Source organism: Aquarana catesbeiana, linkage group LG08 (assembly GCF_042186555.1).
Source record: "Aquarana catesbeiana isolate 2022-GZ linkage group LG08, ASM4218655v1, whole genome shotgun sequence".
Taxonomy (NCBI): domain Eukaryota; kingdom Metazoa; phylum Chordata; class Amphibia; order Anura; family Ranidae; genus Aquarana; species Aquarana catesbeiana.
The window spans coordinates 224,749,175-225,300,826 of record NC_133331.1 but is presented as its reverse complement, the minus strand read 5'-3'; the positions used below and the strand labels follow the sequence as shown (position 1 = coordinate 225,300,826).

Sequence of the window (551,652 nt, the reverse complement as noted above, 5' to 3'; positions counted from 1 at the left end):
GCCACTTTGCCCATAAAACGCAGCCACTGTGCCATCAAATGCAGCCACTGTGCCCATCAAATGCAGCCACTGTGCCCATCAAACACACCACTGTGCCCATCAAATGCACCAGTGTGCACATCAAACACAGCCACTGTGCCCATCAATTGTCACCACTGTGCCATCAAACGTGGCCACTGTGACCATCAATTGCCACCACTGTGCCCATCAAACGCAGCCACTGTGCCCATCAAATGCAATCACTGTGCCCATCAAATGCAGCCACTGTGCCCATCAAACGCAGCCACTGTGCCCATCAATTGCTGCCACTGTGCTATCAAATGGCGCCACTGTTCCCATCAAATGGTTCTTCCTCCGGCGTTCTCGTCCAGCATCTCCTCCGCGGCGTCTTCTGTCTTCTTCTCCTCGGGCCGCTCCGCACCCATGGCATGGGGGGGAGGCTCCCGCTCTTCTCTTCTTCTTTTCTTCTCTTCTTCTCTTCTTCATTTTCTTCTCCGGGCCGCTCCGCAATCCATGCTGGCATGGAGGGAGGCTCCTGCTGTGTGATGGCGCTCCTCCTCCGACAGTTCTTAAATAACGGGGGGGCGGGGCCACCCGGTGACCCCGCCCCCCTCTGACGCACGGTGACTTGACGGGACTTCCCTGTGACGTCACGGGGAATGCCACAGGGAAGTCCCGTCAAGTCACCGTGCGTCAGAGGGGGGCGGGGTCACCGGGTGGCCCCGCCCCCCCCGTTATTTAAGAACTGTCGGAGGAGGAGCGCCATCACACAGCAGGAGCCTCCCTCCATGCCAGCATGGATTGCGGAGCGGCCCGGAGAAGAAAATGAAGAAGAGAAGAAGAGAAGAAAAGAAGAAGAGAAGAGCGGGAGCCTCCCCCCCATGCCATGGGTGCGGAGCGGCCCGAGGAGAAGAAGACAGAAGACGCCGCGGAGGAGATGCTGGACGAGAACGCCGGAGGAAGAACCAGAAGAGCCAGAAGAACCAGAAGAACCAGAAGATGAAGGAAGATAGAAGAAAGAAGAAGCATTTAAATAAAGGAATTGTCAAAAACTGTCTCTTGTCATTTTTAACATTTTTGACACTTTCTTCGTGAAATGGTAGGGGTACTTATGTACCCCCTTACCATTTCACACAGGGGGGGGGCCGGGATCTGGGGGTCACCTTGTTAAAGGGGGCTTCCAGATTCCGATAAGCCCCCCGCCCGCAGACCCCCACAACCACCGGCCAGGGTTGTGGGGATGAGGCCCTTGTCCTCATCAACATGGGGACAAGGTGTTTTGGGGGGCTACCCCAAAGCACCCTCCCAATGTTGAGGGCATGTGGCCTGGTACGGTTCAGGAGGGAGGGGGGGCCGCACTCTCGTCCCCCCCTCTTTTCCTGCGGCCTGCCAGGTTGCGTGCTCGGATAAGGGTCTGGTATGGATTTTTGGGGGGACCCCACGCCGTTTTTTTTTTTTTTTGGCGCGGGGTTCCCCTTAAAATCCATACCAGACCTGAAGGGTCTGGTATGGAATTTAGGGGGAACCCCACGTCATTTTTTTTTTAAATTTTGGCCGGGGTTCCCCTTAATATCCATACCAGACCTGAAGGGCCTGGTATGGCATTTAGGAGGACTCCCACGTCTTTTTTTTTTTTTAATTTTGGTTCGGGGTTCCCCTTTGGGGAATTCCCATGCCGTTTTTATCAATGAACTTCTATGTGTATTGTCGGCAATGCAATAGCCGCGAGTAGTTTTAAATTAGTTTTTTCCTTCAAAATGTCATTTTGCTGTCAGACTGTTCTAAACACAGGAAACATGCGCCCCTTTACAGGCATACTATAGACACCCCCCAGCTACGAAATTTAAAGGGATATTACACTTTTATTGTTTGACTTTAAGCATTATTAAAATCACTGCTCCTGAAAAAACGGCCGTTTTTAAAACTTTTTTTTGCATTGATCCATGTCCCCTGGGGCAGGACCCAGGTCCCCAAACACTTTTTATGACAATAACTTTCATATAAGCCTTTAAAATTAGCACTTTTGATTATTCATGTTCGTGTCCCATAGACTTTAACGGTGTTCGCATGTTCGAACAAACTTTTTTCCTGTTCGCATGTTCTGGTGCGAACCGAACAGGGGGGTGTTCGGCTCATCCCTAATACTGAGAAAGTAACATGGAAAGAGCTATAGACTCCACTCACCATGCCTGATACTTTTTAGCTCACCAGAAGCCTAAACCACCTTAGAAGCTATTGGTGTTGTTCTCTGCCTGACAATACCAGTCATTGCATGCTTAATTAACCATGAATATCAATTGTTCTTTTGTTACGCAACTCAAAGACATGTGGAACTACAAATCTAATTTTAACCTTTGTACATGCAATATCATCTAATTTGCTAGAAGTTTAAACATCTGTAAATGTTAGGATTGAATAAATAATAATAATCAGAAATGATCAATAATCATAAATAAGAAAAGCAAGTAATACACATGTTTGAGAATGACATTCCTTCCCTGGAAAAAAATAACAATTATTTCTCTACCATAACAATATGAGTAATAGAAACACCATAGAATTTTTTTTAATCCTTCTGAAAATTGATAGAATATACTATATGATAAATAAATAATGTTTGTGCTTGAGAAGACAGCTACAGAAAAAAAATATATATAATCAGAAGGTCACTGACACCCATCCTGCGCTCTGAGCAGCTGTCTTCTGCATTTGCAACCACCTTAGAGCTGCGTGCAGGCAGCCTATGTAAGTGGAAGCAGCAGTTACATTGACACAGCTGCATTTGACATGCATGCAGGAGCGGGAGCACGGATTTGAATGCAGACAATGGGGTTGATTTAATAAAACTGGAAAGTGAAAAATCTAGTACAGCTGTGCATGGTAGCAAATCAGCTTCTAACTTAAGCTTGTTCAATTAAGCTTTGACAAAATAAAAACCTGGAAGCTGATTGGTTTCCATGCAGAGTTGCAGCAGATCTTGCACTGTCCAGTTTATAGTAAATCAACCCTAATGTGTGTTTGGATCTATGCACCTGATCCTGCAGGGATGTCACATTTTGACATGCCACTGTGTCTGTGCAGCCACTGCATGTGTATATACCTCTCTCTATAGGCTGTCTGCCCGCAGCTCCAAGGTGGATACAGACGCAGAAGACAATGGCTTAGCATGCAGGATGGATGTCAGCACCCATCTGAATGAGCCCTGAGGCTCGGTTCACACTGGGGCAGCTTCAAAGTCACCCGATTTTGAAGCCGCCCCGCACAGCGCAATTTCAGAGCAGCTTGCTAACGTCTTCTTTAATAGAAGTCAAAACAAGCCCCTCTGAAGTCGCCCCCAAGTAGTGCAGGAACCTTTTTCTAAGTTGGAGCGACTTGAGTCGTTTTTATTAGAATGGTTCTATTGCATTGAACCGAGCACCACTTGTCAGGCGACAAAGTTGCCTGACAAGTCGCCCCAGTGTAAACCTGGCATAAGTCAACGATTTTTACACAAAATAGCTACAAGTACCTGAAATTTACAACTATCAAAAGGACAATAAACAATGCCAAAACTCTACACACCCAATCATTATTTACCATTGGAATAAAGGAAAAAAAAAATTCACAAAAAAAGTAATGCAAAAATATTATTTTTGCAAAAGCATACATGAATAGACATACAAATTTGGACATGCCTTATTTTTACATCAAAGAACCAAATACAACTTTGCTTTGGAATTCTTTCTTACATTAAATATACCAAATAAAAAAGCACATGCAAGATATTTTTCTTTATTTGTGTTGATAACCATATAACAAAAAAACACATCTAGAAAGGTAGGTTGCAAAAAAAAAAAAAAAAACATTGTTGCCTAATGAATAGCATAGAGATACTGTTTTCAAACAACCTATATGTACAAAAACAAACCTTTTGCCCCAAACAAGGGGATGACCTAAGGTAAATAAATCAATTTAACAATATTTATGAATAAAGACAATCTAATTTATTGCCTTCCATAAAAACAAAATAAATTAAAAAAAGCCACAAATAAAAACCACAAAAAAGAAGAAATAACTACTTCTGAGACACCTATAAGTGTTATTGTATTTATATATATATATATATATATATATATATATATATATATATATATATATATATATAACACCCAAATCTATAGTAACCCCTGCTCGCCTCTTGGTTTCTGCACTTGCACAGATATACCACAGAGCTCCGGGTCCTGACACACATTTCTGTGCATGCACAAACAGGCCATATCATGGGGAACCAAAGGTTGTTGGGAATATAAACACATACAAAACTTCTATTTAGGTGTAGCGCTACAGAACACTTCCCTCCTTCACATTATTGCTACTGTGAGCCACACTTTTGTGCACATAAAAATATCCAATCCTTAAAATTTGTAAAACACAAAACCAAAAACAATTAAGAACTATCTGACTAAGGAAAAAATTATTTCTTAACTCATACTATAATACACCTTCCACTTTCTCAAGACCATAAAGTGCATGTCCTTTACAGCCAATTTCAGAAAATGCTTGTGCTGTTCAACCATTAGCAAAATAGTAACTTGCTATATGCAAAGGAAATCTTCAGTACTTTAATACACCTACCTCCTAGTTACAATAATATAACAATCCAAATGAAGAAATGCCAAAGAGATTCATTAACAGTCTCTTGTGAAAAAGTCCATGTGGACATGCTCAACAATGAGGTGATACTGTATTTCCACACTCATGTGCTCGTGCTCACATGTGCTCCCCTTTTTTAGGACTTTTTTAGGACTGCACTCACCAGTATTCCATTAACCCTTACTGCAGTGGTTCTCAACTCCAGTCCTCAGGACCCACCAACATGCCAGGTTTGTAAGATAGCTGAAATACATCACAGGTGATATCACTTGCTGCTCAGTGATTGCAGTATTCTAGTCTGCAACTCCCCAAGGTAATACTTAAAATCTGGCCTGTTGGTGGGTCCCAAGGACTGGAGTTGAGAACCACTGCCTTACTGCAATAAGTGGGTCTATCTTTACTTTATAAATGACTCCTATTTCTGCTCCAGTCAGCATCCGCCTTCACTCCTCGGGTTCCCTCCAGGCTCCTTATCTGTTCTCACTCCTCTCTTCCTCCACACCGTGTCATATGGAACAAACCAGAGAGGGAGCCACAAATAGGGTTATATTGTTTTTTATTAAGTTAAAAGATATTAAAATACACTTACAAAGAAGTTGTGCCTGTAATATACTAGCTTTAACATATGTCTGGGACATTCTTGCGTGCCACGGACCAGGAAATTAGGAAACTGGAAGGAACGTAGTGATGTAAGAAACTACACCCAACGCATTTCATTGTTACAACATCATCAGGAGCAGTGCCATCTTACAATGCAATATATACCCTCCAGTATTCTAGTAACCATTTGTTTACCTACTCAGTTGCCATATGCTATAGCTTTTTGCACACACATACACACACACACACATTACCTTCTATGCATACTAGGTACTATTTGCATCAAGGGGCTAATTTAACCCCTCCATGTTAGAATCCAACACTACATGTTTACTATCACGGTGCCCTATATTAACCCCTTCATTGAACTTAATAGAGTTTATGACAATAAATAACTTAAACTCTCTTTAGTAAACAAATGCCCTAGGCTAGTACTGTATCTTAAGAAAAAATGATGAGCCGAACAACCCCGGATTCAGTTAGAGAGGGATTTATCAAACTTTATGTGCTATTATGCAAGGGGTGTTAAAAAAACAGCATGGGGGGGGGGGGGGGGTGTGCACTTCTATAGGGGACAGACATGTACCAATGCAAACATTTTCGGGAGCAGCGATTTTTTAGCAAATAACTTTAATAGCTGTCATTGCCAGCTTCACAGATCCCCCCCCAAGGAGTCTTTTATGTATTTTGAAGACCTCTGCAGAGGTTTGTGTGCTTTACTTTTATTTATTTAAAATAAGTTGGCAATCAATGTAATTTGTTTTTTTTCCTTTGTAAATTCAATTTTTGCTGTACCACATGCTACAGCAAGAATGAAAAATATTGCATAGAGTCTTCCACAAAATGCATACCAGACCCTTTGAGTCTGGTATGGATTTTAAGGGAGTACCTCACACAAACCAAAAAAAAAAATTAATGAGATCCCCCAGAAAATCCTCTCCAGACCCTTAATCCAAGCAAGCAGCCTGGCTGGCCAGGAAAGGGGGGGCAAGCATGTGGCCCCACCTAAACTGTACCAGGCCACATGCCCTCAGCCCTTGTCCAGTGGTTTTGGGGATCTGCAGGTGGGGGGCTTCAGGAAGCCCCCTTTAATAATAAGGTACCCCACCAAATGTGAATGAGTGTGGGGCACATACTACCCCTTACGGATTACGAAAAAAGGTTGTAGCCTAGAAATAAGAACACCCAAATATTTGACAAGTCTTTAATTCAAAAATCTAAATCCCCCCAAATTTCTCTTGTTGTAAGTCAATAATTAATCACGATCAATCAACTACTGCCCTAATTTATTTATTTTTTTAAAAGACAACCTGCACTTATGACACTGGGGTGGAGGAGAGAGGTGTGTCACAATCATTAGCATTTTGGAGGCGTGGTGGCTGAACAACCTCCAACACTACTGCACCTTGTCCTGCATCCTTCCCAGCTTCCAGCAGAGTCACCCAATGCGCCGTGAAATTTAGGTAACGTCCCTGTCCATGCCTGCTGGACCATGAGTCAGCGGTAATATGCACCTTACCGCTGACCGCCCTGTCCAGCGAGGCATGGACATTGCCTTCCACATGCCGGTAGAGAGCCGGAATCGCCTTCCGTGAGAAAAAGTGGCGTTTGGGTACCTGCCACTGAGGAACTGCACATTCCACAAACTCACGGAAGGGGGCAGATTCTACCAACTGAAAAGACAGCAGTTGAAGTGCTAGCAATTTTGCCAAGCTAGCATTCAACTGCTGGGCATGTGGTGGCTGGGAGAAAACTTCTTTCGGTGGTGCAGCAGCTGGGGCAGGGAAATTTGCCTGGTACAATCTGACGTCGGTGTACCAAAAGCAGATTGCCCACAAGTACTTGGCTGTGACACACCTAATTCTACACCTTCATTCCTCTCAGTGCAGGTCTCAGAGAGGACTGAAGGTATAGTGGGATTGGAGATCTCAGCTGATGAGGAGCAAGGAGAGGTCCTCTTTGTTCTTTGGTGTGGGTCTTTTAGATACGCTTGCCAACGAACTGCATGGCAGGTCAACATATGTCTGGTCAAGCATGTGGTACCCAAGCGGGAGATGTTTTGGCCACGCGAGATACGCTTGAGACATATGTTGCAAATAGCAGCGGTGCGATCTGATGTACTCGTCTCAAAAAAGGCCCACACCAAAGAACTTTTTGAATAACGCGCAGAGACTGCAGCGCCCTGCACATGTGGAGCTTTGGGGTGTGATGCAGTCAAGGTGCTGCCCTTAGGCTGGCAGTAGGACGCACTGCACTAACTGTAAATAGTCTAGCTGCCTGACTGTGGTACTAATAGGATTAAAAGAACACCAGCAATTTTCTTCAGGTAGCTGTAAATACTGTAACAAGACAAGCCTGCCTGTCAGTAAGAAGATAACAGGAACGGATCTAGCTGAACACTGTGAGCAGGACGCACTGCACTAACTTGTAGCTTTAGATGAACACTGTGCAGAGGTCTCACTACACTAACTTGTAGGTTTAGCTGAACACTGTGAGCAGGACGCACAGCACTAACTTGTAGTTTTAGCTGAACACTGTGAGCAGGACGCACCGCACTAACTTGTAGGTTTAGCTGAACACTGTGAGGAGGACGCACCACACTAACTTGTAGTTTTAGCTGAACACTGTGAGCAGGACGCACCGCACTAACTTCTAGGTTTAGCTGAACACTGTGAGGTGGACGCACCACACTAACTTGTAGTTTTAGCTGAACACTGTGAGCATGAGGCACTGCACTAACTTGTAGCTTTAGATGAACACTGTGCAGAGGTCTCACTACACTAACTTCTAGGTTTAGCTGAACACTGTGAGGTGGATGCACCGCACTAACTTGTAGTTTTAGCTGAACACTGTGAGCAGGACGCACCGCACTAACTTCTAGGTTTAGCTGAATACTGTGAGGTGGACGCACCACACTAACTTGTAGTTTTAGCTGAACACTGTGAGCAGGACGCACTGCACTAACTTGTAGTTTTAGCTGAACACTGTGAGCAGGACGCACTGCACTAACTTGTAGTTTTAGCTGAACACTGTGAGTAGGACGCACCGCACTAACTTGTAGGTTTAGCTGAACACTGTGAGGTGGACGCACCACACTAACTTGTAGTTTTAGCTGAACACTGTGAGCAGGATGCACTGCACTAACTTGTAGCTTTAGATGAACACTGTGCAGAGGTCTCACTACACTAACTTGTAGGTTTAGTTGAACACTGTGAGCAGGACGCACCGCACTAACTTCTAGGTTTAGCTGAACACTGTGAGGTGGACGCACCGCACTAACTTTTAGTTTTAGCTGAACACTGTGAGCAGGACGCACCACACTAACTTGTAGGTTTAGCTGAACACTGTGAGGTGGACGCACCACACTAACTTGTAGGTTTAGCTGAACACTGTGAGCAGGACGCACCCCACTAACTTGTAGTTTTAGCTGAACACTGTGAGCAGGACGCACTGCACTAACTGTAAATAGTCTATCTGCCTGAGTGTGGTACTAATAGGATCAAAAGAACACCAGCAATTTTCTTCAGGTAGCTGTGAATACTGTAACAAGACAAGCCTGCCTGTCAGTAAGAAGATAACAGGAACGGATCTAGCTAAACTGAATATAGTGTATATATATATATATATATATATATATATATATATATATATGCAACACCTGGGATGCATATATATACACAATACACTGTAAGTGCAGTTAACTGACTGACTGTTCTGCCTAATCTATCTAACTCAAATCAAATGACACTGTCTGTCTCTCTCTCTCTCTATCTATGAACGCCGGAACACACACTACACAGGGCCACCGTGCAGGCAGCCTTATATAGTGTGGGGCGTGTACTAAATCCCCTGAGCCATAATTGGCCAAAGCCTCCTTGGCTTTAGCCAATTACGGCTCTCTGTTCAGACGGTGCTGTGATTGGCCAAGCATGCGGGTCATAGTGCATGCTTGGCCAATCATCAGCCAGCAATGCACTGCGATGCCGCAGTGAATTATGGGCCGTGGCGCGCCACACGAATTTGTCACGAACGGCCCATATCATTCGCAATTCAGCGAACGGGCGAACAGACGATGTTCGAGTCGAACATGGGTTTGACTCGAACACGAAGCTCATCCCTATTACTGAGCTTTTTTTTGTGAATCAGTAGGGGTACTATGTACCGATTACTCATTCAACATGGGGGGGTTGGCTCTGGGGGCCCACTTCTTGTTAACACCTTCCCACCCAGCCTATAGTACAATGACAGCTGTATGGGAGCACGGTTTCTCTAGGAGGACGTCACATGACGTTGTCCCAAAATGTGCCACTCGCGGGGCAGCGCAGAGGCATGATCTGTCACCACCTGTGTCCACTGGACACAGCTGATGACTGATCACTGTACTGGCCAAATGCCAATACCATGGGATCTCGGTGACCAATCACAGCAAATCACATGACAGTTTTAAACAATGGATGGTTTCCTTTCATGCCATCCATTGCATACAATTGTGTTGCTATCTGTGATTGGTCACAGTGATCACAAGGTACAGACACGGTCAATCTCAGCCCATCTGTTCCATGTGATTGGCTTTGGCTAATCACAATAAAAGACACTGAATGAACCAGTTTTATTCAGTAAAAATAGTTGCTTATACCAATGAAATTCACTGGTATTATCCCTTTCATGACTAAGCCTATTTTTGAAATTTGGTGTTTACAAGTTAAAATCCGTATTTTTTGCTAGAAAATTACTTAGAACCCCCAAACATTATATATATTTTTTTAGCAGAGAATCTAGAGAATAAAATGGCGATTGTTGCAATATTTTTTATCACACGGTATTTGTGCAGCGGTGTTTTAAACGCAAATTTTTGGAAAAGTGACACTTTCATGAATTTTAAAAAATCCAAACAGTAAAGTTACCCCAATTTTTTTGTATAATGTGAAAGATGATGTTACGCCGAGTAAATAGATACCAAACATGTCACCCTTTATAATTGCACGCACTCGTGGAATGGCGACGAACTACGGTACCTTTGAATTTCCATAGGCGACACTTTAAAAATTTTTTACGGTTACCAGGTTTGAGCTACAGAGGAGGTCTAGGGCTAGAATTATTGCTCTCACTCTGACGATTGCGGCGATACCTCACATGTGTGGTTTTAACACCGTTTACATATGCGGGCCCGACTTCCGTATGCGTTTTCTTCGCTGCGCGAGCTCGCGGGGACAGGGGCACTTTAAAAAAAATTTTTTTTTTTTATTTATTTTATTTATTATTGTACTTTATAAATTGTGTTTAAAATTTTTTTTTTTTTTTTTTTTTTTTTTACTTTTATTGCTGTCACAAGCAATGTAAACATCCCTTGTGACAGTAATATGTGGTGACAGGTACTCTTTACGGAGGGATGGGGGGGTCTAAAAGACCCCCCATCCCCCCATCCCTCCTTTACACTTCAAAGTATTCAGATCGCCGAAAACGGCGATTCTGAATACTGTGTACTTTTTTAAATTCGGCGCCATTGGCAGCCGAGTAAACGGGAAGTGACGTCATGACGTCGCTTCCGCGTTTACAACAAGAAGGCTGGAACGAAGCCGCTCGCAGCTTCGTTCCAGTCCGCCCCCAGCTGCCGAAGGCAGCCGAATGGACACCGGGCCTCCCGAGCCGGTAACAGCGGCGGGAGGCGGCGGGAGGGGGGGGTGTCCCCTCCCGCTCCTCCGGTATAACAGCCGAGCGGCTTTTAGCCGCATCACTTGTTATACACGGGTAGTCAATCGCCCGCTGTAAACAACGGTACTGGGATGATGCCTGCAGCTGCGGGCATCATCCCGGTATAACCCCGGAAAGCCGAGTACGCATATATGCGTACGGTCGGCGGGAAGGGGTTAAGCAATCATATTATGTAAAAAATAAAAAATATAATTCTGATCAGGTCCCCAGAGTAGCACAGTGTTACTATGGTAACACTGTATTGCTCTGGTCACAAGTGTGTTAGAAACAAATTGTAAAAAAAAGATAAAAAATATACTATGAAACCAAAAAAAATTGGTGACAGTATGCAAATATATATATATATATATATATATATATATATATATATATATATATATATATGTTTTTCTTCAGTGTCCCTGATCACCACCATACCTGTTATATGATAAAAAAAAAGTTAGATTTTTTTTTATTTCTTCATTTTCCAAAAAATTGTGACAAAAAAAACTCACCAAGGCTCTTCCTAAGTACCTTGGACTGTCTACTTTCCAAAAAGGGGTCATTTGGAGGTATTTGTACTGTCCTGGCATTTTCGGGCTTCAAGAAGTGAGATAGGCCAACAGTATATCAGGATCAATCAATTTTCAGATATATATATACCATAGTTTGTGGACTCTATAACTTTCCTTCAGACTAAATAATATACACTGATTTGGGTTATTTACAACAAAGAAATGTAGTGGAATACACTGTGACCCAAATTTATGAAAAAAGATTATTTATTTGCAAATTTTTTTCATAATTCTCTGCCTTTTTTTGTTTATTTAGCAAAAAACAGAAAAACCATTGGTGATTAAATACCACCAAAAGAAAGCTCTATATGTGTGAAAATAATGATAAAAATTTCTTATGGGTACAATGTTGCATGACCACGCAATAGTCATACAAAGTGCAACAGCGCTGAACACTGAAAATTGGCCTGGGCAGGAAGGGGATAAAAGTGCACAGTATTGAAGTGGTTAAAGGGGGCTACCAGATTCTGATAAGCCCCCCACCTGCAGACCCCCACAATCACTAGGTCACTAGGTCAGGGCTGTGGGGCAGAGACCCTTGTCCTCATCAACATGGGAGCAAGGTGTTTGGCAGGAAGGAGCCCCCCTGGCAAAGTACCCTCTTGTTGAAGGCATGTGGCCTGGTATGGCTCAGGAGTGCAGGCCCACACTTGACCCCTTCCCTTTCCTGGACTGTTAGGCTGTGGGTCCAGATAAGGGTCTGGAATACAGACATTTTTTGCTAGGCCAGGCCCAAAGGTATGGATTTTTTATTGTCAGTTTACATTCTGCTGTCAGCTAGGAGTCCCTGGCTGTGAGAACACTGGTTGTTAGAATGCTTATGGGTACTGACACATAACAACCAGCAATTAATTTCATACATTCTTTAAACAGCGCATGGCTAAACCACAACTTATTTAACCACTAGGCATCCGCGCTATAGCTCAAAGAGGGCTACAGCACGGCACCCAATTGCCCGGAGGGCGTCCCTGGACATCTTCCTGTTTCCTTCCCCGATGCACGCCGCACATCGGGGAAATTCTGTGTTGGTCGTGTCCCTTGGACACAGCCAATCACAGATCGTGCTAAATGGCCAATCACAGCGGCCATTTAGCACTCAATCTAAGTGTCCAATGAGAGATGATCTCATGTAAACATATAAGATCATCTCTCATCACCGGCTCTCCCTCCTCACACAGACACCGCATGTGAGGAGGGAGAGCGACCTGCTGCAGCGTGAGTGTAAAAAAAAAAATACAGTGCCCCACAGTACCTGTGCCACCTATTAGTGCCATCTGTCATCAGTGCCATGTATTAGTGCCATCTGTCATCAGTGCCACGTCAGTGTCACGTGTCATCAGTGCCACATATTAGTGCCATCTGTCATCAGTGTCACGTGTCATCAATGCCACGTGTCACTGCCATCTGTCATCAGTACCACATCAGTGTCACGTGTCATTGGTGGTCCAGGGCCTTCAAAAGTGTAGTCAACAAGTTAGATGTGTAATTTATGCTCCTAGAACACGTGATGGTGCTCCCTGCATGTTGGACCTCTCTAAGTGGCCAGGCTGTGAAAAAGTCCCACACATGTGGTATCATAATACTCGGGAGGAGTAACAGAATGTATTTTGGGGTGTCATTTGTGGTATACACATGTCATGTGAGAAAAATAACCTATTACAATGACAATTTTGTGGAAAGAAAAAATCTTCATTTTGCAAAGAATTGTGGGAAAAAAATGACAACATCAAAAACCTCACCATGCATCTTACTAAATACCTTGGAATGTCATTTGGGGGGTATTTGTACTGTCCTGGCTTGTTCGGGTCATAAGAAATGAGTCTTCAGATGTGATCAATTTTTTTATGATTTGCACCACAGCTTGTAGACTCTCTAACTTTCACACAGACCAAAAAATATTCACTAATTTGGGTTATTTTTACCAAAGATATGTAGCAGTATGAATTGTGGCCAAAATGTATGAAAAAAAAATAATAATTTGCAAAATTTTATCACAGAAACTAAGAAAAATGCGTTTTTTTTCAAAATTTTCAGTATTTTTTCAATTATAGCGCAAACTAAAAAACCCAGAGGTGATCAAATACCACCAAAAGAAAGCTCTATTTGTATTAAAAAAATGACAAAAAATTCATTTGGGTAGAGTATTACATGACTGAGTAATTGTCATTCAAAATGTGAGAGCACTGAAAGCTGAATATTGGTCTGGTCACGAGGGGGGTTTAAGTGCCCAGTAGGCAAGTGGTTAACAAATGTATTTATATTTGTCTTTTTGTGAATTAGTTAATGTAGTATTTACCATGCATTTGTTATTGTGTGCTAAATACCCAAAAAACTAATAGTGAATTAACTTTTTCAATATTGCATGCAGTATTTGGATCAAATGGGTCACATGACCCAAAAATTGCATGATATTATTTTAATGAATTGAGCAGTAAGTGCCTAGTTCAGAAAGAAAAAAAATCAAAAGATTTGGCTTTGGCACTGGCCTGTTGTATTTAAAGCCACTGACAACATATTTATTGAAGGGAGGAGGTGTTCTTGACAGAGTGGCTACTGAGTTTTATTGCTCTGTCAACATGTGGGAGATTTACTATCACTTCTTGTGTAGTCACTTTTACAAGAAGTGAGGGCAATTAAAACAAAACAATAAACTGTAATCAAATCCCAAGAGTAAATCAAATGGTGCCACACACTATCATCAACACCAACCAACAACAAAAAAAACTTTTGCCTTGGGCTTCTCATTAAATAATTACCTTCAGACATGTGCAGGATGAAAAAATTTGTTTAGTTTCGTTTCGTTTCGATTCGTTATTTAACTAAATTCCTTTAGTTAAATTCGTTGCATTCATTACATTCGTATTCGGAATTTGTTTCGTTTCGCATTCGAAAAAATTCGACCGCATTCGAAAAAATTCGACCGTATTCGAAAAAAAACTATCAAATTCGAAAAAAATTCTAACACATTCGAAAAAAGCTGTCAAATTCGAAAAAATTCTATCACATTCGAAAAAAACCTATCAAATTTGAAAAAATTCTACCACATTCGAAAAAAGCTGTCAAATTCGAAAAAATTCTACCACATTCGAAAAAACTATCAAATTCGAAAAAATTCTACCACATTCGAAAAAACCTATCAAATTCGAAAAAATTCTACCACATTCGAAAAAAACTGTCAAATTCGAAAAAATTCTACCACATTCGAAAAAAACCTATCAAATTTGAAAAAATTCTACCACATTCGAAAAAAACTGTCAAATTCGAAAAAATTCTACCGCATTCGAAAAAAACTATCAAATTCAAAAAAAATTTTACTACATTCGAAAAAAATATCAAATTCGAAAAAATTCTACCACATTCGAAAAAAAACTGTCAAATTCGAAAAATTTCTACCACATTCGAAAAAAACTATAAATTTCGAAAAAATTCTACCGCATTCGAAAAAAACAATAACTGAATTTGAAAAAGTAAACTATATATAACCATTTTGCGAAATTTGAAATTCGTATAGAATGAAATCGAATTCCAATAGAAAAGATTAGGATAGAATAGAAAGTATAAAAGAATAGCATAGAAAAACAATAGAACAGAATAGAAAAAAATATAATATATTGTATTCTAATCTTTTCTATTTGAATTCGAATTCATTCTGTACCAAATTCCAATTTTGGAAGATGGTTAAATATATATATTATATTTTTTTTCTATTCTGTTCCATTGTTTTTCTATACTATTATTTTCTATTCTATTCTAAACTTTTCTATTCAAATTTGAATTAATTCTATGCGAAATTCGAATTTCTGAAGATGGCTTCTAAAATTAGAATTTCATATAGAATGAATTCGAATTTGAATAGAAAAGATTAGAATAGAAAATAATAGAAATAGAATAGACTAGAAAAACAATAGAACAGAAGAGAATAAAATATAATATATATATATATATTATATTTTTTTCTATTCTGTTTCATTGTTTTTCTATGCTATTCTTTTTTATTCTATTCTAAACTTTTCTATTCGAATTTGAATTCATTCTATATGAAATTCGAATTTCGGAAGATGGCTTCTGAAATTCGAATTTCGTATAGAATGAATTTGAATTTGAATAGAAAAGAATAGACTAGAAAAACAATAGAACAGAACAGAATAAAATATAATATATATATATATATATATATATATATATATATATTATATCTTATTCTATTCTGTTCTATTGTTTTTCTAGTCTATTCTTTCTACTCTATTTTAATCTTTTCTATTCAAATTAATTTTAATTTCTGAAATTCGAATTTTGTATAGAATGAATTTGAATTCAAATAGAAAAGATCAGAATATAATAGAAAATAATAAAAAAACAATAGAACAGAGTAGAAAAAATAGTATATATATATATATATATATATATATATATATATACTATTTTTTCTACTCTGTTCTATTGTTTTTTTATTATTTTCTATTATATTCTGATCTTTTCTATTTGAATTCAAATTCATTCTATACAAAATTCGAATTTCAGAAAATAGTTATATAGAAATAGAATGAAATCAAATTCTAATAGAAAAGAATAGATTAGAAAAACAATAGAATAGTAGAACAGAATAGAAAGAAATATTATATATATATAGATATATATATATATCTATATATATACACGTATATATATAGATATATATATATATCTATATATATATAGATATATATATAAATAAATAAAAAAATTGGAATTTGGTACAGAATGAATTTGAATAGAAAAAATTAGAATAGAATATTTTATATTTTTTTCTATTCTGTTCTGTTGTTTTTTTATGCTATTCTTTTATATTATTCAAATTTCGTATAGAATGATTTTGCATTCAAATAGAAAAGATTAGAATAAAATAGAAAAGAATAGAAAAGAATAGAAAAACAATAGACCAGCATAGAAAAAAATAAAATAAAATAAATAAATAAATAAATAAATATATATATATATATATATATATATATATATATATATATATATATACCGTATTTATCGGCGTATAACAAGCACTTTTTTCCCCTTAAAATCAGGGGAAAATCACAGGTGCGTGTTATTGCGATCCTGAGCTCGGATCTTCTCGGCCACTTTCGGCTTCACTCGAGCGCCGCCCAAACCTAGCCGAGTGTACTCGGCTAGGTTCGGATAGCTCCGCTCACAGTCACGCCCATCCCGGACGGGACTACGAGTGGAGCCAAAAGTGAACGAGAGCCGCCAAGAAGAGCCGAGGACCGGCTCTGTGTATTTTGGCTCCGGCGGCACCATTTTCAAATCGCGGTTGGCGATTTTGAAGCTCATTTGTGAAAATATATGTGTCACTGGCGCAAAAACTATCCTATCAAAAATGGTGTAAGTGATATTTATAGCTGCTGCATCCAAAAAATTTTTCAGAGAAAAAATTAAATTAAAAGTGCTATGTGAGTGGATGCGCTGCTCCCATCTGTGCTCTCTATATTGCCTGTGTATGTGCTATCTCAATAGCCTAATTTGGTTCACCATCCACCTAACAGGTTATATCTCATTTATACAATAATCATATGTTTGTATAATTCATCACATGTGAACAACAACTTAATCCAAATACTTTAAATCATATAAAAAGTCCAGTGACATATGTCACATCATAATAAACTCTTCTTCATATGTGTTGCGAATCATCCGTTATAATTGCCGTGGGCGGCGTGCTCTTGTGTGTGGTATCAGATTAAAAGTGACTTAGTGCTTCACCACCACCTGTGAGATTTGCCACTCACCAGATTAATCTTTAAAACTGCACCTTTGGTTCATTAACAGGGATAACCACTCCACTCAAAGGAAACTTTTCTCCAATATCTATACCAGGTCCTCAATGTTCCTCATGCAAACGGATAAAAAGCCATCATCGCGCAATAACGTTTAAAACCTTTATTCCATACATAAAAAACACTTTGCACTCACATTTCCAAGTGCCATTAGGCCGGCACCGAGCTTTTCCCGCAGTTAAGGACGGGTGGGCACTGCAGCCCGGTTCGTCTAGTGTGTGCTAGATGGTCTCCGTTGCCGCTTACGTTTCCCCTGTTTGCGTTCGCGTCCTCTCCAAACCCCGTTCGTTCCCGGTCACGTGGGTGCGATAATCTCCCAGCAGCCTCTACGCGTTTCGCAATCAAATTTGCGTCATCAGGAAGCTGCTGTGTGATTGGTTCTCATTCTATTTATATTGTGTGCGGGCGGAAATTGTTTTACCGCCATCTTGGATGTGGGAATTCCCTTAGTTCCGTTCTATTGTGGCTTTCTTTCTCTTAGCGCCATTTTGCTTATGGGCAATTCGCCCATTCCGTGATTGTTCATTGCACCCGCTGTTTCCCCCTCTACCATTGTTAATGCTCATTCCAATTTACCTATTATTATATTAGTTGTATATGAATGGTTATAAACTAACCCGTCCGTATCTGCTGGAGAGGCTCTCACATGTTAAAAAATACATAGATACATGGCCTTTGTTGGCCTTTATATGCTTTAACTAAAAAAAACTTTTTATGCACATTGTTATTCCATATTTGATTACCGCTAGATCTGTAATATGGAACAGCAAATCCTTACCCTTTCTAAAATAATTTTTTACATAGCAACTATCCAGAAAATAAAATTAAATTAAAAAATAAAAAATAAAAAATAAAAATAAAAATAAAAAATAAATAAATAAAATGAAATAAAGAAAAAAATGAAATAAAGAAAAAGAAAGAAAAAATAAAAAATAAAAATAAAAATAAAAATAAAAAATAATAAAAAATAAAAAATAAAATAAAAAAATAAAATAAAAAAAATAAAATAAAAAAAAAATTATAAAATAAAAAAATAAAAAAATGTAAAATAAAGAAAAAATAACATAAAATTGAAAAAATATGAAAAATATAATAAAAATAAAAATAAAAATAAAAATAAAATTGAAATTAAAATTAAAATAAAATTAAAATAAAATAAAAATAAAATTAAAATTAAAAAGATAAATAAAATAAAAATAAAAATAAAAATAAAAATAAAAAATGAATAAAAATAAAAATAAATATGAAAATAAATGTAAAATAAAAATGAAAAAATAAATAAAAATAAAAATAAAAATAAAAATAAAAATAAAATTGAAATATGAAAATCTGATATAAAATGTAAATTGATTTTAGTAATTTTCCAAAAAACAGTTGATGTCAAGTTCCACGTTCAACCCCTGTGGCCTCATCGTGTCCATTTTGAATATCCAGTGGGTTTCGTTCTTTGAAACCTCCCTTCTCATGTTGGTATTCCTCCAATTGCGTTCTATTCTGTCTATCCCATAAAATTTTAAATGTTGGGGGTTTCTGCCATGTATGTCCCTAAAGTGTTTTGATACACTATGGTGTTTAAATCCTTTTTTGATATTTCTGACATGTTCGCCTATTCTAATTGACAAAGCTCTAGTTGTTCTGCCTACGTACTGTAGTCCACAACTGCACTCCAGTACGTAGGTGACATGTGTACTACTACAGGTTATCAACTTTTCTATTTTATATGTCTGCTTGTTGGTATTTGACCTAAAGTCTGTTATTTTTCTGTCTTTCTTATTGGTGGATCTACAGGCTTTGCACTTTCCGCATCTATAAAATCCCTTCTGATTAAAAAAATTTGACAAACTTTTGGGAGGGTCTGGCACATTTTTGACTATTTTGTCCCTGATCCTTCTTGCTTTTCTATATATAAATGTTGGTTTTCGGGGTAGTACTTTGCTCAATTGTGGGTCGCTACTGATGATGGGCCAGTTGTTCTTTATAATATCTTCTAATTCCTTATATTGAGTATTAAAACCCGTGATAAATGGTATATTGTCATCCTGGTTATTTTTCTTTGTTTTGTTACTGAGAATTGCTTCCCTATCAATGTTAGCCACTTTTTCACGTGTATTCTCCAGTATACTCCTTTTATAACCTTTTTCTATGAACCTGTCTATCAGGATATTCGTCTGTCGGAAATAGTCCTCCATTTGGTCACAATTCCGTCTAATCCTGATAAACTGGCTCTTTGGAATGGATATTTTCCACTGGGGGTGGTGACAGCTCCCCATTGGTATGTACCCGTTCCGGTCCGTTTCTTTGAAGTGTGTTCTGGTCCCAAGTGTGTTTTTATTTTTATATATTTCTAAGTCCAAAAAATTAATTGTTTGTTGATGTACTGTAGCAGTGAATTTTATGTCATATTGGTTGCCACCAATATGCTGAATGAACTGTTCCAACTCTTCGTGGCTTCCCTTCCATATTATCAGGATATCGTCTATGTAGCGTTTGTATAGCAGCAAATGTGGCCAGCATCTTCCGTAAATTTCTTCCTCCTCCCATTTACTCAGGAAGATGTTGGCCACACTCGGTGCATACTTGTTTCCCATGCCTACCCCTTTAATTTGTCTATAGTATTTATGGTCGTGCCAGAAAAAATTATTCCCCATGGCCATTCTTAATCCCTCCAAAATAAACCTCCTTTGTTTTAATTTTAGGTCCGATAGGTTTTTCATTCCCCATGCTACTGCTGCCAGGGCATCGGTTTGTTTAATGTTGGTGTACAACGACTCCACATCTAGTGTTACCAATAGTGTGGAGTTGTCTACCTTTAGGTTTTTTAAATTGTTAATAACATCTTTACTGTCTTTAAGAAATGACTTCCCTTCTCCTGCTATAGGTTGGAGGAATACATCTAGGTACTCTCCTAACCTAGAATGTATTGACTCAATGCCACTGATTATGGGTCTCCCTGGTGGCTTGGTTTTACTTTTGTGAATTTTGGGGACTTGATATATCACTGGTATTCTTGGGGCCTCTGTCAATAAGTATCTTCCTTCTTTTTTGTTCAGGATTTTATCCGCTATACCCTTGTCTAGGTACTCTTTTAATTTCTTTTTTAACTCTCTGTTTGGATTCTTTTTTAGGGGTTGGTAGGTACTTGGATCCTTGACTAATCTTTCCAACTCTTTATAATAGTCTTCTTTTGTTAGGATCACTACACCCCCCCCCTTATCGGCCGGTCGTATTACTATGTTTTTCCTTTTTTCTAGTTTCCTTAATCCCTGCCATATTCTATCCTTACTACTTTTTGTTGGTTTAATGTTTCTTATCTCCTTTTCCACTAGCCTTTTGAACACCTCTATGTGTTGGTTAGTGGTAGACCTGGGGTTGAACGTGGATTTATTCCTCAACTTGCTATGTTTATATACCGTATCGGTATGTTGGTGTTGTGATTCTTCTTTTTCCAAAAAATATTTCTTTAAATTTAGTTTTCTGATAAACTTTTGTAAATCAATAAAAGCTTCAAATTGATTAAAAGTTGCCTTAGGTGCATATTTGATTCCGCTGTCTAATACTAATAGTTCTTCCTGGGTAAAGGTTACATCTGTTAAATTGAAAATACCCTCCCCTAGTTTTCTCTTTTCCTTTTTGCCTCTCCCTCTACAGCCTCTTTTTCTCTTTGGTTTGTACTTTCTCCAGATTCTTGGGGGTTCCTGCTCCAACTCCCCCTGTTGGTTTGGAATACTGGCATGGGTGGTTTGTACGGTTCTCTCCAGTCCCGCCATTCCCCCTGCCACATAGGTGGGCCATAGTTGGGATTATAATTTGAATAATATCCCCTTCCTCTACCCCTGTACCCTCCTCTCCAAGGCCTGGAATATTGACCCAAAGGAGGAGGGTAGGTGGGTGTGTTCATCGTTCGATTTTCGTGTTCGGGTTTTTTATTCACCTTTCTCTGATTGGTAGTTGGGGTGTGTGCTGACTTCCCAATTTCTCTTCTTATTAGATTTGCCTTTGGGGTACCCGGTGTGTCATTGGTTCTTTTGTCTGCATCTACATCCCTGATGTTCACCTCCTCATTCAGGGATGTGTTTGCAGAGTTGGTGGGTGTTTCCTCCTCCTGCCACCTATATACTTTCCCTTCTACATAATCTTTTTTGTCCCTTTGATATTTCTTAACTTTTTTGTTCTTTACTTCATTATCCAATTTGGTTAGAAACTCTTGTAGTTTTGCCACTTTAGTTTTATACTCATTTGTTTCTACATGTGGTATCATGTTATCCCTAATGGTGCCAATGGTGGATTCAATCTTTTTTAATTTGGTTCTCCTTCTTTCAATTATGATTTCTAACAGTTTATTTTCACAACCATTGAAAAAATCAAACCAAGTTCTGGATAGATTTTCATCTATTATTCCATCATTGGGGCCTAAGTCCCATCTGAGCCTTCTTGGGGTGATTTTAGCCTCTCTATATTGATCCAATGTGTGGATATCCCACCATATTCTGATTTGCTTGTCCATGGCATTCTTTAAGTGTTTAAAACTTTGTTCCAAGCTGAGTGCTGTGGTGTTATCATAATTATGGAAAAGTTCGCCCAGATCTAACTTGCGATTAGCTAGAAATGAGAAAACCTCCATGTTATGCTGCCCGTGAAAAAAATTATATATATATAAATATATATAAATAAAAAATTTGTGAAAATATATGTGTCACTGGCGCAAAAACTATCCTATCAAAAATGGTGTAAGTGATATTTATAGCTGCTGCATCCAAAAAATTTTTCAGAGAAAAAATTAAATTAAAAGTGCTATGTGAGTGGATGCGCTGCTCCCATCTGTGCTCTCTATATTGCCTGTGTATGTGCTATCTCAATAGCCTAATTTGGTTCACCATCCACCTAACAGGTTATATCTCATTTATACAATAATCATATGTTTGTATAATTCATCACATGTGAACAACAACTTAATCCAAATACTTTAAATCATATAAAAAGTCCAGTGACATATGTCACATCATAATAAACTCTTCTTCATATGTGTTGCGAATCATCCGTTATAATTGCCGTGGGCGGCGTGCTCTTGTGTGTGGTATCAGATTAAAAGTGACTTAGTGCTTCACCACCACCTGTGAGATTTGCCACTCACCAGATTAATCTTTAAAACTGCACCTTTGGTTCATTAACAGGGATAACCACTCCACTCAAAGGAAACTTTTCTCCAATATCTATACCAGGTCCTCAATGTTCCTCATGCAAACGGATAAAAAGCCATCATCGCGCAATAACGTTTAAAACCTTTATTCCATACATAAAAAACACTTTGCACTCACATTTCCAAGTGCCATTAGGCCGGCACCGAGCTTTTCCCGCAGTTAAGGACGGGTGGGCACTGCAGCCCGGTTCGTCTAGTGTGTGCTAGATGGTCTCCGTTGCCGCTTACGTTTCCCCTGTTTGCGTTCGCGTCCTCTCCAAACCCCGTTCGTTCCCGGTCACGTGGGTGCGATAATCTCCCAGCAGCCTCTACGCGTTTCGCAATCAAATTTGCGTCATCAGGAAGCTGCTGTGTGATTGGTTCTCATTCTATTTATATTGTGTGCGGGCGGAAATTGTTTTACCGCCATCTTGGATGTGGGAATTCCCTTAGTTCCGTTCTATTGTGGCTTTCTTTCTCTTAGCGCCATTTTGCTTATGGGCAATTCGCCCATTCCGTGATTGTTCATTGCACCCGCTGTTTCCCCCTCTACCATTGTTAATGCTCATTCCAATTTACCTATTATTATATTAGTTGTATATGAATGGTTATAAACTAACCCGTCCGTATCTGCTGGAGAGGCTCTCACATGTTAAAAAATACATAGATACATGGCCTTTGTTGGCCTTTATATGCTTTAACTAAAAAAAACTTTTTATGCACATTGTTATTCCATATTTGATTACCGCTAGATCTGTAATATGGAACAGCAAATCCTTACCCTTTCTAAAATAATTTTTTACATAGCAACTATCCAGAAAATAAAATTAAATTAAAAAATAAAAAATAAAAAATAAAAATAACCAGGATGACAATATACCATTTATCACGGGTTTTAATACTCAATATAAGGAATTAGAAGATATTATAAAGAACAACTGGCCCATCATCAGTAGCGACCCACAATTGAGCAAAGTACTACCCCGAAAACCAACATTTATATATAGAAAAGCAAGAAGGATCAGGGACAAAATAGTCAAAAATGTGCCAGACCCTCCCAAAAGTTTGTCAAATTTTTTTAATCAGAAGGGATTTTATAGATGCGGAAAGTGCAAAGCCTGTAGATCCACCAATAAGAAAGACAGAAAAATAACAGACTTTAGGTCAAATACCAACAAGCAGACATATAAAATAGAAAAGTTGATAACCTGTAGTAGTACACATGTCACCTACGTACTGGAGTGCAGTTGTGGACTACAGTACGTAGGCAGAACAACTAGAGCTTTGTCAATTAGAATAGGCGAACATGTCAGAAATATCAAAAAAGGATTTAAACACCATAGTGTATCAAAACACTTTAGGGACATACATGGCAGAAACCCCCAACATTTAAAATTTTATGGGATAGACAGAATAGAACGCAATTGGAGGAATACCAACATGAGAAGGGAGGTTTCAAAGAACGAAACCCACTGGATATTCAAAATGGACACGATGAGGCCACAGGGGTTGAACGTGGAACTTGACATCAACTGTTTTTTGGAAAATTACTAAAATCAATTTACATTTTATATCAGATTTTCATATTTCAATTTTATTTTTATTTTTATTTTTATTTTTATTTTTATTTTTATTTATTTTTTCATTTTTATTTTACATTTATTTTCATATTTATTTTTATTTTTATTCATTTTTTATTTTTATTTTTATTTTTATTTTTATTTTATTTATCTTTTTAATTTTAATTTTATTTTTATTTTATTTTAATTTTATTTTAATTTTAATTTCAATTTTATTTTTATTTTTATTTTTATTATATTTTTCATATTTTTTCAATTTTATGTTATTTTTTCTTTATTTTACATTTTTTTATTTTTTTATTTTATAATTTTTTTTTTATTTTATTTTTTTTTTTTTTTTTTTTTTATTTTATTTTTTTATTTTATTTTTTTTTTTTTATTATTTTTTATTTTTATTTTTATTTTTATTTTTTATTTTTTCTTTCTTTTTCTTTATTTCATTTTTTTCTTTATTTCATTTTATTTATTTATTTTTTATTTTTATTTTTATTTTTTATTTTTTATTTTTTAATTTAATTTTATTTTCTGGATAGTTGCTATGTAAAAAATTATTTTAGAAAGGGTAAGGATTTGCTGTTCCATATTACAGATCTAGCGGTAATCAAATATGGAATAACAATGTGCATAAAAAGTTTTTTTTAGTTAAAGCATATAAAGGCCAACAAAGGCCATGTATCTATGTATTTTTTAACATGTGAGAGCCTCTCCAGCAGATACGGACGGGTTAGTTTATAACCATTCATATACAACTAATATAATAATAGGTAAATTGGAATGAGCATTAACAATGGTAGAGGGGGAAACAGCGGGTGCAATGAACAATCACGGAATGGGCGAATTGCCCATAAGCAAAATGGCGCTAAGAGAAAGAAAGCCACAATAGAACGGAACTAAGGGAATTCCCACATCCAAGATGGCGGTAAAACAATTTCCGCCCGCACACAATATAAATAGAATGAGAACCAATCACACAGCAGCTTCCTGATGACGCAAATTTGATTGCGAAACGCGTAGAGGCTGCTGGGAGATTATCGCACCCACGTGACCGGGAACGAACGGGGTTTGGAGAGGACGCGAACGCAAACAGGGGAAACGTAAGCGGCAACGGAGACCATCTAGCACACACTAGACGAACCGGGCTGCAGTGCCCACCCGTCCTTAACTGCGGGAAAAGCTCGGTGCCGGCCTAATGGCACTTGGAAATGTGAGTGCAAAGTGTTTTTTATGTATGGAATAAAGGTTTTAAACGTTATTGCGCGATGATGGCTTTTTATCCGTTTGCATGAGGAACATTGAGGACCTGGTATAGATATTGGAGAAAAGTTTCCTTTGAGTGGAGTGGTTATCCCTGTTAATGAACCAAAGGTGCAGTTTTAAAGATTAATCTGGTGAGTGGCAAATCTCACAGGTGGTGGTGAAGCACTAAGTCACTTTTAATCTGATACCACACACAAGAGCACGCCGCCCACGGCAATTATAACGGATGATTCGCAACACATATGAAGAAGAGTTTATTATGATGTGACATATGTCACTGGACTTTTTATATGATTTAAAGTATTTGGATTAAGTTGTTGTTCACATGTGATGAATTATACAAACATATGATTATTGTATAAATGAGATATAACCTGTTAGGTGGATGGTGAACCAAATTAGGCTATTGAGATAGCACATACACAGGCAATATAGAGAGCACAGATGGGAGCAGCGCATCCACTCACATAGCACTTTTAATTTAATTTTTTCTCTGAAAAATTTTTTGGATGCAGCAGCTATAAATATCACTTACACCATTTTTGATAGGATAGTTTTTGCGCCAGTGACACATATATTTTCACAAATTTTTTATTTATATATATTTATATATATATAATTTTTTTCACGGGCAGCATAACATGGAGGTTTTCTCATTTCTAGCTAATCGCAAGTTAGATCTGGGCGAACTTTTCCATAATTATGATAACACCACAGCACTCAGCTTGGAACAAAGTTTTAAACACTTAAAGAATGCCATGGACAAGCAAATCAGAATATGGTGGGATATCCACACATTGGATCAATATAGAGAGGCTAAAATCACCCCAAGAAGGCTCAGATGGGACTTAGGCCCCAATGATGGAATAATAGATGAAAATCTATCCAGAACTTGGTTTGATTTTTTCAATGGTTGTGAAAATAAACTGTTAGAAATCATAATTGAAAGAAGGAGAACCAAATTAAAAAAGATTGAATCCACCATTGGCACCATTAGGGATAACATGATACCACATGTAGAAACAAATGAGTATAAAACTAGGGTGGCAAAACTACAAGAGTTTCTAACCAAATTGGATAATGAAGTAAAGAACAAAAAAGTTAAGAAATATCAAAGGGACAAAAAAGATTATGTAGAAGGGAAAGTATATAGGTGGCAGGAGGAGGAAACACCCACCAACTCTGCAAACACATCCCTGAATGAGGAGGTGAACATCAGGGATGTAGATGCAGACAAAAGAACCAATGACACACCGGGTACCCCAAAGGCAAATCTAATAAGAAGAGAAATTGGGAAGTCAGCACACACCCCAACTACCAATCAGAGAAAGGTGAATAAAAAACCCGAACACGAAAATCGAACGATGAACACACCCACCTACCCTCCTCCTTTGGGTCAATATTCCAGGCCTTGGAGAGGAGGGTACAGGGGTAGAGGAAGGGGATATTATTCAAATTATAATCCCAACTATGGCCCACCTATGTGGCAGGGGGAATGGCGGGACTGGAGAGAACCGTACAAACCACCCATGCCAGTATTCCAAACCAACAGGGGGAGTTGGAGCAGGAACCCCCAAGAATCTGGAGAAAGTACAAACCAAAGAGAAAAAGAGGCTGTAGAGGGAGAGGCAAAAAGGAAAAGAGAAAACTAGGGGAGGGTATTTTCAATTTAACAGATGTAACCTTTACCCAGGAAGAACTATTAGTATTAGACAGCGGAATCAAATATGCACCTAAGGCAACTTTTAATCAATTTGAAGCTTTTATTGATTTACAAAAGTTTATCAGAAAACTAAATTTAAAGAAATATTTTTTGGAAAAAGAAGAATCACAACACCAACATACCGATACGGTATATAAACATAGCAAGTTGAGGAATAAATCCACGTTCAACCCCAGGTCTACCACTAACCAACACATAGAGGTGTTCAAAAGGCTAGTGGAAAAGGAGATAAGAAACATTAAACCAACAAAAAGTAGTAAGGATAGAATATGGCAGGGATTAAGGAAACTAGAAAAAAGGAAAAACATAGTAATACGACCGGCCGATAAGGGGGGGGGTGTAGTGATCCTAACAAAAGAAGACTATTATAAAGAGTTGGAAAGATTAGTCAAGGATCCAAGTACCTACCAACCCCTAAAAAAGAATCCAAACAGAGAGTTAAAAAAGAAATTAAAAGAGTACCTAGACAAGGGTATAGCGGATAAAATCCTGAACAAAAAAGAAGGAAGATACTTATTGACAGAGGCCCCAAGAATACCAGTGATATATCAAGTCCCCAAAATTCACAAAAGTAAAACCAAGCCACCAGGGAGACCCATAATCAGTGGCATTGAGTCAATACATTCTAGGTTAGGAGAGTACCTAGATGTATTCCTCCAACCTATAGCAGGAGAAGGGAAGTCATTTCTTAAAGACAGTAAAGATGTTATTAACAATTTAAAAAACCTAAAGGTAGACAACTCCACACTATTGGTAACACTAGATGTGGAGTCGTTGTACACCAACATTAAACAAACCGATGCCCTGGCAGCAGTAGCATGGGGAATGAAAAACCTATCGGACCTAAAATTAAAACAAAGGAGGTTTATTTTGGAGGGATTAAGAATGGCCATGGGGAATAATTTTTTCTGGCACGACCATAAATACTATAGACAAATTAAAGGGGTAGGCATGGGAAACAAGTATGCACCGAGTGTGGCCAACATCTTCCTGAGTAAATGGGAGGAGGAAGAAATTTACGGAAGATGCTGGCCACATTTGCTGCTATACAAACGCTACATAGACGATATCCTGATAATATGGAAGGGAAGCCACGAAGAGTTGGAACAGTTCATTCAGCATATTGGTGGCAACCAATATGACATAAAATTCACTGCTACAGTACATCAACAAACAATTAATTTTTTGGACTTAGAAATATATAAAAATAAAAACACACTTGGGACCAGAACACACTTCAAAGAAACGGACCGGAACGGGTACATACCAATGGGGAGCTGTCACCACCCCCAGTGGAAAATATCCATTCCAAAGAGCCAGTTTATCAGGATTAGACGGAATTGTGACCAAATGGAGGACTATTTCCGACAGACGAATATCCTGATAGACAGGTTCATAGAAAAAGGTTATAAAAGGAGTATACTGGAGAATACACGTGAAAAAGTGGCTAACATTGATAGGGAAGCAATTCTCAGTAACAAAACAAAGAAAAATAACCAGGATGACAATATACCATTTATCACGGGTTTTAATACTCAATATAAGGAATTAGAAGATATTATAAAGAACAACTGGCCCATCATCAGTAGCGACCCACAATTGAGCAAAGTACTACCCCGAAAACCAACATTTATATATAGAAAAGCAAGAAGGATCAGGGACAAAATAGTCAAAAATGTGCCAGACCCTCCCAAAAGTTTGTCAAATTTTTTTAATCAGAAGGGATTTTATAGATGCGGAAAGTGCAAAGCCTGTAGATCCACCAATAAGAAAGACAGAAAAATAACAGACTTTAGGTCAAATACCAACAAGCAGACATATAAAATAGAAAAGTTGATAACCTGTAGTAGTACACATGTCACCTACGTACTGGAGTGCAGTTGTGGACTACAGTACGTAGGCAGAACAACTAGAGCTTTGTCAATTAGAATAGGCGAACATGTCAGAAATATCAAAAAAGGATTTAAACACCATAGTGTATCAAAACACTTTAGGGACATACATGGCAGAAACCCCCAACATTTAAAATTTTATGGGATAGACAGAATAGAACGCAATTGGAGGAATACCAACATGAGAAGGGAGGTTTCAAAGAACGAAACCCACTGGATATTCAAAATGGACACGATGAGGCCACAGGGGTTGAACGTGGAACTTGACATCAACTGTTTTTTGGAAAATTACTAAAATCAATTTACATTTTATATCAGATTTTCATATTTCAATTTTATTTTTATTTTTATTTTTATTTTTATTTATTTTTTCATTTTTATTTTACATTTATTTTCATATTTATTTTTATTTTTATTCATTTTTTATTTTTATTTTTATTTTTATTTTTATTTTTATTTTTATTTTATTTATCTTTTTAATTTTAATTTTATTTTTATTTTATTTTAATTTTATTTTAATTTTAATTTCAATTTTATTTTTATTTTTATTTTTATTTTTATTATATTTTTCATATTTTTTCAATTTTATGTTATTTTTTCTTTATTTTACATTTTTTTATTTTTTTATTTTATAATTTTTTTTTTATTTTATTTTTTTTTATTTTATTTTTTATTTTATTTTTTATTTTTTATTATTTTTTATTTTTATTTTTATTTTTATTTTTTATTTTTTCTTTCTTTTTCTTTATTTCATTTTTTTCTTTATTTCATTTTATTTATTTATTTTTTATTTTTATTTTTATTTTTTATTTTTTATTTTTTAATTTAATTTTATTTTCTGGATAGTTGCTATGTAAAAAATTATTTTAGAAAGGGTAAGGATTTGCTGTTCCATATTACAGATCTAGCGGTAATCAAATATGGAATAACAATGTGCATAAAAAGTTTTTTTTAGTTAAAGCATATAAAGGCCAACAAAGGCCATGTATCTATGTATTTTTTAACATGTGAGAGCCTCTCCAGCAGATACGGACGGGTTAGTTTATAACCATTCATATACAACTAATATAATAATAGGTAAATTGGAATGAGCATTAACAATGGTAGAGGGGGAAACAGCGGGTGCAATGAACAATCACGGAATGGGCGAATTGCCCATAAGCAAAATGGCGCTAAGAGAAAGAAAGCCACAATAGAACGGAACTAAGGGAATTCCCACATCCAAGATGGCGGTAAAACAATTTCCGCCCGCACACAATATAAATAGAATGAGAACCAATCACACAGCAGCTTCCTGATGACGCAAATTTGATTGCGAAACGCGTAGAGGCTGCTGGGAGATTATCGCACCCACGTGACCGGGAACGAACGGGGTTTGGAGAGGACGCGAACGCAAACAGGGGAAACGTAAGCGGCAACGGAGACCATCTAGCACACACTAGACGAACCGGGCTGCAGTGCCCACCCGTCCTTAACTGCGGGAAAAGCTCGGTGCCGGCCTAATGGCACTTGGAAATGTGAGTGCAAAGTGTTTTTTATGTATGGAATAAAGGTTTTAAACGTTATTGCGCGATGATGGCTTTTTATCCGTTTGCATGAGGAACATTGAGGACCTGGTATAGATATTGGAGAAAAGTTTCCTTTGAGTGGAGTGGTTATCCCTGTTAATGAACCAAAGGTGCAGTTTTAAAGATTAATCTGGTGAGTGGCAAATCTCACAGGTGGTGGTGAAGCACTAAGTCACTTTTAATCTGATACCACACACAAGAGCACGCCGCCCACGGCAATTATAACGGATGATTCGCAACACATATGAAGAAGAGTTTATTATGATGTGACATATGTCACTGGACTTTTTATATGATTTAAAGTATTTGGATTAAGTTGTTGTTCACATGTGATGAATTATACAAACATATGATTATTGTATAAATGAGATATAACCTGTTAGGTGGATGGTGAACCAAATTAGGCTATTGAGATAGCACATACACAGGCAATATAGAGAGCACAGATGGGAGCAGCGCATCCACTCACATAGCACTTTTGATTTTGAAGCTCAGATCGCAGGGGATCACAGGATTTTGCGAGCTGCAAGGCTGCACTGGGGCAAGGCTGCACTGGGATAAGGCTGCAATGGACACTGGGGAAGGCTGCACTGACAAGGCTGCACTGACAAGGCTGCACTGACAAGGCTGCACTGGGGCAAGGCTGCACTGAGAAGGCTGCAATGATGGGCATTTAAATGTAAGTTTTTTCCCTTAAACTTCCCTCCTAAAAGTTTTTTTTCCTTAAAATTCCCTCCTAAAATTGGGGTGCGTGTTATACGCCGGTGCGTGTTATACGCCGATAAATACGGTAATTTTTTTTGTTTTATTCTCTTCTATTGTTTTTTTATGCTTTTCTTTTCTATTATTTTATATTCTGTAATAGTCTTTTCAATTCAAATTCATTCTATACGAAATTCGAATTTCGGTACATGGCTTCTGAAGTTTGAATTTCGTATAGAATGAATTCAAATTTGAATAGAAAAGATAGAAAACAGAATAGAAGAAAATATAATATATATAATATATTTTCTTCTATTCTGTTCTATTGTTTTTCTAGTCTATTCTTTTCTATTCTATTCTAATCTTTTATATTCAAATTTGATTTCGGTCTATATGAAATTTTCGAATTTTGGAAGATGTTTTTTATATATATATATATATATATATATATATATATATATATATATATATATATATATAATTTTCTATTCTGTTTCATTGTTTTTCTATGCTATTCTTTTCTATTCTATTCTAAACTTTTCTATTCGAATTTAAATTCATTCTATACGAAATTCGAATTTTGGAAGATGGCTTCTGAAAGTGGAATTTCGTATAGAATGAATTCGAATTTGAATAGAAAAGATTAGAATAGAAAATAATAGACTAGACAAACAATAGAACAGAACAGAATAAAATATAATATATATAATTTATTCTATTCTGTTCTATTGTTTTTCTAGTCTTTTCTCTTCTACTCTATTCTAATCTTTCCTATTCAAATTCAAATTCATTTTATAAGAAATTCAAATTTCGGAAGATGGTTATATATATATATATATATATATATATATATATATATATATATATATATATAACCATCTTCCGAAATTTGAATTTCTTATAAAATGAATTCGAATTTGAATAGGAAAGATTAGAATAGAGTAGAAGAGAAAAGACTAGAAAAACAATAGAACAGAATAGAATAAATTATATATATTATATTTTATTCTGTTCTGTTCTATTGTTTGTCTAGTCTATTATTTTCTATTCTAATCTTTTCTATTCAAATTCGAATTCATTCTATACGAAATTCCACTTTCAGAAGCCATCTTCCGAAATTCGAATTTCGTATAGAATGAATTTAAATTCGAATAGAAAAGTTTAGAATAGAATAGAAAAGAATAGCATAGAAAAACAATGAAACAGAATAGAAAATTATATATATATATATATATATATATATATATATATATATATATATATATATAAAAAAACATCTTCCAAAATTCGAATTTCATATAGACCGAAATCAAATTTGAATATAAAAGATTAGAATAGAATAGAAAATAATAGAAAAGAATAGACTAGAAAAACAATAGAACAGAATAGAAGAAAATATATTATATATATTATAATTTCTTCTATTCTGTTTTCTATCTTTTCTATTCAAATTCGAATTCATTCTATACGAAATTCAAACTTCAGAAGCCATGTACCGAAATTCGAATTTCGTATAGAATGAATTTGAATTGAAAAGACTATTATAGAATATATAATATATATAATATATATATATATATATATAATTTTTTTTTTATTATTCTCTTCTATTGTTTTTTTATGCTTTTCTTTTCTATTATTTTATATTTTATAATAGTCTTTTCAATTCAAATTCGAATTCATTCTATACGAAATTCAAACGTCAGAAGCCATGTACCGAAATTTGAATTTCGTATAGAATGAATTTGAATTTGAATTGAAAAGACTATTATAAAATATAAAATAATAGAAAAGAAAAGCATAAAAAAACAATAGAAGAGAATAATAAAAAAAAAATTATATATATATATATATATATATATATATATATATATATATATATATATATATATATATATATATATATATTCTATTGCTTTATTATTTTTATTATTATTTTATTTTATTCTATCTTATTGTTTTTTTTAGAAAAACGTTTTCTATTTTTTTCGAATTCGATTATGTTTTCGAATTCGATTCGAATATGTTTTCGAATTCGATTCGAATATGTTTTCGAATTCGTTCGTTTTTTTCGGATTCGTTTAAATTCTTTACTTTTGTAATTCGGAAATTCGGATGCATCCGAATTTCCGAATAATGAAAAATTCGTCCGAATTTCGATTCGGAACGAAACGAGATGCACATGCCTAATTACCTTTAGACATTCAATTTAGTCCCAAAAACCTAATTAATCGTGAAAGCTTTTCTTCTAGGTCACAACACAAAATCTTAAAATCTGACACCCTCACAAATATTTTCTACTAGATTGTCCTATTTAGCTTAAAAATAACTAGTCCAGACACAGGGTAATAGCAAGCAAAACATCTATGCAAAACCAGGCTTCAATAGTATAGCTAAACATACAAAAACCAGTGAGATGAGTTTATCCCTTACTGAAATAATTATTAAAAATCTGGCTTTCTACCTTCATGTGACCAATAACCAGTCTGCTTTGACATACTGTCTTACAGGATACTTTCTTCACCAGGAGTGATAACATGTCCCTGGTATGTCCAAATTTGGGCTGACTGCCAGAATGTTATTATCATAATGCAGTATCAGGATACTGCCGTAACAAAAAATACACATAGCACCGTTTTGGTATTAGAATATGGCTGAGCAATAAAGAGTGCATAGGGGTTGGGGAGTGGGCTTTACAGACAGTTACTGTATAGTCTGTTTAAAATGCTAAACATTGGGTAAACATGGACCACTTACAAAACAGGAGCCCCAACTCATAGGTGATAAATCCTTACTGACCAACAGAGACCATTCTATAGAGTGTGGTCTGCAACAACTTATCAGCACATTGTCCATTCAAAACTTCCAACAATGTTTCCTTACATGTAATAAGAATATTTCTGTGCTACCCAATTGGAAAAAGAAAAGAAAAGAAAAACTCAGAAAAATAGTAAAAACGCACGTATGTGACTGGACAGCTGCATGCACCGAAGCAAGGGTCAGACATAAGCCCAAAATCAAACTGAGGTATAGGGGGGGAGGTGCTGCACTAACCAGAAGAAAGCTGTAAATCTCTGTCTGTGGTCAATTAATAAAATGACATAAAATTGCATAATAAATCGCATAAATAAGTGTTGACACTAAAAAGCATTCAAGTCTTAATAATCAGCAACATGTGTATGTGAAAAAAAGTGCATAAAAAATCCTTTTCAATTGGTATATACCAAATAACAAAAAAATTGCATGTTAAATCGCATAAATAAGTGTTGACACTAAAAACATATAAATCTAGATAATCATGTGTTGGTGCACAAAGGGACATAAACACTACTTCATGTGAATAATTCTAAATAAAAATACATAGAATAAATCAGAAATAACCATCAAAAACATATCCTTATAAATGGTGCAAAATGTACAAAGTGCCAGTGCTTAAAGGTGATCTAGATATCGCAAATAAAACACATCAATCCAACGCAATATGGATAATAAATAATATAAATAAATGTCCCAATAATAGTGATATCAAATATATTGTGCTGGCCTGCGAAACAAATGACCAATGACATGCCAGTAAGTGCAGCAAACTTAAAGTGCCAGTGTAAAAGTCATTGAAGGTGCAAAAGCAAGTTCTGGTGTATTCAATAAAACAACAGTGGGGTGTCTGGGATGCAATTCACTCAGTGTCCTCTTCGTGCATAAAACACTAATGTAAGCAGTGGCCCCTTACCTAGCGGTGCTAGGTCAACCGCATGAATTGTAGCTAAAACGCCAGGTCCTGAGCCTCAATCGCGTCCCTATATCCACGCTTGCCGGTGTTGGGTTATCCTAATGGCAGCTGATTACAAGTGGCTATGGTCCTATCAGGGGTCCTGGACCAGCGCGGATCCTAGCTCAGCCTCCACATTTCAGGTATGTATGTACAGGAATATGCAGGACAAATGTACTTGATAGTGAAGTATGTATTAACCAGGTAATCAAAGTATGGTAATAAGTACTTGTGCGCACACCAATAAATATTAAATAATCCAACAATAAAAATATAAAAGATATAAAAAATTACCTTAAAAAACGTCAAATAAGAAAAGAATAGCGGCCACAAATAATAGTGTTCACACACCTAAAAACAATTACTAGGAAGGGATAAATCTGCGGCGCTAATCTAAATAAATAAACTCCTGAGACGCCAAGAATATAAAAGCTAGTATGAAAGATGCCAATAAAAGACTCAAAAAATGACAGTGGTTCTAAAGTGCGTGGATAACTGATGATAGTATAGGAATAATGCTAAGTGCCAAAGCCAAATAAGGATATATAAAGCAACAATGATATATATCAAGCTCATCAAAGGAGCAAAGGATAACGACCCCAGATGATAATGTTCACACACCTATAAACAAATGATATGGGGGGTAAAACTAAGGCGCTTAAATCAATGGGTATATTCCTGGGATGCCAAAGGAAAAAAACCATGGACACCAAAGGAATAAAAGCCTGTAAGAAGATGCAGGTAGCAATTCAAAAAGAATTCCTATGATGCGTGAATAACTAATAATAACTTAAAAGGGATGAGCTATGTAACAAAGGAACTAATAACCCCACCAGGAAAAAGAAATTCCAAGTAAGGATCCAGTTTATGTAGATTAATATTCCACCATTTTTGTGCAACCAAGAATCATAGCAAATCAATGTTGCATCAAAAGAGTGCAGCTAATTAAGGGAACTAAATAATTGACATCCAAATAATTGGTGACCTTTTTTCAGACCTAAATTATAAAAAGCAATAAATAAAGCTCGTGACTCCAAAAACACAGTGTTCCTAAAAAATGTGTGCAAACAATATTTCGGTGCAGCATCCAAGGTGAAGACAAGTGAATGGATAAATAATTAAATAAATCGACTACGGTCCTAATAATTAAAACACAAATTTACATAATTAATACTGTTTAAATAATCCATAAATCTTAAATATATAAATCCATAAGTAAAAATAATTGAAAGCAATAATAATCTCTGAATTACACTCTATAAAAATACACTCTATAAATATTATTGTGCAAATGTTTGTGCAGCATCCAAAATTGATATAAATAAATATAGGAATAAGTTTCCAGTTAGCAAAAAAAGTGTATCAAATCGGACAAAAGTTTCTACTAAGTAAACAATGTATCTTCCACAAAAAATTAATTAAGTGAACAACTAATAACACACCAGCAAATAGAAAAACCAGTGTTCAGCATAAATGTCACACTAAATGTGATACCAATAAAAGTGTCCCAAAGTGAATAAAAGTAGTTTCTAAACTAAAAAAATATTAGCAAAGCATCCCATTCATATCTCCTTCGTGATGAATCAAAGAAAATCTTTCACATATCCCCAGTGAAGAAAAACAGGTGTATAAAAAATAAACCGGTTCCCCCAGCCTCTCACCTCCCGGCTGAGCGATAACAGCCCAAAAATAGCCTCACGCAGTCTGTGCCTGCAGGTGGTTTTGAACGCTGTCAGCTCCCAACAGGATGATATCAGCCTTGGTGTATGTGATAAAACGTCTCCCGATCTCCAAGTTTCTCAAGCAGTGTTCGCTCAAAAGAATAAGGGGAAGGATTCCATAGTGTAGTATGTAAATCATCGATTTTTTATTAAATAATAACCCACTTACATTCAAAAAATGACAGCATCAGCAAAAACTTTTTAAAACCGGCTCACTGACTCACCGATCCCGGCCGTGATCGGAAAGACAAGTAGCCAAGCAATACCGCCTCTCTTCTCCCTGACGCGTTGCGTGACTGTCACTGGCGTCTCAGGAGTTTATTTATTTAGATTAGCGCCGCAGATTTATCCCTTCCTAGTAATTAACCAGGTAATGCTTTATTAAAAATCTTTAAGTAGATGTACTCACATAAAAACAATGCAGAGCAAACCTCTCTCCTACCAGCAGTGAACTCGTTCTGTGTCTAGCAATGTGAAACAGCCTATTCCGTCCCTATGCGTGACATCACCGATCACGTGACCCTGAAGAAGTCACGTGATCGGTGATGTCACGCGTAGGGACGGAATAGGCTGTTTCACATTGCTAGATACAGAACGAGTTCGCTGCTCGTAGGAGAGAGGTTTGCTCTGCATTGTTTTTATGTGAGTACATCTACTTAAAGATTTTTAATAAAGCATTACCTGGTTAATACATACTTCACTATCAAGTACATTTGTCCTGCATATTCCTGTACATACATACCTGAGATGTGGAGGCTGAGCTAGGATCCGCGCTGGTCCAGGACCCCTGATAGGACCATAGCCACTTGTAATCAGCTGCCATTAGGATAACCCAACACCGGCAAGCGTGGATATAGGGACGCGATTGAGGCTCAGGACCTGGCGTTTTAGCTACAATTCATGCGGTTGACCTAGCACCGCTAGGTAAGGGGCCACTGCTTACATTAGTGTTTTATGCACGAAAAGGACACTGAGTGAATTGCATCCCAGACACCCCACTGTTGTTTTATTGAATACACCAGAACTTGCTTTTGCACCTTCAATGACTTTTACACTGGCACTTTAAGTTTGCTGCACTTACTGGCATGTCATTGGTCATTTGTTTCGCAGGCCAGCACAATATATTTTATATCACTATTATTGGGACATTTATTTATATTATTTATTATCCATATTGCATTGGATTGATGTGTTTTATTTGCGATATCTAGATCACCTTTAAGCACTGGCACTTTGTAAGTTTTGCACCATTTATAAGGATATGTTTTTGATGGTTATTTCTGATTTATTCTATGTATTTTTATTTAGAATTATTCACATGAAGTAGTGTTTATGTCCCTTTGTGCACCAACACATGATTATCTAGATTTATATGTTTTTAGTGTCAACACTTATTTATGCGATTTAACATGCAATTTTTTTGTTATTTAGTATATACCAATTGAAAAGGATTTTTTATGCACTTTTTTTCACATACACATGATGCTGATTATTAAGACTTGAATGTTTTTTAGTGTCAACACTTATTTATGCGATTTATTATGCAATGTTATGTCATTTTATTAATTGACCACAGACAGAGATTTACAGCTTTCTTCTGGTTAGCGCAGCACCTCCTCCCCTATACCAATGTTTCCTTACACAATCTTAAACAAAAGACATAATGAATGATTCCAAAGAAAAATATGTTGGAGAAAGGAGAAATGAAATAATGCCCAGAAACTAACTACTTACCAGTTACTACATTGATGCTACAAACTCGCCACATACTTGGAGATGCCACAAAATCCCAAAGACAGACAGACCCTGAGCATGTAAAATACTGAGCGTGTGCAGACTGGAAATTGAATCAAGATAGCATAGACAGATGTACAAGCCCAAAGAAAGTTGACTGTGCCAGCGTCTTCCTGAAGGATGAAAGTATTCAATAGTAAAGGAAACTCACTTCCAGAGACTCTCAGCTCTCATCCTGAACTTCACTGAACTGAATTGGGGGGGGGGGGGAGTTTTCATTTCACTTTTATAGAAGATTTGTAGCAGGGTGTAAGACTGACTGAGAGGTAAATTGAAATCTGTTAACTAAATAAATCCCAAACCTGTACTCATCCCCTACCCCTTGTTGTTATCCTTTAACCTAATAGCATTCCTGCACTCACCTCCTATTCCATTCAACTTCTCATTTATTCCTAATAATAACACCCTAGGAGTTATCCATTCCATCCCAATCTCCACATTCAAACTCATAAAACATTGGCAATGCTAAAATGTATTTGGTGCTGGCAATAAATAATAAAGCTTATTTTAAAAAGATGGAAAGAGAAAGGAGAGAGAAAGAAAGAGGGGTGGGGGGGGGGGGGGGGAGATAACTAAACCTAGTTAAACCCAGCAACAGTAAAATATGCCAAAATATGATAAAAAAAAAAACTAGATGCCTTTGTGTTTAAAATATATTCTGCCTAATTATTTTACGGAATGGTAAACAAATAAATGAGGAAAAAAAATTATCTGGCAGTTTTATAAACTAGCAAAACTGTTAGAAGGAATTTCTCCTATCAGAAAAAAACAAAGTCCAGGACAGCACAATTTCATGTGACACAAGAGAGCCTCTTTTAAACAAGAAACAAGGACAATAACAGTATAAAATTTGTCTTGAAAATACTGGCTCCGGGGGCAGGAGGCGGAGCCTAGCGGAGAAGACATGCATTGTTAGAGCTCCACACCGCTGAGGAGAGAAGAGAAGGACAAAGCGGAGCCTGCAGGCTCAAAAGGTATCCATTTGAACCTTTTTGCCCCAGGGAACAAACTGTGAAAGTTTGGGCAGGAAATATGGTACTGGGAGGAAACCGTGGCAGAAATAAAAATCACCTCACAAAGAGCTCACAGGCACTCACTGCAGCTGAAGCAGCTCCAGTCACCTCACAAGATACAGCATCAGGGCGCTCTCACAGACAGAAAATGTCACAGCAAGACTCTCCATTTGAGTCAGATACAGAACAAATCCTCTCACAAACTTCTCCACAAGCCTCCTCAGTATCCCCAGTAATATTATTACAATTTGAAAAGATGCTTCATAAGGCTTTAAAACAAACCTCAGACCAAATAACAAAAAGCCTAACCAAAGAAATAAGAGAGCTGGGAAACCATCTGTCTCGCGTGTGTACACTGGAACAATTAAAAAAAGAGAATTTAATACTTCAAACTAAGCTCGAAGATTACGAAAATAGAGCCAGACGTTCAAACGTGCGCATAAGGGGAATACCTGAAACTGTGACAGACCTGCAATCTACTATTACTGCTCTATTACAAGAACTAAAGCCAGATATCCCTATTGAACGTTTAGAACTGGACAGAGTACACAGAGCCCTCACAGCCAAAAAGAAAGATGGACCCCCACGTGATATAATCACAAAATTTCATTATTACAGAACGAAAGAACAAATACTAATTGCTGCAAGAGAAAAAAAGGATCTTAATTTTCAAGGACACAATTATCAAATTTTTGCTGACCTATCCCAACTTACTATTACTAAAAGACGATCCATGAAACCCCAACTAATGGAACTGCAACGCCACAACATTATGTATCAATGGGGCTTCCCCTTTTCAGTCAGATTTAACTACCAAGGTACAATTTACAGAAGCAGATCAGCAGATGAACTACAACAAACCCTTTTAAAATTAAATCTGACAGAACCCACAAGCAGCAACACTCCCACACGCAGAAGAATGGCGTCATCTTCACCTTCAGGCAGCACCCAGAAAATTTCAGAACAAAATGGGAATCATCATTCTCACAAAAGAGGCCGTTATGCCACATCATCCATGGACCAAGAAGATTCAATGGACTGACATCCTAATTCCTGATATCTCTTCATTTATTATACTAAGAGATGGTTCTCTATAAAAAACCTGTATTTATAACTGAATGTAACTGCATTCTGATAGTCACACACTGTGTGGGATCATGTTACATTCCAGTTATATTTCTTATTACTTCTGATTCATATAGCCTTAGAATATATAAGTGAAATAAGGAAATTCTTATTCAGTTATATATTATCAGGTAATAACAATAGATTTATTACTTTTTAGGACAAATATGTTCAATAATCCAGAAGTAATGGAAGCTTTTTCTTTCTTTTCTTAAAACAAATATATTATTACCTAACTAGTTCCTAGAATTATGTTTTTGTTTATTTTAATCTGAAGCAATACAACCTCAATTTTATGAGTTAACATATCTAAACAGTTACATATGAATAAAATATGTAATTGTTTACTCTAAAAGGGTTAAAATCCCAAAATAATTCAAACTATCTTCATCAATACCAAAGTTATTAACAGTACCTTTCTAACTGAATTATTTAGCCTAGGGCAAGACTAACCATATACAACCACCCTGGAATAAATAATTTCAACAAAAACTATATTCTGCACTCCAATTAATGAAACATAATTTTGATGTCTTTTGACATAGCACTTCTCTCCTGTAAGTGGAAGATCCGTGTACCCCCATTAGCCCTCCTCATTCTCCCAACCATATTATGTGGGAGTGTGACGAAGGCACTTATTCCCCTGAGAGAGATATTTATTCTCTTTCACGGGTAAATTGTGATTACTTGCAAAAAATAATTTATACAATGTATCATCTAATCTCATATGTTTTTTGTTTACTCTTTACTCCAGAATTCACTGGTTTCTTTTCTATCTATTCATCTCTTCAGTCCACACAGGTTGATCTGCGCAGTCAGCTCTGCATAACAAAAAGTAAGTCAAAACTATTTGATCTATTGCCATGGCACCACTGAATATACTTTCCCTGAATGTTCAGGGAATAAATGTCCCTCAAAAAAGGACCAAAGCCTTCCGTACTTTCCATAACAAGAAGGCTCACATAGTATGCCTCCAAGAAACACACTTCACCAAAGATTCTACTCCAAAATATATTTCTCCTTTTTATCAACAAATTTACACGGCTTCTGCCTGTACCAAGCAAAGGGGAACTCTAATTGCATTTCACCGATCCACACCATTCACCTTATCATCAGAAATTAAAGACCCAGAAGGTAGATACCTGATACTCATGGGTTATATAATGGATACAGCAATCACGGTGATTTCCTACTACGCTCCTAACAACCTACACCATTCCTCTCACATATATTACAAGTGATTAATACACACAAAATAGGAACAGTGATAATGTGTGGGGATTCGAACCAGGTCCTCCTCCCATTTCTAGATAAATCACCTTTTACACCATCCAAAATAACCTCTAGATTACCTTTTTCTCAACTTCTTTCCAAATACAATCTGGTAGATTCATGGAGAGAAAGTAACCCAATGAAAAAGAAATTCACTTATTTCTCGCACCCTCATCAAACCTTCACCAGAATAGATCATATTTTTCTAACAATAGGAATGATACCAGAAATTATTGCATCAGATATAATTCCGATTCCGTGGTCTGACCATAATGCAGTATACACTACTATAGCCTCAGCCATACCAAAAGCGCATGACCCAACGTGGTACTTACCGGACATAATGCTCAAACACCCACTACATCAGATGGCCATTGAACAAGCTTTAAAGGAATACATATCAATTAATAATACAACAGACATCTCCCCAATAACACTGTGGGAAGCTCATAAGCCTGTCTTGCGTGGTACAATACAAAGACAAATGGCACTATTTAAACGGGAACGCAAAAATCTAGCAAAAAAACTAGAACTCAATTTTAATGCAGCCTACATATCATTTCAAGATAATCCATCTCAGAGTACAAAATCTCATCTGGAAAAATCTAGATTGGAATACGATCTATTTCTCACTGAGTCAGTTGATAAATCCCTCAAACGCTCCAAACACAATTTCTACATGAATACAAACAAACCAGGTACATATTTGGCTCGGGCATTAAATTCAACTAACAAATCTTTCAAACCAATACGTTTGAAATTATCAAAAAATGTTTACACTTGTAATCCAGTTAAAATAGTCCATAAATTTCACTCACATCTCGCAACTTTATACAAGACAAACAATGAATTTAATCCTACAGAAGCTGAATCCTTCTTCTCAAAAATAACCTTACCTGAGTTATCTCAGAATCAAAAAAGCAGTTTGGATGAGCCTATAACTATAGATGAAGTTGCTAACGCCATAAAAGACCTAAAACTTAACAAAAGACCAGGCCCAGACGGCTACTCGGCTTTATGGTATAAAACATTCTCAGAAATACTCTTTCCCATTCTCACTGAAACTATTAACAAACTTCTAGATGGACATTCTTTTCGGCAAGAAACACTAATGGCAATTGTTTGTATGATCCCAAAACCCCTTTCTGATGATACTTCCTGTGTGAATTATCGGCCTATCTCTCTGTTAAACCTCGATATTAAATTATTAGCAAAAATAATAGCAAAACGCCTCAATAGCATTATAGGAAAATTAATACATAGAGATCAAGTAGGCTTCATGCCAAATAGACAGGCAGGCGATAATATACGCAGGGCAGTGTTATTGGCACATATTGCTAAAAAACGGAAAATCCCTTTATGTTTTCTATCTCTCGATATTAAGAGGGCATTTGACACAGTATCCTGGCAATATATGCAATATTCATTACAAAAATGGGGTTTTGGACCCCACTTTTTAACATGGATCAAAGCATTATATAATAAACCCAAAGCCTATATAAAATATGCTGGATACAAATCTGAAGCCTTTAATATCGAAAGAGGTACCCGACAGGGTTGCCCATTATCTCCCTTATTATTTGCCCTTATACTCGAACCCATGGCCCAATACATCAGAACAAACCAAACTATAACTGGCATTGAAGTAGGAGGTATTACACACAAATTATGTATATTTGCAGACGATATATTACTTTTTCTATCATCACCACAGGTCTCTGGTCCTAACTTAATACCAGCTCTTGATGGATTTGCAGCCCTATCCGGCCTTATGATTAATCCTAAGAAATGCCTAGTGCTTAATATTTCACTCACAAACATGGAATTGATCCCGGCTAGGGCTGCACTCCCATTCACATGGGCAGAAAAATCAATCCCATATCTTGGAATTCATTTAACAGCATCTCATTCTGACTTATTCTCAACCAACTATCCACCTGTATTAAGACAGATCAAAAATCTAATAAAACAATGGTCGCAACTTCCTTTATCCTGGATAGGGAAGATTAATGCAATCAAAATGACTATTCTACCCAAATTGCTTTATCTATTCAGAGTCCTCCCTATTCCAATTCCTTCCTATTTTTTGAGAATAGTACAAAAAAGAGCAACTTCGTTTATATGGGGCTCTTCTAAACCACGTATACCTATACACACACTACATCTTCCCAAAAATAAAGGAGGCCTGGGATACCCTAATTTTACTAACTACTACAGAGCAGCACATTTGGCCAGTCTGTCCAAATACCATGCAAAACAGGAAATCCCATTATGGGTATTTATAGAGGCTTCAGAAAATGACCCTCTATTAATATCAAATTTATTATGGCTTGATCCTAAAGACCGCTTTAAAATTCATAATCCCATAACTAAACACTTCTTATCTCTCTGGGATAAACTAAAAACCAAATATCAGTTACAATCTCCACACAATCCTCTCCTTTCTTTAATCAGAAATCCGGCCTTTTATCCGGCATGGATCTACCCACATTCTTTTAAAGCTTGGACAACATCAGGCATTCAGACACTAAATGACTTCATAGCATCTAAATCATTCCTTTCATTCCCATCGCTTAGAGAAAAATATGATCTACCAAACTCTGAGATATTTAGATATCTCCAAATCAAAAATTTCTATACACCATTCCTAAAGGGGGATACACCATTATCCCAATTATCCATTTTTGAATCAATCTGTACAAAAGATCCATTTGCTAAAGGTACAATTTCATCACTTTATAATCAATTATATGGAGTAGCAAATCTTAATAGACCCTCTTACGTTCAGAGGTGGGAGGAGGACCTGGGACGAACTTTAGAAGACACGGACTGGTCTAACATATGGCTCACATCTAAGTCATCTTCACCCAACATCTTAGCACTGGAGACAAATTATAAAGTCCTAACTCGCTGGTACCTTGTACCCGCTAGAGTGGCAAAATATTCACCTAATACCTCAACTCTTTGTTTTCGAGGATGCCCAGAAATAGGCACATATTTACACATATGGTGGACGTGCCCAGTAATCCAAACCTTCTGGAAGGAAGTCTTCGTGATTGCATCTAAAATATTTAAAAAAATAATACAACCAGATCCATATTTAACTTTACTTAATCTAAAACCGGAATGGTTAACACTCTCTCAATTCAAACTTATGATCCAACTAATAACGGCTGCAAAACAAACAGTGGCCAAGGCATGGAAATCTCCTACATTGGTACTAGCAGAAACAATTCACAGAATGAATAATACAATGTCCCATGCTAAGATGGTAGCCATCGATCAAAATCAAATTCCAAAATTTGAAAAACTTTGGCATCCTTGGATAAAACAACAGTTCCTGTCAAACTTCAATGACTCTGTCCTGTTGCCATGGTAACAGATTAAATGACTTACAGAGACACCCATTCTAAGGCTTCAAAGAGAACTAAAAAGAATAATAACCTGACGAGCGGGACAACCTTGTGGACCATACCTCTACCTTTCAACCCTTTTTCTTCTTTCTCTTTCCTTTTCTCCACCTTACGATTAAAGCTCATTATCAGAATTTATTTGACCTATATACACTCTACTTGTAAACAATATGTATAGTAGGTATAAATCATTTAAATACCTACAAAAGTAACTAAGGAAATGATATATATCTTTAATTTAGGTTTACGTGAACCCAATGTTTAATATTTGAAATTTCATGATATTTACCTATATAAACCCTACTGTAAAACAATGAGCTTACTTTATAGATCCTTGTAAACTTACTTTATGTATCTTTATAACATTGTATACTCAATAAACTTCTTTTGACAAGGAAAATACTGGCTCCACTATTTCCACTCATGTCAGTATACCATACCTTCCTTTCCAGCTGCAAAAGTCCCCAGCAATGAAAACAATTCCTCTGCTTAGCAGCAGGATGCATATTTGGAGAAGATCCAGCAGCCCAGGCCTCTTCATATTATGATGTCTTTGTCTTCTAAAACAACTAAGTGGTCAAGACAAGCTGAGTGTAGATACATCTTTCTACAGTAGGGAAGCCAAACCTCTCTATTAGCATCACCATTTCAACTCTGACTCCATCCACAGATCTTACACAGCCACAGTTCATGAATTCCTGAAGAAAAACAAAAAAAAAGCAGAAGATTGAGCAATCTCTGTTTTATGTAGTAAGTCACAAAACCAATTACAATAAATTATTAGAGGTTTTATAGATTGTGACTGATGTGCCTTATTCAGCTTTAAAGTTGTTTCCAGCTGCACTGCACAGATGTTTTTTTCCTTCAACAATCAAATTTATAACTGGTGCTTCTGTAGCCTCCCTAGCGGTATGATTATTTCAGATTTTTGCGTCTCAAAGTGGTACAATTATTTTGCATAGAAATTTGGCATTTTATATTGTAGGCCTGTAATTCTTAGCAATAACACACTTAAATCTGTCCAAACAAGAGTCTAGTAGATATCCCAGGTATGATGAAGTTTGAAACACAAAATCATAAATTATAATATAATAAATAAATATAGCCCGGCACATAGGACATCGGGGCGGAGGACAGAGCCTGCAGACACGGCGGGGGGACATCGCAGGATCCTGAGGACAAGGTAAGTATAGCGCACCAGGATCCTGCAATGCAATCCAGAGTGTGGCTCGGGGTTACCGCTAATGGTGCTGAAATTTAACCCCGAGCAACACTCGGGAAAACCGCCAGGGAGGTTAACTGACAGATGATTTTTTAAGTTAAAATTTTTTTTTTACATCAGTGCTAAATAATTCCACAATGTATAGTATACATCTTGTGAGGTGAGTACTGTAAAGTTTGTAAGAGTAAAATAATAAAAATAATAAATTATTTGCATAGTTAGCAGGAAAATAATAATCAGAATTTTGTTTTGTAATGTGTATAAAGATGCAAATCTGAATTTTTATTTATTTTTTTGCTCAAAAGTTATTTAGAACCCTCAAACATTATATACTTTCTGAAAGTAAAGGTCCCGATGAATAAAACGGTGGCTGTTTTTTATGTCACAAGATATTTGTGACCAGTTTTTCAAACACAAAATTTCAGGAAAATATCCACTTTGATGCATTTTAGTGCACACAAACACTATATAAAACCCAATTTTTGGTAAAATGTAAAAGACATTTTTTTTTACTGCTGCTGCTGCTGCAAAAAATAACAATAAAATAAATGTAAAAAAAATTAAGAAAGGCCAAAAAAAACAAACAGTGGTGATGCAGAAGGAAGACCACCTGCGACTCAAAAGAAGGAACAGCATTTATGGAGACATTTTTTTTTGCTGCTGCTGTAAAAAAAGTAAAAAATACCCCCCCCTCAAAAAAAAAAAAAAAAAAAAAAAGGGAACCACTTCTGACACAGAAAGAGGAACACCTGCAACGCAGAAGTAGGGACAGCAATTACGCCCTAATTATTCTTTGTGCTGCTACACCACCAAAAAAAAAAAAAAATCTAAAAAAGTATACCACTGCTGTGCTGATGCAGAAGGAATAACACCTGCGACACAGAAGGGGCAGTACTAATAATGCAGCAACAGAACCTGATACTGCAAAAAAAATATTAGTGAGATCAGTGGTGACACAGAAGTGTTGTACACACTAATGCCGCGTACACAGGGTAGGATTTTCCGATGGGAAATGTTGGAAGTGAGCTTGTTGGCTGAAAGTCCGACCGTGTGTATGCTCCATCAAACATTTGTTGGCGGACTTTCCACCAACAAATGTCGGCTAGCCGGTTCTCAAATTTTCCGCCAAGAAAACTTTGTTGTCGGACTTTCTGATCAAGTGTACACAAGTCCGTCGCACAAAAGTTCACGCATGCTAGGAATCAGGTATGAGCTGGAAGCGCTCGGTCTTGTAAAGCTAGCATTTGTAATGGAGATATCACATTCGTCACGCAGCAAAATATGAAATCTCTCAATGCAGCACATTCTCTTCTTCTTTATAATGCTATAATAATGAAGTTGCTTTGCTGCTGATATTCAGAGTTCTGACAAACATTTATTTTATTTATTATTATATTATATTATATTTATTCTATTATTTCTAGTGATCTCATGAATAATTTTTTTTTTTGGTTGTTTTTTTTCTCATGATCTCCAGAATAATCTTTTTTATTTTCTTTTTTTTTCTAGTAATCTCCATATTTTTTTTTCTCGTGATCTGGAGAATATTTATTTATTTATTTATTTATTTATTTATTTTTAATAGTGATCTCCATAATAATTTTTATTTTCATTTTGTGTGTCAAGTTACCACAACACCATGATTATCTTGTATTTTTAACCTCAAAGATACAACTATGTTGGTGTCCCTTGTTAATTTGACATTGTATTTTTGAAATGTACCTGCCTACTCACAAACAAACCGTCCTTTTTGAAATAAAACACATAGCCAAGTATTTGGCAAAACCAAAAATTTAAATTTAATAGGGAGCACAAGGTCATAACAAAATAAAGTGGAAGACAATGCTGGAGAAAAAGCTGGAATTGGTGAAGCCTTTTTACCTCAGGGCAGACATCAATTATTTGATTGTCAAAATAGGTAACCTGAGGAGTCCATTTAATAGGGAGCATAATACGGCTCAGGACTCTGAGAGATCAGGAGCAGCAGCAGATGACATATATGTCCCGAGGCTGTGTTCTTACAACAGCCTGTGTTTTTTGCCAGACCACACCAAACCCAGGTCATCACTCTCAGCACTTCCTTTTGCGCCTCCTTCCATGCTGCTGTGGTGGGGGGGAATGTGGTGTTGGTGGTGTTGCTGGAGGTGGAGGAGGAGCATGGTCAAACTCACACAGGTGTGTTTGAGTTGTGAGTTCGCCCCTCGTTCCCTTGTTTAGGGCCTTCAGAATAATTTCTTCACATATATTGTGTTGGCCCTCCTCCATCTTTTCTAGTTTGCTGGCAGTGACACATCCAAATGCCTCGTGTACACCAGGGGTCGTGGTAATTGCAGTAGCCTGTTTTAAGAAAGCAGCCGCAGACTCCTCCAGGTTCCTTGCCTTAATGGTCCTTTATGTTGGAGGGTGGAGGGGAGGAACCTGGGATTCTGTCAGGCTGCTTGCCATGGCCTCCTCCTGGCTGAGACTTTCCTGTGTATAAAAATGGTGCATTGTTTTAGGTTTTTGGTCATCAATCACACACAATTTTGAGCTCATGACTGTTGCAAATTGAATGTTAACAACTAGAAAAGACTATCATTCTGACCCCAGCATTTTTCATTCTTGTCCCAATTATTTTTGGCTACTACTGTCTATTGATATGTAAACCACTTTGTTAAAGCAGAAATTAGTGATCAATAACATCATTCAATTTTTAACAAGAAATATCTTCAACAATGCTATACCTGGGTCAAGCTGGGCTCTTCCACATCTTCTTCCTGGGGGAAGGCCCAGGCTGGACCTCAGGAGCCTCAGCTGATGTGGAAGGAAGTGTTGATAGCAATGGCCTGGGTTCCGTTTGGTCAGACAAAAAACGCAGGCTGTGTAGTACCACGGCCTGGGGACATATACGTCATCTGCTGCTGCTCCGGATCTCTGGGAATCCTGGACTTTCTTGCGTCCCTATTATATGTGCTCCTCAGGCTACCAATTTTGGCCTTCAAATACATGATGTCTGCCGTGGGATACACAGGCTTCACCAATTCCAACAGTTTATCCAGCGTTACCTTCCTCTTTTGCTTATTCGAATAGTCCCTGCATTGGACTTGCCAGAGACATGGCAGCTCCCTGTACTTGTCTATGAAGTTGGTCAGGAAGTCAAGGGCTGTGAATTTATCTACCATTTTATCTGCAAGACACAACACAAGACAAACCCTAATGTCAGGCTAAACTCTCCTAATCTTGTCCCAATATAGGCCTCAAACTATAAGCAGTATAGGCCACTAACTACTGATGCCCCAAGTTACAATTGTACCTTCGTTTGAACGATCATCGATCCTCCGTCCTCCACTCACAGATCATACGTACTTTGCCCGCGTGTTATTATTATTATTATTATTATTCAGGATTTATATAGCGCCAACAGTTTACGCAGCGCTTTACAATATAAAAGGGAGACAATACAGTTATAATATAATACAATACAATACAATACAATAGGATTAAGAGGGCCCTGCTCAGAAGAGCTTACAATCTAATAGGGTGGGGCAGGTGGTACAAAAGGTTGTAACTGTGGGGAATGAGCTGGTGGAAGTGGTAGGAGATTAGTTGGAGACGTGATAGGCTTTCCTGAAGAGATGAGTTTTCAGGGATTGCCTGAAGGTAGCAAGAGTAGGGGCTAGCCGGATAGATGGAGGTAGCGAGTTCCAGAGGATGGGAGAGGCTCTGGAGAAATCCTGGAGACGAGCATGGGAGGAGGAGATGAGAGAGCTTGAAAGCAGGAGGTCTTGAGAAGAGCGGAGAGGACGATTTGGGTGATATTTGGAGACAAGATTAGTGATGTAGCTTGGGGCAGAGTTGTGAATGGCTTTGTATGTTGTGGTTAGAATTTTGAATTTAATTCGCTGGGTGATTGGGAGCCAGTGTAGGGATTGAAGTAGAGGGTTGGCAGACACTGAGCGGTTGGTAAGGTGGATAAGTCTGGCAGCAGCATTCATGATAGACTGAAGAGGGGATAGCCTATGGAGCGGTAGGCCAATGAGAAGGGAGTTGCAATAGTCAAGGCGAGAGATAACAAGGGAGTGAATGAGGAGCTTGATGGTTTCATTTGTTAAAAAAGGGCGAATTTTAGAGTTGTTACGGAGGTGAATTCTACAAACTTTTGACAATGATTGGATTTGAGGCTGAAATGACAAGTCGGAGTCTAGGATTACACCTAGTACCCTGGCGTGAGGGGAGGGACTGATGGTTGCATTGTTGATTTTGATGGAAAAGTCATGGAGGGGGGCACGGGCGGGGGGGGATATTAATAGCTCAGTTTTAGAGAGATTTAGTTTAAGGAAGTGGTGCGACATCCATGCTGATATGTCAGTTAGTAAGTTAGTAATGCGAGAGGAGACTGAAGGAGTGAGGTGAGGAGTAGACAGATAGATTTGGGTGTCATCAGCGTATAAGTGGTATTGGAAGCCGTGGGCAGTTATTAGTTGACCAAGGGAGGTGGTGTAGATAGAGAAGAGAAGGGGTCCAAGAACCGAGCCTTGGGGGACCCCCACAGAAAGGGGCAATGGAGAGGAGGAGACAGAGTTGTAGGTGACACTGAAGGAGCGCTGTGATAAATAGCCAGAGAACCAGGATAGAGCAGAATCTCGGAGGCCAAGGGAATGTAGTTTATTGAGAAGGAGCGGGTGGTCAACAGTATCAAAGGCCGCAGAGAGGTCAAGTAGTAGGAGTATGGAGTACTGGCTGTTGGTTTTAGCAGTTAGTAAATCGTTAGTGAGTTTTAGTAAGGTAGTTTCCGTGGAGTGCTGCGAGCGAAAGCCAGACTGTAAGGGGTCAAGAAGGTTATTTTCATTGAGGTAGGAGCTAAGACGGTTGTAGACTAAGCGTTCTAGAAGTTTAGAGGTGAATGGGAGTAATGAGATGGGTCTTAAGTTGTTCAGGTCGGTAGGGTCCAGTGAGGGCTTTTTAAGAATGGGAGTGATCTGTGCATGTTTTAGAGGGGAGGGGAAAATGCCACTAGAAAGGGAGAGATTGAAGATGTGGGTGAGGGAGCATAGGATAGAAGAAGAGGGTGACCGTAGTAGTTGTGAGGGAACAGGATCCAAGGGACAATTGGTTAGGTGGGCATTCGAGAAAATTTTTGTAACCTCTTCCGTAGTAGCCAATTCAAAAGAGGAGAGGGTTGAATGTGCTGCTGGGCAAGGTATGATGGGTGGGGAAGATGTACGCACAGTGGAGATGTCCTCACGAATTGCATTGATCTTGTCTTTGAAGTGATTGGCAATCTCTTGGGCAGTGAGTGAGTTAGTGGGTAGAGGGGGTGGTGGACGAAGCAGAGAGTTAAAGGTTGAGAAGAGCCGACGGGGACTGGATGACAAGGAATTAATAAGAGAGACAACGTAGGCTTGTTTGGCAGCATGGAGGCATGAATTGTATTTTAGAAGGGCAGATTTATATAGGGTGAAATCTTGCAGGCATTTGGTTTTACGCCACAGTCGTTCAAGAGCACGGCAATGTCTCTTGAGATTTCTAGTGTTGTCAGTTTGCCAGGGTTGTAACGGTCGGGGCCTAATTCTGCGTGTGGTTAGGGGAGCAAGTGCATCTAGTGATGATGAGAGTGAACTGTTGTAGACAGAAGTGGCCAGGTCAGGACAGGACAGGGGAGAGATTATGTCATATAGGTTGTCAGTAGCAGAATAGAGAAGAGAAGGGTTAAAGTGGCGAAGGTTTCTACAAGTAATTGTTTGCTGCTTGGAGGGATGGGTGGTTGGAGGCAAGGATACAGTGAAAGTAATGAGGTTGTGATCAGATAGAGGAAAGGGGGTGTTGGTGAGGTTGCCAGGGTTGCAGAGATGGGAGAATACAAGGTCAAGGGTATTACCATTGGAGTGAGTGGAAGTATGTGTCCATTGGGTTAGGTCAAAAGATGAGGTTAAGTTGAGAAGTTTAGCTGTAGTTGGGCTGTTGACATTGACAGGAATGTTAAAGTCACCAAGAATAATGGTGGGTATTTCAGAGGAGAGAAAGTAGGGTAGCCAGGCAGCAAAGTCATCAAAGAAGCGCGATACCGGTCCTGGAGGCCTATAAATTGCTGCAATCCTCAGAGAAATGGGAGAAAACAGACGAATACAGTGCATCTCGAAAGAAGAGAGGGATAGAGAGGGAGGGACAGTAAGGACTTGGAAGGTGCTTTGTGGGGACAGAAGGAAGCCAACTCCACCTCCTTTCTGTCTGTTATGCTTTATATACACTGCTCATGTATCAAACTCCGCCCCTGTCCTTCTTTCTAGTGTATTCTCTGCCTCTTCTCTTTAGGGGCAGAGGGAGAGCACATGGCGGAGAGACAGCAGGTGCCTGAAGAGAGCAGCAATGACGAGGAAAGCCCAGGACAAGGCAGTTCCAGATCCAGGAGGAGATTTAAGGTCTCAAATATGTCCTTTGAAGAGATGGTGGAGATGGTGGACAAGAAGATAGACTATGATGGGAATCATGGACCGTATAGAAACCCAAATGTGAGAAAGGCCAAGATCATGAGTAAAGTTGTGAGAAGTCTGCACAGGACTTTTGGGGTACGACAATCAAAGGAGCAATTGAGGAAACGCTTGTCAGACCTAAAATTGAGGGAGCAGGATAAGTATAGAAGGATCAGGAAAGTGCTGCAAAAAAGTAAGTATTTGTCGTATGTTGCTATTACTATCATTACTTTCGTGCTGGTCCATGTGCTTTTCTTTACTGTTGTACAGTTTAAAATGCCAAGTTTGAGGTTCGTGGGCACAGGAATCGTTTGTATTAAACATCGTTCGTTCAACCCCTAATACAACGTTTTTGGCAGATGCAGGTTAACTACATTTGTTCATGCCTATTTTGATTAAAAGAAGTTTATTACATTGTTGTCTAGATGTGTTTGAAACTATAATGAAATGACAACTATAATGAAATGACAACTTCATTCAGTGTAAGGAGAGGAAGCTCAGCAGCTGTTTGTTTACACATCTGGATGCAGATGCACTAGTGTGGGACACCATAAAAAACCTTTTTATGGTGCCCCACACAGGTGCTCCAGTGGATACTAGGGGTCTCTACATGTGTGAAACTTGCACAAAACGGGTAAGTATTCCAGCTTTTGAAAGTGAAAAAATCATGTCTGCTTGGAACTATGCCAAAACAGACAATTGGATGACACTTCCAAGCAATGTTTCATATTACTATTTCTAGCCTTAAATATCTGTCTGCTAAGTATACCATTTTTGTATTCACATAGGGGAGAAAAGAATTGGGACATTTGAGGACACCAGTAAGACCACTCTCCTGAAGAAGGGGAGACCACAGCTTCAGGTAATAGATGGATGCCTGCATATTTATAATACATGGTGTGTTTTTTTTATTTTTAGGTGATGTGGATGTTGTGGAAGAAGAAACTCACTTCAGCAGTGCAAGTGCAGAAGTACTCATCAGTGAGATCATGGTGAGCAATCGGGATTTAGAAAAGCTGAAGCAAAATATCAATGATGTTCAAAAAAGACTGACCAACATCATTGATGTTTTAGGCAAAATCAAAACCAAAAAAAGTAAATTTTGTCGTTATTGTTGTACGTTTTTTAAAAGGTTTAAAGTAATTGCAAAGCCAAATTTTGAAGATGCACACAGTGTGTCAATATATGCTATCTGCCATCATGGGATATCAATGTACATGTTTTGTAGGTGCAACCCCTTCCTCCAAACTAAAGTAGGTGAGAGGAAGGGGTTGCACCCCCGAAACACGTCCATTGATCCCCCATGATGGGAGGTAGCACATGTTGACACACTGTGTGTTTTGTGGCTTTAGCAAAATAGATGTAGGGAAAATACACACATTTTAGGTATGGGATCATGAGGGAAATGCAAATGCAAATTGAGTCCCAATTTGTGTGCATCTTCAACATTTGGCTTTTACAGGGGTGAGAGCACCCCATCTGATGAAGGCAAAAGCAACACAGTTTTGACATACTAATGTCTCATATGGCCTTATAGTGCAAAGTGGATTTGCCTTTAGTAAATAACCCATACTGTGCTGTAAAATTTGCCAAAATCAGGCCATTTTAGGGACTACAAGCAATTAATTCATGGAGTTGAAAAGGATGATTATTTTTATCATTAATGCATTACATACATTAACAATGAAAAAAATGTGTGTGTGTGTGTAGCAGACCCACAGTACAACATAATAGTTAGCTGAAGAAGAGATTGTCACCTCATGTATCAAATAAGTTACGCTTGCACTATTGAAGAAAATGGCCAAAAATAAAAGGCCATTGGAGAATCTAGGAGACAGATAAGAAACACAAGCAGTAAATCAAATGAAATATGAGTTTAGTTGTTTTTTTTTAATATTTGAAACAGCTTCCAGATTTTTTGGTAAATCAATTGCTCCCCTACCCACAAAGTATACTCCACATAGTTTTGCCATACTTCGCAGGTGCTTTGGGGGGGCAAGCCAGGACGGCCACATTCAAGCACCGTCATTGTTTGTGCTGGTGAAAAGTCGGTCTCAGTCACAACTGAGGCCAGATAGTTGGCTGCATTCTTCCATAGGAAATGATGAAGAATGCAGCAGCTCAAGATGATGTGATTGAGTTTGTATTCAGCCATGTTGATGGCCGTTTGGAAAAGCCGACACCGGCTGGCCATTATGCCAAAGGCATTCTCGACCACTCTTCTGGCACAGGCCAGCCAGTAATTAAAAACCCTCTGCTCCGGGGTCAGGGTCCTCATGGGCAAAGGCCTCATCAGATGGTCCCCCAGCACGAAGGCCTCATCCGCCACAAAAACAAACTAGAGGCCTGCCACAATATCCGCTGGAGCTGGCAACCCCAAGGAGCCATTCTGGAGACGCCGGTAAAATTCCGTCTGTGAGATCACTCCTCTATCAGATATACAGCTATTCTTCCCTACATCCAGATATAAGAACTCATAATTCGCCGTCACCACTGCCAACATCACAATACTACTGTACCCCTTATAATTAAAGTAGTATGACCCTGAGTTGGGTGGTGGGATGCAGACATGGGGGTAAGTCACACATGTGCAAGTCACAAGCAAGTCTCAAGTCTTAACCTTCAAGTCATAAGCAAGTCCCAAGTCACTGTGGCGAAAAGCAAGCAAGCCAAGTCGAGTCCCTGCTAGAAGGCAAGCAAGTCAAGTCAAGTCATTTATTTTGGTCAAGTTACAAATTAAGTCAAAATACTGATCTACCCCATTTCCATCCTTTAAATGAGTTAAAAGTCAGTTTTCAGGAAAGGTTTTGTTTTATTTTCAACATTAACAAAACTGCTTAGTGCTTTATTCTTGGCATATTAAAGAAACACTTTGAATGCCCAAACAGCAGACAAGGAGCAGAACACTCAGCAATTAAATGGCCAACAAGCCTGAAAAAAATGTAGTCCTTGCTGAGGGGGAAAATAACTAAGCTCAAAGTTTGAACTTGACACAATGCCAATATCTGGACACTTGAATGGTGATGAGAATAATAGTATTCCCATCACCATTCTTCAAGTATCCAGATATTGGCAATTTGGCATTGTGTCAAGTTCAAACTTTGAGCTTAGTTATTAGAATAGAAAAAAGAGGGAGAAACACCCGCGCAATGGGATGCATGCAATGGAATAAAAATTTAAAAATTAAAGAATGTTGTTGGAACTGTTGCCACTACCGATTACTTCCACTAGGTGGAGTAAGATATAAGAAAAAAGGAATAGAAGTAGATAGCGCTGTTTCCAAGCCTGGTGAATTCAAATGTGTTATAAAGGTCCTGGATGTGCATAAGTCAAGTTGGTTGTCTGACTTAATAAAGTGCAGTGTGTGCTCTAAAAAAGATATAACTTAATCCGTATGAATATAATATATCCATATATAAATGAACCCTATTTTTAAATTAAAAATATTTGTGCAAAATTATGTGATCCATAACGTAAATCGATAATGTACATATGAAGTGAACAAACAAATATATATAATCAAGTGCTTTCAGTGCTGCTAGGATCTGGTGAGTGCAATCAATCACTATTAGAACACGGATTAAGGCACGCACTGAAAGGTTTACTCATTGGAATATCCATCAGAATCCAGGGTTTTTTCTTGTAGCAGCACTGAAAGCACTTGATTATATATATTTGTTTGTTCACTACATATGTACATTATCGATTACGTTATGGATCACATAATTTTGCACAAATATTTTTAATTTAAAAATAGGGTTCATTTATATATGGATATATTATATTTATACGGATTAAGTTATATCTTTTTTAGAGCACACACTGCACTTTATTAAGTCAGACAACCAACTTGACTTATGCACATCCAGGACCTTTATAGTAATTCCACGGGATAAACATTCACTATACTATAGGCAATATCTTTACAATCTTTCCCACTCCATACTGCCCTCCCACTAAGGGAATAACACATTTGAATTCACCAGGCTTGGAAACAGCGCCTATCTACTTCTATTCCTTTTTTCTTAGTTATTAGAATAGCCACTTAAAATGCATTGCATTTGCAAAAAATAGTATTCTCACTTCTCAGAATACTATTTTTTGCAAATGCAATGCATGTTAAGTGGCTATTCTCAGAATAGCCACCTAAAATGCATTGCATTTGCAAAAAATTAAATTTGAAAGTACTTTCTCGCTCAGTTGTGAGCGATGGGGTCGCATTATCACCCCACCATGGCTAAACACACGTTCAACAGGTGCGCTTGATGCAGGGACTGACATTACTCTTACCGCTACCCTGAACAAAGAGGGGAGCATGTGCCTGTTCATGGCCCAAAACTGAAGGCAGCTCTGTCCATCACAAATGTCTAAATACTGGTTCAGCTCTATTTGGGGACTGGAACATGAATCTCTCTTCTGTTTTTTGCGGTATGCTGTGAACAGCCCAGATTGACTCTCTGACTCTGCCACTGGCATTTGCTCGTCTTCATCGGTGGTTGTTGGGGTGGGCTTGCAGTCCTCTTTGAGAATCAAGTCTGAAAAACACAAGCATAAAACAGTGACTCAATGCACTCAGGTGTTATTACTGCAAACGGGTTATTACCAAAAACATAACATACTTTTTATCATCGCAGACACAGCCTCCTTGACATTTTCGGTAGCCAAAACATCATGGGTCAACCACATGGTGCCAAATGAAGGATCCAGCAGAGCAGCTTTTAGGTATAGAGGGTCAGAGAAGGGTAAGGTTGCTACATCATTCTGTTCATCTGCCATCCTCACATTGACAAAGATCCCTTCGAATCGTCTTTGGAGTGATTCTTGCAGGCTACGGATCAAACCACCAAGGTAGCGCACGCTCTCTTTATGATTTTCCAAGTGGTGATTCAGAGAAAGGATACAGGGTACAACAGCACTTATTGTCACAAGTTTTTCTCCCTGTGAGAGGTCTGTGGCTTCTCCAAAAGGTTGAAGGACATCCACGAGTTCCTTAATCTGATTCCACTCTCTAGCTGTGAATACAGTCTCTTTGTGTCCCCCATCTTCAAGCATTCTAGTCAGTTTCAGCTGGTCACAGCTGACCACTGATTTCAATTGCCTCAGTGTGGAATTCCAGCGTGTGGTAACAGAGGCAGGGATTCCACGCTGTCCAAACTCCTCCTCAAATTTTTCCTTGAAAGAGGTGCTTGTGTGTAACAAGGAGCTCAACCTGGAAGCTTTGGCGAGAGCTGCATTGACTAATTTAGTCTCTTTAAGTCCATCACCTATTACCAATTGAAGCGTGTGTGCAAAACATTGAAGTCTAGTCTGGGTTTTTGCACTCAAATAATTGTCAAACATCTCCTGTTCTTCCACTGACAGGTCATTCCAAATGTCTGAATCATCAAGGTCATCGTCTTCATCTAGCTGTCCTGGAAAACATGTAGTGAATGCTTTTTTCATGTTTGCGGCGTTGTCACAGATGATGTGGTCTACCTTTTTTTTAATCTTGTACTCTTCACATATATGCTCAAATTCCTCACAAATTCTTTCCCCTGTATGGGGACCTTTGAAGCGGTTGCAAGCAAGCAACTGTGATTTTAACTGAAGACGGTCATCCTCAATGTTGATCCAGTGCACTGTGACTCCAAGAAAGCCTCTCATCCTGCGGTCTGACCATATATCTACAGTCACTGACAGATGATCTACCACTTTGAGTTCATTTTTCAGCTTCATTTTCCTATCTGCCACCAGATTGTCAAGCTTGCCAGTAATTGTTCTTCTACTTATTGGAGAGTACTTGTTGTCTACTATTGACAAAAAGCGACGAAAGCTTTGATGTTCAATGATGGACAGTGGCATGTTGCAGTTTAGAATGAGGTCTGACAGGATTGAGTTTGTAATTGCCTTTTGCTGCTGGTGGTTGCAGTGGTATAGCTGCACAGTCCCCTGTGCGATGAATTGTGAGATTTGAGGCTGGGTATCATCAAAAGTCCCTTTGGTATGGATGTACTCTTCATATCTATAGAGTAAACAGAAGAGAGATAGAAAAAAAAGTTAGCTATGTGATTTATTGATTTGAACAACAATACACTCTGCTCCCACCTAAAGTGGGATGTAGGCCTAATTTGCATATATATATATATATATATATATATATATATATATATATATATATATATATACACATACACATGACGTTACTGTACCTACTTTTCTTTGTGGGTTTTGTAGTGACGGATGAAGTTGGATGTTGTGGTGGACGTGTCTCTTATTTATGAGTTGCAGACCTTGCATATCGCCGTTCTCTTCTTTTCACCAACATCTAAAATATAATCCTTAAATCCAAATTTAATTATTTTTGGAATCGCTCCCTCCATTATAGCTGCCTTGTGCGTTGATCTGTCAGGGGTGGATCCAGAGTTTGCTGTCGGGATTAACCGGGCACTGCCAGAAAATAAGGTGTTGCTGCTTAGTACACTAGTACTTACAGAACTATTTTTAATGTATTATATATATATACGGTCTTAACCTAACCTTGTTTAAAACAGTGACACGTTTATCATTCCAGATTAGAATATTACATTAGTGACTCATAGTGACACTTTTTGGGCACCAGTGACACCAATACAGTGACCAGTGCTAAAGTTTGCATTGATTTCAGCATGCATGGAGCATTGCAGTACATGAACTTTCACTGGATGTGGACTGTTTAATGAGTTTGTAGTACGCATGGAGAACTTAATTCAGCAATATGATTTTTATGTAATATTCACGTTGAGCACTTTGTACTTCGCACAAGTAATAGTTAATTAGTGAAGGACTCAGGGAGGAACTGGTCTGGGACTGAGGGTCAGTGCAGTGGCCGTCGCAGCGCAGGAGAAAAAAAGCACAGAGCCGAGGAGGAGGAGAAAACAAGGAAAGAAGGTTTGTACCTACCTGGGTTTCATAGTTTTAGCATGTGCAATGATATTGATGATAGATTGCATCTGCAATCATATCTGCGTCCTGTAATCATCAGTACAGGCCAGGGCCCTGCTAGCTGCTACATCACTAGTGCAGATTTGCAGAAGCTGCAGGTCTGTTTGATGCAGTGCCAAGCAAGCTAATGCTTCCCTGCAAAGTTTGCAGGGAAGCATTTGCTTGGCACTGCATCAAACAAACCTGCAGCTTCTGAAAATCTGTTTCCTCCTCCTCGGCTCCGGGCTCTGTGCTTTTTCTTCTGTGCTGCGACGACCACTGCACTGTCCCCCATTCTCAGACCAGTTCCTCCCTGAGTCGTGTGACTGTCCCTGCTCCAGTGCCCCCTCAGTAGAAGAATAATAGTCTGCCATGACTTACTCTATGGCTGCTGGACTGGACTCCACTCAGATTCAGTCAGTCAGCCAGGCTTGGCTGGCTCCTTGGGCAACTTCCAGTTCCTTCTTCCTCCCCCACCGTGAGGCCCGCGACTCACGCTGCTGGCTCTGCACACTTGCACAGAAGCCCAGCCCCTCCCTCAGAGATCACTCCGCAGTAGGAGGGGGGCGGCGCCGCGGCCTGGCCGGACGGAATACAGAGACCTGTACAGCCTAGGAGGAGAGACTGCAGCGCAGTCATCACCAAATAAAAAAAAGTCTGCGGCGGCCGCGAACACTGCAAGCGCCGCTCGCGGACACCTATGCGATCCCCGCCCACAATGTTGGCAAGCTGTATTTGTGCGGGCAGAAGCCGGGACTCGGGGGAGCTTTCTTTTGTGGGGGGGCGGCTTTTGCCTAGGCCAAGACACAGCACTGGTGGTGCCAAGTCATTGCAAGTCATTGCAAGTCAAATAGCCCAAGTCAAAGTCAAGTCGCAAGTCATTAGTGGCAAGTCAAAGTCAAGTCGAGTCATTTATTTAATTTTGTCAAGCAAGTCGCAAGTCCTCAAACAGGTGACTCGAGTCCGACTCGAGTCAAGTCATGTGACTCGAGTCCCCCACCTCTGGTGGGATGATCCGGACATGCTTCCCATCTATCGCACCACTGCAATTGGGAAAGTCCCACTGCTGGTGGAATTGGGAGGTCACAGTCTGCCATTCCTGTGGGTTGGAAGGAAATCTATCTATGGCCGCCGCTGCCATCCCCTATTCAAGCACCCGGCCCCTTTTCGGGCGCTGGGCGCCTGAATTACAGTGGTGGGGGGTGTATCCTGCCTTTGGCCAATCATGGCTCTCACAGCACATCGCACTGTGATTGGCCAAAGCATACAGGTCAGGTGAATGCTTTGACCAGTTAGCATCCTTCAATGCACTGCAATCTGGCAGTGCATTATGGGGCGCTCGTCGGTGGGCAAATGTCCAGCAAGTGCCCCATATTTTCATTGGTTCTACAAACAAATGAACACCCGATGTTTAAGTCGAACTTATGTTTGACTCGAACATCGGGCCCATCCCTAGTCTATAGCCATTTAAGACAATCATACACAGCCAGTGCAGTTTACGGGCAGGTGGAATTCCCGCTGAATTTTTGCCAGATTTGTGACAAGCCCACAAGGTGGAACTCGACATTGGCAATGCTGCAGCAGCTGCGCATGCAGTAGAGGGTGGTTAACGAGTACCTGTGTGAGTATTGCAGAACGACAGGCTCAGGCCAGCTCAGCTATTTTTCTCTACGCTAATAGCTGCTGATAAAGGATGCATGCACTGTACTGTCACCATTTGAGGAGGCCACAAGGATGGTGAGCCGTGACAGTGCATGCATCAGTGACACAACCCCTGTGGCATCAAGGTGAAGGATCCCCAGTGGTGGTGCGCCCATAAGGGGGCATGGGCGCTGCCCCCTTTCTCCTGCCACCCCCTCTAGCATCAATAGATAGATTCATGCATTGCATGAATCTATCTATGGCCGCCGCTGCCATCCCCTATTCAGGCACCCGGCCCCTTTTTTGGGCGCTGGGCGCCTGAATTACAGTGGTGGGGGGGTGTTTTTGAAGCACCTTATTAGAGGCATATGCTCTAATAGGCTTCAAAAAAGGTGACCTGCGAGCGCCATGCTGAGCGCTCACAGGTCACTCAGCTGTATTAGAAAAGCAAATGAATATTTGCTTTCCTAATACTAAACCACTTCTCCGCCAATCAGGTGCTCGGATCTGTTACCCGTCACCTGATTGTCTTAAACAACAGGCGCTGTGATTGGATGCCAGGCATCCAATCATAGCAGAGGACGGGAAGAGAGGACAGGAGAAGACATCGAGGAGCTGTCCCACCGAGACAGGTAAATGGAGGCGGCGGGCCGGCGGGTGGCACACTGGCAGCATTTGATATGGCACAGTGGCTGCGTTTGATGGGGCATAGTGGAAGCAATTGATGGGCACAGTGGCGGCAATTGATGGGCACAGTGGCTGCATTTGATGGCACAGTGGCTGTGTTTGATGGCACAGTGTCTGCATTTGATGGCACAGTGATGGCGTTTGATGGCACACTGGCAGCAATTGATGGGCATAGTGGAAGCAATTGATGGGCACAGTGGAGGCAATTGATGGGCACAGTGGCTGCATTTGATGGCACAGTGGCAGCAATTGATGGGCACAATGGCTGCATTTTATGGGGCACAGTAGCTGCATCTGATGGCACAGTGGCGGCAATTGATGGGCATAGTGGAAGCAATTGATGGGCACAGTGGTGGCTATTGATGGGCACAGTGGCTGCATTTGATGGGCACAGTGACTGCATTTTATGGGGCACAGTGTCTGCATTTGATAGCACAGTGGCTGTGTTTGATGGCACAGTGGCGGCAATTGATGGGCACAGTGGCCGTGTTTGATGGCACAGTGGTTGCAATTGATGGGCACAGTGGTGGCGTTTGATGGCATAGTGGCTGCATTTGATGGCACAGTGGCGGCAATTGATGGGCACAGTGGCTGCGATTAATCGCACAGTGGCTGCGATTGATGGTACAGTGAGGCTGCAATGGATGGGGTTTTTTTCAGAATTTTTCAGTTTGTTTGCGTCCCCCCAAAAATTTTTCGCACCAGCCACCACTAACCACTATTGGTTGGCAACCCTCCTTGACCATCATTACAAGGGGAAAGTCTCAGAACTCATCTCTTCCCCACAGAGGGAGCAGAAGATTAAATCTCTTGAGGACACCTTAAAAAGGAGTTTATGTAGCGCCTTTCCAGACTCTGGTAGGTTACAGTCTCGTGGAAAATGTAGTTTTAAGGGTTCTGTTGATCAAGAGAGGAGCGGTGGAGAAGGGGCCCGCCTCAGTAATGCTTTTCAATTTTTTTTTATTCCTCATCACCCAGGGCTGTCAGATTCCACATCGGAAGTGTCTACCTCATATTGTGGGAGATTATCTAGGGGCATAAACAGACAGAGAGCTTTCAAGTTGATGATCCACTGGGTTACTGGGTCATGAGAATAGACCACTTGCCAAAACTTGCCCGGTATGCAATTGAGCTGCTGGGCTGCCCTGCATCCAGCGTCATTTCCAAACGGTGCTGCCGGAGGTTTTGTGACAGATTAGAAAACATGTCTGTCCACAGACTCCGTGGACCCGCTGACATTTATCAAAATGAATCAGTCCTGGATTATCAACAGTTATCAAGCCCCTGATGTCACTGATTAAGTGCTTTTTTGATCTTGAATCTCTAGACTGCCTAGCTTTGTGGGTGTTGATTTCATCTGGAAGAATTTTTTTGGTGTAGGTTTCATGGACACAATTAACACCCAAGGACCAATTTTTTCGCACCTGTTTGATAGGTTTTGACAGCAAGGCCAATTCTTGCTTTCATCAAGAGTACTTTTATAGGGTTACGGTGTGAAGGCACCACTGACAGCCAAAGACCAATTTTTCCACACCCGTCTGACAGGTGCATATCATTTAAATTTTTGACAGCTAGGCCAATTCTTGCTTTCAACAAGAGTACCTCTATAGGGTTATGGTATAAAGGCACCACCAACAACCACAGCCCAATTTTCCCGCACCTGTTACTTATATCCAAAGTCTGCGAAACAGACACCAGAGTTTATCCAAAAAATCTCTAATCTTGTTCCGAGTACACTACATTGTGGCCTCATCATACAGACTGGCTCCCCAAGCGTTGTTTACAAAATAAAGAAAGCGTGCAGGAAAAACTTTATAAATGTCATTTTTGCTGCTCATTTAAAAATTATGTTTTTTACAAACTTTATTTCATTGCTACATGTCCCCCAGGGCAGTACCCAGACCCTATAACCATTGTATGCCCAATTACTTGCATAAGCCTTTAAAATGGGCATTTTTGAATTTTACAGTTCCTGTCCCATAGACTTCAATGGGGTTCATTATTTGATTCCGAACTTTTGAGATGTTCGAAAGCTCTGCCGCAAACTGAACCGGGGGTCGTTCGGCCTACATCTACTTGTAAGTAACTCAAGAAAAAGGTAAAGTCCTTATGACACCTAGCTAATGTTATATGTAAAGACTGCTTGATTGTTTGAAAAAGGCGTGAGTGATCCAGCATCACACAGTCTTCGCTGGTGGCTCACACCAGTAAAAATGGTGCCTTGTTATTGTTGTGTATTTGTCTTTATAGTTAGTTTACTGAACCCTTTGATTGTTTTACATGGAAAGTATTCAAGAATGTAGTGATTCATTTTGATAATTAAGGGTTCAATAAACATGCTTTGTTGAATTTCATACAGTATCAAGTGTTTGTTGAGAAGGTACTAATTCTGTGGGTTCTTACAGAAAGTGGTGAGACAAGAATTAAAAGTATCTTAAGGAAAACAAAGTGGATTTATACATTAAATACTAAACCCCTTGAAGTTTAAATGTTAAAGAAGAAATGTTAGTTCTGTTTAAAACTGAACTTTAGATACTCAAATAAAGAAAAGGAAGACATTTTACCTGACAAATGATATCTAGTTCAGCTCAGCTAGTTCTAATATTTACAGAGCTCCACCACACAACACAGCTTTGTCTGGCAGGGCAGAAGTCTTTGTTTTTCTCTGATGCTGTTAAAACTTACAGGTCTGGCCCCTCCCACCCTCTAAGCCTGTAATTAGACAGTGAAAGGAAAAAGGCAAACTTCCAAATTCACCTCTCTATTCTCTCCTCAAAGCAGTATGCTTCTTGCATTGTAGCCTAACTGATAGGTTCTAAGTGCTGCTTCTGCCTCTCCAAGCCATGTACAGGTAATGCAAAAGGGTGATATCAAGTCTGATTTAGGGGTAAAATTAATTGAAGTGATAGTAAAGTTTTTTGTTTTTTTTTAAATAACAACATGTAACAATAACATGTTATAACTACCTTCTCTGTGCAATGGTTTTGCACATAGTGGCCCTGATCCTCCTCTTCTGAGGTCCCCAGAAGGTTCCCCCTGCTCCTCTCAGCCTTTACAAACACATTAACTCATTCAGCTCTTTGAATGTACTATATTGGAGTGAGAGCAATAATTCTATCACCAGAACTGTGAGTACCATCATTTTTTGCGATATAATGGCCGCATGCAGTTTTAAGACTTGAATGCTGGGTATCTGTATATTCAATGCAACCCCATCTTTTATATTTTTATAAAAACATTGTTTATTTTATTGTGTGTGTTTGCACTAAAGTTCATTTTATTACATTTTTTTCCTGAAGATACAGTATGTGTTTAAAGTGGATGTAAACTCAATTCATGAAATTTGAGCTGGGCACATACAGTATATCTTCAGTGTTTTCTTATCTCTCTTCAAAGCACTAAGTCCCATGGCTTTCTCCTGCTTCCTTCTTCTGTTATCAGCATCAAAACTTCTGACAAGTTCTCCATCAACTGAGATAAAGCCAGGCTGAATTTCATGTCGGGGGAGGTTGCTATAAATAAATTAGCAGATAGCTTGATGTGTCGCAGGACCACTATGCAAGTCTCTGCCTGTCTCTGCCTATGTGGAGGGGGGGTGCCTTTTCTCCAATCAGCTGTCTTGGCTGTATGCCAAGACTTCACACTCAGTGCTAAATATCTAACATGATCTGAACTTTCTAAATCATATATAAAGCTAAAGACAGCAGAGGCTGTTCACTTCACTGGGTATATGTGGGGGTTTACATCCACTTTAATATTTCAAAATATCGTGCAACATAAAAAATTAAACAACTACCTTTTTATTCTACATGTCCTCTACTTTCAGAAAAATATATAATGTTCTAGGGGTTTTAAGTACATTTATAGACAAAAATTCTGATTTTTACATGCAAAAAAATGATAAAATTGTTCTAGTGCTGAAGTGGTTAAAAAAGTAATGTGCAACTGTGCATTGTAGCCAATCAGCTTCTAATTTCAGCTGGTTTAATTAAGCTTTGACAAAAAAAAAAACTGAAAGCTGATTGGTTTCTATGCAGAGTTGCACCAAACTTTGCACTCTCCAGTTTTAGTAAATGAACTCCAATGTATTAGTGAATACAGAGTTGCATTAAATTGTGTCTTTGGCATCTAGCAGGAGTTTAGCTTCAAATACAAATACATTAACCTATCACTCTTTCCTTCCTCCACCTCCCATACCTAGAATTTTTGCAAACAAAACTATTTTTTTTCTTTTTTTTTTTTTTTGTAACGGGACAATAACTGAAAAAAAAAGGTAAAACAAAACCCAAACTGAAACAGAAAATCTAACCCTTCCTTACCTCCTCTAACTAAAAACAGATTTATTTAGACTTTCACTAGGAAGCATGTGTCTTTACCAAATATAAATATAAATATAAGAAACATTTCTAAAACTAAAACTGTATGTAAACTGCAATACTGTACATTTTATTATGTTTGTGTATTTCTATTAGTGTACACACGAGGGAGCCAAAGATCATTATTTCCCATATGCCTATAAAACAGTGTGTAAACCCAAGAGAATTACACAGATCATAAAAATTAAGAGCTATTGTAATTAATGTGATTACTACATAAGCAAGCTAGCACTAAAAAAGTGTTTCACTCCACTTTCAAATAATGTAATAATAATGATTGTGCAGCACTATCCCCTCTAAAATAGTGTTGTGTGGTGTACTGCACAAGACTGAAGAGCGAATATAGAGGGCTTCTATTATTCACGTGGAAGGAGACTGCATCACTGATGAACTATATTATATTTATTCACATTTTCGGAGTTGGACTTGTGTTACATTTTGTCACTTTTGCACTTTAAATATGTCACAATGTTATTTATGAATTGTTTTGATATCTTTGCAGTGGATTATTCAAGTTGTTTGCTTTTAAAGTCTATTTTATGAGGATTCATCACAGTGAAAGTATGCATCTTTTGTAGTATTTTGTTTGGGAGATGTTATTTTTACATAGCGGATTATGTATTTTAGAGGGTGTTACATGCATTATCTTAGCTATTGTAATTAATGTTGTGATTTAGAATGCTTCAAAGCCTGTATTGAGAAAGAAGGAAAATACTAGCGACCTGGCTGTCTCTAGATGCAATATCTGGAGACACAGACAACAAACAAACATGTCCACAATAACTGATCTGCATACGTATATTGAGTAGTGAAAAAAGAATGAAAGCTGTTTAAACAGCATGATTGTGAGATAAGAAACATTTTTAAGAGCTCAATAGTGGCAGCCTCCCTAATCTCCCTGTAATGCAGGATGGAAAATGATAGGGCCTATTCCCAAATCACATGTAAAATCTCTAAATACAGAAATAAGAGAAGCTTAACTCATATGCAAACCTTTCTTTTCTGTAAAATGTGGGTTGTTACAGTCCCTCCCACCTTCAGAGAATTCAAACTGGTCCTTGATAATATTATGATTGGCCACTGGCCTCACAAACAGGTAGGCTTGTGGTGTGGGGGGTCAATCTTGACTTCACAGGGAGATTATAGGTTTGCATGCAAATTCAGTAGCCCCTGGATCTAACTGTAAAATGAATCTGGTACTGGTTTATGGTTTTGAGAAGTTATTATTAAAGTGTATGTCAAGCAAAAACTTTTTTTTTTAGTCTTGGATGGAGTGGGGGATGATTAGAACGTCCGTCAGATTTTCTGCTATCCAAGGCTTTGAGAGATTTAACCCCGATAAGTAGATTTTTAATTTTATGCATAACATCTTGGCACATTTAGCTAAGTATATGTGATAAATTTGCTTTTTGAAGCATATTACAGAAATAACCCCAAAACTGTGTATACATTACTAGAATTTCGAACCAAAATTCTCAGAACATTTGAATGTTGTGCAACAGATTTTGTTTGCTTTTAACATTTGATTTTGGAATGAATGGACTTTACCAAACTAAAAATCACATACGCTGTTAGAAATTCACTCATTCGAGAAAAAAATTTCCATTCTGCATCTTCTAATTTTACTAGTTTACACTTAGAGAATTAGAAGAAAAAAATCACACAAAACAAAATACCACTACAAGAACAAACACCACATACAAGACCTGGATATGAACACAATGCACTGTGTGCAATAAAATAAGATTTTTTGCACTTACCATAACATTTTCTTGCTGGGGTTCATTGAGAGACACAGGATTGTAGTCTAGTCTATAATATGTGGGTTATACTACCACCTACAGGAGGTTTTAACACTGGCAAATCAAAAGTTCAGCTTGTACGTAAGGCCAGTAACACAGAAAGATGGAGCCTGTATCCATTCAACTTCAAGAAAAACATTTCTTGATTGCCAAAATGTATGTTCTATTAAGGGACACATAAATTAGTCTTTAACATGTCCAACTGAGGGGTGGACGAAGCCACTAGGGCAGCCAACATATTTATTATTTTCAGGTATTTATATGGTGCTAATCATTTTTGCAGTGCTTTACATAGGTTCCTGTTTCACATGCCAATTTTTGAATTACTTACCAGCGTGTCTTTGGAGTGTGGGAGAAACCCACACAGCCATATGGAGAACATGCAGAGTGTCTTGGTTGGGATTCAAACTGTTAACCCTAGTGCTGCACGGCAGAAGTGCTAACCACTAGGCCAATGGAAAAAATATGGAATTGTGGAGGGAATATCTAGGGTCAACCTTGTCACGGTTTTCAACATTCCGGTAATTATTGGGCAGTTGGCCAATTTCAGTGTTTTTCACTTCTGTCTATGAATATTTTCATCGATCAGGCATGCTTACTTTGAAAAGAAAAAGTTTTATAATATAAATTAAAAACTGACTGACCAGCAGGTGTAAATTTAAAAATCAGCTTTCGCTGTAATACTTACTTTCTCTCCAGCACTGCTTCCTGCATCATCTTCTGGGCTAAATTGTGGCTCATGTCAACCCACTTCTTGTGGGTGCAGACTGTCAAGGACACACTCCCTTCTACTCTGCAAAGAGTATTGTTGTGTCTGGTGGTGTGTCTGGTGGTATGCCTGGTGATTTGTCACTGCAAAGAGTAGTGTTGATATCAGTCTCACTCTCTTTAGTATTGAAAAATACCCATTGCATCTTCAGGTAGAAGAGAAGGAACATCCCAGGGCATCACATGAGAAGCAAGAAGATTACTGGATTTAAAGTATATATAAAGGATTTTAAGAATGTGTGAAGTAAACTAAAAATATAAAGCAAGGCAGTTTACATGTAGTGGGCATTGTTAATAACAATTCTTTAAATACTGAATATCTAGATAAAGGAAGGCCCGTAGACGTGGTTTATCTGGATTTTGCAAAAGCATTTCACACAGTTCCCCATAAACGTTACTGTACAAAGTAAGGTTCATTGGCATGGACCATAGGGGGAGTACATGGTCTGAAAACTGTCTACAAGGGCGAGTTCAGAAGGTGGTGATAAATGGGGAGTACTCAGAATGGTCAGGGGTGGAAAGTTGGGTCCCCCACGGTTCTGTGCTAGGACCAATCCTATTTAATTTGTTCATAAACGACCTGGAGAATGGGGTAAACAGTTCAATCTCTGTATTTGCGGACGATACTAAGCTAAACAGGACAATAACTTTTCTGCAGGATGTGGAAACCTTGCAAGAAGATCTGAACAAATTAATGGTGTGGGCAACTACATGGCAAATGAGGTTTAATGTGGAAAAATGTAAAATAATGCATTTGGGTGGCAAAAATATGAATGCAATCTACTCACTGGGGGGAGAATCTCTGGGGGAATCAAGGATGGAAAAGGGACCTGGGGGTCCTAGTAGATGATAGGCTCAGCAATGGCATGCAATGCCAAGCTGCTGCTAACAAAGCAAATAGAATATTGGCATGCATTAAAAAGGGGATTAACTCCAGAGATAAAATGATAATTCTCCCGCTCTACAAGACTCTGGTCCGGCCTCACCTGGAGTATGCTGTCCAGTTCTGGGCACCAGTCCTCAGGAGGGATGTACTGGAAATGGAGTGAGTACAGAGAAGGGCAACAAAGCTAATAAAGGGACTGGAGGATATTAGTTATGAAGAAAGGTTGCGAGAACTGAACGTATTCTCTCTGGAGAACAGACGCTTGAGAGGGGATATGATTTCAATTTACAAATACCATACTGGTGACCCCACAATAGGGATAAAACTTTTCAGCGGAAGGGAGTTTAATAAGAAGCGTGGCCACTCATTAAAATTAGAAGAAAAGAGGTCTAACCTTAAACTGTGTAGAGGGTTCTTTACTGTAAGAGCGACAAGGATGTGGAATTCCCTTCCACAGGTGGTGGTTTCAGCGGGGGGCATCGATAGTTTAAAAAAACTATTAGATAAGCACCTGAACGACCACAACATACAGGGGTATACAATGTAATACTGACATATAATCACACACATAGGTTGAATTTGATGGACTTGTGTCTTTTTTCAACCTCACCTACTATGTAATACTATAAAATATTATGTATGATTTCGTTTCCATGTTTGGTTAGGAAGAAAAGTTGTTGCAGGTTGGCAACCCTGAACTTGGTGTACCATACTTCAAGAAGAAATCAGTAAGAGCAATGGGTCTATACCAACTATATAATTAAATTAGACCAGAAGTTACTGTAAGTTGGTCAACAGAAAGAAAATATTTGGAATGAAGGCCTAAACCTGGTATACCCATTCCTTTACTTCAGGGTAAGGAAGCTAGGACAGACACAATGGGGTTGATTTTATAAATTAGAGAGTGCAAAAACTGGTCCAGCTCTGCAAGGAACTTAATCTGCTTCCAATTTTTGTTGGTTAAAGCTTAATTGAATTTGCTGAAATTAGAAGCTGATTGGCTACCATGCACAGCAGCACCAGATTTTGCACTCTTCAGTTTTAGTAAATCAACCCCAATATGTCCCTAAACACATAAACTAACTAGTAAACAGTCAGAGGCTGAGATATGGTACCTTTAACCCTTGACTTAGGACAAGGGGCATGTGTAATATGAAGGATGTTCCCAGCCTGGAAGTGATCTCTAAATGAGATAGAGCTCTCATATCCATGTCTATGAAAGCTCTTTAAATAGAAAAAAAGTCAAGTAAAAAAGGAATGTGATAAACAACACTTACTGGCATTAATGGTAATGTCAATAGCAGAAAACAATAGTAGAAGGACGAGGAGGAAACCTGTTTAAGACATGTAAAAGTTATATTATACCCAACCAGATATAAATAAATAAGATTCTAGAAATTAATACATGAGCAGAATCAGTTGCAGAAGAATCAGGGTAGCAATCTGATGGGGGCACAAGACACAGAGGGTGAGGACCTATGCCGAAGTATTAAGCATCAATAGAAGTAGAAACCTAATAACTGGGAAGAACTCCAAAGCATAAAGGTGCATATGAGCAAGTGGGATAGCACACTCATAAATTAGTTATATAATGACACTAAAAACTCAAATAATGCTGGCAAAAAGGGCACAATGTAGATCAAAAATGCCAGAAAAAGGTCAAATAAATATACTTAATATATTTTCAGCAAACAAGTGATTACAGAGGAAAACCTGAGCATCAAAACTACTAGGATACAACAAACAAGTGATCCAGTAAAAAACAACAGACAGCCTCCCACATGGAAGATAGGGATGAGTTATACAAACGGTTGTGAAAAAGTGAACAACCGATATGCATTATGGCCCCAAGAACTGCTACATAAATGACTGTGTACATCCATGAGGAACTACTTTGGAGGTCTGTAGATGAAATAAATCATTTTTCACCTGTTTCTAGAGTTGGGGAAGTTGTACGTTTCCCCGGCTCAGAGCCAAATCATTCTACACAGGTAAAAGGTATAAGGACCATGCAAAAGGCAAGCTTAGTGGCTCAAAGGACAGTCACAGCACAAACATAAAGCATTCAGCATTTTTTTTATTAAGTTCTCAGGCTTTTCAGGTCTGCCCTGAACAGTCCCTTTTATAACAATTAATCAATTCTAAACTGGATACATAAATCTTGAATCACCATCAATATGAGGGGGACCGTTGTACTGGACAACTGAAAGTGTTATCATACAACAGAATCTGTGTGTAAATCAGCAAAATCCTTAAAGCTAAGAATGCAATCTCGCAGATTGGTGGTATGTTTGTTCAAGTGGATAACTGGATCTACAATGGCACTTGTCCAACCTCCTAGGACACTAGCAAAAATATTCATATATGGTCAATTATATCACCTTGGATATCCTGCCTCTTTGCTTGCATTCTGCGGCAGGTACTAGAATCTGTCATTCACAGCAGGCAGCCATCGTGTGCGGAGCTTGACAGTGTTTATTTTTCTTTTAATGGGTGTCACTCATCAGGATGGACATGGATCTGAATCACTGGACAATGTGACTGACAATGACTTTGTTGTGGGACAAGATTTGTGATTTTTTAGTTTTTAATAAAAAACTTACATACAGTAGCTACATAGCTAGTCTGGTTGAAAAAAAAAACACAATTCCATCCAGTTCAACCAATAAAAAGGAAAAAATATATATATAAAATCCTATATATACAATCTTTTACCCACAGTTTATCAAGAAAAAGGCAAAAAAAACCCAGCAGAGTATGATCCAATTTTCTCCAAAAAGGGAGACAATTTCTTCCTGATTCCCCGAGAGGCAATCTGATATTCCTTGGAACAACTTTACTGATAAAGGTTAGTATCCAGTTATATTATGTACATTTAGGAAAGATTCCAGGCCTTTTTTAAAGCAATTAACTGAGCTGGATAGAACCAGCTCTTGAGGGAGTCTATTCCATGATTTCACAGCTCTTACAGTGGAGAAACCTTTCCATATTTGGAGATTAAATCTCTTTTCCTCCTCTGCGATGAGCTTAAAGTGAATAACTTAATACCAAGCTCACTATATGGACCACTTATGCATTTATCCATGTTGATAAGATCCCCCTTTATCTCCTCTTCTCAAGAGAAAATAAATTTGTTTCCTCTAATCTTTCCTCCTAGCTGAGCTCCTCTATAACTTGTCAAAAGGGGGGTGTCTCTATTTAAGATTTACATTTTTTCATGAATAAGTAGGGGTACTATGTACCTCTTACTTATTCACGTTGAGGGGGGCTTCCAGATTCCAATAGGCCCTCGATCTACAGACCCCCACAACTACTTGGTTAAAGTCGTGTGGAAGAAGCCCTTGAACTCTTCGACGTGGCACATAGGATTAAGGTAACTTTCCCATGATGAGAGCCTGTGGTCTGCTATTGTTGAGCCCATGCTGTTTTTTTTGTTTGTTTGTTTTTTTTGTTTTGCATTGGGGGACCCCACATTTTTTACACTATCCCTGCCTCTTTGTTTACATTCAGTTGTCAGTGGGGATGAGTCACTGGTTGTTAGAATGCCAGCAGCTGCCAGTTACAGTATCTAACAGGCAGGAGCCATGTGCAAGAAGTTATTATATTTAGCAGCAGTGGTAATACCATTGCTAAATATATCACCTCCTGCTGCAGCCAGAAGTTTGGCTTGGCCGAACACCCATTTAGTTTGGCCCTTCATTGAATCTCCGAACAGCAAAAATCAGGACAGGAAGTCAGCAGTAGGGAAAAGCTGCCGGTTCAGTCTGAAACCTGGTCTTTACTCCTCACTTCCTGTACTCCTCACTTCCTGTCTTTATGACAAAGTTTTGTTGGTCAGGAAGTGAGGGGAACTGTCCAATTGCATTACATTGCATACAAAATAAAACGCGCTTGTTTAGTAGAGTAAGGGAAGACAAGAATCCATTAAATATTTTTCTTTGTGTTGCTGTTGCAGACTTTCCCTCACTTTCTGTCTGGTGAAACCATTGCCAGCAGGATAGGTGGACAGACTTTAACAGCAGCCACCAGGGGTTCTAATCCTTCTACATGCTTTTTTAAATCTGGAAAGGAATACTTACCTTTCCTATGAAAATATTGAAATTTAAAAGATAAGTTTGGGAGTTTAAAAAAAACAAACACTCATACTCACCTAGGTGGATGCAGCATCACTCCGATGCTGCATTTGTCCCCTGCCAGCTCTGAGACCAATCAAACGCCGCTGATTACTCAGTTCTCTGTCTTCAGTCTGCAGAGAGCCAGTGACTCTCAGTCACTGGCTCTCTGCTCTGCCCCTACAGTGCTCTCTGGAGTGCCAGCCTGTGGAGGGGGCGGGAATGACTGTGAAGCTAAGTCTGTGAATGACTGTGAAGCTAATGCCGCGTACACACGAGCGGACTTTCTATCCTACTTGGTCCGGCACACTTTCCGACGGACTTTGTCCGCCAGGTGCGCCGGACTTTAAAACGGACGGACTTGCCCACACACGCCGGGACTTTCCGGCGGGCTAAGTCCGCCCGTCTTTCCGACGGACTTTCGCCGGAGTTCCGGCGGACTTTCAGAATGAACGGACTTGCCCACACACGGACAAGTCCGTTCATTTTGAACGTGACTCAGGTGCGACGGGACTAGAAAAGGATGTCAATCTTGCCGCTTTTATCGGCGAGATTGACACCTTACTAGCCCCGTCGCGGGGCATACCAGGCCCTTAGGTCTGGTATGGATTATAAAGGGGAACCCCGCTACACCGAAAAGACGGCGTGGGGTCCCCCCTAAAATCCATACCAGACCCCGATCCGAGCACGCAGCCTGGCCGGTCAGGAAAGGGGGTGGGGACGAGCGAGCGCCCCCCCCTCCTGAACCGTACCAGGCCGCATGCCCTCAACATGGGGGTGGGTGCTTTGGGGGAGGGGGGCGCCCCCCCCAAAGCACCTTGTCCCCATGTTGATGAGGACAAGGGCCTCTTCCCGACAACCCTGGCCGTTGGTTGTCGGGGTTTGCGGGCGGGGGCTTATCGGAATCTGGGAGCCCCCTTTAATAAGGGGGCCCCCAGATCCCGGCCCCCCACCCTATGTAAATGAGTATGGGGTACATGGTACCCCTACCCATTTACCTAGGAAAAAAGTGTAAGTAATAAAACACACTACACAGGTTTTTAAAATATTTTATTAAACAGCTCCGGGGGGGGGATCTTCCTCCGGCTTCGGGGGTCTTCTTCCGGCTTCGGGGGTCCCTCCGCTTCATCTTCTCCCGGCGTCCGGTTGGTTCTTCTCCGCTCTCTTCTCCCGGTGTTCCTGTTCTTCGGCCGGCTCCTCTGCTGTCTTCAAGTAGCTCTCTTGCCAGCAGAGGTCCGGACTTCTGGGCTTCTGGGCTTCTGGGCTTCTCTTCCCCAGATGTTGACACGACGCTCTCTCCTGCTGGACTGCTCTCCGAGGGCTGCGTTGTGACTTATATATGTGGAGACCCCGCCCCCTTTTGATGTCACAGTCCCTGGGCATGCTGGGACTGTGACGTTTTAGGGGGCGTGGTCAACATCACCCAGTGACCACGCCCCCTAAAACGTCACAGTCCCAGCATGCCCAGGGACTGTGACATCAAAAGGGGGCGGGGTCTCCACCTATATAAGTCACAACGCAGCCCTCGGAGAGCAGTCCAGCAGGAGAGAGCGTCGTGTCAACATCTGGGGAAGAGAAGCCCAGAAGCCCAGAAGTCCGGACCTCTGCTGGCAAGAGAGCTACTTGAAGACAGCAGAGGAGCCGGCCGAAGAACAGGAACACCGGGAGAAGAGAGCGGAGAAGAACCAACCGGACGCCGGGAGAAGATGAAGCGGAGGGACCCCCGAAGCCGGAAGAAGACCCCCGAAGCCGGAGGAAGATCCCCCCCCCGGAGCTGTTTAATAAAATATTTTAAAAACCTGTGTAGTGTGTTTTATTACTTACACTTTTTTCCTAGGTAAATGGGTAGGGGTACCATGTACCCCATACTCATTTACATAGGGTGGGGGGCCGGGATCTGGGGGCCCCCTTATTAAAGGGGGCTCCCAGATTCCGATAAGCCCCCGCCCGCAGACCCCGACAACCAACGGCCAGGGTTGTCGGGAAGAGGCCCTTGTCCTCATCAACATGGGGACAAGGTGCTTGGGGGGGGGCGCAGGGCGCCCCCTCCCCCAAAGCACCCACCCCCATGTTGAGGGCATGCGGCCTGGTACGGTTCAGGAGGGGGGGGGCGCTCGCTCGTCCCCACCCCCTTTCCTGACCGGCCAGGCTGCGTGCTCGGATCGGGGTCTGGTATGGATTTTAGGGGGGACCCCACGCCGTTTTTTTCGGCGTAGGGGCTTCCCTTTATAATCCATACCAGACCTAAGGGCCTGGTATGCCCCGCGCTCGCCGCAATAGGAAAATGTGTTTTTCCTATTGCAGCGAGCGTGAGATGCAATACCCTGCCCTCGTGTTGTATCTGGTCCGTCGGACCAGCCTACACACGAGCGGGCTTTCCGTCGGACCAGCACACACACGAGCGGACTTTCCGCCCGAAACTGAGTCCGGCGGAAAGATTTAGAACTTTCTTCAAATCTAGGTCCGGCGGGCTTTTGGGAAAAAGTCCGCCGGTGCCTACACACGGGCGGATTGTCCGGCACACTCTGGTCCGCCGGACCAAGTATGCCGGAAAGTCCGACCGTGTGTACGCGGCATTAGTCTGTCAGTCCAGGCATCTGGGTGGATCCTAACTCTTTCCGAGCCTGGACCGGCTGAGTGACATCAGCCCACAGTGGGCTTCAGCCTGCTGTCGGCTGAAAATGGTTCACTGGAGTGCAGAACAAAGTGCACCCCAGTGACCCATAGAAGAAGTAGGGCCAATAGGGCCAAAACAGCTTTGTCTACACTTAAATGATTCTCCATGAATCTCTTTAAATTCATTACTTTTCCATGGTAATGCTAGTTATATGACCAGATGTGCAGTTCTAACTGAATATAATCCTCTCCTACTATGAACATCATGCGACAAATGTTTCTGTATTTTCCTTCACCAGATGGTAGAGAAATACCAAGAGAATGACATTTATGACCTGTCAGCATATATACTGTATACAGTGGCGCAGCATGTCTGGCACCTGGGACGTGTCACTTTTTTCACCCCCCAAAAAAAATATATTGCATTAACATACCGTATTGCTTTGCATGCCGTGCCAAAACTGTGGGTGTGGTCAGATTGCATCAACAGCTGGAAGGGCTTAAAGGGACATATGCTTTAATGATTGTGCCACAACGTATGTGTGACAGACATGTACAAACCTCAGTGCACTCATTGTAATAAAATGCAACTGTTCTATTACACGCTTGCATATGCTTTTCTACACACAGCCAACCTTAACGAACAATGTGATGTACTTAGAATGCAGTAAACAGGAGTATGAAATGTAAAATACAATGAGGGAAATTTAGCAAAACTTGAGCAGACAGAATCTGGCACAACTGTGCATGGCAACCGATCAGCTTCTATCTTCAGCTTGTTCAGTTAAGTTTTAGAAATGAGCTGATTGGTTGCCATGCACAGCTGCTCCAGATTCTGGCTGGTCTAGTTTTGATAAATTCCCCTAAGGGCTCATTGAGACAGGTCCCCTATGCTGTGCCCCTTTTTGCTGCATCTGCATCCACCTCAGAGCTTCACGCTGGTAGACCAAAGAAGAGGGTGCACAGATTTGAATGCAGACACTTTACATTTGGATCTGTGCACCCTTTCCTGCCAGTATGTCAAAATTTTCACACCCTACTATGTCCATGCAACTGCTGCATCCCAATTGGCTATGATTGGACTGCCCGCACAGAGATGCACAGAACACAACCATCAAACTGGGCATGGATGTATACGCTCCGCGTGAATGAGGCCTAATTGTCATGTGTGTCAGATAGCAGGAAAGAAGAGATGTCAGGTATTTAATAAATCTGCCACACAACCTGTCTTTCTGCTCCTGTTTGGCATTACTTGTGACAATTGATAAAGGTCCCCATTTATGTTGTGAACTTACTGACTCCAGGCTCACCCTCCAGGGCCCAGGCAGACTTTTGCTCAGTCCAGCCTTTAGGTCCAGGCTCTTTCTCCCTGAATCTGGCAGGTCCATCAGGCACCCTCTTTCCTAGTCTAGGGTCTCCATGCTCCCCTCTCCTAGTCTAGGGCTTCCAGACACCCCCTCTCGAGGCCTGGGACCTCCAGGCACACCCTCCCCTAGTCCTGTGTCTTCTTTTGTACCCCCCAATTCAGGCCTTTACCACACCAACCCCCTTTTCCTAGTCCAGGGCCTCCTCTGCCCTGCCCCAGTCCAGGGGCTCATCTGCAACCCCCTCAGTCCAGGGACTCCTCTGCACCCCCCCGGTCCAGGGCCTCCTCTGCAGCTCCCCCGAGTTCAGGGCCTCCTCTGCACCCCACCCTCCTATTCCAGGTCCTTTGCCACACCAACCCCCCTTTTAAAGTCCAGGACATCCTCTGCAAACAATCCAGGGCCTCTTTTGCACTCCCCTCCTAGCCCAGGGCCTCCTCTGAAGCCCCGCCTCATTCCAGGGCCTCTTCTGCACCCCGTTCTAGTCCAGGGCCTCCCATGCAGCTGCCCAGGCCATGGCCTCCTTTGCACCCCCTCCTAGTCCAGGGCCTCCTCTGCAGCCCTCCCCCCCCAAGTTCAGGGCCTCCTCTGCACCCCGCCCCTTCTTAATCCAGGTCCTTTGTCACACCAACTTCCCATTTCAAGTCCAGGGCCTCCTCTGCACTCCCATCCTAGTCCAGAGCCTCCTCTGCACACCCCCTAATCCAGGGTCTGTGCCACACCAACCCCCCATTTTCTAGCCCAGGACCTCCTCTGCAAACCCCCCTTAGTCAAGGATCTCCTCTGCACCCCCCACTCCAGTCCAGGGCGTCCTCTGCACTCTCACCCACCCCAGTCCAGGGCCTCCTCTGCACCCCCTTCCTAATCCAGGACCAACCCCCTTTTCTAGTCCAGGGCCTACTCTGCACCACCCCCCATCCAGTTCCTTCTCTGCACCCCCACCTTCATTGTCTAGGTACATCAGCACACAAACCCCCTCTCCTAATAAATGCCTTTCAATTTTAGGCAGGCTCTTCCATGTAAATTTGTACTGCAGCTCTGTCACAAAAGGTATGAGCTGTTTGGGCACTGGGCAGGACTTGTGTAGAAGGAGGAAGACCTCACAGCACTCCAGCACTGAATCACTCCACTCCTCCCACAGTCAAGGGTGCCATCCACGCTGGGGTATCGCTGCTCTAAGGTTGCCACTGCTGCCCGATAAAGTCTAATGAACAAGCGGTGCCCACTGCATAATCCGGTATATACCTGAGAAACAAATAGAAGAAGGGAGACCGCACAGCGCACGAACGCTGCCTGAGTCACTCCGCTCCTTCCACCCACCCCTTAGCAACATAGCAATGGTAGCTGAAGCATTGCTCAGGAATGCTTTTCTAGGGGCGGGTGGGAGGAGTGGAATGATTCAGTGCCCGTGTGCTGTGCGTTCTCCCATCTTTTGTTTCTCCGGGATATATCGGACTATGCAGCCGGTGCTGCCTGTGCTTTATTGGAGAGCAGTGGCACCCTTAGAGCAACATTACCTGGTGTGGGCGGCACCCCTCTTGATGTGGTGCCCGGGGCACACCCACACCCCTGCCCCCCCCCCCCCCCCCCAGTTTCAGCCCTGACTATATATATTAAACAACAGGGTGACTGCTCTAAAAAAAAGGTTAACGTAGGTGTTCTTTTATTAAAAGACAAGAATTATGTAAAAATTGCAGTAATTCATGTCTGGCCAAATAATGTTTTTGGATAGAATGGGGACAAATATAGAGCTCATTTAATTTATACTGCAACCTGGGTTAAGTTGTAGAGATTTTAACTAAAGATGACAATGTTTTCACCATACAGGCAGTGAGAAAAAATCTGCAACATGGACACAGACAACATTTAAAAGCTGACTGTTCTAGCCTTTAAGGTTGAATAAATACATTGGTCCATCCAGCTCAACCTGGGTGTGTGTGTGTTTAGGTCACTACCATTTTCAATATCCCTGTACATTGTGTTTGCAATCTAAAAGTCTTTTGAATGTATCTAGATTCCCCGCTGACACCACCAAATGTGGTTCCTTACTCCTCTGAAACTAAATAATCCCTTGCTCTGTTTAGGATTAAACTGCTTCTTGTCCAATTTCATTGAGTGGCCTCATGTCTTCTTTAGAAACTTAGTTTTAAATAGTTTTCTCCCAATTATGCAATTACCATGTGTATATTGTGATCATATCCCCTCTTAAGTGCTGTGTATCCAGGAAAAATAAGAGTAATATTTTTTAGACCCTCTTAATGATCTGTCTATATTACAAAAAGTGATAGGAAGTCCATTTTTTTTATTTGTCACAGGAACAGGAGGCAAAATGAAATTATCCAAAAAGTCAACTTGTGCTGTTAACAATTGTTTTTAGGAAGATCTCCGTCCTACCAAAATAAAAAGGCAAAAAAAAGAGTGGAGAGATACAAATCTATGCTTTAAAACAGGGGTCCCCAACCCCCGGGCCATGGCCCGGCGCCAATCTGTAGCCTGTTGCAGACCAAGCCACACAGCTATCACAGACCGCGATCCCCGCTCATCTCCTGCTGTACGGCAATGCCGTGTGTCCTCTCCCGGCTCCTCCGCCCACCCGCCTGACAATGTCATCCTATCAACAGGGCAGGGGATGGGAGGAGCTGCAAATCGGAATAGAGAGCTCCTCCCACCCCCTGCCCTGCTGATAGGATGACATTGTCTGGTGGGGGAGCCGGGAGAGTACACATTGGCTGATCCCTGCCTGCAGTGTCTAAATCTTGCCAGTGCCACAACAGGAGAGCAGAATAGCCGAGGTGCAGTGGTGGTGGTGGTGGGGGGGGTTTAGTTACCAAGATAAGAATTGGTGGGTGGGGTGCAGAAGTAAGAATTGATGAAAAAAGAGTGGAGGGCAGATGTGAGCACTGGTAAAAGTCTAACTTACTATATATTTTAGTATATATTTTACGTCTAGAGGAAAAGAGATTTCATCTTCAAATACACAAAGGTTTCTTCACAGTAAGAGCTGTGAAAATGTGGAATAGACTCCCGCCAGAGGTGGTTCTAGCCAGCTCAGTAGATTGCTTTAAGAAAGATTCTTTCCTAAATGCACATAATATAACTGGGTACTGACATTTATAGGTAAAGTTGATCCAGGGAAAATCGGATTGCCTCTTGGGGGATCAGGAAGGAATTTTTTCCCCTGCTGTAGCAAATTGGAGAATGCTCTGCTGGGGTTTTTTGCCTTCCTCTGGATCAACTGAGGGTATAAAATTGGGTATATTGGATTGTACGATATTTTTTATTTTATTTATTTATTGTTTTTAAGCTTGAACTGGATGGACTTGTGTCTTTTTTCAACCTGACTAACTATGTAAGTATGTAAAAGAAAAATGTTCTTCTCTGTTGATGGTGGGGTACAGGGGTGAGCTTTGGAGAGGGGTGCAGATTTGAACTGCAGGCAGGGTACAGGGGTGAGCTTTGGAGAAGGGTACAGGGGTGGGCAGGGTACATCCCTGAGCTACGGGGGCAGGGTACATGGGTGAGCTATGGGGGCAGGGTACAGGGGTGAGCTGTGGGTGGTGTACAGGGGGGAACTGCAGGCAGAGTACAGGGGTGAGCTTTGGAGAGGGGTACAGAGGTAAGCTGCAGGCAGGGTACAGGGGTGAACTGCAGGGTACAGTGCAGTCCCCCTTTAAATCACAGTGCAGTCCCCTTTATATAACAGTGCCCCCTTTACAGAGCAGGCCCAGATAAAATAATGTAAAGGGGACTGCACTGTAATGGGGCACTGTAATGTAGTATAAAGGGGCACTGTAATGTAAAGGGGGGCTGTGGACAGACTCCGTAAATAGCCCTTTCCCCAACAACCCCCCCCATCCCCGGTCCCTGGCAGAATTGGCTGCCGTGAAACCAATTCCTGGTGCCAAAAAGGTTGGGGACCACTGCTTTAAAACATGAAGCATGTAGATTTTGCAGTTAATGACTAAAATAATCTGGCAACTCTACTTGTATTCAACTAAAATGGATCATTCTAAAATTGTCAGAACACATCTTGTTTATCTGCAAATACTACTTTCCTGTCAAACACGGTTACTTCAGAGCTCATTAGATGTCACAGCGATGCAATCTGTATTTTGACAATTAAATTGCTATTACACGGTTTAGGTGAGCATATCGGAATAGAACAGGAGTGGGGTGTAATGAGTGTTTAAGAAAAACAGATACTTATTTATAATTTTTATTTAGATTTACAAGCACTGCAGTTTACATAAACATGACATTCATTTCTGTAAATACCCCACTTCCAAACACGTACCTTTATGTGAAACTTATATATAAAAAGCTTGTAGGCAACCATTGCTGAACTCTTTTTAAAAGCAGCAATATGGCTGTTAACCTTGATACCCTTAAAAGACTCAGCTTTGATGTATCTAGGCCCCCTCCCTAATATTAATGAGTAAGGGTGATGATATCTTTCTATTGAGATCTTGGGGAATGCCAAGTATTTTCTGAGAAGATGCTTTATGATGCCCTCCTGGGGTACCCTGCATTCCCCAGGATATCACTGGAAGTATGGTGACATTACCCTCTTGCAGTACTAAATGTATATTTACTAGCTTTCTTCCCTACTTTTTTATTTGACCTCCAGAAGATTTACCCCCCTTCATGACCAGGTCATTTTTTTCGATACGGCACTGCGTTACTTTAACTGACAATTGTGCAGTCTTGTGATGTTGTACCCAAATTAAATGTATGTACAGTAAAACCTTGGTTTGAGAGTAACTTGGTTTAAGAGAGTTTTGCAAGACAAGCAACATTTTTATATAAATTTTGACTCGATTAACAAGCGATGTCTTGATATACAAGTAGCGTCATGTCAAAACTGGGTATAAAAGAGAAGAGAGGAACCTCTAAGTGTAGCATTATGGTTACATTTAATAAAGATACATTTAGCAATTTGCATGGTTGATGGTTAAAAATGGCACATTTTAAGTATGCAGGCATCCAGGGTAAAGCTGTCCACATAGACCATGCTTCCGCACTGCCATTAAAGAGGAGTTCCACTCAGGGGCTCCATTAAAAAAAAAAAAAAATTAAAAGTCAGCAGCTACAAATACTGCAGCTGCTGACTTTTAATTGGACACTTACCTGTCCCTGGGTCCAGCGATGCGGGGGATCGAAGCCCCGCTCGTCCCCCCCTCCGCTCGTCGGCTCCGGCATTTTAACTGTGGGCGCCGGGCTGTGGCTTCACAGCCTGGCACCCACTGCGCATACGCATGCGCGAGCGGCGCCGCGCGTCGTGATTGGCCGCTCAATCACCTGAGATCTGTAATGGGTCCCAGATGATTGACAGGAGGGAGGGAGCAGAGCCGAGCCCTTCCTGTGCCGAGGGGGAAGTGATGTCACCAGCCCAGGCAAAGGAAGAGGCAGACTAAGAGGGACCACCTAGCAACAGGCATTTAGAGGTAAGTAAAAAAAAAAAAAAATATTTAAATTTTTTTGGTTTTTTTTTTTTACAATTTTTCAGGTATTTTTGTTTTTTTGAGTGGAACCCCACTTTAATGTCATCCCTTTCACACTGTGCTCCATGAGCGCTTCGAGCCTCGCTTTCAGATCGCTCTACTGCAGGGTCGTCTTCCTGGTCACGACTGCAGACTGACAGCGGTGAGAGGCGGCGGTGCAGAGGACGGTCTATGTGGACCACTTTACCCCGGATGAAGGCATACTTAGATGTGCCTCTTTTAATCATCAACCATGTGAGTTGCTAAATGTTGTACTTTCATTAAATGTAACCATATTGCTACACTTATGTTGCGTACACACGGTCGGACTTTCCGGCATACTTGGTCCGGCGGACCAGAGTCCGCCGCACAATCCGACTGTGTGTAGGCTCCGGCGGACTTTTTTTTCCCAAAAGTCCACCGTAGCATGCCCAGGGACTGTGACGGCATAAGGGGGCAGGGTCTCCGCCTATATAAGTCACATCGGAGCTCTCAGAGAGCATTCCAGCCGAAGAGACCGTCGTGTCAACATGGGAAGAAGAGAAGAAGCCCAGAAGCCAGAGGCCAGAAGTCCGGACCTCCGCTGGCAAAAGAGCGGCATGAAGACAGCGGAGGAGCCAGCCAAAGAACTGGAACACCGGGAGAAGAGGACAGAGAGAGCGGAGAAGAACCAACTGGACGCCGGGAGAAGAGGAACCGGAGGGACCCCCAAAGTCGGAAGAAGACCCCGGAGCTGTCTAATAAATTACTTCAAAAACCTGTGTAGTGTGTTTTATTATTGACACTTTTTCCCTAGGTGAATGGATAGGGGTACCATGTACCCCATACTCATTCACATAGGGTGGGGGGCCCTCTTATTAAAGGGGGCTCCCGGATTCCAATAAGCCCCCCGCCCGCAGACCCCGACAACCAATGGCCAAGGTTGTCGGGAAGAGGCCCTTGTCCTCATCAACATGGGGACAAGGTGCTTTGGGGTGGGGGGGCCCGCAGGGCACCCACCCTCCCCCAAAGCACCCACCACCCCCATGTTGAGGGCATGTGGCCTGGTACGGTTCAGGAGGTGGGGGGCGCTCGCTCGTCCCCACCCCCTTTCCTGACCGGCCGGGCTGCGTGCTCGGATCGGGGTCTGGCATGGATTTTGGGGGGACCCCACGCCGATTTTTTAGCGTAGGGGGTTCCCCTTAAAATCCATGCCAGACCTAAGGGCCTGGTATGCCCCATGATGGGGCTTGCAAGGTGTCAATCTCGCCGATAAAAGCGGCGAGATTGACTTTCTTTTCTAGTCCCGTCGTACCCGAGTCACGTTCAAAATGAACGGACTTGTCCATGTGTGGGCAAGTCCGTTCATTCTGAAAGTCCGCCGTAACTCTGGCGAAAGTCCGTCGGAAAGACGGGCGGACCTAGCCTGCCGGAAAGTCCGGTCGTGTGTAGGCAAGTCCGTCCGTTCAAAAAGTCCGGCGTTAGTCCGCCGGAAAGTCCAGTGAGAAGAACGTCGGACCAAGTATGCCGGAAAGTCCGCTCGTGTGTACGCGGCATTAGAGACGCCTCTCTTCTCTTTTATATCTGTAGTTCCTGCTGGATTTTGCTTCTAATCCCCTTGTGGAGGCTGCCATTTGTGGATGGTCATTTTATGGTTACACAACCTTTCATATTGCTATAATGTTTTAATATGGACTATAAACGGAAGGATTTATGAATAAATGGTTGTGGAATGAATCATCTGAGTTTCCATTATTTCTTATGGGGAAATTCGCTTTGATATACAAGTGCTTTGGATTACAAGCATGTTTCCGGAATGAATTATGCTCGCAATCCAAGGTTTTACTGTATTTTTTTCCCACAAATATAGCTTTCTTTTGGTGGTATTTGATTACCTCTGCGTTTTTTATTTTTGCGTTATAAACAAAAAAAGACTGACAATTTTGAAAAAAAACAACAACATTTTTTTACTTTCTGCTATAAACCATATCCAATAAAAAATGTAAAAATCTAATCTCTTCATCATAGTTACATAGTTAGGTTGAAAAAAGGCACAAGCCCATCTAGTTTATTAGGATATCAATTGTGGTTTATCAGTAGAACAAAATATAAGAGGCTGCTTTGTAAACTAAAAGATATCAAGCAAGCCTTTAAGCTGAAGGATTTGTTTTGCTTTTACCCTAGAACCTTGACTTTGAATAGTAAGAATCGCTTACACCATTGCGCTGTTTCTGCAGTCCACGTTAATGTGCATTGTGTGTATTGGTGCAATGCAGTGCTATTGAATTGCACCCCGTTGCAGCTTACCAAATACCAACAGACATACATTGCAGCGCTCTGTCAATTTTCTACATGCAGCTTTTTTTGGTGCATTGGACAGCCTATTCAAATGAGCGACCTGTGTGCAATAGGGATGAGCCGAACATCCCCCGGTTCAGTTCACATCAGAACATTCGAACGGACCCCAAGTTTGCATGAACTTTCGAACTCCGTCAAAGTCTATGGGACTCGAACGTGAGAAATCAAAAGTGCACATTTTAAAGGCTAATATGCAAGTTATTATCCTTAATAGGGTTTGGGGACCCGGGTCCTGCCCCAGGGTACATGTATCAATGCAAAAAAAAGTTTTAAAAATGGCCATTTTTTCGGGAGCAGTAATTTTAATGATGCTTAAAGTGAAAAAATAAAAGTGAAATATTCCTTTAAATATCGTGCCTGGGGGTGGGGTGGGGTGGTGTCTATAGTATGCCTGTAAAGTGGCGCGTGTTTCCCTTGTTTAGAACAGTCCCTGCTCAAAATGACATTTCTAAAGGAAAAAAACTTAAACTTGCTTGCAGCTTTAATGTCATGTCTGGTCCCGGCAATATGGATGAAAATCATTGAGAACCCCCCCCCCCCAGACCATTACCAGCCCCTTTGGGTCTTGTATGGATATTAAGGGGAACCCCGCACCCAAATAAAAAAAACGAAAGGCGTGGGGCCCCCAGGCCCTATATACTCTGAACAGCAGTATACCGGCATTGCAGACAAGACAGGGACTGTAGGTTTGTTCTTAAGTAGAATCTGTTTGTAATTTTGAACTGGTACATTTTTTACGTGTAGCTCCAGCCAAAAAATCTGTTTTTAAGCTTTTTGGAAAACATAGGGAAGGGTTATCACCCCTGTAACATTTGTTTTTTCTGTCTGTGCACCTGTTCAGAAGATTTCACCTCAGTTTCTGTCCCAATGGCAATTGGGTTTTGAAAATTTGGGGGTTTTAGTGAAACAAGGAACTCTTACAGGAGAGAATTTCCCTTACTAGGGGTAGATTTCCTCTACCTATTGTCTCCTTCCATTTGCAAGTAGGAGTCGTTTGTAAATTGGATGTTTGAAAGTAGGGGCCTGCCCTATATACTTTGCAGAAATTTGGTCCTTAGGTGTTGGTGTTGCCACAACACTGTAAGCCCTCACAGTTACTCTTGGTGGGCGCAGGAACGGGCCCTGCCGTGAAATATTAGATCAAGAATAGTAATTACATGCCCCTGTTGAACAGGGTCAGAAAAATTGGGCCTTTGGTGGTGGACAGTGTGGTGGTGTTGCTACAACACTGTAAGCCCTCACAGTTATGCCCCGTACACACGGTCGGATTTTCCGATGGAAAATGTCCGATCGGAGCGTGTTGTCGGAAATTCCGACCGTGTGTGGGCTCCATCGGACATTTTCCATCGGATTTTCTGACACACAAAGTTGGAGAGCAGGAGATAAAATTTTCCGACAACAAAATCCGTTGTCGGAAATTCCGATCGTGTGTACACAAATCCGACGGACAAAGTGCCACGCATGCTCAGAATAAATAAAGAGATGAAAGCTATTGGCCACTGCCCCGTTTATAGTCCCGACGTATGTGTTTTACGTCACCGCGTTTAGAACGATCAGATTTTCCGACAACTTTGTGTGACCGTGTGTATGCCAGACAAGTTTGAGCCAACATCCATCGGAAAAAATCCTAGGATTTTGTTGTCGGAATGTCCGAACAAAATCCGACCGTGTGTACGGGGCATTACTCTTGGTGGGCACAGGAACGGGCCATGCTGTGAAATATTAGATCAAGAATTGTAATTACATGCCCCTGTTAAACAGGGTCAGAAAAATTGGGCCTTTGGTGGTGGTGTGGTGGTGTTGCCATAACACTGTAAGCCCTCACAGTTACTCTTGGTGGGCACTGAAACAGGCCCTGCTATGGAATATTATATCAAGAATTGTAATTACACGCCTCTGTTAAACAGGAGCAGAAAAATTGGGCTTTAGGCACTGTTGCTGGTGCCACAACACTGCAACCCCTCACAGATACTCTAGTTGGAGCGCAGGAATGAGCCCTGCTGCAAAGTATTGCATCAAAAATTGTAATTACACGCTGCTTAAACAGGGGCAGAAAAATTGGGCCTTAGCCACTGGTGGCGGTGCCCAGAACCAAAAATGTTCTTACAAGCTATCAGCATGAACATTGAGGAGGAAGAGGATAGTCACTCAGCAAAACAGGATAGTCACTCAGCATCAGCAAAGGCAGTCTTGAAGGGATCTCACATTAAAAAAACAATATTCAGTTACATCAGCATCAGGTGCTTGGTAACTGGTGATCCAAGACTCATTCATTTTTATGAAGGTCAGCCGATCGACCGATTTGGTGGACAGGCGCACCCTGTGATCGGTTACAAAGCCTCCAGCAGCACTGAATGTGCGTTCTGAAAGAACGCTGGATGCAGGACAGGCCAGTAGCTCAACTGCATACTGTGCAAGCTCTGATCCATCCTCAAGACCCAGTAACCCAGGGGATTTTCGGTGGAAAAGGTGTACAAGTCTGATCTTGCCCCTAGGTATTCCTGCACCATGTGAATCAGACGCTGGCGATGGTTGCTGGAACCGATCATACCTTGGGGCTGCGGACTAAAAAATTGTCAGACTGCCACCTTCTCCACTGCTCCTTCTGTGACTGACTAAAGCCTCAGCAACACATTGTCCAGGAGAACCAGGATATTGTAACCTCCCAGGCTCTGGAAACGCATTGCACAAACCTTTCTGCAAGGTCTCCTGGAGATGTTTATCCTCTGCTCCCTCTGCGACGGCAAGATAAGGCCTGCAACCTTACCCTTGTAACGTGATACCACAAATACGAGGATCCTTCCGCAGGCTTTGCAGGATCAGGGAGGCCATGCAACATAGGTTTGCTGAGGCATTCAGTCCGGAGTCATCTGGGTCACTAAGGACAACATGATCCGCAGCCACCTCCTCCCAGCCACATACAAGTCCATGGGTTTCTTTGAACTGTAAATGATCCCTTGAAGACTGCTGCTGATGCTGAGTGCTAGGCTCCACCTCCATGCTGATGCAATCCTCCTCCTCATCCTCTTCCTGTGTGATCGGCGGGCACTGTCTGGATAAAGGGGGCCTTGGGAGGTAAGAAAGTCCTCCTCTTCCTGCCTCTGTTCTGCTTCAAGTGCCCTGTCCATTATTCCATGCAGCGTGTGCTCCAACAGGTGGACAAGAGGGACAGTGTCACTGATTCATGCACTGTCACTGCTCACCATCCTTGTGGCCTCTTCAAATGGTGACAGGATAGTGCATGCATCCCTGATCAATGTCCACTGGCGTGGGGAAAAAAAAAACAAGCTCCCCTGACCCTGTACTGGTGCCATAGTCGCACAGGTACTCATTGATGGCCCTCTGCTGCATGTGCAGCCGCTACAGCATGACCAATGTTGAGTTCCCCCTGGTGGGCATGTCACAGATTAGGCAGTTCTTGGGCAGGTTAAATTCCTTTTGGAGGTCAGCCAGCCAAGCACTGGCATTATATGACCGGTGAAAATGCACACAGACTTTCCTGTCCTACCTCAGGATATCCTGTAAGCCCGGGTACCTGCCCAAGAACTGCTGCACCACCAAGTTAAGGACGTGAGCCAAACAGGGCACATGGGTCAGTTTCCCTGTCGGAGGGCGAAGAGGAGGTTGGTGCCATTGTCGCAAACCACCATTCTTTGCCCATATTTTTCACCCTATGGGAACTCTCTTTGCCCAGCGATCAGGTCTGTGTTGTCTGCTGTGCCTGTGCATCCTCTGTGTAATCGGGGCCTGCTTTCTATCTACATCTAACTTTTTTCTTTTTTCCCCTCTCATTTCTTGTTCTTTCCAACTGATGAGTAGTGGGGTGGTTCATGTGGTTCATCTGGTTGCAATCCCGGCACGCCCAGGCCATTCTGGGCAGCTATGGGATCCAGAGTTTTTTTACGCTGACCCCACTCCATCCGTCTGTTCGGCATTTCCCCTGCGATCCCCCCTTTATAGTGGGCATCATCTGTCCCCCGTCATGTTGGCAGATGCCTCTCTTCCCCTACCACCTTGCCCCACTTCCACAGTCATATGTCTGTCAATACTATTGCGTGTGTTTTTTTATTATATGCGGCCGCTATGACAGTCTGAGGAGACCATCCATCATCCTTTCCGGTCTCCTCCTTATGTCGAGTGGCTCCCGGGTGACCGCGCATGCGCGTTGGTGGGAGCGCGATGCATGACGTCACTCCCCCTACACCTCCATCTTGGATGTGGGTAGGGGGTGACGCTGTGCGCCGCGCACCCGGGGGACCGCGGCATCAGCAAGTATGCACGTGTGAGGTGTTTGCCATCAGGCGAGATCACCCACACCTGCTGGGAAGCTGAGGTCAGCTCATGAGCTCTCTTATTTAAAGCCAGTGTATCAATGGCGCACTTAGTGGTGTGGTCTCCACAGGACGGCATGCTTTAGGAAGGTGCCGACGCAGGTAAATGCTATATTCTCTGTTTGAATATGGGGAGGTTTGGGTATGTCTTTAGCCATATGAAGTGTGGATCTCATTTAGATTACTTTATGATTCATAGATTATATTTCGGTGGATGAATATATCTATGGGATACTTCTAAAGCCCCGTTTTGACCTCCTCCCTAGGTCTCAAGTCCCATATACATATATACACTCTACAGTGTATCAAATTAATGATGAACATTGGTTCCTCCTGACTCGGCACCTTCCCACTATCTGCGGCCTGTGTTTGCGCACACACAGTACCCTCTTTGAGGTATATTTCTCCTATATATATTTTTATGTATTATACATTAGGATTTTTCTTTTTGAGTTTACTCTGCATATATATATATATATATATATATATATATACATATACATATGGATACCTTCTTTGATTGGCCATGCTTTTGATTTTTTGACCAAATCCTTTTTCCTCTGTGACCTTTTTATACTCCTTCTCATTCTCAGCTTTCAGCTGTTTGCGGTCCCGGGTTGCGCCCAGCTGCTCTCTGTGTCCACCTTTCTCATCAGACAGGAACTTATCTTTTTTTATCTTAACCTATTGATTCATCCAATTTCTGCGCTTGGCTCTACTGCCCAGACTCTGGTTGCTCTTTGGACCGTGAGTACAACAGCTTCACAGACGTATCTTTTGCACCATCTGTTGCCTTTGATGGATACAGGCACTGATTTAGCTATGTTGTTGATAAAATATATATCTCTTTATATTTTAGATGGTTACATGCACAATATAAATGCATATGAAACTATCCCTGAAGAAGGAGTGTGGAACACTCCGTAACGCGTAGGATTTATCGAATGCTTATATGTGATTATACCTTGGGTGTATTTTGTTTTCTCTGAGTTTTCTGGAGACACCGTACACTCAAAAAGTTTCATGAATATTTAGCAACATTTTAAATTTTTGTATCTATGATATGTGATAACAACAACAATTTTCTCTGTAATACTTCTTTGACATATTGTTTAAATAAAATTTACTCTTTTTTATCAATTTTTTGTTTGACAATCTATGCCTTTAAAGTCCCACCCTCTCTGGGTAAAATTTTGCTTGCCCTGTCCAGTGAGGCATGGATATTGCCTTCCACATGCCGGTAGAGAGCTGGATTTGCCTTCCGTGAAAAAAAGTGGCGTTTGGGAACCTGCCACTGAGGTACCGCACATTCCACAAACTCACAGAAGGGGGCAGAGTCTACCAACTGAAAAGGCAGTAGTTGAAGTGCTAGCAATTTAGCCAAGCTAGCATTCAACCGCTGGGCATGTGGATGGCTGGGAGCCAACTTCTTTCGCCAGTGGAGCAACTGGGGTAGGGAAATCTGCCTGCTAGAATCAGATGTTGGTGTACCGATAGCAGATTGCCCGCAAGTACTTGGCAGTTGCACACCTAATTCTACACCTTCATTCCTCTCAGTGCAGGTTTCTGAGAGGACTGAAGGTATAGTGGGGTTGGAGATCACAGCTGATGAGGAGGAACAAGGAGAGGTCTGCCTTGTTCTTTGGTGTGGGTCTTTTAGGTAGTGTTGCTAACGGGCTGCATGGGAGCTCAACATATGTCTGATTAAGCATGTGGTGCCCAAACGCTTGCTGTCTAGTCCACGCTTGATACGCTTCAGACATATGTTGCAAATAGCAACGGTGTGATCTGCTGCACACTTCTCAAAAAAGGCCCACACCAAAAAACTTTTGGAATAACGCGCGGAGTCACCAGCGCCCTGCACTCGCGGAGCTCTGCGGTGTTATGCTGTCGGTTGGCTGCCCTTAAGCTGGCCCCTGGAGGGCATCCTGCCTCGTTGGAGGAGTGCCTCCTCCTCCGCCTCCTGACTTAAAATACTGCAGCTGCCTGCCTGTAGTATTATTAAGAAGAGAACACCAGCAATTGTCTGCAGTTAGCTTTAGTTGCACACTGTGCACAGGATACAGCACACTGACTGAAAATACTGCAGCTGCCTGCCTGAAGTATTATTAAGAGGAGAACACCAGCAATTGTCTGTAGTTAGCTTTAGTTGCACACTGTGCACAGGATACAGTACACTGACTGGAAATACTGCAGCTGCCTGCCTGTAAGAGTATATTGGGAAGAGAACATCAGGAACGGATCGAGCTAAACTGAATACAGTGTGTATATATATATATATATATATATATATATATATATATATATATATATATATACACAACACCTGGGATGTATATATATATATATATATATATATATATATATATATATATATATATATACACAATACTCTGACTGCAGCTAACTGACTCATCTGCCTGCTCTATCTAACTCAAATGAGATGATACTGTCTCTCTCTCTCTCTCTATCTCTCAGCACGCCAGAACACACTGCACAAGGCCGACTTTCAGGCGGCCTTATATAGTGTGGGGCGTGTACTAAATCACCTGAGGCATAATTGGCCAAAGCCACCCTGCCTTTGGCCAATTATGGTTCTTTGTTTTTACTGCGCTGTGACTGGCCAAAGCATGCGGGTCATAGTGCATGCTTGGCCAATCATCAGCCAGCAATGCACTGCCCCGCAGTGAATTATGGGCCGTGAAGCGCCACTCGAATTTGGCGTGAACGGCCCATAATGTTCATAATTCGACGAACGGTCGAACGGCCGATGTCCGAGTTGAACTTACGTTCGACTCGAACTCGAAGCTCATCCCTAGTGTGCAATATGCAGCATACACTTGCGCTATGGTATGCTGGATGGATTGGCGACTGACCTTAACTGTAATCAGTGAGGCTTCTCACCTTCAATGATCGATAAGGTGAGGGAGAAGAGAACAAGAAAGCAGCATTTTTCCCCAGTAGATATTAAGGGAAAAATGGGAAGCTGCTAGAAGTGCCTCCTGTAGTACAGTGCATAGCCTGTGCCCCCCTTTAACAACACTCATTGTAATACCACCCATATTCCTGTCCTTTTCACAGCAACACAATAACCCAATAAGTGTGAACCTGTGCAGCATAGGTGTCAGCTTACTGTCACCATGTTAAAAGGACAGGAATATGGATGGTACTACAATGAGTGTTATTAGACTGGGTTCATGCTAGACAAAGCTCTGAAAAGTGATCCACAGTGGATCACTTTTCAGAGTTCAGCTAAGTGGCTGTTGTAAGTTATTCAGGAGGCCAAATAGCAGTTTATAATGGTGCTATTGCACCACAACCAGGAGCCAAGTGTTTGGCTCACAGTTGTGGCATAGTTCCATTGGCTTGAATGGCTGAGTTTGATTGTCAACTCGAAATGCCACAGTAATTTTTTTGTGGCTGTGATGCAAAGCACCACAGCCACGGCATGTGAGCAGCCTCTCCCAGCTGGATTTTAGACTTGGGTATGAGGCCAGGGGGCAGTAAAACTGAGCTTCAGACATCTGTTTTTACTGTCCCATGGCCATCCATGTGAAAGAGGCCTTAAAGATGTAAAATTATTTGTCTGCAAGCACTGAATCTTTTAAGACCAGTAGATGATCATGCATTTTGTGCTTTATACACTCCTGACCCCTGCGCTCTGCACATTACATATTGTCTGACCTGTGTATTATGTGCATTACACAAACCTGACCGCTATACTTTGTACATTACACATTCCTATACCTTACCCACTCATGAGCACTGCACTCTGTACATTACATACTTCTAAACCCTGTACTTTGTATGTAGGCTTATGTGTTAAGCCTCTCCCAGTGTTAATGCAACAACACATGTCATCTCATAATTCTCCTCTGGGTGCCCAAGAGGGGACCCTACCAGGTAGTCTGTACATGAATTCTAAAGGCGACCCTGCTGATCAGACAGTATGGAGGGAGATGAGATCTCTGATTCACTGCATCGGCAGCCACCCACTGAGAAGGAGAAAGTGCAGGAGGGAGAGGCAGTTTGAGAAAGTAGAGGTTATTAATGGGCCAGCAGGAACTGGGCTATGTGGCCTGCAGAACAGCAAAAGTTGGATGGGGAGAGAGGACTGCAGCATTTGATCACTTCTGTTTGTAAACAAAGTGGTTGGGGATTCCATTCCAGGGGACCCTCCTGGAAAAGCACCTTGTACCCAGGAGTACAAAAGGCCACTTGTTCATAACCCTGGCCCAGTGGTTGTGGGGTTCTGTGTGCAAAGGGAATAATGCCCATATATAGACATGAATAGTCATGTCCATGTATTGTGAATATCATTCCCACCCATTAGACCCCGTCCCTTTATATATATCAGGTGTCATCCACCAATGCTGTCAGTAACGGGTGAGCAGTCACCTAGTTCAGGCGAGTGTTGGTGGGTGGTGTTCTTTTTAGCATGTCAGTGAGCATCATGATCAGTGGGGATTCACATTGCATGATGACATGCACATCGCAAGGCTATTTTTTGTTTCTTTCTTATAATAAAGGACTTATCAAAAACAGTCTCTGTATTTTTGTTTACACTTTTCTTTTTTTGAATGAGTTAGCGTACTATGTACCTCTTATTCATGCACATTCTCTGGAACAGGATTGTTAGAAAGAGGGCCTTGTCCTCATCAACATGAGGACAAGGTGCTTTTCCAGGGGGCTGCGTGCTCGTCCCCCCTTTCCTTGCATGCCAGGCTACATGCTTGGGTTAGGGAATTAGAAGAAATCGCAGCACATCACTGTAGATCAAAATCCTTTTTATTGGGGGGCGGAGCCGGCGGCCAAAGCGGATGGTAGTGTGAGGAGAAAGCTCTGCCACAACGGCCTGTATATCGCGGCTCACAGCTAACCTACACGGACCCAAATTGCACCCACAGCAAGGGGAGATCAGGAGGAACAAAGCGGTCACAATGAATAAAAGGAAATCGAGAGAGGGACCGAGAAAACTGACCGAATTTTACCCCCTCACGGCCGGCCGAGATTTCCAAGATGGCGCCCACTCTGCAGAAAGAAATCCAGCATCCCCTGCACACTCCTGCAGCCATCCGTCGCCATCCCTGGGTGAGTCTGATCCCAAATGTTATCCACTGCCATCCTCACCCTCTGATAGCCCTGTGAAACAAAAGAGGAAGATTGGGGTGGAAGAGGAGAATCAGGATGAGGCAGGGACGGAGGGAGACATAATGGAGGAATCCTCCCCTTACGGCCAGCAGCTAGATGCTTTCCCCACTTCAGGACAGCCCATCCTGGATACCACAATGAAGGAAATGTTACTGACTCTCAGGGGGGCCCTTCAGCAGGACATGTCTTAATTTATGCAGAACACTAAAACTGAACTGTCAGCGTTCAGTAGCAGAGTCACTTATGTGAAAAAAAAAATGGAGGAATTCACATTAGCACACAATGAGCTGGTGGATGCTCACTTTGATGTGGAAGATGAGATCAAATCCATGCACCTCAAAATGGCGGACATCGAAGACAGGGCACGCAGGAACAACATTAAGTTCAGAGGGATCTCTGAATCAATCAAACCAGCTGAACTCACAGCATACCTCCAAAAGCTCATGACCACGGTTCTGCCATCTCTGGGGCCTAACGACATAATCATAGATAGAGCCCATAGACTGCCAAAACCCTCATTCCTGTCTGACCAAATCCCCAGGGATGTCATCGCTAGGATCCATTTTTACCACATAAAGGATCAGCTGATGCGATTCGCCAGACAGCACCCCACGCTCCCTGATCCATTCACCGGAATCGCATTGTATGCAGATTTATCGCAAGCGACTTTAACGGCAAGGCACAATTTGGTCCCCATTACAAAAATCTTACGCAACCATAAGATTCTTTACAAGTGGGGATTCCCTGCTAAACTGCTGCTAGAAATGCATAACGAATCGCACGCGATCACTTCACTTGAAAAAGGGATGGAGCTCCTCAAAAGATGGCGTCTTCTACCTCCAGACGGAGAAGCTGCAGAACCTGATCCCCTACATGATAAAAGAAATAATCACCGTCAAAACAGAAGGGGCAGATAGGCACAGCTCTGCTACACGCATACCCCGGCTGATGGCCTTTATGAATGTGCGGTACCAATCTCAGCACCATTAACCCCTGACAACTTCCAAACTTCTCCTGCATTTAAGTGTAGGTTAAAGAAGCAGCCGTTGTTCGGCTAAAATGAACCCTAGTTATCCCCCTTCTTCGATTACAGGATGACTCCTGTGAACTGTTCTATGCAAACTTTATTGTTTGACTGTTCCATATTGCTGCATAACTCAGCTTGGTTTTTTGTTCATGTTTTTTCTTTTCTTTTTGATATTCTGAAAATTACCTCAGGATCATTACCTCAAATAATACACATACCCTTCAACATCTCAGGAGCATATTGCTTATTGGTTCCTACCACTAGATGGCAGCAGCTGGCACTAATTGAATTGAATGAACATTAAAATAGTATCACACAATGTGAGAGGTTTAAACAGCCCCTACAAGCGCAGGGCCATGTGGAAGTCAGCTCTGGACCTGAAATGTGACATCCTGTGTGCACAAGAAACACACTTCGCCAGCAGCAAACCTCCAAAGTGCACGCACAAGAAATTCCCCAAAGTGTTCACCGCCAATGACATTTCAAAAAAAAAAGGGGTATTGATCGCTATTAAGGACACACTAACCTTTTCTTTATTACAGATTCATAATGACCCCCATGGACGCTTTATTATTTTGGTTGCTGAAATAGACCGGGTCCTCTACACACTGGTAAACCTATATGCCCCAAATGTTAAACCGCTGAAGTTTATACGTAAAGTTGTTACACTTGCCAAATCCTTACAAAAAGGCAATCTTATATTATGTGGGGATTTCAATATGGTTATGAACGATGTACTAGATACTTCCTCGGTGGCTGTGAGGAAAAGGCCCTCTTTAGGATCCTGGAGTCATGAAGAAAGACTCTTTGATCCATGGCGCTGCCTTAGATCCACCGAGAGGGACTACTCATACTATTCCACAGTGCACAATAGCTACTCTAGGATTGATTTCTTCCTAACAGATATGTACACACTGCAAAAGGTGAAAAAGGCTGATATACTCAATATTACCTGGTCTGACCATGCACCCGTAGCCATTGAGGTGGAGGCGGATGACAAAACCACCCATAAACCACTATGGCGCAACAATACCTACCTTTTGTCATGCCCCCACATCAAAGCTGAGATAGAGGAGAAACTTAAAGAATATTTTAAACTCAATGCCAATGGGGAATGCTCTCCAACAACGATATGGTGCGCACACAAAGCTTTTGCTAGGGGAATTCTTATTCAGATTGCCTCTAGGGAAAGAAAAAAGAAGTCACAACATTTAGCACAGCTCCACAAGTCCATTGCAGACCTAGAGGCCCAACACAAGAATCCCCGCACCACATCCCCCAACATTTTGAAACGCCTTAATTCCTGTCGTGAAGAATTGCGACAGGAACTTAGGGCAGATTACGACCTTTATTTCAAAAGACTGAAACTATCCTTTTATTCCCAAAATAATAGAGCTAGCAAACTTCTGGCCGCACAACTCAAAAAAAGACATGCTAAATCCAATATTACTCGCATTCAACAACATAACTCCGACATCACATTCTACAATCCTAAGGACATAGCTAATGCCTTTGGGGATTATTACAAATCCCTTTACAACCTCAACAAAGACCCACCCACCTACCAACCTACAGATAGAGAAATAGATGACTTCCTTCAAGGAATTCAACTGCCCTTAGTAGATTCAACAACACTACAAGCCCTTAATGCACCAATCACTAGTGCAGAAATCGAGACAGTTATCAAATCGCTTCCCATGCACAAATCACCAGGAGCGGACGGCTTTTCCGCTGAGTACTATAAAGCTTTTAGCTCCCTCCTAGCACCTAACCTTGTAGATGTCTTCAACATAGCAGCCACAACAGGATCTTTCCCGAGAGAAATGCTCCAAGCCATAATAGTTACCTTACCCAAACCCGGCAAAGACGACTCACACCCCCAAAACTATAGGCCAATATCATTGCTTAACTCTGACCTGAAGATATATGCAAAGATATTGGCAAATAGATTATTAGAAATTACCCCTTCTCTTATAGGAATGGATCAGGTAGGATTCATAAAAGGCAGACAAGCACCAGACGGAACTAGAAGGATGCTAGACCTCCTGCGATTCGCAGAAGTCAATCAAGTACCGAGTATCTTTCTAGCCTTAGATGCCGAAAAGGCGTTTGATAGGGTGCATTGGGGCTACCTATCAAAAACTTTACTTAAATTTGGAATATCGGGATTGATACTGTACACTCAGCGATTATGTCCCTATACTCCAACCCCACAGCCCAAGTCTATACCTCTAGTCTCCTATCTGATCCTTTCCCACTATCTAATGGTACGCGACAAGGATGCCCTAACTCCCCAATAATTTTCTCACTCATTATTGAACCTCTGGCACAAAGTATCAGGTCCAATGAAGCTATCAATGGCATTAGAATAGGTAAAGAAAATCATAAAATTGGACTCTTTGCCGACGATATAATACTGACTTTATCTAAACCAGCAGACTCTATACTAGAACTTAAAAAGCTAATGCATACTTTCAGTCAAGTCTCCTATTACAAAATCAACACAAATAAATGCTTTCGCTTTAACACTTCACTTACCCACAGAGGAACAGCATACTATCGAACATTTGTTCCCCTGTAACTGGAACCCCCCATCACTCACCTATCTCGGTGTGCAACTCACCTCCTCTTCCGCTAAGCTATACCCTAGCAATTACCCTCCCCTACTTGCGAATATAGAAGAAGAGATGGTCCAAATTGGCAAACTGCACATATCATGGATGGGGAGAATAGCTGCATATCAAATGCAGATACTACCCAAACTCCTATACCATTTTAGAACACTACCCATACCTATTCCCCAATCATTCTTCACACAATTGGCGAAAATGCTAAATAAGTTTATTTGGGCAGGAAAAAAACCCAGAATTGCACTGAATCATCTGCACAAACCCAAACATCTAGGTGGGGTAGGACTTCCCAATGCCTACACTTATTACCAAGCAGCTATACTAGAACAAACTCGATACTGGTTCTCATGTCAAACTGACAAAAGATGGTCTGAAATAGAACAAGAAATTAGCCCCGGCCATAATCTCCCAGCACTGGCATTAGCAGCCGGCATACATCACAGACCTACTACACCACAATTCCCCACTATACAAGCCTCTTTAATGGCGTGGTCTTCTATGCTACGACACCCATTTACGGATACAACAATGCATGAAATACATATTCCATTAGCAACGTATGAATATCTGATTCCAAATATCTCGACCCAAACTTTTCAAAGGAACGGGGAACACTTTCTTACATCTGACCTACAGGGACAGGAAACACTGGAAAGATATCAATTATTTCAAATTAAGCACTACATTAAATCTAATACCCCTAGACCACTAAAAATTCCCCAAATACTTTGGCATTATCTACTAAGCAAAAACCCGGGGAAACACAAGGGAATATCTCTTTTCTACAAATTCGCTACCCCCCCTATACATGCAGACTAAGGTGCCCAATATGAGAAAGTGGGAACGGGAACTAAACAAAGAATTCCCATTGCACCAATGGCATCTAGCTGTAAAAAGCAATGGCAAATCTTCAGCTTGCATAGATCATTGGGAAAACGCACAGAAGATACTGCACAGGTGGTATCTTACACCTCTACGCATCAATAAAATGAATCCGAACACTCCACCATTCTGTTGGCGGAACTGTTACAACACAGGTACCCTGTTACACATTTTGTGGAGCTGTAAGATAATAAAACAATTCTGGCAGGAATTAGCTTCCATCATTCATACAATCACAAATACTATGGTCACGCTTAACCCTGAACTTGCTCTCCTAAGCCTGGGCATAGAAAACTTTCCTCACTTGACGAGAAAGGTTGTTATTAATATACTATTTGTGGCACGAATATCACTAGCAAGAGAATGGCGCTCTCAAACACCCCCAAAAATTGAGGAAGTAATTTCCAGAGTGAATGCCCATTACACAATGGAAAAAATGCTTGCATATAAGGAAAGAAGAACCCAGGCCTTCCATAAACACTGGGATGTCTGGAAATCTTCTCAGTTTGCTCCCTTTCACTTGTGAAATGTGAATTGTTTTTCATGATATGTAGTAAAACAACTAGGCAGATAGTGGTTTAAGACTTTAAATAAGTAGAGAAAATGATAAGTAAACCAATAAACAAATAACAATTCCAGGAGTAGTCACATCAGCAGAACCTAGACAGATTTTAATAGGTTGTGACTACACTAAAAAAGTATGTGTTTTATGTTATTACTATAATAAGACAGTATCACGGTTTGAAGTTTTTAAGATAGTTATCTACAAAGTAAAAATTAAGCATGTTTTGTAAACAGCCACTAGTGACCCTCATTAAGGTCGCTAGAGAGCTACTTTGTTCAAGACAATCAGAGGTTCCTGCTCACAGTATGTACCCAGTAGGGGTGACAGGTCCTACCTCCTGTTGAGGTTGTCAACTACGTAGATATGGGTGGCTCAGGTGGAAATATCTCTTTGTAGAATTACATCTGATATTTATCATTCACCCTGCTATGTCATTTGTTGTAAACAAAGCTTTGTACTTTATGTATCTAATGCAAATGTACAATAAAAATCTATGGTTAAAAAAAAAAAAAAAAAATCCTTTTTATTTGGACATCCCAAAAACTACAGGAACAGAATGCTGGGTAGACACGTTTCACACACTTCACGTGTGCTTAGTCATTACACAGATATGTTAGCAAGACAGTTCTTATATAGTCCCGCCTATAACAGGTGTCACCAGGTACTAATTGCAGACTTCCTGTTACATAGACTATACATGTGAAAAAGAGACCCATGAATATATAATTATATATACATTTTTGGTTATTTGTTTCTTTTGTCTATATGTGTTATATGTGCTCTAACAAGACAAAGGGGGTTGCATCATTGGTTGCAACATTATGAGCGGTCACCTGGGATTCCACCACCTCCCCCTGCATAGCTGGATCACTGAGCTTTCTCCTGCTCCACACATGGAACACATTTGTCGGTATTAACCCTTTGACAGCTGGCGGTATTGTAACCATTTTTTCAGCATATTTCAGCAATGGAATTGATGTTTTTCTATTTTGTTTTATAATTGACTCTTTCCATTTTATTGTTGAGTCTTTAGATTCATTTTGGCATGCATTTTATTAAACTTTATTCAGCTTTACCACAGTCCTTTTATTTTCGGGCTCCATTGAAGCGCTATTTGTTTGTGCATTTTTGCTTTTCACTTTTTTCCCAAGAGTTGACAGCTGCACTGGTTTCCAGTCATTCTTCACTTTATTGGTTATGACATCATGATGATTCTTTAATGACTGTCAATTTAGAGCTTTAAGTCTGTGTGGATATTTTATTTACTAAAGGAAAATCCACTTTGCACTGCAAGTGCACTTGGAAATAAAGTCACTGCAGATCTGAGGGGGATATGCAAGGAAAATTAAAAAAAACAGCATTTTAGCTTCCACATGATTGGATGATAAAATCAGCAGAGCTTCCACTCATTTCAGATCTACCCCTTAGATTGAGAGCGACTGCACTTCCAAGTGCACTTGCAGTGCAAAGTGGATTTGCCTTTCATAAATAACCCCCAAAGTGTTGTTCTATAAGGACTAAATATAAAAGATATATAAAAAACATTGTCATAAAACACCATATAGTCTTGTGTCACCCCGTGTCCTTATACTCTAAAACAATTATCCTCTCCCACCATGATATAAACAACAATCCATACATATAAGCACATACATATCAATGGATGAGGGGGATCTCCTAACATAGGTATGGGAAAAAAACAAACAGCACAAGACACAAAAAGACAGAAAAGACAAATGACACACAAATATAGCGTATATTGCAAAACCCATTCATGTACGATGCGGCTCTTATCTGTGAAAGACAGATGGGGTATCATCGTATATAGCACACCATGAAGTTGGTAGGACAGATAACCAGGAATGGACAATGGGGATGGGCGGCACAAATTTGGGTAAAAAAACCCCAGTGAACAGTAATATTACCGCCCATCCATCTGTCCCTTCATTTATAACTCAGTGGCTAGTAAATGTCATAATGGGTCAGAAATGAATGGAAGAAGTGTGTGTATCGAAATGCATGCCTGGACATTGCTACCATGTACAAAAACAACGGATGGTTGTGTAACACATCACAGTGTTTGGTACAATCGTAACAGATGAAGGATAATGATAAAAATGACAATATCAAATATATAAATATAGTGTATCATTAAACACCCTCTGCACAAATAAAGAACTCACCATATTGATGTGTATCAGTTGCTGCCAGAGGGAGGAAAAAACGATACTACTCATAAAAGTGACTCACATCCCACTCAAAGTTTAACCCCTGAGGGATGCGAGTCTGGAGCTGGAAAATCCAGAATACCTCCCTCCGGCAGAACAAATGAAACACATCACCACCTCTATTAGGGGCCCTCACTTTTTCGATGACCTGTACACGCATGGCTGAAACATTCCCATTGTGGCAAAAATCAAAATGTTTAGCCACATTAGTTGATTAAGGACAGGAAGATTTCTCCCCTTAATGACCAGGCCATTTTTTGCGATACGGCACTGCGTCACTTTAACCCCCCTAGCGGTATCCCGAGTCTGGCTCGTGGATTTTCAGTACCAAAAGCGGTAACCCCGAGCCAGACTCGGGATCGCATTGCAGGATCCATGTAGAGGTTACTTACCTTGTCCCCTGGATCCTGCAATGTCTCCCCACTGTGATCTGCGAGCTGCCGTGTCTCACTCTATTCACAGTGCCGAGCTCTGTTCCCTGCGAGCGTTGTGACCCACGGGGATGGAGTTCGGCGCCAAATTCAAAAAGTAAAACACACAGTATAGATACAGATTACAGTACTGTATCAAATAATTCCACATCCCCTTTGTCCCTAGTGGTTTGTCCAGTGCCCTGCATGCAGTTTTATATTATAAAAACTGTTCTTTCTGCCTGGAAACTGGAGATTGTCCATAGCAACCAAAACCGTCCCTTTACATCAAAAGTAAAGTAGACCAGCTAGAAAACAGCGATAATAAATTAGAATCACTCGCAGAATTGAGCGATGGTGATTTGTGGGGAGATCCGTCATCAAACATGAAAAGTAATGACAGTGACAATTCTGCAACTGAGCAAATTTCAGTGTTTTTGATTTGATTACATTATTGAATAATTTGTATTATTATTATTATATTATTACTTGGTATAATTATTTATAGATATTTATTATATTATAATTTATGATTTCATTTTTCAAACTTTATCATACCCGAGATGTCTACCAGTCTCTGGACAGATTTAAGTGAGTTATTCCTAAGAATTACAAGCCTACAATTTAAAACGCCAAACTTCCATGCAAAATAATTGTACCGCTTTCAGCACCTAAAATCTGAAATAATCATACCGCCAGGGTATGACAATTTACGCGGTCAAGTAACGTTGTACCCAAACAAAATTGACGTCCTTTCTTTCCCACAAATAGAGCTTTCTTTTGGTGGTATTTTATCACCTTTATGATTTTTATTTTTTTGTGCTATAAACAAAAAATACGACAACTGTGGAAAAAAAGAAACAATATTTTTTACTAATTGCTATAATAAATATCCCAAATTAAAAAAAAAAAAATCTTAATCATTTTAGGTCAATATGTATTCTTCTACATATTTTTGGTAAAAAAATCGCAATAAGCATATATTGATCGGTTTGTGCAAAAGTTATAGCGTCTACAAAATAGGGGATAGATTTATGGCATTTTTATTATTGTTATTTTTTTTTACTAGTAATGGCAGTGATCAGCGATTTTTAGTGGGACTGCGACATTGCGGCAGACAGTTTGGACACTTTTGACACTTTTTTGGGAACACTGACATTTATACAGCGATCAGTGCTATAAAAATGCACTGATTACTGTATAAATGACACTGGCAGGGAAGGGGTTAACACTAGTGGTGATCAAGGTGTTTCTAACTGTGAGGGGACTGACTGGAGGAGGAGAGAGATCGCTGTTCCTGATCACTAGGAACAGACGATCACTCTCTATCTCTACTCCCCTGTCAGAATGGGGATCTGTTTGTTTACATTGACAGATCCCCGTTCTGGCTCTCTGTGGAGCGATCACTGGTGGTTGAAAGACATTACGGCCGCCGGCCATGCGCATTGGCTCCCCGCCATGCAGTTTGTGCCTGCTATAGCCCTTAAAAGAGCTGACGTACAGCTATGGCAATTCGCGGGAATGAGCCGACCTGCCACATTATAATGACGACGGCTGGTCGGCAAGTGGTTAAAAATAACAAATTATAACAAATTATATATTTACTATGGCTTGCTATGGGGGCACCCAAGCCGAGCCTCTGCTCTGTGTGCCCATTCAGACAAGGATCTGTGGTTGGGTCCCATCCCCTTTCTCTTTGATTGGCTCACTGACTTTGATTGACAGCAGCAGGAGCCAATGGTGCTGCGCTGCTGTCTCAACCAATGAGGAGGTAGAGTGACAGGCAGTGGAGACTCTCCTGCAACATTGCTGGGGAGAGATGGGCTCAAGTAAGTATTGGGTGGGGGGGGGGGCTGAGGGGGTGCTGCTGCACACAGAATGCATACAATCCATTAAGACGAAAAAACCTTCTGACTTTACAATAACTTTAAGGCAGGGTGCGATTGAGTTATATTTGTTTTAACATGATCAAGCAATTGATTTGAGTATCTATCTTCTATCTCTATATAATAAATGCATCAAGTTTATTAAGAAGCATCTAAAGCAGACCATGGATGCAAACTGAATGAAAATTCTTCTCGATCATCAGGGCATTTGTTTTTGGCATCATTAGTGTGCCAGCTGCGACAGACGGTTTTCATGCCACAATCAAAAGTGCCTGATCCAACATGCTGGATTTTTTTGAAAAACAAAACAAATGATGGCACAATCATATGCGCCATTTTCATTTTTTTGATCGACAGAGCGTTCAGCTTTCAACTCCTCTATGGCTGGCCTAACACTGCTCTATTGGCTATACTTGTATATTTCAAATTTGGAATAATGCAACAGAAACAAAGAGTTTAGAGGACAAACAGCTCATTTTAAAATTATACACCATCTGGAAATTCTAGGCGTTGTGAGTGCCCACAAAAATATTCCTATGCAACACAAATCAAAAGACATTTGTTAAAGTTCATAAACCAAACAATGGATCAAAAAGTAAACATAAAACTTTTTTTTTTTTTTTTAATAGACCACTTATGTAGTAATATGACTAGCACACTGCATGAGCACTTTAAACAATTTGTCTTACTGTCTTGAACATCCACTAGCACTGATTCAAAGAAGATTACCGCTAATAGGATTTACTATTTGTAACCTGGCTGCATGTCTCTCAGAATAAAAGAAGTATTTACCTAAGAAAGAATATGGATGCAGCTTGGCATGCTTTTCTCTTGCTGTTCTTCTCCTTCAAGTTTGGCTTAGTGTCTCCATCTTGTATTATCGGATGCTCCTGTTCAAATGACACATTTGGGCGGTAAGTTATATGCAAACAGTTATTACCAGTGTGGTTCTATTTAAAGTGCATTTATTAACCTGGAGGTAATTTATAATCATGTACTGACAATATTTATTTCCTAATCTAGATCCTAATATTGGAAATAGATTGGATGACTTATTGTAAATGCACTGCATGGGAGATTTAGCTGATGAAGTAACGTAGATATTGAGCAAAGTAAATGTTGACATATTTTTGGAGATGGTATAAAGGATATTCTAGACACAGAAATCTTAAGCCAAATACACAAATAATATTGGACATGGCTGCAAACCAACTATATATTGTGTAAGTGTGTGTATATATATATATATATAAGGACCAATTTCTTGGACACTCTACCCCTACAATTGATAGCCTCTTTCAGTTGTCTCTAAATGAGCTATGCAATTACCGCTTGTAATGTTTTCTCTTCCATGTCTGTTACAAACAATAAATAATTATATATAGATAAATATCGAGGCTATTCTTCATGTACTTTTTTGATATACCAGCATGTCTCAGATACAGTAACTCAGCCTTGTGTTTTATTGCAAGATATCCATGCGTTCTTAAACTGTTGAAGTTAAAATCCTCTAAAGTTGCTAAAACCACCAAATGTTTTCCTCACAGTAACTCATAGAAATTATCTCAATAAAAGGTCTATTGTTTCTACCATTAGTACAATATTAAAAAAATAATAAAATGACTGCAATTTGTAGGTTAACATTTAACGGCAGAGTTACTCATATATTGCAAATGTTAATTCATTTGAACAAGCAGTGTGTGAAACTTACAACGGCAGTTTCTGACAGACTTAAGACTCAGACTCATTCACTGTGATTCCTAAACATGTGATCACCAAGATCACTAAAGGTTTGTCTGCAATCTGTATGCCTATTGCTATTGTTTTGTCTCTATGCCCTTTAGAATATGTTCAGCTATGCAAAGAGAAAGTCATGCAATGTAAAATAAAATTATAAAGTTTCAGTGTGTAAAAATAATACATTTTTAAAATAAAGTCATTAAATTTTTTCTCCTGTATGCATAATTCCATCTACTATTGTCCATCTAGCTAGGCTATGATTAGAGTATATAAATTAATGCATTTAATTTTCTAGGTTACAGCAAATTAATTATAAGGCTTGTGTGACCAGCTGTTACATTAACAAGATATTTTTAATCTGGTGTATTCTGGGGGTTTTTTATATTAAAAAGGCTCTCTAATTTCTCAATGCGGGGGAAGGTGTTTGCACTGTTGGTCTCTGATAGCAGGGAAGGTTCAGAGACCAATGATAAATCATAATTCAATGTTACCAGTGACAATGAGAGTACAGAAAGCAGTGTATAAACTCTTACCCTGGTAGAAATTTTAGGTTAGTGTCATTGCACAAAATCAGGATAAGATGCCTAGAACTAGGTTCTCCCTTACACCAACCCTCTATGTAATGCTAACCCTACCCCTTACATAAATCCTTCTTGTCCCCTAAACTCTAATACTAACCCTCCCTATTGTAATTATGAACTCTTTAATTGATTGCTCACAATTCCTATGCTGTGGTCCTAGAAGCAACTCTTTAGCAAAACTAGGCCTCAAAACGTATCACAATCTATTGATGAATATCTGGCAAAAAAAATCAAAAGATGACTACAATTCAGTCATGTTATTCAAATTAATTATGTGAAAAATGAAATACAAATAAAATATGTGAAAACACGTCTGACTTTGCTACAATGTTATGTTTGTCAGATAAATGACCAACAGTTGGATCTTCCAGGGTGCGTACTTTAATTGGGGACCAACAGATAGACTGTGTGGGATTAATGATCCACTACTGAAGAAGGGGATGCAAACTTTACTGCAATGAGTTTTTTTCTAAAACTGTTCCATTTTTAGAAGCTTGGAAGAGGCAAGCTCATGAGTTTGTGGTTCCCACAATCTATAGTCCTTTAGAGTTTTATTTAAGAGGTGAAAGTGGTCCAATTTGGTAAACTATTGGTACTGTCTTTTGCATTAGTACTAGACAGATGGGGCCATGATATCAGTAAGTGAAAAAGCGATTACCTACAGAAAAGCAATACATACATGGTGGGGGCTTTGGCCTGTCAAACCATGTGTTTTAACCTTGTTCTGTGCAATTTGTACATCTAGTATAAATAGTTAGGACTATAAGCAGATTAGATATAATCAATAAAAAAAGCTTGTGAGGCCAGCAGGCTGCATATTAAGTACAAAAGTGGCATTTATTCCAAGCATCATAAGTACCTGAATTCGACTTGATATTAGCCTTTTCCAGTCCCTATACAGCAGAGCTCAGAGAGGGGTGAAAGAAGCAGCTCAAGAATCTAATCAGGTGTTTTGCAGTGCAAGTGCATGCTGATAGGAGGATAAACCAGAACAAGAGAGATCAGCTCATCAGTGTACTGCTTCTCCTTTCACTGACTTATCACAGGCTGAGGGTGGGGAGGAGACCTGTAAGTTAAACTAACAATAAAGCTTAGAAAGATCAAGTCTGCTGCTCAACCAGGTGTAAATCTAAGGACTGGATGCATGGAAATAAAAAAAAATAAAAAAAAACAAGAAGAGTCCCCATATATTTCACCTGTTTATTTATTGGTGTGCATGGAGTTCAGCTTTAAAGTAGAACTAAAAACAAAACTTTTTATTTACGTTTGGATAGAGTGAGGGATGTGTATAACCCTTTATTTTGTTTTTTGCATCTCTTTGGGGGGATTTCCCAAAGACAAGAACAAGAAGTGAGAGGAAATCTTTCCAAAGTGATGGAAAATCCTAGTTGTCAACAGGGTCTGTCACCAGAATGAGTGTTCCCTTTAGAAAGTTTCCCCTATTTCACTGTTCTGGTGACAACCCAAATTTGGGAATCTTTTTCAATTTCAGTGATAATGGCAAACAGGACAAATAAAGAGGATGAATTTTCCTAACAGGGGAACAGACAGCAATAAAAACCTCATAGGTGTTCTAATTCCTCTCCACTCTATCCAAAACAAAAAAAAAAACAAACCTTTTGCTCTAAGTTATTTTTTGTTATTTCAATTATACTGGATATTTCTCATTTCAGTTTCTGAACATCTTTCCAGTCAAATTATGGTAATTTGAAGTACTTTTTTTTACACATTTTCTATTTGTCAGCTGAAAATAAAAGTAATGTCTACTAGCTTCACAATTATAACGATAAATGCACACAGAAACAAAGTTAGGATTGTACTGTAATGCAACTTTGGTCCATTTTGTTATTCATTTGGATAGTGTGGGAGGAGTTGAAGAAGTGCCAGGGAGGTTCCCTGCATGTCTTGTCATCAGAAAAACAAGAAGGGGTGAATGGAAATCTCCCCATAGCGAGGGAAAAGTCCCTGTAAGACAGTTGGCACGAGAACATGTGTCAACATTGGAACATGTCCCCTCGACTTCTATTCCAGTGATAATCATAGCATTTTGGATTGCTCTTAACAGTCTCTCCTGTTGACAATAGTCCCCATGAAATATTGTGATGTTGAATCTCCCCAGTCAGGACACAGAAAGCAATAAAAACTGACAAGGGTTTTAAACCTTCCCCACTCTATCCAAAACTAGAAAAAAAAAAACATTTTACTTGAAGTTATATTTCAATAAACTACTGGACTAGTAATCTCTAGAGCAGACCAAAAGATACTAAATGCTTTTGTTCTAAACAAGCAGAAAACCACAGAAAGGGAATGGGGTTTCTGTACAGTACACGTCATAGACATGTATTGTTTGTTTGTGGTTGCAGCAGAGGCTTTCACCCAGCACCAGCACTCACAGACACAAAATCATACCACATCTAGGTTTAACTAAACACAGTAAACATATTGAAGATCACCACAAGTGAACATAATTTTGGCTTGCATTATTTTCTATGATATTATTATAACTATTGTTTTATAGAGACATTGTGCAAAAGGCAATATAGTGCGGTATCAAGATGTTTTTAGTCTCCACTCTCACCTGTAACCTGCCACATTGAGCAGTTTCATAGAGGTTTTTTTGCTGTGATCATTACCCAACCCTGAGCAGATCTCTGGGATTCATATAGTAATTTTTTAATTTTTAAATTACAGTTAACATTTTCAAAAAATAATGTAATTTTTTTTTATTTTAAGGAGTCTCCTTTGCATGTCCTCATCACTCAGGAGAATACCAGATGACATTCCGTCAGACATTCGAAAAGTTAGAATAGAAAAAAGCCACTTGACTGAATTGTCGCGGGGCTCATTTAGTGGTGTTCAATTTCTGGAATACCTATGGCTTAATTTTAACAACATCACACTAATGCATCTGAAAAGCCTGGAGAACTTGAAGCATCTAAAGGAACTAAGATTACAAGGAAACAAACTGAGATCAGTACCATGGACAGCATTTCAAGATACCCCAGATATAAAAATATTGGACCTAAAACACAACAGATTAGATGTTCTTCCAAACCATGCAATGAAGTTTCTTCCTAACTTGACCTACTTAGATTTATCCTTCAATCAGCTTACCATTATCTCTAAAGACGTATTTACAACCTGGCCCCTGTACCAAAGAGCACAGGCATCAGATGGAAGAACAGAAGCAACATCCAATGCAGTCTTGGCATTAAATGACAACCCCTGGATATGTGACTGCCGCCTCAAAGGTTTTGTCCATTTTGTAAAGACAGTCAGTCCACCTATTATATTAATGAATTCCTATCTGACATGTGCAAGCCCAGATTTTCGCATTGGAAAGTACTTTCATGAGCTGGAGCTGAACAATTGCATGAAGCCAACAACTAACACACTTGTGTCTAATGTTACAATCCAGGTGGGCCAGAATGTGACATTGGTATGTATGATAACAGCAAGCCCTACACCTTCCATACATTGGATTTATGGATTAAAATCAACTAAATCCCATAATGGTAAGTAATAGTTCAGTCCAAATACATGAGAGGGCCTTAAAGGTTTAAAGATTTAGAACAATTTTTAAATATACAGCAGCAATTACTTTTTACATTGTTTTTCATACATATTGCTAATAAAAAAATATTCCTAATTAAAAAAGTGTTTTCAATCTTTTAAATTTACAGCTTTTATTAAAAGAAAACCTGTGATCTTGCCAGAATGGTCCTTGTTCAAGCACTTCCTGTTATGGCATGACATTTTCTCCTGCATTGCCAGCCTTTAAAAAGGAAGTGTGGTTTTCCAGAAAAAAAAATTATACTCACCTAGGTGGATGCAGCATTTTCTCGATGCTGGATCTGTCCCCATCACCTCTGCACTGAGAACTGAGTTCTCATCTCTGCTCTGAGCAAAGATCAGCAACTCTAAGTCACTGGCTCTCTGCTCTACCCCTCCAGCACTCACTGGAGTGCTGGGCTGTTCAGTGGGCAGGAGCAGCTGTCTCAGTCTCCCAGTGGCTCACTGAGAGGCTGAGCCAGCTGCTGGCCTAAGCTTCTGGGTGGATCCTGACTGTAAAGTTGAGATTGATCTAGTGCCTGGACCGGCTGAGTGACATTAGCCGACAGCAGACTTTAGCCCGCTGTCAGCTGAAAATGGGTCACAGGAAGGCAGAACGAACTGTGATCCATAGGAGAAGTAGGGCTAAAAAAGCTTTGGCCCTACTTCTCCCTTAATAATTTCATAGCAAAAATTTATACCAAAATCCAGCATTACATGTTTGAATTATAAACAGACAGAGGAAACAAAGATAGAGGACTTTGTGGCTAGTGAAAGTAATTGGTCAGAAAAGTGTCTTTCAGTAGAGTGGAGTAATGTGAGTGGCTGAACCTCTACCTTATTCAGGGATGGCTGTCAAACGAGTTAGAAGGATTCACAGTTTCTTTGGGTGGGTCAACCAGGCATTTCATAGGAATCCCTCCTGCCAGCTGTATTTCATTTTTAAAGTCTAGAGGTTGGTCAGTTTTGTGTGTGTCACAGCAGGTTTGCTGGTTAGAGGCCTTTGGCTTTCAGCTAGGTTGTTCAGTGTGTTATGAAAAAGAGGCCATCTTGTGGTATGGTATCTCCATTTTGTCATATGTTGGTCTTTCTCCTTTGTACCCTAGCTACTCCAGAAATACTCAGGTTTAAATTTTTCTTGCGGGGTATGGTATTACTGATGATATGGGTGGATGTTAGTATAGCTAATGCAATATAAGTCAATGCACGGCCAAAGACCTATGCTTTTACCAACTTTTTTTATGTCATTTTATACTAATGTGTTTGTTTTATACTGGTTGGTATATGTCAGGGGTCAGCAACCTGTAGATCAGGTGACCGGTAGATCGCGGTCTGGACTTGTTGACCCACCATCCCAGAGTATCAAACAGAATGAAATGCAGAGGGACTACTTGGAGCTGTAGTAGGGAACAAGAGCCGCATAAGATGATGCCTCCTCTGTAGCGCTGGCTCCTGTCCCATGCGGAGTGGCCCCATTTACTTGAATGGGTTACGATAGGCAGGCCGTAGCATGCACCGAAAGCAACAAGAGGGCTTAATTCCTGCTGCAGCATGTGTACACCTTTGGCTGCTGCCTCAGCAGCTAAAGGGGGTAGGTATTGGGGCGGTGTAACCACAACTCAACCACTGGGTTTTTTACATGTGAACAAGCCCTAAGAGTGCAACTAAGGGCTCATTCACAAGTGCTGCAGTGCTCCTCTAAAAAGTGATCTGAGTGTGTTTGACAGGTGGTGAGGAGGTGATCTGTTGCCTCATCACCACTTGATTAACCACTTCACATCTGCGCTATGGCCGAATGACGGCCACAGCGCGGACCTGAATTCCTGGGAGGCCGTCATATGACAGCCTCCCTTGTGCACACGCCCTGCGCGCGCCCTGCACGGCGCGCGCCGAGCTCGCTGTGATCACCGAGTCCCGGCCCCTTACCATGTGGTCAGCTGTCAGCCAATGACAGCTGATCACATGATGTAAACAAAAGATCGGTAATCGTTTCTTTTTTCTACTCATGCTGACAGTGTGAGTAGAAAAAAAAGCCGATCACCGGCTCGCATGTGAGGGACATCGGTCCCGAAGTGGAAGAGGCACATCTGCCTCATCAGTGCCACCTAATAATGCCACCCAACAGTGCCCACCGTGCCACCTAACAGTGCCCACAGTGCTACCTAACAGTGCCCACAGTGCCACCTAACAGTGCCCACAAGTGTCACCTATCAATGCCCACAAGTGCCAGCTACCAATGCCCACCTGTAGTGCCAATCAGTGCCACCTAGCAGTGCTGCCCATCACTGCCACCCATCAGTGCCCATCACTGCCGCCTCATTAGCGTACATCAATGAAGGAGAAAAATGACCAGTTTTAAATTTCTTATAACAAAATATAAAAAATTTTTTTTTTTTTTTTTAAAAATCAGTTTTTTACATTTTTTTAACAAAAAGTAAAAACTGCAGAGGTGATCAAATACCACCAAAAGAAAGCTCTATTTGTGGTGAAAAAAATGATAAAAATGTCATTTGGGTACAGTGTTGTAAGACCGCGCAATTGTCATTCAATGTGCGACAGCGCTGAAAGCTGAAAATTGGTCTGGATAGGAGGGGGGTTTAAGTGCCCAGTAAGCAAGTGGTTAAAACCAATGCACATGATTGTGACAATGTAGTTTGCAAATAAAGGTTTATAATTGGTGTGAGGAGGCGATACTGTGCCCGGTGATCTTTGACTTCTCCCATGTTGTTCAGGTAGATCTCCACCTCTTTAAGGTTGCCTACCCCTATTAAGAAAATAACTTCAGTGACTGATTTTACGCACCAAAGAATGGTAAAAATTTAAATAATCAAGCCTCACATTGCAATAACATCTACAATATTTATTAGTGCATGTGATTTCAGATATTTTGTCTAATTTATTTTTTTTTTGATCCTACAGTATCTGCAGTTTTGATTGATGAAGAGAATGTGAAATCTGAATTATTTATTCCAGTGGTACATCTTGCAGATGCTGGAAAATACAACTGCATTGCAACAAACTTCTTGGGAAACTCATCTTCATTGGTTACTTTAAATGTTGAGTCTCCAAGCTCAGGGAATCCCTCCATATATACTTCATATTCTCTAAGTCCATCTTCATCATCAGATGAAAATGTATTCATAGATGTGAGAATTTCCAAACAGACTGTTTACGGCATCTCCTTGGAATGGTTTGCAGCAACAGAAAATCCAAGTGAAACATGGTATACAATCTATTTTGGAAAATATGACAACAAGGAGAAGGAAGTAATTAATATTGGCCCTGGAATATACACTTATTCTGTTAATGATTTGCTTCCAACAACAAAGTATGAGGTGTGTATTACACTAAAGAGCCAACTTCCCCGGAAGGGACAATGCATTGTCTTTATGACAGGTAGCGACATCAGTGAGTTAGAACAAAGAGAAAAACTCATCCACATAATCGTCATTGTGTGCGCCATGGTTCTTGCAGTGCCTGCTGGCATGTATGCCTGCACAACAGAGACAAGGTTTAACTGTGTTGAAAAATGTTTGGGACTTTGTCGCCAGAAGCATAAGGCCCAGAAAAATCTGAAGAAAGATAATGCCAAGGATAGCACTTTTGATAGCTTGCAAGCCAGTAGCGATGAAGGACTTTGTCAACGAGAAGGCACCGAAGAAAATCGGAGAAGGCGATATTCAGAAGAAAAGATTAATAAAGCTAAATTGGAAAATAAAAACCCTGCAGAACTGTACTAAAGCAATGTTTTTTTGCTGCCTGTGGGCTTTTTGGAATATGAAGAAAGGCGATGTCAAACATATTGTTGAGGCAATGCTGATCATCCACACATGAAAAATAAAGCTGCACAACTATTGTGAAAGATTCAGTGCAGCAATCTGCCCAAAAACATTAACGCTAAAAAAATCACTATAGCAACAAATAAAACATTTAATTGACTAACATGTATTACATTAGTAGATGCTAACCGCTGACAGTCTGATATGGGTAACTGCACATCTGCTGCTGTAATGTCTTGGCTTCAAGAACTTTTTTTTGCATCTCTACAAATACAGTAACTGCAATGGCTTAATTACACGATTGCTTGTTACTGTGCTCTTCATCTTTTTGTTTTTTTTTTTTCCTTAAAAAAGAGTTTATCTCTAAGTTGTGCATTTCTGCTGAACTTAAAGAGGTCCTTAACTCTGGAAGTCAAGCCAAAAAAGCAAGCAGAAGGCAAAAGTCTAGTCACCAATATTGCCTGTGGTCTCCTTGCAGCTGATCATTTTCTCAGTATTGACTTACCATGCTTTGTTCTGCATTTTGTGTCTGTGTGGAAACAGCCATCTTGGTGAAAGCAGGTTAGTGAAAGCAGGACTCTGCTTCCTGATTGCAGAGCTGCTCTCTTGATGACTGGATATCTAATTACTGGTGGAAGAGGTGTAGGAAGCAAAGAATGCATAAAGAATAAATAGAGAGATTGTTACTTGCTTTGGCACAATTACCATTTGTATAAATTGTATATGTATATGTGTATGTTTCTATGTTCAGTGTAAGCCAGAAGGGTTTCTTTGTATTAAAATCGGTCATTTCACCATTGTATCCAGTTCCCCTATTGGCTCATTGTAGGTTACTATAGCAATAAATATAACTGAGCGGGCCGTCTGCGTGTATCCTACCCCACGCTGAGGAAGTCCTGCCTTTGGACGTAACGCGTACAGGGGGTCAGGGGTCACGCATGACGTCACCCGCGGTCGTCTCATTGTTATTACTACATGCTCGTTTGCCTGCACTCGGTACTGAATGCGGTTACATGTAAGTGCAATTCATTGTGTTTTATTTCAATAAATCGGCATACAGAGAGCATTAGATCGCTGTGTCTTTTTCCTCATGCATGCTTTGTCATCTCACTGATTGTGGACGAGTCTTGGATCTCCATCATAGGATTCCCTGCCTGGTGTTTTTTACTGTTATGTGACCTGTGTCAGGTCGAATCTTGGAGGTGAGAGGCCATTCTAAGTGGTGGAGGGATCACAGACACTGGATGGAAGTTTTCCCCTGCATGTCACTTGCACTTTAGCTTTGCTACAGTTTCTTTCCACTCACCTGTTGGGACTGTTACATTCTATGGACATTTTATGGAGTGTCATTTACATGTTTACCAACTGAGATTGCTTTGTTTTTTAATAATATGGACTTTTAATTGCGCAACACTTTTTCATGTATAAGTCATTTGTATAAATTACTAGGTAGCAAACCTTTCAGTGTTTGAGTTCAGGTCGTCTTTAAATGGGAGGAGGCCCTGGTGCACAAATACATATCTTTTGAGCAGACCAACTTGTGTGAACAATATACATCTTTTAATTGCAATCCAAACAATGAAAGTAAAAAACAGAATGCAACTAGGAAGGGAAAGCTACATATTAAGTTCCTATAGCAGAAATGACCTTCAATGTTCATAACCTGAAGTAGATATAGGGGGTTATTTACTAAAGGAAAATCCACTTTGCACTGCAAGTGCACTTGAAAGTGCACTTGGAAGTAAAGTCGCTGTAGATCCGAGGGGGACATGCAAGGAGAATAAAAAACAGCATTTTAGCTTGTTCATGATTGGATGATAAAATCAGCAGAGCTTCCACTCATTTCAGATCTACCCCTTAGATTTAGAGTGACTGCACTTCCAAGTGTACTTTCTGTGCACTTCCAAGTGCACTTGCAGTGCAAAGTGGATTTGCCTTTCGTAAATAACCCCCATAGTGTTTTAAAATATGAATGCACAATAAAATGAATCTTAGACCAATGGCATAGGTTTATAAAATAGAATTGCCAAACAATTAATCACATTAGATTAAAATAATAATGACTAGAGGAGTTTAATTTCTTTTGTACATAAATCTGTGTCAAATTGTGTAAACCTATGATTTTTAAATGTATTTTTGTTACAATTTTTCTATATATATTTTGTTACAAATAATAAAAAAAAATGTTGTGCAAACACTTGATATGATTAACAAAATATAATGATTTGGAAAAAAAATATGGTGTTGCTAGTTTCTCCAAAAAAGAAAAAAGCTGTGACTAGCTTATACAAGGTTAAAAGGGTCATCTGGTGGTATATCTAGCATATGAACTTGCAGCATATAAATGTCCATAATAGAAAGACTTATAGAAAAAAAACCTCTTTATACCATGATCAGAGATTTTTTCATCTCAAATCTCAAAAAAAAAAAATTTATGGCAAGTTTGTTGTCACAATTATTCAAGTTTTCAATGATTTTTTTGCTGTCCACCTAGAATCTCCCCCCCCCATTTTGCTTGGCCCGAACCATTCGTCCAACTCTACTCAGGACCTTTCAAAACCACTAACTGTAAACACAGTTGACAGTGCTATCATGATACGCTAAAGTTCTATCAAGCAAAGAAAAAGCCATATCTGAACATGATCCAGAAAGACTTCTCTGGGCCAAAACTCATTTAAAATGGTCTGTTGCAAAGTGGAGAACTGTGCTGTGGTCAGACAAATTGAAATTTTACGTTCTTTTTGGCAACCATAGGCACCATGTCCTCCAGACAAAAGATGAGAGGGACCTTCCGGCTTGTTATAAGTGCTCAGTTCAAAAGCCTGCATCTCTGATGGTATGTGGGTGCATTCATGCATATTGAATGAGCAGCTTGCACATTTGGAACTGCACCATCAATGCTGAAAGATATATTTGGGTTGTAGAGCAGCATATGTTGAGAAAGGAGGTGTGGTTTGGCCTCTGAATTGCTCCCCTTTGGCTACAGAGTTTCAGGCTTTGACAGGTCAATTGACAGCTCCTTACAGCTTTTTTCCTCATGGGGGCTCCTCGGTGATCTGGCTGGATTCCTCGCTTTCACACTGGCAGCATCAATGTGGACTGGACTGGTGATCCCACCTTTAGCTAATACATTCCTGTCACCTCAAATGTTTGTGAGTGAATTTTTATCATGTATGGATGTACTTTTAATAAAGCTGTGCTACACTATCAGTGGCTTGGTGCCTCTCTCTCTCTTCCCTCCTCTGTTTTAGAGCAGCATATGCTCCTTTCCAGATGACATCTTTTTCAGGGAAGGCCTTGCATATTTCAGCACAACAATACTTCACCGCATACTGCATGTATGATAGCAGCATGACTTTGTAATAGAAGAGTCTGGATACTTAAATGATCTGCCTGCAGTCGAGACCTTTAACCAATTGAAAATATATGGCACACCCTAAAAATGAAAAATATGACAAAGACGACCCAGAACAGTTATGCCCCGTACACACGGTCGGACATTGATCAGACATTCCGACAACAAAATCCTAGGATTTTTTCTGACGGATGTTGGATCAAACTTGTCCTGCATACACACGGTCACACAAAGTTGTCGGAAAATCCAATCATTCTGAACGCGGTGACGTAAAACACGTACATCGGGACTATAAACGGGGCAGTAGCCAATAGCTTTCATCTCTTTATTTATACTGAGCATGTGTGGCACTTTGTGCATCAGATTTGTGTACACACGATCGGAAATTCCGACAACGGATTTTGTTGTCGGAGAATTTTATAGCAAGCTCCCAAACTTTGTGTGTCGGAAAATTCGATGGAAAATGTGTGATGGAGCCTACACACCGTCGGAATTTCCGACAACAAGGTCCTATCACACATTTTCCGTTGGAAAATCCGACCGTGTGTACGGGGCATAAGAATCCTATTTCAGGCAACATTGGGACACCATTCCTCTCCCAAAATTTGAGCAACTGGTTCTCTCAGTTCCCAAATGTTTACTGAGTATTGTTACTCAGTTTATAAATGATATAGGGTCTGGGATTGAAAGTAACATTTCTGTCTTTGCAGATGACACCAAGCTATGCAGTGCAATAACATCCTTACAGGATGTCTCCAATTTACAATGCACTGTCTAATTGGGCGACTATGTGGCAGATGAGGTTTAATGTTGAGAAATGTAAAGTTATGCACTTGGGGGCTAAGAATATACATGCATTATACATGCTAGGAGGAGTAAAACTGGGGGAATCCGTGGTGGAGAAGGATCTGGGGGTTTTGGTAGATCATAAGCTCAATAATAGCATGCAATGCCAAGCTGCGGTTTCCAAAGCGAGCAAAGTCCTTTCTTGTATTAAGAGAGGTATGGACTCTAGAGAGAGAGATATAATTTTGCCCCTGTTCAAATCATAAGTACGACCTCATCTGGAATATGCAGTTCAGTTTTGGGCACCAGTTCTCAAAAAGGATATCAGGGAACTGGAGAAAGTGCAGAGAAGGGCAACCAAATTGATAAGAGGCATGGAGGAGCTCAGCTATGAGGAAAGATTAGAGGAACTGAATTTATTCACTCTTGAGAAGAGGAGAATAAGGGGGGATATGATCAACATGTTCAAATATATAAGGGGTCCATATAGTGAACTTGGTGTTGAGTTATTCTCTTTACGGTCAACCCAGAGGACACGGGGGACTCTTTACGTCTAGAGGAAAAGAGATTTCATCTCCAAATACGCAAAGGTTTCTTCACAGTAAGAGCTGTGAAAATGTGGAATAGACTCCTGCCAGAGGTTGTTCTGGCCATCTCAGTAGATTGCTTTAAGAAAGGCCTGGATACTTTCCTAAATGTACATAATATAACTGGGTACTAACATTTATAGGTAAAGTTGATCCAGGGAAAATCGGATTGCCTCTTGGGGGATCAGGAAGGATTTTTTTCCCCTGCTGTAGCAAATTGGAGCATGCTCTGCTGGGATTTTTTGCCTTCCTCTGGATCAACTGAGTGTAAAAATTGGGTATTTTGGATTGTACGATATTTTGTATTTTATTTATTTATTGTTTTTAAGGTTGAACTGGATGAACTTGTGTCTTTTTTCAACCTGACTAACTATGTAACTATGTAACTAGTAACTATGTAACAAGTCCATCAAGTCCAACCTATGTGTGTGATTATATGTTAGTATTACATTGTATATCCATGTATGTTGCAGTCATTCAGGTGCTTATCTAATAGTTTCTTGAAACTATCAATGCCCCCCGCTGAGAACACCACCTGTGGAAGGGAATTCCACATCCTTGCCGCTCTTACAGTAAAGAACCCTCTACGTAGTTTAAGGTTAAACCTCTTCTCTTCTAATTTAAATGAGAAGCCAGGTCTTGTTAAACTCCCTTCCGCGAAAAAAGTTTTCTCTATTGTGGGGTCACCAGTATGGTATTTGTATATTGAAATCATATCCCCTCTCAAGCGTCTCTTCTCCAGAGAGAATAAGTTCAGTGCTCGCAACCTCTCCTCATAACTAATATCCTCAAGACCCTTTATTAGCTTTGTTGCCCTTCTTTGTACTTGCTCCATTTCCAGTACATCCTTCCTGAGGACTGGTGCCCAGAACTGGACAGCATACTCTAGGTGCGGCCGGACCAGAGTCTTGTAGAGTGGGAGAATTATCGTTTTATCTCTAGAATGAATCCCCTTTTTAATGCATGCCAATATTCTGTTTGCTTTGTTAGCAGCAGCTACTAGGACCCCCAGGTCTTTTTCCATCTTAGATTCCCCCAGAGGTTCTCCCCCCCGTGTATAGATTGCATTCATATTTTTGCCACCCAAATGCATTATTTTACATTTTTCTACATTAAACCTAATTTACCATGTAGTTGCCCACCCCATTAATTTGTTCAGATCCTTTTGTAAGATTTCCACATCCTGCAGAGAAGTTATTGCCCTGCTTAGCTTAGTATTGTCTGCAAATACAGAGATTGAACTGTTTACCCCATCCTCCAGGTCGTTTATGAACAAATGATACAGGATTGGTCCCAGCACTGACCCCACTACCCACCCCTGCCCATTCCGAGTACTCCCCATTTATCACCACCCTCAGAACTTGCCCCTGTAGCCAGTTTTCAATCCATGTACTCACCCTGTGGTCCATGCCAACGGACTTTATTTTGTACAGTAAACGTTTATGGGGAACTGTGCCAAATGCTTTTGCAAAATCCAAATACACCACATCTACGGGCCTTCCTTTATCTAGATGGCATCTCACCTCCTCATAGAAGGTTAATAGATTGGTTTGGCAAGAACGATTCTTCATGAATCCATGCTTATTACTGCTAATGATACCGTTCTCATTACTAAAATCTTGGTTTGGCAAGAACAATTCTTCATGAATTCAGGCTGATTTCTGCTAATGATACAGTTCTCATTATTAAATCTTGTATATAGCCCATATCATTCCCTCAAAGAGTTTGCATACTATTGATGTTAGGCTAACTGGTTTGTAATTCCCAGGGATGTATTTTGGGCCCTTTTTAAATATTGGTGCTACATTGACTTTTCTTTAATCAGCTGGTACCATTCCAGTCAGTAGACTGTCAGTAAAAATTAGGAACAATGGTCTGGCAACAATTACTTGACTAAGTTCTCTAAGTACCCTCGGGTGCAAGCCATGTGGTCCCGGTGATTTATTAATGTTAAGTTTCCCAAGTCTAATTTTAATTCTGTCCTCTGTTAACCACTTCAGCCCCGGACCATTTGGCTGCCTAAAGACCAGAGAACTTTTTCCAATTTGGCACTGCGTCGCTTTAACTGCTAATTGCGCGGTCATGCAATGCTGTACCCAAACGAAATTTGCGTCCTTTTCTTCCCACAAATACAGCTTTCTTTTGATGGTATTTGTTCACCTCTGCGGTTTTTATTTTTTGCTCTATAAATGGAAAAAGACCGAAAATTTTGAAAAAAAATGATATTTTCTACTTTTTGTTATTAAAAAATCCAATAAACTCAATTTTAGCCATACATTTAGGCCAAAATGTATTCGGCCGCATGTCTTTGGTAAAAAAAATGTCAATAAGTGTATATTTATTGGTTTGTGCAAAAGTTATAGCGCCTACAAACTAGGGTACATTTTCTGGAATTTACACAGCCTTCAATTTATGACTGCCTATGTCATTTCTTGAGGTGCTAAAATGGCAGGGCAGTACAAAACCCCCACAAATGACCCCATTTTGGAAAGTAGACACCCCAAGGAAATTGCTGAGAGGCATGTTGAGCCCATTGAATATTAATTTTTTTTTGTCCCAAGTGATTGAATAATGACAAAAAAAAAAAAAATTACAAAAAGTTGTCACTAAATGATATATTGCTCACACAGGCCATGGGCATATGTGGAATTGCACTCCAAAATATATTCATCTGCTTCTCCTGAGTACAGGGATACCACATGTGTGGGACTTTTTGGGAGCCTAGCCGCGTACGGGGCCCCGAAAACCAATCACTGCCTTCAGGATTTCTAAGGGTGTAAATTTTTGATTTCACTCTTCACTGCCTATCACAGTTTTGAAGGCCATAAAATGCCCAGATGGCATAAACCCCCCCCCAAATGACCCCATTTTGGAAAGTAGACACCCCAAGCTATTTTCTTTGAGGCATGTTGAGTCCATGGAATATTTTATATTTTGACACAAAATGCGGGAAAGTGACACATTTTTTTTTTTGCACAAAGTTGTCACTAAATGATATATTGCTCACACAGGCCATGGGCATATGTGGAATTGCACCCCAAAATACATTTAGCTGCTTCTCCTGAGTATGGGGATACCACATGTGTGGGACTTTTTAGGAGCCTAGCCGCGTACGGGGCCCCGAAAACCAATCACCGCCTTCGGGATTTCTAAGGGCGTAAATTTTTGATTTCACTCTTCACCAATCACCAATGCAAAGACCAGGATTGTCAGGACAGGAGGGACAATAATAGCGGGTGTCACACCTATATCCGTGCTTGCTGCAGACACGACATCTTTTTTGGGGGGGTTCGTTGGGTAGGGGTACTCGGGAGGACATAAAAATGCCTCTCATGCAGCCGACTGCATTTGGTTGGGGATGTGAATGGGGGAAGTACGGGCGCTGCAGAAGTGGTGGGTTCCCAATTAGGATAGGCGAATGCAGCAGGAAGGGCATAATGGGCACGACAGGCCTGTTTGTCTTCTTCTTGGTGGCAGCGGGACACTACTTGTGCTTGCCACCTCACCAGCTTGAACTGCACTTATGGGACTCGCCATGTCACCAAGTGTTACTGCAGTGCTGGTTTGACTATGACCGGGGTGTACTAGGCCGCTGGTGCTTGCCAGTTCACTAAAACGCTACCAAAAAAACTGTTAGCGATCGCAGGGATCAGGACTGACTCTGCAAACGCTGCAGTTATGCGTTTAGAGTTTTGTAAGTGATAGTGATCGATCGATACTGCACTTGGGTGGGCTGGGCTGGGCAGAGGGGCAAAACGCAGGTGCTAGCAGGTATCTGGGCTGATCCCACTAACGCTGCATTTTTGGGAACCCTAAACTGCTGGGGATGCTAGTATAGATCTGATCGGATCAGATATTGATCCGTTCAGATACTATACCACTAAGGGAGGTGTACGGTACGTGCGTGGGTGTTAGCGGTACTGGCGCTAACCTGACGCTGCTTGGGGCTAGTGTTTGCCAGTTCACCAAAACGCTACCAAAAAAATTGTTAGCGATCGCAGGGATCAGACCTGACTCTGCGAATGCTGCAGTTATGCGTTTAGTGTTTTGTAAGTGACAGTGATCGATCGATACTACACTTGAGTGGGCTGGGCTGGGCCGGGCGATGGGGCAAAACGCAGGTGCTAGCAGGTATCTGGGCTGATCCCGCTAACACTGCATTTTTGGGAACCCTAAACTGTTCGGGACGCTAGCATAAATCTGATCGGATCAGATATTGATCCGTTCAGATACTATACCACTAAGGGAGGTGTACGGTGCATGCCTGGGTGTTAGCGGTACTGGCGCTAACCTGACGCTGCCTGGGGCTGATGCTTGCCAGTTCACCAAAATGCTACCAAAAAAACTGTTAGCGATCGCAGGGATCAGGCCTGACTCTGCGAACGCTGCAGTTATGCGTTTAGTGTTTTGTAAGTGACAGTGATCGATCGATACTGCGCTTGAGTGGGCTGGGCTGGGCCGGGCGGAGGGGCAAAACGCAGGTGCTAGCAGGTATCTGGGCTGATCCTGCTAACACTGCGTTTTTGGGAACCCTAAACTGCTGGGGACGCTAGTATAGATATGATCGGATCAGATATTGATCCGTTCAGATACTATACCACTAAGGGAGGTGTACGGTGCGTGCGTGGTGGTTAGCAGTACTGGCGCTAATCTGACGCTGCCTGGGGCAACGCATATCACCGCCGGGCGATCAGGGGGCTATACCTTAATTCGGTAATAAACGGCGGGTTCCCTGACACTATAAAAAATAAACGAACTAACCAGCGTCACCGTAACAGTTATACGGTGATCAGTGGTGAAAGGGTTAACTAGGGGGCAATCAAGGGGTTAAAACATTTATTAGATAGTATATGGGGGTCCCTGTCGCTATAAAACGCTGACAGCGAACCTAAATATTTAGCTCCCTAACTAGCGTCACCAGCGACACTAATACAGCAATCAGAAAAATTATTGCTTAGCGACACTGGCGACGGGGGGTGATCAAGGGGTTAAAACTTTATTAGGGGGGGTTAGGGGGGCACCCTAGACCTAAAGGGGGCTAACAATAACTGCCCTACCACACTAATAGGGCGTACACACGGTCGGACTTTGTTCGGACATTCCGACAACAAAATCCTAGGATTTTTTCCGACGGATGTTGGCTCAAACTTGTTTTGTCTACACACGGTCGCACAAAGTTGTGGGAAAATCCGATCGTTCTAAACGCGATGACGTAAAACACGTACGTCGGGACTATAAACGGGGCAGTGGCCAATAGCTTTCATCTGTTTATTTATTCTGAGCATGCGTGGCACTTTGTCCGTCGGATTTGTGTACACACAATCGGAATTTCCGACAATGGATTTTGTTGTCGGAAAATTTTATCTCCTGCTCTCCAACTTTGTGTGTCGGAAAATCCGATGGAAAATGTCCAATGGAGCCCACACACTGTCGGAATTTCCGACAACACGCTCCGATCGGACATTTTCCATCGGAAAATCCGACCGTGTGTACGGGGCATAACTGTCACAAACTGACACCATGCAGTAATCAGAAAAAAAAAAAAACTGCTTGGTGTCAGTGTGACGGGGGGGAGGGGTGATTGGGGGGTGAACAGGGGGCGATCGGGGGTGTAAAGTGTGCCTGGCATGTTCTACTGTGTGTGTGTTGTGTTGTGCACTCACAGTGATGTCTTCTCTCCTCGGCGCCGGAACGGAAAATACCGAGCCAAGGAGAGATGACATCATTTCCTTTGCTGCTGTTTAGCATACAGCAGCAGAGGAAGAACGTGATTGGCTGGGAGCGATTGTGAGGGGGGGGCCACGAACGGATGGTCTCCCCCTCACCTCTCATCGCTCCCAGTCACAAGGCGACCGTGATTCTGCCTGCCCGTGCCATTCTGCCAACATATATCGGCGTGAGGCGGTCGTCAAGTGGTTAACCGTGGAGGTGCTTCCTGTGATGTGTCATGAGGATAAACACTGCAGTTTTGGTTACTGAAGCCCCCCGATTCCCTCATGAAGATTGAGGAGAAGAATAAATTCAATACCTTTGCCATCTCCCCATCCTTTTTAAAAAGATGTCCTTCCTCATTCTTTATGGGGCCAGTATGGTCTGTCCTCCCTTTTTTACTGTTTACATACTTAAAGAATTTCTTGGGATTTTTTTTTGCTCCTCTGCTATGTGTTTTTTATGTTCTATCTTAGCCGTCCTTATTGCACCCTTACATTTCTTGTCGAATTCTTTATAAAGTCTGAATGCTGATGATGATCACTCAACCTTGTATTTTTTGAAGGCCTTCTCCTTTGCTTTTATATGCATTTTTACATTGGAGTTAAGCCATCCAGGACTTTTGTTCGCTCGTTTAAATGTATTACCCAATGGGATGCATTGGCTAATGCCCTTATTTAATATGCTCTTAAAGCAAACCCATCTCTCCTCCTTCTTTGTTCCTAAGATTTTATCCCAATTTATGCCTTCTAGCAAGGTTTGTAGTTTAGGGAAGTTGGCTCTTTTGAAATTCAGTGTCTTTGTATTCCCCTTATATTTCCTATTTGTGTGATTTATACTGAAGCCAATTGACCTGTGATCGCTGTTACCTAAATTGCCCCATATTACCACATCTGTGATCAGATCTGTATTGTTGGTAATCAGTAGAGCCAGTAAAGCTTTATTTCTAGTTGGTGCGTCTACCATCTGACCCATAAAATTGTCCTGCAAGACATTTAGGAACTGGCGAGCCTTAAATGAATGCATGGTTCCCTCCGCCCAGTCTATGTCTGGATAATTAAAATCCCCCATTATGATAACACTTCCCATCCTTGCTGCTAATCCAAATTGTGATAGATCTGTCTCCCCTTCCTCCCTCAGGTTAGGGGGCCTATAGCATACTCCCAGTATTACTTTCACCTTAGTTTCATCCCTTTGGAGCTCTACCCATAAGGATTCCACCTCCTCCCTAGCTCCCTTAGTGATGTCATCTCTCACATTCACTTGTACATTATTCTTGATATATAGGCATACCCTTCCCCCTTTTTTACCCTCTCTATCCTTGCGATAAAGGGTATACCCTTGAATGGTTGCCAGTCAATCATGAGAGCGGTTGAACCAGGTCTCTGAAATTCCCACAAAATCCAAATCCTCCTCATACAACAGTATCTCTAGTTCACCCATCTTGTCCGCCAGGCTCCTGGCATTGGTGGACATGCCACGTAGTTTAGACCTGTCGCATATTATCCTCTTATTGGGTGTTTCGAGATTGCAACTAGGACTTGCTACTATACTTACCTTGGGTTTATGTGCTTTGGTCAACCTATCACTAATGCCCCCAATACTACCCTCTGGAATATGTTCCACGCTGACTATCTCTACCTCTGGACGCTTCCCCCCATCGCCTAGTTTAAAAACTTCTCTAACTTTTTGGCCATCTTCATTTCCAGATGATCTGCACCCTCCTCATTTAGGTGCAGTCCATCCCTTCTAAAGTACTGGTTATCGACTGAGAAGTCGACCCAGTCCTCCAGGAACCCAAACCCCTCCTTACTACACCAGCTCTTCAGCCACTTGTTTACTTCCCTAATCTCCCTCTGCCTTTCTGGTGTGGCTCGATGTACCGGTAGTATTCCTGAGAATACTACCTTGGAGGTCCTTTTCCTCAATTTAGCTCCCAAGTCCCTAAAATCGTTGTTTAGGACACTCCATCTGCCTCTGACTTTGTCATTGGTGCCAACGTGCATCATGACAGCTGGGTCTTCCCCAGCCCCTCCCAGTAATCTGTCCACCAGATCCGTGATGTGCCGAACCCGAGCGCCCGGTAGACAACATACAGTTCAGCGCTTCAGGTCTTTGTTACAGATTGGCCTCCCTGTCCTTCTAAGAATTGAGTCCCCTACCACCAGAATCTGTCTTTCCTTTCACTCCCCCCCCACTCTCACTGGAGGAGTTCTTCCCCGGCAGCTAGGAGAGTCCCTCAGCTCCAGAAGTGCTGGTCCCTGACTGGTTTCACCAATGTTACTCAATAGAGCGTACTTATTGGATCGGCCTCCCTGGCACTTCCCCCTCTACCCTTCCTGACTCTCACCCAGCTACTCTTTCCTAGTGCCTGCACCTTTTTGTCTCCACCCGCCTCTGTGCTGGCACCTGCCGTGTACGTTCCTGGTTCTCCTTTAGTATGGAGGGACTTCTCAGTGCTGACAGTTGCTTCCCCAGATTCAGAACCTGGGCTTCCAGGGAAATAATGTGCTTACATTTTGCACAGCAGTATTCACCCTCAATCGGATGATCAAGCAACACCTACATGCCGCAAGATGTACAATGAGTCACCTCTCCACACCCACCGGGCATCATACCTATTCAATTTAATTTAATGAGGATTGGGGATTATACCCTGTCCAAATTACCTTACACCTAGCTTCCTGACACTAATACTCAACAAGACAATACACAGGCACTCGCAGACCTACGCGTACTCGCAGACCTACGTGCACCCGCAGACCTATGCGCACCCACAGACCTACATGCACCAGCAGACCTGCGTGCACTCGCAGACTTACGTGCACTCACAGACCTACATGCACCCGCAGACCTACATGCACCTGCAGACCTACATGCACTCACAATACACAAGTACACAGTACACAATACACAAGTACTAACAATCCACACACACTACCCAGACAACACTCAGGTACTCACACTACACAGGTACTATGACCCCTGTTATAACCTCTGGTTTTTAACTCACCACTTAGTTCAGTTCCACTAACTCTGGTTTTTAACTCACCACTTAGACCAGTTCCATTTGGACAGAGTTCCAGCAAGCTCAAAGATGAGCAGGCTCACAATGAGTTCTACAGAAGGTTATATATGCCTCAAGCACCTGTGACCTATTAACCACTCCCCTTAATTAGTAGGCTGAAGGAAGCAAAATAAAAAAAAGCTGTTTAAAAAGTGTCGGAAAAAGGTGTTAAAAAGCTACAAGGAAAAGCCCCCAAAAGAACCTAAAAATGCAACCCAGCAATCACCAGCAATCAAAAAGCAAGACTAGTTCACGCTCCACTCAAGGTCCCCACTGTTTAGCTTCCAACCAGCAGTTTGGCAAAATGTATTGTTAAATATATTGTTAAAAGAGTTCCAGCAAGCTCAAAGATGAGCAGGCTCACAATGAGTTCTACAGAAGGTTATATAGGCCTAAAGCACCTGTGAACAATGAACCACTCCCCTTAATTAGTAGGCTGAAGGAAGCAAAGAAAAAAAAAAGCTGTTTAAAACGTGTCAGAAAAAGGTGTTAAAAAGCTACAAGGAAAAACCCCAAAAAGAACCTAAAATGCAACCCAGCAATCACCAGCAGTCAAAAAGCAAAACTTGTTCAATCTCCACTCAAGGTCCCCACTGTTTAGCTTCCAACCAGTAGTTTGGCAAAATTTAATGTTAAAAATATTGAAGAGGGGATGCTACATCATGGTAAACATGGCCCTGTTACAGCTTGTTTTGAGACGTGTTGCTACCATCAATTTCAAAATTACCATTTTTTTTTTTAATGGCACATTTTCTCAGTTTAAACATTTGATATTATTTTTGATTTGATTTTCTATTTTCTATTGTGAATAAAATATGGGTTTATGAGATTTGAAATCCGTTGTATTCTGCTTTTATGTAGCTTTTCCACAGTGTCTCAGCTTTTTTGAAATTGGCATTGTATATTGGGGTACTAAATACTAAACTTACATCCCATATTTTAAAGCCCAATTTAAGTCTTAAATCTTTTTATCCCTTTATAGTCTTGTACCCATACATTTTATTTGAAAATGCCTTAAAATACCCTTTTATGACAGAAAAAATGCAGCTTCCTGCCCCCACACTCCAGTGCTCTATACTGACATAGTTTATTAACACATGCCGCTCATTCCTTTTGCCCCGCATAGATTTGGATTGCTGAGAAAGAGAGTTGGTGTGTTTCATCCGTTGTGTGCTGAATACTGATTACTAAAAGCAGTGTGTATTTCGTAAATTAAACTGTACTGTTATATGTAATTTTTACAGACAGTCTACTGACTGGAATGGTACCAGCTGATTGGAGAAAAGCCGATGTAGCACCAATATTTAAAAAGGGCCCAAAATACATCCCTGGGAATTACAGACCAGTTAGCCTAACATCAATAGTATGTAAACTCTTGGAGGGGGTGATAAGGGAGTATATAAAAGATTTTAGTAATAAGAACGATATCATTAGCGGTAATCAGCATGGATTCATGAAGAATCGTTCTTGCCAAACCAATCTATTAACCTTCTATGAGGAGGTGAGTTGCCATCTAGATAAAGGAAGGCCCGTAGACGTGGTGTATCTGGATTTTGCAAAAGCATTTGGCACAGTTCCCCATAAAAGTTTACTGTACAAAATAAGGTCCGTTGGCATGGACCATAGGGTGAGTACATGGATTTAAGACTGGCTACAAGGGAGAGTTCAGAGGGTGGTGATAAATGGGGAGTACTCAGAATGGTCAGGGGTGGGTAGTGGGGTTCCCCAGGGTTCTGTGTTGGGACCAATCCTATTTAATTTGTTTATAAACGACCTGAAGGATGGGATAAACAGTTCAATCTCTGTATCTGCAGGTGATACTAAGCTAAGCAGGGCAATAACTTCTCTGCAGGATGTGGAAACCTTGCAAAAAGGCCTGAACAAATTAATGGGGTGGGCGACTACATGGCAAATGAGGTTCTATGTAGAAAAATGTAAAATAATGCATTTGGGTGGCAAAAATATGAATGCAATCTATACACTGGGGGGAGAACCTCTGGGGGAATCTAGGATGGAAAAGGACCTGGGGGTCCTAGTAGATGATAGGCTCAGCAATGGCATGCAATGCCAAGCTGCTGCTAATAAAGCAAACAGAATATTGGCGTGCATTAAAAGGGGGATCAACACAAGAGATAAAACCATAATTCTCCCATTCTACAAGGCTCTGGTCCGGCCGCACCTGGAGTATGCTGTCCAGTTCTGGGCACCAGACCTCAGGAAGGATGTACTGGAGATGGAGCGAGTACAAAGAAGGGCAACAAAGCTAATAAAGGGTCTGGAGGATCTTAGTTATGAGGAAAGGTTGCAAGCACTGAACTTATTCTCTCTGGAGAAGAGACGCTTGAGAGAGGATATGATTTCAATTTACAAATACTGTACTGGTGACCCCACAATAGGGATAAAACTTTTTTGCAGAAGAGAGTTTAATAAGACTCGTGGCCACTCATTACAATTAGAAGAAAAGAGGTTTAACCTTAAACTACGTAGAGGGTTCTTTACTGTAAGAGCGGCAAGGATGTGGAATTCCCTTCCACAGGCGGTGGTCTCAGCGGGGAGCATTGATAGCTTCAAGAAACTATTAGATACTCACCTGAATGACCGCAACATACAGGGATATACAATGTAATACTGACACATAATCACACACATAGGTTGGACTTGATGGACTTGTGTCTTTTTTCAACCTCAACTACTATGTACTATGTAACTATGTAACTATATTTAGTCACCCTGTACAATAAACCTAACAGGAAAGTGGAGGAAAGACTAAAAAAAATGGGGCCTTGAGTACATTTTCTACACAACTATATATCTATTCTTGTGACTTTAATTGATCTTTTTCATTCCTTCTAAAAATTCAAGAATGTTTTCTTGCACTTGTGGTATTTGGCACTTTATATTATCAGGTCTTTGTCCAGCTTTGTTTTTTTCTGCATTTTACTGCATTCTATTGATTGTCTAAGGGAAAGTTTTATGACCATTGTCTAGGACAACCATCATAAGTGTAGGAGACCTTAACTGAAGTCCCTGACATCACCAAAGAACTGCTAAGTTTTCATGATTGCACATACTATGTGCTATTTAAAATGACTCTCTATCATATGCACTGTACTCAGCATTATATATGTTCAACACATTTAAAGCATATGTACCCCCCCCCCACCCCTTCTAGATTAAGGATCTCCAGCCAAACTGTATATCTACCATTTCAACTCCCTTATCCTGCACATCTGATAGAAAGAAAGGAAAACTGTTTTCTATTAATAAATAAATAAATAACCCAGTGGTTACTAAACATCACCAAGGGAAAGCGCTATCTGCCTCAAAAATTAAAATTATATGCAATTAATTTGAGTACAGTGCTGCATGACTATCACTAAAAACTGAAAAATGGCCTGGTAATGAATAGATTTTACAAGTCGGTACTCAAGTGGTTAATTTAATGAAATGCCTACAATTAAATTACAGTATATATATATATATATATATATATATATATATATATGCACTATGTGTGTGTATATACAGTATCTTACACAAGTGAGTACACCCCTCACATGTTTGTAAATATTTTATTATATCTTTTCATGTGACAACACTGAAGAAATTACACTTTGCTACAAAGTCAAGTAGTGAGTGTACAGCTTGTTTAACAGTGTAAATTTGCTGTACCCTCGAAACAACTCAGCACACAACCATTAATGTCTAAACTGCTGGCAGCAAAATTGAGTACACCCCTAAGTGAAAATGTCCAAATTGGGCCCAAAAGTTTCAAAATTTTGTGTGGCCACCATTATTTTCCAGCACTGCCTTAACCCTCTTGGGCATGGAGTTCACCAGAGCTTTACAGGTTGCCACTGGAGTTCTCTTCCACTCCTCCATGACGACATCACAGAGCTGATGGATGTTAGATACCTTGCGCTCCTCCACCTTACATTTGAGTCTGCCCCACAGATGCTCAATAGGGTTTAGGTCTGGAGACATGCTTGGGCAGTTCATCACTTTTACCCTCATCTCCTTTAGCAAAGCAGTGGTCATCTTGGAGATGTGTTTGGGGGTCGTTATCATGTTGGAATACTGCCCTGCGGCCCAGTCACAGAAGGGAGGGGATCATACTCTGCTTCAGTATGTCACAGTACATGTTGGCATTCATGGTTCCCTAGATGAACTATTGCTTCCCAGTGTTGGCAGCACTCATGCAGCCCCAGACCATGACACTCCCAGCACCATGCTTGACTGTAGGCAAGACACACTTGTCTTTGTACTCCTCACCTGGTTGCCACCACACACACTTGACACCATCTGCACCAAATAAGTTTATCTTGGACTCATCAGACCACAGTACATGGTTCCAGTAATCCATGTCCTTAGTCTGCTTGTCTTCAGCAAACTGTTTGTGGGCTTTCTTGTGCATCATCTTTAGAAGAGGCTTCCTTCTGGGACAACAGCCATGCAGACCAATTTGATGTAGTGTGCGGCGTATGGTCTGAGCACTGACAGGCTGACCCCCCACCCCTTCAGCCTCTGCAGCAATTCTGGCAGCACTCATACGTCTATTTCCCAAAGACAACATCTGGATATGATGCTGAGTAGGGATGAGCTTGATGTTCAGGTCGAACATGAGTTTGACTCGAACATCGGGTGTTCGCCCGTTCGCCGAATATTGAACAATATGGGGCGTTCAAGGGAAATTCAAGCACCCGCAGAACACCCCATAATGCATTGCAAGATCGCAGTGCATTGCTGTATGATGATTGGCCAAACCATACACCTGACCTGCATGCTTTGGCCAATCTCAGCGCCCTGCAGCATCCAGTCAGTATAGCCTAGAGATCTACATTCTAAAGTGCATTCCGTGGTGTACTGTTTCTAATTCACTTGAGGCAGTGTATTTGATATATATATATATATATATATATATATATATATATATATATATATACAAGACAGTCTAATATATACAGTCAGGTCCATAAATATTGGAACATTGACACAATTCTAATCTTTTTGTCTCTATACACCACCACAATGGATTTGAAATGAAACAAACAAGATGTGCTTTAACCGCAGACTTTCAGCTTTAATTTGAGGGTATTTACATCCAAATCAGGTGAACGGTGTAGGAATTACAACAGTTTGTATATGTGCCTCCCACTTTTTAAGGGACCAAAAGTAATGGGACAGATTAACAATCATCCATCAAACTTTCACTTTTTAATACTTGGTTGCAAATCCTTTGCAGTCAATTACAGCCTGAAGTCTGGAACGCATAGACATCACCAGACGCTGGGTTTCATCCCTGGTGATGCTCTGCCAGGCCTCTACTGCAACTGTCTTCAGTTCCTGCTTGTTCTTGGGGCATTTTCCCTTCAGTTTTGTCTTCAGCAAGTGAAATGCATGCTCAATCGGATTCAGGTCAGGTGATTGACTTGGCCATTGCATAACATTCTTTCCCTTAAAAAACTCTTTGGTTGCTTTCGCAGTATGCTTTGGGTCATTGTCCATTTGCACTGTGAAGCGCTGTCCAATGAGTTCTGAAGCATTTTGCTGATAATATTGCCCGAAACACTTCAGAATGCATCTTGCTGCTTTTGTCAGCAGTCATATCATCAATAAATACAAGAGAACCAGTTCCATTGGCAGCCATACATGCCCACGCCATGACACTACCACCACCATGCTTCACTGATGAGGTCGTATGCTTTGGATCATGAGCAGTTCCTTTCCTTCTCCATACTCTTCTCTTCCCATCACTCTGGTACAAGTTGATCTTGGTCTCATCTGTCCATAGGATGTTGTTCCAAGACTGTGAAGGCTTTTTTAGATGTTGTTTGGCAAACTCTAATCTGGCCTTCCTGTTTTTGAGGCTCACCAATGGTTTACATCTTGTGGTGAACCCTCTCTATTCATTCTGGTGAAGTCTTCTTCTTGATTGTTGACTTTGACACACATACAACTACCTCCTGGAGAGTGTTCTTGAGATGGCCAACTGTTGTGAAGGGTGTTTTCTTCACCAGGGAAAGAATTCTTCGGTCATCCACCACAGTTGTTTTCCATGGTCTTCTGGGTCTTTTGGTGTTGTTGAGTTCATCGGTGCATTCTTTCTTTTTAATTATGTTCCAAACAGTTGATTTGGCCACACCTAATGTTTTTGCTATCTCTCTGATGGGTTTGTTTTGTTTCTTCAGTCTAATGATGGCTTGCTTCACTGATAGTGACAGCTCTTTGGATCTCATATTGAGAGTTGACAGCAACAGATTCCAAATGCAAATAGCACACTTGAAATGAACTCTGGACCTTTTATCTGCTCCTTGTAAATGGGATAATGAGGAAATAACACACACCTGACCATGGAACAGCTGAGCAGCCAATTGTCCCATTACTTTTGGTCCCTTAAAAAGTGGGAGGCACATATACAAACTGTTGTCATTCCTACACCATTCACCTGATTTGGATGTAAATACCCTCAAATTAAAGCTGAAAGTCTGCAGTTAAAGCACATCTTGTTTATTTCATTTCAAATCCATTGTGGTGGTGTATGGCGCCAAAAAGATTAGAATTGTGTCGATGTCCCAATATTTATGGACCTGACTGTATATATATATATATATATATATATATATATATATATATAGTGCAGTTGCTCCTACTTTTCTGGTGGTGTACACAGCACACAAAACAGTGCAACCCTAGTGCAGTTGCTCCTACTTTTCTGGTGGTGTACACAGCACACAAAACAGTGCAAGAGGTGGTTGGAGTATTATGGCCAGGTCTGGGGGAAGCGCCCCCCTCCTGACGCGGCAAGGAGTAACAACATGGAGGGCGGAAATGAGAGAAAAAGATTACTCTTCTTATTTCTTTGTCTTCTTTGCCTCTTTTGTGACTTCTTTATGTTTATTTGGGTTCATTCTTTTATCCATCTTTTTTTTTTTATCCATAAAGATTTTATTTAGTGTTAAAAAAGCAAGTTACAGTTCACAATTCAAATCAAATGACACAGAAATGTAATTAACAAACAGGGTATGGAAGCCTAAGAAATGCTGGGTACATCCAATATAGGTTAAGTTAATACAGTACTGGTAACACAACCAGATATACAGAATATAATAGCTATGGGGTGGAGGATCATTATTCACATTTCCCCTCCCCCCCTCTCCCCCCTGAGCAGTTAAGCCCAACCCAGGCCAGGAGATAGGTGATACGGTTGGCCCCAGTTCATTTCTCTGAGTGAAGTACCCTTGCAAGCATCTGTGTAGGACTATGTAAAGACACGGTTAGGAAGACCTGCTACCAAGTAGGAAGCCGAAGTTGGGAAGAAAGAAAATGGGGTATAGGGGAAGAAGGAGAGGGGAGGGCGAAAAGGGGTAGAATCAGGAGAATAAGGCAGGAAGGGAGAGAGGGACAACAAGGGAAGAGGAAAAACAAACAAGTACATAAATAAAATAATGAGGAAGAGGGGATCAAGAATGAAGGGGAGAGTTTGAGAAGGCGCCCCAGAGCACTCCCCCTAGAAGGCCCACTTCCCCCCACATCCCCCCCCACCGACAAGAGTCCACCGTTAGATTTAAAGTTCACATATCACTTTTTATAGTACATGTTGGCGATAGCGTTCAGTAGTCACATAGTGATTCCAGCACGCCCAGGTGAAAGAAAATTTATGTGTTCTTTCCTGTGAAATATGAATCAATTCTTCCATCTCTTTTATTTTAGAAATTCTCCTGTACCATTCTCCAATGGACGGGGTGTGCTTGGAACGCCAATGCACCGGGATACATAATCTGGCGGCATTCACCAAATGCATAGCCAGAGACTTATAGTATGTTTTTTTGGGTAAAGAGGTGTGATGTAGAAGAAATTGTGCGGGGGTGTAGTCCAGGGTATCTGTAGTGATGTGTGAAATGATTTCACTGACCTCCCTCCAGAAGGGTTGAATGCGTTCGCAGTCCCACCATATGTGGAGCATCTCCCTTCCTGCTTACCACATCTCCAGCATGTGTTAGGGATAGAGGGGGAGAATTTGTGAAGCCGGGATGGGGTCCTATACCACCTCGTAGCAATTTTGTAGCCATTTTCTTGGACTGCAACATTTAGTGAGCATTTGTGTGCGTATTCATAGACAGTGTCCCACCCTTCTGTAGGGAGGGGTGTTTGAAAGTCTTTGTCCCAGGCCAGCTGTGAAGATGCCGGGTGAGAGGTTAATGCAGATGAAAGGAGGGCGTATATTGAGGAGATTAAGTGCCTTTGTTGTGTTTTGTAGTAGCAAAGGGATTCAAAGGGAGTGAGTTGTTTGGTCCAACAAGATTGGTGTGGTTGGGACGAGAAAAAGTGGCGGATTTGTCGATACGACCAAAAGGGAAAAAAAGCAATCTTGGACATGTTAACTAGTCTTTCATATGGGAGAGGGGATCCCTCTGAGAAAAAGTGGAGAGTTAAGACGTCATCATGTGGCCATTCGCGTATCAAGTAGGAGCAGGAGTCACCTGGGGGAAAGTCTGGATTTTCTCTCAAGGAAGTTAGGGGACCAGGTACCGAGGCAGCCAACCCCAATTTCATTGCTCCTCTAAAGGCCAGCAGGGAGGGGTAAATCAGGGGGTGTGATATTATCTTCTGTGACCAGGGTTTGTAAGACAGCCAGGGAAGTAGGTGTAGAGGCCCTGGTATCAGTGAATTTTCCAGGACTACCCAGATCTTTTTGATACTGTGGATGTTACTGTGGATGTTCCAGTCTACTATCCTAGTGAGGTGACACGCCAGGTAATATCTATATAAGTCTGGAAGGCCAATACCCCCGTTCTTTTTCTGCGTCGTTAGGCGGGAATATTTTATGCGGGGTGGAGAGTTTTTCCATATAAAGGTGGAACATGCTTTGCGATAAGCTGCAAAGAAGGCCGGGGGAAGGTGGATAGGGATGGTTTGCATAAGATAAAGTAATCTTGGCAGAATGATCATTTTAATTAATGCCGAACGGCCAAACCAGGAGACGTTCAAGCCCATCCACTCCTTGAAATGATTTTGAATTTTGCTGAGGGCTATGTGGAAATTAGACATATAGAGGTCTGACAGCCGGCGGTAATTTTGATTCCCAAGTAAGTGATCGCCCCCTCTTCCCATCGAAAAGGAAAGGCATCTCGACAGTGGGTTACCTCCTGGGCGGGAAGAGTCACATTCAAAGCATTAGATTTTGAGTGATTGATCTTGAGATTTGATAAAGTGCCAAAAAGCTCAAGATCTTTTAGTAGGTTGGGTAGTGAGATGCGGGGCGAGCTTAGGGACAGAAGAATATCGTCTGCGAAGGCTGCGACCTTAAATTCCCTTCTACCGACAGTCAGACCTCCAATGTTGGGGTTGGATCTTATTTTATTAAGGAGGGGCTCCAGCGTCAAAATATAAATTAGGGGGGATAAGGGGCAACCCTGGCGTGTCCCATTGCTGATGGGGAAGGCGTTTGACAGGTGGCCATTAACCTTTACTTTGGCAGAAGGATTCGAATACAGGGCTAGTACATGTGAGAGCATGCGGGGCGCCAGGCCAACAGCAACCAGCACCTCCCGCATATAATCCCAGGCCACCCTGTCAAACGCCTTCTCGGCATCGAGGGAGAGGAAGAACCCTTGTGACTTAGAAGATGTGAGCCAATGGTGGAGATTCAGGGTACGGATAGTGTTGTCCCTGGCTTCCCTTCCAGGGACAAATCCTACCTGATCTGGAGAAATGAGTTCGGGGATCAAAGGGAGCAATCTGTTGGCCAAGATTTTTGCGTATATTTTGATATCTACATTTAGTAGCGATATGGGCCTGTAGTTTGAGACTTGGGTGGGGTCCTTACCTTCCTTAGGGATTACCGCTACGTGAGCCATAAGCATTCCTTCTGGTACAATCTGGGGGTCTGAAAAGGCATTAAAGGTGGAGAGAAATTTCGGGGCAAGGGAGTCTAGGAATGTCTTGTAGTACTGGAGAGAGAAGCCGTCTGGGCCTGGGCTCTTGCCAGTTTTCATCTGTTTAATTGCCAGCTCTAGTTCCCCTTTCGTAAGAGGTAATTCCATGTCCTGAGCTTGTTGGGCGGAAATTTGTTTTGGAGAATGTTGCGAGAGAAACTCTCTAATGCGGTCGACTCGTGCGGCTGACGCGGGTGTTCCGGGGTGATTCTGGTGTAAGTTATAAAGTCTGGCATAAAAATTCTCAAATTCTTTCGCTATATCGTCGTTCCTGGGTAAGAGTAGTCCCTGAGCATTTCGCACGTGATGAACCGTTGATGAGGTTCTAGAGGCTTGAATCGTGCGGGCCAAAAGACGCCCGCATTTGTTTCCATGCTCATAGAAAACTCTTTGGCCAAGAACGTAGCGTTTCCTATTTTGTTTACCTAATTCTTCCAAAAGAAGTGATCGGGCATGTAGTAATTCTTGTAAGGTGGATTGAGCGTGCGACTGTTTGTGGGCCATTTCTAACTTTTTGATCTTCATGATCAAAGAAGTTATGTTTTCTTGGTGTAACCGTTTGGCTTTCCCTGCGAGTGTAATAAGCTCGCCACGTAATACACACTTATGTGCTTCCCAGAGGGACACAGTAGAGACATCTGGGGTAGTGTTTTCCTTGAAATAAAGGTCTATACAGGTTTTCAAGTGTTCTACCGTCATTGGGTCATTGAGTAAATAGGGGTTCAGTCTCCATGTTTTGGTTCTTGCGCTAGATTCAGGGTAGGAAAGGGTGATTGTGATAGGATGATGATCGGATAGGAACATTGGTTCTATGGTTGTTTGTTGGAGTAGGGCTAGGTCCTTTTGAGAGAGAAAGAAATAATCAATTCTCGAATATTTGCTGTGGGGCGCCGAGTAAAAAGTGTAGTCCCTCACAGAAGGGTACATGGTACGCCAAGCGTCATGGAGTGTGAGGTTTTGAAGTTGCATTTTGATCTGCCGAAGGGCTCGATATGGTAGGGTAGAGGCTCCCGACGAAGAGTCCAGGATAGGGTTCAGCGGGGCGTTAAAATCACCTCCCAGCAGAACCAAACCTGACTGAAAAGTCGAAAGTAGGTCGCAAATTTTTCTGAAGAAGGAAACATGATGTTCATTGGGGCAGTAGATGTTAGCTAATGTAATTGGGTTCGAGGCATATGTACCTTTGATAAAAATGTACCTGCCTTCTGGGTCGATAAGTGAGTCAGTCTGGTGGAAGTTGGCATGTCTGGAGATTAAAATCGAAACCCCCTTTGTTTTTGCTACTGGGTTGGTGGAGTGCAGTGCTGTTCGATAGATATGGTTAGATAGTTTAGGCACCGCATCAGAGCGAAAATGTGTTTCTTGAAGGAAAATGAATTGCGCTTTGTGTTTGGTCAGGGAGTTCAGAATCTGAGATCTTTTTTCTGGGAGATTAAGGCCCTTAACATTCAATGATACACACTTCATCGTTAGGGATGAAGTGGGCGCCATGGTCTTTTCCATAAAAGTGATTAGGAAGAGCAAGTTAATAGTAAGCACTCAGGAAATCAGTGTGGGTGGAACTCGGTCGGCCGGGGGGGGTGGGGGAGTACCCAGAGTAGGGGGGAGCGGGCCCCCTTCCACAATAGGGGTAAGCACGGAGAGGAAACACCAAGCAGTTGAGGCACAGGAAAGTGGAAGATACAGAGAGAGAAGAAAAAAAAAAAAAAAAAAGGGAAATTACACAAAAAACTAAACTAAAAACCCCCTCTTACAGAAAAAAGGGGGGGGGGAGAAAAAAGGAGAGGGGAGAGGAGGAAAGACTAGGGAGGAATGGTAGGGGACAACAAGCAGGAGGGGTAAGGTATGGGAGATACGGGATTTAGTGATTTACCAGAGGTGGAAATAAATTTGCTATTCCACCTATAGATGGGGAAGCTGGTAGGTCAGCGGGAATCCAATGGAAACCGCTGTGTGGGAGCGTAGGTACGAACGGAAAAACCCACAGGTGGTTCCGCAAACTGGGGACCATGGGAAAGGAATCGTGTATGAAGTGTATGATAATGGCCTTGGGGAGCCATAACAGTTTTGCAATTTGAGCATATCAACCAGAAACATTAACTTAACATGTAAAAAGTTAGCATATAGTTAACCTATAGTATGTAACATATAACCTGAAACAGTATGTACGGCTGTCGAGGCCAAAGGCTGACCTCTCCTATATCTAAGCAACGTTTGGCGCCTTCAAGAGCCTCTGGAGAAAGAAAAACAATGTCTACTTGACCTAAAATCTATTGAAACTCGAGGACTCCTTATCTGATTGGGTGGAGCTTGCCCCCATAAGTCACCATGCCGAAAAAAAGAAAAAAGAAAAAAAAAAAAAAAGGGGGGGGGGAGGGGGGGTTGGGAACATTAAGATAAATGCTCTATATATATATATGCTCGATGTAGTTCTGCAGGTTGGCTCCCAAAAAAAAAAAAAAGGGAGTGACCGTGCCTATTAGGTCATAACCACTATAGTGCAGCGACAGTTAAAAAAAAAAAAAAAAAAAAAAATATTCATTAAATGTTAAATATTTATTGTTATTTATTGTTGCTACTATCGAAAGTGATCTAGCAGCAAGGGGGTTGCGTATGTAGTCCCCGAGAATCTGGAGTGCTTAAAAGGGTCTAAAAGGAAAAGACTCCTAGTTGGTCCTGAGACGGAACCGGTCTAAGTAGGCACACAAAGGAAAGAAGGGCAGTCGCAGAGACTCGGAGTACTTCACGCGTCAATCGCTAATGTGGGTGTATGGTGTACCCTCTGGCAGCCGTTTGCAAACATTTAGAACATAAAATATAGAATGTGGGTTACAGCCTGGGGTTATATTAGGGGTGTATGGGATCCCATGCATATTCTCCCCTCACGAAGCCAATACTAAAAAAAAAAAAAAAAAAAAAAAAAAAAAAAAGGGGGGGGGGATATTTATGCAGTTCAGGATCAAATTTTTTAGGGGGACAGTTTTTGCCACACACCACAAGGGATTCCCTGTGGTGTTTAGAAATCCAGGTGGAGTAGACTAAGTATGGGGCCATGGTACTGTGGGTGATTCAACCAGAAAGGGTCAGGGGTTCAGTCCCAGCCCTCCTCCCCCCTAATTCAGACTGATTAAGTGCCCCGGAGAGTATGCATGTAATTCCGTGAATAAGACTTTGTGCAAGAGGGGGTTACAAACATTGCATATAGGGAGGCATCATCACATAACTTCATAGCTGTATGCATTTCCTCCCATTCTACCCAATGCTGGTTATCCCAGGACAGGCTGCTTAAATTAAGTCCAAGGACCTTAAAGGGGTTGTAAAGGTAAAAATTTTTTCACCTTAATGCATTCTATGCATTAAGGTGAAAAAACTTTTGACAGTACCGCCGCCCCCAGCCCCCCCGTTTTACTTACCTGACGCCTCGAATCTTCGCTGCTCGTCCTCATTGCAGCTCAGCCTGGTCGCTGATTGGCTGCAGTGGATGGATTGAAAGCAGCGCAGCCATTGGCTCGCGCTGCTGTCAATCACATCCGATGACGCGGCGCGCCGGGGGGCGGGGCCGAGTGATACAGCGAGCGGCTATAGCCGCCGGCTGTATCACGGGAGCGCGCCCGCAAGCACTCACCACCGTGCGAGGGAGCTCGCATGAAGGTGGTAAATGCTTGCGGGGAGGAGCTGAAACAGCCGCCGAGGGACCCCAGAAGACCAGGTTCGGGGCCACTCTGTGCAGAACGAGCTGCACAGTGAAGGTAAGTATAACATGTTTGTTATTTTTAAAAAAATAAATAAATAACTTTACAACCCCTTTAACTTAACATAAGGTGGAATTCAGAGTCACTTGGATGTGGATGGGTAATGATTAAGCCAACTGGAGGCATATTGGAGATCACAAGGTAAGGACCTAGCGTATTGGAGAGGGGAGGTCCACGTTCTTGCATTCGGAGGTACGGTATGTCCGGTAATGCAGCAGCAAGATGTCAAGCCAACAAGCCTCCTACTCACGCTCCGAGGTGAAGTGTAAGGATCTAAGTGAGCCAATGAGAGTCACTGTGGTGGTCTAGGTACGGTCCCCTTAGGATCTGTTGCACAGGGAGGAGGAAGGGGGAAGGGCAAAGGACAAGGCCCAGTAGGGCGTAGGGACTAGACGATCATGTACACACAGTTCCCCTTTTCTTACCTTCCCAGTAAGGTTGTCCTGTGTGGGGGTATACCTGATCTTGCCTGCATAAGCCGCTTGTCCCATGGCCAAGCGGCCATAGTTGAGGCCAGAAGGTTGGTGGACAGGAGGAATTGCGTGCCTGTGAGTCATTCCCTTCATCTGGTGAGGATTTTTGATGGCAGGTCAGGCGTGTCATCTATACTGTAACAAAAATAAAGACAAACGCAGGGAGAGGGGAAGAGAAGAAAAGAAAAAAAAAAAAAAAAAACAAGGGGGGTAAAAAACACAAAAAAAAAAAAAAAAAACACAGGCGTGAGAACAGATGGCAAGGGGCAGTCACATGACGTAGGCGGATCAAATTTTGCTGAAAAAGTGTTGCTTGTTAGGCCTCCATGCGGTCTCTTCTAGCTGGAGGTGAAGACGGAGATCCAGGGTTTTGTTGGTATATATCTCGTCGTGAAGATCGGTTGTTAGGTGAGGAAGGCCCGTCTCGATGTCTTCTCGATCTTTGTCGCTGTGCTTTCGGCGACGGGTTAAGAGAGACAGGAAGCCACGGTTCCGTCGGATAGTAGAAAGAATACCATTCTGGAAGATCTATGCGGGGGAGATCGAGCTGGTCACAGAAAGCCTGTAGATCTTCCGGGGTGCGGAGCAGGGCCGAGCGCCCCCTCGCGGCTGCAGACAACCCGAAGGGGAATTTCCAGCGATATTGTATGTTCCGAGACCGGAGAGCTTCCAGCAGGGGGCGCAATGCCCTTCTATTCTGTAAGGTTATCTGCGATAAGTCCTGAAACAGTTTAATCTCGGTGCCATTATGAATGATCCGGCCTTTTTCCCTCGCCTTCCTAAGGATTTCCTCCTTCAGGGGGAAATTCACTATACAACAAATTACATCCCTGGGTGGCTCATTATCTGGCTGAGGGCGCAATGCTCTATGTATTCTTTCCATCTCTATTGGAGAATCAGCCGGTCGGTCTATTAGTTCATTAAAGATGTTACTTACAGTTTGCTGTAGAAGGCCAGGGTCATTATTTTCAGGCACGCCACGCACCCTGATATTGTGTCTGCGTCCGCGGTTGTCTAAATCTTCGATATGTCTGTGAAGATCTAGAAGGTGTGTAAGCTGTGCATCGTAGGTTCCCTGAACTTGGCGAATGGCTGCAGCATGATGTTGAGTGGTTTCTTCTACATCGCTGATGCGCCGAGTCACTGTTTGAAAGTCTGAGCGGAGGTCGGCAATGGCTCCCATCACTGTGTTCTTGATGTCAGCTGCAAACTTCTCCAGGTCCAGCAGGCTAGGCGGCTGGGTCTGCAGGAAGGGGGGTGTCCCCGTCCCTGTCATCTGAGAAGCGGACGCTCTTTCAGGGGAGTCCGGTGCTTGGGCCTGCAAGGGCGCCTGTGAGGCCGCGTGCGTCGACTGGCGCTGAGTCCGGAATATCTCCGGTATATTGCGGCTCAGCTGTGTCCCGGTCTCGGCGGGTGTGCGGGTGGTGGAGGAGCTCCTGGTTGCTCTATTCATGGCGTTTTTAGTGCTGAATTCTCCCCAAGTATCAAACCACGGTCCCCAGTTTACAGGAGCTCAGGTCTCAAGCAGCCATATAGGTCTCGGTCCAGGCCACGCCCTTTTATCCATCTTTATTGGATAATATAGACAGGAGTAGATGGAATGGAATGTAACGAGTTATTATCATGTTTTTTTTTTTTTTTTTATTATTTCTTGTCTGGCTGTATGTGCAGAAATGGAATGTAATATACAGAAGGATTGTTCATTTTTCTCCTGTTATATAAAAGAAAAATAAATAAATAATTAAAAAAACACAAAAAAAAAACCAGTGCAACCGTAGTGCAGTTGCTCCTTTTCTGGTGGTGTACACGGCACACAAAACAGTGCAATTGTAGTGCAGTTGCTCCTACTTTTCTGGTGGTGTACACAGCACACAAAACAGTGCAACCGTAGTGCAGTTACTCCTTCTTTTCTGGTGGTGTACACAGCACAGAAAACAGTGCAACCATAGTGCAGTAGCTACTACTTTTCTGGTGGTGTACACAGCACACAAAACAGTGCAACCGTAGTGCAGTTGCTACTACTTTTCTGGTGGTGTACACATTACTTAATATACTGCAGCCGTAGTGCAGTTGCTCCTACTTTTCTGGTGGTGTGCATGTTACTTAATACACTGCAGCTGTAGCGCAGTTGCTCCTACTTTTCTGGTGGTGTACACAGCACACAAAACAGTGCAATTGTAGTGCAGTTGCTCCTGCTTTTCTTTTGGTGTACATAGCACACAAAACAGTGCAACCGTAGTGCAGTTGCTCCTACTTTTCTGGTGGTGTACACATTACCTAATACACTGCAGCAGTAGTGCAGTTGCTCCTACTTTTCTGGTGGTGTACACAGCACACAAAACAGTGTAATCGTAGTGCAGTTGCACTGCAATTGCTTCCTTTTCAGCTGGTATACTCTGCTCCCTTCCGTGAATTAGTGGAATGTGCTGTACCTCAGTGGCAGGTTCCAAAACGCCATTTCTTTTCATGGAAGGTCATTCCGGCTCTCTACTGGCATGTGGAAGGCAATGTTTTGGCCTCGTTGGACAGGGCAGTCAGCAGTAAGGTGCATATTACCACTGACTCATGGTCCAGCAGGCATGGGCAGGGATGTTACATTTCCTTCATGGCGCACTGGGTAACTCTGCTGGCAGCTGGGAAGGATGCAGGACAAGGTTCAGTATTGTTGGAGCTTGTTTCACCACCACGCCTCCAAAATGCTAGTGGCCATTCTGCCACAGCTCTCTCCTCCACTCCCTCCTCTTCTTCTTCCTCTATGGCCTCTTCTTCTGATTTCTCCTCTGAACCAGCAGTGCTCCGTAAGTGGTCAAGGGCCTATGCAAGCACTCAGGCAAAAAGATGCCATGCGGTGCTTGAGTTGGTCTGCTTTGGGGACAGGAGCCACACTGGGGCAGAGATTCTGTCAGCTCTGTAGGGGCAGGCTCAGAGGTGGTTGACGCCATGTCAGCTTCAGCCAGGAATGGTTCCATGCAACAATGGCACCAACCTTCTTTCCGCCCTCTGACAGGGACACTTGACCCATGTCCCATGTTTGGCACACATCCTGAGTTTGGTGGTGCAGCAGTTCTTGAGCAGGTACCCAGGCTTACAGGATCTCCTAAAGGCCAGACCTGCCTCAGGATCTCCGCTTGTCTTCCTGTTGGAGCACACGCTTCATGGAATAATGGACAGGGCACTTGAGGCAGAACAGCGGGAGGAAGAGGAGGACTTCCTTACCTCTCAAGGCCCCCTTTATCCAGGTAGCATACCTGTGGGCCCACCAAACACACAGGAAGAAGAGGAGGAGGAGGAGGATTGTGTCAGCATGGATATAGAGGATAACACTCAGCAGCAGTCTTCAAGGGATGGTTTTCAGTCCCCAGAAACCCAAGGAGTTGTACGTGGTTGGGAGGAGGTAGTTTCTGACAATGTCATCCTCAGTGACCCAGAGGACTCACAATCAAATGCATCTCCAAACTTATGCTGCATGGCCTCCATGATTCTGCAAAGCCTGCGAAAGGACCCTAGGATTTGTGGTATCAAGGAGAGGGATCATTACTGGCTGGCAACCCTTCTTGATTCATGTTACAAGGGTAAGTATGCTGAATTCATCCTGCCTTTGCAGAGGGAGCAGAGGATGAAACATCTTCAGGAGGCCATGAAGAAAAGTTTGTGCAATGCATTTCCAGACCCTGGGAGGTTACAATTTCCTGGTGCTGGACAACGTGTTGCTGAGGCTTCGATCAGTCAGAGGAAGAGCGGTGGAGAAGGTGGCTGGCTGACCGATGCCTTTAGACAATTTTTTAGTCCTCAGCGCCAAGGTCTGATAGGTTCAAGCAACCATCACCAATGTCTGCATTATATGGTGCAGGTAAAGCTTGGGGTGAGATCAGATTCGGAGACCTTTCCAACAGACCATCCACTGGGTTACTGGGTCTTGAGGATGGACCACTGGCCAGAACTTGCTCACTATGCAATTGAGCTACTGGCCTGTCCTGCATCCAGCTTTCTTTCTGAATGCACATTCAGTGCTGCTGGAGGGTTTGTAACGGATCACAGAGTGCGCTTGTCCACAGACTCCATTGATAGGCTCACATTCATAAAAATGAATCAGTCTTGGATCAGCAGCAGCTATCAAGCACCTGATGCTGATGTAACTTATTGATTTTTCTATAGATGTGGGATCCCTTGAAGACTGCCTATGCTGAGTGATGATCCTATTTCTCCTCAATCTTGATGCTAGCTGACCAATAATATTTTTGGTTTAGGGCACCACCACTACCAATGCCATAGCCCAATTTTTCCGCCCTTGTTTAACATTGGCATGTAGTTACAATTTTTGTTCAAATATTTCACAGCAGGGCCCGTTCCTGTGTCCACCAAGCGTAACTGTGAGGGGTTACAGTGTTGTGGCACCACCACCACCAAGGCCCAATTTTTCTGCCCCTGTTTAACAGGGGCATGTAATTACAATTTTTGATCAAATATTTCATAGCAGGGTCCATTCCTGTGCCCAACAAGCGTAACTGTGAGGGGTTACAGTGTTCTGGCACCATCACCACCACTGCCTAAGGCCCAGTTTTTCTGCAACTGTTTAACAGGAGCATGTATTTATAATTCTTGATATAATATTTCATAGCATGGCCCTTTCCTGCACCCAACAAGCATAACTGTGTGGGGTTACAGTGTTCTGGCACCACCAACACCTAAGGCCCAATTTTCTGCAGAGTATTTAGGGCAGGCCGTATAGTATATATACTTCTGTTCAGAGTATATAGTGCCTGGGGGCCCCCCCATACCACTTTTATTTTTACTTTGGGTGCGGGGTTCCCCTTAATATCCATACCAGACCCAAAGATCCTTGTAATGGGGTGTGAGGACCCATGCCGTTTTTCTCAATGATTTTCATATATATTGCCGGGACCCGACAATACATTACAGCCGCAAGCAGTTTTAAATGACTTTTTTTCTTTAGAAATGTCATTTTGCTGTGGTATTGTTCTAAACACGGGAAAACTGCGCCACTTTACAGGCATACTAAAGACACCCCCCAGGCATGATATTTAAAATAATATTTCATTTTTATTGTTTCAAAAAAAATATTTGCAAAAATGTGAGGGGTGTACTCACTTTTGTGAGATACTGTATGTATAAAGTACATATAACGTGTATACAGTGGGGCAAAAAAGTAGTCAGCCACCAATTGTGCAAGTTCTCCCACTTAAAAAGATGAGAGAGGCCTGTAATTGTCATCATAGGTATACCTCAACTATGAGAGACAGAATGTGGAAATAAATCCAGACAATCACATTGTCTGATTTTTCAAAGAATTTATTTGCAAATTGTGGTGGAAAATAAGTATTTGGTCACCTACAAACAAGCAAGATTTCTGGCTCTCACAGACCTATATCTTCTTCTTTAAGAGGCTCCTCTGTCCTCCACTCATTACCTGTATTAATGGCACCTGTTTGAACTTATCAGTATAAAAGACAGCTGTCTACAACCTCAATCAGTCACACTCCAAACTCCACTATGGTGAAGACCAAAGAGCTGTCGAAGGACACCAGAAACAAAATTGTAGACCTGCACCAGGCTGGGAAGACTGAATCTGCAATAGGCAAGCAGCTTGGTGTGAAGAAATCAACTGTGGGAGCAATAGTTAGAAAATGGAAGACATACAAGACCACTGATAATCTCCCTCGATTTGGGGCTCCACGCAAGATCTCACACCATGGGGTCAAATTGATCACAAGAACGGTGAGCAAAAATCCCAGAACCACATAGGGGGACCTAGTGAATGACCTGCAGAGAGCTGGGACCAACGTAACAAAGGCTACCATCAGTAACACACTACGTCACCAGGGACTCAGATCCTGCAGTGCCAGATGTGTCCCCCTGCTTAAGCCAGTACATGTCCGGGCCCATCTGAGGTTTGCTAGAGAGCATTTGGATGATCCAGAAGAGGATTGGGAGAATGTCATATGGTCAGATGAAACCAAAGTAGAACTGTTTGGTAGAAACATAACTCGTCGTGTTTGGAGGAGAGAGAATGCTGAGTTGCAACCAAAGAACACCATACCTACTGTGAAGCATGGGGGGTGGCAACATCATATTTTGGGGCTGTTTCTCTGCAAAGGGAACAGGATGACTGATCCGTGTACGTGAAAGAAAGAATGGGGCCATGTATCGTGTGATTTTGAGTGCTAACCTCCTCCCATCAGCAAGAGCATTCAAGATGAAACATGACTGGGTCTTTCAGCATGACAATGATCCCAAACACACCACCGGCAACGAAGGAGTGGCTTCATAAGAAGCATTTCAAGGTCCTGGAGTGGCCTAGCCAGTCTCCAGATCTCAACCCCATAGAAAACCTTTGGAGTGAGTTGAAAGTCCGTGTTGCCCAGCGACAGCCCCAAAACATCACTGCTCTAGAGGAGATCTGCATGAAGGAATGGGCCAACATACCAGCAACAGTGTGTGACAACCTTGTGAAGACTTACAGAAAACGTTTGACCTCTGTCATTGCCAACAAAGGATATATAACAAAGTATTGAGATGAACTTTTGATATTGACCAAATATTTATTTTCCACCATAATTTGCAAATAAATTCTTTCAAAAATCAGACAATGTGATTGTTTGGATTTGTTTCCACATTTTGTCTCTCATAGTTGAGGTATACCTATTATGACAATTACAGGCCTCTCTCATCTTTTTAAGTGGGAGAACTTTCACAATTGGTGGCTGACTAAATACTTTTTTGCCCCACTGTACATAGTATCCTTTACTAAATTCATAATGGGACTTACTTGCCTACTAGTCTCAATTCCAGACCTTTACTTGTGGAATGGATTTGTCTTGTGGAACTGATCTAGTTAAAAGAAAGTCTAATAAATAGGATTACATGGCCTGATGTTTATTTCTTTGACATAAAGTGCTATGTTATTAGGGCCAAGTGTTTTACCCATCTTATTTTTCCTAGGCAAAACTAAACATCTTGCAGAAAGATTATATTAGAACCACTAACTTTAAGGTCTCTTTTGAAATTGCCTATATAAATTTAAGTTTTAGCATAAACATTTTTATATGAGGTGACTGCCATTAAATGTAACATAGTTGTAGGTTTCGCTATTTAGTTTTAGTCATGAAGACTCCAAGCTGTGACATTAGTCACAGATATTAACATACCCTATTGGTCTTAAAATGTATCTAAACCCAAACACAAGGGTAAACCCAAAAATACATTTGTCCAATTTGATTTCCTTTGGTCTACTGAATATACCTGCCATAGAATTTCATGTGCTCTTTTCCTGCTGCCTGTTATCAGTTAGCATTGTTCCCAGCCCCCACTTGACTAAAGCACCACACCACCTGAGATGTATCTAGTGAAAATGGCGCCTATGGCAACCACTGAAACTGCACCCCTGTCAAAACATTTGAAACCCATCTTTCAAATAACCTAAAGGGGGTGTGGTTAGAGTCTGAGATGAAAGAAGGAGAAGGGAAAGAAAGAAGGATAGAAGGACAACAGGCCCAGATCCTAGACCACAATAGCAATACAGTATGTGTATTCCAGAAAGTTTAATAATCAGCAGATAAAGATACTCCAAACACCATCCCCCTAGGCAGATCCCATCAGATACAAGAGATGGTTAGAGAATGTGCAGACATGGTGCAGGAGACAGTCAGATACTACAGACATGATACAAGAGATCAGAGACTGCAGTTTCTGTCTTACTAACAGTCCATTTGCCAAGCACAGTTAGTAAGATCATAAATGGTTAAAAAGTCTGTGAAGATCCAAGCCTGACCAGCCTAAATTCTGAAAGGCAATATAAAAACAAACAAATCATGCAGAGCACACTGGACTTTGGCACCGAGAGCTCTTTAGAAACAGCTGCAAATCATGATGAACATGGTCACACTTTTGGGTCTTCCAGAAGTCTAATCATTATCAGTGTGCTCTACCGTCCTGTGTGCAGTGTAAAGAGAAGAGCAAGGGGAATCATTTCCTTACCAGTGTGAGCATTGGCTGATCTGTATATAGGACAGGCTAGCTGCTGCTTAGACATCTGCAGCTGGCATTTTGTGTGTGTGACACAGTGGGAGAGAGAGAGACTCAGCGCTCCTCCATCCTCTTTAGGTGTCACATAAACAATGGGAGCCCCTCCTTGTATCAGCTCTATAACCTCCCACCTTCTCCAGCCATCACATTATCTAGCAGAGCTCCATCCCTGTCCTCACCTCTATGATCTTCCTCCCTCCTACAGTCAGCCTGTATTGCTCATCCTTTCTTCTGCTTGATGGTGTCAGGTGTCCTTCAGTGCAACCCAGACTACAGCGTCCCCCCTCCTCCTGGGCACATTGCTGATACTCCCGGAGAGCGTATTCCGGATAATAGACACATCAGGGCTGAGGGAACCAGCAGCATGCAGCAGGTGGTGGCCATCTTTCTTGTCATGTGATGGCAGTCAGTTGACACCTGTGAGGGCGGAGCCTTCTGTATCCCGGGCACTGATTGACTAGGACACTGTGCAGCCCCTGTTATCTTTTTAGCTAGTAGCTGGCTGTTAGCATACCGTGTGGGCGGCGCCAGGTGATGACGAGCTGGAGCAGTTCATCTTTTTTAGGGGGGGGGAATCAGACAACGCGGCCCAGTCCATCCTTGCCTGGGACAAAAACAATTTTTAGGGTAACTACCCGGGATGGCCACAGCCCAGGAATGTCCTAGCAAAATCTTGATTGTTGGCAGGTATGCCCTGGAAAGTGCCTTGCTGCCCAGCCACTCACCAGTGCCCCCTTCAGGTGGCGCCCATGGCACTTGCCATATCTGCCATACCCTAGATACGCCACTGCACACCACCTTCATAAAAGGTGTTTGTCATGTTTAAGGCACCTATACACACAATTACATAAAAATACCAGTCATTTTTTTTTCTTAGGATGATGCAAATATGAGAAATACATGAATATTTTGTTTGTATTTTTATTAGGTTATATTGGTAAAAAAAAAAATATACAGAAAATGTCACAACACATCTGTAAAACGTTTCATGTTTGATTAATACTCACATGATGGTCCCCAGGCCTGTTCTAATGCAGAAGGTAACATGCTCTTCTCTATATAAATTTATTGTCCTTTAGCTCAAATAATGCTATATTTATTTGTTCTTTGTTACTACAAATGCAGATTCCAATGAATTATGGGAATTATGGAAACATGGAGAGATAGGACAGTAAAAGGGTAAACAGAAGTTAGTGGTTTTATGTCACTGTAAAGTAAAAGTTGTAATAAAATCTAGGTGGACCAAAGCTAAACAACCATTTTATGAACCTATTACAGAAGTCAGCTATTAGTAAAAAAAAAACTCATATTGCAGAAGAGATTTCAAAGTGATGGAGTCTAAGATTTTCAAATCAAAGAAAGATTAGAAGTCATAGAATACTTTCATACATAAATGCTTAATCTAGTCTAAACTTTAAATGGGCAAAACTACAGCCAAGGTGCTCAAATCCAAATTATGATTCCATTCTCTCCAGTGGATTCCCTGTCATGAAGGATAAACCAAGAATTAGGAAACTCAGCTATGACAGCATTGCACCTTTTGGGATGGGACAATGATAAAAAATAGCATGAATAAACCTTTCACTAAATAATATAAAAGGGTAGCAGGTAAATTAAACTGCTGGTAGCTACCAAAAATAATAATAGTTTTGGATTTAGATGATTTTTACAAAAGCTGTGCAGAAATACAACCTTCCTTTTTAGCATATTCTATCCAGCATCTTCTATCAATTTTCTATTATTATATGATAGTAAAGCCTGGCACAAATGACTAGTTTTTTTTTTTGCTCAACCTAGCGGGCTGAACGAAAAAAACTGACAGCTCGGGAGGAGGAGCTGTACTAACTATGTGATGTTAGTACAGTGATATTCCCCGCTGAGCTATTGTGTTCTGACAGGGGACACACTTGGCTAAGAGCACTAATCAGATGCTGATCAGCAGACCTTTTTTCAGTCATGCACCTTTGGTAGAAGCCAGCTGAATGACCAGCTTCTGTCAGACTGGCTGCCGTACACACAGGCCAAATGTTAGTCGGTTTCTATTGAACTGGCTGATGCCGCCCGACGTTCAGGACATGTGCACTAGGCCTAAGCTTAGCACAGATAGTCTTCCCATTTAATAAAATGATCCAATCGAGTCCTTATTCATCACTTAAAAACAGATATATAATGGAAAGTTTGTGTTACAAGATTCTGTTTTCTATGATTGCATTTCATGTCGTAAATATAAACCTTATGATTATAGCTAAAAAGAGAAGACACAATGCTGGTTTAATGGGGCATGACAAAAACATGGCTCTCACATCTTAAGCTTCTACCTATGAAACAACTGTATACTTAAAAACCTTAATGGATATATTTTAGCTTTACAGGCTGTCTAATGTCTCCACCCCAGCATGTTAAAAAAAAAACTACACACAATAATACATTAAATGTGTTTGTTTGTTTTTTATCTACACTCCTGGCTGACACCACCAACTGTGAAAGGTCTCAAGAGAAGGTTTATAGATTAATTATTTCACATTGGGGGCTATATAGTGAGGAGGGCCGTAAGGGACAACTTGGATAAAAGATATTCCTCATTACAATTAATGCAATAGGGAATATGAATTAAAAAAAAAGGTGTGGCAATTCCGCATGACTTAAACATATGGAGGGGGTGTCTCAATATAATTGTCATTGAGCTTTAAGAAGGCAACTAGCTACCAACCATGCAGAATTGATCATTGATGGGTCAATATTGGTTTTAATCAGGGCTTTTTTTCAGCGGGAACGCGGGGGAACGCAGTTCCGGCACCTCCAGCACTGAAAGTATGTAATAGCATGGGGTGTGGGGTGTGCTGGAGGGTCTATTGATGTTGGCTGCTGGGGGATCGATTGTCACTGGTGGGGATCTGATTTTGTGTGAGGGTCTATTGTTGCTGATGGGGAATCTATTGTTGCTGGGGGGGGGGTGTCTTATGTTGCTGGAAGGGATCTACTGTTGAGGGAGAGGTCTATTTTTATTGGCTGCTGGAGGATCTATTGATGCTGGCTGCTGGGAGATCTGTTGTTGCTGCTGGGGGGGTTCGGTCTAATGTTGCTTGGGTGGATATTTTGTTACTGGGTGTGATATTTTGTTGTGGGTGGTTCACTGTTGCTGCAGGGAATCTATTGTTGTTGGGGTGGAGTCCATTGTTGCTGGGGGAGTCTATTGTTGTGTGGGGATCTATTGCTGGGATTCAATTGTTGCTGGCTGCAGGAGATCTATTTTACTGCTTTTCTTTTTATCATTAACATGTTCCATAAAAATGATTTAGCACCACAAAATGATACTTGGTTCTGGATTCTTTAAAAGGTGCAGTACTGGTAGGTGGGTAGGGGTGGAATCAAGGTTTTAATCAAGATTAGATTTTAAAATGACTTTTTTTTGTATTTATCAGCTTCAAGGCATGTCTAGAAGAAACACTTGTATTTTGTAAATATAAAGTGCATTGTGATCAAAATAGCAAGCAGATGAAAACTTTCCACTTCTGTATTAATGGTGGTATGTACAGAAAAAAATATAAAAACCTTATTATTTGACTCACTAAAATAAAAGCCTAATGGGGGATGTGACTTGAACACTGATAGAGAAGGACACACTCCTGGGAGCTCCCACTTGGTGATTAACTATTACAGTTATCCTCCCTTCACCTGCTTTCTCACTTCTACTAGTCACTAAGCCTTTGCTAACCTTCTAACCTTCCCCTTTATGACAAAGCACAACCGGGCCTTACTGCAGGGACTCTGGCCACAATGAACAAGTTTCGGCTGGACAAGTTCCAAACACCCTCAGGCCTACTGCATAATTCAAAGCCTCATTGCAGCCTAAGATATAAAAGATGGTTCCCCATGATGACATTGCTAAAATCCTTATCATTGTCAAGAGCTAGGACGCATGTTGCACCACGCATGCGCAATATATTCACAGCCATTTTGGAGACCGGTGATCTGAGTTTTCCTCTAGTGTTTTGTATATGCTTCATATCTGCTGGATAATTGTAAGTGCAATACTTTTAATAAATCATTCATTGTATAAATGGGACTTCACTATGGTTAGCGTTTTTGTTCCACTTTCATGCCAGATGATTGATGAGATTGAATAGTCTGGGTGGGAACCGCTGCCCTGTCTAGACAAATAGAAGTCCAGGAGTAGGGATGAGCCGAACACCCCCCGGTTCGGTTCGCACCAGAACCTGAGAACGGACCGAAAATTCGCACGAACGTTAGAACCCCATTGACGTCTATGGGACTCGAACGTTCGAAATCAAAAGTGCTCATTTTAAAGGCTAATTTGCATGGTATTGTCCTAAAAAGGATTTGGGGACCCGGGTCCTACCCCAGGGGACATGTATCAATGCAAAAAAAACTTTTAAAAACGGCCGTTTTTTCGGGAGCAGTGATTTTAATGATGGTTAAAGTAAAAAAAAAAAGTTAAATATTCCTTTAAATATCGTACCTGGGGGGTGTCTATAGTATGCCTGTAAAGTGGCGCGTGTTTCCCGTGTTTAGAACAGTCCCTGAACCAAATGTCATTTTTAAAGGAAAAAATCTCATTTAAAACTGCTTGCGGGTTTAATGTAATGTCGGGTCCTGGCAATATGGATGAAAATCAGTGAGACAAACGGCATGGGTACCCCCCAGTCCATTACCAGGCCCTTTGGGTCTTGTATGGATGTTAAGGGGAACCCCGCACCCAAATTAAAATAAGGAAAGGTGTGGGGCCATAAGGCTCTATATACTCTGAACAGCAGTATACAGGCGGTGCAAACAAGACAGGGACTGTAGGTTTGTTGTTAAGTAGAATCTGTTTGTCATTTTGAACGGGTACATTTTTAACGTGTTTAGCTCCAGCCAAAAAATCTTTTTTAAGCTTTTTGGAAAACATAGGGAAGGGTTATCACCCCTGTGACATTTGTTTTGCTGTCTTTCCTCCTCTTTAGAAGATTTCACCTCACTTTTTGTCCCAATGACAAATGTTTTTTGAAAATTTGTTTTTTTTTGTGGAACAAGGATTGGAAAGCATCAGTGGAAAGGAGAAATGTTTTTCCCATATTAACACTTACAGGAGAGAATTTCCCTTCCTAGGGGTAGATTTCATCTCACTTCCTGTTGTCTCCTTCCGTTTGCAAGTAGGAGTCGTTTGTAAGTTAGATGTTTGAAAGTAGGGGCCTGCCCTATATACTCAGCATAAATTTGGGCCTTAGGTGTTGTTGTGGCCACAACAACGTAAGCCCTCACAGGGCCCTGCTGTGAAATATTAGATCAAGAATTGTAATTACATGCCCCTGTTGAACAGGGGCAGAAAAACTGGGCCTTTGGTGGTGGTGGTGGTGGTGCTGGTGCCACAACACTGTAAGTCCTCACTCGCTCTTGGTGGGTGCAGAAATGGGCCCTGCTGTGAAATATTAGATCAAGAATTGTAATTACATGCCCCTGTTGAACAGGGGCAGAAAAATTGGGCCTTTGGTGGTGGTGGTGCTGGTGCCACAACACTGCAACCCCTCACAGACACTCTAGTTGGAACGCAGGAACGAGCCCTGCTGCAAAGTATTGCATCAAAAATTGTAATTACACACCCCTGTTAAACAGGGGCAGAAAAATTGGGCCTTAGGCACTGGTGCTACAACACTGCAACCCCTCACAGACACTCTAGTTGGAACGCAGGAACGAGCCCTGCTGCAAAGTATTGCATCAAAAATTGTAATTACACGCCCCTGTTAAACAGGGGCAGAAAAATTGGGCCTTAGGCACTGGTGCTGGTGCTACAACACTGCAACCCCTCACAGACACTCTAGTTGGAACGCAGGAACGAGCCCTGCTGCAAAGTATTGCATCAAAAATTGTAATTACACGCCCCTGTTAAACAGGGGCAGAAAAATTGGGCCTTAGGCACTGGTGCTGGTGCCACAACACTGCAACCCCTCACAGACACTCTAGTTGGAACGCAGGAACGAGCCCTGCTGCAAAGTATTGCATCAAAAATTGTAATCACACGCCCCTGTTAAACAGGGGCTGAAAAATTGGGCCTTAGGCATTGGTGGTGGCGCCCAGAACCAAAAATGTTCTTTCAAGCTATCAGCGTGATGATTGAGGAGGAAGAGGATAATTACTCAGGGATAGTCACTCAGCATCAGCATTGGCAGTCTTTGAAGGGATCTGAGATTTTAAAAAAAATTATTCGGTTACATCAGCATCAGGTGCTTGGTAGCTGGTGGTGATCCAAGACTGATTCATTTTTATGAAGGTCAGTCGATCGACCGAGTCGGTGGACAGACGCACCCTGTGATCGGTTACAAAGCCTCCAGCAGCACTGAATGTGCGTTCCGAAAGAACGCTGGATGCAGGACAGGCCAGTAGCTCAATTGCATACTGTGCAAGCTCTGGCCAGTGATCCATCCTCAAGACCCAGTAACCCAGAGGATTTTCGGTGGGAAAGGTGTCCAAGTCTGATCTTGCCCCTAGGTATTCCTGCACCATGTAAAACAGACGCTGGCGATGGTTGCTGGAACCGATCATACCTTGGGGCTGCGGACCAAAAAATTGTCTGAACGCATCGGTCAGACGGCCACCTTCTCCACCGCTCCTTCTTTGACTGACCGAAGCCTCAGCAACACGTTGTCCAGAAGCAGGAGTTTGTAACCTCCCAGTCTCTGGGAACGCGTTGCACAGACCTTTCTGCAAGGCCTCCCGAAGATGTTTCATCCTCTGCTCCCTCTGCGATGGCAAGATAAGGTCCGCAACCTTACCCTTGTAACGTGGATCAAGGAGGGTTGCCAGCCAGTATTGGTCCTTCTCCTTGATACCACGAATACGAGGATCCTTACGCAGGCTTTGCAGGATCAGGGAGGCCATGCAGCGTAGGTTTGCTGAGGCATTCGGTCCGGAGTCCTCTGGGTCACTAAGGACGACATGGTCCGCAGCCACCTCCTCCCAGCCACGTACAAGTCATTGTGTTTCTTGGGACTGATCCCTTAAAGACTGCTGCTGATGCTGAGTGCCAGGCTCCACCTCCATACTGACACAATCTTCCTCCTCCTCCTCCTCCTCCTCGTCCTCTTCCTGTGTGATCGGCGGGCATGCAGAAACACTGTCTGGATAAAGGGGGCCTTGAGAGCTAAGGAAGTCCTCCTCTTCCTGCCTCTGTTCTGCCTCAAGTGCCCTGTCCATTATTCCACGCAGCGTGTGCTCCAACAGGTGGACAAGGGGGACAGTGTCACTGATGCATGCACTGTCACTGCTCACCATCCTCGTGGCCTCCTCAAATGGTGACAGGACAGTGCATGCATCCCTGATCATGGCCCACTGGCGTGGGGAAAAAAAAACAAGCTCCCCTGACCCTGTCCTGGTGCCATAGTCGCACAGGTACTCATTGATGGCCCTCTGCTGCATGTGCAGCCGCTGCAGCATGGCCAACGTTGAGTTCCACCTGGTGGGCATGTCACAGATTAGGCGGTTCTTGGGCAGGTTAAACTCCTTTTGGAGGTCCGTCAGCCGAGCACTGGCATTATATGACCGGCGGAAATGCACACAGACTTTCCTGGCCTGCCTCAGGACATCCTGTAAGCCCGGGTACCTGCCCAAGAACCGCTGCACCACCAAGTTAAGGACGTGAGCCAAACAGGGCACATGGGTCATTTGTCCCTGTCGGAGGGCAGAGAGGAGGTTGGTGCCATTGTCGCAAACCACCATTCCTGCCTTAAGTTGGCGTGGCGTCAACCACCTCTGAACCTGCCCCTGCAGAGCTGACAGAACCTCTGCCCTAGTGTGGCTCCTGTCCCCCAAGCACACCAGCTCAAGCACCGCATGGCATCTTTTGGCCTGCGTACTTGCGTAGCCCCTTGAATGGCTACAGAGCACCGCTGGTTCCGAGGACAAAGCACAGGAAGAGGCCATGGAGGAAGAAGAAGAGGAGGGGGTGGAGGAGAGAGGTGTGTCACAATCATTAGCATTTTGGAGGCGTGGTGGCGGAACAACCTCCAACACTACTGCACCTTGTTCTGCATCCTTCCCAGCTGCCAGCAGAGTCACCCAATGCACCGTGAAACTTAAGTAACGTCCCTGTCCATGCCTGCTGGACCATGAGTCAGCGGTAATATGCACCTTACCGCTGACCGCCCTGTCCAGCGAGGCATGGACATTCCACATGCCGGTAGAGAGCCGGAATCGCCTTCCGTGAGAAAAAATGGTGTTTAGGTACCTGCCACTGAGGAACCGCACATTCCACAAACTCACGGAAGGGGGCAGAGTCTACCAACTGAAAAGGCAGCAGTTGAAGTGCTAGCAATTTTGCCAAGCTAGCATTCAACCGCTGCGCATGTGGATGGCTGGGAGCAAACTTCTTTCGGCGGTGCAGCAGCTGGGACAGGGAAATTTGCCTGGTACAATCTGACGTCGGTGTACCAAAAGCAGATTGCCCACAAGTACTTGGCTGTGACACACCTAATTCTACACATTCATTCCTCTCAGTGCAGGTCTCAGAGAGGACTGAAGGTATAGTGGGGTTGGAGATCTCAGCTGATGAGGAGCAAGGAGAGGTCCTCTTTGTTCTTTGGTGTGGGTCTTTTAGATACGCTTGCCAACGAACTGCATGGCAGGTCAATATATGTCTGGTCAAGCATGTGGTACCCAAGCGGGAGATGTTTTGGCCACGCGAGATACGCTTGAGACATATGTTGCAAATAGCAGCGGTGCGATCTGATGCACTCGTCTCAAAAAAGGCCCACACCAAAGAACTTTTTGAATAACGCGCAGAGACTGCAGCGCCCTGCACATGTGGAGCTTTGGGGTGTGATGCAGTCAATGTGCTGCCCTTAGGCTGGCCCCTGGAGGGCATCCTGCCTCGTTGGTGATGTGCCGCTTCCTCCTCCTCCTCCTCTCTCCTATCAGGCACCCACGTTGAGTCAGTGACCTCATCATCCCCTCCCTCCTCATCACTGGAGCAAACCTGGCAGTATGCTGCAGCAGGGGGAGCATGACTGCCAGATTGCTGTCCTTCTTTGGCACCCCCTCTGTCTGCGCTCATGTTACTGCCTTCATCGAGCTCAGTATCATCATCAGAGCCTTCCAAACGCTGGGCATCCTCCTGGAGCATGTGCCCAACACTGTGGTCAAACAGTTCGAGGGACTCCTCAGGAGGACATGGTGGGGCTAGGGAAGGAGTCACTGATGACATTGAGCCGAGGGAAGAGGCTGCTGCTTTGCCAGACAAAGTACCCTGGGCATGGGTGAGAGAGGATGAGGAGGATGAGGACGGCTTGGTCATCCACTCGACCAAGTCTTCCGCATGTTGTGGCTCAACACGGCCAGCTGCCGAAAAAAAGCCCAAGCGTGTCCCACGGCCACATGCTGATGAGGATGCACCGTCTCCATGACCAGCACTAGACACAGAGCCTGCTTGCCCTCTCTTATTGGCTTGTGACTGTCTGCCTCTCCTTCTTGGCCTTCCAGACATACTAATGGCCTGTAGCTGCACTAAGCTGGGATATGTATATATATATATATATATATATGTACTGATACTGCAGCTAGCAAAATCAACTGCCTGCCTGTAGTATGAGAACACCACCAACCTTCTACAGGTAGCTTTAGCTGAACACTGTGAGGTGGATGCACCCCACTAACTTGTAGGTTTAGCTGAACACTGTGAGCAGGACGCACCCCACTAACTTGTAGGTTTAGCTGAACACTGTGAGGTGGACGCACCACACTAACTTGTAGGTTTAGCTGAACACTGTGAGCAGGACGCACCCCAATAACTTGTAGGTTTAGCTGAACACTGTGAGCAGGACGCACTGCACTAACTGTAAATAGTCTAGCTGCCTGACTGTGGTACTAATAGGATCAAAAGAACACCAGTAATTTTCTTCAGGTAGCTGTATATACTGTAACAAGACAAGCCTGCCTGTCAGTAAGAAGATAACAGGAACGGATCTAGCTGAGCACTGTGAGGTGGACGCACCACACTAACTTGTAGGTTTAGCTGAACACTGTGAGCAGGACGCACTGCACTAACTGTAAATAGTGTATCTGCCTGACTGTGGTACTAATAGGATCAAAAGAATACCAGTAATTTTCTTCAGGTAGCTGTATATACTGTAACAAGACAAGCCTGCCTGTCAGTAAGAAGATAACAGGAACGGATCTAGCTGAACACTGTGAGCAGGACGCATTGCACTAACTTGTAGGTTTAGCTGAACACTGTGAGGTGGACGCACCGCACTAACTTGTAGGTTTAGCTGAACACTGTGAGCAGGACGCACCCCACTAACTTGTAGGTTTAGCTGAACACTGTGAGCAGGACGCACCGCACTAACTTGAAGGTTTAGCTGAACACTGAGCAGGATGCACCCCACTAACTTTTGTAGGTTTAGCTGAACACTGTGAGCAGGACGCACTGCACTAACTGTAAATAGTCTAGCTGCCTGACTGTGGTACTAATAGGATCAAAAGAACACCAGTAATTTTCTTCAGGTAGCTGTATATACTGTAACAAGACAAGCCTGCCTGTCAGTAAGAAGATAACAGGAATGGATCTAGCTGAACACTGTGAGCAGGACGCACCGCACTAACTTGAAGGTTTAGCTGAACACTGAGCAGGACGCACCCCACTAACTTTTGTAGGTTTAGCTGAACACTGTGAGCAGGACGCACAGCACTAACTGTAAATAGTCTAGCTGCCTGACTGTGGTACTAATAGGATCAAAAGAACACCAGTAATTTCTTCAGGTAGCTGTATATACTGTAACAAGACAAGCCTGCCTGTCAGTAGGAAGATAACAGGAACGGATCTAGCTGAAAACTGTGAGCAGGACGCACCACACTAACTTGTAGGTTTAGCTGAACACTGTGAGCAGGACGCACCCCAATAACTTGTAGGTTTAGCTGAACACTGTGAGCAGGACGCACTGCACTAACTGTAAATAGTCTATCTGCCTGACTGTGGTACTAATAGGATCAAAAGAATACCAGTAATTTTCTTCAGGTAGCTGTATATACTGTAACAAGACAAGCCTGCCTGTCAGTAAGAAGATAACAGGAACGGATCTAGCTGAACACTGTGAGGTGGACGCACCACACTAACTTGTAGGTTTAGCTGAACACTGTGAGCAGGACGCACTGCACTAACTGTAAATAGTCTAGCTGCCTGACTGTGGTACTAATAGGATCAAAAGAACACCAGTAATTTTCTTCAGGTAGCTGTATATACTGTAACAAGAAAAGCCTGCCTGTCAGTAAGAAGATAACAGGAACGGATCTAGCTGAACACTGTGAGCAGGATGCACTGCACTAACTGTAAATAGTCTAGCTGCCTGACTGTGGTACTAATAGGATCAAAGGAACACCAGTAATTTTCTTCAGGTAGCTGTAAATACTGTAACAAGACAAGCCTGCCTGTCAGTAGGAAGATAACAAGAACGGATCTAGCTAAACTGAATACAGTGTATATATATATATATATATATATATGCAAAACCTGGGATGCATATATATACACAATACACTGTAAGTGCAGCTAACTGACTGACTGTTCTGCCTAATCTATCTAACTCAAATCAAATGTTACTGTCTGTCTCTCTCTCTCTCTCAATGAACGCCGGAACACACACTACACAGGGCCGCTGTGCAGGCGGCCTTATATAGTGTGGGGGGTGTACTAAATCCCCTGAGCCATAATTGGCCAAAGCCTCCTTGGCTTTGGCCAATTACGGCTCTCTGTTCAGGCGGCGCTGTGATTGGCCAAGCATGCGGGTCATAGTGCATGCTTGGCCAATCATCAGCCAGCAATGCACTGCCATGCCGCAGTGAATTATGGGCCGTGACGCGCCACACAAATTTGGCGCGAACGGCCCATATCGTTCGCAATTCGACGAACGATCGAACAGCCGATGTTCGAGTCGAACATGGGTTCGACTCGAACACGAAGCTCATCCCTATCCAGGAGATACACCTTAAGGCTATGTGACTCATGTTTGGAATATATGACAAAGGGTCTGAAGGGTTATATTATCAATCAAAAGTGCGTGTTACCTATTTAATAGCGGTCATATATTCCTGGTAAGCCTCCTGTTTATTACACCCGGCTGGCGTGATCCTCTCTTGGGCTTTTGGATAACTTTTCTTCTGTTGACACCCCTACATTGATTTTTTGAAGGACTTTGCCTTTATGATTGTAAACCAGTCCCATTCTCTATTTGGAACTGACATCCATATCCTACAGGATTTTTCAACTGTACCTTGAACTTTGCCATTAATTTAGGTTTTATGTGTATTATAATTTAATCATTAATGTGCATATACATTTTTGTGGTTTATTGCACGTGATTTGACATTTTTGTATGAGATTTATTTTGCATATGCTCATCTTTTAGAATAAATTTTTACTTTTTTCACTGTGATATAATTTGTAGTGCTGCACACATTTGTTTTTTCACATTGTTATACTCTATACCGAGTCTTGTGCTGGCAGCTTTTTTTAGGATTACACCGGCCATAGTGCGAAAGATTCTCCTTTCTTTCATTGTCGAGAGTTGCCTGACCACCTTGACTATGAAAATTAGGATGAGGATTGATGTTTCTTTGCTGTGCCAGAACATGCAGATTCTCCACTACCATGTGTTAGAAGCTGAGATGCTTATTAACCACATTTTGAATGAACTGCCACCATGCCATTGACCTCTGATGTGCACTAACTTCAGAACACAATCACTGCTCTACATCAATGCACCAAGTGTGAAAACTGAGAAAACAAGAGATCTAACACCTGGGTGCTGGGGCTCCCAGAGAAAGCAGAGGGGGATCAACCTGAAGCCTTTCTGGAAAACCTACTAATTGTATTGCTTGGGCTCTACATAGTTACATAGTAGGTGAGGTTGAAAAAAGACACACGTCCATCAAGTCCAACCTATGTGTGTGATTATGTGTCAGTATTACCTTACATATCCCTGCATGTTGCGGTCATTCAGGTGATTATCTAATAGTTTCTTGAAGCTATCAATGCTCCCCGCTGAGACCACCGCCTGTGGAAGGGAATTCCACATCCTTACCGCTCTTACAGTAAAGAACCCTCTACGTAGTTTAAGGTTAAACCTCTTTTCTTCTAATTGTAATGAGTGACCCCGAGTCTTATTAAACTCTCTTCTGCGAAAAATTTTTATCCCTATTGTGGGGTCACCAGTACAGTATTTGTAAATTGAAATCATATCCCCTCTCAAGCGTCTCTTCTCCAGAGAGAATAAGTTCAACGCTCGCAACCTTTCCTCATAACTAAGATCCTCCAGACCCTTTATTAGCTTTATTGCCCTTCATTAGCTTTGTTGCCCTTCATTAGCTTTGTTGCCCTTCATGTTTTTTGAGGATTTTGTTACACAACAAGCACACAGTTTTTCACCTAGACCTTCCCCCTTGGGCTTCACCACATAGGTTAATTGCCAAGTTGCTCAATTTCCAGGAATGAGATGTTGTGCTCTGGGTAGCATGAGAGAAAGGGTCACTCAGGTATGAAAACACTTGCATCTCTTTCTCCCTGATTTTTCTCTGGAGGGTCAGTTTCAAGTACTCAATTCACCTCTAAATGAAATCCTAAGGATCTCATTATCCCATAAGCAATGGTTTACCCTATGAAACCCTGAGCGAAAGATGGGGGGGGGGGGGGGGGGCAGGTCCCTTTTTCCAGTCGCCCAAAGAGGATTGAGTCCCATGCTGATGCTAAGGTGAGGCTGTAGTGGGTTGCATTTACTGCTTTACATCTCACTGTTGTACATTATTTTTCTACTACTGCCATTTGGAATCCTGTTTTACTTCTAGCATTTGTTATACCCCTGTTCCGCAGCAGTCAAGACATCACTTTACTTCCTTGTTGTGGTTTCTTATCCTCATTTGATGACCCCTGATTTTCTTGTAACATTTTCTTGTAGCACAACAATCCTATATGCTTTACCCTATTGTGGCCTATATTTCTGGAAACATGATTCTACCTTTGAGGGTGGACTTTCTTATACTGCCATTCAGTTGCATTCTCTTTTGCACTTGTTTTTTTTCCATTTGGGACTTTGTATTACTGCAACTCTTCAATATTGCTGTTACACTGTGTGATTTCATTTTCTACCTTCTCATTTCAATAATTTTTATTATTTTTTTAAAGAAAGTGTACAAAACACAGATTGACACGTAAGTACAAAGTCCCAGCTAAATGTAAAAAATAAATAAATAAAGGTAAAACCTTCTATCTTCTTCACAACTATTAAATTAAAACAGCTACATTCAAAGATAGCTCCTGACTGTCAGTTATTAGCCTATTCAGCCATGAAGGGATCAAAGTTCAGGTTGTCCTTGTTATTGAGACAGTGTGAAGTTTTTGTTCACTTTGATATGTTTACAGTATGTTTAATTGTTTCCCTTTCATCCCACTGCCTGTTGCATGTTTTTTGCTATTTCTTTAACAGTACATCTGCATTTTTCTTTACTTTGTGCATTCTTTTATGTTTTGGAAATAATAAAGGGTTAAAAACCCTGCCAGTTTTTTTTTTGCTGTTTCTGTACCATTAGGGAACATTCTCTCCACAGCCTGTCCCAGAGAAGCAACGAGAAATTAGAGGACATGTCTCAATCTAGGAGGAATTATCTCTAAGACCAGTGGTTCTCAACTCCTGTCCTCAGGGCCCACTAACAAGCCAGATTTTAAGTATTACCTTGGGGATATGCAGACTAGAATACACCTGTGATGTATTTCAGTTATCTTGCAAATCTGGCCTGTTAGTGGGTCCTGAGGACAGGAGTTGAGAACCACTGTCTTAGACTGTTGCCTCCACCAAAGAGGTCCCCATTGGAAAATTTCCCCATACCTCTTGATTTGGAGACAATATATGAAATTTCCTAGCACTTTCTGTCTTTGCTACAATGTTTACCAGGACAAATAGAGGGGTGAATCCCCCCAAGGGGAACACAGGCAGCAATACAAACTTGGCAGAGAGTCTAACCCTTCCCTTCTCCATCCAAAACTATAATACAATCAAAGTTTTTATAGAGATACACTTTAACAATTTGTGTTTCCCAGTGTTGACAGATCCCCATTATCTGGTCCTGAGTTTAGCCTAGCTGTTCCTCTCCTTCTCCATTTGCCAAGTTTTTAAAGGAATTGGGTTGACAGATGTATGGAGTTGTCTGAATCCAGAAGCTAACCAGTACTCTTGTTTTTTTTTTTTTTTCCTCACATCAGCTTTATGTAAGAATTGACCTAGCTCTGACCAAACCTACTGTACCCCCAAATTACTTCTGCCACTTTTCTCCCTAGACTTGTTTTATTATATGATTATGATTATATGCCCCCTTTCCCTGAAACCATGGTTTGCAAGCCCTTAGATCTCTGCTGTGTAGTGACATAAGGGCCAGCAGGGGGAACCCCAGAGTGAAGAGGGTTCTTCAAGTGTCCAGTGTTCACTACTGCAGAGATCAGCAAAGTGAGCAACAGAAGAGGAGAGTAATTAATGTTTTCTTTGCAGGGAGCTCTTTATCGTGACATTTTACTTTAGTGACAAAGTTGCTTTAAAGTGTATGCGGGGCTTTTTTTCACCCAGAACTCAGCGGAACGGCGTTTAGCCACCTATAGCAGCCAGTCCGTCAGTCAATACTGAAACCAGTACAGGAAGTTCTCTATATTACTTCCTCCACCGGTTGTATGATGGCGCTGGCACCCAGAGCACCTTCCCCACACCTGATGATAGGTGCTCCGGATCCAGACGCTGCAACTGTAAGCAGTTTTTTTAATTTGGGTCTTCCAGAGGTATCTTCTGTCCCCCCTGCTGCCTGTCAGATCAGTGTAGCATGGAGCCGAGTGAAGTGCTGTGAAAGTCCTCCTCGGCTCTGTGTACACTGATGATCTGACAGGTGACGCTGCACAGAGAAGACTGCACAGTAGGCTGAGGGGGGGGAGAGCCTATTCTACCTTATAGAATGGAGCCGACTGCACTGTTCTAATCCTGTGGAGATAAACTGAGTTGTAAACTTTGAATAGGTGAGAGCTGCGAAGGGAAAGGGGGAGAAGGGGGGGAGGGGTGGCCATGCAGAGAGACAGCTGTGGAGATGTTGAGGTTGTTCTGCAGAGGTCAGAGCTGGGGATGGGGGGGTTTTTTGTGCCAGGGGTGGATCCGGGGGGGCAACGTGGCAATTGCCCCCCCAAGAATGCAGGTGAGAGAGCGGGCGGCTTCCCGGGCGGTTCTGCGGATGGCTCCACAGATGACAGAGCGGGCGGCTTCCCTGGCAGCTCTGCGGATGGCTCCACAGATGACAGAGCGGGCGGCTTCCTGGGCGGCTCTGCGGGTTAGAGAGCGGGCGGCTCCACAGGCTGTCAGGCGGCTCGGTACCTGAGAGAGCAGGCGAACAGCTGGGCAGCTCGTGGGTGAGAAGACGGCTGGCCAATGAGGGAGCTGTGGGTGGGGGAGCAGAGAGATGACATCTCTCACTGCCCAGCACCCGCCCTGAATCCCTGCAGTACAGTTCCGCCCTCACTGTGCAGGCAGCTGTGGGAAGCAGAGAGATGACATCATATCTCTGCTGCCTGACTAATAATCTGCTGCCTGACTCTGGGACACAGGAAAGTGACACAGCAAGTGACAATCCGTAACATGTGTTAGGCGACGTGGCAAGTGACAATCCGTGACGTAGCAAGTGACAATCCGTAACCGCTGGCAGGTGAGGTGGCAAGTGATGATCTGCATCTGGTGACAGGTGACGTGGCAAGTTACAATCCTCAACGTGTGGCAGATGACGTGGCAAGTGACAATCCATGATGTGGCAAGTGACAATCCACAACGTGTGGCAGGTGACGTGGCAAGTGACAATCCATGATGTGGCAAGTGACAATCCACGATGTGTGGCAGGTGACGTGGCAAGTGACAATCCGCAATGTGTGGCAGGTGACGTGGCACGTGACAATCCGCAACGTGTGACAGGTGACGTGGCAAGTCACAATCTGTATCTGGTGACAGGTGACATGTCAAGTGGCAATCCACATCTGGTGACAGGTGACGTGTCAAGTGACAATCTGCATCTGGTGACAGGCGACGTGGCAAGTGGCAATCCACATCTGGTGACAGGTGACGTGGCAAGTGACAATCTGCATCTGGTGACAGGCAACATGGCAATCCACATCTGGTGACAGGTGACATGGCAAGTGACAATCTGCATCTGGTGGCAGGCGACGTGGCAAGTGACAATCCTCAACGTGTGGCAGGTGATGTGGCAAGTGACAATCTGCATCTGGTGGCAGGCGACGGTGGCAAGTGACACGCTCAGGGCTCCCACTGATTCTGCATTATGGTGAGTTGAACTATTTTATTTTTTATAACAATGTAATAATAGAAATAATGCGCTTCAATCATCCTGACACCATATCAACCATGGTGACGGGATGATTGAAGCGCCAATACCAGCCGTTTCCCCGACAAATTTCCCCCAAAAAAACATATTTTTGTTTTTTGCCCCTCCCGAGACTAGGCTCTGGATCCACCCCTGATTTGTGCACAGTGAAAGCTGTGGGGAGCTGGGGGTGCAGAGGTGAAATATTGGAGGTTGAGAGCTATGAATTAAGGGGAGCTGTAGCCATGGGTGCAGAAGTGAAATGTGGAGAGACAGATAGATAATCTGTGGATGGGGGTGCAGAGGTAACATGTTGACAAAGGGTACAAAAGTGAGTTGTGGATGGGGGAGAGCGCACGGCCGCATGCTAAGGTAAACTGTGGAACATGGGGAAGAGAAGGGGGGTTGAGCTGTGAGGTGGGGGGGAGAAGGTGACCTGTGTATAGGGGAGGGAGAGGGTGACCTGTGTATAGGGAGGGAGAGGGTGACCTGTGTATAGGGGAGGGAGAGGGTGACCTGTGTATAAGGGAGGTAGAGGGTGACCTGTGTATAGGGGAGGGAGAGGGTGACCTGTGTATAGGGAGGGAGAGGGTGAAATGTGTATAGAGGAGGGAGACGATGACCTGTGTATAGGGGAGGGAGACGGTGACCTGTGTATAGGGGAGGGAGAGGGTGACCTGTGTATAGGGAGGGAGAGGGTGACCTGTGTATAGAGGAGGGAGACGATTACCTGTGTATAGGGGAGGGAGAGGGTGACCTGTGTATAGGGAGGGAGAGGGTGACCTGTGTATAGAGGAGGGAGATGATGACCTGTGTATAGGGGAGGGAGAGGGTGACCTGTGCATAGGGGAGGGAGACGGTGACCTGTGTATAGAGGAGGGAGACGGTGACCTGTCTATAGGGGAGGGAGAGGGTGACCTGTGTATAGGGAGGGAGAGGATGTCCTATGTATAGGGGAGGGAGAGGGTGACCTGTGTATAGAGGAGGGAGACGGTGACCTGTGTATAGGGAGGGAGAGGGTGACCTGTGTATAGGGGAGGGAGAGGGTGACCTGCGTATAGGAAGCGAGAGGGTGACCTGTGTAAAGGGGAGGGAGAGGGTGACCTTTGGACGGGGGGGAAGAGAAGGTGACCTGTACACAAGGGGGAGAGGGTGACCTGTGTATAGGGAGGGAGAGGGTGACCTGTGTATAGGGGAGGGAGAGGGTGACCTGTGTATAGGGGAGGGAGAGGGTGACTTGTGTATAGGGGAAGGAGAGGGTGACCTGTTAATAGGGGAGGGAGAGGGTGACCTGTGAATGGGGGAGAGGGTGACCTTTGGACAGGGGGGAAGAGAAGGTGACCTGTACACAAGGGGGAGAGGGTGAGCTGTGGATGGGGAGGGAAGGTGAGTTGTGGATGGGGGGAAGATGGTGAGCTTCAGATGGGGAGGGAAGGTGTGCTGTTGATGGGGGGAGAGAAGGTGACCTGTGAATGGGGAGAGAAGGTGAGTTCTGGATGGGGGAGAGGATGACCTATAGACAGGTGGGAGACAGTGAGCTTCAGATGAGGAGGGAAGGTGTGGAGGGGGACCTCCCTGACTGGAGGGGGTGGGAGTTGAGCTATGAATGGGGATGCTAATATTTTTTTATGCACACTTAGTGATACACACTTCTCCACTGCACAACTCTGTGTGTTACTTTTCCTGAACTTTGAATTGTGTGTGAAATGCAGTTCTGAGCTTTGGGGGACAAATTGCCCCCAAAAAAACATATTTTTGTTTTTTGCCCCTCCCGAGACTAGGCTCTGGATCCACCCCTGATTTGTGCACAGTGAAAGCTGTGGGGAGCTGGGGGTGCAGAGGTGAAATATTGGAGGTTGAGAGCTATGGATTAAGGGGAGCTGTAGCCATGGGTGCAGAAGTGAAATGTGGAGAGACAGATAGATAATCTGTGGATGGGGGTGCAGAGGTAACATGTTGACAAAGGGTACAAAAGTGAGTTGTGGATGGGGGAGAGCGCACGGCCGCACGCTAAGGTAAACTGTGGAACATGGGGAAGAGAAGGGGGGTTGAGGGTGAGCTGTGGATGGGGAGGGAAGGTGAGTTGTGGATGGGGGGAAGATGGTGAGCTTCAGATGGGGAGGGAAGGTGTGCTGTTGATGGGGGGAGAGAAGGTGACCTGTGAATGGGGAGAGAAGGTGAGTTCTGGATGGGGGAGAGGATGACCTATAGACAGGTGGGAGACAGTGAGCTTCAGATGAGGAGGGAAGGTGTGGAGGGGGACCTCCCTGACTGGAGGGGGTGGGAGTTGAGCTATGAATGGGGATGCTAATATTTTTTTATGCACACTTAGTGATACACACTTCTCCACTGCACAACTCTGTGTGTTACTTTTCCTGAACTTTGAATTGTGTGTGAAATGCAGTTCTGAGCTTTGACCACACCCATTATTTGGCATTATTTTACTTCTCTCCCCCAAGCAAGGAATGGCGAGATTGGGGGCAGTAGGGGTGGGGCTGTGGGCAGGAGTGGGTGGGGCTGAGGGTGGGGAGTTGACTGGGGAGGGTGGGTTCCTGCACCTATTCTCTGAGAAAAAAAGCCCTGAGTGTATGTATAGTCAAAATGTATAGTCTTGCTGGGGAGAGTTTTATTTACTGCCTGTTTTGAGATGTGAGGAAATACAGTTAAATCTTATCCTATTTATCATCAGAACATTTGTCCCTGTTGGAAAATTGGAGGACCTTATGTATGGATGTAAACTGTCACCAAGACAAATAGGGGATTTTAGCTCCCAAGCAGGTACATAGACAGAAATAAAAACTTGAAATAAAAAAACACAAGGTGCTTAATTGTCAATTCCAAGTCTTTTTTCAGAAGCTCACTGGTTCCAGTTAGGCAGTGCTCATTAACCAGAGAACCTTTAAGGACACCTTGAGAGAAGTCAAAAGTAAAGAATGCAATAAGGGTGCTCCAATTGTTGTAAAATCCAGGAAGATTTTTGGGGTATTATAACAAATAAACATATTGGTGTAGTAAAACAAAAATAAACCCAACATAATCTAATCTAGTTAAAAATTTTCTTGGAGTCCACTCAAAACTAAAATTAAAAACAAGAAAAAAAAAAAAACTTTGCCTTTACATACACTTTAAGATTTAACAGAAAACTGTAATAAAGATTGTGCTGTGTTATAAACAACATTACAAACAACATATTATAAGGATGTGCATGTCCTTATTTCTCTGCATATTTTTAAAGCAAATACAGAGCATTTTTTTTTCTAGTTACAGGTGATGTGTTTCTCATTAACATAGTTTGCTTTTAGACATTACACAATATACAATGAACCTTGGTGCATTCTTAATAAAATGTTTCCTTAACATATACATATGGAAAACTAGTAAAAAGACACTGAGCTCCCGGCATTTTTCTTCTCCAGCATTTGTTTCAGTTCAGATACGAGAGCAGCACTGGCACTTGGAACTTTCTCTTTCATTTGCTGATCAATAATCTTGGGCGTCAAAGATCCAGAGACAGTGGGCACGCTCCATTCGGTCTTACTCTGTCTTGGTATTAGGCGTGGAAGTGGAGGAGGGCAGGGGGCATGTGGTGGGAATGAGATACATTGACTGTTGTTATTACCATTCTCATTTTGAAGACTGACTTCCACATCTTCCATGGCAAACTTTTCAGAAGAACTTGAAGACTTCTTGAACTTCAACCATTCTGTCCTAATTGTCCTGGAGGGGTGGTCTGGTCTTCTCCTTCTAATTATTTTCCTCAGGGGCATGACTTTATTAGATTTTTTGTTGCGCCAAAACATGGCAGTAGAAATTAAGACTGTAATGACCACCATAATTGCCATGACACCAGCTAGCACCCCCAAGGCTTTCATGGGGTTATCTTTACTTTGCATCAAAAAGGCAGCCACAGGCCCCTTGTGTAGAAGGGTCTGTAAAAGAGTACAAAGATAACATGTGACAGATTCTACCCATGCCGTATGTCTGCCATTTTCTGCAACATATTATAGCTATGCAATAAGGCATCACACTAATGAGTAGTCAATTCTAAAACTCAGGTTGTATTGCTACAGTCCACAGCTTAATGACATCAAGGCTTGTCTGATGATATAGTTTTAAACATACTTGTGCTTATATAACCTTATACTTTCATTAACTTCAAGTTATGGTTTTCTGAAAGATCAATAACAGTACCTAAAGTGATTTGGAAAATACAAACCTGATCCAATCTATCAAAATTTTATTTTACGTGCAACAATCCTCCTTCTAAAAATGTGTTTGTATGTAAGGAACCACTATCATGAATAATAATATATACTGATAACTGAACTTGATTACATTACAATATATATTTATTTTTTATATCAAATGACTTTGCTTATGTTTTTCTATATACGCCGACCCAGATGACTAACAAAAGTAACAGTGACAGGGGTTCAGGCAAACTATTTTTTTTACAAATATTTAAACCTTGTGAATAAAAAGGTAAGCTAACTGCTGAAAGTAATATCGGTAGTGTAATGGTTCTTTATAGCCTCTGTCTTTTTCACTTTTTCTGGACAGCTTTGCCTGCAGGTAAATGTTAAAAAATATAAATAACAGCACTGAAAATAATAAAAGATTTATTCTACTTTCTGTGCATACAAAAAAGTGTATGATATCAGAAAGCAATATTGTTCTTGTGAGTACTAAAGACTAGGAGTAACTGGGAGCATTGTGAGTTCTGAGGACTGAAAGTAACTGGGAGCATTGTGAGTGCTAAGGACTGGGAGTAACTGGGAGCATTGTGAGTACTGAGGAGTGGGATTAACTGAGAGCATTGTGAGTGATGAGGACTGGGTGTTCTTGAGAGTGGCCCTTTAAATTATAAAAAAAAAAATTCAGGGGTGCCACTGTCATATTTGCTGGAAAGCTTAGTCTAAATGTTAATGTGGACAAAATGATAATAAATGCATGATACATTAAACCAAAAAGGAAAGCAGATACAGAATGGTGTCATATAATGTATTTACTGCATCCAGTTATTAGAATACAATGTTTTTCAGAAAAATGGTACTTTAACAACAAGAAGATGGATTTAAATTAAAAATAATTTATTATGCATGACATCAGTTACACATAAAATAAAACAAACATACCGAAACTCAAAATAACCTTTTCAGAACACTGCAAGGACTGGGAATTTTCATGCAAATTCAATTTTCTCTCCTTCTTCTAAGCCTGCTTTCTATTCATATGCACAGCTAATCACTTAACCCCCCAATGATGAAGACTTCTAATACAAGGCACTCATAAAATAATATTATATATTACTTGTGGGGGCCTGTACCAAACATCACCAGCAAGTGTAGTTGAAGGTTAAATCTGGAAGTGCCCAGGGCCTATGGGAAAGTAAACAGTGATGAAAAGCAAAACAGTTTCCAGTAGAGAAGAGGGAGTCACAGAGGGATCATGGAACATGCATACTTTGAATTATGCCACTCACAGACATTTATATTTTGTATTCTTGTACTCTTTTACAGACTATATTTGCTTATTATAATATACAGGTTTCATACATTAGTTAGTTGGGTCATTTGGCATAGTGTGGAGTACATTTAGAAATGCTCTCTCAGTTAATGAAAGGCTTCCCTTGGTGGACCCCTAACAATCTTTTTGACTCTGCCTCTGGGATGAATTTTGGATCTTTTCACACTTTTCCAGTACATGATGGTGGAAATCACTATAGTAACAGAAATGCTGGAGAGGACTGTACTCATGCAAATTACAAATATCATCCATGGCCGCCTCCTGAGACTCAAAACATAGGACTTTACCCTCGATCTGATCTGGAAATGGTAAACATGAAAACAGGTAATGCGGAAATGGAAAAGTGGAGGAAAATAGGATTATGAAATGCAAAGCGTATGGTGATTAATAATTACTAGTTTTCCCCACACACACACACACACACACACAAAAGTGATGTAGACATCTACTAAGCAGTGGATCTTAATGTAAAAAAAAGTTACAGGATGAAAGAGCTAATGTACGAAAGTCTTTTCCTGGCTCCTATGTGCTCTACCAAACATGCCATAAATGAAAATGTTGTTCTGTTTGTCATGGAGTCTAAAAATTTGGGTTGACACCTCAAAACAGTAGCGTTACACTGTTTACATAAAGCAGATTGATATAATGTCTATAAACAATCCAACTCTATCTGAACTCCAGGCAGATATAAAAGACAAAGCTAAGCCAACTATGTATGCATTACCTAATCATTCATATTTTTTTTTAATGGAACTTGTGTAGCTACCTGAAATTTCACTTGGCATAAACCTTGCAATCCCCAGGAGAGAGTGGGGCAAGACTAATGCCGTGTACACACGGGCGGACTTTTCAGTATCAAACGTCGATGGTCTTTCCGACGGACTTTTGGACGACCAGACTTGCCCACACACAAACGGACTAAAGTCCGTTTGAAAGTCCATTGGTATGAACGTGATGATGTGGGAAGGGACTAGAATAAGGAAGTTCATAGCCAGTAGCCAATAGCTGCCCTTGCACCCTTTTTTGTCCGTCGAACTAGCATAAAGTCGAACAGATTTTTCGACCGGACCCGAGTCTGTCGGAAAGATTTGAAACATGTTCCAAATCTAAAGTCCATCTGATTTTCGACAGAAAAAGTCTGCTGAAGGTCTGATGAAGCCCACACATGGTCGGATTGTCCGATGGATTTGTTCCGTCGGCCCAGTCCGGTCGAAAAGTTCACCCGTGTGTACATGGCATAAGAGTCAATCAGGTGTGTTGCATGCAAATTATTATTATTATTATTATTATACAGGAACTATATAGTGCCAACAGTTTGTGCAGATGTGCTGACAAAGGAACATGCTAACTGTAAAAGGGAAAGTAGTGGTATCCATCTGGCTGTGCCCTCAGGCATAGGGCTGTGAAAATCTCAGATGTGACCAAACAGAAACACAAATCCTTTGTAAAACAGTTCCCATAAATGCATTTTATGTGTGTATGTAGCTGTTGGCTTGGAGTAAAGCTTTAAACCATTAGGTTAATGCATGGCCAAAGGTCTGTAAATATCCAAAATCAGCAATCTTAGAAAATTAACAAGGAGAACTTTAATACAGATCACATTTTTAGCAAATGGAGGTCTGTTAATTTTCTAAGATTGCTGATTTTGGATATTTACAGACCTTTGGCCATGCATTAACCTAACCATTAGGTTAATGCATGGCCAAAGGTCTGTAAATATCCAAAATCAGCAATCTTAGAAAATTAACAGACCTCCATTTGCTAAAAATGTGATCTGTATTAAAGTTCTCCTTGTTTCAATACTGACACTTGATCCATATGACCAAAATAAACTTATACAAAGTCATACTGTATTGATCATATTAATATGATATTCATTCATACTTAAAGTGGTTGTAAACCCTCATGTGAACAGCCTCAGGTGATAGACAGAGATTAAACAAATCCTCCTACATAGGCTTTATTGGTTTATCTGCAGTCTTCCCCTCTCTACACCCTTTTCAGAAGTGCAGATCGTGTTAAAAATCATTCTTCACCTGTCTCAGCACAGAGCAGAGGGTGGAGAAACTGCAGTTACACTGTACGAGAGCTGATTGGAGGAAAGGAACACATGTCCCTCAACATAGTAGAAGAACTGTGTTGTGAATAGACTAACTTTGTTCTATTACTATTATGTAATTGCTGCACACTAATTCAGCACTCTCTTTCCTCTCATGTGTGGTTCAGCATGCTCATGACCGTTACAAAGCCTGATAGAGAGGCGTAGGAAGGAAAGGACCAAAGAGCTAATCTCCTATATTAAGTCACTAGCTGCATAACTGAGCATTTCAGGTTTCAAAGCTCTCAGTATGACATTACAAGTATAATCAGGAATATTTAGTTGCCAACAATTCAACAATATTACCAGTTTAACTATTTTTGGCAAATTACAGTTTTCCTTTAATCTGATACTACATTAGAGATCCTTAAGGTGTGTGACAGCTGATACCCAAAAGAGTCAGCATTGGATTGCACTGGAACTTCATCATTCAATATTTAATTGGATTGCCAAAAAATAAAGCAACTTATTGTTTAAAATTCTTACTAGATGACAGTCAAAAGATCCTGAAAGTTTACACTATTCTGAGCTTGTTCTTCTGTTTCTTTTATTTATAAGCCATTAAATAAGAAAAAAAAAAAAAAACAGTATTTACATACTGCACTTTGTAATTTCTATACCATTTACAGCATATGTGTGAGACATACCCATGTTTCTTTAAGTCACATATGTTGCCCATTGATATAATTTATCTGTACTTTCAACTACCCATGCAACAATAAACTATAGCATGCATAGACAAAACATAAGGTTCACCACTATAGAACACTAACATAAAGTGATAAAAAAGGTACTGTAAAACGCAAATAAAGAAAGGAGAGAGAAATTGAAATGTGAAGGACATCAGGGCAGAAAGACAGAGACATAAAATAAATAGTACAAAAGTCCCAAAGGATAGTTTAGTATATCACCCAATTTAACCTTAGCTGCATTTTTGTCTTGAAGTAATGTGGAGGTGGTCCTAGATATATTTGAATTATTTTGTATTATGGTTTAATAAACTAAGATTTATGGGGTAGTGATGTTTTTAGTGAGAGGGTAGAATGATTAGATGAACGCCTTAAGAAGCCAAAATATACTGGGGACTATATTAAGGGGGAGTATCCATCCTTCAGTAATCAAATCCATGAAGTATGGTGATAATTTTGATGGAGGTAATTTTTTTTGATGCAAGCCCCATGGTGCACTTCAATGACCAGCACACTGGCTAGTATATGGGATAGCATCAACACAATGCAAAGTTCCCATACTTGCAGGCCTTCTGACTGTAGTTATCCCAGCATACATAAGTAATTGTATTACAGGCTATTGTTCCTTTTTCTGAGGGGAGAGGAACTAGGTATGAAGAAGCCCAGATTAAGGATTACCAAGGGATAATCTAGACCGGTTTGGATTATACAGTTTTTTGCCTCAGCAAATCAATCAACTCCTAACTAGGAGCATTAACCTGAGTATACCAAAACTGCAACAGTAATAGGTTATTCCTTTTCATTGGGATTGATTGTAAGAACCAAAATACCTAAAAATACAGTGGGGCAAAAAAATATTTAATCAGCCACCAATTGTGCAAGTTCTCCCACTTAAAAAGATGAGAGAGGCCTGTAATTGTCATCATAGGTATACCTCAACTATGAGAGACAAAATGTGGAAACAAATCTAGACAATCACATTGTCTTATTTTTGAAAGATTTTATTTGCAAATTATGATGGAAATTAAGTATTTGGTCACCTACAAACAAGCAAGATTTCTGGCTCTCACAGACCTGTATCTTCTTCTTTAAGAGGCTCTTCTGTCCTCCACTTATTACCTGTATTAATGGCACCTGTTTGAACTTGTTATCAGTATAAAAGACACCTGTCCACAACCTCAAACAGTCACACTCCAAACTCCACTATGGTGAAGACCAAAGAGCTATCGAAGGACACCAGAAACAAAATTGTAGATCTGCACCAGGCTGGGAAGACTAAATCTGCAATAGGCAAGCAGCTTGGTGTGAAGAAATCAACTGTGGGAGCAATAATTAGAAAATGGAAGACATACAAGACCACTGATAATCTCCCTCGATTTGGGGCTCCACGCAAGATCTCACTCCATGGGGTCAAAATGATCACAAGAACGGTGAGCAAAAATCCCAGAACCACACAGGGGGACCTAGTGAATGACCTGCAGAGAGCTAGGACCAACGTAACAAAGGCTACCATCAGTAACGCACTACGCCGCCACGGACTCAGATCCTGCAGTGCAAGACGTGTCCCCCTGCTTAAGCCAGTACATGTCCGGGCCCATCTGAGGTTTGCTAGAGAGCATCTGGATGATCCAGAAGAGGATTGGGAGAATGTCATATGATCAGATGAAACCAAAGTAGAACTGTTTGGTAGAAACACAACTCATCATGTTTGGAGGAGAAAGAATGCTGAGTTGCAACCAAAGAACACCATACCTACTGTGAAGCATGGGGGTGGCAACATCATGCTATGGGGCTGTTTCTCTGCAAAGGGTCTGTGTACATGAAAGAATGAATGGGGCCATGTTTCGTGAGATTTTGAATGCAAACCTCCTCCCATCAGCAAGTGCATTGAAGATGAAACGTGGCTGGGTCTTTCAGCATGACAATGATCCCAAACACACCGCCCGGGCAACGAAGGAGTGGCTTCGTAAGAAGCATTTCAAGGTCCTGGAGTGGCCTAGCCAGTCTCCAGATCTCAACCCCATAGAAAACCTTTGGAGGAAGTTGAAAATCCGTGTTGCCCAGCGACAGCCCCAAAACATCATAGCTCTAGAGAAGATCTGCATGGAGGAATGGGCCAACATATCAGCAGCAGTGTGTGACAACCTTGTGAAGACTTACAGAAAACGTTTGACCTGTGTCACTGCCAACAAAGGATATATAACAAAGTATTGAGATAAACTTTTGATATTGACCAAATACTTATTTTCCACCATAATTTGCAATAAATTCTTTCAAAAATCAGACAATGTGATTGTCTGTATTTGTTTCCACATTTTGTCTCTCATAGTTGAGGTATACCTATGATGACAATTACAGGCCTCTCTCAACTTTTTAAGCGGGAGAACTTGCACAATTGGTGGTTGACTAAATACTTTTTTGCCCCACTGTATAACACAATAAAAAAAGAATGAAACAGTAGTCAAATTCTTGTTTTGTCCACAGTTGGGCTTTAAATGCATACCTTTGGAAATCATGTAAATTGAGATTCTCAAAACATCCAACTGACATGCTCTTTAGCAAACTAACATCATATTTTACAGAATAAATTATTTTGTTTATTATTTTACTTTAAATTTAATGAAATAATGCAATAGTGTATGACTTGTTTATGAGAACCTTAATACATTTACAAATAATTACAAAAAAATGACAATCTTTTATAAAACTGTATGGTATGATTAGAGGATAAAACCATGGCTCAGTTTTTGGGTATAAGTCAGCGGTAAACAACCTTTTGAGCATAGTGTGTTGAAAAATGTTTGTAAGAAACATGCCAGATAGATAAAGCAAAATGTCAACTTCACAATCTCAATCAACAAAAGTAATAATTGGTGAGAATATAGTGGTGCTATTAACTGGATTCTGCAATTATAAACCCCAGTATCACTGTCTGCAATAAACCCACCCATCATTGGTGTCAGTGTCTAAAAATGATTACCCTCGACGCTGGTGTCAGTGTCTGCAGCATTAGAGTCAATGACTGCAAAATTACCCCCAGCATTAATTTCAGGGACTACAACAACCTTTGAACTTTAGACTTTCAGAAAGAGGGACAGCATGGATAAAGGATGTGGCATGCCCAGCATGCCAAGATGAAAATGTAGCATGGCTACATAGAGCTGAATATTGGGCATTATTTAAAGGAGTACTGTTAAAGCGCTATTAAACTCAAAGACAAAAATGTATTAAAGGTTACCACTTTCTACATGTAGTTGTTGCATCTAATTTCTTTTTTGGGGCTTTTTCCCTTATTTCTGCCTGTTGATCTAACCAGTATATAGATACATAGTTGGTAAGGTTGAAGAAAGACACTGGTCTATCCAGTTCAATCTGTATTGTGTACCAATTTCCATATCCCTGTAGATTGTTTGCTGAGAAACACATCTTAAAGTTTTTTTTAATGTATCTACACTCCTCGCTGGCACTAACTGTGGTATGGTGGCATGGTTCTGCGTATGTTGCTTACTCATGTATTCAGCTTGTCCTTTCCCCTGGACTCAGCTGATCACCTCAGTCCTTAGCTCAGCTTAGCCCAAATTTTAGTTTCAGGGTTGCTTTTTTTCCCTCATAGGATCCTATCAAGCCACCCTTGCATGCCGCTTATGACTGTCAGTGTGGATAAGCCTCCCTGCATCCACAGGAACATATTTGTCTCAGCCACTCTCCTTTTCCCCCCACCTTGCCCTCCAAATTGCTTGCCCCTTTCTACTTACTAACTTAGTCATTAACAGGGGTAATATGTGATTTTTTTTTTTTATAATTATATGGCCTAGTAACATTTTTGAATGTTGAATATTGAAGGTTGTAAACCATATACATAAAAAATGAACAAATCACATCCCACTATAGTGTGTGTAATAGCCTAAATCCAAAGCACTGAGTGTGGCTCTTCTATGATCTATCCTATCTCTGCTATCAGCATGAGTCACTATTGACAGTTTTTCCTGACACAACAGCATAAAAGGGAGATGGCTCTCCCCTTTCCATCACACAGCAGGTTACTCATAGCCTCAGCTCTGTGTATTTGTCTATCAACCTGTGTGTGTGTGTGTGTGTGTGTGTAGGGGTGGGGGGGGGTGTTCCTTGCCTCCAATCAGCTGTCAGATATCAGGGACCTCTGTGCTTTATGCTCTATGCTCTACAGTATGTGTAATGTCAGATCTCTGTCCCCTACTAGGAGGGCTGAAAAAAAATCATTGCATCTGTGTGTTTTTGGAACAATCTACTTTACATAAGAAATTGGTGCAGATAAACAGGTACAACCGATGTAGGAGGATTGGTTTCATCCCAGTATATAACTTGAGGCTAGTTCCTTCACTGGGTATGTGTAAGGGTTTACAACCACTTTAAACTCTGTAAGGTTATAATTTCTGTGTCCCCACTGGTGAAATGTTCTGCCTGGGTGACATGATGTGTGTCATTGTTTCCCATGAATAAAAAGTGAAATTTCCCAACATGAACACAAACAGCAATAAAAATATGACATGTATTATTAACCTTCTTCCCTCTATCCTAAACAAAATTTTATGTTTGGTGGAAGCTGATCACTAAATTGTATTTATTCTTGAAAAAGAAGCAATCAAAATTTTAAAACAAGCAATCAAAATCTTACCTCCTCAGTTACATCAATCTTGACCACTGCAGTAGTGCTGAATGATGGGGAACCTCTATCTTTTGCCTGTACAACCACAGACCATTTGCAGTTTTTGTTACGGGTGATGTTCTGGATTACATCCAGAGACCTGATATAGGATTTGAGTTTTATCTCTCCAGTATTCTGGTCTATATCAAAGACATTGTCCGGATCAGCTTGCATGATGGAATAATTTACTACATTGTTTGGCTCTTCTGCATCCTCATCGGTTGCCTAATCATACATTTAAAACAACAGAAAACAAATGTCAAGACACAGTATGCTCATCAAAAAGTAAGGCTGTTCACTTAATGCATTTATCTTAACACTCAATATTATAGTTCAGGATAAAGAACAAGTGGTAATATCAAAGGACTTTACAGTAATGAATTTGAAATTTGCAGTATCTCATACTTGGCAGCCCACATCCTATATACACTATGAAGGCCCCTAGTTAATTCATATGCTTCATCTAGGCTAGAAATTCTGTTAGCAGCTGCATCCTACTACTAGTGATAGTATGTCACAGATGTTACAGCTGTAGGATTATGTTTTGCTTTCAGTGTTGAAAAAAATAAAAGACATAGTTACATAGTTACATAGTAGGTGAGGTCAAAAAAAAAGACACAAGTCCATCACGTTCAACCTATGTGTGTGATTATATGTCAGTATTACCTTGTATATCCCTGTATGTTGTGGTCGTTCAGGTGCTTATTTAATAGTTTCTTGATACTATCGATGCCCCCCCCCCCCCCCCCCGCTGAGACCACCACCTGTGGAAGGGAATTCCACATCCATACAGTAAAGAAATCTCTACGTAGTTTAAGGTTAAATCTCTTTTCTTCTAATTTTAATGACCACGAGTCTTCTTAAACTTCCTTCCATGAAAAAGTTTTATCTCTCTTGTGGGGTCACCAGTATGGTATTTGTAAATTGAAATCATATCCCCTCTCAAGCATCTCTTCTCCAAAGAGAATAAGTTCAGTGCTCACAACCTTTCCTCATAACTAATATCCTCCAGACCCTTTATTAGCTTTGTTCCTTCTTTGTACTCGCTCCATTTCCAGTACATCCTTCCTGAGGACTGGTTCCCAAAAATGGACAGCATACTCTAGGTGCGGCCGGACCAGAGTCTTGTAGAGCGGGAGAATTATTGTTTTATCTCTGGAATGAATCCCCTTTTTAATGCATGCCAATATTCTGTTTGCTTTGTTAGCAGCAGCTTGGCATTGCCGAGCCTAACATCTACTAGGACCCCCAGGTCCTTTTTCATCCTAGATTCCTCAGTGGTTCTCCCCCCAGTGTATAGATTGCATTCATATTTTTGCCACCCAGATGCATTATTTTACATTTTTCTACATTGAACCTCATTTGCCATGTAGTTGCCCACCCCATTAATTAGTTCAGATCTTTTTGCAAGGTTTCCACATCCTAGGGAGAACTTATTGCCCTGCTTAGCTTAGTATCGTCCACAAATACAGGAATTGAACTGTTTACCCTATCCTCCAGGTCGTTTATGAACATATTAACAGGATTGGTCCCAGCAAAGAACCCTGGGGGACCCCACTAACCACCCCTGACCATTCCAAGTACTCCCCATTTATCCCCACCCTCTGAACTCGCCCTTGTAGCCAGTTTTCAATCTATGTACTCACCCTATGGTCCATGCCAACGGATCTTATTTTGTACAGTAAACGTTTATGGGGAACTGTGTCAAATGCTTTTGCAAAATCCAGATACACCTAGCTGGCAACTCACCTCCTCATAGAAGGTTAGTAGATTGGTTTGGCAAGAACGATTCTTCATGAATCCATGCTGATTACTGCTAATGATACAGTTCTCATTACTAAAATCTTGTATATAGTCCCTTATCATCACCTCCAAGAGTTTACATACTATTGATGTTAGACTAACTGGTCTGTAATTCCCAGGGATGTATTTTGGGCCCTTTTTAAATATTGGTGCTATGTTGGCTTTTCTCCAATCAGCTGGTACCATTCCAGTCAGTAGAATGTCTGTAAAAATTAGGAACAACGGTCTGGCAATCACTTGACTGAGTTTCCCAAGCACCCTCGGGTGCAAGCCATCTGGTCCCGGTGATTTATTAATGTTAAGTTTCTCAAGTCTAATTTTTATTTAATTAACCATGGAGGTGCTTCCTGTGATGTGTCATGAGGATAAACACTGCAGTTTTGGTAACTGAAGCCCCCTGATTCCCTTGTGAAGACTGAGGAGAAGAATAAATTCAATACCTTCGCCATCTCCCCATCCTTTGTAACCAGATGTCCTTCTTCATTCTTTATGGGGCCAATATGGTCTGTCCTCCTCTTTTTACTGTTTACATACTTAAAGAATTTCTTGGGATTCTTTTTGCTCTCCTCCGCTATGTGTCTTTCATGTTCTATCTTAACCGCCCTTACATTTCTTGTTGCATTCTTTATAAAGTCTGAATGCTGATGATGATCCCTCAACCTTGTATTTTTTGAAGGCCTTCTCCTTTGCTTTTATATGCATTTTTACATTGGAGTTAAGCCATCCAGGACTTTTGTTCGCTCTTTTAAATTTATTACCCAATTGGATGCATTGGCTAATGCCCTTATTTAATATGCTCTTAAAGCAAACCCATCTCTCCTTCGTGTTCTTTGTTCCCAAGATTTTATCCCAATTTATGCCTTCTAGCAAGGTTCATAGTTTAGGGAAGTTGGCTCTTTTGAAATTCTTTTGAAATTGTCTTTGTATTCCCTTTATGTTTCCTATTTGTGCGATTTATACTGAAACTAATTGACCTGTGATCGCTGTTACCTAAATTGCCCTGTATTTCCACATCCGTGATCAGGTCTGTATTGTTGGTAATCAATAGATCCAGTATTGCTTTATTTCTAGTTGATGCATCTACCATCTGACCCATAAAATTGTCCTGCAAGACATTTAGGAACTGGCGAGCCTTAGATGAATATGCGGTTCCCTCCGCCCAGTCTATGTCTGGATAATTAAAATCCCCCATTATGATAACACTTCCCATCCTTGCTGCTAATCCAAATTGTGATAGGAGATCTGTCTCCACTTTCTCTCTCAGGTTAGGGGGCCTATAGCATACTCCCAGTATTATTTTCTCCTTAGCTTCATCCTTTTGGAGCTCTACCCATAGGGATTCCACCTCCTCCCTAGCTCCCTTAGTGATGTCATCTCTCACATTCACTTGTACGTTATTCTTGATATATAGGCATACCCCTCCCCCTTTTTTACCCTCTCTATCCTTGCGATAAAGGGTATACCCTTGAATGTTTGTCAGCCAATCATGAGAGCTGTTGAACCAGGTCTCTGAAATTCCCACAAAATCCAAATCCTCCTCCTACAACAGTATCTCTAGTTCACCCATCTTGTCCGCCAGGCTCCTGGCATTGGTGAACATGCCACGTAGTTTAGACCGGCCGCATATTATCCTCGTATTGGGTGTTCCAAGATTGCAACTAGGACTTGCTACTATACTTACCTTGGGTTCTTGTGCTTTGGTCAACCTACCACTAATGCCCCCAATACTGCCCTTTGGAATATGTTCCGCGCTGACTATCTCTACCTCTGGACCCTTCCCCCATCACCTAGTTTCAAAACCCCTCTAACTTTTTGGCCATCTTCATTCCCAGCTGATCTGCACCCTCCTCATTTAGGTGCAGTCCGTCCCTTCTATAGTACCGGTTATCGACTGAGAAGTTGGCCCAGTCCTCCAGGAACCCAAACCCCTCCTTACTACACCAGCTCTTCAGCCACTTGTTTACTTCCCTAATCTCCCTCTGCCTTTCTGGCGTGGCTCGATGAGCCGGTAGTATTCCTGAGCATAATACCTTGGAGGTCCTTTTCCTCAATTTAGCTCCTAAGTCCCTAAAATCGTTCTTTAGAACACTCCATCTACCTCTAAATTTGTCATTGGTGCCAACGTGCACCATGACAGCTGGGTCTTCCCCAGCCCCTCCCAGTAATCTGTCCACCATGACAACATACTGTTCGGTTATTCAGGTCTTTGTTACAGATTGCCCTCTCTGTCCTTCTAAGAATTGAGTCCCCTACCACCAGAATCTGTCTTTCCTTTCCCTTTGCTTCTCCCCCACTCTCACTGGAGGAGTTCTTCCCCTGGCAGCTAGGAGAGTCCCTCAGCTCCAGCAGTGCTTATCCCTGACTGGTTTCACCAATGTCACTCAATGGAGCGTACTTATTGGGATGCTCCAGCCCTGGATCGGCCTCCCTGGCACTTCCCCCTCTACCCTTTCTGACTGTCACCCATCTACTCTTTGCTAGTGCCTGCACCTCTTTGTCTCCACCCACCTCTGTGCTGGCCCCTGCCGGCACCTACTGTGTATGCTCCTGGCTCTCCTTTAGTATGGAGGGGTTCAGTCTGGTCTGACAAAAGACGCAGGCTGTGGTAAGACCACAGCCTGGGGACAAATATGTCATCTACTGCTGTTCCTGATCTCTTGTAGTCCTGGACCAGATTGTGCTCACTATTATAAGGACTTCTCAGGCCACCAATTTTGACTGTAAAATAATTGATGTCTGCCTTGGGGTACAAAGGCTTCGCAAATTTCACCAGTTTCTCCAGCGTTGCCTTCCTCTTCATTTTGTTATGACCAATAATAAATGGCTATTTATTTTTCACAAATACTTGGCTATGTGTTTTAGTTCAAAAAGGACAGTTTATTTGTGAGTGGGCAGGTACATTTCAAAAATACAATGTCAAATTAACAAGGGACACCAACACCAACCTCTCTGAGGTTAAAAATTACAAGATAATAATGGTGTTGTGGTAACTTGACACAAAACGAAAGAAAAAATTATGGAGATTACTATTAAAAAAATAAATAAATAGGAGATCTGGATAAAAAAAAAACAAAACACTATAAACAAAAATTTTAAACATTATTATGGAGATCTGAGGAAAAACAAACAAAAAAAAATTATTCATGAGATCACGAGAAATAATAAAAAAAATCATTTTTTCAGAACTCTGTGTGAATATCAGCTGCAAAACAACTTAATTATTCTAGCATTATTGATTCAGAGCATGCATGGAACTTTGTGCGTCGGAATTGTGTACACACGATCGGAATGTACGAGAACGGATTTTGTTGTTGGAAAATTTGAGATCCAGATCTCAATTTTTGTTTGTTGGAAATTCCGACGGAAAATGTCTGATGGAGCCTACACATGGTCAGAATTTCTGACAACAAGCTCCCATCGAACATTTGTTGTCGGAAAATCCGACCGCGTGTACCCGGCATTACAGTAAAGTGGTTGTAAACCCTCCCTAGTGACTTTTAACTATAGGTAAGCATAGAATAAGGCTTACCTATAGGTAGTGGAAATATCTCCTAAACGTGCCCCGTTTAGGAGATATTTTACTTGTAGTGCGCTGATGATGTAATCAGCGCATGCGCTGTGAAGAAACGGACCACCATGTCGTTTCTTCCCCCATTACTGTGCCATTACTGACGGCTCCGGCCAGTCACAGAGCCAGAGTCTGTGGCCCCTGGAAGAAAGAGGGGTGAAGATGGACGCAGCCTGCACAGGGGACAGCGATGGATTTGTTTGCAGGTAAGTGTCACATATTGGGCTAATATGCGAAGCATACTAGCCCATTATGCTTTTAATTTGCAGGCTTTGCAGGGAGCAAAAGAGGAAGTAAAACCCATCAGGGTTTACTTCATCTTTAAGAAAAAGAGTAGCTAGAGAGAAAAGAGAAAGTAAAGGGAAGTGGAGAGTTTGTAGTCACTCTCAGGTCAGGGGGAGCCCAATGCCTTAGAGTCCGGAAGCAGGCTCACCTATTCCACAGTGAGTGATTAAGGCTTCGGCAATGATTGATTAAAATTGGGAGGCAAATATTGGTCTACCCATGGCTGCCAATTTTTTTGGCCAAAGTGTTTTGGCCAAAGTGCTTTTGGTATATGGTCAAGCAGTGTAGCTTCAACTGTGTATCATAAATTGGGTTATTCTGTGTTTAGTTTCTAGAATACATATAGTAGGATTTTTCCAAGCTTTGGCAATGGTCTGCCTGGAAGCTGTGGTGACACAGAGTAATAGTTTAAATTGTACAGACATCAGATGTTGGGTACGTTTATTCAATAACGATACAATAGGGCCGGCAATATTTAGGTGCCTAAAAGAACCGAGAGCATAGCAAATACCTCAGCCCAGTACAAAAAAACTACAGGACAGGACAGGTCCACCATACATGCATATGTGTGCCTATTTCCACACATCCTCTAAAACAGTTCAGGGAGTAAGTGGGAAGCACTTTTGCAATTCTAGCCAGAAGTAGATACCATCTAGTTAAGACTTTATAATTTGTTTCTAAAGCCAATATGTTAACCATAGACAATTCAGTGGAGTTCCAAATATCCGACCAATCCTCAGGTTCCAGCTGGACAATCAAGGTCAGCAGCCCAGCGAGTGATATAGGCTGGTGGTGCTGTGTTTGGTGTGGAGATCAAGTGGGCATATATTTTAATATCAGACCAGGCACCCTTGGGTCTGTAGAGCACATGTGTTCTAAAAATGTTTGGGACTGTAGATTGGTTTGGTCTCTGATATAGGTGGAGAAGAAATTGTTAATTTGGAGATATCTAAATATTTCCAAATTTGGGATCTGAAATTGTTCTTGTAAGGATGCAAATAAGTATAGGGAGGCATTCGTAAACAAGTGACCAAACCAAACCGATAGAGGCCCTGGGACTTCCATATATGAAATGAAGCTGGAGCTACTCTGCCTGGATAGAAGAAAGGGTTGTTCAAAAATGACAGGACAGGGATATGTGGAGAATGCAAGGAGCAGATAGTTTTTAAACTATCCTATACAGTCAAATAGTGCTACGTAATGGGGTTAGTTATCGTCTTACGTTCCTGAGCATGAAGCCAAGGGAGATTATCAATAACCAAATGGTTACAGTCCGCTTCCATGCTGAGCCATTGCATTGAGCCAGATGAGCCAGTTGAGCTGTCTGATAATTTTTGAGAAAGTTGGGGAGATCAAGGCCACCATTCAGTTTTGATCAGATAAGAACCACCCTAGGTAACCTTGGTCTAACTTGACCCCAGATATAGGTATTGTCCCAGCATTGTAGAATCCGTAGATAATACAGTGGGGACCATAACTGGTAATACTTGAAAGAGATATACTATCTTAGGGAGTAAAGTCATTTTGACTACGGTAAAATAGCCAAGCCAGGAAACCCTCAACAGCGACCAACGAGTCATTAATGATGTTAAGTGAGTTAGCATTGAGGGGTAGTTTGCCTGAAATAATAAGGACGGATGTGAAGTCAGTTTTATACCTAAATACGTGAGGGTATGTAAGGCCCATTTATAAGAGAAAGAGGATTGTAGTTGGGAAAGGACAGATTCAGAAAGAGTGATTTTTGCTGATTCACCTCCAAGCCCAATATTGATGTAAAGCGCTCCAAAATACAAAACAAATTGGGAGTTGTTATAAGAGGGGAGGTAAGGAATAAGAGAATGTCGTCTGCAAAGAGACACAGTTTGTGGTGATAACCAGCCACCTCAACACCTTGGATGTCAGATTGAAGCAAATCAACGCTGCACGTGGGACAACCTTGCCTTGTCCCACTTGAGATAGGAAAGCGGTCGGATTTATATCCCACATACTTAACACAGCCTGTGGATGTGCTTAGAGTGACCAGACCCAGGCTAGAATATTTAAACTGAAGCCCTATCTCTCGAGGATATAACGTAGGACTAGGACTAGGACAATGTGTCAAATGCTTTTTGCACATCCAAGCATAAGAAGAATGCAGGGATACAACGACAGTGTGCTATATACCCCAGGAGAGAGGCCCTTTGCATGTTAGAAGTTGCCTGCCTTTGAGGTATTAAACGTACCTGGTCTTTTTGGATCAAAGAGGGGGTTCAGACAAAGAGTGAGAATTTTGACTAGGATTAGGGATGAGCCCCATGTTCGAGTCGAACGTAAGTTTGACTCAAACATTGGGTGTTCGCCTGTTCGCCGAATAGCGAACAATTTGGGGTGTTCGTGGCAAATTCGAAAGCCGCGGAACACCCTTTAAAAGTCTATGGGAGAAATCAAAAGTGCTAATTTTAAAGGCTTAAATGCATGGTAATGTCATTAAAAAGTGTTTGGGGACCCGGGTTCTGACCCAGGGGACATGTATCAATGCAAAAAAAAGTTTTAAACACGGTCGTTTTTTCGGGAGCAGTGATTTTAATAATGCTTAAAGTGAAACAATAAAAGTGAAATATTCCTTTAAATTTCATACCTGGGGGGTGTCTATAGTATACCTGTAAAGTGGCGCATTTTTCCGTGTTTAGAACATTCCCTGCACAAAATTACATTTCTAAAGGAACAAAAGTAATTTAAAACTACTTGCGGCTATAATGAATTGTCGGTTCTCGGCAATACAGATAAAAGTCATTGAAAAAAACAGCATGGGATCCCCCCCAGTCCATTATCAGGCCCTTTGGGTCTGCTATGAATATTAAGGGGAACCCCGAACCAAAATTTAAAAAAAATTGCATGGGGGTCCCCCCAAATTCTACACCAGGCCCTTCAGGTCTGGTATGGATATTAGGGGAACCCTGTGCAAATTTTTTTTTTTTAAATGGCGTAGGGGTCCCCTTCAAAATCCATACCAGACCCTTCAGGTCTGGTATGGATTTTAAGGGGAACCCCGCGCCAAAAATTTTTAAAAAATGGCATGGGGGTCCCCACAAAAATCCATACCAGACCCTTATCCAAGCACGCAACCTGGCAGGTCGCAGGAATAGAGGGGGGACAAGAGAGCACCCCCCCTCCTGAACCGTACCAGGCCACATGCTCTCAACATGGGGAGGGTGCTTTGGGGTAGCCCCCAAAGCACCCTCCCCATGTTGATGGAGGCAAGGGCCTCATCCCCACAACCCTTGCCCGGTGGTTGTGGGGGTCTGCGGGCGGGGGGCTTATTGAAATCTGGAAGCCCCCTTTAACAAAGGGACCCCCAGATCCCACCCCCCTCTGTTTGAAATGGTAACGGGTACATTATACCTGTACCATTTCACAAAAAAAGTGTCAAAATGTTAAAAAAACACAAGACACACCTTGGGACAAGTCCTTTATTAAAAAATAAAAAAATAAAAATGAAGTCCATTCATCTTCTTCTATCGCTCTGCCGACGGACCGAAAAAAATAATAAAAAAGATCTGCCTCCATGGGAGGCACCTGCTGTATAATGCTTCAGTGCCGATGACAGTTCTGTTACAACTGAGGGCGAGGCCACACGGTGACGTACCCGGGTGACCCCGCCCCCCTCTGATGCACGGGGACTTCTCAATGGCTTCCCTGTAGTGCCAAAGGGGGCGGGGCCACCCTTTTTACGTACCCGGGTGGCCTCGCCCCCCTCTGACTCCACAGGGAAGCCGTTGGGAAGTCCCCGTGCATCAGAGGGGGGCGAAGTCACCCGAGTACATCACCGTGTGGCCCCACCCTCAGTTATAAAAGAACTGTCATTGGTGCTGAAGCATCATACAGCGGGTGTTTCTCCCATGGAGGCGGATCTTTTTTTTTTATTTTTCGGTCCGTCGGTGGAGCGATAGAAGATGAATGGACTTAATGGGACATTTTTATTTTTTTATTTTTTAATAAAGGACTTGTCCCAAGGTGCGTCTTGTGTTTTTTTTTTAATTTTGACACTTTTTTTGTGAAATGGTACAGGTACAATGTACCCATTACCATTTCAAATGGGGGGGGGTGGAATCTGGGGGTCCCCTTGTTAAGGGGGGCTTCCAGATTCCGATAAGCCCCCCACCCGCAGACCCCCACAACCACCGGGAAAGGGTTGTGGGGATAAGGCCCTTGTCCCCATCAATATGGGGACAAGGTGCTTTGGGGTGTGACCCCAAAGCACCCTCCCCATGTTGAGGGCATGTGGCTTGGTACGGTTCAGGAGGGAGGAGGCTCTCTCGTCCCCCCTCCTTTCCTGTAGCCTGCCAGGTTGCATGCTTGGATAAGGGTCTGGTATGGATTTTTGGGGGGACCCCCACGCCATTTTTTTTTAAATTTTGGTTCAGGGTTCCCCTTAATATTCATACAAGACCCAAAGGCCCTGGTGATGGACTGGGGGGGATCCCATGCCGTTTTTTTCAATGACTTTTATCTGTATTGCTGGGACCCGACAATTCATTATAGGCCCGAGTAGTTTTAAATGACTTTTTTTCCTTTAGAAATGTCATTTTGTGCAGGGACTGTTTTAAACATGGGAAAAATGTGCCACTTTACAGGCATACTATAGACACCTTCCAGGTACGAAATTTAAAGGAATATTTCACTTTTATTGTTTCACTTTAAGCATTATTAAAATCACTGCTCCCGAAAAAACGACCGTTTTTAAAACTTTTCTTTGCAGTGATACATGTCCCCTGGGGCAGGACCCGGGTCTCCAAACACTTTTTATGACAATAACTTGCATATTAACCCTGAAAATTAGCAATTATGATTTTTCACATTCGTGTCCCATAGACTTTAACGTGTTTGCGTGTTCGAACAGATTTTTTGCCTGTTTACATGTTCTGCTGCAAACCGAAGTGGGGGATGTTTGGCTCATCCCTAGCTAGGATCCCAAAATCTAAGTTGAGCAATGATATAGGCCTATAGTTTGATTAAGTGGAAGTATCGGGGTGTGGTTTAGGTATCATGGCAATTATTGCCGTAAGGATCTCTGATCCAAATGGATGTTGTTTAAGTTATGCATTAAAAGAATTTGCTAGGAGAGGTGCCAGGAAGTCCAAAAAACCTTTTGTAATAGGAGGCAGGTAAACATCTGGTCCAGGTAACTTGTTTGTTTTCATGGACTTGATGGCATGCAGAACCTCCTCATGATCCCTATGTTTTTTCAATGAAATTACTATGCCTCTAAAATTGCACTGGACCAATATTATGTAATATAGTATATATAGCCTAGGTTCCCACTATTTGAGTCCTGCATGCCGCTTTTGCGCAAGCACAGAAGCCCAGAATTCCCTGACCCTATTTTAAAAATGCAGCTGCACAGAACTGCATGGTGCTTTAGTGAACCATGGAGGTTCCATTGAAAATTAATGGCATGCTTGTGTGCAGCGCAGTTTTCCTTTGAGTCAGGAAACACGTGTGATTTTTTATGGTTTCCAAACCCTCACAAATGTAAACCTAGGCTTAGTGCAATTCAAATTTAATAAAATATTCACTCTTACCACTAGGCTGAATGCCAAACTTAAGAATTGATGTGCTTCCAAATAAGATTTTATTTTACTGGGTATGTTTCTGTCAATTGCCTCAAGCAGTTACCTGCCTTTGTTGATAGGTGTCTGACATTAGAATTTATTTGAGAAGGACCACATTCACTTGAGATTTTTGAATGATAATCCATTAGTGTTTCAAGGGTATCACTAAGCCAAGCATTAGTGGATTTTCTGGATGAAAGGGACAGGTCATCCTAGAGACAAAATATTTACTAGTACTACTAATAATTAGTGATGCTGCAGCACACCTGCAGATGCTGCTGTATAACACAACAAGAAATGCAAGATTTGGTTAGGCAAACGCAATTGCTTTATTTATTGTTTATGTGCATTGAAGAATATTAAACAATATACACCGATCAGCCAAAATTTTATGACCACCAAAACAGCCCTAACACCACTAGATCTCTTAAGGTATAATCTTATATTTAGCACCAAGCCATCGGTAGCAGATCTTTTAAGCCCTGTAAGTTGCAAGGTGGAGCTTCCATGGATCAGACTTGTTCCAGCATAAGACACAGATGTTCAACTGGATTGAGATCTGAACTTTGGAGGCCAAGTCAACACCTCAAATGCATTGTTGTGTCCCTCAAACCGTTCTTAAACCATTTTCTCAGTGTGTCAGGGCGCATTATCCTGCTGAATGGGGCCACTGCTATCAGGGAATAACCGTTTTTATTAAGGGGTGCACTTGGTTGGCAACAATGTTTAGGTAGGTAGTACATGTCAAGTAACATCCACATGAATGACAGGAACCAAGGTTTCCCAGCAGTACTTTGCCCAAAGCATCACACCACATCAGCCAGATTGCCTTCTGCCCAAAATGCATCTGTTCCTTAGGTAAATGACACACAAACACCAGACCATCCACATGATTTAAAAGAAAAGTGATTCATCAGACCAGGTCACCTTCTTCCATTGCTCCATGGTCCATGTCTGATGCTCACATGCTCATTGTAGGCACTTCTGGCTGTGGAGCCAGGTCAGCATAGGCACCCTAATGGGTCTTCAGCTACACAGCCCCATACACAACAAACTGTGATGCCCATTTTTTTCTGCTTTCAACACATCAACTTCATGGACAACATATTTACTTGCTGCCTAATACTGCAAATCTCGCCAACTTTCAAATGTAATGAAATAATCCGTGTTATTCACTTAACCTGTCAGTAGTCATAAAGTTATACCTGACCAGTGTATTTCTAGTACACAGTGGGTTGAACAAGCTAAACAGGTCAGGAAACCCATATTCATTAACAAATGTGAAGCTCTTAGCATCCCCTGCCTAGAAACATCAAAACTCTGTGCATGTTACTTGTTCTAGTAATGCAACTAGAAATATGTATCATTTATACTGTGTCATGACATACCTCTATTTTTACTGGGGATCCAATGACCATGGTCTTCTCCTGAATGTTCTCACTGAACTCTGGGCAATGATCATTGATGTCTAGTACAGTTACAAACACTTCAGCTAAGCTATACTTCCCTTCAGTATCCTCAGCTTTGACATAGAAGTTATATTTAGAGTTATCTTCAGCATCAAGTGAGGCCCAGGGTTGAGTATAAATAATACCAGTTGAAGGGTGAATCAGAAAGCTGAAAGGGAAAGTACAAAATTGTGTGTATTTTATATAAAAGGGCCTAGGCAACAAAACAAGACTTGTACATTCATATGACAAACTGTACCTGTAACACCTGTTTTCTATCAGAATTTGTAAAGAAAACAGTACACATTTTGTTTATTCAGGAATACATAGCACTGCTTTATAGAAAGGGTGGAAAATGCTGTGAAGAACACAGTGGTACTGTATATTTTCTGCGCTAGAACTACATGTTGTGTAAGAGTAAAACATGAAATAAATTTAAGAAAATTTAGCATTGCTGAAAGACATCTCTAACAATTGGCTTTCCTCCAACAGGCACTGTTTTTGTAGTAAGATCCCTCTGACAACATAACGCAAATTCTGTGAATAATGCCCTTCTGGCAGAATTGCAGATATTCTATAAACAAGGCTCCATTGGCAAAATTGTGTGGGGTTTGGCTATGGTAGCATGGGTCTAGCCTCACAGCAATTGTTTCCAACAAAATAGGTAGCCTAAGTACCTGAAAAAAAATGGTTAGAGCCTAATGTGATTGAGTATTTTCTACTGTTGTCACTGGAAAGGCATGTTTGCATTATCCAAAAAGCACTCACTGGTCTCAAATTGGAATGATGAGCTACAAATTTCCACATTATTTTTCCAACTCATGGCTAAGAGTATAGTCAAAGGACAGAGGTTCTGTGCCTACTAGGTCCTGAGAGTTCCTGAATGTGACATACATATGGGCATGAAAGCCAGCACTCACATGTGTCATCCACTCAATTCATCTTTATTCCTGTCATAGGTAGGATAGAGCAGCAACCATATTTTGACCACTACTGGTCTAAAGAACAGCTTTGATTAAAGCTCAACTTTAGGAATTAGGCAAAATCTACAATGCTGTGCCCTTGCAGTGGGTCTCCCCTGCACTGCAAGGGTTAAATGATTGGAAGGCTAGGGGCAGATAAGGAAGCTGCACTGCCAAAGTCACTTCGCCTGCAGATAGTTCTAGCACTCTCCCTCCAGGTTGTGGGAGGTCCTTTAGTGTCATCATGTACAATGCAGGGATATTAACTGCATTGTATGTGGAGGATACAGGAGTGCAGCAACAGCTGGGAGCACCTTAGAGATGAGGCTTCACTGGACAGATCAAACTGACAGTGGCTAGTGTCTATATTGTTGCTCACTTTGAGTGATGCTATCTTTTAGCAGCAGTTATGGGATTACCAAGTAGGGTGACCTGATCTTTCATCTACAGTACTGTGGTATGCATACAAATGTTCAACATAAATAAACTATGACACTCCTTATAAAATAAAAAGCATTTTTACTATGCATTACTATACTGCACATGTTCTTTTTTGCTAGTGCATTACCATGCTTTTTTAACTTCTCTTTACTACAATATTGTAGTACTAATGGTAAAATCTGCTCTAAATGAAAGTGGAATTTTGACCAGAACCAATATCATGTATGATGTAGTCTGTCAATAGCATTAACACAGCAATCTGTTTTTCTGAATCCTCCTTACTTCATAGTTTATCCCCTGTTCATCCTTCCAGTAACGTTTTTCTTTTCTTTATTTTTTTAAATTTTCTTTTAGCTTCCTTTAAGGCCCCATTCACTCCCAATTCAGCCACGGGTTGCAGGAAATAAATTCACTTGATTCCCCCATTAACACAGACTGTGTTGATGCGGGAATCCCTCCTGCCAGGACATTGTCTTCCTTGGGTGAGGGAGAGCTGAGGAAGCTGTCCCTGCCAGAAGAAGACAGTGATTATTGCTGTAGCAGCCGCTAGCGATAATCCTAAGCGAATCCAGCAGGCTGGTTGTACCCAAGTTGATCGGTCGATCTACTTAGTACATTCAGCCTGCCCATTAATGATTTGAACTGTGTATGGCTGGCCTTAGCTGAAGTAAGGCTCTCCAGACAATGCTGATGTCCATAGATATAGTAAAGGAGTGAGTGTTACCACCCTAAGACAGGAAGTGTTACTGGTGGAATCTTTAGGTAAAAATAAGAGGAAAAATTTCCAAAACAAAAAAAATAAATGCAGCCACCGCGTGTAAGGATAGGTAATATATTAAAGTTCTACTTTGGGTTTGTATATGCTTAAACAGTGTTTTTTATACATTGTGGAATTAGTGCATTTCCCTCAGTTATCTTATATTCCACTTCAAGCATTGGTAATTTAGGGGGCGAATACTCTAATACTGCATACACATGATCGGAATTTCGGCCCGCAAAAGACTGATGAGAGTTTTTCATCTGAAAATGTGACCGTGTGTGTGCTCTATCGGACTTTTGCTGGCCGAATTGCAGGCAGCAAAAGATTGAGAGCATGCTCTCAATTTTTCGGTCAGAAAAAGTTCCCATCCGAAAATGCGATCATCTGTGACAATTCTGACACGCAAAATTCCTACGCATGCTCGCACACAATTCGACGCATGCTCGGAAGCATTGAACTTAATTTTCTCGGCTTGTCGTAGTGTTGTACGTCACCGCGTTCTTGACGGTCGTAAGTTCAGCGAACTTTTGCATCACCGCGTGTATGCAAGGCAAACTTGAGCGGAATCCTGTCGGAAAAGCCATCATATCTTTTTCCGACGAGAAGTCCGATCGCGTGTACGCGGCATAAGATTGTGGTTGTGAAAGATTGCCCTAGCAGGTACTCCTTTGTAGTTCAGTTGTCACGCTTACTTGAGTTCAGAACTTCTAAACCTCTATGGTTGCATAAGCTAAGCGCCACCCACTCAGTTGCAAGATAATTGGCAAGTGTACTTTGTTTTTTGTTAGACATTAGCTTATATAAAAATATCTTTAATTATAGGATACTGGTAAACTGCAAAAATATCCAGAAATATTCCATGGGTGTGAAAAAGGTAATTTACACTTACAGGTTTATTCAATAAATAATGTCAGAAGAACAACTAATAGGAATTTGCTTGGAGTCAGACCAGTACAAGATGGATTTTGATTGGTTGCTATGGGTATTGCAGTTTGAACTTAAAGTAGAACTATAGGCAAAATGTTTTTTTTTTTTCATTTTGGATAGCATAAGGGTGAGTTATAACCCCTGTAAGGTTTTGTCCCCTTGGGGAAATTTACCTTCACTTCCTGTACCATAAACAGGAAGTGAGAGGAAATTTCTGCAAATTAAGGGGATCTCATGGGGACCCCTGGATCACCAGAACTAGTGCCCCCATTGGAATATCTCCCCTCTATTCTCTGAGGACAGCCTAAAATATGTGATTTTCCTTTACTTCCACGTTCAGTAATAATAGTAAACAGAACAAATAGAGAGGGTGAATCTCCTGAACGGGGGCAGAGAAAGCAATAAAACCTGACAGGTGTTCTATTCCATGTCCACCCTATCCAAAACTAAAACAAAAAAAGGTTTTGCCTTTAGTTATACTTTAGCTGTTAGCTTCTTGCATTATCTTATTAAATAAGCCTGTTTATTCCTAATCCGTGGCATTCGCCAGAGTGTGTAGCCAAGCTGGAGGAGGAGAAAAGTGTCACAAAACATTCCCTCTCTGCTAATTAATGGGAAAAAAAAATGTTTTTTTAAACTTGGTAGTTAAACAATGCTTTGGAAATCTCAAAACAAAGTCTGCAAATCCCTCATCTCCCCCTGCTGATTTCCTGAACTTACTAAATGACATTAACACAATGTTCAATGTCAAAGAAAAAACCAACATGCCTATATTTAGTCTTGCCACCTCTAAAAAGTGAGAAAATCAGAATAAATTGCCAGCATTATCTGCTCCTCTCTACCTTATATTCTGTGAGCGCAGCTGTCATATTCAGTTATCAGTGTTCCAACTGCGTAGATAGCCTTCCCCCACTCTGATCCAATTAACAGCTTGTTCCGAGGATTAAGTGAGAAACCAAATTTAAATCACCAATGAATAGCAGAGTGGTACACAATTCTTGTAAGATATGCATGTCTTAATCACTATGAATCTTTTACAATGTGACATGTATTCTACTGAATAAAGGAGCAACAATGGTAATTTTGGTTAACAAAAATCTGCAGCAGACTAAGCATCTAAAATGGCTTTAGGATTTTGCAAGGGAATTGCCTGCATTTTGAATAGAATTGGAAGGTTAGGCCCGTCTTATGCCATACCCCCACAATTTCCTGTTTTTCAGACCACAGGTAGACCCACGCTCTAACCTACAACCTAAAATCAGATAAGAATTTGTTACTGTCCACTCAGCCAATTACAGATGCTTATGCTGTCAAACCCCTGCTTCTAGTATAATGTATTAGGAAGCATGGCGATCAAGAGTGCAAACATCCCAGCCTTCCAAGTCTCTGTAATAATGATTAAGAGCAATCAAATGTCAGAAATCAGCACACTCATTAGGACACAAGACTGCAACAGAAGGCTCACTTTAAAGTGGAACTCTATGCAAACAACAAGTTAAAATATATACAAGTCAACTGTTTTAATTGCCAATAGATTTATAATTCCATCTAACTAATCTTCCGATTTACACAATTTGCATAGCTGACAACATTAAACCTCTGGTCGACATCTTTGAAGATGTCTACCAAACTGCAAACAAATCTATAAAGTGAGTCCTTGTTGTGCTGGACTAATGACATCTACATATATATGCACATACAAAGTCACCTACCTGGAAGGATCATTTTTAAGATGATTGAACAGAGTCAGGGATGCTCATCAATCTGAAGGTGTCAGGGCTGGGCTCAGCCCTTCCTTCTCTGAGCTGGCCGCTCAGCTGTCGGCTAATTGCCAGCTCCCATCTCTCTCCACAGTTACCCTACTGTTGTTGATTCTGCTCATCAGTCCTGCCTACTTAAAGTCGTCCAGCTCACTTGATCTCTGCCTTCACCTTTGTCAACATCACAGAGACTTTCTCCTGCGTTCCTGTTGAAGACTTGCTCGGCTGACGTTCCTTCTGGCTCCTGTTCCTGCTTGCTGTACTACTACGTTTATCTCTGGCTCTCTGACATTTGCTTGGCTGACTACCCAATCCGGTTACTGAACTCTAGCTTGTTTTGACTATGCTTACTCTGTTTACCTTATTATTATTATTATTATTATTATTATTATTAATAAACAAGTGTGATTTAACTATACTTCTGTCTCGGTCTGATTCATGGTTCCTAATAGAAGGCTCTGCCTCTGAGCTAATGTTGTCAGACCAAACTCTAGAAGGACTTGCTGGATTTAGTAGCTGAATAGCAGTAAAATGGGAGGTGGGGAGTTACACAACATGTATGTCCTTTCTAGACTTTTGTGAATGGTTGTGCATTCAGTTGAAAGTAGATTTTGTAATATGGAATGTATTGCTCCTTTTGCATTCTGAGAGAGCAATGTGATGAACTTAGTGATTCATGAAAACTAACATGGCAAAAGAAAATTCTTAGGGAAACCTATTGCCTTTTTTGTAAATGTTTTTTCTTTTCTTTTTATGTGTTTTGCTGGTTTCATTTTCTAGTATTGCATTAGGAAAGTCACACAATGAAAAAATGTCATTCTTTCATTTGTAAATAACTTAACAAGGCCTTGTCCCAAACAAAAAAAACAAAAAAAACAAAAAAACAAAAACTAGTGTTGTTAGAAACTGGACAAACTGCAAAATTAGATATGAACCTTTTATAGAAAACTTTAGTTGACAGAAGGAAGAAAAATATTTACACCATGTTCACCATGCTTACATGCCACATATGCCTTAACTACATCTACAGAGCCATGCCCAGTTTAGATAGGTCACCTCTAGGGATGAGCCGAACACCCCCCTGTTCGGTTCGCACCAGAACATGCGAACAGGAAAAAAGTTTGTTAGAACACGCGAACACCGTTAAAGTCTATGGGACACGAACATGAATAATCAAAAGTGCTAATTTTAAAGGCTAATATGCAAGTTATTGTCATAAAAAGTGTTTGGGGACCCGGGTCCTGCCCCAGGGGACATGGATCAATGCAAAAAAAAGTTTTAAAAACGGCCGTTTTTTCAGGAGCAGTGATTTTAATAATGCTTAAAGTCAAACAATAAAAGTGTAATATCCCTTTAAATTTCGTACCTGGGGGGTGTCTATAGTATGCCTGTAAAGAGGCGCATGTTTCCTGTGTTTAGAACAGTCTGACAGCAAAATGACATTTTGAAGGAAAAAACTCATTTAAAACTACCCGCGGCTATTAATGCATTGCCGACAATACACATAGAAGTTCATTGATAAAAACGGCATGGGAATTCCCCAAAGGGGAACCCCGAACCAAAATTTAAAAAAATAAATGACGTGGGAGTCCCCCTAAATTCCATACCAGGCCCTTCAGGTCTGGTATGGATTTTAAGGGGAACCCCGCGCCAAAAAAAAAAAAAAAAACGGCGTGGGGTCCCCCCAAAAAATCCATACCAGACCCTTATCCGAGCACGCAACCTGGCAGGCCACAGGAAAAGAGGGGGGGGCGAGAGTGCGGCCCCCCCCTCCTGAACCGTACCAGGCCACATGCCCTCAACATTGGGAGGGTGCTTTGGGGTAGCCCCCCAAAACACCTTGTCCCCATGTTGATGAGGACAAGGGCCTCATCCCCACAACCCTGGCCGGTGGTTGTGGGGGTCTGCGGGTGGGGGGCTTATCGGAATCTGGAAGCCCCCTTTAACAAGGGGACCCCCAGATTCCGACCCCCCCCTGTGTGAAATGGTAAGGGGGTACAAAAGTACCCCTACCATTTCACTAAAAAACTGTCAAAAATGTTAAAAATGACAAGAGACAGTTTTTGACAATTCCTTTATTTAAATACTTCTTCTTTCTTCTATCTTCCTTCATCTTCTGGCTCTTCTGGTTCTTCCTCCGGCGTTCTCGTCCAGCATCTCCTCCGCGGCGTCTTCTATCTTCTTCTCCTCGGGCCGCTCCGCACCCATGGCATGGGGGGGAGGCTCCCGCTCTTCTCTTCATCTTCTTCATCTTCTTCTCTTCTTCTCTTCTTCTCTTCTTCTCTTCTTCATTTTCTTCTCCGGGCCGCTCCGTACCCATGCTGGCATGGAGGGAGGCTCCCGCTGTGTGACGGCGCTCCTCGTCTGACAGTTCTTAAATAATGGGGGGCGGGGCCACCCGGTGACCCCGCCCCCCTCTGACGCACGGGACATGACGGGACTTCCCTGTGGCATTCCCCGTGACGTCACAGGGAAGTCCCGTCAAGTCACCGTGCGTCAGAGGGGGCGGGGTCACCGGGTGGCCCCGCCCCCCGTTATTTAAGAACTGTCAGACGAGGAGCGCCGTCACACAGCGGGAGCCTCCCTCCATGCCAGCATGGGTGCGGAGCGGCCCGGAGAAGAAAATGAAGAAGAGAAGAAAAGAAGAAGAGAAGAAGATGAAGAAGAAGAGAAGAGCGGGAGCCTCCCCCCATGCCATGGGTGCGGAGCGGCCCGAGGAGAAGAAGATAGAAGACGCCGCGGAGGAGATGCTGGACGAGAACGCCGGAGGAAGAACCAGAAGAGCCAGAAGAACCAGAAGAACCAGAAGATGAAGGAAGATAGAAGAAAGAAGAAGTATTTAAATAAAGGAATTGTCAAAAACTGTCTCTTGTCATTTTTAACATTTTTTACAGTTTTTTAGTGAAATGGTAGGGGTACTTTTGTACCCCCTTACCATTTCACACAGGGGGGGGCCGGGATCTGGGGGTCCCCTTGTTAAAGGGGGCTTCCAGATTCCGATAAGCCCCCCGCCCGCAGACCCCCACAACCACCGGCCAGGGTTGTGGGGATGAGGCCCTTGTCCTCATCAACATGGGGACAAGGTGTCTTGGGGGGCTACCCCAAAGCACCCTCCCAATGTACAGTTCAGGAGGGGGGGGGGGCCGCACTCTCGTCCCCCCCTCTTTTCCTGCGGCCTGCCAGGATGCGTGCTCGGATAAGGGTCTGGTATGGATTTTTGGGGGGACCCCACGCCGTATTTTTTTTTTTTTTGGCGCGGGGTTCCCCTTAAAATCCATACCAGACCTGAAGGGTCCGGTATGGAATTTAGGGGGAACCCCACGTCATTTTTTTTTTTAAATTTTGGCCGGGGTTCCCCTTAATATCCATACCAGACCTGAAGGGCCTGGTATGGAATTTAGGGGGACTCCCACGTCATTTTTTTTTTAAATTTTGGTTCGGGGTTCCCCTTTGGGGAATTCCCATGCCGTTTTTATCAATGAACTTCTATGTGTATTGTCGGCAATGCATTAATAGCCGCGGGTAGTTTTAAATGAGTTTTTTCCTTCAAAATGTCATTTTGCTGTCAGACTGTTCTAAACACAGGAAACATGCGCCCCTTTACAGGCATACTATAGACACCCCCCAGGTACGAAATTTAAAGGGATATTACACTTTTATTGTTTGACTTTAAGCATTATTAAAATCACTGCTCCTGAAAAAACGGCCGTTTTTAAAACTTTTTTTTGCATTGATCCATGTCCCCTGGGGCAGGACCTGGGTCCCCAAACACTTTTTATGACAATAACTTGCATATTAGCCTTTAAAATTACCACTTTTGATTTCTCCCATAGACTTTTAAAGGGAGCTACGCGGCATTCGAATTTGCCGCGAACACCCCAAATTGTTCGCTGTTCGGCGAACTTGCGAACAGCCAATGTTCGAGTCGAACATGAGTTCGACTCGAACTCGAAGCTCATCCCTAGTCACCTCCACTCTTCATTGCTACATGTGATCCACAATACCCCCTTTTCTCTTGTTCGATTTTACACGGATCAAAGGTGGCCACCCTAAAGATGAACCAGTAAGCAGTTATACAAAATCAGAAAGTAGCACAGTGATCTTTTTGACTAGTAGAAATGTATTTATCACAAGACAAGCCAACCAAAAGGCATTTGGCAGGTGAAACATTATATTGTGTATGTATTTTAATTCTGTATTTAGCTGTTTATCTGGAGTCCAGTTGCAAAGTTGAACAACAGTGGATGTATAAGTCCAATGATAATGAAGTAATCTGATACAGACAGCCGAAAAAAACCCGGCAAGTACTTTTAATTCTTCCTTATTCTATCCAAAACTACAAAAATGTTGACTATGCATATACACAAAGATTATTATTTTTTGATTATACCCTTTCATTGGGTGAACTAGATGGACTTGTGTCTTTTTTCAACCAGAGTAACTATGTAACCATATCCTTATTGTGTGCCGTGGATTCAACAGCCCATGATTTTCTTGCTGAATGAAGCACTCCATTTTTTATTAAAGATACAACCAGCTTAACATTCCAGCATAACATGCTGAATATGTTACTGGAGGTGTTGCTTCGCTCCAGCAACTCAAGTGCTCACCATTTACACCTATTACTGATTGCTTCAAGCATACAAACAGAACATTTTCAGCATATTTTATATATTCAGCATGTTTGTTTGGGCCACTAAGTGAACTAGAGCACCAAGTGCAGTATATATATGCATTCTTCATGGAATATCTGATTGCGTCAGATCAGCCTGATTTGCTGCAAATCCAGGTTTGTGCAGCTGTATTCTCATTTATATATTTCTGAAGCCTTTTCACATTAGGTCAATATAAGTGACATGCATAGCTTAGAATATATATTGTTAAATAGCTAACACAAAACACATGGAACATGCACTGTTTTCATTGAATGATATAATAATTTTGTTACATAGTAGGTGAGGTCGAAAAAAGACACAAGTCCATGAAGTCCAACCTATGTTTCACACAGTTTCTTTATATTTTCACAGTTTCTTTAATCTCATGTGCAAATACTTACGGATCAGAACCGGCACCATATATGGAATACTTGATTTCACCCCAAAGTCCAGAATCCAAGTCGGTTGCCTAAATAGATAAAAATACAGTAAATATTTAAATTAAACTAGCGTTCATAAGCCAACCAATGCAATAATAGTACCACTCTGAAATGCTCTATAACATGGGGAATGGCATAATAAAATAAAGGGGGGGGGGTAGGGTTGCAACCTCATCCCTTTACAACTGAACACGTATTAATTATACAGATTCTGTGGCTGATTAAGGTGGTAATTACACTCACTTGGTGCCTCACTTGATAATATACAGTATGTACCATTTTTAAAGAAAACATGAGTGAGCAGGCAAAAAACATTTCCTTTTTTATGGGATTCATATTCAACTGTAGGTCATGACAGAATGGCACAATAATAAAACAAAACATAGCAACAAATAAACAAATGAAATGACCTCTGTTCAAAAGTCTGCATCCCCTTAGTTCTTAATACTGTGTATTGCCTCCCTTAGCATAAATGACAGTGTGCAGTCTTCTGTTATAGTTATCTATCAGTCCTTGAATTCTTGCAGGTGGTATGGCCTTTTGTCTTGGCAAAATGTCCCCAGGCAAAGCAAAGTCTTTGGTCGTTTTTAATGAATCGCACGTCTGAGATCTCATCAGAGTGGCTTGATGATATTAACCTTCACCTTTTTCTGCTGTAACCACTGGAGGGTCAGCCTGGCCTGTGCTTAAGGTCAATATCATGCTGCAAAGTCAAAGAGCGTCCCATGCTCAACTTTCATGCAGAAGAATGCAAAGTGTCTGCCAGTATTTTTTGATAACATGTTGCTTTTTGTCTTGCCATCAATTTTCACAAGAATCACAAGATTGTGCATGGAGAGATCACACAGCCTCAAAACATAAACGAGCCGCAACCATGCTTCACAGTGGGGATGGCATTCTTGTCTTTATAGGCCTTGTTGACCCCTCTCCAAACATAGTGCTTATGGTGTTGCCATGCATATTGTAACTAGGCTTTTTTTGTGATATTGGTGAAAGCTTCTTTCTGGCAACTTGACCATGCAGCTCATTTTTGTTAGTATCGTGATATTGTGCTCCTTGGAACAACCATACTGTCTTTTTCCAGAGCAACCTGTATTTCTCCTGAGGTTACCTGTGGGTTTTTTATTTGTATACTAAACAATTCTTCTGGCAGTTGTGGCTTCAATCTTTCCTGGTGTACCTGACCTTGGCATCAAGAGATCCCCAAATGTTCCACTTCTTAATAAGTGATTGGACAGTACTCACTGGCATCAAGAGATCCCCAAATGTTCCACTTCTTAATCACTTGACAACTGCCTCACGCCGATTTACGTCAGCAAGGTGGCACGGACAGGCAAAATCACGTACATATACGTGATTTGCCTTCCGCGGGTGGGGGGTCCGATCGGACCCCCCCCCAGTGCCCGAGGCGGTCGTCTTCTGTCCCACGGCGATCGGAGATGAGGGGGAGGCCATCCGTTCGTGGCCCCCCCCTCGCGATCGCCGCCGGCCAATCACATCATTCCTTTGCTGCTGTATGCTAAACAGCAGCAAAGGAAATGATGTCATCTCTCCTCGGCTCGGTAATTTCCGTTCCGGCCCGAGGAGAGAAGACAGGTATGTGAGTGCACCAACACTACACAACACAGTAGAACATGCCAGGCACACTAAACACCCCGATCCCCCCCCGATCGCCCCCCGATCCCCCCCCCAATCACCCCCCCCCGTCACAAACTGACACCAGCAGTTTTTTTGTTTTTTTTTGTTTTTTTTTCTGATTACTGCATTGGTGTCAGTTTGTGACAGTTACAGTGTTGGGACAGTTAGTATTACCCCCCTGTAGGTCTAGGATACCCCCCTAACCCCCCCTAATAAAGTTTTAACCCCTTGATCACCCCCTGTCACCAGTGTCGCTAAGCGATCATTTTTCTGATCGCTGTATTAGTGTCGCTGGTGACGCTAGTTAGGGACCTAAATATTTAGGTTCGCCGTCAGCGTTTTATAGCAACAGGGACCCCCATATACTATCTAATAAATGTTTTAACCCCTTGATGGCCCCCAGTTAACCCTTTCACCACTGATCACCGTATAACTGTTACGGGTGACGCTGGTTAGTTTGTTTATTTTTTATAGTGTCAGGGCACCCGCCGTTTATTACCGAATAAAGGTTTAGCCCCCTGATCGCCCGGCGGTGATATGCGTCGCCCCAGGCAGCGTCAGATTAGCGCCAGTACCGCTAACACCCACGCACGCAGCATACGCCTCCCTTAGTGGTATAGTATCTGATCGGATCAATATCTGATCCGATCAGATCTATACTAGCGTCCCCAGCAGTTTAGGGTTCCCAAAAACGCAGTGTTAGCGGGATCAGCCCAGATACCTGCTAGCACCTGCGTTTTGCCCCTCCGCCCGGCCCAGCCCAAGTGCAGTATCGATCGATCACTGTCACTTACAAAACACTAAACGCATAACTGCAGCGTTCGCAGAGTCAGGCCTGATCCCTGCGATCGCTAACAGTTTTTTTGGTAGCATTTTGGTGAACTGGCAAGCACCAGCCCCAGGCAGCGTCAGGTTAGCGCCAGTAGCGCTAACACCCACGCACGCACCGTACACCTCCCTTAGTGGTATAGTATCTGAACGGATCAATATCTGATCCGATCAGATCTATACTAGCGTCCCCAGCAGTTTAGGGTTCCCAAAAACGCAGTGTTAGCGGGATCAGCCCAGATACCTGCTAGCACCTGCGTTTTGCCCCTCCGCCCGGCCCAGCCCAGCCCACCCAAGTGCAGTATCGATCGATCACTGACACTTACAAAACACTAAATGCATAACTGCAGCGTTCGCAGAGTCAGGCCTGATCCCTGCGATCGCTAACAGTTTTTTTGGTAGTATTTTGGTGAACTGGCAAGCACCAGCCCCAAGCAGCGTCAGATTAGTGCCAGTACCGCTAACACCCACGCACGCAGCATACGCCTCCCTTAGTGGTATAGTATCTGAACGGTTCAATATCTGATCCGATCAGATCTATACTGGCGTCCCCAGCAGTTTAGGGTTCCCAAAAACGCAGTGTTAGAGGGATCAGCCCAGATACCTGCTAGCACCTGCATTTTGCCCCTCTGCCCGGCCCAGCCCACCCAAGTGCAGTATCGATCGATCACTGTCACTTACAAAACACTTAACGCATAACTGCAGCGTTCGCAGAGTCAGGCCTGATCCCTGCGATCGCTAACAGTTTTTTTTGTAGCTTTTTATTGAACTGCCAAGCGCCAGCGGCCTAGTACACCCCAGTCGTAGTCAAACCAGCACTGCAGTAACACTTGGTGACGTGGCGAGTCCCATAAGTGCAGTTCAAGCTGGTGAGGTGGCAAGCACAAGTAGTGTCCCGCTGCCACCAAGAAGACAAACACAGGCCCGTCGTGCCCATAATGCCCTTCCTGCTGCATTCGTCAATCCTAATTGGGAACCCACCGCTTCTGCAGCGCCCGTACTTCCCCCATTCACATCCCCAACCAAATGCAGTCGGCTGCATGAGAGTCATTTTCTTTATGTCCTCCCGAGTACCCCTACCCAACGAACCCCCCCAAAAAAGATGTTGTGTCTGCAGCAAGCGCGAATATAGGTGTGACACCCTCTATTATTGTCCCTCCTGTCCTGACAATCCTGGTCTTTGAATTGGTGAATGTTTTGAACGCTACCATTCATTAGTTGAGTATTAGCGTAGGGTACAGCATTGCACAGACTAGGCACACTTTCACAGGGTCTCCCAAGATGCCATCGCATTTTGAGAGACCCGAACCTGGAACCGGTTACCGTTATAAAAGTTAGTTACAAAAAAAGTGTAAAAAAAAAAAAAAAATATATAAAATAAAAAAAAATAGTTGTCGTTTTATTGTTCTCTCTCTCTCTCTATTCTCTCTCTCTTGTTCTGCTCTTTTTTACTGTATTCTATTCTGCAATGTTTTATTGTTATTATGTTTTATCATGTTTGCTTTTCAGGTATGCAATTTTTTATACTTTACCGTTTACTGTGCTTTATTGTTAACCATTTTTTTGTCTTCAGGTACGCCATTCACGACTTTGAATGGTTATACCAGAATGATGCCTGCAGGTTTAGGTATCATCTTGGTATCATTCTTTTCAGCCAGCGGTCGGCTTTCATGTAAAAGCAATCCTAGTGGCTAATTAGCCTCTAGACTGCTTTTACAAGCCGTGGGAGGGAATGCCCCCCCCACCATCTTCCGTGTTTTTCTCTGGCTCTCCTGTCTCAACAGGGAACCTGAGAATGCAGCCGGTGATTCAGCCAGCTGACCATAGAGCTGATCAGAGACCAGAGTGGCTCCAAAAATCTCTATGGCCTAAGAAGCCGGAAGCTACGAGCATTTTATGACTTAGATTTCGCCGGATGTAAATAGCGCCATTGGGAAATTGGGGAAGCATTTTATCACACCGATCTTGGTGTCATCAGATGCTTTGAGGGCAGAGGAGAGATCTAGGGTCTAATAGACCCCAATTTTTTCAAAAAAGAGTACCTGTCACTACCTATTGCTATCATAGGGGATATTTACATTCCCTGAGATAACAATAAAAATGATTAAAAAAAAAAAATATGAAAGGAACAGTTTAAAAATAAGATAAAAAAGCAAAAAAATAATAAAGAAAAAAAAAAAAAAAAAAAAGCACCCCTGTCGCCCCCTGCTCTCGCGCTAAGGCGAACGCAAGCGGCGGTCTGTCGTCAAACGTAAACAGCAATTGCACCATGCATGTGAGGTATCGCCGCGAAGGTCAGATCGAGGGCAGTAATTTTTGCAGTAGACCTCCTCTGTAAATCTAAAGTGGTAACCTGTAAAGGCTTTTAAAGGCTTTTTAAAATGTATTTATTTTGTTGCCACTGCACGTTTGTGCGCAATTTTAAAGCATGTCATGTTTGGTATCCATGTACTCGGCCTAAGATCATCTATTTTATTTCATCAAACATTTGGGCAATATAGTGTGTTTTAGTGCATTAAAATTTAAAAAAGTGTGTTTTTTCCCCAAAAAATGCGTTTGAAAAATCGCTGCGCAAATACTGTGTGAAAAAAAAAATGAAACACCCACCATTTTAATCTGTAGGGCATTTGCTTTAAAAAAATATATAATGTTTGGGGGTTCAAAGTAATTTTTTTGCAAAAAAGGGCTTTGTCTTCAAGTGGTTAGAAGAGTTGGTGATGTGTGACATAAGCTTCTAAATGTTGTGCATAAAATGCCAGGACAGTTCAAAACCCCCCCAAATGACCCCATTTTGGAAAGTAGACACCCCAAGCTATTTGCTGAGAGGCATGTCGAGTCCATGGAATATTTTATATTGTGACACAAGTTGCGGGAAAGAGACAAATTTTTTTTTTTTTTTTGCACAAAGTTATCACTAAATGATATATTGCTCAAACATGCCATGGGAATATGTGAAATTACACCCCAAAATACATTCTGCTGCTTCTCCTGAGTACAGGGATACCACATGTGTGAGACTTTTTGGGAGCCTAGCCGCGTACGGGACCCCGAAAACCAAGCACCGCCTTCAGGCTTTCTAAGGGCGTGAATTTTTGATTTCACTCTTCACTGCCTATCACAGTTTCGGAGGCCATGGAAAGCCCAGGTGGCACAAAACCCCCCCAAATGACCCCATTTTGGAAAGTAGACACCCAAAGCTATTTGCTGAGAGGTATAGTGAGTATTTTGCAGACCTCACTTTTTGTCACAAAGTTTTGAAAATTGAAAAAAGAAAAAAAAAAAGTTTTTTCTTGTCTTTCTTCATTTTCAAAAACAAATGAGAGCTGGGTACAGCATTGCATGACCGCGCAATTAGCAGTTAAAGCGACGCAGTGCCAAATTGGTAAAAGACCTCTGGTCCTTAGGCAGCATAATGGTCCGGGGCTCAAGTGGTTAATAAGTGATTGGACAGTACTGACTGGCATCAAGAGATCCCCAAATGTTCCACTTCTTAATAAGTGATTGGACAGTACTGACTGGCATATTCAAGGCTTTGGATATCTTTTCATATCCTTTTTTATAAAGATCCATTACTTTCTTATGCAGGTCTTTTGACAGTTTTTTTCTGCTCCCCATGGCTCAGTATGTAGCCTACTCAGTGTATCCATGTGAGAGCTAACAAACTGATTGAATATTTATTCACAGACACTTGCCGCCTGTGCTATAGCCAAAAGACAGCTACAGCGCGGGCTTAAATTGCCAGGAGGGGCGTCCATAGACGTCCTCCCATTCTCGCGCTTCAGACACCTTCAGAATCGGCTGATCATAGATCAGGTAAAGGGCCAATCACAGCAGGCCCTTTACCATGTGATCAGCTGTCAGCCAATGAGAGCTGATCTGGGAAATAAACAAATGCCGGTTATTGTTTTTTTTTCACGCTAATAGCGTGAAGGAAAAAAAAGCTGTGGCTGCAGTTAGAGGGACATTGGTCACTTTAGTGCCCGATCATGCTGCAAATCAGTGCCATCTATCAGCGCCAACCAGTGCCACCTATCAGTGCCCACCAGTGCCACATATCAGTGCCCATCAGTGCTACATATCAGTGCCCACCGGTGCCACCTATCAGTGCCCACCAGTGCCACATATTAGTACCCATCAGTGCCACATATTAGTACCCATCAGTGCTGCCAATCAGGGCCTCATCATCAGTGCTGCCTATCAGTGCCGCCTACCAGTACCTATCAGTGCCACCTATCAGTGCCCATCTATCAGTGCCATCTCTCAGTGCCCATCAGTGCCACCTCATCAGTGCAACCTATCAGTGCCCATCAGTGCCACCTATCAGTGCTCATCAGTGCAGCCTCATCAGCGCACATCAGTGAAGAAGAAAAAGTACTTGCTTGCAAAATGTTATAAGAAATAATGAAAAACGTTTTGTTTTTTCAGAATTTTCTGTCTTTTTTTGGTGGTTTACCAAAAAATAAAAACCCCACTGGTGCTTAAGTAGTACCAAAAGAAAGCTCTATTTGTGTGAAAAAAAAATTATAAAAATTTAGTTTGGGTACAGTGTTGCATGACAGCCCAATTGTCATTCAAAATGTGACAGCGCTGAAAGCTAAAAATTGGCCTCAGCAGGAAGGGGGTATAAGTGCCCAGTAAGCAAGTGGTTAAAAATCTACAGATGTGGGAAATTAACCTTTAATTGTCATTTTAACCCAAGGCCAAACATTTCAGGATATGTAAACTTTTGATCAGGGCCATTTGGGTGATTTCTGTTATCATTATGATTTAAAAAGGAGCCAATCAACTTCAGTATGTGATAATAAATGGCTTCATATGATAAATATTCTTAATAAAAGACAGTTTTTTGGCATGATAAGTCATATTTTCAATAGCAATACCAAAATTCATGATTTCTGCCCGAGCAAGCTAACTTTTGAGCACAACTGTAGCAATGTGTAGTCCTTTACCATGCAGGTACATGCAGCTTAGTATACTGTAGAAAACAAAAACAAAACAGATAACATCACTACTTAATACAGTGCCTTGAAAAATTATTATTTTTACCCCTTGAAATTTTCCACATTTTGTCATGTTACAACCAAAAACGTAAATGTATTTTATTGGGATTTCATGTGATAGACCAACACAAAGTGGCACATAATTGTGAAGTGGAAGGAAAATGATAAATGATTTTCAATTTTTTTTTTTAAACTGTATGTGAAAAGTTTGGCGTGCATTTGTATTCAGCCCCCTGAGTCAATACTTTGTAGACACACTCACTGCAATTACAGCTGCAAGTCTTTACCAGATTTTCATATCTAGAGAGTGACATTTTTGCCCATTCTTCTTTGCAAAATAGCTCAAGCTCTGTCAGATTGGATGGAGAGCATCTGTGAACAGCAATTTTCAAGTCTTGCCACAGATTTTCATTTTGATTTAGGTCTGGACTTTAACTGTGCCATACTAAGGCCCTATTCACACTGGGGCGGGAGCAGTGTCGGCGGTAAAACTGTGCTTGGGGCTTTCACATTGGAGAGACAGCAGTGGCTGTTTCAGGGCGCTTTGCAGGTGCTATTTTTAGAGCTATAGCGCCTGCAAAGTGCCCCAGTGCGAAAGGGGTCTAACACATGAATATGCTTTGATCTAAACCATTCCATTGTAGCTCTGGCTGTATGTTTAAGGTTGTTGTCTTGCTGGAAGGTGAACTTCCACTCCACTTTTGCAGACTCTAACAGGTTTTCTTCTAAGATTGCCCTGTATTTGACTCCATCCATCTTCCCATTAACTCTGACCAGCTTCCCTGTCCCTACTGAAGAAAAGCATCCCCACAACATGATGCTGCTCCCACCATATTTCACAGTGGGGATGGTGTGTTCAGGGTGATGTGCAATGTTAGTTCAATTTTTGCTCATCTGACCAGAGTGCCTTCTCCCACCTGTTTGCTGTGTCCCACCACATGGCTCCTCGCGAACTGCAAATGGGACTTCTTATGGCTTTCTTTCAACAATGGCTTTCCTCTTGCTACTCTTCCATAAAGGCCAGATTTGTGGAGTGCATGACTAATAGTTGTCCTGTGGATAGATTCTTCCATCTGAGCTGTGGATCTCTGCAGCTCCTCCAGAGTTACCATGGGCCTCTTGGCTGCTTCTCTGATTAATGCTTTCCTTGCCCGGCCTGTCAGTTTAGGTGGACGGCCATGTCTAGGTAGGTTTGCAGTTGTGCTATACTCCTTCCATTTTTGGATGATGGTTTGAACAGTACTTCATGAGATGTTCAAAGTTTTGGAATTTTTTTTTATAACCTAATCCAGAGAAGGGGAACAAAACTAATAATTGGGACCGGAGGACCTTAGTTATGAGGAAAGGTTATGAGCACTGAACTTGTTCTCTCTGGAGAGGAGACGCTTGAGAGGGGATATGATTTCAATGTACAATTGCTGTACTGGTAACCCCACAATAGGGATAAAGCTTTTCCACAAAAGGGAATTTAATAAGACACGCGGCCATTCACTAAAATTAGAAGAAAAGTGGTTTAACCTTAAACTGTATAGAGGGTTCTTTACTGTAAGAGCGGTTAGGATGTGAAATTCTCTTCCACAGGCAGTGGTTTCAGCAGGGAGCATCGATAATTTCAATTAGATAGGCACCTGAATGACCAAAACATACATGGATATACAATGTAATACTGACATAAAATCACACACATAGGTTGGATTTGATGGACTTGTGTCTTTTTTCAACCTTGCCTACTATGTAACTATGTAACCCTGTTTTAAAATTCTCCAAAACTTTATCCCTGACTGGTGTGGTGTGTTCCTTGGCCTTCATGATGCTGTTGGCTCTCTGAGGGCTTCACAGACCAGCTGTAATAATACTGAGATTAAATTACACACAGGTGGACTCTATTTACTTATTAGGTGACTTCTGAATGGCAATTGGTTGCACTAGATTTTAGTAAGGGGTATCAAAGTAAAGGGGGCTGAATACAAATGTACACCACACTTTTCACATATTTGTCAAAAATTTTGAAAAGTTACATAGTTACATAGTTAGTAAGATTGAATAAAGACACCAGTCCATCCAGTTAAACCTGAGTGAGTGTGCGTGTCTACAATTATCCCTATCCCTGTACATTGCATCTCATTAAGATGCTCGATGATTATATTATTATTTATTTGATCTTTTTTTCCATTGAAAACCATTCATCATTTTCTTTCCACTTCACAATTATGTGCCACTATGTGTTAGTCTATCACATAAAATCCTAATTAAATACATTTACGTTTTTGGTTGTAACATGACAAAATGTGGAAAATTTCAAGGGGTATGAATACTTTTTCAAGGCACTGTATCTGTAATAGAAGCTAACACAATGTAAAACTGAATATGGTATTCATTTAGAGATAACATATGAGTCAGTTTAAGTCAGTTAGCACTCTCCTGTGATATAAAATAATGTGCTGTAGTACAAACTATTCTATTTATAAGTCATATTGATTTTACAAGGTGTGAAACATGAAAATAGATATTCCAAGCAATTCACACATTAATTCAACACAAAGCAACCTGAAGGAGCTGTCCAACAAGAAGTGATTGAAAAGCACATAAGAAGATCTAGTGCACCTGTCTAGGCAGTAGCATTTAAAGAATTACTGTCTTGTTCTTTGAGGATCAAGCTTTATATCCTAATCTCAGAGAAAAGCATTAGTTACATGCTCAATGATATCTAAATAATTGTTACCCGATAAGTTTATTTAAAAATGGAAGACCAAAATGACTGTTATACCATACCCCAGTAAAAATCATGTCACAGACCTGAAATAGCCAGTAATCAATACAATACACAAAACACAATGTAATGGTATTGTAATGCATTTAAATTACATAGTTTAATACGGAAATGCAACAAAATTTGTCAGGTGAGTGAGTGGAAAATAGGTCACACAGTGCTTATTGAAGAACAACACATGGTCTTTTATATTGAAGTCAGTAGTAATTAATAATGTCACCAACAATTAAAGGAACATAAAAGGAAAACTGATGCTATGAAAATGACCACACATGTAGATAGAAATTCCATGCAAAACCATTATTCCACAGATTTAAGTCTTTATCCACTATATGAGACTAATAACCAATAGCCTGCCATAGATTTTGGTTGGTCTTTCGGTGATATTTCACATTTGATTTAAATGGTAAAATCAGTTTTGTTTAAAAAATATAGAAAATACTGTACATTTGCTACACAATCCATGTTGTAATTTAATATGACTAAAATTACCTTTCCTTGCAATATGGCAACCAGGAGGTACTCTGTATACAATTGGTGTATAGAATGCCTCCAGAAAAGGATTTTTTTGCTTGAGTAATTGGCTCACTGATTTTCCTAGAAGTGTGCACTAAGATAAAAGCTAGTTTTTAGGCATCTCCTGCAATAGAAGTTTACTTTTTAGTGAGGTACTCCCCAGGTGCTAATCAGTTTTAAAGAGATGCAGACACTGCTGCTTTCCTCAGTAAAACACAGAAAGTGCATCAGCTGATTAATAATGAACCAGAAATATAAAACAGCTATTTCTATGCAACAACAAAAGGTAGGACTCAAACATTTTTTAAAATCACCCAGAAGCTATTGCGCTTTTCTCAACAAAAGTGTAGTTACTTTTTAACAAAATTCTCTCAGACTAAAAGCATATCAAAAGAAACAAAACCAACTTTTGTTGCAATATTCACCTTCAAGCAAGAGATTCCCCCACAGTATTCTTTCATCTTGGACCACCCCAGCTTATGACTGGACAGTGAAAAGAGAAGTTGCACAGTGGTGAGCTCATCTCTCTGTCACTGCCTTCTCTTCCTAGGACATACTTCTTATCAGTACATGAACTGATTGGCTCCTTGTGCTACTTCCTTCTCTCACATTCCAACCCTTTCAATACAGAGACTACAAGAGGCTGATACCAAATCAGATTCACGTTCTTACACAGTTTCCATTTACCAAATATATTTATTTTATATTAATGATTACAGAGCTGTATTAAAAGAGAAACACTGGATATAAAAAAAACCCCTTATACTCACCTAGGTGGATGCAGCATCGATCCAATGCTACATCCGTCCCCAGCTGCTGACTCTGCTTTGAAAACTAAGAGATCATACACCACTGATTGCCCAGTTCTGTTCTCCACTGTGACCTGAGAGTGGTGACTGTCAGTCTTAAGCTTTTAGCTCTGTCCCTCCAGTGCTCATTGGAGCGCTTGGCTTGGGAGGGAGCAGGTAACTCAGTCCCTGAGCGCCGCTCCTGATGACATGCCTCTGATGTAACGCATAGGGTGGGGCTTCTTGCATCATCGTGTCACTTCTAGTTTCCAGTCCATGGAGCGCAGGGTGTACCGGACAAACTGTTCTATATGCCTTTTACTTCCTGACCGAATGTAAGTGTATTTTTAAGCCTTTTTACCAATAAATCTTTACAGATTTACACTATGAGGCTTGCCTCTGTTCGTTTACTCCACGCATGAGCCTACCATTAATGATGATATGGAAGATCAGGGAGAGGAGAGGGTGAAACACGCACCAGTATAAGAACACCAGTTTCATTATTTTAGAGGACTTTTATATGGACTTATGAATCATTATTTTTTAATGTTATTTACTATTATGCACCATTTGTCTTTATGAAAGGGTAAATTAAATTTTGTTTATGAATGCATTTATGTTCTTTTCACCACATCAATTTAATATTGTATTAGGAGTGTTCTATGATTTATTTGACCACCCACCTGGGGAGGAGCATTATAAGGGGAACAATCTCACTAATTTTACCATGTATCCAGATATGTTTAACACAATTGGAGGAGGTGCATTATAGTTTATAGCACTGTCAGGGACCCCATTGGTAACAGAGCCATATCCACCACACAAATTATTTGCACATACTGTAAGAGTAATATGTAATGTTGGAGGTGTCTTTTAGTTCTTGGATCAGTATTTAAATTATACTCCCACCATAGGGCACTGTATACTAGTGTGACTTACCAGCTAAGGGCCTTATATATCACGGTAATTGAACCCATCTTATAATCTGTTTGGCAGTGCCACACCAACCTCTATTTTATTTTAGGCTGACCCAGTTGTCAGGCATCTGGGTGTATCCCAACTGTAAAGTCAGGGTCTTTCCCCAGCCTGGATGTCAGGCATTAGCCTGCTGTCAGCTGAAAACAGATCACAGGAGTGCACTCCTGTGATCCATAGGAGATGTAGGGCCAAAAAAGCTTTGGCCCTACTTCTTTAAATGTGTGTTTTATAAATGTGCACAGAGTTTATTTTTAACAGTAGAGGATCCTGTTCCAGGATATAAGACATCACTGGAGGGTGTACAAATTCTCTTTTCTGTCCCAATAAAAAGAGTGTTCTAGCCAATGCCAACAACAAACATGCTGATGGCCAACCATTCTCCACTTTACCCAAAACTAAAAAAGAAAATGTTGGCTTTGGTTACACTTTTGCTTGCATTCATACCTGGGCAGAGCATATTCCTGGCAATTTCGAAGCCTTTTTTACCAGGTATTTTTCAGGCATTTTTAGGTGTTTTTTCATGTGTATCAAGCTTCAGGAGTTTGTTTCGTGGGCTGGGCAAGGGGAGGAAATCAGTTTGATGGGAGGAGAGGAAATCTTCAGGCATAAAAATGTGAACATATCGCACATTTACAAGCGCTCCCATTGAAGTCTCTGGGACCAAAAACACTTGAATATGCTAAAAAAAAGGTTTTTACTTTTTTGAATGTAGGTAGATGGAGTGTACAAGTGTGAACAGAGACAATTAGAAAGAATGGTGTTCTGCGTAGTCAGACATAATAAGGCATAGTCAGGCACAGGGAAGCAAGCAAAAAAATGCTCAAGTGTGAATGAGGACTTAGTGTCACCCTAAATATTCACATTTTTCTATGTGTTTGTCCATATACAGGTATATGTATTTTATAAATCATAGTAATAGTCATTTTAATGTCTTCCATTTGAAGCACCTAGTTGATCATGACAATCACTTTTCTTCTGTGTTCTAAACTAACCACACAATCCACAGAAACCGATCTGTGTTAGTGTGGTCAGTTTTCATCCTTTGTCTGGCCATTCAGAGGTACAGGACAGTGTGCCTGAATTTATTCTCTCTTGAGAAGAGGAGACTAGGGGGGATATGATCAACATGTATAAATATATAAGTGGTCCATATAGTGTAATTGGTGTTGAGTTATTTACGTTAAGGGCATCACAGAGGACAAGGGGGCACTATTTACGTCTGAAAGAAAAGAGATTTAATCTCCAAATACGAAAAGGTTTCTTCACAGTAATAGGGCATACACACGGTCGGACTTTGTTCGGACATTCCGACAACAAAATCCTAGGATTTTTTCCGACGGATGTTGGCTCAAACTTGTCTTGCATACACACGGTCACACAAAGTTGTCGGAAAATCCGATCGTTCTGAACGCGGTGACGTAAAACACGTACGTGGGGACTATAAACGGGGCAGTGGCCAATAGCTTTCATCTCTTCATTTATTCTGAGCATGTGTGGCACTTTGTCCGTCGGATTTGTGTACACACGATCAGAATTTCCGACAACGGATTTTGTTGTCGGAAAATTTTATCTCCTGCTCTCCAACTTTGTGTGTCGGAAAATCCGATGGAAAATGTCCGATGGAGCCCACACACGGTCGGAATTTCTGACAACACGCTCCGATCGGACATTTTCCATCGGAAAATCCGACCATGTGTACGGGGCATAAGAGCTGTGAAAATGTGGAATAGACTCCCTCAAGAGCTGGTTCTGTCCAGCTCAGTAGATTGCTTTAAAAAAGGCCTAGATTCTTACCTAAATGTACATAATATAACTGGATACTAACATTTATAGGTAAAGTTGATCCAGGGAATATCCAATTGCCTCTCAGGGGATCAGGAAGGATTTTTTTCCCGTGCTGGAGCAAATTGGGTCATGCTTTGTTGGGGTACACCACTAACACCCTAGACCATTGAGAGTATGAATCATTAATCACTACTCTCTGATTTTTCCAAGCCTGTAGACTTTACCTTACACAATAGCAGTGTGTGGGGAACTATGTCAAACACTTTTGCAAAATCCAAGTATACCACGTCCACAGCCACCCCTTTTTTTAAGGGTTTAGTTACCTCCCTTTAAAAAGAAATCAGATTTGTCTGACAACTTCTGTCTTTCATGAATCCATGCTATCCATAATATCCATAATATCTTAGACTCTTGCAGGATAGTACATATAATTTAAAATATTTAGCTTTCACATCTAATTCAGGTCATCACATAAGGCGCAGGAAGGTGGCCTACCATCAAAACTTTATTACATCAGAGCAGCGCCATATCTACATTTGTCTTTTGTCCACATGAATCCATGCTGTCTGTTGCTTAAACTATTTTTTTCCCCAGCAAGAACTCACCTATGTGGTCTTTTATTAAACTCTCCGTATCTTCCCAATTATAGAAGGTAAACAGGTCTATAGTTACTTGGTAAAGACTTAGATCCCTTTTTAAATATGGGCACCACATTGGCCTTATGCCAATCAAGTGGTACTATTCCAGTCATTAAAGTGTCCCTAAAAATTAGAAACAATGGCTTTGAAATGGCAGAGCTAAATTCTTTTAGGATCCGTGGGTGGATGCCATCTGGTCCAGTTGCTTTACTCACCTTTATTTTGTCTAAATATTTCTGGAACATATCAATTTTGAGCCATTGTGGATCATTTGGGGCTGTGTCAATACCATCCCCTCATGGAAATGAGCTCCCCCATGCTCCTTTGTATACACAGAGCTAAAAAAGTTATTGAATAAATGTGCCCTCTCTTTGTCCCCAGTCACCCATTCCAGATTATTTTGTAAAGGGCCTACATGCTCAGTAGGGATGAACCAAACACCCCCCCAGTTCAGTTCGCAGCATAACATGCAAACAGGCAAAAAATTTGTTCGAACACGTGAACACCGTTAAAGTCTATGGGACACGAACATGAATAATCAAAAGTGTTAATTTTAAAGACTTATATGCAAGTTATTGTCTTAAAAAGTGTTTGGGGACCTGGGTCCTGCCCCAGGGGACATGTATCAATGCAAAAAAAAATTTTAAAACGGCCGTTTTTTCGGGAGCAGTGATTTTAATAATGCTTAACGTGAAACAATAAAAGTGTAATATTCCTTTAAATTTCGTACCTCAGGGATGTCTATAGTATGCCTGTAAAGTGGCGCATGTTTCCTCGTTTTTAGAACAATCCGAGAGCAAAATGACATTTCTAAAGAAAAAAAAAGTCATTTAAAAGTACTCGCGGCTATAATGGATTGTCGGTCCTGGCAATACACATAAAAGTTTATTAATAAAAATGGCATGGGATTCCCCCACTGGGGAAGCCCGAACCAAAATTTAAAAAAAAAATGCGTGGGGGTCCCCCCAAATTCCATACCAGGCCCTTCAGGTTGATGGGGAGAAGGGCCTCATCCCCACAACCCTTGCCCGGTGGTTGTGGGGGTCTGCAGGCAGGGGGCTTATCAGAATCTGGAAGCCCCCTTTAACAAGGGGACCCCCAGATCCTGCCCCCCCCCGTGTGAAATGGTAACGGGGTACAAATGTACCCCTACCATTTCACAAAAAATGTGTGAAAATGGTAAAAAAAAAGACAATACACGCCTTGGGACAAGTCCTTTATTAAAAATATAAAAAATTAAAACTGTCCCACGAAGTCTTCTTCTTCACTTACTCCGACAGACCAAAAATTTAAAAAAAAAGCGCACGCCGCCTACGATCTGCCTCCATGGGAGGCAGATCGTAGGTGGCGTGTGGCTTTTTTTTCTCCAGTAAAAGAAATTTCATCTCCAAATACAGAAATGTTTCTTGATGGTAAAGAGCTGTGAAAATATGGAATAGACTCCCTCAAGAGCTGGTTCTGTCCAGCTCAGTAGACTGCTTTAAAAAAGGCCTGGACTGGGGGGGGGGCATGGCCGACTGGAGCTGAAGATGGACGCTTAATCACACAGCTTGTCCACTAGGGGAGAGAACCGTAGCCACACAGGCCCAATCCGATCTTCAATTTACAGCCATCCTCGCTCCAGATACTCCAGACACCACTGATATCAGGTCCCACAAGAGGATGAAACAATATAAGCCACACAAACTGACTACTTTCTTCTTTGAACCAGCGGGGAAGGTTAATTTCTCCCAAGATGCCACCAGCCCGGCAGCGCTGCGAGACCCATACACTGATCTCCCTGATGAGATTCAAGATGACATAACCACCTTTGTCTCCTGTACATCTCCCACACATGCCCCTGAGGGAAATTCCCTCACAAACAGCCCGACGAAGGCACACATAAGGATGGATGCACCAACGCCACGGTCACTGCATCAGCAAATCGAGGCCCAGGCTTTTAATGCACTGCTCTCTAACCAGGCCCTCCACACTTCCATGGCATCTTTCCCCACAGGACAACCTGTATTGGACACCACATTAAAAGATATGCTGCTGTCCTTGCAAGCATCTTTAATGACAGATCTATCCTCACTCTCCTCAGACATACGCACTTTAGATGACAGAGTTACATGTATTGAAAGTGGTATGAATGAATGCATCTCAACAGTGAACGATATCCTTGATATCTATGATGATGCGAAAGAAGAGCAGGAATGGATGTGGGCCAAGCTGGCTGATTTAGAAGACAGATCCCGTCATAATCATGGTAAATTACGAGGGGTCCCTGAATCCATCCAGCCAGCGGACCTACCCAGATACACAAAGGAACTCATGCACATTATTATACCAGACGCCTTTGCAAGCGACATAATAATCAATAGAATATAAAGAATCGCTAAACTGTCCCACCTAGCAGCCTCGGTACAGAGAGATGTACTGATGAGGGTCCACTTCTTCCACATTAAAGAAAAGCTCCTGGCAGGAGTTAAAGCCAAAACAACACTACACTCACCCTACAGGGACATACAATTCTTTCCAGACCTCTCCAAATATACACTTCAACTAAGAAGGCAACTGATCCCAATTACCAAGGGGCTCCAAAAACCACAAAATCCAGTATAAATGGAGATACCCTGCAACATTACTCGTCTCCAAAAATGGAATGTCGCATGTCATCAGCGACCTCAACAAGGGAATGCAACTCCTTCACACATGGGGAATCATCCTGGATCTTCCTGCAGACACCAACCCACCTCTACAACAACGTACAGCATCGACCTCACGGCACAACTACGACAGAAAACACACCTGAATATGGCTTCATCACAACCTCATGATGGGCCAAATGCAACACAATAGCTCACCCCAATTCGACTGACTAACTCCAAAGTTCTCCTCAGTTTTTTTTTACTGTTCTTACCCCCACAGCAGTTCCAGCTGAGTTCAGCTTCACTTCTCGATTCCCCTTTAACCCCTTCCCGACCGGCGCACGCCGATGTACGTCGGCAGAATGGCACGGCTGGGCAAATGGACTTACAGGTACGTCCATTTGAATTCCCCGCCATGCCATTGTGTGCGCGGCGGCCGGGAGCTCCGTGAGCTTGGATCTTGGGTCCCATGGACTCGATCGCCGCAGGGATACCAGCGATCGCCTCATGGAGAGGATGAACGGGGAGATGCTGATGTAAACAGCATCTTCCTGTTCTGCCTAGTGACAAGTGTCACTGATCTCTGCTCCCTGTCATCGGGAGCAGAGATCAGCATAGTGACACTGCTAACCCATCCCCCTACAGTTAGAATCACTCCCCTAGGACATACTTAACCCCTCCCCGCCCCCCACTGGTTAACCCCTTCACTGCCAGTGTCATTTACACAGTAATCAGTGCATTTTTAATCGCACTGATCGCTGTATAAATGACACTGGTCCCAAAAATGTGTCAAAAATGTCCGACATGTCCGCCATAACATCGCAGTCACAATAAAAATCGCTGATCGCCGCCATTACTAGTAAAAAAAAATTATTAATAAAAATGCCATAAAACTACCCCCTTTTTTGTAAACGCTATAACTTTTGCGCAAACCAATCAATAAACGCTTATTGCGATTTTTTTTACCAAAAATATGTAGAAGAATACGATCGTCCTAAACTGAGGAAAACAAATGTTTTTTTATATATATTTTGGGGGATATTTATTATAGCAAAATGTAAAAAATAATGCGTTTTTTTCAAAATTGTCGCTCTTCTTTTGTTTATAGCGCAAAAAATAAAAATTGCAGAGGTGATCAAATACCACCAAAAGAAAGCTCTATTTGTGGCAAAAAAAGGACGTCAATTTTGTTTGAAAGCCACGCCGCACACCCGCGCAATTGTCAGTTAAAGCGACACAGTGCCGAATTGCAAAAAGTGCTCTGGTCAGGAAGGGGGTAAAATCTTCCGTGGCTGAAGTGGTTAAGTTTAATTTAGTGATCTATCACCTAACAGAAAAGTTAACCAGTTTCAGTTATTGTTTGTATGACTAACTTATTGCTCTATCCGCAGCTCTAGTACCCTGACCGCAGTTAGACTCAAAGGGTCTCCGATAATCCCGCAATCTCGAACAGCAAAATTCAAGGGCAGGCAAAAGGTTAGCACAACGTATTAAAGGGAAAAGATCCAAAGCCAAAATATCTCACCTCTACCACCCTCACACAAAAGAGCAATTGACTAACCCCCAGGACATTGCCAACGCGTTTAGCGACTACTATAGTGATCTGTATAACCTTAAAAAAAAGACTCCTCGACACCTCAACTCTCTAGTGAAGACATAAATAAGTTTCTACAACAAATCAACCTCCCATCACTGACTAATAGTCATTTATCATGCTTGAATGAACTGTTCACAGAACAGGAAATTCTTGCCACAATAAACTCACTCCCTTCAGGTAAAGCACCAGGCCCTGATGGCCTGACAGGGGGACACTATAAACAATTCCCCACTCATTTAACCCCACACTTAAAAAAGGTATTCAACAGTGCTGCCACCTCTTCTAAGTTTACAAACGAATCATTGAATGCATTGATAATAACATTTCCCAAACCAGGACAGGAGCTGAATACATCCCAAAACTTCCGCCCAATCTCACTACTGAATCTAGACCTAAAAATATACGCCAAAACTATCGCAGCATGCTTGCTAGACATTATACCCACTCTCATCCACTTAGATCAGTCAGCATTTACTAAGGGGAGGCAGGCACCAGATGCTACTAGAAGATTGATCGATCTGATACACCATGCGGAGTCCAGTGGAACACCCTCTCTGCTCCTATCACTGGATGCAGGGAAGGCGTTCGACAGGGTCCATTGGTCCTACCTATAATCAGTGCTATGAAAATTTGGTTTCAGGGGCCACATTCTTAGGGCTATCATGGCATTATATACCACCCCGTCAGCACAAGTGTTCTCGGTAGACATGATCTCCCAACCATTTCCCATAACAAACGGCACCCACCAGGGATGCCCACTGTCCCCAATTATTTTTAACCTACTTATGGAACCTCTGTGGGAACACTTTAGAACAAACCCCTTAATCTCAGGACTAACAATAGGTAAAACACCCCACAAAATCAGTCTTTTTGCAGACGATGTAATCCTTACAAACCTGGCTTTTTCCCTGGCAGAGGTACAAAAAACATTAAACGGGTTCAGTAAGGTCTCCTACTATAAAGTTAACATGACCAAGTCGTATATTCTTGACCAAAAACTCGACGCCACAACCAAAAACTTACTACAACACCCTTTCACGTGGGCAGACAAAAGTATCTCATACTTAGGAGTCAAATTAACAAAATCAGTTAAAAGCTTTATTCCACTAACTCTAAGCCTCTCCTTGCCAAAATGCATACAGGCACCCAATTATTAGCGAAACAAGAACTCTCATGGTCAGGGAGACTCGCAGCATTTAAAATGACATGCCTACCACAAATACTGTACCTATTTAGAACCCTCTCCATTCTCATCCCCATATCATTCTTCAGATCCCTCCAAACTATATTCAACAAATATATATGGAAAGGGAAAAAACCTAGATGCGCATACTCAAAACTCGTAAAACACAAATCAGCGGGGGGACAGGGTTCATTGACTTTAAAGAGTACTATCTAGCATCTATTCTGGCCCAACTACCACAAACCCAACCAAACACACTTTGGGGCCAAATAGAAAACATCTCCCTCCTCCGTCCGAACTTAAAGGGATAGCTAATAAGCACACCTATAGGAACCATCATTCCATCATCATATCCCCTACCACGAAGGCCTCGGCCCACGCAAGGAAAAAAATGATACAACACACTGACAACTCCCCCACTAACCAATACAATGAAACCCCAATAAAATTCCTTCACCACCTGTCACCAGACTTATCATTGATCTATTGGGCCCAAAAAGGCATTAGCTCTATACAAAACCTAGTACAAGGGACACAACCCAAAACTTTCTTCCACCTGCAAAGGAAATTTAACCTTTCCCCATCAGAACTCTACACATACGTGAGAGTAAACCACTGCCTACAAGCAATACCACTTCCTCTATATACCATACCCCCAACAACATGGGAATTTTTAACGGATCCAACCTCCAAGACGAAAGGCATATGCCACTTTTACAATCTTCTACACCAAAAAGACACATTTAGCAAAACACTACCACACATTCACTGGGAGTCAGACCTGTATCACTGCTACTCTGACAAACAATGGCAACAAGCTTTACAAACAATATATAAAGCAACAAAATGCTCTGCTCTCTGGGAACCCACCCAAAAAATATTGCTTAGATGACATATGGCTCCTGCCAAAATAGCATCCTTTAGCCCTCAAACTCCTGACACCTGTTGGAGATGTAAAACAGCCAAAGGCGACATAATGCACATATTCTGGTCTTGCAGCTGTATCCAAAATTATTGGAAGACCATCTTTAAAATCATATCAGACATGACTAATGACCAAATACCTCCCTCGCTTGATCTTGCAGTATTAAATCTAACTATCAAAAACATTCCTAAACCCTTTCGACATGTTACAACCCATAACCTATTGGTCACCAGACTGAGTCTAACAAGACTATGGAAGTCCGAACAGATTCCATCCATTGCAAGCACTATCGAATTAGTGAACCTACACTTCAGTTATGAGACAATGATGGCCGGCAGCAATGGTCAAGTTGCCAAAACACAAAATGGGTGGAAACCCTGGTCACAATGGTCTAGAGCAGCGATCTTAATTTGACAATCACAACACATCTCCAAATCTTGACCGAGCAATAAGGAAAGTTCACTTACATTGTTTACATACTATAAAGCCCTGTACACACGGTCGGATTTTCTGACGGAAAATGTGTGATAGGATCTTGTTGTCGGAAATTCTGACCATGTGTGGGCTCCATCACACATTTACCATCGGAATTTCCGACACACAAAGTTTGAGAGCTTGCTATAAAATTTTCCGACAACAAAATCCGTTGTCGGAAATTCCAATCGTGTGTACACAAATCCGACGCATGCTCAGAATAAATTAAGAGATGAAAGCTATTAGCTACTGCCCCATTTATAGTCCCGACATACGTGTTTTACGTCACCGCGTTCAGAACGATCAGATTTTCCGACAACTTTGTGTGACCGTGTGTATGCAAGACAAGTTTGAGCCAACATCCTTCGGAAAAAATCCATGGATTTTGTTGTCGGAATGTCCGATCAATGTCCGACCGTGTGTACAGGGCATTAGAGTTAAGTTCATACTAAAGCATTCCATGGTGGTTCCTCTCTTCTCAAAGAACACAAAAGTGCTCCCAATTGGGGCACCTGGGAGAAGGGGGAACCCCGACCTCAAAAGTTATTAATATAGTGATAAGAATACTATATAAGTCATACATAGTTCAGAAACTTCTGTTATTCTACAATTACCCTTTCATGACTAAGCCTATTTTTGAAATTTGGTGTTCACAAGTTAAAATCCGTATTTTTTGCTAGAAAATTACTTGAAACCCCCAAACATTATATATATATATATATATATATATATATATATATATATATATTTTAGCAGAGAATCTAGAGAAAAAAATGGAGATTGTTGCAATATTTTATTTCACACGGTATTTGTGCAGCGGTGTTTTAAACGCAAATTTTTTGGGGAAAAGGGACACTTTCATGAATTTTAAAAAATACAAAGAGTAAAGTTACCCAATTTTTTTGTATAATGTGAAAGATGATGTTACGCCGAGTAAATAGATACCAAACATGTCACGCTTTATAATTGCACGCACTTGTGGAATGGTGACAAACTACGGTACCTAAGAATTTTCATAGGCACGCTTTAAATTTTTTTTACGGTTACCAGGTTAGAGTTACAGAGGAGGTCTAGTGCTAGAATTGTTGCTCTCACTCTGACGATCGTGGCGATACCTCACATGTGTTTTTGATGACTTTTATTGCTGTCACAAGGAATGTAAACATCCCTTGTGACAGTAATAGGTGGTGACAGGTACTCTTTATGGAGGGATCGGGGGGGTCTAAAAGACCCCCGATCCCTCCTTTGCACTTCAAAGTATTCAGATCGCCGAAAACGGCAATTCTGAATACTGTGTATTTTTTTTAAATCGGCGCCATTGGCAGCCGAGTAAATGGGAAGTGACGTCATGACGTCGCTTCCGCGTTTACAATTAGAAGGCTGGAACGAAGCCGCCCACAGCTTTGTTCCAGCCCGCCCCCAGCCGCTGGAGGCAGCCGATTTGTCAGCGGGCTTACCGATTGAACAGGAGCCGCGGGAGGCGGTGGGAGAGGGGACGTCCCCTCCCGCTCCTCTGGTATAACAGCCGAGCGGCTTTTAGCCACATCGGTTGTTATATTCGGATAGCCGATCACCGGCTCTAAACAACGGTACCGGGATGATAACCCCCCCGAAAGCCGAGTACGCACATCTGCGTATGCTCGGTGGGAAGGGGTTAATGGTGTTACTCTATATACAACAACCGGTTGTACGACGAACAATGTCCACATTATTATCTATATATGTTTGTGAAAAACGAATAAAAACAGATTGAATCAAAAAGGCCTGGATTCTTTCCTAAATGTACATAACATAACTGGATACTAACATCCCAAACTAGGCAGCATTTGTGTATGGGGTTAAATCGCCAAAAAGTGATGACAATCAGATCAGGATCATTACCCGTTACTCGAACAAACATGAACTCTTTAAAAAAATCGTTCACAAATATTGGCATGTTTTGGCCCTAGATCCCATAGTTCAGTGGTCATCAACCCTGTCCTCAGGGCCCACTAACAGGCCAGGTTTGCGAGATAACTGAAATACATCACAAGTGATATCATTTGCTGCTCAGTGATTGCAGTATTCTAGTCTGCATCTCTCCAAGGTAATACATAAAACCTGGCCTGTTAGTGGGCCCTGAGGACAGGGTTGATGACCACTGCCATAGTTGGATCCATAGTTTTGAAACGTCCGACTTTTACCTTTCGTAGAGCTAGTTCACTAAGAGACAAACTTGTCTCTAGTGAATTTAAAGGGGGACAAAAGGACCCATGTAAAAGACTGGGTACGTTTAGATGTGGCGGCTGCCCATATTGTCAATATATGGACATTACCAACTGCAGTCTGCTTCCTAACAAAACAGCATTTATCCCAAGACATTTTGCAAATTGCAAAACTTTGGGTGTTGTCTATTTGCTCAAATGCGAATGCCAATGCTTCTACGTCGGGAAAACTAAAAATGAGCTATGGCGTAGAGCATATCGCCATATAGCAAGCATGAAGACATGCAATCCAGACTTTACCATTGGGCCGTCATACCTCAGCTTTCCACGGTGGCGTTTTCCCTCGTATAAAATTTCTAGTACTCGACAGAGTGCACCCAGGAGTAATGGGGGGGGGGGATTGGAACAAAACGCTATTACAGAGAGAACAAAGGTGGATTTTTAGATTAAATGCCACTACCTTCCCAGGCCTGAATGAGATGATTACCTACAAAACTTTTTTGTAGGATTTCGTCTCAGGAGGTCCTGAATTACCATGATTCATAATCAGCTCTATCTAGGGATAGGATATTTTTTCCCCCAAAAAAATCATTACTTTCTGTCCCCTTGATGTTGATCAAAATACCCCTCCCTATGTTAGGTATCAACACCATCTATTTACACTAATGTGCTGTTGTTTTTGCTGTACTGTTTAGAATGTTAATCTTCATGACAGTGTTAAATATTTACTATAATATCCCTTTTCTCTTTTTGAATGTTAAGAGCCCTTTCACACCGGGCCGCCCATAGCATCAGCGGTAAAACGCCGCTATTTTTATCGGCGTTTTACCGTCGGATTAGCGGCACATTTCGGCCGCTAGCGGGGCGCTTTTACCCCCCCCACTAGCGGCCGAGAAAGGGTTAAAACCGCCCGCAATGCGCTGCAAAAGCAGCGTTTTTCCGGCGGTATCCCAGCGCTGCCCCATTGATTTCAATGGGGAGCAGCGGTGGAGGAGCAGTAAACACACCGCTCCTTCACCGCTCCAAAGAAGCTGCTGGCAGGACTTTTTTTCCCGTCCTGCCAGCGCAGCGCTCCGGTGTGAAAGCCCTCGGGCTTTCACACTGGAGACAATGCTGCAGCTTTTTGAGGGCGGATTGCAGGCGCTATTTTTAACGCTATAGCGCCTGCAAAACGCCCTTGGTGTGAAAGGGGTCTAATATATGCAATTCAGATTTGTTACGGATATTCCCCTGTGCCACTCATTGAGGCTTCCATCTCTGGACACTTGATCGATTCTGCTTTATTGCTTACCTTTTTATCATTTTTAAAAATTCATTCCAGTTAGCTCTATAGCTTATTATGTCCGCATAGGCCAAGAGATAAGCTTCCCTATTTTAAGCATGGGTTTGCATTAACAATTTGATATGTTTATAGATCCTTCGTTTATGTTTGGGGTACTGACCCCTATGAATGTAGTTCCAGTCTGCAATGTATGTCATTGCACGTTGCTGCGCGGTGACGTAGCCGCGTTATGTGACGTTATTACGGGGTACGTTGCTTCCCCGATGTTAGAACGGAGTGTCTCCATTGTCATGGCGACATGTTATGTTGGCGCGCACGCAGGCCCTATAGACGATGCGTCGGTTCACACTTAATGCTTATAGGATAGGCTTTGATCATGCACCTGTTACATCATTTGGGGAGTATCCTTGTCAGTGATGCTATCTGTCTTCAGATAGGTCCTCCTATGGTGTTCAGTACACCCCTTAGAAACACATCAGCTGTTTCTAATTAACCAGCTATTGCAGCATATTTATAAGCCAGATTTTTTCACTGGTCAGTCTCTTTGGACTCTGCAGCTGATGGACCACATACCTTCACTTCATCCACTAAGGCAAGTTATTTACCTTCTCAGACTCTGAAAGGCTTTTGACTGGGGATCACTTTGTTGTTGGCCCCAAAATATTATTCACCCCTTATGCATATTGTCTATTATTACCTTTAGGTGGTAACAATTGCCACTCTACAAGCAATTGGCCTCAAGGATGAAGACTTTAGGTTCTCTTTGCATACAATTGCAGGTGGAACATTACTCCATCGTTTAATATGAGAACCCTTTCTGGATGTGATACACCCACCGTGAAATTTATACATATCAATTAGGCTTTTATTTATAAGGTATGAGTCCACCATATAACAATTAAATACTATCTTTATATAGGTTTTCTAGCTTCTTAATGCAATTTATATTAATATTGCCTTATTTAGCTGGACATCACCCGGACAGTGTTAAAAAATCCCCCCACAAGCAACTATGAGAAATCTCTTGAAGCACGGGTGAATTTAGGGTGTCCTCTGGATGGTACCTCTTGGTCTGGCATGGATGAATACCTCATTCCCAGTATTTGAGTCTGTCCTTTCAGCTGCTGGTGAAATAACTTTATATTTGGGGACAGTATTTCTAGCGTTTAAAGAAAGATCTTTTGAATTTGCTGTCTAGATAATATGTATCCACCAAATGCACAAGTTCATCAAGTGCATGATTTTGATGGCATATTCTTGTTATCCTTGTAGAACTACAGCATTTGGAGTGGTGCAAATCGCAAGGTCCCTGAGGAAGATCTGCACTGCATGGTGCAATTGAAACGCGTCGGACTTTTTTGTGAGCTCCCTCCTTCTTTTAAGCTGGTTTCCCTCTATATATGGTTTTATTATCAGCAATATGTATTTCTTGTTATACCATTGATTGATCCACTGTTTGTTAAATAAATTTTGTATCTTTTTATTATCACTGCCTTGTGTCCATTTAAAGTCCCAAATTTTGAGGAATCTTGTTATTTAACATTTATACAGTAGGTAAAGTTGATCCAGGGAATATCCAATTGCCTCTCGGGGGATCAGGAAGAAATTTTTTCCCCTGCTGGAGCAAATTGGATCTTGCTTTGCTGGGGTTTTTTTGCCTTCCTCTGGATCAACTGTGGGTATAGGATTTTGTATATAGAATTGTATGATTTTTTTTCTCCCTTTTATTGGTTGAACTAGATGGACTTGTGTCTTTTTTCAGTCAGACTAACTACGTAACTTTGGACTTAAGCCATTTTGGTTTTATTTTTAGCCTTTTAAACTTGTTGCCCATCGGAATATATTTTTCAGTCCCCTTTCTGTTCTGTTTTCTTCAATGCAATATTCCCTCCCAGTGTAAGTCTTGGAGAGCAGCCCTCATCCTTGGAAAATTTGCTCTCCTAAAGTTAAGTAGAAAAAAAAGGAAAAGGTCTGGTGTCACCCGCAAGCCATCTCCATCCTAATATATGCAACAAAATACAGGAAATCGCCCCGGGACTTTAAATGAGGAGAATGCAGTTAGCCAACAATTGACACAGTAAATGCAGTCTCAAAATTTATTAAAATTGTCATGCAAACACAAACTACATGAATCATAGCCAAGTCACTGAAATGATACATACAGTAAAAAATGTCATTACATGTATCATGGTATAAAATGTAAATTGCAAAGTACGCAGGCATGAAAAGTATCCCAATGCATTTTGCAAGACCATGCTCGCTTCATCAGGGGTAGATGCATGTGTGGTACATCTGTAGGGGGTATAATCAACCAAAAAAGTATCAACACAGAGATGGTATCGTGACAATTAGTCAAGAGGGTCCAAAATGCATTACTCTATATTCACCAAAGGCTGGATCAGACTACCAAATGCTGAATACTCAGAGGCGGCAGTAATGAGTGTCTGGCTCTGGAGCTGAGGAGACAGAGGAAAAACCAACCCAACAGAGCACAAATGGGGGGCAGACATGGCCAGGATGGGTGTGTGTGTCACCAAAGATCTCCCAGTATCCATTAATAATGTCAACTGAAACATAAATGCATATGTAACAATAGATGCTGTCATAACAGCATAGAACTAAAGTAGTATATGATATAAGTATGTACAGTGGGGACGGAAAGTATTCAGACCCCCTTAAATTTTTCACTCTTTGTTATATTGCAGCCATTGGCTAAAATCATTTAAGTTCAATTTTTTCCTCATTAATGTACACACAGCACCCCACATTGACAGAAAAAACACAGAACTGTTGAAATTTTTGCAGATTTATTAAAAAAGAAAAACTGAAATATCACATGGTCCTAAGTATTCAGATCCTTTGCTCAGTATTTAGTAGAAGCACCCTTTTGATCTAATACAGCCATGAGTCTTTTTGGGAAAGATGCAACAAGTTTTTCACACCTGGATTTTGGATCCTCTCCAGTTCTGTCAGATTGGATGGTAAACATTGGTGGACAGCCATTTTTAGGCCTCTCCAGAGATGCTCAATTGGGTTTAAGTCAGGGCTCTGGCTGGGCCATTCAAGAACAGTCACAGAGTTGTTGTGAAGCCACTCCTTCGTTATTTTAGCTGTGTGCTCATAGTCATTGTCTTGTTGGAAGGTAAACCTTCAGCCCAGTCTGAGGTCCTGAGCACTCTGGAGAAGGTTTTCATCTAGGATATCCCTGTACTTGACCTCATTCACCTTTCCCTCGATTGAAACCAGTCATCCTGTCCCTGCAGCTGAAAAACCCCCCCACAGCATGATGCTGCCACCACCATGCTTCACTGTTGGGACTGTATTGGACAGGTGATGAGCAGTGCCTGGTTTTCTCCACACATACTGCTTAGAATTAAGGCCAAAAAGTTCTATCTTGGTTTCATCAGACCAGACCACCATCTTGGAGTCCTTCAGGTGTTTTTTAGCAAACTCCATGCGGGCTTTCATGTGTTTGCACTGAGGCGAGGCTTCCGTCGGGCCACTCTGCCATAAAGCCCCGACTGGTGGAGGGCTGCAGTGATGGTTGACTTTCTACAACTTTCTCCCATCTCCCGACCGCATCTCTGGAGCTCAGCCACAGTGATATTTGGGTTCTTCTTTACCTCTCTCACCAAGGCTCTTCTCCCTCGATAGCTCAGTTTGGCCGGACGGCCAGCTCTAGGAAGGGTTCTGGTCGTCCCAAACGTCTTCCATTTAAGGATTATGGAGGCCACTGTGCTCTTAGGAACCTTAAGTGCAGCAGAAGTTTTTTTGTAACCTTGGACAGATCTGTGTCTTGCCACAATTCTGTCTCTGAGCTCTTCAGGCAGTTACTTTGACCTCATGATTCTCATTTGCAATGACATGCACTGTGAGCTGTAAGGTCTTATATAGACAGGTATGTGGCTTTCCTAATCAAGTGCAATCAGTATAATCAAACACAGCTGGACTCAACTGAATCTGTAGAACCATCTTAAGGATGATCAGAAGAAATGGACAGCACCTGAGTTAGATATATGAGTGTCACAGCAAAGGGTCTGAATAATTAGGACCATGTGATATTTCAGTTTTTCCTTTTTAATAAATCTGCAAAAATGTCAACAATTCTGTGTTTTTTCTGTCAATATGGGGTGCTGTGTGTACATTAATGAGGAAAAAAATTAACTCAAATGATTTTAGCAAATGGCTGCAATATAACAAAGAGTGAAAAATTTAAGGGGGTCTGAATACTTTCCATCCCCACTGTATATGCATGAACCAATCTGGTTTAATAATGGTATGGGCTTAGAATCTAGGGGACAATAGAAATCAAAAATACATAAATAAATAAACAAATAAAATAAAATGTGTAGATAAAAAAATATGACAAAAACAGTGTGATAGAGTGTGTGTCCCACATAGCATGTATCCGAGTCCATTGTATATGTCAGCTAAAATAAAAATATATGTATATCAGTTGGTACTATACCACCAGACTAACCATGAAGTATACAATGTAATGAAAAAAATATATATATATTTACATATGAACCAATGTTGTTCAAAGCTAGATGGACTTGGAGAATCGGAGACAGTGAAATAAATTAGATGAATGTGTAATGGTGTGTGCATGAATGAACCATGTGAGTGAACATAATAATGTGTGAGGCAATGTATATGGCAGACCATGCTAAAGTTAAGTGCTCAAATGTGACGGGAGTGAATGGATGATTAGCATCCATCAAGGAGTGTGGACTCACCTTGAATGAAGTGAAACTGCTGCGTGTGAATGAAACAGAAAATAGGAAGTGACAAACAGATCCCAGCCATGACTAGCCCTCAATTTATATCCCCAGAGGGCCTGGTGAGCTCCACATCCAACGCCATGTATGCGTGGCAAGGCACACGAACGTCGCTCACCGTCAAATGGGGGTGTGCTCCAGCAGATGCCCCCAGTCACATGTCCTGACATATCTCCCAATAGCAAGCCGACGCCACATCTGCGGACGTCGCTCGGAGGGCGTGGTTGCATGGCGCCGATGTGTAGGTGGCACCGCCCATTCAAACATGGGGGGGATAGCAGGCGGTATGAAAACCTCCCTTGTACACATCGCAGCTCCCGAGCCAACGATAACCAACGCCACCAACAGGGAACAGCACCAAGAACCTAGATCAGCCCATAGGAGATGCGGTACTGAGTGTTGGACGAAATGGCTGGAGGGGCTACGGAGCAGAATAATTGTATGTAATGAATAATTAGCTAATGGTGGCAGCAGATCAGGTTTGGGCTAAATGGGTGTCTCCCACCCGGGTTCAATAGAAAAAAAAGGAAAAGGTCTAGTGTCACCCGCAAACCGCCTCCATCCCAATATATGCAACAAAATATAGGAAATTTCCCCGGGACTTTAAATGAGGTGAATACGGTTAGCCAACAATTGACAGAATAAATGCAGTCTCAAAATGTATTAAAATTGTCATGCAAACATAAACAACATGAATCATAGCCAAGCCACTGAAATGATACATACAGTAAATTATGTATGTTATGACAGCATCTATTGATACATATGCATTTTTGTTTCAGTTGACATTAATAATGGATACTGGGAGATCTTTGGTGACACACACCCCCATCCCGGCCATGTCTGCCCTCTGTTTGTGCTCTGTTGGGTTGGTTTTTCCTCTTACTCCTCAGCTCCTGAGCCAGATGCTCATTACTGCCACCTCTGGGTATTCAGCATTTGGTAGTCTGATCCAGCTTTTGGTGAGTATAGGGCCATGGGTTTTGGACCCTCTTGACTAATTGTCACAATACCATCTCTGTGTTGATACTTATTTGGTTTATTATACCCCCTAAAGATGTACTACACACGCATCTACCCCTGATGAAGCGAGCATGGTCTTGCGAAAAATGTTGGGATACTTTTCACGCCTGTGTACTTTGCAATTTACATTTTATACCATGATACATGTAATGACATTTTTTACTGTATGTACCATTTCAGTAGCTTGGCTATGATTCATGTTGTTTATGTTTGCATGACAATTTTAATACATTTTGAGACTGCATTTACTCTGTCAATTGTTGGCTAACCGCATTCACCTCATTTAAAGTCCCTGGGCGATTGCCTATATTTTGTTCCTAAAGTTAAGTGTTATTTTTCCAGTATGTGTTTGTTGTTTACAGCTAATTAAATGAAATCATGCTATGATCACTGCTACCCAGATGTTCTTTTATATGAGCATTAGTAATAAGCTATGCATGGTTTGAGATTACCAGGTCCAGCAGAGCATCATTCCTAGTTGGGGCATCAATAAACTGGACCATAAAATTGTCTTATTTTATACATTTTTATATTTTTTTATACAGGTTTATACATTTTTTCCCCTTTAAGCAGTGTCATTACTCCAGTCAATTTCTGGGTAGTTAAAATCCCCAATTATTTTCAATGTTCCAGCCCTTGTAGTTTTTCTATCTGTGCAAGGAGCTGGAACTTCACCTCCTCAGTAACACTGTCTATATTGTCATAACAATAATGTCATAACAATTTAATTTGTCTATAACAAAACTCCAATGATTATTTTTGTAGTATGCACACCCATGTGCAGTTCCACCCATAATGCTTCAGCCTTATCACACTATCCATAAACTAGGTCCACTTACTTTGAGATCACTTCTCACATAGAGACAGGCATCACCACCTTTCTGTTTTACCCTGTCTCTCTGAAAGAGTATAGCCAGGAATATTTATAGCCCAGTTGTGCGAAGAATGAAGCCAAGATTCAGCATTACCAATTACATCATAGTTCTCTTCATGCACCAAAGCTTCCAGCTCACCTATTTTGCTTGGCAGACTTCTTACATTGGTGAACAAACACTTGTCACATTTTGCACACGTATTTCGCGTATTTTTTATTTTAGTACAAATAGTACCATTTCCAATGGTTGTTTGTAACATGGGAACCTTCTTTTCATCTGCCATAGCCCTCCCCCCATCTTTCTCTATTCCACCCACCAATAGGGACTGACACTGTCTGACCTGTCTGCCCCATTATAATCTAATTTCCCCTCCCCTCTCAAACCTATTTAAATACTTCCCCAGCCTTCCCATAAACATCTCCCTCAGCATTGCAGACCCCATTCCATTTAGGTGCAGACCATCTTTAGCATATAAGTTGACTGACAAAGTTGTTGCCCACTGTGCCTCCTGTACTCATTTCTCTAGAGTTGTGTCTCACTAATACAGGAGGTGTGTTACTGGCTAGATCACCAGGTGAAAACAGAAAGAAAAAAGCCAAAGAAAAGAAAACAGATGCAGCCACCACAGTTAATGATTGGCAATATATTACATTTTTGTATTTGGGCTTAATAATACTTTACTTCTAAAGTGTGCAAAGTCTCAAAGACAAGCATATCTCAGTTTTGACTTTCCAGGTAAAAAGCAGACACAGGAGGACGCAAACGCCTAGTGCTCTCAGCTCTGAGGAAGGGAACATGTCCCTGAAACGTGTCAGCTCACATTGCTCGTCAGCTCACATTATTATGTAACAGTCAGGTCAATCGATGTCACACTGGTTGATGATCGGATTTGTTGTCATGCTTGTTACTTCTGTCTTTTGTAAGTATCCATTTGGCTTTTTGTTTTTTTGTTTATTTGTATTAATACATATTATACAAACAGATTTCCCCTTACTTTCTGTGTTACTTACATTAGTCATAGAGACTTAGGGGTTAATTTACTAAAAGCAAACAGGCTGTTCAATGAGGTGAAGCTCTGCTATTTTCCATCATCCAATCACGCACAAGTAAAAATCTAGTTTTTTATTTTCCCTGCACGTAATTGGGTATTCTTTGCAAAGTGAATTTTCACCACATTCACTAAGCTAAGGGAAAATACCCTTGCAAAGTACAAATGGCCATGCATAGTAAATTACCTACTTACCTTTGGTACACCAACCCCATCCATGAAGTTAAATGAGATATATCTTCAGCCAGGGGCACAGCAACAAACCCTTTCCCCACTCAATGAATGTTTTTGGGCGTTTTTGTTTTTTTCTTTTTGCTATATGTGTATGCTTCTCAAAGGAGACAGTAATAAAACCTGAAACAGGTTCTAACCCTTCGCCACTCCATACAAAACCAAGCAAACCACTTTCCTAGCAAGCACTGGCTAAATTATCCACCAGATGGACAATCCACACAATAATTGCTGTGTGATGGCTTGGCACACAGACACTGTACCAAGCCGCTGCAAGGGGCTAGGTATCATGTGATTGCTGTGATTTGTCATCACATCAAATACAAATATTTACAATTTTAATCGCTCCCCTTTTCCCTTACAACAGGGGAAGGAGAGAGATTGAGAAGATGGGGGGAAAAAATGAATGGAACGGCAGATGAAGATTAATTCATTGTTTTTCAATGACACATGGATCTTTTTAACCCTTTCATGCCCCACTTTTATTTCACATACTATGTCAATGCTGTCCTTCACCGTGACCTGTATATTAATGCTTCCCCTCCCTTATCCTGCACACTGAACATTAACCCCTTCATCTCCATCCTGCCACTGTGCATGAACCGCACATTTAATGTATCTAGTGCACTATTCCCAAGCTCCATGTTCAACCACTTTAATACCACACTATAGCTGAAAGATGGCTACAGCGTGGCACTCTCATTCTGGGATGGCATTCATGGACATCCTCCCAGAACACATCGGACACACTCTGTGATCACTGTGTTTTTCAGACACAGTTGATCACAGACTGAGGTAAATGGCCAATCACAGCGGCCTTTTACCATGTGATCAGCTGTGTCCAATCACAGCGGATCACAAGTAAACAGATTTGCAGGTTATCGGCAGTCTTTTCCTCACATGCTGTGTCTATAAATTGTTTACACTGATAATAACTGATCAGGTTATGAAGATCTATCACATTAAATAAAATGAGTTGAAGTTGAAAAGCAGTGATGCCAACACCTTGTGATATGCAGTGAAAGATATATAAGTTTTTAAATTATACTTTTTTTTTAATTGCAATTGCAAAACAAAACTAAAATGAACTTGTTAATAAATATGGTACATTCCTCCTCAATGACTTGAGACACTGTAACATATAACACCGTAGCTCATAAAGTACACTCACCGTTACAGCTACAACGTTGGAACCGCCTGGGGAATTTTCTGGGATTCTAGCAACATAATATTCTGAGGAAAACTTGGGCACATTATCATTAATATCCAAAAGATGGATTGTTATATCTGCTGTTGAGCTGAATTTTTCTGGAGTGTTGACTTCAATGGCGAGAAGCTAAAGATGGAAAAAAAACAGTTAGAAACACATTAACCTGTGGAGCTCATAGTGCCTATAGAAAGTTATTTTTTGCTTCCTATTTTGCCCAGAAGGGGGTAGAAAAAATCTTGACTTGCTTTGTGTAAATGATAGAAGTCTGCTCTTTAAAGAAATGTAATGAGCTTCATTCACCTCGACTGCCAGCAATTGAACCATAACAAATACAGATACATACTCTTGATGAAGGTGTCTCTTTGCATGAAGCAAACCAGGATCTTATCTGAACAGAGCACATAGTAATTAAAGTGTATTTCCACCTTTGTCAGAACGTGAGACAAAGGTAGTATAGTGACAATATGTTTAACTAAGCATTGTCACCACAGCCAGAGCCGGATTAAGAACATCATGAGGCTGGTGCTCAGAATTTTGGTGGGGCTTTAAAAAAAAAAAAAAAATGCAAACAATTTTTTGTTATAACAAATTTAATTAAAAAATGAGAGGGAGGATGAGAGAGAGAGAGAGAAAGTGGACGACGGGCTGTTTGGAAGCCGGCCGGCTCATTCTTATTGTCCATACATTTTCGCTGATCTGTAAGTATTCATTTGTCTTGTATTTATTCGATTAAATGTTAAAGGATTTACGCTATGTGGAGCTCTTTGTTGTTTTTTTTGGTGATTACACTGCCCTGCTGAGGTTTTTGCTGATGATCCCCATTGACGCTGAGGTATCCAGTGCCTGCCTGTGAGATCCCGGGCTGGAGTTACAGCCGCCCGTTCAGTGTGGTCCCCTGTAATAAGGGAACAACGCTTTCTGGTAAGCGGCAGTGTTTTTCCGTGGTGGAGGCTTCATCTTTTCACTTGTCACTACAGTGTGGAATGTCACTACGCATCACCTTGGGATTTGTTTTTTACATTATGGACTCTTTTCTATTTTTTAACCATTTATAATATATATAATTTGTTTTTCTACTGCACCAAGTTTATGGACTTTCTCAATTGAATTTCCTTTATATTTGCACATTTTTCCAATTGCATTTGTTCTTTGATGTATATTCATTCCTCTTCAATTTGCACTTTAAATATTTTGACTCGGTGTATGTAGTATCACTACTGCGATTTGTGGTACTTAGCACTGGGAGCCTAATACCCCTTTTTCCCACTAGCGCGACTTTTTTGTTTTGTATTTCTGATTGGTGTCGTATAACACTTTGTAGTTGCAGCTCCATTTATATACCTTATCTGTTAGCGCAATATTTTTTATACCCAGTGGGCAGTATGTACAGGAGAGGAGTGTGGTGGGTATGACAGTGGATGGTATGTACAGAAGAGGAGTGTAGATGGCATGATGGGGGCAGTATGCACAAGAGAGGAGTGTGAAGGGTATGACAGCAGACACTATGTACAGTAGAGGAGTTTATGAAAGTGGGCAGTATGTATAGGAGAGAAGTGTGGAAGTATGATAGTGGGCAGTATGTACAGGAGAGGAGTGTGGAGGGTATGACAGTGGGCACTATGTACAGGAGAGGTGTGTGGAGGGTATAACAGTGGGTGGTATGTACAGGATAGGAGTGTGCAGGAGTATGACAGTGAGCAATCTGTACAGGAGAGGAGTGTGGAGGGTATGACAGCGGGCACTATGTACAGGTGAGGAGTGTGGAGGGTATGACAGCGGGCACTATGTACAGGTGAGGAGTATGAAGTAATCTGGGAAGGAAAAATTTTAAAGTTTGTGGAAGGATTTATAGGAACTGCGTATTGGTTAAGTGGGCCATACATGGATTCAAATTAAGCCAATTAAGCAGAGACCAGCCATAGTCAATCTATGTATGGGCTAGCTGGTTGTACACAAGTCAATCTATTATTCGACTTGGGTACAACCAGCCTGTCAGGTTTTTTCCCCAACAATCAGTGCTGCCAGCTATGGTTAGCAAAACTTATCATTGTATTCTGTGGGTAGGGAAGGCTCCCCACTGGCAGGACACAATAACACCGTGGGAGTGATTCCCCCATCCACAGGTCAGCAGGTGAGTGGGTGTGTGGGGACAGGCTGGGGAGAGAGGTCTGTCAGCAAGGGGGTGTGAGGTGGTCATGGAGGGGGGAGTAACTGGGAGTGATATCTTTTGGAGTAGGGTCTGTCATCTGCAGGTTGGAAAATGGTCACCTGTGATATAAGTGGAAGGTGGCTAACATGGGAACTGGCTGGGGAATGACCTGGTTGGTGGCGAGTGCGAAATGGATGACTTGTTTCAGGTTTCTTTCACATTTGCGGTAATGCTTACTGCCCTCTGCAAAACTGATCTGTGGTGGGTTGCTTTTCATTGAGTGGTATAGCAGCAGCTGACAGGCGCTCATGAGTTGCTACCGTCACCTCCCTGTTTGTCTTTTACATTGCTGAATGGTAGTTTTACATTGTTGGACTATGCTGCTACTGCGAGCGAGTTTGGCTTGCAGTTGCAATAGGCAAGTTTGACAGGCGGAGTTAAATATGCTGCAGCTAAAGAAATTACAAAAAACAAAAAAAGTCGCAGCTGTGAAGTAAAGCATCGCAACTACGGCATTTGTACAGCCCTGTCCAAATGTATTTTTAAGATTTGGGTCAGAGATGTGCGGTGAGGTCAGTGGCTGGTGAGGCACTGGCTAGTATCAGAGCCAAATACACACAGGTTACATATGCCGCAATCGTTAGAGCGAGAGCAATAATTCTAGCACTAGACCTCCTCTATAACTCTAAACATGTAACCTGTAAATATTTTTAAAATGCCACCTATGGAAATTTTTAAGTACTGAAGTTTGGCGCCATTCCACAAGTGTGTGTAATTTTAAAGCGCGACGTGTTAGGTATCTATTTACTTGGCGTAACATCATCTTTAATAGTATACAAAAAACTCAGGCTAAAACTAGTGGGGTTTTTTTTTTGTTTTTTTATTCATTAAACTGTTTCTTTCCAAAAAAACATGTTTGAAAAATTGCTGCAACGACCATTTTATTCTCTAGGGTGTCTGCTAAAACAATATATATGTAATGTATGAGGGTTCTGAGTAATTTTCTAGCAAAAAATGATGACTTTTACATGTAGGAGAGAAGTGTCAAAATTGGCCTGGGTGGTAAGGGGTTAATTGCCATAAGTAACAAACTAATAATTATTATATATTGTTTTTAAGGTAATTTTACTATATTTTCAAAAACTGCACTCAAGCAGGTGGCTTAACGGACAAATTACTGAAATTGGAAGTTATAACCTCAAACCAATAATTTTACAGTAAATAGATAAAAAAATAGAATATTATGTTATAACATATAGCATAATAATATATTATTTAGCTTGAATAAAATAGTACCTTTTCAGCAGCAGAAGATTCTCATTCTCCCTCTTAACTGTGTGAAAAAAACATGGGATTATGGGTAAACCCCTGTTTTCTCCTACTAATTATAAGAGCTGGACCGGAAGGGAGCATGTGTCTTTTAGACACATGCTCCGTTCTACGACACTGCAGTGAGAGGACAGCCTCCACTGCAGCATTTTTATTGGACAGCTGGGGCCAAAGGTACCTTACCATTGGTCCAAGGCTCCAAGCTGTCCATTGAGCTCAGTGCCTCTGACAAGAAGTAAGGAAAGGCACAATGAGCTCATCCTCTCAGTCTTCTGCAAACAGAGTTTGCCAGCTTGTATTTAAACTGGCAGCACCGTATGAAGCTTCTGACAGGCTACACAAAGAGCCCTGTATCTCCGGAACCATAGGTCCTAGAAACCCCAAGTGGTGGGATTGGTCTTCTGTAACCTACCCCCCAAATGTGGGGTTTCTACGACCCTCGAAGCTCGATCGTGTTTTTATTTTTTTGTGATTTATTTTTTATTTATTTTTTATTTTTTTGGGCTAATGGGCCTATCTTAAGGTACTGTTTGGTCCTGCTATTCAGGAGTTTAAGTGCACCAACGAAAGTGGCTAGCTGAAGACCCAAGGCCTCATTCTTCTTCAAAGGGACTGAACTTACTGATGCCATACGGACATACACACACACACATGTCCAGGGTTCTGTATATGTAGTGGTTGTGCGGGATAGTCTACCTTGTAAACTGATTTATTGAATATTGATTTGGGTACAGTGATGGTAATTTGGCCTGTGGTGTCAGGGGACAGAAGAGAGTGGATGGACATAAGAGAAGGTCATTCTTCTGCTCTCCTCCTGCCTGGACTCATAGAGCCATTGAATAAATTTAAGTAGTGATAGCCAATCTGATACAGAGTGTCATATTGTGATTAGTTTGCCATTTAAGTGTGCCTCTGCTCTTGGGGTTATTCTCAGGTTTGGAATCCCCTGAAGACAACCTGAATACAGTGTTGAGCTATATTGCTCTTGATCTCAGTTATTGCTCTCCAATTGCATTACTTGATTATATATACTGTTATTGTTTGTTACCCTTTTCCACAGAAGCTTCTCAGTAAAGACAATTCTGTGTTTTATTATAACGTGTGTGTTTTCATTGGTCCTTGCACTTACACTATTGCCAGGTGTGCCAGAGGGGCTGAGACTGTTCTTAGGGTTGAGAGGCAAAGTACGGAACCAAACATACTTAAGCGGCTCCTGCGGGGGTAGCGCTACACGATCATAATCATCAAGGAAAAAATAATTTTTCCCACACACATTATAACCTCAAAACAAAAGATGCATTACATTACACAAATTATACTTTAACAAAACAAAAACACTAAAAATTCACATCGACCAATAGATACTCCATCAAATGCAATTATCATTTTCAATACCATCTTTTTGAAAACACCATCACATATCCTGTAATTATAAAATTATTACATTGAGTGAAGTTTGGCAAAGAAATCTTACTGTGGGATTGTTAAGTGTGTGTACCTTTTAGGAAGATATCAGATTACTGAAATACACCCAAAATTACGAAACCAGTAAATAGGCAAGCTAAATAATTCCTATGCCATTTATTCTGTTGGCAGACAGGAATGCCAGACCTGGTCATGGTTTAATTACTTCCCACCCGCACTATAGCGAATTGATGGCTACAGCGTGGGCTTACTTTGCCTGGAGGACGTCACATGATACTTTGATAAAAAACAATGAAAAAACTGAGAAAAGTAATAACATACTACAGCAACAAGGAAGATGCATAAAAGGGAATTGTATCCCCTAAATCACCAAATCTAAGAAGTTACTTTTCAGACTTTCCCGAGTAACAGAAAAAGGAACAATATATACCTTAAAAGTTAACAAATGAAATTTTTCATAGTCTATTCCAGCAGAGTTCTCCACGATTATTGTTACTTGAGCCTCATTTAATACAGTCTGTGGCACTACACGGAAAATTCCTCCTGGTCCAACCAAACGCAAGTTGAATTTTGCATTTGCTCCCTGTCAAAAGTATTTTTATAATTCCATTTAATACATTGTATGGCAGAACATCAGTAATATTTTTAACAGTGCTTTATATTTGGTACAGATTAAAGAATAAGATACTAACAAAACACAGGATAATACAGAATAAGCTACCAACCTGATCTGAATCATTAACAGTGATTTTAAGTCCACGTAGTATCTCTCCCTCTGGTGGATGCTCATACATGGTAAGTTCAAAATGGTTCTGGGGTCCATTTTCCCCATAGAAAGTTGGAGGGTGATTATTTAGATCAACAACTCTGATGGTCACTACTGTAAGAGCATGGCCTACCACATCCCCATTTGATGTTAGTTCAGATGCCTGTAAAATAAAAATTAAAAGAATAAAATCATACATAAAATTTTTGATGCATACCAAGTAGAAATTAGCAAATAATTGTGCAAGCCAAGGAAATTGACCACAAGAATACAATTTTAAATGAATTGGGAATTCATAAAGGGAATTTCAGGCAATAGGCATTTATGAATTCCACTGCAGAAACAATAGCTTTGCTAAAATACTTGGTTCTTTACATGTTATCTTCTTTTACAAACACATCATTGGAGCAAGTAGCATTGTCGAGTACTAGCCACACTAGGCTATTTACTTTTTACTGTGTAATATCTCAGTAAAGTAATTGTAGTGACCACTGAGTTAGCAGCACAATACCTGACTGTTGCTTACACCAGCTGTTCAAATGTGCTCAGTTTGTAATAAACAATGTTACATCGTGTGCAAAGAATTCCAAAGAGTAATGTCCATTCTGCTCACTACAGATCCATGATGTAGACAGGTATTAATATAAGAAGCCTGTACATTTCACAACTTAGTTGTATGGTCTCAGAGCCCTGGGAAACATAATCATACAATCTGAGGACTGTTGAGGCTAATGGCTGTGGGACCTGCTCCTATGAGGGAACATGAGAAATTTAACTTGGAACAGCCATTATTACAAATGTGTGTCCTGGGAGTTTAACAAGACAAACAAGATGGAATGCAGTTTTAGTTGGAACTTTAGTTAACTTCTTCAATACTAGGTCCGAAGCAGCCACCACCGGCACCTGGGAAGCCCCCTGGCATTCCTCCTGGTATGCTACCTGCACTCTGGTGCAGCTTGGTAATCATGGGTTTTTTTCTCAGCAGTTTGCTTTTGTTCAGCCAAGAGATTACTTAATTGCACTTCAAGATCTTCTTTTTGCCTTCATCATCATCATCTTGCCCCGGAGCTTCTCATCCTCCACAGTTGGCTTCATGTTGAAAGCATAGGACTCCATAGAGTTTTTGCAGTAGATCTCGTCTTGCTGCTTACCTTCACCCTTGTACTTCTCGGCTTCATTCACCATGTTCTTAATGTCCTCTTTGCTCAGACAACCTTTGTCATTGGTAATGATGATCTTTCTTTTCCTTGTCCTTGCTCTTGTTCACTGCAGACACATTCAAGATACTGTTGGCATCAATGACAAATGTCACAAGGGGACGTGGCCACTGTGACCCAAGATGGCCACTCACTGACAGAGCTCCGCAACACCGCTGGGAATTCCCACCTGTATTGGCTGCTCTAACACCACTGCCATTCAGCCTACACGGTTTTACATGAGCCTTCTTATCCAGACCCCATCCAGCAGAGATGTCCCACAAGAGAAAGGACTGGGCCCAGCGACAAACATTGTCAGTGTTCTTCCAACTGACTGGCCATGGACCATGCCAAAATGGCAGTGGCCACACTCCCATCCTAGGCATTCTGGCGGACGGGGCTGTGTCACAACAGGGCCAAGGGGATATAGGGACTCCATCTCCTACCAGCTCCGCCTCCTCTACCCCTTCTACCAGGAGCCTAAATCTAAATCTAAATCTAGGCTGAGAATGTCGACACAGAAACCAGCCACACAGAAAGAAAACCAGGACAGGGTGAGTGAGGCACCCGAGCACATGGAAGAATCCAGTCCACAGGAAGATACCATAGCTAACTTTCCTACAATCAACACACCTCTTCTCAATTCTACAAATTAAGGAAATGCTGGTGTCCCTCCGTGCGGACATTACTGCTCCTCTGAGACAAGTTAGAAATGACATTGATGACCTAGAGAATAAAATCGACTATGTGAAGACTAAAATGGAAGAATTTGCCTCATCCTTCAACACCCTAGTTGACTCTCAATCTGACAAGGGTGATGACATTGTTTGGATGAAGGCCAAACTTTGAAAGACAGATCCCCAAGAAACAACCTAAAAATTAGAGGCATTTCTGAATCGGTTCTACCTGATCAATTGCCTGCCTTCATCAAATCCATGCTATGCTCTGTCCTCCTAACACATCTCTGATGGAAGTAGTTCTGGATAGAGTACATCACCTTCCTAGGCCATCTCACCTTCATAACAACATTCTGAGAGGGGTGATTTTGCAGCTACACTTCTTCCAAATAAAAGAGCAGGTTCTTGCAATCTTCAGAAGCCTTGAGTCCAGCCTTCCTACCTATGCAGGTTTGAAATTCTTTCCTGATTTTCTCACCCTACTATGCAATTGAGGAAAAACAAGATTATGGTAATTAAAGCACTCCACAACCCCGACATCCCGTTTCAATGACAATACCTGAACCATTTGTTGGTCACCTCCAATGGAGGATCTCCACTCTGGATGAAGGTCTAAAATTACTGAGATAACTGGACATCCTCTTGGAATCTCCACCTTCTGGCTCTGCATGTAATCCTTCTACTCACATGCAGGCAGATTGGCAGATTGGCAAATATTCTTTTACAAAAAGAAGCACAACAAATAATCGGACGGCCAACCTACTACCTCTACTTCAGGTCCTACGTGAACCCTAAGAGGTAGCGTGAGTATGGTTCTTTAGCTCTAAACCCCTCAATACACAATGTACAACACCTTTTGCATCTGGATCAAAGTTGGATCCTTTTTCTATCGAGTGATAGCAGAGAGATTATCCCGTATGAAGAGCCTAATAGTACCTGCTGCCAAGTCCAGCTATGACCTCCCCACGGGAAACTTCACACTGCCCATTTCTTTTCTAAGCCCGCAGAATGGGATTCAAAAATGCTTCATTAAATGCATGCGGCTTAAATCACCCCACTAAGTGGGCTTCCTTGTGGAAAGTTCATAGCAATACGATGTGCTATGTGTACAAGAGACCATCTTCCCGTATTCTTCCCCTCCCAAAGGTTTTAATATAAACATTTTCTTTATCTACATAGCTAACACACCAGCTAAGAAGAGAGGAGTCCTTGTCACTATCAAGAACACTGCACTTTTTGCCCTGAAAAGCTCCTATGTTGACAATGATGGCAGATTCATAATTTTGGTTTGTACTATTAATTTGCAACCATTTACCCTAGTAAACATGAATGTTCCCAATTAACAACCAGTCAGATTTATATGGAGCGTGGACTTAGTCCCCCTGAGCCATGATTGGCCCAAGGCAGGGTGCCTTGGGCCAATCATGGCTCAGGGGGACTAAGTCCACGCTCCACACTATATAAGGCTGCTTACATGGTGGCCGTGTGTAATGTTGTTGGTGTGGAAAGAGAGATAGCTTGATTTAGATTAAGCAGGTAGGTTATTCAGTTAGTGGTAGTGTATTTGATATATATATATATATACACACAGTTGTGCTCATAAGTTTACATACCCTGGCAGAATTTATGATTTCTTGGCCATTTTTCAGAGAATATGAATGATAGCACAAAAACTTATCTTTCACTCATGGTTACTGTTCGGCTGAAGCCATTTATTATCAATCAACTGTCTTTACTCTTTTTAAATCATAATGGCAACAGAAACTACCCAAATGACCCTGATCAACAGCTTACATACCCCAGTTTTAATATAGTGTATTACCCCCTTTAACATCAATGACAGCTTGAAGTCTTTTATGGTATTTGTGGATGAGGCTCTTTATCTTCTCAGATGGTAAAGCTGCCCATTCCTCTTGGCAAAAAGCCTCCTTGAGATCTCCCCAGAGTAGCTCAATGATATTGAGGTCAGGAGACTGAGATGGCCACTCCAGAACCTTCACTTTTTTCTGCTGTAGCCAATGACAGGTCGACTTGGCCTTGTGTTTTGGATCCTTGTTATGTTGGAATGTCCAAGTACGTCCCTGGCTGATGAATTCAAATGTTCCTCAAGTATTTTTTGATAACATACTGCATTCACCTGGCCAACAATTTGGACCAAATTTCCTGTGCCTTTGTTGCCCACACATTTCCAAAACATCAGCGATCCACATCTGTACCTTTCATCATAGGCCTTGTTGACTCCTCTCCAAATGTAACATTTATGGTTGTGGCCAAAAAGCTCAATTTTGGTCTCAAAATTGACACTCCAAATGACTTTGTGCCAGAAGGTTTGAGGCTTGTTTCTGTGCTGTTTGGCATTTTCTAAGCAGCATACTTTGTGGCATTTGCGTAGTAATGGCTTTCTTCTGGCGACTCGACCATGCAGCCCATCTTTCTTCAAGTGCCTCCTTATTGTGCATCTTGAAACAGCCACGCCACATGTTTTCAGAGAGTCCTGTATTTCACCAGAAGTTATTTGTGGGTTTTACTTTGCATCTCAAACAATTTTCCTGACAGTTGTGGCTGAAATTGTAGTTGGCCTACCTGACTGTGGTTTGGTTTCAACAAAACCCCTCATTTTCCACTTCTTGTTTAGAGTTTGAACACTGATTGGCATTTCCAATTCCTTGGATATCTTTTTATATCTCTTTCCTGTTTTATACAGTTCAACTACCTTAGACAATTCTTTTGCTTTCCCCATGGCTCAGAATCCAGAAACGTCAGTGCAGCACTGGATGAAAGATGCAAGGGTCTGTCAGGAGTCTAGAAACTCACTGACCTTTTATACACACACACTAATTACAAGCAAACAGATCACAGGTGAGGATGGTTACCTTTAACCCTTTCATGACTAAGCCTATTTTTGAAATTTGGTGTTTACAAGTTAAAATCCATATTTTTTGCTAGAAAATTACTTAGAACCCCCAAACATTATATATATATTTTTTAGCAGAGAATCTAGAGAATAAAATGGCAATTGTTGCAATATTTTTTATCACACGGTATTTGTGCAGCGGTGTTTTAAACGCAAATTTTTGGAAAAGTGACACTTTCATGAATTTTAAAAAATCCAAACACAGTAAAGTTACCCCAATTTTTTTGTATAATGTGAAAGATGATGTTACGGCGAGTAAATAGATACCAAACATGTCACCCTTTATAATTGCACGCACTCGTGGAATGGCGACGAACTACGGTACCTATGAATTTCCATAGGCGACGCTTTAAAATTTTTTTATGGTTACCAGGTTTGAGCTACAGAGGAGGTCTAGGGCTAGAATTATTGCTCTCGTTCTGACGATCGCGGCGATATCTCACATGTGTGGTTTAAACACCGTTTACATATGCGGGCGCGACTTCCGTATGCGTTTTCTTCGCTGCGCGAGCTCGCGGGGACAGGGGCACTTTAAAAATGTTTTTTTTTATTTATTTTATTTATGTTTGTACTTTATAAATTGTGTTTAAAAAATTTTTTTTTTTTTTTACTTTTATTGCTGTCACAAGCAATGTAAACATCCCTTGTGACAGTAATAGGTGGTGACAGGTACTCTTTATGGAGGGATGGGGGGGTCTAAAAGACCCCCCATCCCTCCTTTACACTTCAAAGTATTCAGATCGCCAAAAACGGCGATTCTGAATACTGTGTACTTTTTTAAATTCGGCGCCATTGGCAGCCGAGTAAACGGGAAGTGACGTCATGACGTCGCTTCCGTGTTTACAATGAGAAGGCTGGAACGAAGCCACTCACAGCTTCGTTCCAGCCTGCCCCCAGCCGCCGAAGGCAGCCAAATGGACACCGGGCCTCCCGATCGCACGGGAGGCCCGGTAACAGCGGCGGGAGGCGGCGGGAGGGGGGGATGTTCCCTCCCGCTCCTCCGGTATAACAGCCGAGCGGCTTTTAGCCACATCGGTTGTTATACACGGGTAGCCGATCGCCCGCTGTAAACAACGGTACCGGGATGATGCCTGCAGCTGCGGGCATCATCCCGGTATAACCCCGGAAAGCCGAGTACGCATATCTGCGTACGGTTGGCGGGAAGGTAGCCATTCAAACCCCTTTCTGTCAACTTGTGTGCATGTTATTAGGCCAAAATCACCAGGGTATGTAAACTTTTGAACAGGGTCATTTGGGTAGTTTATGCTGCCATTATGATTTAAAAAGAGTAAACATAGTTGATTGTTAGTGTTTGGCTGAAGCCATTTATTATCAATGAGTGAAAGAAAGGTTTTTGTGTTATCATTAGGGATGAGCTTCGAGTTCGAGTCGAACTCATGTTCGACTCGAACATTGGCTGTTCGCAAGTTCACCGAACAGCGAACAATTTGGGGTGTTCGCGGTAAATTCGAATGCCGCGGAACACCCTTTAAAAGTCTATGGGAGAAATCAAAAGTGCTAATTTTAAAGGCTAATATGCAAGTTATTGTCATAAAAAGTGTTTGGGGACCTGGGTCCTGCCCCAGGGGACATGGATCAATGCAAAAAAAAGTTTTAAAAACGGCCGTTTTTTCAGGAGCAGTGATTTTAATAATGCTTAAAGTCAATCAATAAAAGTGTAATATCCCTTTAAATTTCGTACCTGGGGGGTGTCTATAGTGTGCCTGTAAAGGGGCGCATGTTTCCTGTGTTTAGAACAGTCTGACAGCAAAATGACATTTTGAAGGAAAAAACTCATTTAAAACTACTCGCGGCTATTGCATTGCCGACAATACACATAGAAGTTCATTGATAAAAACGGCATGGAAATTCCCCAAAGGGGAACCCCGAACCAAAATTAAAAAAAAAAAATGACGTGGGAGTCCCCCTAAATTCCATACCAGGCCCTTCAGGTCTGGTATGGATATTAAGGGGAACCCCGGCCAAAATTTAAAAAAAAAAATGACGTGGGGTTCCCCCTAAATTCCATACCAGACCCTTCAGGTCTGGTATGGATTTTAAGGGGAACCCCGCGCCAAAAAAAAAAAAAAAAAACGGCGTGGGGTCCCCCCAAAAATCCATACCAGACCCTTATCCGAGCACGCAACCTGGCAGGCCGCAGGAAAAGAGGGGGGGACGAGAGTGCGGCCCCCCCTCCCTCCTGAACCGTACCAGGCCACATGCCCTCAACATTGGGAGGGTGCTTTGGGGTAGCCCCCCAAAACACCTTGTCCCCATGTTGATGAGGACAAGGGCCTCATCCCCACAACCCTGGCCGGTGGTTGTGGGGGTCTGCGGGCGGAGGGCTTATCGGAATCTGGAAGCCCCCTTTAACAAGGTGACCCCCAGATCCCGCCCCCCCCCCTGTGTGAAATGGTAAGGGGGTACATAAGTACCCCTACCATTTCACGAAGAAAGTGTCAAAAATGTTAAAAATGACAAGAGACAGTTTTTGACAATTCCTTTATTTAAATGCTTCTTCTTTCTTCCTTCATCTTCTGGTTCTTCTGGTTCTTCTGGCTCTTCTGGTTCTTCCTCCGGCGTTCTCGTCCAGCATCTCCTCCGCGGCGTCTTCTATCTTCTTCTCCTCGGGCCGCTCCGCACCCATGGCATGGGGGGGAGGCTCCCGCTCTTCTCTTCTTCTTTTCTTCTCTTCTTCTCTTCTTCTTTTCTTCTTTTCTTCTCCGGGCCGCTCCGCAATCCATGCTGGCATGGAGGGAGGCTCCCGCTGTGTGACGGCGCTCCTCGTCTGACAGTTCTTAAATAACGGGGGGGGGCGGGGCCACCCGGTGACCCCGCCCCCCTCTGACGCACGGTGACTTGACGGGACTTCCCTGTGACGTCACGGGGAATGCCACAGGGAAGTCCCGTCAAGTCACCGTGCGTCAGAGGGGGGCGGGGTCACCGGGTGGCCCCGTCCCCCCCCGTTATTTAAGAACTGTCAGACGAGGAGCGCCGTCACACAGCGGGAGCCTCCCTCCATGCCAGCATGGATTGCGGAGCGGCCCGGAGAAGAAAAGAAGAAAAGAAGAAGAGAAGAAGAGAAGAAAAGAAGAAGAGAAGAGCGGGAGCCTCCCCCCCATGCCATGGGTGCGGAGCGGCCCGAGGAGAAGAAGATAGAAGACGCCGCGGAGGAGATGCTGGACGAGAATGCCGGAGGAAGAACCAGAAGAGCCAGAAGAACCAGAAGAACCAGAAGATGAAGGAAGATAGAAGAAAGAAGAAGCATTTAAATAAAGGAATTGTCAAAAACTGTCTCTTGTCATTTTTAACATTTTTGACACTTTCTTCGTGAAATGGTAGGGGTACTTATGTACCCCCTTACCATTTCACACAGGGGGGGGGCCGGGATCTGGGGGTCACCTTGTTAAAGGGGGCTTCCAGATTCCGATAAGCCCTCCGCCCGCAGACCCCCACAACCACCGGCCAGGGTTGTGGGGATGAGGCCCTTGTCCTCATCAACATGGGGACAAGGTGTTTTGGGGGGCTACCCCAAAGCACCCTCCCAATGTTGAGGGCATGTGGCCTGGTACGGTTCAGGAGGGAGGGGGGCCGCACTCTCGTCCCCCCCTCTTTTCCTGCGGCCTGCCAGGTTGCGTGCTCGGATAAGGGTCTGGTATGGATTTTTGGGGGGACCCCACGCCGTTTTTTTTTTTTTTTTTTGGCGCGGGGTTCCCCTTAAAATCCATACCAGACCTGAAGGAGGACTCCCACGTCATTTTTTTTTTTTAATTTTGGTTCGGGGTTCCCCTTTGGGGAATTCCCATGCCGTTTTTATCAATGAACTTCTATGTGTATTGTCGGCAATGCAATAGCCGCGAGTAGTTTTAAATGAGTTTTTTCCTTCAAAATGTCATTTTGCTGTCAGACTGTTCTAAACACAGGAAACATGCGCCCCTTTACAGGCATACTATAGACACCCCCCAGGTACGAAATTTAAAGGGATATTACACTTTTATTGTTTGACTTTAAGCATTATTAAAATCACTGCTCCTGAAAAAACGGCCGTTTTTAAAACTTTTTTTTGCATTGATCCATGTCCCCTGGGGCAGGACCCAGGTCCCCAAACACTTTTTATGACAATAACTTTCATATAAGCCTTTAAAATTAGCACTTTTGATTATTCATGTTCGTGTCCCATAGACTTTAACGGTATTCGCATGTTCGAACAAACTTTTTTCCTGTTCGCATGTTCTGGTGCGAACCGAACAGGGGGGTGTTCGGCTCATCCCTAGTTATCATTCATATTCTCTGAAAAATGGCCAAGAAATCATAAATTCTGCCAGGGTATGTAAACTTATGAGTATATATATATATATATATATATATATATATATATATATATATATATACATCCACACAGTATCTCACAAAAGTGAGTACACCCCTCAGATTTTTGTAAATATTTTATTATATCTTTTCATGTAGCAACACTGAAGAAATTACACTTTGCTACAAAGTAAAGTAGTGAGTATACAGCTTGTATAACAGTGTAAATTTGCTGTTCCCTCAAAATAACGAATTCATAATAAACAGCAATTAATGTCTAAACCACTAGCAACAAAAGTGAGCACACCCCTAAGTGAAAATGTCCAAATTGGGCCCAAAGTGTCAATATTTTGTGTGGCCACCATTATATTCCTGCACTGGCTAAACCCTCTTGGGCATGGAGTTCACCAGAGCTTCACAAGTTGCCACTGGAGTCCTTTTCCACTCCTCTAGGATGACATCACGGAGCTGGTGGATGTTAGAGACCTTGCGCTCCTCCACCTTCCATTTGAGTATGCCCCACAGATGCTCAATAGAGTTTAGGTATGGAGGCATGCTTGGCCAGTCCATCACCTTTAACCTCAGCTTCTTTAGCAAGGCAGTGGTCATCTTGGAGGTGTGTTTGGGGTCGTTATGTTGGAATACTGTCCTGTGGCCCAGTCTCTGAAGGGAGGGGATCATGCTCTGCTTTAGTATGTCACAGTACATGTTGGCATTCATGGTTCCCTCAATGAACTGTAGCTCCCGAGTGGCCGCAGCACTCATGCAGCCTCAGACCATGACACTCCCACCACCATGCTTGACTGTAGGCAAGACACACTTGTCTTTGCACTTGTCACCTGGTTTCCACCACACATGCTTGACACCATCTGAACCAAAAAAGTTTAACTTGGTCTCATCAGACCACAGGAGGTTCCAGTAATCCAGCTTCCTGATGACGCAATTACCATTGTGAAATGCGTAGAAGCTGCTGGGAAATACACACTATGTCATTTCCAGTCGGGCAAAAGCGAGGTTTGAATCGCAAGCCGAATGGGAACGAGGCTTGCACCGCACGCCGGCGTAGGAAACATACGGCAACATCTTTATCCATTCAAGCTGCTGGATAAGCTTGGTGCCGACCCAAGGGTACCAGAAACGTGAGTTTACAGTCTCTTTTTTATGGTTTTAAATAAACAGTGTTAGCTTATTGCGCAATGACCGCTGTTTGTTGTTTCTTATGCGGACGGATATACTTGCCCATAACTGTATTGGGGCCAGCATAGACAAGCAGCACAAGTAGAATGGTTATCCCTTAATGAACCAAAGGCATAGGTTTACCATTATCTGGTGAGTGGCCAATCCATGTGGTGGCGGTGTTGTCACTGGAGTGGTGGAATAGTCACAATAATCACGGATGAGGAATTAAGAGCACAGAAATAGCACATTCACAGTGGACAGCCCACAGGGATTCATGTTTCCATTGGCAAATTGCAAGCACCAGCAAAATTGGACTATATGTAATAGAATTTAATACACAGATATTGGAAGTTCAAGTGGTGTAGCAAATTTTTTTTTATTTTTTAAGGTTGTGATTAATAAGTGTTTAATATGTAATAGTGATCATATATTTTCAGGCTATATTCAGATTTTGTTTTTATTTATGTCACTTATATGATCTATTTTAGGAAAAGTGGTGTATTTTATGTTTATGTTATGATATTGGGGGTAGAGCAGCCAACACTATATTTTTTAATCCATGTCCTCAGTCTGCTTGTCTTCGGCAAACTGTTTGTGGGCTTTCTTGTGCATCATATTTAAAAGAGGCTTCCTTCTGGGAAGACAGCCATGCAGACCAATTTGATGCAGTGTGCGGCTTATGGTCTGAGCACTGACAGGCTGACCACCCAGGGAATTCAACCTCTGCAGCAATGCTGGCAGCACTCATATGTCTATTTCCCAAAAACAACCTCTGGATATGATGCTGTGCATGTGCACTCAACTCCTTTGGTGGACTATGGTGAGGACTGTTCTGAGTGGAGCCTATCCTGTTAAATCACTGTATGGTCTTGGCCACCATGTTGCAGCTCAGTTTCACCGTCTTGGCAATCTTCTTATAGCCTAGGCCATCTTTATGAAGAGCAACTTAAGAGGATGTGGAATTCCCTTCCACAGGCGGTGGTCTCAGCAGGGAGCAATGATAGCTTCAAGAAACTATTAGATAAGCACCTGAATGACCGCAACATACAGGGATATACAATGTAATACTGACACATAATCACGCACATATGTTGGACTTGATGGACTTGTGTCTTTTTTCAACCTCACCTACTATGTAACTATGTAACTATGTAACAATTCTTTTTTTCAGATCCTTAGAGAATTCTTTGCCTTGAGGTGCCATGTTGAACTTCCAGTGACCAGTATGACAGAGTGAGAGCGATAACACCAAATTTAACACACCTGCTCCCCATTCACACCTGAGACCTTGTAACACTAACAAGTCACATGACACAGCGGCGGGAAAATTACTAATTGGGCCCAATTTGGACATTTTTACTTAGGGGTGTACTCACTTTGTTGCCAGCGGTTTAGACATTAATGGCTGGGTGTTGAGTTATTTTGAGGGGACAGCAAACTTACACTGTTATACAAGCTGTACACTCATTACTTTACATTGTAGCAAAGTGTCATTTCTTCAGTGTTGTCACATGAAAAGATATAATAAAATATTTACAAAAATGTGAGGGGTGTACTCACTTTTGTGAGATACTATATATATATACATACTCTGCATTTAGCATAGACTATATATTCAGTGTTTATATTCAGTCAGCAGTGCAGGCAGTGTATTAATATATATACATACAGTCTTGTGTATGTATATATATATATATATATATATATATATATATATATATATATATATATATATATATATATATATATATACACTCTTCATCCAGATTAACCTATATATACAGTGCATTCCATGGTGTACTGTTTCTAATACACTTCAGGCGGTGTATTAATATATATATATATATATATATATATATATATATATATATATATATATATACACACACACACAATACATTGCAGCCGTAGTACAGTTGCTAATACAGTGCAGGCGGTGTACACAGTGTCTAAAACAGTGTGTACAGTTTCTACTACACTTCTGGTGGTGTACACAGTATCTAATACAGTGTAGTGTGGTGTTGCAAAACAAAATATACATCATGTCCGGAAGGCCACCAAGGAGAGGCAGGCGCTCACAGGCCACTAAAAGAGGGCAAGCAGCCTCTGTGTCTACAGTCAACAGTGCTGGTCGTGGACATGGTGTATACTTTGGAGGTGGCCGTGGGGCACGCTTGTCTTTTTTTTCTGCTGCTGGCCATGTTATTGAGCCAGAACATGCAGAAGAGTTGGTGGAGTGGATAACAAAGCCGTCCTCATCCTCCGAATCCTCTGTCACAAAGGCTTAGAGTAGTTTTCCTTCTAATGCAGCTGCCAAAGCGGCCTATTCCATCGGCTCCTTGTCCACAGTCACTCCTTCCGTAGCCCCACCATCATGCACAGAGGAGTACACAGAACTATTCCACCACAGTGTCGGGTACATGCTGCTGGAGGTTGCGCAGGGATTTGAAGGCTCCGATCTTGGTTCCCAGGTTGTGGAAGGGAGTAAAGTGAGCCTAGAGAGAGAGAGGGTGCCCAAGAAGGACAAGAAACTGGCAGTCATGTTCCCCCAGCTGCACTGCAGCATACTGCCAAGTTTGCTCCAGTGACGAGGAGGGAGGGGATGATGAGGTCACTGACTGTACTTGGGTGCCTTGGGGAAGAGAGGAGGAGGAGGAGGCACAACTCCAATGAGGCAGGATGTCCTCTAGGGGGCAGCCACCCTATTGCATCACACCGAAGAGCTCTGCAGGTGCAGGGCGCTGCTGACTCGCTGCTGACTTTTAAAAGTTCCTTGGTGTGGACCTTTTTCAACACGTGTGCAGCAGATTGCACCATTGCTGTTTGCAACCTATGTCTGAAGAGGATCAAAAAACTTTTTTTTGCATTGATACATGTCCCCTGGGCCAGGACCCAGGTCCCCAAACATTTTTTATGGCAATAACTTGCATATAAGCCTTTAAAATTCGCACTTTTGATTTTTCATGTTCATGTCCCATAGACTTTAACGGTGTTCGCTTGTTCGTACAAGTTTTTTGCCTGTTTGCATGTTCTGGTGCGAACCGAACTGGGGGGACTCAATTATTAGAAGGACAGATAGGGCGATCGCCAAATGGTATGTGGTTTGATGGGCACTCAGTTCGGTATATTGCAGATCGGATGGACAGAATTTTGGGTGGGGCTGGGGAGGATCCAGCTGTCATAATGCATATTGGTAACAATGACAAAGTTAGAGGAAGATGGAGCATCCTAAAAAAAGATTTTAGGGACTTAGGCCTTATATTGAAGAGAAGGACCTCCAAAGTGGTATTCTCAGAGATACTGCTTGTACCCACACGCCACACCAGAGAGGCAACAGGAACTTAGAGAAAATAACAAGTGGCTGAGGAACTGGTGCAGGAAAGAGGATTTTGGATTCCTGGAGAATTTGGCTGACTTTCCAGTCGGTTACAGGCTCTATAGCAGGGACAGACTACACCTAAATGGGGAGGGTGCAGTTCTGTTGGGGGAGAAGATGGTCAAAAAGTAATGCCACATACACACGAGCGGACTGGTCCGACGGGCTATCCGACTGACTTTCGGCGGACTTCCGACGGACTTTCCGAACAAACGGACTTGCCTACACACGATCACACCAAAGTCCGACGGATTCGTACGTAATGACGTATGACCGGACTAAATAAGGAAGTCGATAGCCAGTAGCCAATAGCTGCCCTATCGTCGTTTTTCGTCCGTTGGACTAGCATACAGACGAGCAAACTTTTCAATAGGAACTGGGTCCGGCGGAGTTCCGACGTAAAGATTTGAAACATGTTCCAAATCTAAAGTCCGTCAGATTTTAGACCAAAAAAGTCCACTGCAGGTCCGATGAAGCCCACACGCGGTCGAATTGTCCGCCGGACTCGGTCCATCGGACCAGTCCGGTCAAAAAGTCCACTCGTCTGTACGCGGCATTAGAGGGGCTTTTAAACCAGGTGAAATGGGGGGGGGATCAGAAGAAGCTTAACCAGCTAGTGAACAAAGGGCAGAAAGTACTATGGTAGTCAATGCAACTGGAATACATAAGTTCAATACATGTGGGCTGACAAAAACATACTACAGCTTGGGAAGGAATAGAAAAAAAATGGCATGTGGTCAAACAAAACTAAAAAGGCATGTTCACAAATGCTTGGTGAACAAAATAAGGAACTTGAACTACTCATACATGAAGAGGATTTCGACTTCATGGGAGTAACAGAGACCTGGTCTGACAGCACACATGACTAGCTTGTGACTGTCCAGGGGTACTCCCTGTATCAAAGGAACAGGGTGGATAGAAGAGGGGGGAGGGGTGTGCATGTATGTAAATTTGTTGGTGCTGGTGAAAATAAGTGATGACATTTCTAACAGGGAATTGGAAGGGGTTGAATCCTTGCGGCTGAAACTTCAAACTAAAGAAAAAAAGGGAAGTTAACCACTTGCCGACCAACCGCCGTCATTATACGGTGGCAGGTCAGCTCTTCTGCGCAAATCGGCGTACCTGTACGGCAGCCCACACAAGCGCAATTGCGGGCGAGCGCGCACCGCCAGAGGTGCACTTTTGCTCCCGCTGCACGCTGCGGGAGCGCATCCACAGGGTCGGGCAGACTCGATGTCCGCCGGTGACCTGCGATCGCCTAGTACAGAGGCAGAACGGGGATCTGCCAGTGTAAACAAGCGGATCCACATTCTGCCAGGAGACATGACAGAGATCCACTGTTCGTATGAATTGGGAACACTGATCTCTGTCATGTCCAAGTGAGCCCATGCCTCCTACAGTTAGAACACACCTAGGGAACACACTTAACACCTTCCCTGCCAGTGTCATTTTTACATTGATCAGTGCATTTTTATAGCACTGGTCAGTGTAATAATGTCACTGGTCCCAAAAAGTGTCACTTAGGGTCAGATTTGACCGCGGCAATGTCGTAGGCCCACTAAAAATCGCAGATCGCCACCATTACTAGTAAAAACAATAAAAAATAAATAAAAGTCCCTAAACCTATCCCATAGTTTGTAAACGCGTTAACTTTTGCGCAAACCAATCAATATACGCTTATTGCGATTTTTTTACCAACAATATGTAGAAGAATAGATATATCGGTCTAAACTGATGAATACATGTGTCTTTTTATTTTTATTTTTTTAGATATGTATTATAGCAAAAAGTAAAAAATGTTTTTTTCAAAATTGTCACTCTTTGTTTATAGAGCAAAAAATAAAAAAACGCAGAGATGATCAAATGCCACCAAAAAAAAGCTCTATCTGTAGGAAAAAAAGGATGTCAATTTTGTTTGGGTACAGCGTCGCACGAACACGCAATTGTCAGTTAAATCGATGTACTGCCGTATCGCAAAAAATGGCCTGGTTATTAAGGGGGCAAATCCTTCTGGGGCTGAATGGTTAATAGTGGGTGTATGCTACATACCCCCAGCCTGGACAATGAAGAGGAGACTGTTCTCCTTTTACCATTAGAATTGGTGGCAAGGCAGGGCAATCTAGTCAAAATAGGGGACTTTAACTATCACTCCTCTACGGCTCGACAGTTCTTAAATGTCTTGCGGGACACTTGTGTGTCAGTTGGTGGATAACCCGACTAGAAACAAGGCTCTGCTTGACCTACTAATTACTAATAATTCAGAGCTGATAGCAGATGTGGAAGTAAGGAATAATTTAGGAAACAGCGATCACAGGACAATTACGTTCACTGTAAGGCCCAGGAAAAGCAGACAAGAGGACAAGTACATTACATTTCAAGAGAGCTAGCCAGTGGCGGTGCGTCCATTAGGGGCACTCGGACACCGCCCCCTCACTCCAGCCACCCCCTCTGTGTACTATGGATAGATTCATACATTGGATGAATCTATCTATGGCCACTGTAGACACCCCTTATTCAGGCGTCTGGCCCCTTTTCGGGCACCGGGTGCCTGAATTCCAGCGGCGGGAGGTGTTTTTGAAGCACCTGATTGGAGCCATAGGCTCTAATAGGCTTCAAAAAAGGTGCACTGTGAGCGCAAACCATTGCGCTCGCAGTGCACCCATGTGTGCAAAGCAAATGAATATTTGCTTTGCTAACACAGAACCACCTCTCAGCCAGTCAGGAGGACCAGATGTAATACCAGGCACCTGATTGGCTAAAGGCAGAGGCGATCCCATTGGCACCAAGGAATCCAGAAAGAAGACACGCACGGAGGAGTCCATCCATTGCCGCGCTACTGTCCCACAGCTCGCCGCCTGACCAGCTGCGTGACACACCACCACGATGGAGTAAGTGCCAGGCAGACAGCAAGCGGGTGGACGAGCAAGCTGGGGGGGCACAGTGGCTGCATTTTAGGGCACAAAGGCTGCAATTGATGGGGCACAGTTGGCTGCATTTGATGAGCACAGAGTCTGCATATTATGGGCACAGAGTCTGCATATGATGTGCACAGTGGCTGCATATGATGGGCACAGTGGCAGCAATTGATGGCACAGTGAGGCTGCAATTGATGTTTTTGTTCATCTGCACCCCTTCCAAAAATTTTGAGCACCAGCCGCCAGCTTTACTAAACTGCACTACATGCTTCATGACACTAAATAGAAAGATATTCTAGCAAACAAAAAACACAGAGGAAAAGATCATTTTAGGTAATGGCATTAGCCAGTGTATTCCAAAGGCCAACTAAGATTAAACCTGGGTGGCTAAATTCAAGTGTAAAAAGGCATATTATAGTGGTTCTAAAGGCTCAAGGTTTTTGATCTTCATGCAGTCTACTTTCTCTGTGTGGTAGCCCCCCTAATACTTACCTGAGCCCCATCTCAATCCAGCAATGTGCACAAGAGCCTCGGCTGTCCGGGACTCTCCCCTCTCGTTGAGACAGCAATAGGAGCCAATGAGGATAGAGAGGGGTGAAGCTGAGCCACCGCTCTGTGCAGCCTATCAGTGTACCTGTCACCAAAGCCATCAGTGTAGCCTATCAGTGTACCTGTCACAGTAGCCTTTAGTGCAGCTTACCAGTGTACCTGTCACCACAGTCATCAGTGCAGCCTATCAGTGTACCTGTCACCACAGCCTTAAGTGCAGCCTATCAGTGTACTGTACAAGTAACAGCAGCCTTAAGTGCATCCTATCAGTGTAAGTGTCACCGTATCCTTCAGTGCAGCCTATCACTGTACCTGTCACCACAGCCTTCAGTGCAACCTATCATTGTACTCGTCACAGCCACCCTTCAGCAGTTTACCTGTAATATAGCCATAATCAGCGTTCTACCTGTCCAGGACAGAATCACCAGAGCCGCTATGTCCAAAAAACATTACACTAGTGAGGAGGCATTTCAAATTCCTCAGTATGATGGAAGAGAGCAGCGTGGAGCTCTCACCCTCCAATTTCGATTCGAAGTACAAACCCATTGAAAGTAGTGGATCAGCGACCAAATCAGAAGAGGAAAGGGTTTCTCTTAAAAAGATAAGACATTCTGAAGACTAGACGGCAGCACCATACACCCCAATGGTGAATCGACGGCGCTAGACACCAGGATGAATGGTCCAGTACCAGCACTGGAACATCACATCAGACCCCAAGAATTAGGACCCAAATATATTGCCCACATGCACTGGCAAACCCATTATGGCTGCCTTCCAGCTCAGGAACAGCTGCAATCCCCCCTTTCAACTCTCAGCCAGGTGTGCAGAACAACACTGAAAACTTTACAGAAAGTGTTTTTCTTTTTTATTTGCCTAAGAATTTACATTGTTTATTGTGGTCCAGACCAATCTTTTCGCCCAAAAATATACTGCAAATAACCCCAGTTCATCCTACGCCCATCCGTTTGAATGGAGTTCAAGTTATTTTTGGGCCTCACCTTTAACCACTTGATGACCACTGCACGACGATATACGTCCACAGAGCGGCACAGGCAGGCAAAAGGACATACATATACGTCCTTGCCTTCCCGCGGGTGGGGGGGTCCGCTCACACACCCCCCCGGTGCCAGCGGTGGTCGTCTTTGGTCTGGCAGCGATCAGAGATGAGGGGGAGACCATCCGATCGTGGCCCCCCTCATGATCGCTCCCAGCCAATGAGATTCTTCCCCTGCCTCTGTGTAGTACACAGAGACAGAGGATGTAATGTCATCTCTCCTCGGCTCGGCAGTTTCCGTTCCGGCGCTGAGGAGAGAAGACTGAAATGTGAGTGCACCAAACACACACACATCACAGTAGAACATACCAGGCACACATTACACCCCCTTTTACCCCCCGATCCCCCCCGATCACCCCTCCCCCCCCCCCGTCACACTGACACCAAGCAGTTTTTTTTTTTTTTTTGATTACTGCATGGTGTCAGTTTGTGACAGTTACTGTGTTAGGGCAGTTACTGTTAGTCCCCTTTAGGTCTAGGGTACCCCCCTAACCCCCCCTTATAAAGTTTTTACCCCTTGATCACCCCCTGTCGCCAGTGTCGCTAAGCGATAATTTTTCTGATCGCTGTATTAGTGTCACTGGTGACGCTAGTTAGGGAGGTAAATATTTAGGTTCGCCGTCAGCATTTTATAGCGACAGGGACCCCCATATACTACCTAATAAATGTTTTAACCCCTTGATTGCCCCCTAGTTAACCCTTTCACCACTGATCACCGTATAACCGTTATGGGTGATGCTGGTTAGTTCGTTTATTTTTTATAGTGTCAGGGCACCCGCCGTTTATTACCGAATAAAGGTTTAGCCCCCTGATCGCCCGGCGGTGATATGCGTCGCCCCAGGCAGCGTCAGGTTAGCGCCAGTACCGCTAACACCAACGCACGCAGAATACGCCTCCCTTAGTGGTATAGTATCTGATCCGATCAGATCTATACTAGCCAGGGGCGGATCCAGGGGGGGGGCAACGGGGCAATTGCCCCCTCCGAGAAATGTGGGTGACTGTGAGAGCAGGGTGTGACTGAGAGAGAGAGCCCGCCGGCGGGCGGCTCCGTTAGTGAGAGAGCCGCTGGGCGGCTCCGTGAGTGAAAGAGCCGCCGGGCGGCTCCGTGAGAGAAGGAGGAGCCGGGCGGCTCCGTGACTGAGAGAGCCGCTGAGCGGCTCCGTGAGTGAAGGAGGAGCCGGGCGGCTCCGTGAGTGAAGGAGGAGCCGGGCGGCTCCGTGACTGAGAGAGCCGCTGAGCGGCTCCGTGAGTGAAGGAGGAGCCGGGCGGCTCCGTGAGTGAAGGAGGAGCCGGGCGGCTCCGTGACTGAGAGAGCAGCTGAGCGGCTCCGTGAGTGAAGGAGGAGCCGAGCGGCTCTGTGTGTGAAGGAGGAGCCGGGCGGCTCCGTGACTGAGAGAGCCGCTGGGCAGCTCCGTGAGTGAGGGAGCCGCCGGGCGGCTCCATAGGTGAGAAAGAGCCGCCGCTGACTGACATGTGCCGCTCAATGTGTTTGTGGGCGGGCCGCTGCATGCTGGCCAATCAGGGAGCCGGCGGGCGGGGGAGCAGAGAGATGACATCATCTCTCACCGCCCGGCGCCCGCCCTGCATCCCTGCAGTTCCACTTCCCCTCCTCTATGCAGGCAGCTGCGGCAGCAGAGAGATTACATCATCTCTCTGCTGCCTGTCTCTGGGACACAAGAGACCACCTTAGCAGGTGGCAAGTGACAGGCGACGTGGCAAGTGACAATCCGCAACATGTGGCAGGCGACGTGGCAAGTGACAATCTTCATCTGGTGACAGGCGACGTGGCAAATGACAATCTGCATCTGGTGACAGGTGACGTGGCAAGTGACAATCCGCAACATGTGGCAGGCGACGTGGCAAGTGACAATCCGCAACGTGGCAGGCGACGTGGCAAGTGACAATCTGCATCTGGTGACAGGCGACGTGGCAAGTGACAATCCGCAACATGTGGCAGGCGACGTGGCAAGTGACATGGCAAGTGACAATCCGCAACGTGGCAGGCGACGTGGCAAGTGACATGGCAAGTGACAATCCGCAACGTGGCAGGCGACGACGAAAGTGACATGGCAAGTGACAATCCGCAACGTGGCAGGCGATGTGGCAAGTGACAATCTGCATCTGGTGACAGGCGACGTGGCAAGTGACAATCCGCAACATGTGGCAGGCGACGTGGCAAGTGACAATCTGCATCTAGTGACAGGTAACGTGGCAAGTGACACACTCGGGGCTCCCACTGATTCTGCATTATGGTGAGTTAAACTATTTAATTTTTTATAACAATGTAATTATAGTAATAATGCGCTTCAATCATCCTGACACCATAACAACCATGGTGCCGTGATGATTGAAGCGCCAACACCAGCCATTTCCCCGATAGATGTACCCCAAAAAATATATTTTCTGGCAGTGCCCCTCCCGAGACTAGACTCTGGATCCGCCCCTGATACTAGCGTCCCCAGCAGTTTAGGGTTCCCAAAAACGCAGTGTTAGCGGAATCAGCCCAGATACCTGCTAGCACCTGCGTTTTGCTCCTCCGCCCGGCCCAGCCCAGCCCATCCAAGTGCAGTATCGATCGATCACTGTCACTTACAAAACACGAAACACATAACTGCAGCGTTCGCAGAGTCAGGCCTGATCCCTGCGATCGCTAACAGTTTTTTTGGTAGCGTTTTGGTGAACTGGCAAGGGCCAGTGGCCTAGTACACCCCGGTCATAGTCAAACCAGCACTGCAGTAACACTTGGTGACGTGGCGAGTCCCATAAGTGCAGTTCAAGCTGGTGAGGTGGCAAGTACAAGTAGTGTCGCGCTGCCACCAAGAATAAGACAAACAGGCCCGTCGTGCCCATAGTGCCCTTCCTGCTGCATTCGCCAATCCTAATTGGGAACCCACCACTTCTGCAGCGCCCGTACTTCCCCCATTTACATCCCCAACCAAATGCAGTCGGCTGCATGAGAGGTATTTTCTTTATGTCCTCCCGAGTACCCCTACCCAACGAACCCACCCAAAAAAGATGTTGTGTCTGCAGCAAGCGCGGATATAAGCGTGACACCCGCTATTATTGTCCCTCCTGTCCTGACAATCCTGGTTTTTGCATTGGTGAATGTTTTGAACGCTACCATTCACTAGTTGAGTATTAGCGTAGCGTACAGCATTGCACAGACTAGGCACACTTTCACAGGGTCTCCCAAGATGCCATCGCATTTTGAGAGACCCGAACCTGGAACCGGTTACAGTTATAAAAGTTAGTTACAAAAAAAAAGTGTAAAAAAAAAAAATATATAAAATAAAAAAAAATAGTTGTTGTTTTATTGTTCTCTCTCTCTCTATTCTCTCTCTCTATTGTTCTGCTCTTTTTTACTGTATTCTATTCTGCAACGTTTTATTGTTATTATGTTTTATCATGTTTGCTTTTCAGGTATGCAATTTTTTATACTTTACAGTTTACTGTGTTTTATTGTTAACCATTTTTTTGTCTTCAGGTACGCCATTCACAACTTTGAGTGGTTATACCAGAATGATGCTTGCAGGTTTAGGTATCATCTTGGTATTATTCTTTTCAGCCAGCGGTCGGCTTTCATGTAAAAGCAATCCTAGCGGCTAATTAGCCTCTAGACTGCTTTTACAAGCCGTGGGAGGGAATGTCCCCCCCTCTTCCATGTTTTTCTCTGGCTCTCCTGTCTCAACAGGGAACCTGAGAATGCAACCAGTGATTCAGCCAGCTGACCATAGAGCTGATCAGAGACCAGAGTGGCTCCAAACATCTCTATGGCCTAAGAAACCGGGAGCTACGAGCATTTCATGACTTAGATTTCGCCGGATGTAAACAGCGCCATTGGGAAATTGGGAAAGCATTTTATCACACCGATCTTGGTGTGGTCAGATGCTTTGAGGGCAGAGGAGAGATATAGGGTCTAATAGACCTCAATTTTTTCAAAAAAGAGTACCTGTCACTACCTATTGCTATCATAGGGGATATTTACATTCCCTGAGATAACAATAAAAATGATTAAAATAAAAAATATGAAAGGAACAGTTTAAAAATAAGATAAAAAAGCAAAAATAAATAAATAAATAAATAAAAAAGCACCCCTGTCGCCCCTTGCTCTCGCACTAAGGCGAACGCAAGCGGCAGTCTGTCGTCAAACATAAACAGTAATTGCACCATGCATGTGAGGTATCACCGCGAAGGTCAGATCGAGGGCAGTAATTTTAGCAGTAGACCTCCTCTGTAAATCTAAAGTGGTAATCTGTAAAGGCTTTTAAAGGCTTTTAAAAATGTATTTATTTTGTTGCCACTGCACGTTTGTGCGCAATTGTAAAGCATGTCATGTTTGGTATCCATGTACTCGGCCTAAGATCATCTTTTTTATTTCATCAAACATTTGGGCAATATAGTGTGTTTTAGTGCATTCAAATTTAAAAAAGTGTGTTTTTTCCCCAAAAAATGCGTTTGAAAAATCGCTGCGCAAATACTGTGTGAAAAAAAAATGAAACACCCACCATTTTAATCTGTAGGGCATTTGCTTTAAAAAAATATATAATGTTTGGGGGTTCAAAGTAATTTTCTTGCAAAAAAAAATAATTTTTTCATGTAAATAAAAAGTGCTTTGAAAGAGCTTTGTCTTCAAGTGGTTAGAAGAGTGGGTGATGTGTGACATAAGCTTCTAAATGTTGTGCATAAAATGCCAGTACAGTTCAAAACCCCCCCAAATGACCCCATTTTGGAAAGTAGACACCCCAAGCTATTTGCTGAGAGTCATGTCGCGTCCATGGAGTATTTTATATTGTGACTCAAGTTGCGGGAAAGAGACTATTTTTTTTTTTTTTTTTGCACAAAGTTGTCACTAAATGATATATTGCTCAAACATGCCATGTGAATATGTGAAATTACACCCCAAAATACATTCTGCTGCTTCTCCTGAGTACGGGGATACCACATGTGTGAGACTTTTTGGGAGCCTAGCCGCGTACGGGACCCCAAAAACCAAGCACTGCCTTCAGGCTTTCTAAGGGCGTAAAATTTTTGATTTCACTCTTCACTGCCTATCACAGTTTCGGAGGCCATGGAATGCCCAGGTGGCACAAAACCCCCCCAAATGACCCCATTTTGGAAGTAGACACCTCAAGCTATTTGCTGAGAGGTATAGTGAGTATTTTGCAGACCTAATTTTTTGAAAATTGAAAAAAGAAAAAAAAATGTTTTTTCTTGTCTTTCTTCATTTTCAAAAACAAATGAGAGCTGCAAAATACTCACCATGCCTCTCAGCAAATAGCTTGGGGTATCTACTTTCCAAAATGGGGTCATTTGGGGGGGGGGTTTGTGCCATCTGGGCATTTTATGGCCTTCAAAACTGTGATAGGTAGTGAGGAGTGAAATCAAAAATTTACGCCCTTAGAAATCCTGAAGGCGGTGATTGATTTTCGCGGCCCCGTACGCAGCTAGGCTCCCAAAATGTCCCACACATGTGGTATTCCCGGACTCAGGAGAAGCAGCTGAATGTATTTTGGGGTGCAATTCCACATAGGCCCATGGCCTGTGTGAGCAATATATCATTTAGTGACAACTTTTTGTAAATATTTTTTTTTTGTCATTATTCAATCACTTGGGACAAAAAAAAATAAATATTCAATGGGTTCAACATGCCTCTCAGCAATTTCCTTGGGGTGTCTACTTTCCAAAATGGGGTCATTTGGGGGGGGTTGTACTGCCCTGCCATTTTAGCACCTCAAGAAATGACATAGGCAGTCATAAACTAAAAGCTGTGTAAATTCCAGAAAATGTACCCTAGTTTGTAGACGCTATAACTTTTGCGCAAACCAATAAATATACACTTATTGACATTTTTTTACCAAAGACATGTGGCCGAAAATGTATGACTAAAATTGAGTTTATTGGATTTTTTTTATAACAAACAGTAGAAAATATAATTTTTTTTCAAAATTTTCGGTCTTTTTCCGTTTATAGCGCAAAAAATAAAAACGGCAGAGGTGATCAAATACCATCAAAAGAAAGCTCTATTTGTGGGAAGAAAAGGACACAAATTTTGTTTGGGTACAGCATTGCATGACCACGCAATTAGCAGTTAAAGCGACACAGTGCCAAATTGGAAAAAGTCCTCTGGTCCTTAGGCAGCATAATGGTCCGGGGCTGAAGTGGTTAACATGGGCCTTACAAAAAAAAAAACGGGGGACATCCTCCTACCTCATTCATCACATGCCCATTTATTCTGCTGTAATGCCCAGGGGAGTCTATGAAATGATCATGTGCTTCATTTCAATGACAATACCCAGTGCCCTCCCTGAGATCATCCTGAGATCACCATCCACAACACAGTCCCATCCAAAAGCCTGCATGCATTCAAGATTTCAATGACCAGATGCTACAGCCCTATTTAGCATCAAGAAGGTTCCATTTCTGGTACAAAAAAGTTGCAATTTATTCATTTGGCCATTTATATCATGTATGTCATCTACCACAAGTCCACAGAAAGAGCCACCACTTTTCTCAAATTTATAGAAGAAATTGTCACTTCCCTTATCTATCAGCAAGGATCCCCCCAGAAAACATTCACTCTGATTCTTTGAGCCTACTTCATGAGCGACCTTTCAAACAAACTATACAAAATATGCCCATTTATTATTTTTTCCCCAGAGATTTGCTGAATTGTATGTCCCTGACCAAAACATACACTATATTCTCAAAAGTATTGGGACACCTGCCTTATACACACATCACTTTAATGGCATCCAAGTCTTATGCCACGTACACACGATCGGACTTTACGGCATACTTGGTCCGGCGTACCGGATTTCGTCAGACAATTCGATCGTGTGTGGGCTCCAGCGGACTTTGTTTTCTCAAAAGTTTGACAGACTTAGATTTGAAACATGTTTCAAATCTATCCGATGGACTCGAGTCCGGTCGAAAAGTCTGCTCGTCTGTATGCTAGTCTGACGGACAAAAAACGACGCTAGGGCAGCTATTGGCTACTGGCTATGAACTTCCTTGTTTTAGTCCGGTCGTACGTCATCATGTACGAATCCGTCGGACTTTGGTTGATCGTGTGTAGGCAAGTCCGTTCATTTGAAAAGTCTGCTGTAAAGTCCGTCGAAAAGTCTGCCGAGCAAAGTATGCCGTAAAGTCCAGTCGTGTGTACGCAGCATTAGTCCGTAGGGTTCAATATTGAGTCAGCCCACCCTTTTCATCTATACCAGCTTCAAGTCTTCTGGGAAGGCTGTCCACAAGGTTTAGGAGTGTGTCTACGGGGAAGGTTTGATCTTTTGTTTGTCCTTTGTTCAGCCTCCTACACTTCCTGGCAGTGAACATAGCATGGTGCTATGAGGGCAGCCACGTGCCAGTAGGTTAGGCTTACTTGGCTTTTAGGAATAGGAACTACTGTAGGTGAAGCTACACTATGCTATATTCACTGACCGCTCTTACAGAGGTGACCATTATAGTACATTGTGAAAATTACAGTACATTGCGTCATTGCGACAACATCTACCACATACCGGCCAGGCTACCCTGATCTACACATGCTGTATACACCGGGTGCCAGGATATAGGCACCATATCATGTGAGTGTACCAACGTCTATTGTTTTAAATGTTTAATAAATTATATAGTTTTATGCTATGGGGTTTCACTCTGTCATTTATCTTCCCTGATTTACATCTGAGGATTAACCTATCATGGGGCCAGTTAGCAGAGACACCACCTAGGGGACAATTCCTCAACAAGCACAAGGACCACACTAGAGATAGGTGGTCAATGTCCAGTGTGAGTGAACATCTATGTGGGGCACTTGCTCTGAGCACTAGTCAAGTTTTAAGCTATAGGAGCATGAGCACTTTATGAACCACATCACTATGGGACTTTTCTTTTGGTTTATTCATTATAAGCTATCATAAAGATTGATGTTGCTATGTTAATATTATTTGAGATATTACTGTGTAATTTTATATATGTTTTGTAGTATTGCTAATGAGCTTAGGTTAGCACTGCAGCTGGTGGAACATTGTTTGCACAATTATTTTGTACTTTTCTGGCATGTTAGGGCCACATGAAATGAGATACGGTAGGCAGTCAGTACATCAGGATTGATCAATTTTCAATGATATGTACCATAGCTTGTAGATAACTTTCACACAGACTAAATAATATACAAGGATTCGGGATACCTTTACCAAAGATATGTAGCAAAGATATGTAGCAGTATAAATTATGGCCTACATTTATGAAGAAAAACTACTTATTTGCTAAATTTTATAATAGAAACTAAAAAAGAAAAAAAAAAGTTTTTTTTAGAATTTTTGGGCTTTCACGCTTATATCACAAAAAATAAAAAACCCCAGTGGTGATTAAATACTACAAAAAGAAAGCTCTATCTGTCTAAAAAAATTATAAATAATTTTGTTTGGGCACAGTGTTACATGACTGAGTAATTGTCATTCAAAGTGTGAGAGCGCTGAAAGCTGAAAATTGGCCTGGGCAGGAAGTAGGTAAAAGTGTCTGGTATTGAGGTGGTTAACATTCTATGAGGAAGAGCGCAGTAATATGAATAAGGGAAGGCCTATGTATGTAGTGTATCTAGATTTCATTAAAGCATTTGGCACAATTCCCCTATAAATGCTTAATCCACAAATTGAGGTCTGTTGGCATTAACAATAGAATATGTACTGTATAAAAAACTGGTTTCAGAGTCATGCCCAAAGGGTGGTGGTAAATAATGTTTCTGAATGATTTGTAGTTACAAGTGGGTTACCCCAGTGCTCTGTCCTGGGATTAATTCTGTTTAACTAAATGATATAGAGGTTGGTAGAAAATAATTCAATCTCAGTATTTGCTGGTGATACAAAGTTAAGCAGGGCAATAACTTCACAACAGGATATAGAAACTCTATAGGAAGAACTCAATAGATTGGAGGAGAGGGCAAACACATGGCAAATGAGGTTCAATGTAGGGAAATGTAAAGTAATGCATTTAAAGGCTAAAAATATAAATGCAAGTTACACGCTAGGGGAAGAATCTCTGGGTGAATTAAGAATGGAAAATGATCTGGGGGTCCTGGTTGATGATAGACTCAGTAATAACATGCAATGTCAAGCTGCAGCAAGCAGAACGTTAGCTTGCATTTAAAATGGTATTTATTTAAGAGATAAAACTATAACTCTACCACTCTACAAAACTCTGGTTCGGACACATGTTGAGTATACAGGCCTCAGGAAGGATGTAGAACTGAAAAGAGTCCAGGGAAACAGAGCTAATAAGAGGGTTGGAAAATCTCAATTATGAGGAATGACTACAAACATTAAACTTATTCTCCCTGGAGAAGAGATGCTTAAGATATCTTAATGGTAATTCCAGCATTGGGAAGAAACTATTCAGTCTCAGGTCACTCATGAAGACACATGGCCACTCAATGAAGTTGGACAAGGTTCAAGGTAAGGCTGTGGAACTCCCTTCCACAATCAGTGGTTCCAGCGGGTAATGTTGCTAATTTAAAAAAAAAATCTTAGATGAACATCTTATTGAACACAATATTCAGGGATATGGGAAATGGAAGTGACATAATACACATCCACACAGGTTAAACTGGATGGACTGATGTCTTTATTCAACTTTAACATCTATGTAACTATATGTAAGTGACCTGATTTATCTGTTCCTTTGTGGAAGGAAGATATATGGAAGCAGAGGCATAGCTTGAAGCTTGTGGGCCCCGATGCAAAAGTTGACATGGCCCCCCCCCACTACCACCCACCACTTCCACTGTGCTTGCAGATACACCCACCGCATGCCAAGATACTGAAAGTGGCTTAAGAGTTTTGAGTTCCCAGAGTTCCACCTTACATCAGAGGACAGGAATCACCGCTGAAGAATCAGAGGACAGGGACCCCTAGCAGGTCACTTGGCAGAGCTCCTTTCCCATCCCAGTACTGTATACAGCCCCCCCCCCCCCACACTACACAGGGCTAGAATCACATTCCTTTACACACAGTCTGTCAGCCTTCACAGGGTGTATCTGGCTTTTATGTTACTGTTCTGACCTGTGAAATTCTCTGGTCGGAACGGCAGTGTAGTTGCAGTAGGCAGATACACCCTGTGAAGATCGTGGCTAACTTGCTGTGTTGTAAAGGAATGTGATTTCAGCCCTGCAGAGGAGGAGCATTATAGAGTGCCGTAATGGGAAAGGAGCTCAGCAGCCAGGCATAGCATCCAGGGCGAAGGGGGTGGTCAGGGGGCTGTGGGATCTGGGGGGGCAAAGCCATGTGACACAAAATCTGGAGCCTGCAGCCCCTCAGGACCCCCTTAGGAGGTGTTAAGGGATTTGTTTTAGCAATTCCTGAAGGTTTCTTTGTCAGTGTTGGCAGGTGTTGGGGGAAGGTCACCTCTCGGAGGTGCGTGTCTTTTCCCCAGTTGTCAGGGAAGTGGGGTAAGCAGACATCTCTGGGTGGGGGGTACAAAGCATCCCAGCTGGTGACTAGGAGACACTGAGCAGTGTCTTACCTCACCAGTAACATCCGTCCCATCGTGGTCACAGGATGGCACTCTTCTCCTCTTAACTTGCTGAGCTCAGTTACCATTCCATGTTGCCAGCACACAGCACAGACACTTCCCCATCTTGGGCTGTTCTCACCTCGTGCTCATCTCCATTCAGGAAAAGGCTCACAACTTCTCCCCAGGCAATGTGAACAGAGGGGTGTGGACTGTGGAAGGCAAAGTGGAAGCCCAGTATTGGAGCGTGGCTGTGGGGCCCTAGGGCAAATTGGAGCTGGACTTTGTGGAGGATATGATAATATGACAGGGAGGCTGCAGGGGTCCCCTGGAGCTAGGGGCGGAGTTGCGATTGTGACCCCTGCAACCCCTTATGCTACGCCCATGTATGGAAGGAAGATGTTTGGAGTGTCAATGTCTGGAAATCACAGCTCTAGCTCAGATGTCTGAAGAGATTTTTGAGAAAAGGGGTGAGGCTGTAAGTGAACATAGAGGGGATAAAACTCCAGTAAAAATGTAAAGTAATCCCGCATTATTTGGCAGTATTTTATGGATATCTTTCCAGAATGGCCAGGAAAGACCAGAAGATATAGCAAGTGTGCCTTTTCTTTATGGCAGCTCCAGCACATGTGGGGTATCTGTTTTTTTTTTTGTTTTTTTTTGTTTTTTTAGAATGACTGGAGCCACTATGTTAAAAACTTTTCTTAGCAGATTATTGCCAAGGTGTTGTGTTTAGATAAAAGCTAACTCCATGCCAATTATGTTATTGTAAGATATCAAGATAGCAAGCATATGATAAAAGCATGCTCTATTGTACACATACATTTGTGTACCATTGTGCTAAATCATTACTTGTAATTAGTAGACATCCATGATCTTTGTGAAAGTTTTATAACCCTTATGTCCTGTATGCTGCCAAACACATATACTTGTGCTGCAACTAAATCAATCTACCATATTTAACCAGTCCCAGTCTCCACCTTGCAAATATTGAACAAGGAAATCTCCTGTGCTCTGATGGTATGGGTATTAGGCAATCTTTGTATGCACTCTTGGGTTATCTGTTGCAGTATGGCGGAGAATAGGGTCTGGTAAGCCTATTCTGCCTTTGGGCTTAGGCAAAAGTAGAACGCTTACAGAGATATGAGGGAAGTAGCCTGCCCAGGTGAATTTATTAAATCCCGATCTGAATGTTTGAGGAGGCTTTGGAGAATTTCTATTGGTAGAGTTTGCAGGAGGTAGAGGAGTCTAAGTAACATATTCATCCTAAGAGCATTGCATCTACCAAGCCCAAGGATCGTAGTTTTGGCCCTGGTTGTGAAAGCTTTCTAAAATGTGCATAAAATAAAGATAAGGGGAAAAAGCAAGCAGCCTTGATAGAGTGCTGTTGGTGATACAGAACTGTGTGGAAGGGGTTGATTTTGATTGCTGCTGTGGACGCAGTATAAAGATCTCAAATTGACTGCAGCATGTATAAGGGCAAGCCTATATTTTGCATGGTTAAGTTTAAAAGTTCCCAGTTTATGCAGCCAAAGGCTTTCTTTGCATCTATTGAGAGAAAATCTGGCATGAGTGTTAAAATCCAAGGTTTTGGTTGTATCATCCCTGGCTTCTCCACTGGCAGTAAAGGGTGTAAAGCCTATTTGATCTAAATTAATGGGGTCAGTTAACAGGGGTTTAAGGTGATTTTCAAACATTTTGGCAAAAAATGTAATGTCACAGGTGCCAGAGCTTTGTTAGAATCCATGTCTGCTATGGCAATGAGGAATTTGGTGTTGTCTATAGTTTTATCAAGGCGTCCAGATGGCAGGCATCCCAAGGACAATAAGTAGGTTCAGCTATGATAGCATCCGATCTGTAGCCACCGATAAGTAAGGAACCGTTGGGTGGTAAGAGCCATGGAAGATGTCCACAATTTTGTCAAGTTCATATGATAATTCCACGGTAGCAGCAGAGATGTGTAAAATGTAAGTGTTATTCTTAGGGGCACTGAGAGGAAACAGTCTTGTGTGCGGAGACCAGGGAGAGAGTAGACCAGTTGCTCTGTTCTGCATACCCAGAGAGTTGAGAGACTGAGCCACTGATAGTCTCTGTGTACTGGGACCAGAGCTGTGCAGACCTGTGAGCTGTGTGTGCCTACACCAGAGAGGACAGAGTAAGGAGGAGCAGAGGAGTGAACCGAGCCTTGTAGAGACTTGATCATGAGAACTGAGCCACAGAGGACTGGATTCCTGGGGACAGCAGACTGGCAAGCATTCTGGACATGATGATTTGCTGTGTGCCAGGATTGAACTAAATTAACTGTGCTTATCCCATCACGGTTAGCAGTTTAATGCTAGTTAAATATCTAATATAATTCTAATAACTGTTGCATTTTGTGGTAATTGTTGCACTCTGATTGTGTAGCGCTGCAGGTGATTATCTTTATAGTTTAATATTATTGCTTTACAACCCAACAGTCATTCACTGCATGCAGCTTTAAAGAGACAACAAGTGCACCACTATACAGATCGGGCCCCAATGTTAACTGGCTTATTGTTTATTAGGCATCAGGTATCAAACAACCACTTTAAAGGGTACTCTGTACATAAAGAGCATTCAGGGACACTTACTGCAGAGAATAACTGTGAGACGTTTTCATTGCCATGTATACCCTTTACAGCTTATGCTGTGTATACCAGATTAACTTGATTTAGTGTTATTGTGGACTAGGTAAACTGCCATATTATAGTTTAGTATTCACGTTACTTCTCTATTAAGTTTGCATTTACCTGTCTTGCAACAATATATTCACTTTATCTCCTGTCATGTAGCTTGTGTGGAATACAGTATGTGGTATACCAATATTTAAGTTACAACCAAGATTGTCAGAGAGTTTCCAGAGTCGCAACAGACCATACCAAGCAGCTTCCTGTGGGGGTAACCGCTACATTTACATTCTGATAAAAGACATCACTTCTTGTGGACTAAGGTATCCATCTAACTGTGTGTGTTAGAAATAACAGTTTGGGTTTTAGGTATTAGACTGTCTATTAAATTATATGTCATCAAAATGTTTTTGTTAATCATGGTCAGTGTGCAAGGAAGAAAAACACATGCCTACCTTTATCTTCAACTCATAGACTTCTTTCTTTAGTTCATCAGGATTTTTAATGACGGTAACAGCTCCAGTAATGCTGTTTATACCAAAAGCTCCATCATCTCCTGTAAAAAAAAGGAAGAGCTATGATCGCTATATTGTAACAGTCAAGCTGAAACTGTAGAGTGGATGTAGAGTTAAAAATAGAGAAGAGTGAAAATTCCTGCCAGTTTTCCATCACTTCCTGTCCCAATGATGCTGGCACAGGAAATTAAATGTGCAGTCATCACCAATACATATATATATGTGTGTGTGTGTGTGTGTGTGTGTGTATTGGTGACAACTGCACATTTAATATCCATTTAATATATATATTGTTAATCATTATGTGGTAGGATTGTGACTGATGTGGGGAAAATATTAGTAAGTTCTGTTGAGGGTCCTTGAGCCCAGAGGTTTTATAACGCTTTGAGCAGGATTAAGCCTCTATTCCTAGGTCCATGCTATCTGGTAGCCAGACCCTGTGATTAGTCTCAGCTTTGCAAATGCCTTTATACATGCAAGTTGACATGTTCAGGACACTTCCTGGCAGCTAGTTGCTGTGTAAAAAGTCTGATTGCTGACAGAACACTAAAAATGTACAAATTATAACTATTTGTTATGGGGAACCTATTAGGGGTCACCCTGTTAGTCAAAAACTGACCTGAGTTTAGGTAGTAGCTTGGACAAGAAGATGTTTTCTTTGTTTTATGTTAAACATTTGCTGTATAAATCCCTCTTACACTAAAAATGTATTTTGTTTGCTGAATAAAAGTGCAGGAGAAACCTGCTTGGGTAGTTCCTGGGTGTCCCTGTCTTGTTCATGGTTTACCACAGCCAAAACGCTTTAAACCTATCCCCCTTACAACTTGGCATTCAAATTCAGGTAACACCTGAAAGAGACAGGTAACTTTTGTTAAACAAAATAGAGCAACTTGAAAAATAGATCACATTGGCAAATGCTAACTAGCAAGAGGTAAACTGCTTAACTGCTAAGCAGATGCAACAGCTGACTCTAGTCCACATGGAGGGACAGAAGCAACTGAACCTTTCTCTACAGCAGCAGATACATGCCTGGTTAGAGAGGAAGATGATGGTGGATGGGCCAACTTCTACACCTCAACAGCTGGTGCAGAGCACATTACAAAGATTGTCCTTGCAGGATGATGTTGAAGCCTACCTCAGCAGAGATAGTTGCTGAAAGTGAAATGCTACTCGAGAAGCAGTTGGTGGATGTGATTTTTAACATCCCCAAAATGCTGAGGAGTATCCTAAATTAAAGGAGAAATCCTATCCTGTCTGGAGGTTACCAAAGTGGTCTGATTGGAGCACACATTCACATGGTATTTTAATCCTGAGAAGTCCACAGAGTCCCAGATATATGATGTATTCTTCCTTACAAACAAGTGGTTGCAACTTGAGGTGCTCAGGCCTGCTCAGATTGGGAGGTGTCAGATTGTTAATATACAGTAGTGCATTAGAAATACACACTGAAGAGTGTGGAAGATGTTTTGATCCTTGTGAGGTTACATACTGCTACCAAGGACTATCTCTAGGACCTGCCCTCCAAGCAATTATTCATTAGATACAGAAAAACATCAACCTCAGTTAAGAGGTCATCAAAGGGATAAATAGGCTCATAAAGTGGTACTAAACAATAATAATCCATACACATCCACTACCTTATGGCCCTATAATCTATTTTTCATTAAATTATGTCCTACTGTGTTTTCTTGCCTCCTTGTAATGTCCTCCATGAGCTTCTGAACCTCTTATTTTCCCCCTAACTTCATTTTCTCCTCCCATAGTCCATAGTTCCTAGTCCATCTCAGGAAAAGAGTGGGTGTTTATATTCCTACATACAGTGGAGCCATGGAGAATGAGCAAAGCCACCTTCTAACAGGAAGTCAGATCACAGTATTAAAAAAAAGGCATTTAGAGGAGGCCAAGAGCAATGGAAGGTAATTTTCTAAATTAATAAACAAAAAGAGCAAACCGTGCTAAGAACCTAGTTGCACTACATATAAAAACAGCAGCGGCTCAACTCTTAGATACATACAGAGAAATATTAGAGGCTTGAAGGAGCTGCGCTAAAAATCATGAAGAAGATTCCAAATAAAAATAAACAGCCAAAATACAAATTAAACATTCTGTGAATCGCTCTTCCAAATGTGTGAATCATTTTTCAAAGTCCTCTAAAATCTCTGTAGTGGGTGTCTCCTTTCTCCCGTGACCCCTGCCAAGCTGGCCGGAGTGATATACACAGGCTTTTCACACAGGGAGAAGTTGCCTGCCAGCTCCCGCGGGTGATAAACCCCCCCCCTTACTCTCCTCTTACACACACAGAACTGTTCACTCTGTAACCCTTCCCTGTGCCCCTTATTGGCAGGCAGAAGAAAGCCAATTAAAGGCACAGTTACAGCAGCCAATCAGAGAGACTGTACTGAGCTGCAGGAAGCAGCTGCAATGGATTCTGGGACATGCAGTTCCCTCACAAAGCAGCTCTATAGCCTAGTATTCAGGAAGGAATTACAAAAAAACCCAGGATGCTCTGCTGACGACAGGAAAGTAAAAGACTCAATTTTGTGTCCTGAGAAAAAGTCAGTCAGCCATGAGGGAGTAAAGAGAGACCATCTGAGAGACAGCATCTCTCCCTCAGGTCTGATCTCCCTGCGTGATTCAGGCTTCCACCCCCAGTTGGGACGTCCAGCCTGAGAGAGGGGAATACCAGGTGAATATTGAGGCGCATCTCCACCAACGGCGAACCATTCCAGTGTAAGGGGACCGGTCGGGTCGCCATGAAAGCCTGCCTGCTCCAGGACGTTTGTTTGGGCCTTGATCACAGGATGTGGTGAGAGGGCATTTTTGCCAATCTGCAGGGAACAGAGACACTGCACTGCAAAAGGAGTTATTTGAATGCTGTATACAGACATCATTGCTGGTAATCATATTGCTGATACTTGTAGTACCACAGGGATAAAGGATAAGGCTATCCACTTCTGGGACACTGTATACAGATATCATTGTCCTCTCACCTTGCTGAGAAAGATCCTGCTTGTTTCACTTGACAATCTGGGCCAGTTGTGTTGTTTGGCCCTACTATCCAGGAGTTTAAATACACCAATGAAAGTGTCTAGCTGAAGACACCAAATCTTATCTTTGCTTCAAAAGGCCTGATGCTACTAGTGCCATACGGATCCGCATGCACATATCCAGGGCTCTGCATATGCATTGGGTATGTGTGACAGTTTATCTAGAAGATTAAGCCATTACCATTGTGTAAAGTTGGCCTGTGGTGTCAGGGGACAGTAGAGAGAAGCCTGACACAAAGGGAGTCATTCCTCTACTCCCCTCCTGCCTGGATTAATAGAGCCAATCTGATTCAATGTAACCAATCTAATTTGAAGTGCCATATTGTGCTTTATTTACCATTAAAGTGTGCCTCTGCTCTTGGGTACATTCTTAGGTTTGGAATCCTCTGAAAGCAGCTTGAATATAGGACTGATAGCTATATTGCTCTTAAATCTCACTTACTGAACTCTAGTTGATTACTTGATTATATATTATTACTGTCTGTTATCTTTCCACAGAAATAGTGCAGTAAAGACAATTTCTGTGTTTTATCATAACATGTGTGTTTCTCATTGGTCATTACCCTTACACTATTGCCAGGTGTGCCAGAGGGGTCAGGCCATTCCTGGGGTTGAAAGGCAGAGGAACGGACTGAACAAATTTAAGCAGCTCCTTCGGGTGTATCGCTACATGTCTATACCAATAAATTCCAAGAGTGAAAAAAATAACACTTAATCAAAAAAAGTGGGAAGAATAATTAAATGAACCACTCTTAAAGATGTGTGAATAACCTTCAGAGTCCTCTCAAATGAAATGACACAACAAATAGTATTAAATATTAATATGGTGATTGGGTGAATCGCTCTTCAAAGTGTGTGAATCACTTTTCAGAGTCTTAACAAATGTCAATACACAATTAAAAGTGCAAAATGGAGTTGGGTGAATCGCTCTTCAAAGTAAATTAATCGCTTTTCAGAGTCTTCTCTGTGTGACAGTAACACAGAAACACCTACGATGGAGGCCCAGGGCGACGTCATATTGTGACGAAATGTGTTGGGAGGAGGGACGTGCTGACGTCACCATGTTGCCGCGAACCCGCAGGGATGAGCGAATTGTTATAGCCGGCCAGCTTTATTCCATATGCTGTTTTTAAAGCTCCTTGAGTAAGTGCATTACTTTTATTAAATAATTTGATCCTCTGGTTTTACACTGTGGGGAGTTTGATTGCCCTAGGATCTGCTTCCAAGTCCAGCAGCATCTGTCTGGCTCCATCGTAGGGGCTTCTGGATGAGAGTTGCTGTCAGAATCCAACCGGTGATTAAAGGCCCAAGCTGGGTTACTAGCCGCACGTGCTATCCAGCTTACTATCTGGTAAGCCTTAAATCTATGTGGTGGAGGGATTGTCGTGTTTGTGGGTCACTGTCACACGAAGAAGACTCTGAAAAGCAATTAATTTACTTTGAAGAGCAATTCACCCAACTCCATTTTGCACTTTTAATTGTGTATTGACATTTGTTAAGACTCTGAAATGTGATCCACACACATTACTCACAAATATCTCCGGGGACAGGAGATGACAGTTCACCTTCTCCTCTCCCCTCCTAAAGGACTAATAACAGTTACATCTGCACGCGGATCCGTTACATGATCCATTTCTTATGTTTCACATGTTAAAATGTTATGTTCTTTGTTTCTTTTGTTATCTATTCGATATACACAGCCATATCCGTTAAAAGTATATAAAAAAACTACTGGCTAAAAGATTAGCGGATATTATACGCCCACTTATTCAAAGCAGCCAGATGGGATTCACGAAGGGGAGACAAACCTCAGAACCAACCAGAAGAATCATAAATGTGATATATCATGCTGAAAAAAATGTCTATAGATGCAGAGAAGGCATTCGACAGGGTCCAACATGGAAATGGTGTTATCCAAGTTTGGCTTCAAGGGACCCATGTTAACAGCCATCTTGGCTCTATACTCATGCCCCTCTGCACAGGTATACTCAGCTTATCACCGACCATTTTTAATCTAATTATAGAACCACTAGCCGAAGCAATTAGGACACAATTAGGTACAAGCACACATACTATCAATTAATTTGCGGACGATGTCATCCTACTCCTGACTAACCCGCTCACATCCCTAAAACAGGCCCACAAAATCCGGACTTTGGCGATATCTCATACTATAAAATTAACTTCACTAAATCTCTAATTTTAGGTATAGGAGTGACGCCTCCCATGAGGAATACCCTACAAAAACAATTACCATATACGTGGAGTAAGAAAGGGATTACTATTGTGACAACACTTCATCAGTAGGGTAAAACTAACCTGTCTCACGACGGTCTAAACCCAGCTCACATTCCCTATTAGTGGGTGAACAATCCAACGCTTGGTGAATTCTGCTTCACAATGAATAACACTAACCAATACCATTCATGCATTAGTTAAAACTAACATAATTCCGCTGACTACCAAACTGGAAACCCAACTAAAAGAAATATCGAGAAGGGATGTATCCTGGTTAGGCAAAATAACAGCCTTCAAAATGTTAAATATTACCACAAATCTTATATATCTTTCGCACCCTACCAGTTCCTATTATTACCTCAAAACCTTGTCAAAAATAAGTTGGAAGTACATCTGGGTTGGCAAAAAGGCTAGATGTTCCCACAATAACCTCACCTCTGACAGGAAGGTGGGAGGGGCAGGATTAGTGGATCTACATGACTTCCTATGGGCAATTAGACTCGATCATATCAAATATTGGTTACATAAAGTAATACACCACTATGGGTAGACATAAAAAAAGTAAACTCCCCAACAAAAGACCTAACATCACTACTTATGGGAGACATCTGGATACCATGGGACATGAAAAATCTCTCCCCTCCTATGCAGGTTTCATTGAAGGCATGGAGACTCCTCCTAAGCCAAACTCAGACGTATACACATGAACTAGATTACGAGATCCCATTGAAAATCCTAGAAGCAAAAATTCCTATGTTATTGGTTAAGGCCCTGGAAAAACATGGCATTACACACCTTTCAGACCTCTATAATGGACCCCAGCATAAATCCACAGAACAATTAATGAAACAGTACCAATTACCGAATAATTTGCTGTTTTCAGAAGACCAATGCAACACACTTTCAGAGAAACACATAAAGCTTCACACTGTGTCAAGCACTGGGAACTAATGATCAAAATGGCAAACAAGGGTCATTACACCCCATATAGAATATCAAGCTATTTCCCAAAAACCTCGCCATACTGCTGGAGGGACTTCGGGCAAATAGGAAACCTATTACACATGCTCTGGCTATGCCCAAATGTAAAAAGCCTATGGAACCAAAATATTCCAACTGCTCTCTTCCCTAACAGGAATATTAACCACTCCTGACCCAGCATTAGTTATCCTTCACTTGGGCATAGAGGACTTACCTCTCGACTTAAGGCCAGTTATCACACACATTCTATTAAAAACACGCATACTGGTACTACGTAACTGGAAAAACAACACCTCCATAAATTTATCAGACGTTAAGAGAGCAATCCACAGAAACTACACATTCGAGCATCTAATCGCAATCAATTCTCTGCAATGCAACAGGTTTGACAAGTATTGGTCTATATGGCCTAACAGTAATAATACCAAATAAAGATCCCTTGACAAGTTGTATATCCTGCAATTTGGCTCCATTCTACTGATTACCTAATGTTTTGTTATTATCAATCTATCAAAAATTCTTATACAGATGTTTACTGTGTATATCAAACTGGCTTGTCTTATTTGTAACATGTTCATATTTAATATATTCAATAAAAAATATTGAAACAAACAAAAAAAAAGTGCTCATCCCTAAGCTGGATGTCAGCCTGAGCTTCTGCAACAACATCAGTAAATGAAATGCAATATCCACATTTGATTCCTACCCGGGTAGGTGAGCTGCCAGGGACATTACCAACCACCCTCGATCTTACTAAAGGGCATTGATTGGCTCCCTTAACATCCAGGGCAAAAGGAAACAACAGCTTTTGAGACACCTGTTGGGCTGCCTCAGTATGTGGCTGTCCCCTTTTGTTTACATGGGACTTCATTCAAAAGAATGATGGACCATATTCCTAAGCTCTAAAAAGCTTACCTGTATCTAGAGAATGTTGTAAGCTTTAGTCTTGACTTGGATTCCCACTTACAAAAGGTCCAAGCAGTTCTAGGTTCCATTTTAAAGCTGGATTGACAACCAGTCCATAAAGTATTGTAAGGGAGACAGGCTCTAATTGCATTGGCAGTGGTAAACAATGCACAAGACAGGGACACCCAGGAACAGGTCAAGCACATTTGTCCTGCACTTTTATTCATCAAAACAGCAAACTAATACAATCGCAATACTGGAGGGCTGTTCAGCAAGCAAATAGTGTAAAACAAACACAAACAATTACCCTTCTGAACACTGCTACAGACCCTTATATGATTATAGTAAACATTTTGTTTCAGCTCGCAAACAAAATGGCATCACATATCTACTTAAGTATACTATGTAACAATGTAACCATTTTACTGGGAGAGTAGATGTATAAGGGCCCATTTACATTTGTGCATTGTAGCAATGGGTGTTAACATGTTAACCACAATCCATAAGAATTCTGTTAAATGTAGAGTATGTTGTGGTGTTAATAAATGTGAACGGTATACAGCAGAGGTCAATGCCCAAAGTACCACAGCACACCACAAAGCTTACCATGCTTTGCAGTGCTCTGTTAAAAAAAAGCATTTGTGCATTTTTTTTATCCATTGTGGTACACTGGCATTCCATTTATAATGAACAAGTTGCCTTAATTCAACATGCATTAATGTGTGTGTATTAAAACACTGTAATTGTGAATGGGTCATAAATGTTATGGATTGCTGTATCACCCTGTAATCCTACTCTGCTAGACTCTGCATTTTATGCAGTAGCTGGGAATTTTTAGTCTTATTATCATTTGCTTATTGATGCCAGTGGAAAGATAAGGAATATGATGTGGCTGTCACAGAATGCACATGGGCGTGACAGAAGAAAAAATAACTATTTCAGTAGGACATTTGCAGAGCAGACTGTGGGAAAAACAGCAATGATAACAACCAACTGCTTAATGAACACCCACTTACCATCTATAAGAGAATACTGCACTGTGTTGGGCTTTCCTCTATCTCCATCAAAAGCCACTACTGTAAGTATTTCTGCTCCCTGATGAAAAAATAACGTAAAATATTTTAAATCAGTCACAGGTTTAGTTTAACTCTACTACTGAATGAATAATAGTTTTTAGATATCTCTAGTACAGGTAACCCTAAACTTTTATATAAAACATAATATACTGAGAAAAGAAGATGCATAATTATTTGTAATCCTGCAGATTACAGTTTGTTACTCTCCAGTGCAGATTGACAAATGTAAGCAGACATTTGAGTGATTTATACAGGCAACCAGACCAAATGTTAAAAAGCCTAATCATATTTAGGCATTATAAGAGTGAATGTCATTATCACAGATTCCTAATTTTACATAATAATGTCATACTTTTTATCTTTAGGCCACTTTAGTTCTCATCCTTTCATAACCCTTATGGACTTGAACAGTTTTTACATTTACTGCTTGTTCACGTGGCAATCATTTATTTAAGATAACAAATAATACATACATTTAAATTTGTATTAAAATTTAACTTGCCAATATTGCCTTGCAAAGATTATTTTATTTATTATGTAGCCTTTATTTAAAAAAGATTGAAAAAATGGAAAAAAAAAAAGTATAAAAATTAGTAAAATTAAAACAATAAACCAATATAACAATACATTGCTATGTACAGTATATTACTCAATTACGCTTGTACATTAACTGCAAGTGTCATTTTACGGGGGGGGGGAGCAGCTGCATTTTGAATATATTGCATAGCGATTCCCAGCTGTCGTTGTGATAGCTGGGAATTACCAAAACTAGTAGTAAGCAGCAGCTGCAGGAGATTAGATGTAGGGCATAGAAGATACACCATTGAAACTTGCTGTGTTTTTTAAGGTATATCTTACGTCTAATCCTTAAGGTCCTTAGGTGGTTATACAAACACAAGAATATATACTGGTGTAACCTAACAATATATTTTATAAACACAAAGTTAACAACATTTTGCTTACCAGAGTGGTATCCTCATAGACATATCCATAATAAGGTGTACCAACAAATACTGGTGGGGAGTCTTGTACATCTTCGACATTAATGGTAACTGTGGTAGTTGATGTGAAGACCTGGTACTTTCCACGAAGCTTCCCACCTCCATCCTTTAAATTAAAACACAGTTACATAGTTACATAGTTAGTCAGGTTGAAAAAAGACACAAGTCCATCCAGTTCAACCATAAAAAAACAAAAAAAACCCCCAAAAAACAAAAAAAAATATCGTACAATCCAATATACCCAATTCTATACCCACAGTTGATCCAGAGGAAGGCAAAAAACCCCAGCAGAGCATGCTCCAATTTGCTACAGCAGGGGAAAAAATTCCTTCCTGATCCCCCAAGAGGCAATTCGATTTTCCCTTTACCTATAAATGCTAGTACCCAGTTATATTATGTACATTTAGGAAAGTATCCAGGCCTTTCTTAAAGCAATCTACTGAGCTGGCCAGAACCACCTCTGGCGGGAGTCTATTCCACATTTTCAGCGCTCTTACTGTGAAGAAACCTTTCCGTATTTGGAGATGAAATCTCTTTTCCTCCAGTCGTAAAGAGTGCCCCCTTGTCCTCTGTGTTGACCGTAAAGTGAATAACTCAACACCAAGTACACTATATGGACCCCTTATATATTTGAACATGTTGATCATATCCCCCCTTATTCTCCTCTTCTCAAGAGTGAACAAATTCAGTTCCTATAATCTTTCCTCATAGCTGATCTCCTCCATGCCTCTTATCAGTTTGGTTGCCCTTCTCTGCACTTTCTCCAGTTCCCCGATATCCTTTTTGAGAACTGGTGCCCAAAACTGAACTGCATATTCCAGATGAGGTCTTACTAAAGATTTGAACAGGGGCAAAATGATATCTCTCTCTCTGGAGTCCATACCTCTCTTAATACAAGAAAGGACTTTGTTCACTTTGGAAACCGCAGCTTGGCATTGCATGCTATTATTGAGCTTATGATCTACCAAAACCCCAGATCCTTCTCCACTACGGATTCCCCCAGTTGTACTCCCCCTAGTATGTATGATGCATGCATATTCTTAGCCCCCAAGTGCATAACTTTACATTTCTCAACATTAAACCTCATCTGCCACATAGACACCCAATTAGACAGAGCATTGAGGTCAGCTTGTAAATTGGAGACATCCTGTAAGGACGTTATTCCACTGCATAGCTTGGTGTCATCTGCAAAGACCAGTACCAGACCAGTACAGTGTAACAGCCAAAAGATATGTGACTAAGCAAGATCCTGTGTGCTTTTCTTATGTATAAGTAGGTGGCTTCCTTAAGGGTTCCATTGGATCATATCTACACACTACACTATGTTCACAAAAAATAATATCCATATATAGTCAGAAATTGCTACCATATTTGTTTTGTTCCTCTGTGAATTTGAACTTTCTTAAATTTACAAAAAGTTAAAGATGAGCTTCAGGTTTATAAAAGACACAAATTATTGCAGCTCAGCATTCAACAATACATCACTATTTTTATTTATGTTTTTAATGTAGGCCGAGCAGCATTATGTGCACCTGCACGAGAAGAGGAGGTGCATACAGGGCCAGCAGGGGACCCCATAAGAGGAGGCAAGGGGCTGCTTTGTACAATACCTTTGCACAGAGCAGGTAAGTATAACATGTTTATTATTTTATTTAAAAAATCAGCCTGTACAACTGCTGGAACATAGAACATGCAGGATAAGAGGGATTCTAAGTGACCAATTTTTTTCTCATTTAGTCTTATAGTTTTTCTTCTGTACCATTTAGATGGCAAATTTTATTATAAACTAAACATAAAACATATATTTCATCCTCCTGGCTGTTATGGAGGTAAAGGACTCTCTTTGTCACCAGACCAATATGGACCCTAAAGAACCCCAAGGCGCAAGGTCTAAAGTACAGCCCAGTGTTCCCAACAGCACCCAACAAAGGATGATATGCTTTAGTTTAAACAGATTGCAGGTTGTGGCTGTCAGTTACACATAGAGTGGCATCAACTGACAGCTGGCAGAAGCAAAGCATGGCAAAAAACTGGTAGGCAAGGTCATGATCAAACAGACAAAGGGCCAGGGCAAATGAAGGAAGAAAGGAAATGATGGAACACCACAGGCCTGGTCAGATTCTTGAAAGTAGTTTATTTGTCACCAAGCCAGACATAAACACAAGACAGGTTGATGTGTTACACACGAGTCACTCATGCTTACTGATAACAATGACATAGCCCAGACATCTGCTATTTAAGGGTGCACCCAACAGGAAGTACTTCCGTAATCAGCTGATTGATGGTCAAAGTGATTAAACTGGGCGGTACGTGACACTTGAGCACAGATCTTTAAAATCAATAAACAAAATACTAATGGAAAATAAAACATAAAAAAAGACAAAAAAATAAGAAAAGTTAGAAAAAAAAGGACAAAAAACGTGTAAAAAATATATATGAACACACATATATTGCCAGGGAAAATGAACCATCATAACAAATATGTATCATAAATGTCCTCAGCATATAGTATATAAGTGACACTGTGTAATCAAAAGTCCTATTTGTGACACATGTGAACCGCTTTCCACAAGGGAGGCCAGAACTGGAAATAACACACAAAGATCTATAGTGTCATCATAGGGATAGGGCAACATAAAAGAAAAACATTCAAAACAAGGAAAATTGCAATTTAAACGATCTAAAATAAACAGTAAATATAACAATGTAGCAAGTTTAAATAGCCTATCTAATAAAAACAAAACATACATGAATACAAGCAAAGGTGCAAAAAATACAAAGTTGCTTGTTACATTGAAAATCGACTTCATTGTTGCAAGGGACAATGTAAGTTAATTGGAATTCTCACCAAATAAACAAACATTGTCATACAAAGATCAAACGTAACAGTTAAAGAAACAGACCCAATCTGGGGATAAATGGACCACAAATCATGTATAAAATTATGAATATATAATGGTGTACAAATTTAATAATAAAAATGGATAATATTTCATTCGAAATTTAAACCATGAGGCATACGAGTTCTAAACTGGAAAATCCACAATGCTTCTCTTTTGCAGAGAAGTCGGATTACATCCCCCTCTCTTAGGTACATTAACTTTTTCAAGGATCTGTACTCCCACAGCTGAAAGATTTCCATCATGCTGGCAATTAAAATGGCAACATTAGTGTATTTTATTTTTCTCAATACTATAAAGGTGTTCATAAAATCTATCCCTCAGACGTCTTGTTGTGCGCCCAATGTATTGCACATAACATATTTTACAGGTAATAATGTATATAACGTAATTAGTATTACAGTTGAAAAAAGATTGTATTTTATGTTCCCTTTTAGCTGAATATGAACAAACAGCATTAACCTTATTAACATGTCTACAGCAACCAGTGCCACCACAGCAATAATTGCCCCTAAAGTGCAGATATGTAAGGGACAGCGAGTTTCCTAGTGTGGGAGCTCTCCTAGAAAAAATGTTAATACCATCCTTGAGAAGATCAGCACAAGTCTGATCCTCAAAAACGATAGGCAGATATCTGTGAACAATATTCTTGATATCACCAAATTTCAAACTGAAGGGTGTGCTCAACGTAAGTTGCTTATTATTAAATTTCTCCTTTTTTCCTGACTACAAGGTTTATTCCCCTTTAAGAGCTCATCCCTCGGTTTGGAACCTGCAATCAATAAGGCTCTATCCAACATCCATCTAGGGTATCCCCTCTGCAGAAAATGTCCATATAAAGCCTTTGTTTCTTTTCAAATGACTCTTAATTGCCGCAGATACACCAAACTCCCAAGAATTGGCTGACGGGGATGTCCCGACTTGGTCATCAAGAGAGTGTTTCAGACAAAGGTTTCCTATAAAGATCCAAGCTGACACTAGTACCTTAAACACACAAATGAACATCCAAGAAACTAATATCACTCCTGTCAGCCTGTCCTGTAAAGTGTAAGTTTCTATCATTATTATTAGATATTCTAAGAAAGAGTCCAAGGTACCCATGCATTCATCTACAATGAATATCAGATCATCTATCTAGCAATAGAACAATCTGAAATGTTGTCTGAGCGGATTGCTGGATCCATATATATGGGACCGCTCCCACCACCCCATGTAGAGATTAACGAGGGAGGGCAAATATTTTGCCCCCATCGCGGCCCCACATTTCTGCAAAAAAAATTCTGCATTAAAAACAAAAAAATTACGTGACAAAAGGTATTGCAGAACATCCAGAACAAACATATGGACTTCGAGTGTGAGTGGTGTAATATTCCAAGTAAAAACTGACTGCTTGAATGGCTAATCCATCCATCCAGCTACATCACAGGTAATCCACATGGAATGTTCCTCCCATCTAATGTTGTTTAAGATATTTAAAAGATGGTTCATATCCTTGAGATAGTTGGGGAGTCTACGGACCAGGGGCTGTAAAATGTTATCTAGCCACTGGCTAGAAATCAGAAATGATAGGTCTCCCCTGCAATGGGTTCAAACCTCTATGGGTCTTGGGGAGATGGTGGAAGATTGAAACCACAGGATATTGAGGTATCAAACTTTCACACATCCTACTGTTAAAAATTCCAAGTGTAGCTCCTTCATTTACTAGTGATGTTAAAGTGACTTTATATTTCTTTGTTGGATCACTTTTTAATTTTAAGTAGGTGCATCTGTCCAACAATTGACGTTCATCTTTCTGTGTATAAGTCTCCACTACTAACACTACCACCAGACCTCCCTTATCGGAAATACAAATAATAATGGATGAGTCTTCCTCCAGATTTTTAAGAGCTGTCCTTTATTTGGATGAGAGGTTGCCCCGTTTAATGCACGTGCTGGTGGGCAATTGTACAGCCAAAGTGGTGAGACCTCTCTCAACCAATTTTTGAAATCTGTCCATCTCTGAACACTGTGCACTAATACGATAAAACTCAAATCTAATTTTAAAAGATTGAGTGAAAGCTATACTGGTGTCTATATTTGTCTCTAAACCACTTTCCCATGACAAACTCCTCTAACTCTCCTATGGCACATTGATCCCTAAAAGAATTAATTAACATGTCACTCTCTGAATCACAAACAACAGGGCTCCCAACTTCACCTTCATTCACAGCTTTAAAATTATGTTTTTTGATAGCTAAATTCCTGATAAATGTATTACTGTCCAAAATATTATCAAAAACATTAAAATGCTAGTCCCTTGAGGCAATACAAGGCTAACAGCTTTAGAAAGCATGGCAGGGTGGGGACAGGAGGCAGGGGCCTGATGAAGGAGCTGGACAGATGCAGCTGCTGACCCAGTGAAGCCCGCAAACTCTCCCTGATAGCAGCATGTGATCCCTGTCAGTGCTCTCTCCCCCTTCAGTATACCAGGTCCTGAACGGGCTCCAAAGGAGAAACCCCTGTGTATGCACCGGAGGAGGCAGCAGCAGGTGTGGCAATCTCAGAGCCGATAGCATAGCATTCCCAGAGACTTACTTGGGCGGTGGAAGCGTGGAGAGGCGAGTGGACTCGGGAGCAGTAGCACGTGTACTGTGTCCCTGGAAGCCAAAGAGTGGAGCAGGAAACGTCCCCGGCATTTGACGGGGTTTGCAGACTTGGAAGAATGGGAGTGAGGAGAGGGGACCAGATGCTGTACTGGCTGCAGCTACGGTCGGCTGGAGTGGGACCAGGCACAGGAGTTCGTTGGACAGTATAGCCTCGGGCAGGTCCCTTCTGTTAAAGGAGATCCCTCACCGCCCCCCTGTTCCCCCCTCCCCCCATCGGTTTCTGTGGGCTTTCCAGGCCCTTTTTGACCTATGTGAACCGAAGACAGAACGGAAACAGGAAAATCTTTCACAGACTCACATAAAAAAAAAAAAAAAAGGCAGCTGACATGAACTCACTGGTGTGTCGAGCAGAAAGGGGGTGAGTGGCTATGATCTTTTTACGGTCTCTACAAATACAATAGGATTGCTCTGATTAAGTGTGTGCTTTGCTTTCCTCACAAAGTTTATAACAGACTGCAAAAATGGGTTGATATGTGATAAAAGGTTGCTGTCCCATCAGTATAATTATGGAATATTTCTGAAAGTCTACTTCAGATTGGCAAAACAGGACTGCATAAAGTATTATAATATCGAGAGTAGCCCCTAAGGTTCATCAGCAGTATATCCTCTTTCTCAGACGGACGGTACAGGCTAAACAGGCTAACACCAATATCACGTGTGGTATTACCCAAGTGGTAATACCCGAGAAGCTTGTGAAGGAATAAGGGGGTAACACTGGAAACATTGAAGCAGTATGTACGTATAATTAAAACTGCAGGAAATCACAGTAAATACTGGAAGGTACAAGGGTCACAGAAGAGACGGTGAGCCCCCCCCCCACCGGGAGAATAAGAACCTTAGGATAGGCTAAAGTAGGATGAATATATGATGGATGTATTAACATAATATGCCCAGAAGGCATGGCATACTGAGGACAGGCAAATTCTTACAGTTTCGGTGACTGTAGATGGGCGAACTAATAAATAAATAAAGGCTGATAACAGTGGATAAAAATAAATGAGGAATATACAAATGAAAGATATATAGTATGAGATATAGCCACTCTTATGACCCCTCACCACCAAGTATTTTGAGACTGTAAGTGCTCAGCACCATAGTATTGTGGAGATAAGTCCTATAATACATATATACACTGGTGAATGGCATTAGACAACAGACAGACATACCAAAAGACGCCCAGAGGAAACAACTTAAGGACTTAGATATACCAGATATATCAATGAGAACAAGTGTAGAAACAGAAGAAAACATCGTAGCGGAACCCAGACAGAAAAACCAACATTTGCCTACTAATACAGAAATGGCAGAGATGTTTGCTAGATTGGAAACATCCATTAAAGGAGAAATGGCAACTCTGCACGGGGACCTGAATCAGATCTTAAGAAGGGTAGAGGAAACAGAGGAGCAGCTGGATTCACAAACGGTGGATATAAATATGTTAGAAAATCAGATGGCAGAACTACAGAAAGAACATAGATATACAAGGTATAGACTGGAAGATCAGGAAAACCGTAATCAAAGGAAAAATCTCAGAATAAGGGGTGTACCGGACCAGCAAGAGGAAGATCTTCAGGAAAAAATTGATAAAATATTCGGACACAGACTGGGACTAAAAGGAACATAAAAAATAAAGCTGGAACGGGTCCATTGGATCAGAAAGCCAGTAGGGCTAGCAGCAGATACGCCGAGAGACATAATTGTGAGATTCCAAAACTTCCAGGACAAAGAACAAACCTGGATGAGCCAAAAAATAAACAGCCGATTAGATATGAGGAAACTGAGCTGCAGATCTTTCCAGACTTATCAGCGGAGACCTTGGCCAGGAGGAGAATTCTTAAACCCCTGTTGGAGCACCTGAAGCTAAATAACATACAGTACTCTTGGGGCTTCCCAGCCTGCCTAATAGGGAAAAAAGAAGGACGGACAAAAATACTTAGATACCCAGAAGACACGGTCAGCTTTTATAACAGATTAGACATTCCACAAATCCTGATACCTGGCTGGTCAGAAGTACAAAATAGTGCTCCACCTGTGGAAGATCTAAGATGGCATAAGAGTAAAAAGAAGAAATTGGCTGGGACAAAAAATGGACTCTCAGGGGTTAGATGGCTCGGACAGGACAGGACTGGGGGAGAGGGGGGTGGCAGAGGAGTAAAAGGACACTAGAGATGTAATGTGGTTGGGGAGAAGGGATGGGTCAGGGATATCCCTAGCTGGGGAAGCAGCATGTCCATTAAAGACCTATAGGCAGAGCTCAACCTTCGGGGGGAGAACCGATGGGCCAGGAGGGGAGGAAGGGCCTTGGATCAAATGGCCATGGGGAGGCTAAATATCCCCCCAAGGGAGAAGGAGAAGGGAGGAGGCGGGGGAGCGAGGGTAGGGGGGGAGTGAGAAAAGAGGAGGGGGGATTTAGGGGTACTGCTCTGAAGGGGATCAAGATAAGGAGAAGAGGAATGGCGGTCTCTGCTCGCTGTTCTCCTGAGGATGGAATGGAGAGATGTGTTAGAAGGAGATGGGTAGAAGATGACCCGGAGCACAGTGCGCAGAGATGACTACCCTTAATTTTATGACATACAACGTACATGATTCAAATACTCCTATAAAAAGATATAATATAATAAGAGAGATCAAATTCTATAAAGCAGATGTAGTTCTATTACAGGAGACACATATATCATAGGACTCTAACCTTAAAATATTTTAAAAAGATTATCCAGTCTGATACTATGGGGACTCCCCAACAAAAAGAGATAAAGGAATTGTTATAGGATTTACCAGAGGGGTGAGGTTCACCTTGGATGATAGAAAAAAGGACCCAGAAGGGCGATATTTATTTCTGAGGGGTAGAATCAACGAGATGGAGTACTCCCTTGCAAATATCTATTGCCCAAAAAATAATCCGCTAAAATACTCAATATATGTCATAAAAAAATGTATGGACTTTAAGTGAGGATGTACTATTATAGGCGGAGATTTACATTTTTGTATGATACCAAGGTTCGATAGTACGCCAAGTGCAGAGAGGACTGGGAACGTACAAAGGAAGGTAGTAAAAAAGATTTTGTAACAGAATCAGCTGATAGATGTAAGGCGAATACAAAACGCGAAACGCCGGGATTATACGTTCCACTCCTCTATGCACGGGACGTACTCAAGAATTGATTTCTTTTTGGTCGATCATAGATTGCTTGAGACAGTTATCAACACAAACATTGATATATCAACGTTCTCTGACCACACTCCAGTAATGATGAGAATTAAGATCGAGGAGAAATTAAATAGACCACCTGCCTGGAGACTAAATGAAGAGTTACTACAGGACAAAGAGGCGGAAGAAAGAGACAGGCAGGAATTAGAGCTGTACTTTAAAATGAATGACACGGAAGAAATATCAGAAGCTACATTATGGGAAGCCCATAAGGCCTATGTCAGAGGTATAATGATTCAATTAGGAGCAGAAATAAAAAAGCCTGGAATAAAGAGAAGGAATGCTTTGATAAAAGACATCTCTGAGTTAGAAAGGCAACATAAAAAACAGGAAATGTAGAAATAAGAATGATACTTATTTATAAAATGGAGGAACTGAAAGTTATAGTCGAGCAGGATACACGGTCAGCGTATAATAAAATTAAAAAAGAAAAGTATCTTTAGGGAAATAAGATTGGGAAGTCTCTGGCCATAATGTTAAAAAAGAAGTCAGCATTAAATCATATAGAAAAAATACAAAATAGTGCAGGATCAATGGTCTATAAAACAACAGACATAGGTAGAACATTTCAGGAATACTATGCGAAATTATACGCTATTAATAAGTATAAAACAACTGAGAAAAAAAAAGAGGAAGGTTAATACAAGGGAGTTATTGGACTTAGATTTAACTAAAATCTCAGAAGATCAAATGAGAAGACTGGAAGAACCTATAACAGAGGAGGAGGTTATGAAAATATTAAAAGAGACCCCCCCCAGGTAAGAGTCCAGGCCCGGATGGTCTGATGATGCTGTATTACAGAAAGTTCAAGGATATTTTGGGTCCTAAGTTGTGCTCATATATAAATGGGATAGGAACGAAGTGGGCTATAAAGAAGGAGGCATTGGAGGCGGCCATTACTATAATACCAAAAGAGGGAAAAGATGCTACACTCTGCTCTAGTTATAGGCCTATATCATTGTTGAATGTCGACATTAAGTTGTTTACGAAGGTAATGGCAGGAAGGTTGAAACTGATAATGAGCGAGTTAGTACACACCGATCAGGCAGGATTTGTCCCCGGAAGAGAATGTTGTGACAACGGAATTAGAACACTTCTGGTGGTACATAAAATAAAAGAGTCTGGGACCCCCGGTCTGCTCCTGTCAATAGACGCTGAAAAAGCATTTGACAGGGTAGACTGGGGGTTCATGCAAGATACTTTGGAGGAGATGGGACTGGGTACTAGATTCATGCAGTGGATCAAAGCGGTCTATAAGTATCCCACAGCAAGGGTAAAAGTAAATGGCTCTGCTTCAGGACCCTTTGAAATGTAGAATGGTACTAGACAGGGGTGCCCCCTGTCCCCCCTACTGTTTGTACTGTCACTTGAACCATTGTTGGCGAAAATACGACAGGATGTAAACATCAGGGGGATTAGGACAGGAGAAGAGGAACATAAGTTGGTCGCATATGCCAATGATATTTTGTTTTTTGTAACCCTACCTAGAATAACTCTTGCTAATTTGATGAAAAGATTAAAACAATACAGAGAAATATTGAATTTCAAAATAAACCCAGTTAAATCCGAGATCCTAAATATCAATGTGCCATCACAAGAGGTATACACCTACCAAGGGGAGTTTCCAATTTATTTGGAGAGAAAAAGAATTAAAATACCTAGGTGTTAAGATCACTACGTCCCTGCATGCGCTTTATTGGTCAAACTTCCTGCCATTACTGAATGAAATAAAATTTTACCTAAGTAAAATAGCATCAAGACATGTACCATCTTTGGGGAGAATTAATATCTTTAAAATTAGCCTCCTACCGAAAATTATGTACAAATATCAGATGCTGCCGATCCCCCTTCCACAAGTGTACTTCAAAACTTTGAACACAATACTCCTCAGGTTCATCTGGCAAGAGAAAAAGCCACGAATAATTCTACAAGTATTAACTAGAGACAGAAGAAAGGGGGGCCGGGGGGTACCAGGTTTAAAGAACTACCACAAAGCGGTTCTCCTTTCACGGTTATAGATTGGGCAAAAAATAACAAAGATAAAAGGTGGGTGGAATTGGAAAACACAATAAGTAAGATAGCTTTGGGGAAAATAATTTGGATTCCCGCATATTTAAGGAATTTAGGAGAGGAAACACATAAGATGACACAGAAAGCATTAGAGAATTGGGATATAATACACAAAAAAGAAAATTGGAGATATAATTCTCCATGTATTTCACTTAAAGACACTGAATTTTTTCCACTGAGGAAAAGCAGTTTGGTAACTGGATTAAGAAGGAGAATGCACAATTAAAGGCTGAAGGATGGTGAAGGGTAGGCTCTGCACATTTCAAGAGTTAAAAAAAAACAAAACGATTTTATGGTAATAGATGAGTGGCGGTATTTCCATCTGAAACATTTCTTTGAATTCCTCCCCCAACCAGTGCGGTCAGCAGATAACTTGCTCCAGATGGAGAAACTCTGTAAGGCCACAGCAAAAAGGAAGGGGATATCTATAATATATAAAATCTTGATGGAAAGAGGTGGGATGGGAAGATCGCCATACATCGGTAAATGGGAAGAGGAATTAGGGACACAGGTGAATGAGATGGAGATGAGGAAAATTTTGAGCATGGTATATACAACGTCATATGACAGTAACATGATAGAAATGAGTTTTAAAAGCTTAGCACGGTGGTACATAACCCCAGGTAAGGCCCATAAGTATCAAATGGAGACTAGGCAGTGTTGCTGGAGGGGGTGTGGGGGACTGGGAACCATGTCTCAAACCTTTTGGACTTGTCCAAAAATTAGACAAAACTTGGGAGAAATAATACAGATAATAAAAGATATAACAAATGTGGCAGTCCAACATGATCCATGGGAATGTTTATTCCACCTGACGAAAACTCAAGTCAACCAATATATGAGAACTTTGGTTCCAATACTACTGAATGCAGCTAAAAGCCTAATTCACAGGCATTGGCAGTATCCAGAGAGCCCTACACTGAGGAGTTGGTGTAATAGAGTAGACAAAATTTTTAACATGGAGTATCTGAGATTTAGTGGGGAGGAGGGATGGGCAGGATTTGAGAAAAAAATTGAAGGAATGGCTCAAATTTAAGCACACACTGAGGTTTGCAGAAATAATTGGTGTTTGAGCATGAGAGAGGGATAAGGTATGTATACAGTGGTTGATAGTTATTTAGGAACTAGATCCAGAGGAGGTGGGGGTAATGGGAAGGGGGGTGGGTCAAGAGGTTATTGGTAATAAAGAGGTTTAGACGAGAATGAATCTTTTGATTAAATGTATGTTATTAATTTTGTATATGATATAATGAAAATTTAATAAAAGATATTGAAAAAAAACCCAAAACATTAAAATGCCTTAATGGGCAAAATTGAGTCCCTTGGAAAATAAGGAAGTCTCTTCAGGAGTCAAAACCCTCTTGGAAAGATTCAACACCTTCTGGATACCTGTTAAACTGGATGTAAACCCAATTTGAGTTGGACACATATACTGTATCTGCAGTGTTTTGTTATCTCTCTTCAAAGCACTATGTCCGTAGCTGTCTCCTGCTCCGTTCTTCAGTTATCAGCCTGATAACTCCTGACAAGTTCTCTGTCACAAACATAATGATAAAAGCAGCCAGAGTTTTGTGTTGTGAAGGATGCTATAAATAGCAGAGCCCTGAACTATTCAACGATCAGCTCTGAAAGTCTCTACCTATGAGGAGTATGCCCAGACTTCACTGCAGCATTGAACAGAAAGAGAAAATCTGCTAACATCTGAACTTTCTAAACAATATATAAATCTGAAGACAGCAGATATACATGTAAAACCTAGGTAGGTGTGTATCATCTGAGGCTGTTCACTTCACTGGGTATATGTGAGGGTTTACATCCACTTTAAGTCCTGCGTGTCTGGGTTAGTGTAGGATAGTGATTTCCACCTCCTGTACCATCCTCTGTTCTGTCCCCATTTGTATCTTTTTGGGTCTCGATTAATTGTCTTCTTGTAAGGCCTCGTTTCTGTGCCTCATTTTTTGGGGCGATTGGCGTGCTGGCACCATGTTGCCGTCTAGGTCCAGGTGGCTGTGCCGACGGCAGATATATTCTACTTCAGTGTCCGAGCAGCTCACATGTTTACCAGAGGAAAAACTCAGATCTCGTCCATGCCTCCATACATAGACTGAGTTGGTGTCATAGTCCAATTTGTCTCTCAACATCTTTTCATTCTTAGTCTCTATAATTTATTTTTCCAAAGGGTTAAGTCTTTCATTTAAAAGTCTATCCAAGTCGGGGGCGTGGCTAGCCAGCGGAGACGATGGACGTGTTAACAGAGCTCCGCAGTATCCTGGGCCTGAGCGGGTGATAACAGCGACACAGAGCCTCGTTCCATGGATCCATACACCGACCCCACAGTGGACACACTCGGGGATGCCTTCCCACAAACGAAAGGAGCCCACGAAGCCAAGAAAGATGACAGACTTTCTTATACAGCCGCGCCATCTCACTGTCCAAGATGGCGTCGGCAGACATGCAGGAGAGTCGAGCGGCCTCGGCACACAGCACGGGCGAGACGGGAGACAAGACTCTGGCCGCTCCTATGGAAATAGATCACAGGGAAAAGGTCAGTACCCTCCACCTCCATCTGCATCCTCCAGCCCTGCAAAAAGCAAGCTGAAAATGTCTTCGCCCTGTGTAGACACAGCAGATATCAGTGGATTTGAATCCTCCCTGGATGATACCAGGGAACTACAGGAGTACATTACAGACTTCCCCACACAAAACCAGCCGGTATTAGATACCACACTTAAAGACATGTTAGTATCCTTGCGATCAACCTTACATGCTGACATGTTGGCAATAACACAGCAATTCAAAGCAGAGATAGCAGCGGTAGACTCAAGGGTTTCCCATATTGAATCTAAGATGGGCGAATTTGCGTCAACCTTTAATGATATGGTGGATGCTCATAACGACAGGGATGAGGAAATTACAGCTATCAAAACAAAAATGGCCGACCTAGAGGACAGATCAAGACGCAATAACGTCAAAATCAGAGGGATCCCTGAATCGGTCAAACCCCCAGATTTAAAGGAATACTTTACAAACCTTATGAAAGCTGCACTTCCAGAAGTACCCCTGGAGGATTTAATCATAGATCGAATACACCGCCTCCCAAAACCCAGAAACATACAAGAACATCTTCCCAGAGATACAATAGTTCGCATCCACTTTTTCCACATCAAGGACCAATTCATGATGACAGTTAGAAGATGAGGAAACCTCCCTCAAGAGCTACAAGACCTTTCTTTCTTTGCTGACCTTTCAGCCTTCACCATGCAGCAATGTAGACAGTTAGCAACTATCACAAAACCGCTGAATAACCACCTCATCCAGTACAGATGGCTGTATCCGGCCAAGCTCCTGATTACAAAAGAGGGCAAATCACATGTCGTAACAAATGTTAGGGAGGGAATCTGTCTCCTGAGAGATTGGCGAATTTTTGATCCAGATGACAACGGCCAGGATGGGCCACATTCACTTTCATCCACCAGAGCCAGCTCAGACGCAGAAACAGGCTGATTTACTCGGCTGAAAAACGACAAGAAACCCGTTTAGCCCAGGAGAATGCCACTTAGCTAACTCCTTGCTTTACCCCCCGAGTTATAGTGGATTTGCATCCACACAGACCCCTATCAGGATCGATAATTTTTTTACAACTTTTCGTTTGTACCCTTTTTCTCTCCTCCCCTCCATATTTTCCTTTTTGTCTACAGGAACAGAAATACGGACATACTGATTCTTCCTCCTCAATCATTGGAGTCTTTTGATCCGCAGTTCCCAGCACATCGGAAGCCGATACCATAAGGCGGCCAGCTTTCCCTCTAGACTCTCTACAAGCAAAGGTATGAGTTACACAACTAAAAACATGTCTTTCAAACTATCATCACTAAATGTGAAAGGTCTGAACAGCCCCCACAAACATCAAATGGCCTGGAAGGAAGCGTCTAGACTGAAAAGCGACATTATGTTTTTAGAAACCGTAAATTCCCTCACCTATATACAGCAAATGGCCCAAAGAAAAAAGGAGGGGTAGCAATTGCAATCAGAGACTCTATCCCATTCTCAGAAATCACAACCTACCTGGATAACTCTGGCAGGTACATCATACTGGTGTGTGAGATTTTTGCAGTCAAGTATACCTTAGTTAACATATACCTACCAAACAGCAACCAACTCCGATTCTTAAACAAAATATGGAAAAAGGTAGAATATCTGAAACAGGGACATGTTATCCTATGCGGGGACTTCAACGCGATCCCAGACAAGTATATGGACTGCACTAACCCCAAACACCTAAAATACAGAAGGACGACGCTGGCAAGATTTATTAATGCATCAAACCTCTTTGACATATGGAGGTGTCAACATTCATCAGAGAAGGACTTCACCTTTTTTTCTAACGTACACAGCACATACTCAAGGATAGATTTATTTCTAGTGGACAAATTTTTATTGCAGAAGATTGTTACATCAGATATTGATATTATATCATGGTCTGACCATGCCCCAATATCCATAGGCGTGGGGGGGCGGAATGCCGAGACAGCAGCAAATAGATGGAGGAAAGATGTGTTATCTATCTCCCAACCTGAGAATCTTAAATCAATCAGGAATTCTTTGACTTTTTTTTTTAAATCAACGCTCCCTCGGTATCCGACCCTTTCACGTTGTGGAACACCCATAAAGTAGTTATGCGGGGTCTCCGAATACAATTAAGCGCAAGGGCCAAAAGGCAAAGGACGGAGAGGCTCAATGACCTGCTGAATAAAATAAAAAAATTAGAACTCTCCAACAAACAAAATTCTACCCAAAAAACAAGAACTCTATTATTTGATGCTAGACAGGATTTAAGAACACTTCTGGTGTCCCAGCAGGATAGCCGCCTTTGCATTTTAAAAGCGAATAACTACCGTTGCAGCAACAAGGCGGGTAAACTGCTGGTGAACCAGCTGAAAGAGAAAATGATAAAACAAAGAATCCCACATATAGTGAATCCTAAATCTAAATTAATAGTGTCCAACCCCAAAGACATAGCAGACGCTTTTAGCGACTACTATGAAGCCCTATATATTCTTAAAGAAGACCCCGACACACCACAACCATCTGTAAACATGATTTCAGAATTCTTGGAAGCAATTAATCTTCCAAAGGTTCCACAATCAGAACTTACTAAACTAAACCTACCATTTACTACCCAAGAAATTGAAAAAACAATAAGGAATATGCCCCACAACAAATCTCCAGGTCCCGATGGATATTCATCTGAATACTACCAATTATTCCAAACTGAACTGTCTCCATATCTAAAGCAGGTCTTTGATGCCGCAATGTCCAAAGCCTCATTCCCAAAAGAAATGTTAACAGCAACTATCATAACCCTGCCAAAACCAGGTAAAGATTACTCAGTTCTAGGGATGAGCCGAACACCCCCCTGTTCGGTTCGCACCAGAACATGCGAACAGGAAAAAAGTTCGTTCGAACACGCGAACACCGTTAAAGTCTATGGGACACGAACATGAATAATCAAAAGTGCTAATTTTAAAGGCTAATATGCAAGTTATTGTCATAAAAAGTGTTTGGGGACCTGGGTCCTGCCCCAGGGGACATGGATCAATGCAAAAAAAAGTTTTAAAAACGGCCGTTTTTTCAGGAGCAGTGATTTTAATAATGCTTAAAGTCAAACAATAAAAGTGTAATATCCCTTTAAATTTCATACCTGGGGGGTGTCTATAGTATGCCTGTAAAGGGGCGCATGTTTCCTGTGTTTAGAACAGTCTGACAGCAAAATGACATTTTGAAGGAAAAAACTCATTTAAAACTACCCGCGGCTATTGCATTGCCGAAAATACACATAGAAGTTCATTGATAAAAACGGCATGGGAATTCCCCAAAGGGGAACCCCGAACCAAAATTAAAAAAAAAAATGACGTGGGAGTCCCCCTAAATTCCATACCAGGCCCTTCAGGTCTGGTATGGATATTAAGATGAACCCCGGCCAAAATTTAAAAAAAAAAATGACGTGGGGTTCCCCCTAAATTTCATACCAGACCCTTCAGGTCTGGTATGGATTTTAAGGGGAACCCCGCGCCAAAAAAAAAAAAAACGGCGTGGGGTCCCCCCAAGAATCCATACCAGACCCTTATCCGAGCACGCAACCTGGCAGGCCGCAGGAAAAGAGGGGGGGACGAGAGTGCGCCCCCCCCTCCTGAACCGTACCAGGCCACATGCCCTCAACATTGGGAGGGTGCTTTGGGGTAGCCCCCCAAAACACCTTGTCCCCATGTTGATGAGGACAAGGGCCTCATCCCCACAACCCTGGCCGGTGGTTGTGGGGGTCTGCGGGCGGGGGGCTTATCGGAATCTGGAAGCCCCCTTTAACAAGGGGACCCCCAGATCCCGCCCCCCCCTGTGTGAAATGGTAAGGGGGTACAAAAGTACCCCTACCATTTCACTAAAAAACTGTCAAAAATGTTAAAAATGTTTTTGACAATTCCTTTATTTAAATACTTCTTCTTTCTTCTATCTTCCTTCATCTTCTGGTTCTTCTGGCTCTTCTGGTTCTTCCTCCGGCGTTCTTGTCCAGCATCTCCTCCGCGGCGTCTTCTATCTTCTTCTCCTCGGGCCGCTCCGCACCCATGGCATGGGGGGGAGGCTCCCGCTCTTCTCTTCATCTTCTTCATCTTCTTCTCTTCTTCTCTTCTTCTCTTCTTCTCTTCTTCTCTTCTTCTCTTCTTCATTTTCTTCTCCGGGCCGCTCCGCACCCATGCTGGCATGGAGGGAGGCTCCCGCTGTGTGACGGTGCTCCTCGTCTGACAGTTCTTAAATAACGGGGGGCGGGGCCACCCGGTGACCCCGCCCCCTCTGACGCACGGGACATGACGGGACTTCCCTGTGGCATTCCCCGTGACGTCACAGGGAAGTCCTGTCAAGTCACTGTGCATCAGAGGGGGGCGGGGTCACCGGGTGGCCCCGCCCCCGTTATTTGAGAACTGTCAGACGAGGAGCGCCGTCACACAGCGGGAGCCTCCCTCCATGCCAGCATGGGTGCGGAGCGGCCCGGAGAAGAAAATGAAGAAGAGAAGAAAAGAAGAAGAGAAGAAGAGAAGAAGATGAAGAAGAAGAGAAGAGCGGGAGCCTCCCCCCATGCCATGGGTGCGGAGCGGCCCGAGGAGAAGAAGATAGAAGACGCCACGGAGGAGATGCTGGACGAGAACGCCGGAGGAAGAACCAGAAGAGCCAGAAGAACCAGAAGAACCAGAAGATGAAGGAAGATAGAAGAAAGAAGAAGTATTTAAATAAAGGAATTGTCAAAAACTGTCTCTTGTCATTTTTAACATTTCTTGACAGTTTTTTAGTGAAATGGTAGGGGTACTTTTGTACCCCCTTACCATTTCACACGGGGGGGCCGGGATCTGGGGGTCCCCTTGTTAAAGGGGGCTTCCAGATTCCGATAAGCCCCCCGCCCGCAGACCCCCACAACCACCGGCCAGGGTTGTGGGGATGAGGCCCTTGTCCTCATCAACATGGGGACAAGGTGTTTTGGGGGGCTACCCCAAAGCACCCTCCCAATGTTGAGGGCATGTGGCCTGGTATGGTTCAGGAGGGGGGGAGCACTCTCGTCCCCCCCTCTTTTCCTGCGGCCTGCCAGGTTGCGTGCTCGGATAAGGGTCTGGTATTGATGTTTGGGGGGATCCCACACCGTTTTTTTTTTTGTTTTTTTTTGGCGCGGGGTTCCCCTTAAAATCCATACCAGACCTGAAGGGTCTGGTATGGAATTTAGGGGGAACCCCACGTCATTTTTTTTTTAAATTTTGGCCGGGGTTCCCCTTAATATCCATATCAGACCTGAAGGGCCTGGTATGGAATTTAGGGGGACTCCCACGTCATTTTTTTTTTTTAATTTTGGTTCGGGGTTCCCCTTTGGGGAATTCCCATGCCGTTTTTATCAATGAACTTCTATGTGTATTGTCGGCAATCCAATAGCCGCGGGTAGTTTTAAATGAGTTTTTTCCTTCAAAATGTCATTTTGCTGTCAGACTGTTCTAAACACAGGAAACATGCGCCCCTTTACAGGCATACTATAGACAACCCCCAGGTACGAAATTTAAAGGGATATTACACTTTTATTGTTTGACTTTAAGCATTATTAAAATCACTGCTCCTGAAAAAACGGCCGTTTTTAAAACTTTTTTTTGCATTGATCCATGTCCCCTGGGGCAGGACCTGGGTCCCCAAACACTTTTTATGACAATAACTTGCATATTAGCCTTTAAAATTAGCACTTTTGATTTCTTCCATAGACTTTTAAAGGGTGTTCCGCGGCATTCGAATTTGCCGCGAACACCCCAAATTGTTCGCTGTTCGGCGAACTTGCGAACAGCCAATGTTCGAGTCGAACATGAGTTCGACTCGAACTTGAAGCTCATCCCTACTCAGTTCCACAAAATTTTAGGCCTATTTCTTTACTGAATGTGGACGTCAAGTTGTACGCCAAGATCTTAGCCAATAGATTGACATCAACCAGAACGTATTAATCAGGACCAAGTAGGTTTCGTATCTGGTAGGCAAACCACCGACGCAACCAGAAGAATGATAAATATAATCCATCTGGCAGAGGAGTCTCGAAGGCCTTCTCTGCTCCTAACTTTGGACGCAGAGAAGGCCTTCGATAGAGTTCATTGGGGATATTTGCTCAAGGTGTTGGAGAAGTTTGGTCTGATAGGCCCCATACAATAAGCAATTTTAGCATTGTATTCCTCCCCATGCGCCTATGTTTTTACTGAAGGAATGTTTTCTAAAAACTGTCAAATAACAAATGGAACAAGGCAGGGGTGCCCCCTGTCACCACTAATTTTTGCATTAATTATGGAACCACTTGCAGAAACAATTAGGAATAATATAGCAATCCAAGGAATTCCCTCTTCTGACCGAGAACATAAAATATCTCTCTTTGCAGATGACGTCATTTTGACTCTATCTGACCCCTATAACTCATTAAAAGCTGCACACGAGACACTACTGAAATTTAGTAAAGTAGCCTACTATAAGGTGAATGCATCTAAATCTAATATTCTAGGAATAGCGATTGACAACAAAACTAAATCTGATATGCAAAAAGATTTCCCTTATCCGTGGTCCCCAGACTCTATCACCTACCTAGGTATACAACTAGCTTCCCCCACTTCGAAACTTTTCCAACTTACTTAACAACCTCTATTAAAAGCATTTCAAGAAGATATCTCAAGACTCCAAAAATTCTACATATCTTGGAATGGCCGATTAGCGGCATACAAGATGTTACTACTCCCAAAATTAATGTATATTTTCAGAATCCTTCCAATACCAATCCCAAACACCTTCTTTAAAGCCATGCAAAAACAAATGTCAAAGTTTATATGGGCAGGTAAGAGAGCTAGGTTCCCGTCGCAAATGCAAGAAAATCACAAAGAAATAGGTGGTTTAGGGGTACCAAATTTAAAAGACTACTATATAGCAGCAGTCTTAGACCAACTGAAACAATGGTTCGCCAACAAAGAAATTAAACACTGGTCCCAACTAGAACAGTCATGGTTGCACCCTAGATCCCTACAGTCATTGATACTTGCTAACAATATACAACAAGTTACAATTAAAAATGATCACCCTACCATACAAGCTACAATGCAAGCCTGGTTCCACTTAAAAAAGACATCCAGTCCAAAAATGGAACTCACAGAAGTACCTATCCCACTAGAAGCCTTAAAATGGTGGATCCCCAACATTTCCCTAGAACAATGGCAAAGTAAGGAATATAATACAAGAAGACAAGTTGCTGCCATTCAAAGAAATACAAAATAAGTTTCATCTACATTCATCAGAGTTTCTGACCTATCTACAGATTGCCTCATGGTATAACAAATGGAAAATATCAAATTCTCTCATACCAACTCTAGTATGGAAGTATTTGAATTCCACTAACCCTAAAACGAAAGGCATATCTCTGATGTACACACTACTCAACGCCAAAAAAAATTTGCTAAACTCACTCCCTTACAAAAATGGGAAAAAGAACTAGGCCAGACGTTTACAGAAAACAATGGTTATTGGCATTTAAATGTAATCATAGATTTTCGAGGTGCTCTAACTATGAGGAACTGGCGGCAAAGCTAATAGCAAGATGGCATTATACACCGTATATGATGGCTAAATTCTCTAGAGAAAATTTGAATTTGTGTTGGAGGGGCTGCGACCATGTTGGAACATTGACCCACATGTTATGGTCATGCAAGCATATTCGCAGCTTCTGGTCAGAAATATTTAAACTAATAGCGAAAATAACAGGAGTCTTTACCACTCCTTCGGTCGAGAAGGCCATTCTAAGCATTAATATGTCAGAATACCCAATCTCAGTGAGATCTATAGCGATGCATATACTATTTGCCGCCAGGTCCCTGTTGGTGAGTAAATGGAGATCTGACGAAATTCCCAGTATCAGAGAAATTACTACAAAGATCAACACGATATCTGTTTATGAAAAAATCTTAGCCTATAGAGATGGTTCTGGAGCAAAATACCTTTCTAATTGGAAACTTTGGAATTCACTATTTCATACATGAAAATATTCTGTTACCTGTAACCCAGTTGTAGTTTAAAACACTACCCTTCTACCCTCTCTTTCTCTCTCCCTTCCTTTCCCCCTCCTCTCCCTCTAACCTACCAGTTTGTACGGTGATATGTTTTAATCACCACAGTTAGTGTATCATCAAATGGAGCTAATCCATTGTGAAGTTCAACTAAGAAACATAAAGCAAATCAATAAGATTCACTTGTCCCAGGATATTGTATTATCTACATAATCTTAAACTGAGTTAATCTGTAATAATTTAGCATATTGTTTATCTGATAAATGTACAGTTGACAATCCCATGATGGACAAGTTAACTATTTTCATAACATGTATGTATGACAAATTCTTAATAAAAATTAAATTTAAAAAAAAAAAAAAAGTCTATCCAAGTCAACAAAGTCAGCCGTACTCTGCAAAGGCTTAATGTCCTGTTGTAAAGCAGAGATTTCACTTTGTAGTTCCTCAGTCTCCATGGTTTTAGATTAAATAATAATATTCATAAGGGTAATGGAACATGTGGAAAGTGTATCAGTCCATTTCTTCTTAAGATCGTCATCATAGAGTTCAAAAGTTGGGAACTTTTTTATACGTAGTCCCCTCGGAATCCATTCCATAGATATATATTCAGACAATGTGCAAGATTCCCAATAGGCTCTTTGATTTTTCCAATTTATTGAATAAAAGCCTGATCACACCTATATTGCCCTCTGCACTACCACTTAAAGTACCCCAGGCATTGGCTCTATATGGGTTATCTGCGGGTTGCCTGAAAGTCTGGCAGATATCCTGTGTAGTCTGGCTGTTCGACATTCTATAGAGTAGATAGATAAAAGTCCAATCTTACCAAGCAAGTGTGAAGCGAGAACTTAAAAGTCCAGACACATAATGTACACCGCTCAGGTAATTAGTGAGATAATTGACGGCTGTGGGTGCTCACCTCAGCTCTTCACCGTGGATACAATGAAAGAAGAAAGGAAATGGTGGTACAACACAGACACGGTCAGATTCTTGAAAGTCGTTTATTTGTCAACAAGCCAGACATGAACACAAAACAGGTTGTTTGTGTGGGGTAGCTTTATAAATTTAAAGTCATTTTGTTACACTGGGAAGGTGAAATGAAGTATATGTAAAAGTAATATGCTTGAAATAAGAGTATAGCTTATTCAGTACATTAACTAAACTTGCTTCTTAAAATTTTAATTTTTATTATAAATGGAAAAACAAGGACTGTATTTGTTAAGAACATTTTAACTATATATGAGAACAGGTAACCCCCCCCTCATAATAATGTAAAAGCTACTCACATCCTCATGATTTCATTCCATAAAGTATTTTTTAGTGTCTGGATGTGTTTTGTCATGCTTGTAGCATTTGGAAAAGAATATTTCTTCTCACAACATTTGCAAATTGCAGCTTTGTTCTCAGCAGAAATTGCACTGTGGAAATGTTTCCGAACTCTGGATGTTGGTCTCACCATTTTACTGAGAGGAGGAAAAAAATTACTGACCAGACTGTAGGGGAATATTATGCTGTGATGGTGGAATAATTTAACCACTTCCCACCCTCATTACATCATATGACGTTGTGAGCTTGAAGTGGCGATATCTGAATGATGCCTGCAGGTACAGGCATCATTGAGATAGCTTTCTTTTTAGCCAGCATTTTCCTTTAGTGAAAAAGCCATCTTAGCAGAGGATTAGCCACTGGATTGCTCCTGCCACCCATTGGCACCTCTCCAGGCTCTCCTGTGCGATTAAAGAGCTGGAGATCATGAGATGGTGGCACCGTCAGGATATCCACAGAGCTGGCCGAGGATGGGATGGGCCCTGTTATCTCTATGATCCTGAGAGGCCAGAAGGGACGTCATTCCATCACTTTGGGCTCTGGCAGATGTAAACACTGCCAGATGTCTCCATAAAGAGGACATGTCATGCCTTATTTCTCTCACAAGGAATGTTTACATTTCTTGTGATAGGAATAAAAGTGATAACAAATTTAAAGGTACAGTGTAAAAATAAAATAAATAATAAAAAAATAAAATTAAAGTGCCCCCATCCATGCTCACATGCAGAAGCGAACGCATATGGCCCACATATGTAAACGGTTTTCACAACACACATGTGAGGTATCGCCAAGAACGTTATAGCAAGAACAATAATTGTAGCTCTAGACCTCCTCTGTAAATCTAAACTGGTAACCTGTAAAAATGTGTTACAGCTAATTAGCCACTGGATTGCTTTTACAGGCAGCGGGAGGTGATGTCCCCATCGGTGCCTCTCCTGTATGATCGAAGAACTCAATATCTGTTCCAGCAGTGGTGCCGGGTTACCACAGAGCTGGCGGAGGACCGGACGGTCCCCGGACATTTCTATGATCCTGGGAGGCCGGCTTTGGCAGATGTAAACACTGCCATTTTTTCCCTAGAAAGCAGAGATCATAGTTTTTTTTATCTCATGCTTTCCAGGGTAGAGGAGATACTGCGGTCTTATAGACCCCAGATGTCTACATAAAGAGGACCTGTCATGCCTTATTTCTATCACAAGGGATGTTTACACTTCTTCTGATAGGAATAAAAGTGATCAAAAAAATTTATAGGGACAATGTATAAATAAAAATAAAATAAATAATAATAAAAAAGAAAAAAATGAAAGCACCCCTGTCCCCTCATGCTCGCACGCAGAAGTGAACGCATACAGCCCTCTTATGTAAACAGTGTTTGCACCACACATGTGAGGGATCATCGCAAACGTTATAGTGAGAGCAATAATTCTAGCGCTAGACCACCTCTGTAACTCTAAACTTGTAACCTGTAAGAAATTTTTAAAGCATTGCAGCTGATTAGCGGCTGGATTGCTTTTACAGTCAGCCAATTCAGAGGGAAAGTTTTTTTTTGTGTATTTTTTTCTCATTCAAACATTTTTTATTTTAGAAACATTGAATATGAACAAATACATAATATCTGGCGAAGTTATTAGAGTATAATATTGAAGTACAGATGCAAGAAAAGAATGTTACTCTATGTTTACAACCTATGGGAAGGAATTTGATTTATAATATACTTCAGTTTTCATTGTGTTAATAAAAAAAGAATGATAAATACTCAGTGTAATGGTATCTTATTAAATAATCTCGGGTGTAAAAGTTGTTTACAAATGAAGAGTTAGAAAACTCTAAAAACTGGAGTAGACATGAATATATCAATTTAGAGATTTGAATTTAACAAAACCATGACCATAACTTCAAATATATATCTATAACAAATACTGCATTGTAAAAAAAGACTAAATTTGAGAACGATAGTAGTCCATGAGGGGACAAGGAAAAATAAAATGATAAAAGGAAATAAGGGCAAATGGGAGGGGAAGACGACAGAACTCCGAAGGTAGATTTTGTATATACATTCTGTTGTTATAATCCATGAAAGAGTATCAATCACCATGACGAGAGTACTCGATTATCAAAATTGTCTGGCATGTAATATTCAATCCATGGTTTCCATATGCTGCCAAATTTTGTCAAATTATTTTTATCTAAAGCATCCATTTTAGCATGTATAAAAGATTGATTCATTCTAAGTTTGGTGTCTGCAATATTCACAACAGGTGTTTTCCATGCATTAGCTATTGTCTGTTTTGCGGCTATCAGGAACGTGAGGAATAGCTTAAATTGTTTCTGAGTGAGAGAGACTGGTTTTAAATTGTAAAGAGCTGACATTGGATTTGGTAAAACAGAACAATCAAATAATTTTGAGGCTATCAGAAAGACCTTTTTCCAAAATTTGTGCACGATTGTACACTGCCACCAAATGTGCATGTATGTACCATGCTCCGGACAGCCGCGAAAACAGAGGCTTGAGTTGTCTATTGTAAATTTGGCTATTCTGGCAGGAACCAAATACCATCGTGTAAGAACTTTATATGATGTCTCAACCGCCAATATATTTGTAGAAGATTTGGTATTAGACCATATATGAGACCAAGTCTTGGGGTCAATCTTACAATCAAGGTCTTTTACCCACTTAGCAACATGTGTAGGTAAAATTGTATTTGATTTAGTGATCAATTGGGAATAGATTAATGAGATGCAACCTTTAGCATGTGGTTCTTTGAGACATATTCTTTCAAATTGAGAAATGGTGTGTAAGTTATCACTAGAATAGAGGAGAGGAGTATAAAAATGTTTGATTTGAAGATATCTGAATATTTCGGATTGGGGGAGTCCAAAGGTCTCACATTATTCCGGGAAAGGTCGTATTGAGGTTGTTGAAGTTATATTATATAGACAAGTAATGCCAGCCTTAGACCAGGATTAAAAGTCCTGGAAAATGTCCAAGCTGGATAAAAGGCCAGGTTTTTGTGAAAAGATAGAAGCGGGTTATGTGAAGTTTGTAAACCATGTGAGATTTTATGTCTATCCCAAATAGAACGCAGTGGTGCAGTGGTAGCACTCTCGCCTAGCAGTAAGAAGGGTCACTGGTTCAAATCCCAACCACGACACTACCTGCCCGGAGTTTGCATGTTCTCCCTGTGCCTGTGTGGGTTTCCTCCGGGTACTCCGGTTTCCTCCCATACTCCAAAGACATGCTGGTAGGTTAATTGGAACCTGTCTAAATTGTCCCTAGTATGTATGAATGTGAGTTAGGGACCTTAGATTGTAAGCTCCTTGAGGGTAGGGACTGATGTGAATGTACAATGTGTATGTAAAGCGCTGCGTAAATTGACAGCTCTATATAAGTACCTTGAAATAAAATAAATAATAAAATAAAAATAAATAAATAGATAGAGAATGCCTAGAAATTGGATTCTTTAAAGCTTTACGATTTGCAGGTCGTACCATAATATATTGTTTATAGGAAGAGTAGTCTATAGCTTCGATGAATACCCACATAGGAATCTCTGTAGTTGAATGATATTTCGTTAATTGTGCTATTTGAGCTGCTTTATAGTATGTTGTAAAATCTGGAAATTCCAGACCACCCATAGATTTAGGGAGAACTAAGGTTTTCTTATGTAGCCTGGGTTTTGTTTTCCCCCAAGCGAATTGTATTACCTTTTGTTGAATCAATCTAAAAAAATAAGCGGGAATATGGATTGGAAGTGTTCTAAATAAATATAAACATTTGGGAAGTATAGTCATTTTTATAATGTTGATTTTTTCTGAACTACGAAATCGGTAAGGATGACCAGTTGGATAACAATTTTGTAATATTTTTCAGTAAAGCCAGGTAATTAGCTGTAAATAAATCTGAGGGATTGGCAGTTTGTTGGATACCCAAATATGGAAGGCTGCGATCTACCTATTTACAGGGTAATGAATTTTGCATAGAATGTTTTACCATTTTGTCTAATGAGATATTTAGTGCCAGAGCTTTTTGGGCATTAACTTTATTACCTGAAATTAGTGAAAATTCATGTAGTACAACCATAAGGTTTGGGGCAGAAACTTGTGACGAGGACAAAAATAGAAGAATGTCATCTGTGAATAAGCATATTTTGAGATGATTTCCACCTAATTCAATACCCGTGATTGTAGGTTCCATCCTTATTCTTTGTGCTAGGGGTTCAATGAGTAGTGCAAATAATAATGGAGAGAGTGGGCAAAGCCCAGTTTATTGAGGGTGAAGTGCATATAAGACCATGACACCGTGTCAAATGCTTTCTTAAAGTCTAGAGAAAGAATACAGGTGGGAATACAATGAATTTTAGCGGCATGTGACAAAAGTGTTGCACGTCTGATATTATCGCCAGCTTGTCGAATAGGGATGAAACCTACTTGGTCACGGTGTATAAGGTTCCGTATAATCCTGTTTAATCTATTGACTAGAATTTTGGCCAAAATATTTATGTCCAAATTTAATAAAGAAATAGGGCGGTAATTTGACTAAACTGAGTCATTCGTATGTGGTTTGGGGAGCATGCACATAATTGCAGTCAAGGTTTTCCTCCTAAAAGAATGACCTTCCAGGAGGGAATTTTGAAAGTATTTGTTCAAACCGGTGATAAGATATCTGCAAATGTTTTATAATAAAGAGCAGAAAATCCATCTGAACCAGGCCTTTTATTTAATTTCAAATTCAGTGCAGGGAGGGATATATGAGAGAAAAAAAAAATTTGTTTTAGATGGATCCAACTCATTGTCAGATGAGTATACATTTTTTAACTGTGTTTTACATTTTTGTAAGATCTTCACTGGGTTGTTTGTGTATACCTCTCTGGATATTTTAAGACAAATAGGTTTGGTTGGATTGTGGCAAGAATTTAGTGCCTGGGCTAAAAGCGTATTTGGCTTATTTGCGTTCATATAAAAGTTATGTTTTGATCTTTTAATGGTTTTGTCTGCAGACTCAGTAAGGAATAAATCAAATTCCAATTTAGCCTTATCTAGTTTTACTCTGGATGAAGGAGAAGGGTTATGTTGAAATGCCATATAACATGTATTGAAATTAGTTTCTAAAGTGCGGCAAAGAGCTTTTCATTCTCTATTGAATATATTAGCTTGTTGTAAACATATGCCACGGATAACAGGTTTGTGTGCTTCCCATAAAGTGGTTTGGGAGATGTCAGGTGTAGAATTATGATTTAGATAATCTTTAAGTGCAAGTTCAATGTTATTTTTATGTACTGGATTTTTGAGCAAAAAATCTCTTAATAGCCACGTTGGACCGCTGGCAACTAAAGTGAGTACACCACTAAGTGAAAATGTACAAATTGGGTCCAAAGTGTCAATATTTTGTGTGGCCACCATTATTTTTCAGGACTGCCTTAACCCCCTTGGGCATGGAGTTCACCAAAGCTTCACAGGTTGCCACTAGAGTCCTCTTCCACTCTTGCATGACAACATCACGGAGCTGGTGAAAGTTAGAGACCTTGCGCTCCTCCACCTTCCATTTGAGGATGCTACACAGATGCTTAATAGGGTTTAGGTCTGGAGACTTGCTTGGCCGGTCCATCACCTTTACCCTCAGCTTTTTTATCAAGGCAGTGGTTGTCTTGGAGGTGTAGTTGGGGTCGCTATCATGATGAAACACTGCCCTGCAGCCCAGTCTCTGAAGGGAGGGGATCATGCTCTGCTTCAGTATGTCACAGTACATGTTGGCATTCATGGTCCCCACAAATGAACTGTAGCTCCCCAGTGATGGCAGCACTCATGTAGCCCCACACCATGACACTCTCACCACAATGCTTGACTGTAAGCAAGATACACTTGTCTTTGTACTCCTCACCTGGTTGCCGCCACACACGCTTGACACCATCTAAACCAAATAAGTTTATATTGGTCTCATCAGACCACGGGACATGGTTCCAGTAATCCATGTCCTTAGTCTGATTGTCTTCAGCAAACTGTTTGCGGGCTTTCTTGTGCATCATCTTTAGAAGAGGATTCCTTCTGGGACAACAGCCATGCAGACCAATTTGATGCAGTGTGCGGCGTATGGTCTGAGCACTGACAGGCTGACCCCCCACCCCTTCAACCTCTGCAGCAATGCTGGCAGCACTCATACATCTATTTCCCAAAGTCAACCTCTGCATATGATGCTGAGCACGTGCACTCAACTTCTTTGGTCGACCATGGCGAGGCATGTTCTGAGTGGAACATTTCCTGTTAAACCGCTGTGTGGTCTTGGCCACTGTGCTGCAGCTCAGTTTTAGGGTCTTGGCAATCTTCTTATAGCCTAGACCATCTTTATGTAGAGCAACAATTCTTTTTTTCAGATCCTCAGAGAGTTCTTTGCCATGAGGTGCCATATTGAACTTCCAGTGACCAGTATGAGAGAGTGAGAGTGATAACACCAAATTTAACACACCTGCTCCCCATTTACACCTGAAACCTTGTAACACTAATGAGTCACATGATACCGGGGAGGGAAAATGGCTAATTGGGCCCAATTTGGACATTTTCACTTAAGGGTGTACTCACTTTTGTTGCCAGCGGTTAAACTTTAATAGCTGCGTGTTGAGTTATTTTGAGGGGACTGCAAATTTACACTGTTATACAAGCTGTACACTCACTACTTTACAGTGTAGCAGTGTCATTTCTTCAGTGTTATCACATGAAAAGATATAATAAAATATTTACAAAAATATGGGGGTGTACTCACTTTTGTGAGATACTGTATATGGTCTATCCTAGAAAATGAGTTTTGAGAAAGATTGCTTGTCTGACCTTTGGGTCTGTGGAATTGGTGATTTATTCAGAAATGAAAAAATAGTCTGATTAGAATCTCTGCACAAAATTATAGTAATAATTAATTTAAGTAAATTAAAGTAATCTAAATTTCAAAGAATAACAGGTTGGAACCATTAATAAGAGAAGGTTAAGGAAGAGTCACAATTGCATAAACAATTATGCAACGATATAGATGGAACTATAAGGAATTTGTTAGAAGACTGTAACTGGACCATTTTGTTCAATCAGTCTCACTAAAAAAAGGGGTAGTCTTGGTGTAAGGTACTCTTCATTCCATAGAATCAGCCGGATCCGGACAAGGGGATTGTATGCGACTTCTTTTATGCGGGCTATGATTTTCATTATTCCTGGAAGCAGGAGAGGAAGTACCAGGAGATGAGGATGATTTTTGATGTGTGACGGCATAGTCTCTGTATTTATCAATCCTAGATTCTGCAAGGTAGTTTGCAGGTCTTTATCGGTGCGGCACGTGTATTTGTGACTTTGATAGGTGAAGCGCACAGAGAAAGGAAAACCTCAATGATATATTATAGCATTGCATTGTAATATTTGAAGAAGTGGTTTCAACGCTCTTATTTTATTTATTGTTAGTTGTAAGAGATCTGCGAATAGTTGGTAATTGTGCCCTTGGAAATTTAAGGAATCTTTATTTCTTGCTGTATTTAGTAATTTTTCCTTAGTGCGGTAGAAATAGATTTTTGCAATAATATGGTTTTTTAGGTGATAGGGCTCTATGAACCCTGTCCATCTCGAGGCGTTCTACTGGTCTAGCTGGTTTTAATTCTTGAAAAAGAGCTATCATAGCAGCCTGTAAGTCAGTCACGGATTTAGGAATTCCTCTAATGCATAAATTAGAGCGTCTCGCCCGATTTTCAAAGTCTTCTAATCTTGATTGTAGGATGACATTTTCCTCTTTAAGACTATCAATTTCTGAGGAGAAATTTGATGTATAATTTTCTATGTCGTCTACTCTAATTTCAAGTGCAGACATACGCTGGCCAAATTCCCTAATCTCCTTAGTGAGACTTGTAGTGATATGGTCTGCAGTAGTTTTTAATAATTTGTAAAACAGTTTTTCTATTTGTTTCAGCGTCACAGGAGGTGACAAATCCTTATGTGTAGTATCTTCAAAGTTCTCCATTTCCACCACCTTTTTTCCTAAGAGGGAATTAGGTAGACTGTGTGCTTTTAATGAAAAATATTCCCTGAGCGATGTAACAGAGGGGGCCGGTTGTATATTATCCTCCCTGCATATCACCTCAGAGGAGGACGGCGGCTTCAGCGCCATGCCGTTGTCTTAGTGAGGTGGCGTTTGTTTGCCGGTTTTCAGCTTCATACATGAAAAAATCCCACAAAATGTCTCTGTTTAAAAGGTATGGTGTTGTGGGCATAGTGTGGTGTTATTTAGATGCGGGCCGGTATCAGGCTCGTTCGTCCCACGGGATACGGAGCTCTAAGCTGGCATTGCCGCTCAGCTCAGCTCCGCTCCGCTCCGCGCATGCACCCCCCCAAAGTTTTCTTTTTACCCCCTTCCTGACCAGAACATTTTTTGCGATTCGGCACTATGTCGCTTTAGCTGACAACTGCCCAGTCGTGCGACGTTGTACCCAAACAAAATTGACGTCTTTTTTTCCCACAAATAGAGTTTCTTTTGGTGGTATTTGATCACCTCTGCAGTTTTTATTTTTTGCACTATAAACAAAAAAAGAGTGACAATTTTGAAAATTTTTTACTTTTTGCTATAATAAATATCCCCAAAAAATATATAAAAAAACACATTTTTTCCTAAGTTTAGGCCGATATGTATTCTTCTACATATTTTTTGGAAAAAAAAATCGCAATAAGCGCATATTGATTGGTTTGCGCAAAAGTTAAAGCGTTTACAAAATAGGGGCTAGATTTATGGCATTTTTATTTATTTATTTTTTTTTACTAGTATTGGCAGCGATCTGCAATTTTTATTGGGACTGCGACATTATGGCGGACACATCGGACACTTTTGACACTATTTTGGGACCATTGTCATTTATACAGCGATCAGTAGGGATGAGCCGAACACCCCCCTCTTCAGTTCGCACTAGAACATGCGAACAGGAAAAAAGTTCGTTCGAACATGCGAACACCGTTAAAGTCTATGGGACACGAACATGAATAATCAAAAGTGCTAATTTTAAAGGCTTATATGCAAGTTATTGTCATAAAAAGTGTTTGAGGACCTGGGTCCTGCCCCAGGGGACATGGATCAATGCAAAAAAAACTTTTAAAAATGGCCGTTTTTTCAGGAGCAGTGGGGGGTGTCTATAGTATGCCTGTAAAGGGGCGCATGTTTCACGTGTTTAGAACAGTCTGACAGCATCTGAACACGTTGCAGGGGATGATGTGTGAGGAGCCTTTGCGGTGGGGAGGTGGAGGACAGAGGAGGAGGAGAATGGTGAGGGAGACAGCGTGAGGTGAGTGCCACGCTGAGCCCGGGAAACAGCTGCTTCAACAGCATGGAAGCGGCCAGCGACTGCTAGTTAGTCAGCAACTAGCAGGGGAAGAGAACCAGAGCCTGAACCCGGAGCTGGTGACGGGACTGGCAGCGGCAGCAGTACGCGCAGTACGGGGAAGGTGAACCCCGGAAACCCCAGGCTCGTCCGGAAGGGAAGCCGGTCCGGATCAGGTGTTCCCCCCTAGACGCCTGCCAGGGCACCTCCGCCCGCTCCCCCGCTCCCCCCCCCGTCTATGGGGGGAGAGGGATTCGGAGGTTTCGTTTTACAGCACAGAAAATAAACATCCTGTGAAGCAAGCTGTGGAGTCTCTGGAACGTTGGAATCAGCAAAGAGTGTCCCTGTCAGCCCTGCAGGAGGAGGAACATCAGCTCTGTGACCCCTGCTACAAGACAACACCAGGTAGGACTCTGAATAAATCCCTGATTGTTATAAGTGTACAACTACCTGTTGCAAGATATAAGGAGAGTACAATCAGGGGGCACAGAGTGGAGCAAGGTGACCCAAGAAGCCATACAAGAAAGGTGGAAGGTGGGAGAAGTAGAATATGAAAGGGTGCACCACTAAGGCTGCAGAGGCAAAAAAATCTAGGGAGGGGGTGCGGGGGGGAGTGGAGGGGAGGGGGGGCGGTGGGGGAGGGTGGGCACCCGCAGATTCAGGGTTCAGCTTAAGAGACTTTATTTATCTTTTCTTTTTGTTTACCTATTCCTTGCATCCCCAGACTTAGGGTACAGCTTAAGGGACCTCATTTTCCTTTTTTGTTTGGTTTGCCTATTCTCTTCCTGTCTAAACTCTCGTATTTCCTTGTGCAAAGGGGGACCTACTCAGAGAAAAGTAGAGGTGCTTCTGCGGGATATGAAGGCACATACAATGTTGGGTGGCAATGGAAATTAGATGCCTATCATATAACGTGAAAGGACTTAATTCACCAGGGAAAAGGTGGAAATTGGGTCAGGAACTACAGAGATTGGATATAGATATAGATATAGCTTTCCTGCAGGAAACACACCTAGTGCACGAGGAGGGTATTAAGCTGTCATCAAAAGGTCTCCCGGTATGGATATATGGTGATTCCCCATCCAAAAGGACAAAGGGAGTTGCCATCGGATTCTCAAAACGGATGAAATTTAATTTAGTCAAGAGAGTGGATCCAGAAGGACCATTTTTGTTCGTGAAAATAAAGATAAATGAAAAAATATATACACTGGTTAATATATATTGTCCAAATAGAGATCCGATGAGGTACTTTGCCCGGACCCTGATTGGATTGGAGGAATTCAAAGAAGGGGAAGTGATCCTAGCGGCGATATTAATTTGTGTCTAGATCCAGCCTTGGATAGGTCAACCGATTCCCAGTGGGAAGATAAAAGGGGATGTGCAAGAATTGGGAAGAAATTACAGGCCCAGCAGTTGATTGATGTGTGGAGAGTGTTGCATCCCAAGGAGAGGGAATACACATTCTATTCACAGGTGCATGCGACCTATTCAAGGCTGGACTATTTGTTAGTTGACCATAGCCTACTAGATTCTGTGATGAGCTCAAAGATTGAGATCCAGACCCTGTCAGATCACGCGCCAGTAGTAATGACATTGGTGCTTAAGGGCCTTCAAAGGATCCCATACACTTGGCGGCTGAATGAATTCCTTTTAGAGAAAGAGCATATTGCCGAAAGGGTACAGAGAGAGATTGAGGGTTTTTTCCGCACTAATGAATCTGAGGAGGTCCCGGCGACAATTGTTTGGGAGACTTTTAAGGCCTACATTAGAGGGGTGTTAATATCAATTGGTACATGGGAGAAGAGGGAAAGAGTGAGAAGGCAAGAGGGACTAATAGAACAAATATACAAACTAGAATATATTCACAAAACCAACAAGGAAGCGGGCAAAAAGGTACTAAGTGAACTGACAATAAAAAGAGAAGAGCTGAGAGATCTGTTAGAAACAGAAGCCCTCAAAAGAAAGTATAAATACTGTAAGGATTTCCATATAAAGGGGAATAAAGTAGGGAAATACCTGGCCGCAACTATTAGGAAGAAAAGAGTGGAGAATTACATAGAGAGGGTAAAGAGCAAAAAGGGGGAAATGAGATATTCAACAAGAGAAATAGCGGAGGAATTCCGAAACTATTTTTCTTCTCTTTATGCAGTGGTACAAAAAGAAAAACAGGGGGGGAAGAAGGAACAAATGGTAAGAGAATTCCTAAAGGAAGCAGCCCTCCCCACCTTGTCACAAATAGACTCATTGGAGCTGGAAAGACCAATTTCGGAAGATGAGGTCTTTAGAGCGTTGAAGCAATCCCCAGGGGGTAAGAGCCCGGACGGCTTCACGACAAGTTTTTATAAAAAATTTAAGGAACTCCTGGTTCCAAGGCTATGCCAGATGTGGAACGGCCTTGGAGACCAGGAAATGTGTGGGGAAGCCTTATTGGCAGCAGTGACACTGATTCCCATGGAGGGGAGAGACCGCACCCCATGCTCGAGTTATCAGCCGATCGCGCTATTAAACGAAGACACCAAATTATATGCGAAAGTATTGGCACTCCGACTGAGGGAGAAAATGGCCTGCCTGGTTCATCCGGACCAGGTGGGATTTGTTCCCGGAAGACAGGGAAGAGACAATGGGGTGCGGTCTCTCCTTATACTGGAGGCATTTAAGGCAGGCAGATCCCCAGGGCTACTCCTGTCGATCGACGCAGAGAAGGCGTTCGACAGGGTAGACTGGGGATTTATGTTTAGCACGCTGGAGGAAATGGGAATAGGGCCAGTAATGTTAAGAAGGATAAAAATCCTATATATCCACCCCGCGGCCTTTGTAAGGGTGAATAATGTGCCCTCTACTAGTTTCATTATGCAGAACGGCACCAGGCAGGGCTGTCCGTTGTCCCCGCTCCTCTTTGTCTTGGCCCTGGAACCACTCCTCAATTTGATTAGAAGACACCCGGACATCAGTGGATGTGTAGTAGGTGAGGAGGAACACAAAATGGCAGCATTTGCCGACGATATTCTTTTTTATATTTCAAAGCCCAGAATTTCAATCCCTAATATGTTGGCCATAATGAGGAGGTACAGTGAACTAGCAAACATTAAAATTAATATAGAAAAATCTGAAGCTTTAAAGATCAATATAAATAAGCTGGAAGCTAATAGATTAGCCGAGGTGTTCCACTTTCCATGGAGGGATAATATTAAGTACTTAGGAGTGAGGCTGACGGGCTCCAGGGGTGGCCTGTATAGGATAAATTATATACCTCTTCTAAATGAAATAAGAACCGAAATAAAAAGAATAACGCATGGTCCTGCCTCTTGGATGGGGCGAATAAACATTGTTAAAATGGTGCTCGCACCAAAAGTGCTGTACAAAATGCAAATGCTTCCCATCCCAGTCCCCCGGGAATTTTTCAGGGTCCTGTCAGAGATAATTAATAGATATGTGTGGGGTAGCAAGAAACCGAGAATTGCGCACGGGGTGTTATGTAGAGAGAAAACACGTGGGGGGCTAGCTCTCCCCGATTTTAGAAATTATTATAGAGCAATTGTAATAGCACGGGCACTGGAGTGGGGTAAGAGTAGCAATAACAAAAGATGGGTGAATTTAGAAATAGGGTTAAGTAAGGTATGTTTGAGCCATATGATTTGGAACCCACCACACTACAGGAACCTAGGTAAAGAAACACACTATATTACGCACCATACACTTAAAGTTTGGGATCAGATTCACCAACTAAATAAATGGGATTATAACTCACTGTTAATTTATATAAAAAATAACCCGTTTTTCCCCCCAGGAATGGGATCGATAGGAGGTAATTGGATTCTTGAGAAGGGAACACAAATAAGGGATATAATAAGTAGAGGTAAATTAAAATCACTGGAAGAATTAAAAGCATTAAGGGAGACACTATTAATAAATGGGTGGAGGTATAGTCAATTAAAACACTTTATTAGAAGCCTCCTAGGCCCCTTAAGGGAGGAGGCGAACTACAGGGGGTTAGAGAAAATGGCACTTAGAGAAGAATTAAAAGGGACGGTTTCGGAGGTGTATAAAATTCTGATGAGTAGGGGCAGACAGGATACGCCCCCGTACATCAGAAAATGGGAGGAGGATCTGGGATCTCAATGTGATAGGGAAATGGAGAAACGTATCCTGGAGGCCACGCATGGGACAGCAGTGGATATGAAAACAAGGGAAAGTAATTACAAGTGTATAGCCCGGTGGTATATGACCCCGGCCAGAGTGAGCAAATTTTCTCCAGATAAATCCCCCAACTGTTGGCGAGGGTGTGGAGGTCCAGGTACAATGGCGCACATATGGTGGGATTGCCCCAAAATCAAAATTTACTGGCAGGAAGTGACAGGGTTGATAGAGGGGATAACAGGGAAGAGTATGCGGTTGGACCCCTGGAGCTGCCTGTTTCATGGCCTGGAAGGAGGGAAGAAGGGGTATAAGTCCTCATTGACACCAATTCTACTTAACGCAGCTAAAAACGTTATCCCAAAGAAATGGCAAGAAATAGAACCTCCAAAGATTAAAGATTGGATTACAAAAGTAGATGAAATTTACAGATTAGAGAATATTGAGCGGAAGGAACATCTAGACAGGAGCCAAGAGGGAGAAAAAGGGAAGTGGAATCCTTGGGGGGCTTTTAAAAAAACAGAGAAATTTGCGGAAGTAGTGTTAAGATAACTCAAGGGGAGTAAGATAAGGTTGTTAAGGATTAAGAGAGGACGCGAGTCTGCGGGGGTGAGGGGAGAGGAGGGTGGGGGGGGTCCAGTGGGAGAGGCAATCTTAGAAAGTAGTTAGGGGGATACGGAGAGACGATGTTACGAAATATATTAAGACCCTCTCAGCTGGAGGGGTTTTTTATGTGTATATAAAATATTTTCTGTTTGAAAAATAAATAAAGATTTAAAATAAAAAAAAAAAAAAAAAGAACAGTCTGACAGCAAAATGACATTTCAAAGGTAAAAAGTCATTTAAAACTACTCGCGGCTATTGCATTGCCGTTCTGACAATACACATAGAAGTTCATTGCTAAAAATGGCATGGGAATTCCCCACAGGGGAACCCCGAACCAAAATTAAAAAAAAAAAACGGCGTGGGGTCCCCCCAACAATCCATACCAGACCCTTATCCGAGCACGCAACCTGGCAGGCCGCAGGAAAAGAGGGGGGGACGAGAGAGCGCCCCCCCTCCTGAACCGTACCAGGCCACATGCCCTCAACATTGGGAGGGTGCTTTGGGGTAGCCCCCCAAAACACCTTGTCCCCATGTTGATGAGGACAAGGGCCTCATCCCCACAACCCTGGCCGGTGGTTGTGGGGGTCTGCGGGTGAGGGCCTTATTGGAATCTGGAAGCCCCCTTTAACAAGGGGACCCCCATATCCCGCCCCCCCTGTGTGAAATGGTAAGGGCCTACCATTTCACTAAAAAACTGTCAAAAATGTTAAAAATGACAAGAGACAGTTTTTGACAATTCCTTTATTTAAATGCTTCTTCTTTCTTCTTTCATTTTCTTTTCATATTTCTTCTTCATCTTCTTCATCTTCTTCTCTTCTTCATCTTCTTCTCTTCTTCATCTTCTTCATCTTCTTCTCTTCTTCATCTTCTTCTCTGGGCCGCTCCGCATCCATGCTGGCATGGAGTGAGGCTCCCGCTGTGTGACGGCGTCTCCTCTTCTGACGGTTCTTAAATAACGGGGGGCACGGTGACTTGATGGGACTTCCCTGTGACGTCACGGGGAATGCCACAGGGAAGTCCTGTCATGTCCCGTGCGTCAGAGGGGGGTGGGGTCACTGGGTGGCCCCCCCCGTTATTTAAGAACCATCAGAAGAGGAGACGCCGTCACACAGCGGGAGCCTCCCTCCATGCCAGCATGGATGCGGAGCGGCCCGGAGAAGAAAATGAAGAAGAGAAGATGATGAAGAGAAGAGCAGGAGCCTCCCCCCATGCCATGGGTGCGGAGCGGCCCGAGGAGAAGATAGAAGATGCCGCGGAAGAGATGCTGGACGAGAACACCGGAGGAAGAACCAGAAGAGCCAGAAGAACCAGAAGAAGAAGAAGAAGATGACGGAAGATAGAAGAAAGAAGAAGCATTTAAATAAAGGAATTGTCAAAAACTGTCTCTTGTCATTAACATTTTTGATAGTTTTTTAGTGAAATGGTAGGGGTACTTTTGTACCCCCTTACCATTTCACACAGGGGGGGCTGGGATCTGGGGGTCCCCTTGTTAAAGGGGGCTTCCAGATTCCGATAAGCCCCCCACCCGCAGACCCCCACAACCACCGGTCAGGGTTGTGGGGATGAGGCCCTTGTCCTCATCAACATGGGGACAAGGTGTTTTGGGGGGCTACCCCAAAGCACCCTCCCAATAATGCCTGGTATGGTTCAGGAGGGGGGGCGCTCTCTCGTCCCCCCTCTTTTCCTGCGGCCTGCCAGGTTGCGTGCTCAGATAAGGGTCTGGTATGGATTTTTGGGGGGACCCCACGCTGTTTTTTTTTATTTTGGCACAGGGTTCCCCTTAAAATCCATACCAGACCTGAAGGGTCTGGTATGGAATTTAGGGGGACCCCCACGTCATTTTTTTTAAAATTTTGGCCGGGGTTCCCCTTAATATCCATACCAGACCTGAAGGGCCTGGTATGGAATTTAGGGGGACCCCCACGTCATTTTTTTTTTAAATTTTGGTTCGGGGTTCCCCTGTGGGGAATTCCCATGCCGTTTTTATCAATGAACTTTTATGTGTATTGTCGGACCAGCAATGCAATAGCCGCGAGTAGTTTTAAATGACTTTTTTCCTTTGAAATGTCATTTTGCTGTCAGACTGTTCTAAACACGGGAAACATGCGCCCCTTTACAGGCATACTATAGACACCCCCCAGCTACGAAATTTAAAGAGATATTACACTTTTATTGTTTGACTTTAAGCATTATTAAAATCACTGCTCCTGAAAAAACGTCCGTTTTTAAAACTTTTTTTTGCATTGATCCATGTCCCCTGGGGCAGAACCCAGGTCCCAAACACTTTTTATGACAATAACTTGCATATAAGCCTTTAAAATTAGCACTTTTAATTTCTCCCACAGACTTTTAAAGGGTGTTCCGCGGCATTCGAATTTGCAGCGAACACCCCAAATTGTTCGCTGTTCGGCGAACTTGCGAACAGCCAATGTTCGAGTCGAACACGAAGCTCATCCCTAGCGATCAGTGCTATAAATTGCCACTGATTACTGTATAAATGACACTGGTAGGGAAGGGGTTAAACACTAGGAGGCGATCAAGGGGTTAAGTGTGTCCTAGGGAGTGATTATAACTGTGGGGGGATGGGCTACCACTGACATGACAGCGATCACTGATCCCGATGACAGGGAGCAGTAGATTCCTGTCATGTCACTAGGCAGAACAGGGAAATGCCTTGTTTATCTCCCCGTTCTGCCTCTACGTCTCACGATCGTGGACCGCCGGCGAACATCGGCGTGCGGCAGGAGCGCGCACAAGGAGGCAAATTCAAAGTGATGTACAGGTACGCCCATTTGCCCGTGTGAGCCATTCTGCCGACCTATATGTGTGTGGAGTATAGGTCGGCTAGCGGTTATATCAGAATTTAGTGTCACACACATTTACAAGCAGAATGTTGCCTAAATTGCCACCAGGTAGAAACAATCTCTTTCTTGATCCATTAATGATCTATTATATTGAATTATAGATATACTTCTTATAATGTACCCTACAACTGGGCTCCAAGATTTACTAAACAAGTTCAACAAAATCTGGAAACATTGGCACACTTTTAATCTTTCTACTGAACAAGCTTGAGCAGTGTCCTACCTCGCCCTATCACTATGACCCCCATCCCCATCCTCTGTCCCTGTTTGTACTCCACTCTTTGTTCTCCTATCCTCTGTCATCTTGGCTTTCCTTAATATTATTGTTTAATGATGGTTTATATATCATGCATAATACCTATATTTCCCTGAGACACCAAAATCATTTATGAGAGAATATTAAGCATCAAACTAAGCTGATTTTGAATTAAATGCAATTGCAAGTCGCAATGCAAACACTGGAAAGAAGCACCAACTAGTGCCTTTGACGAGAGACTCTACATAATATGCTGCTCCCTTCTTATGTTTTTCACTCAGATGTCTCATGGTATCACACTGTCAACTTTTTCTACCACTATTGATTTCTCTGTAATTGTTAAAAATTAATAAATCAATAAGCAATTAAAAACAATCAAAATACAAACCTTAGCTAATACTGTGACAAAATGAGTTCTTGATTTTTCAAAGTCCAAAAACACCCCATTTTTAACACGGAGAACTCCACTATGACGATCTACTGTGAATTTGGAACTGTGTAAGTTCTGCAATAAATAAAATAGCGTTACAAACATTGTTACATAGTAAACCAGGTTGAAAAACAACAAATGTCCATCAGGTACAACCAAAAACACCTTACATCCTTAGAACCCTAAACCTGAAGTTAATCTACAGGAAGGCAAAAAGCCCTTATGAAGTATTGTTCACTCAAATGCTGCGTACACACAATCGGACTTCTCGTCGGAAAAATATATGACGGCTTTTCCGATGGGATTCAGCTTACGTTTACCTTGCATACACACGGTCACGCAAAAGTTCGCTGAACTTTCACCGTCAAGAACGTAGTGACGTACAACACTACGACGAGCCGAGAAAATGAAGTTCAATGCTTCCGAGCATGTGTCGAATTGTTTCCGAGCATGCGTAAGAATTTTGCACATCAGAATTGCCACAGACAATCACATTTTCGGATAGGAACTTTTTCCGACCGAAAAATTGAGAGCATGCTCTCAATCTTTTGCTGGCTGGAATTTAGCCAGCAAAAGTTCGATGGAGCATACACACGCATTTTTCGAAAAACTCTCATCGGTCTTTTGCGGGCCGAAATTCCGATCGTGTGTACGAGGCATAACAAGAAAAAAAATCCCTACAGATCTCCCAAGGCAAATTAGATACTCTCTCAATATTAATATAATTATAATTACTGACAGTCAACACAACCAAATTAAATGAAAAATAGATTTTAGGCATGGTTTACTACCTTGCAAAATGACATTCGCACTCACCACTCAATCAATAAACCATGTCAATCATTAATTAATCATCAGAGGGCCATGTAACCTGCTATTGGGTAAAGCCGTTAAACCTAAAAAAAAAAGAAGACTGCTAAACAGGTCTAGGTAGATGATTTACCTTAGAGAGATACACATGTCTATTATACTGATTATTTTTTTATTTGGATAAAGTAAAAAAACACTGAAATCCTCTGTCACATTTTTATTTATGTCCATAGCCCCATGTATATGTCTATAACTACATCATTTGGCAAATGGCTTTAGTGGGTTGGCACAATTCACCGAGGTAAAGGGTTGGTATTTTTCATGTACAGTAACTGCAAACGACCTCCAGTGGTACTAACAATTCAGCACTACAACATTTTTAAAATACCTGCAAACAAAAGTATTTTTTTAAGCTGTGGTAATATTGCAAGACAAATTATTTGCCTCTGACTCACAGCCTCAGCAATGTAGTGATTTTTTTTTTGTTTTTAACTACAGGAAATTATTCTAAACATACACAACGAATGAATAAATATGGTAAACTTAGCCATCAAATGCTGCAAAATGGAAGAAAGAATGATGGAAATAAAACAACAGATTTACGATTCTGAAATTCAAATAAGGACTAGACATAAATAAGGTGTAACTATGACTCAATGTCATATCGAAGTGGTCCAGCATGGAAGTCAATGAACATATGATTGTAAATCAGCCTACACTGACGCAAGCATGTCTATATCACAGCATAAAATTTATTTATTACAAAGGCTATTTAAACACACAACATTTTTTTCAGTAGTTTCCACTAAACTGCATTTACAGCATTTAATAAAAAATCTTGTCATACATACTTCCTGTGTGAATTATCGGCCTATCTCTCTGTTAAACCTCGATATTAAATTATTAGCAAAAATAATAGCAAAACGCCTCAATAGCATTATAGGAAAATTAATACATAGAGATCAAGTAGGCTTCATGCCAAATAGACAGGCAGGCGATAATATACGCAGGGCAGTGTTATTGGCACATATTGCTAAAAAACGGAAAATCCCTTTATGTTTTCTATCTCTCGATATTAAGAGGGCATTTGACACAGTATCCTGGCAATATATGCAATATTCATTACAAAAATGGGGTTTTGGACCCCACTTTTTAACATGGATCAAAGCATTATATAATAAACCCAAAGCCTATATAAAATATGCTGGATACAAATCTGAAGCCTTTAATATCGAAAGAGGTACCCGACAGGGTTGCCCATTATCTCCCTTATTATTTGCCCTTATACTCGAACCCATGGCCCAATACATCAGAACAAACCAAACTATAACTGGCATTGAAGTAGGAGGTATTACACACAAATTATGTATATTTGCAGACGATATATTACTTTTTCTATCATCACCACAGGTCTCTGGTCCTAACTTAATACCAGCTCTTGATGGATTTGCAGCCCTATCCAGCCTTATGATTAATCCTAAAAAATGCCTAGTGCTTAATATTTCACTCACAAACATGGAATTGATCCCGGCTAGGGCTGCACTCCCATTCACATGGGCAGAAAAATCAATCCCATATCTTGGAATTCATTTAACAGCATCTCATTCTGACTTATTCTCAACCAATTATCCTCCTGTATTAAGACAGATCACAAATCTAATAAAACAATGGTCGCAACTTCCTTTATCCTGGATAGGGAAGATTAATGCAATCAAAATGACTATTCTACCCAAATTGCTTTATCTATTCAGAGTCCTCCCTATTCCAATTCCTTCCTATTTTTTGAGAACAGTACAAAAAAGAGCAACTTCGTTTATATGGGGCTCTTCTAAACCACGTATACCTATACACACACTACATCTTCCCAAAAATAAAGGAGGCCTGGGATACCCTAATTTTACTAACTACTACAGAGCAGCACATTTGGCCAGTCTGTCCAAATACCATGCAAAACAGGAAATCCCATTATGGGTATTTATAGAGGCTTCAGAAAATGACCCTCTATTAATATCAAATTTATTATGGCTTGATCCTAAAGACCGCTTTAAAATTCATAATCCCATAACTAAACACTTCTTATCTCTCTGGGATAAACTAAAAACCAAATATCAGTTACAATCTCCACACAATCCTCTCCTTTCTTTTATCAGAAATCCGGCCTTTTATCCGGCATGGATCTACCCAAATTATTTTAAAGCTTGGACAACATCAGGCATTCAGACACTAAATGACTTCATAGCATCTAAATCATTCCTTTCATTCCCATCGCTTAGAGAAAAATATGATCTACCAAACTCTGAGATATTTAGATATCTCCAAATCAAAAATTTCTATACACCATTCCTAAAGGGGGATACACCATTATCCCAATTATCCATTTTTGAATCAATCTGTACAAAAGATCCATTTGCTAAAGGTACAATTTCATCACTTTATAATCAATTATATGGAGTAGCAAATCTTAATAGACCCTCTTACGTTCAGAGGTGGGAGGAGGACCTGGGACGAACTTTAGAAGACACGGACTGGTCTAACATATGGCTCACATCTAAGTCATCTTCACCCAACATCTTAGCACTGGAGACAAATTATAAAGTCCTAACTCGCTGGTACCTTGTACCCGCTAGAGTGGCAAAATATTCACCTAATACCTCAGCTCTTTGTTTTCGAGGATGCCCAGAAATAGGCACATATTTACACATATGGTGGACGTGCCCAGTAATCCAAACCTTCTGGAAGGAAGTCTTCGTGATTGCATCTAAAATATTTAAAAAAATAATACAACCAGATCCATATTTAACTTTACTTAATCTAAAACCGGAATGGTTAACACTCTCTCAATTCAAACTTATGATCCAACTAATAACGGCTGCAAAACAAACAGTGGCCAAGGCATGGAAATCTCCTACATTGGTACTAGCAGAAACAATTCACAGAATGAATAATACAATGTCCCATGCTAAGATGGTAGCCATCGATCAAAATCAAATTCCAAAATTTTAAAAACTTTGGCATCCTTGGATAAAACAACAGTTCCTGTCAAACTTCAATGACTCTGTCCTGTTGCCATGGTAACAGATTAAATGACTTACAGAGACACCCATTCTAAGGCTTCAAAGAGAACTAAAAAGAATAATAAACTGACGAGCGGGACAACCTTGTGGACCATACCTCTACCTTTCAACCCTTTTTCTTCTTTCTCTTTCCTTTTCTCCACCTTACGATTAAAGCTCATTATCAGAATTTATTTGACCTATATACACTCTACTTGTAAACAATATGTATAGTAGGTATAAATCATTTAAATACCTACAAAAGTAACTAAGGAAATGATATATATCTTTAATTTAGGTTTACGTGAACCCAATGTTTAATATTTGAAATTTCATGATATTTACCTATATAAACCCTACTGTAAAACAATGAGCTTACTTTATAGATCCTTGTAAACTTACTTTATGTATCTTTATAACATTGTATACTCAATAAACTTCTTTTGACAAGGAAAAATCTTGTCATACATTCTTGATATTTTATTTCCATTATGGATTTTTGTTACTATAGCAACATCAGATACAGCTAGAGTGTAAATTTATATGTGAAGAAGAAAAGGTGTGAGTTCTTATCAGCTGATAAAACCTCAAGAGCATTAACCAAGGAAGTGCCACAGAGACACGCACTATTCCCATGACGGCAAAAACCAGTTATTACTTGAATATTCTTATTACAACTCTCTTTAAAAAGGAAGTAAATAAACAAATAAAAACTTGTATAAGTGCACAATTTTATCTGCTTATACTTATTGATCTTATTGCTATTTCACTGTATTATCTGTAAGACAAAATAATACATTTTTATGATTGTTTCAATCAGGGCCCATTCAGACTTATTCTGTTCAACACACAGGCATAACAGCATGTTATGTCACTTGTTAACATACATTGCATTAAAGGATAAGTTCACTTTCAGAACATGTTTTAGGGTGGAACATGTAACATGTTTCAGCTCCTGCAGCTCTTCCACTTCACCCCCCTCTTCCTGTGATGGCGTGCAGGGGTTCCCCCCCCCAGCGGTCACAATTTGATAAGAGTGTTACTGTGCGGGGCTCCACCCACATGGCCTTGTCATTTATTCACAGTTTTCTGTAAATGAAAGTGGAGTTCCACCCAAAAGTGGAACTTCGGCTCCTTTGTCTCCTCCCCCCTTCCGGTGCCTTATTTGGCACCTTTCGGGGGGCATGGGGGACAGGATACCTGTCTTTGACAGGTATCCTGTTCCCACTTCCGGGAGCCATGATCGCGGCTATTGACATCACCACTCGGCTCCCTTCTCCTCCCCCATCGCCGGGCCAATAGGAGAGAGGAGCGGAGCCTCGCACATACACAGTAGAGTTCCCGGTGTGAAACCGTAAGGCTACACTGCCGGGTTCCCTTACCCACAATGGCGGCGGCAGCAACTAACAGCCAGTGTTGCCAACCATCAGTATTTTTACTGACAGCCAGTAAAAAATGGGCACGTTTCTCCTGACAGTAAATGCCAGTAACAGGAAACGGTTGCCAGTAAAAAATATTGCTGTGATGCTCGGCTCGGCTCGGAACTGCGCATGCACAGTTCCAATCTGGAGCCAGCCGAGACCATCCAAGTGCCTGCTACAGTGTGTTTTGGGGGCACGTCTGGCAGGGGTGGTGCCTGAGCATGTCGTGTGAGGTCATGGTGGAAGGGAGGCGAGCAGGGCAGCCAGAATTTTGTGTGCAGGCCTGCAGGACAGGAGAAAGGCAAGCCAGGCACAGGACTGGAGTGGAGATAGACTGTCACTGTGACTCAGGAGAGAAAACTGAAATTTGCACTTACAACTGCAATTTTGAAACTTTTGGAAATGCCAGTAACAACAAGGCTGTGCCAGTAAATTTTAGGTGTCGTGTCAGTAAAGTCCAATCTAGTAGGTTGGATGGAAACATCAGCTGCGGTGCCGACATCGCTGGACTCCAGGACAGGCAAGTGTCCTATTATTAAAAGCCAGCAGCTGGCTTTTAATTTTTGCAGCGGTTGGCGGACCTCCGCTTTAATGCCTACAAGCTCCGTTAGCCATTGAGGCTGACAACTTGTAGTCTCAAAGAGCTACCAGGGTGCTGGTGATCCACACCCAAAACAACAAAATTAATATATTACAACCATAAAATGACTGTATGTAAAGAGTCCATTTGCTAACAGTCAAGGGAAAAAAACAAATTATACAGAAAAAGGGGGGAAGGAGGAGAGGCTGGAACATAGTCAACATAAGTACATATCAAGGGAATCAAATTTAAATGGGAAAGAAATACAATGCTATCAATGTAGTACAATTTCAAAGCAGGCTTAGAAAGCGACGTCAGGGACCAGTGAATTAATTATTCTCTGCCTGAAAGTAGCTTTTCTTTCTACGGCAGAGAGGTGCAGCAAATCTGACACAACTCAAACTTATCTCTTTATCCTCAGGGACCCTGTGTGTTTTGGCTGCCTGGTCCCTCTAGTGTATTGTCGTTTTACCCTTCATATACCCTGGGTGTGGATTGCCATCAAATTTGCTAATGGTTTTAACTTCACAGTAACGGTGGGTATATCCTTTGATATTAACCCCCGCCCTTCCAAACATCTTTACTTCTTCTTTTACCAGATTGGTCAGGTGATGGACTTCCCTTCCCTTCCTTTCCCTCCTCTCTCTCCCCCTCTTTTCTCCCCCCTCTTCTCTTTTTCCCCTCTTCCCCATCCCTTCCCCTTTCCCCCCCTCCTCCTTTCCCCTTCCCCCCTCCCCCTTCTCCCCCCCCTTCTTTTTTCCCCCCCTTTCCATTCCTCTTCCCTTCTTCCTTCCCTTTCTCTTCTTCCCCTCCCCCCGCTTTCCCCTCCCCCTTTCCCCCCTTTTTTCCTTTCTTCTCCTCCCCCCCTCCCCCCCTCCTTCCATCCCCTCGTTCACCACCTTCTACCACAATTTTATGCACCTGGGTATTTCTTTTATCTAACAGAACCCCAATTGCTTATTTTTTATACTTCATTTTCTATATTTTTTCACAATAGTACCATCTTAGTGCCCCCCTGGCCCACCCCCGGGGGATCGCCCATTTGTGGGCATCTCACAGTATCGCTCCAAACCCCTTGTGGGTGTAGGTTGGTGAGTGCAACATTTAATAATGATTATATTCTCCAAAACTAATGTTGTATTTCTTTTGTATATGTGTTTTCCTTTTTCATGTATTGCAATGTTGATATTTTTATGTTTGCTATTTTGTAGAGTATGTACTAAAAAGACGCCTCCTGAAGAAGCGGCTTTTAACCGCGAAACTGCAGAGGTCACGTCTGCAAGTACCACATAACCTGCCTCTATGTATCTGTGGAGGCACAACTTATACAACTTGATTGTCAATATTGCTGTAACAATTAATGTATGATTGTGTTATGTTGTTATTGTCCATATTGTGTCCTCTGTAGGACTTTTTATCCCTATTTTGAATAAACTTGACAATTTTTAATATTCTTGTCTATACCCCTTTGGTACCGCAATAGTCCTATTAATTTTGAAAGAGATTGGATCCAATTGGAGAGGTCCTTATTGTCTGCTCTTTCAACCCAACATTGTTCTATTCATTCAAAGGATGATGGTACTAATTATTGATTTAACACCCCACTTTTCTAACCTTGTGGCAAACCATTGAATATTATTTGCAAATAGAGGACATTACAGGAACATGTACGCTAGAGATCATAATATCCATTTCACCTATTTAAGAGATAGTAAAGGTGCCATCATTAGAACACTTGATGGCCTGCTGGCCACTCCCACTCTGAAGATATTCAATCTCCCTTTAGTTAACCTACAAGCATGGCTGGGACTGCCCCTCGCAGCCCCTAAAGTGATACTGCCAAGGATTCAGCACACATCCTCTCCTACTAAGATTCACACACCGAATAAAAATCAGTGCTTTGCCACCTTCATTTAGTAAATGGTGTAGTTCCACATGAGTTTGATTGCTTGTTTTAAAAAGCACCTGTCAATGTGTCAAACACAGTAAACTGGTTATCTAACAAAAAATGGTTATCTAACAAAACTTAAATATTTTGGCATTATTCAACTCAGTGTACTCTAATGTGTTAATGTCAGCACCTTTAGGTGAAATGGAGAGCTTACCTGCCCCTTTTCTAACTTTCCTGTTGATTAATAGTCTCAGTGGACAATAGAGATCCTACAGGAAGGGAATGATAAGCTCTAAACCTCATCAGCAAGTGTAATATTTTGTATTAGGGATGAGCCTGATGTTCGAGTCGAACGTAAGTTCGACTTGAACATCGGGTGTTCGCCTGTGGGGTGTTCGCGCCAAAATCGAAAGCCTTGGAACACCCTCTAAAAGTCTATGGGAGAAATAAAAAGTACTAATTTTAAAGGCTTATATGCATGGTATTGTCATAAAAAGTGTTTGGGGACCTGGGTCCTGCCCCAGGGGACATGTATCAATGCAGAAAAGTTTTAAATATGGACGTTTTTTTGGGAGCAGTGATTTTAATAATGTTTAAAGTGAAACAATAAAATTGAAATATTCCTTTAAATTTCATACCTGGGGGGTGTCTATAGTATGCCTATGAAGTGGCGCATGCTTCCTGTGTTTAGAACAGTCTGAGAGCAAAATGACATTTCTAAAGGAAAAAAAGTAATTTAAAAGTACTTGCGACTATAATGAATTGTCGGTCCCGGCAATACACATAAAAGTCATTGAAAAAAACGGCATGGGATTCCCCCACAGTCCATTACCAGACCCTTCGTGGGGATGAGGCCCTTCTCCCCATCAACATGGGGACAAGGTGCTTTGGGGGGGCCGCTACCCCAAAGCACCCTCCCCATGTTGAGGGCATGTGGCCCGGTACGGTTCAGGAGGGGGGGCACTCTCTCGTCCTCCCCTCTTTTCCTGCGGCGTGCCAGGTTGCGTGCTCGGATAAGGGTCTGGTATGAATTTTTGGGGGGGACCCCCACGCCATTTTTTTTAAATCTTGGCGCGGGGTTCCCCTTAATATCCATACCAGACTTGAAGGGCCTGATATGGAATTAGGGGGGACCCCCACAATTTTTTTTTTTTTAATTTTGGTTCGGGGCTCCCCTAAATATTCATAACAGACCCGAAGGGTCTGGTAATGGACCGTGGGGGAATCCCATGCCGTTTTTTTCAATGACTTTTATGTGTATTGCCAGGACCGACAATTCATTATAGCCGCGAGTACTTTTAAATGACTTTTTTTCCTTTAGAATGTAATTTTGCTCTCGGACTGTTCTCAACACAGGAAACATGCGCCATTTTACAGGCATACTATAGACACCCCCCCAGGTACGAAATTTAAAGGAATATTTCACTTTTATTGTTTCACTTTAAGCATTATTAAAATCACTGCTCCCGAAAAAACGGCCGTTTTTAAAACTTTTTTTTGCATTGATACATGTCCCCTGGGGCAGGACCAAGGTCCCCAAACACTTTTTATGACTTGCATATAAGCCTTTAAAATTAGCACTTTTGATTTTTCATGTTCATGTCCCATAGACTTTAGCGGTGTTCACGTGTTCAAACTAATTTTTTGCCTGTTCGCATTTTCTGCTGCGAACCGAACCATGGCGGCTCATCCCTATTTTGTATATTAGTGTTCCCTGGATTTAAAAATTCCCAGGGCAATGCTCCATGCACACTTGGCTTAAAAAAAGGGCAGTACCTTTGGCATTAAAAAAGTGCTCATATAAAGTGCTTTTGTACACAGTTTAGGTGAGTTTAGGAGAGTTTAGTGTTTTTTTCTGCCAGAAAGCTCCTATCAAAAACGCAAACCAGAAGGGTTTTTTTTCCCCCTGCCTCCAAACACTGAGCTCAAAATATGCCTTGAATCATCCTAATGTGCATGGATACATAGGATAACCTTGAGCTGCTTCTACAGGCAAAACACAAAACTCCTGTGATTTTTAAACCAGTGTGCATGGACCCTTAGGGTGTATGTATGTGAATCACCTGAGTAAAGGAAACAGAGTAGCAAGGGCGCAAGGATTAGCAAAATAGTAAAAAGTCTATTAAACAAAACAAAGTATCACTTAACTTAAACACCCCTGGGAAATGCACAAGCCATAAAGCTGGATGCCAAACCCATCAAGGAAGATGATAACTGGTGGCGTGCATGGCCGCTCTCACTGTACATGACATAACACAGCTGTCAAAGAATCAGAGAGGAATGGAGGGCAACATGATTTGAGGGCTCTTTCCACCTATGACGGCATAGTCCCGAGGCATGATGGGACTATGCCGTCATACGAGGTGGGGTCACCCGGTGACATCACACAGTGACCACGCCCCATGCCTATATAAGTCACCGCACACCTCGCAGAAGGCATTACAGCGGGAGAGAATGTCATGTCAACATCGGAAGAAGAGAAGAGGGGAGAAGACGATGACATAGAAGAAGACCGGGCCCCCGCTAGCAAAAGAGCTTGAAGAAGATAGCGGGGGAAGCCGGCAAAAGATACCGGAGAAGAACCGGACAGCGCCAGAAGATCCGGACAGCGGCAGAAGACCGGGCCCCCGCTAGCAAAAGAGCTGGAAGAAGATAGCGGGGGAGGCCGGCAGAAGATACCAGACACTGGGAAAAGAGGCCGGACAGCGCAGAGAAGAACCGGACAGTGGGAGAAGATGTGGAGCGCGCAGAAGAAGACCCCCAAAGTCGTAAGAAGACCCCTGGAGCTGCCTAATAAATTACTTTAAAAACCTGTGTAGTGTGTTTTTTTCTTGACACTTTTCTCCCCCAGGTGAATGGGTAGGGGTACCATGTACCCCATACTCATTCACGTAGGGTGGGGGGCCGGGATCTGGGGGCCCCCTTATTAAAGGGGGCTCCCGGATTCTGATAAGCACCCCGACAACCAACAGCCAGGGTTGTCAGGAAGAGGCCCTTGTCCTCATCAACATGGGGACAAGGTGCTTTGGGGTGGGGGCACTCGCTCGTCCCCACCCCCTTTCCTGACTGGCTGGGCTGCGTGTTCGGATAAGGGTCTGGTATGGATTTTGGGGGGACCTCCATGCCGTTTTTTCAGCGTAGGGGGTTCCCCTTAAAATCCATAACAGACCGAAGGGCCTGGTATGCTTTTGGAGGGGCACCCATGCCGGTTTTTTATTTAAAATTTTGGCGTGGAGTTTCATATCACAGTGCCTGGTATTGGCGGGGATCCAAGTCGGATCCCCGTGCTTGTTGTTCATTGGGAAAGGAAAAAACATTTTCTCCTTTCCCGATGAGCGAGCCAGCTCGGGGCTGCTATCTACAGCTGACGCAGTGCAGTGCGATTACCTGCGGTTATGTGCAGATAGCTGCGCTAAATCGCTCCTGGACGCAGTCAATTCTATTTTTTCTATCCGCACCAAACCACATGTAATCAAAACGTGTAATCACACACATGTAATCAAAACTCCCATACAGGAGAGCGGCACTCTGACAGGTCCGTCCCTGCACAGTGTGCAGAGACAGACCTGTCATCTGCCTGCTCAGCGGGGATCCACGTAGCGATCCCCGCTGAGCAGAGCGGGCTCCGTACACAGACACGTCCGTGTGAAAGAACCCTAAGGCCAACGCCCTTTGTACAAAAATCCACGGGAAAGTTTGTACAAAGTCCCATCGTGTGTATGAGGCTTAAACACCAGAAATTCAACTTTTCATTTCTTTAACCACTTAAGGACCACCTCACGCCGATGTACGTCGGCAAGGCGGCACGGGCAGGCAAAATCACGTACATATACGTGATTTGCCTCCCGCGGGTGGGGGGTCCGATCGGATCCCCCCCCGGTGCCCGAGGCGGTCCTGTTTTGTCCCCCAGCGATCGGAGGTGAGGGGGAGGCCATCCGTTCGTGGCCCCCCCCTCGCGATCGCCGCCGGCCAATCAGATCACTTCCTTTGCTGCTGTATGCTAAACAGCAGCAAAGGAAATGATGTCATCTCTCCTCGGCTCGGTATTTTCCGTTGCAGCGCCGAGGAGAGAAGACTTCACTGTGAGTGCACAACACTACACACACAGTAGAACATGCCAGGCACACAAAACACCCCGATCCCCCCCCCGATCGCCCCCCGATCCCCCCCCAATCACCCCCCCCTCCCTGTCACAAACTGACACCAGCAGGTTTTTTATTTTCTGATTACAGCATTGGTGTCAGTTTGTGACAGTTACAGTGTTGGGACAGTTAGGGTTAGCCCCCTTTAGGTCTAGGATACCCCCCTAACCCCCCCTAATAAAGTTTTAACCGCTTGATCACCCCCTGTCGCCAGTGTCACTAAGCAATCATTTTTCTGATCGCTGTATTAGTGTCGCTGGTGACGCTAGTTAGTGAGGTAAATATTTAGGTTCGCCGTCAGCGTTTTATAGCAACAGGGACCCCCATATACTACCTAATAAATGTTTTAACCCCTTGATTGCCCCCTAGTTAACCCTTTCACCACTGATCACCGTATAACCATTACGGGTGACGCTGGTTAGTTTGTTTATTTTTTATAGTGTCAGGGAACCCGCCGTTTATTACCGAATAAAGGTTTAGTCCCCCGATCGCCCGGCGGTGATATGCGTCGCCCCAGGCAGCGTCAGATTAGCGCCAGTACCGCTAACACCCACGCACGTGGCATACGCCTCCCTTAGTGGTATAGTATCTGAACGGATCAATATCTGATCCGATCAGATCTATACTAGTGTCCCCAGCAGTTTAGGGTTCCCAAAAACGCAGTGTTAGCGGGATCAGCCCAGATACCTGCTAGCACCTGCGTTTTGTCCCTCCGCCCGGCCCAGCCCAAGTGCAGTATCGATCGATCACTGTCACTTACAAGGCACTAAACGCATAACTGCAGCGTTCGCAGAGTCAGGCCTGATCCCTGCGATCGCTAACAGTTTTTTTGGTAGCATTTTGGTGAACTAGCAAGCACCAGCCCCAGGCAGCGTCAGGTTAGCGCCAGTACCGCTAACACCCACGCACGTACTGTACACCTCCCTTAGTGGTATAGTATCTGAACGGATCAATATCTGGTCCGATCAGATCTATACTAGCGTCCCCAGCAGTTTAGGGTTCCCAAAAACGCAGTGTTAGCGGGATCAGCCCAGATACCTGCTAGCACCTGCGTTTTGCCCCTCCGCCCGGCCCAGCCCAGCCCACTCAAGTGCAGTATCGATCGATCACTGTCACTTACAAGGCACTAAACGCATAACTGCAGCGTTCGCAGAGTCAGGCCTGATCCCTGCGATTGCTAACAGTTTTTTTTGGTAGCATTTTGGTGAACTAGCAAGCACCAGCCCCAGGCAGTGTCAGGTTAGCGCCAGTACCGCTAACACCCACACACGCGCCGTACACCTCCCTTAGTGGTATAGTATCTGAACGGATCAATATCTGGTCCGATCAGATCTATACTAGCGTCCCCAGCAGTTTAGGGTTCCCAAAAACGCAGTGTTAGCGGGATCAGCCCAGATACCTGCTAGCACCTGCGTTTTGCCCCTCCGCCCGGCCCAGCCCACCCAAGTGCAGTATTGATCGATCACTGTCACGTACAAAACACTAAACACATAACTGCAGCGTTCGCAGAGTCAGGCCTGATCCCTGCGATCGCTAACAGTTTTTTTGGAAGCTTTTTATTGAACTGGCAAGCACCAGCGGCCTAGTACATCCCGGTCGTAGTCAAACCAGCACTGCAGTAACACTTGGTGACGTGGCGAGTCCCATAAGTGCAGTTCAAGCTGGTGAGGTGGCAAGCACAAGTAGTGTCCCGCTGCCACCAAAAAGACAAACACAGGCCCATCGTGCCCATAATGCCCTTCCTGCTGCATTCGCCAATCCTACTAATTGGGAACCCACCACTTCTGCAGCGCCCGTACTTCCCCCATTCACATCCCCAACCAAATGCAGTCGGCTGCATGAGAGGCATTTTTATGTCCTCCGGAGTACCCCTACCCAACGAACCCCCCAAAAAAGATGTCGTGTCTGCAGCAAGCGCGGATATAGGTGTGACACCCGCTATTATTGTCCCTCCTGTCCTGACAATCCTGGTCTTTGCATTGGTGAATGTTTTGAACGCTACCATGCACTAGTTGAGTATTAGCGTAGGGTACAGCATTGCACAGACTAGGCACACTTTTACAGGGTCTCCCAAGATGCCATCGCATTTTGAGAGACCCGAACCTGGAACCGTTTACAGTTATAAAAGTTAGTTACAAAAAAAGTGTAAAAAAAAAAAATATATATAAAATAAAAAAAAATTGTTGTCGTTTTATTGTTCTCTCTCTCTCTCTCTCTCTATTCTCTCTCTCTATTGTTCTGCTCTTTTTTACTGTATTCTATTCTGCAATGTTTTATTGTTATTATGTTTTATCATGTTTGTTTTTCAGGTATGCAATTTTTTATACTTTACCGTTTACTGTGCTTTATTGTTAACCATTTTTTTGTCTTCAGGTACGCCATTCACGACTTTGAGTGGTTATACCAGAATGATGCCTGCAGGTTTAGGTATCATCCTGGTATCATTCTTTTCAGCCAGCGGTCGGCTTTCATGTAAAAGCAATCCTAGCGGCTAATTAGCCTCTAGACTGCCTTTACAAGCCGTGGGAGGGAATGCCCCCCCCCCACCATCTTCCGTGTTTTTCTCTGGCTCTCCTGTCTCAACAATGCCGGTGATTCAGCCAGCAGACCATAGAGCTTATCAGAGACCAGAGTGGCTCGAAACATCTCTATGGCCTAAGAAACCGGAAGCTACGAGCATTTTATGACTTAGATTTCGCCGGATGTAAATAGCGCCATTGGGAAATTGGGGAAGCATTTTATCACACCGATCTTGGTGTGGTCAGATGCTTTGAGGGCAGAGGAGAGATCTAGGGTCTAATAGACCCCAATTTTTTCAAAAAAGAGTACCTGTCACTACCTATTGCTATCATAGGGGATATTTACATTCCCCGAGATAACAATAAAAATGATTAAAAAAAAAAAAAAAATGAAAGGAACAATTTAAAAATAAGATAAAAAAGCAAAAAAATAATAAAGAAAAAAAAAAAAAAAAAAAAGCACCCCTGTCGCCCCCTGCTCTTGCGCTAAGGCGAACGCAAGCAGCGGTCTGTCGTCAAACGTAAACAGCAATTGCACCATGCATGTGAGGTATCACCGCAAAGGTCAGATCGAGGGCAGTAATTTTAGCAGTAGACCTCCTCTGTAAATCTAAAGTGGTAACCTGTAAAGGCTTTTAAAGGCTTTTAAAAATGTATTTATTTTGTTGCCACTGCACGTTTGTGCGCAATTGTAAAGCATGTCATGTTTGGTATCCATGTACTCGGCCTAAGATCATCTTTTTTATTTCATCAAACATTTGGGCAATATAGTGTGTTTTAGTGCATTCAAATTTAAAAAAGTGTGTTTTTTCCCCAAAAAATGCGTTTGAAAAATCGCTGCGCAAATACTGTGTGAAAAAAAAATGAAACACCCACCATTTTAATCTGTAGGGCATTTGCTTTAAAAAAAATATATAATGTTTGGGGGTTCAAAGTAATTTTCTTGCAAAAAAAAAATAACTTTTTCATGTAATCAAAAAGTGTCAGAAAGGGCTTTGTCTTCAAGTGGTTAGAAGAGTGGGTGATGTGTGACATAAGCTTCTAAATGTTGTGCATAAAATGCCAGGACAGTTCAAAACCCCCCCAAATTACCCCATTTTGGAAAGTAGACACCCCAAGCTATTTGCTGAGAGGCATGTTGAGTCCATGGAATATTTTATATTGCGACACAAGTTGCGGGAAAGAGACAAATTTTTTTTTTTTTTGCACAAAGTTGTCACTAAATGATATATTGCTCAAACATGCCATGGGAATATGTGAAATTACACCCCAAAATACATTCTGCTGCTTCTCCTGAGTACGGGGATACCACATGTGTGAGACTTTTTGGGAGCCTAGCCACGCACGGGACCCCGAAAACCAAGCACCGTCTTCAGGCTTTCTAAGGGCGTGAATTTTTGATTTCACTCTTCACTGCCTATCACAGTTTCGGAGGCCATGGAAAGCCCAGGTGGCACAAAACCCCCTAAATGACCCCATTTTGGAAAGTAGACACCCCAAGCTATTTGCTGAGAGGTATAGTGAGTATTTTGCAGACCTCACTTTTTATCACAAAGTTTTGAAAATTGAAAAAAAAAAAAATGTTTTTTCTTGTCTTTCTTCATTTTCAAAAACAAATGAGAGCTGCAAAATACTCACCATGCCTCTCAGCAAATAGCTTGGGGTGTCTACTTTCCAAATGGGGTCATTTGGGGGGGTTTTGTGCCACCTGGGCATTCCATGGCCTCCGAAACGGTGATAGGCAGTGAAGAGTAAAATCAAAAATTCACGCCCTTAAAAACGCTGAAGGCGGTGATTGGTTTTCGGGGCCCCGTACGCGGCTAGGCTCCCAAAAAGTCCCACACATGTGGTATCACCATACTCAGGAGAAGCAGCTAAATGTATTTTGGGGTGCAATTCCACATATGCCCATGGCCTGTGTGAGCAATATATCATTTAGTGACAACTTTGTGCAAAAAAAAAAAAAAAATGTGTCACTTTCCCGCAACTTGTGTCAAAATATAAAATATTCCATCGACTCAATATGCCTCTCAGCAAATAGCTTGGGGTGTCTACTTTCCAAAATGGGGTCATTTGGGGGGGGGTTTGTGCCACCTGGGCATTCCATGGCCTCCGAAACTGTGATAGGCAGTGAAGAGTGAAATCAAAAATTTACACCCTTAGAAATCCTGAAGGCGGTGATTGGTTTTCGGGGTCCCGTACACGGCTAGGCTCCCAAAAAGTCCCACACATGTGGTATCCCCGTACTCAGGAGAAGCAGCTGAATGTATTTTGGGGTGCAATTCCACATAGGCCCATTGCCTGTGTGAGCAATATATCATTTAGTGACAACTTTTTGTAAATATTTTTTTTTTTTTTTTTTTGTCATTATTCAATCACTTGGGACAAAAAAAAAAATATTCAATGGGTTCAACATGCCTCTCAGCAATTTCCTTGGGGTGTCTACTTTCCAAAATGGGGTCATTTGGGGGGGTTTTGTACTGCCCTGACATTTTAGCACCTCAAGAAATGACATAGGCAGTCATAAACTAAAAGCTGTGTAAATTCCAGAAAATGTACCCTAGTTTGTAGACGCTATAACTTTTGCGCAAACCAATAAATATACGCTTATTGACATTTTTACCAAAGACATGTGGCCGAATACATTTTGGCCTAAATGTATGACTAAAATTGAGTTTATTGCATTTTTTTTATAACAAAAAGTAGAAAATATCATTTTTTTTCAAAATTTTCGGTCTTTTTCCGTTTATAGCGCAAAAAATAAAAACCGCAGAGGTGATCAAATACCATCAAAAGAAAGCTCTATTTGTGGGAAGAAAAGGACACAAATTTCGTTTGGGTACAGCATTGCATGACAGCGCAATTAGCAGTTAAAGCGACGCAGTGCCAAATTGGAAAAAGACCTCTGGTCCTTAGGCAGCATAATGGTCCTGGCCTCAAGTGGTTAAAGGTCACCATACACTGGCCAATCAGTTAGATCTTCCATAAATTAGATTCAGTGCAAGAGCCTGTTTGGTTTTCTATAATTAGGAGTAATTCTTACAGTGCATCTTCCTATTACCACTTTAGCCTAATGCTCTCTTTCCACTATTTCAACCCCAAAGTTGCGTGATTTACAATGTGCTTTTTCGGCTTGTTTTCCACTATTGCAACTTGTCATGCCAATAGGGACTGAAAAGTTACATCACAAGTTCTACCCCATGATTTACAATGAGTATCGTTCATATGTCTGTGACTTCAAGTCACAGCAACTTCAAAGTAGTCCCTGCACTACTTTGGTCCCACTTTGATGGGACTTGAGGCCCATAGACCCCAAAAATACACAGACATTGCTTCAAGTTTCGGCAAAAAGTTGCGGGAAACTCACAGCAAAAAACACGCAACTTTGGGCTTGCAATAGTGGAAACCGAGCCTTAATGCCATGTCATGCGACTAGTTCAAAACATCGGAGAAAAAGTTGCACTGAAGTTGGAACAAAGTAGTACAAGAACTTTTTTGGAGTTGCACCAATTAGAACAGGGGAACATTGAAATACATGTGTTTTGACTTGTCCTGCGACTTCACATGTGTCAAGTGGCACAACAACTCGCAGTAGTGGAAAGAGAGTCTAAGGCCACTTGGGACTGAAAAGTTGCATCACAAGTTCTACCCCATGATTTACAATGAGTACCGTTCATATGTGTGCGACTTGCTTACGCCCATGCCGTATACACAGCAGGTACACATCTTTATTACAGAAATCCATATTTGGCATGGAAATTAGCCACTTGCTTACTGGGCACTTAAACCCCCCTGCTGTGCAGAGCAATTTTCAGCGCTGATGCACTTTGAATGACAATTGCGCAGTCATACTTAGCCAAATGTTTTTTTTAAAAGTTCCCACAAATAGAGCATTCTTTTGATGGTATTTCATCACCTCTGGTTTTTTTCTTTTGCTCATAAAAAAGAAAAGACAGATTTTTAAAAATAATTTTGGATATTTTTGGATATTTTGATATTAAATTTTGCGAACAGGTAATTTTTCTCCTTCATTGATGTACGCTGATGAGGCGGCAATGATGGGCACTGATTGGTTACACTGATAGGCAGCACTGCTTGGGACCACTGGTGGGCATTGATAGGTGGCACTGGCAGGTGGTACTGGTGAGCACAGATGAGGCAGAATTGCCTCTTCGGGATCAATGTCCCTTGCACCTAAGCCAGTGATCAGCTTTTATTTTTATCCTCATGCTGTTAGCATGAGGAGAAAAAATAAACAATTACCGAGCTTTAATTTACATCATGTGATCAGCCGTCATTGGCTGACAGCTAATCGCGTGGTAAGGGGCTGGGATCGGCCCCTTACTCGGATCTGTAATCACCCAAGTCTCAGTGACAGTGCGCGCTGCAGGGAGCAAACGGGGAGCCCATCCTATGACAGCCTCCCAGAAATTCAGGTTCACGCTGTCGCCGTCCTTTGGCTGTAGCACAGACACCAAGTGGTTAATAGAAAAACAGATGCAGATTTCTAGGACTGACCAAAAATAATGTTTAGAGTTAAAGGCAACTGATGACTTTCTATTAAAGGTCTAAATAGGCCATTAACATGCATCACCATTGAACTTAGGAATGTGTCTTTGCAAAGTTAAACTAAATAAAATCCTTTCTTATTTTTGCTTGGGGATAGACTGCCAATTTCTCATTCAAAATTATTCACTTCCTGTCACATAGCCAAACAGGAAGTGAGGGTAAAACCCTACCAATATATGTCCTTGGGGGACACACAGGTCAATCCAAATAGTTTCCCCATTTGGGAAATTGCACTCTAGCATTTTGCCATGTACATCCCAAATTATTATGTATCTTGGGGTTTATTTACTAAAAGGTAAATCCACTATGCACTACAAGTGCACTTAGAAATGCAGTTGCTGGAGATCTGAGGGGGACAAGCAAGGAAAAGAAAAAAACAGCATCTTTGCCTCTACATGATTGGATGATAAAATCACCAGTGCTTCCCCTCTGATTTTTATCAACTACACTTGTATTGCAGAAAGGATTTGCCTTTAATAAACCCCAAAATACCTAATAATTTGGGGTGTACACAACAAAGTGCTTGAGTGTAATTTGCATAGTGGGGGCACTAGTTAGATTGACCTGTGTGTCCCCAAGGAAAAATATTGTTAGGATTTTACTCTCACTTCCTGTTTGGCTATGTGACAGGAAGCAAAGCCAATTTTAAGAAAAGGGACACAAAGCCCAACCTTAAAAAATAAATTAATAAATAAATAAAAATAAAAAATCTTGAATTCCCTCAAATGTCCACAATTAGAATAGGATTGTCTTCAGCTTGATTTTAGTTCAGTGCTCTAAATCAGTGCTTCTCAACCCTGTCCTCAAGTCCCCCCCCAACAGGCCATGTTTGCAGGTTTTCCTTCATCTTGCACAGGTGCTTTAAATCAAAGTCAATGGTTTTGTATTTTGGACAGCTATTTTAGATAAGATAACATTTCCTAAACATGTCCTGTCGGGGGGTACTTGAGGACTGAGACTTAAAACCACTGCTCAAAAAGAAAATTGAATACTTACCACTCTGAAATGTTACTTTCCTGGTCATTATCCATGGCAGCATACGCACAATCCATGCATGTGCTACCATGAAGGCACCAGGAAAGTAACTTAAAACTAATAAAAAAATTAAAAAGGGATTTGTCTAAAGGCCCATACACACGATAGGACTTTGTACAAACTTTCCCGTGGATTTTTGTACAAAGGGCGTCGGCCATAAACTAATTAAGCATACACACGGCAGGACTTTTTCAGCCAACTTTCACCAAATCATGTGGTTTTTCAGCTCTTTACTGCCACCCTTTGGTCAACTTCTGTATTGTTGTCTGATCTTTTGCATTGGTTCTGAGCATGCGTGTTTGTACTTTGGACTAAAGTCCTATGGACTTGTGTACACACGATAGGATTTTGCACCATAGGACTTTTGTTGCCGGAAAGTTTGTCTGTTCACACAGCCAACAAAAGTCCGATGAAAACCGAAAAAGTTTGTCCGATGGAGCGTGCACACGGTAGGATGTTGCCTTAAAACAGCTAATTTGCACGTTTGTTGTCAAAAAGTCCTATCGTGTGTATGGGCCTTAAGACATGCCAATCTGCCTAGTTAAGCTGCAGCTCAGAAATCCATTGCATGAAAAGAACACACATAAAACATTTGAAACAATTTTATTCGTCCCAAAAAAAAAAAAAAAAAACAGGACTTGGAAAAGAAGCAAGGAAAGCAAAATACACACATGTATGTTAAATTGAGACACTAACAGAATATGTTTGAGGATTGACCCTTTTGCAGTGTAAATTAACAGGAGTTAAAAGGAGTGCACCCACAAATGGACATCTATTAAGGATTAAAACAACATTAGGCACAACATCTTGAGAAAGAATTTTAAAAATAAGGCAGCACAGACAGTTAAATCAAAGTGAACAACGTAAAAACAACAAAAATCGCCAACATAAAAAAAGATTTCATGGTAAAATAAGCACCACCCCAAAAAAAAACAAAAAACAAAGTAACAAATAAATTGCATAAAAACACATCTGTTTTGCAACAACATAATAAACAAAATACAAATACATGTGTTAGAAACTCGATACGGATGGACGGACACACCTCTTTCCAGGGCAAAGTAAAAAATGCTATCTGCAAGCTTTATATAACATAGGTTTGTGTGCTAATGGCCTCACACATGGACAGTCCATGTAACACACAGATGTCCTTAAATTACTAACCCAAAAAAACACACTCTGAGCATGCCTAGAAACATCCAAGTGCTTTTCACACACAAAAAGCACCACCAAAAAAAAATCAAAGTCCCCGAGCATGCCCAGACCAACCCAAATGCATTTCACACACCAAAAGGCACAGGAAAAAAAGTCCCTGAGCATACCCAGAACAACCCTAATGCAGCTAGCACAAAATAAGCCACCCCCCTGTCCAAATTTAAGCACATCATCTAGCATGCACCAAAATTACAGATGGGACAAAACACCCCCCAATTCAGGGGGGCAACTAAAGAGCCTAACGTGCAATAGTTATACAACAAATACCATTGCAGTCTAAGGGAACTGATTTGTCAATTTTACTAGTCCCCACTTGGCTGGCTTATCTTCTAGTTATTGGCCTTAAAATGGGTATGGGGCCCAGGTCCCACCCTAAGGGACATATATCAATGTCACCAATTGGACAACCCCAAAAACGAAACAAGGAGAAATGCCTTTAAATATGCCAAATTGCTTAAGGGCCAGTTCACACCAATGCAGTCCAGCGCATATTTTATGCATCAAAAATGCATGGAAATTCGGTTATATGGTTTTCAATGGCATAGTTCACACCAGTGCTTGCAGTTCCAGTGCGTTCCAGTTCCAGAAAAAAAAAGTAGAACATGCTGCATTTTTTCCTGCACTGGACTGTACTGTAAAGCTGTAAAACGCATCAAAAACGCACTGGAATGCAGTTGTCCTTATTTAAGGTTAAGAAGAAAGAGGGGGAAAAAAAGCACTGGACTGCATCAAAAATGCACCAAAAACGCACTGAAACACATCAGAAAAGCACCTGGAACGCGTCCGGACTGCGTTTCTATGGTGTGAACTGGCCCTAAGGGCCCTAAGGGTCAGATCACACTATAGAAACGCAGTCCGGATGTGTTCCAGGTGCTTTTCTGCATGCACGTTTTTGATGTGTTCCAGTGCGTTTTTGGTGCGTTTTTGATGCAGTCAAGTGCTTGTTTCCCCCCTCTTTTTTCGTAAGCTTAAATAAGGACAAGTGTGTTGCAGTGCATTTTTGGTGCATTTAGGTGCGTTCCAGTGCGTTTTTGATGCATTTTACATCGTCCCAGTACAGTCCTGTGCATAAAAAATGCAGCATGTTCTACATTTTTTTCTGGAACTGGTAACGCACATAAAATACACATAAAAGTTCATTGATAAAAACAGCATCAAGAAAAAAAACTAAATTAAGAACATTAAAAATTAAAAAATGTGTGGGGTTCCCCCGAAATTCCATACCAGGCCCTTCAGGTCTGGTATGGATATTAAGGGGAACCCCGCGCCAAAATAAAACAAAAAATGGCATGGGGGTCCCCCTCAAAATCAATACCAGGCCCTTCAGGTCTGGCATGGATTTTAATAGGACCCCGTGCCAAAATAAAAAAAAAATGGCGTGGGATCCCCCTAAAAATCCATACCAGACCCTTATCCAAGCACGCAACCTGACAGGCTGCAGGAAAAGAGGGGGGATGAGAGAACAGCCCCCCTCCTGAACCGTACCTGGCCACATGGAAAGATATTTATTACCGCGCTACCACATAGGAAAAAGGAAAGCAAATGGAAAAGCTGCACGCACCGAATCAGGGTCAACCGAACCCGTATGGAAAATAATGTAAAGATAGAGGGAGGTGCTGCGCTAATCCATCACATAAAGCAAAAATCAATAAAAATAAATATAAATAAGGTTAAAAACCACTATAAAGGATCATATGTACTGTAGCTGGAAAAAATGAAATGTAAGGTGCAAGAATGGGCAATCGCTCACAGGGTCACTATGTAATAATTAGTGAGAATGAACGGCCTAAAAACACCTGAATAATGTCATAAAAAATATATATATAGAAATTCCCATACTATAAATAGGGAAAAAAAGACACTGACACGATATATAATATAATCAATGTGACATCAAATTTAAAGTGCAGCATGAAAACATCTAGAAGGTTATCACCAAAATTATGTGACATATGAAACACTCCAATCACTATTTGTAAAATATATACAAATCTCTGCAATAAGTTGAAAATTAAAGTGCCAGAAGTGTGACAGTTTATAAATCAGTAATGTGGCTAAATACAATAAAGATGCGACAAAGTTCATATGTGCAAATAGCAATGTGCAAAAATGCTAATGCAGATGGGAGCTGGGTGAAAAAAATATAACTACAAATCAAACGATGCAAAGCAGTTCATCTGTGCAAGATCGTAAAAGATGTGATGATAGAGTCAAAATGACAATATTCCTTTAAACAAAATAGAAAAGTTCCACTGTGCAGTGCTCAAACTGAAAGAAAATGGTGACTCCTCTTCGTGTACCAATCACACAATAGTGAGCAGGGGCCTCTTACCTTACGGTAATGAGGTAATGGCATTTGATGTATGTCGGTAAGGGCTACCTCTCGTTGAAGTCCTGAGCCGCGGAGTGATCCCTACAGGGTATGGTCCCTCAGTGGGTGTGGGGGAGGTAAAACAAAGGAGGATACCCAATGGTGTAGTATTGTTTGAACACTAGTATTCTTTATTCCAAAAAGACAACTTTCAGGGTACTCACATACATAACAATAAATACCGGCATTGAATCCAACGAGCGGCGAGCTCGTATGTCCAAATGCTTCAAAAACACCCCCCGCTGCTGAAATTCAGGCGCCCAGCACCCAAAGAGGGGCCGGGTGCCTGAATAGGGGGTGGCAGCGGCGGCCATAGATAGATTCATGCAATGCATGAATCTATCTATTGGTGATAGAGGGGGCGGCTGGAGAGAGGGGGAGGTGCCTGTGCACCTTTATGGACGCACCACCACTGCCCTTGTCCCCATCAACAACGTGCTTTGGGGGGGGAGCCCCCCTGCCCCACAGCACCCCCCCATGAAGGGGGGGTACTTGCTCATCCACTCTTTCCTGGCCTGCGATTAAGGGTCTGATATGGATTTTGGGGTGACCAACCTAATATAGAATAATAAAACTCAGAAAAGTGCAGTGCTAAAAATGTTAAAAATCTTATGACAAATATGAAATAAACATTAAAAAATATAACCCAAAAAATAATTAATAGTGAAGCATCATGTATGTAATTAAAGGAGAACTACAGCCAAAGCTTGTTTGGCTGTACATCTCCTGTGCAGTTCGTTTTGCACTCCTGTGACCCATTTTTAGCTGACAGCAGAAGCCCACTGTCGGCTGACATTACAGAGCCGGTCCAGGCTCGGGAAAGATCGCGACCATATGGTTGGGATCCGCACACATGCCTGGATCGGCACCCAGCTTAGCCTCTCAGTGAGCCGTTGAGAGCCTGAGTCGGCCTCTCCCACCCCCTCCACAGCCAGGCACTGCAGTGAGCATGGGGGGGAGAGCAGAGAGCCGGTGACTGACAGTCACCAGCTCTCTGCTCATGGAGCTGTGAGAACCGAGCGATCGGCAGTATTTGATGGCTCAGTTCTCAGTATTAGAGCCGGTGGGGGACAAATGCAGCATTGGACCGATGTTGCATCCAGCTACAGTGTCTTGAAAAAGTATTCACACCCCTTGAAATTTTCCATATTTTGTCATGTTACAACCAAAAACATAAATGTATTTTATTGGGATTTTATGTGATAGAGCAACACAAAGTGGCAAATAATTGTGAAGTGGAAGGAAAATGATAAATGGTTTTCACAAATAAATATGTGAAAAGTGTGGCATGCATTTGTATTCAGCTCCCCTGAGTCAAAACTTTGTAGAACCACCTTTTGCTGCAATTACAGCTGCAAGTCTATTTGGGTGTGTCTCTACCAGCTTTGCACATCTAAAGAGTTACATTTTTCCCATTCTTCTTTGCAAAATAGCTCAAGCTCTATCATATTGGATGGAGAGCATCTCTGAGCAGCAATTTTTCAAGTCTTGCCACAGATTCTCAATTGGATTTACAGTATCTCACAAAAGTGAGTACACCCCTCACATTTTTGTAAATATTTTCTTCTCTTTTCATGTGACAACACTGAAGAAATTACACTTTGCTACAATGTAAAGTAGTCAGTATACAGCTTGTATAACAGTGTAAATTTGCTGTTCCCTCAAAATAATTCAACACACAGCCATTAATGTCTAAACCGCTGGCAACAAAAGTGAGTACACCCCTAAGTGAAAATGTCCAAATTGGGCCCAATTAGCCATTTTCCCTCCCCGGTGTCATGTGACTCATTAGTGTTACAAGGTCTCAGGTGTGAATGGGGAGTGGGTGTGTTAAATTTGGTGTTATCGCTCTCACTCTCTTATACTGGTCACTGGAAGTTAAACATGGCACCTCATGGCAAAGAACTCTCTGAGGATCTGAAAAAAAGAATTGTTGCTCTACATAAAGATGGCCTAGGCTATAAGAAGATTGCCAAGACCCTGAAACTTAGCTGCAGCATGGTGGCCAAGACCATACAGTGTTTTAACAGGACAGGTTCCACTCAGAACAGGCCTTGCCATGGTCGACCAAAGAAGATGAGTGCATGTGCTCAGCGTCATATCCAGAGGTTGTCTTTGGGAAATAGACATATGAGTGCTGCCAGCATTGCTGCAGAGGTTGAAGGGGTGGGGGGTAAGCCTGTCAGTGCTCAGACCATATGCCGCACACTGCACCAAATTGGTCTGCATGGCTGTCATCCCAGAAGGAAGCCTCTTCTAAAGATGATGCACAAGAAAGCCCGCAAACAGTTTGCTGAAGACAAACAGACTAAGGACATGGGTTACTGGAACCCTGTCCTGTGGTCTGATGAGACCAAGATAAACTTATTTGGTTCAGATGGTATCAAGTGTGTGTGATGGCAACCAGGTGAGGAGTACAAAGACAAGTGTGTCTTGCCTACAGTCAAGCATGGTGGTGGGAGTGTCATGGTCTGGGGCTGCATGAGTACTGTAGGCACTGGGGAGCTACAGTTCATTAAGAGAACCATAAATGCCAACATGTACTGTGACATACTGAAGCAGAGCATGATCCCCTCCCTTCGGAAACTGGGCCACAGGGCAGTATTCCAACATGATAATGACCCCAAACACACCTCCAAGATGACCACTGCCTTGCTAAAGAAGCTGAGGGTGAAGGTGATGGACTGACCAAGCATGTCTCCAGGCATAAACCCTATGGAACATCTGTGGGGCATCCTCAAACAGAAGGTGGAGGAGTGCAAAGTCTCTAACATCCACCAGCTCCATGATGTCGAGTAGAAGAGGACTCCAGTGGCAACCTGTAAAGCTCTGGTGAACTCCATGCCCAAGAGGGTTAAGGCAGTGCTGGAAAATAATGGTGGCCACACAACATATTGACACTTTGGGCCCAATTTGGACATTTTCACTTAGGGGTGTACTCACTTTTGTTGCCAGTGGTTTAGACATTAATGGCTGTGTGTTAAGTTATTTTGAGGGGACAACAAATTTACACTGTTATACAAGCTGTACACTCACTACTTTACATTGTAGCAAAGTGTCATTTCTTCAGTGTTGTCACATGAAAAGATAGAATAAATAATTTACAAAAATGTGAGGGGTGTACTCACTTTTGTGAGATACTGTATGTCTGGACTGGGCCATTCTAACACATGAATATAATTTGATCTAAAGCATTCCATTGTAGCTCTGGCTGTATGTTTAGGGTCGTTGTCCTGCTGAAAACTGAACCTCCTGTCAGGAACCATGAATCAGACTGAGACAGCTGCAAAACAGGTCCTAGTTAATTTGGTACCTAAAAACAGGGTGACGCTGTAGGTACTCTCAAAAAAATTTGTGCCAACGTCCCTATAATTTGTATACAAGAAATAGAAAACTAGTGAAATGGGACTTTGGGGGCACACAGGTATTTAAAACTATGAAAAAGTGAAAATAGTTTTTAAATTTTATTAGCTTGAAATTACAAAAAACAATACAATATACATATAACAACCGTATTGCATATATCAAGTGGATCCTTCCCTGCATATATTGTCTAGAACCCTACTAACAATACATAAAATCCAACATTCAATTAGAAAAAGGAAGGAAACCTTCCCCAATAGGTTGCAGTTGTGAATGTGGAGATGAAGTTGGGTTGAATTGCAGGTATAGTGATCCACTTTAAATGCTCTCTATATGCTCGACATGTTTCGCGTTGTGAAACGCTTCTTCGGGAGCTGAAGGTAGTTCTGCTAAATATATGTAGAAGAGAGTATAATAGTAAGAACATATACATTGTACATCAAAAATCAAAGCAAGGTATACATTAATAAAATAAAAGATAACATTTCCACCCTTTGTAATGATCCACGGAAAATAACCCCATGAAGAAAAATGATCTCCCGGGTGCCAACGGTACAACCCAGTGACTGGGGAGACCATTTAAGTGACACATGTGATGCCTGTATAAGTATGTAAAAAGAGTTTTTTGGTAGGTAGTGAAATATGTATCAAAAAATACATATAAATATCTGTAGAGGTCATCACTTATATATAGGGTATGGATATCTAGTATTGACCAGTCTCCTTAAACTTGTTATAGTTATCAAGTCACTACAGGTAAAACGTCTATATGGAGGAAAGCAAGGAAAATAGAATAAATAAAAAATATATATGAAAGACTATTTAAATAAGGAATGAACACTAGTGCAGCTAGCACAAGTTCCTAGTACCTCACAATCTCCCTAGAGATGTCACTATTGCCCAATAGCTACAGAGAAGTATTTGGGTCATTATAAAATATTAGGATAGAGGACAGGATCAGGAGATGACTGATAGTGGTTTGGGGCTGAGTAATCATGTAGAGTTAGATAAGCAAATATAAATAGATAGCATCAGTTTGGACTATAGCTTACCACCTATAGTCAATAGTAAACGAATACAGCTGTGGTGATGCTGGTAGTGGAGCAAGCAATCGATTGATTGCAAAAAGGAGCTGATTGTATATATGGGACGTATCAGAAGCACCAGAAAGGCCCCAGTCACAGAGAGTAGATGCCCGTAGAAAGCCTTGCAGGTAAATATTGGCTACAGCAAACCGTAGTTCTAGTGTAGAAAAAATGATAGTGTGAATTAAAAGGAAGCGCTATACATGTATGACATGTCAGCGTTAATTTGAAGATATTGCCAGCGATAGATTCAATATTGGGCTGTGTGTGGGCTTACCTGTAGTTGGTTGGAAGACAGTGCGGGGTCTGGTGTTGCTTCCGAATGGGGTAGCGTCCATTAACCAAAGAGGGGGCAGTGGTGTGCCCTTAAATAGGGTCCCCGACCGGAAGACGCCAGCTCGTGAGAGCAACAGCGTCTCCCGGCCCGACTGCTGGCTACTGCGCATGCGCCGAACACCGCCCCAACCACGCAGCAGTCATTCGACGCAAGAACGTCAGAAGAGGATACCCTTAGCCACCGCGCATGCCTCGGGCTGAGCGCAGCAATACAGCGGCACCCGGCCAATGCCACAGTAGCAGAGGCGGGGACTGCATGGGGAACCTAAAAGGTCCCCGTCATTCGCCGCACATCCGGTCAGAGGATCGAACCGGATGTGCGGCTCTGTGCAATAGAGTTCACCCGGGCAAAACCCATAGTGCCCCCCAGGAGATCACAACCAGGGGAATTGCCATGGAACCAAAAAAGGGGGAAACTAACAGATATACATATACAAAAACAATAAAGTATGTAAAAAAATTGTTTACTTAGGTTATAAAGATTTTAGAAATACCTAGTAATTACATAAACAATTATGGTGTCAGAATAAATGACTAGGTTATGTTGATCTTGGAATTTGGTATTAATTGAAAATTGGGAAAGAATATTTATTAACTCTTTGATTGAGGTATAGAGTTGTACCCTAAGTTGTTAATTGTGTGTATGTGTGCTGATTGATATGTTAGGGAATTTGGGACTATAGTGTTTAGAGGAATGGTCTGTATGATTGAGATTCATTTAAACCTGGTGCTTTGGTAGCATTCAGGCGCTCAATCCACAGAGTCTCCTGTTAAACCGGTGATATAGGTCAAGGTGTCTACTGATAGGCGTGAGCATTTTGCCGTTTCCTGAGTAGTATATATGATCATTAATTCTCTGTCTTAACTGTCTGGCTGTCTTCCCTACATAAAAAGCTCCACATACACAGGTCATAAGGTACACCACCCCCTGTGTGCTGCATGTTTAGGGTGATAAGTCTCACCATTGGGGCGTGAGATAGGGTGTCCAGGCATTACCCAGGGACAAAACGCACAGTTGCCGCAGGGTGATGTCCCCTTTGGCATCTTAGGTGCGGATAAGCTGAGGGTGTTGTAATGGCTAGACACAAGTTTGTCTCGTAATGAATTTGCACGTCTGAATACTAATTCTGGGTGTGTATTGATATATTAACTCAGAATTGAATCTTCTAACAGGAGATGCCAGTGTGTATTCATATTTTTTCTAATGTCATGGTGATGAGATGAAAATCTAGTAACCATTTTAACAGTGGACTCCTTGGAACGGGCTCTAGTTGTGTACAGTAAGTCATTTCGTGTTTTACGCTTGGCTTTGTTGAAAGCCTTACGCAGAAGAGATCGAATGTAGCCTCGTGCTAGGAGGCGAGATCTTAAAAGGTTCGCTTGATGTTGAAAATCTGCTATATGTGTACAATTGCGGCGGAATCAAATGTATTGCGCATAAGGTATACTCCGAATGAGTGTTGGAGGATGTGCACTGGCAGTGTGCAACAATGTAAGTAAACAATTTTTTTACATACTTTATTGCTTTGGATATGTATATCTGTTAGTTTCCCCCTTTTTTGGTTCCATGGCAATTCCCCTGGTTGTGATCTCCTGGGGGGCACTATGGGTTTTGCCCGGGTGAACTCTATTGCACAGCGCCGCACTTCCGGTTCAATCCTCTGACCGGATGTGCGGCGATTGACGGGGACACGGGGACCTTTTAGGTTCCCTGTGCAGTCCCCGCCTCTGCTACTGTGGCATTGGCCGGGTGCCACCGTATTGCTGTGCTCAGCCCGAGGCATGCGCGGTGGCTAAGGTTATCCTCTTCTGCCATTCTTGCGTCAAATGACCGCTGCGTGGTTGGGGCGGTGTTCGGCGCATGCGCAGTAGCCAGCAGTCGGGCCGGGAGACTCTGTTGCTCTCACGAGCTGGCGTCTCCTGGTCGGGGATCCTATTTAAGGGCACACCACTGCCCCCTCTTTGGTTAATGGACGCTACCCCATTCGGAAGCAACACCAGACCCCGCACTGTCTTCCAACCAACTACAGGTAAGCCCACACACAGCCCAATATTGAATCTATCATTGGCAATATCTTCAAATTAATGCTGACATGTCATACATGTATAGCGCTTCCTTTTAATTCACACTATCATTTTTTCTATACTAGAACTACGGTTTTCTGTAGCCAATATTTACCTGCAAGGCTTTCTACGGGCATCTACTCTCTGTGACTGGGGCCTTTCTGGTGCTTCTGATACTTCCCATATATACAATCAGCTCCTTTTTGCAATCAATCGATTGCTTGCTCCACTACCAGCATCACCACAGCTGTATTCGTTTACTATCGACTATAGGCGGTAAGCTATAATCCAAACTGATGCTATCTATTTATATTTGCTCATCTAACTCTACATGATTACTCAGCCCCAAACCGCTATCAGTCATCTCCTGATCCTGTCCTCTATCCTAATACTTTATAATGACCCACATGCTTTTCTGTAGCTATTGGGCAATAGTGACATCTCTAGGGAGATTGTGAGGTACTAGGAACTTGTGCTAGCTGCACTAGCGTTCATTCCTTATTTACATAGTCTTTCATATATATTTTTTATTTATTCTATTTTCCTTGCTTTCCTCCATATAGACGTTTTACCTGTAGTGACTCGATAACTTTAACAAGTGTAAGGAGACTGGTCAATACTAGATATCCATACCCTATATATAAGTGATGACCTCTACAGATATTTATATGTATTTTTTGATACATATTTCACTACCTACCAAAAAACTATTTTTACATACTTATACAGGCATCACATGTGTCACTTAAATGGTCTCCCCAGTCACTGGCTTGTACCGTTGGCACCCGGGAGATCATTTTCCTTCATGGGGTTATTTTCCGTGGATCATTACAAAGGGTGGAAATTTTATCTTTTATTTTATTAATGTATACCTTGCTTTGATTTTTGATGTACAATGTATATGTTCTTACTATTATACTCTCTATACTCTTCTACATATATTTAGCAGAACTACCTTCAGCTCCCGAAGAAGCATTTCACAACGCGAAACATGTCGAGCATATAGAGAGCATTTAAAGTGGATCACTATACCTGCAATTCAACCCAACTTCGTCTCCACATTCATAACTGCAACCTATTGGGGAAGGTTTCCTTCCTTTTTCTAACTGAATGTTTGATTTTATGTATTGTTAGTAGGGTTCTAGACAATATATGCAGGGGAGGATCCACTTGATATATGCAATACGGTTGTTATATGTATATTGTATTGTTTTTAAACAAGTATGTCCATTTTTGTAATTTCAAGCTAATAAAATTTAAAAACTATTTTTACTTTTTCATAGTTTAAATACCTGTGTGCCCCCAAAGTCCCATTTCACTAGTTTTCTATTTCTTGTATACAGACTGAGACAGCAGTACAGTTAGATCACACTTGTTTAATAATAATAAAAAAAGGTAAACAGAGTAAACGTAGTCAAAAACATAGCCAGAGTTCAATAACCAGAACGGATAGCCAGACAAGCCAAAACATTAGGGAGCCAGAGACGAGCTTAGTAGAACAGCAAGCAGGATCTGGAGCCAGAAGGAATGTCAACCAAGCAAGTCTTTAACAGGAACACAGGAGAGCGTCTCTAGAGATATGACCAAGGCGAACGCAGAGATCATCTGGACTGGACGGCTTAAGTAGGCAGGACTGACAAGCAGGATATCATCAACAGGTGAGTCACTGTGGAGAGATAGGAGTTAGCAATTAGCCAACAGCTGAGCAGCCAGCTTTGAGAAGGAAGGGCTGAGCCCAACCCTGACAGTACCCCCTTCTCAATGGCCCCTCCCCCTCAGAGGACCCGCTTGAGGGGAAAACATCTATGGAAATCACGAAGGAGGACAGGAGCATGTACGTCCAACGATGAGACCTAAGAGCATTCCTTCAGACTGTACCCTTTCCAATGCACAAAGTACTGTATGCGCCCACAGAACCTACAGGAGTCAACAATGGACTGTACTTCATACTCCTCATGGTTCTCAACCTGTACAGGGTGAGGATGAGGCACCGAGGTGGTAAAGTGGTTGCAGACCAAAGGTTTTAATAAGGAGACATGAAATACATTTGAGATACGCATATTAGAAGGAAGGTCTCATGCGTAAGCCACTGGGTTAATCCTGCGCAGAATACGGAAAGGCCCAATAAACCAAGGTGCGAACTTCAGTGAGGGAACACGAAGTCGGAGGTTGCGAGATGACAGCCAGACCTTTCCCCAAGCTGGTAGGAAGGCACAGGCAGGCGTCTGCTCTCAGCATGGAGTCTGTACCTATCATTAGCATGTCGCAAAGCCTCCTGGACTTGTGCCCAAGTAGAACGAAGACCACAGAGATGCTCCTCTAACACAGGAATACTCTGCGGAACAAATGAGTCAGGTAACATGGAAGGTTGGAAACCATAGTTTGCCATAAATGAGGACAATCGAGAAGCAGAATTCAAGGCACGATTGTGAGCAAACTCCGCCCACAGTGAGGTCTGACCAGTTGTTATGATTGTCAGAAATATAGCAATGTAGGAATTGCTCCAAGGACTGATTGGCTTGTTCTGCGGCCCCACTAGACTGCGGGTGATACACAGAGGAGAAAGCAAGCTGAATTTACAACTGTGCACAAAAGGCTCGCCAGAACTGGGACACAATCTGGCTACACCTGTCCGAGGCAATCACCTTGGGTAGTCCATGTAAGCAAAACATCTCCCGAGCAAAAATGGAAGCCAGTTCCTTAGAAGTGCGCAAATTCTTAAGTGGAATACAATGGGACCTTTTCGAGAACTGGTCAACCATCATAAGGATAACTGTGTTGCCCTGGGAGTTGGGTAACTCCACAATTAAATCCATAGACAGGTGGCTCCAGGGTATGGGTTGTAGGAGGCCCAATGGAAGGTGTCGTGGAGTCTTACTCTGAGCACACACGGAATGAAGGCTGTTACATCAGCACGTAGACTAGGGCACCAGAATTGTTGGGAAATGGCCCAAAAGAGTTGATTCTTCCCAGAGTGGCCAGCAGACATGGGAGAATGGTAAGTCTGGAGCACAGCAGTGCAGAGACTCTCTGGGACAAAGCAGCGGTCACAAGGTTTCTCAGGAGGAGCATGGACCTGAGCAGCAAGAATTTTGTCACCCAAAGGAGAAGTGAGACTGGTGTGAACCATAGCCAGAATATGATCAGGAGAAATCACAGAAACCGGAACCGACATCTTGGAAGTGGAGGAAAATTGTTGTGACCAAGCGTCAGCCCTTACATTCTTAGTACCAGGTAAGAATGAGACAATGTAATTGAAACTAGACAAGAAAAGAGCCCATCGTGCCCTTCTGGGAGAGAGGCGTTTAGCCTCAGACAAGAATGTGAGATTCTTATGGTCAGTAAGAATGAGAACCGACACAGTGGTACCTTCGAGGAGATGTCTCCATTCTTTCAGGGCTAAAATGATTGCTAACAGCTCTCTGTCACCAATCTCGTAATTGCACTCCGCAGGTGACAATTTCTTGGAAAAGTAGCCTAAAGGATGCATAGCGCTCTCAGAGGTAGGATGTTGAGACAGAAGCATCAACCTCAAGGATAAAAGGTAACGTAGGATCAGGATGTGCCAACACAGGACCAGAAACAAAGGCAGCCTTGAGACTCTCAAGGGCCTTAATGAACTCCGGAGATCCCTTCTGGTCATATCAGTCAGGGGCTTGACCAGAGATGAGAAGTTACGAATAAACTTCTAATAATAGTTGGCAAAGCCAAGAAAATGCTGCAGAGGACGTAAACCCACGGGTCGGGGGCACTGTAGGACTGCTGAAAGTTTCTCTGGGTCCATTGAAAAACCAGCTGTGGAAATTACATAACCCAGGAATTTAACCTGGTTTACGATGGAATTCGCACTTCTCCAATTCACAAGAGAGATTGTTCTCTCTTAGTTTCTGAAACACACGACAGACATCTGTGTGGTGGCTCTTCAGGGACTTGGAAAATATGAGGATATTGTTGAGATAAACCACCATACATGCAACAAATCTCGGAGGACATCGTTAAATGATTCCTGGTAAACTGCCGGGGCATTACAAAGGCCAAAAGGCATTACAAGTTACTCCTAATGGCCTGTTCTGGTATTAAACGCAGTTTTCCATTCGTCGTACTCCTTAATCCTCATGAGATTGTATGCCCCTCTCAAATCAAGCTTTGTGAAAACCGTTGCTCCCTTGAGGCAGTCAAATAACTCCGTAATCAGTGGAAACGTATAGGCATTCTTAATCGTTAAAACGATTGAGACCCCTATAATCAATACAAGGTCTCAGTTCACCACTCTTGTTCACAAAGAAGAAACCAGCACCAGCAGGAGATGAGGATTTGCGGATGAAACCTCGATAAAGTGCATCTGCAACTTACTCCTCCATGGCCTTATCCTCCAAGACCGACAAAGGGTAAACGAGGGGGTATGGCACCAGGTTGAAGGTCAATTGCGCAATCATATGACCGGTGTGGAGACAAAGTACCTGCTTGACCTTTGTCAAAGACGTCGCTAAAATCACAGTACTCCTCCGGCAGGGAGGAGAGTGAATAGGTGCACAGGGCCTTGGCTACCTTCTGGAAGCATGTCTTACTGCATTGTAGTGACCAGGAGAGAACCTTAGCACAAAAGAGGGGTTGTGCCTCTGTAACCAAGGATAGCCAATAACCAGCGGAAACTTAGGTGAGGAAATAACTTGGAATTGGATTATCTCATGGTGAAGAGCCCCTACGGCCATGGACATTGGAACAGTCTTATGAGTCACATGGGCAGGCTGTAGAGGTCTCCCGTCAAGAGCCTCAATGGCAAGTGGAGTGTCACGCAGCTGCAGTGGAATCGAGTGCTTCTATAAAAAGGCAGCATCAATGAACAGGCCTGCAGCCCCAGAGTCGATTAGAGCCTGTATCTGGACGGACGACTCAGCCCAAGAAAGGGCAACTGAAACTAAGGGCTTATCCTTCTAGATAACTGGGGACAAAACAACGGCACCTAAGGTCTGTCCGTGACAGGACTTCAAGGTTCGGGCGTTCCCTGGACGGGTAGGACAAAACTTCAAAAAGTGACCTGCCTGGCCACAATAAAGGCACCTCCCTCCTCCTAAGGGTTCTCTCATCCGCAGAGAGATGTGTGAAGCCCAAGTGAATGGGTTTATCTTCACAGACTGACTTGGTACCAGGAGGCATGGGAGGTGAGGGAGGCAAGCGTGGGACTGCAAAGTTCGGAGACAAATGTATGGGAGGCTTCTGCAAGTGCTCCTTAAAAGGGAGTCTTTCTCTGAGTCTGGAGTCAATGAGAATGGCAAACGTGATCAACTTCTCCAGCTCAGTGGGTATATCTCGGACTGCTATCCCATCCTTGATGGTAACTCAGGGTAACTTAACACAACAGTTTTTTGCATCTCCCATAGAGGGTTTGCCCAGGCCAAGGCTCTCTCAGAAAGCAAAGATATCACAAAACCTACTTTGCTTCTGTCCATGGGAAACACCTGGGGCAGCATCTCAAAGTATTTCTCAACCTCATTGAGAAACCCTCTGCATTGGACTGGATCGCCCCCAAATCGCTGGGGAAGTGGAGCGAAACCAGACATACCTCTTATAGAGGTAATACTTGAGGCAGGTGCCTGCATAGAGACTGGAGTAGCAGCAGGGACGGCCTGCAACATAGGTTGTACTGGAGCAGCCACAGTGGGAGATTCCAGGTGAGCCGCGCGACTCAGGAGCATTTGTAATGCCATGGCAAACTGATCCATGCGGTGATCCTGCTGATCCAATGTGGAAAAAATATTACTAACAAGTGGATTGACTGCATTTTCTGAATTTATGGCCTTCGCCTACTATCAGGAACCATGAATCAGACTGAGACAGAAGTACAGTTAAATCACACTTGTTTAATAATAAGAAGAAAAACAGAGTTAACGTAGTCAAAACATAACCAGAGTTCAGGAACCGGAACGGATAGTCAGACATGCCAAAATGTCAGGGAGCCAGAGATGAGCGTAGTAGAACAGCAAGCAAGATCTGGAGCCAGAAGGAATGTCAGCTAAGCAAGTCTTTAACAGGAACACAGGAGAGCATCTCTATGTGACCAAGGTGAAGGCAGAGATCATCTGGACTGGACGGCTTAAGTAGGCAGGAGTGACGAGCAGAATATCATCAACTCGTGAGTCACTGTGGAGAGATAGGAGTTGGCAATTAGCCGACAGCTGAGCGGCCAGCTTTGAGAAGGAAGGGCTGAGCCCAGCCCTGACACCTCCACCCCAGTCTCAAGTCTTTTGCAGACTCTAACAGGTTTTCTTCTAAGATTGCCCTGTATTTGCCTCAATCCATCTTCTCATTAACTCTGACCAGCTTCATTCTCTTTGCTGAAGAAAAGCATCCCCACAACATGATGCTGCGACCACGTTTCACAGTGGGGATTGTTTGTTCAGGGTGATGTGCAGTGTTAGTTTTGAGCCACACATAGCGTTTTGATTTTAGGCCAAAAAGTTAAATTTTGGTCTCATCTGAACTGAGCACCTTCTTCCACATGTTTGCTGGTTCCCCCAAATGGCTTCTCACAAACTGCAAACGGGACTTCTTATGGCTTTCTTTCAACAATGGCTTTCTTCTGACCACTCTTCCATAAAGGCCAGATTTGTGGAGTGCACGACTAATAGCTGTCCTGTGGACAGGTTCTCCCACCTGAGCTGTGGATCTCTGAAACTCCTCTAGAGTTACCATGGGCCTCTTGGCTTCTTCTCTGCTTAATGCTTTCCTTGCCTGGCCTGTCAGTTTAGGTGGATGGCCATGTCTTGGTAGGTTTGCAGTTGTACCATACTCTTCATTCTTGGATGATGGATTGAACAGTGCTCCATGAGATGTTCAAAGCTTGGGATACTTTTTTATAACTTAAGGCTATTTTCACACTGGGGCGGTGGGGGCGGTAGAGGTAAAGCGCTGCTAGTTTTAGCGGCGCTTTTCAGCTGCTAGCAGGGCGATTTTAACCCCTGCTAGCGGCCGAGGAAATGGTTAAAAGCGCCTGAAAAGCACTGCTGCCAATGTGCTTTGCAGGCGCTTTGGCAGCGGTGCCTATTGTTTTCAATGGAAGGGGCGGTTTAAGAGCAGTGTATAAACCGCTCCCGCACCGCCCCAAAGATGCTGCTTGCAAGGACTTTTTTTTCCGTCCTGCAAGCGCACCGCCCCAGTGTGAAAGCACTCAGTAAAACTAAATAATAAGAGGACTAGTGCGCAAAAACCACAATGATGAAGAAAATTCTGAAACTAAAACTAAAAATTAAGGTACTGAATAGAGAGCTGCCAACATAGATAGGGTCCACTCAGATCCCCCACAAAAGCAATAGATAACTGTAAATTATGTAGCGCTACTCTATTAATCAGCACCAAACTAGCGATAAAAGACAAACCAGGACAACGATCAGACTGCCAAACACTCTGCTTAATGGTGGTTCCAAGATGTTAATTCCTACCACAAATAGGTTATACTCAACTCTGGATCCATAAGTCCATAATCTTCATGTCTCCATGTAGGAATCCATCAAAACATTAGTGCCAAAAAAGAACATAATAAAATAGAATGCCAATCAAAAAAATGCCAAAGTGTCAAATGAAGTGAACAATATAAAGGCCACTCTATTTAGAAGGGACGTGACAATATTACAAAAACTAAAAATATTGCTGACCTCAAAGCACATAATCCCTAGTGCACAACAAGATAACAATGGTTCATGACACGAAGACGCATAAAATCGCAAATAAAATACAAAATATTCCCTAGTGTTAAAACTAGTAGGGTATAACATATACAATATTTGTATATCACAAATAGATGTGCAACAGAGTTATTTAAAATAAAATACACCGTGCATGCAAATTCCACATCAATAATCAATTCACATTATTAAAACAAAATTTTAAGAAATATTAATAGTGTTAGCAGTGCAGTCAAATCCTTATGCATGCACTGATGTGCTATGAAGTGAATAGCTCAATAAATAATAATATATGGACAAACAATCCCACAACAGAGATGCTGTCCCAAAGTGCTAATAGTGCAAATCAGTCCAAAAAAGTGTAAAACTGTGCAACAATGATGGGTAACACTATTAATATTTCTTAAAATTTTGTTTTAATAAATGCTGCCACCACCATGCTTCACTGTTGGGACTGTATTGGACAGGTGATGAGCAGTGCTTGGTTTTCTCCACACATACCGCTTAGAATTAAGGCCAAAAAGTTCTATCTTGGTTTCATCAGACCAAATAATCATAAGGCTCTTCTCCCCCGATAGCTCAGTTTGGCCAGACGGCCAGCTCTAGGAAGGGTTCTGGTCGTCCCAAATGTCTTCCATTTAAGGATTATGGAAGCCACTGTGCTCTTAGGAACCTTAAGTGCAGCAGAATTTTTTTTGTAACCTTGGCCAGATCTGTGCCTTGCCACAATTCTGTCTCTGAGCTCTTCAGGCAGTTCCTTTGACCTCATAATTCTCATTTGCTCTGACATGCACTGTGAGCTGTAAGGTCTTAAATAGACAGGTGTGTGGCTTTCCTAATCAAGTCCAATCAGTATAATCAAACACAACTGGACTCAAATGAAGGTGTAGAACTATCTCAAGGATGATCAGAAGAAATGGACAGCACCTAGTTGAATATATGAGTGTCACGGCAAAGGGTCGGAATACTTAGGATCATGTGATATTTCAGTTTTTCTTTTTTAATAAATCTGCAAAAATGTCAACAATTCTGTGTTTTTCTGTCAATATGGGGTGCTGTGTGTACATTAATGAGGAAAAAAATTAACTTAAATGATTTTAGCAAATGGCTGCAATATAACAAAGAGTGAAAAATGTAAAGGGGTCTGAATACTTTCCGTCCACACTGTATATTCCCACCTTCCCAACATATGGCAAACCAGTATAAAGGCTAACAGGATAGTTACTAGTTTAATTTAACAGTGAAGTGTGTGGCTTCATACCCTCCCCCATTCAGTAGAAAGTCAGACCCCACCACTGATCAGAGTCAAAAATGTATGCAGGTTCTAATAGTGTTCTTAATTTTATTAGGGCAACAACATCAAAAGGCTACAAGGGTGAGTTCAGAGGGTAGTGATAAATGGGGAGTACTCAGAATGGTCAGGGGTGGAAAGTGGGGTCTCACAGAGTTCTGTCATTGGACCAATCCTATTTAATCTGTTCATAAACGACCTGAAGGATGGGATAAACAGTTCAATCTCTGTATTTACAGATGATACTAAGTTAAGCAGGGCAATAACTTCTCCGCAGGATGTGGAAACCTTGCAAGAAGATCTGAACAAATTAATGGGGTGAGCAACTACATGGCAAATTAGGTTTAATGTGTAAAAATTTAAAATAAGGCATTTGGGTGGCAAAAAACTAGCAATCAACTCACTGGGGGGAGGGGGGGGGGACCTGTAGGGGAATCTAGGATGGAAAATGACCTGGGGGTCCTAATAGATGACAGGCTCAGCAATTGAATGCAATGCCAAGCTGCTGCTAACAAAGCAAACAGAATATTGGCATTCATTAAAAAGGGAATTAACTCAAGAGATAAAGCGGTAATTCTCCAACTCTACAAGACTCTGGTCCGGCCTGCTGTCCAGTTCTGGGCACCAGTCAGGAAGGATGTACTGGAAATAGAGCGAGTACAGAGAAGGGCAACAAAGCTAATAAAAGGGACTGGAAGGTATTAGTTATGAAGAAAGATTACAAGCACTGAACTTATTCTCTCTGGAGAGACGCTTGAGAGGGGATATGATTTCAATTTACAAATACCATACTGGTGACCCCACAATAGGGATAAAACTTTTCCGCGGAAGGGAGTTTAATAAGACATGTGGCCACTCATTAAAATTAGAAGAAATTAGATTTAACCTTAAACTGCGTAGAGGGTTCTTTACTGTAATGCCCTGTACACACGGTCGGATTTTCCGATGGAAAAAGTGAGATCGGATCGTGTTGTCGGAAATTCCGATCGTGTGTGGGCTTCATCTGACTTTTTCCGTCGGAATTTCCGATACACAAAGTTTAAGACCAGGATATAAAATTTTCCGACAACAAAATCTGATCGTGTGTACACAAATCCGACGCACAAAGTGCCACGCATGCTCAGAATAAATTAAGAGACGAAAGCTATTGGCTACTGCCCCGTTTATAGTCCCGACGTACGTGTTTTACATCACCGCGTTTAGAACGATCGGATTTTCCGACAACTTTGTGCGACCGTGTGTATGCAAGACAAGTTTGGCTCAAAATCCGTCGGAAAAAATCTGATGGATTTTGTTGTCAGAATGTCCGATCAATGTCCGATCGTGTGTACAGGGCATAAGAGTGGCGAGGATGTGGTATTCCCTTCCACAGGCGGTGATCTCAGCGGGGAGCATCGATAGTTTAAAAAAACTATTAGATAAGCACCTGAATGACCATGACATACAGGGATATACAATGTAATTCTGACATATAATCACACACATAGGTTGGACTTGATTGACTTGTGTCTTTTTTCAACCTCACCTACTTTGTAACTACTGTACATTATATGTAACTATGTACAAAAGGTGCAGAGAATCCAACTACATTATCACCTGCAACTTCTGAAAGTAAACAAAAGCGTGGTCCTGACTGGATCCTGATCACAGTCCTTAGAACTCATTTACCAGTTTTCTGGGTAAGTCAGTTCCTTTGATGGAACAACAAATTATCATCTGCAGCAATTATCTGTGTATCAAACTGATTTGCTGTAAAACTAACATGGATCTATCTTTTGTTAACATTCATATAAATAAGAGTTAAATAAAACCTAAGCTACTCATGGCACATTTGTAAAATTCATTTTGTTTTGTACTTTAATCCTAACAATAAGAGAAGCTTCATGCCAATGTTATCTGGTAGTGTGGAAATGGATCAGACATTTATAACAGCCATAAAACTCTTTTAATCATATTCTTCTACTGAAGACCAGTTTTAATTTTAGATGACAATTTAATGTTAAACATTCTTGAAGGAGATTATGGCCTGTTCATGGAGTTTGTAGCAGTTTCATCTTGAAGCATGTGAAATTATTAGCACAACATTTTAGATGGAACAGTAAACATTGAGGGGGATTTATCAAAACTGGAGCAGCTATAATCTGAAGCTGTGCATGGCAATCAATCAGCTTCTAGCTTTCATTTTTAAACCTAAAGCCACCCATACATGGATCGAAATTTGGCCGGTTCAGCAGGGACCAGGCAAATTTCAATCCATGCATGGGCACCCTGGTTGTACACAAGTCGATCTATCAATTAACTTGTGTACAACCAGTCTGTCGTGTTTTTTTCCAAATGATTAGTGCAGTCGGCTATAGCCTGTAAGACCTATTATGTTCTGTCGGCAGGGAAGGCTCATGGTGGAAGGAAGAAAATTACACAATCTGTGGCCTGTTTAATCTGAACAATCTGAAGATAGAAGCTTATCAGTTGTCATGCACAGCTGCTCCAGATTCTGTCTGCAATAGTTTTGATAAATTCCTCTTATGGTGTTCATTAACTGATAAAACATTATCTGACACATCACAACCAAAAGTAATACTAAAATCTGATTCCACATTTAGATACCCAGGCTGCTACTTTCAGCTGTTTAAAACATTTGTACTTATGCTCTGCATAATAATATACAAAATATAAGGGCATTACAAAATAAAACAATTTGTGCATACAGTACATACCATCATGGCCTGGCTATTTTGTCATGTTTTTACAGAGTGACCTGATGGGACACTGCCAATGATCCTAGCTTTGCTACCTTTTAGGCACTGACTTAAAACAGGTATCTAAGTGCAAACTTTTTAGACTTTACTGACTTACTGACTCACATTGTAGTAAAGCCAAGATTTGGATTACATCCTTGGAACTTACACCTTAAAATAATTAATCACTGGCAGCTACAATCTTTCCATTCTCACTTGTTCATTTTACATTATATAGTTCATAGGATTTATTAGTGGTTTAGCTAATAATGTATTCTATTTTTGTACTTGGAAAGACCTGTGGAGTACCTGAGTTCTGTGGATGTTTATTAGCACTGTATTTTATGTGTATTCTTTCTGACCATTTTAAAGGTTAACAGGCAAGCTATTGTCAAACAAGGTACAGGGAGCTGGGCATTGTCATGGGGAACATTTAAGAAAGCAAAGAAATCTTTTGAAAAATGACGTACAGCAAGGAGAGCGAGAGGGTGCCTTTTACTGCAACTTTAGGGGAAACATGGAAAAAACACCAGTTTTTTAAATTCAATTCTTGGGAGATGCCTTACGCTGTATGTAGCGTTATGGCTTGATTGGTATTGATTTTTAGATTTTTACATTTAGCAAGGCACACATACTGTATGCCCCAGTAAAGGATCCATTGATCGAAACGCTTCGGGCGCTTTCAGCATCCTTCTTGTTGCCCATTTTTGATTTTATACTCTGTGATCACATTTTATTGTTATCTGGCGTTTTTAGCAATAAAAATCCTATTTTTGCTCATCTACACTATGTGGAGCTTGTTTATTTTTTCTCCACATACCTACTGAGAGATTCAACCAGCCTTCAATCCAGTTTTTGTACGTGACGCACTGTTCCCTCTGATCCGCACCTCGGCCATCCTTTGGGAGGACCCACCTGGCGGCCCCGGGAGATCCGCGCAGAGTTTGACCCAGAAGGTTCGCAGAGCTGTGATGTCCGTTCACTGGCCCTGAGAGGCAACCTGCTCGAGTGACTCCCTGTCGCTGACAAGGGAGTCCATCGCATCTGGTAAGAGTTTCTTACACACCATCTTTACCAAGTCGCATGTCATTGTGAGATACAACTTGGGGACGATTTGTTGATTCACCCGTGTTATAACATCTGCCTCCCCGTATCCACGCATGGTTTTCAGTGGGACATTCCATGTTATTTGTTCCCCATTCACCGATAGGACTTTATTCACCTATATTGAAAGACTTATAAGTTTTTTCACTGTTATGTTTATTTTTTGTGGATATTTGTTTTTTTCAGTTGTTTTCTTGATTGAACACTTTTGGCACAATCTATGCGCTACTTTTTATTTTCACACATATAGCAGCAGCACCCCAATCCAATAGGTTTCAACTTGAAAAAAAGGCATTTCTAGGTAGTTTTGGCTGTAACACCACATTTTTAAGCAACATTAACAGGCCTGAATTGAACAGCAAAAGTTGCAACCACAACAGCTCTAAAGGAAATATTACTCTTAAAAAGTTATGTTAAAGCCCTCAACTTTCTACAAGATAGCCAGCAGCAAAGCAATTTAATAGTATCATTTGTGAGCTTCTTTTTTCACAGTACCACACTGCAGTGTCTTTATAATTTAACAAAATCTCAAAAAAGAGTGCATACAATTACTTTAAATCCACATCGCCATATTCCCTGAATCCCATCTCATCTTCATCCCCATATCCCCCATTATTCCCAAGTATTCACAAAATATTTAAAATACAGACTTCAGGTATAGGTTGCAGTGAGAGACAATAGCCACAAATGTTATTCACTGGCGAGATAGTAAGTAGGCAGTTGGTTAGGCTGCAACATGAGTGGGAGAGATGAAACAGGATTTATATTGAAATAGAAATTAGAGTGTATTATTCGAGCGGCAATAGTCACAAATATTTGAACAGTATCTGGACAGTGCCCGCTGCCATCTGGAACTCCAAAAAAATAAATACATAAAAACTGAACTATAACAAACCCTCTAGTCTGGCAGTCTGAACCCCACTTTGTCCAAACATTTTGTTCTGCAACCCCTCCCCTATATAATCCAGTGGTCTGGGTTGCCAAAGAGAGGTAGATTCCCAGCTGCAATTTTCTTTTATTATTTTTGTTAATTTTTATTTTCATATCTTTTTTCTGTATTTTTTGGTAACTTCTGCACACAGAAGAGGTCAGGCACGTCTGCAATTTCCCTGTTTTATCAGCATCATCTTTCTTCTCCTCACTTAGCAGCCAGTTGTATTTATTTAATTATAGCCAGGGTACTGGAGCCATACCTGCAGGGAGAAAACCTATGGATATAGGCCAGTTGCCCTTCCACAAGGCAAGGGCAGACAGCAGAAAATGGAGGTAGGGCAGGCACTAGAAAAAAATTAAACATACAATTGAGGGATGTATGTGTGATTACATGGTGGATGAGTGGGTTCAGAGCTCCCCCACAGGTCAGCTCTTACATCCTTCTGCAGAGCCACCAGAAGCTGAAAAGAGTCCGGGGGGACCTGAACACAGCTCGGGGAGCACTCTGCCTTCTTCAAGGGCAAATTAGGAAGGCAAAAACCTGCCTCATCACTGCTGCCAGAGTCGCGACCCACACAGGAGCCTACAAATGAACACTTCCTCCTCCAGCCGCCATCTCCCCCAGCTCTCACACAAGAACCAGAAACAGACTGTTTGGAGCTATTGCAGATCAGGGGTGAGGATGTCGCCACCATTTCTCACCTCAACACACAGCCAGCAGTGCCATACCACACTACATCCATATTAGATGACAGGCTGTATCTTTTGCTGCAGAACATTACTCATACTATGTCCACAGAAATTTCTAATATAGCTCAGGTTTTGGGGGGGATATCATCCCCATAGTAGAGCGTACAAATCATCTTGAAATTTGATGACCTAGTGCAATGTGTACATGTATTAGAGGAAGAAAATCTCTAGCTTCGACATAATTTTTCCCAACTCCAATTACAACAAGAAGAGCTGGAAAGAAGGAATGCCGTCAGAACCGTTAAAACATCAGAATCAGAGGGGTCCCTAAAACAGAGTCCCTGACCTTCACCTATACCTATTGGACCTGTTCACTATGCTTGCTCCAAATATACCAGATGTGGATTGGCGTCTGGACAGGGCACATCTATCATTAAGCCCTAACCCCCCCCCCCCCCCAGGACATATTTGTTCATTTTCATTTTACAGCAAGTGCTATTTATGATGCAAAAATCCTAAATTATATGAGAAAAAGAATGAGTTTATGGCTTCCCAGGCCAATGGAATATTTGTTTAAAAAACTCACTTTCATGAGAGGGGTTCTCTCAAGTTTGCTATGAAACACTTTCCAACTTCTTTTATAGCTTCTGACCCTTCAGGTAAAACAGGTTTCCTATACTGATCAGATGTACATGCCCTTTAAGAATTGCCTGCTCTATTTCAGATCCCTGTGGATGATTTATATTTTAGATTACAGACTTGCAGGCATGCCCTTCACATTAGTGAATATATATGCGCCTAACTCTGGTCAAATCAACCATCTACGTCAAGTACTGGACCCACACCTCTGGGCTTCTCACCTGTTCACAATAGTAGGTGGGGATTTTAACCTGAGCTTTTTGCCCAACAGAGATAGATTGGATTTATCTGGGGCTACCCCACCTTCCCAGACTATTAAAATGTCCACCACCTTTCTCTAAATGATAAGGGAACATGGTTTATATGACTCCTTAAGGGTAAATATCCACTACATAAACAATTTATTTTTCATTCTATGACACATAAAACATCCCCAGGTCAGATCATGTTTCCATTACTCTGAACCTTGTCTGAACCCAGACCTTAAACAAATTTTGCTGTCTGGACCGACAGTAACCCAACTCCGTAATGGTCTTAAAGATCTTGCCTTTAAGATAAATGAAAGCTTTCTTCCCTAGACAAAACAAAATTGTTATGCAAATAAAACACATAGGATGTTAGCTAACAGGCTGAGGACACGGCCGATCAATCCACGCCTGAATTTATTCTTCAATTTGATGGCATCCCTACTTACTGCTAAAATAGATTTGCAAACATTTTTGAAAAATATTACAGCAAATCATGTAACCTACATCCTCCTTTTCACGAAAAGAATTTTGATAATTTCATATCCTCTCTCAAATGACCTACTATCTGCCATTGAACTTCTTTCTTTAAATGTGTATATTAGTATGGAAGAACCTATCACTACAGTAAAACAATTACCCCTACATGACCTCCAGGGCCAGATGGCCTGCCTTATTCATATTATAAACATTTTCTCACCATGTTGGCCCCTTATTCAACTATAACAGTCTTTACCTAAAAGGGAAATCCCTCAACCACATTTTCTGCATCCATATATAATAGGCATGCCTAAACCAGGGAAAGAACCGGCCTTCACGGCTAACTATAGGCCAATCACTTTAATAAATTCAGGCTACAAGGTTTTTACTAAAATACAAGCTACTAGTTCATATTCCCTTTTACCCAGACTCATTAATGGAGACTAGGACAGCTTTGGACTCACTTGACAGGCAGGGGACACTACTAGACAAACTATAGAACTTATAGACACTGTGAGCAAAACCCCTACACATACTCTGTTGCTGAGTCTAGACACCCAGAAAGCATTTGATAGATTGAGTTGGCCATACACTTTTTCAGTTTTGCAATGCATAGCATTCAGAGGACCCTATTAAAAGCTATCTAAGCACTCTACTCCACATCAACTTCACAGGTCAAATTTCCACATGCCATGTCCACTAGCTTCCCTTTAGATAATGGTACTATACAGGGTTGTCCATTATCCGCTCTGCCATTTTTATTATGCCTAGAACCTTTGGCCAAAACCATTTGCACAGAAACTAATATTCATGCGATTAGGATGAGAGCTAGGGAATACAGATTATCTTTATTTACAGATGACATACTACTGACACTTACAGAACCTCATATACAGTATCTCTCTAATTTATATCACATATTAGATGATATTGGTAAGTAGGGATGGACCGAACACCCTCCCTGGTTCGGTTGGTTCGATTGGAGCGAGTGCCCCCCCTTTCTTAACTATACCAGGCCACATGCCCTCAACATGGGGGGGTGAGTGCTTTGGGGCAGGTAGGGGTCTGCCCCCCCCACCCTAAATCACCTTGTCCCCATGTTGATGGCGACAAGAGCCTCTTCCTGACAACCCTGGGCTGTGGTTGTCTGGGTCTGTGGGTGGGGAGCTTATCAGAATCTGGAAGCCCTCTTTAACAAGGAAGCCCCCAGATCCCGCCCCCGCTCCTATGTGAATGGGTATCGGGTACATCGTACCCCTACCCATTCACCAAAAAAAGTGTCAAAGAGTAAAAACCACAACAGACAGTTTTTGACAATTCCTTTATTAAAAAAGAAAAAAAAAGCATCCCGCAATGTCCATCCAGCTTCAAGCACGCCGCCCGACGGACCGGAAAAATAGAAAAAACTCCGCCTCCATGGAAGGCCTCCCGGTGACTGCTGTCTTTTCGCTTTGACGGCTCTTATATAGGCAAGGGCGGGGCCACCCGCTAAAGTAACCGTATGACGTCAGATGGGGGTGGGGCCACTCAGTTATGTCATAGGGTGGCCCCGCCCTTGCCTATATAACAGCTGTCAAAGTCAAGAGACAGCAGTTGCTGGGAGGCCTCCCATCGAGTTAAGTTTTTTCTATTTTTCGGGTCTGTTGGGCGGCATGATTGAAAATGGATGGATATCGCAGGACACTTTTTTTTTAATAAAGGAATTGTCAAAAACTGTCTGTTGTGGTTTTTACTTTTTGACACTTTTTTTTGGTGAATGGGTAGGGGTACCCGATACCCATTCACATAGTGGGGGCGGGATCTGGGGGTCCCCTTGTTTAAGGGTGCTTCCAGATTCCGATAAGCCCTCTGCCTGCAGACCCCGACAACCACAGCCCAGGGTTGTCGGGAAGAGGTTCTTGTCCCCATCAACATGGAGACAAGGTGCTTTGGGGCGGGGGGCAGAGCCCCCCGCCCCAAAGCACCCACCCCCCTATGCTGAGGGCATGTGGCCTGGTATGGTTCAGGAGGGGGGGCGCTCGCTCATCCCCCCTCCCCTATCCTGATCTCCAGGCTGCATGCTCGGATAAGGATCTGATATGAATTTTGGGGGGACACCACGCCAATTTTTTTACAATTTTGGCATGGAGTTCCCCTTAAAATGTATGCCAGATTATGCTAGTTAGAACAAATAACTAGAAGGAGACTGGAAAAGAAACCGAAAGCAACTTTATATACTTATTTAGTAAAAACTGCATTATTATAAGTATTATTATTGTTATATTATTATTATTATTATTATTATTATTATTATTATTATTATTATTATTATAAGTAAGTTACAAGCATGTTGGATGAGAGATGTCCCAAAATTAGAGGAGGAGAATTGGGAGAAGATATGGGGATTCCCTTACCAGATATTAGTTTGGAAACAGAACAAGAGCACATACACCGCTTCAGGCAAAGTGTGGACACACCCAATCCAAGGTGCTCATCCCGGCTCATCACTGTCAGTAATATCAAGAAGAGAAGAAATTGATTGCACACTCGAATCAAATTTATTGTCATAAGCCAGACAAACTTGCAAGGATGATTAGTTGATGCATTTCACACGAAAGGACAGTGCTTGTTCACAACAGTTGTGAACAAGCACGGTTCTTTCGTGTGAAATGCATCAACTAATCATCCTTGCAAGTTTGTCTGGCTTATGACAATAAAGAAATTTCAACAGCATCTTTTGGATTCAGGTGTGCAATCAATTTCTCCTCTTCCAGATATTAGTCTCACTTCGAGACAAGCTCATACAATTTAAGATAACACATAGAATATATTATACACCTTACAGATTATATAGAATGTGCCCATTGAACCCTCAGAATTGTTGGGTATGTGGGTATACTCCAGGAGATTTTATCCATATATTCTGGTCTTGCCCCGCTATAGTGATATTTTGGAGAGAGGTTATAAGGGTAATCACTACAGTTACATCAGTTATTTTAGAACAGAGATTTGCCTTTGGGGTCTGGTAAGAAATAATATCCCCACTAGGGCAAAGAGAACACAAGTAAGTCTGTTGCTTTTCTCTGCGAGAAAGGCAATAGTACTGAATTAGAAAAAAAACAGAAGCTCCCTCATTAGCCTTTTTGGAAATATTTAGTAAATGATAACTTGCCGCTGTATAGAGAAAAATATTGTAATAGAGGATGTAAAGAAAAATATGAGAGAGTTTGGGCAAGCTGGACAGTAGAACTTACAACGGCTTCTGGGAAACCCAAAGAGTTAACAGCTAGAATAATAAGAAAGAAAGTAATGAGATGTTGGATAGGAACGTGAAGGGGAACAACAAACCACACCATCAACACAAAGGTTTAGGGGGCAGAATGAATGTTTTTATTTGTTGTAATTATTATTAAGAAAAGTTATGTGAAAGCTCCTGCAAGAGTGGGAAAGTTGAAGATTGAAAGTACATGTTGTAATATGTTTTTCTATTGGAAAATTAATAAAAAAAAAAATTATGCCAGACCTAAAGGGCCTGGTATGGATTTTGGGGGGGACCCCACGTGTTTTTTTCTTAATTCTGTCACAGGATTTCCCTTAACCACTTCAATACACTATATTATATACTCTGCACTGCACTATATACTCTGCAATGTATTATATATACTACACAGAATGCACTATATACTCTGAACTGTATTATGCCCCGTACACACGGTCGGACTTTGTTCGGACATTCCGACAACAAAATCCTAGGATTTTTTCCGACGGATGTTGGCTCAAACTTGTTTTGCCTACACACGGTCGCACAAAGTTGTCGGAATTTCCGATCGACAACCACGCGGTCACGTACACCACGTACGACGAGACTAGAAAAGGCCAGTTCAGAACCAAACGCGGCACCCTTTGGGCTCCTTTTGCTAATCTCGTGTTAGTAAAAGTTTGGTGAGAGACGATTCGCGCTTTTTCAGACTCGTGGCTTTCAGATCGTTTTCTGGCGTTCAGTTTGTGCTTGTGGGTTTGTATCTGCTCTTCAGTGCGTGCAGTCAGTTCGTATCAGAGTTTTCTGTGTGATCTTGCCTGCTCGTTGCTGTTTTTCAGGTTGCTCTTCACAGGCCTTGCTGTTCTTCAGTGCGTTCTGTTACTTCGTTCTGAGCAGCCGACCGTTTTCTAGCCATGTTTCGTATGCGTACTCCTCGTAGAGTTCGTGCTGTGCGGGGGGCTTGGCGTTGGGGTCCTGACCTTGACACAAGTCCAGTCCATGAACAGGGTGGGGAGGAGTTCATGGACCAAGAATTGGTTGCTTCAGCGTGACCAGTTCTCTCATATGCCTTTGCTCCGTGAGATCCGTGAGAATAATCCTGATGATTTCAGGAACTTGCTCAGGATGACGGACCCCGTGTTTCACCGTTTGTTGGCTTCGCTGACCCCTTATATCAGCAGTCAGGATACCTGCATGAGGCAAGCCATCCTTCCGGAGCAGAGGCTCGTCGCTACCTTGCGGTATTTGGCCACAGGGAGAAGTCTGCAGGACCTCAAATTCTCGACAGGCATCTCCCCCCAGGCTCTTCTTTGTGGACATTTACTGCTTGTGTTTGTTTTAGCTGACCCTGACAGAAATGTGTGGAGTGCAGAAAATGTCGTGATTGTGTAACCTTATACAAAGCACTGTTGGCTGTTATTTACTAAATGCAAAGACACTTTTCACTACAAGTGCACTTGCAACTGCACTGAAACTGAACTTGTAGTGCAAAGTGGATTTGCCCTTAGGAAATTACCCCCATTTTCTCATAAAACAACAATTACATCACCCCAAAAGTGTTGTAGTGTTGAGACAATAATCCACACATTCTTGATGAGCAATCTTTTTAATACCTGCACAATCACATGTGCATTTACCAAAGGTTTTTCTGACAAACCAACATGTTTGTTGTATACCAATTTTTGTGGTGTCATTATACAAAATAAAAATGTGCATTTTATAGAAAACAGGCCTGTGTAAAACCCACAAGAAAGACACAAATCTTGATCTTACAAAGTTCACATTTGGTAAAACTTGAAGGCAATATCAGACATGAGTATTTAGGAACTGTGTTTGATATTGCGTTCAGATGGGGGGAAATCACCCCCGGAAAAGCCAAATTTGGAAGATGCACACAAATTTCACAATGTCAACATGTGCTATCTGCCATCACGGGGGATCAAGGGACGTGTTTTGGGGGAGAAAGTCCTTCCTCACAGCTACTTTATAATTGAGGAAGGGGTTGCACCCCCAAAACGCGTCCATTGATCTCCCGTGATGGCAGATAGCACATGTTGACACACTGTGTGCATCCTCCAAATTTGGCTTTGGAAAAAATCACAAAAACATTTCACACATTGTAGCAGACAAAAGAAGAAAGTGATTTGGAGGGGTTTTAAACTCGCCCCAAAACATCAATGATGTTTTTATATTTTGGAATAACATCATTGATATTTTGCTTGATGTTTTCCAATTGTAAATTACACCCCATGATCTCCCCGATCACGATCTGGGCACTTTCTGATGTGAAAGGATCTTCATCCACAACCTCACGATCACCTAAAAAGAGAGGAAACCCAAAATAAATTAGGTCTAAAAAAAATGCCGCCATCCATCTCTTATCTGAGCCTGTGGTCGCAGACACTCACCTGTTGTGGTGACTACTTCCATCACGTCTTCTTCCTCCTGCTCATCTTGTGTTTGGTGGATTTCCCCTTCTTCCAGAGGTGGGGGGTCTCTGGTCTCCTGGGATGAGGGGTGTCCTCCGAGTCTTTTCTCCCCTATGTAAAACAAAAATGGTATAATTAGCACACAGATATTTGATGGCAGAACTAGAAATAGGAAACATTGCTTGGAAGTGGGGTACAATTGTCTATTTTAGCAGAGTTCCAAGATGTAGCTTTTTTAGTGTCCTTTGTCAACCTGCAATACTTTACCTGTTTAGTACAAGCTTCACAGATGGAGACCCCCTATAGTATACACTGGAGCACCTGTGTGCCCCCCCTAATAAAAATGGTGTTCTTGTGTCCCACACTAGTGCTCCAGTGTCCAGATGTTAAAACAGCTGCTCAGTGTCCTCTCCTTACACAGAATCTAGTTTGCATTTCATTCTATTAACAAAGCCATCTATACAACCAAATTCTTTGAAGACAAGTATAGGGCCTCAAAATGGTGGCCAAATGCATATGGCCTAAACAATGGTATTTTATAGTCCGAAATAAAAATGTGTGATCCAAACGAATAATGTGCCCATGAACATGAAAGTTGCCATTTTAAACTGTACAACAGTTCCTAAAAGCACATGGAGCAGCACGAACGTAATAAACACAAAAAGAATAGGAACACAGCACAACTACTTACTTTTTTGCAGCACTCTCCGGATCTTTCTGTACTGCTCATGTTCTCGTAATTTCAGGTCCGACCACCGCTTCCTGAGCTGATCTTTCGATCGTCGTACCCTGAATTTCCGGTGCAGACTTCTGACCACTTTCGCCATGATCTTGGCCTTTCGGACATTGGGGTTGGGGTAAGGCCCATACTTTCCATCATAGTCGGCCTTCTTCATAATGTCCACCATCTCCAACATCTCCCCAAAGGACATATTTGAGTCCTTTAATCTCCTTCTGGATCGGGACGTTTCAGGCTCTGGCCTTTCCTCCCCCTCCTCCTCCTGGTTGCTGTACTTAGCACGATCCTGCTGTGTCTCCGCCATGTGCTCTTCCTCCACTGCGCCGAACGAAAAGGGGCAGGGAATAGAATAGAAAGAACGTCAGGGGCGGGTGGAGTTATACGCATGCGCAGTGTGTATAAATCGTAACGCGCGCATCTTACGTACGATCTGTGAGCGGAGGAAGGAGCATCGGAGACGCCGATCGTGCTAACGAAGGTAGGATCTAAACTTGGGCCTATACTGCTTCGAAATGGAAGCCTATATTGTAACAAGATTAGGGGAGTTTGGCCTGACATTAGGGTTTGTCTTGTGTTGTGTCTTGCAGAGAAAATGGATGGGTTCAACGACCACAATTTCCTGCCCCTGTTTATTGACAAGTACAGGGAGCTGCCCTGTCTGTGGCAAGTGAGACACCCCCACTATAACCACAAACAAAAGAGGCAGGCAGCGCTGGAGAAACTGCTGGAGTTGGTGAAGCCGGTGGTCCCCACAGCAACCATCCCTTATTTAAAAGCTAAAATTGGTGGCCTGAGGAGCACTTATCTTAGGGAGCGCAAGAAGGTCACAGATTCCCAGAGATCCGGAGCTGCAGCAGATGACGTTTATGTCCCCAGGCTGTGGTACTATGAGAGACTGCGATTTCTGTCAGACCACACTGAAGTCAGGGAATCCCTCTCCACTCTTCCTTCCACCCCAGCTGAGGCTTCCGATGTCCAACGTGGGCCTTCCAGCCAGGAAGAAGTGGAGGAGCCCAGCTGGAGTCAGGTATAGCATTCTTCTACAGATTTCTGGGCAATAAATAAATGATGTTTACTAGATGTTATTATTGATCATTAATTGCTGATTAAAAAAAGTGTTTTACATATCAATAGACAGTAGTGGGCACCCAAAATTGGGACAAGAATGCAAAATGCTGGGCTCAGAAGGATAGTCTGTTATATTTGTTAACATTCAATTTGCAGCAGTCAGGAGGTGAAAATTGTGTGTGATTGATGTAAAAAAAACTAAAACTATGTCCCTTTTTCATACACAGGAAGACCTCAGCCAGGAGGATGCTGTGGAATGTGGCAGTCAGGAGGAGGCGGGGATTATTAGTGTCAGCCGGGAGGAGGCGGGGATTAGTGGCAGCCAGGAGGAGGCGGGGCTAAGTGTCAGCCAAGAGAAGCCTGGGACCAGTCGCAGCCTGACTGAGTCTCAGGTTCCTCCCCTCCGCCTTCCATACAAAAGGGCCAGGACGGCCACTCCCAGTCCTGTGCAGGATTCAGCATACAGGCTGATCCAGGAGGCTTCTGCGTCCCTCAGAGCCTTCTCCAGTCCTGAAGAGGCCTTTGCCTGCATGGCTGCCACCAAATTGCAGGGCATGCAGGAGGGCCAACACAAGATCTCTGAGGACCTGATTTATAAAGTCCTACGTAAGGGGGAGAGTGGGGAACTGACACATGTCATTGAGATGGACGATTCTCCTCCTCCCGCTGCCACAACTCCACCACCACAGCCAAAGGCTGGAAGGAGGCGTGGAAGGAAGACCAAAGAGTGATGACCCTGGGTTCAGTCTGGTCTGACAAAAGCTGCAGTCTCTTGTATGACCACAGCCTGGGGACACAGATGTCATCTGCTGCTTTCCGGATCTCTGTGACGTCTGGACCAGACTGCCCTCCCTTAGATATGGACTCCTCAGGCCACCAATTTTGCTTTTAAATAATTGATGTCTGCCCTGGGGGTCCAAGGCTTCACCCACTTCTGTAGTTTCTCCAGCGTTGCCTCCCTCTTTGTTTATAGTTGTGACCCCTTAATAAAATTTTTAAGGTAAATTCTACTCTCCTGTGTGTGTTTTCATCCAAAAAGGACCGTTTGTTGGTGACGATTCAGGTACATTTCTAAAGTACAATGTTAAATTAACAAGAGACAACAACACCAAACAATCTCCTACAGATTAAATAGAACAACATATCAATGGTGTTGTGGGAACTTGTCACAAAAAACACACAAACATTTTCGGGAGTACAAATCAAAATCACCAAAAAAAAAAATTAAAAAAGAGAAACACAAAAAAAGATTCTACATTAAAGTAAAAAAAAAAAAAAAAAATTATGTTGTCAGATGTGAGAAATCAAAATATATTGAGGGAATCCCGATAAATAGTAACGAAAGAAGTTTGTGAGAAGTGTGTGTGAATATGAGCATCAAAACTACTTAATTCTTGTCACATTATAAAGAAGAAGAGAGTGCGCTGTATTAAACCATTTTGAACATTGCAGCGTGACGAAAGTGCTGTATCCATTGCGAACGCTAAGTTTACCAGAATGAGCTGTCCCGTGTCGGAATTTCTTCTGAGCATGCGTGGCACTTTGTGCGTCGTAACAGGCCACACACGGTCGGAATTGACACGATCGGATTTTGTTGTCGGAAAATTTTATCTCCTGCTGTCCAACTTTGTATGTCGGAAAATCCGATGGAAAATGTCCGATGGCGCCCACACACGGTCGGAATTTCCGACAACACGCTCCGATCGGACATTGTCCATCGGAAAATCCGACCGTGTGTACGGGGCATTATATATACTACACTGACTGCACTATATACTCTGAACTGTATTATATATACTACACTGACTGCACTATATACTCTGAACTGTAGTATTTACGTAGCACTCCCGTAAGGGCTGCTAAGTGTTGTGGCCCACCTGTCACCCTGCCCAGCCTGGCATTCAAGTCCTCAGTCACTTCAAGGCAATGAACAGTCCACTAGCTTTGTTTTTTTTGTTTTATTGAGGGGATTGAACTTGGATGGGGTATAGAAAGTATGGGATATGAATTTCAGAACAATCAATTGGGACAACTTTTAGAACAAAGAATTGGAACAACTTATATACACTCCGGTATATACAGATCTCCAGCACAACTCTTACTGTAGACCATTACTCCTCAGCTCCTCCAGGACTCTACTTGCTTAAGCTCCCAGGCACAGCATGGTTAAGCCTGACACTTGTTTTAGCCAGGCCTTAGCAACTGCCTTTTGCAGGCAGGGACCGCATGCCCCTTTTTAGCGTACTAATGAACTGTATTGAAGGGATATCTCCCAAATGGGACACAGATGGCAAAAAATAAACTGTCAGGGGTTATGACCCTCCCTTACTCTATCCAAAATGAAAAAAAAGTTTTGTCTATAAGTTCTACTTTAATACTTATTAAAATGGTATAGTATCAGCAGTGTTTCATATAGCTGATAATAATTATTTGGTGGGGAATTTAAAGTCTGTTTCTATAATACATGCTGTCAGATAACAAAAAAGATTACAAAATGCATAATCATTCAAGTCTACTACAGATATGTACAGAAGTATATCACTGCCATCCTTCAGATAAATTGAATATGAAAAAGCTTGCAATTATGGATATCTCCATAAGAAAATCTCTTATTTTATGTTGGACCCATGATTTTTAAAGAGACCCTGTCACCAACTTAAAATAATTGCAGGTAAAATCACAGAAAAATCAAGCATATTAAATGTTTACTTTAAACATTTTTTCTTTCCATAAAAATGTTTTATTTACCTTTAATGTGCATTTGAATGTGATAGCAAATTTGACTACCCAGGGGGGGCACAGCTCTAGTACAGTTCCTAACTAGGGATGAGCCTGATGTTTGAGTCGAACATCGGGTGTTCGCCTGTTCGCTGAACAGCAAACAATATGCGGTGTTTGTGGCAAATTCGAAAGCTGTCGGAACACCGTTAAAGTCTATGGGACACTAACATGAGAAATCAAAAGTGCTAATTTTAAAGGCTTATATGCAAGTTATTGTCATAAAAAGTGTTTGGGGACCTGGGTCCTGCCCCAGGGGACATGTATCAATGCAAAAATTGTTTTTAAAAATGACCGTTTTTACGGGAGCAGTGATTTTTTTGATGCTTAAAGTGAAACAATAAAAATGAAATATTCCTTTAACTACTTGAGGTCCGGGCCATAGCTGAATGACGGCCACAGCGCAGACCTCAATTTCCGGGAGGCCAACATGGGACGTCCACCCCTGTGCACGTGCACCGCGCGCACCCTGCAGAGCGCGTGGTGCGCGCGCTGTGGTCACGGAGATTCGGATGATCACAGATCCGAGTAAGGGGCCGATCCCGGCCCCTTACCATGTGATCAGCTGTCAGCCAATGACAGCTGATTACATGATGTAAACAAAAGCTTGGTAATCTTTTTTTTTCTCCTCACGCTGACAGCGTGAGGAGAAAAAAAAGCTGATTACCGGCTTATTTTAAAGGGACATCAGTCCCGAAGAGGAAGGAGGCACATATGCCTCATCTGTGCCTGCCAGTGCCACCTGCCAGTATCCACAGAGCCCAGCAGTGCCACCTATCAATGCCCACAAGTGCCACCTATCAATGCTCTCAAGTGCCACCTGTCAATGCCCATCAGTGGTGCCCAATCAGTCTCACCTAGCAGTGCTGCCATCAGTGTAAGCAATCAGTGCACATCACTGCCACCCATCAGTGCCCATCACTGCCACCCATCAGTGCCCATCACTGCCACCTATCAGTTCCCATCAGTGCCGCCTCATCAGCGTACATCAATATAGGAGAAAAATTACCTGTTTGCAAAATTTTATAACAAAATATTAAAAAAATATAAAATTTAAAAATAAAAATTTGGTCTTTTTCAGTTATTTTAACAAAAACTAAAAACCGCAGAGGTGATCAAATACCACCAAAAGAAAGCTCTATTTGTGGGAAAAAAATGATCAAAATTTAATTTGAGTACAGTGTTGTATGACCGCGCAATTGTCATTTAAAGTGCGACAGCGCTAAAAGCTGAAAATTGGTCTGGACAGGAGGGGGGATTAAGTGCCCAGTAAACAAGTGGTTAAATATTGTGCCTGGGTGGTGTCTATAGTATGCCTGTAAAGTGGAGCATTTTTCCCATGTTTAGAACAGTACCACAGCAAAATGACATTTCTAAAGAAAAAATTGTCATTTAAAACTGATCGTGGCTGTAATGAATTGTCAGGTCTCGGCAATATAGATAAAACCCATTGAAAAAAAGAGCATGGGATCCCCCCAATCCATTACCAGGCCCTTTGGGTCTGGTATGAAAATTAAGGGTAACTCCGAACCAAAATTTTAAAAATAAATTGCGTGGGGGTCCCCCTAAAATCCATACCAGGCCCTTCAGGTCTGATATGGAAATTAAGGGGAACCCTGCACAATTTTTTTTTTTAAAATGGTGTAGGGGTCCCCCCAAAAGGGTCTGGTATGGATTTTAAGGGGAACCCTGTGCCAAAATTTAAAAAAAAAATGGCGTAGGGGTCTCCCCCAAAATCCATACCAGACCCTTATCCAAGCACACAACCTGGCAGGCTGCAGGAAAAGAGGGGGATGAGAGAGCGCCCCCCTCCTGAACCGTACCAGGCAACATGCCCTCAACATGGGGAGGGTGTTTTGGGGTAGCCCCCCAAAGCACCTTGTCCCCATGTTGATGGGGACAAGGGCCTCATCCCACAACCCTTGCCCGGTGGTTGTGGGGGTCTGCGGGGGGCTTATCAGAATCTGGAAGCCCCCTTTAACAAGAGGACCCCCAGTTCCCAGCCTCCCCCTGTGTGAAATGGTAATGGCCTACCATTTCACAAAAAAAGTGTCAAAATGTTAAAAAAGACAAGACACAGCTTGGGACAAGTCCTTTATTAAAAAAATAATAAATGTCCCACGATGTCCATTCATCTTCTATCACGCCGCCCGACAGACCGAAAAAGAAAAAAAAAAATCAGCAAAAGACCCGCCTTCATGGGAGGCTCTCGCCATCTGATGCTACTTCGCCTTTGACAGTTCTTATATAATTGAGGGTGGGGCAACCCTGTGACGTATCCGGGTGACCTCGTCCCCTCTGGCACCACAGGGACTTCCCCACGGCTTCCCCGTGGCGTCAGAGGGGACGGGGCAACCCAGTTATGTAAATGACTGACCCTGCCCCCCTCTGACGCCATGGGGAAGCCATGGGGAAGTCCCTGTGGTGTCAGAGGGGGCCCAGGTACTTCACCGGGTGGCCCGCCCTCAGTTATATAAGAACTGTCAAAGGCGAAGAAGCGTCACACGGCGGGAGCCTCCCATGGAGGTGAGTCGATCGGGGATTTTTTTCTCGGTCCATCGGGCGACGTGATAGAAGATGATGAATGGACATTGTGGGGCATTTTTATTCTTTAATAAAGGACTTGCCCCAAGCTGTGTCTTGTCTTTTTAACATTTTGACACTTTTTTTGTGAAATGGTAGCGGTACATTTGTACCCCATTACCATTTCATACAGAGGGGAGGTCGGGATCTGGGGGTCCCCTTGTTAAAGGGGGCTTCCAGATTCCGATAAACCCCCGCCCGCAGACCCCCACAACCACCAGGCAAGGGTTGTGGGGATGAGGCCCTTGTCCCCATCAACATGGGGACAAGGTGCTTTGGGGGACTACCATAAAGCACCCTCCCCATTGTTGAGGGCATGTGGCCTGGTACGGTTCAGGAGGGGGGGCGCTTTCTCATCCCCCCCCTTTTCCTGTGGCCTGCCAGATTGCGTGCTTGGATTAGGATCTGGTATGGATTTTGGGGGGGACCCCTACACCATTTTTTTAAATTTTCGGCGCAGGGTTCCCCTTAAAATCCATAACTGGTATGGATTTTGGGGGGACCCCTACGCCATTTTGTAAAAAAAATTTGGCACAGGGTTCCCCTTAATTTCCATATCAGACCCGAAGGGCCTGGTATGGATTTTAGGGGGACCCCAAACGCTATTTTGGTTCAGGGTTCCCCTTAACCACCTCAATACAGGGCACTTACACCCCCTTCCTGCCCAGACCAATTTTCAGCTTTCAACGCTCTCACACTTTGAATGATAATTCATGCAACACTGTACCCATATGAAATGTGCGTCCTTTTTTTCACACTAGTGGGTTTTTTATTTTTCTGTGCTATAAATTTAAAAAAAAATCGTAAATTTTGTGAACAAAATGCCTTTTTCTTTGTTTCTGTCATAAAATTTTGCAAATTAGTAATTTTTCTTCATAAATTTTGGCCAACATTTATACTGCTACATAGCTTTGGTGTATTAGTGTATATTAGTCTACAAGCTACGAGTCTACAAGCTATGGTGCCAATCACTGAAAATTGATCACATCTGATCAGGCCTTCAGTACATCAGATGGCAAAATCAAAAGTGCTAATTTTAAAGGCTTATATGCAAGTTATTGTCATAAAAAGTGTTTGGGGACCTGGGTCCTGCCCCAGGGGACATGTATCAATGCAAAAATTATTTTTAAAAATGACTGTTTTTACGGGAGCAGTGATTTTTTTGATGCTTAAAGTGAATCAATAAAAATGAAATATATAGTTACATAGTTACATAGTAGGTGAGGTTGAAAAAAGACACAAGTCCATCAAGTCCAACCTATGTGTGTGATTATGTGTCAGTATTACATTACATATCCCTGTATGTTGCGGTCATTCAGGTGATTATCTAATAGTTTCTTGAAGCTATCAATGCTCCCCGCTGAGACCACCGCCTGTGGAAGGGAATTCCACATCCTTGCCGCTCTTACAGTAAAGAACCCTCTACGTAGTTTAAGGTTAAACCTCTTTTCTTCTAATTGTAATGAGTGGCCACGAGTCTTATTAAACTCTCTTCTGCGAAAAAGTTTTATCCCTATTGTGGGGTCACCAGTACAGTATTTGTAAATTGAAATCATATCCCCTCTCAAGCGTCTCTTCTCCAGAGAGAATAAGTTCAGTGCTCGCAACCTTTCCTCATAACTAAGATCCTCCAGACCCTTTATCACCTTTGTTGCCCTTTTTTGTACTCGCTCCTTTAACTACTTGTGGTCCGGGCCATAGCTGAATGACGGCCACAGCGCGGACCTCAAATTTCCGGGAGGCCAACATGGGACGTCCACCCCTGTGCATGTGCACCGCGCGCACCCTGCAGGGTGCGCGGTGCACGCGCTGTGGTCACGGAGACTCGGATGATCACAGATCCGAGTAAGGGGTCGATCCCGGCCCCTTACCATGTGATCTGATGTCAGCCAATGACAGCTGATTACATGATGTAAACAAAAGCTCGGTAATCTTTTTTTTTTCTCCTCACACTGACAGCGTGAGGAGAAAAAGAAGCTGATCACCGGCTTATTTTAAAGGGACATCAGTCCTGAAGAGGAAGGAGGCACATATGCCTCATCTGTGCCTGCCAGTGCCACCTGCCAGTGTCCACAATGCCCAGCAGTGCCACCTATCAATGCCCACAAGTGCCACCTATCAATGCCCTCAAGTGCCACCTATCAATGCCCATCAGTGGTGCCAATCAGTCTCACCTAGCAGTGCTGCCATCAGTGTAAGCAATCAGTGCACATCACTGCCACCCATCAGTGCCCATCACTGCCACCTATCAGTTCCCATCAGTGCCGCCTCATCAGCGTACAATATAGGAGAAAAATTACCTGTTTGCAAAATTTTATAACAAAATATTTAAAAAATATAAAATTTAAAAATAAAAATTTGGTCTTTTTCAATTATTTTAACAAAAACTAAAAACCGCAGAGGTGATCAAATACCACCAAAAGAAAGCTCTATTTGTGGGAAAAAAATGATCAAAATTTAATTTGAGTACAGTGTTGTATGACCGCGCAATTGTCATTCAAAGTGCGACAGCGCTAAAAGCTGAAAATTGGTCTGGACAGGAGGGGGGATTAAGTGCCCAGTAAACAAGTGGTTAAATATTGTGCCTGGGTGGTGTCTATAGTATGCCTGTAAAGTGGAGCATTTTTCCCGTGTTTAGAACAGTACCACAGCAAAATGACATTTCTAAAGAAAAAATTGTCATTTAAAACTGATCGTGGCTGTAATGAATTGTCGGGTCTCGGCAATATAGATAAAACTCATTGAAAAAAAGAGCATGGGATCCCCCCAATCCATTACCAGGCCTTTTGGGTCTGGTATGAAAATTAAGGGTAACTCCGAACCAAAATTTTAAAAATAAATTGCGTGGGGGTCCCCCTAAAATCCATACCAGGCCCTTCAAGTCTGATATGGAAATTAAGGGGAACCCTGCACAATTTTTTTAAAAAAAATGGTGTAGGGGTCCCCCCAAAATCCATACCAGACCCTTCAGGTCTGGTATGGATTTTAAGGGGAACCCTGTGCCAAAATTTAAAAAAAAATGGCGTAGGGGTCTCCCCCAAAATCCAAACCAGACCCTTATCCAAGCACACAACCTGGCAGGCTGCAGGAAAAGAGGGGGATGAGAGAGCGCCCCCCTCCTGAACCGTACCAGGCAACATGCCCTCAACATGGGGAGGGTGCTTTGGGGTAGCCCCCCAAAGCACCTTGTACCCATGTTGATGGGGACAAGGGCCTCATCCCACAACCCTTGCCCGGTGGTTGTGGGGGTCTGCGGGGGGCTTATCGGAATCTGGAAGCCCCCTTTAACAAGGGGACCCCCAGATCCCGACCTCCCCCTGTGTGAAATGGTAATGGGGTACAAATGTACCCCTACCATTTCACAAAAAAGTGTCAAAATGTTAAAAAAGACAAGACACAGCTTGGGACAAGTCCTTTATTAAAAAAATAATAAATGTCCCACGATGTCCATTCATCTTCTTCTATCACGCCGCCCGACAGACCGAAAAAGAAAAAAAAATCAGCAAAAGACCCGCCTCCATGGGAGGCTCTCGCCATCTGATGCTACTTCGCCTTTGACAGTTCTTATATAACTGAGGGCGGGGCAACCCTGTGACGTATCCGGGTGACCTCGTCCCCTCTGGCACCACAGGGACTTCCCCACGGCTTCCCCATGGCGTCAGAGGGGACGGGGCAACCCAGTTATGTAAATGGCTGACCCCGCCCCCCTCTGACGCCATGGGGAAGCCATGGGGAAGTCCCTGTGGTGTCAGAGGGGGCCCAGGTACTTCACCGGGTGGCCCCGCCCTCAGTTATATAAGAACTGTCAAAGGCGAAGAAGCGTCACACGGCGAGAGCCTCCCATGGAGGTGAGTCGATCGGGGATTTTTTTCTCGGTCCATCGGGCGACGTGATAGAAGAAGATGGATGGACATTGTGGGGCATTTTTATTCTTTAATAAAGGACTTGCCCCAAGCTGTGTCTTGTCTTTTTTAACATTTTGACACTTTTTTTGTGAAATGGTAGCGGTACATTTGTACCCCATTACCATTTCATACAGAGGGGAGGTCGGGATCTGGGGGTCCCCTTGTTAAAGGGGGCTTCCAGATTCCGATAAACCCCCGCCCACAGACCCCCACAACAACCAAGCAAGGGTTGTGGGGATGAGGCCCTTGTCCCCATCAACATGGGGACAAGGTGCTTTGGGGGACTACCCCAAAGCACCCTCCCCATTGTTGAGGGCATGTGGCCTGGTACGGTTCAGGAGGGGGGCGCTTTCTCATCCCCCTCTTTTCCTGTGGCCTGCCAGATTGCGTGCTCGGATTAGGATCTGGTATGGATTTTGGGGGGGACCCCTACACCATTTTTTTTTTATTTTGGCGCAGGGTCCCCCTTAAAATCCATAACTGGTATGGATTTTGGGGGGACCCCTACGCCATTTTTTAAAAAAAATTTGGCACAGGGTTCCCCTTAATTTCCATATCAGACCCAAAGGGCCTGGTATGGATTTTAGGGGGACCCCAAATGCTATTTTGGTTCAGGGTTCCCCTTAACCACCTCAATACAGGGCACTTACACCCCCTTCCTGCCCAGACCAATTTTCAGCTTTCAACGCTCTCACAGTTTGAATGATAATTACTCAGTCATGCAACACTGTACCCATATGAAATGTGCGTCCTTTTTTTCACACTAGTGGGTTTTTTATTTTTTTGTGCTATAAATAAAAAAAAAAATCGTAAATTTTGTGAACAAAATGCCTTTTTCTTTGTTTCTGTCATAAAATTTTGCAAATTAGTCATTTTTCTTCATAAATTTTGGCCAAAATTTATACTGCTACATAGCTTTGGTGTATTAGTGTATATTAGTCTACAAGCTACGAGTCTACAAGCTATGGTGCCAATCACTGAAAATTGATCACATCTGATCAGGCCTTCAGTACATCAGATGTATCTCATTTCTTGAGACACTAACAAATCAGGAAAGTACAAATACCCCCCAAATTACCCTTTTTAGAAAGTAGACATTCCAAGGTATTAAGTAAGTAGCATGGTGAGTTTTTTTACTTGAATCAGAAAATGGCTGGCGACTTGGATGCTCTTGAATAAAAGTCCTTTATTTGGTTACATGGGTACATGAGTACAGGCTATGCTGAGTTTTTTAAGTTGTAATTTTTTTCCCACAATTCTTTGCAAAAGGAAGATTTTTTTTTTTTTTTTTTTCAAAATTTTCATATTAACTGGTTATTTCTCTCACAGAGCATATGCATACAACAAATTACACCCCAAAATACATTCTGCTACTCCTCCTGAGTATGGCGATACCACATGTGTGGGACTTTTACACAGCCTGCCCACATACAAAGGCCCAACATTGAAGAAGCACCATCAGGCGATCTACGAGCATAAATTGCACATCTCATTTCTCAACCACCTATTACACTTTGGAAGGCCCTGGAGCACCAGAACAATGGAAATGCCCACAAAATGACCCCATTTTGGAAAGCAAACACCCCAACATATAATCTGTGAGGCATATTGAGTCTTTTGAACTGTTCATTTTTTTCCAGAAGTTTTTGGAAAATGTGTAAAAAAAATCAAAAACACATTTTTTTTTACACAAAGTTGTCAATTTATAAGATATTTCTAACACATAGCACGTATATATCAAAAATTACACCCCAAAATACATTCTGCTACTCTTCCTGAGTATGGTGATACCACATGTGTGAGACTTTTACACAGCCTGGCCACATACAGAGGCCCAACATTTAAGTAGTACCTTCAGGTGTTCTAGGAGCATAAATTACACATCTAATTTCATTCCTACCTATCACACTTTTGAAGGTCCTTGAGCACCAGGAGAGTGGATTTACCCACAAAATGACACCATTTTGGAAAGCAAACACCCCAATGTATATACTATGAGGCATGGGCTACAAATAGGTACTCGGGTACTCTGATGAGCTGGAGACAAGTACTCGGGTAACTTGATGAGCTGCAGACAGGTACTCGGGTACTCTGATGGCCTGGTGACAGGTACTCAGTTACCCTATGGGCTACAGATAGGTAAGCCAAGTGTAAGAGAGAGAGATGGAAGGCACGTGATCTGATGCATTGATCAAGATGTTGCAGTTTATTCATAAAAAAGGAGGGATGAATACATACAAAAAGTATCTACGTGTTCATAAAACCAGGTTACAAATATACACATTTGAGTTAAGAAAATAGACATGCCCATGCAAGGGCAAGTGCTAGAATTTGGCTGATGCTTTTTGAGGAAAACCCTCTTCATCAGAGCCTTGTAGAATGACAAGAGAGGTCTATATAGTATTGTGGATCAACATACAGGGGAGTGGCTAGTTGGGAGGAGTGTCACATGCTAAGTGATGAGTTACCTACGCTCTAAGTTTGTCCACATCCCAGTGCTCCATGTGTCATAGAGAGATGTAATGCATATGTTCCTTATGGCAGTTCAATGTGTATCTGTTGGTTGTGTCTGCATCCAGGATGCAGCCTGCATGCATCTGTTTGAGAACAGGAGGCAGTTGCTTCTGTAAGGGTTCTAGGTAGCTCCAATCAGAAAGTAGTCTTGTGTTGCAATGAGGATATCAGCTGTCTCCCTACAGATAGGCTACAGATAGGTATCCGGGTCTTTGATGGGCTGGTGACTGGTATTCAGTTACAATGAAGGGCGGTGACAGGTACTCAGGTACTCATATGAACTATGACAGGTACTCAGGTACTCAGATGGACTGTGACGGGTACTCAGGTACTCAGATGAACTGTGATAGGTACTTGGGTACTCAGATAAACTATGACAGGTACTCAGGTACTCAGATGGACTGTGACAGGTACTCAGGTACTCATATGGACTGTGACAGGTACTCAGGTACTCATATGGACTGTGACAGGTACTCAAGTATGCAGATGAACTGACAGGTACTCGGGTACTCAGATAAACTGTGACAGGTACTCTGATGAAAGTGACAGGTACTTGGGTACTCAGATGGACTGTGACAGGTACTCGGGTACTCGGATGGACTGTGACAGGTACTCAGATGGACTGTGACAGGTACTTTGATGTGTGGTGACAGGTCCTCTTTATTAGGGGTGCAATCAGTGTGTGTTGGTGTACACTGTAAGCGGTAACGAGATGTTACCACAATCTCCTTCTCACACACGATTGGTGTGTGAGGAGGAGAACCCAGTAACATCTCATTACCACTCTATGTTTACATTTAGTGATCGGCTGTGAAAGGATCCCAGCTGATCACGTGGTAAACAACCACTGGCCAATGCCTGTTTACCAGCATTGGTGACGAGCAGTGTTCCCGGGAACACGCCGCCACCGAAGTGCCTGTGCAGCGCGCTCGCGTGCATGCGCCATGCAAAGTGGGGTGGTACTATCTGTGATCGGCTGTGACTTCATTATGGTCGATCACGTGGTAAACAGCTGTGCCCAATGGCTGTTCACCCCCCTCGGTGGCTAACGGTGTCTCCGTGACACGCCGCCACCGAAGGTACAGGGCTGCTCGCACACGATCGCGTGCATGCACTGTTTAAATGCACAGACATCATATGACGCCCACCCAGAACAAGAGCCTCACCGTCTGGCCGTCATATGACGGCCAGGGGGGGCAGCAAGCGGTTAATATTCGTACCAGACCCAAAGGGCCTGGTAATGGACTGGGGGGGGGGAGGGATCCCATGTTTTTTTTTTCAATGCGTTTTATCTATATTGCCGAGACCTGACAATTCATTACAGCCGCGATCAGTTTTAAATGACAATTTTTCCTTTAGAAATGTCATTTTGCTGTGGTACTGTTCTAAACACAGGAAAAATGTGCCACTTTACAGGCATACTATAGACACCCCCCAGGCACAATATTTAAAGGAATATTTCATTTTTATTGTTTCACTGTAAGCATTCTTAAAATCACTGCTCCCGAAAAAAATGGCCATTTTTAAAAAAAATGTTTTGCATTGATACATGTCCCCTGGGGCAGGACCCAGGTCCCCAAACACTTTTTATGACAATACATTGCATATAAGCCTTTAAAATGAGCACTTCTGATTATTCATGTTCGTGTCCCATAGACTTTAGCGGTGTGTGTTCTGACAAATTTTTTGCCTGTTCGCATGTTCTGCATTTAAACTAATAACCTCAATCAATTTTTGCAACTATAAAATGGCTCAAAACACACTTGCAGCTAATAAATCTCTTCACTGCACTGTGTACCATAAAATTTAACATGGCATGACACAGCATGTCCACTGATTGCTTTCCCCAGGGGAATCTGTTCCCTGAAGAGTACTAGACAAATAGGCAAAAAACAGCCCAAAATTAACCCTAGTAATAAATGTACACCAATTATCACTTTCAAGTTAATGCATGATCCAGGATACATTTATTTTAGATTACACAAATAAAATTTACCTGTATTAAATATGTGATGCTTCCACCAGATCCCATGTCTTTGTCCAGTGCCTCCACCTGAAAAATGCTGCTTCCTGGAGGTGTATCCTAAGGAAAAATTATTTGTATTTAGAAAATGGTTCAAATAACTGCTTTATTTTTTATTTTTTTAGTTTCTTCCTTGTCTGTTATATTACAGTCAAACACATAGATTACACATTGATGCATATATGATTAAAAAAGCTGCCCAAGGAAAATTATGAGACAATCTTATTGTAATGAGCTAAATATGTGATAACAGTTATTATGACCAGATCTCTCAGCTATCATGAATAGTATTTGAGAATTGTCAAGCTATTACACACTATTACACTTACCTCCGGGACATTCACAATGTATGGTGTTTTCTGGAACTCTGGACTCTCATCATTGGCATCTGTCACCAAAATACGTACTCTCTCAGAAACCTGTCAAGCAAATGAAAGCCCAAATTATTAAATAAAATTCAACAAATGTCAAACAAAGCAACAGTGATCAGGCGTAGAAACTAGATACTCAGGCACCCAAAGCCATACATTGGCAGGTAATGAAGAGAAACATGCTCCCCTATACCACTAAATAAAGGGCATTTCAATTCACTTCAGCAGGCAAACAGATTGGTGGAAGAGCAAACAGAAGGTAAGTAAATAGTGGGCAGGTAGTAATGGAACCTGTGGGTTGGCCATGCATGAGTTTGATTTTAGTTACGGTACATATAACATCTCTGCAATGAACATTAGGAGACTTGCTAGTCATAGCTCATGCTTTAATATGCAAAATTTTGTCAACAGATAGATACATAAAACATTTATATGAATGGCTTATTTCCTCCCAGATCCTCTACCATTAGGTTCCTGGGAGATTTCAGCTGCAGTTCAGTCTCACAGTATCTGAAAGATACACACACAGATACATAGTAAGAGAAAAAATACAATCAACTCAAAACCATTGTAATGTGCCTTTAATATGCCCACAGTCATAAGGTAAAGTTAATTTGACCCAGATAGTTTTAGATTTTTGATTGTTTTTGGTAACACAGCCCTTCATCTGCCTATGCTGTGCTACATTAAACATAGTAGTAGATTTTTTAACGGACATAGAAATCAGGCTTTATATAAATCTGACCTGCAGTTTTAAAGCCTATCTCCAGGGAAAAAGAACGCTTCCAAGCAGTGGGGCTGTCTCCCTGCTGCAATGAATACTTATGTGTGTCATATTTATTTATATATATTTATCTTATTATGAATATTTATGAGCATTTGCTTGTTCACTCCTAACAGACTAGAATAAGCAGTTTTACTTACCTGATACTCACTCCCCTAACTCATGGTGGTGGATTGTCTCTCAGCGTCTTCACTTCCAATGAAAGGCTATAGGGACAGCATAGTACTTGATGACATCAGAGGACCTGTGACCACCGAATCGTAGTGGATAAGAGGCTGCAGGTGGCGGTCTTGCAGCATGAAGGGAGTTGGATCAGGTAAGTAAATGACTTTCATTTTTGGGAGGGGCTGGTGCTGATAGACGTTTTCCTCCTAACATTGCAGCAGTTTCTCTCCTCTCTCCCTGCTTAACTCGACCTCTGAGGTAGAGAAGAAGGGAAGGAGATACTGTATTTTACACAGATGGTCAGTGGGGTGCTCAGATTGCACCTTCATAAGCTGGCTGTTTGGGTGACAGTGAATGACAGGTTTGCTGTGTGCTGTGATGAGAAACTAACATAACAGATATGGCAGGTTGAAATGCAATATGTGCATTCCAGACTAGTAGCAGCAATGGTGGAATCTACAGGCTGCTTCTCCATCTTTAAGTTAGCATGCACTGCATCAGTAAGAGCTGATGTGGTCTCTCTCAGACTGGCAGGTATGATGGCTGCCTATGACTCTTTAGGGACAATCTCATCCTGAAAGAGTCTGTGGGAGTCTTCATCAGATAGAGCTTTGGCAACAGAAAGCTCAGAGATGGCTAAGGCTGCAATCAGGTAAGATAAAAAATCTGCAGGAGAAGGCATTAAGGTACACTTATGCCCCCTGTAATAATAAAAAAAAAATAACTGCCTTTTTGGCCCATAAAATCCTGAATAACTGTTGTGAAATACGCCCGGGTTAAAACTGAGAGCGGGATCCCCACCCAACGGAGCCAAAGAGAACTCCAAAGAATGTAGCATTTTTGGCCTTTGAGAGAGAACACTGCAGGCTGTATCAGATTGTTAATGGATCATTAACTAGAGGCACCCAATGCAACAGGACTACTCCTCTTGTGTGTGGGATCTGACATGTTGCTCCTCAAACAGGGACAACTTAGTTCTAATACAAAGGACCACAAGCAGAGGACAGTGCTTGAAGGTCACATTCCATGCAGGTCCCACAATCCTCCAGTCAAGCGGGTTTTGGGTACAGCCTCAAACTATGGCTGACAATATATAATCCAATCCAGATAGCTGCATTAGAGACCTTGATTGAACCTTGATTGACCAACAACTGATGGCTACTGGTTAACTCAACATGATTGTGAATTGTGGTGACCTTTTTGACCCACTCCCACTTTCTGAAATCTCATCTAGGCGAGAATGACGTTGCAGGTTCTGCCCCCCTCACCGCCCACAGCCTCCTAGGACACAACACATTCCAAGAGGCTGCAGAAGCAGTCTTGCTGCCTTGAGCTGCACAATCTCAAACATGGAGCCAGCTGCAATTTAGCCAAGCTAATCACAGCTCTCCCAAATCCAAGATGGCAGCATCAGCAGTGAGAAGAACCGGCTATAGAAGACAGCATGGGCTGTTAAGTATCTCATTTTTAAAAGTCAGCAGCTACAATAGTTTTAGTTGCTGACTTTTATAGTTTTTAGAAAATGGGTGAAGTTCCTCTTTACAAAGCATATTTTAGTCCTTATAATTCATTAATCAATGCATTAATTACAGTACTAATATTTTTTCCATTTTACCTTATTTAGTCCATCCGATATACTGACAATGGCTTCTATTTCATCTTGTTTCTATTAAGAAAAAAATTGAAGAATTGGTAAAAATTTGTATGAATCGAAAAAAAGAAATGATCGAGATTCATGGATACTGTTAGATTATAGTAAACAGTTTTATGGGTTTTTATTTTCTCATTTAAATATAATTACAGGACACAAGTTGGAGGAAAAACTTAACATAAAAATTAATGACTATAGAGAAACAGAAAAAAATAAAATAGGACCTTCACATTCTCTAATAGACCTCAATTGGAACCAGGCAATTCCAGCTATTGCCATAGATAACAAATTACAAGTTTACAAAGAATGTATTCTTTTGTTCTAACTCGGCTTAGCATATTGTGGCAGTGTGTAAAAAAAAAAAAAAATGAATAAAGAATACCGTATTTCTACTAGATGATGGAGAAAAAACTGTTGCCCAATAACTGTACAATACAGGGAGAATCTGCCTCTTTGCACCTGCTATCTACAGACACAGTCCTAGAGTGCATAATTTTAAGTCCGGCTCAGGCTTCATGGACTGCTTAAGTCTGGGATCCACAAACTACAAAGTGGTCCAATGTACCCCAATATTGCTTTACTATATGATGAGCCAATAACAAAGTATCTGCCCAGAGAAACATCTTGCGCCCTAGAGAAAATCTTCTGCTCCACCAAAATGTCCACAAAGTACTGTACATTTTCTAAGGTACCAATATTAACAGCTGAATTTATTAGTAGCAATTAGTAGTCTGGGGAATTTTCAATAATAAAACGTAAATACTCTTGAAACACAAATAGGTTTCTATATGGTACCCTTTTTTAAGCCCAGGACCCAACCCAGAAATCACTGATTTATTTCAATGACTGTCATATTGGAGGTTCTGCATTTACTATAAACAAATGATAAATCTCAGTGTTGTTTAGAAGACTGCACCTCATGCACTATGTGCAGCTGTTTCTTTAGAGGTTACATTCCCAGGGCAGAAAACAATTCTAATGAATATGAATCTTACAGAATTCTCTCATCAGAATTATTCATATACCTTCAGATAATACACTTCCTATCCCCTCTGATCCCATCTGACCCTTCAGCCCCCCAATTCTCCTCCCTTGATCAAGTTTGCAAGCATGATCCTCATAGATGACACCTCATTTTGACTCTAAACAGACAACTGGTGGAGCCCACAACCACTCCCCCCCCCCCCCCCCCCAATGTTGCTATGTTGCTAAGTAGGAAAGGGACCTGGGAAATCTCATATTTTGGAAGCTACCAAGTCATCCTTGCAGAATGTCATAAGCTTGAAAATGAGCTACAAAGTCCTCACTAGATGGTATTTGGTCTCCACCAGGATTGCCACATTTTTGCCAGGATACTCGGCCTCATGTTTTTGTTGTTGTTAGACTTCACACACTCACCTCCACATTTGGTGGGAGCGCCCAGTGGCACATGCCTCTTGGGCGATATATATTCTGTATACTCACTAAACTTTTTGATACTTCCCTTTCCCCAGACCCCACTGTGGCTCTACTGAATCAGAAACCGCTATCTGTCACCCACTGACAGTTTAAATTACTTTTTAAAGTCACCACTGCAGCCAAACAAATTCTCACCCTTACTTTCTCCTTTCCCGTTTCTACTTTCCTCTCTGTTTTTTCATCTTTGGCTACATACATCCTCTCAAACTGTTGGTGATTTTTTTTTCAAGTCCCCGTTCACCTTTTACTCAAACTCCCTTGGATTAAGACCCTCCTTCTGTACAGCCTACTTCTACAGCATTGGGGTACCTGCTATCCTGACTTTTATACAAAGGGATTTAGCTACTCATGGGACATGCGTTAAATACTATTACTACGATGCTCTTTGTTTATGCTTAAGTTTGGTTTGCCACAACCGACTCTGACAAAGGATGTTTTTCTCCTCTGTGATGGCCTCGAACTGTTTACCAGCATGCCTAGTCGATATTCGTGCTACTGTGTTTTCGTTTATCAATCCTAACACCACCATGTATTTTAATGTCCCATGCCTTGAACGAGACATGTAACTGTCTCTCCTATTTGTTTTGACTTACTTTGTTTTTTTCAATAAAACATTTGAACAAGAAATATATTGCAGTGTTACCAATCTTTAGATCAGCAAGTACAGAAAATACCTGTTGGTCTAGCCAGAAATGACAAAAGTGTGAAATGACAAAAATATGTAGAAGAATGTATATCGGATGAAAAAAATTAATTTTTTTGGGATCTGTATTATGGCAGAAAGTAAAAAAAATTATTTTTTTTCAAGATTGTCAATCTTTTTGTTTACAGCGCAAAAAATAAAAACCGCAGAGGTGATCAAATACCACCAAAAGAAAGCTCTATTTGTGGGAAAAAAAGACATACATTTTGTTTGGGTACAGTGTCGCATGACCGCGCAATTGTCAGTTAAAGCGACTCAGTGCCGTATCACAAAAAATGGCCTGGTCAAGAAGTGGGTAAATCCTTCCGGGGCTAAAGTGGTTAATCCTGTAAGGACTGCAGTCAGAATAATGCAGATCATTCCTTTACATCCCAGTGGCCCCTGCAGTTTCACCAATACAGGCTATAATATAGAGCCATTTGTTCAAACTGCATTCTTCAACTGCACTATTTCAAGCTTACTGAGCTTTATCAGTGCATGACTGAATGCATGAAAATAGTACAATCATGTTTTACTAAAAACGTAGCTGTGCCATAAATGTTACCAAAGCACTGTTTATTCATAACTTTACCCTGATCCCCACTTCATTACTATAGTTACCTCTCTGTCAAGTTCTTCGATTAATGTAACATTTCCAAGGAGGGGGTCAACTAAAAAATAACATTTTGATCCTGGTGGAAAGGTGAGGCCATACATCACCGGATACCCTTCTGGATCACTGCCATTCAGTGTATATATGTATGTTCCTATGGTGGGGAGATGAAGAGAAGAAAAAAACTTATAAGGATAATTCTTATAATTCCACAAAGTTGGCATTTAACAAACTACAGTAATGAAAACTGGAGCAACCCATCCTTGAAGGTTCACACAGAGGAGAACTGTTACTTATATCAGACACAGGTAGCATGTTTCTCATAGAAACATCAAAGAATCATCCAATTAGATAATGACTGTTGAGTTTAAGAGGTATTATACCTAGTTCAATGACTCTCCTACTGAAAACTACTGTACATGCATCATTAAGGCAATTTTCAGTATTCAGAATATTTTTTGCGGTTGTTACTCCTGACGTTCTCGTAAGAAATGGTGTGTATGGTTATCGCAAGGACAGGAAGACACAGACACTTATAAAATCCTAATAAGAAGTTCTAACCATTCCTTACTCTATTAAAAATGTGATTTTGTCTCCACGTTAGGCTTTAATGATTGTTAAAGAATACATACCATAAATTGTTTTTTTTTTTTTTTTTTTTTTTTTTTTTTTTTATGTCTGCCTGCACTACAGTCTTAAAATTGTTAGAAAGCCTAAACATTCTTCATCTTAATGCATTCCTTATATTAGGTAAAAAATGTTTAGGCATCAGTATCCCCCCCCCCCCCCCTTTTTACTCGTATTTACCTGAGCCCTCATTCGATCCAGCATATCTGCAGCTCTTCTCTCCATTCACTTCCTGGTCTTACGGGCTTTGCTGGGGCAGTGGAAGTCATTGGCTCCCACTGCTATCAATTAAAGCTAGTGAGGAGGAAGTGGGGGGCTGAGCCAAGTCCTGCTGTCTGTGTCTATAGATGTGGAAAGCAAAGCTCAGGAGAGAGCTTGCATGAGTAGCCCCATAGAAAGTGGCTTTCTATGAGAGTACTTGCCAAAGAAGAGGAGCCAGGAGAGCCGGTAGGGGACCCGAGAAGAAGATCAGGGCCACTATGTGCTATTCCATTGCACAGAGTATGTAAGCATAAACCTGTTTCTTAGGTTTTTTTTTTTATTAAAAAAAAGCATTTGCAGTAACTTTAAACCTTTCTGCTGCCATAGTGAATTTTGTATTACGCTGTTACAATAATCCAGAAATGGACAGGTTTAAGAGAAATATGTTTTTCATGTAAACTAATGCATGTAAAAATATATTTTCTTGGTAGCAGAACTATGGCTTCCCATTAAAAATGTGTACTGGAGCACTAGATGATGGTACATCTGCACCTAAAGTTTTCTATTGAGTCTGCTTGTGAAGTTCACAAAATACAGCTCCCTGTGGTTGTGTGGCAACAATTCTGCACTGCTCCTAAATTGAGAGCTGAGTAGCTACTCTCTGTAGGCTGTGCCTATTTGCACTACAGTTAGAAGAGAAGATGTTGCAGGGGGCTTTGCTATCAGCATTGCCATTGCTGCGTCACAAACCTGTAGCTTGTCAATTAACATCTAGTCATACCTAGTCTTGCCCACTGTCTCCTGAATTGAGTGCGCTGCATCTGTTACTGAAACCCTCTAACTGTGAGCTGCAGTGTCTGGGAAGGTGCAGCATTTGAGGCACAAATAAGGGATAGTTTGGCCCAGTAAGGGAAGGTAGAGGATTGTTTCCATTATAAAGCATGTGCATCATATAACAATAGATTTGAGCTCTGTAATTTCAAAGCCATTGTATCTAATTTTTAGGGACTCATTAATGACGGGAATAGTACCGCTGGATTGGCGCAGGGCGAACGTGGTGCCTATATTTAAAAAGGGATCAAAGTCTTTACCAAGTAACTATAGACCTGTTAGTTTAACTTCTATAGTCGGGAAGATACTGGAGCGTTTAATAAAAGACCACATAGACGAGTTCTTGCTGGAAAAAAACATTTTAAGCAACAGACAGCATGGGTTCATGAAAGACAGAAGTTGTCAGACAAACCTGATTTCTTTTTATGAAGAGGTAAGTAAAACCTTGGACAGAGGGGTGGCTGTGGACGTGGTTTATTTGGATTTTGCAAAAGCGTTTGATACAGTTCCGCACACACGGCTCATGTGTAAGTTAAAGTCTACAGGCTTGGAAATATCAGTTTGTAAATGGATAGAAAACTGGCTAAAAGACAGAATTCAGAGAGTAGTGGTTAATGATTCTTACTCTGAATGGTCTAAGGTTATCAGTGGTGTACCCCAAGGTTCAGTGCTGGGACCCTTACTCTTTAATATCTTTATAAATGATATTGGGTCTGGGATCAAAAGTAACATTTCTGTCTTTGCAGATGACACCAAGCTATGCAGTGGAATAACGTCCTTACAGGATGTCTCCAATTTACAAGCCGACCTCAATGCACTGTCTAATTGGGCGACTATGTGGCAGATGAGGTTTAATGTTGAGAAATGTAAAGTTATGCACTTGGGGGCTAAGAATATGCATGCATCATACATGCTAGGGGGAGTACAACTGGGGGAATCTGTAGTGGAGAAGGATCTGGGGGTTTTGGTAGATCATAAGCTCAATAATAGCATGCAATGCCAAGCTGCGGTTTCCAAAGCGAGCAAAGTTCTTTCTTGTATTAAGAGAGGTATGGACTCCAGAGAGAGAGATATCATTTTGCCCCTGTTCAAATCATTAGTAAGACCTCATCTGGAATATGCAGTTCAGTTTTGGACACCAGTTCTCAAAAAAGATATCGTGGAACTGGAGAAAGTGCAGAGAAGGGCAACCAAACTGATAAGAGGCATGGGGGAGCTCAGCTATGAGGAAAGATTAGAGGAACTGAATTTGTTCACTCTTGAGAAGAGGAGAATAAGGGGGGATATGATCAACATGTTTAAATATATAAGGGGTCCATATAGTGAACTTGGTGTTGAGTTATTCACTTTACGGTCAACACAGAGGACAAGGGGGCACTCTTTACGACTGGAGGAAAAGAGATTTCATCTCCAAATACGGAAAGGTTTCTTCACAGTAAGAGCTGTGAAAATGTGGAATAGACTCCCTCCAGAGGTGGTTCTGGCCAGCTCAGTAGATTGCTTTAAGAAAGGCCTGGATACTTTCCTAAATGTACATAATATAACTGGGTACTGACATTTATAGGTAAAGTTGATCCAGGGAAAATCCGATTGCCTCTCTGGGATCAGGAAGGAATTTTTTCCCCTGCTGTAGCAAATTGGAGCATGCTCTGCTGGGGTTTTTTGCCTTCCTCTGGATCAACTGTGGGTATAGTATTGGGTATATTGGATTGTACGTTTTTTTTTTTTTTTTTTTTGTGGTTGGACTGGATGGACTTGTGTCTTTTTTCAACCTGACTAACTATGTAACTATGTAACTATGTAGATTTGGCACTTTTCTAGACATACAGAAGCCTTTAGTTGTACTTTAACCATTTTGCTGTCACTGATGTAAGAATTATATTGGCGGTAGGGCTGACTGTAGCAGCTAGGAGTTAGTTTAACTCAGTGATCACTTCAACATGCACAGTAATGTAGAAATAAATTCAAATTTGATGTAGAAATAACTAAAACCTAAATTAAAAAGTGGTGTAATGACTTAGCACACAGATAAAGTCCTTGAAACAGTGATAGAAAGTCCACAAACATTATATCCAATACAAAACTGTGACATAACAATCCACGTAGCTCTTTATTCCAGTACACCAAAATGACAGTGTTGTCACCACGAGATTATGGAAAAAATATATATTGCACTGCTATTGCACAGAAAACATACAGTACATTGGTGAAGAGGCATGTGAAATCCCCACTAACTTGCCAGGTACCATCTGATAGGATGCTTTCCCCAAATGTTTTTTTTTCATGGCATGGCTTTTCTGGGTTGAGGGCTCAAGGTACTCTCTAAGTTGGGTATACAGCTCCATAATTAGTGCCTTGGATAAGCAGAACTTCTGCAAGGTATCAATATCGATGTATTTATCCAGCAATGTGAGCTCCGTAGCCTCCCTGGCGGTTTTCCCGAGTGTGGCTCGGGGTTAAAATTCAGGACCATTAGCGGTAACCCCGAGCCACACATCGCAGGATCCTGGTGTGGCTTTACTTACCTTGTCCCTAGGATCCTGCGATGTCCCCCGCAGTGTCTGCGGGCTCCGTCCTCCTCCGAAGCCTCTCCGTGCCAGGCTCCGTTCCCTGCGAGCGGCGCGACGCACAGGGGCGGAGCCTGGCGGCAAATTCAAAAAAGTGTAAAATCATAACACATACAGTACTGTAATCTTACAGATTACAGTACTGTATGAAATGATTTCACATCCCTTTTGTCCCCAGTGCTTTGTCCTATGCCCTGCATGCAGTTTTATGTTATATATACTGTTCTTTCTGCCTGGAAACTGGAGATTGTCCATAGCAACCAAAAAGTGTCCCTTTACATCAAAAGTGGCTTTAGACCAGCTAGAAAACAGTGATAGTAAATTAGAACACTTGCAGAATTGAGCGATAGTGAATCGTGGGGAAATTTATTTTATTATTAATTTTTTTTTTTTAATTATTTATTTTTATTTATTATATTATAATTTATGTTTTTGTGTTTCAAACTTTATCATACCCAGGATATCTACTAGACTCTTGTTTGGACAGATTTAAGTGTGTTATTGTTAAGAACTACAGACCTACAATATAAAACGCCAAATTTCCATGCAAAATAATTGTACCGCTTTCAGCACCTAAAATCCGAAATAATCATACCGCCAGGGAGGTTAAAGCATGTTTCAATTAAAAAAAACATTCTAGACCTTCTCCTCCTCCTCTTCTGCATGAAGGATTCAAGGGGCTGCATAGACTATGCTATGCAGTCTGTCAGCCTTCAGAGACAAGTCCTAAGTGGAATCTACCTGCCACCTACTCCAGCTTGCACTTTCCCGACAATTTTTTTTAAAACAACCACTGACCTCCTACCTTGGGTCTGACCATTGCCATACTTATTGCATAACTTGGACCACTACTTAATTATTGCATGTATTTCTTTCTTTCTGTGAATTCACTTTAACACCTTCTTATGCAGTACTTACCGAGTTACCATTTTTGCTGTTTGCACTAAATACCACATGCAAGCAATAGTGAATTTACATTTTCATTATTGCATGTGATAAGTAGTCAGGTGACTATCATAACAGATGCGATAACCTTTAGTGCAGTCGTTCTCAACCTGGGGGTCGAATGACGATTTGCCAGGGGTCACTGAATCCTGGGATGTTCCTGAAGCCCGCACCGCTCTTCCAGCTTTTTCGTGGCCGCCCAACTGGGCTTTTCCTGAAGCCTGTGGCCGCCCACTCAGCCTCTTCGCAGCCACCCATTCAGTTCACGGCATGGCTGGGGGGCAGAGACTAGAGGTCAGTTGACTGGTGAGGAATGTGAAGTGGGAAAGGCTGGAGGAGACCCTATTTCCTGATTTTGGCATAGGTGTCACTGCTGTGAGACACCACAGAGCTGGAGACACAGTGAGAGTAACACTACCTTAAAGTTGCCATTAAAAGTTCCCACTACAGTTCTCAGATCAGCAGATGACCTTGATCAAGAGCACCCAAGTTGGCTAAACAGAACTCCCCCCAACACTGCCACTTATCCCATCTCCCCCATCCCCCACCAAGGAGTAAAAATAGAGAATGCATGGAAGGGAGAGGAAAAGAGGGGGGAGGACAAAGAAAAATGGAGAGAAAAAATAAGAGCAAGAACAAGAAAGACGGCTAGAGAGAGGGATGGAGGAAAAAAACAAGAAATTAGGATAGAGAGAGAGATAAAAGGGAAAGAAAGGAACAAAGAGAGGGGTACATCCTAAAATGTACCATAAGGGGTTTAATACTGTAAGAGTGGAAGGGACTCGGGGAGCGCTAAATGTCCCTAGGTTATGGGCGCAAATTACTTGTCTTGCCTTGGGTGCTGACAACCCACGCTACGAAAATAATAATAATGTTAGGGGTCCCCACGACTTGGGAAATTTTATCAAGGGGTCACGGCACTAGAAGGTTTTAGAACCACTGCTTTAGTGCATTGTAGCCATTGTCTGTGTGCCTGCACACCCCAGGGGCTTTTAAATTTATTAAACTTCCATTTTGTATAAAATGTTTTTCTTTTAACATTAAACTAAACCTTATTGTTATTACAAGGGACTGAAAGAGGGGTGGCACCTTCACTCATGTAGAAGAGATCAGCTGCTCAAATGACTTCTAATACATAGCCAGTAGCTGGGAGAGAAAAGTCCCGGCTGCTATATCAGCCTAGAGTTTGTTTACATTCCCCTGCAGCCACCAGTATAAAAGTCACGGTGGCAGCAGCAAAAGGGTTTATCCTGAATATTAAGAGAATGGCGATAAGTGATTTTTTGAAAACTAAGCACAACAACTAATCAACAGGAATGGCATTTTTTCTATATTGACAAAATGTATCTTGCAGCAGAGTGGTCTCCTGCCCTCTAACACATGTTGCAAAAATTTTGCAAAAATTTTGAAGCACTAGAGCATTGAATGAGATATCTCTTGGTTAAGTCTTACAGAGCAGAACCACTATGGCTGCCTACAGCTAATACAGAGAATAAGTATTAACGCATGAGCAGGAAAATGGTTGCCATGTCATTACAGCCAGCGATTCAAGTCACCAATAGTAACGGAAAATCATGTCTAAAGGGATCCAGACCCTGCTTTTTACCTCATCAACCACAAAGTCCATAGAAGTTGGCTCCCATGGCCTTGATGGAACAGGGGGTGGCTGGAGCAACCCCAATAGGAGAAGCTCGGGTGTCTTATTGTTGCACAGATCAGACACAAGGCCACATAACTTTTGACATCTCTTTTGTAAAAAGGCCACCAAAAGAAATGTGACAAAAGTTCTTCTGTCTTCAAAATCCCAAAATGCCCGCAAGTTTAGAGTCTTGAACTAACAGCAAATAGCCAGCAGCTCCTCTCGCTCATAGCAAACAGTCATCCTCTCACACTGCTGTACAGAGCACCCAGCCGCTGCATCTGCATGCGCCGCCGCCCAACAAGGAGGGTTGAGATGACGGCTTCAGCCTGAGAAGATTTAGGTACATAGAGACAATATGCTTAACCACTTGCCGACCGCCGCACGCCGATGTACGTCCCTTTTTTTGGGGATGGATATCGTTGTTATGGCAGCAGATAGCTGCCATAACCCCGGTATCCCCGTTTGCGGTCAGCTACAAGATAAAAGTGGTCTCTGCAGCGGATTCGCCGTAAGATCACTTTTATCGGTGGCGGGAGAGGGCCCCCCCGCCACGATCCGGTGCCCTCCACCGCTTACCGGAGCTGTCGGCAGCGGCAGAGGCGATCGCGTCCTCTCACTTGCTGTGCATGGAGATGAGTGAGGGGAAGATGGCCCCCACCCGTCTCCATGACACTGCAGGGCGGAAGTGACGTCATAACGTCACTTCCGCCCATACCTCTTAAAGCCACATTTTTTTCAATGTCATTTTTTCAAATGACATTTTTTTTTATTGCATTTAAGTCCAAATATGAGATCTGAGGACTTTTTGACCCCAGATCTCATATTTAAGAGGACCTGTCATGCTTTTTTCTATTACAAGGAATGTTTACATTCCTCGTAATAGGAATAAAAGTGACCCAAATATTTAAAAAAAAAAAAAAAAAAAAAAAAAAAAAAACAGTGTAAAAATAAATAAAATAAAATAAAGAAAAAAAAACGCCCCATCCCGATGAGCTCGCGCGCAGAAGCAAACGCATACCTGAGTAGCGCCCGCATATGAAAACAGTGATAGGCTATATGGGTAGAGATCAGTGTTTAGAAACGTTTTTTATGTATGCACCATCATCCCTAAAGTAGTAAACCAAAAAATATGTAGAAAATGGGTTTTTAAAGGTACCCCTGATATAGGAAAAGACATTATCTACTAAAAATATCTTAAATATTTATTAAAGCAGTTTTACAAAAAAAAAATTTGTACGATAAAATGTGAGAACAGTTTTACATTCACAGTCAAAGGTATACATCCTCAACCTAATACTGACAATGAAAAAAAATTTGGTCACCAAGAGTTCAAGGCATAACCACGTCCACATAATTTCAACGTGTTTCGCCCAGAAGGCTTCATCAGGAAAATGGACGAGGCTTTTCAATTATTCAACAACAATACTCACGATAAAAACAACCTTGGATGTTCAAAAGAGAAAGAGGAAAAAAAAAAAAAAAAAAAGGTAAATACACAGAAAAAATATACATAAAACATTCACATTTATGTAGCTTGAAAGCTCTTTAGCTTGTGCAACCATAACTCCACCAAAACCACCCTCCAGAAACAAAAACAAAAACAGGAACAAAAACCATCCCACCCACCATCCCACCCCCCCCACAAAAAAACACACTCAAACACCCCCCATCACACAGGCTCACACCCAACCCTCCCCTAGTACTCCCACCCAACACAACCCCAGCGTCAACTCCATACCTCTGTTATAGAGTTCTGGGGAAGTCGCAGGATACGAGGCGTCAGCTGAGAGAAGAGGGGAGGAGGGGTGCCCCCAGAAATGACTCCCCCCGTGTAGTCCAGATGGATGCCTGATCACCCGTAGGGAGGGATGTATATTCTCATGGATGAAAATCATCACAAGCAAAAAGGATGATTACGGTATCTGTAACAGATATCATAGATAATAAAATTTCACACATATTGCAGGTGAAGAGAGAGGTAGACCACAAGACAAACTAGACAGTGGACACCACTCACCAACCCCCCGAAGAGTAGAAGAGTATTTGTATTGAGAGCTCATGAGGACTGAATGGCACAATATCAATTGTAAAAAAGCACCTGTGCAGGTGAAGACAAAGCTGCTCCACAGTTTCTGAAAAAGTATATAAAATGCATGTAGCTATGTTAAACTTCAATGCAACGAGGAACCTATGTACGCTGCAGTTTTAAATCTTCAAGAGCACCTGCTCACCTTGAAAAGATATCACATCATTATGTAAGAAGCTACGTCACATTTCTATTGGCGCTGCTGAAAGGGCACCCTAAAGTAATGGGCCACAAAAGATAATCACTTCCTATATCTAGAGAAAAAAAAAAAAAAAAAAAAAGGGTTTGTTTAAAAGGAAATAGAGCACCAAAAGTGGTGCTTTAGTTTACAATTAGACATATCACAGAGTGCTAGACCGATTAACGGTCAATGTTTAGTTTTACCTGGTGCCGGCGTCCATGTTTAGCATGAGCTCCCTGACTGCTAGCAAGCATCTGAATGTGTGGGGTTTAAATATCCCTCCCCATGGCACCAAAATGCTGTGCGTGTCATCACACTGCACCTGGAGCCAAGCGGACGCAAAAGGGAAGTTCCTGGTCCAAGGACTGATGACACAGAACCGGAAATGACAGACAGGAAGTAAAACTACTTCCTGTGTGCCCAAAACAGCACTAAGACTCCCTTTGGAGACAGTGCTGAGCCAAGAAGGAAAACTTGGACAGTTGGAAAGATGGCTGTGGGATACGGTTATACTGGTATGCCAAGGACTATAAGGAGACCTCAAGGCGGGCGTATACCGGGTTGGCAACCCCCAGGAAAGAAATGCCCAAGGGGGATGTGTGTCCAACCTAGTATACACCCTTGGGCGTCCATACGGGGATCAAATGGCACTGAACTGGGGGGGGGGGGGTAAAAACCAGGGAAAATAGAGCCTAGGGGGGTAAAAAAAAAAAAGGGGAAGAGGGGTTCCCCAAGGTTTGGGTGTGGTCATGATTGCACATTACAATAATTCGTCTACAACATTGTACCACTAATTTACATCCACATATGAAAAGCTGTATCAATATGCACATCATTGCAGCTGACTCAATATATGTTAGTATCCCTTTTCTAAAAGATGTATTGTTTCTAATAGGGGCAATTCTGGCCTAGACAACCAATCCAGAATTAGTCGCGAGAGGAATCGTAAACATCTGGTGATCTCATGATATTCAAACGCAGTAAATGTTAACAAAACAAAGGAAGGGAAGACACTCAATGGTGCACATACTCCCAAGGAGACCGGAGTGACCAGATCACAAGAGGGGGGTGATGTTTATAGAAAAGGCTTATAGCTAATCCCCTCATTGAGGCCGGGGGACCGAGTGGCCTGTAAACAATAGATCCATCTCGTCTCCAATTGGAGAAGTTTATTGTCTATATCACCTCCTCGTTCATGTTCTGGTATGTGTTCAAGGCTGAAAAAGCCGATAACTTTTGAATCAAAATTGTGGTATAGCCCCACATGACGGCTAATAGGTGTTTCCATCCTATGTTTGGAGATAAGGGACACATGGTCCCTGATTCTACAAAAAAGTGGGCGCTTAGTTTTTCCCACGTAACATGCCCCACAATGACATTTCAATAGGTATACAGAACCAACCGATTGACAGTTTGTTCTATGTTTGGGGGTCCAGACGTTATTGTTGGGAAGGATGACATTCTTCCCTTCTAAAATGAAGAGACAATAGTTGCATCTGCCACAAGGGTAGGTGCCTGGTGATTTAGACTTTAGTGTAGTCTGATTGCGATAGTGGCTACTCACTAGAGTATCCCTCAAGGAGCGAGAGCGTTGGTCCATCTAACAACCCCCTTTGCTCCTATAATCCTTTTTCCATATCTTCTGCTGGAATAACCTTTGAGACACCAAAGACATATAAACCCAAATCCAAGTCCTTCCTTGTCCTACAGGGAAACTCTAACTTGTGGGCCTTTGTGATCCAGGTCACTAAAGAGATTGAAGCTACCAACTGGCTAACTGGCCCTCCGGGCAATTTATCTAAACATTTAAAAAAGGCATTACAGAACTTGAGGTCTAATAAAAACATCGTAATAAAACCATCCGACAAAGGTGGCAACCTCGTTCTGATGGATACAAAACAATATGAGCAAATGTGTTTTGACATCATACGTAATACTGACTGGTACAGACCAGTACCCAAATCTCACATTAATTATTACATGAAACTTTATAAGGACATTCAGGCTAAGGCGCACTACAGGGAGGTCATTGACTCTAACACACTAAAATTCTTGGACTCTACCAATCCGGTGACTCCAACATTCTACGCATTGCCTAAAGTGCACAAAAACTTACAGAATCCCCCAGGCCGACCGATTATTTTGGGGTGCGGATCCCTGACAGAAAAGGCCAGCCAACTAGTGGACGAGTATCTATACCCCCACGTAAAGGGACTTTTTTCCTTTGTTAAGGATACCATTGAGCTATTGAAAACATTGGATGGATTACAGCTACCTCAGGGATGTTGGCTAGTTGCGATCGATATAGAGGCCTTGTACAACTCCATATCTCATACCAGAGGTGTGGAGGTTGTGCGAGAATTCTTGAATAAACGAGATCTTGACTCGTGGAAGTATAACGAATTTGTGATTGAAATTCTTAATTTTATACTTACACACAATATTTTTGTGTTTAAGGGTTCCCACTACCTCCAGGTGCAGGGCGTGGCAATGGGGGCAAAATGTGCCCCCTCCTACGCAAACCTGTACCTGGGGGGGTGGGAACGAGACCTTTTCTTTGATGAATCTAAAGCAGAGTTTATTGGTAAGATTGTATCATGGCATCGATACATAGATGATGTTTTTATGGTGTGGGCAGGATCAAAAGAACAACTACTAGAGTTCCTGGTGGGTCTACAGGTGAACACATACAATCTTAAGTTTACTTACATGTTCAACCAGTCAAAAATTACTTTCTTAGATGTAGAGATCTTTATAAACGAAACAGGAATGCTCTGTTCCACACTATATCACAAACCATCAGCAGGCAACAGCTTACTGCATGCCAGCAGTTCGCACCCTGAAAAACGAATTAAAAGCATCCCTTTCAGTCAATTCTTGCGCCTGAAACGCAATTGCACATTGGATACAGACTTCCAAAAGGAGGCAAACCTGTTACGCGATTGCCTCCTAGCTAGGGGATATAGTAAAACATGTCTGAAAAAAGCATTTAACAGGGTAAAAAACGAGAATAGACAACTGTTGCTATATAAACCCAGACGAGATAAAGTATCAACATCAACATGAGTGATTACCAAATATAATAGACAAACATACATATCTATAAAAAGTTCTGGTACCTATTGGCAGCTGATCAAAAAATTTCCAAATTCGTTAGACCCTATCCAGAGATCACCTTCAAACGCTCTCGCTCCTTGAGGGATACTCTAGTGAGTAGCCACTATCGCAATCAGACTACACTAAAGTCTAAATCACCAGGCACCTACCCTTGTGGCAGATGCAACTATTGTTCCTTCATTTTAGAAGGGAAGAATGTCATCCTTCCCAACAATAACGTCTGGACCCCCAAACATAGAACAAACTGTCAATCGGTTGGTTCTGTATACCTAATGAAATGTCATTGTGGGGCATTTTATGTGGGAAAAACTAAGCGCCCACTTTTTTGTAGAATCAGGGACCATGTGTCCCTTATCTCCAAACATAGGATGGAAACACCTATTAGCCGTCATGTGGGGCTATACCACAATTTCGATTTAAAAGTTATCGGCTTTTTAAGCCTTGAACACATACCAGAACATGAACGGGGAGGTGATATAGACAATAAACTTCTCCAATTGGAGACGAGATGGATCAATTGTTTACAGGCCACTCGGTCCCCCGGCCTCAATGAGGGGATTAGCTATAAGCCTTTTCTATAAACATCACCCCCTCTTGTGATCTGGTCACTCCTGTCTCCTTGGGAGTATGTGCCCCATTGAGTGTCTTCCCTTCCTTTGTTTTGTTAACATTTACTGCGTTTGAATATGATGAGATCACCAGACGTTTACGATTCCTCTCGCGACTAATTCTGGATTGGTTGTCTAGGCCAGAATTGCCCCTATTAGAAACAATACATCTTTTAGAAAAGGGATACTAACATATATTGAGTCAGCTGCAATGATGTGCATATTGATACAGCTTTTCATATGTGGATGTAAATTAGTGGTACAATGTTGTAGATGAATTATTGTAATGTGCAATCATGACCACACCCAAACCTTGGGGAACCCCTCTTCCCCTTTTTTTTTTTTTTTTTACCCCCCAGGCTCTATTTTCCCTCGTTTTTACCCCCCCCCCCCCCAGTTCAGTGCCATTTGATCCCCGTATGGATGCCCAAGGGTGTATACTAGGTTGGACACACATCCCCCTTGGGCTTTTCTTTCCTGGGGGTTGCCAACCCGGTATACGCCCGCCTTGAGGTCTCCTTATAGTCCTTGGCATACCGGTATAACCGTATCCCACAGCCATCTTTCCAACTGTCCAAGTTTTCCTTCTTGGCTCAGCACTGTCTCCAAAGGGAGTCTTAGTGCTGTTTTGGGCACACAGGAAGTAGTTTTACTTCCTGTCTGTCGTTTCCGGTTCCGGGTCATCAGTCCTTGGACCAGGAACTTCCCTTTTGCGTCCGCTTGGCTCCAGGTGCAGTGTGATGACACGCACAGCATTTTGGTGCCATGGGGAGGGATATTTAAACCCCACACATTCAGATGCTTGCTAGCAGTCAGGGAGCTCATGCTAAACATGGACGCCGGCACCAGGTAAAACTAAATATTGACCGTTAATCGGTCTAGCACTCTGTGATATGTCTAATTGTAAACTAAAGCACCACTTTTGGTGCTCTATTTCCTTTTAAACAAACCTTTTTTTTTTTTTTCTCTAGATATAGGAAGTGATTATCTTTTGTGGCCCACTACTTTAGGGTGCCCTTTCAGCAGCGCCAATAGAAATGTGACGTAGCTTCTTACATAATGATGTGATATCTTTTCAAGGTGAGCAGGTGCTCTTGAAGATTTAAAACTGCAGCGTACATAGGTTCCTCGTTGCATTGAAGTTTAACATAGCTACATGCATTTATATACTTTTTCAGAAACTGTGGAGCAGCTTTGTCTTCAACTGCACAGGTGCTTTTTTACAATTGATATTGTGCCATTCAGTCCTCATGAGCTCCCAATACAAATACTCTTCTACTCTTCGGGGGGTTGGTGAGTGGTGTCCACTGTCTAGTTTGTCTTGTGGTCTACCTCCTGTCTTCACCCGCAATATGTGTGAAATTTTATTATCTATGATATCTGTTACAGATACCGTAATCATCCTTTTTGCTTGTGATGATTTTCATTCATGAGAATATACATCCCTCCCTACGGGTGATCAGGCATGGTTGCACAAGCTAAAGAGCTTTCAAGCTACATAAATGTGAATGTTTTATGTATATTTTTTCTGTGTTTACCTTTTTTTTTTTTTCCTCTTTCTCTTTTGAACAACCAAGGTTGTTTTTATCGTGAATATTGTTGTTGAATAATTGAAAAGCCTAGTCCATTTTCCTGATGAAGCCTTCTGGGCGAAACATGTTGAAATTATGTGGACGTGGTTATGCCTTGAACTCTTGGTGACCACAGTCTTTTTTTTCATTGTCAATATTAGGTTGAGGATGTATACCTGTGAATGTAAAACTGTTCTCACATTTTATCGTACAAATTTTTTTTTGTAAAACTGCTTTAATAAATATTTGATATATTTTTAGTAAATAATGTCTTTTCCTATATCAGGGGTACCTTTAAAATCCCATTTTCTACATATTTTTTTTGATATGAAAACAGTGGTCAAACCACACATGTGAGGTATCGACGTGATCGTTAGAGCGAGAGCAATAATTCTAGCCTTAGACTTCCTCTGTAACATAAAACATGCAACCTGTATAATTTTTTAAATGTCGCCTATGGAGATTTTTGAGGGTAAAAGTTTGATGCCATTCCACGAGCGGGAGCAATTTTGAAGCGTGACATGTTGGGTATCAATTTACTCGGCGTAACATTATCTTTCACAATATAAAAAAAAATTGTACTAACTTTACTGTTGTCTTATTTTTTTATTCAAAAAAGTGATTTTTTCCAAAAAAAGTGCGCTTGTAAGACCGCTGCGCAAATACGATGTAAAAAAAAGTATTGCAATGACCACCATGTTATTCTCTAAGGTGTTAGAGAAAAAACAATATATAATGTTTGGGGGTTCTAAGAAATTTTCTAGCAAAAAAAAAACTGTTTTAAACATGTAAACACCTAGATTCCAAAACGAGGCTGGTCTTTAACCACTTGCCGACCGCCTCACGCAGATATACTGCGGCAAGAATGGCACGGGCAGGCAAAGTAACATATGGGTACGTTACTTGCCTCCAGCGGGCGGGGGGGGTCCCATCAAACCCCCCCCCAGTGCCCGAGGTGGTTGGCATCTGTCCCCGAGCGATCAGAGGTGAGGGGTAGGCCATCCATTTGTTGCCACCCCCTCGCGATCTCTCCCAGCCAATGACAATCTTCCTCTGCTGCTGTAATGTAAACAGCGGCAGAGGAAGTGATGTCATCTCTCCTCGAGCCGGTCTTTTCGTTCCGGCACTGAGGAGAGAAGACATCAAGTAAGTTTGCACCAACACTACACTAACAGTAGAACACTCTAGGCACACATTTCACCCCCCATCACCCCCCGATCACCCCCCTGTACCCAGTGACACCAATAGCATTTTTTTTCTGATTATTGCATTGGTGTCAGTTTGTGACAGTTATAAGTGGTAGGGCAGTTAGTGGTAGCCCCCTTTAGGTCTAGGATACCCCCCTAACCCCCCCTAATAAAGGTTAACCCCTTGATCACCCCCCGTCGCCAGTGTCACTAAGCGATCGTTTTTCTGATCGCTGTATTAGTGTCACAGGTGACGCTAGTTAGGGAGGTAAGTATATAGGTTCGCCGTCAGCTTTTTATAGTGTCAGGGACCCCCATATACTACCTAACAAAGGTTTTAACCCCCTGATTGCCCCCTAGTTAACCCTTTCACCAGTGATCACCGTATAAGTGTTACGGGTGATGCTGGTTAGTTCATATATTTTTTATAGTTTCAGGGCACCCGCCGTTTATTACCTAATAAGGGTTTAACCCCCGATCGCCCGGCGGTGATATAAGTTAAGTTTTAGGGTCAGATAAGGTCTGCGTCGCACCAGGCAGCGTCAGGTTAGCGCCAGTACCACTAACACCCACGCACGCAGCATACACCTCCCTTAGTGGTATAGTATCTGAACAGATCAATATCTGATCTGATCAGATCTATACTAGCGTCCCCAGCAGTTTAGGGTTCCCAAAAACGCAGTGTTAGTGGGATCAGCCCAGATACCTGCTAGCACCTGTGTTTTGGCCCTCGGCCCAGCCCAGCCCACCCAAGTGCAGTATCGATCGATCACTGTCACTTACAAAACACTAAACACACATAACTGCAGCGTTCGCAGAGTCAGGCCTGATCCCTGCGATCGCTAACAGTTTTTGTTGGTAGCGTTTTGATATAGTCGCTAACAGTCAGGAGCTTTTTTGCCTGTGAGTCTCACTAGTGTACCACTAAATTTAGAGCCCAAAATGGCAAATCGAAGGTACACTAGTGAAGAGGCCTACACGTTTCTGAGCATGACAGATAGTGAAGAGGAAGTCACTCATCTGTCAGATTCAGGCTCAGAATACGATCCTGTAGAGGACAGCGGCTCCATGACAGATAGCTCTGATGACGTAGTTGTGGTCCCTGCCAAGGTCAGGCGTACCAGGCCCCGATCTTCTTCTGCTGTTGTTGAGGTGCAAGAATCGCAGGTCCCTCGTATGGAGCAGAACAGTACTAGCGCCGCTATTCCTTCTGGTGAACTGGCAAGCACCAGCGGCCAAGTACACCCTGGTTGTACATCCAGCACTGCAGTAACATTTGGTGACGTGGCGAGTCCCATAAGTGCAGTTCAAGCTGGTGAGGTGGCAAGCACAAGTAGTGTCCCCACCAAGAAAAAGACGAACACAGGCCCGTCGTGCCCATAGTGCCCTTCCTGCTGCATTCGCCATTCCTAATTGGGAACCCACCACTTCTGCAGCACTCGTACTTCCCCCATTCACTGGCCAACCCAGCATTCAGGTGGAAACAGTTGATTTTACGTCACTTGATTTTTATTCGCTGTTTTTCACCATAGATCTATTGTGGACCAAAGCAATTTGTACGCTGGTCAACACATCGCCACTATTCCCCAGTCCTCCCTTGCCAGAGATTGGAAGCCAATTACGGTTTCCGAATATAAGATCTTTCTGGGCCTTTCCCTCAACATGGGCATAACCTAAAAGAGTGAGTTGCAGTTGTATTGGTCCACTGACCCAATTCACCATATGCCCTTGTTCTCTGCCTCCATGACCAGGGCACGATACGAGCAGATTTTGCGGTTCATGCACTTCAACAACAATGAACTCTGTCGTCCTCGTGGAGACCCTGAATACGATCTGCTCTACAAAATTCGGCCCCTCGTAAACCACTTCAACCAACGTTTTGCAGACTTGTTTACTCCCCATCAAGTTGTCTGCATTGATGAGTCCCTGATTAAGTTTTCTAACTGCTTGTCATTCAAACAGTACCTTCCCAGCAAGCGTGCCAGATACGGGGTCAAGATGTATAAGCTCTGTGACAGGGCCACAGGCTATACATGTAGTTTTATGGTTTACGAGGGCAAAGATAGTCACGTAGAGCCAACAAACTGCCCTGACTACATAGGAAGCGCTGACAAGATTGTGTGGGACTTGGTGTCACCCTTATTCGGAAAGGGGTACCACTTGTACGTGGACAATTATTACACGAGCGTGCCACTTTTTAGTCACCTTTTTGATCAACAGATTGGAGCATGTGGCACCGTGCGACCTAATCGCCGGGGCTTTCCCCAGCGGCTTCAAGTGTAATAACTTGCTCGCTATGAAGTGGAGGGATAATAAGAATGTTTTCGTTCTTACCTCCCTTCATGCAGACACGACGGTCCAAATTCCTACGGCGACTGGTGTTTTGGAGAAAACCCTCTGTGTCCACGAATATAACCTTAACATGGGAGGGGTGGACCTCAACGACCAGTTGTTGGCACCGTACCTAGTTGCCCGTAAGGCCAGACGCTGGTACAAAAAAGTGTCTGTTTATTTATTTAAATTGGCTTTGCTGAACGCTCATGTGCTATACAGAGCTTCAGGATGGACAGGATCCTTCCTTAAATTCCAGGAAGAGATCGTCACAGCCCTTCTGTTTCCAGACGGTGCTCCACCTCACCTTCCCCAACCAAATGCAGTAAGCCGGCTGCATGAGAGGCATTTTCCATATGTCCTCCTGAGTACCCCTACCCAACGAGCCCCCCAAAGAAGATGTTGTGTCTGCAGCAAGCGCGGATATAGGCGTGACACCTGGTATTATTGTCCCTCCTGTCCTGACAATCCTGGTCTTTGCATTGGTGAATGTTTTGAACGCTACCATTCACTAGTTGAGTATTAGCGTAGGGTATAGCACTGCACAGGCTAGGCACACTAACACAGGGTCTCCCAAGATGCTATCGCATTTTGAGACACCCGAACCTGGTACCAGTTACAAAAGTTATAGTTACAAAAAAAGTGTAAAAAAAATAAAAAAATAAAAACAAAAAAATATATAAAATAAAAATAAACAAAAATAGTTGTCGTTTTATTGTTCTCTCTCTCTATTGTTCTGCTCTTTTTTACTGTATTCTATTCTGCAATGTTTTATTGTTATTATGTTTTACCATGTTTGCTTTTCAGATATGCTATCCTTTTATACTTTACTGTTTACTGTGTTTTATTGTTAACCATTTTTTTTGTTTTCAGGTAGCCATTTAGCTGCAGAGTGGATTTATTTATCTTGACAGCAACAGCGTTTGCTCCCACGATTCATAAAGCCGTGACTCCAGCGCTGTCGGAGGTGATTTCACCACCACAGTTACATACTTCAGCATAGGCCGAAGCGTGGGGGCAGCAGTGGGTGGAGGAGCGATTTGCTCCTACCTTTTATGGGAGGATGCCCCCATGCTTCTGCATATATATATATATTTTAGGCACAGGTTGCGTTAAATGTTTTATTTTTTACTATTTTTTTTTATATTTGCTTTGCGGGTATGGTAAGTCTTACTGTTATACTGTAATGTTACTTTGTTTTATTGTTAACCATCATTTGCTTAGCAGGTATGCCATTCAGTTGCAGCGCGGATTTATTTATTTTGACAGCAACAGCGTTTGCTCCCACAATACATAAAGCCATGACTGCAGTGCTGTAGGAGGTGATTTCACCACCACAGTTAAAAAAAGAGCATATATGCTAAAGCATGGGGGCAGCAGGGGCGGAGGAGCGATTTGCTCCTACCTTTTGGGGCGGATGCCCCCATGCTTCAGCATATATAAACGGTGCATATATGCCCATCATTAGAAGTGGGTGGATGAAGGGTGGAATTCTAATGGTGGGCATACCCTCCGATCAATATCTTTTTTTCGTTCAGCCCACAGGCTGCATGAAAAAAAGGTTTACAATATATGCCCAACAAGGACCAGCAACGTACTGGTATGTTGCTGGACTTTGAGTGGTTATACCAGAATGATGCCTGCAGGTTTAGGTATCATCTTGGTATCATTCTTTTTAGCCAGCGGTCGGCTTTCATGTAAAAGCAATTCTAGGGGGGGCGTGGCCGAGACATGGAACAGAGTGGACCTGTGTGAGCTGAGCTCTGTCTGACCCGCTCCACAGATCGCTCTCTGCAGCAGCACAAAGTGACCCAGACGCCGGCTCTGTGAGATGCCGACACGGAGGAAGCAATCCCCGCAGCCCCGGAGAACCCCACGGCTTCGTTCCAGCTCTCTTGAAGCCTTTTTTTGCGGAGGAAGACGGCCGGGAGCAGAATCCAAGATGGCACCGGGTGAGTCTTCACAGGCCGTACACGAGGCATCCCCAGCCATGTCACCGCGCCATCCACCGGCATCCCCCCCTCTCCCATCCTCTCCGGACTCAAAAGGGAGCCCATTCAGTAGCCCGGGTAGGAGGGATACAGGGAAGAAGCATGACCATACGCCACTGCACGCTTCCCCGGCGCACTCTGCTGCCTCTCCCTCCCCCAGCTCTGGACTCTCCCAACACATAGCCCCAGGACTCAGAGGCCCTCACATAGCCCAAGATGATGGCGACCTCAGGTCCCATATCCTTGCCCTCCCTACCTGGGCAGACCTTGAAGGATTCATGGCCTGCATGGAGAAGGCCTTTAGGAAGGACATTGAGGATTTACAAGCTGACACTGCCCACATAGGAGGTAGGGTGGAGGCCCTAGAGGCGACAGTGGAGGACATAAGCCCTTCCCTACAGGCTCTGCAAGCACACAGTAAAATGCAGGATCAAAGGATTGACTCTCTGCTCGATCAACTTGATGATGTGGAGAATAGAAGTCACAGAGTCAATATTCTCATTAGAGGCCTGCCAGAAGCCACAGGCCCTAGGGACATAATCCCTCACTTCAGGGCTTGTTCACGCAGATCCTGGGAAGAGAAGCTCCCGACCACATAGAGATCGATTGTGCGCACAGGGCCCTTAGACCTCCCTCAGAGGACCCTGATAAACCCCGGGACATTATCTGCAAACTGCATAAATATACGGTGAAGGAGCGCATCATGTTTCATGTTAGAGGTATGCGCCATGTGGATTTTGATGGAGCACAAGTGTCCTTATTTCCGGACTTATCCAGACGCACGCTGATGCAGCGCAGGGCCTTGAAGCCTCTGTTGGCAGTCCTGCAGGAAGCACACTTGGTATACCGCTGGGGATTCCCCTTTAGCCTTTCCGTCACAAAAGATGGCCAACAAGTCACTTTGCGGAACAAGTCAGATTTACCTCATTTCCTCTCACGCCTTGGTCTCCCTCCTGTGGACATACCTGACTGGCGTATTTCTTCTGAAGTTCCAGTACCAGCTCGTCCGGAACCCTGGCGACAAGCCCTCAACAAACCCCGTCAGACGACGCAACAAACCCCGGAATGGACAAGCTGCTGCAACGGAGCAAAGTCCTCCATCTTCCCCAGCTGTACGTTGAGGTGGGGGGACGATTTCGGAGGCTTCAACTTTCTACCTACAGGACTAGTGTTATGTCCGTGTTTTGGTTCTAAAATTCTGCGAGTTCAACTTTGCTGTTGCAGATAATTTACATATGCATCTGACTTTCAGATGTGCTCACATAGAGGAGCGGGTCCCCTCAGTTGGGGCTCCTGTTTGGTGACTCTCCACCTTCCCCCCCATAGGTGAACTCCTGAGAGTTACACTCCTTGTAGAAGGTCGTGCACGACGCAGTGATCGTCCGCATTTTGTGGTGCCATTAGGCCGGCGGGCGATCTCGGCACTGTTGCACCTAGAGGTTACTAAATGCCCACAGGGTATTATGTTTTTTGTTTTTCTGTTGCTCTTAATTTTTCTCCAAATGCTTCCCCCCCCCCCCCTTTTTTTTTATTGTTTTTCTCCCTAATGTTTCATGATGATGTCTATGGGATGGTTGTCTATCTACTGCATGGGGTATACTCATTTGTTTCTCTTATCAGCACTTTAGATTTGTCGGGTCGTATGCCGTGGTTCTCTCCTCATCCTCTTTACGCCTTCTGGGTGATCCTATCGATAACCAGCAATGGCTGATCTGAAAATTGTGTCATACAACGTCCGGGGCCTGAGTTCTCCATCCAAACGCAGTAAGTTGTGGCTTGAGACAAAGTCCCTCGCCTCCCCATACACATATACAATCAATGGTTCCTCAGCAATTCACCCAAATCTAAATCAGGTGGGGTCGCGGTGGCGATCCATAAAAATTGCCCTTTCATCACCACAGACCACCGACCACAGACCACCGCGCTGATCCTGGAGGCAGATTTGTTTTTCTGAAAGGCACTATGTACAATCAGAAATTTACAATTGTGGCGCTATACGCCCCTAACTCTAGGCAGTTGGATTTTTTGGAGAGGGTTCTGGATTCCCTTTCCGAATTTCGCGAGGGGCGTCTCATTGTGGGAGGGGACTTTAATGTGAGCCCCGACCCACAGTTAGACACCTCTTCAGGCCACTCTACACACTCATTTGCGTTTCTTAAGCGTTTCCGTAAAACCTTACACGCTAGTCATCTGATCGACTGCTGGAGAGTGACAGATCCTACTGTAAAGGATTTCAGCTACTATTCCGCTACACATAAAGTTTATACGCGGATAGACCTTTTATTGGTAGATCAATGCCTTTTGGAATCACTCTCTGGCTCGTCGATCGGATCTATGACGATTTCCGATCATGCACCCATTTCCATCTCCCTGGCACCTTTGTCTTCAGAGGTTCGCCAATGGACTTGGCGTCTGAATGAAAACCTATTAGACGATGCAGTGGCGCTAGCTCAGGTGACAGATGCTATCTCTCTGTATTTCAAAGAGAACGGGACAGGAGAAACTGGGGTAGCATATGTTTGGGAGGGACATAAAGCTGTGATACGAGGTGAATTTATTGCCCAAGGAGCTAGTCTCAAAAAGGCACGCTGTGGGGAACTCCAATCTTTGCTGACACAATTGCGTACAGCAGAACTTAAACACAAGCGACAAATGACCCCTCTCCTATACGAAAAATTAACAACCCTCAGGGCACAGCTCTCAGATCTACTAGAAAAACGAACCCGTGACAGACTCCGGTATGTCTCGCATAAATTCTATGAGTTTGGAAATAAGTGTGTCAGATTATTGGCCAGAGCCCTGAAACGGCAACGCACATCCGGACATGTCCATAAAATTCAAACGCCCTCGGGATCCCAAACTGTACTATCCTCTAAAATTGCAGATGCCTTTCGCGATTATTATGCTCAACTTTATCAACTCCCGGCCACACTTGCAGGACATACGCCCTCTCAGAAGGTGGACTGTATTGCGCAATATTTAGAGGAGGCACTAACACCACAACTATCGCAACAAATCAGTGATCAGCTTGATAGGCCTATAGTGGTAGAGGAAATAGAAGCAATCATTAAGGATCTCCCGCAAGGGAAAAGTCCTGGTCCTGATGGACTAACTAATGCTTATTACCATAAATTTTCTCACCTCCTAGCTGCTCGAATGTGCACATATTTCAATGCTCTAGCTTCGGGCACCACCCTCCCGAGGGATGCGTTGATGGCGCACATCACCGTCCTTCCTAAGGAAGGTAAAGATCCCTCCATTCCTAGCAGCTATAGGCCGATTTCACTGCTGAACACTGATCTTAAGATTTTTGCAAAAGTGTTGGCTAATCGCCTCAAACCTGTCCTCCCATCGGTGATTCATACAGATCAAACGGGTTTTATAACGGGTAGGGAGGCTAGGGACAATTCCAATCGAGCCATACAACGGATACACTGGGCGAACTTGCGACGGCCCAGTGCACCCTGTCTCCTTTTATCCACGGACGCTGAGAAGGCCTTCGACAGGGTGGACTGGGCCTACCTGCGGGCGGTGCTCTCTCGATTGGGCTTGGGAAATAATATGCTTCAATGGATAGGGTCATTATATAGTTCCCCCGAAGCGCGGGTTAAAGTAAACGGAACGCTTTCCAACCCTTTCCCTATTCGAAACGGTACACGGCAGGGGTGCCCTTTGTCCCCCCTGATTTTTGCCCTCACCCTAGAACCACTACTCAACATAATTAGGGCAAATCCTAATATTAAGGGGCTCACGGTGGGAATGACGGAGCATAAATTATCGGCTTACGCAGACGACGTCCTCTTCTATGTTACGGACCCACTGATCTCCCTACCTAACATCATGTCTGAATTAAAGAGATTCTGTTCTTTATCAAATTTCAAAATTAACTATAGTAAGTCTGAGATCCTCCCCCTCAATGTTCCTCATACGATGCCTCCTTCTCCTTCACGTGGTGTTGCTCTTCCTTAAAATATCTGGGTATTCACCTCCCAGCTGATATAACACAACTTTACTCATGCAATTTTGCCCCATTACTCACAACTATCAAGACTGATTTAGTTAGGTGGGATCGCACTTCCTTTTCGTGGATGGGACGGGTCAGCATACTGAAAATGAATGTACTACCACGAATACTGTTTTTTCTCCTGATGGTACCTATTGCTTTGCCCAGATCTCTTTTCTCAGCCTTCAACAGCCTGTTTGTTAAATTTATTTGGCAGGGCCATGTGCCCCGCTTAGCTCTCCGTACGATGCAACGCCCTAAAAATATGGGAGGGTTGGGAGTGCCTTCTATCCGCAGATATTCCTTTCGAGAAGTTTCTGGCGGGGCGCAACTTGTCTCATGCCCCTTGGCTCCCACGAGAGAACAGAGGTCTCTCGGACTTTGTGTCCCCGATCTCTATACATGTGCTGAGATTGTGGGATGCTATTAACTCAAAGGAGCAGCTGTCACAACCAACATCCCCGCTTGCACCGCTAGGGGACTTTCCCTGGTTCACTCCAGGGGAACACCTTTCCTACCTCCGCAATTGGACAAATGATGGGGAGGTTCGTTGTGGACGGTTCGTTCATGAACAAGGTTTGGTGTCCTTGGACTGGCTCCGCTCCCAGTTTGGTAGCTTTCCGATGGATGGATGGCGATACAGACAATTACAGCATTTTATTAAGAGTTTACCTCTTCCTGTGCGACCCCCCCCCTCATCACTAACCCCCTTCGAAAAATTATGTAAATCCGAGGGCCCCATTTCTCACTCTATTTCCCTGCTTTATGCGATGTTGCAGTCTGCGGAATCTCAGAATAAGCCTACATACATTAGGGAATGGGAAAGAGACCTGGGACACACATTTACTGAGGCCCAATTGAATAACCTTTATCGACTCACTCATAAAAGCTCAATAGATACCAAAATGCAGGAAAATTGTTTCAAACTGTTAACCCGATGGTATAAGGTACCAACGAAACTGGCAAAAATGTATCCGACAACTTCTGCTACATGTTGGAGGGGCTGCGGGCTTCGGGGCACTTTCCTGCATATTTGGTGGGAGTGCCCGAGGCTTCGGCCCTTCAGGCTAGATGTTAGAGCCCAGATAAAGGTTATCCTAGACGTGGAGTTACCAGACTCCCCAACAGAGTTCTTACTGCATGTGCCATCCACCCCACTAAGTCAGTACCGGAAGTCGATACTACCGCACCTCTTAAATGCCGCACGGCGTCTGATCCCCGTCCACTGGAAATCGACCCATATTCCGGTGCGAAGTGAGTGGATGGGCCTGATTGACTCGGTTATGGCAGCGGAGGAGTGGATGGCAAAATGTAAAGATAAGTTTGACAAATTCTATGCTATCTGGGCGACATGGACACATTATAAGTCTAAGGGAGCGGCGGCTCCTCCTCAGGCTTCCCCTGGGGCTGCTTCTTGTAGGTCAGACATTGCTGGAGTTGCTCTTTAAACAAGTATAGAGGATGAGACCCACGGCATACTTATCTACCCCCCAGATTCTACATAATGTTACTGCACTTTTAATACACACAGATGTGCTGGCTATTAGACAGATGTGTCAGTGATTATTAGATATACCCATCAACCTTCCCCCCCCCCCCTTTTTTTCAACCCCTTTGTCTACCCCCCCCCCCTTCCGGCTAGGATCTAACCCTAAGACACTAACAGGATGCTGTTTTCTTCACACGATTATTGTTAACCTGTTTAGATGTATTGGTTGTTCAAATATAGATTCCTTCTCTATTACGACGGTGGACACAGGTTGAAGAAGTCATAAGAGTCTCATTACACACATACATCAAGGTTTTCGTAAGCAGTTTGCACCATATGTTCTTCTCTCTCTTTAAAGCACATCCTTTTAACATGTGTGGTTATGTATACTTTATGGTACCACACTGATTTTTTTTTTTTTGATCCCCCCCTTTTTTCCCTTTTTTCTTATTCTGTACCCCCTGTATTATTATTTGTTATATTTGAAAATAATATATAATAAAGATTATATAAAAGCAATCCTAGTGGCTAATTAGCCTCTAGACTGCTATTACAAGCAGTGGGAGGGAATGCCCCCCCCCCCCCCACCGTCCTCCATGTTTTTCTCTGGCTCTCCTGTCCCAACAAGGAACCTGAGAATGCAGTCGTGATTCAGCCAGCTGACCATAGAGCTGATCAGAGACCAGAATGGCTCCAAACATCTCTATGGCCTAAGAAACCGGAAGCTACGACGAGCATTTCATGAATTAGATTTCACCGGATGTAAACAGCGCCATTGGGAAAGAATTTTATCACACCGATCTTGGTATGGTCAGATGCTTCGAGGGCAGGGGAGAGATCTAGGGTCTAATAGACCCCAATTTTTTCAAAAAAGAGTACCTGTCACTACCTATTGCTATCATAGGGGATATTTACATTCCCTGAGATAACAATAAAAATGATTAAAAAAAAAAAAAATGAAAATAAGATAAAAAAGCAAAAAAATAATAAAGAAAAAAAAAAAAAAGCACCCCTGTTCCCCCCTGCTCTCGCGCAAAGGCGAACGCAAGCGTCGGTCTGGCATCAAATGTAAATAGCAATTGCCCCATGCATGTGAGGTATCACCGCGAAGGTCAGATCAAGTGTAGTAATTTTAGCAGTAGACCTCCTCTGTAAATCTAAAGTGGTAACCTGTAAAAGCTTTTAAAGGCTTTTAAAAATGTATTTAGTTTGTCGCCACTGCACGTTTGTGCGCAATTTTAAAGCATGTCATGTTTGGTATCCATGTACTCGGCCTAAGATCATCTTTTTTATTTCATCAAACATTTTGGCAATATCGTGTGTTTTAGTGCATTAAAATTTAAAAAAGTGTGTTTTTTCCTAAAAAGATGTGTTTGAAAAATCGATGCGCAAATACTGTGTGAAAAAAAAAATGAAACACCCACCATTTTAATATGTAGGGCATTTGCTTTAAAAAATATATATAATGTTTGGGGGTTCAAAGTAATTTTCTTGCAAAAAAAAATTTTTTTCATGTAAACAAAAAGTGTAAGAAAGGGCTTTGTCTTCAAGTGGTTGAAAGAGTGGGTGATGTGTGACATAAGCTTCTAAATGTTGTGCATAAAATGCCAGGACAGTTCAAACCCCCCCCAAATGACCCCATTTTGAAAAGTAGACACTCAAAGCTATTTGCTGAGAGGCATGTCGAGTCCATGGAATATTTTATATTGTGACACAAGTTGCGGGAAAGACAATTTTTTTTTTTTTTTTGCACAAAGTTGTCACTAAATGATATATTGCTCAAACATGCCATGGAAATATGTGAAATTACACCCCAAAATACATTCTGTTGCTTCTCCTGAGTATGGGGATACCACATGTGAGACTTTTTGGGAGCCTAGCCGCGTACGGGACCCCAAAAACCAAGCACCGCCTTCAGGCTTTCTAAGGGCGTAAATTTTTTATTTCACTCTTCACTGCCTATCACAGTTTCGGAAGCCATGGAATGCCCAGGTGGCACAAACCCCCCCCCCCCCATGACCCTATTTTGGAAAGTAGACACCCCAAGATATTTGCTGAAAGGTATAGTGAGTATTTTGCAGACCTCACTTTTTGTCACAAAGTTTTGAAAATTGAAAAAAGAAAAAAAAAATTTTTTTCTTGTCTTTCTTCATTTTCAAAAATAAATGAGAGCTGCAAAATATTCACCATGCCTCTCAGCAAATAGCTTGGGGCGTCTACTTTCCAAAATGGGGTCATTTGGGGGGGGCTGTGCCATCTTGGCATTTTATGGCCTTCAAAACTGTGATAGATAGTGAGGTGTGAAATCAAAAATTAACGCCCTTAGAAATCCTGAAGGTGGTGCTTGGTATCGGGGCCCCGTACACGGCTAGGCTCCCAAAAATTCCCACACATGTGGTATCCCCGTACTCAGCATAAGCAGCAGAATGTATTTTGGGGTGTAATTCCACATATGTCCATGGCATGTTTGAGCAATATATCATTTAGTGACAACTTTGTGCAAAAAAAAAAAAGTTTGTAATTTTTCCGCAACTTGTGTCAAAATATAAAATATTCCATGGACTCAACATGCCTCTCAGCAAATAGCTTGGGGTGTCTACTTTCCAAAATGGGGTCATTTGGGGGGGTTTGTGCCATCTTGGCATTTTATGGCCTTCAAAACTGTGATAGGTAGAGAGGAGTGAAATCAAAAATTTACCCCCTTAGAAATCCTGAAGGCGGTGATTGGTTTTCGGGGCCCTGTATGAAGTTAGGCTCCCAAAAAGTCCCACACATGTGGTATCCCCATACTCGGGAGAAGCAGCAGAATGTATTTTGTGGTGTAATTCCACATATGCCCATGGCATGTTTGAGCAATATATCATTTAGTTTTTTTCTAAAAGGAAAAATTTGCGCTAGGTGTAAAGTGAAAAATATAAATCAATGAAAAATGATATTGTGCTCAAGTGTGCAAAAATATTGATAATAATAAACCTATGAGGAAGTATCCTGCGGCTATGCGCTATAACCCTGATAGGGAGCACCACTAAGAATATATACAAAGAGCGCAGCGCTGGATTTGAGTATACAGTGAAAAATATTCAAGCAGTAAAATTATTTTGTTCAAATAAAAAATGTGCATATTAATCTTCAAAAAATGTCCATAAAATACAAAAATATAAGTGATTAAACGTCCGTGAGGTACATGAAACACCAATCTGGATATCTGACTTCCACCGCTGTGAAACCCGTCACCAGAAAGATTGAAGGCTTACCGGACCGCCTCTTTAAAAAGGCATGAATCAATCACCAACATGGATGCTGTCCCTCTCCTGGCTGGATCCTGCTGTGAAGCACTTACAAGCTGGGCTCCAGTCCCAGCACGATCTCTTTTTTTTTTTTTTTTTTTTTTTTTTTTTTGTAGTAAATTATTGGTTCCTTTATTAAAAAGCCATGAAGGCGTTTAACAATACAAAAGTCCTTGCAAGGAGTGATAAAACAATTCCGATAGAAAATGAAAGTCCGCGCATGCGCAGTCCGTGCGTACGTGTCTACCCTACGGCCGTTTCGTCAGAAATGACATCATCAGGGGCACGCCTACACGTCCGCGCATGCGCTTTAAGTACCCGAGCAGCGAAGCGAAGACACTCAGCCATTGGTTGTCTAATTACTGAAGTTTGGAGACAGCTGAAGCATCACCACTAGTGTTGATACTAATATGCTTCCATGAATCTTATCCGATGCCATCTTGTGGACAATTTGGATAATGCTCCAAGTTTAAATTAGATCTGGTATTTTAAGCCTATTTAAATAGAAAAAATATAGAAAAAATATAAAAAGGAAAGGCTGAAGGACAATTCGCATCCCCCCTCGAGCAAAAAACATTTCTTATTATAATTTCTATCGTTAAAACTAAAATAAAAAGTCCCGGTATTACCAAGGCTTAATATAACTAAACAAAAATTAAAAATTAAATTTAAAATTAAAATTTAAAACATCAAGGAAACGTAATGTAACAAGCCAGAAATGTAGTCATATCACACAAATTATTTTACTAGAAGCTGAAACATTTTAAATGAGAAAAGTCATCCAAACATAAGATGATAGCCCCTACATAGGAGAAACTTGGTACAAGCTAAATGACCCAATAGCAAAAAAATGTAAGGTCATTTCCTGTATAAAGAAGATAATGTTAGCCAAAGAATGTGGAGGGGACATCTAAACCAAGAGGGGGCGGGGAGGGGGAGGAGTTAAGGGCTTATTAGCTATTGTTAACAAAGCAATTAATGTCCCACTCCACATTCAAGCCTGTAGGGACATGACAACCCAATTTATATATCCAGTTAGTCTCACTTCTGGAAATACTACGTTTACCGTTACTCCCTCGCCAATGAGGTATGTATTTTTCAAGGGCTAGAAACGTGGTCCCCGTAGGGTCCCTTCTGTGTTTAAGGTCATAATGTTTTGAAACATTATGTTTGTCAAAGCCCCTTCGAATATTGGCAACATGCTCCCCTAGTCTCACCTGTAGCTTTCTGGTAGTGCGTCCTACATATTCTAACCCACAAGGGCATCTCAAAAGATATACTACGCACTTTGTAGAACAGGTGATAAAGGATTTTATTGGATATGTAATGCCTGTTCCTGTGGATGTAAATTCCGTTAACCTTCTGCCTTTAAAGGTATTTATGCTGCAAATTTGGCACTTTTTACAGGGATAAAAGCCCTTTAAATCACCAAAAAAGGAGGGTCTTACTGGTGGATCTGGAACATTAGGTGCTATGAAGTGCCTAAGGTTGGAGGCTCCCCTGAAGAGTACACAGGGTTTTTCTGTCAATAGTGGTCCTAAAACCCTATCATTCTTTATGATGGGCCAATGTCTTTTTATTATACGTTTTATAGCCCAATGCTGGCTAGAGTAGGTAGTTAAGAACGCCAGACCAAAATCATCCCTTTGCTCCACTTGTGGTGGTTTATCAATCAGGAGGGTTTGACGATCCCTATTCCCCACTTCTGCTATTAATGTATCAAGAACTTGGCCATCATAGCCTTTATTCAAGAATCTAGCTCTAAGTACCTGTGCCTCCTCTTTGAAATCTTCCAACTTGGAACAATTTCTCCTGAGCCGTAGAAACTGTCCTTTCGGGACTGCTGACAGCCAGGAACGGTGATGACAGGAGTCCAGAGGGATGTAACCGTTTCTGTCTGTCATTTTAAAGTATGTGGATGTGGTGATCACCCCATTTTCTATAGTTATTTTCAGATCCAAAAAATGGATTTGAATGGGGTTAACCTCATGAGAGAGGACGATCCCTCTGTAATTGTTATTCAAAAAAGACAAGAAGGTTGTAACAGATTCAATGTCACCATCCCATATGAAAAGGACATCGTCGATGAATCTTTTCCAAAAAATTAGTTCATCGCGTCTATTGTGTAATACCACGTCCTCCTCCCACTTGGCCATGAATAAGTTAGCCATGCTGGGAGCAAATTTTGCTCCCATGGCTACTCCCTTTTTTTGTAGATAATAGGTTCCATTGTGCCAGAAGTAGTTCTGTTTCATCGAAAAATCCAACAGCTCGACCACGAATTTCTTTTGCGTGATCGAGATGTTGGAGTCACGATGTAAAAAAGATTGGACCGCTTCATGACCTAACTCGTGAGAGATGGCCGTATAAAGCGAAGCTACGTCCGCAGTTACCAGTAGATAAGTTGGTTTCCACTCTATCTCCCCAAGCAAGTTGATGACATGCTTCGTGTCTTTTAAAAAGGAGGGGGTTCCCATCACCAGTGGTTGTAAATACTTGTCAATGTATTTCCCGACTCTGGAGGTGACAGAGTCAATCCCACTGATGATGGGTCTCCCTGGTGGATTGATCAAGGTTTTATGTATCTTCGGTAATATGTATATAACCGGCAACCTCGGCGCCAGGGGTACCAGAAATTCCTTTTCCTTCCTATTAAGGATACCCATGTCAAAACCCTTTTGTACAAGTATTTTTAATTTCTGTTTGAACCTAGATGTAGGATCTGCCGGCAAGGGGGAGTAAGTGTCAGAGTCAGCAAGAATCCTCGACAATTCATTGGAGTATGCCTCCTTATCGAGGACGACAATGGCACCCCCCTTGTCCGCAGGTCGAACCACTACATCTTTTCTCTTACAAAGTGATTCTATTCCCACATCAATATCCCGCTTAGATTTAGCCTTTCTTGTATTTAGACTAGCCAGATCTTTGATGACCAAGTCCCGAAAGATACTGACATTGGGGGCCAAATTCCCCGGCGGGTTGAAAAGCGAAGCATTGGCCAAGTTGGAATGTACAATAGTAGAGGTTTCCCTCATTTCTTGTCTGGCAGGATTGCTCATGATATACCTTTTGATATTTAATTTTCGCGTATACTTATGTATATCTATAAAAGTTTGGAACTTATTAAGGTTCCGTGCGGGAGCATATTTTAATCCCTTAAAGTCAAAAGTTCGTCCTTGGATAGTTCCTTATTGCTAAGGTTAATAATGCCACTAGTGTCTAAATTCTTCTTCTTTTTGGAGTAAAGTTTCCTCCCCCCTCTGCTCCCTCTCTTCCGTCCCCATTTCTTTTTTGGGCTCCCCTGTTGGCCCTTTGAAAATCCCGTTGCCCTTGGGATGAATGAGGCCCATTTGAACTTCCCCTTGTTCTTGGATCAAAGTTTCCATTATTGTTATTATTAGATAATGGAATAAACCTATTTCTCGTAACCACCCCATATTGACTGTGCGAGTCATTATTTCTCCTGGATTCATGTGTCATTACCTGATCAGGATGGGCGTATTGTCCTTCCCAATGTCTCCAGGGTGATGGTGATTGGTGAGAGGGACAGGAAAAGGACCCTCCACTCCCACCTCTTATTGCAGAATGCCCCCGATGTTGCTGCCTGCCTGGTCTCCCTCTAGGGGGTTTTGGTGAGGCACGGTATGCCCCATGCTCACTGTTTATTACAGGAATGGCAGTGGGGTTTGCTGGGGTAATTCCAGGTGGTAATTCAGGGGGAGGAATGACCTGCCACTTAAAAACCACATTGTCTCTATAGTCTTTTACATCCCTATTGTACTTTCTTTTTTTCTTTGTTCTCTGTTCAGATTCCTCTTTTATTAAAATGCTTTTTAAGGCCTCTGATTTTTGTATATACTCTGCTTCTCCTTTGAAGGGCGTTAGCTTACTCTTAATGTTGTTAATCTCTAAATCTAATGTAGTTAATTTACGTTTCTTTTTTGCTATTAAAAATTGCAGGAAATTGACTCCGGCTTCATTAAAATATTTGAACCATTCAGGTAATTCACTATCCTCCTTTTGAGGGTTAACATCCCATCAGAGACTCCGGGGGACCATATTTAACCTGACATATTCCTCCAAATACGCTATGTCCCATCTAGTGTGAATCTCAGCAATGGTTAGATTTTTTAATCTTAGGAAACAACCTCCCAGATCATCCCTTGGATCCTCATTGCCATCAAAAACACCTTCAGTGTTAGTGACCATCTGAGACCTATATTCAAAAATGTCCATTACGGACACACCAGCAGCAAATAATACGTATCAAAAGACAAAGAATTTTTCTAAAAGGAAAAATTTGCGCTAGGTGTAAAGTGAAAAATATAAATCAATGAAAAATGATATTGTGCTCAAGTGTGCAAAAATATTGATAATAATAAACCTATGAGGAAGTATCCTGCGGCTATGCGCTATAACCCTGATAGGGGGCACCACTAAGAATATATACAAAGAGCGCAGCGCTGGATTTGAGTATACAGTGAAAAATATTCAAGCAGTAAAATTATTTTGTTCAAATAAAAAATGTGCATATTAATCTTCAAAAAATGTCCATAAAATACAAAAATATAAGTGATTAAACGTCCGTGAGGTACATGAAACACCAATCTGGATATCTGACTTCCACCGCTGTGAGACCCGTCACCAGAAAGATTGAAGGCTTACCGGACCGCCTCTTTAAAAAGGCATGAATCAATCACCAACATGGATGCTGTCCCTCTCCTGGCTGGATCCTGCTGTGAAGCACTTACAAGCTGGGCTCCAGTCCCAGCACGATCTCTGCCCATGGCATGTTTGAGCAATATATCATTTAGTGACAACTTTTTGTAATTTTTTTTTTTTTTGTCATTATTCAATCACTTGGGACAAAAAAATAATATTCCATGGGCTCAACATGCCTCTCAGCAATTTCCTTGGGGTGTCTACTTTCCAAAATGGGGTCATTTGGGGGGGTTTGTACTGCCCTGCCATTTTAGCACCTCAACAAATTACATAGGCAGTCATAAACTAAAAGCTGTGTAAATTCCAGAAAATGTACCCTAGTTTGTAGACGCTATAACTTTTGCGCAAACCAATAAATATACGCTTATTTACATTTTTTTTACCAAAGACATGTGGCCATTTCTGTCTTTTTCCGTTTATAGAGCAAAAAATAAAAACTGCAGAGGTGATCAAATACTATCAAAAGAAAGCTCAATTTGTGGGAAGAAAAGGATGCAAATTTTGTTTGGGTACAGCATTGCATGACCGCGCAGTTAGCAGTTAAAGTGACGCAGTGCCAAATTGTAAAAATTGCTCTGGTCAGGAAGGGGTTAAATCCTTCCGGGGCTGAAGTGGTTAAGTGGTTAAGTCCAAAATCCATTCTTGTATTCAAGGTTAATGTGGAGGATGATTGAGAAGTGGGTCATTGTCACTCCCCTCTTTGAGAAGACTCAAGAATGTCTTGGAACTTGTGGCCCCTAAAAAGTTCTTTTGAGATAGGATTGTACTTTCAGTCGCCTTCCTGGAGAGGCTCAGATAATATCCTTGATAGTGCATCAGCCTTTTCATTCCTCAAACCAGTTCGCTATGAGATAGTAAAATCTGGAAGAGAATAGAAGACAATTTCTTGGCAGAACGAATGAATTACAAATATTTACGATCAGTGAGAACACTTACATGATGTTTAGCCCTTTCCAGCAGATGCCTCCATTCAGAAAGGCTTCCTTAATTGCCAGCAACTCCTTCCGGTTGAAGATATTAAACAAGAGAACGATGTACAAGGATGTAGCTGCATCTTTTCTCTGCTTCGCTGAGAAAGGATTGCTCCCACAGCAGATTTTGAATTATCCTCTTTCAAGATAAAAGGTAGTTCAGGGTCGGGATGAACCAATACTGGTGCAGAAGTGAAAAGAGTCTTTAGCTTACTAAAAGCAGTCTGTGCCTCAGGTGACCACACAAAGGGCACCCTTTTCTTTGTGAGGAAAAGATGAGAATATCATCCAGATAGGCAATCACAAACTGGTCTAACAGATCTTGAAAAACATAGTTGATGAAGTGTTGAAAAGTTGTGGGGCCGTTGCAAAGGCCAAAAGGCATAGCTAAGGACTCAAAATGCCCATATCTGGTTCCAAAGGCAGTTTTCCATTCATCTCCTTGACAAAGGTGGACAAGGTTATATGCCTCCTGTAAGTCTAGTTTTGTACAGATTTTATCTGAACAGAGTCTTTCCAACATTTTAGAGATCAAGGGGAGTGGATAATGTTTTTTAAAAGGGACCTTATTCAAGTCCCTGTTATCGATGCACGGATGCAAGGTGGAGTCTTTCTTTTCAGCAAAGAACAGGCCTGCTCCTGCAGGAGATGTTGAGTGTCTGATAAAGACCTTCTATAAATTCTCATTAAGCCACTCCCCGAGAAACTTTAATTCAGGTTCTGACAGATTGAAAAGGTGGCTAAAGGATATTTCTGCCCCTGGGAACAGCTGAATGATTGGGTAGTTACCACATCAACTTGTAATTCCTTGATCAGTGAAAGACTTGTTTTACGAGGTTCTCTACGGTCACAAGAGTCTCAAAATTATTCAGAGCGGCGCTGTCTTGTTCTATATATGGGGAGGCCCAAGCTAGAGCTTCCTCAGTCAGGAGGCTAATAAGAAACATTATTTATATTACATATATTACATATAAACTATACGGTCAGATCTTGATCCCAGAACTCCTCGAAGTACTTAATGAAGCATATGTCACACGGGAACTCCCTAAATCAATGATGGAAACAATAATAATCATAATTCTAAAACCGGATAAAGATCCACTAAAGCCTGGTTCTTATCCCCCAATATCTCTCCTTACATCTAATGTCAAAATACTAGCTAAGGTCTTGGCAAATAGGTTATCTAGACACATTGATACTTTGATCCATAGGGATCAAACAGGTTTCATCCCCTCCAGATCAGCAGCAACAAATATTTGCAGGCTCTTTTTGAATCTGCAATTGCCAATGGATAACAGGGGAGCTGGTGCCATTCTGTCGTTGGATGCCCAGAAGGCATTTGGCATTGTAGAATGGGAGTATCTATGGATGGTATTGATTGCCTTTGGTATAGGTCCAGGCTTTATAACCTGGCTAAAACTATTATATAAAGATCCTAGGGCAAGGCTGCAGATCAATGACACTATGTCACCAGCTTTCCCGTTATCCCGGGGAACTAGACAAGGCTGCCCTCTATCCCCGCTGCTGTTTGCATTGGCAGTGGAACCACTGGCCACCGCGATTAGACAGTCTTTGGGGATAGAGGGATTCCGACGTGGAGGAAGAGAGGACAAAATAGCCCTATATGCAGATGACGCCTTAATCTTCCTGAGAGACCCCACAAAATCCTTAGAGGAACTCATGACACTTGTATCTGCATTTGGACAGTTTTCTGGGTTTCGCATCAACTGGGAGAATTCAGTATTGATGCCGCTATATAACGCAAAAATTTCATTACCAGACTGTGCAAAACAAATTCAAATAAAATATAAAATTAAGTATTTAGGGATCCAGGTAACATGAAAAGTGGGGGACTATGTGGACCTTAACCTTAGACCACTGTTGACTAGGCTTAAAGATAAATGTCAGACCTGGTGCAAACTCCCATTAACTGTGATTGGCAGAGCCAATGTTATAAAGATGATTTGGGCCCCACAATTATTGTATATTTTTCATAAATGCCGGGTGTGGATAGCCGCATTTTGGTTTAAAAGGATAGAATCGCTTTTTCGCAAACTCATTTGGAAGAAAAAATATGCACGTATTAAATTAACAACCTTAATGTTGGCTAAAGATGAGGGGGGACTCTCTATCCCACATCCAAAATATTATTTTTTGGCTTCACAAACCCAGCAATTTTTTGGCTGGACAGAGGTAGATGAGAATGATCCCATACAGGGATTATTACTTCCACTGAGTAAGGGATATTCACTGATGTCCCTACTAGAGACAAAAACCTTTCAAAAAGATAAGAAATTCATGACAGGTGAGCTATTCAATAAGGTATGGCTAGCAATAAAAAAGATTACTAGCATTACAGGTTATACTTCCTATACACCAATATGGAATAACGCAAACTATGATGAAGTGCAGAGATTGGAGGGATTTGGGCTTTGGCAAACTCAGGGGCTGAGATATGTGGAACAACTGTTTTGGAAAGATAACATAAAATCATTTGCGCAAATATCTGAGGAATTCGGGATTCCAAGACAGAGGTTCTTTCAGTATCTCCAGCTTAGACATGCCTTTCATGTCCAGGCCCGTACATCTGTATTTAAGTTTAATGTCTCTAAAATAACAATATTGTTGAAGAAAAGGAATCAAAAAAAGGGACTTATCTCTAAAATATATGAGATATTGCAGTGTAAATTTAAGGAAGCGGTAGTGGTGCCGGCCAGGGCGCAGTGGGAACGAGACCTGGGAGCACTGACTGACGCTCAGTGGTCGGAGGTCTTGTCTGCGATCCCAAAGGTATCTCTGTCAGCTACTCAAAAATTAACACAACTTTTTATTACACATAGATCATACTATACCCCCGAAAAACTATTTAAGTGGAAACGCAGGGAATCCCCCTTATGCCCCCGGTGTAGTGGTACACCGGCTAATCTAATACACATGTTGTGGAAATACTACAAACTCCATCGATATTGGCAGGATATAATTAAAAACATAAATAGTGCATTAGGTACAGAAATTTCACTAGACCCAAATTTATGTTTATTAAATATAGTGGAGGAACCAAATATTTCAAAACATACCCATATCGCAGTGACAAGAGGCTTGTTTCAGGCACGAAAGCTAATAGCTCAGAAGTGGATATCTATATACCCCCCAACGGTCGAAGAATGGAGAACACAAATAAAAGAAACCATAATAAAGGAGGAATTTATTTATACACATAGAGGGAGCCGAGATAAATTTGATGCTATCTGGAAAAGCTGGGTAGAGGCCTGGGACAATGAAAATAAAAGATTAGTCCAGTGTTTCTCAACTCCAGTCCTCAAGGTGCCCCAACAGGTCATGGTTTCAGGATTTCCCTCAGATGAAACGGTTGTGGTAATAACTAAGGCAGTGAAACTGATCAAATCACCTGTGCGAAATAATGGAAATCCTGAAAACATGACCTGTTGGGGCGCCTTGAGGACTGGAGTTGAGAAACCCTGGATTAGTCAATATGGGAGAGGGACAATATTGGGAGATGAGGGGAAGACCGGGGGAGGGCTTTTGGGGTCGAGGGGGGGGGAGAGAGATACAGTAGGGGGAGGAAATCTTTTTTGTTGTTTGGTTTTGTTTTTGTTTTTTTTTTGTTTTTGTTTTTTGGGGTGGGTGAATGCTAGAAGTAAGATTATGTATCTGGAATAAAATGTATGTATAAATGTATAACTTGTACTGCTATGAAAAGATTAAAAAAAGTACTGAATTGCAAGAAATTAAACGTGTAATTTATGCTCGTTGAAAGCCCAAATATGCTCCTTGGATTTTGGGCCCCTCTATGCACCCAGGCTACATAAAAGTCTCACACATGTGGTGTATCTTACCTCATATTAGGGAGGCATAGCAGAATGTGTTTTGGGATGTAATTATAACTTATGCCTTTGCTGTGTGTGTGAAACATAGGTAAAATCTCTTCATTTTCCAAAAATTTGCAACTTAAAAAACTCACCATGCCTCTTACTCAATACCTTGGACTGCACTTGTACTGCCCTGGCATTTTAGGGGATCAAGAAATGGGATGGGCAGTCGGTACATCAGGACTGATCAATTTTCAAATTCATATACCTTAATTTGAAGACTCTAGAATTTTTACAGAGACTGAATAATATATACTGGTTTGGTTATTTTTACAAAAAAAATATACATTTTGGTGTAAATGTATAAAAAAGATTTTTCATTTGCAACGTTTTATAAAAGAAACTAAGAAAAATGTGTTTTTCTTCACAATTCGCCTACTTGGCGATGTTTGAGCAGATTGCAACAAGGGAAGAACTGCCTGAGAAAGACTGGATGGATGTGCTGGCTCCTTTCCTGACTGCAGGTCCCCAACAGGTATACTGTGACTTGGCCCCAGAGTCAGCACGGGACTACAAACTGCTGAAGGCAAAAATATTAGTCACGACCGGGAGAGTAATTTACAGAGTCCAGGTAGTCTTGGATGCACTCCGAAAGGCAGGGTTTATGGTTAACCCTGAAAAAAGCAAGATTGGGTTGGAGGAGGCTGGATATTTGAGGTATGTTGTAGGCAGAGGGGTGATTAAACCCCAACTGAACAAGGTGGAGGCCATCCAGAAGTGGCCCCATCCACTCACAAAAAACAAGAACGTTCTTTCCTTGGTATTGTGGGGTATTATAGGAGGTTTATTCCCAACTTTGACAGCATAGCAGCGCCTTTGACCGATCTCACAAAAGGAAGAAGTTCTACTGTTGTTCACTGGAGTTCTGAAGCGGAAGCAGCGTTCTGCCGCTTGAAGCAAGCTTTTTGCCATGAACCAATACTAGTAGCCCCAGACTTTCATAAAGAGTTTCTGGTACAAACTGATGCTTCAAGGGGATAGGGGGATATGGTAGAATGAAGGGTAATCCTCAGGGAAAGTAGGGTGTAATCGATTGTACTCCATATAAATAGTGTAGGGAGGGAGAGAGTTGAGGATGGAGGTAACTCCCTATTTTCTTTTTTTTTTGTGTTAGGGTGGAGGGATATACATGTTAGTTTGTAGAATGGGGATAAATAATAATTACTATATAGATGAATATTATAGATGAATATTATAGGAGTGCTGAACAGTATAAATACACACTTTAAGGTTAAACCAAACTAAATGCTATTAGTTAGGTGGGACACAGATAACAATGACTATGTCCAAAAAAACAATATTGCAAGACCCAATCAATGACAGGTGAGTATCTCCAGTAACTTGTAGGAAAAATAGTGTGACAAATCTGTGAGAAAAAAAAAAAAAAAACTATAGCGTGATAAATAAGGGAAAATGGTGTAAAATAATAGTAACAATACTCCCAAAAAAAGTCCGTGGCTCAACACAAACAATAATAATAAAAGTCCATCCGTGTGAAATTAAATTACATAAAAATGACTTGTCTCCAAGTGCTCTGTGGATATTATAACAGAATCTTGCTGTAGTGAAAAAATAGAGTGCGTAGACAGACCTCCACCTCTTGAGAAAAATTTCTGCCTCTTACCAGATAAAAATGGTCTTTTAATTACAGGAGACCCAGGGAGCGGATGGCTGCAACCCCAGCCAGGGATCTTTAAAGCAGGCACTCAGCGTCCAGGGACTCTCTCCCACCAGCCTCCGCAAATAGGGAAATGTCACCATGCAAAAAACAAAGTGCTCCACATAGTATAAAACCAGCGTTTTAATGAATATAAAAATTAAAAGTTGCACTTACAGAAACATGGTAATTACAAGCATGTAGAAAAAAGCCGGCCGACTCCAAAGTAACCCGTGTCTTCCGGGTGTGTGTATCGCGGTGTCGTCGGGACGTAGCTCCTCCTCCCTACGTCGTTTCGTCACAACAGGACGTAAGAGGCAGAAATTTTTCTCAAGAGGTGGAGGTCTGTCTACGCACTCTATTTTTTCACTACAGCAAGATTCTGTTATAATATCCACAGAGCACTTGGAGACAAGTCATTTTTATGTAATTTAATTTCACACGGATGGACTTTTATTATTATTGTTTGTGTTGAGCCACGGACTTTTTTTGGGATTATTGTTACTATTATTTTATACCATTTTCCCTTATTTATCACGCTATAGTTTTTTTTTTTTTTTTTTTTTTTTTTTTCTCACAGATTTGTCACACTATTTTTCCTACAAGTTACTGGAGATACTCACCTGTCATTGATTGGGTCTTGCAATATTGTTTTTTTGGACATAGTCATTGTTATCTGTGTCCCACCTAACTAATAGCATTTAGTTTGGTTTAACCTTAAAGTGTGTATTTATACTGCTCAGCACTCCTATAATATTCATCTATAATATTCATCTATATAGTGATTATTATTTATCCCCATATTTCTATGAGGCTTGTTAGGCATTTGCCAGTTGTCATTTTTAGTTTGTAGCGCGACTTATTGATTTATATATTATTCATGGTTTACTACTTTTTTTAGTCGCAGCTTATATTAATTAGTGTAAGCGCAATTTTTGTCTTTACCTAGTTTGTAGAATGAAATGTATTGTAACTGTACAGCTTTTATTTAGGACATAGTGGAATATAAAGTTATATAATAATGAATTGATATGCTGTATACTAAAGAAAAATAAAATAAAAAATTGTGATTAAAAAAAAACAAATTGATGCTTCAAAGTTTGGTCTGGGTGCAGTCTTCTCCCAGGTGGTTGGGGGAGATGAGAACCCTGTTTTTTTGTTTTTTTTTTTTTACTTCTTTTTTACTTTTTGTATAATGATTGATTTCAAATCTCTTGCAGGTTCTTATGATGATTAATTTAATTTTGTATATAGGCCTTTTTGTGACTTTTCACATCTGCATTTGTATTATTATCTTTTATACATTTTTCTTTATTATTTCCAATTTTTTTTAGCCTTTTATTGCACCACGTGGGGAAGCTGCATTTAGCTCACAATTACATATATATATATATATATATATCTTTTTATTTATTCATTCATTTTAATTTATTGTATACATTAGCTCTTTGCTTCTCCCCTCCAGGTGCAATTTATTTTGGGCATTAACAAGGTCTGCTTTGGGGAGGTTTCTTCCAACATTGCTTTGCATTTGATTGGCTGTTTATTTTTCATTAGCTCCATATACATATAAGATCAGATTTTGTTTATTCAGCTATGACTAAACATCTGTTTGTGATGTGAAACTTGTTAACTGTTCTTCCCTGTCTTCTATGCCTAAGATATGACTGTTTTTGGATTTTAATCTTTCAATAAAGATGCCTTCAGCGGTGTGCGGCCGTCCAGGATTTTTCCTTCCAACCCTGTTGTGTACTTAAGCCAGAAGCTCACACCAACTGAGAGGAACTATTCCGTTGTGGAAAGGGAGTGTCTGCCAATAAAATGGGCTCTGGAGACACTCCGCTACTACCTGTTGTGCCAACCGTTCAAGCTAGTGTCACACCATGCGCCCCTTACATGGATGGCCCAAAATAAAGATAAAAACTCCAGAATCACCCTGTGGTTTCTCGCCCTGCAGGATTTCAAGTTTGTAGTGGTGCATAGACCGGGGACAGTACATCATAATGCGGATATCCTTTCCCGGGTCTATTGCCATTTTTCTTGTGGTGTCCAGATCCCTGGCCTGGAATGGGGGGGGGGGGAGTTATAGAAAGTCAGCCTGGGGCAGCAGTAAGAGAGGGTTATCTGAAGAGTACATGTACTTTCCCTTCAGACATGGTTATTAATGGGCTGGTTTGAGAGGGTGTGTGTGGCTGTTTGGCTATCATAAGGGAGGAGGAGGAGGGAATGGATGGATGTGGAACTGATGCTGTACCACAGGCCAGGGTCTGAAAAAAAAGTACCAACTCACCCAATCTTGGGTGGGGTTCACCAATAGGACCTGGGCATCACTGAAAAAAAAGGGGGGTTAGGGACAAGGAAAGTCCCATAAGAGGTCAGTACCTCAAAAGAGGAGTGGGAACAGTAAGCGGTATACTCAAAACTACTTTGTTCAAAAATTCAGTAAGGAAGAGACCTGCATGCTGTCTGGGAGGCTCCACAAGTGGACTGCGACCTGCTGAGTGAGCTGGTCTGTAAAAAGAGACTTTAGCTAGAGCATTGAGACTTTATCTAGAGAAGTGAAAGTTAGCCCTATAAGCCCGTATACTGCTGAACGGAAGTTTACCTGTGTGTGTGGGAACTGTATTTAAAGACAAACCTGTAATTTTTTTTGCTGTTTTTCTGGTTTCATGCTGAATAAAGCACATTTTGCTTTAACTGTTTCCCAGATTTACCTCTCTGATCCCAAATATATATATATATATATATATATATATATATATATATATATACATACATACATACACAGTATCTCACAAAAGCACACCCCTCACATTTTTGTAAATATTTTAATAGAACTTTTCACATGACAACACTGAAGAAATTGCACTTTGCTACAATGTAAAGTAGTAAGTGTACAGCTTGTATAACAGTGTAAATTTTCTGTCCCCTCAAAATAACTCAACAAACAGCCATTAATGTCTAAACCACTGGCAACAAAAGTGAGTACACCCCTAACTGAAAATTTCTAAATTGGGTCCAATTAGCCATTTTCCCTCCCCGGTGTCATCTGACTCATTAGTGTTACAAGGCCTCAGGTGTGAATGGGGAGCAGATGTGTTAAATAACTGGAAGTTCAACATGGCACCTCATGGCAAAGAACTCTCTGAGGATCTGAAAAAAAGAGTTGTTGCTCTACGTAAAGATGGCCTAGGCTATAAGAAGATTGCCAAGACCCTGAAACTGAGCTGCAGAATGGTGGCCAAGACCATACAGCAGTTTAACAGGATAGGCTCCACTCAGAACAGTTCTCGCCATGGTCGAGAAGTTGAGTGCACATGCTCAGCGTCATATCCAGAGGTTGTCTTTGGGAAATAGAGGTATAAGTTCGGCCAACATTGCTGCAGACATTGAAGGGGTGGGGGGTCAGCCTGTCAGTGCTCAGACCATACGCCACACATTGAATCAAATTGGTCTGCATGGCTGTCATCCCAGCATGGCTGGCACAAGAAGGCACGCAAAGAGTTTGCTGAAGACAAGCAGACTAATGCCCTGTACACACAATAGGATTTTCCGACAACAAATGTTCGATGGGAGCTTGTTGTCAGAAATTCCATCGGACATTTTCCGTCGGACTTTCTGATAAACAAAATTTGAGATCTGGATCTCAAATTTTCAGACAACAAAATCCGTTGTTGGAAATTCCGATCATGTGTATACAATTCCGATGCACAAAATTCCACGCATGCTCGGAATCAAGCAGAAGAGCTACACTGGCTATTGAACGTAATTTTTCTCAGCTCATCGTACGTGTTGTACGTCACCGCGTTCTTGACATTTGGAATTTCCGACAACATTTGTGTGACCGTGTGTATGCAAGACAAGTTTGAGCCAACATCCGTCGGAAAAAAATCCATGGTTTTGTTGTCAGAAAATCCTATCGTGTGTACAGGGCACTAGGGCATGGAACCATGTCCTGTGGTCTGATGAGACCAAGATAAACTTATTTGGTTCAGATGGTGTCAAGCGTGTGTGGCAGCAACCAGGTGAGGAGTACAAAGACAAGTGTGTCTTGCCTACAGTCAAGCATGGTGGTGGGAGTGTCATGGTCTGGGGCTGCATGAGTGCTGCCGGCACTGGGGAGCTACAGTTCATTGAGGGAACCATATATGCCAACATGTACTGTGACATACTGAAGCAGAGCATGATCTCCTCCCTTCAGAGACCTGGCTGCAGGGTAGTATTCTAACATGATAATGACCCCAAACACACCTCCAAGATGACCACTGCCTTGCTAAAGAGGGTAAAGGTGATGGACTGGCCAAGCATGTCTCCAGTCCTAAACTCTTTTGAGCATCTGTGGGGCATCCTCAAGGTTTAGGAGCGTAAGGTCTCTAACATCCACCAGCTCCATGATGTCATCATGGAGGAGTGGAAGAGGACTCCAGTGGCAGCCTGTGAAGCTCTGGGGAAATCCATACCCAAGAGGGTTAAGGCAGTGCTGGAAAATAATGGTGGCCACACAAATAATTGACACTTTGGGCCCAATTTGGACATTTTCACTTGGGGTGGACTCACTTTTGTTGCCAATGGTTTAGACATTAATGGCTGTGTGTTTGAGTTATATTGAGGGGGTAGCAAATTTATACAAGCTGTACACTCACTGCTTTACACTGTAGCAAAGTGTAATTTCTTCAGTGTTGTCACATGAATAGATATAATAAAATATTTACAAAAATGTGAAGAGTGTACTCACTTTTGTGAGATACTGTATATATATTGAGCTGGCTCAACCCCTTCCATCTCAAATTATAGTAAGGTTTCCTGTAGAATACTACTGACTTTTGAAGAAATAATAAAGTATATACATTCTTTACACTGTATTGTCTCTTTATTAACTCATTAATATAGAAAAAAATGTTGCATTAAGTATGATGATAGATAAAGCTATAGGGCGCTATGTGTATAGCTATAACGCTACTCACTTTTGTTGCCAGAGGTTTAGACATTAATGGCTGTGTGTTGAGGTTTTTTGAGGGGACAGCAAATTTACACTGTTATACAAGCTGTACACTGACTTCTTTGTTAGATCCTCAGAGAGTTATTTGCCATGAGGTGTCATATTGAACTTCCAGTGACCAGTATGAGAGAGTGAGAGCTATAACACCAAATTTTAACACACCTGCTCCCCATTCACACCTGAGACCTTGTAACACTAATGAGTCACAAGACTGGGGAGGGAAAATGGCTAATTGGGCCAAATTTGGACATTTTCACTTAGGGGTGTACTCACTTTTGTTGTCAGTGGTTTAGACATTAAAGGCTGTGTGTTGAGTTATTTTGAGGGGACAGCAAATTTACACTGTTATACAAGCTGTACACTCACTACTTTATATTGCAGCAAAGTGTCATTTCTTCAGTGTTGTCACATGAAAAGATGTAATAAAATATTTACAAAAATGTAAGGGGTGTACTCACTTTTGTGAGATATTGTATATGCCTAGTGCAGGGGGCCATGGACCCCTAGGTGGTACATGGATGAGTTTCAGGGGGTTGGTGAGGGTCAGATAAAATATAACATTTACATTTACAATACAGCCCTCTCCCTTGTCCAAATTGATGGTTTCCCATTGAAAGAAGTGAAAGAAAATGCACCCTGCCACTGTTTATATCGCCAACCGTTAAGTGTCTCTTGACTCTTTGTTGGCTCATGTTTACCATTTAAAATTGCATTATCATTCTCTGCCCAACTGTCATCTTGTGCCACTCCATTAAAGCACAAAAATATGCACAGCAGGCAACCTTTTAAATTTAAATGTATTTATTTTTTATTCCCCCCCCCCCCCCCCCCCCCCCACATAAACCAAAACAGTGCTTGCTACATATTTACATAATTACTATCCCTCAATATAAATTCATGCATAGGACAGAACATATGATAACATATTTACCCAACACCTTTCCATAACCCCCACTTTAATAACAAAAGAACTTATTTACATAATCAAAACCAAAATTATAAAACATATGCTGCAACTCATTTCTAGCTATATCAACCCCCACTACTCCAATCTCCTTGAATATCTTCCACATAATTTTTAATGCAAATTTTTTAACAATTCATACTGCCCAAACCCAACAGTAAAAGCAAAAGGTTTGTAAAGTTGCTTGAGAATCTGGATACAACTGGTAAACTGGTGGTGCACTTCTACATACTTTTCTTTGCTCAATAAGAACACTTCATGCTTGAGGCTGGGTTCACACTGGTCCGACAAACGCTCCGACATTGGGAGCTCATGTCGCATGACGTGTGAAATTTAATGTTTCCCTATGGGAGCCGTCCTAACTGGTCCGACACAAGTCGTTCCGACTTTAGAAATGCTCCCTGTACTACTTTGGTCCGACTTTGATCCTACTTCAGCCTATTGACTATCATTGAAGTCGGATCAAAGTCGGATTGCCGTCTCGCATGATCCGACTTCGGCACGCGACTTGTGCTCAGATCATCTTGAGGGGGAACTCCGCGCCAAATTTTAGATAAAAATCCGGCATGGGTTCCCCCTCCAAGAGCATACCAGGCCCTTGGGTCTGGTATGGAACTTGAGGGGAACCCCCTACGCCGAAAAAGCGGCGTGGGGGGTCGCCCCCAATCCATACCAGACCCTTATCCGAGCACGCAGCCCGGCCGGACAGGAATGGGGGTGGGGACGAGCGAGCGCCCCCCCCCCTCCTGAACCGTACCAAGCCGCATGCCCTCAACATGGGGGGTTGTTGCCTTGGGGGAGGGGGGCGCGCTGCGGCCCCCCCACCCCAAAGCACCTTGTCCCCATGTTGATGAGGACAAGGGCCTCTTCCCGACAACCCTGGCCGTTGGTTGTCGGGGTCTGCGGGTGGGGGGCTTATCGGAATCCGGGAGCCCCCTTTAATAAGGGAGCCCCCAGATCCCGGCCCCCACGCTCTCCGGATCTTCTGCCGGGCTCCTCCGCTCTCTTCTGCTCTTTTGCCGCTCTTTTGCTAAAGCGGAGGAGCCTGGTCTTCAATCTTCTGCCTTCTGCCTTCTGCCCTCTTCTCCTGATGTTGACACGACGCTCTCTGGGGCTAGAATGCTCTCTGTGCGCTCTGCTCTGACTTATATAGGCGGTGACCCCGCCCCCTTATGCCGTCACAGTCCCTGGGCATGCTGGGACTATGACGGCATAAGGGGGCGTGGTCATCGGGTGATGACCACGCCCCCTAAAACGTCACAGTCCCAGCATGCCCAGGGACTGTGACGGCATAAGGGGGCGGGGTCACCGCCTATATAAGTCAGAGCAGAGCGCACAGAGAGCATTCTAGCCCCAGAGAGCGTCGCGTCAACATCAGGAGAAGAGGGCAGAAGGCAGAAGGCAGAAGATTGAAGACCAGGCTCCTCCGCTTTAGCAAAAGAGCGGCAAAAGAGCAGAAGAGAGCGGAGGAGCCCGGCAGAAGATCCGGAGAGCGTGGAGAAGAACCGGAGAGACCCCCGAAGTCGGAAGAAGACCCCCGGAGCTGTCTAATAAAATGCTTTAAAAATCTGTGTAGTGTTTTTTTTTAAATTGACACTTTTTTCCTAGGTGAATGGGTAGGGGTACGCTGTACCCCATACTCATTCACATAGGGTGGGGGGCCGGGATCTGGGGGCTCCCTTATTAAAGGGGGCTCCCGGATTCCGATAAGCCCCCCGCCCGCAGACCCCGACAACCAACGGCCAGGGTTGTCGGGAAGAGGCCCTTGTTCTCATCAACATGGGGACAAGGTGCTTTGGGGTGGGGGGGCCGCAGCACGCCCCCCTCCCCCAAGGCAACAACCCCCCATGTTGAGGGCATGCGGCCTGGTACGGTTCAGGAGGGGGGGGGCGCTCGCTCGTCCCCACCCCCATTCCTGTCCGGCCGGGCTGCGTGCTCGGATAAGGGTCTGGTATGGATTGGGGGCGACCCCCCACGCCGTTTTTTCGGCGTAGGGGGTTCCCCTCAAGGTCCATACCAGACCCAAGGGCCTGGTATGCCTCTGGAGGGGGAACCCATGCCGGTTTTTTATTTAAAATTTGGCGCGGAGTTCCCCCCTAAAGATTCATACCAAACACAGTGCCGGCATTGGCGGGGATCCAAGTCGGATCCCCGTTCATTGAAAGTCGGACACATGCCGGCTTCATGTCGCAGGGCAAAGTCGGATCCAAAGTAGGACGGCTGTCGTGTCGCACCAGTGTGAACCCAGCCTGAGACTAATTTCTCCATGTACATGCTTTTAGCATCCAACAAGCTGTCATCTGCATTCATCAATACAACCTGTGCACATCCACATAAGTAGCAATTTACAGTTGTGTATAGAAAAGAATCACCCCCCCTCCTTACAATAATCACATTTTGTTGCTTTGCAGCCTGAAATGAAGACAGACACAGTTTTTGTTTTGTCCAGCTGTATTTACTCAGTGCAACTTATAATATCAAAGTGACATGACATCAACATCTCAGAAAAAAAGCAAAAATAATCAAAAATAGAATCACTGAGTTGGAAAAAGGAACACCCCCTCCTAAAAATGACTTGTAAACTTAATCAAGTGCAGCTAATCACCTTCTCAAAGCCACACAAAGCCAATTGGCTTTTTAACTCTGATCAGTATGAAAAGAGCTTTCCTGGAGCATTTCAGTCCCTGGTAGTGCAACTGAAGCAGACAATCAATTATGAGTGGCACTGTCAAAAGATCTATGAGATAAAGTTGTGGACAGGCACAAGTCTGCAGATGGATACAAAAAAATTATCAATGTGTAGAAGCACAGTGAAGTCTGTTTTTAAGAAGTGGAAGGTGTTTGGTACAACACAGACCCTTTCTGGATCAGGATGTCACTCCAAACTGGATAAAAGAGCCAAGAGGAAACTGGTCAGATAGGCTACCAAGAGGCTTACAGCAACTCTGAAGCAGTTGCAGGAATTTATGACAAGAGTGGTCATTGTGTGCATGTGACAATAATATCACAAATTCTTCACAAATATGGCTTGTATAGTAGTGTTGCAAGAAAAAAGCCACTCCTCAGGAAAGGCCACATGCAGAAAGTTGTCAATGGGAAGAAGATTTACTTCCAACATGACAATGACCAAAAGCACACAGCAAAAATGACCACACAGTGGTTGAATGAGAAAAATAATGATATCCTTGCATGGCATAGTCAGAGCCCAGACTTAAAACCCATTGAAAATCTGTAAAAATGACTTGAAGCCTGCAGTCCACAAACGCACACCATCAAATTTAACTTGCGCAGTTCTGCTAAGAGGAGTGGGCAAATATTGCAAAGCCTAGATGTGCAAAGTTAGTAGAGGCATATCCCAACAGACTAAAGGCTGTAATTAAAACAATAGGTCATACAACATAATACTGACACAAGGGGTGATCCTTTTTCCAACTCAGTGATTCTGTTTTTGAATTTGTGTTTCTGACATGTTGGTGTTACAGCTTTCACTTGGATGTTATAACATGAGTAAATAAAGCTGGATAAAACAAAAACTGTGTCGTCTTCATTTCAGGCTGCAAAGCAACAAAATGTGATTATTTTAAAGGAGGGGTTATTCTTTTCTATACCCTCTATAAATTCAGCTTGCAATACCCAGGGAGCCGAACATTCACCCTGCTCCCAAATATACACCACTGGAGTAGACCTGTAGACAGTGAGAGCCCCACAACAAACAGCCCACTTCAAATCAGGAATCTTATGACTCAATAAAACTGGACCACCGAGCATAGATGTGCAGTGTTTTTTTAGTAATCTGGCAGACTAGGAGCAGTAGATTAGCTCATCTGAAAATTTACATAAGGATGTTATCTGACTCTGTATTCAAGAATTGCGCATTTACCCCTGACAATCGACCGCAAACTAAGCTTTGGTCAAAAATTAAGCCATACAAGTTTTAGACAAGTCAAATATAGTACCCTTACCAAAAAAAGCCAACTGTAAGGAATTCTAGAGGTAATACTCAGTCGATATTACTGTTGACTTATTAATCCAAATGACTGCAAAGGCAGAAAATTATTAAACAAAAAATGAAAGCACCACAAAAGAGAATAATTCAGTGTCTGGATATTCACTCTACTAACTGTGCTGTTCTACATATTATACACATGTAACAGACTATCAGATCCAGAATGTGCTGTTCTTGGCTTACATATAACATATGTTTTCAAGACTGGACTGGCAAGTACAAAATCACAGTTTGCAGTTGTCAATGTAAACACAAATATCACAGCTGTATGTTAGCACCCCATCTGTTTCCATTTTAAGCCAGAACGTGCAAATATGATCTGTGATAGACGTCAGTGAGCACTGGTGGAAAGTGATTCAGCTTTCCATGCAACTAGTAACAGTCAACATTCAAAGCTTCTTAGAATTATAGTTTTTATAACTGCTACAGGTGAACCAAAGCTCAAAGACATCCAGGCATGTACTGGCCAATGAGACTATCGGGGGATTCCCGGTGGGCCGATGGCTCTGTTTCCAGACATCCCAAGTTTCCCGCATTTTGGCTGTGGCTCCCGGACACCCGCGAGGCACTTGGGGTATCCCAGCTGCAGGGCCGATCCTGGATGGTCTCCTGGTTTACAGCAAGGAATGATTGGTGCGGCGGGAGGGACAGCTGTGAACAGCTGCTTCTCCTCCTGTCCCTCCTGCAGGTGTAAAAAGCTATACAGGGAGATCAGTGTTCACAGCTGTCCCTCCTGCCACACTGATCATTCCTGGCTGTTTCCTGTGTCCTCCTCCGGCCCCCTGTCCTCCTTCTCCAGCCCCTCTCTGTGTCCTCCTCCTCCCCCCCTTCGTCCCCCACAGCTGTTTCCCTCCTCTCCTCTCCCACCGGCTGCAGGGGAGAACTGTCAGGATGCAGAGCGGAGAAAGGGACCGGTATACATGTAATTTAACAGCCCCTTCCTTTTCTAAATTGGACACAGTGAGCAATCGCTACTGATCACTCCTGTGTCCTGTGAAAACTGAGCAGAGTAAGCTGTGTTGACTCTGCTTCAGTTAATGAATGGACAAGAGCCGCTGTCTTCTGTCCATTTATCTTCAGTGCTGAGAAAGGGACTGGGGGATCTTTGTCCTTATTCCCTTTCTCTGTCTCAAAGGGAAGATGTCATGGGTTTGTTTAGACCCCTGATAACGCACCAAAGCCCACCAACAGGGCTGATAAAAAAATACAATAGAATAGGGTTTGGGTTCCTGGAGAACTGGACCAACTTCTCAGTTGGTCACCAATTCAATAGAAGGGACGGACTCCACCTAAATGAGGAGGGTGCTGGAAGTGAAGATGGCCAAAAAGTTAGAGGGGCTTTTAAACTAGGCAACGGGAGGGAGGATTCAGAGGTAGAGATAGTCAGAGCAGAACATATTCCAGAGGGTAGTATTGGGGGCATTAGTGGTAGGTTGACTAAAGCACACAAACCCAAGGTAATTATAGTAACAACTAACAAGTCATATTTGCAATCTGGCAACACCCAATAAGAGGACAGTATGCGACCGGTCTAAACTACATGGCATGTTCACCAATGCCAGGAGCCTGGCGGACAAGATGGGAATTTCAGAGACTTGGTTCAACAACTCTTGTGATTGGCTGGCAACCATTCAAGGATATTCTATTTATCGTGAATGTGAGGGATGGCATCACTAAGGGAGCTAGAGAGGAGGTGGAATCCTTATGAGTAGAGCTCCAAAGGGATGAAACTAAGGGGAAAATAATACTGGGAGTATGCTATAGGCCCCCTAACCTGAGGGAGGAGGGGGAGACGGACCTCCTATCACAATTTGGATTAGCAGCAAGGATGGGAAGTGTCATCATAATGGGGGATTTTAATTATCCAGACATAGACTGAGCAGAAGGAACCACGCATTCGTCTAAGGCTCGCCAGGTCCTAAATGTCTTGCAGGACAATTTCATGGGTCAGATGGTAGATGCACCAACTAGAAACAAAGCGTTACTAGACCTACTGATTACCAACAATACAGACCTGATGATGGATGTGGAAATAATGGACACTTTAGGAAACAGTGATCACAGGTCAATTAGCTTCAGTATAAATCACACAAATAGGAAACATAAGGGGAATATAAAGACACTGAATTTCAAAAGAGCAAACTTCCATAAACTACAAACCTTGCTAGATATAAATTGGGATAGAATCTTAGGAACAAAGAACACGGAGGAGAGATGGGTTTGCTTTAAGAGCATATTAAATAAGGGCATAAATAAGGGCATGAGCCAGTGCATCCCATTGGGAAATAAATTTAAAAGAGCGAACAAAAATCCTGGATGGCTTAACTTCATTGTAAAAATGCATATAAAAATAAAGGAGAAGGCCTTCAAAAAATACAAGGCTGAGGAATCATCATCAGCATTCAGACTTTACAAAGAATGCAACAAGAAATGTAAGGGTGCAATTAGGGCGGCTAAGATAGAACACGGAAGAAACATAGCAGAGGAGAGCAAAAAAAATCCCAAGAAATTCTTTAGGTATATCAACAGTAAAAAAGGGAGGACAGACCATATTGGCCCCATAAAGAATGAAGAAGGAAATCTGGTTACAAAGGATGGGGAGATGGTAAAGGTATTGAATTTATTGTTCTCCTCAGTCTTCACAAAGGAATCGGGTGGCTTCAGTAACCAAAACTGCATTGTTTATGCTCATGACTAGGGATGAGCCGAACACCCCCCTGTTCGGTTCGCACCAGAACATGCGAACAGGAAAAAAGTTCGTTCGAACATGCGAACACCGTTAAAGTCTATGGGACACGAACATGAATAATCAAAAGTGCTAATTTTAAAGGCTTATATGAAAGTTATTGTCATAAAAAGTGTTTGGGGACCTGGGTCCTGCCCCAGGGGACATGGATCAATGCAAAAAAAAGTTTTAAAAACAGCCGTTTTTTCAGGAGCAGTGATTTTAATAATGCTTAAAGTCAAACAATAAAAGTGTAATATCCCTTTAAATTTCGTAGCTGGGGGGTGTCTATAGTATGCCTGTAAAGGGGCGCATGTTTCCTGTGTTTAGAACAGTCTGACAGCAAAATGACATTTTGAAGGAAAAAACTCATTTAAAACTACTCGCGGCTATTGCATTGCCGACAATACACATAGAAGTTCATTGATAAAAACGGCATGGGAATTCCCCAAAGGGGAACCCCGAACCAAAATTTAAAAAAAAAAATGACGTGGGAGTCCTCCTAAATTCCATACCAGGCCCTTCAGGTCTGGTATGGATATTAAGGGGAACCCCGGCCAAAATTAAAAAAAAAAAATGACGTGGGGTTCCCCCTAAATTCCATACCAGACCTGATTTTAAGGGGAACCCCGCGCCAAAAAAAAAAAAAAAAACGGCGTGGGGTCCCCCCAAAAATCCATACCAGACCCTTATCCGAGCACGCAACCTGGCAGGCCGCAGGAAAAGGGGGGGGACGAGAGTGCGGCCCCCCCTCCCTCCTGAACCGTACCAGGCCACATGCCCTCAACATTGGGAGGGTGCTTTGGGGTAGCCCCCCAAAACACCTTGTCCCCATGTTGATGAGGACAAGGGCCTCATCCCCACAACCCTGGCCGGTGGTTGTGGGGGTCTGCGGGCGGGGGGCTTATCGGAATCTGGAAGCCCCCTTTAACAAGGTGACCCCCAGATCCCGGCCCCCCCCTGTGTGAAATGGTAAGGGGGTACATAATTACCCCTACCATTTCACGAAGAAAGTGTCAAAAATGTTAAAAATGACAAGAGACAGTTTTTGACAATTCCTTTATTTAAATGCTTCTTCTTTCTTCTATCTTCCTTCATCTTCTGGTTCTTCTGGTTCTTCTGGCTCTTCTGGTTCTTCCTCCGGCGTTCTCGTCCAGCATCTCCTCCGCGGCGTCTTCTGTCTTCTTCTCCTCGGGCCGCTCCGCACCCATGGCATGGGGGGGAGGCTCCCGCTCTTCTCTTCTTCTTTTCTTCTCTTCTTCTCTTCTTCTTTTCTTCTTTTCTTCTCCGGGCCGCTCCGCAATCCATGCTGGCATGGAGGGAGGCTCCCGCTGTGTGACGGCGCTCCTCGTCTGACAGTTCTTAAATAACGGGGGGCGGGGCCACCCGGTGACCCCCCTCTGACGCACGGTGACTTGACGGGACTTCCCTGTGGCATTCCCCGTGACGTCACAGGGAAGTCCCGTCAAGTCACCGTGCGTCAGAGGGGGGCGGGGTCACCGGGTGGCCCCGCCTACCCCTGTTATTTAAGAACTGTCAGACGAGGAGCGCCGTCACACAGCGGGAGCCTCCCTCCATGCCAGCATGGATTGCGGAGCGGCCCGGAGAAGAAAAGAAGAAAAGAAGAAGAGAAGAAGAGAAGAAAAGAAGAAGAGAAGAGCGGGAGCCTCCCCCCCATGCCATGGGTGCGGAGCGGCCCGAGGAGAAGAAGATAGAAGACGCCGCGGAGGAGATGCTGGACGAGAACGCCGGAGGAAGAACCAGAAGAGCCAGAAGAACCAGAAGAACCAGAAGATGAAGGAAGATAGAAGAAAGAAGAAGCATTTAACCACTTGAGCCCCGGACCATTATGCTGCCTAAGGACCAGAGGTCTTTTTCCAATTTGGCACTGCGTCGCTTTAACTGCTAATTGCGCGGTCATGCAATGCTGTACCCAAACGAAATTTGCGTCCTTTTATTCCCACAAATAGAGCTTTCTTTTGATGGTATTTGATCACCTCTGCGGTTTTTATTTTTTGCGCTATAAATGGAAAAAACCGAAAATTTTTAAAAAAAAATGATATTTTCTACTTTTTGTTATAAAAAAAATCCAATAAACTAAATTTTAGTCATACATTTAGGCCAAAATGTATTCGGCCACATGTCTTTGGTAAAAAAAATGTCAATAAGCGTATATTTATTGGTTTGCGCAAAAGTTATAGCGTCTACAAACTAGGGTACATTTTCTGGAATTTACACAGCTTTTAGTTTATGACTGCCTATGTCATTTCTTGAGGTGCTAAAATGGCAGGGCAGTACAAAACCCCCACAAATGACCCCATTTTGGAAAGTAGACACCCCAAGGAAATTGCTGAGAGGCATGTTGAACCCATTGAATATTTATTTTTTTTGTCCCAAGTGATTGAAAAATGACAAAAAAAAAAAAAAAAAAAAAATATTTACAAAAAGTTGTCACTAAATGATATATTGCTCACACAGGCCATGGGCCTATGTGGAATTGCACCCCAAAATACATTCAGCTGCTTCTCCTGAGTACGGGGATACCACATGTGTGGGACTTTTTGGGAGCCTAGCCGCGTACGGGGCCCCGAAAACCAATCACCGCCTTCAGGATTTCTAAGGGTGTAAATTTTTGCTTTCACTCTTCACTGCCTATCACAGTTTCGGAGGCCATGGAATGCCCAGGTGGCACAAAACCCCCCAAAATGACCCCATTTTGGAAAGTAGACACCCCAAGCTATTTGCTGAGAGGCATATTGAGTCCATGGAATATTTTATATTTGACACAAGTTGCGGGAAAGTGACACTTTTTTTTTTTTTTTTTTTTTTTTTTTTCATAAAGTTGTCACTAAATGATATATTGCTCACACAGGCCATGGGCATATGTGGAATTGCACCCCAAAATACATTTAGCTGCTTCTCCTGAGTATGGGGATACCACATGTGTGGGACTTTTTGGGAGCCTAGCCGCGTACGGGACCCCGAAAACCAATCACTGCCTTCAGGATTTCTAAGGGTGAAAATTTTTGATTTCACTCTTTACTGCCTATCACAGTTTCGGAGGCCATGGAATGCCCAGGTGGCATAAAACCCCCCCAAATGACCCCATTTTGGAAAGTAGACACCCCAAGCTATTTGCTGAGAGGCATGGTGAGTATTTTGCAGCTCTCATTTGTTTTTGAAAATGAAGAAAGACAAGAAAAAACATTTTTTTTTTTCTTTTTTCAATTTTCAAAACTTTGTGACAAAAAAGTGAGGTCTGCAAAATACTCACTATACCTCTCAGCAAATAGCTTGGGGTGTCTACTTTCCAAAATGGGGTCATTTGGGGGGGGGTTTGTGCCACCTGGGCATTCCATGGCCTCCGAAACTGTGATAGGCAGTGAAGAGTGAAATCAAAAATTCACGCCCTTAGAAAGCCTGAAGGCGGTGCTTGGTTTTCGGGGTCCCGTACGCGGCTAGGCTCCCAAAAAGTCTCACACATGTGGTATCCCCGTACTCAGGAGAAGCAGCAGAATGTATTTTGGGGTGTAATTTCACATATTCCCATGGCATGTTTGAGCAATATATCATTTAGTGACAACTTTGTGCAAAAAAAAAAAAAAAAAAAAAAAATTTGTCTCTTTCCCGCAACTTGTGTCGCAATATAAAATATTCCATGGACTCGACATGCCTCTCAGCAAATAGCTTGGGGTGTCTACTTTCCAAAATGGGGTCATTTGGGGGGGTTTTGAACTGTCCTGGCATTTTATGCACAACATTTAGAAGCTTATGTCACACATCACTCACTCTTCTAACCACTTGAAGACAAAGCCCTTTCTGACACTTATTGTTTACATGAAAAAGTTTTTTTTTTTTTGCAAAAAAATTACTTTGAACCCCCAAACATTATATATTTTTTTAAAGCAAATGCCCTACAGATTAAAATGGTGGGTGTTTCATTTTTTTTTTTCACACAGTAATTGCGCAGCGATTTTTCAAACGCATTTTTTGGGGAAAAAACACACTTTTTTAAATTTTAATGCACTAAAACACACTATATTGCCCAAATGTTTGATGAAATAAAAAAGATGATCTTAGGCCGAGTACATGGATACCAAACATGACATGCTTTAAAATTGCGCACAAACGTGCAGTGGCAACAAAATAAATACATGTTTAAAAGCCTTCAAAAGCCTTTACAGGTTACCACTTTAGATTTACAGAGGAGGTCTACTGGAAAAATTACTGCACTCGATCTGGCCTTCGCGGTGATACCTCACATGCATGGTGCAATTGCTGTTTACATATGACGCCAGACCGCCGCTTGCGTTCGCCTTAGCGCGAGAGCAGGGGGCGACAGGGGTGCTTTTTTTTTTTTTTTTTTTTTCTTTATTATTTTTTTGCTTTTTTAATCTTACTTTTAAACTGTTCCTTTCATATTTTTTTTTTTAATCATTTTTATTGTTATCTCGGGGAATGTAAATATCCCCTATGATAGCAATAGGTAGTGACAGGTACTCTTTTTTGAAAAAATTGTGGTCTATTAGACCCTAGATCTCTCCTCTGCCCTCAAAGCATCTGACCACACCAAGATCGGTGTGATAAAATGCTTCCCCAATTTCCCAATGGCGCTATTTACATCCGGCGAAATCTAAGTCATGAAATACTCGTAGCTTCCGGTTTCTTAGGCCATAGAGATGTTTGGAGCCACTCTGGTCTCTGATCAGCTCTATGGTCAGCTGGCTGAATCACCGGCTGCATTCTCAGGTTCCCTGTTGAGACAGGAGAGCCAGAGAAAAACACGGAAGACGGTGGGGGTGGGGGGGGCATTCCCTCCCACGGCTTGTAAAGGCAGTCTAGAGGCTAATTAGCCGCTAGGATTGCTTTTACATGAAAGCCGACCGCTGGCTGAAAAGAATGATACCAAGATGATACCTAAACCTGCAAGCATCATTCTGGTATAACCACTCAAAGTCGTGAATGGCGTACCTGAAGACAAAAAAATGGTTAACAATGGTTAACAATAAAGCACAGTAAACAGTAAAGTATAAATAATTACACACCTGAAAAACAAACATGATAAAACATAATAACAATAACAATAACAATAAAACATTGCAGAATAGAATACAGTAAAAAAGAGCAGAACAATAGAGAGAGAGAATAGAGAGAGAGAGAACAATAAAACGACAACTATTTTTTTTTTATTTCATATTTTTTTTTTTTTACACTTTTTTTGTAACTAACTTTTATAACGGTAACCGGTTCCAGGTTCGGGTCTCTCAAAATGCGATGGCATCTTGGGAGACCCTGTGAAAGTGTGCCTAGTCTGTGCAATGCTGTACTCTACGCTAATACTCAACTAGTGTATGGTAGCGTTCAAAACATTCACCAATGCAAAGACCAGGATTGTCAGGACAGGAGGGACAATAATAGCGGGTGTCACGCCTATATCCGCGCTTGCTGCAGACACAACATCTTTTTTGGGGGGTTCGCTGGGTAGGGGTACTCGGGAGGACATAAAGAAAATGCCTCTCATGCAGCCGACTGCATTTGGTTGGGGATGTGAATGGGGGAAGTACGGGCGCTGCAGAAGTGGTGGGTTCCCAATTAGGATTGGCGAATGCAGCAGGAAGGGCATTATGGGCACGATGGGCCTGTGTTTGTCTTTTTGGTGGCAGCGGGACACTACTTGTGCTTGCCAACTCACCAGCTTGAACTGCACTTATGGGACTCGCCACGTCACCAAGTGTTACTGCAGTGCTGGTTTGACTACGACCGGGGTGTACTAGGCCGCTGGCGCTTGCCAGTTCCCCAAAACGCTACCAAAAAACTGTTAGCGATCGCAGGGATCAGGCCTGACTCTGCGAACGCTGCAGTTATGCATTTAGTGTTTTGTAAGTGACAGTGATCAATCGATACTGCACTTGGGTGGGCTGGGCTGGGCCGGGCGGAGGGGCAAAACGCAGGTGCTAGCAGGTATCTGGGCTGATCCCGCTAACACTGCGTTTTTGGGAACCCTAAACTGCTGGTGACGCTAGTATAGATCTGATCGGATCAGATATTGATGCGATCAGATACTATACCACTAAGGGAGGTGTACGGTGCGTGCGTGGGTGTTAGCGGTACTGGCGCTAACCTGACGCTGCCTGGGGCTGGTGCTTGCCAGTTCACCAAAACGCTACAAAAAAAACTGTTAGCGATCGCAGGGATCAGACCTGACTCTGCGAACGCTGCAGTTATGCGTTTAGTGTTCTGTAAGTGACAGTGATCGATCGATACTGCACTTGGGTGCGCTGGGCTGGGCCGGGCGGAGGGGCAAAACGCAGGTGCTAGCAGGTATCTGGGCTGATCCCGCTAACACTGCGTTTTTGGGAACCCTAAACTGCTGGTGACGCTAGTATAGATCTGATCGGATCAGATATTGATCCGTTCAGATACTATACCACTAAGGGAGGTGTACGGTGCGTGCGTGGGTGTTAGCGGTACTGGCGCTAACCTGACGCTGCCTGGGGCTGGTGCTTGCCAGTTCACCAAAATGCTACCAAAAAAACTGTTAGCAATCGCAGGGATCAGGCCTGACTCTGCGAACGCTGCAGTTATGCGTTTAGTGCCTTGTAAGTGACAGTGATCGATCGATACTGCACTTGGGTGGGCTGGGCGGAGGGGCAAAACGCAGGTGCTAGCAGGTATCTGGGCTGATCCCGCTAACACTGCGTTTTTGGGAACCCTAAACTGCTGGGGACGCTAGTATAGATCTGATCGGATCAGATATTGATCCATTCAGATACTATACCACTAAGGGAGGCGTATGCTGCGTGCGTGGGTGTTAGCGGTACTGGCGCTAATCTGACGCTGCCTGGGGCGACGCATATCACCGCCGGGCGATCGGGGGGCTAAACCTTTATTCGGTAATAAACGGCGGGTGCCCTGACACTATAAAAAAAAAAAAAACTAACCAGCGTCAACCGTAACGGTTATACAGTGATCAGTGGTGAAAGGGTTAACTAGGGGGCAATCAAGGGGTTAAAACATTTATTAGGTAGTATATGGGGGTTCCTGACGCTATAAAACGCTGACGGCGAACCTAAATATTTACCTCACTAACTAGCGTCACCAGTGACACTAATACAGCGATCAGAAAAATGATCGCTTAGCAACACTGGTGACAGGGGGTGATCAAGGGGTTAAAACTTTATTAGGGGGGGTTAGGGGGGTACCCTAGACCTACAGGGGGGTAACAGTAACTGTGCTAACACAGTAACTGTCACAAACTGACACAGCAGTAATCAGAAAAAAAAAAAAAAAAAAAACTGCTGGTGTCAGTTTGTGACAGGGGGGGGGGGGGGTGATTGGGGGGGATCGGGGGGCGATCGGGGGGGGGATCGGGGTGTAATGTGTGCCTGGCATGTTCTACTGTGTGTGTGTGTGTGTTGGTGCACTCACTCACATGTCTTCTCTCCTCGGGCCGGAACGGAAACTACCGACCCGAGGGGAGATTACATCACTTCCTTTGCTGCTGTTTAGCATACAGCAGCAAAGGAGTGTTCCCATTGGCCGGCGGCGATCGCGAGGGGGGGGCCACGAACGGATGGCCTCCCCCTCGTCTCTGATCGCCGGGGGACAGAACGGGACCGCCTCGGGCGGCGGGGGGGGTCCGATCGGACCCCCCACCCGCGGAAGGCAAATCACGTACCCTGTACGTGATTTTGCCTGTCCGTGCCGCCTTGCCGACGTACATCGGCGTGAGGCGGTCGTCAAGTGGTTAAATAAAGGAATTGTCAAAAACTGTCTCTTGTCATTTTTAACATTTTTGACACTTTTTTCGTGAAATGGTAGGGGTACTTATGTACCCCCTTACCATTTCACACAGGGGGGGGCCGGGATCTGGGGGTCACCTTGTTAAAGGGGGCTTCCAGATTCCGATAAGCCCTCCGCCCGCAGACCCCCACAACCACCGGCCAGGGTTGTGGGGATGAGGCCCTTGTCCTCATCAACATGGGGACAAGGTGTTTTGGGGGGCTACCCCAAAGCACCCTCCCAATGTTGAGGGCATGTGGCCTGGTACGGTTCAGGAGGGAGGGGGGGCCGCACTCTCGTCCCCCCCTCTTTTCCTGCGGCCTGCCAGGTTGCGTGCTCGGATAAGGGTCTGGTATGGATTTTTGGGGGGACCCCACGCCGTTTTTTTTTTTTTTTTTGGCGCGGGGTTCCCCTTAAAATCCATACCAGACCTGAAGGGTCTGGTATGGAATTTAGGGGGAACCCCACGTCATTTTTTTTTTTACATTTTGGCCGGGGTTCCCCTTAATATCCATACCAGACCTGAAGGGCCTGGTATGGAATTTAGGGGGACTCCCACGTCATTTTTTTTTTTTTAATTTTGGTTCGGGGTTCCCCTTTGGGGAATTCCCATGCCGTTTTTATCAATGAACTTCTATGTGTATTGTCGGCAATGCAATAGCCGCGAGTAGTTTTAAATGAGTTTTTTCCTTCAAAATGTCATTTTGCTGTCAGACTGTTCTAAACACAGGAAACATGCGCCCCTTTACAGGCACACTATAGACACCCCCCAGGTACGAAATTTAAAGGGATATTACACTTTTATTGATTGACTTTAAGCATTATTAAAATCACTGCTCCTGAAAAAACGGCCGTTTTTAAAACTTTTTTTTGCATTGATCCATGTCCCCTGGGGCAGGACCCAGGTCCCCAAACACTTTTTATGACAATAACTTGCATATTAGCCTTTAAAATTAGCACTTTTGATTTCTCCCATAGACTTTTAAAGGGTGTTACGCGGCATTCGAATTTGCCGCGAACACCCCAAATTGTTCGCTGTTCGGTGAACTTGCGAACAGCCAATGTTCGAGTCGAACATGAGTTCGACTCGAACTCGAAGCTCATCCCTACTCATGACACATCACAGGAAGCACCCTCATGGCTAACAGAGGACAGAATTAGAGACAGACTTGGAAAACGCAACATTAATAAGTCACCGGACCAGATGGCTTGCACCCGAGGGTCCTTAGGGAACTTAGTCAAGTAATTGCCAGACCATTGTTCCTAATTTTTACTGACAGTCTACTAACATGAATGGTACCAGCTGATTTGAGAAAAGCCAATGTAGCACCAATATTTAAAAAAGGGCCAAATTACATCCCTGGGAATTACAGACCAGTTAGCCTAACATCAATAGTATGCAAGCTCCTGGAGGGGATGATAAGGGACTATATACAAGATTTTAGTAAAGAAAACAATATTATTAGCATTAATCAGCATGGATTCATGAAGAATTATTCTTGCCAAACCAGTCTATTAAAGCGGGGGTCCACCTATCTATCGTTTTTTTTTTGAGTTCATTCACAAAATTTTCTTCTCAGCATTACATACTCACATATTGTGTGTAATATGTCCGCCTGTGTCAGATTTCGTCGGAAAGAATAACTTATATTATTCACTGCAGGCGGTTTCCATCTTCATTGTGGGCATTTGAAGCCCACAAGCATTTATTTCCTGGATGTGGTGAATGCTGTGCTCCCAGCATTCACTGCTCGTTCCCGCACATGCTCAGTGGCATCCTGGGAAGCCTGAGACTAGAGAGGCTAGAAACACGCCTACTCCCACGGGAGGAGAACCAGGAAGTGCAAAGAAGAATAGAAAAATAAAAGGTAATTACGGCGATTTAAATTTTTTTAAACGGCATGTCAGCATCTAGGCAAGGAAGAGAATACATACAGATATTATTCAAAATTTGGGTGGAACCCCGCTTTAACCTTCTATGAGGAGGTGATCTGCTATCTAGATAAAGGAAGGCCCATAGACGTGGTGTATCTGGATTTTGCAAAAGGAATTAACACAGTTCCCCATAAATGTTTACTGTACAAAGTAAGGTCCATTGGCATGGACCATAGGGTGAGTACATGGATTGAAAACTGGCTACAAGGGCGAGTTCAGAGGGTGGTGATAAATTGGGAGTACTCGGAATGGTCAGGGATGGAAAAGAACCTGAGGGTTCTAGTAGATGATAGGCTCAGCAATGGCATACAATGCAATGGTTGCTGCTAACAAAGCAAACAGAATATTGGCATGCATTAAAAGGGGGATTAACTCAAGAGATAAATCGGTAATTCTCCCACCCTACAAGACTCTGGTCCGGCCTCACCTGGAGTATGCTGTCCAGTTCTGGGCACCAGTCTTCAGGAAGGATATAATGGAAATAGAGGGAGTACAGAGAAGGGCAACAAAGCTAATAAAGGGACTGGAGGGTATTAGTTCTGAAGAAAGGTTGCGAGCACTGAACTTATTCTCTCTGGAGAAGAGACGCTTGAGAGGGGTTATCATTTCAATTTACAAATACCACACTGGTGACCCCACAATAGGGATAAAACTTTTCCGTGGAAGGGAATTTAATAAGACACGTGGCCACTCATTAAAATTATAAGAAATTATATTTTAACCTTAACCTGCGTAGAGGGTTCTACTGTAAGAGCGGCAAGGATGTGGAATTCCCTTCCACAGGCGGTGGTTTAGGCGGGGAGCATTGATAGTTTAAAAAAACTATTAGATGAACACCTGAATGACCACAACATACAGGGATGTACAATGTAATACTGACATATAATCACACACATAGGTTGGACTTGATGGACTTGTGTCTTTTTTCAACCTCACCTACTATATTAAAAAATAAACAATTGTAAAAAAATTCTAAAAATTTAAATTGTAAAAAAATAAAATAAAAAACAACTGTTACCACTCCCCCCTGCATTACCAACACTGCTCACTGCACCAACCCGCTCCCCCCAAAAAGCATTGTGAAAAAAATTAAAAACAAGTTAAATTGTAAAAAAAATCAATACGTAAATATAAAAAACTACTGACACCGTCTACTGCCCTACTGACATTGTCCCCCCACCCCCTTCCCCAGGAGCACTGGGAAAAAAATATTTTAAAAAAATGATTTAAAAAAATAGAATAAACAACAAAATTGTAAAAAATATACTAACAGTGGAATGTTTTTACTTTTTTCTTGCGTAATTGCGTATAGTTTACATACTGTTTTTGTACGTGTTTGCAAAAAGTGGGCCGGTCTGGATGAAGTCCAGAGCCAAATTTTTGTCCCTGTTCAGCCCTGAAGACATCTGGATAAGATATGCAATTAGCAATTAGCACATTAAACTATTTAAAAATGCCATGTAAAACATTCCTGGTCATTATTGAAAATATCTACTATTTACCTGACATTTGTCAACTTGTTTAAAAATGCTACAAATCTTAAATTTGTGCATTGAAATTTTTTTGAAACATTTTGAGGCCCCATCTTAATACACTTACCTTGGAAAAATAAAACAATGTTTGATCTGTGCTACCACAGAAGCATTCAATTTTTGTTATTGTGCCTTTGGTAAGTTCCTCTGTCTTCCCTCCTGTAGTTAGTACAATCCTTAGCTAGACACTGAAAAGGCATTGTCTTCTTACACTTTTTACACGTCCTCTGTACAGCACTTATCTAAAGTAAATCTATGTTGTATTCAATTTCCGTGTCTTATTGAAGAGTTAATCTGCTTGTGGATTTTGCCAAATCAGCAAGTGGTCATACTGGGAATCTGCATGTTTGTCATTGCATATATCAGCATTTAAAAAAACAACACTATTTTCTAAACAAGTGTTCTATCAAGCTGCTTGACTGCTACATGTTTCCTTTGCACTACTTTTTCCGCACCCACAACAGCACATACATCAAACAGATGGCACAGATTTTACTCTGTGTATCACATGCAAGAACTGCTAGACAGATACCTTTATACCTGTAGTGGATTTTGTCACAGAATAGAGGTTAAATATCTAACAACATCTAAAACAAAGCACATTTTTACCACTACTTGCCACCATTTTATTTTTGGATTTGTTGTTTGGCAGCAAAAACAGTAGCAAACTTATTTTTGAGCTTGGTGCAAAAAAAACAGAAGACTGCCAGTAACACAGTTTTTATAGGGTGCTGTGCTGTGGACACCATAGGAATGAGCGGAATGTACCTGGGTTCACTTTGAGGCGGGTCCCCAGAAAATGGTGCCCCTTCTGAACCCCACGGAAGTCAATGGTAGCTGAATATAAAAACATTAATGGCCATTTCCTAGGCTATTAGGCAAGGGATTGGCAAACAAATGGCATGGGGGGGGCTGGCACTGCCCTGGGGAACATGAACTCAGAGGAAGCTTTGTATTCATTAAAAGAATACATCAGCTTGCACCCAGAACACAGTGTGGTATGTTGTATGTAGCCACAGCTACATACAGTTTATACCACGCATCCAGCAACCTCACAGGTTAGTGAGGGAAATGGTTTGTCTGGCCAAGTTTGGGCTGTCGGCGGCGGTGGTGGCCAGGGGCACGCTTGGCTGATGACGTCACAAGGGGCACGGCCATCCAGTGACATCAGCAGGTGATCCCGTCCCTTTGTTATTTAACCACTTGCCGACTTTATAATTTACATATACAATGGCAAGGCTGCTCTGCTGCACCGGTAATAGGTACATGATTTGTGCTCCGGGACAGGGGGTGCACGCCCCCTGGCCCGGTGGTGCTGTAGTTTGATCCAGCACTGATCAGTTTTCAGGTCTAGGCCAATGATTTTTAGTCTGGACCTGCTGATCGATTCTGACAAATCACAGATCAGCATGTGTCTGTGTTTACAAAACACAGGCAAAGGAAACTATGTGATCTTCTCTCCTGGAGCCCTTTTCGGTTCCAGCGTGAGAGGAGATCACACAGTAAGTAAAAGCAGCAAACAGTCATACAAAATCCTAGTTAGGCACATTTATTCCCCTGATCGCCCCCCCCCCCCCCCCCCACAGTTAACCCGTTCACTGCCCTGTCACAGTATCATTAGTACAGGGTACAGAATTTTTTCTGATCACTGTATTAGTGTCACAGGTGATGCCAGATAGCATTAGCGTCAGTTAGCGTCAATCCCAGATAGCGTCAGATTGCCCGCCACATATTCATTCATAATGATATTCATTCATAATGATAATATATAGAGGTATACTATAGTCAAGCTATGTACATATATTTAATAGATATTTAAATACATAACTAAATATACTGAAAAATGAATTAATAAATTAAATATTTTAAAATAAATTATTGCAGAGGTTTTTCATAGAGGGGGGGGGGGTTATGGGAAGGGGAGGGAGGGGAGGGGGGTTTGTATGGACAGAGGAAAATATATATATTATTTTTTATTCACTACGTAATAAAATATAGTTAGGTAAGAAATTAAATAAAGGAATAAATATTAAGTCATTAAATGAATCACTAAATAGCTATATAATGTATTAAATTGCTATCACAGGGGATATTTACATTCCCTGTGATAACAATAAAAGTAATAAAAAATCAAAAAACAAATTAAAGGGCCAGTGTAAAAATAAAATAAAAAATCTAAATAAATAATAAAAAAATAAATAAGATTAAAGCCCCCCCTTTCTCCCCCCCGTGCTCGCGCGCAAAGACGAACGCAAGCATCAGTCTCGTGTCATATGTAAATAGAAATTGCACCATGTATGTGAGGTATCACTGCGAATATCAGATCGAGGGTAGTAATTCTAGCACTAGATCTTCTGTGTAAATCTAAAGTGGTAACCTGTAAAGGCTTTTAAAGCTTTTAAAAATGTATGTATTTTGTCGCCTGGGCACGGGCATGCGCAATTTTAAAGCATGTCACATTTAGTATCTATTTACTTGACTTAAGATCATCTTTTACACCTTATCAAACAATTGGGCAATATATTGTGTTTTTGTGCATTAAAATTCAAAAAAGTGCATTTTTTTCCAAAAAATTTGCATTTGAAAAACATTTATTCTTTAGGGCCTCTGCTTTAAAAATATATCTGTTTCGGGGTTCAAAGCAATTTTCTAGCAAAAAAAATAATAATTTTTTTCATGTAAACAAAAAGTCAGAAAAAGTTTGGTCTTCAAGTGGTTAGAAAAGAGGGTAATGTGTGACATAAGCTTCTAATCTTAGGCATAAAATGACAGAACAGTTCAAACACCCCTCAAATGACCCCTTTTTGAAAAGTAGACACCCCAAGCTATTTGCTGAGAGAGGTATGTTATGTCCATAGATTTTTTTTTTTTTTTTTTGCCACAAGTTTCTGCAAAATTACAATTCTTTTTTTTACAGAAAGTTGTCACTAAATTACATAGTTACATAGTTACATAGTAGGTGAGCTTGAAAAAAGACCAAAAGACCATCAAGTCCAACCTATGTGTGTGATTATATGTCAGTATTACACTGTATATCCCTGTATGTTGTGGTCGTTTAGGTGCTTATCTAACGTGGCCACGTGTCTTATTAAACTCTCTTTCGCTGAAAAGTTTTATCCTTATTGTGGGGTCACCAGTATGGTATTTGTAAATTGAAATCATATCCCCTCTCAAGCATCTCTTCTCCAGAGAGAGTAAGTTTAGTGCTCGCAAACTTTTCTTCATAACTAATGTCCTCCAGTCCCTTTATTAGTTTTTTTTTGTTTTTTTGTTTTTTTTGTTTTTTTTTTTGAAGTTTAACATGTTTATTGAGATAACTTACAGTAACAAAAGATGTCCATCAAAGGTTAGAGCTCAAAAAACACCAATGTCTCTTTACATCAAAAACTTAAAGGGTACATAATATAAAAATAGAAATGAGCCATATAAACATTATCAGCAATGTTGTATCTTAATGCTTCATAGGGCGTTATAATCTAGGGACTGACCAGGCACCCCTGACGGGATCACACTGTGTCCTGGTCTAGACCTTGTAAAGATTTAGATAAATATTGCCCTACCCATTAGGGGTCATGAGCCGCCCCCCCGGAGCCACTGTATCGCAATGGAGAGACTGCCCCGATCCCCAAGGGTGAACCCTTACTTCTTGTAACAGAGTAGTATATAATATCCTGTACAAAATTAGAAAAAAACGAACATAAACTTAAATTGTCGAAATAACCGTAGTCATCTATTCTTACAATATCTGTAAAGTATACAAAATAGAAAAGGGGTTAAAGGAAAGAAAAGAAAGGAAGTAAGGGAAAGAGAGAGAGAGGGCCAGCACTCAGCTCATGTTAAGCTATCCAGACTAGGAGATCCCAGGAACCAGGGATATACCTATATGCCCTGCCCAGGGTTCCCATATTGCTTCAAAGGCTTTGATGTTATCCAAAATTTTGCTTACTAGTCTCTCCTGTGACATTATCCAAGAGATTTTTCTCTTAGCCGCTACATAGGAAATTTTTGGTGTCTTCCAGGCTTTAGCGATCGTAACTTTTGCTCCTAAAAGCATGAAAGAAATCAAACGGTGAGAAACTTTAGGAATCTTGGGGATTTGCTCATTCAATAGAGCAATTTGTGGGGTCTTAGGTATCGGTAGGTTTGTTACTTTGTGGATAAGATTAAAAATCTTATTCCAAAAACCTCTAATTCTTGGACATTCCCACCAAATATGAAGCATGGAACCCTGGGCTTGGCATTCCCTAAAACATAGAGGAGATGAGGAGGGGAACATCTTGTTCAATCTTAAAGGAACCAAATACCATCTGGTCATCACTTTCCAATTGGCTTCTATTAATGAAATGTTCATTATACCTTTGTGAGCTCTGATTCCTCTTCTGTGCCATGTCTCCAGGTCCCAGGTCTCTTGTAGGTCCTTCTCCCAGGCTTCCATATATGAGAATTTGGTGGTGGGTTCTAATAAGGAAGAGTATATTATGGATATGCCCCCTTTTTGCTCTGGACCCTGGCCACACCAGCGTTCTTAATTCGAAAAGGTCGGGGGGGGGGGGGGTGGGTTTGTTTTTCCATACTGTATGGAGAAAATGGGAAATTTGATAAAACCTAAATTTTTCTGAGACCGGGATTTCAAGCTTTTCCATACAGAATTTCAGGGAGATGGGGCCCGAAGGAGTGAAATAGTGTCCAATCCTGTACATCCCCTTATCTAACCACCATTGAAATGTTTTGATATCCATACCCGGTCTGAAGAGGGGATTATGGAAGATGTGGGACAGCGGTTGAAAATCAGACGTCCAGGAGGGTGAGTTTTTTATATCATCCCATAATCTCAGGGAATGTGATAGAGCGGGTAACATGATAGGGGGTCTAGTTTTGCGAGGGGACCAAAGAAGGAAATCTAACGTGTATGTAGGGACCGCATGTCTCTCTATGTTGATCCAGTCTGGGATTTCGTGTCTAAAGTAGATCGTTGAGAGTTGGGCTAATCTGGCTGCTTGGTAATATTTGAAAAGGTCTGGAAGACCCAGTCCTCCTTTTGTTTTTTGGCTGTAAAGGACTTTTCTAGCTAGTCCATAGCCTCTCTTACCCCAAATGTATTTAATTATTTTGCCTTGAAATGATTTTAAATGATCTTTCCTAATAGGTATTGGGAGGGAACGGAAAAGGTAGAGTAATCTGGGTAGTAGGGTCATTTTAATGGAGTTGATTTTGCCAATCCATGAAATTTTGTGCTGGGACCATATGAGAAGATCTTTCTCTAGTTTACGGTACATGGGGGGAAAATTTGCCTGATACAAGAGTTCAAATTTTGAGGTAAGATTTATCCCTAAGTAACGAATTGAATTGTCGCTCCACTTAAATTTGAAGGACTGTTTCAGTCGATCAACTAGGGCTATGGGAAGAGAAACATTCAGTGCTTGTGATTTAGCTATGTTCACTTGTAGGCCCGATATATCCCCAAAAGAGTATAAGAGTTTATTAATATTGGGTAATGATGTGATTGGGGACGTGACAAAGAGCAGAATATCATCTGCGAAAAGGGCACATTTATGGACTGAATTTCCGCACCTAACCCCGTGGATGTTGACATTTGTTCTGATTGCAATGGCCAATGATTCAATCGCTATAGCGAAGATTATTGGGGAGAGAGGACACCCCTGTCTGGTCCCTCTAGAGATCGGAATGGGATTAGAGACAAAGCCCTGAAGTTTGACCCTGGCCACCGGACTGGAGTAAAGAGATTGAAGGATCCCCAAAAAATGTTCCCCAAAACCCCATCTGCGAAGGGTAGAGAACAAGTATGACCATGAAAGCGAGTCAAAAGCCTTCCTTAAGTCTAATGATAACAGAAGGCCTTCCTGCTGAGGGGATCCATCCCAGGCAGATTGAAGGATTGAAACAATATCCGTCGCCCTCCTAACTTGGTCCGGGCCCTGTCTCCCTGGGATGAAACCTACTTTGTCCCTATGAATGTATTGTCCTATGAACGAGCTTAGTCTATTGGCTAATATTTTGGTTAGGATCTTCAAATCATTGTTAATAAGGGAGATGGGTCTATAGTTTTCTACTAGGGATGGGTCCTTGTCAGGTTTAGGGATAACTGAGATGAAGGCTGAGTTTGCATGGGTTTCAATGGCTTCGCCCATTCTTTTAGAATTAAAGAATTTGGTGAGATGAGGAGCTAGGGTGACTGCAGATGTTTTGTAATAAATGTTGGAAAAGCCATCTGGGCCTAGGGCGGAGTTAACTTTTACATTCTTAATCACTTCTAGGGTTTCCTCTGTAGAGAAAGCTGCGTCCATCAGTTCAACATGACTTTTCTGAAGGCGAGGAATTTTTAGATCCGCCATGAATGCATCAAATCTGGCCTCCCCTACATGATTTCCCTTTTTGTATAAATTTGTATAAAAATCCTGAAACGATTGTAGAATACGTTGAGGATTTAGAGAGAACGAACCGTCTTGCTGCCTGATCTTAGGGAGGGCGAAAGTACGTGTTTTGGGGGATAGTTTGGAGGCCAAAATTGTATTCATTTTATCTCTATGCTGGTAAAATTTTGCTTCTGTCCAACGCAGGGAGACCTCGGCTTTAACCGTAAGGGCTAAGTTTAATGCCACCCTAGCGGCATCTAGTTGTGCTGTATTGACCTTAGAAGGGTCTGTTTTATGTTGCTTACATAAAGCTTCAAAGTTATTTTCAAGTTTGACAACCTCAGAGGTTTTCTCTTTTTTGATTTGTGATGTCATTTGGATCAGCTTTCCCCTGATCGTGGCCTTATGGGCTGCCCAAACTGTTTCAGCCGAGGTTCCCTCCACGTCATTTAGAATAAAAAACTCCTTCAGAGCTTTCTCAATAATAGTGACCTGGATAGGGTCTTTAAGGATGGATTCTTTATGTCTCCATTGAGGGGGGGGATTTAAGTTGAAGCCCTAGTATCACTAGGATAACCATCGAGTGATCCGAAAGGGAGGAGTCTTTGATGAAAGATTTTTTAACTAAAGGGATATGATGAGTTGAAATGAAAATGTGATCTATTCTAGAATAGGATTGGTGGGGGTTTGAAAAGTGAGTGTAGTCCCTGCAGGTCGGATTGGTTTCTCTCCAGATGTCTGCAAGACCTTGATTAAAGATCATTTTAGCAATTTTAGTACTAATTTTTTGGGGGCGCGTCAGTTGAGATGAAAGAGGCTTAGATTTATCTAGGGATAGGTCAAATGCTATGTTGGAGTCCCCACCCAAAATTATTATTCCCTCCAACAGTGGTTCTATCGTTTGGAACATAAGGTGAAAAAATTGAGCTTGACCTCTGTTGGGGGAATAGTACGAGATCAGGGAGTACATTTGATTATTTAGCATTCCTTTCACCATGACAAATCTACCCTCCGTATCTTTGTAAACCTGAGTAGTCTTAAATTGGCAGGATTTAGCAAACAGGATTGCCACCCCTTTTGTTTTGTCCTGAGCGTTTGCTAAGTAGAACAGGGGATAGTGGGCATGCAGCAAGGAAGGGTTATACTGTATTGGAAAATGTGTTTCCTGTAGGAACACCACATCCATTTTCTGGGAGCGGTATTCCTGCAGTACCTTCCTTCTCTTGACCGCCGAGTTTAGTCCCTGCACATTATGCGAGACAATTCTAAGCGATGGCAAGTTTACGGTATTAGGAGGCATTAATTGGTGTGAGAAGAGATGTATCCATGTATTTAACACTTACCCCATAAAGCCTAGATGTGATCAGCCTTGACATAGTAGTGTGGTGAAACCTGGGACCTGGAGCCTCCGGACAAAAGAGAATCCACCGAGTGCTGGCAATCAAAAGGAAAAAGTTAGTTAAAGAATAGAAAGGAAAAAAAGGAAGAGAAACAGAAACAAGAAGGCCAAACATAGGCCTATAACGAAGAAAGGGGGGAAAGCCCCCTCCTATGTTAGTGGGTAACATCATTGAGCAGCCCTCTGAGAGGGCTGACACCCCATCACCCAAATACAGAAAAGCTATATTGGGGGGATGGGAGGGCACGCATGACTGCTGCCCGAGCCACAGTCGACTAAGGGCCATGATACTCTATAAACCTTGCTTATAAAAAAGATGTAACTTGTATCAGAGTCCATAGGTATAAAAGAAAAATTGTAAACGAAACCGAACCGTCAGGACATATCACATTATAAACAAAAAGTGGAAGAGGAGAGATATTTATAAAAAAAAAAAAAAAAAGAAAAAAATAAAAAAAGAAGGGACTTCATTATGCAAGTAAAATATCCCGAAATGATGTGTGTCTTCTGTAACGGAGTCCTTGGGTATCCGAATGTATGATGCCCAGGTTTAATGAAGTCCGTCTTGCTTAAAACAATAGGATCAATTCTTGACCCCTATTGTGGGACGGTCTCTGCAATCTTATCTATTAGATAAGCGGGACAGCCAAAAATGATGTGAGGGTCTCTGAGGTGTTTCCCGTCAGGGTCTTGCCCTGAGGAAAAATAATAGTAAAAGGAGAGATGGCAAAGTCAATCTTCAGGTGGGCATTTGATCCTTCGCTCGCTTGGTTTTGGTCGCCTTCCATAGTGGAGAGAGGGGGCTGGCTGGTGATGATCTTTTGGAGGAACTTGCCTGCAGGTTAGATGTGTCCATATCTCCAGACTCCAGAGCGATGAGTTTCAGGGCCAAAAGGACTTGTTCTCCTTCTGTAAAGGTGGAGAAAGAGTAAGTTTTACCGTTAAAGGTAAACTTAAGGGCAAAAGGAAAGGCCCACCAATATTTTATTTCTTTCTGGGAGAGAACAAGTAGTAATGGTTTTAATGCTCTGCGTCTTTGAATGGTCATCGGGGAAATGTCCGCAAAGATCTGAATATCTTGACTAGAGGTCGACCGATATATCGGCCGGCCGATATATCGGCCGATATTTGGCTTTTTTTACTTAATCGGCATCGGCCGATTGTGCTGATAAAAAAAGCCGATTATAACTTCAGCGGGACTTGCAAATGACTTCTGTAATAGAAGTCAATTGCAAGTTGTCTGAAGGTTTCTTCTCTCCTCCTCTGGGCAGCCTGCCAAATCTGATAAGAAGATACATTTGTATCTCTTTGGGTTCTTTTATCAATAGACTGAACTCCTTGTGTAGAAGTTCTCAGTTTAACCATTTAAAGACTAAATCTTTTTTGACATTTGTTGCTTACAAGTAAAAATTCTGTATTTTCTGCTAGAAAATCACTTAGAACCCCCAAACATTATATATATATTTTTTTTAGCAGAGACCCTAGGGAATAAAATAGCGGTTGTTGCAATATTTTATGTCACACGGTATTTGCGCAGCGGTCTTTCAAATGCAATTTTTTAAAATAATATACACTAATTAAAAAAAAAAAAAAAAAAAAAAAAAAGCAGTAAAGTTAGCCCATTTTTTTTCGTCCAAAAGTTTTGGTTACCTGTTTTTGTGTATCTAATATTTAAGATATAGTTATTTTTTTTTTTAATCTAAATTCTACATACAAGTGAACTGATTGGAGGTTTGTTTTGTTCAATAAATGTTTAAATGTAAAAAATTTTCTGTATCACTTATTACTTAAGGTTGCTTTCACACTGGAGCGGGCAGGCGTTGACGGTAAAACGATGTTAGTTTTAGCGGCGCTTTACCGTCATTTTAGCGGCGCTATTCGGCTGCTAGCGGGGCGCTTATAACCCAGCTAGCGGCCGAGGAAGGGGTTAAATGCGCCCCTGAAGTGCTGCTGCCGAAACGCTTTGCAGCCGCTTCGGCAGCGGTGCGCATTCATTTCAATGGGCAGGAGTGGTGGAGGAGCGGTATACACCGCTCCAAAGACATCCTGCCAGCGCATCGCCTCAGTGTGAAAGCACTCGGGATATCACACTGAGACTGTAGGGAAGCCGTTTTACAGGCACTTTACAGGTGCTATTTTTAGCCCAAAAGCTCCTAAAAAAACGCCCCAGTGTGAAAGGGGTCTAACTGTTAGATTTTATGAGATGAAGGGGGGAAAAAAAAAGAAAAAAAAAAAAAAAAAATCGGCCTAATATATCGGCCCAAAAAAATCGGCATCACATATCGGCCATCGGCCACCGCGATTTCTAAATATCGGCATCGGCCAGAGAAAAACCCATATCGGTCGACCTCTAATCTTGACCTTGGAATGAGATGCTTGACTGTTTCCTGGATATCCTCATAATCTCTTCCTTCACACTGTAATGGTGTGGTTTTACTACTATATCCCTGGGGTTCCCGTCTCTCCTAGGGGGACCCAGTGACCTATGTGCCCTGTCCAGTTCCAGCCTGTGTGGCGGTATAGCAGGGATTAAGAATTGTATGAGGTCCTGTATAGCTTTAGGTGCGTCAGTTACTGATTCAGGTATACCTCTCACCCTAAAATTGTCTCTTCTGGAGCGATTCTCGAGGTCATCAATGCGGTTTAACGCTACTTCCAATTGGTCCTGTATTACTTGGATATGGTCTGTATTCTGATTAGCCCTGGAGACCGTTATGTCTAGCTTATGTTCTATGGCTTCCATTCTAGAGCCCAAATTCTGAAAGTCTGCTCTTATATCTGTGGTGATCTTGCTGGCTGTAATAGCAAGCCCTCGATCAAGCAGTTCAGAAAATTTAATGAATAGGTCCCCTGCGTTTAGGGGGATGTCTTGTGTCTGATCCAAGGCCTGCTTCTGGTTACATGAGGGAGTGTTAGCGTTCCCTGGGCCTGGAGTGTTGTTTATAGGAGAGAGCATGTAGTTTTCAAATGTGCATTCAAGCATTGAAACTGTTGATGCAGGCGAGGGGGTTGTAATGTTGTGGCTTCCCAGATTTGCTTGGGGGGTGAATGATAATGTGGCTGGGCTAATTACTTGCCTGAGCTCCGAGTGTCCTCCTGCTTGTGAGTCTCGTGGCTGAGACGCGGCCGCCATCTTGGAAGCGGCCTGTGTTCCTTCGGCCGCAAATTGTGGCGGACTGAGCTGCTGGACATCCCGGTGTGCTAGGACTGCTCCCCGTGCTATCCCCGTCTGAAGCGGGCTTCCTTCGGGACCGGTTCCTGCGCTAGTGCGACTCGTTGGCTCGGGCAGAGCGAAGCTCCTGGCTTACGCGGCCATATTGGGAGACCCGCGCATGCACATGTCCCTTTATTAGTTTTGTTGCCCTTCTCTGTACTCGCTCCATTTCCAGTACATCCTTCCTGAGGACCGGTGCCCAGAACTGGACAGCATATTCCAGGTGAGGCTGAACGAGTCTTGTAGAGTGGGAGAATTATTGCTTTATCTCTTGAGTTAACCTTTTTTATTGCATGCCAATATTCTGTTTGCTTTGTTAGCAGCAGCTTGGCATTGCATGCCTTGGCTAAGCCTATCATCTATTAGGACCCCAGGTCCTTTTCCATCTTTGATTCCCCCAGAGGTTCTAACCCCAGTGAGTAGATTGCATTCATATTTTTGCCACCCAAATGCATTATTTTACATTTTTCCACATTAAACCTAATTCGCCATGTAGTTGCCCATCCCATTAATTTGTTCAGATCTACTTGCAAGGTTTCCACATCCTGCGGAGAAGTTATTGCCCTGCTTAGCTAAGCATCGTCCACAAATACAGAGATTGAACTGTTTACCCCATCCTCCAGGTCGTTTAGGAACAAATTAAATAGGATTGGTCCCAGGACAGAACCCTGGGGGACCCCACTTTCCACCCCTGACCATTCCGAGCACTCCCCATTTATCACTACCCTCTGAACTCGCCCTTGTAGCCAGTTTTCAATCCAGGTACTCACCCTATGGTCCATGCCAATGGACCTTACTTTGTACAGTAAATGTTTATGGGGAACTGTATCAAATGCTTTTGCAAAATCCAGATACACCACATCTACGGGCCTGCCTTTATCTAGATGGCAGCTCACTTCCTCATAGAAGGTTAATAGATTGGTTTGGCAAGAACGATTCCATGCTGATTACTGCTAATGATACAGTTTCATTACTAAAATCTTGTATATAGTCCCTTATCAAGAGCTTGCATACTATTGATGTTAGGCTAACTGGTCTGTAATTCCCAGGGATGTATGTTGACCCTTTTTTGGCTTTTCTTCAATCAGCTGGTACCATTCCAGTCAGTAGACTGTAAGTAAAAATTAGGAACAATAGTCTGGCAAATAGTTGACTGAGTTCCCTAAGGATCCTTGGATGCAAGCCACAAATAATATATTGCTCATACATGCCATGGGTTCATGTGGAATTACACCCCAAAATACATTCTGATGCTTTTCCTGAGTATGGAGATACCACATGTGAGATTTTTTGGCAGTCTAGCCGCGTACAGAAACCCAAAATCCAATAAGCACTTTCTGGCTTTTAAAAGGCGTTATTTCCCCATTACACTTCCTGACTACCTATCACAGCTTTGGAGGCCCTAAAATGTCAAGATAGCAAAAAACCCTCCCAAATGACCCCAAGGTATTTGCTAAAAGGCATGGTGAGTATTTTGCACATGTCATTTGTTGCCACAATATTTTGGAAAATTAAAAAAAGAAAACAAATAATTTATTTTTTCTTTTCTCTTTTCAATTTTCATAACCTTGTGACAAAAAAAATAGATCTGCAACATACTCATACACATACTTGGTGTCTACTTTTCGAAAAGGGGTCATGGGGGGGTTGTACTATCTTGACATTTCAGGGCTTCCAAACAGACCCAACCTGAGCATATTAGAGACCCCTTCTCTTCCCAGTTGTCCAGGGACCTGGAGGCAGATCATCAGGGTGAGTCCTTATAACTGCTCCCATAACCTGGAAAATCTAGGGGCACACATGAGCCTGCAGACTCCCCGATGTTCTCCATGGATAGAAAAATGGCAGAGATGGCAGACTTAATGTTTAGCCAACGAAGCCCTGTTAAAGATCTGCCTGCACCCCAACCAACACCCTATGCAGGGGATACAGTTCTGCTGGCTCGTTTCATTGCAATGCTGCAGCATGAACTTTCTAAAGCCTATGCCATTATCACTACAGACCTCAAACGTGATATCCAGGATATAGGAGAAAGATTTGATATAATTGAATTCAAAGTGGACAGTGCAGTTGCAAGGGTTAACCAGAACTCCACCATGATCTCAGATCTCCAGGGCAAACCGGAGGGGGCTTATACAAAAATTGAAGATTTGGAAAACTGGTCGCCAATACAATGTGTGCATAAGGGGATTTCCAGAAACCAATATTGATTTGGAAGGGGCCATTCAGGAGTTGATGAAAGAACTGATTCCTGATATAATGCTGCATCAAATGGAATTTGATAGAATTCATCGCTCCCTGACTGCCCTCAGGTCAGATGGCATGCCACGTGAAATAATAGTTAAGCCACACTATTATTGCATAAAGGAGAAGTTGATGTTTGTGGCCAGAAACAGACAGGACCTGTCCCTGTTTGGTGCATCTATTCAGCTTTTCACAGATCTAGCCCCATCTATGGTACAAAAACTGAAAAATATAAAGCCTTTACTACAGCAGCTAATGAACCGACAGATAAAGTATAGATGGGCATTTCCATTTAAACTGTCATTTACGTACAAGGGTAAATCCCACTCCTTTTCTACATGTCAAGATGGAGAAGATTTGCTACTAGAATTGGGGATTATCTCACGTGAATCCCAGACTGCCTCATCTTCCTACCAAGCGCATCACCCTCTTTGAGCACTGTGGCAGGACCAAAGAACATCGTTGGCCAGGAGGTTTTCCCCAATCACCTGATTCCAGGATGACTCTACTTCCCCCCTAAATAGGGATGACACCGTTGTTCTAGTAGGGCTGCATATGACCTGTTGCTGACAGTGGATTTGCCACTGTCATACCCGTTTGACATTTCCTGTTCAGTTAATGGTTGCATATTGCTAAAATAAAAAATATTATTTTAACCTCAAACAGCCTTAATGCTAGTTGGCTGCAATGTGATACTGATTCCTGTCAGTCTGCACCAAGGTCAGTCATAGGACCCCCTTATGATCATATTCCTAGAGCAAAGAAGGTTGGGATAGCACCAGTCTGCTCTTGGCTTCTAGGCCATAGGAAGAGAGGATCTGCTCAGTGAAATAGAGCTCCAAAAATTAAATTGGTTAAAAAATAGTTTCTGTTATTTCATGATCTTTGGGCCAGGGTGCACATGCATGCCCCTTTCGTAAGACTACCTTCCTTGGAAGATGATGTTAACCTCACGTTTTGTTTCCCGGACATTGCTTCTGGGTAGGGTTTCAACCCATGATTATGGATTCTACTTGATGTTCATTAGGCTTTGTACAATAAGCCTCTAGCCAACTGTTCTATTCCCTTTTTTACTTATTTACTTTTCTTTCTTACTCTTTTTCCCATCCCAACTCCGGATTCTGACTCTGGCCTTATGCTCCTGTTTTGGATCATAACGGGGAATATGGAACCTGACTCGGAGATTCCACCTCTCAATTTCATGGATCAAGGTGAGTGTACTCTGCCCTACCATGATGACTAGGGTTTATTCCACTAAATACTCCATAATTATCCATTATGTACACGGATTTAACTCCCCTGTCAAAAGAACTAAAGCCTTCCAATACTATCACTCACAGAGAGCTGATGTCTTATTATTACAGGAAACTCACTTATTTAATACCTCAGCCCCTAGATATCTCAGTGTTAGATATCCACAATATTATTTGTCCTCTGGCCCAGAGAACAAATTGGGGGTGGCAGTCTGTTTCTCTAAAAAGACCCCTTTCACCCCCATCAATATAGTTAAAGATAAGATTGGCCGATATCTCATGGCAGTGGGTCGCCTTCATGACCAACTGGTCTCATTCATTTCTTATTAGGTAGTTCTGGTTGGCGATAGCAATATCCTGTTAGATCGGATCCTGGATAAATCTGACCCTACCAAGGCGATTCTCAAACAAATACCCAAAAGCAGCAGCAAAGTGGCACACCTGCTACATTTTTATGATTCAATAGATGCCTGGCGAGAGGCCAACCCCTCCACTCGAGATTACACACACTTTTTGCAGTTGCACCATACATACTCTCGTATAGACCACGTTTTTGTACATACTTCATTGCTCTCATATATAACATCAGTGAACATTTTGTCCGTCCCCTGGTCAGATCGTTCTCCAATAAAACTATCGTTGACTCATCTTTGGATTAAACCACACGCCTCTCCATGGCGCTTTAATGTTGCCTTATTAAATGACCCCATGGTATATGCTGAAATCGAGACAGAATTATGTGTGTTTTTTTTTCGTGATAACTTGTCCTTGGATCTATCTCCTGCTATAAATTGGGCGGCCCATAAGGCCACCATCCGGGGTAAACTTATCCAACTAGTGGCCTGGGCCAAACGAGCTCAGAAACAGACAATCAAACAACTGGGGGCTGACCTGGAAAATCTTATGAACGAACAGTGCACGGCCCCTCAGGTAGATATTGGACATAGGATTGATGTGGCTAGGCTAGCATTGAATTTAGGTCTGACTACCCAAGCTGAAAAACACATTCGCTGGTCAAGACATAAATACTACACGATGGGTGACAAACCTACCACGATGCTGGCTAGAAAATTGGTACCCCGGGTGCATACACCTACTTTACCCAAATTACAATTGTCTACAGGACAACCAACCCAAAACCCTGAACTGATCAATTCTATAAATTCTATTCTGTTATACAGCACGCCTGATCAGTTCTCGCAAGCAAAGGCACATGAGTTTCTTCAAGATATTCCACGGCCCCATTTTACACAAACTCACGTCGAACTTATGGATAAGGAATTTACATAATCTGAGATTAGAATGGCCATAAAAACTGTACATCCCTTTTAAAGCCCCAGGCCCGGATGGCTTCTCCGGCCATTATTATAGGAAGTATCAGGAGATCCTGATTCCACATCTGTGCTCCTATTTTAATGACCTCAGATGGGGAAATAGCATCCCAAAACATGAAAACGCGGCATACATTCATGTTATACTGAAACCGGGTAAAGATCACAGGGATTGTTACATAGTTACATAGTAGGTGAGGTTGAAAAAAGACACACGTCCATCAAGTCCAACCTATGTGTGTGATTATGTGTCAGTATTACCTTACATATCCCTGTATGTTGCGGTCATTCAGGTGATTATCTACTAGTTTCTTGAAGCTATCAATGCTCCCCGCTGAGACCACCGCCTGTGGAAGGGAATTCCACATCCTTACCGCTCTTACTGTAAAGAACCCTCTACGTAGTTTAAGGTTCAACCTCTTTTCTTCTAATTGTAATGAGTGGCCCCGAGTCTTATTAAACTCTCTTCTGCGAAAAAGTTTTATCCCTATTGTGGGGTCACCAGTACAGTATTTGTAAATTGAAATCATATCCCCTCTCAAGCGTCTCTTCTCCAGAGAGAATAAGTTCAACGCTCGCAACCTTTCCTCATAACTAAGATCCTCCAGACCCTTTATTAGCTTTGTTGCCCTTCTTTGTACTCGCTCCATTTCCAGTACATCCTTCCTGAGGACTGGTGCCCAGAACTGGACAGCATACTCCAGGTGCGGCCGGACCAGAGTCTTGTAGAGCGGGAGAATTATCATTTTATCTCTGGAGTTGATCCCCCTTTTAATACATGCCAATATTCTGTTTGCCTTATTAGCAGCAGCTTGGCATTGCATGCCATTGCTGAGCCTATCATCTACTAGGACCCCCAGGTCCTTTTCCATCCTAGATTCCCCCAGAGGTTCTCCCCCCAGTGTATAGATTGCATTCATATTTTTGCCACCCAAATGCATTATTTTACATTTTTCTACATTGAACCTCATTTGCCATGTAGTCGCCCACCCCATTAATTGTTCAGGTCTTTTTGCAAGGTTTCCACATCCTGCGGAGAAGTTATTGCCCTACTTAGCTTAGTATCGTCTGCAAATACAGAGATTGAACTGTTTATCCCATCCTCCAGATCGTTTCTAAACAAATTAAATAGGATTGGTCCCAGCACAGAACCCTGGGGAACCCCACTACCCACCCCTGACCATTCTGAGTACTCCCCATTTATCACCACCCTCTGAACACGCCCTTGTAGCCAGTTTTCAATCCAGGTACTCACCCTATGGTCCATGCCAACGGACCCTATTTTGTACAGTAAACGTTTATGGGGAACTGTGTCAAATGCTTTTGCAAAATCCAGATACACCACGTCTACGGGCCTTCCTTTATCTAGATGGCAACTCACCTCCTCATAGAAGGTTAATAGATTGGTTTGGCAAGAACGATTCTTCATGAATCCATGCTGATTACTGCTAATGATATCGTTCTTATTACTAAAATCTTGTATATAGTCCCTTATCATCCCCCCCAAGATTTTACATACTATTGATGTTAGGCTAACTGGTCTGTAATTCCCAGGGATGTTTTTTGGGCCCTTTTTAAATATTGGTGCTACATTGGCTTTTCTCCAATCAGCTGGTACCATTCCAGTCAATAGACTGTCTGTAAAAATTAGGAACAACGGTCTGGCAATCACCTGTGGATTGTTCTAACTACCACCCAATTTCCTTAATAGATGTGGACTTAAAGATAATGACAAAGGTGCTAGCCCTTAGATTAAATTCTTTCCTTCCACAATATATGTATCTAGATCAGCTGGGTTTTGTCCCTAATCACCAGGCATCAGACCAGACCAGAAGAATTACAGATATAAGCTCAGCCATTCATTCTGATTGGGACCACAAGGGATCTAGACAGGGCATGCTGCTTTCTTTGGATATCCATAAAATGTTCGACTCCCTATCCTGGGACTATTTATTTCATGTTTTATCTCATTTTGGGTTTGACCAAAATTTTTTTAGCTCTACTTCACGCATTATATGAAACACCTACTGCCTCCTTAATGCTTAAAGGATATTCCACATGATCCCTCGCCATCTGTAGGGGAACTCGGCAGGGGTGCCCTTTGTCCAAATTGCTATTAATTTTAGCTATAGAACTGCTTGCAATAAAGATCCGTAACTGTCTGGATGTTCGGGGAATAGAATGTGGGGATAGAGATCGTAAATGTATACTATTCACAGATGACATCTTGATGGTTGTCATCACCCATTACCTCCCTCCCCAACCTATACACAATACTTCAACCCTTTTCAAGAATATCTTACAATCAATCATGACAAATCTAGGGCACTGAATATCTCTTTACAGAGTAACACTCAAAAAGCCCTTGAACAATCTTACAAATTTCATTGGGAACCAGAGGCTCTTCCTTACCTAGGTATTTATTTGATGCCTTCTTTACACACCTTATACTCCCACAATTATCCTGCACTGTATAGTCGTTTGAGAGCAGGCCTAGCCAGATGGAAACCCCATCGTGGTTCGGCAGATTATATTCGGTAAAAATGAATGTTCTTCCGAGAATTTTATATTTCTTTCGCACTATACTACTTAGATCTTGTTAGATCTAATCTGATGGTATTTCAAAAGAGGCTTCTTCAGTTTATATGGGGAGACAAGAGGCCCAGGGTGAATAAGCACACACTGTTTACCCCAAAACAGAAGGGAGGCCTAGGACTTCTCGATCTGCTGAAATATTTTCACGCTGCCCAATTGGCCCAACTTACTAAATTTCATTCCCAGCAGCCCCACGCATTGTGGATGTTGATCCATTAGCTCCTCTCTTGCGAAATAAGGATTTCACCCCGGGCCTCACCCCTCTTGCTTTTAAATGGTGGTCCAACAACGGTTTCATGTGGATTGCGGACCTTTGTGATCATAAAGGTATGCTATCCAATAGTGATAGAAAAACACCAACTGACAGAATCTGAACACTTTAGATATACTCAAATACACCATTATTTACATCCCTTATCACGCAAAAATGATCTCGCAATTATGTCACCTATAGAAAACATGTGTCGTCAATATGATAAAATCCGAGATCATATATCTGCAATATATACTATTCTAACGTATACCTCAGTAAAATTGAAGTATATGGCCAGATGGGAACAGGATATCCAGGAAACCCTGGAACTTGAGTAATGTCACTCGATAGCGCTATCAGCATCAAGGTCACTTATCAACACTTCTATTGTAGAAGCAAATTATACGGTATTAATGGAGGTAATATTTGGTATCGGCTAGATTGGCCACTTTTTTTCCAGGGTTTCCTCTAAGTGTTTTCGGGGCTGTGGTCAGGAAGGGACGGCCTACCACATATGGTGGCAATGCCCCAAGGTACGGAGGTTTTGGATCTGAGTTTAAAATTTCATTTATACTCTCACCCAAATTTACCTGATTAAGTCCATAAAACACACGCTACTGGCTTGTAAGGTAGAAGAAGCCTCCAAAAAAAGACAGCTCCTCACATTCATATTTCTATCCACTAAAATCCCAATAGCCAGGAACTGGAAGTCGCCAGCTATACCATTTGACCAAATCAAACATAAACTTTCTTGGCTCATGTTAAATGAAAGACTGACTGCAATCTTATAGGATAAATTGAAACTGTTTAAAAAGGATCTCCAGACAGATGCTGACTAGGTTTCCTCCTGGTCGACATGGATTAGAGAACGAAGTCCTTCCACTTCCCCCCTCTCTCCCCTCGTACTCTTTTCACCTCTCGTACTTTTTGATTTCCTTTTCTCTTTTTGTTTTCCCTCTCCCCTTCTTTTTCTCTTCTTCTTGGATTTTGGTATTGTAGGGCCTGCACTGGGTCCTCCCACGTTCTGGGGGATGGAATGTCTCCAGCTACCTGCGGGGGGGACGCACATCCCTTGACGTGGAGGGTGTACTCTGGGACCCATCTATACCATGATATAGGACATTTTGAGATGTTTAAGACTTGCAGTCTGCCTTACAGCTCGCTGTGAAAATTAACACTCCATATTGCAGTAAATGAATTGTTATTACTAAAGATTACGATTTCTTGTCTCCAATGCATAAGAAGCAAGTTGTCTTAGGGAGCATGACCTATCGCCACGCAGAGTGTGGTATCATGTTACTCCTAGCGTACTTAAGCAATTACACAGTTCAACTTTTCACTTTTATACTGTATATTCTTCAGAATATGGAAGCTATGTACTGTTCAGAGTTAATGCCAAAGTCTTTATTCTGTTTTGTGAAAAACTTGAATAAAAATTATTGAAACAAATTCTACTAATAGAAAGTGTGAAAAAAGGGAAAGTGTGAAAAAAGGGAGGTCAAGTGGTTAAGAATGGTGGAGCCTTCGGCTGGAGTGGACCATATTTAAATTTTTTTTTTTGGGTCAATGGCGGGCGTCGTGATTGATGATGGATTTACATCAGGGGACATTTTTTTTGTTTTTTTAAATAAAGGACTTGTCAAAACTGCCTACTGTCATTTTTTACACTACACTTTTTTTTTTTGGTGACTAAGTAGGGGTACTATGTACCCCATACTTATTCACATGTGGCAGGGATCTGAGGGGCCTCCTTGTTAAAGCACCCCACCCACGGACCCCCACAACCACCAGCCACGGTTGTGGGGAAGAGGCCCTTGTCCCCATCAACATGGGAACAAGGTGCTTTGGGGGGGGGCATTCACTCATCCCCTCCCTTTCCTGACCTGCCAGGCTGCATGCTCGGATCAGGGTCTGGTGTGGACTTTGGGTGGGACCCCACACCATTTTTTTTCTTTTTATTTGGGGTTTCTTTCAAAAACCATACCAGACCCAAAGGGCCTGGTTAGGATTGGTGAGAGCCCACACCATTTTTTTTACGATTTTATTATTGCAGGTAACTTTTTACATGTGGCTGTCAGCGGGGAATCCCGCTGACAGCTGATGACCCAACGGTTGTTAAGGAAGCGATGGCTGGCTTCTCGGCCTGCTCCTTAACAATCAGCTATTTACAGTTTGTTATGGAGAAAAAAAAATGCAAAAGGCATGTAAAAATGCATCAAAAATGCAACACTTGTATCCACTGAAGTCTATTACACACAAAACTGCTGAGGGGAAAAAAGTCCCTGACCCTTTCCAAAAACACACCAGCTGAAAAACGCATAGCAGTGAATGTGTACCATAGGAAATCATGTTAAATGGACTGTAGTGTGTTTAATGAAAACTGCAAATCGCACTAAAAAACACATAGGTCTGAACCTAGTGTAAAGCTTTTTGTATGGCTCACAATTACAAAATGTTGCAGATAAAAATGAAAGAAGTAACATTAAATTCTAAGAACCTAAGTTGAATCCCTTAAGGGACCAAGTGCTTCTTGTAATTGGTTCCATTTTGATCTGTAACCGTTCCACTCTGTTCTGGCTGTAGCTCAACCCCAAACTAAAGCCCAATTTGTGGCAGAATAATTTGTATAAATAACTAACTAATCTGATATGGTTAGCGCTGGCAGGGCTGTGTGATCATACAGCTGCTTGTAAACATAAAACGTGAAAAGAAACTAATTGCACTCTTATATCATAAATTACATACAGTGGGGACAGAAAGTATTCAGACCCCCTTAAATGTTTCACTCTTTGTTATTTTGCAGCCATTTGCTAAAATAATTTAAGTTCAATTTTTTTTCCTCGTGAATGTACACACAGCACCCCATATTGACAGAAAAACACAGAATTGTTGACATTTTTGCAGATTTATTAAAAAAGAAAAACTGAAATATCACATGGTCCTAAGTATTCAGACCCTTTGCTTAGTATTTAGTAGAAGCACCCTTTTGATCGAATACAGTCATGAGTCTTTTTGGGAAAGATGCAACAAGTTTTTCACACCTGGATTTGGGGATCCTCTGCCATTCTTCCTTGCAGATCCTCTCCAGTTCTGTCAGGTTGGATGGTAAATGTTGGTGGACAGCCATTTTTAGGTCTCTCCAGAGATGCTGAATTGGGTTTAAGTCAGGGCTCTGGCTGGGCCATTCAAGAACAGTCACAGAGTTGTTGTGAAGCCACTCCTTCGTTATTTTAGCTGTGTGCTTAGGGTCATTGTCTTGTTGGAAGGTAAACCTTCGGCTCAGTCTGAGGTCCTGAGCACTCTGGAGAAGGTTTTCGTCCAGGATATCCCTGTACTTGGCCTCATTCATCTTTCCCTCGATTGTAATCAGTCATCCTGTCCCTGCAGCTGAAAAACACCCCCACAGCATGATGCTGCTACCACCATGCTTCACTGTTGGGACTGTATTGGACAGGTGATGAGCAGTGCCTGGTTTTCTCCACACATACTGCTTAGAATTAAGGCCAAAAAGTTCTATCTTGGTCTCATCAGACCAAAGAATCTTATTTATCACCATCTTGGAGTCCTTCAGGTGTTTTTTAGCAAACTCCATGCAGGCTTTCATGTGTCTTGCAGTGAGGAGAGGCTTCCGTCGGGCCACTCTGCCATAAAGCCCCGACTGGTGGAGGGCTGCAGTGATGGTTGACTTTCTAAAACTTTCTCCCATCTCCCAACTGCATTTCTGGAGCTCAGCCACAGTGATCTTTGGGTTCTTCTATAATTCTCTCACCAAGGCTCTTCTCCCCCGATAGCTCAGTTTTGCCGGACGGTCAGCTCTAGGAAGGGTTCTGGTCATCCCAAACGTCTTCCATTAAAGGATTTTGGAGGCCACTGTGCTCTTAGGAACCCTAAGTGCAGCAGAAATTTTTTGTAACCTTGGCCAGATCTGTGCCTTGCCACAATTCTGTCTCTGTGCTCTTCAGGCAGTTCCTTTGACCTCATGATTCTCATTTGCTCTGACATGCACTGTGAGCTGTAAGGTCTTATATAGACAGGTGTGTAGCTTTCCTAATCAAGTCCAATCAGTATAATCAAACACAGCTGGACTCAAATGAAAGTGTAGAACCATCTCAAGGATGATCAAAAGAAATGGACAGCACCTGAGTTAAATATATGAGTGTCACAGCAAAGGGTCTGAATACTTAGGATCATGTGATATTTCAGTTTTTCTTTTTTAATAAATCTGCAAAAATGTCAACAATTCTGTGTTTTTTGTCATTATGGGGTGCTGTGTGTACATTAATGAGTAAAAAAATGAACTTAAATGATTTTAGCAAATGGCTGCAATATAACAAAGAGTGAAAATTTTAAGGGGGTCTAAATACTTTCCGTCCCCACTGTATGATAAATCACCATAGAGAGTCAACAAATAAATAAATAAACACATCTTTATTTGAATTATAAAAAATACATACAAATTGTTAAGTCCGTGTATAGATCCCACACGTGAATAATGTCCTCAGTGAGTATAGGAAAGATTCCTCTCCACCTGCATGCAGACACACAATGCACTCACCAGACTTAATTGACCCCTATCACAGGGAGTCAAATTACGCACATGGGAAAATCCAAGATGTCATACATGAGGTCACAGGAATTAATCCAAACCGTTGCTGTCATCCATTCAATATATCTATAGATCGCGTATTCAAAGCTCTAGTGTTACCATATAGAGAGGGAGAGAAAATTATACTTTCCTGGTGCAGTAATTAAAATCATTTATTTAAAAAAGAAGGTTGTATTGCACTTATATCAACGAAGACAGGGATCAGCATGTATTGTATAAGAATCTTCGGTTAGCGATCCACCTGCGTTCCAGCTGACCGGAAATTATGTATCTCAAACACCACCCAATGCCATTTCGTCAGCCTATGTCTGACGTATTCAGGGGTTTATTGTGAACATAGGCTGAGCAAACTGTGGCAGAACAGTTAATACAATTTGCTCGAGCTGTAGGAAGTCATAAAAACTATTTTGACAGTCAGCATAGCCTATGTTTATCAGTAGCTAGCTGGTCACATAGCCCTGTCAGCACTGAGTACTTTTGTGGTTTTATTTTCTTTCAAATCAGTACTCTACTAACATAAAATGCAGATCTTTGTTAAAAAAACATTTTTTTAGCAAAAAGCTGTTTGAATTTGCAAAAACTTATATTTAAAACAATTTTCTGCTAAGCAACAGACAATATCAGAAACCTTTAAAAATTCTAATTGCAGCAGAACTTTGGAAAATCACAGCTTTAGCGTTGCTGTTATGTTCATAAATATTTATGTGTTTCGTGCATTTGAAAAGATATGCTGCTTCTGAGCACTGCACAAAACGATGACAGGTTAACAAATTCACACCCGAGAATGAGCCACTTTCATCCAGCTTAACCTTATGTGATCTGGAATGCAAAAAATAATAACACATCATAATTACTGCACTGACCTACTGGAGTGTCTTCAGAGAGGCTCAGAAGGGCCATGTTCCCATTGGTGCTTCCAGGTCCGTTGTCATAAAAAGAAGGAGCATAATTGGTTTGCACTGCAATACATAAAAATTAACACCAATTTAAACTCACACACATGCTAGAAACAGAAATTCAAATAAGTACATCTATGGCGCTGTCAGAAGCTAACAAAAGCTCAGTTCTTCCAGCACCTTAATCCAAAGAATGCACTTAGAGAAAAAGAATCCTCTCAGAGTACAATATCAGGACTACAGGTTTGGCTAAAACTACAGGAGGAAAAAACCTTGGGGGTGCATATTTTAGATAATTGCAAAATAAACAGTATAGCCAGACAAGGCAAGAATTGTGGGGTGTATCACTAAAGGAATCTTCACTATGTAGAATTTAGTTTGACTTCATTTTGAATACTGTGTCCAGTTCTGAAGGCCTCACTTATAAAAATAATTGATAAGACAGAATGAGTCCAGAGATGGACAACACAAATGGTGAAAAGGGGCATGACTGAAACCTGAAAGAGCTTAAAGTGTTGTTAAAGGTTTGGCTTTTTAAAAAAAATAACAAACATGTTTTACTTGCCTGCTCTGTGCAGTGGTTTTGCACAGAGCAGCCCCAATCCTCCTCTTCTTGGGTCCTCCACCGGCACTCTTGGGTCCTCCCCCTTCACCAGTGCCCTGAATAGCAAGCCACTTGCTATGGGAGTACTGGTGCATGCTTGCGCCTGAGCCCTGCTTTATGTGTCCATAAGAAACATAGAGCTGTGGCTCAGCCCCGCCCCCGTTTTCTCCTCATTGGTTCACTGGCTGTGATTGACAGAAGTGGGAGCCAATGGCTCTTGCTGCTGTCTCAGCGAATGAGGAGAGGGAGTCCCAGGACAGCTGAGGCTCTCAAATGAACTAAGATCAAGAACAGGATTGTATGACCTCAAGCTAGCAAGAACAAGGTTCAAAACTAACCCCAGAAATTATTATTTCACCAAAAGAGTAGTTGATGCTTTAGAGCAGACTTCCAGCAGAGCTAGTAAGTCAATCAATAGTAAGTGAAGAGAGAACCTGTAGCCAGACCATTCATTTCAACAACAATCTTTCTATACAATTACACTTGCATGTAATGTATTAAAGGCATGTGATTTGCCAGTATAATCCTGTCTTGTGTAGACATCCAAAAGCCCTGAGGCAACTTTTTGGGTGCTGCTACATCTTGGATGTGATGTCAGAAGCCCCAGCAAACACTTACAGTGGGGACAGAAAGTATTCAGACCACCTTAAATTTTTCACTCTTTGCTATATTGCAGCCATTTGCTAAAATCATTTAAGTTCATTTTTTTTCCTCATTAATGTACACACAGCACCCCATATTGACAGAAAAACACAGAATTGTTGACATTTTTACAGATTTATTAAAAAAGAAAAACTGAAATATCACATGGTCCTAAGTATTCAGACCCTTTGCTGTGACACTCATATATTTAACTCAGGTGCTGTCCATTTCTTTTGATCATCCTTGAGATGGTTCTACACCTTCATTTGAGTCCAGCTGTGTTTGATTATACTGATTGGACTTGATTAGGAAAGCCACACACCTGTCTATATAAGACCTTACAGCTCACAGTGCATGTCAGAGCAAATGAGAAACCTGAGGTCAGAGGAACTGCCTGAAGAGCTCAGAGACAGAATTGTGGCAAGGCGCCTTGGTAAGAGAGGTAACGAAGAACCCAAAGATCACTGTGGCTGAGCTCCAGAGATGCAGTCGGGAGATGGGAGAAAGTTGTAGAAAGTCAACCATCACTGCAGCCCTCCACCAGTCGGGGATTTATGGCAGAGTGGCCTGACGGAAGCCTCTCCTCAGTGCAAGACACATAAAAGCCCACATGGAGTTTGCTAAAAAACACCTGAAGGACGCCAAGATGGTGAGAAATAAAATTCTCTGGTCTGATGAGACCAAGATAGAACTTTTTGGCCTTAATCCTAAGCCGTATGTGTGGAGAAAACCAGGCACTACTCATCACCTGTCCAATACAGTCCCAACAGTGAAGCATTGTGCTGGCAGCATCATGCTGTGGGGGTGTTTTTCAGCTGCAGGGACAGGACTGGTTCTAATAGAGGGAAAGATGAATGGGGAAAGATGAATGTGGCCAAGTACAGGGATATCCTGGATGAAAACCTTCTCCTCGACCTGAAGGTTTACCTTCCAACAAGACAATGACCATAAGCACATAGCTAAAATAACGAAGGAGTGGCTTCACAACAACTCCATGACTGTTCTTGAATGGCCCAGCCAGAGCCCTGACATAAACCCAATTGAGCATCTCTGAAGAGACCTAAAAATGGCTGTCCACCAATGTTTACCATCCAACCTGACAGAACTGGAGAGGATCTGCAAGGAGGAGTGGCAGAGGATCCCCAAATCCAGGTGTAAAAAACTTGTTGCATCTTTCCCAAAAAGACTCATGGCTGTATTAGATCAAAAGGGCGCTTCTACTAAATACTGAGCAAAGGGTCTGAATACTTAGGACCATGTGATATTTCAGTTTTTCTTTTTTAATAAATCTGCAAAAATGTCAACAATTCTGTGTTTTTCTGTCAATATGGGGTGCTGTGTGTACATTAATGAGCGGCGCTGTGGTAGACTCTTCTATGTCCCAGGTATGAGCTAGGAAGTCTCAGCTCACACCCGGAACACAGTGCTGTATGTAGCTGCAGTGAGGGACATAGTTAGCCCAAACAAACTATGTAAAGTGTGTGGAAAGATGGAGATTTTCTTTAAGGTAAAAATCCCAAAGGTATAGCTAGAAACTTCAGGGCCCCAGTGCAAGAAACCATGAAGGGCTCCCCTGACCCCCAGCTTGGGCCCTTCCCTCCCAGCCCAGGGTCCTTTACTCCCATTGCAGGGCCCTTTATTATGATCCTGCAGGGGGACCCTTTCACATGATCTACAGAGGGCCCCCTTCCTGCTGTCTTGCCCCCCCCATGGTGATAGAACACAAGGGCCTGTTTGCAAGTGCAACCTTTGTGACCCTGGTAGTTCTGCCACTTGTGTCAGTAGTATTTCATTTTTGTTATTTTATTTTTTATTATTTTTTTACCATTTTATTTTCATTTTTTTTACAATTGTATATTTTTTTATTTTAGGAGCCCCGTTGGGAAACTTTGGTGAAATATCAGGGGTCTAAACAGATCTCTGAATTTTCATCTTTGAGACAGAGAGAGGAGATTGAGGACACAGCCCTCAGTCTCCATCTCTGCAGCCTCAGCTGCACAGAATAAATTGACAGAAATAGCTCTGTAAAGAGCTTCCCCTTTATTCACAAACTGAAGCATGGTAAGCACAGTTTACTATGCTGAAGTTATGAGTGGACACACACTCACTGTGTTCATTCAGAAAAAGAAGGGGCCAGTAAATAACATATTTCCCAGCCCCTTCCCTGCTCTCCATTCTGAATAAATCCCCTGCAGCAGCTGGCAGGAGAGGGGAGGGGACAAAGGAAGAACATTGGGGCCAAGTAGATGAAAGAAAGGAGTAACAGGGACAAGAGGGGTGGCATATAGAGGAACCGATGCCCACCATTTTCCTCCTGCCTACAGGAGGGAGAGGCAGAGAAGCAGACTTTCAGGATGCTTTGCAGCAGCTGCTGGAAAAAGATGGAGGTCATCAGTTCCTCTATTTGCCACCCCTGCTGCCCCTCCTATCCAGTTGTAGAACAGAGGAGCTGCACGGGCCCCTTAGAGCATGGGGCTGGGTAGCAAATGTGACCCTGTGACCCCTGTAGTTATGCCCCTGGTCTTATGCCTTCAGAACCACTATAATGATATCAGGGAATACAAACTCACCACCACCTACTGTATGTGTCCTTTGGTTACCTGGTGGGATCCAAGGGAAAACTTTTGTAGCCACTGGGATTATGGGGTGAAAATCCCCACTCTCTGTGATGTACAGTAAGTGACCTAATATGGAAGAAGTAGATTTTTAGGATATGTATGTAACACTGGGGACTCTTTGATGTTAATAGAGGTCTGCCAAATGTTCCATCAACATGTATGTCCAGTACACCAAGCTTTCAATTACCTGTTTTTCTAGAGAGGTCTGCTGAAATTGTACTATAACCATCGAGCAAGTACATACATAAGCTTCTGGAATTATGTTGGAGAGACTATAGTAAAAACACAGGCCACACCCAGATCTATAGATTTTTTTTCTTGTTCTACACACTACTTTTTCTATTTCTTTACTGTTAGCTCTATCATTAAGTTTCATAGTAATATTCTGTTTTACCAATAAGCATATGACAATATACTTTACAAACAAGCTCATGTAATTTAATGTATGTGATTTTATGTGACATCAAATATAACTGTTTTGCTCATTAACACAAAAATGAATGGACCTGTGTTTGTGTAAGTGGTAAGACATTTGTGTGCCACCAGTTTAAATCTGTACCTAAAAGGTAAATTAATTTTCAAAAGCCATAGTGAACAAGGATACATTTTTTTTTTCTTGATGTTACATAATACAGCCCAGTCATTTTAAAATACTGTATAGGGCACAGAAGGTACGTTTGGTTCTCGTAATAGAATTTAATAGTGTGTATGTCTATTAAAACTCAGTTCAATATACTGTAAAGTATAAATACTAATATCCTGTAAACTATAGACAGGTAAATATGCCAGAAAAAGCACCTGATTTACAAAAGCAGTAAAATTATAATCAGTCATTAAGTATTTTTTAGCCCATGATCTATTAATTTCAAGCAACTTACAGTAATTAAAAAAAAAAGGAAAGAAAAAAAATAGATATTTAATAACTGAATGCATAATAGCATGCATGTATTTCCTTACACTTTGTTTTAAAATAACAAACTCTTGGGTGCTGTCCTTTTAAATACTTACATTAAGAGATTGAAAACTAAATACAGTTATAAGTAGAAAAAAAAGAAACACATTAGTAAAATAAAGGGTGCTAGCAATTTCAACTGACTGTTTTAGTATCTGTTAGGAATAAGAATGTTTATTGGGTTATGATATTGCCAGCTATTTAAGAATACCTGCTATACTAAGTTTTTACTTTATCCCTAAAATACCCCAATGCTAATAAGTGATGCCTTACACAAGTATTAATATGACATAAGATAGGGTTCAGGAAATAAGGTTTTCATCTGCTTTAGGGCAGCACAGGCCCCTCAAACTAAAGACATTAAAACCCATTACAAAACACAGGCTTAACAAAGATGGATTAGTTTTCTTGCCATCAGAGCCTGTCTGTTTCTCTCTGTCGTACATGGGTGAAATAAAATAATTTTACTTACCTGCTAGGCATAGATGAAGAAAAGAGGGTATAAGTTGCCAGGCATTCTTCATTGCCAGAGGCAGACTTGTCACTCTTTCTCCTTGCGCTGTGTAATAATTTCACTTTACAGATCTGTAGTTATTCGTGCCACTCAGGACAATGTAAGGGCTCTCTATGCAAGGGGAGGTAACAGATGTTAAGATGCTAATCCGATGACACGTCTTATTTTTCTCCTTCCTACTATCTAATTAGACCAATTAACAAGCAAGAAGCTGAGGGATTTTTTTTCTTTTATTAAGGAAAATGTTGAATTCACAAGTGGGATATTATTTTTAAATATACTCCAGCTTTTAATAGCCAGATTTATGAAGTACCTACAGTATGGTTATTATGATTCAATCGTCACGTGAAGAAATAAAATGTGATGTATGCAGCGAGAGGCTTGGTTCATTAACACTATGCAGGAGCTGAAAAATTCACAGATGAGAAATCACTTTAGGAAAAGGATTGGAGGGTAGGGTTAAATGGATAAGATGGGCAGGCTTAAGTAACCCACAGACATGAGATGACATTTGCCAGATTCAGCAGCTCTCAGGGTAAACAGTTTATTTGGCAGGTTAGAAAGCCTGACCTGACTGCTCATGCTTCTCCCAGTGTTACATGCACAGAAGCAGTGTCGGCATGCGTTTTGCTCCTGATCCCCCTCTCTTCAACATTTTGCACAAACAGTCACATGATCTAAATGTTTTTATTTAAGACCACACAGCCCAGTGGGAGTGCCATTGGGCAACAGGATCATACATACATTTCTGACTTCTTTCCAAATTCAGTTAATGGCATGTGTGCTTGGCGACACTAAATCTTTACGTTTATATTTTTATGTGTGCCCTTTTTTCTAAAAGTAACCAGCAGTGAAATGTTATTTAATCTGTATCATGTATTTTCTTTGTAAATGCCATGTTTGCTTTAGCACATCCTACAACAAGAAAGAAAATAAAAACTGTGTAGAGCCCCCCCCCCCCCCCCCAAAAAAAAATACATACCAGACCCTTTTGGATTTTAAGGGGGTATCTCATGCAAAAAAACAAAATCTGTGCAGTCTTTCAAGAAATTTATACCAGACCCTCAAAACCATACCCCTCAGTTCTGGTATGGATTTTAAGGGGGGTCCTCAAAAAAAAATGCTCGAGGTCCCACTAAAAAGCAACACCAAACCTTTAATCTGAGCATGCAGCCTGGCTGGCCCGAACCATACCAGGTCATAGGCCCTCAACATGCAAAGCAAGTGGTCAATTGCAAAGCAATTGGTCATCATGTTGAAGATGACAAGGGCTCTTCCCTATAACCCTGGCCAGTGGTTATGGGGGTCTGTGGATGGGGGGCTTTAAAAATAAGCCCCCCAGAGGGTGCATGCATGGCATCTGATGATGGCAGACATGTAGTTTGTCTGCTCTGATCCCCACGGCCTTCTGTAACTCCTGCACAGTCACCAGAAGCTCATCCAGCCACGGGAGTCCTCCTCACTCACTGCTGAGTCCCTCAGGTGAAGTACGGGCCAAAACAAAATGGCTCTTTTATCCCCCACGGAGCTGCGGCCTTCACAGACACTAGACCGCTTCCTGAGTAGGCCCGAATCCCCCCTGACTCCGTGGACACGCTCAGGGTGGACGGGGACACTCTCCTACAGATCCCATCCACTCCAACCACAGGGATGTCAGCCCCCTGACAGTGGAAATCCTGGACTCTAAGCTGCAATCCCTCCTGCGAAGCCTGACATGCACCATTACCAGAGAGGTGGGGACACTTGCTCAGGAAATGAGGGGTGAGATAACACACATATGAGAACGTACTGATGCTCTAGAAACTAAGTTTGATGAACTAGTACAGTATGTTCATGTTCTAGGAGAAGATAATGCAGTCCTGAAACATTCTGTTTCCCAGCTCCAGTCCCAGCAAGATTTGGAGATTAGGGAAAAACATCTGCGTATTATGGGCATCCCTGAATCCGTGGGTGACCGAGAGAGTCATACCTAACCTTGGCCTTCCAGAAGAGGCATCCATGCCGCTTCCTGCAACACCAAAACCTATATCTGCTCCCGGTCGGATCTGGACCCCAGCTCATCAGAATTCGCAGAAGGCCTTTTCCACTCCTTACGATATCCTTCTTTCAGAGCTTTTTTTGAAACAGATTGTTTGGTTCTACTTTAGGCTGTGTCCCATCAAGTTTTCCTATTTTGGGAGTTTTTGTCCATACCCATGGGTTGATTTTATAGTGTATTATATCTTAAACTTTTCATTTGCTTTCTTTTCGCTGGAAGACAGCAGGGATCACTCTAGGCAGATCGGAGTCCCCCATGCCCCTCTCCTTGATACACGGCCAAGGCCATAGATTTTTAGATGTTTTTAAAGGTCCTTTTTTTACCTATTTTTCACTTTTTGTCTACTCTGTTCAGACGCATTTTCAATGCTGATTTTCACTGTTGGTGTATGCTTTCTTATGCCTTCTCTCCACACGATACACCATGGACTTTTTTTTTGTTCTCTTTTTGCTTCTGATTCATATTGATTACGCTTTAACCATGCTACAATATAATGGCTTTATGGAGTTTCACTTATAATGTGAAAGGTTTGAACTCAATTCATAAAACATGGTTGGCCTTGAAGGAGTTCAAATCATCAGCCGCTGACATGATCTTAGTTCAGGAAACTCATCTCCGCTCAGGGGGACCCTTTGCTGCTAAACATTTTCCTGTCTCCTTTATGGTCTCTGACCCCTCTGGTAAAGCAGGCGTTGCCATATTGATAAAAAGGTCTTGTCCCTTAAGAGTAAACTCTTCCTATCTGGACCCCCACGGTAGATTTATTTTTCTGGACTGCGATTACCTATCACATTCATTCACTCTGATTAATTTTTATGATCTCAACTCAAGACAAATTCAGTTCTTTACTGATGTGCTTGGAAAACTCAGAAAATGCTCACAACCCTTTATGATCGTTGGGGGGGATTTTAATATGACCATGTCCCCTAGAAGAGACATCTGCACATTATTCTCATCGACTCCCTTGGCTAAAGTGGATCGCCAATCAACTTCCTTCCGTAGACTTATCAGATCCCACAATTTATTAGATATCTGGCGGATAAAAAACCCTACACATAAACAATTCACATTCTATCCTCCTCCCCATAAAATGTACTCTAAATTAGATTAACTTTTTTGTAACATCCCCACTATTGACATCTACAGTTGCCTCGGAAATGAATGCCATTACTTGGTCAGATCACTCCTCTGTCCAACTTGACCTCACACTCTTCACATCCACAACCAGAACCTGTCATTGGTGTCTTAATGATTCCCTTCTCCACAACCCTGTTATTAGAATTCAACTATCTCAAGAACTACAGTGGGGCAAACCACTGACGTCATGGGGAATGCCACAGGGAGGTCCCTGTCAAGTACCTGTGCATTCAGAGGGGGGTGGGGTCACTGGGTGGCCCCACCCTCTGTTATTTAAGAACTGTCAGAAGACAAGAAGCGTCACACAGCGTGAGCCTCCCATCATGGATGCGGAGCGGCCCGAGGAGAAGAAGGGAAGAAGACGCAGCAGAGGAAGATGCCGGACGAGAACACCAGAGGAAGAACCAGAAGAACCAGAAGAAGATGGGGACAAGGTGCTTTGGGAGGCTACCCCAAAGCACCCTCCAAACGTTGAGGGCATGTGGCCTGGTACGGTTCAGGAGGGGGGGGCGCTCTCTCATCCCCCCCTCTCTTCCTGCGGCTTGCCAGGTTGCGTGCTCAGATAAGGGTCTGGTATGGATTTTTGGGGTGACCCCACGCCATTTTTTTTTTTTTTACATTTTGGCCGGGGTTCCCCTTAATATCCATACCACACCTGAAGGGCCTGGTATGGAATTTAGGGGGACCCCCCTCACCATTTTTTTTTAAATCTTGGTTCGGGGTTCCCTTGTGGGGAATTCCCATGCCGTTTTTATCAATAAACCTTTATGTGTATTGTCGGACCAGCAATTCATTAATAGCCGCGAGTAGTTTTAAATTACTTTTTTTCCTTTGAAATGTCATTTTGCTGTCAGACTGTTCTAAACACGGGAAACATGCACCCCTTTACAGGCATACTATAGACCCCCCAGGTACGAAATTTAAAGGAATATTACACTTTTATTGTTTCACTTTAAGCATTAATAAAATCACTGCTCCCGAAAAAACGAACGTTTTTAAAACTTTTTTTTGCATTGATCCATGTCCCCTGGGGCAGGACCCAGGTCCTCAAACACTTTTTATGACAATAACTAATAACAAATTTTTTGCCTGTTCGCATGTTCTGGTGCGAACCGAACAGGGGGGTGTTCGGCTCATCCCTATACAAGCCTCCAGATAATCCCACTCATGTGAATGAGAAGGGGTACATAGTATATACACACCCAAATGTTTGCAAAGGTCTTTGTTAAAAAAATAAAAATGGCAAACATAGTTGGGAAGGTTGAATAAAGACACTAGCCCATTTACTTCAACTTGTGTGGGTGTGTGTGTTCATGTTGATAATCATTTCCCATATCCCTGTATATTGTGTTCACTAAGGTGCACATCCACAAGTTTTTTAAAACTATCAATACTTGCTGCTGACACCACCAATTGTGGAAGAGAGTTCCACATCCTTACCGCCCTAACAGTGAAAAACCCCATACGCAGCTTAAGGCTAAACTGCTTCTCCTCTAGTTTCAATGAATGGCCACATGTCTTTTTACATTCCCTGAAACTGAATAGTTTTCAGCCTATGTTGGGATCACCATTGAGGTATTTGTATCGCTGTCATATCTTCTCTCAAGCATTTATTCTTCAGAAAGAATAGGCTTTATGTTTGTAATTTCCTTCCTTCCTGAGGATTGATGACCAGAACTGGACGAAATATTCAACATGTGGCCGAACCAGAGTTTTAAATATTGGCAGAATTATAGTTTTTTCTCTGGAATAAATTCCCTTTTTAATGCTTGCAAATAGTCTGCTTGGTTTGCTTGCTGCAGCTTGACATTGCATGCTATTGCTCAGTCTGTCTTCTACTAGGACCCCCAGATCCTTCTACATCCTGGATTCTCCCAGAGATTCTCCCCCTAGTGAGTTCATATTTTTAGCCCCCAAGTGCATTACTTTACATTTTTCAACATTAAACCTCATTTGCTATGTAGTTGCCCACCCCATTATTTTATTCAGGTCTTCTTATAAAGTTTCTATATCCTGCTGTGAAGTTATTGCCTTACCTATTTTTGTATCATCAGCAAACACTGAGATTGAGCTATTTATATTAACCTCTTACATAGTAGGTGAGGTTGAAAAAAGACACAAGTCCAACCTATGTGTGTGATTATATGTCAGTATTACATTACATATCCCTGTATATTGCGGTCATTCAGGTGATTGCTCTATATCATTTATGAATAAATTAAACAGAATTGGTCCCAGGACAGAGCCTTGGGGTACCCCACTTATCACTCCAGACCAGTCAGTACACGCTATTTATCACCACCCTTTGGAGACGCCCCTGTAACCAGTTTTCTATCCAAAAACAAACCTTATGGTCCATGCCAACAGACCTCAGTTTGTAGAGTAATCATTTGTAGGGGACTATCAAATGCTTTTGCAAAATCCAGATACACCACATCCACAGGCCTTCCTTCATATTGATGGCAGCTCATTTCCTAATAGAATGTAAACAGCGTTATATATTTGTAAATAGTTGTAAATCCTTCATCAATCATGATGCCGCCTGCCAACTTGCTGAAATTAAAAAGTCAACACACCCAGCCCAGCACATACAACTGATCCTGATGGTACTGCTCGCTGATATGACAACTCCCTGAGCTGTCATTGCCTATTTAAGGAAAAGGGCAGGGATAAGGCCTCATGCACATGGGCATTATAAAAAACGAGCTGTAAAGCTAGTATCAACGCCAGGAAAAAAGCAGCATTAAAAACACGATTTTATCAGCATTTTGCATTGGCATCAATGCGCATTTTGCCATGCTAACTTTTAGCAGCGTTTCTCTGCCTCTATTCAAAATCAATGGTTCCCTATGGGAGCCCATTGATTTGAACATGATGATCCGACTTGCAGTGCGTCTTGTGTGCTAAGGATCTTAAGGGGGAACACACATGCCAAAATGAAAAAAAATTGGTGTGGGGTTCCCCCCAGGACAATACAAGACCCTTTGGTCTGGTATGGATTTTAAGGGGAACCCCCACACCAAAATAAGGCTTTGGGTCCACCCCCAAGATCCATACCAGACCCTTACCTGAGCATGCAGCCCGGCAGGTCAAGCACCCCAAAGCACCTTGTCCCCATGTTGATGAGGACAATGGCCTCTTGCCGACAACCCTAGCCGGTGGTTGTCGGGGTCTGCGGGTGGGGGCTTATCGGAATCTGGAAGCCCCTTTCAACAAGGGGGACCCCAGTTCCCAGCCCCCCACCCTAGGTGAATGAGTATGGGGTACATTGTACCCCTACCCATTCACCCAAAGAAAGTGTCAAGAAATGAAAACACTACACAGGTTTTTAAAATAATTTATTAAATCAGCTCCGACGTCTCTTCTGATTTTTTCTCCCATCTCCAGCTGTTCTCCCTCCTCCAGCGATGTATTCTCCCTCTCTGGTTCTTCTCCTCTCCCTGGCTTTCTTCTCCCTCTTCTGCCAGGTCTTCTCTCTCCGCTGTCTTCTCGCTCTTTTGCGTGGTGATGTCACAAGGGGGTGGAGCCTCCGTATGATGTCATCAGGTGACCCCGCCCCATGTCAATATAAGTCATGGCACACGGCGGGCCCAGCATTACATCGGGAGGTCGCGTTGAGTCAACATCGGAAGAAGAATAGAGGGAGAAGACCCGGCAAAAGAGCGAGAAGACAGCAGAGAGAGAAGACACGTGTGCACAGTGACGTTGCCTTGGTGCCCAGTGGCCTTTAAAAGGGCTCCAGCTGCATTAGTCCTTTGCTGTTTGATCTGCAGCTTTACCCTGTGACCTAATTCTGAACCTGCATCTGATCCAATACTGACCCGGCTTCCTGACCTCGCTGCTGTCTCCAGTTCTGACCCTTGGCTTCCTTGACCTTGCTCTGTTTACCTGTCTGCCTGATTCTCCGTTACTAACCCAGCCCGAACTCTGACCATTCCTTGCCTGCCGTTTCTGCTTGACTGATCCGCTGTGTATTACCTGGCTGGTCTGACCTTGCTCCTGCCTGCTGTCTTGTATCTGTGTGCATCTGCATCCGCTGCCCCTCAGCGCACCTGCATCCGCTGATCTTCATCCTCAGCGCACCTGCATCTGCTGACTTCCATCCACAGCACCCAAGTCAGTTCCTGTCTCTGCCAGCTGTCATCATCTCCAGCCAAGAGAGCTCTGCAGGCACTCATACCTGACTGTGCTCCTACGATCACTGTCCCAACTCTAGTGACTCCGGAGCCAGGGCTGTATGAGAGGTCTCCCTCTGCACATCAGGCTCACCTCCAAGGTACATGTCAGTATCAAACAGCCATGCCTGAGCCTGCATGAGGGACCTCCTCCACAGATGAGATTTGCCAACACCGCTCAGCCCTCACTCAAGTGGTGAAATCTCAACAGGATGGTTATGTGCGTTTTTGAGGAACAAGTGCAATCCCTGGCTATCACTGTAAATCCTTCTACTAGCAGGACACCAACAGAGACTACTACCGCACCCACTGTAATGATGCGAACTCCAGAGCCAAGGGTCCCTATTCGGGAGACATTTTCTGGGGACCAAAATAAGTTTCTGGCATTCTGCAACGCTTGTGAATTGTATATCAAAAAGGTTATGGGGTAGGGGCGTGGCCTGGACGGCGATGTGAGAGGACGTGATCGACCGGAGCTCCGCTAGTGGTAATCCTTATTCCCCCATCCTGCACCAAATACGGGCTAGATTTCTGCCCAAATTGTGGGTACCAGCAGCGCAGACAAGCCGGATCATGTCCCCCCCTAAAAAAGGCGCAGCTGCCTCCTCGTCCTTAGACAAATACCGAAGGACGGAGCGAGGCACAGAGCAGCAAGATGGCGCCGCGCCAGCAGCACACGAGGCCCCTCACACAGACCCAGCAGCAGACGGCACGGCCCAGGTACTTGAAGCCATCTCGCTGTGCCAATCCACCCTGACGACGAAAATAGAGGAAGTGAAGGTGAACATATCTTTAATCAGGCACGACATGACAAAATTGAGGGAGAGAGTTACTGAGGCCGAGACCAGGATTGGACGTGCGGAGGACACACTGTACCCCTTGCAACATTCTGCAGGATCTGCAGCGGCAGATGCAGCAACTTGCTCAGAAGCATGACGACCTCGAGAACCGCTCCCGCAGATCCAAACTGCGCTTCATTGGGCTGCCTGAGGGCTCGGAGGGCACAGATCCTGCCACCTTTCTTGAGCAGCTTCTGATCACAACATATGGCAGAGAAGCCTTCTCTGCAACTTTCGTGGTGGAACGGGCCCACCGTATGCCTGCACGCCGCCCGCCTGAAGGAGCACCACCCCGCACCTTTATAGCCAAGCTGCTAAACTTCAGAGACCGAGATGCGGTGCTTCGATTGGCAAGAATTAAAGGCAATATTCCCTTCCAGGCGGGATTCATCTCAGCATTCCCAGATTTTTCTGCTGAGGTGCAGAAGCAACGAGCGCGGTTCACAGAAGTCAAACGCCGCCTCAGAGCTCACCACATCAAGTACGCAATGCTCTTCCCAGCTCGTCTCCGAGTGGCAGGCGAAGACAGGGTGCACTTCTTTGAGGACCCCGCCTTGGCTTCGGAATGGCTAGACCAACAAGACGCCGCGAGAAAACGCCCAGGCTGACCACGACCTAGTCCTACTAACATTGTAAGTGCCTTTTCTTCTTAACCCACCAAGTTAACTCTTTACCTGAACCCACTACCCTTGATCCTCCTTTGCCAAGCATGGCCTACCATTTGGGCCTAGACGCCTACGTTTTGTGCCCACAATGTATATGGTCCTTAGCACTCATGCTATGTGCTCCCCTCCTCCTTATACTCAAATTTGCCAGGACCTGGAACCCTCCACTACGGTTTTTCCAAAGTACTGAGCACTTGCAAACACATTCCCGCCCACGTGGTGCGTTTAACGGTTTGGTCTCAAGGAGACCCTCTTAATCTCAGGGACACGTCATTACCAAACACAAGGAACTATCCGATCCATATTGCACCCCCCGAACACCGGTGCCGGACGCACCCCCCCATTGCTATCATAGTACTTTGGACTCCAACCTTCTTGGTGCCAATATGATAAGAGTCTATACCACAGAGGAGCATAGGCCCTGGCTTATGCAATATACCTTCGGTTTGAACCGCAGAGATTTCACGTTCTCCATTGCTGATTTAACTTCCAGAACTTATTCGCACCCAAAAAGGGTTTTTGATTACTCCGCCGCCGGCGCTGCCAAATAGGCTTTCGCCGGCAGTGGAATGTTTAAAAGTGCAGCAGTTTATGTTTGATTGATAATGCAATGTAGCTGCACTAAGTTTGGGCTGGATGCCCCAGTCAAGTTCGGGAGACTGAGGGCAGGGAGGGGGGCTGTGGGAAATGTTCGGTTTAGGAACCAGTTTGATGTTACATGCCTTCATATACTAGTACATAATCATTGTCATATGGGAAAGGTGACAGAACTTAAAATTAATGTGTGTCTTCCCTTCGTCCGTGCGGAGTGTGGTGGTATGGGAGCCCATAAAATGATCCACGTCTATCCTATCATCATCTGTACTAAACTACTATGGCCAACATAAAATTCCTCTCCTGGAATATTCGGGGGATCCGGGATAAAATTAAACGCACTGCGATATTCAATAATCTCAAATCATACAGAGCTGACATTATAGTCCTGGTGGAAACCCATGTTACGGGTCAACTTCAACATGCACTTAAACGTCCCTGGATTGGTTGGGCGTTCCATGCCACCCACACTCCGTATTCACGAGGAATTTCGATCTTAATAGCCAAAACAACCCCATTTGCAGTCATTTCAGTATGTACCGACCCTCAGGGGAGGTATATATTCTTGCACTGCACACTAAATGGTACGCAGTATTTAATAATGGCATTTTACATTCCTCCTCCATATAAATCCACTTTAATTACTGAGGGATTGCTATACATGGCACAACACCCCAATATCCAATGTATTTGGCTAGGCGATTTCAATATGGTTCTAGAACCCCATAAGGATAGGTTACAATCACAACAAAACACTCCTCATCCTGAAACCACTAGATTCGCACGCTAGCAGAATTTTCGTTAACCGATACATGGAGATACAAACACCCAGACACCAAGGCCTACTCCTGCTTTTCGGCGACACACTCCACCATGTCCCGAATTGATCTCATCTTAATATCAAACAATCTAATTCCAAAGCTATCTGACTCAGGTTACCACACGAGATCCCTTTCGGATCACGCTCCATGTTGGGCCACACTACAACTAGTCCCTAATACAGGACCCCGCAGCTGGCGCCTACACCCTTTTTGGCTAACAACACTGAAAGATCAGGAGGACATACACGGGGAGTGGCAGCACTTCTTCAAGACTAATAGGAACACTGCCCCAAAGGGTATGATATGGGAAACATTTAAACTCCACGCACGCGCCGTTTTATCTTCTCGCATAAACAGAATCAAAAAATCTTCCAAAGCCCTTATGCTTCAAGCCTCTGACAAACTAAACTTGCTTACTGGGGAGTTCCAAAACGACCCAACACAGGAAAAGGCATCTGCACTCAGAATGCAGACCCGTCTCGTAGACCAGTTACAGTTTGAAAAAGCTAAGCAAAAACTCTTCTTTGTGCGACAACGGATATTTGAACAAGGGGAACGCGCGGGAAAACTACTGGCGTATCTTGCCCGCCAAGACACAAACCCACCGATAGTAGTCACACTCTCGGGCCCCAACAATACCACATACTCAGACCCCCCAATGGTTGCGAAAGCTTTTCAAGCATACTTCGCTGATCTATACTCGTCTAAGGTTCAGACTACCGCACAAGAAACACAGGCCTTTCTCCAAGACATCCCTTTTCCCCAACTATCAGAATCCCAACTCACTGACTTGGAGGCTCCCCTAACGTCAGATGAAGTGGCACTTGCCATAGCATCCCTCGCGCCAGCTAAAGCACCAGGTGGAGATGGTTTGCCCCTTGACTTTTACGCAGCCTACTCAGAAATACTCATCCCCGAACTGTTGACGCTCTACAACCATATATTTGAGTCTGGGTCTCTTCCTGAATCCCTACACCAGGCAGTTATTATAGTGATCCCCAAACCAGGCAAGGACCCCCACCACATAGAATCCTATCGCCCTATCTCGCTCCTGCAAACAGACATTAAAATTCTGGCCAAAATACTGGCCACGCGCCTCAATCACAGCATTCTTTCCTTAATTCACCCGGATCAGACGGGGTTCATGCCCGGCAAAAACACGGCCATGAACCTACGGCGCTTATACATGAATATCGAGGCAGAGCAGGAGAACGCGGGAGAGAGGGCGGTGGTGGCGCTGGACGCCGCAAAAGCCTTCGATTCAGTGGAATGGGGGTACCTTTGGGAATGCCTCGGGGGATTCGGGTTTGGACCCAACTTCATAAAATGGGTAAAACTGCTATACTTCTCCCCCTCGGCCAGGGTGGTGGTGAATGGGCACATGTCTGACTCATTTCCTCTAGGTCGGGGAACCCGGCAGGGATGCCCGCTGTCTCCCCTGCTATACGCCCTTGCGGTGGAACCTCTTGCCATCTCCCTCAGGTTAAACCCCAATGTACGAGGGCTAAACAAGGGCCCTGTGTCAGAAAAACTAAGCTTATACGCAGATGATATGCTGCTATACCTAGAGGACACCGGCCCTTCCCTCCAAAAAGTTCTTGAGATCATCGGTGAGTTTGGGAAACACTCGGGATTGAGCATGAATTGGTCCAAGTCACAGACTCTCCCCCTTGACCTTTCGCCCCCATCATCTGTCGCAGCGTCCCTCCCATTACAAAGAGTTGCCTCCATTAAATATCTGGGTGTCACAATTACGAAAGACCCCTCTGAATACTTAGCTAACAACATTGAACCACTATTCCCTTATCTGAAATCCCGCACACAATCATGGGCAAGACTCCCCCTAGGTGTAATGGGGAGAATTAACCTATTTAAAATGATACTCCTCCCAAAATTTCTTTACATGTTCTGGAACTCCCCAGTACTAATCCCACTAACACTCTTCAAAAAAATGGACAAAATTATCAACTCTTTCATATGGGGGTCTAGCAGACACAAATTGGCTTGGAACACGATTAAAAACCCCACCTCGTCGGGAGGAGCTGCCACACCAGATTTATACACCTACTATATAGCTGCACAACTCTCGCATTTTTACCACATTCATAAGACTGACGAAACCAGATACCAAGCGCTAGTATGCAAAAGGCCAAACAATGACATGTACTCTCCACTACAAGTTTTATTTAGAAAGGGGAACAAACAGCAGACAAAAACAGACCAACATTCAATGTTACTCCAACATCGCCACATATGGGAAAAGGTGATTAAAATGCTGGGTGATGATTTTTTTCACTCACACACACCCCTCTGGCACAATCCCCTTCTGGGGGAACTGAGGTCCTTACCTGGAGCCACCAGATGGGCAGCTAAGGGGATAGTGTTCCTTTTTCAGGTTGTCACCCTATTCGGTGTACGTCATTTTCAAACACTCAGCGAAGAATTTGACCTCCCCTCTAACATGCATTTCAGTTACTTGCACCTGAAGCATGCACTACAGACGCAGTTCGCAAGTGGCTTTCCTAACTCCCAAATGATCTTAGTAGTAGATGTAATCACAGGATCCAATCCAGAAAAACTCATATCTACCCTATACACCACACTAAGAAATAGAGAAACTGCCAGAATAATAGACATAGCAAGATTCAAATGGGAAGCAGACTTGGGCCAAATAGACATCAATGACTGGGAAGATATCCTAGAGAGCGTACGGAAATCCTCACCTAAGATATCTGAACGCCTGACCCAATTATACATCATTCATAGGTCTTACCTCACGCCTGCCAGAATAGCCAAATTCTCCCCAAACCAAAACCTAAACTGCCCACGATGCCTAGGTACCCCATGCTCTTTCTTTCATCTGATTTGGTCATGCCCAGTGATACAAGACTACTGGTCACAGATTGTGAAGTTCCTCCATGACCTTATGGGTTCACCTATACAACTGGACCCCAAACCGTGCCTCCTGGGCCTACTTCCAGACACTATGGCCAGGCCCACGGCTACACTTCTTAGTGAAACCCTTTTTAGCGCTAGGAAACTAATCGCCAAACACTGGCTGAGAGCTACCTCCCCCACCGTCCAGGACTGGCTGAGGGATGTGAACACATCCCTACCATATAAAAAAGTGCTATATAACCACAGAGGATGCCCAAAAAAATACTATAAAGTGTGGGGTAAATGGCTAGAAAGCGCAAACACATGCGCCACGTGACCAATAGGTAATAGCTATACACCGGGAGTGGAGGTCGCTTTCATAGATACCTGAATTCAACCTCGGGAAATGTCTAGCCTGATGAAATACTATAGCTCAATTGAATGCTCTAGACAAAGGATCACAACCGTATATCTGCCTACATCTTTCTAAAGGTATAAATGCAATATCAGAAATGTATGTTTGAATATAAACAATGTCTGTTGCTTCCCTATGTCACATATGATAATTGTACGATGTGATTGACAACAATAAACTTGTTCTTTGAAAAAAAAAAAAAAAAGGTTATGGGGTATTCCTGTGCTATCGTGAGACAGGGTGAGGGAGAAAAGGAGAAGCCCAATCAAAGTGAAACAAGGAAAAGCAGCCTACACCGAATAGGGTACAGCCTGTCCCCGGCTAGAGTAGAAATGGATAAAAATGTGGTGCTGCGCTAATCCTTTAGATAGGTAATGGTTATACGTGTAATAACTCAGTGATGGTGGGTGCCTCCAAGCACAAATAAAATGAATATTTTCAGATATAAATAAATAATATACCAATAAAAAAGTGACAGTGGTAAAAGTATATAGTTAAAATATGTCTGACTATATACTTATCATACAGGTGCTCTGCTAGTGCTAGCAATAAAACACATGCAATATGTGAAAAGTGATTAGTGCTTATACATCATAATACACAGAATATATATAAGTATATAAAAAATATATATATAGCAGCTAGCTTTAAACGTAACCAGTCTCTGACTGGCTTAGCATATACCTGGTGTAACTCAACACACTCCCAGGTATGTGTATATACAAAGTGAATCGTGCTTAAAGTGCATGACATACAGTGACAATCTTAATATGGCTGTGTGATAAATGGTTCATTCATATGCATGCAAATAACGCATGCAAAAAAAATATAATATAAATAGTGCTCCGCTTGGAAATGATAAATTATTCAAAGTCCACAAAATATGAGTGATCCACTTGGTGCTAAAATGTAAGTGACGGTGATGGTAAATCTTCATGCAGCAACGCACACACTGGTGGGCAGTAGCCCCTTACCTGAAGGTAATTGGGTACTCACATTTAGCCACTTTGAGGCATGGCAGCCTTTGTAGAAACCGTGGAAAAAACCAGCTGTGAGAGATGATAGAGATGTGGTCCTATCCTGGTCACTTCTCTTATGGGGGCGTCTAGTCCTTTCAAGTAGTGTCCCGGGGTCACCCAGATAAATTAGAAAAGGAAGCCCACAATAGTATAATATTGTTTGGAAAATATACCACTTTTTATTACAAGAATCATGTGTACTCACATAACAATCATTAAAACCGGGTGGAGATCCGACGAGCGGCGAGCTCATAATACAACAACAGTCATAGAGTGCCTGTCCCGTCCCTACGTGTGACGTCACGGTCACGTGACTTCTTCAGGGGCTTGTGAATTGTACTTTTCATTACAACCTTTGACGTTTTCCCTGGAAACCACCAAGGTGGGGCTCATTATTTCTCTACTGCGGGGTGGACCACAGACCTGGGCCCATCGCCTGCTCGAAGAACGCCATGTTATGCTGGACTCTTTTCATCCTTCTTCAATGCCATGTCACTGTTATACAATGACCCACAACGGACTTTCACTGCAGAGGCTTCCCTTCACGCGCTTCAGCAAGGCCGCAGAGTGGTGGAGGACTATATTACAGACTTCAGACGCTAGAGCGCAGATACCCAGTGGAATAATGCAGCCTTGCAACACCAGTTTCGCCTTGGCCTATCTGAAAGATTAAAGGATGTACTGGCCCGGGTCGGTATACCAAGCTCACTGGAGACTTTAATTACTCTGACCATTCAGATGGACCGACACCTTTGGGAGCGCAGGACACAGAAAGCTACTCATAAGATCCATCCATCCTGGATGTTCCCCCCAAGTGCCCGCTCCCGCTCACCCCGCTTTCACCAGTCCTGTCTCAGTCAATCCTGTACCAGTTAAACGGACACCAGATTCCCCTGAGCCTATGCAACTTGGATTAATGAGACCCTCATTATCTACTGAAGAATGATTACGCCGGCAACAGAACAACCTTTGCCTGTACTGTGGGGAGGCCAGCCACTATGTACACTCATGTCCAGCAAAGTTCCATAGATGTCTATCTATCTCCCCTTCCAGTTATCCAGCACCCTTTGCCAACACTACGCACCTGGCACTTCCCATCTCATTTCAGCTTCCAGGAAGAACTGTTCCAGTTACTGCAATAATTGACTCTGGGACATGTAGTTGTTTTATTGACCTGAACTTTGCACATCAACGACTCATCCCACTCCGACCCAGGGCTCAAGGACTCTCCATCTTTCTAGCAGACGGGTCCCGTATCAAGTCTGGTCTGGTGACCCAGGAGACCCCTCCACTACCTGTGATCACTTCCACAGACCATAAAGAACTGCTAAGTCTGGATGCATCCCCTCTGTTTCCAGTCATCTTGGGCCTACCCTGGCTACAGGCCCACAACCTGCAAATTGATTGGGGCTCCGTAAATATCAAGTTCCAGTCTTCCTATTGTCAAGAACACTACCTGCCCATAACTCCCAAGGTCTCTTGCCCTCTGCTGTGCATGGAATCTGATTCGGAGATACGCTCAATAGTACCTGAGCCATATCCCGAGTTTCTGGACGTTTTTAGCAAACGGGGGGCTGAGACTCTTCCTCCCCACCGCTCATATGATTGTCCAATTGAATTGCTTCCAGGGGCTGAGATCCCCTTTGGATGAATCTTCCCACTATCTAAGTGGGAGTTGGAGGTACTAAAAGAATATGTGGATGAAAATCTTAAGAGGGGATTCATCCGACCATCTACTTCTCCAGCAGGGGCAGGAATCTTTTTCATAGAAAAGAAGGATCACTCTTTATGGCCCTGTGTGGACTACCGGAAGCTAAATAAAGTCACTGTTAAGAACTGGTATTCTTTGCCCCTGGTGCCCGAGCTCTTTCAAAGACTATGAAATACAGCTGTATTCACCAAACTAGATCTGTGAGGGGCCTACAATTTGGTTTGTATCCGTGCAGGGGATGAATGGAAAACTTTCCATACCAGGTTCAGCCACTATGAATATCTAGTGATGCCTTTTGGTCTGTGTAATGCCCCTGCCACCTTACAACATTTCGTTAATGATATCTTTAGAGACTGCCTAGATATCTTCGTAATTGTCTACCTAGACGATATCTTGATTTTCTCCACATCCCTGGATCAACACCGGAAACATGTCGAGATTTACTCTGCCGACTCCGTCAACCTGGGCTATATGCCAAACCAGAAAAATGTAAATTTGAGCAGCAGAGTATCCAGTTCCTGGGTCTAGTAATCTCCACAGAGGGATTCGAGATGGACCTACAAAAGGTTACAGCTGTTCTGGACTGGCCTACACCCTCAGACAAAAAGGGGTACAGCGTTTTGTTGGCTATGCAAATTTTTACCGAAGATTCATCAAGGGTTCTCTGCTATCATCTCTCCAATCACCCAGTTGACAAAACAGAACGTTTGGTTCCACCGGAATTGCGAGGCTCAAGCTGCCTTTGCAAATCTAAAGGGACTTTTTACTTCTGCCCCCATCCATAGTCATCCAGATCCTTCTCTGCCTTACCTACTTGAGGTAGATGCCTCAGAAACAGTGGTAGGGACAGTTATTTCCCAACGCCAAGGCCTCAAGGATCTAATGTACCCCATAGCCTTCTTCTCCCGTAAGCTTTCTCCAGCCGAGAAGAACTACAACGTGGGTGATCGCGAACTCCTGGCCATTAAGGCTGCACTTGAAGAGTGGAGGCATTTGTTGGAAGGAGCAGCACATCCCATACATATCTACACTGATCACAAAAATCTGGAGTATCTAAGAGCACCCAAATGGCTGAAGCCGCTTCAAGCACGATGGTCGTTGTTCTTCTCCAGATTTTCATTCCATATCACCTACCGGCCGGGGTCAAAGAACATTAAGCCAGATGTTCTCTCCTGCATCTTTGATGACCCCAAAGAAATCTCAGTTCCAGATACCATTCTATCAGAAGGCAACTTTTTGCTTCCTCAGACAGATCTGATGTCCGGCTTAAAGCAAGCTTCAGCGGGAGTGTCCAGTCCACCGGGAGTTACCCTGATACCCAGGGATAGGTTACTATGGAAAAACAATAAAATCTTTGTGCCAGAAAATTTCCAGACAAAAGTACTGAGCCTTTGCCACGACCATTCTCTGACTGGCCATTTTGAGGTCCACAAGACTCTCAAATTAATTCAGCGTATGTTCTGGTGGCTGAATCTCAAGAAGTACTGCAAGGAATATGTTAAGTCATGTCTTATGTGTACTCAGAACAAGACTGCTATAACCAAGTCTTGGGGGCTTCTCAGACCACTACCAATCCCTAATAGACCATGGAGCATGATTGCTATGGACTTCATAGTAGAACTACCCCTGTCTGTAGTGGTTGACCGCCTGTCTAAGATGGCCCACTTCACACCACTAAAGAATACACCTTTTGCCATGGAGACTGCCCAGGTTTTCATCAGGGAAATCGTAAGATTACATGGGGTGTCAGACAGGGGGGTCCAGTTCACCTCTTGCTTTTGGAAAGCATTATGCAAGGTCCTGAGGATTGAGCTATCCATGTCTTCTGCTTACCATCCTCAGACTAATGGACAGACCGAGAGGGCAAACCAGAACCTCAAACAGTACATCCGGTGCTTTACCATGTTTGTTCAGGATGATTGGTTAGCACTATTACCCTTAGCGGAGTTCGCTTTCAATAATGCCAGTCATTCAGTTACGGGTCTCCATTCTTCGCAAACTATGGGTTTCATCCAGTCTTTCTGCCTAACATTGTCCCTGAATCTCCAGTTCCAGCAGTGCAGAGCACTGTCGATTTTCTGGGTCGCATTAACAAATTGTTGCAGGAAATTATGGTCAAGGCACAGGCGACCAACAAGAGTATAGATGACAGAAAGAGATGAGGGGAATTGTGTCTCCAACCAGGTGACCAGGTGTGGTTGTCTACTACCAAACTCAGAATGGCTTGCCCCTCGAAAAAACTGGCACCTAAATTTATTGGCCCTTTTCCGAAGAAAAAACGAAATGAAGTTTCTTACGAACTTGCTTTACGTGATTCGCTCAAGATCCACCCAGTGTTCAACGTGTCTTTGCTGAAACCCACAGTACCAAAGTCCTTCCTGGACAGGTGATCGGGGCCACCTGAACCCACCTGAACCCAATAGTCAATGGGGATGAGGAATGGTGGAGGCTGTTGAAGACTGCAGGGGAAGAGGCAATCAACTGCAATATTTGATCAAATGGAGGGGGTATGGGCCAGAAGAAAACTCTAGGGAACCTAAGCAGAATGTCCAGGCCCAAGAGCCAGGCCTTCTTCCGCAGCCACCCTCAAATGAAAGTTCTTTTGGGCACCCAGAGGTTTCCCATAAGGAGGGGGCAATGTCATGGATGCACTGCTCATAGTTCTGCAACAGGTTTCAGGTGTACAGGTTCACAGAGGTGCAGTTTGGCTAACAGGCATCCAGCAGTGAACAGATGTGCGCCAATGCGCATGCGCGTGCACAGATTCCGGAGATCGTGCATGCACACATAGTGACGTTGCCTTGGCACCCAGTGGCCTTTAAAAGGGCTGCAGCTGCATTAGTCCTTTGTTGTTTGATCTGCAGGTTTACCCTGTGACCTTTCCTGAACCTGCATCTGATCCAATACTGACCCGGCTTCCTGACCTCGCTGCTGTCTCCAGTTCTGACCCTTGGCTTCCTTGACCTTGCTCTGTTTACCTGTCTGCCTGATTCTCCGTTACTAACCCAGCCTGAACTCTGACCATTCCTTGCCTGCCGTTTCTGCCTGACTGATCCGCTGTGTATTACCTGGCTAGTCTGACCTTGCTCCTGCCTGCTGTCTTGTTGCTGTGTGCATCTACATCCGCTGCCCCTCAGCGCACCTGCATCCGCTGACCTGCATCCTCAGCGCACCTGCATCTGCTGACTTCCATCCACAGCACCCAAGCCGGTTCCTGTCTCTGCCAGCTGTCATCATCTCCAGCCAAGAGAATCCTGCAGGCACTCATACCTCACTGTGCTCCTATGGTCACTGTCCCAACTCCAGTGACTCCGGAGCCAGGGCTGTACGAGAGGTCTCCCTCTGCACATCAGGCTCACCGCCAAGGTATGTGTCAACAGCGCAGAGAGAAGAACCGGCAGAGGGAGAATTGGCAGAGGGAGAAGACATCGCCGGAGGAGGGAGAAGAGCCAGAGAGGGGAGAAATTGGAAGAGACGCCGGAGCTGATTTAATAAATTACTTTAAAAACCTGTGTAGTGTTTTCATTTCTTGATACTTTCTTTGGGTGAATCGGTAGGGGTACAATGTACCCCATACTCATTCACCTAGGGTGGGGGGCCTGGATCTGGGGGCCCCTTTGTTAAAGGGGGCTTCCAGATTCCGATAAGCCCATGCCTGCAGGCCCCGACAACCACAGGCCAGGGTTGTTGGGAAGAGGCCCTTGTCCTCATCAACATGGGGACAAGGTGCTGTGAGGTAGAAGGTAGGCTGAGCAATGGCATGCAATGCCAAGCTGCTGCTAACAAAGCAAACAGAATATTGGCATGCATTAAAAAGGGGATCAACTCTGGAGATAAAACGATAATTCTCACGCTCACAGGACTTTGGTCCGGCCGCACCTAGAGTATGCTGTCTAGTTCTGGGCACCAGTCCTCAGGAAGGATGTACTGGAAGTGGAGCAAGTACAAAGAAGGGCAACTAAGATAATAAAGGGTCTGGAGGATATTAGTTATGAGGAAAGGTTGCGAGCACTGAACTTATTCTCTCTGGAGAAGAGATGCTTGAGAGGGGATATAATTTCAGTTTATAAATACCGTACTGGTGACCCCACAATAGGGATAAAACTTTTTCGCAGAAGGGAGTTTAACAAGACACGTGGCCACTCAGTAAAATTAGAAGAAAAGAAGTTTAACCTTAAACTATGTAGAGGGGTCATTACTGTAACAGCGTCAAAGATGTGGAATTCCCTTCCACAGGTGGTGGTCTCAGCGGGGAGCATCGATAGTTTCAAAAAACTATTAGATAAGCACCTGAACGACCGCAACATACAGGGATATACAATGTAATACTGACATATAATCACACACATGGGTTGGACTTGATGGACTTGTGTCTTTTTTCAACCTCACCTACTATGTAACTATGTAACCATTGATTTTGAACAGAGGCAGAGAAACGCCTGACGAGGCTTAACTCTCTGTATACAGCGTTTAATAGCTTTTAACTGCCTCTGGCGTTTTTACAGCTCTAACGCTGGAGCCTCAGAACACGCTGGTCCTGGATTCCAGAGGGAAAAATGAATATTATTTCAAGTAATATATAAAGAAAACAATGCAACGGCTGAGACAGAGCTCCTGTATCAACCAGGTGGGGGAGAGATCAAGCACATGTCTCCTCATTGCTGTGAGGCAAATAGCTTTTCTTAGATGTAGAAAAAAAACCCAAGCACTGGTGACCAGAGGATCCCAAGTCTTTTCCCTCCCGCATGATCATAAACAAATGTAGAGTAATTACCAAAGGTTCTTACCTGTCTTAGATACTGTTCATAATTGGTATACAGAGGGAGAGGAGCAGTGCAAACCCTCTCTCTCATAAACCCTCTGTCAGTGAATGGTGGTGGATCGCCACACTTTGTCCTTTCCCCATCCCGATGGTGTCTGACATCACCAGCAGGGATGCGGATGTTTATTTGATGCTAGTGCGCATGCGCGATTCAATAAGGCGGAAGTGGCGTCACTCACATTCGTGCAATGACCAACCTCGCCACATTGGAAAATCCATGCCCATAGTATACACAGGGGCGGCCAATGGGACAAACAAGGCCAACGTGAGTCATAGGGCATGGCAACTGTCAGAGGATGACTCAGGAGGTTAAGGAAAACACCCCAGTCATCAGATGGTAATTGAGAGTTGTCCCGGTAGCCACGCACCAATTGTATAAATAAGGGCTCAAGCCTCCTAGAGGTGATTGGTTGAACACCAAAGGAGCAAGCGCCCGGGGTGTCCGTATGGTCGCCTGTGCCAATTAGGACCTGGCATGAGAAATCCTCAATCGTACTATCAGAACTGATTATATAAATGGAAAAATTGGGACAAATGAAGAATATATAAAAATAAAATACATTTGACTTATTCCTGCATCCTCAAAATTGAGTAAAAAGCCCATCTTGTTAATTCAATTAAAAGCATAATGAAGCAATACATATCAGATCAAATTTTATATGATATATTAACACAAATCAACACAAACCTATTTAAACTGGCAATTTAGCATGCCAGTCCAATTGAGCAAGGGAGTATGTCAGATAAACAATATGGAGAATTTTAAAGAAACGATGGTCCTTTTGTGATTGACAAAATGATCATCGTTTCATCCAAATTCTCCATATTGTTTATCTGACATACTCCCTTGCTCAATTGGACTGGCATGCTTTTTTAACCTCCTGAGACATCTTCTGACAGTTGCCATGCCCTATGGCGCACGGGGTTGGCCTTGTTTGTCCCATTGGCTGCCCCTGTGTATACTATGGGCATGGATGTAGAGCAGAAGTGGCTGCATTGTTGAATGTTTTGCATGTCAATGTGATTGTTTTTTAGACTTAAACATAATTTACAAATTACCAGTTTAGAGGTATACAGGAGGCCTTGTGCTAAAAGTATTGCTCTCGCTCTGCCGCTCGGGGCGATACCTCACATATGTGGTGCGATAGCATTTACATATGCATGCGAGACCTACGTGGGTTTTCATTTGCATGTGAGCATTGGGGAAAAGGGGTGCTTTACATTTTTTTAAAACTGTAACTTTAACTTTTTTTTATCAACTTTATTTATATTACAAGGGATGAACAACATCCCTTATAATAGCATGGGCCATGACAGGTCCTCTTTATGGATAGATCTGTCTATTAGAACCTAAATCTCTCCTCTCCTCTCTTCACAGATCAGTCTGATCGGCTGCTTCCCTGACCGGTGACATCCAGGTAAAGACCCAAAACAGGAAGTGATTAAATCCTTGTCGCTTCTTGTTTCTGACATCACACAGTGGGAGGAACAACATCCGTTCCTCTAACTGTGTGCCTAGAGCTGGATGCCGCCAGTCGCATCCTTCCCCAGTTAAGGTGACGGTGGTCTCTGCATATACATGCATACACAAATAGGATAAGGCCCAAAGTAATAACTACCATCTATCAGAGTAGGATAGGATAACATAATGCCCATAAAAATGTAGATAAGCAGGTTTCTTATCTAGTGACTGTTCTGCTTGCACAATTTTCTTTGCCCAGTTTTTTTTTCTATTCAGAAATCCCATTAAAGCAGTGGTCATCAACCCTGTCCACGGGGCCCACTAACAGGCCAGGTTTGCAAGATAACTGAAATACATCACAGGTGATATAATTTGCTGCTCAGTGATTGCAGTATTCTAGTCTGCATCTCCCCAAGATAATGCATAAAACCTGGCCTGTTAGTGGGCCCTGAGGACAGGGTTGATGACCACTGCATTAAAGGACATTGACTGCAGCTGGCCTTGTTTAGTCTGAACTGTCGGATGTTACAGAATAACAAACTGCACTTTGCTTTACAGCAAGAGCTGTGTAACAAAGATAACAAGGTAATTTCTGTTTACTGTATACAATTTCATATTTGCTCATCTGAGCAAACTACAGGATTTGCTGATTTAATTTGAGCATGGTAAATAATGTTTCTGTTGAGAAAAAAGTAAAATAATAAAGAGAACAAATGTAACTTTCATAAATGTGGTGGATGATTTTATATAATGATGATATAGGTGACCCTCATCCCGGACTTCAATTCTATTAAAAAAGGAGAACGAAAATCCAAATTCTTACTGGAAGTAGTAAAGCCAGTGGTGAAAACGGCTGCACAGTATGTTACAGCATGTTACAGACTAAGAAACTTTGCAAAGAATACCCAATCATGTGGATATTCTTTGCAAAGAAAAATGTCACTACATTCACTAAGCTCTGGGAAAAGTTATTTTTCAAAGTGATTAGCCTATTTGCCTTTAGTAAATCAACCCCAAAGTCTAAGGCTTGATGAGCAAGGAAATTAAATAAGAAAAAAATATTGGGCACAACAGGTGTCCACCAGTTAGTTGGTCACTGCTTTTAAATCTCACTGTTATTGAGTTAGCCAAATGATTTGTAAGGCTCGATTCACACCTATGCATGTTGCTTTTGGGCGTTTTTGGAGGTTTTTTTTTCATGCTTGCCACGTTTTTGAGCAGCGTTTTTGCCGCGATTTGCGTTTTGCTTTTTTTTTTTTTTACAGTTTTTTTTACAGTCTAAAAAAAAAATAAAAAAAAAAAAAAAAAACGGCAAAAACGCTGCAAAAATGCTGCACTTGCGTTTTTGATGCTTGTCCATTGAATTCTATTACATGCAAAACGCTGCATTTTGCATGAAAAAAAGTCCCTGACCCTTTCCAAAAATGCAGAGAAACAAAAAGGCATTGATGTGAACATGTTCCATAGGAACCCATGTTAAAAAATTCCCGTGCATTTCTGCAAAATGCAAAATGCATCAAAAAACGCGCTAGTGTGAATGGAGCCTAAAATTTGGTGTTGCTTCACTTTTGCAGTTCTATCAGCAACACAAATCTAGTGGATAAAGATGAGCTTTGAGAGTGTTCGGATGCTCCTGCAAACCTACATGGCTGCACCCGCCAGGAAGCTGTAACCTGTAAAAAGCTAATCATCTGCAGCTAAGGAATTCCCATCTATGCAGCTGGACATTTACATGCTCCTTGTATATGTGCAGCTGCAGGATGGGGAATGCCCTCATTGCAGATGATTGGTTCATTAGATGTGACAGCTTCCGGGCAGGCTTGGCCCATGGGTTCGGAAGAGCATCTGAAAAATCTGCTTGTGGGCTACTCTCTCTCATCCTTTGTGTAGGCAGACTACTGGGTTACTTTGATTTTTGGAAGAATAAATGTGGGCAGGAAAGCCCTAAAATTTATCCTGCTGAGTGCGCTGGGCCCACGAAGAACTCTCCATTTGAAGTTAAATCTCACTATTGGTGGAGGATGAGAAAAGCAAAAGTGGGGCTCCTGCTTGGAGTCTGCTGATGTTCACTGACAAGTAAGTTCTCTTCTGATTAACTGTGCATGCATTGTGTTACAGCACATTGTGTGTAGCGAGTATATGATTGTAAAGTTTAAAGCACAGTACCCTAAACTTGAAACTGTGAAAATGTGTAAGCAGGACCTAAAGTGGAAGCACCATTTGCTAGACAGGTATCAATTGCTATAGACTTTATGACTGTAAATCTGCATCGTGGAAATCCTTGACTGTTACCAATAGAGACTTTAGATAGATTAGGCCAATGGGAATTTTGCAAATAACGCTACCTGATGGTTTCTGTTTTACTGAGTCATGTAGGTAAAGAACTGGAAATATGCAGTAGGGGGAGACTGCTAAAGTTTGCAGTTTTCCCTAGCAAGGGTGTCAAATGAAACATTGGTGTCCCTAGAGACTTCTGAGGATGTCATGTACCTGATAGGAGACTGAAATGACAAGGTTGGCCTTTCTTGTTTCTCCAACCCAGGCCCCATAGAGAGTGAAACAAATAATGTCAAGGAACAGGAGGAGCCCACATCCTGGTAGATGCTGATAGCAGAATTTGCAGCTGAAGTTGCAAGCTCGGGAAGAGAAGCTTTGCGGGACAGACCAGTTTCAACGTCACTCCTAATAAGGGGACACTCTGCGTGTACCACAGGTTCAGGAAGTGTGGCTTGTCAGAGTTCCTAGCAGGCTTGTGGCAGGAACAGGAAAGAAAGAAAAACTGCGCTAAGGTGTATCAAATAATGTGCTGGGAGCACAATATATAAAAAAGATTGTAAAAGTGAACAGTGTAAATGATAAAAGCAGCAATTCTTCTGCACAACAAAAACAGTGTAAAATAAAGAAAATATTAGAATTGCGCTACCACATTGGCTCAATGGTATGTGAAATGGCAATATTAATACCCGTGAAACATAAATATATGTGGCATGATCAGACTCCACAAAATAATATGGTGCCAAAAATAAAAACAAAAGTAAGCTAATACATGCAAAATGTAAAAAAATATGATATCATGTTCAACCATAAGTTATATCCGACACCCGTGAACAAATGAATATTAAAAAAAGTCCATCAACTAATAAACATATGAAATCTTCTGTGACGTGGGAAATGCTGTGTTCAATCCACCACCAGTGAAAAAGATTGGCCACTTATCAGAGCCCCATGACCCCCCACTGCAGAGGATCAGGGGAAGCCTGTATAAAATTAGCCCTCCAGAGTTTAACAAATGGACTTGAATCCAAGGTTCATAGGTGGTAATTGGACATCCAAAGATACCAAATAGGGTTATTGGAACTCAGATCCCATCATGTCTCCCCAGCATGAAAGATAAAAAGCTCCAATAGTGTAAAACGCTTCGATTTATTATAGATAAAACAGACATGTATTGCACTCACATGTAAACAGTGGATAAAAGCGCCTATAATGTCCGGTGCTCCGGCTGGTGAGCACACAGACAAACCCGTCCTGCTGAGACAACCACGATGATGAGAGGTGACGCATGTCGCTCCGCCCTACGCATTTTGTAATAGGTTACGTCGTCCAGGGGCACAGGCGGCGCGCTTTGTCACCTCCCTAAATACTAAAATATTCAAACCAAGCCTCGTTTTGAGTTCAATCTGTCGTAGGATGTGCGCAGCCACAAGGCAGGAAATAAACACTCAATGCTCTGCGCGCGAAACCAAAAAGATACAAAAACTGGATAAATCTTATTGTAGATAAAAACGAAATTATTGAAATGACAAAATTATGTGGGATGAGTGTGCACACCATAAATGAGTGTCAAGGTCAAAAACATCAGTAAATAAGACAAAAATGTCACACTAAATGTGAAATAGCCTCACTCCGCATTGGCGGAAGCGGGTTGAAAGTGTACTACAGTGTCACATGTAGTTACCTGATCAGACGACTCCTAGTGGTCAAATTGTATAACGCATAAATAGTGACTAAATGAACAAATGGTGTTCTAAAGTCTGACCATAATAGGCGACATTGGCAATAGATGTATCCAGGGATTGTAAATATATAAATTGTGAAAATTAAAATAAAATTGATGAAGATTAATGAGAATATAAATATAAAGGACGTCTGAGTCTGTATAAAATATGTGATCAAAAAGTATGATCTTTGCCCCTACATTAATGCAAAAATGTCCAGACAGGTGAGAACTCAAAAACGAAGGGACCTGGTGTTGATACAACAAATATCTAAAAATTCTTATGATACTAGAACCAAAATGTCATGAATATAGCAAATAAAATCATAAAATAAAAATATAAAAAAGGCCTGGCACAAAATACATTAATGTATCAAAAGCCTAACCAGCAATGAAGACAGAAAAAAAGAAAATTTAGGGTAATATATGGAACCATTGTGAACCCCTTATCAGGAATTATTGATAAAGGCATTGACATCTGTGTCAACATTCAAGCCGAATGGAACATAAGTCCTAAGTTTATGGATCCAGGCCATTTCTTGTTTTGATATTTCTCTAACTAATAGACTCCCCCTCCAGTGGGGTCTATATTTATCGGTCCCTAGAAACAAAGAGTTCGCTATTGTGTGCCTGATCGTAATGTCTAGATACTGGATGTTTATCGTATCCTCTCCTTATGTTGTCTATGTGTTTGTTTAATCGGACGCAAAATGCCCTTTTGGTCCTCCCAACATACTGTAACCCGCAAGGGCACTGTATGAGGTAGACCACACCCTTAGTGGTACAGGTAATAAAAGATTCAATCTCATAAGAGCATAGGGTGCTGGTGGATGAGAAACTACAAATTTTTCTCTGTTTGCATATATTGAGAGAACAGACCTGACAACTCGTACACCCATAATACCCCTTTAAGTTCTGAACACATAGCATTGGTTGGAGCAGATGCAGATGAAAGCCAAGGAAGGCACTCAGTAGAACGTAGAGCCGAATCAGAAACAGAAGCAGGGTCACAGGGGTAACTGATGTTAACAGGTGTAGGCACAGGCTGGATTAAAGTCATAAGCAGATCCAAGTTCTGGAACAGGTGAGCAGAGTATAGGCAGAATTCTGGATCAGGTCAGAGGCAAGCCGGGTCAGCAATAAAAGTCATATACAGGACACAAGCAGGACACAGGATACAGGTGAAGACCAGTCAGCACTGACACTGAAAGAAAGCATCCCTTAGGGACCATTCACACTAGATGCAGTGGGGTGTATTTTTGACTGCACTCCAACTGCATAGACAGTTCAAAATCCAGGTTTTCCTATAGGCATAGTTCACACTGTTGAAGTGCAGTGCAGAAAAGTATAGAAAGCTGCATTTTTCTGCACTGCAAATGCACAAAAACGAGTGCAAATGCAAGTAAATGCACAAAATAATGCACTTCAACGCAGTCTTTCGCACATGGAACCCCAAAGAAGACAGAAGACGGAAGTGACCTCAAAGGAAATGCTAGCTTAGAAAAAATGCACTGAAAATGCATGCAAAAGCAAGTAAAAAATGTGTGTCAAATGCACATTACTGCACGTGGGCCCTTAATCATCTAGCAATGAATACAAAGTTTCCTCTGATTGGCAGAGGTTATGATATTATCAGCCACAGATAATCAGAGGAAGCTTTGTATCCATTGTTAGAATACAGTGCTTTCTCTGAATGGCCGCTGTGATAGAATCTACTGTTTTATGGGTATGAGACAGGAAGTCTCGGCTTGAACCTGGAACACAGTGGGGTATGCTATATGTAGCCTCAGCTACATACCATTTATATAGCACATTCACCGGCTATTAGTTAGGGGCATACACTATATTACCAAAAGTATTGGGACGCCTGTAAAGGCTAACATGCACATGAAATTAAATAGCATCCCAATCTTCATCTGTAGGGTTCAATGTTGAGTTGGCCCACCCTTTGCCTTTCCCTTTGTCTTTATGGACCTTGCTTTGGAAGCATGAAATTGTCCAAAATGTCTTGGTATGTCTTGGTAAGCTGACACCCTAAGAGTTCCCTTTACTGGAACTAAGGGGCCAAGCCCAACCCCTGAAAAACAACCCCACATCAAAATCCCCCCTCCACCAAATGATTTGGACAAGTGCACAAAGCAAGGTTCATAAATACAAAATACATGGATGAGCGAGTTTGGGGTGGAGGAATTTGACTGGCCTGCACAGAGTCCTGACATCAACCCGATAGAACACCTTTGGGATGAATTAGAGTGGAGACTGCGAGCCAGGCCTTCTCTCCAACATCAGTGCCTGAACTCACAAATGTGCTTCTGGAAAAAATGCTCAAACAGTCCCATAGACACACTCCTAAACCTTGTGGATAGTCTTCCTAGAAGAGTTAAAGCTGTTACAGCTGCAAAGGGTGGGTCAACTCAATATTGAACCCTAGGGAACTAAGACTGGGATGCCATTAAAATTCATGTGCATGTAAAGGCAGGTGTCCCAATACTTTTGGTAATATAGTGTAGTTCATTTGGGCCAAGTTGGCCCAAATTAACTTTGTAAAGTATATCAAAAGATGGAGTTCAGCTTTAAGCTTTGACAAAAAAACTGGAAGCTGAATGATTTCTATGCCGAGCTGCACAAGATTTTCCACTCTCCAGTAAGTAAACCCCCATGTGTTCTGATGCAGCGCAATTTAAAAAAAAGAGTCTATATTTTTTGAATGCTTTTTGGAGAGCAGAATGCTGCTCTGCAACTGGCCTTAACAAAAACCCAGCTATAACACATGTAACACTGTATATAATATTATGTATATATTTAATATATTAAAGCAATATCTTAAAATCCAAATCACAGTGGCATACAACCAGTTTCCTATCCTATACATACAGTATCTCACAAAAGTGAGTACACCCCTCACATTTTTGTAAATATTTTATTATATCTTTTCATTTGACAATACTGAAGATATGACACTTTGCTACAATGTAAATTAGTGAGTGTACCACTTGTATAACAGTGTAAATTTGCTGTCCCCTCAAAATAACTCAATAACTCCTTTAATGTCTAAACTGCTGGCAACAAAAGTGAGTACACCCCTAAGTGAAAATGTCCAAATTGGGCCCAATTAGCAATTTTCCCTCCCCGGTCTCCTGACTCATTAGTGTTACAAGGTCTCAGGTGTGAATGGGGAGCAGGTGTGTTAAAATTTGGTGTTATAGCTCTCACACTCTCATACTGGTCACTGGAAGTGCAATATGACACCTCATGGCAAAGAACTCTCTGAGGATCTAAAAAAGAATTGTTGCTCTACATAAAGATGGCCTAGGCTATAAGAAGATTGCCAAGACCCTGAAACTGAGCTGCAGCACGGTGACCAAGACCATACAGTGGTTTAAGAGGATAGATTTCATTCAGGACAGGCCTAGCCATGGTCGACCAAAGAAGTTGAGTACAAGTGCTCAGCATCATATCCAGAGGTTGTCTTTGGGAAATAGGTGTATGAGTGCTGCCAGCATTGCTGCAGGGGTTGTAGGGGTGGGGGGTCAGCCTGTCAGTGCTCAGACCATACGCCACACACTGCATCAAATTGGTCTGCATGGCTATTGTTCCAGAAGGAAGCCTCTTCTAAAGATGATGCACAAGAAAGCTCGCAAACAGTTTGCTGAAGACAAGCAGACTAAGGACATGAATTACTGGAACCATGTCCTGTGGTCTGATGAGACCAAGATAAAAGGAATTTGGTTCAGATGGTGTCAAGTGTGTGTGGCGGCGACCAGGCGAGGAGTACAAAGACAAGTGTGTTTTGCCTACAGTCAATTGAGGGAAGATAATGGTGGTGTACTCACTTTTGTTGCCAGCAGTTTAGACATTAATGGCTGTGTGTTGAGTTGAGGGGACAGCAAATTTAAACTGTTATACAAGCTGTACACTCACTACTTCACATTGTAGCAAAGTTTAATTTCTTCAGTGTTCTCACATGAAAAGATATAATAAAATATTTACAAAAATGTGAGGGGTGTACTCACTTTTGTGAGATACTGTACATACTGTATGTACATACAGTACATTGTATATATACATATTTCTTTTGTGGATACATACTGGATTGTAAAAGAAACATCCAGCAATTCTTGTCTTAGAAGGATGCTGGAGAATAAAACACTTGTATGCATGTATACTGTAAATGCATATACTGTGATATACACAGAGAGGGGTATTCTAAAGAGAATGTATGGTGTTTATAAAAAACTGAGACTAGAAGAACGGTGGGTACCTAGGCACCATCATATGTGTTAGAGTTCTCTGCTATTTCTAGTATTCAATTATTGTATATGCTAAATGTACATTATTTACTGCTTGCTTTACCCCACATTTAATTACGATAACTAATCATTGTTAGAGAGTGAACCAGATTTTAATGAGAGGTCCAATAAATATTTTTGTTTTTGCACAAGGAATTTGGATTTGCCTGTTGGCAGTGTAATGTTGTAACATTTATTTGCCAGAATCAGTAAGCATTACAAATGTTTACACTTGCATGAGTTATCTCATACTTATTTCATAACGGGTGATTGGGTTAAAGTATCCTATCTCAACCTTTGTACCCCAGTGGAACCCTTACAATTACTGTAATTTCTCAGGGAATCCCTGCTAAAACCAATTCATTAGTGGTTGGTGGAAAAAATGCCCCTTTGGTTGGTGGTCAGTAAGCAGGCCCCTTTACAGAGGTGGTCAGAACACCACCCTTACAGGCAGTGAAAAGGATCTTTGGTGTCATGCTGATCAATAGCATTGGTCCTGGAATTATGCAGGCAGACCATCAAAAGGGAGGACAATCAGTCAAAGCTCAAAGATCCCCTAACAACTTCTGGATGAACTCTGATTAAAAATGGCTGGGTTAGAGTATTATTTGCTAGGAGAATAAAGAAAGTGTCCTGATGTCTATGGCTTAGATACCTCTGTCATACACTACCGATGTATGCATATGAAGTGTTCCATTTACTGTATGATTGGTGCACAAAAGTTTATCTAGCTGCTTGAAGCACAAAAATTCATTTCCTGACGCATCATGGCAGCATACACATTGGGTTGTGACTCCGCCTTCACAACCTGATAGGACTGGTTAGCCATAAGATTTGAAGAGGAGTCCAACTTGCATTCTCCTTTTTTTTCCTCACCTGAATGGATCGACTGGTTACAGCTTGGAAACCCCTTACAGATTCGCCCCAGCTAGGTTCAAGCCTCTCCTAGCTGGAAGCCCTGACTGTACAGCCTCTAAACGAGCTTTATGCAGGGAACCCCACTCTAGTGGTCTCAGGGGTAGGTCCTAATTACATTTTCAAAAAACCTTAAACAAGCCTTAAACAGGTTTAAAAGTGCACAGCGGTCTCCACCTTTTACCTTTCAAATTCCATTCTCCACCTGGTAGGGCATCACTGTGGCTATAGTAAAACTCTTGTTTTCATTCTGTCTCGTTTTCCCCCTCTGTATCTTTGTCCAGGTCCGCTGGGCGCTGTAGTTTCTTGCCTTGCCTGTCCCATCATGGCGGCCAGCTCGGTCTCACGGTGCCAGGAAATGACAGCATTGGTGCCTTGCTGGTCAATTGCCAGTACCCAAAATGGCGCCGAACTCCGCGGACAGCTAGAGCGCATGCGCGGCCGTGACGTCATCACCGCAGCGACGGCGGTCATCAAGGTCATCGCATTCTAAAAGAGAAGAGCGTTCACCTTCAAGACACTCTCATTCTCGAAGAAGTCATTCAAGATCCTCCCGCCATGGAGATTCAACATCTTCTCGTCAACCGCGAGATGAGCAGTGTATCCGCCCTGCGGCCAATACATGCTGGGTCTGTGGAGCGCAAGCGATACCTGGCAAACTAGTATGCCAAACATGCCTCGAAGAGGCAACCCGCGACAAGGAAGCTGACGCAGTGCAGGCATCCAACATAATAAGAAACCGTAAAATAATCTATCCTGCAGGTAGCAACATCCGAATCAATTGGACAATCCACTCCGGCCTCAACTCCTTACGATCCCCTGGACCAAGAGGATTCACCAGAGGAAGAGGAGGTTTTAGTACCCACCTCCTTCGACTTCGCATTAATAGACCCTTTCGCGAGAGCAGTAAAGGAGGCGATCGGATGGGAGGAAGAAAGGGACGCTTCTTGCAAACTAAGGAAATACTTTCCTAACCTAAAAAGAGATCCCGAAACCTTTCCCTTTATTGATGAGCTCGAAGAGTTAATAAAGGATGAGTGGCAAAAGCCAGATAAAAAATCCGGGCTAAATAATAGGCTGGCCAAATTTTACCCATTGAAGGAACCAAAGGTAAATCCTCTCATCGCAGCACCTGTGGTTGATTCATCACTAATGCACCTGGCGCGTCATGTAACATTACCAATTGAAGATGCCATCACCTTTAGAGACATAATGGATCGCAAGATAGACCTTGATCTTAAAAGAGCCTATTCAGCGGCAGGAGGGGCCTGCAGGCCGGCAGTTACACTAGCTGCAGTCGGTAGAGCCATCTCTAGCTGGGCGTCTAACATCGAAAAATTATTACTAGAAGCAGTGGAGCAAGAAAAATGTCTGCTTTACAGGAACTCAGCCTGGCGGGAGACTTCGTGGCAGAGGCATCGGTGGACATCATAAGATCCTCAGCGAGAGCAATGTTGGCGGCAGTAACATCCAGAAGAGCGTTGTGGCTAAAGCCATGGGTCGCAGATGCGACTTCAAAATCCAGTTGGTGTAGAATCCCATACGACGGAACAAACCTATTCGGGCCTAAACTAGATTCTGCAATCTCGAAAGTTACCAGGGGGTAAATCGGGCCTCATTCCCTCAGTTAGGAAACCCAAACAGCAAAAAAACCCACCCTTCAGACGACATCTGCCCAAAAGATATCGAGAAGCAAGGTCTTATAGGCCAGGTAAACAATTTAAGCGAAATTGGCAAAACCCACAACCAGCCTTTGTGAGGGTGCAGAAACCCAAAAACCCCAACTCAGGGGATCAACAAAAGTCGTTTTGATGGCACGCAAGCCCAACTCGCAACAGTGGGTGCGAGGTTGAGGCTGTTTGCTCACGTATGGATACACTTTATAAGAGACCCCTGGACGATTTCCACCATCCAGGAAGGCCACAGATGGACATTCAAACACAAGCCGCCCAGAGAGTTCTACAGAGTTACCAGACTACCGTCTTTCCTTCCGAAGCGAAAGCTTCTAACCAAGTATATTCTAGAATTACTACAAAAACAGGCAATCGTAGAGGTTCCACGGGAACAGGAAGGCACAGGATTCTATTCTCCTCTTTTTCTAGTAACAAAAAAGACAGGAGACTTGAGACCGGTACTCGATCTAAAAAGTCTCAACAAAACGATTCTACTCGAATCATTCAAAATGGAGAGCCTGCAATCAGTACTGCTAGCAATAGGAGCAAAGGATTGGATGCTCTCGGTCGATTTGTCCAACGCCTACTTACATATTCCCGTACACCAAACCTTCCAAAAATATCTACGCTTCGCAATAGGTCGTCAATATTTTCAGTTTCAGAGCCTCCCATTTGGAATATCAACAGCTCCCAGGACCTTTACGAAAGTCCTGCTACCAGTAATAGCACAGCTGAGGGAGAAAGGACTGAGAGTCCTACATTATCTCGTCGATATACTACTACTAGCCGACAGCCGACAAACTCTGCTTCTACATCAAACAATTTTAATTTCCACACTCCAACAGTTTGGCTGGATAATAAATTGGAAAAAGAGCAACCTGATTCCGGCACAAAGAATTATTTTTTTGGGAGCCGAGATAGACACCAACTCCAACATGGTCGGTCTTCCTCAAGCGAAAATAGATCCGCTAGTACAGAAAATAAAAAAACTCCTGGCAGCAGAGTACTTATCAGCCAGAACGTGTCTAAGCATCCTGGGTTCAATGTCTTCCACCTTCTTAATGGTCCAGTGGGCGCAGTGGAATTCAAGAACATTCCAGAATTCATTCCTAAAACAGTGGAACGGGTCATCAATGAACCAGCAGATCAAAATCAATCCGGCAGTAAAGAAATCGGCATGGTGGTGGACTCGAATCAGCAACCTATCATGGAGCCGTCCCATAATACCGCCACTACCAGAAATAATCACCACGGATGCCAGCCTCCAGGGGTGGGGAGCACATTATCAGCATCAAGGAGCACAGGGCCGTTGGTCCTTTCACCCACAAGGGATAGTTTCAAACATCCTGGAACTCAGAGCCGCCTGGAAAGCTCTACTAACATTCGGTCCACTTCTTACAGGAAGAAACGTTCTCCTACGCATGGACAACACAGTGGCTGTGAATTACGTTCACAGACAGGGAGGCACCTGGAGCAACACACTCATGGAGGAGGTTCGCCCTATAATCGAATGGGCTCAAGTTCATCTGACAGATCTCAAGGCAATCTACGTCCCGGCAGTACAGAACCAACTCGCGGACGACCTGAGCCAAATATTCATATCAAACAACGAGTGGTCTCTCAACCCTCAGGTATTCGCTCTGCTCACTCGCAAATGGGGAACCCCCGATATGGATTTAGCAGCAACTCCACAGAACAACAAATGTCCTCGGTTCCTATCGAGAGCCACCTATCCAACGGCGGCAGGGATCGACTGTCTCCATCACCCATGGAGTTTCCACTTGGGATAGGTCTTTCCTCCGATTCCCCTAATAGCCAGATTTCTGGCCAGACTGAGGAGATCAACGTCCATAGTCATAGCGGTATTGCCGTTCTGGCCGAGAAGGCCATGGTTTGTGACCATCCTACAACTAAACACAGAAGAGCCGTTTCCGCTCCCAGTAACCCCAGATTTGCTCTCACAAGGCCCATTCCTTCACCCAGTACCGGATCGACTACACCTAAATGCCTGGAGGTTGAAAGGGAGAGGCTACTAGACCAAGGATGCTCACTTAGAGTAGTGAACACACTCCAACAGGCAAGAAAGGGGACAACAAATAACACGTATAGCAAAATCTGGGAAAAATTCACCGAATTCTCACAGCAGCAGTCTTGGAGCCCACTCTCTCCTTCAGTCTCTCAAATCCTAGAATTTCTACAACTAGGACTGGAGAAGGGACTAGCTTCAAGCACTCTCAAAGTCCAGGTCTCTGCACTGTCCGCAATGACAGGAACCAAATGGGCCCTGGATCCACTCATAATCCAATTCCAGAAAGCATGCCTGAAAATAAGGCCACCAAGAAAGCCAACCTTTCCGACAAGGGACCTATCGATTGTACTAGAAGCTCTGTCTAGAGAACCCTTCTTCCCTCTGGAATCAGTATCCTTATGGGATCTAACATTTAAATTATCTTTCTTGGTAGCAATAACATCTGCCAAAAGAGTCTCAGAGTTACAAGCGCTACTAATCAAAGAACCGCACCTGGTCTTCTACCCGGATAGAGTCGTCCTCAGACCATCAGATCAATTTATACCTTAGGTAGCGTCTACCTTTCACTTCAACTCGGAGATCAATCTCCCAGTTTTCCTTACCAGTGAAGGGAATCCACATCCGTTGGACGTTAAAACGGTGATCTCCACCTACTTAGAAGCTACCAAACAATTCAGAAAGACTGATAACCTTCTAGTCATACCGCATGGCCCAAGAAAAGGCCAGGCAGCTTCCTCAAGAACAATAGCGTCTTGGTTAGTGAGAACCATCAAAAGAGCGTACCAAATTCAGCTACTCCCAATACCGGACGGATTAAAAGCCCACTCGACTAGAGCGGTAGCGACCTCCTGGGCAGCATACTGTAAAGTGTCCTCAGAAACCATTTGCAAGGCAGCATCTTGGTCTTCCAGAAACACTTTCATTTCACACTACAGAATAGACCCGGCTCAATTAACTCCGGTTGAGTTTGGGAGATCAATCATTCAGAATAATTCTTCTATACCCTGTATTTGAGCAAATAAAAATCTTTTGAAAGCACCCACCCATTTAGCGAGTTATTTCCCAATGTGTGTGCTGCCATGATGCGTCAGGAAAACGGAAAATGGAAAATTGTATACATACCTTTCCGTAATTTTCCTTTCCTGACGCATCCCATGGCAGCACACAGAACCCACCCTTCTAAGGTGATAGTTACTGAGAATGCAAGGTGGACTCCTCTTCAAATCTTATAGCTAACCAGTCCCATCAGGTTGTGGAGGCGGAGTCACAACCCAATGTGTGTGCTGCCATGGGATGCGTCAGGAAAGAAAAATTACGGAAAGGTATGTATACAATTTTCCGTTTTTGGGCAGAATACACACACAAAAAAGAAAACATGAAATACACAGCTTTGGTTTTCCTCTATAAGCAATATGGCAAACATAAACATGCACTTTTCTGACCAATACTAGTCCAAGATACGATTACACTTTCCTCAGATTGAAAATTGTAGCATTTTTACCAATCAAACTTAAAAATATAACCCCAGGCTGGCAGGTTCTTTTGTTAGCAATCTGGCAAAAGCACTATAGTAACAAGTGTAAATTTTAAAACACTAGTTAAGAAAATCAAATTACAAAAAGAACATCAAGTTTCAAAGAAAATTGAATTATAGAATGTCAATTTCTTGAAAAAAAAAAAAAAGTCTGATATGTTTCTACATGCAATTTTAAAACCAGAAATGACCATTTGGACCTGGCTTCAACTACAAAGCTGTCCATAGGATTGTGCCACTAATGAACCAACGTGAAGGGACTGCTTCAGGCATTACAAGCCCCACTGGCAACTAGCGACACAAGTGGTCTGTCAAATTCAACAGGTGTGGATAGGCAGGCTCTTAAGAAGTCACCCATAGCAGCTATTTACATTACTTGTAAATGTGTTAGATTAGTAGAAAAATGACTGCTGATTTATTGCTATTACAACACTGTTCGAGTTTCCCTGAGTTTATTTTTTTTCTACAAACCTTGAGTTAAATAAGCTAAGTCTATTTTGATTACTTGCATGAAAAATGCCAGCATAACAGTCGCAAAGTGACAGGATGTGCATTTTTCAAACATTCAAGTGGATTACTCAGCAGTCATGTGTAATTGCTCATTATACAAAATTAATTGGATGACTAGAGGACTGTTAATTTATTCATTTCTGGAAAGTGTGAAAGACTGAGGAGAACAGGAAGAAACTCTGCATTTTTTAGTTTTATCTTCCAGCAGGAAAAATTTAGATTGGTTCCCTACCTGGATGGTACATGTTGTCATGGAGACCAAGATCTAAAAACAGAACTTTTGTACCTAACGTAGAACCCATTTTTTGAAGTTCATTAGGCATACAGGATACAGTTAATCTGAGATATTTGAGCTATACTGCCACCTATAGGAGAGGATTAGGACAATGGTAAATAAAAAAACGCCATTGGCTAGCCAGGTATGAACCACTCCCAATACACTTAAGTTTAAAAAAAAAAAAAGCAGTACATAGAGGCTAATTGCAAACTCAGCAGTGGGACCTTAATGTCTCTTAATGAACGTCAAGAAATGTTTTTTTACAAAGTACAAAAATCCTTCTTTCTTTCACGTTCGTTAAGGACCAAATGATTCAGTTAATTTGAGACAATTAACTATAACTGAAGGATGGGCAACACAGCAAACAAACTGCTAACATGCCCCCAAAACAAATAGAAGAAAAGTGGGCAGGCCTGCAGCTCAAAGAACTGCCTTAAAGTGTTTGTTAAGGCACAAGTATAGGTCTATGCCAGCCCCTCTATGATACTCAGGCATAGCACGCTGTATATGTGTTTTCTAAAAATGAGGCTTGTAAATACCTATTTAGAGCTATCTTCAGGCTGGTCACGTGACTCGTGGCCACTTTTCAGCTCCGATACATGGCTTCTGCAGCAGGGGTCGAGATCTCCCTCTGACGTTAACTGGGGAGATCACGTGGCCGCTCAGCCTCTCCTGCAGAAGCCATGTATCGGAGCTGAAAACTGGCCGCAAGTCACGTGACTGGCCTTGAAGATAGCTCTAAATAGGTATTTACAAGCCTCGTTTTTTGAAAACACATATACAGTATGCTATGCCTGAGTATCATAGAGGGACTGCCAGGGACCATTTAAAAGTTTGGGATTTGTACTAATTGTGGCGGGGGTAGGGGGTGGAGACATACAACAAGGAGCTGACAGGCAGAGAGGAGGGGGAGGGGGAGAGAGGAGAGCTGAGAGCAGCGCTGTGGGTGACGCAGGGCACTGTCAGGTCTGGGCTCGGACCTTCCTTCTCTGAGCTGGCCGCTCGGCTGTCGGCTAATTGCCAGCTCCTTTCTCTCCACAGTGACTCAGCTGTTGATGATCTGCTCGTCAGTCCTGCCTACTTAAAGCCGTCCAGCTCACTTCATCTCTGCCTTCGCCTTTGGTCACATCTTAGAAAATTTCTCCTGCATTCCTGTTGAAGACTTGCTCGGCTGACGCCCCTTCTGGTCAGTACAGAGAGGGGAAACCAGAAGTGGCAGGTTCAGGCAGGTTTTTTTACAGTTTAGAGGGGGGCAGATTACACAGCACAAGCACTGTTTAATCTGCTTTAAGGACCAGAATATCTATTTTTTTTTTTTTGGGTTAACAAATACATTAAATACCTTATGCTTGAAGCTGGCATTAGAGAGGGCCTTAACATCCACCTGTTAAAACTTAGAAAACACATGAAGAAAAGAATAGGTGGTAGCCTTGCAAATCTTGGAAACTATTTTTTTTTTTTAAGCTCAAGATGCACTTACTGATGTAGTAGGATTTGCCTTAACAGGAAAATATGTCCTTAAGCCCAAAACCTTGGACAATGAGCTGTCTTAGTCACTGAGAAATGGTAGAATAAGCAGCCATTTTCCCCTTATAAGGACCATCAGCAGTAACAAAGAGAATGTCAGCCTTTCTAACAGAAATAGTAGTTGAAAAGTATACTCAAATATCACAAACTACATCCAGACAGTTAAAGGAAATCTACTTTGAGGTACTTGAGATGGATAAAGAGTCGGAAGAACAATGTCCTGGTTGAGGTGAAAAACTAAAACTACCTTTAGAAGGGAGTGGGAACTAGGCCTCAATACCACCTTATCCTAGTGTAAAACCAAAAAGGATGCTCAGACAAACATATTGCAGAGGTGATGGTAATGATGATCACCACTGTGTCGGAGTGGAGAGGAGAGTATTCTTAATAAGAAAAACATTGATACCACAGGGTCTCAGGAGGCTGTGCTAGATGAATGACAGCCAGTATGAATGTTTATGACCAAAGAATGGGAGGCTAGTGGTCTTTGAAATAAGATCAAAAGGGCAGAGATAAGGCAATTGATGGTACTCAGGGCTAAATACGCATGCAGGCCTGATTGCAAAAAGACCAAGATTTTTTTTTTTCCATAATTCAGTTTTTTTATTCAGAGATTTTCCAATATATAGAAAGCATAAGATATAGCATTGTAGATATGAGAAAAATTATACAAAGATACAGATAATATGAAAACAATAGTGAAAATGATTCTATATGAAATCACAAAGACGTTGACATACAATGCCAGGCCAAGCATAGTCAAAATATTGATTACCATAATAGTAAAGATAAATAGATCACTAAAACATGAGAGAGTAAACAGAGAGAGTTTAATGCTATGTGATAACATAAGGCTAGGGATAGTCCAAGAAGGGGGGATAGGGAATAATCAGAACATCAGGAAGTAAGAGTATCATTACATACAGAAAGATCCTATAGTTCCCATATTTTGTTACATTTTGGTATAGAGTCATTGGCGGAGGCAGTAAGATATTCCATTCTATGTATTTCAGTGATGATATTTAATAGCAGGTATAGGGTGGGTGGGTCTCTTGATAACCAACATACAGGGATAGCTTTCCTTGCGGCTAGTAAAATGTAGGAAAGCAATTGTTTCATCATTTTATGGAGACCTGGGAAGGGGAGACCCAGTAAGTAATGCAATGGATCTAATGGTAGAGAGATACTGAACAGGTTTTGGAGGATGGACCTCACAATGGCCCAGAAAGGTTGTATCTGTGGGCATTGCTGGAAAATGTGGAAGTGTGAGCCAGCAGAGGTGCCACATCGCCAACAGGAACTGTAGCATCATATTTGGGACAATTTCTGCATATTATTATTTTGATTATTTCAGTTACTTATCTAGCGCCGCCAATTTACGCAACACTTTCCATATACAGTATATTATACATTCACATCATATAAGTATGAGATACATCTGTAAGGGGGTGGCCTCATGTAATAATTTGTAAATGACAGAAATTAAATGGAGTTGGTTTGGGCCCTGAGAGCAGGTAAGCTCAAATTGATTGGGCCTATGCAGGGTGAGGAAGGAAGACAGGGATGAAAAAAAAATCTAATTTGAAGATAGGAATAGTGTAGCTGTTTAGGGATCTGGTGTTTAGCCTGTATTTCCGCAAAAGAAAATATCTTATGGGTGATGGGATGAACAAAGTGACAAAGTTGAAACAAGGTGGCTTGGGCCCATGGAGCCATATGTCCAAAGGAAGTACTGTTGGGATTTAGAGGGTTGAAAAGGACATTAGAAATGGGTGGGCATGGTGAGGAGAGAGAGTACCGTCTAGAAGCAGCACACCAAACCTGCAATGTGAATAACACAGACGCTAGACAAAGCCCTATCCTTCTGAAGAGATGGTGACCACACCAGAGAACACAGATGGACAGGGTAAAGAGCGCCCATTTCGATTTCCATCTACCTATTAGGAGTATATTGACTGGACCAAGAGGCAACGGTACGTAGGTTTGTGGCATAATAATACTTTATGATATCAGGAGCTCCTAGACCTCCTTGTGTATAAGGGGAAAACACTACGGATCTAGCAATACGGTGAGCTTTGTTTTGCTAAATAAAATGTAGAAACCAGCTTTGTATGGATTTGAACTGAGACAAGGGTATAGGGATAGGAAGGGTCTCAAACAAATAGGTGAACTTAGGTAAAATGGACATTTTCAGAACATTTTTCCTGCCCAGCCATGATATTGGGTGTGGACCCCATTGTTTTGAATGTCTTTAAAAAGGGAGGGATAAGTAGCGGCATATAGGGTGGGGTATGTAGATGTCAAGTTTACACCCAAGTCCAAGATTTATTCTGCAGACTATTTCCAGGGTTGAAACTTTATTTCCTTACACAAGGGGAAGTAAGCCTTTCATGTGCAATGCTTTATATGCAACATACAGTGCTACCCAAAATTAAATATATAAAAAAAAATTAAAATTAACACCATAACAAATAATCTATACAATTAAAAAGGAGTGCATTAAATCAATACATCAATAAATATAAATTAAAATTGATAAGGGTGCATCAAATCAATGCATCAATAGTCCATCCAACAAACAATGCAATAATTAATAAATTGTGCAAAATCAAACCAATTTATATATAATACAATAATTATAAGTCCATTAAATCAAGCCGTGTTTAAACCAGTGTTAATTTTGTCTACAAAAATATTTTCATTGACTAATTTAACACTATTTTAGTCGATTAAAATATGACTTAATATTAAAACAATTCAGATGAGTAAAGTCCGACTAAAACTAAAATGGCATTTTAGTAAAAAACTATGACTAAAACGAAATAGAAATTTCACGTCAAAAATAACACTAGTTATAAATCGCAACGGCTAAATCTGTCTGTGTCTGTAGTGCATATTCAAACCTTAATACTGTAAATAATAACACATTATTAAATTTTTTACTCCAGGAAATTCTAGAGAAATGCCTAAATAATGTATTTAACTAAACCTAAAAAATGTATTTAAGTCGACTCAAATGGTTTTAGTTGGCTAAAATGTACTGGAGATTCTAGCTGACTAAAATACAACTAAAACTAAAACATTTCACATGACTAAAATACGACTAAACCTAAAATGGCATTTTATTCAAAAGACTACGACTATATCGAAATCTTTTTTCTAGGGACCTCTCCAGAAAATGAATGTTGTTCTGGTTACACAAGGAAATTACATTGTCTAGACCGGCGGGGATGGCTCCTCCCACTAATTCGTCTTTCACTCGGTCAGAGAGGCCATGTAAAAAGGTTGCAACCAGGGCCTCAATGTTCCAGCTCAACTCAGCTGTGAGGATATGAAACTGAAGAGCATATTGTCCCACTGAAGAAGATTCTTGGCAAAGATGTAAAAGGGCACTGGCTGCTGAAGAAACCCGAGCCACCTCTTCGAAAATGTTTCGAAAGAGCTTCAATAAGTCGGACAGGCTGGAAACCACAGGATCATTCTTCTCCCAGAGGGGGGCAGCCCAGGCTAAAGCTTCATCAGGAGGAGGGAAATAATATAGGCTACTTTTGCCCGATCAGGCAAGACATTTTGAGGCTGGAGCTTAAAATGAATGGTGCTATGGCTGAGGAACCCCCTGCAGGCCTTGGAGTCCCCAAAGAAACGGGATGGAGCTGGCAGTTGTAGTGAATGTGTGGCTGCCACCGGAATAGGTGCAGCCGCCGATTGTACTTGAGGTTGCTGACTCTGGGCTCCCAAGGAGGCCTGAAGCTGCGCGAAGCAGGAAGCCAGATTTGGGAGGAATCACATCACCTGAGTCTGATTCAATTCCTGGGTCTCAAGTCTGTGGACTATGCCCTGCAATGGATCATCTGCAGGTAGCGGCACGTCAGCCGGGTCCATGGCTGATCAAACTCTGTCAGGTCACCTGAGTCCAGGTGACAGATGCACCCCATGGGGGTCTGGGGTGCACTACAAGGTAGTGGACCCTATGGCTGACTGCTGTGGATGGAGCCCTGGGTGGTTTGTGAAAGCAGGTACTCTGGAGCACCAACACGGATCACACTGGGAGCTAGAGCATGAGATTTCCCAGGGTGGGAAATCTAAGAGCCAGTGGGTGTTCGCCAGAGCCGCTAATGGTGAGGATGGACTTTGCTGCAGTCTGCCTCCAGGTCATAGCCCCCAGGGTCTTCCAGCTCATACTCACAGTAGTGTACAGGAAGGTAGAGAGGAAGCAGCAGACTGCGACAACAAAGGATAGTCAGGAGATAAGCCAAAAGATCAGGGCAACAAGCAGATAGGGTTAGTCAAAGAACACGCCAAAGGTTGGGATATGAAGCAGACGAGGATAGTCAAGAACAAGCCAAGGTCGGTAAACAGGATCAGACTTAGGACACAAAGCAATAAGCACACGGAAGCCAAAACACACAATATTGATCAGCAGAGCTGGCTTGCAGTGCATAGGTTAATATAGAGTTCCCTGATAGGGGCTGGGGTGGAGCCATGCTTTGAGGAAAGATTTAAGACTTAAAGGGGTAATTTTTTTTTTTATTTAAAATAACAAACATATCATACTTACCTTCACTGTGCAGCTCGTTCTGCACAGAGTGGCCCCGAACCTGGTCTTCTGGGGTCCCTCGGCGGCTGTTTCAGCTCCTCCCCGCAAGCATTTACCACCTTAATGCGAGCTCCCTCGCATGGTGGTGAGTGCTTGCGGGCGCGCTCCCGTGATACAGCCGGCGGCTATAGCCGCTCGCTGTATCACTCGGCCCCGCCCCCCGGCGCGCCGCGTCATCGGATGTGATTGACAGCAGCGCGAGCCAATGGCTGCGCTGCTTTCAATCCATCCACTGCAGCCAATCAGCGACCAGGCTGAGCTGCAATGAGGACGAGCAGCGAAGATTCGAGGCGTCAGGTAAGTAAAACGGGGGGGCTGGGGGCGGCGGTACTGTCAAAAGTTTTTTCACCTTAATGCATAGAATGCATTAAGGTGAAAAAATTTTTATCTTTACAACCCCTTTAAGCAGCCAGGTGAGAGTGGCTGGCCTCTTAATCTGAGATATGCAAAAAATAGTTCAATTCTAATGGGGAAGAGGAGAGATTGCCCACATCCCTAATAATATATCAAAAAGACACAAAAAAACCCTCTTAAAGGGCAATGACTACAAACAATTGTGTATACAAACAATAAAGTATAGAAAAATATAGTTTAATACAAATTCTAAAAAACATCAATACATAAAAGCTTTTGTCAAAACTGCATGATAATATGATGTCATAGATAGAAGAACATAATCAAACGACTATTTACAACACTCATGTGCGAATGTACATAGTGAGGCTCTATTTCAGGGTTTCAAGGTTTTTGGGGGCGTAATTCCTCTTTGTCAGTGTAGTGTAGTTTGTGGTGTAGAGATCTATGCAATCTACAAATCATAAAGATAAGTAAATACAAAATATATGCATACACAAAATGATTTGTCCATAGACAAGCACTATATAATTTTGAAAAACATTGTTTACTGACTATATATATATATATATATATATATATATATATATATATACATATACACACACACATGCAGGTATCCTATTGCTTTACATCTACATCAGGGATGGAAAAAGAGATGAAGATAGACGGGTAACAAGAAAGATGGCTGTGCCAACCACACAATGACCCAGACAGGAAGGGACAGATGCACCCACGACCACCAGGGTGGCAGGCCAAAAAGGGGGAGCAGAAGACAACTGGGAGATGAACCTAACCCAAAGCTGGAAAACCGGTGATGTGGGAGGTCTGAGTCTGTAGGAGTCATATGAGTAGACATAAATATATACAACAAACCATATCAGTAGTACAACATAATGGATAGACAAAGGACTCAAGATATACCTAACTTGGGAGTGAAGGGTGAGCCACAGAAAGGGTCCCTAAGTGGGGGGACCCAAGAGGCCAAAAGGGGAATGGTGTCCCGACTAGAACTATAATCTATAATTAAGATAAATGAAATATTTTTATTGGCCAATAGCTAGATTTGAATATGGAGACTTATAATATTTTGTGTATTTGTTTTATATACATATCTATATATATAATATACATAGACAAAATGTGTATATCTCAACTATAGCCCTGAGGGCATTACTAAACTCAGTAAAAAATAAAAACAAAACATGAATCCAATTGGCCAAGTGATGAGTGTTCTCAGTCACTTATAGAAAATGGGGACCGATTTGTCCTTGTGGATTGGATACCTCCAAAGCTTGATAATCACAGTACACAAAAAAGTGGGTTAGGATGGAGCAAAGAGATGCCCATGGAAAGCAATAAGGAGGGTCAACAATGGTATATGTTTTGAAGAAATAGAAAATAACTTTATTGTAATCTCAAAGTAGTGGGTAAAAATTGTCCAGCATGGTGGACAATAGCATCAATTGTAGAGTGTTTCCCCAAATAACCCCTAATATAAAAAACACACACACATGCAATATTGACAACTTTGTCACATGTAACACACCGGTACCGAAAGCTTCATGCATACATACCCATGAATACCTAGACCAATGGACCTAAACGGAGCTGCTATAAATGGAAAGATATAACCAGGAAGCTGATCATAATTGATCTGTAAACATATGGCTTTTCTAAAACAGGATATATATTTCTACAAATGTTCATTGATTGAAAAGGTTCCTGGTAAGGATAAAGATTATTGATTAAGTCGAGTCCGTAGTGAAAAAAACACACACTTTTAGTTCTATGTGTTGTTCATAATTTAGATCTATGTCCTGATACAGAGTTAGTAACTGACCAGTATCCTGTTGGAGCACAATGATTAGCTTGATTTCAAAGCTGCAGCATCATGCGACTTGGTTAGCATGGTAAAATGTACTGTAAATTGAAATACTCGTTCACTTTCTGCAGTATATTGAAAGGAACAAACAAATGGAGATGGTATAATTTAAAACATAGCCCAAAGGCTCTCACCAATCCGTCATGGGAAATGGAACCATCAAAATGCTGTCTAGTCCATGTTTGCTCAGGTGATCTTTTCACTATGTGTATCCATGCTACCAATGCTTGTAGGATGTGGAGAGTGTCAAAATGATATACACTCATAGTCCAGTGTGTCTCTGCTGTGTTCCAGGGTTTTTCAAGTCATGTGATCAGGAGTCTTGCTACAGTGGCTCATCTAGCCCAAACAGTCCAAGCAGTGCAGGCTTATCCTAGTAGGGCCAGAGGGAGATGTCAGTGCGGAAATGTCACACACATTAGCTGGTATGCATTAGTAGAGCATGAGGCTTGTCCGATGCAGCCCATGTTGATGCATTTCGTGCACTCAATCGTGCACTTGTTCAGAACCAACGACGCTGGTCTACATTCTCATTTTAAAGGAACAAGTGTCCAATAAGCATTCATTGTGTCGGATTTCAATTGAAGGCCATCTTGTGGTGACAAAGTATATTGCATGTATTAAAAAGTATATTGCATGTATTAAAAAAACGCAGTAAAAAGTGGTAGAACATGAGACATAAATAGATGGGTGTTACAGCAAAGTTGAATCCTATATTGCTGAGTATTCACCCTATAAAAAGGTCGTAGTGAAACTGCACAAGTATGGAATTTCATTTAATTAATCAAATATTTATTTAAGTTTATCAAATCTATTCAAATAAAGATTTTTTAATTATTAAATTGGTAGATTGGATTGATTTGATAAATGAGATAGAGGTTCATTTTCCTCTCTCTATACAGATTTTATGGCTCAAGGAAAACTTTAAGGCTCAGCTCATTGTCTACATGGAATTGTAGAAAATATTGTGCCAGCAGTGTCTCCTCTTTCTGTTTTATGCTTTTGAGGTGTTTGCTGATCCTAATCCGTAATTGACGTTTCGTCTTGCCCATGTACAATTTTTTGCATGGACACTCTAAAATATAGAGTATCCATGTGGTCGCACAGTTGATGAAATATTGAATTTCATATTCATTTTTGTTGGTTGAATCAGAGAACACCTCAAAGCAATCAACGTAGCGGCACATCGCACAATGGCCACAGGGGTGCATTCCCTTAAGTCTAGGCATATCCGTTAGCCAATTCCTATTGGGTCTTTTAATGAATTCAGATTGAACAAATATGTCATTTAAATTTGTGGCTCTCTTTACCACCAACTGTGGCATGGACCCTACAATCTCAGCCATGCCTTTGGGGCTGGTTAGGATGTGTCAGTGGTCTCGTAATATGGAATCCACCTGGTTCCACTGTGCACCATACTGCAAAATCAACCTAACTGGTCCCTCTGGCTCATTAGTAGTAGATTGAGGGGTAAGTAGGAGGTCTGTTCTCGTTTTACATCCGGCAATGTGTTTAGCTCATCTCAAAGTTCGATGAGAATAGCCCCTCTCCCTGAATCGTTGGTATAGTATATCTGATTCACATCAATAGTCCTCCTCGGTGGAACAGTTCCTCCGAATCCTAAGGAACTGTCCCACCGGAATGCCTCTAACCAGTGATCCTGGGTGGTGGCTATTGGCCAAGAGGAGAGTATTGGCTGCTGTAGCTTTTCTATATGTTTGAGTCAATAGTCTACCATTGTCTAGTCTGATGGATAGATCCAGAAAGGAGATCTCATGGGGGTAAACCACAAACGTGAGGTGTATGTTACGGGAATTTTGACCCAGTTCGCCCATGAAAGCCGTTAACTCGGCCATGGAACCATCGCACACCATCAGAATGTCATCTATGTACCTTAGCCAGATCCGAGTATGACAAAGGTACATCAGCGCCCCGTATACCACCTCCTCTTCCCACCAGCCAAGATGGAGACATGTATAGGCGGGTGCCCAGGGTGCACCCATGGAGGTGCCATGCAATTGTTGGTAGCTATTCCCTAGAAATTGGAAATAGTTATGTTTGAGTGCTAGGTCCAAGAGTTCAATAATGAACTCATTTTGAGCCCCCATAGTAGGATATTTGTTCTCCAAAAAATAAAACACTGCGGAAATGCTCCATTCATGTGGTATAGACGAAATACAATGCTTCTATATCTATTCCAACCAGGAGAACATCCCTGTTAAAGACAAAGTCCTTGATTTTATTAAGCGCATCTCCAGTGTCCCGAACATATGAAGGTAGAAAGATCATAAGATCTTTTATAAAGGAATCTATGTATTTTCCAATCCTTTCAAGCGGGCCTCTGATTGCTGAGACAATTGGGCATCCCGGGGGGTTCCCCTGGTTTTTGTGAATCTTGGGAACGATATAGAATTATGGGGTATTGAAGTCATCGACCCTCAAATAGGTAAGTTCTTTTTTGTTAATGAGGCCTGCTTCTAGTGCCCAAGACAGCTTGTTATTAATAAGGGCCATAAGAGATTGAAAGGGATTGTGATCAATTTGCTGTAGGTACATTTATCGGACAACAAAAGGCGTACCTCCCCTTCATAGCAATCAGCTGACAATAAGACTACATTGCCCCCTTTGTCGCTTGGTTTAATAACCAGCTGTTCTGCATTTTGAAGTTCCATTAGTGCCTAACGTTCCTCTGGCGTAAGATTATTACTACCTCGTACTGTCCAGTTGACCGTTAGAAGGTCTTCCTGTACCAGGTCCAGAAAGACACCCAGCCACTTATTTTTTCTGAACTGGGGCATAGATGTCGATCTTATTTTCAGATTGGGATCCTTTTGAGGGGGAGGTTTCAGTAGGTTTGATGCCTTCCAAGGGTATTTCTCTCTCTTCTAGCAAGGATACCAAGATATCTAGGGCCTCTTTGTCTGCCAAGTCATCTTTAGAGATGAGGGGTCGGTAGGTAATTTACCTGAATACAACAGTTTAAAGTAGACCTTTCTCAAGAAGAGGCAAAGATCCTTATAGATTTCAAAGTGATCAATTCTTGAGATGGGAGAGAAGGATAGTCCCCTACCGAAGAGTTTAAGATGTCTACTCTCAAGCTTGAATTTGGAAAGGTTGATAACATTCAAATATCCAGAGGGGCTGGTGGTTCACACAACAGTATTTAGTGGGAGTCCTTCTGACTCCTGGTAGTTGTCCGGTATGTTTTCAACTGGGTCCCTTCCTTCCTTCCATTTCCATTTTCCTTTTTCCTTTTCTCCTTCTGTTGTATCTGCTTTGCCTTCTTTTAATATACTCCTGGGTTGTGCTAGTTCCTCCTGACTCAGGTGTTCCTTCTCTAAAAAAATGACAGAATGGTGTGATTCGTCCTCACTCCCTGATGACTGATTACTGCCTCTCGTATCTGTTTTAGAGGGAACTCTGCATCTCTCGGATCTACTCCTACTGCCCTTAGGGGTGAGATCAAAGATCTCTCCCCTGACCCAGTCATCATGATTCCTTTTAAATTTAGATTGTTTTGTCAGTTTGAGTTTTTTTTTGGGTTTTATCTATTTCTTTTTTAAGGAGATCATTTAGTCTGTCAAATTCAGGATTTTCTATAAATGGTTCAAGTTTATTACTACTTTCCATGATCTGGGTTTGTAGTGTTAGTAATTGTTCCTTCTCTTCCTCAACAATGAGTCTCATGATCTGCAGGCCATGATCAATGCATTGTTGCTGACATTTTTCAAGAAATCTCTCTGTGTGTAAATGGATGGCCGGAACTACTTGTTCCCTGAGGCCACGCAGAATTATTTTATCACTGATGTAAGATTCAAGTGACAGAATATCCCACTTTCGATTTAAAGATCTAATAATGAGTTTTTTAAGTTCCTTAAACATGGGTTTGATATCGCTTAATTCTTGTGCCTCAGTCCCAGTCGTTGGTTCTGAAGAAGTACATGATCGAGTGCACGAAATGCATCAACATGGGCTGCACCGGACAAGCCTCATGCTCTACTAATGCATACCAGCTAATTTGCGTGACATTTCCGCACTGACATCTCCCTTTGGCCCTACTAGGATAAGCCTGCACTGCTTGGACTGTTTGGACTAGACGTGCCACCGTAGCAAGACTCCTGATCACATGACCGGAAAAACCCTGGAACACAGCAGAGACACACTGGACTATGAGTGTATATCAATTTGACACTCTCCACATCCTACAAGCATTGGTAGCACAGATACACATAGTGAAAAGATCACCTGAGCAAGCATGGACTGGACAGCATTTTGATGGTTCCATTTCCCATGACGGATTGGTGAGAGCCTTTGGGCTATGTTTTAAATTATACCATCTCCATTTGTTTGTTCCTCTCCATATACTGCAGAAAGTGAACTCTGAGTGTTTCAATCTACAGTACATTTTACCATGCTAACCAAGTCGCATGACGCTGCAGCTTTGAAATCAGGCTAATCATTGTGTTCCAACAGGATACTCAGTTTCTTTACTGGTCAGTTACTAACTCTATACCAGGATAGGTCTAAATTATGAACAACACATAGACCTAAAGTGTGTGTGTTTTTTTTTCACTACGGACTCGTTAATTAATAATCTTTATCCTTACCAGGAACCTTTTCAATCAATGAACATTTGCAGCAATATATATTCTGTTTTAGAAAAGCCATATGTTTACAGATCAATTATGATCAGCTTCCTGGTTATATCTTTCCATTTATAGCAGCTCAGTTTAGGTCCATTGGTCTGGGTATGTATGGGTATGTATGCATGAAGCTTTCGTTACCAGTGTGTTACATGTGACAAAGTTGTCAATATTGCATGTGTGTGTATGTGTTTTTATATTAGGGGTTATTTGGGGAAACACTCTACAATTGATGTTATTGTCCACCATGCTGGACAATTTTTACCCACTACTTTGAGATTACAATAAAGTTATTTTCTATTTTTTCAAAAGGTATACTGTTGTTGACCCTCCTTATTGCTTTCCATAGGCATCTCTTTGCTCCATCCTCCCCCACTTTTTTGCATTACTAAACTCAGTATAGGGAAATAGAAATGCAAGATAATTTACATAAAGTGCTTACTTTTCACTTGATATTCAAGTGCTGAAATGGATATAAGGAAAAAAAGCCTTAATAAATAGATGACTGAGATGAAGTAAGTATCAGAGAACCTGTAAAGTAAGAAGAAGGAATGAATAAAACACACAGAGTCTGCACTGCACTGACTGGTTTAGTCAGAGTATCAAGGATGTAAAGACAGGCTAAGATTGAGGTATGTCAATATACACATAAAGCCTCTTAAAGATATGCCTAGAAATAATGGCATTGAGGTGCAAGCTTACCAAATGGCAGATAAATTGATCATTGGTGAGGAATAACCAAAAGTATCCCCTATTTTCAGGGAGCAGCCTGAGAACAGCTCTCTCCCTGCTGACCTTTTATACCTCTGCTTGTGAGGAAGCAGGTCAGGAAGTGGGAAAGTGGGAGGAGAGAGGGAGATGTGTGTAAAGGAGGATTGAGCCAACCAGACAGCTCCCCTTGAGGAACAAGGACAGGACTGCCATACAAATAACAGGAAAAGCCAGCGAGGGGAGGCAATCCCCCAAGAAAGCTCCCCCTCCGAGCGAGCGGCACGTGACCCTGCCGCCGTTGGAAGTCCGAAGTTAGTCCGGAAGATGCAGAGTCCACGTGGCAGACCGTCACCACCCACAGTGGGCGGGGATAGAGACGAGCGGGTGGGGCAGCGGAGGCCCGCGTCACCCGCCCACCAGTGTACAAGGACGCAGTGCGATAGGAAGTGATTCCACAAAGGCTACAAATGCTCCCTGGTGAGAAGGCAACGAGAGACTTGGTGGATGCCATGTGGAGCTTTTGAACTCAAATTAAATTAAGACATTTAAGTCTAGGATGTGGCGAATGTACACTTCTGGTTTTGGGATGGTGAAAAGGTTGGATTAAAGCTCTGAAACATTTGTTACTGTGATACAATTGGAAAAACTCCTTAGCTCAAAAAGTCTGCAAGTGCAACATGAAGAAGGGAGGAGGCAGGAAGTAGAACTCTAGCTCGAAGTTTCTGGACACCATGTCTTCTACGCTGGCATCCAAGATGCTTCTTGACAAGATGTCTGCAAAGGCCAACTGATGTCACCACACACTGAGAATTCGGGGTGTCTCTTCCTTCTTAAGAGGAGGTTGAAGTAGGCATTGAAGGTTTATAAGCCCAAGGCTTGCAGTGGTACTGGACCCCTCCATTAGGCTTGAACTTGGCATGAGAAACCTGGAAAAAACAAAAGGAACTATTTTTCAGCTTTTTTTTTTTCTGGGTGTCGGGATTGGGGGAAACAGGTGTTCACAAGAATGTTAAAGCAACTTAAACTGCATAATTTGTCAGCAAACACAAAAACAGGCTTTTCATTCAGCATTAATATACACAAAATCTATAGAGCATTATACTGCCCAGTGTGACAGTTTTTCACAGGAATGCAGGCTTCCAAAACAGCTCTCTCCTCTTCACACAGCCCCTTGTTTATGTGAGCTCACCTGTTTAATAGGCAGGACTGTAGGAAAGGTATCTGCCCGCCAAAATTACCCCCCCCCCCCCATCCCTTAGCCCTGTCCCAAGCTAATGCATTCTCAAAGGTCTTTGCATCACTGTAAACTATCCAATTTACACAACAGTGTGCTCTTCTCCCCCAAAAAATGGGACAGACCACTGTCGCACTTTTGAAGCATCCACTTGCAACAGGAGCTCTTTCTGAAAGCCTGTGGCTACGAGGTCTGGTTCCTGGTATAAAGCCTGCCTCAACTGTTGCTGCTTGTGCCTTAGGACTCAAGTGGAAGTTTTTCTGTTTGCGAGGTTATTCAAGAGTGTGACCAAATTGTCAAAGTCAGAGATAAATCTCCTTTAATATCCCACAATGTCAAGAAAGGAGCATACCAGATATTTTGTGAGGAGACAGGTCCATTTTTGGATGGTTTCCACATTGTTTAGCTGGGTTTTCATGATGCCTTTGCCTACCATGTACCCTGAACAAAGGACCTCCTCCAATCCAATCTTGCTTTCTTCAAGCTCACCGTGAACCCCGCCTTCCATAGGACATCTAAGTAAGCTCCTGAGAATTCCTTATGAGACATCAGGACTTTGTCAATGGTTCTCTGAAAAGTGGCTGAGGTCCTGTGCAGACAAAAGAGCATTCTGGCAAACTGCCCCAACCTCCCTGCCTGGTATGGCAAATGCCACTTTTGTCTTAGCCTTTTGGAGAGTGTGATCTTCTAGTTAAATTGACAGTGGAGATGGCCATTTTGTCCTGCATTTGTGCAAGGTGTTCCACTCAGGATAGGGCATAGCCACTTGTTCCCTTGCCTCTTTAACCACATCCATTAGTCCACAGGGGGGCCTCTCATAAATTAACTCAAGGGGGCATAACTTCATGGATGACTGGTGTACCTCCCATATAGCAAGCAGCAAATGAGGCAGTAAACAATCCCAATCATGACAATCTTTTACAACCACTTTCTTGAGCATCCCTTTCAGGAATTTGTTGAACTGTTACACTAAACCATAAGTTTGTGGATGATACACAGAATTCTGCAAGTGCTTAATTTTAAACAGTTTACAGAGCTCCTTCATCACCATAGACAAAAACGGGGTGCATTGATCAATCAGGATCCTGGATAGGAGTCCTGGTCTCATGAGCATGTGGAAGAACTCCTCTGTGATAACCTTGGTTGAGGTATTTCTTAAAGGGAGTGCCTCTGGATAGCTTTTACAGTAAAAACCACTAACATGTATTGGTCTCCCCTAGCTGACTTGACTAAATGAGGCCAACTAAGTCCAATGCCATGCGATCAAAAGATGCTTTGATAATCAGAAGCAGTACCAGTGGAGTCTGAAAAAAGGGGTGTTGATATTGTTATTTGACAGGTTGGGCTGGACAGTAGTTCTTGATTTCCTGGTATACTCCAATTCAATAAAACATTCCAAAACCCATTTCTGAGTTTTAACAACCCCAAAATTACCCCCAAGCACATGAGTATGAGCCAAATGTAACACTGCATCTTGCTCTTTGGTTACTCTATACAACAAATCATGATTTATAGAAAAATCGAGGAACTGCACATCTGCTCAAGGTTGCTGTGGTTCACCATTTTAACAATGTGACCTGGTCCCTGGCAGGGATTAGAGTGAGGGTCCCTTATCTAAGCACTGAGAAAAATTTCTCCAGAGAACTCCAAGTCTGTCAAGTCTGACTCAGAGAAGGGGGCTTCCATTTTTAATCTTGCAAACACCTCCAGGTACTTAGTTACCTCATCGTAGGGTTCCTCCTTTTTTAGCGGAGGCTTCTAGACCCTTGAACTTTTGTTAATATAAGTCACAGAATATGGGGCAGTCTCATCCAAACAACAAGTTATGTTGGAACCCCAGCATCATCCCAACCTTTAGTAAAGCCCTTCCCACTGGAGTGGGAAGGGCTTTACTAAACATGACATGGGCCAAGTCAAAGTATGCCTGCTGGGGATCTGCAAACAAAAAAAGTACTAGCACAACTACTTAGTCTGTTTCAGGCAGCGCTTCTCTAGTGACAAGCCCAGCAGAGTCCTCTTGGAACTTTGGAGCTGAATAATTTGCTCAGCATGTTTACCTTCTCCATGTTAACTGACAGAATAGTGCAGAAATGTGACATCCAACGGTACTAACAAAGCAGCAGCTCCTGCTGCTTAGCTGAAATAGTGTACCCATATAGAGTCTACAGAGGCTGGATCATACCAGAGGCTGTACCACCACTCTGAACCTGTAAAACACTTTGAGACTAACTAATCCACTACCTGAAAAACTGGGATAAGGCCTCTGGCACAGTCCACTGCCCAAAGGACACATTCTAGACAGGCCCCACAATCCTTGGTCCAGCGGGATCCAGGTACATCCTCCAAGACAGTGCTAAGATTTCGTCAATCTGGATAGCTGCACATAGAACCCAGGTCAGCATGTCTTAAATGAAAAAAAACATTTTGATAAAAAATACAATGAACCAAACAGATTGACTATCAAAAAAGGGGGTAAATGTTTCTCAACAGAGAAAGATGTCCATACTTCTAGCAAACAACAGGCATGCTGGAAGTAGAAGGGGTTATACCTGGCTGGCTTTTTTTGTTTGCCAGTGTCTAAATCCTCCTATAGCTGGTAGTATAACCCAACTGACTCAAACCAAATCCTGTGTCTCTGACTGAATGATCAAGAAATACCTTTATTTATATAAAATGTTGATCAAGCTTCATGCTCCTTAGGGCTTGTTTACTTGAGCATTCCACAAAGAGACAAGTTAAACACAGCAAGCAACTAAGTACTTTCAAGGAAAAAACACTTTGCATTTGAGATCAGTTACAAGTCCATCAAGTCCAAACCATGTGTGTGATATATATATATATATATATATATATATATATATATATATATATATATATATATATTACATTGTATATCCCAGTATGTTGCGGTCGTTCAGGTACTTAGCTAATAGTTTCTTGAAACTATCAATGCCCCCCACTGAGACCGCTGCCTGTGGAAGGGAATTCCACATCTTACAGTAAAGAACCCTCTACATAGTTTAAGGTTAAACCTCTTTTCTTCTAATTTTAATGAGTGGCCATGAGTCTTGTTAAACTCCCTTCTGCAAAAAAGTTTTATCCCTATTGTGGGGTCACCAGTATGGTATTTGTATATTGAAATCATATCCCCTCTCAAGAGTCTCTTCTCCAGAGAGAATAAGTTCAGTGTTCGCAACCTTTCCTCATAACTAATATCCTCCAGACCCTTTATTAGCTTTGTTGCCCTTCTTTGTACTCGCTCCATTTCCAGTACATCCTTCCTGAGGACTGGTGCCCAGAACTGGACAGCATACTCTAGGTACGACCGGACCAGAGTCTTGTAGAGCAAGAGAATTATCATTTTATCTCTGGAGTTGATCCCCTTTTTAATGCATGCCAATATTCTGTTTGCTTTGTTAGCAGCAGCTTGGCGTTGCATGCCATTGCTGAGCCTATAATCTACTAGGACCCCCAGGTCCTTTTCCATCCTAGATTCCCCCAAAGGTTTTCCCCCCAGTGTATAGATTGCATTCATATTTTTGCCCCCCAAATGCATTATTTTACATTTTTCTACATTGAACCTCATTTGCCATGTAGTTGCCCATCCCATTAATTTGTTCAGAACTTTTTGCAAGGTTTCCACATCCTGTGGAGAAGTTATTGCCCTGCTTAGCTTAGTATCATCCGCAAATACAGAGATTGAACTGTTTACCCCATCCTCCAGGTCGTTTATGAACAAATTAAATAGGATTGGTCCCAGCACAGAACCCTGGGGGACCCCACTACCCACCCCTGACCATTCTGCGTACTCCCCATTTATCACCACCCTCTGAACTCGCCCTTGTAGCCAGTTTTCAATCCATGTACTCACCCTATGGTCCATGCCAACGGACCTTATTTTGTACAGTAAATGTTTATGTGGAACTGTGTGGATTTTCCAGATACACTACGTCTACGGGCCTTCCTTTATCTAGAGAGTTGAGTTGCTTCTGACATGCCTTTGTCTTTATTTACACTTTTTTGTATGTTGGATGTGGGGAGGCAGCAAAGCTAACGGTGCAATAAATAGAGGTAAATGCTACTTCTTAGTACCATAAAAAGAATTAATTCATTGTATTCTAAATCGTTCCAAATCCTTTTCACCATGCAGGTCAGAAGTAGAAATGTAACTTCACATTTGCTTAGGTAAAAACTCCTAAAATGACATTAAACAATATCCTTATTCTTTATTCTTATTCTTTAAAAAACAATCCATACACAGTAACTACTTAACCTGTTGCCGCCCGCCCACCATCATATGACGGCGGAGCGGTGCGACTCTTGTTCTGGGCCGCCGTTATATGACGGCGGCCCATTCACACAGGGCATGCACGCCATAGCGGGCACGCAGCCCTGCACTGCCGGTGGCGGCGTGTCCCCGAGACACAGCGCGTCACCGACAGGGGTGAACAGCCATTGGGCATGGCTGTTCACCATGTGATTGGCCGCGATTACGTTATGGCTGATCACAAATGGGTATGTCCCGCTTTAGAGCGCGCATGCGCGCGTTAATGTCGGCGGCGGCGTGTTCCCAGGAACACTGCTCGTCACCGACAAGGGTAAACAGCCAATGGCTGGTGGCTGTTTACCACATTAATGGCTGTGATCCATTCACAGCCGATCACTAAATGTAAACATAGACTGGTTACTAGCTGTTACCGGCTGTATTGTAGTGTATTGCACCAACACCACAGTAAAGAGAACCTGTCACATCGCCCCCCCCCCCCCCATTAACAGCTGTCACCCAACAGTCACTATATCAGTGCTTATAAAAGTGCACCTGTCACCCATCAGTGCCCACAAAGTGCACCTGTCACCCATCAGTGCCCACAAAGTGCACCTGTCATCATCAGAGACTGCCATCAGCGGTGCACCTGTCACCCATCAGTGACCATCGCCAGTGACCATCATCAGTAACCATCATCAGTGACCCATCCGTGACCCTCATATGTCACCTATCAGTCCCATAAAGTGCACCAGTCACCATCAGAGACTGCCATCAGTGACTGTCACCCGTCACCTGTCACCCACCAGTGACCGTCACACGTCACCTGTCACCCACCAGTGACCGTCACACATCACCTGTCACCCATCAGTGACCGTCACCTGTCACCCATCATTTGTCACCCATCGCACAGCTCGTCAGAAAAAGTGTCCAAAAGATTCTATACAAGTGAGGAGGCTTTCCAGATCCTCTCCATGACTGATGAGAGCAGCGGGGAGTTCTCATCAGATTCAAATGCCAATTTCGATTTTGAATCAAATTCAGCATTTGAACCGATCGATAGTAGTGGATCGGCAAATGAATCAGAGGAAGAATGGATCCCTCCTAAAAGAGCACGGCGCTCTGGAAACCAGGCAGCCACCAGCAATATACCCCAGGATCAAATTCCCAGGCCCAGTACCAGCACTGCCGCCAGCGATAGATGCCAAAACCAAAGGCCCACTACCAGCGCTGCCACCGGCAAAAGGCTACAAGAAATGCCCAGGCCCAGTACCAGCACTGCCGCAGCATCACGTCCAAATGCCCCAACTACCAGCACTGGAGTGCTACTTCCCCCAAGAGCCAGGGCCACTACATATCTTCCAGCTAGTCTTGCCAATCCAACATGGCTGCCTTCCGACTCAGGATCAGCAAGAATTCCCCCTTTCACCGCACAGCCAGGTGTGCAGGCCAATACCCCAAATTTTTCTGAAATTGATTGTTTTTATTTTTGCCCGACACTTTTCTGCAACTCATTGTGGACCAGACAAATTTATATGTCCAGCAGCATATTGCCAACAACCCCCAATCATCATACGCTCGTCCATTTGAGTGGAAGGATTTGACTCTGGAGGAGTTCAAAGTGTTTATGGGCCTCACCATAAACATGGGGCTTACAAAAAAAAATGAAGCACATGCCTATTGGTCCACCAACCCCATCCACCACATGCCCATTTATTCTTCCGTAATGTCCAGGTCCCGATACGAGATGATAATGCTCTTTCTGCATTTCAGTGACAACACCCAGTGCCCTCCCCGCAATCATCCAAATTACGATAAATTATATAAAATTTGCCAACTTATTCATTTCTTTTCCCAACGATTTGCAGAACTCTATGTCCCCGACAAGCATATATGTGTAAATGAGTCCCTGGTACCCTTTTTAGGCCAGCTAGGAATAAAACAATACATTCCTAGAAAAAGGGCCAAATACGGAGTGAAATATTATAAGCTTTGCGAGAGAGTCATTGCGTTTTGCATATACGAAGGAAGAGATTCCCAGCTCCAGCCCCCTGAGTGCCCGGCCTACATGGGCACAACTGGTAAAATTGTATGGGACCTGGCATACCCACTGCTGAGGAAAGGTTGCCACATATACCTGGATAACTTCTACACCAGCCTGCCCCTTTTCAAACACCTATACCTCGCAGAAACCCTGGCCTGTGGAACCTCAAGAAAGAATAGGAAGGGCTTCCCACAAGCCATAGTGAATAAGAAATTGCGAAGGGGAGAAAGAGCAACTTTGAGATGCAACGAAGTGCTGGCCTTAAGGTGGAAGGATACCAGGAATGTGTACATGATGTCCACCATCCATGATGACACTACAGTTGAAGTTCAGAGAAGACGAGGTCCCATTGTAAAGCCAACATGTGTACAAGATTACAATCTGCACATGGGGGGGTGGATTTCAACGACCAAATGCTTCAGCCCTATTTATCAATAAGGAGGTCTGATTCTGGTACAAGAAAGTAGCACTCTATTTAATTTATTTGGCCATTTATAATGCCTACATAATTCACACCAAATCCACAGAAAGCCCTGCCCACTTCCTAAAATTCATAGAAGTTGTCATGTCCCTCATCTACCAACAAAGACCCCCCCAGAAAACCTTCGCTCTGATGCTGTTAGCCGACTTCATGAAGAACCATGGAGAACCTTGTAGCCACCTTCTAACAGGGAGTCACAGCAGTGAAAAAAAGGAATTTGGGGATTTGGATGCAGTGAAGAACAGTAGAAGGTACTTTTTTGAGTTAAGAATACATACTTAAATAGAATGTTTTTTTTTTAAAACATAGTTAGTGTCATCTTAATTGCAAAGAGGTACCTGCTGCTGTTTACAGTGGGTATAGAAAAGAATCACCTCCCTTTTAAAATAATCACATTTTGTTGTTTTGCAGCCTAAAATGTATTTATGCAAATTATACCATCCAAGTCAAAGATAAAACACCATGTCAGAAAAAACTGTAAAAAACTCAAAA

General features: G+C 42.3%; 3 protein-coding genes across 5 annotated transcripts; 1 reads left to right on the top strand and 2 right to left on the bottom strand.

The window, feature by feature from the left end:
• Nucleotides 1–56,857: 56,857 nt before the first annotated feature.
• LOC141105335 (zinc finger BED domain-containing protein 4-like) lies at nucleotides 56,858–58,686 on the bottom strand. The gene is made up of 2 exons (XM_073595199.1): nucleotides 57,619–58,686; nucleotides 56,858–57,534 (listed from the first exon to the last, which is right to left on the bottom strand). The coding sequence occupies exons 1-2, from the start codon at nucleotides 58,640–58,642 to the stop codon at nucleotides 57,146–57,148; spliced, it is 1,413 nt and encodes a 470-aa protein (XP_073451300.1). The 5' UTR covers nucleotides 58,643–58,686; the 3' UTR covers nucleotides 56,858–57,145.
• A 47,218-nt stretch (nucleotides 58,687–105,904) lies between these two features.
• Nucleotides 105,905–116,951, top strand: LRIT2 (leucine rich repeat, Ig-like and transmembrane domains 2). The gene is made up of 3 exons (XM_073596898.1): nucleotides 105,905–106,031; nucleotides 110,172–110,953; nucleotides 113,910–116,951. Exons 1-3 carry the CDS (start codon nucleotides 105,922–105,924, stop codon nucleotides 114,728–114,730), a joined length of 1,713 nt encoding a protein of 570 aa, XP_073452999.1. The 5' UTR covers nucleotides 105,905–105,921; the 3' UTR covers nucleotides 114,731–116,951.
• A 48,507-nt stretch (nucleotides 116,952–165,458) lies between these two features.
• On the bottom strand, nucleotides 165,459–491,937 carry CDHR1 (cadherin related family member 1). 3 transcript variants are annotated; one of them, XM_073596893.1, is made up of 17 exons: nucleotides 491,580–491,934; nucleotides 486,259–486,354; nucleotides 398,288–398,433; nucleotides 395,491–395,541; nucleotides 392,885–392,974; nucleotides 392,529–392,615; nucleotides 324,981–325,097; nucleotides 284,608–284,751; nucleotides 283,585–283,663; nucleotides 275,337–275,437; nucleotides 243,522–243,725; nucleotides 243,227–243,379; nucleotides 237,855–238,019; nucleotides 203,451–203,518; nucleotides 193,485–193,713; nucleotides 180,820–181,074; nucleotides 165,459–171,781 (listed from the first exon to the last, which is right to left on the bottom strand). In XM_073596893.1, exons 1-17 carry the CDS (start codon nucleotides 491,629–491,631, stop codon nucleotides 171,227–171,229), a joined length of 2,592 nt encoding a protein of 863 aa, XP_073452994.1. In that variant the 5' UTR covers nucleotides 491,632–491,934; the 3' UTR covers nucleotides 165,459–171,226. The 3 variants fall into 3 exon arrangements, with proteins under 3 accessions (XP_073452994.1, XP_073452995.1, XP_073452996.1); XM_073596895.1 differs by lacking the exon at nucleotides 165,459–171,781 and adding an exon at nucleotides 172,953–173,677 and having other exon boundaries at nucleotides 491,580–491,937; XM_073596894.1 differs by lacking the exon at nucleotides 324,981–325,097 and having other exon boundaries at nucleotides 491,580–491,935.
• Nucleotides 491,938–551,652: the final 59,715 nt, after the last annotated feature.

What these genes read in the sequence shown, in the direction of transcription:
- LRIT2 (XM_073596898.1), top strand. Translation starts at nt 105,922, where the DNA reads ATGGATGCAGCTTGGCATGCTTTTCTCTTGCTGTTCTTCTCCTTCAAG. An exon ending in TCAAATGACACATTTGGGCG is followed by an intron (nt 106,032 to 110,171) that starts GTAAGTTATATG and finishes TTTTATTTTAAG; the next exon opens with GAGTCTCCTTTGCATGTCCT. An exon ending in ATCAACTAAATCCCATAATG is followed by an intron (nt 110,954 to 113,909) that starts GTAAGTAATAGT and finishes TTGATCCTACAG; the next exon opens with TATCTGCAGTTTTGATTGAT.
- LOC141105335 (XM_073595199.1), bottom strand. Translation starts at nt 58,642, where the DNA reads ATGAGAGGCTTTCTTGGAGTCACAGTGCACTGGATCAACATTGAGGAT. An exon ending in TGTGTCTGCGATGATAAAAA is followed by an intron (nt 57,535 to 57,618) that starts GTATGTTATGTT and finishes TGTGTTTTTCAG; the next exon opens with ACTTGATTCTCAAAGAGGAC.
- CDHR1 (XM_073596893.1), bottom strand. Translation starts at nt 491,631, where the DNA reads ATGAAGAATGCCTGGCAACTTATACCCTCTTTTCTTCATCTATGCCTA. An exon ending in TCTTCATCTATGCCTAGCAG is followed by an intron (nt 486,355 to 491,579) that starts GTAAGTAAAATT and finishes TATGTATTGCAG; the next exon opens with TGCAAACCAATTATGCTCCT. An exon ending in GCAGTATTCTCTTATAGATG is followed by an intron (nt 275,438 to 283,584) that starts GTAAGTGGGTGT and finishes TTTTTTTTACAG; the next exon opens with GAGATGATGGAGCTTTTGGT.